General features: G+C 43.3%; 13 protein-coding genes across 25 annotated transcripts in view; 8 read left to right on the forward strand and 5 right to left on the reverse strand.

The window, feature by feature from the left end:
• Nucleotides 1-34,794: 34,794 nt before the first annotated feature.
• CYTH4 (cytohesin 4) lies at nucleotides 34,795-85,287 on the reverse strand. Of its 4 annotated transcripts, none has more exons than XM_069967145.1 (13): nucleotides 84,648-85,287; nucleotides 64,180-64,253; nucleotides 62,794-62,858; nucleotides 62,637-62,703; nucleotides 57,900-58,018; nucleotides 56,974-57,054; nucleotides 54,876-54,988; nucleotides 52,174-52,322; nucleotides 48,944-49,058; nucleotides 38,250-38,326; nucleotides 38,090-38,161; nucleotides 36,181-36,326; nucleotides 34,795-35,809 (listed from the first exon to the last, which is right to left on the reverse strand). In XM_069967145.1, the coding sequence occupies exons 1-13, from the start codon at nucleotides 84,742-84,744 to the stop codon at nucleotides 35,731-35,733; spliced, it is 1,254 nt and encodes a 417-aa protein (XP_069823246.1). In that variant the 5' UTR covers nucleotides 84,745-85,287; the 3' UTR covers nucleotides 34,795-35,730. The 4 variants fall into 4 exon arrangements, with proteins under 4 accessions (XP_069823246.1, XP_069823247.1, XP_069823250.1 ...); XM_069967146.1 differs by lacking the exon at nucleotides 84,648-85,287 and adding an exon at nucleotides 71,230-71,295; XM_069967149.1 differs by lacking the exon at nucleotides 84,648-85,287 and adding an exon at nucleotides 70,697-70,714.
• On the forward strand, nucleotides 67,798-123,181 carry LOC138788829 (ras-related C3 botulinum toxin substrate 1-like). Of its 2 annotated transcripts, none has more exons than XM_069967152.1 (7): nucleotides 67,798-67,922; nucleotides 114,435-114,506; nucleotides 114,875-114,992; nucleotides 116,173-116,235; nucleotides 118,467-118,626; nucleotides 120,747-120,879; nucleotides 122,957-123,181. In XM_069967152.1, exons 1-6 carry the CDS (start codon nucleotides 67,906-67,908, stop codon nucleotides 120,875-120,877), a joined length of 561 nt encoding a protein of 186 aa, XP_069823253.1. In that variant the 5' UTR covers nucleotides 67,798-67,905; the 3' UTR covers nucleotides 120,878-120,879; nucleotides 122,957-123,181. The 2 variants fall into 2 exon arrangements, with proteins under 2 accessions (XP_069823253.1, XP_069823252.1); XM_069967151.1 differs by lacking the exon at nucleotides 67,798-67,922 and adding an exon at nucleotides 98,020-98,063.
• A 23,457-nt stretch (nucleotides 123,182-146,638) lies between these two features.
• On the forward strand, nucleotides 146,639-216,298 carry LOC138788828 (ras-related C3 botulinum toxin substrate 2). The gene is made up of 7 exons (XM_069967150.1): nucleotides 146,639-146,772; nucleotides 176,509-176,580; nucleotides 180,365-180,482; nucleotides 181,444-181,506; nucleotides 186,370-186,529; nucleotides 189,814-189,946; nucleotides 215,977-216,298. Exons 1-6 carry the CDS (start codon nucleotides 146,738-146,740, stop codon nucleotides 189,942-189,944), a joined length of 579 nt encoding a protein of 192 aa, XP_069823251.1. The 5' UTR covers nucleotides 146,639-146,737; the 3' UTR covers nucleotides 189,945-189,946; nucleotides 215,977-216,298.
• Nucleotides 216,299-217,053: 755 nt separating this feature from the next.
• Nucleotides 217,054-223,378, forward strand: SSTR3 (somatostatin receptor 3). The gene is made up of 2 exons (XM_069968857.1): nucleotides 217,054-217,212; nucleotides 220,872-223,378. The coding sequence occupies exon 2, from the start codon at nucleotides 221,333-221,335 to the stop codon at nucleotides 222,542-222,544; it is 1,212 nt and encodes a 403-aa protein (XP_069824958.1). The 5' UTR covers nucleotides 217,054-217,212; nucleotides 220,872-221,332; the 3' UTR covers nucleotides 222,545-223,378.
• Nucleotides 223,379-230,632: 7,254 nt separating this feature from the next.
• On the reverse strand, nucleotides 230,633-462,634 carry KCTD17 (potassium channel tetramerization domain containing 17). Of its 3 annotated transcripts, none has more exons than XM_069967156.1 (7): nucleotides 462,123-462,623; nucleotides 461,840-461,948; nucleotides 458,430-458,515; nucleotides 452,601-452,696; nucleotides 451,540-451,665; nucleotides 448,531-448,622; nucleotides 230,633-230,644 (listed from the first exon to the last, which is right to left on the reverse strand). In XM_069967156.1, exons 1-6 carry the CDS (start codon nucleotides 462,306-462,308, stop codon nucleotides 448,536-448,538), a joined length of 690 nt encoding a protein of 229 aa, XP_069823257.1. In that variant the 5' UTR covers nucleotides 462,309-462,623; the 3' UTR covers nucleotides 230,633-230,644; nucleotides 448,531-448,535. The 3 variants fall into 3 exon arrangements, with proteins under 3 accessions (XP_069823257.1, XP_069823256.1, XP_069823258.1); XM_069967155.1 differs by lacking the exon at nucleotides 230,633-230,644 and adding an exon at nucleotides 447,998-448,071 and having other exon boundaries at nucleotides 462,123-462,622; XM_069967157.1 differs by lacking the exons at nucleotides 230,633-230,644; nucleotides 451,540-451,665 and adding an exon at nucleotides 447,998-448,071 and having other exon boundaries at nucleotides 462,123-462,634.
• LOC138789339 (interleukin-2 receptor subunit beta-like) lies at nucleotides 341,517-372,432 on the forward strand. The gene is made up of 7 exons (XM_069967945.1): nucleotides 341,517-341,573; nucleotides 343,577-343,654; nucleotides 357,523-357,637; nucleotides 365,844-365,925; nucleotides 367,873-367,987; nucleotides 369,812-369,954; nucleotides 372,232-372,432. The coding sequence occupies exons 1-7, from the start codon at nucleotides 341,564-341,566 to the stop codon at nucleotides 372,430-372,432; spliced, it is 744 nt and encodes a 247-aa protein (XP_069824046.1). The 5' UTR covers nucleotides 341,517-341,563.
• Nucleotides 373,906-384,730, forward strand: IL2RB (interleukin 2 receptor subunit beta). The gene is made up of 8 exons (XM_069968858.1): nucleotides 373,906-373,996; nucleotides 376,778-376,859; nucleotides 377,798-377,912; nucleotides 379,520-379,662; nucleotides 379,948-380,113; nucleotides 380,337-380,418; nucleotides 380,746-380,830; nucleotides 383,608-384,730. Exons 1-8 carry the CDS (start codon nucleotides 373,980-373,982, stop codon nucleotides 384,238-384,240), a joined length of 1,323 nt encoding a protein of 440 aa, XP_069824959.1. The 5' UTR covers nucleotides 373,906-373,979; the 3' UTR covers nucleotides 384,241-384,730.
• TMPRSS6 (transmembrane serine protease 6) lies at nucleotides 388,546-443,933 on the forward strand. Of its 2 annotated transcripts, XM_069967153.1 has the most exons (18): nucleotides 388,546-388,788; nucleotides 405,474-405,597; nucleotides 411,822-411,961; nucleotides 413,580-413,647; nucleotides 414,218-414,399; nucleotides 414,754-414,795; nucleotides 416,423-416,627; nucleotides 424,199-424,335; nucleotides 429,453-429,565; nucleotides 430,369-430,478; nucleotides 431,462-431,604; nucleotides 431,682-431,780; nucleotides 432,035-432,145; nucleotides 434,245-434,361; nucleotides 437,268-437,436; nucleotides 440,257-440,531; nucleotides 441,594-441,730; nucleotides 443,540-443,933. In XM_069967153.1, the coding sequence occupies exons 1-18, from the start codon at nucleotides 388,717-388,719 to the stop codon at nucleotides 443,708-443,710; spliced, it is 2,415 nt and encodes an 804-aa protein (XP_069823254.1). In that variant the 5' UTR covers nucleotides 388,546-388,716; the 3' UTR covers nucleotides 443,711-443,933. The 2 variants fall into 2 exon arrangements, with proteins under 2 accessions (XP_069823254.1, XP_069823255.1); XM_069967154.1 differs by lacking the exon at nucleotides 414,754-414,795.
• A 12,450-nt stretch (nucleotides 462,635-475,084) lies between the features above and the next one.
• MPST (mercaptopyruvate sulfurtransferase) lies at nucleotides 475,085-484,037 on the reverse strand. 4 transcript variants are annotated; one of them, XM_069968863.1, is made up of 3 exons: nucleotides 483,983-484,037; nucleotides 476,904-477,514; nucleotides 475,085-475,422 (listed from the first exon to the last, which is right to left on the reverse strand). In XM_069968863.1, exons 2-3 carry the CDS (start codon nucleotides 477,502-477,504, stop codon nucleotides 475,124-475,126), a joined length of 900 nt encoding a protein of 299 aa, XP_069824964.1. In that variant the 5' UTR covers nucleotides 477,505-477,514; nucleotides 483,983-484,037; the 3' UTR covers nucleotides 475,085-475,123. The 4 variants fall into 4 exon arrangements, with proteins under 4 accessions (XP_069824964.1, XP_069824960.1, XP_069824962.1 ...); XM_069968859.1 differs by lacking the exon at nucleotides 483,983-484,037 and adding an exon at nucleotides 483,855-483,973; XM_069968861.1 differs by lacking the exon at nucleotides 483,983-484,037 and adding an exon at nucleotides 483,887-483,965.
• Nucleotides 484,038-498,999: 14,962 nt separating this feature from the next.
• Nucleotides 499,000-503,018, forward strand: LOC138788833 (thiosulfate sulfurtransferase-like). Its single transcript, XM_069967158.1, has 2 exons — nucleotides 499,000-499,632; nucleotides 501,839-503,018. The coding sequence occupies exons 1-2, from the start codon at nucleotides 499,047-499,049 to the stop codon at nucleotides 502,129-502,131; spliced, it is 879 nt and encodes a 292-aa protein (XP_069823259.1). The 5' UTR covers nucleotides 499,000-499,046; the 3' UTR covers nucleotides 502,132-503,018.
• An 11,659-nt stretch (nucleotides 503,019-514,677) lies between these two features.
• Nucleotides 514,678-527,234, forward strand: CIMIP4 (ciliary microtubule inner protein 4). The gene is made up of 5 exons (XM_069968864.1): nucleotides 514,678-514,841; nucleotides 518,006-518,253; nucleotides 518,336-518,480; nucleotides 520,890-521,009; nucleotides 526,903-527,234. The coding sequence occupies exons 1-5, from the start codon at nucleotides 514,814-514,816 to the stop codon at nucleotides 527,169-527,171; spliced, it is 810 nt and encodes a 269-aa protein (XP_069824965.1). The 5' UTR covers nucleotides 514,678-514,813; the 3' UTR covers nucleotides 527,172-527,234.
• Nucleotides 527,235-530,273: 3,039 nt separating this feature from the next.
• Nucleotides 530,274-550,820, reverse strand: CSF2RB (colony stimulating factor 2 receptor subunit beta). 3 transcript variants are annotated; one of them, XM_069968865.1, is made up of 14 exons: nucleotides 550,738-550,820; nucleotides 549,234-549,306; nucleotides 546,037-546,166; nucleotides 545,375-545,541; nucleotides 544,936-545,090; nucleotides 544,587-544,752; nucleotides 541,841-541,997; nucleotides 541,170-541,330; nucleotides 540,616-540,746; nucleotides 540,068-540,260; nucleotides 539,793-539,883; nucleotides 537,175-537,241; nucleotides 536,473-536,558; nucleotides 530,274-531,268 (listed from the first exon to the last, which is right to left on the reverse strand). In XM_069968865.1, the coding sequence occupies exons 2-14, from the start codon at nucleotides 549,292-549,294 to the stop codon at nucleotides 530,521-530,523; spliced, it is 2,313 nt and encodes a 770-aa protein (XP_069824966.1). In that variant the 5' UTR covers nucleotides 549,295-549,306; nucleotides 550,738-550,820; the 3' UTR covers nucleotides 530,274-530,520. The 3 variants fall into 3 exon arrangements, with proteins under 3 accessions (XP_069824966.1, XP_069824967.1, XP_069824968.1); XM_069968866.1 differs by having other exon boundaries at nucleotides 545,976-546,166; XM_069968867.1 differs by lacking the exon at nucleotides 545,375-545,541.
• A 6,400-nt stretch (nucleotides 550,821-557,220) lies between these two features.
• NCF4 (neutrophil cytosolic factor 4) overlaps nucleotides 557,221-559,586 on the reverse strand; it is a 19,362-nt gene continuing 16,996 nt past the window's right edge. Inside the window, exon 11 of the mRNA XM_069968868.1 lies at nucleotides 557,221-557,813. Coding sequence (XP_069824969.1) covers nucleotides 557,618-557,813 — 196 coding nt within the window. The 3' untranslated portion in view covers nucleotides 557,221-557,617. The remainder of the gene's footprint in view (nucleotides 557,814-559,586) is intronic.

A 559,586-nucleotide genomic window follows, 5' to 3' on the forward strand; every position in this document is an offset into this window, starting at 1 on the left:
TGTCAGCTGGTTTAGCTCTTGAATGGAGCCACACACCCTTCTCCCTTCCAGCAGATTGCTAGTCAACTACTGACACAGAGAGAGGGAGACACCCCCTTTTTGTGTTTGAGCCCAGAAATGGAGTGGGTGCAGGTAAGATGCCAAGACATCAGGAAGCTATAATACTAAACATATATTGTATTAGTAATAGTATTTCAATGTTAAACAGAGTAAAACTATTTTTTATCTGTCTGGTCGACCCCTTTAAGTCAAAAAACCCCTTTCAGATAAACAGCTAAATTAGGTTAGGCTCTGCAGTATGGCATGAGTAGTACAATATGCAATAATGGTTGTTACCAAAATTGCTGGATGTTCAGAACCACTTTGCAAGAAGCAACAACCATAAGATTAAAGTACTATTATAGCTTCAGAAAATAAATGCTATTCCTTATACAGTTATACATTTTCCAGAATATTTCCTGTACTTAAAGGAAATTTGTCACTAGGTTTATTCCACCTTAAATGAGGGCAGAATAAATGAGACAGAAATGCAGAACAGATCAGTGTATTACATGATTCTGTTCAACCGTTCCCCTAATATGCAGGAGAATAGTGTTCTTTCCACACCCCTCCCCCTGCCCTCCAGCTGCTGATTGACAGTTGACTTCCTATACACAGCATGGATAGATCATTGCCAATCAGCAGCTGGTGGGCAGAGTTTTCTGCTTCATTTGAATATTGATTATACACACACGGGTACTTGGCTTATTGGGCTGTGTCCTCACTGTGTAGAGACCATGAAGATTAATATGAAAGTTCAGAAATTCATTGAACATAAAACCTTGATCATATGCTTTCTAAAGACATTTTTAAGTATATAGAAGTGAGCTACAATACCAGAGACAGCCATCTGACAATAGTGGCGCTGGACAATTCCTTTAAGGGAGTTCTGCCTGAAAGCGAGGAATAGTCAGGGAAGGAAAAGGTTCTAATGACCTAGTTACCTAGACGGTATCTCAGGCATTGAAATTGTTATATCACGCATTCATAACAATAAAGACCTTGAAAAATGATTCCCATTAGATTGTATATGCCACCGCTAATTATCTGATGTTGTTTTAGGAACTGTACATTAATCTTCTAAAAACCTTTCAGCGGATTGTTTTCCCTCCTTCTGTGACCCAGCAGATACCAGCAATCGGGTCCCCTATCTTTATGAGGACAGGGAGAAACTGGAGAGTCCTCCAGTTGTTGTCTTTCCAAATTTTGTTTTAACGATACACGGTACACAATTGTTCCTAAAACGGGCAAGAAAAAGGATCAGTGGATGGAAAAAAAATTCTATTTCTATATTTGCAATAAATTTCTTATAAAAAACAGGAAAAACTGTGTGACATATTTAATATGCTTATAGTAGAGTGGTGTTGTTTTTTATATTCTTTTGATAACATCTAAAATACAATGGTAGAAATGCAGAAAAATATATTAGTATACGGGCATGCCATTGAGCTCTCAAGCCCCAATCCAAAGTATGTAACCACGTACCATGTGCCATGTATAGTACTGGCATATTTTTTGGTATATAGCGGCTCATTCAGCCCTCCAGCTGTTGCAAAACAGCTGGAGGGCCGAAGATTCCCAATTCCTGTGGTAAAACTACAGCTGAGCTGTGATTGGTTATTATGGCCAACAAAAAGAATAAGACAGAAGAAAGTGGGCTAGCTCACTTGTGCCACTGATTGGAGGATGCATTCCTGCAAGTCAATGGACAGCCACTATTAGAGTCTTAAAACGTGATTGAGAATTTTTAGCCCAAGCAGAATCTCCTCCAAGGCACGCTCTCTTTCTTCTGGAGGAGGTGAAAACAATGACCTTAGTGCTCTCTTCAAGGAGACACTCAACCCCCTCAGTGCCAGAACAGAACAATTATGTTTATCAGTAAGGCCACATGCACATGCTCCGTAGATTACGAATGCTATGGAGCATTAAGCTGCGGGCCAACATTGGGAACTCCTGATACATGGGAGCTCCAAACCTATTCAAATCTTCCCGCTACTGTAAAGACAGTAAATGACGCAGGGAATTCCTGATGCTGGCCCTCAGCTTCACGCTCCAAAGCATCCGTAATCTTCGGAGCGTGTGCATGTGGCCTAAGGGTATGTTTATAGAGTTTCATTGCATTAACACAATGAAGGACGGCTGGACGGCACTGAAATGATTAATTGCTGCAATGAAGTGATGCAGTACTGCAATGAAATTATCAATTACTGCCAATAAATGAGGCATTCACATTGCATTTTTATTGCATTTCTGCATTCGTGAACACAGCCATGTTCGCACACCTTGGAGTTTCATTGCATTAACACAATAAGGATTGGCAGCTCTGCAAGGAAACATAGTAACATAGTAAATAAGGTTGATAGAAGACAAGAGTCCATCAGGTTCAACCTAGGAAAACCCTACTGTGTTAATCCAGGGGAAGGCAAAAACCCCTATGAGGCAGATAACAATTGCCCCATCACAGGAAGAAAATTCCTTCCCGACTCCAATGGCAACCAGAATAATCCCTGGATCAACGTATCACCGGAAATCTAATGCACATAGCTTATAATATTATATTTTTCAAGAAAAGCATCCAGGCCTCCCTTGAACTTTATTTAATGAATCGGCCATGACAACATCATGTGGCAGAGAGTTCCACAGTCTTACCGCTCGTACAGTAAAGAACCTGCGTCGATGCTGATGGTGAAATCTTCTTTCCTCTAGACGTAGAGGATGCCCCCTTGTCATGGTTACAGACCTAGGAGTAAAAAGACCACTACAAAGATCTCTGTACTGTCCATTCATATATTTGTACATTGTGATCAGATCGCCCCTAAGACGTCTTTTTTCTAGCTTAAATAACCCCAAGCTTGATAACCTATCCTTGTACTGTAACCCACCCATTCCCTTAATGACCTTTGTTGCCCTCCTCTGCACCCGCTCCAGTTCAGCTGTGTCCTTCTTATATACCGGTGCCCAAAACTGTACACAGTATTCCATGTGTGGTCTGACCAGTGATTTATAAAGAGGCAAAACTATGTTCTCATCTTTAGCATCTATACCTCTTTTGATGCATCCCATTATTTTATTAGCCTTGGCAGCTGCTGCCTGGCACTGATCACTAAAGTTGAGTTTACTGTCCACCAATACCCCCAGGTCCTTTTTGGAAGCAGTTTTACCCAGCGTTTTATTATTTAGCTATTTACATAACTATACTTATTATTTCTACAGCCCAAATGCATAACCTTACATTTATCCACAATAAACTTCATTTGCTATTTCACCGCCCAAGCCTCTAGCTTCTCCAAATCCCTCTGTAATATGATATTATCCTCCTCTGTGCTGATTACTCTACCCAGTTCATCTGCAAAAATGGAGATTCTACTCTGTAGCCCCTCTACAAGATCATTAATAAAAATATTAAAAAGAAGTAGACCCAACACTGACCCCTGTGGTACCCCACTAGTAACTAAAACCCAATCTGAATATGTTCCATCAATAACCACCCTCTGTTTTCTATCACTCAACCAGTTACTTAACAATTTGCATACGTTTTTCCCGAGTCCCAGCATCCTCATTTTGTAGGCCAACCTTTCATGCGGCACAGTATCAAATGCCTTTGAAAAGTCCAGATACACAACATCCACAGCCTCCCCCAGGTCCAGTCTATAACTTTCCTCTTCATAGAAGCCGATCAGATTAGTCTGGCAGGATCAATCCCTCATAAATACATGCTGGTGCTGCGTCATAAGATTATTTTCATTAAGATACTCCAGATGTTAGACTCATGGGCCTGTAAATTCAAGGATCACTTTTTGACACCTTCTTGAATATTGGTACCACATTAGCTATGTGCCAGTCCTGTGAAACAATCCCTGTCGTTATAGAATCGTTTAATTACTGCAGTTAAATGATGCAATAAAACTGCAATGTGAATGCATGTGTGAACATAGCCCAAAGATCTTTTTACATGAGCAGAAGGGCTGCAGCCAGTGGGGATCACAGAGTTTGTCTCCCATTTGCTGTACCTACACAAAGCACTATTATTCTTGCAGTCGGGCTCCACTAACTATTGCTTCATTGTTTGTGCAGCCCATTTAATGCATCATTGTCTGTTTACCCCAGGGTGATGTGAACCCCACAATGAGCCAATGAAAGTGCATTTTTGAAGCCCCTCTTACACAGGCCGATTTCGAGGAGGAAGCGAGCGCCAACCTGTCAGGTCATTGCTTGCTTGCTCCTCATTCCCCGATCGCTGCCCGCGCTATTACATGTGCCAACAGCAAGCAAGTAAATGTGTGTATGTGTGGGGAATGGGGTTGACAGATCATCAGGGCAGCCCATAGGAGATAGCGGCAGCCTACTGCCTCCACTTGTATTACACTGAGCGACCGGCGACAGAAAATAGTTTCTTGGCTGATCGTTTGTGTTTAAGCCTGTTGATAGACAACGATCAGCTGACATTGTGCATGTTGGCTGATTGTTGTCTTCTATTACATGAGGCGATAATTGGCCGTGACGGCTGATATTTTTTGAATACGGACGATAATCGATTTGTGTAGTAGGGCCTTAATTCATCAGTTGAATGGTCTTTTTACACTGGCTGGTTGTAAACTGGCTGGTTATTAACAACTTGTGTAAAAGAGGCCTAGGACAATTAAGGCCATATATACATTCAAGCAAAAACCATATCAACAAGAGAAGAAGTACAAAAACAGTTTCAAGCCAGTGGCGTAGCTACCATAGAGGCAGGGTAGGCAGTTGCTATGGGGCCCGTGCAGGAGGGGGCCTGGGAGAGAAGGTAAGAGCATGTGTCCTTCTGTTTACCCCTTATGTACTGCAGTGTGTGACCCAATGTTTACTTACATGCTGAAACACAAAAAAGGGTTAACAAGCAGAAGAACTCTGCTTCACTGTACTGATAAGCTCTGACCTCTGTTCTCCAGCTGGTAGAGCTCCAAAATGTGCAGAGCTCCGTGCAGAGGTCAGGGGGTTATCAGTGCACGAGCAGTTAAGCATATATATATATATATATATATATATATATATATATATATATATATATATATATATATTCAGTGCTTTGTGGCAGTGCTTTGTGTTGTGCGTAGGGGAGGGGGGTCCCTTACAAATTTTTGCTACAGGGCCCCGTGAATCCTAGCTGCGCCCCTGTTTCAAGCATATAGACTAAGATAGACATCCCCCCTTCTTATGTAAATGTCTGACTGCTCCCCACTCATTTTGAAGGCATCCTATTAATGGAGGACAGTCACACTCCTACATCCAGTACAGGATCTAGCAGATAGTTTATCTAGAAAGAGGTCATTGGGAACCATTACTGAACATTCCATGAATAGTCTTCTCTACATTTCTTCACAATTGATATACACAGTGGAGCCAGCCCGCTGCAGTTTGATCGTCATATAAAGCAAGCCCAGTGACGTCAATCACCTTGGATCAGGTCTGTCATTCTTCTCATGCACAACATCAAGCAGATTAAATGAATGAAGTGGTTTGTGAGATAATGGTAAGGAGATGAAGATGGTCCCTCAACAAGGTTAGTATGACAAGCATCTATTGTTGGGATAACATGCAAAGCTAAAAGGAAACGTGCACGTCTTATTTGCTATCGATTAATTCTTTCACACATCCTTAAAGCCTAGGAAAACCTTTGAAAAGCCTTTTTTGTATCCTTGCTATGTACTAACACTTTCTCCATATTTTTCTTAGTTTCTTTTCTACAGCCTCTACAGTTTGCTGTGTGAGCTTTGTACACTTGTACTCAGCCCACTTATAGCCCCCCCCATCTTCTTCTTTCTGTCTACAGCCAGGATCAGCTGCCCTTTAAATGGGCACTGTCACCAGAAAATAAACTTTTGAGATGTTACAGAAACATATCATTTGGGGGTCTCAGGGTTCACACCACAGCCAATCGGAAGAACAAGGGAACACCACAGAGCAGAAGAGCCCAGCCTGGAGCAGGGGAGTCTGATTTTAGCTCTATGAGGTACACAGGGAGCTGCTGTCAGTAGGGGCAGTAATTACACTTACTAATACTGTACACTGAACTATTATACTATCAGGTGACCAACCCCTTTAAGGAATGAAAATGAGGTTCCTAGTACTCCTTTTGGTCAAAATAACTCCATGTCAGACTTTATGGCGACTTCTTTTAAATAGGTTAATAGTTTATTAAAAAGAAGTTTCATACCACATGGGGATCCCAGCTGTTACAACACAGCACCACATCCATTAGGCCGCAAAAAAAGCAAAAGGGACCTACATCATAGTGTTTTTTTTCATATATAGAGGGATAATATAGAAGCAACAGTGCACTATGCTTTGGTCTCTTCACTCTCCTGCTCTTTCTTAAGGAACTATTACACGGAACGATAATTGACCGAATTGGCCCGTAACGGCCGATTATTGCTCTGTGTAATAAATACAATGATCAGCCGATGACAACGATCAACGATATAGGTTTGAACCTATAATTGTTGGGCGCCGACCGCGCATCACTACGTGTAATAGCGGCGTGCGGCTGACGATATACATTACCTATCCAGGCTGCAGGGCTTCTCTTGCGGTCTTCTTCCCGGGTTCCGCATGCTCCAGCTTTAGAGCAGCGTGTCTGAGATGAGAGGCCGCTCAGCCAATCACTGTCTGGGACCGCCGCGGCCAGTGATTGGCTGAACGGCCTGTCAGCTGAGACAGACCGCTCTAAAGCTGGAGCATGCGGGACCCGCAAAGAAGACGGCAAGAGGAGCCCTGCAGCCTGGACAGGTAATGTATTAAGTACAATGATGTCCCTGCAGCCCTTTTTAAACGCTAATCAGGCTGTGTAAACGGCCAAGTCAAAGAGCGCCGATCTAGCAGCTATTTACAGTTATTATCGGGCCTTCATTGGCCCGTGTAATAACTCCCTTAGTGTGCTTGTCTTCTAGCATCTTCTCGTCTGTGCTGGGCAGACTTCCTGGGGGATTGGGTTCCCTCTAGTGGCAGGCGTATGCCTGTTCACCTTTATTTATAGACTCAGCACTAGAGAGGAGTGAACCTTCAGCATGCTCGAGTCCATCTATACCCGATCGTTCGGCATTTGATTAGCGGTGGCTGCTGAAATTGGATAAAGCTCTAAGGTTGTCTGGAAAACATGGATATCCATATTTTCCACATAGCCTTAGGGCTTTATCCAAGTTCAGCAGCCACCGCTAATCAAATGCCGAAAGTTTGGGTTCGGATGGACTCGAGCATGCTCCAGGTTCGCTCATCTCTACTCAGCACACAAGTTTTAGTGAATTCTAGGCTAATTACCTAAGGATATTTATAGCCACCACCTCCTGACCTCTGTGCTCTGTTGTTGGTGCATTTCAGTCAGCAAACCATGCCTGTGCTCCCTGGCTATTTGTCACTTCCTCGCTTCCTAGCGACTTTCTAGCCATTTGGATCTCATTTCATTCCTAGTTCTCTGCTCAGCTCTAGTCTGAATAACGTCTTTACATTGCATTTTGGGTTTAGACCGCAAAAGACTAACACCTGGTCCCAGGCTTCAGTGATCTTTTATTTCCTTCAGTCGGTGGTCACTGAGGACCTTCTCTGGGGGTAGCGAACTGGGAGTTTCCTGCAGCGAAGCCCATTCTGCCTTATGGTGGACTCTGGTGACAACTGAGCTCCTTAGACTCTGCTGCTTGGAGAAGGTAAATCGGCACTCCTCGGTAATCCAGGGGATCCACCTACTCGTGCCTGGTGCATCTGTTACAACAATATCCTGGGTTCTTCAATCTCTCTTAGGGTATGTTGACTAAGTAAATCAGGTGGAATTCCACGAAATCCCGCCTGCCTCAGTGTGCCATAGCCTGAGGCACTTATTTGAGCGAAAAGCGGCAGCAGCGGAAGAACGCACGCTCTCCCATAGAGAAGCAGTGTCACACTGAGACAGACGGGACTCTGCCGCAGATAGTTTCGCCATGGAATTCCGCCTAATTTACTCAGTGTGAACATACCCTTACAAAGAAGCAGCCCAAAGATCTTAGAATTAAAGTAGCTTCTTTAGGGCCCATTCACATGTACAGGATCTGCAGCAAATTTGATGCTGTGTTCCATCATTTAGTTATCTGCAGCATCAAACCTGTGACATCAAACCTGCTGCAGATCCTGTACATGTAAATGGACCTTTATAGTTTCTCCTGGAATATACACATAAAAGCTAATAAAAACAGATACACATATAGCATCCAGCACTATCATTGACTCCTTGAATAAGTGCATGCATTCTATCGATCTGTATAATCTTTCTTTATTGTATTTTATATTCAAATCAGCCATCTTATTTGATCAATACAATTTTTTCTTGTCACATAAACACTGACACATAAACAGAAGAATAATATACTGTATTACTAGAGAGGTGTAAATCAATTCGGCACAACATAGATTCAGTCTAAATTTTACAAATAAAAACTGAATACATAAAAATCTGAACAAAAAATGTTTAAGATTAATTCTCCACTACACTGAGTGGCCCAGAGCCTGGGACGTAACTAGGACTCATGGGGCCCAAAGAAAAACACAGTATGGGCCCCATGAACCCTAGTGTATAGGGGGCGGTGTATGACCTCCCCCCCCCCTCCCCGAATAGCGAGGGGCTCTCACAGCACCAGTTCTCACCCCCTCACCCCTCCAGCCCCGGGACGGGATGGCGCGGCTTCTCAGTGTAGCTCTCATAGCACCAGTTCCCATCCACCCCTGTGACAACTGCGCACGTCTTCGGAGCTCCTCTTACAAAAAAGGAATGGCAATCAAAGAACACCCTTCCCCCCAGGACGACGCTCAGCTCGGCTCTTACAGGACACAGCTGCGGTGTTAGAACCACTCTGCGCATCCGAGAAGGGTGTTCTGTCAATGCTGTCCGCTTGCTGTTAGAGCTGTCAGTTTTTCTTGCGGCCGGGTGAAATCCCGGCCAGAGCGTATACTATGCGTGTACTATGTGTTCTATTACAATAGAACACATAAAACGTGTGTTTTGTATAAATTAAGGCCATTGTTGCAAATTGCAACAACAGCTGTGATTTATATAAAACATATGTTGTGTGAACTTAGTCTGATATTGTACTGAACTTGTATCATGAGAAATTAGAATTTTTACCTAAAGTCAAAGAAAAAATAATCATGGGCCCCTTTGTACAGTATGAATATTGGCAGTTTGTCATTATACAGGTATGGAGTACCATCAGGGGTATCAAACTCAGGCCTATTCAGCTGTTGCAAAACAACAATTCCCATCAGGCCTGGACAGCCAAAGCTTTCAAGTTTCCAAGTAGTTCCAATTCAGCTATGTCAGTCTCCCAATCTTCTCTCTTCTTCTTGCTTCCAAGAGAATCAGAACCTGCTGGCTCATATAATGACTGGCCAATATAGTGTCCTGTCTACCGTACTCTCAGGCTTTGTCTACATGGGCATTACATGCTTTGATTTGACAGGAAGAATACTGTTAGATGAATCGCTTTTTTTTCTGTCAAGACAATAGACTCTATGACAGAGCCTAATGGTGTACATGAAATTTTTACTAATGCTATCCAAACCCATCACTGGAAGTACATTTGGCGGTCAGTATAAGGTGTATGGGGCCACCCCAAGTGAAGGATCCTCAGACGCAATGCATTGTGTTATAAATCTAAAGCACATTGTAAGTGTGGACAAAGCCTAAGCCCACTGTCAGGAAATGTGAGGAAGGGACACGACATGACAGTGAGCCCTACAGCTGAGCCCACCCACTGTCCCTACCTACTTGCCTCAAACGGCCCTAGGTAGTCGTGGACAACCACAAAGGAGGTCCTTGCTCGGGTATAGGTGTAACACAGAATAAGACAGATGAACAAACATAAAGGCAGAGTCAAACAAGCCAAAGTCCAAACCAACGCAGTACAAAATCAGTAAACAGTCGGATAACAGGTAATTTGAGCAGAGGGATTAGGTACGGCGATCGCAGGAATAGACGGGGGAGCTGGGATCAGGGTATGAACCTTAACCTCTTAGGGACATATGACGTACCCGTACATCATATGTCCCCAAGAGGTCTTCAGAGCGGGGCCGCGCGGCGACCCCGCTCTGAACAGCCACGATCCTGGGTGCCGCGTGCAGCCCGGGGCCGCGGCTATTAGCGGGCATGGTCCGGTCGCCGTGCCCTCTAATCAGGTAATCGGAGGCAGCTGTCAAAGTTGACAGCTGCATCTGATTACCGTATGCAGCCGTTCCCTGGTGTCTAATGGCGGAGATCACTCCTCCGGGACGTGTTTTTTTTGTTCAATTTCACCACACATTGAATTTTTTCCTGGTTTCGCAGTGTACTTTATGCAATAATTCAGCCTGTCATTGCAAAGTACAATTAGTGACGCAAAAAGGAGACTGACTCAGCTTTCTTTTATGAGTATCAAGAGCCCGGTCCGAATCCCCATTGGACCGGCACTCTGATCCTCCAGATACCAGACAGGCAAAAAAAACGTCAATCAAACAGACTTGCTCAGCTGCAGTAATCAAGTCTTGCAGAACTCTGGGTAACTCCTGCATTGCCGGATGCTGAGAAGCAATCGGGTGTGTCACACAAAAGCAAAAACCAGGCCCAGTTCACACCAGGCTACTGCACATTCCAGACACCCATGTTCAATAAAATCTCTGTGTAAAACATTACGGCAGACTGGAAAAGTAAATGTAGATAAGTCAAACCAGTCAAACAAGAACATTTCAGAGTGAAATGGCAAATTAAATTCCGGAGTACAAGCTGCTATTATGGACAGGAATAACTCCGTTATGTTATTGAAAGGAAGAACTCAAGCTAAGACCTCTGGAAAGATCAAAGCTCCATTCAGATAGAGGAATAACTAACTGTTATACAAGGCTCAATTAAAGCGAGATGCTAAAAAGAACTAAGCCTTTCCCTAAGCACCTTGACCTTGACCACTCAGCCATATGCAGTAAATAAAAAGCAGGTTATATTTGTACAATTACAACAGCAAGCAGAAAAAAGAACCTTGGCACTATCTGCCTTTGTCAGAGTAAATACTCAGCTCGGAAGTCCTGTTTTGGCTTTACCTGGACTCCTCCAGATAACGGTGCTCTGTGCTTAGAGATCAGATATAAGAACATATGCTGTAGAGGGATAATCACGGCACTCGCTTTCCATTCCAAATGCCTGTGTACCATGTTTGTGGAATAAGGCATTTGGAATGGAAAGCAAGTGCCGTGATCATCCCTCTACAGCATATATATTTGTACAATATCTTTAGGGATGAGCGAACTGGCCGAGGTTCGGGTTCGTATGAACCTGAACTATCGGCTTCTGATTCCCGCTGTCTGCCCACTCCGTGGAGAGGGTGGATACATTATTGAGGACCGCCTGGAAAACTGGGATACAGCCATAGCCATAGGCTGTATCCCAGTTTTCCAGGCGGTCCTCAGGCTGTATCCACCTGCTGCATGGAGCCAGCAGACAGCGGGAATCAGAAGCCATGGTTCAGGTTCATACGAACCCGAACTTCGGCCGGTTCGCTCATCCCTAAAGATATTGTTAACATCCCATGTTCCATGCTGCTGCTGACCTAAAGGGTGACAGACCTTATTTTATCATGAACAAATAGCTGTTAAATAGCTTTGGTGGAAAAAAAAATAACTGGTGCAAATAAGTGTTAAAATTTTTGAGTCATCACTCTCCTTCCTCTATGCCATGTTGAGCTCCCCACCAAAGCAGCCTAGCCCCCTGTACCTAGATGCCTGGGAAGGTGACCCTTGCCCCTCCTTAGAAGCAGTGCAGGTGTTGTGGGTAAAATGATCACTGGTCTCAGGGAAACCAGCTAAAAAATAGACTGTAGGCTGTTAGTAAAAGCACTGAACACAGTGAAAACCTAGGTGCATTGCCCCCCTAGGAAATACAATTAAGTACGCATTCATAGGATCTTCCCTGACTGCTGTGTTGGAGGAACTGTGAAGAAGAAGAAGGTGGAGAAGAAGGAGGTTTGGCATTTGGTCTCCACCTTCACAGCTCACCAGGTACCCTTCTCTTTGGCGTTCTTCTTTCTTCACATCTCGGACATCCCCATTAAATCATACCATCATTCTGTATTTCGTCACCTGGTCAATGCTGCCAAAGCTTGCTTACCGGCCTTGTGGGCAGAAGCACTTCCTAAATCTATGAGGCTGCTCAAGGTCGAGGACACCCTGTGCATAGAAGACCGTATGACCTTATACGAGTGGAACACCTGCTTCTTCCAAACCTGGTACTACTGGGAACAAGTTACTGACTTGGAAAGATTGCTAAGAGCTACATGACTTTTGCCTTTTGTGATGTCATATAATAAATTATAAGGTGTTGATGTTGTTGTCAGGTGTATGGCATCACATGTTCTGCTGCAGGACATTAGGTAACTTCTGTTCTGGTATTGCCATTGTAAGACCTTGTGGTCATTGTGTTTCTCTTGGGTGTTGTGGTATGATATAATTGTATGTTATTGGGGCTCGGTTGCTCACAGTTGCTTTGGAGGTGCCAATTTGGCAGAACCCACTGAGAGCTCCTGACCTGTAGTGCCTTCAGTACAGTATTGTAACCTTGTACACCACTCCAGCAACAATTTAGCAGCTACACGTTGGTGGCCATTACATCTGTACATCTAAATCACTCTTGACAATAAACCCAATATTTGGCAGGCTTGTAAATGTTCTATGGAAAGCACATCCGACTTATCTTTAGAACAAAGGGGCTCTTTGGTGACAGTTGTTACTTTTCTCTTCTCATCTGCAATTTTCAATGTATTTATACCTTCTATGGAGGAGATTAATCAAACCGGTACAAAGTAGAATTGTCTCAGTTGCCCCTAGCAACCCATCAGATTCCACCTTTAATTTTTTGAAGAATCTGTGAGGAATGAAAGGTGGAATCTGATTGGTTGCTAGGGGCAACTAAGACAATTCTACTTTACACCAGTTTGATAAATCTCCCCCATAGAAGGTATAAATAAATAGAAAATTGCAGATGAGACAAGAAAGGTAACAACTGTCACCAAAGAGCCCCTTTGTTCTAAAGATAAGTTGGGGGTCTCAGCATCAGCGCTCACATCGAACAAATTCTCTATAAAGTCTCTATGACGTGTTAGAATTGATATGAAATTATAGTTATCCTCTAAGGGGCTAAACAACCAAATAAAAGGGACAGTTATATTACAAAGTTCAATTGTGCAGGGTTAGTTATAATAAAATCCTGACCTAAATATATATCTATATCTATTAATTGATCTATCTATCTATTGATCTATCTATCTTGTAGTCAAGGGACGGTAATAAAACATAGGACAGTAGTAAAACATGTATGTCAGTAAACATGCATGCATGTAAAACAATGCAAACAATTTACGGATACTCAACATATATTACCTTAACTGTAATAGTTCGGATGTAGTATATTTAATTTACTGTACAGAGGCTAGTAAATACTGGTGGGGTGCACCAGTCGTAAATTAAAAAAGAGGTAAATGAACATTTGTATGACATAGTATCTGGTGCCTCAAAACACTATCTGGAAAAGCATGCAGGATCGGGCAAGCCTTCCTAATGTACACTAATTATGGGAAATGTACATACAGAGCTATTTTTTTGAATTTGGTAGATCAGGAAGACTTTAATTACATCCCCCCCCCCCAAAAAAAAAAGCATGTGATGTCACGACCCGATCTATGCCTTAGGGATCCAGCAGGGGGTGCAGTATATGTAGAAATTACATGTTAAAAATATCAGGGCCCTTCTTGTGCTTTCAGTACAAAATTCAGCTACCCAGTAGAGATGAGCGACCCAGCTGAGGTTCGGATTCGTATGAACCTGAACTGTCGGCTTCTGATTCCCTCTGTCTACCCGCTCCATGGAGAGGGTGGATACAGCCTGAGGACCTCCTTGAAAACTGGGATACAGCCTATGGCTATGGCTGTATTCCAGTTTTCCAGGCGGTCCTCAAGGTTGTATCCATCCTCTCCACATAGCGGGCAGACAGCGGGAATCAGAAGCCGAGAGTTCAGGTTCATACGAACCCGAACCTCGTCCGTTTCGCTCATCTCTACTACCCGGCCCATTCGGTAATATGGTGGTTATGTCATGGACATGTCCCATGTCCTTTGATTGAATATGGAACATGTCCATGTCTATTTTTACTATTGGTTGCTGATATAATATGTATTTATACATTATGGGAATTACAGTGTACATCTGCAGCCTCTTTTTAGACCACATGTAACTTGCTATGGTGTGGGATAACATTGATACTAGATGGGTATATGTGGAGTTTTATTGCACTATGGAATTCTAAGGGTTAAGCCAGAGGGATGTTGTAACTAAATGATGTCAGCTGTGCAATACCCAATGGTCTATGCAGCCACTATGTGTGTATTTATGTTGGTTCAGACAAAGAGGAGCTAGCCATGAATAAGGATGCACAATGTAATGCACCCGAAATGCGTAAGGTTTTTCTAGCAACTGGGGTTTGTGTGTATGTGGATGGGGAAGTTACAATACATCTGTGAATTTGCACCTTCTACAAATGGACCTGTGCTGTTTTGTTCAAGGGCCATTAATACCACCACATCCTGAGGGCCCATGGTGCACTTGCAATGTGTTGTCATATAACGGGTTAAAAGCATATCTTGTAAGCAGAAGTATATTGCTACTTGAGCAGTAAAAGCAATGTTTTGTATCCATGTAGAGTAAACCATATGTATGTTTTATTCTAGTGAATTATTTAAGATGCATCTCACTCTGTGTATACCAACAGGAAAAAAAAAACATGCATGCCGGCAACTGCGTCCCTCTTGTCACTTTGCCAATACCTTTTCTACAGCTACATGAATATTTTATTACCCCAGTAAGCTGTGCATGGTGTGACGATTGTAGGTATGTGGCTTAAAAGTAAATGTATTGTTTCTGAAGCAAAGAAGCAACGATCGCCAATTCACCACTCAGTGAAATTACTGATGTGAAGGAAACCCTATGTACCCAATCAGTCACTGCTGGGGAAAGCCACAGCCAGCAAAGCATTCCAGTACAACGACTACTGACATAGAAATGTATTAGTCATTGGGGGCACAGAGGGTGCCTAAGACTATACTGGGGCAGAGGGGGCCTAACACTATATGGATGCATATAGGGGAGCAAACTAATAAATGGTACCACAGAGTGGAACTGATATCTTTATAGGGGCATAGATATTATAAATAAATATTATGGGGCACAAAATGGGCACTACTACAGTGGCATAAAAGATGTAATGGTGTTGCTGGAGTGAGGAGACTAGAATGTTTGTCTGGAAGATCCTCTAGAGAATATTCATGACTGGTAGAAGTCTTCATGATGACTGTGGTCATATGGAGAAGAAAAAAAGAAGTGAACAACTCCAATCAGAGAAAAAAAATCTTCTGTGTTTGAATTAGAGAAGATGCCCCCTGTGAATCACTGGATGTAACTGCACTGTAGTCAATTATATACAGAAGGCTTAAAGATGTCACATGTGGCTCAGCATGGATAAATGAACCCCAGAGTCACTACCGTCACTATCTCAGTAACATCATCCTTTTGGTAAAGCCAGGGCACCACACACCTCTGCCTTCATGACCGCCCCCGCTTGGGGCTGGAGAAGGCAACCCTGCCAACCATAGGGCATCAATGTCTCCTCAGCGGGTCACAACTCCACATTGCCTTTTTCCTTTCGGGCACTCCGCAATTTAAAGGCAAGATGAAGATTCTCAATCTAGGCTTCCTTCAGACCAAAGGGGGACCACTGGAGGGAGGTGTAGGACAGCAGCGGGGCTCTACTACCAAAGTGCAATTTTTTTTTATGCCGTACAACAAAGTAAGATAATAATTGATTAATCCATAAAAAATACACTTGTAGTGGGACACTGCACAGTAACGTCTTAGATGGGGCCACAAAGGTCCAAATCCTAGGTCAAAGAATTACTAAAAGTCAGCATCTAGCTTTTTGTAGTGTCATCTGTACATGTTAACCATAGAACTGCTAACTACTGGAAATATTTCTACATATCAGGCCAATAATTTACACCACAGATTGGCCACTGCCATCTGTCTTCATAGAATGTCCCTTGCTCCCTGCATGTCCTCTCGTAACTACTTTCATACGCCGTGTGGTCTCTTTGCTAAGCGAGTCACTAGAGGTCATAACACATCTTTCCAGAACAGCTGTGCCGTGGCGTAATAATACACAATCTTCCAGATTTTCTCTGCAGAAAAAGAGACCTTTGTCACACTGGGGTTGAGAGAGTCCCTCACTGAGTCTGTGTACAAATTCCGTAGAAAGGGACAAACAAGTGACATTATATAACCTTAGTGCCATCTGTCCTCTCCCCCTGTGCCACCCCATGAGTGAAAGGCAAATTGCACAGCCTGTGCTCGGATAAAGATGGTCAAGTGTATTAACACTGATGTGAGCATTTGGGGGGAGGCAGTGGCACAACAGGACTTTGGGATTATACGGCAATATTTACCAACAGGTCACCATTCGAATAATAATATATGCAAGAAAAATATTGCAATCATTTATTATATTCATTTCTGCTGTGTCACTTCTTTGCCGGTTCCAAGTCACATAGATCAGCTACCCAGTGTGTCTTTTCTCTCTACTGCTTGCATATATTTTCTCTTCTCCCTCCCAGCTCTGCACAGTTTGCAGCTGACATGCAGCTGTGTGGTTGCTTCTGGCTGGGAGGCATTAATGACGGGTGCCGCTCGGTGCAAGGATCAGATCTTGCCATTAGTAGCCCCCCAGGGTCAGTAACTCACTAGCTACAATAGCCAATTTAGTGCTAGGGATCCTAATGAGAAGCAGTTCCCCCATTTAGACTGTATCTTGGTTTACAAACACTATCTGTTCATCGTTGCCTCTTCTGTCTCTAATCAATCCCCACGCATTTCCATTCTTCTTTTAGCCTTTTATTAGCAGTAAACAGCTCTACAGGTTGTTTAGCGTCCCCCCTTCTCCTTCCTCTTCCTGACTTCTTATGTGCCCACTGACAGATTTGCCCCCTGTGCTCCCCTGATGTGCTGAGCGCTTTTAATGATACTCTGTGGAATCACATGGGGTAATAGGATTAGTTGGAAAATCCAGTTTCCCTGTGGATGAGAAGAAAACCGTGAGAGAGGCAAGCGAAAGGAGGCGGTGAGGGAGGAAATGTGTTCAGAGAGCAGTGGAGACAGGGAGAGCAGGTAGAGGGGTGAGCGCAGTGTATGAAGGAGAGTGCTGTACCCGGGGGGGAGGGCTTTGTGTGTGGGTTCAAGAGGAACATAGGTTAAGATGCAGACAAAAATATAGAAGCCCTTTAATAACATTCTAATCCATCAGTGTAAATGTAACAGACAGATCCAGAACCCCACGCATAGTGTAATGGTCTTCTACCATCACTTAAAGAGCTTAGCGGATAGAATTAAATTAAATATATATGTATACAACCTAAATAGAAACTGCTGCATTACCACTGCATGCACTACAACCTGGCCATGACCCTGAGGACCAGATGCAGTTATCTTGGCTAGACTTAAGGCCCTATCAGGCTGGTTCAGCCGATTGTGGCTCAGTGTAATAGAGACAACGAGTAATAGCGATGTGTGGCCGACGGCGGACGATTCCCCAAACACCTGACACCTTACCTTTCCTCGCTCCTGGTTTTCTTTCCCGACCTGTAATCGGCTGAGTGGTCTGTCAGCTGACAAACCACTCAAATGCTGCTGCTGCCGCTGGGACTGGGAAGCTGCAGAGCACAGGAGAGATGACCCGGAGCGGGGAGAGGAAAGGTGTCAGGTGTTTGGGCAAAATGTCCACTAACATAATTATTGTTTGCTAACAATGTTCATGCAGCCCTTACGGCCCAATTATTGGGCTGTCTCATAGGTCCAGTATACGGGCGCCAATCTAGCAGATCGGCGGTCGTTTACTAAAATGATCGGCCCGTAGTCTGCGCGTGTAGTATGACCCTTAAGACTTGTGCATCTAATGTAAAATGTAGATATATCTGCCCCCCCTTTTCTCTGTATAAATGTGGTGTGCAACACAGAAGGAACTCTGGTTTGGTCCAGAAGGCTGGTTTGGGTCGTGGTCAGATGGGCTTGAAGGATACCTTAGGTTATCTGTGGGTTTGACCAGTCAGAGGTGGTCTCCCAAATTAAAGTGGTACTCCAGGCTGGGGGGCTTTTTCAGCTATGACCGGGGAGGAGGTGGATGAGGGCAACGACGTCCCCTTACCTCTCCGGTTCCAGCGCCGGGTCCCAGATTGCGTTGCATCGGTCCGCGCTGCCCAACTGCTTCCTGGTCTCTGCAGGGGCTTGAGACATGACGTTTCAAGTCCGCTCAGCCAGTTAGTGGCAGAGGTGATATTATGGTGTGGAGTAATGCCAGACACACAGTACTAAATGCTCAATCTCTTTAATGGGCTCTAAATGTAGATATGGCAACAGTCTTGCAAACATACAATATGACTAGAGCAATGCCCTTCAGGTAATATTGCAGTAGAAAAATAGGCCTTACTCTCTCACTTTGTTCAAGTGAAGAAAAACACATTCTCTGCTTTACTAAATGGGTTTTCACTGGACTCACACAGGGTCACGTACATGTAGACCTCTGGTGGGTGCAAGCAACTTGGTATAGCTCCAACAACCATGAGGATGACTAGGCCCAGTCTCAAGTCCTACGTGGTCTTAAACTAGCAATGGGGCCTTTGAACAACTTCTCATTAGAGACATAAAATCTTACTCTTCTCTATCCTTATTGTCTTTTCTTGGAGGACAAGGCAGACAGTACCCAGGGCAAATCCAGTATTTTGCAGGGGCTTTCTGCTCAAAGCATACCCATGGGGTCTAAGCAGTGGCGGAACTACCGCCGTAGCAGCCGCTACGTGGCCCCGACGTAGCTCACATAGCCTGTAGCACCCAGCGGCCGAGCAGGCCTCCCGGGTGCTACAGCTATTTGGGGTCCAGGCAGTGGCCACGAAGGGGGGCCCGTGGGGCCCTCCCGATCAATCACTCTTGTGACCGCAAGCATTGTTTTGCTTGCGGTCACAAGAGTCCGGCTCCGTCTTCCCCCGGCAGCGCGCGCATCCCATAGCTCCCTGGGCGCCTTGGGCCCTGACTTCCGGTAGCAGCGCCAAGGGAGCTCTGGGATGCGCACGCTGCCGGGGATAAGACGCGACACCCCCGGCAGCCGCAGCAGCCGGGGACAGACCAGGAGAAGTGAGGATCAACGTGGGAGCACGTTGTCAGGTGAGTTAAGTTTTGTTTTGTTTTTTATCAGCCTGCATGGGTGGGGGGAAAGAGGGGAGCATCTATGAGGGTGGGGGGAAAGAGGGGGGCATCTATGAGGGTGGGGGGAAGGAGGGGGGCATCTATGAGGGTGGGGGGAAGAGGGGGGGGCATCTATGAGGGGGGGGGGAGAGGGGGCCATCCATGAGGGTGGGGGAAAAGAGGGGGCCATCTATGAGGGTGGGGGGGGAAAGAGGGACCATCTATGAGGGAGGGTGGGGGGAGAGGGGGCCATCTATAAGGGAGGGTGGGGGGAGATGGGGCCATCCATAAGGGAGGCTGAGGAGAGAGGGGGCCATCTATAAGTGAGGGGGTAGAGGAGGCCATCTATAAGGGAGGGGGTAGAGGAGGCCATCTATATGGAGGGGGGAGGGGAGGCCATCTATAAGGGAGGGTGGGGGAGAGGGGGCCATCTATAAGGAGGGCAACATGGGGGGAGAGGGGCCATCTATTTGGGGGGGCAACATAGGGGGAGAGGGAATACACAGAGGGGGGCATATATTATTAGGGGGTCACATAGAGTCAGGGCTACCCACTAAATGAGGATGTAAAGGGGCCAATACAGATGTGCAGTGTGTATAGAGATGAGGATGGTGCCAGAGTGAGGAGAATAATATGTCTGTCTGGCAGATTCCGTGGATTCGTAGCTCGGAGAAGTTCTCATAACGGCCCAGGGCAGATGGAGAAGATGAAAAGGAAAGCACTCCGATCAGAGAAGACGTCCCCCTGTGAGTCACCTGATATAACTGCACTGTAATGTATATGGTGTATAGAACCTGTGTAGAGCTGGGGCCACCTCTATATGACTGGATGAGGTGATTTAGTATACTGGATTTGGTCAGTAACAATATGGTGATGGCAGTGGTTGTGGTGTGGCAGTAATGTTTCCTTCCTATATACTGGTATTACTGGTAATATTGGTCTCAGTATACAGGATTTGGTCGGTAACAGTATGGCGGTAATATGTACGGTGATAATACTTTCTCTTCCAATATGCTGGTGTTATTGGTAATATCTGTCTTGGTGTGTATATATATATATATATATATATACACACCAATAGCATCACTTGGTCATGAAAGGAGGGGGGGGGGGCAAGTTGGCCTCTCGCACCAGGACCCAGGAGACATTAGCTACGCCCCTGGGTCCAGGGGTGTCCTGGGGATTCCCAGGCAGCACAGGTGACAGGCTCGGAGTGGCTTGGCGTCCGCCGGGGGCCAGGGTAAGTACTTCTGGCGCAGGGACTTAAAGCACTAAAAAGCGCTCCTGTGTACAGGCTAGGGGCGGACGCTGAGCTCACTGGTACCTGTGCTGCCGGGGATGCTGCCCCCCCTTGCCACCGTATTGCTGTCCTGGCAGCACAGGTACCGGTGAGCTCAGCGTCTGCCCCCAGCCTGTACTTCCGGCACAGGAGCACTTGTTAGAGATGCACCCTGCGCCGGAAGTACTTGCCCCGGCGGACACTGAGACACCCTGAGCCCGACACCTGTGCTGCCCGGGAATCCCCAGGACGCCCCCTGGGAGAAGAGGAGAAGACTGCCGACGGGGGAGTTAGGTGAGTTGTGTTTTTTTTTATTTTCTATCTGCTTTGCAAAGGGGGATAATACAGGGTGGGGCCATCTATGGGGTATATACAGGGGGCCATCTATGGGGGATATACAGGGGGGACATCTATGGGGGATATACAGGGGGGACATCTATGGGGGATATACAGGGGGCCATCAATGGGGGATATACAGGGGGCCCATCTATGGGGGATAATACAGGGGGCCATCTATGGGGGATAATACAGGGGGCCATCTATGGGGGATAATACAGGGGGGGCAATCTATGGTGGATTATACAGGGAGGTATATATAGGGGGATAATACATTTATAAGTGGACCAAATGAAAGGGCATCTATAGGGGGAAAACATGGGGGACCATCTATAAGGGGGATGGACAACACGGGGGGTAATTTATAAGGGGCCAACAAGGGTGGCATCGGTAAGGGGGAATACACATAGAGATGAGCATGGTGCCATAGTGAGGAGCCTAATATGTTTCTCTGCAGATTCTGTGGATTCGTGGCTCGGAGAAGTTCTAATGGCCCAGGAAGGATGAAGAAGAAAATGAAGGAAACAACTCGCATCAGAGAAGATGTCCCCTGTGAGTCACTTAATATAACTGTACTGTAATTTATATGGTGTACAGAACCTGTGTAGAGCTGAGTGTGTTGATGGCGTAGTGGTCGATTGAGGGGGTGGGGGCCCCAATCAAAAGTTTGCTATGGGGCCCAGCCATTTCTAGTTACGCTCCTGGGTCTAAGCCTACAGTAGGGAAAGAGGGGGATACAGTAAGTCTGTCATCTTGCTTGCTTACACTTAGAGGTTTAGCCAGCTAACAGGATTTTCTGTCTCTCTGGGGAGTGAGAGAAAATAGGCTTGAGCAAGGACTTCGCACATACAAGACCAGGTTTTTGTAGGAGACACCCATAGCTGACACTTTGTGGAACCTCCATAGTTTAGAATCTGTTACATCTGTATCTTAGATTTCATTTATAAAGAAAGCCATAACACTGTTTTGGATCCATCATACAACAAAAACCAACAGCATTTGGCGGACCCGTAGAATAACAGTGGGGTTCATCTGCATTCCGTTGTGGTGACCACTGTTGAACACGTTGACGGAAAGAAATAGTGATGCATGCTAAGCTCTGGCTAGTTAAACAATTGCTTGCTTGTTGAGATGGATGGATGGATGGATGGATAGATAGATATAATAGATAGACAGATACAGTAGATATGGTACAGTCCTTATGTGTGCATTTCAGATCATTGAGTGTGCATAGGGTTGTCTGACTGAGAAATATACTATAGGAACCATGGTAGAAGGATAGAAAAGTAGGCTGCCAGGTATTTTTACATCCAGTGTTTAATGTGATTTTTTTTTTACAGAGAAATGGAGGGTCATTTTAACAATAAGACTAGACACCGTAGTAAATCTCCGTAGGCTAAAATTATTGAAACTGATGCCTATTATATATATACAAGGTATGATTCCCCTGAGACCTGCAGAGCGGAAAAGAAGCCCAAAGTCACCTACAGCCCCATGTCCTGGAATAGGAGCAATATTAAGTAGAAAGGGAGGCTCAAGCATAGAGGATAAACTGATACTGTATTTCATCAAATCACAGATAAAGATGTTGAATTATTTGCCCAAATAACTGATATTTTGAGGATCTGTGAAAACTTTTATATTCACCTCTAAACCTCAAGTTATTAAAAAACTACTAGGGTGTCGGGCTGGGATATCTTTGCCTATGTTGCATTGGGGTAGACATAAGGGGCACCTCTCCAATTGTAAGGTAAATGAACTCCTTTGAAACAATCCCTTGTATTTGCCTAAGGTGTAGACAGTGTAATGATACACTGTTTTATATATGACTCATATACCAGTCTATACACCAGTCACTTGGGTCATCCAGAATCTACTATGGTAAATTGTTAACATTGGTTGTTCCTTCTTTTATTCATGTTTGTTCTGTATCGTTTTCTGATTAAAAGAAAATTCCAGTCTTTTGGTGTCAAGCATTAATATTCCCCCATGGTGTTTGGGATTACAGACATTATAAATTAGTTTTGGTGGTTTTCAGACTTTATTATATTTTACCTTTATACCCTCCCTGTAATCATACATAACCAAGATTTATTGCATATGTCTAAAATAAAAACTCTAGGCACTAGAGTAATTTAATCAGTGAAGGCCTTTGTGTGCCCAAAGAACTACTATCCCTACTATCCAGGGTTTTTCATTACAGTCCTCAGACCCTCTTAAACTCTGCGATGCACAGAGATCGCGGCGTTAAGGTAGTCAGTGACAGGACAAAAACCTGTCACTGACTGATTAGGTCCACTGATTAGGACAACCATTTGTACCGCCACTTACCTCCGTCCTGTTGGATAAACGATCAGGCAGAGTCTATGTACAGATCACTGATAATACTGATGAATGCTATGCTATAGCATAGCATTCATCAGTAAATGCAACAGAGCATTGCATGTATAGGTCCCCTAATGCCCCTAAAAAAAACTAATAAAAACTTAATAAAGATTTATTACCAACTTTACCATTATACAGATAAAGGCTATGTTCACACAATGTATATTTTTGTAAAACTCACCATGATTTATACGAAAATATACGTGCAAAAAAAAAAAACTTTTTAGACTAAAACTAGGCATTGTGGCATGTAATCACGCTGCCTCTGAAAAAAGTAAAAATGTAAACCCTAAATGAGTGACCTCAGATATGAAAAACAGTTCAGAAAATAGACTGACCAGGGTAATTATGGGGACTAAGTTGAAATTAGGACAACTGTCATAGTTTACAGATAACAAATGTGAGGTTACATCAGAGTTATTGCTGGATTATCTGGTATTACAGCTCGCTTTGTTGGGTTATACAACATAATGTAATGAGTGACAAACATATATAGCAAACTTTCACTAGAGCTTTAACCTATTATAATGCGGCGAATGGTTAAGTGACATTTAACTCATAATGGATCTTATAGGGGAGGCCTACATGGTGGAGAGGGGAAGGCTTTGACTAGGGATGAGCGAATTTACAGTGCCAGCAAAGCAAAGCTACTTCTGTTTAATGTTTGAGTTGGTTCTATAGTGATGCCACAATGGCCACTACAATAGCCTGTCTGTGGATGGAAGCCTGCCTTGGCAAGCCCTTGTCATGATCGCAATACTCGCACCTTGAGTTAGACATTGACAAAAAGGGGCCACCCTGTTGTTTCCCTATTTATGTTCCAATACTCGCAACCGAGTGGGACTTAAGGGGCTATTTATCAGGGTGGTGTGGTGCTCTCCCTATCATGGAGGCACCCCGTGGCAACAGGCTAGTGATATCTGGCTATCCCGTGTTTTGAGACTCGCAACCGAGGCTCCACGGACTCCTGTTTTGCACTACAATAGCCTAAAACACTCTGAGTTGCCTATACTAAGCACACATTTGCCGAGATGCTGAAAACGGGTGACAGGTGAGTTTGTTGTTTTTTTTCAATGGGGGCCCTGCAGCCAGGGGAAGTTGCGGGGGACTACACTGCAGGCTCTCCTGGACCCCCAGCACCGCCGCCTCCTGCTTGGGTTAACCCCTGCCTCACCACAGCAGGGCTCCCCAGCTGCAGCTAGTCAGCCACTTCTAAATTATAGCCTGTATAGATTTTAATTTAGCAGTGGGTGACTGGCTGTAATTTTTAAACCCTGCTGCAGTTAGGCATGGGTTAACATTTTCCAGCGTATAAGATTACTTTTTAACCCCTGAAAATCTTCTTAAAAGTCGGGGGTGGTCTTATACTGTATGCCCAGTCGTCTTATACGCTGGAAAATACTGTATATAAAAGGGAAAGAAGCGCCTCCTGTGAGCATTCTCCGCTGATTACCCAGCCTTCTATATTAAACCTTGCCATTCATATGTGTGTAGCTCACACTCACTATTCCCCTGCATGTATGTACTGGTCTGTTTCTATAAGTACATTCTCCCAATCTCGTTTCCTCTCTCCCTCTTGCGATCTTATTTGATGTCTTTCTAAAAGGCATTTAATTAAAGGCCCACAGATCAATGCCTCTTCCTGTATAGCTCTCGCCTCTGCTCATCTCTCACACACAAGTGTATTGACATCTATATTAGGCCGCGTGTGCACATGGAATTCACCGTTTTCACCATTTTACAACAGCAAATCTATTGGGCTAATGAGCAGGTTCATAGAATGACGTTTTGCACATCATGTCACAAAACGTTTGCAACAACACCAAGAAAAAAAAATGCTGACATGTACAGTTTATGTGGAAGTGATATGCAAACCCTTATTCCTTCATGACCAAAGTATTTTTTTAGCGCTTTCATCATGCCAACAGCTATGGTACTTACATGTATGTAAAAATATAAGCTGTATTGTTTATTGTGGAATCAAATATAATTTTATGTTTAGGGTAGCTTCACACGTAGCGGAATCGCTGCGATTCCTGTACTGTCATAGGATTACATATTCACCACAGAATTTTCACCCTGTTGCGAGTATATAAACCCCCCCCCCCCCCCCTTAACCCCTGACGGCTCGTAAAAAATACTTTACTCGCCTGCTTCTGTGGCTCCCAGCTACTAGACGTCACTGATTGACAGAGCAGGACGTCAGGAGAAAGTTATTCATCGGGCAGCTGCGGGTTAAGGGGGACAGGATTTACATACTCGCAGCGGAATGAAAATGTATGAGTATGTAAACTTATTCAAAATAACAGTGTCGGGAATCGAAGCGGATTTCGTTGTGAACTTGCAGCATGAAATCCACTGCAATTCGGGTATGTGTGAACCTACCCTTAAGGGGTTTTCTGGCCATTTAACATCGATTACCTAGTCACAGGCTTTGGCTGTCTAGGCATGATTAGAATTGGAGGGCAACAAGTTTGACACACCTTGTCTATGCATTTCTATCCTTGTTCATGGCATAAAATTTACCTTATGGGTATTATTATTATTATTTGCTGCTACTAGTGTCAGTTTGGTATTGTTGCGCATTGCTAGTCTGTATGTATCATATATTTCATGTCATCTCCTTTGCCCCTTTTTAAACTTCTTTACCCCATGTTTTATGTTTTGCAATTTTAGGAGATGACTCTAAACAAGGGCATCAGTATCCAAAACACGTAGGAATTTCCCAAACAGTTTTTTGCACATTTTTGCACTACATGCTTTTATAGATCCTAAATAAAGAAGGTGATTATTTTTTTATAAGTGTCATAGGTGTTATAAGGTTCATCTCCATGTTTTTCTTTAATACCTCCTAATACTCTTCACCTGAGATGATCATGTCAGGAAGTTGCTATATTTATGGGCCACATTACAAATACTATACAGCGAAGCTGCAGGGCTGGTCACAGTAACTATTTCTACCAAAATGCGACACGGAGAGAGGGGAGCTACTGCACATCACACCCATGGCTGATACTAATGTCGCTCGGCTAATTTTAAAAATCAACTCCAGGATGTTGGCATATAATTTGATCAAACCATACTGCCCCGTGTACCACATGCAGGTCTCCTGGTTCACACGGGTCCCTACGCTAACTCCACACTGTGTGGGTCAGCGACTGCCAACCCCGCAAAGCGAGCGCAAGCAGGGAAGGGAAGCCATGGAATGGCCCTGCAACCCCCATGTCACAGGACCAGACCCCAAATGCCCCACCAATTCCCAGCCGGCCCCACCAGCAGAGAAGGCTGCCCCTAAACAACACAAGTATGAATATTGCATTATTTCTACCAAGCTGCTAGCAGACATTACCCTTGCTTCTTATGCCCTGCCCCCACCTTAGTACACGCCTACACAAAGCTTGAATCAGTGCCAATGCTGCTGTAATCACAGGTCTTTATTAACTAGCAAGTTCCCTTTGCAGATATACAAACAGCGTGTAATTCCCCATTTGGTAATTGAATTGGTGTGGATTGTTAGTCTGCAAATTAATTAACATACCAAACACTATAGGGCAATAATTTTTAAATTTTAGGTAAGAAATTTGAATGTATTATACAGTGAGGATTACTAGAGGTACAATAATAGATAGATAGATAGATAGATAGATAGATAGATAGATATCTTCCCGGGGGATGGTGTGTTTGGACCCCGTTCACAGCAGACTTGGACTTGTAAAATAACAGCTTGGCGTTTATTTGCAGCATAAACAGTCCATCAAATGGAAATAAAGCAACACCGTGCTTTTAAGAACCAAACAAACAAAAAGGTCTTGCCCGTCTGGGCGCTTACTAACAGGTTTCTTCACCTATCTGACACTAGACAAACAGTGCGTCTTTCACCTGGATACCGCAGGGTATGTATAAGCTCCAGCAGTGTCTGTATTCACAGCTCCCACCAAACACACAGGCGGTTCACTCCTGACTGAGAGCCATCACCTGCAGCTCTGTGGAGCTCTTACCTTCTCAGGCTGATTGCTCACCTGATGGCAAAACCCAAACTGGATCGGGGGGAGGGAATGGCAGGTCCCACTACCAACCTACCCGCCATTCCAGTAAATCCAGGCCCGGAAACAGTAAATAATAGCTCAGCAGCATAGCACTGCTGAGCACAGATCCCTCCTGGACTCACCATCTCAAGCTATGAAGCAACCTAGGTGAGATGTACATCCCCTCGAAGACTTTACCAGTGACATGTCTACAATAGATAGATAAAGATATATAATTGTTATTATTATTATTCATGTTAAAATCCATTTCCTAAATACTACCTTTTAGATTTCCTAGTAAAATCACAGAGGATATTTCTTTAAATACATGTTCAATATTCATCCTATTTTCACATGACCCAAGCAAGACACGTTCCTTTCAAATGTTTACTGTTTTTCAACTTCAAACCTTTTATTACATTTCTCTCCACTCCACATAACTATGTGCCAAAAGCTTCCTTCTAAAGTAAGTATACATTTTGAAAAAAAATAAAATTCGGGAACATGAATAAAAATCAACATCCTGAAAATGTTCTGTGATCATAAGAGGGGACAAATGGAAGTGTAGACGCTTTATCAGGCCAGGTTCACACTATGTGAAACACTGGTCACAGAATGGCCATTGTCAGGGAACATCATCCCTGCAGTACCGGCCGGATGAACTTCATTTAGGTTGAAGTTGGATGTGGGCGCATCCCAACAATAGATTGTGTAAACTGAGAGGTCTGTGCAGCCGCTTTTCGCGCAGATGGTTGAAGTACCGTCCGGAGTGTATACTAATTGTATACAGTCTGGCCGGGATACCACTGACTTTTAATCGCAATGTATCTTTTGTATTAATCACGGCTGTTGTTGAAAATCAGCAACAATGGCCGTGATTACCAAGATACATTGTGTGAACATAGCCTTAAGAGGGGTGATCATGTGTCAAAGCAGGCTGATACCTTTCCAGGTTATAAGGCCAGTGATCTTTCGATGAATGTGCAAACACATATTCATTGGCCGAGATTTATCTGACAGATTTTTGAAGCCAAAGCCAGGAACAGACTATAAACAGAGGTCATAAAGGAAAGACTGAAATTTCTCCTCTTTTCAAATCCATTCCTGGCTTTGGCTTCCAAAATCTGTCAGATAAATCTTTCCGTGTAAACACACCCTTAATGCAATGAAGGACGGCTAGATGGCTGAAATAACGCAATAAAACAATGAAATGATTAATTTCTGCAATTAAATGACAGTAACACAATGAAAATGTGTGAAGACGGTGAAAAAGTATGAATACCGTCGATCTAGGATATCTGAGCTTGTTTACAGTGCGGCCTAAATGGTTTACCCCAATACATAGGAACCATGCTGAAACTCTAGCAGCAGCTTATGTCTCCCAGAACAAAGGGGTCATGCAGTTATTTTCCATCACTCCTGTATCTCAACCGACATCTGTCGGTGGATGGTTGGGAGAGTGCCACACACCTAATACCAATGGCCAAACCAAATGACAGCATGCATGTTTTTTAAAGAACAGTACTGGACCTGCCTTTGGCCTTGGATTCGTTCCCTCGTTGGGTCAGTGATCGTCCCTTGTAGTTCCATCAAGACATAAACAACAACAGGTCATTGGACAGATTTAATAAATCTTGGTAACCTAATGAAATCCATCTGGCCTCTAAACCATATAATGTACATGTTTTTTTTTTTTTTTGTTAGAGATAGAGATTTTTACGATCAAGTTTGACATCTCAGGACTTTACAGTATTTCCTAATTCCTTGCTATATAGGTTCAAATACTGCAGGTACAAGATAGCGGGTCTCCTGCTGACCAAAAATAGGGTAACCCTATAGTCAGAATAATCAAATTGCTAGTCTGGTTGACATGGTTCCATAAGTGCAATGAATTGGGAGTAGTGGTGAAAGAGTTAGCCGAAATGTCCTGGTTTGACAAACTTTGCCATCGAACTTCTCCAGCTGCCGGGAGTCAAATGCTGAGCGTTCATGTTTGGAGAACATTGCTGAACCTGAACAGTTCTGTCCACTCAACACTAGGAGTGGGATGTTTTTTCCTTGTTGCAGGCACTTTGCAAGTAAGTAATGGTAATACATGTATATATACAGTATATATATATATATATATATATATATATATATATATATATATATATATATATATATATATATAGTGAGACACTGAAGGGGTTAATCCTGGATGGACGCTATGTTTCACCTGTGTTCAGCTATTACACCTACTAGGACTGAGGGAAGTTCATGTCTCACTATCTGAGACATGGAAAAACCAGGGATGTGATGTGATCTCCAGCAAAGGTAGTTGCTGGGGATGTATTGATAAAATGTGTTTGGGCCTGGTTTTTAGGAATGGATGGCAGGCTTGGTAGTGGGGCTGTCCATTCCACTTCCTCCACTCCAGATATTGTTTTGGCATCAGACGCCACAGGTGCTGAGACTGGATCATCAGCAGCTCCATAAAGTGTTGCAGAGCCATGGACAGAGTGAGGCTGGGTGCAGCTGAGTGAGCTGGAAGGCTGCAGCCTCAGGAGAAGCCATATACCTGACCAAGGTAAATACTGGCCTGTATACAATGTTATGTTCGTGCGACTGCAGCGAGTCGTAGCGTATAGACAGGGCCGTCTTCTGTTTAGTTAGTGCTGGACAAGCAGAGTTTATTTTGTTATGTCTAAAGCCAAGGCTGTTTATTTGTTTTTCTTGTATTAGATAATAAATGCAGGCAAAGCCTGTACTTGGACTAATTATTATTATTATTATTATTATTATTATTCCCACCAGTGCTACCACCACGGGCTGTGTTGTGAACTGCAGGGTAGCTTAAAGTGACACTGTCACCCCCTTTGTGCATTCTGACATCTCTACACAGGTGTAAAGGGTAAATTTAGCGTTTTTCATACCTTATTTTATATCATATGTCATGTGTGTGTTCAAGTAAAAAGTGTCCTTTTTATCAACTGCAGATTTTAAGTGGGTGTGGCCTCGTCGCATTAGTACTGCCCACAATGGCACAGTTGGCCCTGCCCCCTTGAAGCCCATCGGTTGGCCGACGTAAAGGCGGTGGGGTCTAGACCTTTCGGTCGGCCTGTTCCAATGGTCTGTGAGGGGGCGGGGCTAAGTGGTGTGAATGCTGCGAGGCCACGCTCACTTAATACAATCTGCAGTTGATAAAAGGTCACTTTTTACTTGAACAAACACCATGACGTATGATATAAAATAAGGTATGAAAAACGCTAAATTTACCCTTTACACCTGTGTAGAGATGTCAGAATGCAAAAAGGAGGTGACAGTGTCACTTTAAGCTCTGGTCCCACCCTTAGTGGGAGGAAACCCTAGCCTCTCTTTGATAGGTTTCCATTGATTCTAATGGAGTCATGTCATGGAGGGGCTGGGGTTTCTTCCCACTGGGGGTGGGTCGGCCTGCCTCCAGTGCTTCTGCCTGGGCCTGGTGGTACAGTCACTTTAAGGGAGACTTATGGTGGGTTTACACAGACAGATTTTTGAAGCCAATACTAGGAACAGACTATAAACAAAGAACAGGTCATAAAGAAAACACTGAGATTTCTTCTCTTTTCTAATACATTCCTGGCTTTGACTTCAAAAATCTGTCAGATAAATCTGTCTGTGTAAATGCACCATTAGTATTGTTAATTGCATGCAGCTGCACTAGTGATGTATAATTGTGCAGCCCTGCAGCTCCCAACACAGCCATTAGTATGGATGGGTTGCCCCTTGGGGTCCATTTACACAGATTATCTGCCAAACATTTAAAGCCAAAGCCAGTAATGGATTTGAAAAGAGGAGAAAAATCAGGCTTTCCTTTATGACCTGTTCTTTGTTTATAGTCTGTTTCTGGCTTTGGCTTCAAATCTTTGGCAGATAATCTTTCTGTGTAAATGGATCCTTACTGCTACCACTCTATGTAAAAATAAGTGAATAAAATATCTATATAAGAAATAAACGCTGCATGTGCAGAACAAATTATACCTGCTGGTCAATGTGAAGTTCATGTAGCAATGCACGCTCACCTGATGGGATCATACTTTTAGGCACAACACTTTTGATCGTATTGTAGTAGTAGAACTGTATCCTTCAACCTCCCGACGTCTCTTGCAGAGCTCGGACTTGATATAATGTAGAATAAAGTGAAACATTGATGCAATCTCCTCAGTATGAACCCCTTGGACGGACCCTGTCCTTCACAGAAGCATCACCTGACAAGAACTCCACACTTGCAGTAGAGGGGAAACTTTAATTGCATCGGATTTTAAGGAGTTAAACCTCCTCTTCATCAGGCATCTTATATACATATAAACACATTTTCTTTATTAAAGTTAACTTACTAGAGACATTTAAAAACATACTAAAGAATACCCCTTTAGGGTAGCTTCACACGGGCGGGCTCGCAGCGAGATTCTCGCTGCGAGCCCGGCAGGTCCTGTCAGTTTCCATAAACTACATACTTGCTGCGGACCGCAGCGAGTATATAATTGTACCGCGCTTAACCCCTTCTACTCCCGCCGGCTCCCCCGCTGTAAGCAGCATACATTACCTGTCCTTGCTGCACGGGTCCGGCGTCCTGCTCTCCCGTCCGGCCAATTAGTGGCTGCGGCTGGGCAACACACTAATTGGCCGGACGGGAGAGCAGGACGCCGGACCCGTGCAGCAAGGACAGGTAATGTATGCTGCTTACAGCGGGGGAGCCGGCGGGAGTAGAAGGGGTTAAGCGCGGTACAATTACATACTCGCTGCGGTCCGCAGCAAGTATGTAGTTTATGGAAACTGACAGGACCTGCCGGGCTCGCAGCGAGAATCTCGCTGCGAGCCCGCCCGTGTGAAGCTACCCTTATAGTGGCTTCAAATTTACAGGATCAAATCTGTTGCAGATCCTGTCCATGTGAATGGCCACCTAAAGTTTCGACGGGCATATGAAGATAACGTCCATGCACATACAGATACGGACCTTCTGTACATTTTAGACCTTGCACATTCTGCGCTTCCCCTCATACATTCTGTACAAAGAGGATGCTGCACCTTCTCCACTATTATAATATCACTATCTAGAGGTTGCTTATAGTTCTCCTGGATCCGCACTTCCCTCTCCTTGGACTTTTCTCCAGACTTGGTCAGTGACATGAGACAGCAGGAACCAGCTTATTCAGCATGTGATTTACAATCTCCTCTCTCACCTCTTGCCTCCCCCTTATCTATCATGGTGGCAGGTCTCCTGTCCTTCCTCCTGCACACAGTGAGGCTGAATTCATCTTCATGTATCCAGATCAGTGACAGACGGCAACACTTACAGCCCCATTGATAGATTTATCTGCACCGTCCTGTCACCTGTACATGCAGCCCTTGTTTTTTTTTTTGGTTTTGTTTTGCAGACTCTGGCTGGAAAGGAGTTAATGATACAGGAGCGAGAAAAGCAACAGGGTTAAGCATCCTGCAACTTACAGGACAACATATTAGACTCTTAATAATATGTTCACAAGTCATCGCAGCTATTGCAGAGAACCATTGGTGTATACTCCCCTTCTATTCTTCCATGCAGCCAATAAGGTCTTGCAAGGAGGAGTGCAGTTCTCATTGCATCAATCTTCCCTCTCGTTCCTCCCTTTTCTCCTCTGCTTTTTATTTCTCTATCACATATTAAACATTTATCACCCCCATCCCCCCTCCACCTTTTGCTATTACTTTGCTCTTTTCACTAGATTATATGCATTGCCCATTTAAGTCATTTCCTTCCACCCGACCGGTCTTGTACTTCCAGATCTGTCTCTCTTCTTCTCCTCCTTTTCTCCTCTCTCCTTCTCCCCATCCCTCTCTCAGGGGTGTGTCCTACCCCACAGTAGCGCACTGCAGAGATGGGATGTGTTGTTACCATGGAAACCTCCTCTCCTCGGCACCAATTAAACCTGATGCTTCACTGCTGCAAGTCCAGTGATCCATAGACCACACACACACACATCACACCGCGGAGGAGCCCGGCGCTGTCATCACACCAACATGCGTTAAATACTTCACGTTGAATTACAATGTGACCATAACCATTACCCACCCACTCACCCCCTTTATAAATGCATTGCACTCAACTCCGGAATAAGTGGGTTAAATATACCAGCCAATAGCCTAGACTAAATTATAAGGCATTTGCTTTGAAAATTCCCAGCGGGCAGCCATATTTAAAGATCCCCCTCTGCAAATTATCTTCTGACAGTAATGTTCCTCTGGAGGTAAATCTGACTAGAGGGTGACGTGATAGGGAGCGATGAGGGATTAAGATGAAAGGTCCTTCGTTGTGTCCCCCCACTACTCCCCCTTTCCCAGATTCTGTATGGGCTCGGGGCTTCTGAGATGGAAACGCAGCCGTCAGGAAACCGATAGGAGTAATAGCTCCGCTTGGGTCTGCCGGCAGCGAGAGGGTTAACCTGCATCCCTTTTATCTCGCTTGTTAGCGAGGACTTCAAAGACGAAATATTTGGTGCCTCATTTGCATACATCAGTTTTAATGAGGACGGATCTGTAGCCGGTACTGAACGTATGCACATTCCGTGTAATAGACATGTATCACATTTTCAAAGTGTATCATTGCCAGAGGGGACGAGGCTCATCCTCAGCTGCAGCGCTCCGAGAGCAGCACATGCAACTCTGCATCAGCACTCGGGGTGGTCTTAGCTTTCTTCACCCAGAAAATAGGATGAAAGTGACTCTGAATTCTAAGATTCAGCATAATAGGCACTTTTTTTTTTTTTTTTCTTTCTTTTAATGGGTAACCCATATATCAATGCCGTAATGTTTCTGGTTCCTTGCAAATCGAAGTGACACCAACGTGTAATCCTGCTAAGTTGTCTTTTTTTTTTAGCTGTGAAATATGCCGGTAGACTTTATGAGCAATGCCGGTATAATTGCCGAGCAGAATAGGCAGCGTAATTATGTTTTCTGTCAGTCTGGCGGTGTGGGATGACCTCTGCTGGCTATCTGGGGTATAGCCCATTAAGGGATTCCAGGAAGTGGTGTTTATTATGTTTAGACCTTTGATACTATAAAATATTCAATATATCAAACGCTACAAAACAGTCACTGGTATAAAACATCCCCTGGGTAATGCCACCTGTTAGTAGGTTAGTACATGTACAGTACTGTATTAGACATGGGACAGGTGGAGTAACTTCCCCTATACATTTCCTGTATATACAGACATAATATCCTGTGTGCACAGATAAGTGCAATCTGTTTCTCACCAATCTGTTACCAGTCCTACACAAGGATAATTATAGAGAGGGCACATTAGGTTTTCCAATAGCAGGCGAATATATATATATATATATATATATATATATATATATATATATATATATATATCTATATCTCCATCCTATTTACCCACTTTTTTTGCTAACCCCCCCCTTTAAAGAGCTGTTGCTATACACACACTACATAGTCAACTCTGTATGGGGAGCAGCTCTCTGTCTCTAGCATTGGGTACACCATGGGTTAAAGCTATTTAGACAAAGATCAAAGAAAGCAGAGAGCTGACAGTGCAGCTGTGCGGCTGCCCGTATACAGCTTACTGTGTACAGACCGTGCATAGCAATGTCTCTTTAGGAATTGAGGGGTGTGGGTTTCTGCTTAGCGAAGATTTCCTCAATGAAGGGGTTACAATAAGTTAACAAAATTAATTCACCAAAAAATTGCTCATATATTGTTATAAAAAAAAACTTAGCTAGTTTTAAATCATTCAAACAATGATATTTTTTAATGATTTTTTTTTTTATGCAATAGGACTGCCACCTATAAAAATGGTGGACCCATATTTTATACTTGGGACATTTAAACCCCATCCCAAAGGCCTTGGCATACCCACTCAGAATGCAGCTTGCACCAACCCTTTACGTCCCTGTGCTTGGGGTTATTTTTCCAAAAGCAGAACTGTGTTTTAGTATGTTCACCAAAGACATCCACCAATGTGGACCCAGTCCTGCTATAGCATCTCTTGTCTATTTTTTTCTACAAGTTAGTTATGGGTTAGACATACCCTCGTGTGTAAACTTGACATCGTACGGCAGAGTTTTAGAGATAAAGGAGACTGAGCTTCCCAATGAAATGAGTTTGAGGTTTCGACAGAAAAGTTAACGTCACTTGTTTTTCCTCCACTTCGTGTCTGTACGGACATTTTGCCTACAAAGTGTGGATTCTTAGATATACCATGGCAATACCGAACCAGAACAGACCTGAACGTGTAGGTAACTGAAAACAGGTCCAAGTATTTAACCACTTATAATACTTTGTACGAAATTAAATCTTGGCCATGGAGTTCATGTAATATTTATCTATCTGCGGCTTTGGCTTTGCTCTTCATCAGTGACCATTTTTGATTGCCGAGATCCTCTTCTGGATGGTGACTGTGTCATAGAAGGGGTCCCAGGAAATACTGGATCTAAAAAGGATAAGTTTGGGTCATTTACACCTCAAGCAATAATATAGACTGTACCTATATCTCAATCTGGATGACGATTGTTTAACATTTGAATACCGGTGGTTGAAGAAGTTGGGTGAAGCCCTAGGGAGTCCTGGAAACATGGATACAGCCTATGGTTGTATCTATGTTTTCCCGGACTCCCTAGGGCTTTAGCCAATTTCTTTAGCCACCAGTATTCGAATGCCAAACGATCAGACTTGAGCATACGCAGTTGTGTCTAAAATCAAAAATTTCCCCTAAGTACATGCATCAAAATGTTATAGATGTCCAAAAGCACTGCCCGAACACCCAGCAATCGTACATATCTTACATATTTTGTAAAGACTGACCTAAGACTTTGTACCCAGCTCTCTCTTTCTTCGTGACTTGCAGCGGACAATCGATAGGATTGGTGGTTTCCTTGCACTTTTTTCCCATCTGCTTGGCTCTTGCACGCTTTAATAGTTTGCCCCCTTGCATGAAGGTCAAAGCAGTGCTAAGTAAAGTAGAAGACATGATTTATATTAGTTCTTGATGTAATGCCTAATCGAATATAATAATGCAATGCTTAAACTTCCTTGCAGTTTTTAAGTTAACCACTTGGGGGATCATATACTATTTAAAAATTCTAACCTTTATAAGTATTTTTGCTTAAAGCAGTTAGAGGTGTCCCACAAAGATAATTAAAGGATTTTTTTTAAAGGATTACATTAGCTGATGAGATATCCAGGTATATACCCTAGCTAAACACTTAAAGCATACAGTACTTGCCAATAATACTGTACTCTTAAAGCAGACACATAATCACCTCCACCAATACAGATCAATTACATATATTACTCATGTGCCACCAAAGCAAGGGGAATAAGCAGGCTGAAGCCACGTTGTTTATATACAGGAGCCCAGAAAATGGATGAACAGCTCTGCATTTATTGAACAGTTTTGTTAAGAGTATTAACTTGGATCTCTCATTAGTGAAGTTTTGATCAGTCAAGGTCTGGGTCTTCAGATCCCCTTAAATTCTTAAAGGGGACAAGTAAGAAACTGCAGGGGGGGGAGCTATTCATTGTTATGGAACCGTTGAAAGGAGCTGAGTGCTCTGTACTCATCTCTCTCAGCTGAACCATGCTGTACCCATGGCTCATTCAAAACAAAGGAGCCACAGACTGATATGGAGATCAATGGGTAGTACGGAGGTTGGATCCCCAACAAGCTCTCACTTGTCTCCTATCATGTGGTAAGTCTTTTTTTTTTTTTTTTTTTTTTTTTTTTTTTTTTTTTTTTAAAGGAATACTCTTTAAATATTACTAGGTAAAAACCCTGACTGGGCACTTTACTTCCTGACTGCTTCGATCACTGTGTTGCTGCAGTAGACTTACAATGGAGACCATCTTCTCGCGTGAGACTGAAAAGGCTGTAGGGTATAAGATGCTAAGCCCCTCTGCCCTTTTGCCTTGCCCTTCTGCCTGACTAACAATCCCAGGAACCATAATGGGAGAACACTTTGCTCTTTGCTATGAAGACTCTACTCTTCGGGACTAGACCAAACAACGTTCTTGTCCACTATTAGAGATGAGCAAATCAGTCACAAATTCATTTAGCAAGATTCATTAAAATGTCAAATTTTAGAAAATTTTAATTTTCGCCCTGAACAGCAGTGGACTTTAGTGGATCATTGACATGGATCACAGACTGAGTTCACTGGACACTTCTCCCACAGCACCCACACACTGGGATACCAATGGGTAAACTTCACCCACAGCACTCAGACTGGATTCATTGGACACTGGGTTCACTTCTCCCACATCACCCACAGACTCGGATATCAATGGGTTAGCTTTATACCCACAGACTGGGTTCACTGGACACTGGCTTCACTTCTCCCACACACTGAGATAACTTCACTCCCAGCACCCACAGACACCTACCCACAATGGACTCTCCTATCCTCTCCCTATATTTCTTTCTCTCCCTTCTCCCTGCCTTTCCTCTCTCCTCTGAACACACAGCCAACTGCCCACCTCCAGGAAGTGGATCACACTATATACAGCGTGAGTGGGACTTTTTAGTTGGGTAATGTGTAATCCTTTGCACCTGCCCAGTGACAGTACTGTAATTAAATATATATGTCCGCCATGTTTAGCAAATTTGTTAATAAATTACACTGCATTCACTCTGCAAAGCAAAGCGAACTAACAAGACTATTCCCAGCAAATCCAGCTTCGCTCATCTTCATCTTCTATTACGACTCATAGTTACCGGCTTCTTAGGGTCTTCTGCTAATTCTACGCATAGGTTTTCCAGAGGAATTATTCCAAGCGGCTCTTTATCCTGGAAGAACATAAATATAGGAGGCTGTTAATACTTCTCCATTTCCACCTGCTGCTCATGCTGATCTTCATCCATGTGACATTCTCACCGTTGTATATTCAAAATAATAGAGACAGTTGTCCTTGAGAATGAACCATCGCTTCTTCCAGGTCTTGACGCGGCCTCCTGTAACAAGTAATATCAGCTGCTATCAAACAGATCGGTGGCATAATAAAGAGAAAATTGGACATTTACTTCTTAGATGCTCGCAGGTCACTGATAAAAATTGCCTTTTTAAATGCAAATGAATTGATACATACATGTCATTATATTGTGTATAGAGACAAACATTATTCCCATATATATTTATGTTAATACCAGCTTCATTTTAAAGGGGTCAAATGGTAAAATTCCCCCCCCCCCCCAAACACATAATTTAACTGCATAGGAATTCTGGGATGATTGGTAACCTCCAATAGAACCTAATATTCTTGATGGTGTAGTTCAGGGACAGTACAGGTACCTCTAAAGGCTTTTTTACATGTATTCCACACTGAAATCCAATTCAAGTTCACTTTCTTTTGTTTGTTTTTTTCAAATAGGGGGGGGGGGGGGGGGGGGGGGCGACATAATAAAAGAAACCAACTGATAGTTAGCTCACCTCATATGCTGGGAAGATCGCAGTTCATTAGTGGAGGTTGCTTAGATTCAACGGTATCCACCCGTTGCTTCCAGGAGAGAGAGTATGGAAATGGTTCCAGCACTCCAAAGGAAAAGTTAGAACATCATACTTTATTGCATATCCAGGCTAAAAACTTACTGCTTAGAAGAATCTACGCATTTTGCGCGCATGCACGCTTAATCATGACCATAATGAAGCACGCATGCGTGCGAAACGCATAGGTTCTACTAAGCAGCAAGTTTTTAGCCTGGATATGCAATAAAGTATGATGTTCTAACTTTTCCTGGAGTGCTGGAACCATTTTTGTACTCTCCTCTTCTCCAGGGGGACATAATAACCAGTCCCTACTCACCTCTTCTCGTGCCTGGCATCTGCTGCGTGACTGGCTCTGGAACCCCCACAGAAAGGGATTTTCAGTTGTGATGACTTTACAACTTGGGAAGAAATGCCCCTCCCGGCTGATGGATAGCAGTGACTGCAGCTGCATCCTGCCCAAATCACTGACTGGCTGAGCGGCCAGTCAATTAGCCAGGTTGTGTCGCCAGCTCTGGTTGAGATCCCTGAGCCTGGCAGAGGCCCCGGAGCAGCGGTTGGGCGCTGAAGAGACACTGGGAGAGGTTAACAACGTATCTGTCATCTGCATTGGGTCTTGTAGCTAGACCATTCTGCTTCCCTGAAGTCGCCTCTAAGGGCAGCTAACTGCATAGAGATTTATACAGCCCTCATTAAAGAACTGAATATACTCAATAGGCATCTTCAGGTAATTGACGACTCCTACTTGCACCCTGCTCATATACTCTAAAGCATTATTCTGCAATGTGCAGTGTAAAGTCTGTCCTTCAAGTAGAGGAAGATGTCCTTCAAGGGGGTTTATTCAATACAAAAGCATCTCCTTATAACATATGTTGGGTTTCAATTCCTCATCGGAGTACATCGACATCCGCGTACCATTTATTTGTGATCTGTCTCCTGCACAAACATCTGTCTATGTCAGCCAGACACAACCAGGACAGGTTTTCAGTATGTGCAGAACCTTTAATTTATATAATGAATAGGTTTCATTCTAATGACTGCCGCATAGTCTTTCTTATGGTAGTTGTTCAGTAAAACACATCTAATGCATAGTTTTTTTTTTTTTTGTTTTTTTTTTTTTATAAGGCAGCGCTTTAGAAAATTGTAGGGCTATGTGGTTTATAATCATTGCTAACAGCTTTGGGCATCAGGGCACTTATTGGGATCAATAAAGTTGATTTCCAATAGTTTAGCTCCTTAGATAGCGAGGTCAATAGTGACTGCTGCTGCTTCTAAATTGTTTGAGGGAAGGGACTCCTTTTTCCTGGTTAAAATGGTAGATATGTGATTTCATGTATTGTTTTAATAGTTCACAAAGAGAGAAAACTAAAATATGTAAGCAATTCTAGAATAAAGCTTAAAGGGGCACGGTAGAGAAAAATATGTTTTTTAAATTAACTAGTGTTAAAAAGTTATACAGATTTAAAAATTACTTCTATGAAAAGAAAAAATAAAATCTTAGGCCTCCCAGTACTTATCAACTGCTGTATGTCCTACAGGAAGTGGAATATTCTGAGTCTGTGACAGGAACTGTTCGATGCAGAAAAGGTTTTCTACAGAGATTTGCTACTTACTGTTAAAGACAGAGATGGCAGCAGAGAGCACTATATCAGACTGGAAAGAATACACCACTTCCTGCAGGACATACAGCTGCTGATAACTACTAAATTACTTGAGTTTTTTTTTTTTTTTTTAAATAGAAGTAATTTACAAATTCGTAAAATTTTCTGTCCCCGGATTCAGAAAAAAAATATTTTCCCCAGGGGTATTCTAATCTGGGACATTTTGTTTCTTATGCCAGTAAACAACAGTGTAAGGTATTTTGCAACATTTTACAGAAAATGGACAACCCCTTTAAGGCCCTTAGAAGGTTGTGTGGTTTTAATGGGTTAAAGATTGTTGCTACTTTCTCATATGTGAAGCAATAGCAGTTCACATCCCCCATTTACAGTACGTGTGTGAGATGAGGTTCCACATTACTTCTTCTTCTGTAAAATCGACTTCCTTATTGCATGTGCTTTTTGCATACATTATACTTCCCATTATATCGAAACATTGCACTTCATTAATCAAACTGAAAAGGCTAATATCAGGGAACGTGTAAGACAAGTGTTTCCCACCCAGAAAAAGTGCTATCACTTACAGTGGTTTATTACAGATGAAGTGAAGGTGACATGCTCCTCTCATGTTCTTTGCCTCTCTGATACAAATAGTCATTTATACAAATACCATTAAAGGGCTTGTCCAGTTGTATGTACTTAAAGGGAATCTGTTAGGTCCATGGGCTCGGGACCTGACAAGTCAGGAAATCAATGCAGTCACAATGAGCACTCAGGCTGTCAATCACTACTGTCATGGTGGGAAGAGGCCTCATGATGATTAACAACAGTCAGGATGAACAGTTAATAAAGTTCATTGTTTCCCACTCTGCATAGAGTGCTCAGGAGAACAGCATTGGAACAATGTTCTTTTCATCTGTGATGTCTTGGCCTAGTTTGCGAGGCCCTGGTGGACCTGATAGGTTCCCTTCAAGATTAAATTGATTTAAACAGATCCCTTTAAGTTTAAATTCATTTTTACACCATTTTAGCAAAATCTGAGGTGGATTCCATTAATAAACTAAAAAGAGAGAGTGGTTGTACAAAGTAAATTTCCTGGAGTCCGTAGGCAGCACAACAATAGCTTGTGCTGCCTACAGACTCCAGGAAAAGAAAATTTCCGGTTAGTAATTTGTAACACTTCCTGTACATCCTAAGGCAGCACAAGCTATTGTTGTGCTGCCTACAGACTCCAGGAAAAGAAAATTTCAGGTTTAGTAAATTTTTAACCCGTTCCTTTTTGAAAGACCTGTCTCAGCCACTTATTTCAGTGGGTGTCATGTAATACTTTGTCTGTGATGGAGCTGAAGGTTTCCTCTATGTGGCTGTTTTGTGAGTCATGTTTCATTGCACATATTTTCCCACAATGCCACTTGCTTGTATGCACAATGGAGACTAACTGCCGATATGTCTGGGATAGACTGGAAGACTGCAGTTAAACTGAGCATGTGTGGACATCTTAATGGATTTTATGAGGTAAACATAACCAAATGCAACAGGTTCTCAAAATAAAGGAAGAAAATCATATAAATTTCTCATTCCATAGGTTTTGAGCAATGTTTGTACATTTGAAATCTGTATCATTATTTTTTTAAGACCTTGTTTTAAAATAAACAAAACAGCATATACCCGGGGTCGCACTCCCATGCAGAGACATGAACTTCCCACACAAAACTGAACATTCAGTAGCCAGCGATATAAGCAGTCTATTTTCAGAGGCTTTTTTTTCTCCCAAGAAGTCTGATTTCTCCCAGATATTCACACTTAATGGCTCAAGCATAAGGGCATCTGTTCAATGATATTTTAGTTGAGCTCTTTTGCCTGATGAGACATGTTAAAATGATAAGACAATTGGTTGTTGAAACCACTGAAGACCAGGAATTTAGAAAGAAAACTAAAACAAAGCAGGGAATAAGAAACCACTGGTCACCAGGGACTTGGCTAAGAAACCACTGGTCACCAGGGACTTAGGCTAAGAAACAACTGGTCACCAGGGACTTGGCTAAGAAACCACTGGTCACCAGGGACTTGGCTAAGAAACCACTGGTCACCAGGGACCAGTGGGCTGCGAGCGGAGGGCCTGGCTGCGGGCTCGCGATCGCAAAACGATTGCAAAATGATTTTTCCGTACTACATATCGTACCGTCTAAACGCTGATCGTTATGAATAAAAAATCGTTACTCCGACATCGTTAATCGTACGATCGGGCCAATTATCGTTTCGTGTAAATGCACCATTACAATTATCAACACTGAGTGTCGTTAGAACTGCTTCTTTGGATGATAAACGACTTGTGTAAAAGTGTCATCGATCAGCTGAGGTGCATTAATGCACCATTCACATCTTTTGTGCAGGTGGTAAAAATGTATTGCTAGAAAGCAGCAGCTCAAAACTGAGGGAAGGAGACGGATAAGGTAACGACATGTTTGGATTGAATTGTTAGGGTCCTTTTACACATAGCAATTTTTCCACCATATACGAGCGCCAATCAGCAAGGATGTCACTTGATTGCAATGCCTTTTACATGGCACAAGAAATCAAGGGCCCTAGGTTGCACGAACAATCCTTGTTTATACTTACCTGTGTTATAAGTTTTCTTTTTTTGTTATTGGGCTCACATCCCCTCTTTATACAGGAAGATGTGTGCCCCACAACAATAAATTCAAAAGCCTGCTCTTTCGGCCTTTGAATAGCTGTTGCTGAAGAAATCAGATGCAGCCTATGGCCACGTTCACATGGCATAAGAGACCAGCCGCTCCGTGACCCGGCGGGGTCATGGAGCGGCCGTTCTCTGAAAAGATCATCCCGGCCGGTGCTGCAGTACCAGCCGGATGATCTTTCGGCCTGCAGAGTTCTGATGCGGGCACATCCATGCACGCCCGCATCAGAACTCACCTCTGCACTCTATGAAGCAAGCGGCAGGAGCCGCTCGCTTCATAGTGTGCACTGACAGAGCTTTCTGCGGCCGCTATGCACTGAATAGTGGCCGCAGAAAACTGACAGGTCAGTTCTTTGCAGCGCTGCGATAGATCCCGGCCGGAGTGTATAGTGTATACGCTCCGGCCGGGATCCGATAGAAGGCTGAGCAGTGTAGCTTTTCGTAGCTTTACAAAAAGTTGTGTCGTGTGAACACAGCCTATGACTGTATTCATATTTTCCCGGACTCCCTAGGGCTGCATCCAAGTTCTTCAGCCAACGATAACCAAATGATGAACGATCGGACTCGAGCATGCTCTATTGCTTATTTTTAAGTCAGCCTGAGCCCCTACAAATATCTAGCGCCAGAAAACCACTTTTAACATTTTTACCATGTCTGCAGTAAGCTCTCTGGTGCCTTATCTTGACAAATTAGGGTCATGTGTTCAGCGCTCTCTTCCCCAGTGTATGGTATATATAAAGCTGGCTCTCAGTTTACTTCAGGAAACATTTAAGTGATTTGGTGTTTGCTGTAAACCACTTTCCATCTGCATTCACATTCTGCGTGGAGACTTTAGCTTTTATAATTTTTTTTAAGAGCTTAAATTGCTGTAATAACATACAATCGTACAGACCAAACATAATACCTCTCTATCTACCCTCCGATATGGAAAAAAGCAAGATCCATCAATTCAGGATTTTACTATCATTTTCTTTTTCTAGTGTTGCGCTTATACTTCACAATAAGCTCTTAGTATAACACTTTTCTAATTTTCCTGATGGCTAATTTACAGCTCATAATGTTACTTACTAAACTCCTCTACCCACTTAAAGGGGCTTTCTGTAATTTTCCCAAAATTTCCCAGGAGCTTATTGTATTCTTTTACAAAAACAGAACTATACTATATTGTATTCTTTTACAAAAACAGAACTATGCAGCGATTAGCTGCAACCTTTTGGGCTGAGTATATGGGATTTTCATCAGGGCAAACCTTGCCAGGCACTATGGAGGTTGGTGTCAGACCAGCCATGAGCAGATGGGTGACCCTTTTTTTTTTTTTTTTTTTTTTTTTATTTGTCCTCCCATCCCAAACCCTTGGAACTTTTTTGGAAAACCCTTTTAAGGCTATGATTACATTTAGTATAACACCGTCTGTTGGATAGCAGGGCGGCGTTTGTCACTTCCTGCAGCCAACTCTGCGTGCAAAATTTTCTTTGTTATTTTAACAATTGTAAAAAGTCGAAACACAGCGGGCGGCATCACATTGAATTCGATGCAATGCTGCCGCTGCAGAAGAGAACAGACCCTGATTTCATTGCAATTAGCATCCGTTCTTTTCCAAAACACAATGGTTTGGGAACAAAGTTTACTGTTTATACAACTCCCATCGATGACAATAGAAGGTATGTAAACTACGTAAAATTGTCGGTTCAGCTTTTTTCCTGCCTTCTTGACCATTTTCAGCAGCCAGAACCAGTCTGAACAGTTCCAAGGAGACCTGGATTTCAAGATAGGTGCAGGTCCAAGAGGAGGGATTCACATCTATCAGGCATCTATGACCTGTCCTGTGGATATGCCTTAAACGTCCATGTGCTAATACTTCTTTAAAGAAGTATTCCATGTGTAGAAGTTAAAACTTATCCACAGTATCCAGGATAAGGCATAACTAAGAAATCTCAGAAGATCCTGAGTATAGGGACCCCTAATATTTTCCAATGGTAGCACCACTATATATCGTCAATCAGCTTGACACCCTCACCCGATAGTATTGAGTGGTCGCTTTCTGGACTCTAATGTCAATAGAACCATAACATTTCTTATCTACATTAATATTCACTAGGGTCCCACGTTGGGTTGCTCTGGGCATCTGGAGGTCTGGCTGCTGGGGGCCCCCCACGATCTTGAGTATAGGGACCCCAAAATCCCTGCTGAGTGGAGCTGAGGGCCGCACATGCGCGCAGCCTCTCCATTCATTTTCTATGGAGCTGGAGAAGAGTCAAAAGCTAAATTGAGCTCTCTTCTGGGGCTCTGTAGAGAGTGAATGGAGCATCAGTGTGTATGTGCTCCCTGGAGCACCACTGGTGTGGGGGGTGTCAATATCCCAAAGGCAGATTCAAAATTAACATATACCCTGTAAAACAATGTGTGATTCACTGACTGTAAACCTCTTTTTGCCCCCAGAGACATTCACAGCACCTTTCAAGCTAGAAAGAGACCTCTGTCAAAGATTCCATTGGTCACTGGCAAATTTAGCCAACTGCTGCACAATGGACACAAATGGAACATGACAGACCCCGTTGACTTTAATGGGTTCCTTAGGGTTTTTCTGCTCGTATCTCATTTTGCGGGATTCTAGCAGGACTAAAAATACTGCATGCAATGCTATTTTGTCCCATTGCTTAAACAGATTCTGAAACAGTGGCCCCTAAAGGAGCCTCCAATTCAGATGTGAATCAAGCCCTATCTGTAGATATCTATAGGGTCCTATCCAAGTTGAGGTAATATTGCATAAATCCTTTTATACTTCCAAACCGACAATTTCTTATACCTGTATACTTTATATAAGAAATATTTCATAGTATTCATTATACTTTCCAGTACAATTAAATTAACCCTATTCCCCCAACAACTTTCTGTTTTCCTACCGAACCCCTAACCATTAACTCCATCAATCTGGTTTTCTATGTTTTCTCTGCCAGCAGCACCTCTAACAAATCAAACACAGTTTTCAACTCCTCGTTTGGGGTAAAGAACCTGTTTCTCAAAATCACTTCACTTCCATTCCACCATTGTGACAAATACGCTTTGAGAAAATAATGAAACACCGCCAAACCACCTTGCTTGTCTGGCAAAGCTAAAGATAACCTGCACACACATACATAAGCCTTGCAATTGTTTCCAATCCAAACGGGGGCATTAAAACATCAACTCATTGAGGAAGCAACAGCATTTTTTTTTTGTTAACTCTATCTTATCCATTGGTGACAGTGGTGACCTATTCCATTTGCCTAATTTATATGTAACTTTATTCATTGCTGTTGGAATATTCAAAGTCCCATAATCTCTGGGATCAGCCATCAAATTATGCCAAAGTTTTTTCATTATTCCTAATTTTTGGACTCTAGGTCTCCTGAGACTTTAGTATCTGGGGGTGGTACTATATTTCCATACTGGAAAATTTTTACTTATTTTTTTACTTTATTAGATTTTTTAGGTTCTTATCTGTATTGATCAACAACTAGAAAATATTGCCAGTGTACAGCAACATTTTGGCCTCTTCTCCCCACCCCAAAGTCCTGTGTTATGTGATTTTTTTTTTTTTTTTCCTGATCTTGATCACCATGGGTTCAACGCCAAGAAGGGACATCCCTATCACTTTCTTTTTCTTTAGCTTGAAGCAACCCAATGAAGCTCCATTTATACGTAATTTATCAGGCTTGATAAGTGTATATGACGTTTTTTGAGATGTGGTGTTTCAAGTCCACTCGGCCATTCAGTAACTGTCACAGGGTCTTGCCTCTGCTGGGTCCTGCATGGCTAAGTGGGCTTAAAACGACATGGCTCAAAATGCGTCATATACCAGGAATCGGCTGGGGACCTGAGCAGCCCGATGTGGGACCCATCGATGGAACTGGGGAGGTAAGTGAATGTCATTGCTTTCATCCACCCACTCCTCGGCCATATTGATAAAAGCCCTCCCACTCAGAGTACCCCCTTAAGGTCGGATGATGAATGAAGACCAAATGGACTCAACTTCAGTCAGCAGAATCTAAGGCACCACTTTAATGCAACCTCAATCTTTAGTGGCAAACTAGATTCAGGTGACTCAGCGGACGCAGCCTGACTCTTAGATTAAGGCCATGTTCACAAAATGTATTTTTAGCATAAATCCCATCCATTGTTGCAATTTGCTACAACGACCGTGATTTATGCTAAACATACGTTGTATCGGAATGAATGGATTCCTGGCCGGAGTGTACATACATAGTATACATTCCTGCCAGGATTCCATCCGGCCGAACGAAAAACTGCAGAAAAGCAGACACACAGAACACGTCAGTTCACACAATGGAGCACGCGGCTCCAGCCACACGCTCCATTGTGTGCGGCGGTGAATTAGGAATCGAGCGCACACACCGATGCGCTCGCACCTGAATTCACCAGAAATGAAGGTCGTCCGGCCGGTACTGCAGTACTGGCCAAGATCTTGTCTAACACCGGACGGATTACAGAACGGCCTGTGTTATACGTAGTGGGAACACAGCCAAAAAGTGCGAAATAAATGGCTGAAAACTAATCCAGAGGACCCAAAATGTGCAAGAGAGTAGTCACCTAGCCGGAGTCTAAACCGAGTGCGCAGACAAATGGTTAACCAGAGTACAGTTGAAACATAGAAGCCAGAGCCAAAAATGTTTTTTTTTTTCCTTTGCTTTCCCAGTTATCGGTCTTCAGTTTTCCAGCACATTTTAACCCCCTTTTATCACACTAAAACTGTGATACTTTACATTTTTTTTTTTATTGAATCCAATCCAATCCAGAATTTATCGAGGAAAGAAACAGCCAAAAGCAAGATAGTCAGTGAAGTTTCTAATCCTGGAGACAGACGGTGACCATAGCAAACATGAAGACTAGCAATATACACGGATGTGACACACATTACACATTTAGGGATATTAGAAAAGCGTGCAATTTTGGAAACGGGGGACATTTACATCCTTGTGAAGAAATGGGAAGTGAGACAATATGTATTGCTGGAATGCAGAATTATTCACGAAAAAGGGAAGCGAGTCCCCTATAGTTTGACATAGTTACTTTGTGACTTTTTATTTTACAATTCTCTGTCCATAGTTTCAAAATGACCTGATAAAGTCTATCCACCTCTATAGCCAGACAATGATGTCCTCTGAGAGCTATATAATCTATAGTCCTGGCCGATGCATCTAATTGCGCTGATCTATAGTCGAAAACAAGAGTGATTTTAGCTACTGAGAAAATTGATATTATGTATGTTGCCTAGACTGGATATACTTAAAGAAGATCCTCAGCTGTGAGAACCAGTATGAGTTTATAGCTTCTAGATTTCATCAATAATCATCCTATTCACAGAGAGCAAGCAGAGGTGTTGCAAATGGTAAAAAGGCTTTAATATTTAAAAACAACGCAGATTCACCCGGATCACTTAAGTGAGCGGCAGCTCTGGGTATCAGGGCAGGTAAGTCTGATAGCCCCTATAGTGCACAGGATGCTGAGGAGGAAGGTATGTCTCTTACCTTTATTTTCAGCACTGTTCCTGTGCTCAAAGCAGTGTAATCCTCGGTCCGGAGAACTGTTAGGAGCACTGTCCTGCCCCTATTGCACAATGCACTGATGCACTGGACGGAGGATTGCAGAATAGATTTGTCTAACCTGGTGATAGTTCCCCTTTGAACTTTATTCACATAGAGTTGAAAAATCCTTTTAAAACATTCAGGCTCTTAACACCAGTCAAATTTACCAAATAGTCCCAAAAACCATCCATTTGGGAAACAACTTACCCATTTTTAGAAGCCAGCCCTCCCGTTGTGGTTTTTGGAAGGCAAGGGTGAGTTCCCAAGAATCTTCATCCTCAGGAAGCTGAAATGGCTCCTTTTTCAGGCTCTCATACATGTCCTGTCATACAGAGCAGACAAGGCTATTGAAGAGCAGACATGGATATTCTGTAGAGTAAAATCTTAAAAATTCTGCAAAAATTCTTAAAATCCTAACCGATCCTACTAAGCAATATGCACATTACATGTAAGCGATATTGCTGACATACTGTATAGGATTGCATACTAAAAATATATACAGTATATGGATTTATTACAATACTCATAGCACCAAGGTCATAGAGATGAGCGAACTTTCAAAAGTTTGTTCCGACCGGACTTCCGGATTTTTTTGAAAAGTTCGTTTTGACCGAATTTCGGATTTCTTTCGGATCTCATAGTTTAAAGCATCTATATGATACGGGGGTAGTGTATTTGGTTGAATTTAGGGCTCTACATGTCCGTAACGTCATTATCTTTTCAATATCTCAAAGTCAATTTTTTTTTTTTTTTAGACTTCAATATTCACCATGCACAAGGTATATTTGTGTCTTAGGATAACACTTATTTCATATACACTCTCACAAGGATCCAACTATTGTACTTGGAATATCTGTAGAGCAATTTTTTTTTAGAGTTTTATTCTACACAAATGCACAAGGTATATTTGTGCTTCAGGATAACACCTATGTCGCAAGGGTATAGTACTTATATATCTGTATAGCATGTTTTTGTTCTGTGCACCCTTTTCTCTCCTATGCCTAATCTATCTATCTTTCGCCCTCTCTATTTTTCTCTCTCAATCACTATACTGTATGTTTCTCTTCTCCTCTTTCCTAATGATCTTTTGGTCTTTGCTTTTGTACAATATCTTCTCAGTAGTCAGTACAGCAGTGTACAGTAGCAGCAGTGTTTTGTCACACAGTCTCCTTCCTCTCTTTCTGCAGATTGCCTCATGCGGTCATGTGACCGCTTCTCTTAACCCTTTAAGGACGTGGCCCATTTTCGTTTTTACGTTTTCGTTTTTTCCTCCTTGTGTTTAAAAGGTCATAGCACTTGCATTTTTCCACCTAGAAACCCACATGACCCCTTATTTTTTGCATCACTAATTGTACTTTGCAATTACAGGCTGAATTTTTGCATAAAGTACACTGCGAAACCAGAAAAAAATTAAAAGTGTGGTGAAATTGAAAAAAAAAAAACGCATTTCTTTTATTTGGGGGAAATGTGTTTTTACGCCATTCGCCCTGGGGTAAAACTGACTTGTTATGCATGTTCCTCAAGTTGTTAAGATTAAAACGATATATAACATGTATAACTTATATTGTATCTGATGGCCTGTAAAAAATTGAAACCGTTGTTAACCAATATACGTTCCTTAAAACCGCTCCGTTCCCAGGCTTATAGCGCTTTTATCCTTTGGTCTATGGGGCGGTCTATGGGGCTGTGCGAGGTGTCATTTTTTGCGCCATGATGTGATCTTTCTATCGGTACCTTGATTGCCCATATACGTCTTCTTGATCGCTTTTTATTACATTTTTTCTGGATTTGATGCGACCAAAAATGCGCAATTTTGCACTTTGGGATTTTTTTGCGCTGACGCCGTTTACCGTACGAGATCAGGAATGTGATTAATTAATAGTTCGGGCGATTACGCACGCGGCGATAGCAAACATGTTTGTTTATTTATTTGTTTACTTTTATTTAAAACCTGGGAAAAGGGGGGTGATTCAGACTTTTATTAGGGGAGGGGGCTTTTTACTATTAACAACACTTTATTTTTTTTTTTTACACATATACTAGAAGCCCCCCTGGGGGACTTCTAGTATATACACTTGGATCTCTCATTGAGATCTCTGCAGCATAGATATGCTGCAGAGATCCATGAGATCGGCACTCGTTTGCTTTCGGCTGCTGCAGCCGAAAACGAACGAGTGCCGAGCCGAGGACGGCGCCATCTTGGACGCGTCCCCGGCCGGCATCAGTAACGGAGATCGCTCCTCCGGGACAAGGTCCCGGAGGAGCGATCTCCCCCACTAGACCCCAGGGAAACGTTGCCTCCGATTAGCTAATTAGTGGGCACGGCGATCAGACCGTGCCCGCTAATAGCAGCGGTCCCAGGCTACTCGCGGCACCCGGGATCGCCGCGCGGCCCCGCTTTGAAGTGCAAGTGCGGACATATGACGTACCGGTACGTCATATGTCCTTAAGAGGTTAAAGCAATATTGACGTCACACAGGGGGTGGGCTAGTGCAAGATCCCTGCTGGTTGGATGTGTTTCGGGCATCATGGGAAAGCGCTTTTCCCGCCCGGAACACTTCCTGCTTTCTAAAATGGCAGCTGCCATTTTAGAAAGAAAAAAAGAAAATTTGGAGCGGACTTCCAAAAATCTGAATCCAACCGGACTCGGACTTTTGGAAAAATCCAAATTGGATCCCATACCAGCGGAAATGGTTCGCTCATCTCTAGTCATAGTGGAGCACTGAAGTACCAGAGGATTAGTGTTGAGTGAGCATGCTCAGTCCAGCATAGTGTATGATCGAGCATTGGTGTACTTGATCAAGTTTAATGCACGACCAAGCACCTCCTGGTGCTCAGGGTGTGGTTTAAACATTCACGCTACTGTACTAATACTAGTTCTAATTTCTGTTTCATTTACACATCCCTTCAAGGGATAAAATATACACAAATTAGAATGAAAAAATGCAATAGGTAAACCAGGCAACTCTCTGACCTGCCAAGCAGGGGGCAGCCGGTTAAATGCTTAAATCTCCCATTGAATTGAATGGGGTTTGTTACTCAAGTCGAGCACTCGAACATTGAAAAATGCTTGACTATAGAGCACTCAAGCATTTTAGTGCTCGCTCAACACTATAGAATATCCTGTAGGGCGACCTGGCTCTTATACAGTCTAGAAGAAGATCAATTAACACTATGGATTCTTTATTGGTTGATTTAGAAATACATATGCTGTATTGGTGAAATATCCTTTGTATGCAATGATTTCACAAAAAGTTTACAGTGGGAAAAAAGTGGTGGTGCACACAAGATGTATTTTTGGAAAGAATGCTCTCGGCTTAAAGTAACCTTAGTCTGGTATTGGATAATACTGCAAAACATTTACAGAAAATTACAACGAAGGATGAGTAATGGAGACCAATATACTGTGTATGTACTGTAGGCCCATATCTACTCACGGTCAGCAGTTCTGAGGGCAGGTCTCCACCAGGATGTACGCCTTTATGTAAAGAAATGAAGTGCTGTTGGGCCGGCTTGTCCTTCACACTTGGGTTGTGTAAACTGGTGTTTAGGATGATGAGCGAGAAGGAAACAATATAACAGCTGTCTGGATAATAATAAAAAAAAATATATAGATGCTAGATCATGACCATGTGTATAAAAGACAACATAAGCCTATGTCTATAAAAGACAACATAAGCCTATGTCATTACCTATGGGTAATGTGAATATGATGTAAGAAAGAACATTGGGCTACACAGGAACTATTTTTAAAGCTGGAGTTTTTTTTTTTTTTTTTGCTTCTTGTAGTTTCATCTTCTGAGAAATACTTCTCTCAGGCTCTTGAGAATCATAAAACAGAAGTTTTACTTTACAGCTATTGCCCAACTTTTTTTTTTTTCTTAACTTTATTATGTCATCAAGCCTAAAGGGGTATTCTCGTCTAATGCTATTCTATATGGCATATGATGTGACTATATGATTTTGGGGGTACTCATATAGTTTACAGGTATAGGAAACTCTGCTCCTGTCTGGTTACTTGCTCCATGTACTGTAGCTTCTGTGATGTGGCTTCTCCTAGCATCATGTACCTGTAGGGTGTGAGTGCACACTCTCCTTCTATCTTAAGGACTAGCACACACTAACAACATTCATTTTCCGAACACATTCTGCCACTGAGAGGCAGTTCCACCTTGCCTGAGCAATAGGTTCCTAGGATCTGCTGTCCTTCAATTGTGTTCTGTGACCCCAGCCTGCCTCCTTAATAGTGATGAGCGAACATGTTCGGAAATGTTTGTATGTTGGTACGAACATGATGCTAATTGTACACCGATCCCGAACAATATGTTCGATGATCGGAATGGTTCTAACGATCATTTTCGAACATATTCAAACCTGCAAATGTACACTACTGCGTAATTTACGGTTTGCGCCTGATAATCTATACGCAGGTGCGTAACGGTAGACCAAAATGTATGCAATCTGTACGCAATGCGTACACAAATGAGTAAGCAACTGGTAATTTACGCTATGCATCTGATCTGTACGCATGTGTGTAAACCAAAACATACGCTTCTAATGTACCTTTGTGAATGCTCAGCAAACACAAACCGATCAGGGGATAATCTTTTTTTTTTTTTTTTATGTTCGTGTTCGGGATCCGCTCATCACTACTCCTTAACTCCATCCCTTTTTAACTCCCATGTCTGACCTTGGCTGGTTTCTGACACAGAACCTGTAATCCCCTCATTAGTCCAAGGCCTGCTGCCACCTAAACCTGGACCACATCTAGAGGCAACGACCTGGTGGCCTCTGCAGTGAGGTTGAGATCCTTATTTATCGGTTGAAGGGTTAAAAACCAGGTGATCACATAAATACTCCCTCAGTAGTGGTCCAAAGTAGAGATGATCGAACATTGGGATTTTGCAGGTTCGATCGAACTCGAACCTTCTCAAACCTACAGCATTTGGTTCCCAATGCCTTCCCGTTCCATGAAGAAGGTGGAGACTGCCCGAGTACCGCCTGGAAAACAGGGATACAGCCTAGGTAATAGGCGGTACTGTCTAGAAAACAGGGATACAGCCTAGGTAATAGGCGGTACTGCCCAAGTACTGTCTAGAAAACAGGGATACAGCCTAGGTAATAGGCGGTACTGCCCAAGTACTGTCTAGAAAACAGGGATACAGCCTAGGTAATAGGCGGTACTGTCTAGAAAACAGGGATACAGCCTAGGTAATAGGCTGTATCCCGGTTTACCAGGCGGTACTCTGGCAGTCTCCACTTTCAAATGCTGAGGGTTCGAGAAGGTTTAACCTACAAAATCTCGATGTTCGATCATGTCTAGTCCAAAATCAAACTAGCTAGGTGACAGATTGGGTCATGGTTAATACCATGCAATGTTTACTGTTAAGAACTTGTAAAGAGTGAGACTTTTGAGTCTGCAGGGTGATGTGATCTATAAAGAGTCACTGAGTAAGATGACATGGTCTCTGTGGAAACAAACAGGATGTTCAGAGCATCATCATAGCAGACCACAAGCCGGAGCTGGCCTATCGTAGAGCGAGACGCACAATGCATACGGTTATTACAGAACCAGCCCAGCCACAACACAAGATAGTCAAATATAAATAAAGATACAGTAAGAGCCGCTGCAGCTTACATCAAGATGGTCAAATATCCTATTACATTATTATATAAATATACAGTATGTTAAAATGTCAACTAGGAAAAGACAGAGGTTCGGTAGGAACAGCCACCAGCCGTGCTAGATGAAGTATTGATGGCTTACGCTCAGTGTGTTTCTCCGCAAGCACGGAAACTGGTGGTTAAATGAATGAGAATATCAATGGGTGGTAGATGATCAAATATCCTATTTCCAGCTCCAGTCTGAAGTTTCCACAAAGAATCAGTATTTGATATTCTCTAGTTAGCTATAAGCATACATAACATTAGTGAGAAACAGTGCAAGTCCGACTGTGAGACTGACTCCAATATTGATTATAGCGATTCCAGTAATAGACGCTGAGATAAGGACCTGGAATTTCTAGTTAAAGGTGTGTGACTGTTTCAGGAATAAGCCCTGTTCACACCACGCTCCTAGGTTAAGGAAATTGATGCCATGCAGGATACATATATCTCTTTGTGTTGATTGTTTGGTCACCTGTGGACTTGAAGGTGCCTGGGTTACACTGGCAGTAATGATCGGAGAAAGTCTCCATTATACGGTCAATCTTCTGGGCTTCTCCTGGTAATCGAAAACTACCAAGAAATCTCCTGGAAAATCATAGATGGTAGAGAATTAGTCACGATGGGCTATGGCAGGGGAACACAACCTTTTCTAGTACATGGCTGTACCACTCCAGCGCCATTTAGGAAAAAATTAGGCATTACATTGTGCTCTTACAAATCAATGAAAAGAACTCTTTCTCAGGGCTGTGGAGTTGAAGTTGGAGCTAGTTTTTGGCTGGAGTTGGTGTCAGAAAAAATGTACTAACTCCAGCTTTAAAAAAAAACTTTATAATTGAGTTTTCATATGAATGTTTAAAATGTTTCTCGTTCATATATTTTATGTTCTATAAATATATAAATAAATAAATAAAGGACCTTATTCGTATAAAAAAAAAACACAAAACAAAAAAACCACTTTCTCACATATATGTAGTTACATAGGGTGAAGCATTTCCTCTATAGATCAGTAAAAAAGCACTGTTCCTATTAGATAAGGGTGGTCTGGGAAAGGTTGTAGATCACTATTTGGCAGTATTTTATCTGAGCCGGAAGAGTCCATTTGTTTTTGCTCTGGGAGAAGATTGTGTGTTTTTCTTCAGTGTGCTATGGCTGCAGCAGGCTGTGTTTGTGTGTGTGTGTGTGTGTGTGTGTGAGAGAGAGAGGCAGAAATTAAAGGAGTAGTTTGGGCGGCAGTGAAAAATCCAGGAAGTACAGGGGGTGGTAGGACCATAATAAAGAAGTGTAATTTACCCCTCCCCATGTCCCTGCAGTGCAGCATCATGGATCATGGCTCATAGTCCCCTGCCGCTCTCCCGATCCTAAGATGTCACGGCCCCACTCAGAAATACCTAGTCGGCCAGTCGGTGAGTGAGGCGGGACATAGCTGCGGTCACTGACTGGCTGAGCGGGTAGTTCCTGTGGGGCTGCGATAATTCAGGAGCGTGGATGTTGATATAGATCTAATAAATCTGTGTTTGTCTGACCTCTATATCACAGGGATCTGGCATTGGTAGCAGTGTTTCGTTGTGTATGGTAAATATTTAGATAGAAATATAGAAGACTGTCTGCAGAAAAGACCACCTGCTCCTTCTAGTCTACTTCTGAGTTGTTCAGGACATGGAGGCTGGAGACTGGCTGCATCCACTGCACACACAGGAGAGGCTTCTTTATATCTTTCCTTATTCCCTAAGGGTGCGTGCACACTACGGAATTGCCGCGTATAACCCGCGGCGTATTCCGTCGCTCGTCTCCGCACGCGGCGGCGCGCATTTCCGCCGGTGCCATAGACACTGTTCTGTGCACGGGCGGATTCTGCGTTCCGTCGAAAGAATTAAAATGTTAATTCTTTCGACGGAACGCGGAATCCGTCCGTGCACAGAATAGTGTCTATGGCACGGGCGAATATGCGCGCCGCCGCGTGCGGGGACGAGCGACGGAATATGCCGCGGGTTATACGCGGCTATTCCGTAGTGTGCACGCACCCTCAGAAGTCGCCTCAGGGTCATGTAGGACATTAGGAAGAAACTGAAGAGCCAGATCTACTGTACACCAGTGATAAATAACTTCCCTGGTATCTGACTACCCATTTATGAAGGGGCTGGAGTCATAGTCGGTTCCTGATAAAATTCAGGAGTTGGAGCCAGAGCTGCAACTTACTGACACCATAGCCCTGCTCTTTCTAACCAATCCTAATGCTAATATATAAGCATCCTGAATACTGCATCAGAATTATCGAACAGCACATATAAAAATTAGTTTTCTCAACCAGACACCTTTAAATCTTTACTGCTATGTAAACATTTAAGATCTAAAACTTTTGTGACCAATGAATGTTCCTTCTGATAGAATATTTGTGGTATATTACTATATCAGAAAAAGTGGGGAGGGGGCCCGAGGAGTCCTGTAAGCGTTTTGGCTCTGGGCCAGTCAATAGCTTTATTTCCGGAAACGTATAGAACCCCTTTAAATCTGTGTATCACATTGAGAGGCGTCACCCTGTTGTACAATGATAGTCTCATAGTGATTCTCACCTCAAAGCATCTACAAGACTGAGCTTCTCCAAGTCGTGACATTTCACAAAAGCCTTCAGAACCTGTATATTCAGTGACTCCCTGGAGAGACAGAACAAAAGAGAAGGGAAAGGAAGAGGAAGGAAATGGGATGGGGACAAGAGAGGAAAATAACAGCAAAGGGAAGATACAATGGAAAAAAAGAAAAAAAGTTTTAGTTGATGACCCATTCAGATACTATTGCTTATATAACACAGCTGCACTCGGCTTACTTTATTCTTTAATAGCTTTACCTACAGGACTCTACAGATAACAAGCTAAATAACGGGCTTAGCTCTGCTACATCTGTGTGTTGTGCAACTATACTATATAATCATTGTCATTCTCATTTATAAATTGGTACTAATGAATGGTTATAGTGCGGCGTGTATGTCTAGAAGGAGTGGTCCCATGGCATCCATGTTTGCAGTGTTCTCCTTCTGATGATTGTTCCAGTAGAAAGAAAATGACAGGCATAAAAGGTCAGTAATGAAAGTGGATGAGCGCAGTGTTACTATTCCTGCAAATAAACCGATTTGTTCTGCAGCTCGGAGGGGCCATAGATATAGATAAGGTGGCGGTGGTGACCTGTTCTGCTCATTGTCACGTGTATCGTTGTAGTTGTTCTTACTCTTGTAATTCATTGTAAAGTCTAATGCCAATTATGAGATGATTAGCGACATTGTCATTAGGGGAATGATTCCAAGGACGGCTCCGCTGCTGCAATGTAATGCTGATTTAAAATATGATTTATCCCACATGCTACACTGTAGGGGAGCTATAGGGATGACATACTGCTGCCTGTAAAACAGCCTGCATATGTGGACAGATGAGGCCAGCGGAGATTTGTTAACACATATCATTTATAATACATACACGTGTATGTAGATGGTTTATTATGTACTAACCTTTGTCCCAGGTATTCTCCTATGGCAGCCTTGCTGAGTCCTGCCCCATTATATAGGAAGCTTGCTATCTGTTCTGGATCTTTTTCCACAAACTTCTTTGTAATCAGCAACTGGATTCCCTGGATTCATGGACAGATGTGTTGCATTATAATAAAGGCCATACTTAAACACTCCAGTTTTCTTTTTTTTCTGTCTTTATAATGGATTTTCACCATAACTATTTCTACGGTGCTATCTGTTTCATTTCAGCTCAGCTGAATACATTACATTCTTTACAGTATTTGCATCATGTGATTAGCAACAAGACCACCATAAAATTGCAGTGCTTAATGTGACACAGGAAGTGGTCTGGCCTGTGTCACCTGACTTCCTGTGAACCACAGGATGACATCATCACCTATCAGATCCCTTCTGGCAGCTCACAGGCCTTTCACCTCCCCAACTCTATCTATATGCTTTTCACAGTTGTATTTGTGTTCTTGCCATGACTTTCCTGATGTGACAATAATTCACTGAAAACACACTCCCAATGTATATGTGGTAATACAGCCCCACCAGAACGGCAGTGATAAGACACCACCCCTCCCTCTACAAAACCATAGGCTAGATGTAAAATGTAGGGTGCATTAGAAAATCATTTCAGTGTAATCTACTGGTAGTGGGGATCACAGGACCCTTCTGCAGTAATGATAGGGCTCAATAGGCATAGATACAGCTGAGCTGGGATGAAATAAATGTCACTATAGGAATATTGCTAACATTATATTGCAATTTTCATCTAAAACAATCTTTGTGTGGTGAATATCTGCAGTTTATTATATTCTGTGCTCTTTCACTTTTGGTTGTTTAGCTGCTTTGTACTGCACCCCTGTCACCAGCTTAGCTGCATTACCTAGTATGATTGTGGGGTATAGGAACAAGCTGCTTTGGTACCCAAAAGATAGGTTTTAGAATGTATCCTTATGACCATTTGTCTATTGCTCTCTTCAATCAGCCAATTCAAATCCAGAAAAAAGTGCAATTTATATACAGTGGGTGCCTGTCACACAACACCAGTGGGCACTTCCCGGTAGTGTATTGTCATTACTCACTAATTCTTAGAATTTACAGAATTGTCAGTAACTTGGACACAGTCTGAATGTTCTTTATTGATCAGTCGATGAACAAGAAAAACCCTGGTAATCAGCTTATTGTATAGTTTTTGCTGGCCCAAAAATAATCATTAGTTGGATGCACATCATCCCCTGCAGGGGGGGTGGGGGTGGGGAGGGGGTTTGTGTGGTTGACAATGATGACATTAAAATCGACCTGTCGGCAGCTTTTGCTGACAAAAGGAAAGACTGTGTACAAAATAGGCATCTTACCCCGAATCAGGAAATATATCTCTTATTTTAATTCATCACTCCAGGGCTGAGATATAAGCTTTGAAACTTTTATGCAAAATATGAGTTAAAGGTCATTGCCCTGGGCTGCAAAAGTCCAGTAATGTTCGGCCAGTGAATTTAAACAGAATGGGTGTTTACACGCCCTGTAGACTTTATCTCCTAATCTACATAAAATTTTGAAAGCTTAAATCTTAGCGCTGGAGCGATGGATTAAAATAAGAGTTACGTCTACTGATTCAATGTAAGAAGCCCTATTGTACACTGTCATTATTTTAGCAGGAAAAAAAAAAGCTTCTGCTCTGCTTTTAAAGGGCAACAATATTTTCCCCAGCATGGTGAGTGAGCTATTTAAAGGATTCCTAAACAAATGCTCATCTGGTAGATCAGTGCTCCTTTAGAGTCATGGGTGAGCCCCTTCTAAAGGCCATCTTAGATGACCATCTACTCAGCTTTTCCATTGTTCTACTGTATGTTTCATATCCACTTCTTATCAGAGGCTCAGGACGCTCACTGACTATGGTCTTCCACCTTAGGAGGATAACATCATAGCCAGTTTTTTAAACCTTCGATTCTATTATCTACTTAGGTTAGAGTGGCTGCACCACAATCCCAGCAGTAGTTACCCAATCCTTGTAATAGAATACTATGCATGGTTCCCCTGTATATGCAGCAGGTATATAATCTATGATAAGGAAGTAAGCATATTAATATACCACTTCTGAGCACAATCTCTTTTATTACATAATCATAGCTTATACATGGAAGAAATTACAATGGCTAGGCTTGGGAACAGTGACTTAATTTTATTACTTTTTTCTGAAAAAAAATGTGTTTTCACAACTTCATTACTTATTCAGACTTAATTTAAGATTTATCATCCTTGAATTATAGACTCTGAAACCGATAATAAAACCAGCACTTGCCCGCCCATCGTAATATGTCGCCACATCCTTCCTTAGTCTTACCAATCTAGCATAAACATTAGCACAATGCTTAGGACCTGAAATCAGTTTTTCACTGTAGAAATTCTACCTGTACCCAATACTATATACTATATACAATAATCTGAACATAGATGGTTTACCAGCAATAATTGATGTCATGTTACAGAATAAGAGTAAAAAGAAAAATCCAAAAAAAATGGTACCATTACCAGCGCTGTCACTGCCAGAAAATGGTACCATTTTTTTGGATTTTTCTTTTTACTCTTGTTTACACACTGCCCCCCCCCCCCCCCCCCCCCCCCGGGAGCATCCCGTTAAGAGGTACCACCAGCTTTTGCAGTCCTGTGAATCCATCTAGCAAGCGAGAAACCCCGGCTTGGATATATACCCTAATTAGGGTGATACGCTACTAGCCCAAGTGGCTTTAAGGTGAGCACAATACCACCCCTACTCTCTCTACGTTTGCCTCTGGTATCACACGAGGCGCCTGTGCCTCTTTTTGTCTTTATGTTACAGAATAAAGTGTGAAGTGTAACTGTATAGTTGTGTGCATCATCAGTTGTTAGGAAGGTCGGTCGGTCGGTAGGCAACTTAGACGAAAAATTTGGCTAACGCCTACGACCTACCTCTGAGACCTGGCCTAGTCAGGAAATACTGATAGTGAAGATGTCCATGGTGGTGGAGACTTAGGGACACATGGCCATTATACCATCCCATAATAAAGCCCTTGATGTGCAATACAGTTGGGACCACAAGAAAATCTTAGCCAATAGGTGACACATAGTAAAAAGCAATGACCTTTTAAAGGAGATTTAAAAAATTTGTCAGCCGGCAGGGGCAGAGGGGAACATTATAAACAATCACTACTTACCTCTCCTTGTGCCTTTGCAGCACTGTCTCACAGCTCCGGGACTCCCAATGGGCTCTGGGATCTCCTTCGGCTGCACCGTCGTGACCCAGTTGATTGACTGTTCGTTCAGCCAGTCAGTGACTGAGGCAGGACACTGCTGCAGTCACTGATTGGCTGATGATTATTTTCCCCCAAGTTGTGACGACGTTGTACCTCTAAGGAAAGTACCTTCCGGCGGGGGTCTCGGAACCTGTGACACAGCACTTTGTGGGCATGCAAAGAGGTAAGTAGTGATTGTTTATTATGTTCGCCCCTGCCGGCTAACATATTTTTAAAAAAGCTGGACTTCTCCTTTACTTGTGATGTAACTACAATTCCCATCATGCCCTGCTAGCCTACAGCTAAACTACCCTAACTGTTTACATACATTTTGGAACTTGGGTGGTAACCTATACAAACAGAACCCAGGGGAACATACAAACTCCATGCAGATGCTGCCTGTGGTCGGTTTCAAGCCCAGGACTATAGGGCTATGTTCATACTACGTATCTTTCCAGCCGTAGTGCGAACCGCGAATATACGCACGTAGTTTTGAGGTTGATGCGTTCGCTTGAAAGTATACGATATACGGCCGCACAATGCACACTATGTATGAACTTATGACCGGATCGTATACGGCGCTGTGAAAAATGAACACGACCATTGTTTGAGGACAGAAATGTTCGAACTCACGGCCGTGGATTTCCATGCGGTCCCGTACGAAGTACTTATTTCAGCCAAATTGAACTTGATTTTTCGATCCAAAAGGTTTCCAAGTAAATGACCTGCTTCAGATCGCTTCGAAACAAGCTAAGGAAGCATAACTAATAGTAGTTTCTGCCGCACATGTACGGCGGCGTACGACATGCGGACGGAATCGTACGCAGTGTGAACATAGCCTAGAGCTGTAAGGTTACACTGCTAACAACTGATCCATTGTGGTGTAATTTGTATTACTGTTGTCTTCTTATGTGACAGGGGCCCCCTCAATTACCATAGCCTGGGTGCAACTTCTGCACCTCCTTTAGCTACATCTCTTTCGCTGGTTCCTGGAGGCTTCTTCCCAACCCTACAGCTTTAAATGACAGATAGTAGAGATGAGCACAAATCGAGCATGCTTGAATCCAATTGTTTGGCATTTGAATGCTGGTGGCTCAAGAAGTTGAATGTAGCCCTAGGGAGTCCTGTTCAACATGGCTAAAACCATAAGGCCATAGGCTATTTGGTCATGTTTCCCAGGCTCCCTAGGGCTGCATTCAACTTCTTCAGCCCCCAGTATACAAATGCCAAAAAATCAGACTCGAGCATGCTCAAGTTTCACTCATCTCTAATAGATAGATGTCTGGGTATAGGCAGAGATCTATGGCGGGGTTGGGAGAATCCACAAGGGACCAGCCTGACGACGTGTGGTTCAGGCAGCATGAAAATGATGACAGGTCCCCTTTAAAAAAGACTTAACTAAAATAATCCTGTATAGTACTTTGCCCTCCTCATCACTCTTTAGTTCCTTTCAGCTTACCTTCTCTGGGTCCATATTAAACTTCCGGCTGGCACTGAGTAATTCATTGTCTCTCTGGTTTTTTCGACTATAAGAAAAAAAGTTAAACCTTAGACTTGAAATTTTTTTGCACATCGCTCCATGTTAATGTCCCATCCACGTATTATATTCCACTCACCTTAGCTGCAGGCGCTCAAAATCATCTATTTCGGCCACAATTTCTGTTATCTCATTCTGTAAATTCTACTCACGATAGTTAAAAAGAAAGAAGACAAGGACATTTTTTTTTTTTTATAATCATGTGAACAGGCAGTCTAGATGTCATAACATTGAGTCCCTGTGTTTTTCTACTTTTTTTTTGCCAAATAGGTCCACAAATCTGTACAATTTTTTTTTTTTTTTTATGTTTTATTTTATTTTTTGCTTGTGAACAGAGAGACACAAATCTATAAAAACCCTGCAGTGAACTGATTAAACGTTGGATGCACTCAGCTATCACAGCCTCAAGATGCACTAACAAGTCATTCTTAGCTCGAAACTCGTTTAACCAAGCTTATTACGTGGCTCGGTATCTGGAAGTCAGGAACACACAAGCGATCACTGGATCATTTGTGTTGCCCTTTACGTCATCACTCGTTGACTGCCCATCCTCTATTGCACAGATGGGTTGTCGACCAACAATGTTTTTTAAACCTGTCAAAACCATGCGATCCACTGGCAATCATTACACAGGAAGGGCCGATAACTGCTTTGTCTAATCGGGCCCTAACTTTTTATAGCAACCGCTGGTTGATCTACTTTACACAAGTGATGTGAAACTTAGGGTACTATTACACGGATCGAATTTGCCCTATTCGCTATCCCTATCTGCTGAATGTTGATATATGTTTGGACCTATAATTGTTGGGCACCGACCGTGCATCGCTACATGTAATAGGGGTGCGCGGCTGGCGGCTGACAATTTGCAAAGTACATGCATTACCTTTCTATGGTCCAGACCTTCTCCTGTGCTGTGCTTCTCCCTGGGTCCCGCGCGCTGCAGCTTCAGAGCTGCCTGTCTTGGCTGACAGGCCGCTCAGCCAGTCACCGCCGCGGATAGTGATTGGCTGAGCAGCCTGTCAGCTAAGACAGGCCGCTCTGAAGCTGCAGTGCGCGGGACCCGGGGAAAAGCGGACCGTAAGAGGAGCCCTTGACCATGGATAGGTAATGTATGCCGTTTAAAGCAAGGGATACAAGGACATCAGTAACGATGTCAGTGCAGCCCTTGTTAAACGATCATCGGGCCGTGTAATAAGCCCAGTAAACAAGCTCCGATCTAGCAGATCGGTGCTCATTTACAGTTATTTTCGGGCCCCCATCGGCCGTGTAATAACACCCTTGCAGCCCCCAACCTCAGCTGTTGCAAAACTACAATTCCCATCATGCCTGGAGAGCCAAAGCTTTAGCTTTAGCTGTCCAGGTATGACGAACTGTAGCTTTGCAACAGTTACAGGCCTGCAAGTTTGACACTTGTGCTCTACACCAATTTTCTACCCCAAAAATTCAGAAAAGGGAACCAACTCACTTTAATTTGTTCCATTAGCTCATCTCTATTTTGGGATGTGATGGTGGTCTCCTTCGTCTGACCTATTGTGTTTCCTGTTGTGAAAGAACAAACAATGCATTTAGAAATATGTAATACTTTGTAGAGAAAGACAAAGCGTCAGTTGTGGAATCTACAACTATCTGCAGAGATGATCCAAAGATCGCTGGACTTCATTTTACCAAACTTTTTAAGATAAAGAATCAAAAACGTAGCTCCACAGTATAACCTCTATTCATTTTATAGCTGAAGTACATTTCTATAATTAAGAACAAAAGTGAAAATGAGTATCTTTGAATTTTTATTAGTTCCTTTTTACCTGTTATTTATATAGTGCTGACACATTTTGCTTCACCATACGTGCACAATACCAATATGTGCTAGTCTGTTCAAGTAACACTAGACATGGAAAATACACACACAAACAGGTGCTCGGGTTTCTTCTACTAAAAATCTCATGTCCTCCAGTATGCCCTGCAGTAAATGATTAAAGGACAACTCCCACAATTTTTTTTTTTTTAGCCCCCGGCGTCTTCTGCTAAAGTGAATGGGGAAGGAGGAGGCTGCTGGCGCACTTGCACCAGCAGCCTTTTCATTGGCTGGAGCGCGTCACATGGCTTCCAGCTTGTTCAGCGATGATTGGCTGAGCTTCCTGGAAGCCATATGATGCGCTGCAGCCAATGAAAAGGCCTTTTCGCTCCCATGAACCCAGAAGTGAGGAAGATCGCAGGATGGCGGCCCAGAGGTGACAGAGATGCGGACGGCGGGCGATTCAAGTGGCGATCGTCACCGGAGGGATGGTGAGTATGGTGTGTGTGTGTCTGTGTTTTTTTTACAGGTCCCACCAGAGTTGTTCTTTAATTCTTTTCAGTCTGAATCAGTGCTCTCTGCTGCCACCTCTGTCCATGTCAGGAACTGTCCAGAGCAGTAGCAAATCCCCATAGAAAATGTCTCCTGTTGTGGACAGTTCCTGTCATTAACAGAGGTGGCAGCAGAGAGCACTGTGTCAGACTGGATAGAATACACCACTTCCTGCAGGACATACATCAGCTGATAAGTACTGAAAGACTTGCTTTTATTGAGGGAAGAAATTTACAAATCTGTATAACATTTTTGACACAAGTTGTTTTAAAACCCTTAGAGACTCTGCTCACCTATTGTATTATTAATACACCATTTCTCCTCACTTGGGCTATGTTCACACTACGTAAAACTACGGCCGAATTCACTGAATTCCGGCCGCAGAAAGACCTGTCAGTTCACACAGTTAGGGTACTATTACACCAACAGATCTGACGACAGATTATCTGCCAAAGATTTGAAGCCAAACCCAGGAACAGACTATAATCAGAGAACAGGTCATAAAGGAAAGACTGGATTTCTCCTCTTTTCAAATCCACTCCTGGGTTTGGCTTCAAATCTTTGGCAGATAATCTTTCGTCAGATCTGTTGGTGTAATAGTACCCTAAATCGAGTGTCTCCGGCCGCTCTCTTCGCTGTGTGCAGGGGGAAGCTCTGATGCGGGCACGCTGATGCGCCGGCATCAGAGCTCTGCAGCCGTACGGATCATCCGGCCGGTATTTAAGTATTGGCCGCGATGATCCGGGCACAGACCGGCCGTTCCGTGACCTGTGTGAACATAGCTTTAAAGTGTATATACCTGCTGCTTGATACCTTATCTTCTTGCTTATTGCCATTTCACTATCCCATTTCTGCTATTTATACCCCCCTCCTCCTCTCTGTTATATTATATCTACAAATAACAAACAAATTGAAATGCAGAAAAAAATAAAAAAAACAAAGAAACTAAAAATATGTGTTACAGCTCCTTAGGGAAAAGTGCGAGACAGTAAAATCAGAAGAGAGGGAATTGTGTGTTATACCATCACATACCTACTCCTGATCCATTGACTTCAATGCACTACAAGTATTTGGTCCGTTTCTATGTGTATACTGTTTTACTGTGGCATTCAAATGTGCGAGTGGTCCATGTATACCACAGATAGAGTGTGAATTACATGTGAACAAACCCTTAAATGGTTATAAGCTACAGCTAGTGACCGGCTGAACTCCACAGTAGTCGATTGCTATCTTCTCCATCCTCTTCTGTCCACAATCACATTGAGTAACTGAGTTTCTTGCTGTAAGATAGCTCTTACCAGAGAAAAGTCACCCGCACAATTACATCGAGAGATGGTTTGGAACTATAGGCAAGGAAGCTGACGTTACATTTGAGTAACAACTGACCAACATGTGTAATTTCTTATCACTGGTTAACAAGTGGTTTGGTAAGCAAGGTAGTACATTGTGCCACTCGTCACCATTATATCGTATCTAACCACTCTTTTAGTCGTAGTGCAGTAACAAGAGTTGAAAAACCTCTAAAAATTTCAGCTGTTAGGCTCTGCCGCGCAATTCCGCCGTATCTGCTCAGTGTAAACTGGGCCTTAAGGTATGTGGCCTCACTGTTGAAGATGTAAGAGCCCTATTACATGGGTTGCTTAACGTGTGAATTATCGTTATATCGTTGAACAATAAAACAGTAATCATTTTGTGTATATGCAGGGAACAATCAAACAACTGACATCATTTGTTTGGTGCTGCCCCTATTACACAGGGTAATCTCCCCGGAGCAAGCGAGCGCTGACCTGTCAGGTCAGTGCTCGCTTGCTCCTCGTTCCTTGCTTACTACTGGCACTATTACACAGTAGCAGATTACAATAGGTCCATTTTGGGCGATAGCCCGGGGCCCTGAGCTCCTGAGGGGCACATGGCCCCCCCAAACAGACTTATGTTCAGTCATGATTTTCATAAAAATCTTAGCTTTTTACCGCAATTTTGCACAAATCAGGGCAAAACTGCAGCCAGGAGACAATGCAGTAACATTAGAGAATATGTTTCTGTTCGCAGGGGCAAGGGTGTCCCTAGATTGATAGATCACATCCGTACGGTTCACGCCGGCGACACTAAGCTGTTACGCTTCATTGGCTTAGAGAGGGTTAATTTTCCAGCCACAGGCGAAGATAGACTTAAGCTCCTGTTAAAAAGATAAACTCTCTGGATTATGAAGCTAGATGCTACTGGGCCTTGCGGCCTTTCTATTGTGATGTTATTTTTACCATCATCTGCATTGTAAGTTTATTGTTCTGTTTTGCAACTTTATTGTTTCACTTGTACTTATGCACCTCCACCTCACGTACACGCTGTTCCTAGCCCGACGAAGCGCCGTAGCAGGCGCGAAACATTGTTGCTCCTGTGAACACACCTGCGTTTCCATCTCCCCTCTCCCCGCCGCACTTGGTTCTGATGTACCCGAAATAAACCACCAGCATCTGTGAAGTCGGTGAGTGCGAGATTCTCTGTCTCATTGTTTTCTATTGTTTACTTGGCTTTCTCGTCTCTGCACCGCGACTTGTGTGGATTGGATACATCTGGGATAGTGGCGTTCTCCCGTCCTCTGCATACACGTACCGAAGTGTGCTTTACCGGTTGGTGCCGGTCGACTTTTTCTCTACCCTACCCAACATTAGAGAATATATTGAAGGACTTTATCATGTGACAATGATGTCACCACAGGTCCTTTACAGGCTGCATTATGGAGGAATAAGACTTAAGTTAGTGCCGCCATAGTTACAGTGGGTTGGGGGGCCCAAGCTTAGTGAACAGCCCGGGGCCCATAGTAAAGTTAATCCGCCCCTGCTATTACACATGCCGACAGCAGTCAGGTAAGTGTGGGGGGTCTGGCATAGGAAGCTGTGGGGGGCTCCCTGAACAGTCTCTAGATTGTCCAGGGAGCCCATAAGAGATAGTTGCTGCCACTCCTGTTGCACGGAGCGACTGAAGCAGATCGTTGCTATCTACATTGTTGCTCTTTCAACGTGTTCAAAGACAACGAACAGCCGACACCATGCATGTCGACTGATGGTTGTTCTTCTATTACACGTAGCGATTATCGGCTGTAACTGTCGATATTGGCCGGATATGGCCAATAATCGCTTCATGTATTAGGGTCTTAAAATCATTATTAGTCGTTCTCTTATCATTTGCTGTAATTCCACATTCTTTCACTGTAATTCCGCTTTCGTTCACTAATCGGTCACTAACCGTTATGTTCCTTAATTTCCTGGGATCGGATGAAGTAAATGATTGTAGTAACGATTATAACTAACGATTACCGTTCTGCCATAGGTACGAGTGGTGTAAAGTGCAACTGGATCAGATTCCACTTTTCATTCCTCACAGACTCTTTGGAAAATGAAAGGTGGAATCTGGTTTCTAGGGGCAACTGAGCCTGTTTCACTTTACACCATGTTTGATAAATCTCCTCCAATAGTTTTTTTTTCGTCTTTAGACTATGTTCACACTGGGTATGTTTCCGGCCGTAGTGCGAACCGCGAATATACGCATGTAGTTTTGAGGTTGATGCGTTCGCTTGAAAGTATACGATATACGCCCGCACAATGCACACTACATGGGCTTACGGCCGGATTGTATACGGCGCCATGAAAAATGAACAAGACCATTGTTTGAGGACGGAAATGTTGAAACTCACGGCCGTGGATTTCCATGCGGTCCCGTACAAAGTACTTATTTCAGCCAAATTGAACTTGATTTTTCGATCCAAAAGGTTCGGTGTGGTTTACGGGGCTGGGCGAAGATTTCCAAGTAAATGACCTGCCTCAGATCGCTTCGAAACAAGCTAGGAAGCATAAATATACTACGGGCGTGTGTTCGCGGTTCGTACGCATCCGGCCGCATGTCTATTTTTCCCACGCCCATAGTTTCAGCTGCACATGTACGGCGGCGTACGAAATGCGGCCGTACTCATACGCAGTGTGAACATAGCCTTATATTTGTGTTTTTTCTTGGCAATAATAAAATTAATCTGTATCATTTTTTAAAAATGTTTGAAGGTGTTACTTATAGTATACAGCTTTTTTTTCTTCTTTTTTTCGTGGTGAGAGGATTTAAGTATACTTTACTGCATGGGCACTCATAGCTGGTGGTGCCTATTCTACAAATTTTTTTTTATTCTTTTTTTAAATTTTATTATCAAAATTAACAGATTATCAACTTATTTCATCATCATTTCCGCTTATTCCACTATTGGTTTACGTTACACCATTGTAGGAGAACAAAATAGATTGCCACAGACAGGACTTACTAGAGAAAAGCACAAGGCCGTAAATCAGACCCGCACAACTAGACAGCTGAGCCAGAACCTCAGCCATGTGCCTGTCCTCCAATAATATCATATTTACTGACTTCTTAGTGATTTACATGTACCTTTGTCCATGGTATGCTCTAGCACACAATCAGACCTGTATCAGCTCGTGCACTGTCCATCCCCCGCTAGAGATGAGAGAATTTCAAGCATGCTAACCCTATCCCAACCTGAGCGTGCAGCATTTGATTACCAGTGGTTGTATCCATGTTTTCCAGGTAACCTTAGGGCTACATCCAATTTCTGCAGCCCCAATAATCAAATACTGCACATTCGGATTCAGACAGACCTAAGCATGCTTGAGAATTGCTCATCTACATCCGCTTCCACATATCTAGCTCTAGCTGGCATGGATTTAATTCAAATACCAGAAGATAAAGACTCAAAACACCAGGGAGAGCCAATACGGCTATATTTTTGAAAGAATAGAAGACTGATCCCACGGAGATAATTTCGGCATCAGGGGCTTTCCTGAATCTGTTACTGTATTTAAGCTGTACTGTATTCAAACCCTTGCTTGAAACTACTCTAGCAGCTCTCTACCCACTACCCTGCCCACTATCTACTGTGAGGTAGGGACTTATGGGAGGGTGCAAACGGCGGGACATACGGCGGAGCATGCAGGCGGCAGGACATACGGCGGAACGTGTGATGGTAGGATAGTGGGGCTGTCTTATTTTAGGAGTATGGCCTATTTTCAGGGAAACACGGTAACTTATTGTGATTTCTGTCCAAAACCTTAAGGTAATTACCGTAATCAATTCCCCCTTTTTATTCTACACAATTGATGGTCCCAGGACAGACTTTTCATCCCTCGCATTTAATAACTAGGTGGGTGTTTACTCCCACTCGACTTTACTCCCACAACCGCTTTGTGATACAGCCACATAGTCAGATTCTCCCACTCTATCAGTGGTTTTATGTTTAACATACTGAGTTTTTTCTCTCACCTTCCCACACGTGGTTATGTCCTTGAGCCGCGCTATAAAAAACAATATAGCTGCATCACAATATACACTCCAAGGCTTTAATTCACCTAGAAAGTGCTGTAAGGCTTTCCATTTCTTCCACCCATCACATACAGTCATCTCGCTGTTGCAGAAAACGACCTTATGAACATTTTCATTGTCAAAAAATCTTCACTAATACTTCCTGGCTAATAACATTGAAATAAATACTGTACTGGTCTCTAGAAAGGGAATATTTTACATTGATAACTGGTACTTAAGGAGTCTGTGTCCATTATCTTCTATAACACACTAAGGCTATATTTACACTGAGCAAATGTTCTTTCTTTGAACAGATAAGATCTCCCCCATCACCATGAAGACACTTTGGGGGAGATTTATTAAACATGGTGTAAAGTGAAACTGTCTCAGTTGCCCCTAGCAACCAATCAGATTTCACCTTTCATTTTCCAAAGAGTCTGTGAGGAATGAAAAGTGGAATCTGATTGGTTGCTAGGGGCAACTGGGCCAGTTTCACTTTACACCAAGTTTGATAAATCTCCCCCTATAATCCTATATTTTGACCAGATGCATAGCTTACTCTTTGCTAAATACCCTTTACTAAATTCATAGCTACTGTAGCTATGAATTAGCTACTATCTGGACTCTCCCAAGCCTTCCCTCATCTAAGGTTATGAGATGTGTTTAAGGGGTAGTGCGGCACTAAGAAATTATTCACAAAATAACACACATTACAAAGTTATACAACTTTGTAATGTATGTTATGTATGTGAATGGCCCCCTTCCCCGTGTTCCCCGCCCCCCTCCCGTGGACCCGGAAGTGTAGTGCATTATACATACCTGATTCGTGTCGACCGCCGTCTTCTGACAGTGATGTAATCTTCGGGAGGCCTGCCGTCCCTCATGCCGACCCCCTCTGCCGCGTCATAACTGTGCTCAGCCGCGATTGGCTGAGCACAGTTATGCTCAGCCAATCGCGGCTGAGCACAGTTATGATGCGGCAGAGGGGGGCTGGCATTAGGGACGGCAGGAGCGGGTCAGAAGACGGCGGACGGGGGTCGACACGAATCAGGTATGTATAATGCACTACACTTCCGGGTCCACGGGCGGGGATCAGGAAACACTGGGAAGGTGGCAATTCACATACATAACATACATTACAAAGTTGTATTTTGTGAATAATTTCTTAGCGCCGCACTACCCCTTTAACAATAATTAGTAAACTTATAGGGGTACTTCAGAGAAAATTTTTTTTTTCAAATCAACTGGTGTCAGAAAGTTATACAAATTTGTAAATAACTTCTATTAAAAAATCTCAAGTCTTCCAGTACTTATTCGCTGCCATATGTTCTGCTGTATTCTTTCCACTCTGAAACATATTTTTTTCCGGAGTACCCCTTTAAGTTTACAAAGTATTGTTAACCTAGTATCTGATAACCTTTTGTGCTAAATAGAAAACTTCTATATACTGATTTTCCTTGTTCCCTCACTGACTAGGCTATGTGCACACGCTGTATGAGACCGGCCATTCCCCGAATCATCTTGACCGGTACTTAAGTACCGGCCATGGAGCTCTGATGCGGGCGCATCAGCATGCGCCCGCATCAGAGCTTACCATAGCGCACAGTGAAGCGAGCAGCCGGAGCCGCTCGCTTCACTGTGTGAACTGACAGGGCTTTCTGCGGTCAGTTTTTTCCGGCGCCGCATAGGATCGGCCGGAGCGTATACGACTGGCCGGAGCGTATATGATGTGTGTACGCTCCGGCCGGGATCCCATTACAAATTAGGCTATGTTACACACCGCAAAACTACGGCCGTAGTTCTGCGGCGAGAACTAAGGCCGTAGTTTTACGTAGTGTGAACATAGCCCTAATGTGGAACACTTTTAGACAGGATCAGGGTTGGACTGTGCAATTATCTACTTAGCCAATCAGTTGTTGAGACAGGACAATGCAGGGATCACTGATTGGTAAATTACATGTGCCAACCCTGATGCCAAACTTGCTACAAAGCAGTACGGCATGTTTGAATGAGTGTATTGTAAGGCAATGAACTCAGTTTCTTGTTTGGTAACACTGCTCCTTAACAACTATATATAATTCTGTAATAAAAACTTTTCCTGAAGAAATATTTGAAGAAACCAAACTAATATTATTATATAAGTGTAAAAGGAATATAAATATCCCAACTCTTCAATTTATACTTCCCTCCTTCTAATGCTTATCAATGGAGGAAGCCGGCTGGGGGTGGGCCGCATCGGTGTTAGCAGGACAGGTGCCCCACCCACAGTGCTCATTAAAGCTTACCGGGCAGAGTATTTCAGAATAACCAGCACAGGAACAGCACTGAGGATGAAGGTAACAGACATACCTTTTATCCTTACCGCCCTGTGCACACTAGTGAGCTATCAACAAGTTAAATTTGTCTAATCTGCTGTTCCCTTTATTTACTATCCTACTACTGAATCTCTATTACCTGTATAGTGATGTCTTTATTACTGTATCTGTTATATCTTTCATATTGTCATTGTATATCTTGTGCCATTAACAACTGTGTTATGAATTTGACTAACAGGTTGACATTAATCCTCTAATCTCAAAGAAAGGAAAAGCCTTCAGCCATGGTTCTCTAAGGGTTTCCTCCACAGAGGGTTTGTTCCTTTCTTGAGTGCTGTTGAGGATTTGCCATATTGGACAAAATTCATATCTAGTGCCCAGCTATCTAGTTTTAAGTTATATTCACATCCTTTGATTTTAATAAAGGTGTTTAATTTTGACACCCAAAAGAATTCTTTACTTTTTATTTGTTTATTTTGGTTGGCGTTAAAAAAAAAAAAGCCAGGATCCATCCCAAATCCAAAAGTTATCTTCACAGGGCACCTAGACAGGGGTTTTCATAATGAAATAACACTTTAATTCTTCAATCCATCACAAAATCTAAACTTGGCCTAAAATATATGATAGGCAAAAATAAACCTGTTCAGTCCAAAGCTTCAATTTCAGCTACATCCCAAGGCTGGGTTCACACACAGTATATTTCAGGCAGTATTTGGTCCTCAAGTCAGGTCCTCATAGCAACCAAAACCAGGAGTAGATTGAAAACACAGAAAGGCTCTGTCCACACAATGGTGAAATTGAGTGGATGGCCGTCATATAACGGTAAATAACTTCCATTATTTCAATATAACAGCCGTTGTTTTAAAATAACAGCAAAAATTTGCCATTAAATGACGGCCATCCACTCAATTACAACATTATGTGAACATAGCCTTTCTGTGTTTTCAATCCACTCCTGGTTTTGGTTGCTATACAGCCTCACAAATACAGCCTCAAATATACAAAGTGTGAACCCAGCCCAAAACTGTATGCTTCCCTGTGAGAGCCCGCTTTCATTTCCTTATATTACTGCTGCCGACAGCATCTTTCAGAACCTTCTTTAGAGCCAACAGATGCTATTACAAAAGGTATCTAAAGTACAAATTTCAGTAGAATGCGAGATGCATTGAGATATTTATTGAAAAAGGAGGAAGTGTCTGGTCCTATTTGCTATAAAAACATTCCGCATTTTTTATGCGTCCCAAGTGACATGTAACTATTCAGAGAACAATGGCGAGGACAATACTGATCAACAGTGAGCAACAATTCTACCAGAGGAGGCAGTTCTAATATGAATTTACTACTTCTACCTGGCGAGTAAACCTAAAACATAATATAAAATGCTGTTTATAACAGCCTGTTTTTTTTTTTAATTTATGGCCTAGCTGTCATAAAAAAAAAATAGTACAGGAATCGTTTTTTTTTCCGGTCATTTCTGGAATCTCAGAATATTAAAAAGCTAGATGGAATGCACGGAATACAGGGAACAACAAAGCAAGGACATTATGTTGTAGATGTTGCATTGTTAGGAATCAAAAGAAAATCACAGAGGAGGAAGCCAGGGGGATCACACACACATGTTAGTATAGAAACATGTGTAGAAGATCACCCAAGGGACCAATTATATATATATGGTAAAGAGCTTTGAGCTGCCCTATTAAGAGATGGCATTCCATTTAGGAAAACATTTTGGGCAACTGAAGCATCCTCTACTTTTCACCACAGAGGAAGCCGCAATGTACAACAGCAACACACATAAGTACCACCTTCCTTCTTTAGATAATAGGGTCCTTTAATTTGTTATATATATATATATATAACACTTGGGGGTTCTTTGCTATCTTTTTTTTTTTTTGTTGCTGCACGATACATTATCTGTGACCACCTTATTATAGATCTGCAGTGCTATAAGGTTACATTATTTTAGTAAGCCCTTCAATATATATTTTTGCTTATTTTAATTAATCATTGGTGGTTGTACACGTTTCCAATAATGTGTTGCTGTTTTCACTACATTTACTTCTCTCTGCTAATATACATATTGGGTAGGTAAGCTACAGGAAGACTGGAGATTGAGGAGAATATGAATGTAGGATCAGACTACACAACTGTTTGTTTGTAGTCTGTTACCATGGAGATAAAAAGCTCTGTTTGCTTCTTGTCTGTAAAGTTTGATAAGTGTAATTTTATCTTTTTTACCCATCAGAAGCTTAGGACCTGATAGTCCTGATTTTAAATGACAATCTTACAAATCCACCCAGAAAAGAAGCAAGATTTGTATAACATGACTATTTTTGGGTGCTCCCAGCCACTCCAAGGGGGGTCTCTTGGACAAGGCTTAAATGTTCTATTTTTGGCTTATAGAAATGTTAGCAAGTGTGTCGTACCAGAATAATTTGAGCAATCAATGTATTCCTGAAAAAATTCTTTTAATGCTATGGCTCCATGGATAGTAGTAAAGCAGCAGAGTTAAAGGGCATTCACAAGTTGTGACAAATTTTCCGTGCATGGACCATAATCATGGAAAGTGCAAGTGGAGGAGGAAAAATACCAAAAAGTCCTTTTGGGGACCAGCGCTGTTCCGGAGAATTCACAGCCACGATGCAGATGTAGGAAAAGTGGAGTTTATTGCAAAAGCACAGGTATTACGCGTTTCAGAAGACACAGCTTCCTTCATCAGAAAAAGTGCATACAGATAAGAGACAAACAATGCGGTTTATAAAGGGTACATAGTATCAAAAAAACAGTCAGAAAAGGCGCCAGGACTGCCCACATAGGTTGCTGGGCGGCGCTATCAGAGACATGTAAACAACCACATGATTCAGACTAGGATCGATGTTGGTTTGATAGCTTGTATCTATCAAAAGGGGTATATAGTGTGCAGAGCGTACGTGGTTCTGTTAGGGGGAATGCCGATCGCTGCAAGCGATCGCTGCGGTTGCCGGCAGAGAAAAGAAAAGTGTTATGTAGCTCAGGCCGCCGGAGCCAGACCCGGTCACGTGGGGACGCGCGGGCCAATCGGATTGGAGGTGTGGTGCCGCTGGGCCAATGGGAGAGCGGCAGTGACACAGGAGTAGCCGGCAGCAGGAGTGATAATGGGTGACTCGGAGCGCCGGAGCTGGACCCGATCACGTGGGGACGTGCGGGCCAATCGGAGTGGAGGTGTGGCGCTGTTGGGCCAATGAGCGAGCGGCAAACTCACTGGAGGTATTTGGTCAGGACTCGCATACAGCTGTCATACTGTGCGGTGTAGGATGAAGACTTGAGTCGTTCCTTATGTGTTACGGTAAGGGAATCGCTCGATTGACATATTACGTTGGGGGAGAAGGAGTTTGGGACATGGCTGACAGATATTATAAGAAAGACTGTGTGCACATAGTGACAATCCTAATATAACTAGGTGTGTAAGTAAGTAAATAGATGCGCAGATAGGAAAATGTATGGGATAACTGATTTTACAGGAAACATATAAAGTGAATGATGTATATGGGTATATATGTATATATTTTTTTATTATGTTCATTTTTTTATTATGTTCATCCGAATCTATCATTATTACTATTGTCCTTCATTTTTCTCTGTTCCTCACTGACATGCTTGCCCATTAATGTCTCTATATAGTTTACTCTATACATAAACTATATGTATTTTAATATGTATTTTAATTTGTATGTGATTTTACCCATATACATCATTCACTTTATATGTTTCCTGTAAAATCAGTTATCCCATACATTTTCCTATCTGCGCATCTATTTACTTACTTACACACCTAGTTATATTAGGATTGTCACTATGTGCACACAGTCTTTCTTATAATATCTGTCAGCCATGTCCCAAACTCCTTCTCCCCCAACGTAATATGTCAATCGAGCGATTCCCTTACCGTAACACATAAGGAACGACTCAAGTCTTCATCCTACACCGCACAGTATGACAGCTGTATGCGAGTCCTGACCAAATACCTCCAGTGAGTTTGCCGCTCGCTCATTGGCCCAACAGCGCCACACCTCCACTCCGATTGGCCCGCACGTCCCCACGTGATCGGGTCCAGCTCCGGCGCTCCGAGTCACCCATTATCACTCCTGCTGCCGGCTACTCCTGTGTCACTGCCGCTCTCCCATTGGCCCAGCGGCACCACACCTCCAATCCGATTGGCCCGCGCGTCCCCACGTGACCGGGTCTGGCTCCGGCGGCCTGAGCTACATAACACTTTTCTTTTCTCTGCCGGCAACCGCAGCGATCGCTTGCAGCGATCGGCATTCCCCCTAACAGAACCACGTACGCTCTGCACACTATATACCCCTTTTGATAGATACAAGCTATCAAACCAACATCGATCCTAGTCTGAATCATGTGGTTGTTTACATGTCTCTGATAGCGCCGCCCAGCAACCTATGTGGGCAGTCCTGGCGCCTTTTCTGACTGTTTTTTTGATACTATGTACCCTTTATAAACCGCATTGTTTGTCTCTTATCTGTATGCACTTTTTCTGATGAAGGAAGCTGTGTCTTCTGAAACGCGTAATACCTGTGCTTTTGCAATAAACTCCACTTTTCCTACATCTGCATCGTGGCTGTGAATTCTCCGGAACAGCGCTGGTCCCCAAAAGGACTTTTTGGTATTTTTCCTCCTCCACTTGCATTCTTCCCACGGGCCCCATTTTCTTTGGGAGTATCCCGGTGAACCTATCCTAGGACTAGCTTGCAGCTCCGGCAAAGAATACAGTATCACCGTCCAAAAAACCATCGAATACCCCACACAAGGGGTGATATGCACAAAGCCCAAGGGGCGAAAAGGTGAGCCTTTAATCACTATCCTTCGCCCACGACACCACTCCTTACGGTATCACACGAGGCGCTGCCTCTTGCCTCTTTTTTTCCTCCTTCTCTCTAGCTTTCCTGGAAACCATCATTGGCTGTCCAGAAAGACGTTGACCGTCCGTGAGGCTCTGGCGACTCGTTTACATACCATCATGGATTTAAAGGAACAAAGACTAGCACAAAGAAGAACTCTTTTCAACAAGCTGGTACCATCCACCATCACCAACAACTTCCAGGAAATGGACTCCAAACCAGCACAAACCAGTAAAGATGATGACAACATAAACCTCCAAATAACTAAGATGAAGGACCTGTTTCACCAGCTCGAAAAACTGAGTAAGTCCGAAATTCACCACCAACTTGACAGTTCTTTTCTGAGGGTATATATCTCAGAGAACATTATCCCTAGAGGTTTAAGACTGAGAGCCAGCACCACTTTCCCAGATGATGAGGTCTTCTCGAGCAAGTGGGAGTCAGCCCTCAAGTTGTGCTCCAACACCCTCCTCGAAATTCTTATCAACAAAAGAGAGGACATGCTGGAAGACATATCCAATAAAATTGATGAATGTATTAATTCACTAAATGAACTGACTCACCTTCCAGACTATCATAAACATGACACAAATACTACACGAAAAATCCAAACATTCAAGAAAGAGGTTATGAACAAAAAACTATCCAAACTCCACCGTGATAGACACGATTACCAAACAAACAATATAAAATTTTGGCTTAAAAAACCACCAAACCATAAATCCAACAACTCCACACCCTCTACCAGACACGCACCCTCCATCCATCGACCCAAACCGACTGTTACCAGATCTACTACTATACCCAACACCACCTCCACATCTAGCTCCCACCGCTCAAAGTCATACTCCAGCAAGCAACATACCAAACCCACCAACACTAGAACATCCAACAAACCCACCATTACCCCTGCAGTTGTTCGCACCATGCGGATCCACACCACCGCATCTGGCGCAAAGCAACACCATCAACAACATCAGGTCTCAAAGTCCGCTACCAATACTTTTTCCTGGGACATACCATCATGTCAACAGGAGCAAGCCCCATCCACCAGCCATATTGCCCCCTCCTCAGGTTCCAACAAACCTACACCTCCTATCCCCCAAGAACTACTGGATGCCCTACCAGAATTAAATACCTCCTCCCCCCCCACTCTCCCTTCTGGAAGGTTCAGTGAGACCTCCAACTCAGACGACTCACTTATCACCATACACCCCGCTACTCTTACCCCTATCCACAAACCGCCTTCCCCTGAGCCAGTCTTCTATACCCCTCTCAATATCTCAACTCACAGTACACTCGATCCATCACCTGACCACCCTGACCAGGAGTCTTTTTTAGGGCTTCCTCCACAGTTCCACCCCACTCCCCCACTTCCTCCAGTGGTGAAACTGCTCACCTCCGAGCGGGTCCATCTAGCACCACCACTAGGCCAAAAAAGAAAAGGAAGAGAGGGTCCAGAGGAGGCCGACTCGCCAAACGGAAACGACAAAAGAGACAAAAGAAACAAAATCACCCCGGTAAGCCCTCCAACACCAAGGCAGTAGAAAAAGTCAAAATCTTCAACCTTTCCACCTACAAACTCAACCATATAGAAGAAAGCATCCTAGAAAGAGGACTCACATTCTGCCCCACAAGTAGAAGTAAAGACTTTGAACTATTTCTTGATCTGAACTCCTTCATTCGCAAACTTACCCTCAAACGGCATTTCAATATAAAGGACTCTGATCCATCCCACTCCAAAATCCCCGACGCGGTCACATCGGACATCATCCCACCACCTATCAACAGCGGTCTTAAACCAAAGTCCGTCTTCTACCCGATCCAGAGCAGAGGTAACTATCTAGAGACCTTTTGTACTCTAGTTTCAGCTGATTTTGAACACCTCACTTCCAGGCCGCCCCAACATAAACCAAATCTGTCAACCACAGAAAGGAACACCTTACAGACCCTTTCCAACAACACTTCCATTGTCATCAAACCAGCGGACAAGGGTGGGGGGATAGTCATTCTGGACAGAGCAGACTACATCACAGAAGCCCACCGTCTACTCTCTGATAATAAATTCTACCTACCCCTTTCATCCAACCCCCTCGCTGTCTACCAAACCGAGTACCATCAGCTTATTACTAAAGGCCATGCCTCGGGAATCCTCAGCAAACAAGAATTCAACTATCTTACCATTACCGAACCATCCATGTCTCTCTTCTACTATCTGCCTAAGGTTCACAAAAACCTTCAAAAACCCCCGGGTAGACCCATCATCTCTGGGATCAACTCTCTAACAAGCAATCTCTCACATTATGTGGACACACATTTACAAAAACATGTGAGATCTCTAACATCCTTTACCAGAGATACAGCACATTTCATTGACATTATCACAGCTATTCCATGGGAGAACCACTACACCTTCCTCACCATGGACATCTCTTCCCTCTATACTGTGATTGACCACGATCTGGGCATCAACGCCACCTCCCATTTCCTTCATAGAGACACAGAAATGCCAAGCTTACAAGCGGATTTCCTTCTGGAAAGCATCGCCTTCATATTAAAACACAATGCTTTCCAATTTAACGATTGCATCTTCAAACAGCAATGCGGGACCGCTATGGGCAGTAAATTCGCACCTAGCTTCGCTAATCTCTTCGTTGGCCTCTTTGAGCTACAAATTATCTACAAGCACCCCCTCTTCTGCAAATGCATCACATATCTGAGATACATCGATGACATCTTCATCATCTGGAGCGGAACAAGCCAGGAGCTCAGTCAGTTTCTTCAGGACCTCAACACCAATACCTGGGGCTTGGACTTCACTCATAACATTTTCCCAAACCACGCAGAATTCCTGGATATTGTCGTGTTCCACGAAAATGGAAATATCCTAACCAAGACTTTTTTCAAAACCGTCGATAGCAATAGTTATCTACATTTCCATAGTGCTCACTACAAAAAATGGATTACGAACATTCCTTTCGGGCAATTCAGACGCATCCGACGCAACTGCTCACACACAATCGACTATAAACGTCAAAGTAAGGTTCTGACTAAAAGATTCCTGGCCAAGAAATATCCACCATCTCTAGTCAAACAGTCAGCTCTAAGAGCCGAGACTCTAAGCCAGAGAGAATGCCTCCAGCCAGGCAAACCTAAGGACAACCTGTCAGAGTTTGGCCTTAATTTTATCACCACCTACACCTCAGACCATAAAGCCATCAGGAATATCCTAAACCAACATTGGAATATCCTCAGACAGGATCCGTTTCTCTGTGACACAGTACCACAGAGACCTCTGGTTACTTATAGAAGAGCATGTTCCCTTAAAAATATCCTCGCCCCTAGCAAATTGAGGAAAATCAAACCTACCAACTCAAATGGAAACTCCACCAGCTCTTTCCTACCCCCGCTACTGGGCAGCTACAGATGCGGAACAAAAACTTGCAAATGCTGCCAGAATATCACCAATAGAACCACACATTTCAAGTCCCGTACTACAGGTGAAACCTTTCCCATTAAGTCCTTTCTCAACTGTGGGTCCTCATACGTCATCTATCTACTGGAATGTGGCTGTGGGGTACAATACGTTGGTCGTACCACTCGAAACCTCCGCACCAGGATGAACCAACACAGAGCAAACGTGGAAAAAGGTTTCATCCTACATAGTGTGTCTAGACATGCGACCGAATGCACCAAATCAAGCTTCAGCCCCTTCCGCATTACACCAATCGAACAAATCCCTGCGGGCGGCCAGCGTTTCCAATCGCTGCGCAAGAGAGAGAACTTTTGGATCTACAAACTGAAAACCTTAGTACCAAAAGGGCTTAACGAATATATTGAGAATGTCTACTAGCTTCGTCCCTTTCTTTATTCTCTCAACCATACGAGCTCCCACCAAACCTAAACCCCCCCCCCCCCCCGATACACCCCAGCCCATCATCATTCACATCCTTCATTACCACCATATTTATATCCTTCATAACTACCTTATGTACATCTTTGCATATATATATATGTATATATTTTTTTATTATGTTCATTTTTTTATTATGTTCATCCGAATCTATCATTATTACTATTGTCCTTCATTTTTCTCTGTTCCTCACTGACATGCTTGCCCATTAATGTCTCTATATAGTTTACTCTATACATAAACTATATGTATTTTAATATGTATTTTAATTTGTATGTGATTTTACCCATATACATCATTCACTTTATATGTTTCCTGTAAAATCAGTTATCCCATACATTTTCCTATCTGCGCATCTATTTACTTACTTACACACCTAGTTATATTAGGATTGTCACTATGTGCACACAGTCTTTCTTATAATATCTGTCAGCCATGTCCCAAACTCCTTCTCCCCCAACGTAATATGTCAATCGAGCGATTCCCTTACCGTAACACATAAGGAACGACTCAAGTCTTCATCCTACACCGCACAGTATGACAGCTGTATGCGAGTCCTGACCAAATACCTCCAGTGAGTTTGCCGCTCGCTCATTGGCCCAACAGCGCCACACCTCCACTCCGATTGGCCCGCACGTCCCCACGTGATCGGGTCCAGCTCCGGCGCTCCGAGTCACCCATTATCACTCCTGCTGCCGGCTACTCCTGTGTCACTGCCGCTCTCCCATTGGCCCAGCGGCACCACACCTCCAATCCGATTGGCCCGCGCGTCCCCACGTGACCGGGTCTGGCTCCGGCGGCCTGAGCTACATAACACTTTTCTTTTCTCTGCCGGCAACCGCAGCGATCGCTTGCAGCGATCGGCATTCCCCCTAACAGAACCACGTACGCTCTGCACACTATATACCCCTTTTGATAGATACAAGCTATCAAACCAACATCGATCCTAGTCTGAATCATGTGGTTGTTTACATGTCTCTGATAGCGCCGCCCAGCAACCTATGTGGGCAGTCCTGGCGCCTTTTCTGACTGTTTTTTTGATACTATGTACCCTTTATAAACCGCATTGTTTGTCTCTTATCTGTATGCACTTTTTCTGATGAAGGAAGCTGTGTCTTCTGAAACGCGTAATACCTGTGCTTTTGCAATAAACTCCACTTTTCCTACATCTGCATCGTGGCTGTGAATTCTCCGGAACAGCGCTGGTCCCCAAAAGGACTTTTTGGTATTTTTCCTCCTCCACTTGCATTCTTCCCACGGGCCCCATTTTCTTTGGGAGTATCCCGGTGAACCTATCCTAGGACTAGCTTGCAGCTCCGGCAAAGAATACAGTATCACCGTCCAAAAAACCATCGAATACCCCACACAAGGGGTGATATGCACAAAGCCCAAGGGGCGAAAAGGTGAGCCTTTAATCACTATCCTTCGCCCACGACACCACTCCTTACGGTATCACACGAGGCGCTGCCTCTTGCCTCTTTTTTTCCTCCTTCTCTCTATAATCATGGAAAGTGAGAATGCCCCCGATTCTCCTGCACAAATCAGTACTAAGCCCTCCAGAAACCTCACTCCCCCAAATTTTTTCTTTTAGCATCATCACTGATCTTTTCTCACTGCAATTTAATTTCTTCTTATGGCATCACATGAAATTTACCTGCCAATTGTTAATTTTTTCCCAAAATAATCAAATATTGCATGCAGTTATAGGGGTATTCAACATAACTTTCCTTATGTTGCTGCCCATGGGCAATTCCTTCCACACTTGTTATTATCTATTCAGTCTCCTTCCCCCAGTTCTCAGCTGCTGCTTTCTGCTGAAAACACACAAATCTGTGTCTGAGCTTTTCTCTCTGTCTCCCCCTCCTCCCCCTCCCTTTTAAGACAGCTAATGAAAACAAGTCCCTGGCAGGCTTTATCTGCAACACTATAGCTTCTTTGTAATGTTGGGGGGGGGGGGTTATTCTGAGGTCAAGTTGCTAATGAAATCACTGTGATAAATCCTGCCAGGGACTTGAATATCCAAAGAGAAGATGGAGACTGCACTTTCAAAAAGAATTCATACTTTATTCACACCAGATGCAACGTTTCGGCTCAATGTGTAGCCTTTCTCAAGCAGTTCTCATCACTGCTTGAGAAAGGCTACACATTGAGCCGAAACGTTGCATCTGGTGTGAATAAAGTGTGAATTCTTTTTGGAAGTGCGGTCTCCATCTTCTCTTTGGATATTCAATACGAACCTGGGTCCGGTTTGGTGAGACGTGCACCCGCACATTGTAATTTTTTCTAGTGCTGCTGAACATATTTTTTGAATTGATTACTGCCAGGGACTTGTTTACATCAGCCGTCTCAGAAGGGAGGGGGGAGGAGAGAGAGAAAAACTCACACACAGATTTTTGTGTCTTCAGCAGAAAGCAGCAGCTCAGAACTAGGGGTGGGAGACTGAATAGATAATAAGTATGGAAGTAATTGTTAGTCTTAACATAGGCAGCAACATATCAAAAGTTATGTTTAAGTGGAATACCCCTTTAAGGTGTGCAAATGGTGCAAAAAAAAAAAAGACAGACTGTAGACTGCAATTTTATGCACGTATTGGTCAATGTATCGATCAAACATCCCTGAAACTTCCTACATTCCCTATTGAAAGGCTTTGTGTAAGAAACCACATACAATAATATAGTACAAGCACCCACAAAGGAGAAAGTACAATAAATCTCAGCGCAAGGAACTTGCAACATTGTGGGCTTGACGTGTGGGCAAAGAATAGAGAAGCAAACTGGAGTATCCTACTGTATACTATACTTACCTGTATGTCTATGACAAAGCACAATGCCCCCCAGCTACCTGCCGGCAGGATATAGATGATTTGTTGTCTCTAGTCTGCATCCTATTCTTGCATGTAGTTTGCACGACGGGACTCTATCTGGAGTTTCTATGCACTTTATATGAAGGGATTGCCAGTTTAGCGGTTTCCTTATACATTGGGAGTGTCTCCATTGATCTCTATGAGTCACCCTATACATCAAATGATAAAAGTGCAACCAAAACCATAACCTACATAACAACGATAGCATCAATGCATTCTTGCTCATAGTAGTAAATGAGTAGGGTACTCACCGTTTTCATGGTCCTCCATTAATAGCTGGACTCCTGTGGCCTTCGTAGGTGACCCCGATGATGGCAATAAATATCTCGCTGAGTCTCTGCTGCCCATTTGTTATCACTTTTTATTTCCTTTTTGACTCTTCGTACTAAGACTCGTACTCACGACTATCTGGTTACCACCAGGTTGGCCTGTAGTCCTGTTTGATCTCTGTTGATCCCTTGATCTGTTATGTTTGTATCTTTTCTTTTCATTATTAGATTCTCTAATTCTTCATCATGCCTGATCCATGTTCTCCATACATCATGCTGTGATCTAGTATCTCCTGCATCCCTTGTTCTCTGGGTCTTCTGTAATTTTCTTGCACAATGTGAGTGAATGAGTCACTACATGTCCTATGTCCTGCACTGCAACATACTATAGTGACTATAAAGTCCGTACCGTCACAACGTCTGTGCACACACAAGATCCTAGTACAGGAAGGGGACAGGCACGTTGTGGTTAGTGTTGTGCTTGCTGAAGTCACACTTCCTATCCCTGCCTTACTATCACCTACACTATACACAGATCCTTCATATCCCAAACCAGTAACAATGTTACAGTCCGGTCCAGTTGACGCCTCCTATTTATGACTTTTTCAGTGGATTCATGTGGATACCATAGCTCTTCTCTGCCCAAATCTCTTCTTTTATCCCTGTTATCTCTCTATATCATTGTTTCAGCTCCACCCGCCCTGCAAGTTCCTCTTTTTGCAACCGCAAGTTCTAAACCCAGATGTTTTTCTGTATCAGTGATGCTTCTAGAAGGATCTTCTAGCATGTTACTCATTTCTATGACTTTTGAGAAGAAAGTAAAGGACCGGAAAGATGTCACCCATTGCTATTCCTATGAACAAACAAGTAATTTTGTTAGAAGTAAAGGAGATACCAATACTTGTTATGGTTCCAAAAAATTTGTGATTCTATGTAAAATAAATAAAATACAACAATAATAAATATTGATATGTTGTTATATTCAGGGGTGAAGGATATGCAAAAAAGCTGACACCTTTTTGGAAGTATCTTATCTTCTCCAACAGGTGGCACCAAAGAGCTACTTCACGCATCCTTCTTCCCAAAACTCCCATTGGAACATCAATGGCCAATAAGGAGAAACATTAACCCTTTATGTATTTTCAGAAGATGAGGCTAGTTTTAAACATGCTTGTTTATTGGTTTATATTCTTGTATTCATTTATGTAGCACTAGCATGTCCCATATTTTTATACAGAGATCAGCATCATTCTTAACAGTCCCTGTCCTCAGTTTCACTTCCTCTAATGTGTACAATAATAATATAATATGAACAATATATAATATATAACTCGTCTGACTGTGGCTCGTGGTGGTTATTCATACAAAGTATGACGCATAGGCAGTTCTTCTTTTGCAAGAAGACTTCTTCCTGCTTTATTAGATGCAAGAGCTGCATGGACTGTTTTTTATTGTCTTCTTTCTTGAGCTTAAAGGGGTACAGATTTGTAATTTACTTCTATTTAAAAATCTCAAGTCAGTTTTCAGTACGTATTAGCTGCTGCATGTCCTGCAGGAAATGTTTTTTTTCCAGTCTGACAAAGTGCTCTCTGCTGCCACCTCTGTCTGAAACAGGAACTGTACAGAGTAGTATGAAATCCCCATGAAAAAAAAAACAAAAAAAAACCTCTCCTGCTTTGGACAGTTCCTTTCTTGGACAGAGATGTCAGCAGAGAGCACTGTTAGACTGGAAAGAAAACACCACTTTCTGCAGAACATACAGCAGCTAACAAAAATGGGAAGACTTGAGATTTTTAAATAGAAGTAAATTACAAATCTGTATATCTTGATATAGCTTTCAGTTGATTTGAAAGAAAAAAAATTTCGCCTGAGTACTCTTTAACCCCTTAAGGACCCATGACCTACCGGTGGTCCAGTGGGGCTATGTGGTGAGCTTAGGAACTGAGCTCACTCCATAGCATGTGGGGACTGGTGGCTATCAGCAACCAGGTCCTCACTGTTAATGATGGTCTGTGTCACGCAGTGGCTTGCCATTAACCCCTGCGCTCCTGTCACTGTTTGATCGGGACCCCTACAGTGTGATTGGGGGGGTTCCGATCATTGTAACTGACTGCTGGAGGTCTTTTACCTCCCTCCCGACAGTCGGATGGGAGATTCATGCATAGAGTCTGCCACAGGCAGGCTCTATGCAGTGATTGCAGAAAACACCTGATCAATGCTATGCTATGGCATAGCAATGATCAGCATTACTAATCTACTGTAAAAATGTTAAAGCGACTCTGTACCCACAATCTGCCCCCCCCCCCCCCCCCCCCCAAACCGCTTGTACCTTCGGAGAGCTGCTTTTAAACAACTTTTAAACTGGCAGCCCTGTGCCCAACAGCCATGGCCTAGATTGTGTAGGCTGGCAAAACCTCCCCCCTTCTCCCCACCCTCTTCATCTTTAGGAATGCGCCAGGCAGATTTTCTACGATGCATCAGCTGTGTGAAACTGAACATGGGCTGGATCGTTAAGCACCTGTATAGTGTTCAGCATGTAGAAAATATTTCAGTGGCATTCCTAATGATGAAGAGTGTGGGGAGGAGGGACAGAGGGGTGGTGCAAAGTTAGGGCACAGATATCCCGTTTGGCACGGGCTGCAAGTTTAAAAGTTGTTTTTTAGGACAATAACTGCATCACCTGCTGAATGGACTCCAGGACATATCTTGGATTAAAAGCAGCTATCTGAAGGTACAAGTTGTTTGGGGGGGCTAGATTGTGGGTACAGAGTCGCTTTAAAGTCCCATAGGGGGGCTTAAAAAGTGTAAACTTGAAAATTTAAAAAAGTTTTTTTTAAAAAAAACAGGCCATAGTCCTTCCCCCAATAAAAGTTTAAATCACTCCCCTTTCCCATTTTATAAAAAAAAATAATAAAAAAATAATTATTATATACCGTAGCGTGCGCAATCATCCGATCTATTAAAATAAACAATATTGTTCCTGCAAGGTGAACGGTGTTAACAAAATGCAGTAAAAAGCTTTATATTTTAATTTTTTTTTTTATAAAAAGTTATCAATATGTCCGATCTACACAAATCTGTTTCTAATAAAAACTAGAGATCATGGTGCAAATTACGCCCCATACAGCCCTGTAGGTGAAAAAAGTTCAATTGTTATAGCCACAATAAGGCCATTGTAATCACGCCTTTTTGCAAAAAAAAAGTTTTACTGTTAAAAAAAAAAAAAAAACAGTAAAACATTAGAAAAGTTATATAAACATGCATATCGCTGTATTCAGACTGACCTATAGAACAATGTTATTATGTTGGTTTCACTGTAAAGTGCATTACAAGTACACTGAACACCTCCAAAATTTGTGGAATTGTATTTTTTTTTCCCCAATTTCACCCCATAAATGATATTTTGGGGGTTTCATCATTAATTTATGGTAGATTGAAAGATGCCATTACAAAGTACACCTGTTTCTAAAAAAAAAAAAAAAACAAGCCCTCACATGGCCCTGTAGATGGAGAAATAACAGAGTTATGGGTCTTAGAAGGTGAGGAGAAAAAACCAAAATGGAAAACTGAAAATTGGTGCGGTCCTTAAGGCCATTTTGGGCTCTGTCCTTAAGGGGTTAAAAGGGTACTCCTCCATCAAAACATTTTGTTTTAATATACTAAATACGTAATATTTTTAGTAATATAATAAAATAAATGTATACTTTTTATCTATACATATATACAAGCACTGACAAGTTGTTAACCTGCAAACTTCCTGTCTTGTGGACTTAATTTAGTATCTGGACCTCCCACGTACTGTATAGCTTCTACACATGACATGTAGTATAAAAATGGAAATTTGCCACCACCATGAAGAACAGAGAAACCAAAGGGGATGAACCAAGTCCTAAAACCTACTAAAGGTGGTCCAGGCATGATAAGGATTGTAGTTTTGCAGCAGCTGGAGGGCCAAAGGTTCCTCATCCTTGCCCATTAGCAAATAAGGATCCACGAATGGATGAAACTACAGCATGGGTTGCACTAGCACCAAGGCAATGGTGTCAGAAGCGATTTGAAATAAACTATTGGTAGCTAGGAAGGCCTGTAGAGAGTTTGCATCCCGGTCCCTGAGCTCATGTGTCTGAATCCACCAAACTAACAAAGTTTAATTTTCCAGATCTGGACCAAAGCCCATATCTAAAGGTCCAAAATCAGTTTTATATATATATTATACTATATGACTGAAAGCCCTAAAAATGGTATAAAGCAAGTTTGTAATTTACATTCATCGTCATCATTATTTTTTATTATTATGCTTTAAAACAAATACTTACCAGAAATCCAGGTCCAGTCTCCTGAAGGAAGCTTTTTAGTCTTGTGCTATTTGAAAAAAGTGACCAAATACCGTTCATCTGCGCTCCCAGAGAGAAGGCAGTCATGTAATTGATGGACACATTGAGCAGGCCGGAACTTCTTCTGTTTAGTCTCTTTTTTTTTTCAACCAGCACAAGACTAAAAATCTGCCTTTGGGAGACTGGACCTGGATTTCTGGTAAGTATAGCTTTGTTTTACAGCACGATAAAAAAAAAAAAAGAAGAAATAATGAATGTATGCTGCAAATTTACTTTATATCACAAAAATTGATTCAGATTTTGAAAGTTATAATGACAGGGACACTTTAAGGCTATGTTCCCACACAGTATTTTTGCTCTGTATTTTCCAACCAAAGCCAGGAGTGGATTGAAAACACAAATAAGCTATGTTCACACACTGTTGAAAATTGAGTCAATGGTCTCCATTTAATGGCAAATAACGGCCTTAATTAAAATAATAGCCGTTATTTGCCATTAAATTGCGGCGATCCACTCAATTTTAATAGCGTGGGAACATAGCCTTTCTGTGTTTTCAATCCACTCCTGGCAGGGGCGTAGCGAGGATTCACCGGGCCCCATAGCAAAAAATTTTAAGGGCCCCCCTCCCCTACGCAGAAAACAAAACACTGCACCTATAACATTGGGTCACTTACACACTCCAGTACTTAAGGGGTTAAGCAGAAGGACACGCGCTCTTACTTTCTCCCCTGGGCCCCCCTCCTGCATAGCATTGCCCCACAGCAATTGCCTACCCTGCCTCTATGGCAGCTACGCCACTGACTCCTGGCTTTGGTTGCAAAATACTGAGCAAAAATACTGTGTGGGGGCATACGGCCTAATACTATGCCAGACACTGTGCACTGAGAAGACAGCTGGGGATCTGGCGGTCATGTGATTGCTGTACCTCAGTATATACTTATGCTGGTGACTCATTATGCTTAGGCTAAACATACATTTTCTCATTACGTCCACAGGCTCTGCCTTCCCTGTCTGTCTCTGCTGTGTTTTCATTCACTTCCCCTGAGCCTTTACTAACAATGGTTTCCTATGAAGTCCCGGCACACATGTCATATACTGTGCATCAATAGTGTTGTATCTTCTTGGCCATATGAGAAAAATACACATATTTGCCACTTGACACTGATAATAATATATATAAGTGGTAGAAGACATTCAAACGTTCTCTGATTAAACTGCATGTAAAATGTATGGCATATATTCAGCTGTTGGTTCTGAGTATGAGAGGGCCCTCCGAGGAAATAGTTCTTAGCAGCCATGATTCTCTGAACTTTCCATGCATCTAGCTCCTCTTCTGCGGTCCAGGCTTCTCATCCTCAATGCAGAATCTGCTCCACAGACAGGGGCGTAAGTAGGATTCATGAGGCCCCATAGCAAAAGACTTTATGCCCCCCCATCTTGGCATACTCCTGGAAGGAACGCTGTCTCCGGCAACGTGTTGCGAGCCCTACATGTACACATGCACCCGCATAGCAGCTAGTGTACTGATGTAGTCCTGCAGATTACCCCACACAACATGCTGGGAGATGTAGTTCTACAGCCTACCCTATACACCATGGTGATAGATGTAGTCCTGTATATTACCACACACCATGCTGGGAGATGTAGTCCTGCGTATTACCAGGCAGCATGCTGGGAGTTGTACTCCTGTATATTACCCCACACACCATGCTGGGAGATGTAGTCCTGCTAATTACCACACACCATGCTGGGAGATGAAGTCTTGCATATTACCACACACCATGCTGGGAGATGAAGTCTTGCATATTACCACACACCATGCTGGGAGATGAAGTCTTGCATATTACCACACAGCATGATGGGAGATGTAGTTCTACTGTGCCACTGCCTCCCACCTCCTATGCTTTATCAACCTCTAATCCGTTGCAGAACTTCAACCCCCACTATGAACTGTCAATAGGGCATGATTGGGGTTGTAGTTCAGCAACTTGAATGTCTACAGGCTGTAAAACTACAACTCCCATCATGAACAGTTAGAAGGACATAGAGGGGGTTGTAGTTTTCTGGGGGTAATCTCACCTGTCCTGGTTCCTGCTCTGTCCTTTGGTTCTGTGTGGATTCTGAGCCTGCCTCCCTTTTCTCTCTGGTCTGTGGGGGGCAGTGATGGTGATGAGGGTTGTGTTTGTTCTTTGCCAGTGAGGTTGGGGATGGGGGCCCCGCAGGTCATGAGGTTGGGGGGGGGGGGGGCTGCACAGGGGCCTCTAGGACATTGGGGGGGGGGGCTTTTACACTTAGGGGATTGGCCCTGTTGCTGGGGACACTATATGGGGGGCTGTTGCTGGGGAAACTATATGGGGGGCTGTTGGGTACACTATGGTGGGGGGGCTCCCCGGGCCCCATAGCGACGGCGTACCCTGCCCCCATGGTAGCTACGCCAATGTCCACGTGGGCACTGTCACACACAAGGTCCTGACATTCAGCCCCTCTTTCCCTCTTTCTCTTAGGCCCCATGCAGACGTCCAGTAAATTTACCCAGATTTCTTATTAGGAAATCCTGATAAATTGGGTGTCTGTGATGGAAAAGAGGTCAGGAAATTATAGATCCTGTAAATTTCCTGTCCCATAGAACTCTATGGGAGCATCTGGAAACTGTTGGGAATTTCCGATGCACTGCTAGCCGCTCAGGCTGACCTCAGCACTTGGGCAAGTGCCGCCAGATGCTGCATTGGACCTTTTAACTGTATGCGCTTCTTATCAGGAGCACATACAGTTAAAGTGACACTGTCACCCCCTTTTTGCATTCTGACTTCTCTACACAGGTGTGTACCTTATTTTATAACATACATCATGGTGCTTGTTCATGGTGCCTTTGCCAGAAAGGTATATAGATTTGTAATTTACTTCTATTTAAATATCTGAAGTCTCCCAGTACTTATCAGCTGCTGTTTGTCCTACAGGAAGTGGTGTATTCTTTCCAGTCTGACACAATGCTCTTTGCTGCCACCTCTGTCCGAGACAAAGCAGAAAAATTTCACTACAGACAGATGGACAGAGGTGAAAGCAGAGAGCTCCGTGTCAGACTGGAAAGAATACACTACTTCCTGCAGGACATACAGCAGCTGATCAATACTGTAAGACATGAGATTTTTTAAATAGAAATAAATTACAAATTTCTATAACTTTCTGACTCCAGTTGATTTGAAAGAAAGAGAAAAAATATCACAGGAGTTCCCCTTTAATCTTATCGCCACAGTACAGCCGCATCGACATACTCTAGGATCATTTGCATTAGGAAGCCAATATACCGATCTGTATGCTGTGGAGTGTGGGAGGAAAAAACATACAGGCTATGCAACATTTACAGAGCTGGCGGGATGTGATTTGTGCTGCTGGTACAATATTTTACCATATGTTAATATATATAGTATTTTTGTATACTGGCGTAGATCGATAGAGCTGAAAGCAATACTATTTCTCGGACACATGTCTAAATGGAAAGGCAATATTTCTTTGTATAGTAGGACCCCTGGTGGCCATTAAAAGCATCACATGAAAAAACTATATATTATCAACAGTTGTTCAGTAAAAGTGAGTGCATTGCCAAAATAGAACAAAATATTATATGAGGGCAAAAATTATAGCGCCCAGGGACCCTCAACCCTTTAACTCTCCATGATGTACCTTTATGTCCTGGTATTCTTAAAGAGGTACTCTGACATTGGAAAAACTTGTATATATTGTTGCAGTTGTATATAAAGTAATAAAGATGCTATTCTTACCTTATCACTCTTCCCTGGGGCCAACCTGCAGCAGCTTGGTGTGCTCAAAGAACTCTCTTGCCGCCACTTCTGAGATGGACTGAATGAGATGCAACAGCGTCAGTACATCTCACGGGTTCGGCATGGGCCCAAAGATGCCACAGGGGACATTGGGGGAGCATGGTGGGGCAAGAATAGCATCGTTATTGATTTCTCTGTAACTGCAGCAATATATTAAATGTTTCCAACATCTGAGTACCCCTTTAAAGGGGTTATCCAGCGCTACCACTTTCTTCCAGAGACAGCCTCACTCTTGTCTCCAGCTTGGGCGGGGTTTTGCTGCTCAGTTCCATTGAAGTGAATGGAGCCTAATTGCAAACCGCACCTGAACTGGACAAGAGTCGTGTTGTCTTTGAAAGAAAGTGGCCATGTTTTTGTAGCACTGGATAACCCCTTTAAGGAGCTATGGAGGGGGCTAGAAAGCTAAGCTTTCTCCCATATCCTGCAGCTTTCAGTCAATGTTAATAGACAGCTTTGAGCGATCTCCACTGCTAGCTACTTAACTCTCTATTTGCCACTGTCAAAGCTGACAATGCCTTCTTCTAGAGAGTTAGAGACCGCAGCATTTTTACTTATTCTTCACTATGCCTCAGGGGCTGCTATAACTGAGCTGCTAATACAGCCTATTACTAGCAGATTGCCGGTTAAACAGATCAATGCAATACTTAATGCAATGCAATAATGTCTATTGCATTGATCTGCATGAACAATTGAATTTTTGCACAGACAAGCCCTTTAGAGGGACTAAAAAAATGACCCCACTCCTTCCCCTTTTTAAATAAACTAAAACATATATACAGTATTTGGTATTGGAAATGTCTGAACTAATACAATACAATGTTACTTTACATAGTTCACATAGTAAATGCTATACATTTTAACTAAGCATTTAATACATGCTTTTTTTTATCACATCACTCCCCCTCCCTAAACAAAAGTATAAATAAAAACTAATTAAATAAAAAGTAAACAAAAGGTTCCATCAAAAAGGTTCCCAGAAATGTTTCTGCCAGATTAAGGGGGAACTATCAGCAGGCTAGACAAATCTAACCTGGTGATAGCTCCCTATTGTGCACGGGACGTTGAAGAGGAAGGTATGTTTCTTACCTTCCTCCTCGGCGTTGTTCCGGTGCAGTTAACAGTGTGGTCCTTGGTTCAGAGCACTGTTCCATCCCCATAGCACGAGCTGGCCACCTTCTTCTAATGATAATCAATGGAGCAGACAGGCTTGCGCGATGGGGGTGGGGCAGTGCTTAGACCCTTAGAGGGCCGAGCCAATTTTAATTTTTGAGTTTTCATTTTTTCCGTCTTGTGCTTAAAAGGCCATAGCACTTGCATTTGTTAGCAAATATATGCTCCTTAAAACCGGTCCATTCCCAGGCTTATAACGCTTTTATCCTTTGGTCTATGGGGCTGTGTGAGGTGTTTTTTGCGCCGTGATGTGTTCTTTCTATCGGTACCTTGATTGCGCATATGCGACTTTTTGATCGCTTTTTATTACAATTTTTCTGGATTTGATGCGACCAAAAATGCGCAATTTTGCACTTTGGGATTTTTTTTGCTCTTACGCCGTTTACTGTGCGTGATCATGAATGTGATAAATTAATATTTTGGGCGATTATGTACGCGGCGATAACAAACATGTTTATTTATTTATTTTTATTTATAACATGGGAAAAGGGGATTGATTCATACTTTTATTAAGGGAGGGCGCCTTTTTTAATAATAACACTTTTTTTTTTTACACTTATAATAGAAGCCCCCCTGGGGTTAGGGTTACTCCCCCTGGGGTTAGGGTTATTCCCCCTGGGAGACTTCTAGATCAATGAGATAGGCACTCTATTGCTTTCGGCTGCTGCAGCCAAAAGCAATAGAGTGCTGAGCCGGGATCAGTGCCATTATGGCGCAGACCCGGGCCGGTGCCGGACACGGGTATCGCTCTTCCGCGATCCCCCCACTATACCACCAACGAATGGCTGCAAGAAGTATTCAGATGCAGCTGTCAACTTTGACAGCTGAATCTGAATACTTAATTAGCGGGCACGGCGATTGGACTGTGCCTTCTAATAGCCGCGGTCCCGGGCTACAACCAGCACCCGGGACCGCGTACAGGTACGCCCAGGGTTATCTAGGGGTTAACGGTGCTCCTAACCGAGGATTACACTGCTAACAGCACGGGAATGATTCAGAGGAGGAAGGTAAGAGACATATCTTCCTTCTCAGCACCCTGTGCGCAATACTGGGTTGTCAGCAGGTTAGATTTGTCTAAACTTGTATAATTTTAGAGTAACATCCAATACCCATGAAGAGTTCTAGGGGTCGGTACACTTTGCATCACTAGGCAAATGATTTTTTTTATCAGGAATAGCTGTAGAGGAGGACGAGAATCCTATTACTGTGTGTTCTATCTAGTGTTAATTATATCGAGATGATACAGACAGCTAAATATCAGCAGGGATTAGCTAAAGCCAAGTCCGTGTAATCCGGCATGTCAGATATTATTAAATTTTGTAGAACATTGATCTATCAATAGAAACTCTATGTGATTTTCTTTGTTTAAAAAAAGACAAGATTCTGGTCCTGCGGGGAGAGACATCTAAGTTGCAGGCATAGATTTTTAATCAGGTTCTATCATGTTATCATGCTGATCCTACAGTACAATGAGCGGTCAATACATAAAACTCATGTCAGCCAAAGGTTACTTCTAACCCCAGTGGATTCCGAGCAAGGTCCTGGTGTGTAATAACCTTCAGCTGACATTCCCAGCGGATCTCCACATTGTTATTTAAAATGCACTCATTAACCCCTTCAGGACTGGGCTAATTTTTTTTTAAAACCTGACCTTTATCACTTTATGTTGCTAGGATGTTTTTAATGTTTTGCTGTGCTCTTCAATAAAGTGTCATTGGAACTTAGTATAAAGTGTTGGATCAAACATATCCAGTGTCCTTCTCCCTTTTCTGTTCTGCATATAATGGTCAATTGTCAAGGTATAGTTTTATCAGTCGTGTTTTCATGAAATACAGTGAGTGGAACTTGGCTTCTCGCAATCACGTCTTTTACGCAGTTAGGGTGAACTTGTCACTTGTGTTACTTGGAAGGATTTTTTGAACTTCGCTTATGTAATTATGTTGCTGTGTGCTTCTACAGAACAATTATTTCACAACTGTTGTGTTATATCATCGACATACCCATCAATAACCAATGTCAGATTGTGGCTTTTAACACTTAAATAATCAGAGAACAAATACATCATAGTGTGTGGGGTTATCCAGGATACAAAATACATGACTGAAGTGTTTCCGAAGCTGCAATTTGGGTGTTTTTTTACTCGCTCGCTGTTGGTGCTGTTATACTTTCCGACAGCGAGCAGGTAAGTGTGGGAGCGACGGCCAGCAGACCGCCGCTAGCAGGATCCTTTTCATTCAACATGTTGAATGACAACGATCAGCTGACATAATGAATGTCGGCTGATCGATGACTTTTAACATTACCTATTACACCAAGCGATTATCACCCAATATGGCCGATAGTCACTTGGTGTAATATGGCCTTAAGCCATGTAGCCTGTAGCTATTGTTACCTGTTTAAACAAAATTACACTATTGGCCATGGAAGCACCTTAGCCATCATGTTATTTTGGACCTTCATGAGGGAAAACGCCTTAAAGGCACGTTAAGACTGATGATGAACGCAACTGGAGCATGCTATTTGATTACTGGTGGCTGAGGAAGATGGAGGCAACACTAGGGAGTCATGGAAAACATGGACATAGCCATTAGTCTAGTTGAGATTTACAGGCCATTTATTCCCCACTGAAAATTCTGTGAAGAAAAAAAGCAAAGCAATTCTCTGCTGCAATCTTTTTGATGTAGCTTTTCCTGCAAGTCAGTGTTTGATGCCATTAAAGTAGCCTTAGGACATGACTGGAGAATTATAAATCAAGCCAGACACTTCCGAGAAGAAGAGTTTACCCATCTGTAGATAACTATTTACAGATCAGTAAACTCTTCTTATAAGGGCTGTCTGCCTTGGCTTATTAATCTCCAGTCATGTCCTAAGGCTACTGAGTGAAGTTAAATACTACCTTCAAAACGGGACGTCAGAGAACTGCTTTGTATATCTTTCTCTACTTTAACATGTTGACTGCCATTAATCCTATCGTCTCTGTTTATTAGCTAAGTTTTAGAAACTAGACTGCTGATTTTAGATAGTGAGCTAGTTTCCCATCTTCCAAAGGGCAAGACTGCCCATTCATTATGAGCTTCTATCTGTGGATACAGTGGTGACTATGAATGCAGAGTTTGGGTAATAGCGTGCATCATATTGTGAAGCAAGTTTAGGTTTAGTAAAGACCTGATGTTGTGGGATGACCCTGAGAAACATGCCACTATATCAGTAATAGTCAAGTCTAGTCCACAGGCGACTTGGACATTCATGGAGTGGAAGAATTCCCTGTTTCTTTGAACAAAAATAATCTGAAAGACTTGCAGGGGTTAAATGATCTCGGTCTCCTCGTCTTCCCTGCATTTTTGTTCTGCCAATGACTGGAATTGGTGAAAGCCTTCAACAGGATTGGGAACAGACTCTTCATATCTCCAAGGCTTTGGCGGCAGTAAACCAAACAACATGGTAAGCGTTGCTTTTGTTCAATCTTAAATCTTAAATTTGACCCTGATTTCTGTATATTAGTCCAGTGAGACTATACTGTCATGCCTGCAGAGATGGTTCACACAATGGACTTTTCTGGGGTCACTTTACCAGGACATAGAGACAAGGTTGGCAGCAATATGATGTATGTGTGTTTTTACTTGAAATCCACCTAAAATTAATGGAAACATTACATTTTCCGATTTTATAGGGCAAACACTTAAAGGGATAGTCTCATCTCAACTAACAGGGTCCATTAAGATTAATATATTTGCAAATACAATAGTAAATTCCTCCAAAAGAGTATAAAAAAGAACCAAGGTACATTTGGATGCAACCTACAATGTATTTTACATGTCAGGGTCACAAAAAGTTGAAACATTTAGTTGTATAGTTTGGGAAATATTTTTTCCTGTTTTACAGCAAAGAGCGCTCACTTTTGGTCTGTTCTCTGTGCAGACATCATCCTCCTCCTCCTCCCTCTCCTCTATTTCTGTCTTTTAAGTTCATTTTTTTCCTGTGACGAGCACATATAATACAAGATCACGTCTTCAGCCAGCCATGGATGCCATAAAGTGTGTCATGGTGGGAGATGGGTAAGTATAAAAGTATTCAATATATCTATACAATAATATAAGTTATTGTAGACACTAGTTATATACTGACAAAATTGAGTTCCTCTACATTTAAGCTCATAGAATTAAAGTGTAGCTATTATTAAAGTTTTTTTATTTGCAGAAATCAATAGCACAAGTGATTTTAAGAAACTCTGTAATATTATTTGGCAAAAAAAAACTCTTTCTGTACTCAAAAAGCTGTTTCCCAGCCACCCCCCACCTCCCTCTCACTTCATATCTGTGCATTATCAGACAAATCCGTCTCCATTACAGAGCAAAGTGAAGACAGGTTTGCTGAGTCCCATTATAACCTATGGAAGGGCAGAGGGGGATGAGTGAGCAGCAAGAGCAGACAAACAGCCCTGCAGTTTGCAAACTGCCTGGGCAGATGAAACGCTGTATTCACAGGTCAGAAAGGTCAGTGCTTATCTGGGAGCTTGGTGAGAGAAGATCGCAGGATGATGTGTTTTGCAGGGCTGCCTTTTCTCCTCTCCATGCTCACTCAACCCCCTTGACCCCTCCCCTCTCCATAGACACATAATGGACACAGAAATCCTGCTTCTTCTGAAGTGAGGGGGAGGTAGGAAAATGGCTCTTTCAGTACAGAAGGAAACTCTTTTGGTTAATAAAACCTATTACAGAGTTCCTTAATATTGCTTGAACTATTAATACTTGATTCCTTAATAACAATTAAATTACCGTTACCCTTTAACTTCATGCTATGCCTTTAAAAGAGTTAATTATTTCTCTATAAAATTCTTTTGTAACATATATATATCCCCCCCTCCATATTACATTTTATTTATGGACTTCTTACTATTGGCAAAAACATTGTATGTGCCCCATAGACTGCTATAAGCATCAGCCTTGTGTTGGGGGCTCTTCATAAAGAATTTTAAAATCCTCTCCCTCATTCAGGTGACTCTTGGACTTATTGGGGGAGATTTATGAAAGGGTGTTAATATACACCTTGTGTAAACTGACCACAGTAACCAATCACAGCTCCTCTTTTATTTTACCAGAGCTGAACACTGAGCTGTGATTGGTTGCTGTGGACAGTTTTAATCAGGTGTATATTTACACCCTTTCATAAATCATCCCCGTTGTGTTAATGCTAATGGCTATTCCAACAGTACAGTTGCAGTTATAACAACATCCACGTACCTGGAACCAAATCTCAGTATATGTTGAACATATTCGCGCAGCACTCCGGATGATGGCTCCATGTAGAATAACAGACGTGTATTTATCATTATATACTGGGCTGCAGGCCATTCGTTCATTTGCTGCCAATGGGATTTGGCATCCTGCATGCCATTAATACCTAGGTACCAACTAATGAAATCCTCTATTTTCTTACTGGTGGTGTGCCATTACTGAGCCCTCTCTATTATGCCTCTCAGTTGGTGAACAGTATTCTTCCTCATAGCATGTGATTATTTAAAGGAAAAGTCCAGCGATTTAAAATTTTCAAACTGCAGGAGCTAAGTAATGATTGTTTATTATGTTTCCCCCTGCCGGCTGACAGTTTTTTAATATGGCCAGACTTCTTTAAAGCATTGCTGATAGGGATTAGCGAATTTACAGAAGGAACGTAGCTTTGTTAGGATTGGCCACCAGCTTGTCAGGCTGCTGGCTTTGAAGCTTGTACCGCTCCTCCTCGGGTGCTGGGATAGGCTGAATCCAGTCCTGGGAAACTCCTCCCAGTTTTTCAGGACTGGATCTACCTTTTCCTGGTTACCCCGGGCGGAGCAGCAAAGACATAAAAGTCTGACTACCATTCTTTGCTAGTGGCAGATTACACTGTTAAAATCCTGTCAACGTTATGCCTGTTCTGGGGGGCGATGACGAGGGAATTCATCTGGCAGCACCGTTTACTGCATTAGGAGTGTATGTAATCGATTGCTCTGCCAGTTGAATATCAACGCACGCCCAAACAGAATTTTAACAGTGTATCTTGCCACCAGCAAATAATGATAGGTACACTTTAAGTGTTAGCAGAAGAGTCCTTGCACAGCTAAATTCCCTTTTCTAGCTGGAAGATTCTCTCTGTTAACAGGAGTTCAGATTTGACCTCTAAGCACAGTCTTGTGTGAAACCTCTTGAAATGCCGCATGATGCTGTGATCACCGCGATGCAACTAGATCTTGCTTCTGGTGCAGTCAGAACTCTGAAGGGTTACTTACTAGACCGAATCCTTTTCGCACAGGGCCTTACAACACACAGTCTAGCTAGATCACACTTCTCTGGCCAGGGTTGTAATTGGGTAGAATGATCCAAACCCTCTAGATTGAAAACCACTGACTGCAAACACAAACCTTGAAAATGAAAATATGCATAGTTAAAGGGGTTGTCCTGGCAACAGTATTTTTATATAGTAGTTAGGAAGGTTAAAAGTAGAAAAAAAAACACTTACCTTCCCAATTCCCGCCCTTCCTCCATTCTCTGTTGCAGCAAGCATTTGTGTTCAGGGCTGTGATGTCACAGGCTCACCCAGCCAATCAGTGGCTGCAGTGATGTCTTGCCTCAGCCACTGAATGGCTAAGTGGGCCTGTGAGGTCACATCCCCGAACCTGGAAGCCAGCTACAACAGAGAGAGGAGCTACATGAACCTGTCGCCTTGGAGGGAGCAAGGGAGGTGAGTATTTTTATTTTTACTTCCTTACCTCACTATATAAATAAAACACCTTTGCCTTAATAACCTCTTTTAACCTATTTTCATTAATCTGTGATGAAGCTTTATTTACACAAACAGGAGAATCCCACTCAAAGTAGCAAATTAACCAGTATGTAAGACACAGTCACAGCGCATACAGATAACCTGGTAAATAAGCGTCTGCTTTGTGTATTCCTCAATAATCACACAGGATTCATGCACCTCGGAGCCCAGACATGAGCAAAATGTAAATAATACAATCGCTTCTTTTTATAATGCAAATCGCAGGCATGTAGGTGGATTCATCTATTGCATATGAATGGTGTTTGCATCAGTTTTGACAATTATGCCATTGTACCGTGTTGTACTGTATTATGTTTAGGTCGGCAGAATTTGGCATCTAATCTTCCCAATATATTTAAATGTAATTATTCTAAATGCAGAACTAAAGTACAGTATGTTCTAACAGATTGTCTGCAGGGATGAGCTTTGTAAAGAAGTGATGGTACAAGAACAGTGATGGTGCAAACAATGTCGCTAATGGTGTAAATATAACTAATAATAATGAGTAGTGAATAAATCTGCATTAGACCCCATAAAAGCCTATTCCCACCTCAGCTAATACTTTAGTGAGGGGGGGGGGGGCTCCGTCCACCATACCCCCCTGACGATCCTGACCAGCTTCTGTTTTATGAGTAGAGCTGTGGGTACGGCACATGACCCCCGATTCTATTTATTCCTATGGAGCCGATAGAGAGACGGGTACAGCACTCTTCCCGCATACTCAGCTCTTTCCATCGCTCTAAAGGAATGAACAGAGCTGCGGGTCACAAGCCGTACCCGCAGCTCTATTCATAATACAGAAGCCAGGGCCCCCGGTATGAAGGTCGCCTCTCCTCTCCCCTCCCCCCCCCCCTTTTTTCCTTAATTTTTCCTGAAATAGCTCTTCAACCTGACAAAGTTTACCTACATTAGTAGACATTGGAATAACTCTTTAACCCTTTGAAGACACAGCTAATTTTTTGTCCTTGAATTTTCCTTATCATCTTCTAAGAGCTATAACATTTTTCTGTCCAAAAAAACAAATATGGGCTAGTTTTTCGAGAGACCATAGAATATACTGTAAAAAAAAAATAATAAACTGCATATATAATAAGTTATTTTATCAATTATTTAGGTTTTCTATTTTACACATTTTGGGGGAGATTTATCAAAGGGTGTAAAATTTAGACTGGTGCAAACTGACCACAGCAACCAATCACAGCTCAGCTTTAGGCAGTGCTGAAAGGAAAGAGGAGCTGTGATTGGTTGCTGTGGGCAGTTTGCATCAGTCTAAATTTTACACCCTTTGATAAATCTCCCCCTTTGTGCTAAAATCAACCCGTTATCTTTATCCCCATTGCCCAATTTATAAAGTGTTTGTTAGGTTTCAGTAGTTTGGAAACCTTTTTTTTTTTGTAAAAAGAAAAAAAAAAATTGGGGTTGTAAATGCCATTTTCTGGCCACTTTAACTCTTATTTAAAGGGGTTGTCTCATCTACCTACATTTTGCTCGGTCTCTGCTAAATGGGTGCCAAGCTAAATTAGCTTGCATTGCATTGCAATTAATTGTGCTGCTGGAAAAAAAATCTGTATCTTGCGCGTGCCTGCATCGGGAGCGTTTTCGGAGTGTGTATCCTGCCGCCCGCTAAACATTATAGTTGCCCGTATATTGCAAAACTGATTGTTATCCAAACCCCTGTTGATTTATTTAAAAAAAACTATTGTGACAGTGCCTCCTTAAAAAGAACACAATTTTGTGATTTTTCTCACCATCTGTGCCGGTTTCTTGATATGCAATTAGGCACGCACTGCACACTGCAGGCGGCTCAGAGCCCCCAGTGTACTGATATCCCCTCCTCTAGATGACGCACATCCTTCAGAATCAAATCATTCTCCAGCACCAAGAGGAAGGGATATTGGTACAAAGTGGGCTCTAGGCCCGCCTTCAGATCATGGAGCGCCTTCAGATCATCGATCCACCGGGATCTACGGGCGGCGACCAGGTCATATAAAGAAAAAAAATATTTAGTGGAGTGTTATATCTGCTTTAAAGAGGCATTTCCAAGCCCTGAAGTGCTGAGGGCTCCAATGCCTCCTTGCTTCCCCTCCCACCCATGCTAAAATTACAGTCAACTAGAAACAGAATCCAGGTCAGGAATAGGAATAAGAGAAGGACAGAGGAGGCTTTTCAGCTTGAGGCACTTTAGGGGCTTGAGAATGCCTCAGAGGAATAAAAGCATTTTGTGTCAGCAAAAAATTAACAATTCTGCGTAGTGACAATACGTTTTACAAATCACCTGGAAAAATAGTCGCTATTGATATACAATCATGTCCTGTGCTCTCCTGAAGCCATGAGAAATTTGTCCATATCGACAGAATGATCATAAAGCAAGATAAGTATCTGATTTGTAAAGATAGATACAAGGTAAGGCTATGTTCACACTACATATACTTTCATTAAACAACAGCCATAGTTGCAGTGTTGCAACCATGGCCATTATTTAATGAAATTGCTGCTTGCTTTCATTGCTATGGAATCCCGACCAGAGTGTATACACTCTGTATACACTCTGGTCGGGATTCCAAGAAGCCGCACAAAAAACTGACATGTCAGTTTTGTGCGGCCGCAATTCATTGAATAGTAGCTGCACAAGGCTGACAAGAGCAGACAATGTAAAGTGTGGCTCCAGCCACACTTTACATTGTGGGCTATGGTGATTTGGAATATGGGCACATCTGACTGCGCCCGCATTCCAAATCAAAAGAAATGATAAAATAAAAACCTCTAGACCCTTACCCTAATAAAAGTATAAGCACTCATTTAAGCGAAGCGAACCGCTTCGTTTGATCAGCGCTCTGCTCATCAAGCCGTCGGGCTTCCAGCACTGCTCCGATTTCTGCCACTCCTCTGGAAAAAGCTGTATCCAATCCTGGGAAACTTCTCTCAGTTTCCCAGGATTGGATCCAGCTTTTCCCAGGTACCCGGAGTGTAGCGGCAGGGAGCGGAACAGTGCTGGAATCCCGGAGGCTTGATGAGCGGAGCGCTGATGAAAGGAAGTGATTTGCTTTGTTTGTTTTGATTCGCTCATCTCTAATAGGCCCCATAAATTACTCTGCAGCTTTGGTTGTACAGATTGGGTGCCACTTACACACACAAGCCCTGCACAATCTCACTTACTATACAAACTATAAACAATTAAACCCTTGTTAAGAAAAAGATAAACAGTAGACATGATGAGTGAACCTCAACTGAACCTGAGCGAGAAGCATTTGATTACTGGTGGCTGAAGAAGTTGGATGCAACCCTAGGGAGTCCTGGAAAAACATAGATATAGCCTATGGCCTATGGCTGCATCCATGTTTTCTAGGCAATCTTAGGGCTGCATCCAGCTTCTTCAGACACCGGTAATCAAATGCTGCTTGCTCAAGTTCAGACAAACCAGAGCATGCTTGAGGTTTGCTCATTTCGAATAAACAGGTTATTGTTACAAAGAGACAGGAGTGAAATGAGTCATATATATGATTTGATATGATATATAGCTTTACTGCACCTAATGCTACGCAGCATCCCTTGTACATCCAGAGAAAGCTGTGACTTTTCCCATGATCTACCCGCCGCATAATGCAAACTATCATATACAATGCCTCAGTTATACGGCCTCAGTTCTATCTACAAGTGCAACTGTAAAACCTGAGACCAGTGCCAGACTATCACTACTGCTAATGGAGTAAGGATTCATTTGTTCAGTCTTAGCTGTCGGTCTAATGTACCTGCTGCATCAGGACATGAATATATAACCAGACAGTAGGAGGCAGTAGCGGCTTATGTTTCCCATTCGGGTTCTATACTCTGCAAATGTCTGAATTCAAAGTATTTTATGGTCACATTTCTTCTGCAGTATAAGCAACCTGATCTATCTGCAGATCTCATTTTATCTAAATACATAAAAGCTTTCATAATTCTACCGATGCAAAGGAAGCTATGTATAGCCCCAATATGGGATATTAGTATGCAAGCACTGGCTTGGTATTGAATGGAAATCACCTTATACAGAAGAGGATTTTGTCATAAGAAGCTGAGAAATTACAAAAATGTGATTCTCAGAATAGTAACATTGGGAACTGCAGCCCCTGTCACCTAAATCCTGCTATGGCTGACTGCAATCATTTAGCAAAAAAAAAGGAACATGACAGCTGTTTTATGATGCTGCCCGAATCATATGCAGCATGAAAAAGAGACAGGGTTAGGTGAAACAACTAGTTATAAGAAATCATATTTTTTGTGGTGACAACCTGTAATTGCCGCTCAGCTCCCATTTAAGTGAATGGCAACTGAGCTGCAGTAACCAGCCCCAGTCACTATACAGTGAATGGAGACAACTGCTTTCAACACCTTTCACTGTGTATGGATGCGTGCACACTACGGAATCTGCGCGTATGACCCGCACGCAGCGGCGCACATCTCTGCCTGTGCCATAGACACTATTCTATGCACGGGCGGATTCTGCATTCCGGCAAAAGAACTGACATGTTAATTCTTTCGGCGGAATGCGGAATCCGCCCGTGCATAGAATAGTGTCTATGGCCCAGGTGGAGATGCGTGCCGCCGCGTTCGGGTACGAGCAACGGAATCCACCGCGGGTTATACCCGTGGATTCTGTAGTGTGCACGCACCCTATTGGAGGAACAGAACAGCTAGGGGTGTCGGGTGTCTGGTGGATAGTTCCCATAAGATTAGAATCATACAAACTGGGAAGTTTATATAATGAACCTGTCTGATCCTTATAGGTGATGCCAAATGTTTTCATCTCTCGTTCTTCTACAAAAACTCCCTGTCCATGCATCTGTAGACCTGTGTAGATCTCGCTTTAACTTCCTTTATTTTTATGTCTATGTTCTTTTGTTTCTGTTGTCTCATTTAATTCTTCTCTCCATGTTTTAACAATCTATTATTGTATGTTTTTGCTAGGCAAATCAGGATATGGATTGATTAAAGGGGTTATCCAGCAAAAATCTTTTTCTTTCAATTCAACTGATATCAGAAAGTTATATAGATTTGTAATTTACTTCTATTAAAAAATCTCAAGTCTCCCCATACGTATTAGCTGCTGTATGTTGTTTTATTTTCAGTCTGACACAGTGCTCTCTGCTGCCACCTCTGTCCATGTCAGGAACCGTCCAGAGCAGGAGAGGTTTTCTGTTTCAATATACAGTGGTCCGTTGGTTTGAGAGTAACTTGGTTCAAGACCGTTTTGGTTTAAGAGCTCACAGTTTTTCAAAATTGTGACTTGGTTTAAGATCATTGCTTTGGTTTAGGAGCTCCCTGTACTGGGTGGGAGCACAAGTGCGGGAGGGGCATGGTCTGCATAGCGGGGTCTACAGCACTGTACTCTGACCCAGGATGTCTCCTTCACCTTCTAAATCATAGCAGATCCACTTCAGGCTGGGGCTTACATCAGGGGACAGGACTGTGGAGGTAATCTCTCCATAGCTGTAACCCCTCTCTCCCCGGACAGAGAGTGCTGCATGCATGTGCTCACATCTGCCCTGCTCATTCCTTCATGCTCTCTGCAGTCTGTCAGTCCTGATTGGTCCATGCTGAACACACCCCCTTTCCCATTGCTGTCATGTGACCACACAGATCTCTGACAGCAGCCCTGCTTCTCTATTCTAGCCGGTTGTTCTATGCTACTGCATTATTGGGATCTGAAGCTCCATCCTCTATCTAAAACTGCGGCTGTTTCTTCAGGTTTATTCCCTTACTATACATTATACACTACATGCTGATTGCTATACTATACAGTAACTTATAATATCGCATATTCTGCTGTTTATAAATGTTTGTTTCATCGGTTTTACATGTTATTCAGAATATAAAATAATTATTTTTGGGGTGTGAAACCAATTGTCTGCATTTCTATGATTTCTTATGGGAAAATTTGCTTTGGTTTAAGAGTGGATCTGGATTACAAGCACGGTCCGGAATGAATAATGCTCGTAATCCAAGGCACCACTGCATTTTATTTGGTTTTGACAAGTTTTTTATGAACAAGTGTACAACATCAAACTGTACATTGTACAGAGTAGATGAAAGGAAAAGTAAAAGGACCATAATAAACCAAAATATGAATGTAACAATCAAACAATTATAAAGAGCAATAGAACAGGAATTGTATTTTAACTAAATTATTTATAATTAAATGAAAAAAAAAAAAATTTGAAAAATATGAACTTGATGTCCAAGGTGACCACATTTCTTGACATTTTTAATAGAATTATTAGCAGGGCAATAGCCTCCACATACTTATGGGTAGTGTTTATTTCTTGAATTATAAATTCAATAAGGATGGGGATTTGCTGCTGCTCTGAGCAGTTCCTGTCTCAGACAGAGATGTCAGCAGAGAGCACTGTGTCAGACTAAAAATAATACATTTCCTGCATGACATTTAGAAGCTGATAAGTATGGGAAGACTTGAGATTTTTTAATAGAAGTAAATTACAAATCTATATAACTTTCTGACACCAGTTGATTTAAAAGAAAAAGATTTTCGCTTTACAACCCCTTTAATATAAACAGATGGAAGGAAGAAATAAGAAATATGAAATAGAAAAATTGAGTGTGCTATGCCATACATGCTAGGTATACAGACAAAGAAAACAATGACTTGTGGTTTTAAAATTCATGAAAATGAGGCACAAAAATAAAAATAGGATACCATGTCTAGCTGACCCATATAGAGTACTCAGCTTGTTATAGGAGTTTGGTAAAAGCCAAATACTAAAAACTTTAGGCAATAAAACACAGTTAGGCTATGTTCACACAATGTATATTTTCGTAAAAGTACGGCTGCTGTTGCAATCGACAACAACAGACTTACTTTTTACGAAAATATACGTTGCCTTGTCTTCTATGGAATCTCGCACATAGTATACACTCCGGCCGGGATCTCTCGTGGCGCCATAGAAAACTGACATGCCAGTGAATAGCGGCCGCAGAAAGGCCTGTTAGTGCACACTATGGAGTGAGCAGCACCAGCCGTACGCTCCATAGTGTGCAGTGGGGAGTTCAGATGCAGGCACACACGGATGCGCCTGCATCAGAACTCTGCGGCTGCAAAGATTATCCGGCCGATACTGCAGTACCGGCTGGGATGATCTTTTCAGAAACCGGTCGTTCTGTGACCCGCCAGATCACGGAACGCCCGGTCTCTTACGTAGTCTGCACATGGCTTTTTAAAGTAAAGATGAGTCCAACTCATGCTCGGGTCCGTCCGAACCAGAGCATGCAGCATTTGATTACTGGTGGATAAAGAAGTTGGATGCAGTTCTATGGTTCCTCGAAAACATGGATACAGCCATGGGTCATAGGCTGTATCCATGTTTTCCAGAACTCCCTAGGGCTGCATCCAACTTCTTTAGCCACCGGTATTCATATGGTGCATGCTCTTGTTCGGACGGACCCGAGCATGAGTTAAGCTCATCTCTATTATAAAGTATAACACTAGACCGTCTATGGGGAGAGCCCATTCGGTAGATATCCAACATCCAGGTTTAAGAGTATTTTGACTTTTGCATAGTTCCAAAGTAATGTTCTTCATGCAGGCAATAATGTTTCAAAGAGGAACAAAGTATATATTGTATAGGCAACACAGGAGACCCTAGATACAGATTAAGCATAGTGAGATTTGAAAGTAAAGAACCCAATGCCAGTAGTATACTCAGCCAGCTGAAACCGCACCTGTCCTGAATACGCTCCTCACGGTGCAAGGACAGTGCGAGTTCACCGCAGTAGTAGAGGCAAAGGATTTCCAGCAACTCGGTACAGTCCAAAAACGTTATTGAAGCTTCAGATAAAATCCACAAATATAGGCTGCTTACGCGTTTCAATCGTACTCAATCTTAATCATAGTATAGTATGATTGAAATGCGTAAGCAGCCTATATTTGTGGATTTTATCTGAAGCTTCAATAACGTTTTTGAACTGTGCCGAGTTGCTGGAAATCTTTTGCATAAAGAACCAAATGAACCATTCCATACACAGGCCGGTTTTACAGAAAACATAATGCAGGCACACTTGGCCATAAATCAGAGACTCACCTCTGGTTCAATGACTTGAACTAACAGCATCATAGAATTATAAATCTGTAGTTTAAGGGTAGCTTCACACGTAATGGATCTGCAGCGAATTCCCCACAGTGGAATTTTTATCCTGCTGCGAGGATGTAAATGCTGGCCACCTTATCCCCCGGCCGCCCAGTGCATACATTAGCAGTCCACGCTCCGGCTTGCTTCGGGGGCTGCCGGCATTCTGACCTCCCGCTCAGTCATCAGATCCACCGTCCAGACAGAATTTCCAGTTATAGGGTTTATCCCAAGCTAAAGTCCCATAGAGAATGAGTGGAGAGTAAAGCATGCTGCTGCTGCTGCTAAATTCACTTGGAAATTTACCCTTAGTCTTCTGGTCAGTGGCGGTCCGACTGCTGAGACGTGTATATAGAGAATGGGGGGAGATTTATCAAACTGGTGTAAAGTGAAACTGGCTCAGTTGCCCCTAGCAACCAATCAGATCCCACCTTTCATTTTCCAAAGAGTCTGTGAGGAATGAAAAGTGGAAACTGCTTGGGGCAACTAAGACAATTCTACTTTACACCAGTTTGATAAATATTCCACAATATGTTTAAATCTTGAGAGGAATACTCCCAAGGGGGTGGGGGGATGTTTTCAAATTACCTGGTGTTATAAAGTTATATGGATTTGTAAATTACTTCTATTTAAAAACCTCAAGTCTTCCAGTACCTATCAGCTGCTGTATGTCCCACAGGAAGTGGTGTATTCTCTCTGCTGCCACCTCTGACAAGAAAGGTTTTCTATGAGGGATTAGATACTGGTCTGAACAGTTACTTTCACAGACAGAGTGAGAAATCAGAGAGCACCATGTCAGATTGGAAAAAATACACCATTTCCTGCAGGACATGCAACAGCTGATGAGTATTGGAGATTTTGCAATATAAGTAAATTCTATATAGATGTCTGACACCAGTTGAGTTAAAAGAAGATTTAAAAAATCCTCACTTTAGGATTCTAACAATAATAGACCAGCACTGGTGCGGGGATGCCGATGCCGCGGTCCTTTTTTTGAACCGTGGCCCCATTCCCATGCACAATGCAAATCTTTTCCCGAGCACCGGCCTGGCCTGAAGCACTGGAGGCCCCCAGTGTGACGATCGTCCCTTCCCTCTGTGAAGCGGCTCCATAAGAATGAAGGGGAGGGCAGAACGTCACACTGGGGGCCGGCAGGCATGCCTCCAGCGCTTCAGGCTAGGCCGGTGTCCGGGCATAGACTGGCACCATTCACAAAAACCTGGCCGCGGTTCAGAAAAAGGACTGCAGCACTGGCATCCCTACACCAACACCAGTCTATTGACTGGGCTTATGAGTCTGATGGGTCCTACAATAGTGAATGGCACAGCCATTTCTCTATACATTAGTACAAATCTTTGGGTTACTTTACTACCTGTAATCATAAGCTCAGCTTTACCTTGTGTTTATTTGACAGACAGTTAATCTTCATGTGTTTCTCAATTATATATGTAGTTGTTTGTCTCCAGACCACTGCAAGACACTGGCGGAACTACCGCCGTAGCAGCCGTAGCGGCTGCTACGGGGCCCCGCCGCATCAGGGGGCCCGTGACGCGGGCCCCTGGAGCTGACATATCCTGCAGCACCCGGCGGCTGAGCATGCCTCCCGGGTGCTGTAGCCGGGGGCCGGTCCCGTGCTCCTCCCAACCCGGAGACTCCGTTCCCCAACCATAGGGAAAAGGAGTCACTGGGCCAGGAGGAGCACGGGACCGGTCCACAGCGCTCCTGTCACCCACCGTCTGATGCGCGGCTGCCGTCTGATGCCGCGTCCTAGCCCCGGCAGCGCGCGTATCATAGAGTTCTGTGTGGGCTTGTGCTGCGGCCGCGACTTCCGGCACAGAGACGTGTGCCGGAAGTCGCGGCCACAGGCCCACACAGAACTCTATGATACGGCGCTGCCGGGGCTAGGACGCGGCATCAGACGGCAGCCGCGCATCAGACGGGGTGACAGGAAAAAGGCTCGACGGGGGAGCGTGTTGTTAGGTGAGTTTTCTTTCTTTTTTTTAAACTTGCTTTCCTCGTTGGGGGGTCGGGTGGGGAGAAGGGGGCATCTATAGGGGGGGCATCTTTAAGGAAGGGGGGGGGAGAAGGGGGCATCTATAGGAGCATCTATAAGGAAGGGGGGGGAGAAGGGGGCATCTATAGGGGGGAGAAGGGGGCATCTATAGGGGGGAGAAGGGGGCATCTATAGGGGGGGAGAAGGGGGCATCTATAAGGAAGGGGGGGGAGAAGGAGGCATCTATAAGGAAGGGGGGGGAGAAGGGGGCATCTATAAGGAAGGGGGGGAGAAGGGGGGGGGGAGAAGGGGGGGGAAAGGGGGGGAGAAGAGAAGGGGGCATCTATAAGGAAGGGGGGGGAGAAGGGGGCATCTATAAGGAAGGGGGGGAGAAGAGAAGGGGGCATCTATAAGGAAGGGGGGGAAGAGAAGGGGGCATCTATAAGGAAGGGGGGAAGAGAAGGGGGCATCTATAAGGAAGGAGGGGGAGAAGGGGGCATCTATAAGGAAGGGGGGGGAGAAGGGGGCATCTATAAGGAAGGGGAGGGAGAAGGGGGCATCTATAAGGAAAGGGGGGAGAAGAGAAGGGGGCATCTATAAGGAAGGGGGGAAAGAGAATGGGGCATCTATAAGGAAGGGGGGGAAGAGAAGGGGGCATCTATAAGGAAGGGGGGGAAGAGAAGGGGGCATCTATAAGGAAGGGGGGGAAGAGAAGGGGCATCTATAAGGAAGGGGGGAAGAGAACGGGGCATCTATAAGGAAGGGGGGAAGAGAAGGGGGCATCTATAAGGAAGGGGGGGAGAAGGGGGCATCTATAAGGAAGGGGGGGAGAAGGGGGCATCTATAAGGAAGGGGGGGAAGCGGGCATCTATAAGGAAGGGGGGAGAATGGGGCATCTATAAGGAAGGGGGCATCTATAAGGAAGGGGGGGAAGAGAAGAGGGCATCTATAAGGAAGGGGGGGAAGCGGGCATCTATAAGGAAGGGGGGAGAATGGGGCATCTATAAGGAAGGGGGCATCTATAAGGAAGGGGGGGAAGAGAAGAGGGCATCTATAAGGAAGGGGGGGAAGAGAAGGGGCATCTATAAGGAAGGGGGGGAAGAGAGGGGGGCATCTATAAGGAAGGGGGGGAGAGAATTGGGCATCTATAAGGAAGGGGGGGAAGAGAAGGGGGCATCTATAATGAAGGGGGGGGGAGAAGGGGGCATCTATAAGGAAGGGGGGGAGAAGAGAAGGGGGCATCTATAAGGAATGGGGGGAGAAGAGAAGGGGGCATCTATAAGGAAGGGGGGGAGGGGGACATCTATAAGGAAGGGGGGGAGAGGGGGGCATCTATAAGGGAGGGGGGAGAGAGGGACATTCTATAAGGAAGGGGGGGGCATCTATAAGGGGGGGGGGGGAGAGAGGGCCATCTATAAGGGGGGACACCATAGGGGGAGAGGGGGATATAAACGTACAACATTGGGGGAAAGGGGGCCATCTATAAGGGGACAATATAAGGGAAGAGGGGGCCATCTATAGGGGGGGCAACATAGGGGACCATCTATAAGGGGACAACATGAGGGGGCATCTATAAGGGGGACAGCGGCGGGGGAAACATAAGGAAGCTATCTATAAGGAGGGGTGACAGAGAGGAGGGCCATATACTAAAATGGGATCACATAGAGTCAGCCTACCCGCTAAATGTGGGTGTAAAGGGGCCAATACAGATGTGCAGTTGGTAGAGATGAGGATGGTGACAGAGTGTGGAGCCTAATATGTCTGTCTGTTCTCATAACGGCCCAGGGCAGATGGAAAAGAAATTGAAAAGGGAAGAACTCCGATCAGAGAAGACGTCTCCTGTAAGTCACCTGATGTAACTGTACTGTAATTTATATGGTGTACAGAACCTGTGTAGAGCTGAGTGTGTTGATGGCATAGTGGTCGATCGAGAGGGGGTGGGGCGGGGGGGGGGGGCCCCAATCAAAAGTTTGCTATGTGGCCCAGCCATTTCTAGTTACGCCCCTGCTGCAAGACATTATAACTAGAACCAAGCTGCAGGAAGGGAACTCATCGGAGCTCTCAAAATGCAATGTAATAGGAATCTAGCTGAGCCCACCCCTTACATAGTTAGCATTAAGCCTCTGGGTACCCATATCATTTCTCTGCCTTACCCAGCGCTCGCTCAATGCTCCTAACAGTTATGATACACTTATCTTATCTTACACATTTCCTTTATCTGGTCTTATTTCGTTCTCCACTGACACTCACATGACGACCATCATTTCTTCTCACTTTCTAAGAATCAATAAAGCAAAAAGGCAAATCTATATTATACTTTTTTCCAGAAATCTCTCTCTATTTCAAAGAAAATTTTAAAGGGCAATTGCGCACATAAAAAGAAATAAAATCACTGAACTTAAGCCTTGAATGTTAGCCAATGTTAAATGGTAATGTGATGGAAACAGCTGGCTGAATGCACACCCTAGTGGCCAGAGGTGTCATTGCAGCCGAAGGAGGAAGAAGATGTCCGAAGACGTGAGCAGCCCCAGATAAAGCATGGAGCACAGTAGAGGAGCAGACAGGACAGCGCCACCACGGTTCAGTTAAAGATTGTTTCTTCTAAACATAGACAATGCCTTTCGAGGACCTCATGAAGAGGATAATTCTTCCTTTTGCTTGAACTAAAGAAAACCTTTGACTGAACCTCTGAAGTCTGTTCAAAGCATCTATAATGCTGGCTCTTCCAGTGTTGTAGTTATAGTACAGTAATCTTTGCAGCCACTTATGGCCTCACAATAGAGGCTACAGCTGAACCTGGGGAATTCCTGTTCCTTAAAAGAGTTACTACCGTGTTTCCCCCAAAATAAGACATCCTCCTAAAATAAGACACCCCAACTAGCCTAAAATAAGGTATCCCCACAAAAATAAGGCACCGCCACCCTAAACTAAAGCACCCCCTGAAAGTAAGGCGCCCCTGCAAAAGTAACATTAACATTTTAATTGAATTTGTAATAAAAGTTTAAAAAAAAAAAAAGACCACTCATGATTTGCCTCTACAGACTTGGTTGATCATACCTGCAAAATTTCTACTTCAAGGGAGTGCAGAAATTATTGCTCCAGTGGAGCTGTGACAATAAATAACAATACACTATTCTTAAGAGGCCATGGAATTTGATGGTGACCCCTGTAAAAATTATGGGTGAGAGCCTGGTGTGACGCCTTAAAAAATTGTTGGAGAAAGTCTTGTGTGATCCTATAGTTTTTTTTTAACTAAAAATTTTATTAGAATTGAATTTGAAATTAAAATTTGACATTGGACGACCCCTGACACTATTAGTAAGAGGCCATGGAATTTGGTGGTGACCACCATAAAAATTGTGGGTAAGAGTCTGGGGTGGCTATTTTTAAACGTTATTCAATCTCTGTATGATGGCTGAGAGAGACTGTTAAATTAAAGCTTGTTCTGTGATTACACCATCAAAGTAATAGTTTGTTTCCTTATACAGTAACATGGTGACTTTGTTTAATTCTTACAGAAAGGTGGGAAAGACATGTCTGCTCATCAGTTACACAACCAATGCCTTCCCTGAGGACTATGACCCAGCTGTGTAAGTACAATCATTTACTCACCAGTTTATTTGGAGGATCCTTGGCTCTAGTTTACAAATTCGGAATCTTCCTCCAAGTCCGGTATACACTGCTTGTTATTAAAGGGGTTGACTGGCTAGGACCCCTCTGTGCACTATGCGGGGAAGGGGTGAGAGAAAATATAATTGACTTACCTCCCTGGACCCTGCTTTGTCCTCTGTACTCCGTCACTCCAGTCCACATTATCTGGTCTCTTTGGGGTTCGAGGACACAAGGTAGCACGCCAGAGGTGGGACACCGCTACAGCCGCTATCCGTGTGCCTTATTTATTTATGTTTGCCAATCAATGTATAAATATAAATAAGTAACTATTTCCATTCTATAACAGAATAACCAGCTATTCAGCTACTGTCATGGTGGATAATAATCCAGTGACTTTGGAATTATGGGATACAGCAGGACTGCAGGAGTACGACCGTCTGCGGCCCCTTTCCTTCCCTGACACAGTGAGTATAATCGGACAGGTGATAAAATATAGGGCAGCCACTTGTAGAAACACCTCTCAGGGAATTATTTTTATAATGGAATACTATTTATAGATTTTCTTCCCAAAATCAAAGCAAGGAAGAACAGCGTCTTTGTCCTCAGCAACTGGTCATTGTAATCACACTATTATCTGTCTCCCTGAAAACAGAAAAGTTAAAGCTGTTTGTGTGCACCATACTGAAAGTGAAAACCACACAGCGAGATCACGTCACAGTGCAACACATTCCATATAGCTTTTCTCCTATTTTCACTGTATCAATTTTTTGGGGGGCTAAACGATAAAAGGAAATTAGGATTATATATATATATATATATATATATATATATATATATATATATATATATATAATGTCAAAGTGGTATTCCAGGACTAATATATTTGTGGTCCAGTTGGAAGTCAGATTGGTGTTGTCCACTTGCATTACCTCTTATGTATTCTTGTGTTTTACTGTACATTTGCACTCCACTTTCTAACCTTGTAGCTCTGTTCCCTGTGTAGTGACGCGCCAGGTTACTGCAGCCACAGCTCCTATTCACTTCTATTTGAGGCTGCAGTAACAGGGAACACTAGTACACCAGGAACAGAGCCAACTATTTCCAGCACCATTCTCCCAGCACAGAGGGCACCAAACAGCTGATCAGCAAGGAGTATGGTGGGTGGTGTTGTTTGTCTATATCCCACCGATCAGCTATTGATAGCAATATATATAGGTTTTTCACCTAATACAAATTTAAACCACCAGGCTTTTTACTATTGAAAAATCTAAAAAGTAGGCCAATAAAATTTGGCTATGTTCCCACTATGGCCATATACGTAATTTTCTAAATTACGTTTTTGTTTTCAATTTCACTGCACAGATATATATTTTTTCAGATTTGCTGTTCATTTTAGGGTAAAGTGAAAGGTGTCATCAGAAAGTACAAAAAACAATCCCTCACACGGCTGTGTCGATAGAAAAATAAGAGAGTTATGGCTGTAAGAAGCCAAGGAAGATATAAAAACATAAAAGTGACAGTAAACTCATGAGGCCATGAGGGGCTCAACTTGGGCCCAGATAGTTCTCATACACTTATTCAAATATTACATGAATGCTCTTATTAATGTGAGTCTTGTTTTTTGTTTTTTTGTGTCCCGTGTAGCAAATTTTTCTTATATGTTTTTCCTTGGTCAATCCAGAATCCTATGAAAATGTGCGGGCAAAGGTGAGAGCATTTATATTTTAAATTATTAACAGGTATTAAAAAAAAATATACACACTGTATAATATATATACACACAGTGGTGCCTTGGTTTAAGAGTAACTTGGATTAAGAGCGTTTTGCAGGATGAGCTGAGAGTTTTTGAAAATCGTAACTTGGTTTAAGAGCATTGCTTTGGTTTAAGAGTTCCCTGTACTGGGTGGGAGGGGGAGTGGGGGAGGGGCATAGCCTGCACAGCGGGGTCTACAGCACTGTACTCTGACCGAGGAAGTCTCCCTCACCTTCCAAATCCCAGCAGATCCACTTCAGGCTGGGGCTTGCATCAGGGGACAGGACTGTGGAGGTAATCTCTCTATAGCTGTAACCCCTCTCTCCTGGTAATAGAGTGCTGCATATATGTGCCCACATCTGCCCTGCTCATTCCTTCATACTCCCTGCAGTCTCTGTCAGCATTGTGTTCCCATCCTCTTCATTCCTGCTATAATGTACCTGCACTCACACTCAGCCATATACACTGCTGCTATAATGTGCCTGCACTCATATCCAGCCATACACACTGCTGCTATAATGTGCCTGCACTTACACTCAGCCATTCACATTGCTGTATAGAAAAGTTTCTGTCACTGTCCTCCTGCACAGCTCTGTGATTTTCACTTCCTGATTGGTCCTTGCTGAGCACATCCCTTCCCCATTGCTGTCATGTGACCACACAGACCTCTGACAGCAGCCCTGCTTCTGTATTCTAGCCTGTTGTACTACGCTACTGCATTATGGAGATCTGCAGTTCCATCCTGTATCTACAAACTGCTGCTGTTTTTCTGGTTTCTGCAGTTACTATACATTATACTCCACATGCGGATCGCTATACTGTAAAGTAACTTCTCCAGCTGTTTCTCATTGTTTTCTGCGGCCGTTATTCAATGAAAACCCTGTCAGTGCACACTATGGAGCGTGCGGCCGGCCATTGTGTGCAGTGGAAAGTCCTGATGCGGGCGCGCACGGATGCGCCCACATCAGAACTCAGAGGCGCTAAAGATCAGGATGATCTTTTCTGAGACCAGCTGTTCCGTGACCTGGCCGGCCATGGAACGGCCGGTCTCTTAGAAGGTGTGAACATAGCCTAACGTGACTGACGAAGCATGGAAATGCGAAACAGCTGTCCTACTGAGGGTGCTTGGCGTCCTCCCCGCTGCCTGCTTTTTAACCTGTTATGAAGATACAGTTTATATAATAAAGATTACAGCACATCGACTGGTGAGTGCCCTGGCATACGTCTTGCTTTGTTTATAGCCTAAAGTATATTACAGGAGGGTGATAGTACGAGGTTGCTCTTCTATCGGTCATTTCAGAGACACCAAGGAACCTACATAATGATATTTTCTACCTGATCTTTGGTCTTCTTTTAGGACTTGTATTCATCTTACATTTAGTCCCTCTTCCACTCTATTATATACACCCTATTGACATAGGATTCCATGTTACTGAAAATGCATTAAACATTGCCCTTATAAACCATGAGCTGGAAAATGTAATATACAGCTATGATCATTTGAACGCATTGGTGGGCCCAGTGCAAAGAAGCATAGTAAAGAATTGAGGAGCCCTTCCCTGTAGCATGCAGAGCACTGTGGAGAATGATCATAAGGTACCATTACCTTTAGGCTGGGTTCCCACTACGTATATTTCAGTCAGTATTGTCGTCCTCATATTGCAACCAAAACCAGGAGTGGATTAAAAACACAGAAAGGCTCTGTTCACACAATGTTGAAATTGAGTGGATGGCCGCCATTTAATGGCAAATATTTGCTGTTATTTTAAAACAACGGCTGTTATATTGAAATAATGGCCGTTATTTACTGTTATATGGCGGCCATCCACTCAATTTCACCATTGTGTGGACAGAGCCTTTCTGTGTTTTTAATCCACTCCTGGTTTTGGTTGCAATATGAGGACCACAATACTGACTGAAATATACGTAGTGTGAACCCAGCTTTATAGTTGTTAATCATTTTGCAGCAAGTTTTCTTATATGCTCGGCCATCTTATGTTCAGGGTAGCTGTTCGGTATACAGAGCAGGGCAGCACAATCTGGACAGGGCGGGTCTGGTTTTAGTTCTATGAGGTACACAGAGAGCTGCTGTTTGTAATTGCTGTAAGTACAGTTACTAATACTGTACACTGAGCAATTCTACTATGAAGTGGCCAACCCCTTTAACCCTTTTTTTTCTGTACAGTGGCTCCCAGAAGTCAGGTACCATTGCCAAGGCACCCCGGTAATCCTTGTTGGAACTAAGCTTGATCTACGTGGTAATGAAGCAACTATAAAGGCGCTTAAAGAAAAAGGGTTGGACCCAATTTCCTACCACAAGGGCTTTGATCTAGCCCTGGAGATTGGTAAGTTTCTAGTCAGATGATGGACAAAATCACCACCTCGCCAACAAATAGGGTAAAAATGGTTTATCTTGACCAATATGCAAATAAAACTTCCATAGTATTTCACAAAGCACAATATTGAATAAAACAAGCCCAGGGTGAAGAGTACTCTCTGTGAGTAAGTGCCTTACCATAAACATTACTGGAGTTTGTAAAGGAGGCCAAATATACAAATCTCTTGCACCCTATGGTTATGTTCACACAACGTCAAAAAAATAGAAAATTTATTAAGAGATGTCTGTTATTGCCGCATTGCCTGCAATGCATTAACGTCAATGGAATGACAGAGCTCTGATGCAAATGAGGGAAGCCAAAATAATGATCATACCAATTATTTTTGGACGTCGTTTTCAAACAGTGGACGCTTTTTTTTAAGTTGTTAACAGACAGATTTTTTCTTTTGTCACCGTCCTTTCACAGTTTTACTATTAAATTCAATGGACTTTTCAATTAAAGACCAAAGGCCAATTAGTCCACCTAAACTAGAATGCACCAACAGCCGGGCAGCCGAACAGTGAATTGACGGACGTCATTTTAACCTCAAAATGGCGGACATCATTTTAAATGGAGAGGAAAAAATATTGACCTCCCAAATAGCTCAGATGTCAAGGAGTCACACTGTCCTGTGAACCAGTTGTGAGATAAATGGGTTCTTATCTGTGTTCTAGCGGCATTTCGCCCCTTAGACTGACTACATGATAATCAATGAATGATTAATAGATTTATATGACATAAGACATCTGCTTTTCTTTTCCTAATTTCACGGTTTTGACATCTCCTCTTAATTATACATAGCACTCACTAGGGAGATGCAGATTTACTGCTGAATGTTTAAATCTCTAGTTTATTACTGCTGTAATATATTCTAAGACCAGAAGGAAAATGGAGCAGAAAATAAAAGGGATAAGAAATTGTAATTTGGGGGTTATTTCCAGATGTGATAGCATTGGTGCTTTGCCATTAGTTGCTAGTTATATTAATGGTTCTTCTGATATAGAAGACCTCCAATAAGCACTAAAGGGGATTAGAATTCCAGTCAGAGGGCTAGGCTGATGTAACATGGCACTCCACTTGTTCATTTACTTTATAAAAGCCCTGTCTGTGATCATTTTAGAGTCTTATTGGAATAAAAGTGTCATTGTCGTTTCAACTGACAAAATCTAAATCAACAGGGTATGTGATTAGAGATGAGCGAACCTCGAGCATACTCGTGTCCATCCGAACCCGATCGTTCTGCATTTGGATAGCGGTGGCTGCTGAAGTTTGATAAAGCCCTAAGGCTATATGGAAAACATGGATATAGTCATTGGCTGTATCCATGTTTTCCAGACAACCTTAGAGCTTTATCCAACTTCAGCAGCCCCAGCTAATCAAATGCCGAGCGATCGGGTTCGGATGGACTCGAGCATACTCGAGGTTCGCTCATCTCCAGATGTGATATAAAGCAAGTTTGCAATTTATATAGTCTTTGGTCCCAGTGACTTTGTATAAAGCAAAACAGGCACCCAGTTACTTGGTGAACTGGATACTGGCTTAACAGCTTCCACAGAAAATCACCCACAATCCACTCCCTATCGCTCTGTATTTCTCTCCCTGCTCTGCTCTTACTGCCTGCTGCAACCTGCTGTCTACTACACATACAGCAGACTGGTCGCCTCCAGGAAGTGAATCACCTTATATAGAGGGTGAGGGGGAAGTGCGGACATCACAGTGGGGCTTGCAGCTGATTGGATAGGTGCACGAAATTATGGTTTATCCCTTTTTTCTTGGGTGGTGTTGTCAAATTATTGGAAGGAAGGGGAGGATGAGGAACCCATTGAACACTGGATCCATGTCAGGTTGTCAGCAGTAAAATAGTCTTGCGGTGGTTAAGATGACTGAATTGTCTTTGCCTTTGGCTGTATCCGTGTTTTCCAGGCAGTCCTCGGGCTGTATCCACCTTCTTCAGGCAGTGGTATTGGAATGCTGATCGTTCGGGTTTGTGCAAACCCGAACTTTTGGCAGGTTCGCTCATCTCTATTTGTCTCCCATAGGCTTCATTTTCAATTTGTTCTTTTTCTTATGCTTTGTTTTATCTGTAGGGGCTGTCAAGTACGTGGAGTGCTCAGCGCGTTCACAGCATGATGTCAAGACAGTGTTTGACGAGGCTATCAAAGCCGTATTATGTCCACCACCCCGCAGGACTAGAAAGTGTCCCTGTTTATTTCTGTAAAGGTGAGCTAAAATTATAACTATTGTTTAATGTTAGATTTTTTTACCTGTTTTTTTCAGGTAATAGTCCTTGACCAAAGGTAGTATTATAGAGCGGTCCACGCCATTGGGCCTCTACCAACTTTGGGGCCTAGGGACCCTCCATTAGTCATCCCCTACTGTCACCACCACCATACAAACTATTGTACGCCAGTCTTAAATAAAGAGCCTGCGGATTTACTAAGAACGGTCACTTAACATACAATATTAATTGGTTCCAGGATGATCATTGTATATTTACACCAAAACTCTATGGAAAACTGGTAACTACTTCCAAATCCCCCAAAATGTTATCCTAAAATGAGAAAAAAATTAAGATTTAAAAAAAAAATAAGCAGCTAACTATTATGGATAAAGCAAATACTTACATACAACAGTGAGAAAGAGCAACTGGAGACTGTAAATTACTTTTTTTTTATTTTTTTTTTTTATAGAGAACTGGATAGTTTTCAGGGTCCTGTACAGATCATACAGGGTCCTGGCACAGGTAAAGAGTAGGGATGGTCCGAACCCGAACTCTCGGCAATGATTTCCGCCGTCTGCCCGCTCCGTGGAGAGGGTGAATAAAGCGGGAGGACCGTCTGGAAAACTGGGATACAGCCATAGCCATAGGCTGTATCCCAGTTTTGCAGGCGGTCCTCCCGCTGTATCCACCCTCTGCACGGAGCGGCCAGACAGCGGGAATCTGATGCTGAGCGTTCGGGTTCATACGAACCCGAACCTCGGCAGGTTTGGACCATCCTTAGTAAAGAGCAGTACAGGACATGTAGTATCAAACAGTACTGTAGAGAATCACTACCAGACAGCCAACCAGTGCATGCACTTCAGTATTACTGGGGTTTAACCAGTAAAATTACCACGTTCATTGGTCGATCTAGTTATTCACATGAGCCGCAGATCCTGTCTGTCCGTAGCATTGTATGTTGTATGTTGAGTCTGGTCTCAAGTTATGATGGTCCAGAAAGGAAAATTTATGTTGAAAATATTGTATCTTGAGGCCATTGTAAGTTGAGGGACCACTGTACAGCTGGCTGGCCCTGCATTGTGCAACAGCCTACACCTGGTTTGCATCTGGAATACACCTTAATAAATCAGGTGCAGGTGGAGGACGCACCTCCCACTCACCCAACCCTGTCCATCAGGCAAGCAGAGGATATGGAAAATCTGCTCCTTCTCTGTGGGGTATGCCAGGGGTGCGTGTTAGTAAATGTCTCCCCTTTGTCCGTACAGCTGTGTTTTGCTTTTATTTTAACCGAGTGTGAGCATAACCCTTTTGTTATGGCTAAGAGCTTTACTATATTCTAAGAAAATAGTTGAGAATCCCTTCTAAAATGGAAAAATCCACCATTTTAGGAAGCCTTTCTGTGTTATTGGATTATAGGATAAAATTGTTAATATCAGATCCATTATAAAACTGCAGAGCTGGCAATGTCCTGAAATAATGTATTTCTTGGAATGTTTCTCCTTTCAAGTGAAGTGATTCAGTAATAATAACTCCAGCCCTGCAACCATCAATGTGTCTATCAGTGTAATGCTCATGGTGGGCTGATAGGCATCATGCAGTCACACACTGGAGGGCATTGCATATGGAGGGGAAAAAAGAAATGTTAAATTGTATAAGCCCACAGATCCCTTCACAGTTCCTGATATGTGTGGATCCTTAACCTAAATGGCATAGTGCTGGGCAGCACCCCACCATCACCTAAAATCAATGCCCATAGAGGAAGAAACCCAGTAGCAACCCCACTACTGCCAGACTAAACCCCCTCAGCTCTGGGCCCCACCACTCCACAGACATCAGCAGCATCAATGTCTCCTACATGTATCTGTGTGACTTTTACTGATGCTTTCCTTTCCCTTAATATTCAGATATGCGGCTCTTGCTATTAAAATGCTAATGATCATGATAAATGCCTGTCACTGGCGCCATTTCTTGTGAGACGTAAGATACAGAGGGCAGGGTATATACCGTATACAGCTCTTACTGCTCGCATTGCTTCAGCCACGCATTTTCCTATTGTCTTTCTTTTGTCTTGCACAGGATTGCAGAAAAGGAATCCCCGGCTTGTATCCGAAGACGATGCCATAGTCCGTACGCCAAACAGTTGTGTTTGCTTGATCCTTCTAAGACCCCAAACCTGATGTTGTAGTATCTAACACATTGTTCCCTACTATTACTGTTTTTATTGTAACAGTCAATCTTCATGAATCTTTCTCAATTTGCCATTCTGTAAGTTCAGAATTGAAATAAAAATGTCTTCTTGTGTATGCTTTATATACATCGGTGCTTGAAAGTTAAAATTTTCTATAGTTCTGCCTAAATTTGACCTAAAACTAGGGATGAGCGAACTTTTGAAAAGTTCGGTCCGGTTCGATCCGGCGAACTTTTGTGAAGTTCAGATTGGTACGAACCGAACCTAAAACGAACCTTGCTATAACAGCGGAATAATTGGAGCTACAATGGTGGAAGTCTGATAGGGTAAAGTTTCATTTAGTTGCAGTTGCTATTACAATGAAAAAAGTGAAAAAAATCAAAGTGCAAAAATAGTGAAAAAAAATTAGCCAAGGTGTAAGTGATTACTTGGGACATAGGACACAAAGTTCCTTGGACCCACTAGGGTGGAAAACAAACATTTGACAGTGGAACCAGCAGCAGTAAAAGTACTGTATTGGACCCAGCGTGGTTGAAAACAATTGACGGAGGAGGAGGCAGCAGCACTTGATTGCACCCAGTCCAGTATGGTTGAAAAGAGACTATTGGAGGAGGAGAACAGACAATTCACGGAGGAGGATGTTCGGCCTTGGAGTGGTGGCCTGGGAATCCTCGCTGATGTTGTTCAGCGCACTTTCCAGAACACGGACGAGTGGGATGATGTTGTTGATCCCATAGTCATGCCTGCTCACAAACAGAGTCGCGTCCTCAAAAGGGATCAACAATTGGCAGGACATGTTCGAAGAAACCTGTGCACTATGAGGTTTATCACATGTGCGATACAAGGTGTATGACTCAGCCCTCCTTGCTGCACTGCAGAGACAATGTTCCTCCCTTTGTGGGGTACAACACTTCCCACCGTTAGTTGACCTGGAGTCAGCCATTCATATATCTCCTTCTCCTCCCTGATGGTCCGGAGGAGCTCCTGCCCACTGTGTCGATGATTGCAAGCTGGTGGAGGCAGAACTGGTGCCCTAAAGCACCGGGGAGGTGACAGTGGCAAGAATGGGCTAACTTTCTGGTGGTCTTCTGGGAGGACCCAATGGGCAGTAATAGACATGCATTGCCCTTGCCCATAATTAAAGGACCAGACATCAGCACTGGGGTGCACGGTCTTGGACACCAAGAATCCCAATGAGTCGCCAAAATTTTTCTTCAAAACTGTGCAGTGATGGGACAGCTGATGAGACTTCTTTTTTTTTTCTGGGACAGTGATGGGACTTTTTTTGGACAGTTTTTTTTTTTTTTTTTTTTAACTTTTTTTGTTGCGGCTAAACAGGGTTCTCCTTTTTTTGAACCTTTATTGTAAAGATATGAACTGAGATTTTCCCTAAATAAATTCGATAAACTTGAAGACTGAAGTTGCTTTCATGTGTCTTGGTTGATACTCACAGACAGCTGTCACATTACATTTTTGATTAGGCAGCACCCAGGTATATGTGAGGAGACTAATTTAAGGTCTCACTCTAACAGGGGTGACAGCACACATCTTGATATTCACAGAAAACCAGGATACAAGGGATTATAGGAGTAATAATCCCTTGTATCCTGGTCTATTCTGTGAAGAAAGTACAATTTTGCGTCGCTGTTGTTATTTTTACCAGATTTGTAACAAAATTTCTCAAAGTTCGGTACGGTACCGAACCGAACTTTTTGCAAAGTTCGTAACGAATCTGGTTCGTAATGGTTCGGTTAGCTCATCCCTACCTAAAACCACATCAAGTCCAAAAAGTTAATAAATTGAACAAAATCAAACAAATTGTTAAAAATTGCATATGAAAAGAAAAAAAGGAAACACAGCGGTGCTGCATGCATGTGTAGGGAGAGTAACTCTGTGAGATGTGTATGTGCAAATTACACAAATGCACACTTACCTGGTTAGGTCATACATATTAGGCAGGACTCTAATGTAGGCTTGTAGGTGTATAAGGAGGGCTGCTGCCTTCCACCTTCCAATTTCCCTGGCTGTGTGATTGGGGCCAAAATCCAGATCACCTTGCAACAATGGTGGATTCTTTGGCGCTCAAACCTCCAAGCTGAAGCATTGTCACTCCACTTCAATCAAGAAGCAGAGATTCCCAGTATTATTTTTAACTAGATGCGTTCTTTATTGTAGTTTAATTAAAGTGGAGTGACTATGCCTGAGCTCAGAGGTTTAAGCGCCAAAGAATCCACCATTGTTGCAAGGTTAGGCCATTTTCATACACATAAGTTGTGTATTAATAACAGCCATTGTTGCTGATGTGCAACAATGGCCATAATTAATACACAACTTATGTGCACTGCAATTAGAGAATATAGTATGCACTCTGGCTGGGATCGCTAGCGGCGGTAAAAAAAACCTGACATGTCAGTTTTGTGTGGCCATTATTCATTGAATAGCGGCCGCACAAGCCTGACAGGTCACACAATGGAGAGTGGGGCTTCGGCACAAGGATCACAATTCAGAACAAATAAAGATCATCCAGCAGATGCTTCAGTACCGGCCGGGATGATCTTCACTAACACCGGGTCACAGAACGGCCGGTGTTTCACATTGTGTGCACATGGCCTTATCTGGAAATAGTTAAAATTTTTGGTTAAAAAGTTTGTAAATTTTTTCTTTCAGAATCTGGTATGATCCCTTCCTCAACATTTCTATTGGATTAAGATGAGGACTTTGATTTGGTATTCTAAAACTTTAACTTTTTCATTAGGTTAGACAAGCCTAAACTGCTGACAGCTCCCTATCGCACGCAGGGGCGATGAGGATAAAGGTATGTCTCTTACCTTCATCCTCTGCGTGTTTCCGTGCTGTTTGTAGTGTAATCCTGTGTCCGGTAAGACCATTTGGAGCTCTGGAGGTGGGGATACCACCCTCCGAGTGTCAATCTGTCCTAGGCCTCTTCTAATGATTATCAGTGGAGTGGGCCAGATTGGTGCTAGAGTGAATTGTCCCATCAATTAAATCTTGCCATCCTGGCCCAGGACTGGACATCTTTTCTTTGATACATTATGCACAGTGGCCATTTTTTATTCACATAGAAAACTATTTTTCATTGCAATTTTGAGTGGTCTTTTTATAAAGTTTTCATTCAACTTTTTTTTAAACAAGTTTTCACACCATCTGATCATAAAAAGACATACGGGAAAGTGATTCTCCCATATGTCATATACAAGGGGTCTAATTGTGAAAAAAAAAATCCCTGTTGAATATATTGTCCTCGGCATGGACTTAGTAACAGTTGGCAGTCGTCCTTGCTGTTGCTTAAGAACACCACTCTTTTTTTTTATTATTACCAGTGAAATTCACATAACTATACATATCAACTTATTAGCAATTAACGTGTTCCAATAGGATCGCCCAGGGATGTATGCTAAAGCTGTCATTACTAGCACAACACTTTAGTGTTACAGCCCACCAGGGTGACATCTTTGCCCTGGTTACAGTACACAGCTCTACCCAGGCACACTGCACCCGATCTATGGAATCTATACCGCTAGACAAGGTAAACTGGCACTGCCAAAGTTTCATGCTGAACCTGATCCTAGATGTTCTGTGCATTGGGATTGGGATATCATGACAGCAGCGGTCATAGTTTTTTTTATATATTACCCAGCTACCTGAACACATTAAACCCCTCCCCTCCTAGGCTAATTTTCGCTTTTGAGCTTTAGTTTTTTCCTTCTCAGGTTTAAAAGGCCGTAGCGCTTGCATTTTTTCACCTACAGACCCACAAAGGTAGACTTTAGTATAGGCAGTTTCCTTTGCATGTACACATTGTTTGGGGTCACTGCATCTTTTCATATTAGGGTCAGTTGCTTTGGTGGCGGTTGAGTCCATTTAAGGTGTTAAATTTCCTCTCTGTGGTGGCTCAGGAGTCAGGTGGAAGGTGCAGGCAAGTTATGGTGGACTCCTTTTAACACATAGAGGATGTTAAATGGTGGTGAACAGGTGAGGTGGTGAGCCTTGGAAGTGGCCAGCCTTAAGGATGTCAGAATGGTAACGTAATCCAGGGGCGGGCACAGTGGTTAAACACAGGAGTATGGATCCTCAGTAGGGTCATGGGATCCTTAAAGTAGACTGGCTCTGCTAGAATGGCAAGCCAGAATGTGCCGCCCCCTTTATTGCTGTATGGCAGACAGTTGGGAATCTCACAGTATGCGTGAATCCCAGTGACCTAGCACTTCACTTGACTCCTGTGATTGCTTTAGTCCTGTGATTTAAATAAAGCGTGTGGCCATCTTGTGGCATGGTCTGTTGGAGCACATCAACAGGAGCCTGCTAAAAATGAGCTGCACAAGTAGGTAAGTATAGCTACCAAGAAATAAGAAGCTTTGGGAACCAATTTAAGTTGAAGTGTAAATGACCACTGGTTAGTAAGAGATTGTCTACCTGCTGGTGGCCCCCAGAGCCTAGTTGAACTAAGTGGACTAGTGGGTAGATGAATTAACTGACCTTGTTGTTTTTCTTCAGTAAACTCATAGCTGCTTTTTGCTAGAAACAGTCCACAGTTTGGCTATGTTCACACAATGCCAAAAAGACTGATATATATATTGTGTGTGTGTGTGTGTGTGTGTGCGTGAACATAGCTTAAAACCACACACAACCTGATGATAGGTGTTTTTTCTAATCCTGGATAACCCCTTTAATCCCCTTATTCCAGGCATAGACACATGCTCTAGTCTAGGATCATTTGTTCTATAGGACGCCAAAATACCAATCTGTATGTTTTGGGAGTATGGGAGGAAACAGGTGTACCCAGGGAAAATTCACATATGTAAAGGGAGAACATACAAACTATACAGCTGACTAAATGTGATTATGTTGCTGGTACACTGGCTCCATGACCAAATCAATGTAGCATCAATCAAACAATGATACCTGAAATGAAGACAAGAGGGGTCCAGCTACTGCAGTCTTCGGAGTAGGACCAGTAGGATGTCCCCTCGCGAAGGAGTGTATTTCTGTTTGTAGCGCTCATATTTAATACTAATGTTTTAAATATACTTTGTTTCCATTTTTTTTATTTCCTCTAATATTTTCTCTGTTTAGGCACATCAACAAGGTGTTTTTTTTTTCTTTTTTTAGAATTATCACTTATTCTGCAGCTTGCAAAACGATTCACAGACAGACTCTAATACCGACCCCCTTCTGTCTTAACGTAAATGCGCATACACACACACACACACACACACACACAAACACATTTATTTTTTTTAATTTAGATAACCAAAACTAAAAGCAATACATTGTCTCAGATATGACCAAACAAAATGCTTGTATAGTATGCCCCCTGGTGGTCATTAAATGCATTACATAAAAAAATTACAAATCATTATGTGATCCTTAATACTGAACAGCAAAAATAAGTGTGGTACCATGTTATCCAGAAACATTGATGTGATATCAAAATGTATCTATCACTATTCACCACTTGTGTCCTACAAATGCACAAAAAGTGAAACAGCAACCTACAGGTGCAAGTACTTACGATACACACTCCCCCCAGTGTACCCACGATAAAAGCCTGCTCTATAGATATTTAAAAAATGAGGATCTTAGCAAACCATGTTAAGGTGTCCTCAGAGACATCGTCCTACTCTAGCATTTCCATTCTAGCAATGGCCTCTTCTGGGCTAACATTGAGCCTACAAAATGGGCAGATGGGTGCCAAATAATCTATTTTTATAGCACCCACAGGACATGTGTTGAGTGCAAGCCAACACACCCCACATACAAAACACAGGTAGCCACACACCCCACATACAACAGAAAAGAGCAACACCACTCCAATGCCTCTGTTCACATTGTAGATTTCACGCCGCATGTGGCTAAGATACAAACATAAAGCAAAAAGTGCAACAGCAACCTACATACAGCATCCAACCTACAGTGTGAACAGAGGCATTGGAGTGCTGCCGACTTTTCCTTTTTTTCTTTAATGTCCTAAGAATGGGTCAATAATTGTTATGGTTTAGGATCAGATGTTCTGACTCATTCTACTGATCAGTCAGGGTCTGAAGATGACTTTGCTGCCATCTGTACCGACCCTGACATCCCCACTCTGTGTCTTTAAGACCTTGACAGCCCCTTGGCTTGTATTGGAAGTCCTTCCAGATCACAGGACTCCTGCTTCAGCCATACTGTGCTTATTAACTCTGTTTTGAAGAGGTTGTTCCAATATTGAGGAAAGGAAAAAAATTAAGGCTGGCAAGCCTGGTGATGGGCCTGGTCTGGATATGGGTAAAAAGGTTAATAGGTTTGATTTATAAAGACTAGCGTACTCATACACCGGTCTTAAATGAAACGCTGCCGTCTTTTCCATGGCAGGATTCACTAAGAGGCGCAGGCCTCTTAGTGAATCTGGCTGTATAGGCACCCGAACCTGCGCAGCAGCTGGCCCGCCTCCAGTGCTTCAGCCCCAGCTGGTGCCCGGTAATAGAATTAGAATAGAATTCCATTGATATGCAACACTTAAAGTGAATGTATCTGATAGTACATTCGGTTTAAAGACGACAGTGGTCAGATACCGCTCCATGTAATACACATATACAGCTCCATGTAATACACATTCTTTATCCAAGAGTGTGTTCTGTCCTATGAAGGTCCAAAACCAACACCTACTATGTTTGAGGTATATAATAATGATGATAATTAGAGATGAGCAAATCACTGGAAAATTTGTTTTGCAAAATTTGTGAATATTCCCCAATCGTATACAAATGAATTTTTATTAAAACAGGCAAACTATAGTAGCTACAATAGTCGGACTATTACAGACTAGCGATTTTTTTCATCAGCTGTTGCTGTTGTACCCAGTGTATAATGAACAAGAGTCACCTCAGAGTCACCTCCCTCAGAAAAGCACCTACAATCCCCTCTCCTCTCCATCCCTATCTCTCTGTATTTCTCTCCCTGCATAATCTCTTGCTCCCGCCAAAAGACAGTTTTGCAAGCTAACATGTGCAGCTGCCATGTTTAGCGAATTTGCGAAGTGAATTTGTGAATCGATACAAATCGAATTTAATACCCAAATCCGCTGTCACATTTGCTTCGCTCATCTCTGATGATAATAATAATATTAACCCCTTCATGACCCCGCAGCGCAAAATGACCCCTATGACCGCACCAGTTTATATTTTTGCGTTTTTAAATTTTCCTCCCCTTCTAAGAGCACTTTCATCTTTCAATCTAAGGGGCCATGTGAGGGCTTGTTATTTCCAGGAATAGGTGTACCTTGTAATAGCCCTTTTATTCTACCATAACATGTATGACGGAAACCCAAAAATATTATTTATAAAAATAAAATAATTTAAAATTGGAAAAAAGAATGCGATATTATAACTTTTGGGGGGGGTTCCTGTGTCTACGCAATGCACTATATGGTAAAAGCAACATAATTCCATTATTCTATAGGTTAATCCAAGCACAACTGTATGCAGGTTTACACAGATTTTCTAATGTTTTTTTTTTTGCAATTAATTACTAATAAAATTGCCCTATTGCTTATAACAGTTTTAGTTTTTCACCTGTGGGGCTGTATGGGGTGTCATTTTTTGCGCCATGGTCTTTAATTTTTATTAATACCATATTTGTGTAGATTGCATTTTGATCACTTTTTATTATTATTTTTTTTAATATATAATGTAACAAAAAAATCTGTAATTCTGGTGCTTTTTTCCTTCTTTTCTTTTACGCCGCTCGCCATACGGGATGACAATTGTTGAATTTTAATTGATCGAACAATTACACACACCAAGGTATATAATATGTTTATTTAATTATTTTTATATGTTTTATTTCTATAATGGGATAGGGGGGTGATTTTTCCTTTTTTTTTCCTTTTACACATTTTAAGTTCCCTTGGGAGAGTGTTATCGGTGATCTGCTCATTGAGCCTGCCCGTACTACCGGGTTTTTTCCATCCTCTGTGAAAGATGTGGCTTACATATTCAAAAGTGTTGTGAAGTGCACCATCACACAAAGAGAATTTTCTGTGGCCTGTGCTTCTTGAATTAAAGATTGCACTAGAAAAGTTTGCTCTTCTTCCTTAGCAGTAAGGAGTTTTCTTTTATTTGAAGGTCAGAAAGTTGAGCTTAAATACTTTTTTTCTGTCAGCTAAAAAACTTTAGACCAAATCTCAGAAGCTATAAAATCAATGGGCTCTAAGTATGTCAACAAATTAACGCTATAAACATGCGGACATGGGGACACAGACTAACTTCTGCAGAAACAAAGAGTCAGATATGTTGTAGCCTAACATACCTCAGTATTCTTTTCCCTTATATCTGCCGCTGAGGAAGAGTTTGGAGGCCTACCATACAACTGGTCAATTTTACTGGGATTCTTGTGTTTGGGTTACTTTAACTACATATAAATATCCATCTTTAGGTAATTTAATCTAATAATCTAATACAGGGGTCCCCAAACTTTTCAAAAAGGGGGCCAGTTCACTGTCCCTAAAACCGTCGGAGGGCCGGACTATAAAAAAACAAACTATAATCAAAACCCAGTGCAACATCTCACACTGCTCCGGGATCCGCGGTCCGTTGCACATCTCCGTTGCAACAGACCGCATATCCCAGAGCAGTATAAGATGTGTGCCCTGCCGCCTGCCTCCTCAGCGCTGCACGGACCCCGGACCCCGGACCCCCCGCCCCGGATGTAACCTGGAAACAATCTCTGAGGGATCCTCCGGCAGGGGCAGTGATGACATTGCTGCACTTGCTGGGGGATCCCTGACAGGAGGGATTCCGAAAGTGATAGGGGCCACGACGGCAGCGGCGTGGATGCAGGGCAGGGGCAGGGATAGGCAGTGGTGTGGAAGTGCGACAGGGGCCGGATAAATAGCCTCGGGGGGGGGGGGGGGCGCATGCGGCCCACGGGCCGTAGTTTGGGGACCCCTGATCTAATCAATCTAATAAAAATACCAAAACACTACCCGTAAGTGTCTGAACGCTTACTAGATGATATCTCTTCTATTTAGGGCTGTATTACAGGGCCCGACATAACACTATAAGCAAGCGCTGATCAGCTAGATCAGCGCTCACTAACCTAGCCCATACACGGCTCGCTTATTGTGCAGCAAGCGCTGTTTATTTATTATTAGTGATGTCTGTGCAGCTCTTGCTATGGTGAAAAAAAAATAAAGAGAATACTTACCTGTCCAAGCTCCCCCGCTGTTGAACATGTTGATTCTTCAGCACGGAGAGAGGAGGCGCTTGAGCCCCCAATAGACTGTAATTATGACAGGGAGGCTGGCAGGATTCCGTGGCGGAGAATTCCGCCAATTTTGCTCCGTGTGCACGGAGTCTTAGGGTGATATCAGCAGGTTACATTTTATTATTTTTTTTAATTTATGGCACACTGGCATTTAACATAGTTAAAGGGATACTCCTCTTAGCATGTTACCTTCTCAGCTTGTCATCCTTCCACCTTGTTTCTCCCATAGGAGAAATTAAACTCACTGCGGCTATGACTGTTGCCTACAGACACAGAGAGTGGTTGCAGTCACAATGCCAGGCCCCTCCCATCAAAGAGAAAAACTGCAAATCAAAGTGAATCATTTAGAGGCCAAAGGTCCAGATTTGTAGTCATTAATATACATTTTTGAATGTGTCCATAAAAAAAGACAGACAGCCAAATATCAGTAGGGATTAGCTAAAGCCAAGTCCGTGTAATCCTGCTTGTCAGATATTATAAAATTTTGTAGAACATTGATCTATCAATAGAAACTCTTCTCTGTAAAAAAAAAAAATAAAAAATAAAGATTAAAACTTAAAAAGACAGAAGCCCCAGTATGACCCCCCCCCCCTTCCAGGGAGAGATACCTGAGTTGCAGGCATAGATTTTGTAATCAGGTTCTATCATGCTATCATGTTGATCCTACAGTACAGTAATGAGGGTTCAATACATGAAGGTCGCTTCAGCAAAAGGTTATTCTTCTCCCAGGGGATTCTGGGCAAGGTCCTGGTGTGTAAAGGCCTTTAGCTGACATTCCCGGTGGGCTTTGTCACTAACATTCTTATTTAATTTGCATTCATACAAGCCTATTAACGTAGAATGGGCAGAATATATTTTATAAATAGTGACAAAAAAAATCTCTGTGTGTGCAGATTTTTTTTACTTTTGAGCCCCAGTCTCCAAAAACTAAATTCCAGCTCGAAAAAAGACGTGAATGGAACTAGGGGTCCTATTAGTCAAAGCGATTTTTAAGGATTAACGATAAACGATCGCAAACTAGATTATTTATCGTTAACCTGAAATCGTTCACCATATTACACAGAATGATAGCCGGTATATCAATCATTAGTACGATTGTACAGACTCCATCTGATACCAGCAAAAGAATGAATGATGTGGAATGACACTGAAGGTTAGCGAGCGATGATTTTAGGGTCAGATCTAAATGAACGATTTTTCAATCGTTTCCTGCAATTACACGCAACGATTATCATTTGAATATGAACGATATAACGATTTTTTTGCACCATAATCGTCCCACGTGAATTGGCCCTAAGTTGTAATACCACACACAAGCTAAGGACAGGTGTGGAGTTGTTTTTGTAAAAACTTTATTCAGTTTTTCACGTCCTGGATAACTCCAGATTGGGGGAGGGGGCATGTTTTTAAATTAAATGGTATCAAAAAAATATAGAGGTTTTTATTGTAAATTACTTCTATTAAAAAACACCAGCCTTCAAGTACTTATCAGCTGCTGTATGTCCTGCAAGAAGTGGGGTATTCTTTTCAGTCTGACACAGTGCTCTCTGCTGCCACCTCTGTCCCTGACAGGAACTGTCCAGAGCAGGAGAGGTTTTCTATGGGTATTTCTATGACAGTTCCTGTCATGGACAGAGAAGGCAGCAGAGAGCGCCGTGTCAGACTGGAAAGAATACACCACTTCCTGCAGGACATACAACAGATAATACATACTGGAAGACTTACCCGGTTTCCTGCAAAGGATGATGTCCGACGGCGGCGCTACGAGTCATGGGGGATGGGTGAGTTAACTTGTTTGTTCTTTTCACGCCCGCCCCCACCCCACCCCCTGCCTGCAGTTGGTGGGACTTCTCCTTTAAAGTGATTGTACCACCAGGCCCAGGCTGAAGCACTGGAGGCGGGCCGACCCACCCTTAGTGGGAGGAAACCCTAGCCCCTCTATGATAGTGTTCTATTGTATCTAATGGAGTCACGTCATGGAGGGGCTGGAGTTTCCTCCCACTAATGGTGGGTCGGCCCGCCTCCAGTGCTTCAGCCTGGGCCTGGTGGTACAGTCACTTTAAAGCATGCAAGAAAATCCATGCAAAATGGGGTGTACAATTTCATTTAAATCTCTCCTCATTTTGGGCTTAGACATCCAGTGGGCGTGCCCACTCAGTGATTGACAGCTATTTCTGCATGCACACTCATATATAGATAGCTGTCATTCACTTAGTAGGACCACCCAATGGACTTCTAAGCCCAGAATGAGTAGAGGTTTACTCGAAAAAAAAAGTTCTGCAAAATCTTTTCCTATAAACCTTTGTTTATCAATCTGCTCAGCTCTTCCTGTTATGTAATGCTGGTAGATTGATGAGCCTTTTCATGACCCTTATGATCAAAACCTATTATATTGCAGCTACATAGATTTTTTTTTTATTATTTTTTTTATAATGGATGAATTTATCTGATTCAAAACATTTCATTGACGACCTGAAAGACGACTTTTGTTAATCATTTACGCACATGTTTTCCTTGGTTACTTTACAATTCCTTGACCTCCTTTTCACCGCTGAACCTGTCAGCTGCATTATTCCTACCGCTAGACATACATAGTTACCTTGACTACTGTACTACACACCATTATACCTGGCTTACCACTATTTCTTATGGTCAATTTAAAAGAATTAGGAAGAGCTGTACATGTCACTGAAATGTTTCGCTTAACCCTTTAAGAACTGTGGAAATTTAAATTTTAGCATTTCCATTTTCCTTCTTTTATTCTTAGAGCCATAACTCTTTTATTTTCCAACTACGGAGCCATATTAGGGTTTTTAAAAGTTACAAAAGATAAAAACGTAGGCCTACATGTTTCGGGGAAACCAGGCGGAGTGCTGCTCTCTTCGAGTCATCCCTATAGAACGAGTGTTTAATCCAAAACGAGGAGGAGATTGGGTCCGTCTCCTACGCAAGCGAGAGGCTTTTTGGATTCTCCGCTTACAAACCAGGACACCCAAAGGTTTAAACTTTAAAACGGAGTCTGTACTGCCGTGATCAAGGGGGGGGGTTCCCCGAAACATGTAGGCCTACGTTTTTATCTTTTGTAACTTTTTATATGCCTCATAATAAAGACAACAAAACTTTTTTTTGGACGCTGTGGATCTTCTCCTCCTTCTTACAATAAAAATATATTTACTGAAAAATTAAGGTTGTGGTTTCAAATTATAAAGTCCTGCAAAAACCCTAATATGGCTCCGTAGTTGGAAAATAAAAGAGTTATGGCTCTAAGAATAAAAGAAGAAAAATGGAAATGCTAAAATTTTAATTTCCACAGTTCTTAAATGGTTAAGTGAAACATTTCAGTGACATGTACAGCTCTTCCTAATTCTTTTAAATTGACCATAAGAAATAGTGGTAAGCCAGGTATAATGGTGTGTAGTACAGTAGTCAAGGTAACTATGTATGTCTTGCACTGCACAAAAATTGCCTAACAGGGAAGAGTATCGCAGCTAGAAAGATTGCACCTCAGTCAACATCATACCGTCATATACCATCATATAGAACTTCAAGGAGAGAGGTTCCATTGTTGCCAAAAAGGCTCCAGGGTGCCCAAGAAAGACCAGCAAGCGACAGGACCGTCTCTTTAAAGTGTTTCAGCTGCAGGATCGGGCTTCCAGCAGTGCAAAGCTTGCTCAGGAATGGCAGCAGGCAGGTGTAAGTGCAGCTGCCCGCACTGTGAGGCGGAGACTCTTGGAGCAAGGCCTGGTCTCAAGGAGGGCAGCAAAGAAGCCACTTCTCTCCAGAAAAAACATCAGGGACAGACTGATATTCTGCAAAAGGTACAGGGAGTGGACTGCTCAGGACTGGGGTAAAGTCATTTTCTCTAATGAATCCCCTTTTCTATTGTTTAGGACATCTGACAAACAGCTTATTCGTAGAAGACGAGGTGAGCGCTACCACCAGTTTGTCTCATGCCAACTGTAAAGCATCCTGAAACCATTCATGTGTGTGGGGTTGCTTCTCAGCCAAGGGAATCGGCTCTCTCACAGTCTTGTCTAAAAACACAGCCATGAATAAAGAATGGTACCAGAATGTCCCCCAAGAGCAGCTTCTCCCAACCGTCCAAGAGCAGTTTGGCAATTAACAATGCCTTTTCCAGCATGATGGAGCACCTTGCCATAATGCAAAGGTGATAACTAAATGGCTCAGGGAAGAAAACATAGAGATTTTGGGTCCATGGCCTGGAAACTCCCCAGATCTTAATCCCATTGAGAACTTGTGGTCCATCATCAAGAGATGGGTGGACAAACAAAAACTAACAAATTCTGACAAAATGCAAGCATTGATTGTGCAAGAATCAGTGGCGAAATTTGGTGGGGGCAAAGGGGGCGGTCGCTCCAGGGCCCACTCATGCAGGGGCCCACTGAGGTCTCAGACTGTTAATGCTGTCTGCAAAAGCTATTGCTTTTGCAGACAGCCTTAACACATGTCTGTAGTGACCGGGGCCCCCAAGAAGCCAACAGCACCTGACAATAGCGGGCCCCCTGCTCCTGAGGGGGCCCCTCAGCTGTCGGATGCAGAGCCCGGCCAGGGCTGGATCTTCTCCCTGCATCTTCCTGCTTCTTCCTCACACGCTGCTGCTGGCCCCTCCCCCTCACTGTCCTACAGAGCTGGTATGAGGGGGAGGGGAGGGATCAGCAGCTGCAGGGATCCTCACCGTCTATGGCTGCCAGGGAGAGACTGAAGACGTCCAGCAGCAGCTCTGACGGAGTGAGGCTGCCGAGTGCTGGAAGATGTCAGGTACTGAGTGAGGACTGTGAGAGGAGTGACAACACACACACAGACAGACACAACCACCCACCCACACCACTGACCAAATGATCAGGAGGAGATATACTGTACATATATGTATATATATATATATATATATATATATATATATATATATATATATATATATATATATATACAGTATATGTGTGTGTCTCCTGCTGCTCACTTGGTCACTGCTGTATATATACGGTATGTGTACACATATATATATATATATATATATATATATGACCAAGTGAGCAGCAGGTTATATAAGTCATAAGTGACCGGCAGGATATATATATATATATATATATACAACTCTGACTTGCAACAGCTGGAGGGACTGAGTGTGACATCCTTGCTGTAGTCAGTGTGTAATGGAGGTCACCCAGCTTTTCCAGTGTCCTGTAGTCAGCATAATGGAGGTCACCCAGCTTTCCCAGTATCCTGTCGTTAGTGTCATGGAGGCCACCCAGCTTTCCCAGCATCCTGTATGTCAGTGTGTAATGAAGGTCACCCAGCTTTCCAGCATCTTGTACTCAGTATGATGGAGGTCACCCAGCTTTCCAGAATCTTCTATTCAGTATAATGGAGGTCACCCAGCTTTACCATTATTGTACAATGGAAGTCACACAGCTTTCCCAGTATCCTGTAGTCAGTATGATGGAGGTCACCCAGCTTTTCCAGCAATAGTACTCAGTATGATGGAGACTGCACATGGGTCTGTACTAGGGATGGTCCGAACCCGCCGAGGTTCGGGTTCGGCTGAACCCCAACACTCGGCATCGGATTCCCGCTGTCTGCCCGCTTCGTGCACTCCGTCCAAACTCGGTTCGGATCATCCCTAGTCTGTACTAAACAGAGGAGGAGAGGAGTTTACTACACATAGGGGGCAATACTATAGAGAAGCCTACACCCCAGAGAGGGGGGGGGGGGCAATACCACAGAGAGGCCTATACTACACAGAGGCTGCATAGAGGGGGCTACACTACAGTGGAGTTTGTATAGAGATGAGGATAATGCTGGAGCGAGGAGCCTAAAATGTCTCTCTAGCAGATCCTCTGGAGACAAGTCATGGTCGGAAAAGTCTTCATGATGTCTGGAGCCAGATGGAGACCAAAGGAAAAGTGAACAACCTTGAATATATAAAAAAAAAAATCGCAATTCATGCAGAGAAGCCGCCTTCTGTGAGTGACTGAATGATGTTTTTGTATTTGGTAGAACACCGGTCTATGCCGTATTTCACACACTGCTTTTTCCAAGTAACCCCAATCTTGATGAAAGCCCCCCTTCCTTCCCCAGTGCTGAACTGAGTACGGTCCGGGGGCCAAAGGCCCCCCACATCCACTCTGATCCCTAGCCTTCCTCCTCATGCAGCAGCCACACTCTCTCAGAGGCCATGCTAACTTGTGCCCCTTTATAGAGCTCTTACCATGGTGAACGCTCTCCCTCCCTCTACTGCTTAGCCCTTACCACATTTTTACAAGCGCCCCCAACACATTGGACCCCCTTGCTGTACCTGCACCATCATGTAGTTGCAAATGCAGGTATCTATACACCTTATGCTAAAGTAAGTTAAAGGGGTACTCCAGCAATTTTTATTTTTTAAAATTAACTGGTTTCAGAAACTTATATAGATTTGTAAATTACCTCTGTTTAAAAATCTCAAGTCTTCCAGTACTTATCAGATAGATAGATAGATAGAGAGATAGAGAGATAGGAGATAGATAGATAGATAGATAGATAGATAGATAGATAGATAGATAGATAGGAGATAGATAGATAGATAGATAGATAGATAGATAGATAGATAGGAGATAGATAGATAGATAGATAGATAGATAGATAGATAGACAGGAGATAGATAGATAGATAGATAGATAGAGATAGATAGATAGATAGATAGATAGATAGATAGATAGATAGATAGATAGATAGATAGATAGATAGATAGGAGATAGATAGATAGAAGATAGATAGATAGGATAGAAGTGGATATCTAGCAGCTCATCACATATCTTGGATTGTACATGGATGATCACAACCAACTCACCCCTTTTAATGTCTAAGGCTGCGTTCACACTACGTATATTTCAGTCAGTATTGTGGTCCAAATATTGCAACCAAAACCAGGAGTGGATTAAAAACACAGAAAGGCTCTGTTCACACAATGGTGAAATTGAGTGGATGGCCGCCATATAACAGTAAATAACTGCCATTATTTCAATATAACAGCCGTTGCTTTAAAATAACAGCAAATATTTGCCATTAAATGGCGGCGATCCACTCAATTTCAACATTGTGTGGACAGATCCTTTCTGTGTTTTTATTCCACTCCTGGTTTTGGTTGCAAAATGAGGACCACAATACTGACTGAAATATACGTAGTGTGAACCCTAAAAGCGTATTACCTATACCACTATTATTTTTAGGCAAAGATAATCTGGTTAAAAGGGTTCTCCAGAATTAAAAGAAAACAGCATAATTGTTTTCTTCCAAAAACAGTGCCACCCCTGCTCTTAGGTTGTGTGTGGTATCACAACTTGGCTTCATACACTTTAGTCGAATACCACACACAAACTGAGGACAAGAGTGGTGCTGTCTGTGGAAGAAGGCAGCTATATTTTTCTAATCTTAAGCCCTTTTACTTTTTTTGTGGTTCTATATTTCAGATGTAGAAGCCTCCTACACTGCTCTTTATCCTTATTCACTATAAGAAATGTAGAAGAATATTCCCTTTATTATTCAGAAATCCTTGTCACCTGCTGAGGTTTCCTATGGGTAACAATGGTTGGGGGCCCACTTAGACTCACTCTCCCCCCTAGGCTGAACCCCTAGCTACGCCCCTGGCAAGAATGGACTGCTATCAGTCAGGATTTGGTCCAGAAGTTGATTTAGAGCAGCCAGGGAGAATTGCAGAGGTCCTGAAGAAGAAGGGTCAACACTGCAAATATTGACTTGCTGCATTAACTCATTCTAACTGTCAGTATAAGCTTTTGTTACTCATAATATGATTGCAATTATATTTCTTTATGTGATAAAAACATCTGACAAACACACATAAAAACCAGAGGGCAGGAGATCATGTGAAAATATATTATTTGTGTCATTCTCAAAACTTTTGGCCATGACTGTATATCCAACAGTTTTCTCAGGTACAATGACTATACTTCTTATTCCAGTGAACTTTTCAGTAAGATTGTCCTATAAAAAGCTGGTGTTAATGCCAAGTGCTAACTCAGACTCTATGGAAAATAAAGGTGGAATCTGATTGGTTGCTAGGGGCAACTGAGCCACTTTCACTTTACACCATGTTTGATAAATCTCCCCCTATGTGCTTGATGCACAATGTGAGCCCTGCCACTTCCATCTTCACAGACATGCCATCATTCCAAAAATAGAAAAATACTATAGCACTCCTCTTCTTAGACTTGCCAGTCTTAATAAATAAGTATATAACGAATAAATACGGGATGCAATAGTTACCAACCCTAGTGTCCAAATAGGGTAAAAAACAATCCAAAGTGCAGCAAAGGTAACAGCATCTCACAAGGCGGAAAAGGTAAAAAAGTGGTTGTTTATTCCAGCATGGCACCAATACAGCGTTTCAACCACAATGGTCTTTTTCAAGTATACAAGATTCGAAACATAACATGGTATATAAAGCACTTACAGCCAATCGCTGGTGTAATCCAATCAGTACAATTAAAAACATTTAACCCATACCACCCCTGTGACACAATCACTATATACATAAACTTTATTAGAACTCACAAAAGGTGCTTCATAGGTTAAAAACATACTTAGAGAGACCCACCTCCCCGCAGCTGCGATCTCCAAATAGAGTGAGGAAGGAGCGCGCATTGCGCAGATGCCGGCGTCTTGCCACATCTAAAGTGCATGCGCTATCACCAGCCAAGCACAGTGTCTGGGCGTTACCTCGAGCGGTCAGCTGACCGCTGTCATAGCGACCACAGACGCTATACTACATAGATATCAGCAAACCCCATAGGAAGTCCATAATCGGTAAAGCGCGTCCCAGCTTATATTAGATGCCAACCAGTACTTCTTAAGTCATCATCTGAAGCAAAGTTCTTTATTGGAATACAGGCTGGAGTTCAGGCTGAAATCGAAGCTTGGTAGGTATTGTCGTCGTGCAGCACTCTTTCATCCACAGTATCTACGGAGTTTATGAACACGGACAAACACTAATATAGATGGTAATGTCTCTTATCTCAAGGTCGCACTGATAGGGCTACAATGTCCATTAGCTACTCAGACGTCCTAGGGAGTATTCTCTCACCATGGTTCCCGTGGCATCGCTGCGCAGTTCACACATAGTCTCCTATGCGTGTCTGCTACTCACCGGTAGCCTCGGATCCCATTCCACAAGGTTTAGAGTCCACTCCAGTAGTTGAATAAGGCCCCAATCCACGTGCGTATTCACCTCTGATTTGGCTGGAACAGACCTTTTCATGTTGAATTTCCGTCCGTGTCCATAACTCATGCAGAAGCAGATTGACATTGTGCAATCAATCCACTATGCAGATATGATAGTATAACATAGCAGCAAACTGCGAAAACAGTAATACACCAGATATGAACTTGTATCAACTTTGTAGGTGATTGCTTCACCCAAATCCGACGCCTTGGCATTCTATTAAAATTCTCCAACAGAACATAGGGGTATTGCTGACATCTTCTGTAGTAATAAACTCCTCCTCATAGTACATCTTTAATTTGGCAGATCTCAACCCGGGAGGGTGTCCAATCTGTAAGTAATAAATAAAACATAATTAAAAACATGTAAAAACTGTAACAACCATATAAACAATCCCATAATACGGACTTGACGCAAGTCAAGCAACACCTTATATTACAAGTTCAATCCCTTTGGGGCAAAGTGCCCAGCAAAAAAATCCACTTTAACTCCAGCTTTTTTAACTTTAGCTTCCTATCACCACCTCTCACTAGCGGTGCAACATGATCTATTAGACGGAACTGTAGTTGACTGATGGTATGTCTCGCTTCAAGAAAATGTTGGGGAATTGGCAATTCTGTTTTCCCTGTCCGGATCGTGCTTTTATGTTTCTGGATCCTCACCCTGATTTCATTAGTGGTCTCCCCCACATAGTATAAACCACAAGGACAGGAGATGATATACACAACATAATCAGATCTACAACTAAATCTTTGTTTAATTGTGAATTTCTGTCCTGTGTGGGGATTACTAAATGTATCACCTTTCAGCATATTACTGCAACAAGAACAACTCAAACATGGTAAACATCCCATTTTACTGGTCTTAAGTGTGGTTTGTCTAAGACCTCTAGATATGCCAACATCTGATTTCACCACCATGTCTTTGATGTTACGTGTACGTTTATATGACATCATAGGGGGATTCTTAAACTCCTCTATCTTAGGGCATCCCTTAGCAATAATACCACAATTCTTTCTGAGAATGTTTGCTATTTTACCACTTAGTGGTCCAAAAGTGGAAATAAAGGGTATACGTTTTTCCATAGTGCGCATTTTAGGTTTAAATAGTTCAGTCCTTGGCATATCCAGAGCCCTATTCTTATGTTTTTGGACTAGTTGTGGAGGGTATCCCCTGGCAATGAATTTCTCACACATAGAGTTCAATCTGTCATCCACTACCTCCTCTTGACCAGCCACTCGTCTGACTCTGAGCATTTGGCTCCAGGGTAGTGACTCTAGCATTCTCTTTGGATGGTTACTCTGAAAATGTAAAATGTTATTCCTATCCGTTGGCTTTACATACAGATCGGATTCCAGTCTACCATCGATTTTAAAGATGCGTGTATGAAGGAACTGGATTTCCACCTGTGAGGACACTAGAGTGAATTTCAAATCATCATGTATAGTGTTCAAATAGTCACGGAAACAAAATAGCTCCTCCTCTGTCCCCTCCCACAAAAGAAAAATATCATCTATATACCGGAGCCAGCAACGGACATGACTCCAGAAAGATGACACATACACGAACTCCTCCTCCAGGAACGCCATATAGATGTTCGCATACGTTGGGGCCACATTCGACCCCATGGTGGTCCTGCAACGCTGCAAGAAAAATTCATCGCCAAACACAAAAAAATTCTTACGTAAGACGAATTCAAGCAGCGTCAGGAGGAATTCCGTGTGTTCTGGAGGCATGTCCGCGCTGGTGAGTTTCTTTCGAACTGCACTCAAACTTAGATCGTGTGAAATAGACGTATAGAGTGAAACTACGTCAAAAGACGCTAATATGCATTGGCCTGTAACATGCAAGGTAGAAATTTTGGTTAAAAAATCAGTTGTATCCCTAACATAAGAGTCCGTTTTCTACAGCAAAGTGTCTGAGTATACGGTCAAGAAAAATGGCAACATTAGAGCAAACTGAACCTCTTCCAGAAACGATTGGACGCCCTGGAGGGGCGTCCAGACGCTTATGGATTTTGGGGAGCATATATATAACTGGTGTGGTGGGGTTCTCAATCAATAAATACTCGTGTAGATGCTCATCAATAATCCCCATCGTCATTGCATCAGTCACCAGTTTCACTAGTTCCCTCTGGAACTCAAAGATGGGGTTATTCGATAGTTTAGTATAGACCTCCACATCATAAATTTGTCTATATACCTCCTGTTTATAGGCATCAGTGCGCATCACCACCAAGGCCCCGCCCTTGTCGGCGGGCTTGATGGTGATGCGTACATCCGACATCAGCTCCTCCAGAGCTTGCTTTTCTGGCCTAGAGAGTACAGGTGAATTATGAATTATGTACAGGTGAATAAAAGTTGCTCACATTAGTCAGACCTGTATCCTTCAAACAGAGCATATTGTCCTGTTTGTCTTTAGGTTTGCTTTTAGGCTGTTCTGAAAAAAACACTTTCAATTTTAATCTACGAAAAAAATTATGTAAGTCTAGGTCCAATCTGAACCAATCCATAGAATAGATGGGACAAAATGATAAACCTCTAGATAGTAAATGCAATTGTTCATCGGTTAGAGAAATATCAGAAATATTTACCACCAGGGAGTCTTGGGCTATGTCGGTGGATTGCGTTTCACTGTCGTGCGAGTCACCCTGTTGTTGTTGTTGTTCTCTCTTACGTTTCCTCCAGTGTTTGCGCCCTCCTCTGCGCGTCCGCCTCCTGCATCTCTCATTAGCCCTTTGTCCAAAAAAGGTGCTGGATTCCTTCCTGTTGCTCCTTGTGTTGAGTCATCTGTAGAATCAGATTCGCCAGTGAAACCAAAGTCACGTTCCTTCCTTTGTTTAAAGTTTTTTTCCATGATTTACTTTACGTCCTCTAGGTTTTTTCTTTCTGTCCTGTTGAAAATCAACTGAAGAATGCCAATTATAGACTTGTCCATTATTATAATCATCCATATCCCTAAACCATTTATTTTTCTTTACTTCCTCTATATCTGTACCAAATTTTTTAATATTCGCTTCCACTTTCTCAGATATTTGTGTCCATTGCTCAGCAGGAATCAATGTTTTAAGTTGTCTTTCAAAAGTCAAGATTTTAACTTTACTATTCTCCACCTCTGTTTGTAAACATTCCACATTGAGTAACATAATGTCAAATGAAAATTTGTTGCATATCTGTTTAAATCTTGTGCAGAATTGTTGATTGTGAGGTAATAGGTTAGGTTTAACATGGGATCTCAGACCTCTGGGGATATGTCTCACCTTCTAATATTCAGATAGAGTCGAGAGATGTAATTCCATTGATACAAGATGTCTCCGCTCACTTTCCCACTTTCTCCGTAATAGGTCCGCAGTTGGGGTATGTAGAAATGCACTATTCGGGATAGAACCAGCCATAATACGTTTTGCGTCATCGTCCGTATAAGAAAAAGTGCTTGCTTGGTCGGAGCCGCCATTCTCCGATCCTAATGACAATTATATACCATGTTATGTTTCGAATCCTGTATACTTGAAAAAGACCATTGCGGTTGAAACGTTGTATTGGTGCCATGCTGGAATAAACAACCACTTTTTTTACCTTATCCGCCTTGTGAGATGCTGTTACCTTTGCTGCACTTTAGACATGCCATCATATCACTATCCAAACAACCCGACACTGGTGGTCCACTAAGTTTTATACCACCTGGGCAAAGTACCTCTGTCAGGTATCACACAAAGGGGATGAATGTGCTTATTTGTATTTCCCCACTAGGTGTCACTCTCTGTTGTATAACTATGTCTTTACTTGGATGAGCACAGCTGATGAATAAAATGGGTTAACATGTTTTCTGTCCAATCACAGGTGCAGGTGCTTCCCGCACTTTCCTACCTATTATACTTCTTCTCTCTCCTATCTCCAGACAGCCTCACCAATCAAAGTAGGCTTCAGTTTCCCATATAAAAGGGTGGTTAGTTCAGGAGGGGTAACCATCCTCTATGATACAGCTTGTCGACGCCAGGCATCTTTCTCAAGTATTTACAGGACAGTTACTAAAGCAAGGAACTGATCCCCAGTAAGACAAATAGCGGGAAAGCTGAAGTATCTTACTGACTATGCATTTCTCTTCTGAGAAACCTCGAAAAGTGTGCTACGCCCAGTTGTAAAAGCTGGGGCTCGCACTACCTCACAGGGTGGTCACCAATACTGTGTAGGCAAAAGGCGGTCAGATAGCAACTTATCTAAACGTGAGTACGAGTATTCTTTACACTCTTCGTCACTACTACAAACCCCCAAAACTGTCCTATACCTACTCTAAGCTACCTCAACTACCTCTCTTGCTATTCTTCACCTCTGTCACCTGTACCTGCTCTTGAAGTTTTTACTAGTATTTTTGACTTGTATTGCACTGAAGTCTTTCTCAAGTAAAAAAGTTACCTTGTTTAAGTGCTGGACTATTTTTGTGTCGTTGCACCTGCACCTACACCTAACACTTGGGCTACCCCTTTTCAAGCACAGTGCTGTGTGCACTGGGGTGGGTTCCAACACCGCTTCTGGCCACTGTGACAAGTGCCCAAATGTACCCAAGCCCAGCTCGCACGGCACCTGTACTGTATAAAAGGCATTACTACCAAATGGGGGCACAGTGCAGGGTGGAGAAGTATACCTGGCCAAGTGAGAACATAGTCACAACCAGTTTTCAGGGAGTGTTGCAGCAAGAAAAGACTGACTTACTATACTATATACCAGAATATGACAGACAATATAGCGGAGTTTAGTTTGTGGCATGCAAACAGTCAATAATACAGCAGATACAGTAAGAGAAGTCGGTAGTTTTCCTTAAAGTCTTTGTAAATTCCCCTCAAAAAGAACCTTCCCCCGTCTCCAGGTATCACCTCACTCAGAAGGACAACAGAGCCAAATTGACATAGAAGCTGACACTACAAGGAAGTAAACCTATGAAGAGTAAATAACGTAGGTGACATGACAGTTGTTTGGTGGTGAAAGGGTTACAAGTTACAACTTTTAGTTCCTGTATAGTTGGAGAAATATCTTTTCCTGTTTTACAGCATTGAGCACTTGTGGTCTGTTCTCTGTGTAGACATCCTCCTCCTCCTCCTCCTCTCTCTATCTTCTAAGTTCCTTTTTTTTCTGTGACAAGTGCATAGAACACAAGATCACTTCTCTAGGCAGCCATGCAGGCCATAAAGTGCGTCGTGGTGGGAGATGGGTAAGTATAAAAATATTCACTATATCTATACAGTAATATAAGATGCGGTGGGCACTAGGTATATACTGACACAGCTGAGCGCCTCGGGTGCACTTGACTTAGTAGATACGGCTTTGTGCTATGCGACATACTTCCTGTGTATGTGGTTTATGCTGTGACTTTCATCATTGTCGGCCCTTATAGATTTATAGAATTTTCTATTTTCTGTTTTTCTATTAAATTATTCCCTATAAAAAATATGAGGCAATTGCTTAAACAGCAATTCTATAGTACATATTACTTATGGGGAAATTGTGATGGGAAGTCAGGTGACTAAAACTCCTCTCTTTTGTCTGAGCCCATTGGTAGACTACCAGTATCTGCCTTGTGTCGGGAGCTTATCGTAGGGAATATAAAATTCCCGTCCTTCGTTTGGGTAATACTAGGACTGATCGTGTTAATACTAATGGCTGTTGCAGCAATTGTTTCTTGGGTTTGGAGAATTGTAATGAACAGGAAGACAGGGCTGGTCAATGGTGTGAATGTGACCTGACAGTGGAGTTGCACAACTGTAATTGCATCATTGTAACTAGAACCCACCCTCGCAATATAAACATATAACCTAGTCATGTTATTAAACTAACCATTACTAATTCATCTGGATGATGGCTCCATGGAGAATCACAGAAGTGTATTTATCACCTGATCATTATATACTGGGCTCTAGGCCGTTCTTTCATTTGCTGCCAATGTGGTTTGGCATCCTGCGTGCCATTACTACCTAGTGTCTAGGTACCAACTAATGAAATTGTCTATTTTCTTCCTTATGGTGTTACTGAGCCCTGTCTACCAGAACTCCTAGTTATTTAACAGTTTCCTTCCTCATACCGTATAATTACACAGACGTGTTTACTTAAAGACTATGGATACCTTTGCACTGAATATTCATTACTGTTCAAGGGGAAGTTCCCTGAAAAAAATATTTTCTTCCAGATCAGCTTGTCCAAGCAAATGTTAGAAATGTTAGAGATTTGTAATTTACTTTTATTAAAAAATATCAAGCTTTCCAGTACTTATAGGCTGCTGTATGTCCTGCAGGAAGTTGTATTCTTTCCAGTCTGAAACCCCTCCTGCTCTTCAGACTGGAAAGAATACAACTTCCTGCAGCTGATAAAAACTGACAAGATTTTTTAGTAAATTACGAATCTCCGGGACTTTCTGTCACCAGTTTATTTAAAATCTTTTTTTTTTTTTGTTAACTAGCCCTTTCATTTGTTTCATGAGTGCAAAATTTAAAGGGGTTTTCCAGGATTTTATTTTTTTCCTTCAGAATAGACAATCAATCATCATGTAAGGGGTCTGATTGATCAACCTCGACTGATCAAAAATGTTGATGTCTGTGTGTAAAGTTTTTATTTTTTTCAATAACAGTATCACTTTAAGAAACGTTCTATATAATTTTCATTAAAATTTCCTTAATTAACTATTTCACTGCCTCTCAGAAAAAGATAAGATAAAATAAGGATTACTTTCTGCTCTCTTGAGATCCCCATACACTTTAGACTAGTGTTAGGGGCATAGATAGGATTCCTGGGGCCCTATATCCAAAAAACAAAACTGTATGGGCCCCCATGAATGCTGTATGCCCCCCACTCCATGCTCAACTGACCCAGCGCAGAGTATTCGGGCATTTGCTTTTTGAGCTGGAGGTGCAATGCTCTCCTGGCCACAAGACAGGCTGGCAGGACGGGAAGGCTATGGCTTATTGCTTATTGCCAGAGCTTTTAACTATAAGCGTTTATCACAAATGCTTACAGTTAAAATGGCAGGAGCCTGTGGGCCCCATTAGTGCATGGGCCCTGTAGAAGTGGTGTGGTTAGCCTTAATGTTAGGTATTCTACTGACCACTGTTGGCTGTCAATCTAACGTGTGTGGGACTGTCCTGAACGACCACTGACAGATGATGTTGTTGGTGGTAGGGGTGGACTGTGATGAAAAATCATGGTCAATCCCTTTGTTCAGAGATGGATAAGCTGCAGGAATAGCATTCTCGCTGTAGCTTACCCCTCCCCATAGAGAACCCAGGAACGCTTGGCTGTGCCAAACATTCCTGTGTATGGGGAAGATGGGTGGCGGGCAGGAGGGTTATACATCAGCTTGGATTGGAAGACAGTCCATCCAGGCAGTATATAGGAAGGATAGTGCCCAAAAAGGAGTTTGCAGGGGAGAATGACATGGTCTGTGTACAAGTGTATAAAGAAAGTAAAGCTTACTTAGAAAATGTTGCAAATGAGAGGTTTTTTTATTTTTTATTAAGGCCTATTAAAAAAATGTTTATGCACTAAGGCTATGTTCACACAACGTATATTTTCGTAAAATCACATCCGTTGTACAACGGACGTGATTATTACGAAAATATACGTTACCTTTCCTTCTATAGGATCCCGGCTGGAGTGTATATACATGATCCCTAGCTGTGCCGCAAACAACAGCTCGCTCCATAACGTGCAGTGGAGAGTTCTGATGTGGGCGCGCATGGATGCGCCCGCATCAGAACTCTGCGGCCCGAAAGATCATCCGGTCGGTACTGCAGCACCGGCCGGGATGATCTTTTCAGAGAACGGCCGTTCCGTGACCTGGTCGGGTCACGGAATGGCCGTTCTCTTATGACTTGGGAACATAGCCTAAGGTATAACACAAGAACTTAAAAAGTGGTTTCAAAGGTGTCCATGGCCTTTAACCTCAGGTGTAGGTTTTAGCCTCTTTTCACACTGATTTCCATTCATAATGACGCATCAGATACTGGCAAATCCTCATGGATCCAGTTGACTATAATGGGGTCCATCAGGTTTCTTTTGGGTCCCCTGTATTTTTTTTTTATTTCAAGGATAATGTTATGCAGGATAATGATAATGCAGATTGCAATATTTTTTGATAGAAGGACAGATCAACAACAAGGGCTCTGTATGCCACTCGACTGACACAGAAGCCATATATAGAAGATTAAAAAAAAATTACATCCTGATAAAGAAACAATGAATCAATAATATCATCCTTTTGAAATTGCCAGGAAAGTAGTTACATAATGGCACTTCTCTATTCTGGGGTCATAGGGTGCCAGTTATCCTCCTCCTCATCCTGTAGAAGGTTCTGTGACATGGCATCTGGCCGGCACATTATAACTTCTTACAAACAGCAGAGCAAGACAGATTGGTGAAAAAAAGAGTCAACACCACCAAATCACCACACCCAGGCTCGTGGAGGAAGTGGCACTGAGGGCCTTTAGTTTTACGAGAATTATAGTCAGTGTTTAAGTACTATGTGAAATGCAGATACTTATTTTAAAGCAGTCAAGCAGGGACGTAACTAGAAATGGCCGGGCCCCATAGCAAATGTTTGATTGAACCCCCCTTCCACAAACCCATCAAGTGTAGTCATAACCTTTAACATTTAACTATAAGTGCTCCTCAGTAGTGCTTGCAGTTAAAGGGACATTTGCAGCACCCTGAAGGCCCACTCGGCCACCGAATGCTCTAAATGATGTTGGCCCAGGAACACCAGGCCCCCGATGCAGCAGGCCCCGTAGCAGCCGCTATGGCTGCTACGGTGGTAGTTATGCCTCTGGAGTCATGTACTGTATATTTCTTCCGATGCATGGAATAAATCAGTATGTTTTATAGTAAGCAGACATAAGTGGAGGATGGGAAGATGGTGGTTTAGTCTGGACTTACAAATTTGCTTTGTTTAGCTGTTTATCAACACTTTTATGCCGTATTCACATGTCCATAATATATGGCCCGTGCATGGACTGTATACAGTACTATGGACCGGGCCTCAGAACTTCGCATCCTCATTCACTTCATCATCACTGTACTGATGGGAGTTCCAAGGTCCGGTCTCATAGTATACAGTCCGTGCACAGGCCTCATATTACGAATGTTCACACATGTTGGAGTTTCATTGCAGTACTGTCACGGTACTGCTGCATCTTGACAGACATGACGCAATACTGCAATGGAACTGCTATGTGTCAGCACAGCCTAAGGGGGGCCGTCCATTTTATTTTTATCTTTGGTTAGCACATTACAATTTAGTCATCATCCGTGAACTGGTAATACCAATACCTTATTGACACCTGTGTCTCAGCATAAAAATAAGAACAATAATGGAAGTGTTGGATGTGCAATTTACAATCTAGACTGTGACACTGTAATATAGCTGTTATGGCGGTCAGATACATGGCACTTTCCATATATCCTTCTGTGCTTCCATAATGTGGAAAAATGTTTAAAGTGTCAAAAAGGTTTTCCGAGGGCTGTAACGTATCCTCACTCCCCCACCCATCCTTGCCCCTGCATGGTTGATAGTCAGCTCGAAGATGAGCCTTGCATCCACATTTGCACCTACAAATTCTGCTTAAGTGTGAGATGTGTAGAGGTGTGAGGTGTGTAGAAGTAGGGCCTGCTGTCAATCAGGCACGGATAGGGATGGGAGGAGCAGCGAGGAAGCATTCCAGCCCTCAGCACTTTAGGAACTCAGGGACACATTTTTGGCACTTCCCACCAGAGAATAAACTCAACATTTTTGTGTAATAGAAGCACAGACAGATATATGGAAGGTACCATGTGTCTCCTTGGCTAAACAGCTAACAGTGTCAGGAGTTTTGACCATGAACATGAGCTGACAGAGTCGCTTTAGGCAGTCTCCAGTGGATCCCATTGACTTTGGTAGGGTCAGTTACGTTTCCATCCTTTTTTCAATTCATGAAATCCAATCATTATGGGATGAGAATTGGGCAATAAAGGCATTTTGGAAATACTGTAGGTGCTTAAAGTGTACCTATCAATTTGCCAGTGCAGCGGGATACGTTAAAAAAAAAACTCAGGCAGGTACAGTATGCTGTCCTCTTCTGATCAACGTTTTTAGGAAGTTTACGTATTCTAGTGGAGCTACATTGTTTCTGCAACTCTATTTACTTCTATCAAAGTAACAAAACAGAGTAAAACCATAAGTGAGGCACTTGGCTTCTATGCAGTGTCAGACTGGCCCACCATAGGAACGGAGGATCCTCCGGTGGGCCCCCAGCTTTCGAGTCTGCACTAACACTGATTGATAAGCCGTTTCTCACTGGCTCTTCATTGGTGGACCCCCATTATCATTTTCTCTGGTAGGCCCCAGATACTCCAGTACGGAACTGCTTTTATGTGATCCCGATTCCCAACCACCTTTAGATGCTACAGCCAGCTATATTCTGTAAGGTTCTGTAAGCACAAAGCTGATCAATCAGGACAAAATAATAAAAATATACAATCAGTGGCTATAAAAGACATCATCAGGGCTATCTTAGACCTGCATGTAAACCTACAGATATTCCTTCTTTCCTCTTTTTCTATGCCATTAGACCACGCTGGAACCAGTAGTTTCACAACCCTAGATTAGCCACACGTTGGCCCAATGGTCTATGCAAATAATCAGGTTATGGAATATGAGAACTCTACCCAGATACAGGTTTCTTTTCAACACAGTTCCTGTTTTACTATTAATCGTTCTACATAGACTTCTCTTTTATTTCAGTCTTATCTCAGAATGTTATTTATAGTTATAAAAGGTCAATGTTCTCTATTGTTGTAAACCTATCTGCGATAACGGTAGTGATGAGGGTAACTACCATCAGGCATAAGTATGGATTATGAAGGACTAATAGAAATTGTATATGTGGGGAAACTGTCATGTGATCATGGTGGAGTGAGGCCCCATGTCTGGGTAATTTCGTCTGGTCCTGTGCGATTTTCCGCCCATTTGATTCTGTGTGAACTGGCCCTAATGGATAACAAAGCACAGTTTTACTATTTCTGAGACACCAATTAATTGTTGACAACAAATATAGCTGTGCTTCCTGCTTTCATTTTTCCATGTCTGCCACTTCTGCAAAGCCAAATAACAATATCTCTGTATCTAACACTGGACTTAAAGGTGTTCCCCAGCCTAAGCGCCTTATGTTTGCCGTTCCAGGGGCTGCAGGGAACAAAGCAGTGCTATATAACTACCTTTCCCACTCCGCAGTAAAAATGCACTGCTGTCAGTGTCATAATTGAATTGATAGACTTCTCTCTGATACCATCCAGCATTCTGATTTTTTGCATAGCAAAGTTTATATTTAAGGGTTTAGGCTATGTTCACACTACGTATGAGACCGGCCGTTCCGTGACCCCGGCCGGGTCACGGAACGGACGGTCTCTGGCCGGATCATCTCTTCATCTCATCATACTTAAGTACCGGCCGGATGATCTTTCCGGCCGCAGAGCTCTGATGCGGGTGCATCAGTGCACGCCCGCATCAGAGCTTCCCATAGCACACAGTGAAGCGAACGGCCGGAGCTGCTCGTTTCACTGTGTGAACTGACAGGTCTTTCTGAATTCCGGCCGCAGAAAACTGACCTGTCAATTATTTGCGGGGCCGCACAGATCCCGGCCGGAGCATATACGATGTGTGTACGCTCTGGCCGGGATCCCATTGCTTAATAGGCTGTGTTCCCCTGCGCAAAAACAATGGCCGTTGTTGCCATTGGCAACAACGGCCGTAGTATTACTTAGTGTGACCATAGCCTTAGGTTGCTTTCACACTAGACATTTTTGCTTTCTGGAAGTTTTCACAAAATCGCAACATGTTCTATGTTTACCTTTTTCCCCCCTGAAGAAAAGGTGGTGTTTTTTTTTTCACATAGACACTTTGGGGGAGATTTATCAAACGCGTCTGAAGTAGAATTGTCTTAGTTGCCCCTAGCAACCAATCAGATTATACCTTTCATTTTCCAAAGAGTCTGTGAGGAATGAAAAGTGGAATCTGGTTGGTTGCTATAGGCAACTAAGCCCGGTTTATTTACACCAGTTTGATAAATCTGACTCCTTTGTCTATGCATAGACACAGATAACGCGGGATTAGAAAAAAAAACACCAGTACTTTATTAGAATTGAACTCCATGCACTTCAATGGAACTATGCTGGAAAACCACATCCAAACTTAGGACAAGAGGGGTGCTGTTTCTGGAAGAGACCCTCATCATTGTGGAATAGGATTCCTGGTACATGGGAGCAATGCCTAGTAGACCAAATACGGTGAACAGTTCACTTAAGACACTGCTAGTAAGAGAGTGTTTTGAGACTCTTAAATGAGTCTACACGGACTCTCTTTGCAATATTTCAACAGTCAAGTTCAAGTCTTTTGCCCAGGATGTTAGACTACCCAGGAACCCTGCAGAATGTCAAGGAACACCCCTAAACGCCCACTTTGGGGGCAGATTTATGTAACCCTCACCCCTTTTGTAGCCTGGCTTGTTAGATTTCTCTGACAAAATGTTGGCAAATATGCTCACTAAGCAACGGTACCAGATATAAGGGCAGCTCCGGATAGGTCATGTGGATGCATTTATGCATTTGTATCACGACCAAGGTCCCAGCCTAACCATGGTGATTATTAAAGAAGCACTCCAGTGACCACGCCATTTTAACATTTTAGCATAAAGGTGGTAAGGGTAAATGACTGACCTACTCTCCTCGCATACCAGCTGTTCCATTTGTGCTGACAGCTCTGTTCTTTGTGGCAGTGCCAATTCATACAACGCTTACTGTATGAACCGGAAGTAATTTTCCCCATCTAACTTTTTGAGATGATCATAGACTTAAATTAGGAAAGTCACTTTTGGTCCATCCACAAACAGTGTGAATCGGCCAATCACACTGGGAAACAGTAGGGATCAGAAGTTTCTTGCGAACTTTGCTGAAAGTTTGGTTTAGTAGCGAACCAAAATTTTTGCAAAGTTTGGAGGGGTTCGTGAAGATTCTCATGTAAAAAACAAAACAAAAAACAAACAAACATATTCTCACCTGTTTGCATTCCCCCAGTGTTTCCTGATGGCTCTCTGGTCCCGTCCCAGTGTTTTCTCTGGTGAAGGCCTACTCAGCCAATCACAGGGTGACTAGGACGGGGCAACATTGTGGCCTGTTATTGGCTGTGCGGGCTGTCCCTCTTGAATCTAGAGTGATAGCCCACTCAGCCAATCACAGGCTACGGTGCTGTCCAGCCTGTGATTGACTAAGCGGGCCTTCACTGTAGAAGACGCCAGGATAGGACTGGAGAAGAAGGACCCAGAGGGATCGCGGACATGGAAATAATAGGAGCGGCTTTTAGAAACCTCATTAAAAAAGCTAAAAACTTGCAGGCGTTTAGCATTCATTAAAGTTTGGTTTGGCACTAACCTGAACTTTACCTTAAAGTTCGACAAACTTTTCAAAGGTTCACTCATCTCTACTGGGCCCCCATGAATCCCTATTTTATATGCCAGTTGCATATCTAGATGATATTACATAGCAGGGGCTTCTGGGGTCTTTAGAGAATTCTTAGTATTCAGAGCAATTGTGGAGAGCCCAAGAATATAACCTCAGGAATATAACCCTAAGGATTATAATAATTTGACATTTTTTGAGACAGTTAGCATTTGTTAAGAGACATTTGAAGAAATAAGAGATATAAATTGTGAGTGAGATGATTATATATACAGATAAGTTAAGATTTGTAGCTTTACTTGTCACAAGTTTTCTTACTAAACTCACAGATAGACCACAAGTTACAAACCGCACACATGGCACCGCGTTACAGTCAGATCACGACCAAGACAACCGTATAGCAGACAGAGTGAAACACGCTGCTAGGCCTCACTCACATCATGTCTATTGGCTACAGAGAAGGATGGGTTTAAAAAGAAGAAAAAAAAAACTACATTGTGATGTACTCGTACATATCAGTTAGTCAGTATTTTCCGAAGGGGTCAGCGGGTTAATATCAAGAACACACGGGTAATAACATGAAATGAAAACACGGACTAAACTGAAGAGTGCAAACTGTTTCAACTGGTGGTGAAATACTACGTAGGGCTCACACCTATGCTCTTATATTCACACTCAGTAACACATCATAGATGTCAGTATAGGACCAGTGTGTAGGAGAGTGTTATTAGAGCTGTCATTTGTAATACATTTTAACAACTCCTTAGGCATGTTGAAAGTTGTTGATTGCACCAGGTCTCACTCGGGGGGCGGGGGGGGGGGGGGGGGCTCCATTTCCACTCCAGCAGGGACATCCAATTTGGTTGCTCCATAGGCTTAACTCAAATACAGGGAACAATTCACATTGACAGCCTGGGAAAGAAACTCTGCCCCGCATTTCCACTAGTTCCATCCAGCAATCGCAGTGGTTCTCAGTACCAATCGTATTGTGTATTGACACAAAAGATAAAAAAAAAAAAAACTAAGACAAAACAAGTTTGCTAATTTTGAAGAGTTCAGTTTTTATACAGTTTATGGTAAAACTTTAAAATGTATTAAATTAAAATCTCCCTATTCTGACCCAAATAACTTTATTTGGTTTTCTATAGAGATATATAATGTCTCTTTTATTGCATCATAATCTGTAGTTTTTATCAGTACTTAGACTTTTTGAGTACTTTTTAATCTGCAATTCTGGTGTTGGTGCCTTGCACCAAGTGGCTTTTTATTGGTTAGGACATTTCTGCACACAGCAATACCGCATATGTTATTTTGGGGGGGGAATTTAGCCTTTTTATTTGTAAAATGGGAAAAGAGGGGTTGATAAACTTTTTTAACACTATTCAGGCAGACTGTATCAGTAGAGTTAAAATGACAGGCGTGGAGGCCTCCAGGTGCCGTTTTAACTGATCAGCACCCCGTGACTGCATTATGGGGGTTGCCCATCAGAGATCTGACAGGATGAGCACCTTCAGGCAGCCCCCTAAATGTCACACTTGCTATTGATTGCACATATAGGAAGTTAAAGGACTAGAATCAGGCATTGCTGTCAGTAATAAAAGGGGTACTCCATGTGGGTGGCTTTTTGATATATACCAAGGGATAGTTCATTTAAACTATCCCAGGCAAATATTAAAGACGCCCCCTGCCTGGAGTACCCCTTTAAAAGAGGGTGTCAGTTGCAAAAAGCACTGCTCAATGCTTCTTGTTTTAGCGATTGTTGGAGGTCTCAGCACTTCTGACATGTTGTTGCCCTTCAATCCCCTGCAGCGCCAAGCATGAACATGGCAGATCCTCCAGAGTAAGAGATGCTCTCCACAGCCCCTCTATACTCCAGCTAAAAGTCTCATTTCTTTCATCTCAGCTTACAGTAGATCATACCACAGAACACCTTTAATCTTCCTGTGTCAAGAAACCATGATAGTAAGCAACTATATCCAGCTAATACTCTCAATTCAGTCTGTTCCATAACACTATACTTGTAACTGAGATATATGAGTCCGAGGTAACTGCTTAGTGAGAGCAACGTTTATTAATCTCCAGTGAACCAATAAATCTTCAGAGATATTGAGTAAAATGTTTTTTTTTTTTTTGTTTTTTTTTATATGTATATATTTTTCTTACAAAACACCTTGTAATCTCCTTTACAAGTTACAGCCTTCAGGGTTTAAAAGCTTACCTGTTATACAACATTCTACAGTATATGCTAGGTGTTTCAGTTTCTTACCACTTTAGGCTATGTTAACACAATTTAAGTTGTGTATTAATCACGGCCGTTGTTGCCGATGTGCAACAATGGCCGTGAATAATACACAACTTACATGCAGTGCAGTTATAGGGAATCCCGGCCCGAGTGTATACACACATACATTCCAGACGGGATCGCTAGCAGCCGTACAAAAAGCGGACATGTAGGTTTTGTGCGCACAAGCCTGACAGGTCTCAAAGTGGAGAGTGCGGCTCTGGCCGCACTCTCCATTGTCGGCTATGGGGAATTGGGATGCGGGCGCACACAGATGCACCCACATCCCAATTCAGCACAAATGAAGATCATCCGGCCGGTATTGCAGTACCGGCCAGGATTATCTTCACTGACACGGCCGTTCTGTGACATGGCCGCGTCACAGAACGGCCGGTGTCATACTATGTGTGAACATGGCCTTAAAAGTGTAACTATCACTTTTGTTAAAGATGAAGAAATCCAACAGCATCTACGACGATGTAAAACTTTATTATTATTATTATTATTATTATTATTATTATTATTATTATTATTATTATTGAAGCACCCTTGATTCCAGAGCATTGTACAAGCGATAAGGGTTAAAGGGATACTCCAGCGGTAAAAAAAAAATCTTTTAAATCAACTGCTGCCAGAAAGTACCAAAGATTTGCAATTTACTTCTATTAAAAATTTCCAGTCCTCTAGCTGCTGTATGTTCTGCAGGAAGTGGTGTATTCATTCCAGTCTGACACAGTGCTCTCTGCTGACACCTCTGGCCGTGACAGGAACTGTCCAGGGCAGTAGCAAACCCCCATAGAAAACCTCCCCTGCTCACCATTCTGGAAAGAATATCACACTTCTTGCAAGGCATATAGCAGCTGATAAGTAATGGACTTGTTTTCTAGCACCAGTTGATTTGAAAGAAAATGTATTTTGCTGGAGTAGCCCTTTAACAAACAGAACCACAAGCATGTTACATGAATAAGGTCAATGGCGGATTGGTACATAAAGATAGAGGACTCTGCCCGTGAAGGCTTACAATCTACAAGGTAAGGGAAGGGAGACAGTATGTAAGGGGACTGCTAGTCAAAGTTTGGTGCGGAGTCGTTGTAGGTTGGAAGAGAGCTGGATGTGCCGTGCAGTGAGTTTTAGAGTATAGGCGAGACTCTTAAAAAAATCTTAAAGGCAATTGTGTGAGGTACAAACAAGTGGGGAGGTCATTGGAGAATCAGCGGTTGCCTGAGGGACGGTATCTGGATATCAAGTCAAAGATATACGAAGAGGTTGTGGATGGCCTTGTATGTCATGAATCTTATTTTTTCATTGTACCATGATTAAAGGAAAAATCCGGCAGAGGCATGGGGGAATTGATTATAGGTACTAACTTACCTCTCCTCGTGCCTGCAGTGAGCAGCAGGACTAGCTGTGGGACTCCCACTGGGACTGTGATCTCTGAAGCTGACATGTCACGACCCATCTGATGCTCAGCCAGTCAGTGACTGGGGCAGGAGTGTGGTGTTAACCCCTGGTGTGGAGTTACGGCCAGCCACTTAACAGATATTTAAGCCAATCCTGTGGTTGTTGGCCGAGATATAGCCTTGCCCGATGCCGATTGGGCACACAGGTATGGTGGCACACCTGGTTTTAGTTTAGTGGGCTGGCTATACCTCGTTCCCCTGTCACGATGGTCCGGAGTGGAGTAGTGACCCACTCGGGCTATTGGCACTGCCACCCACAGAAAGGGGAGATGACCCAAGGAAGATGTGTGTGCTTTGTCGGTGTTTGACAAGGAATCACAGAGTCTCTTTATTATAAATATAATCTTGTTTACTCTGAATACACTTGAGGTAGGCAGCAAATAATATAGCTTTGCCTTGATACAATACTTTACACTTGATAAGTTATATTTGTACTTACTGTAATAATACTGTAGAGTTCAGATCAATACTGAGAGTAGAAGAAGTGGTACAGTTGTGCTGACTGAGTTGTGTGATGAGAGGTAGTAGAAAGGAACAGAAGAGCAGAGATGAGGATGTCGAGAGAGTCCCAACCGAAGTAGTACTGTGCTCTGCCGGAACTTCGGAGGGAGGAATAGAAGAATACTTGAGAGTGGAGAGAATACTTGTGCCCGTGTTTTGACTCTTTGGTCTTTGCACCACCTATTACCCACCAGTGTCGAGTGACCCATCCTAGAGGGTGACACAAGCCCCAGACCTTGTTATCTGGATAAGCGGAATGCTGAGGGTTCCCTGCTGACACCCGCGCTGCGTGATAGAGTTCATAGGCTTCTAGCAACTTTTCTCTATCCGGATCAGTTCCTTTACTTTCTATGGATACTGTCCTGCACTGTGTTCCTCCTTGTCCATGGCATGGGTTAAGATGATCCCTGACTTGTCCTCTCTAGTGGAAGCTTAACACTTCATAGTGTTGAGTGGAGTTACTTGAGAAGAAAACTGTAGGGAACGTCCTACCTCTACAGAGTCTAAAGGCAAAAGACCCTACACTTCCTCTACCCATGTGACTTCCTTTCTACAGCGCATGCAAGGTGTGCTGTGAGTGGGTGAGGAGTGTGTATGCAAAAGCAAAGAGAGAGACGATAGACGAGAAGAAGAAAGAATGCTCATTGGTGTACAGACCCATGTGGTACATAAGCAAACAGTAACCCTTTGGCTCTTACAGCTGTGCAATATATGAATGCACATAGTTATAACAGCAACATCTTGAGGCAAAACTCTGGTACTATTACATTACCACTTACACACAAAAGTACAGGCTTTTACGAAGGGTGTAACCAACAGCAACACCCGTGGTGGGAGACCGCAGGAGGTTGCTCCAGTCACTGATTGGCTGAGCGGCCAGTCCATCAGTTGGGATAGGCCCTTTCCCTCATCACAACTCGGGGGAAAATACCTTACGGTGGGGGTCCCGCTGGTCCCGCTGCTCACTGCGGGTACGGGGAGAGGTAAGTTAGTACTTGTAATCAATTTCGCCCCTGCCGGCTGCCAGATTTCATAATCCACCAGACTTCCCCTTTAATCTTAATTTACACAGAACAGGAGAACCCCTTTAACCCCTAGACGACCCAGGGCGTATAGTTACGCCATGGAAGTCTGTCCCCAGACGACCTAGGGCGTAACTGTACGCCCTGGGTGTTTCTCCCGCTATGAAGCGTGCTCCGGAGCGGAGCGCGCTTCATAGCAGGTGGGGGCCGGCTGCAAACAGCAGCTGGGACCTCACCAGTAATGACACGCTGCAGCGATCTCGCTGCCGCGTGTCATTAACCCCTTAAACGCCGCGATCGCTGCGTTTAAGTGTAAGTGACAGGGGGAGTCCCCTGTCACTTACCAATCGGGACCCCCGCAGTGTGACTGCGGGGGTCCCGATTGGTAAAACGGGCCGCCGGAGGTCTCTCACCTGCCTCCGTGCGGTCCGATCGGCGATCTGCTACACTGAGCCTGCACAGGCAGGCTCAATGGGCAGATCGCCGATAACACTGATCAATGCTATGCCTATGGCATAGCAATTATCAGTGTATAAATCAAAGTACTGGATGTAAAAGTCCCCCAAAGGGACTTCAAATGTGTAAAAAAAAAAAAGTTTAAAACACTAACACACTACCCCAAAACCCCTCCCCCAATAAAAGTTGAAATCACCCCCCTTTCCCATTATATAAATAAAACATATAAAAATAAATAAACAAATAAACATATAATATATCGTAGCGTGTGTAATTGTCCGATCTATTAAAATATAACAAGCGTCATTGCGAACGGTAAACGGCGTGCACGAAAAGAGGGAAAAAAGTGCGCAGATTACCGATTTTATGTTACATTATATATAAAAAAAATGTTATAAAAAGTGATCAAAACGTCCGATCTTCACAAATATGGTATTAATAAAAACTAGAGATCATGGCGGAAAAAATGACACCACATACAGCCTCATAGGTGAAAAAATAAAAGCGTTATAAGCGTCACAATAGTCACATTTTATTTATAATTAATTGCCAAAAAAAAGGATTTCATTTAAAAAAAATATATAACATTAGAGAATCTGTGTAACCTGCATATGGTTGTGTTCGGACTGACCTGTAGAATAATAGTATCATGTCGCTTTTACCATATAGTGCATTACGTAGACACAGGAACCCCACAAACGTTACCATATTGCATTCTTTTTTGCGATTTCACCAATTTATATCTTCATAAATAATATATTTGGAATTCCATCATACATGTTATGGTAAAATGAAAGACGCCATTACAAAGTACAACTATTCCTGTAACAAATAAGCCATTACATGGCCTTGTAGATAAAAAACTGAAAGTGCTAGAGCTCTTAGAAGGGGAGGAGGGGAAAACGGAAACACTAAGATCAAAATTTGCGTGGTCCACTGGGTCATTTTGGGCCTGGTCCTCAAAGGGTTAAAGCAACTCTGTACCCACAATCTGACCCCCCAAACCACTTGTACCTTCGGATAGCTGCTTTTAATCCAAGATCTGTCCTGCAGTCCGTTTGGCAGGTGATGCAGATATAGTCATAAAAAAAATAATTTTACAATTGCAGCTCCGTGCTATCTGTGCCCTAACCTTGCACCACCCCCTCCGTCCCTCCTCCCCACCCTCATCATCATAAGAAATACTCCAGGCAGATTGCTTCCTATACCCCACCTGTGTTACCACGGCACATGGGCTGGATCATCAAGGCACCTGTGCAATGTTCAAACAGAAGTATATGTTCCAGTGGCATTCCTAATGATGAAGAGGGTGGGGAGGAAGGACAGAGGGGTTGTGCAAAGTTAGGGCACAGATACACAGATTGTGGGTACAGACAGGCTCGGACTGGCCCACAGGGGAGCAGGGGAATCCCCCAGTGGGCCCTACCCATTGGTGGGCCCCTGAGCAGGAGGTCTGCATCCCTGTTTAGCAGCTTCAGGATGACCTATAATCCCCCAGTTAGTTTCATGGGACTTTACCTTTCAAGAAACTTAAGTGGACGACTGTTTGCATAGAGCAGGGATGGGGAACCATCGACCCTACATCAGTTGCAAAACTACAACTCCCATCATGCCTGGACAGCTCCTATACACTAGAACAGAGATGGGAAACCTTCGGCCTTCCAGCTGTTGCAAAACTACAACTCCCATCATGCCTTCGGCTGTCCAGGTCCCCATCCCTAGCATAGAGTGTCTCACCAGTTACTAACAGTGAGCAAGCATTGCCGGTCACATACACAGCACTGTGCTGTGAAATATATAGTAATGTAATGTGAAAGGTTTGGCGCTAGGTATATCTGCTGTATATAGGGTGGGCCCCTAGAATAAAATATTCCCTGGTGGGCCCAAGGTACCCCAGTCCGACACTGGGTATAGAGTCGCTTTAAAAGTAGCAATGAAGTGATCTGTGAGACAGTTACAGCGCATACAGATAAACAGCTAAATAAGCATCTGCTTTGTGTATTCCTCAATAATCACACTGGATTCATGCACCTCGGAGCCCAGACATGAGCAAAATGTAAATAATACAATCGCTTCTTTTTATAATGCAAATCGCAGGCATGTAGGTGGATTCATCTATTGCATATGAATGGTGTTTGCATCAGTTTTGACAATTATGCCATTGTACCGTGTTGTACTGTATTATGTTTAGGTCGGCAGAATTTGGCAACCAATCTTCCCAATATATTCAAATGTGATTATTCTAAATGCAGAACTAGAGTATGTTCTAACAGATTGTCTGGAGGGATGAGCTATATACAGGATACCGGAACAGAAGTGATGGCATATCCAAACAGATAGTAATAATGATAACTGGTGGTGAATTAATCTGCATTAGGCTCCTTAGAATGCACTTTTCTTAGTATTTTGATTGTCATTATCTCTTGTTAGGATGCCTTCACACCTACCGGATCCATAGCGGATCTCACTTCTGCGGATTCGCAGCGAGATCAGCTGCGGATCCAGTACCATTGATGCCTATGTTAGCATATACTTGCAGCGGGATTGACATCCCGCTGCGACTATGTGCTTTAACCCCCTGGCGCCCACAGCCCCGCCGCTCGCATTAGCCCCGCCACCGGCATCCTTTATCCCGGCCCCCCATCAGCCCGGCTGCAGGCATCCTCCATCCCGGCCCCCCATTAGCACTGCCGCCCGCATCCTCCATCCCGGCCCCCCATTAGCACCGCCGCCCGTATCCTCCATCATGGCCCCCCATCATGCCCGCCACCCGCATCCTCCAACCCCGCCCCCGCGTAGGGATGGAGGATGCAGGCAGCGGGGATTATGGGGGCGGGGATAGAGGATGCCGGTGGCGGGGCTAATGCGAGCGGCGGGGCTGTGGGCGCCATGTCAATCCCGCTGCGGGTGTGTGCTAACATAGGCATCAATGGTACTGGATCCGCAGCTGATCTCGCTTCGAATCCGCAGAAGTGAGATCCGCTATGGATCCGGCAGGTGTGAATGCACCCTTAAGGTATAAACCCACACACCGTATAAGCAGCAGATATGCAACAAATACGCAGCAGATTTGTTGGTACAGATTTGATGCTGTGTTCAGTTATTTAGATCTAATCTGCTGCGAGTTTGCTGCGTATCGCAGCAGTAAATACGCTGCATATACGGTGTGTGGGTTTATACCCTTAAAGAGAATTGGTCATGTCTAGAGATGAGTGAACCTCATCCATAGGCTGTATTCCAGTTTTCTAGGCGTTCCTTACACTGTATCCACCCGCTGCACGGAGCCGGCAGACAGCAGGAGTCAGATGCCGAGATTTCTGGTTCGTACGAACCAGAAATCTGGCAGGTTCGCTCATCTCTAGTCATGTCTCTAGTGGGGTGTGACCAGCCCCAGTACCTTATAGCTACTGTGCAAACCTCTCCGATGCTGTGCCCAACAGGCTCTGGTAGGGCGGCAGTTTCAAAATATCACTCTCTAATTGTCTAATTGTCCACTTGACATTGGGGCGGAACCTCAGTGGCTTGTAATTATGTTGCCTCCACCCTCTTCTGTGCCACTAACACAGGTTTTTTGGGTTTTTTTTTTTTTTTGAGAAATAAAGCTGAACTCTGGTTGGTTTCTATGGGCAGCAAAGAGAATCTCTTACATAGTGCCAATTATTGCCATACAACTCTTATTGCCATACAACTCTTATTGCCATACAACTCTTATGGACATACTACTCTTATGGCCATACAACTCTTACTAAATGTGTAACCCGCCTTCCCCTATAATTGTAAGGGCAGGCAGATTTTGGACATACAGGAAGTGACTTATACACATGATATAGTATATCCGTACATATGAAGCAGATAAGGAACAATTTAAAGGGCACCTGTCATGTTTTTTTTCTTTCACTCAAAATAATAAATATGCACAAAACAACACGGCAGGACTTATGGTTTATATTATATTATACCATATAATCCTGGTACCCAGTGGTGATAAAGGGCATCTTCATATGTCAGGAGCCATCTAGGAATTGTAGAGGGGTAAAGAACATATGGCTGGTGCACATGGCACCATATAAAGGCTTTCTGTATGCCTGAAATATTATGTGGATACATATACTGCCATACAATACACATACAATACATTTTCCAGGCAAAACAGATCGATGAGCTATCCACAGGATATAGTAGGTCATCAATAGAGATGAGCCCAACTTGAGCAACTTGTCCGATCGTTCGGCATTTGAATACCGTTGCCTGCAGAAGTTGGATGTAGTCTAGTGAATCACCATATCATTTTTTTTAATTATAATAAATCCCTTTGACTGCCATACTGTATGTCGGCATGGATTCACCCTTATACAATTTGCAATTTGGTACCGTTCCTACCGGTATGGGTGCTGTTTGATTGGTGATGGGGACCCCCGGTAAACGACACAAGATACAAGGCTGACCTGATATATCAAATGGCGCAGCCTGTATATTGAGGCTGTGTTTGTAGGCCCTCCTAATGTTTGGAGCCCTTGTGTAGCATCTTACTGTTTATATAGTCACTATAAAAACAATTTGCCTTTAAGTGTCACTGTCGCATTTATTTTGTTTTGTTTTTGCCGAAATCAATAGTACAGGCGATTTTAAGAAACTTTGTAATTGGGTTTATTAGGCAAATATGCCATTATCTGCATTCAAAAAGACTTTCCCCAGGTCCCCCCCCTCCTCTCTCTCATTCACTGCTCATTATCAGGAAATCTCAACTCTTTTACATCAGTCCAGCCCTGTGTAACCTATGTAGAGGGGAGAGGGGAGGAGGAAAGAGGGAGATTAGTTGCCAGCAGAGAACAAAGGATTACACAGCGGGACCTGTGTGAAATCCATATTCAGAGGTCAGAGAGGTCAGTGCTGACTTCAGAGAAGATAGCCGGGTGATGTAACTGTAAATTAACTCTTTGTTGTCCTGTTTTGGTGCCTCATCTCACTCAACCCCTCCCCTCTCCATAGATAACCATGAAGACAGGGAGGAGAGCTTCAAACTGCTTTTTCATGATAAAAATGCTTTTTGACTAATAAACCCCAAATACAAAGTTTCTTAAAATCTCCTGTACTATGGATTTCTGCAAAAAAAAAAAAAAAAATTAAACGACAGTGACACTTTAACCCTTAGACGACCCAGGGCGTATAGTTACGCCATGGAAGTCTGTCCCCAGACGACCTAGGGCGTAACTGTACGCCCTGGGTGTTTCTCCGGCTATGAAGCGTGCTCCGGAGCGGAGCGCGCTTCATAGCAGGTGGGGGCCGGCTGCAATCAGCAGCCGGGACCTCCCCGGCAATGACACGCTGCAGCGATCGCGCTGCCGCGTGTCATTAACTCCTTAAACGCCGCGATCGCGGCGCGACCGCGGCGTTTAAGTGTAAGTGACAGGGGGAGTCCCCTGTCACTTACCGATCGGGAACCCCGCAGTGTGACTGCGGGGGTCCCGATCGGTAAAACGGGCCGCCGGAGCTCTCTCACCTGCCTCCGCGCGGTCCGATCGGCGCTCTGGTCACTGAGCCTGCACAGGCAGGCTCAATGAGCAGAGCGCCGATAACACTGATCAATGCTATGCCTATGGCATAGCATTCATCAGTGTAAAAATCCAAGTAATGTATATACAAGTCCCCCAAAGGGACTTCAAATGTGTAAAAAAAAAAAAGTTCAAAACACTATTACACTACCCCAAAACCCCTCCCCCAATAAAAGTTGAAATCACCCCCCTTTCCCATTATATAAATAAAACATATAAAAATAAATAAATAGATAAACATATAATATACCGTAGCGTGCGTAATTGTCCGATCTATTAAAATATAACAAGCGTCATTGCGAACGGTAAACGGCGTAGACGAAAAGAGGGAAAAAAGTGCGCGGATTACCGATTTTATGTTACATTATATATTTAAAAAAATCAATAAAAAGTGATCAAAACGTCCGATCTTCACAAATAACGTATTAATAAAAACTAGAGATCATGTCGGAAAAAATGACACCCCATACCGCCCCGTAGGTGAAAAAATAAAACCGTTATAAGCGCCACAATAGTCCCAATTTATTTATAATTAATTGCCAAAAAAAAGGATTTCATTTAAAAAAAATATATAACATTAGAGAATCTGCTTAAACCTGCATATGGTTGTGTTCGGACTGACCTATAGAGTAATGGTATCATGTCGCTTTTACCATATAGTGCATTATGTAGACACAGGAACCCCCCAAACGTTACCATATTGCATTCTTTTTTGCGATTTCACCAATTTATATCTTCATAAATAATATATTTGGGATTCCATCATACATGTTATGGTAAAATGAAAGACGCCATTACAAAGTACAACTATTCCTGTAACAAATAAGCCATTACATGGCCGTGTAGATAAAAAACTGAAAGTGCTGGAGCTCTTAGAAGGGGAGGAGGGAAAAACGGAAACACTACGATCAAAATTTGCGCGGTCCACTGGGTCATTTTGGGCCTGGTCCTCAAAGGGTTAAAGGAATTGTCTTTGTTGCTGTCTTTGCTTATTTATTTGCTTACACCGTATATGTAAATGCTTATTTTGCCGATCACATCACAAAACCACACAAGTCGTTCCCCTTCCTGGTGGTTATCAGAAATAATTTACTATTGCACCTTGTAAACTCTAAAAATTTACTCGGCCTGTACAGATTGGCTGCTGCCTACAAACACAAGCCCTGCACGATCTCAAATGGTCAGTGCATGGAGAGCTGAATCATTTTACTATATAGTTTTATATAAACTATAAAACCATCGGTAAGAAAAAAATGAACAGGTTACACATGTACTAAGAGACCGGAGTGAAATGAGTCATACTATATACTCGATGCATTCTGTTTTCACAGCTAGATCTTCAGATCGGATATATACAGTAGCTTTGCTGCACCTAATGCTACGCAGCATCCCCAGAGAAAGCTGTGACTTTTCCATGATCTACCCGCCACATAATGCAAACTCTCATTCACAATACCTCAGTTATACGGCCTCAGTTCTATCTACAAGTGCAACTGTAAAAACCTGAGACCAGTGCCAGACTATCACTACTGCTAATGGAGTAAGGATTAATTCGTTCAGTCTCAGCTGTCGGTCTAATGTACATAATATAATATATATATATATAACCAGACAGTAGGAGGCAGTAGCGGCTTATGTTTCCCTTTCGGGTTCTATATGCTGCAAATGTCTGAATTCAAAGTATTTTATGGTCACATTTCTTCTGCAGTATAAGCAACCTGATCTATCTGCAGATCTCATTTTATCTACATACATAAAAGCTTTCATAATTCTACCGATTCAAAGGAAGCTATGTATAGCCCCAATATGGGATATTAGTATGCAAGCACTGGCTTGGTATTGAATGGAAATCACCTTATACAGAAGAGGATTTTGTCATAAGAAGCTGAGAAATTACAAAAATTTGATTTTCAGAAAAGTAACATGGGGAGATGCAGCCCCTGTCACCTAAATCCTGCTATGCCTGACTGCAATTTAGCAATAGGAAATTAAAGGGAATCTGTCATCTGTAATTCATGTTCTTCTAAACTGCTGACACTCTTATATGGTACGTATATCTGTCCGTGCATCTAGAATGTAGGGAAATGGTTTTATTCTCTGGTGTTAAGAGTCAAAGAGGCATACTGAAGCTCCTGAAGAGCTGAGGGCTGCAATGCCTCCTCGCTCCACCTTCCATTCCTTTCCCTGATTAACTGACAGTGCCGATCCCTGCTTCCAGATCTCACTGTGAATACAAATTGTGAGCAGGTGCGAGATTTGGAAGCAGCATTAAAGCTGACTGTTAATCAAGCAGAGACAGGGATGGGAGGGGGAGCGAGGGGGCATTACAGCCCTCAGCAATTCAGGAGCCTTGAGTGAAACATCTCTTCTGATACACACAGAGGAAGAGAGATGTCACTCACGGCCAGTGGGGTGGGAAGCAGCCACTGGGGTCTGTCCATATGACTAGTTAACCTGTTTCTGGCAGCTTTAAAAATTATGATCTCTTATCAGACTATGTTACATGGATCCGTACCTCAGAGAGCTGTAATATAATTATGTGCACAAAGCCTATACAAATAGGATAAAAAGAATGGCTCCGGATGGAGTGTACTGTATGTGGCAGATTATGGCACATCAAAAGGGACTTCTATGTTTCCGATGTCCCAGATTTGCCTAAATTCCCTATAAAATTACTATCATGGGTGCATAGGGGCCATTCCATCCAAACTGAACCTTTCGTAACACCGGTAACACCTAGTTAAACATTTTTTTAACAGCTAATTTAAAAAAAATGCAATTTAAACACAAAAGTTATAAATATACATTAAGACTCTTAATGTATATTCATAACTTTAGTGTTTAAATTGCAGTTTTACTAGGTTTAACTAGGTGTTACGGGTTTTACGAAAGGTTCAGTCTGGATGGAATGGCCCACATGTGGAAGTATGTATAATGGACCTCACTGTCTGAGGTCCTACTTCAGCTAATGCTCTGTTTCTGGTGTCTTTTATTTATGTCTCCTCTGTGATCTATCTATCTAACTGTTTTTTTTTGTTTTTTTAATAAATAAATTAATTAATTAAATTGCTTATTAATTGATAGATTTTTTGCAACTGTTGCAATGCAACTGATAAAATAGTCGCAGGGCTGTCCCTAGAGTAGATGGCACCCTGTGCAGAATTTGCTTTTGGTTCTCCCATATAGTGCAGGCCCCCCTGTGCTGCAGACTCCATATACTATAGGCCCCACTGTGCAGCAACCCCATTCCAGTAGTGGATTATAATAGGGGCGTTCCGGGCGGCAGCCCGGGGCCCTGAGCTCCTGGGGGGCCCATGACCACCCAAAAAGACTTATACTTTCAGTGGTGTACTGTCTCCTGGCTACACTTCCGCCATGATTTGCAAAAAAATCACAGTTTTTTTAATGACAATTTTGCACAAATCAGGACATCATGACATTATCTATACTGTACTATGAACGCCAGGCTAGTGCTTCCATAGTTACAGTGGGGTGGGGGGGCCCAGGCTTAGTGACCAGCCCGGGGCCTATGGTAAAGTTAATCCGCCCCTGCCCCATTCAGTATATGCAGTGTCCCACAGTGGGAGTCCACTGCTTTATTTATGCAGGTATAGGTTGGTACTGTGTGTCTATAGGTGCTGGGGATTGAAGTCTGTATTACGCTGCTCCCACTAACAAGTGTCACTATAACTTTATCTATTTACTTTTTTTTTCAAATCTGTGTTTTAATAAGTGTCACGGAACATTGATGCCTTTTGTGATCTCAACCTTGTCCCTTTGATAAGGGAGATGGAGGAAAAGGTGAGGGTCTGGAGCAGCCTGCCCCTTTCCAGGGCGGACAGGCTGGTTTTGCTGAAGGCAGTTTGCCTCCCTAAGTTTTTGTATATGTTTGGGGCTGCTCCAGTCTGGGTAGGCCATGGGGTCTTTAAAAGGATCAGAAATATATGGAATTTCTTAATCTGGGGGCACAAATGTGTCCGCATTAAGCTGGCACTTTTGACAGTCCCTAAAGATAAGGGAGGGCTTGGCCTTCCTTCAATGGAAACTTACTTTCTGGCCTCTCAGGCCTCCTGGCTCCTGGACTGGAGGGATAATCCTTTCTTCTCCCGGCTTGGAGAGGGGGCAATAGATGGTCAGTTAGATATCTTCCAAATCCTTGACTCAGGTATCCTCAAAGGTAGATCTAGAGAGGAATGGCCGATGGTGGATGCCCTAGTTAGAACATGGAGGGAGATTATCAGATGTTTAGACCTGAAGGGTTTTTTGAGTTTCTCACCTTTATGGGACCATTGTAGTTTGGGGGAGGTGGGGAAGGTTGGGGAACTATATGATACTCTCGGTCATGACTTGAAACTGATATGGGATGTGGTGGTAATGGGTAAAGTAAAATCATGGAGGCAAGTAAAGAACGAGTTTGGCCTGAGCGACTCCCGCTGGTTTGACTACTTTCGTTTATCCAGATCGGATTTTAGTAAGACGGTGTATAAATTAAAAGCTAATTTAACATTAGACAAATTGAGAGGGCTAGGTAAAAGGTCTAAAGGTGTTTCGATACTGTATAAATGTTTTCTCTCAGAACGGGACCTGGAATTTGGGAGTCGGAGGGCATGGGATAAAGAGGTGGGGGAGGGGGTAAACTGGGCGGTTGTCTATCGTAACATTAGAAGAGTCGCCCCATCAGCAGATCATCAGTTGATCCAGTTCTTTATTGTACATAGATTGTACTATACCCGCGCCTTTATGTTCAAAATTAACAAAAGGTCTGATGATTAATGTCCACGATGTACAGAAACGGGTGACCTTGGTCACATGCTATGGTCGTGTGCGGAACTTAGGCCTTATTGGTCAGGGGTGCTGCAGAGGATTAACAAGGATATGGGGTTGTCTTTAGAGGAAGACTTTTGTTTGTTTATTCTGGGTGATACGTCAAGACTGCCCAGAAGGCTCCACAGTGCTCAAAGAAATTGCATATTGAAAATGATGTTCTGTGCGAAGCTATTAATTATGAGAAAATGGATTTCCTCCCAGCCTCTGGGTTTGGAGGTGTGGGAACAATGTTTAGGATGGTATTTGGGTTAGAGGGGAGAGCGAGAGATTGGTAGTTAGACTGTATAGTGTTTTTTGTTTTTTTTTCTCCTTCTCTGTGCGCGGCCTGGGGGGGGGGGAAGTTTGGGGAGGGGAGGTTGGGAGGGGGAGGTACGACATTATTTTTATTTATATAGATTTGGTTTTGTGATAATTTTCTTTTGTGTTTGCCTTGTTATAAATCTGCTGTAACTTTGTTTTTTTTTCTTGTTACAAAATAAAAAGTTTAAACAAAAAAAAAAAATAAAATTTGCATGGCTAAAAGAGAAACAGTAACCCCCAGTGTGTCTATAAGCCTATAATAGAGAGTTAACTGTTAACTAGAAGCTGGGAATATTTGTCTACTATTGCCAATGAAAACTGTGAAACAAACTATTCTGTGTACTGCGTTATATTGAGAAACTGGATTATGTGTACTGCACTTAAGAAGATTTCAGTAAACTCGTTCCTGTTTAAGTTATCTGAACCTCAGTGATTACTGCTGCACCTATGCCACACCTGCTCGTGTTCTATTACAAAAGTCTGTGTCAGTGTATCCAGGGGTGGGCACATACCACTCCTGGCCGCCACGACAAGTCCCGCAGTGGTACCGCAACATCTTGTCCAGCTACACAACACCTAGCAGCCTCGGGTCACTGCATCTGATACATATTGTAAAATAAATAGTAATAGGAATAGTAAAGTAGTCTATGCTAAGTATTCATAGTGAATACCCTTGCCGTATGCTTAAAGGGTTTTTCCAATTAAAAGTTACTTAAGAGATACCTGGGGGCCCGATCTCCGTGACCCCTGTGCCATCTCCAGCTCGGCCCCTGGCCCCTTTGTTTTGAATATCGACCAGTGGCTCTATACATTCTCTATGGAGCCTCCATAGAGAGCAGAGTAAAGCATGCGGCTCTTTCCGGCGGCTCTACAGAGAATGAATAGAGCCCCGGGTCATGTGCCAACCAAAACAAAGGAGCCGGGGGCCGATCTGGAGGGGCATGGAGGTTGGACACCCCTTAATCTCTTAGATGACTAAGATGACAGCCTGCTCACTATATTGTAAACGAGCGCCGATCTGCTAGATCGGGGCTCGTTTACTGGGCCTATTACACAGCCTGATAATCGTTTAGCAAGGGCTGCACAGACACTATTAGCGATGTCCATGCAGCCTTTGCCCAAACAGTATACATTACCTATTCACTGTCCCTGTGCTCTCCTGCGCTCTGCTTCCTACCTGGTCCCGCGCGATGCAGCTTCAGAGCAACCTGTCTAAGCTGACAGGCCACTGAGCCAATCACTGGCCAGGACCACAGAGGCGATGCATGGTTGGGGGACAATGATTTTAGGTCTGGACTAGGGATGAGCGAACTTTTGAAAAATTCGGTTCGGTTCGATCCGGTTCAAATCGTACAAACCGAACCTAAAACAAACCTTGCTATAATGGCTGAATAAGCTACAGTAGTAGTAGTCTGATAGGGTATAGTTTCGTTTAGTTGCAGTTGCTATTACAATAAAAAAAAGTGGAAAAAATCAAAGTGCAGAAATAGTGAAAAAAAATTAGCCAAGGTGTAAGTGATTACATGGGACATAGGACCCAGTAGGGTGGAAAAAAGACATTTGACAGTGGAACCAGCAGCAGTAATAGTACTGTATTGGACCCAGTATGGTTGAGAACAGACAATTGACGGAGGAGGAGGAGGCAGCAGCACTTGATTGCACCCAGGCCAGTATGGTTGAGAAGAGACTATTGGAGGAAGCGGCACCACTTGATTGCACCCAGGAGAGTATGGTTGATAACAGACTATTTGAGGAGGACGAGGCAGTACCTGATTGCACCTAGGCCAGTATGGTTAAGAACAGACAATTGACGGAGAAGTGGAGGAGGATGTTCAGCCTTGGAGTGGTGGCCTGGGAATCCTCGCTGATGATGTTGTTCAGCGCACTTTCCAGAACATGGACAAGTGGGATGATGTTGTTGATCATAGTCATGCTTGCTTACAAACAGAGTTGCGTCCTCAATAGGGATCAACAATTGGCAGGAAATGTTCGAAGAAACCTGTGCACTATGAGGTTTATCACATGTGCCTTACAAGGTGTATGACTCAGCCCTCCCTGCTGCACTGCAGAGACAATGTTCCTCTCGTTGTGGGCTACAACACTTACCATCGTTAGTTGACGTGGGGTCAGCCATTCATATATCTCCTTCTCCCTGATGGTCCGAAGGAGCTCCTGCCCACTGTGGCTCCGTTCACCCAGGCTCACAAAATGGAGGACAGCCTGAGAGCCCCGGGGCTGACATCGTTGGTAAGACACCAGGGCAGGTTGGACTGCAGTCAAAGCGGCGGATGGTTGCAAGGTGGTGGAGGCAAAACTTGTGCAGAACTGGCCCCCTAAAGCACCGGGGAGGTGACAATGGCAAGAATAGGCTAACTTCCTGATGGTCTTCTGGTAGGATGTTGACCCAATGGGCAGTAACAGACATGTACTGCCCTTGCCCATAATAAAGGACCAGACATCAGCACTGGGGTGCATGGTCTTGGACACCAAGAATCCCAATGAGCCGCCAACATTTTTCTACACAACTGTGCAGTGATGGGACAGCTGATGAGACTTTTTTTTCTCTAACAGTGATGGGACTTTTTTTGGACTGCTTTTTTTTTCAACTTTTTTTGTTGCGGCTAAACGGGGTTCTCCTATTTTTTGAAGCTTTCTTGTAAAGATATAAACTGAGATTTTGACTTCATAAAGTAGATCAGCTTAAACACCAAAGTTGCTTTCATGTGTCTTGGTTAATACTCACAGACAGCTGTCACATTACGTTTTTGATTAGGCAGCACCCAGATATATCTGAGGAGACTAATTTAAGGTCTCACCCTAACAGGGGTGACGTCACACATCTTGATATTCACAGAAAACCAGGATACAAGGCATTATAGGAGTAATAATCCCTTGTATCCTGGTCTATTCTGTGATTTTATTTGTTATTGTTATTTTAATTAGATTCGATACGAACTCTCTCAAAGTTCGATTCGTATTGAATCTGGTTCGTTACGGTCCGGTTCGCTCATCCCTAATCTGGACCTAAAGAAACAATCAGCGTTGTTTCATTGGCTGATTGTTGTCTCTATTACACAGAGAGATAATCAGCCAAATCGGGCCGGTTATCGCTCAGTGTAATAGGGCCCTTACTCCTTACTTCTGTGGATAGGGGACAATTAAGTTTTAATCAGAGAACCCCTTTAACAATAAGTACCTATTAACAACATGTGCCACTGTAAACATATATGGAAGGATATTTTACAGCCTTCAATTGCAGGTATTCAACAGAAGCAATGTAAGCGACCCATGTGAGCTTTTATAATGCAATGCTTTCTGGATATAGGGATCTTCCATAGTTAGTGCTCAGCCCCGGGTAAGCATTATGCATGTAATTTCCCTGCTATACCAAGTGCTCCTAGCAGTTCTGATAAACACTTATCTTATCTGATACATTCCCTTAATCTCGTCTTATTTCGCTCTCTTCTGACACTCACATGACAACTGTCAGGTTTTTTTTTTTACATTTTACAAGAGCACATGAAGCAAAATAGCAAATCTATTTTGCACTTTTTTTTTTCTGTGAAAATTCAGCCTGGTCTAAAGGCATAGTTAAATGAGAAGTTAAAAAGAAATAAAAGTAATTGTAAGGCCTGGAGTGACAATTCCACGGTGGATTAGATTCCACAGTGGTTATCAGTGGCATCCTGAATGCCAAATATCCCAGGAAAATCCTCAATGGATTTGCTACCCATCAACTTCAATGGGTCCGCAGCAAATCTCTAAATCCTCCACTATTGCAGATTTGCCGTGGACCCATTGAAGTTAAAATGTGGCAAAATGTGTGAAATCCGCAGTGGATTATGTACATGTAAATGTACCCCAAGGCCAGTTTTTCAGCAATCTTATTATATTTCTGTGTCTGTTATCCAACACATCGATTCTGCATGACCGGGGGTCTGCTGATCAAACTGCATAGCGCTTGATTGTTAAATGTGTCCCTCTTTGGGTCTAAAGAAAGAACTATCTATTAAATGGGTTATCCAGGACTAGAAGAAACATAGCCAACTTCTTGCAATAACAGCACTACCCCTTTCCTCAGGTTGTGTGTGGTATTAAAATTAAGCTCCGTTCACTTCAATAGAACCGAGCTGCATGGCAAACAGAATAGAACCTTGTCTTCTCTTCTCCAGAAATCCAGTAACCATAACTCGTAATCCTATACAAGACATTAATTTTAATGGTTGAACCATCACAACATCATGTTCCATAGTCTCACTGCTCTAACAGTAAAGAATCCCCACTTGTGATGATGGTGAAAATTTTATTACTAGAAATACCTCTGTATCGTCCATTCATGTGTTTGTACGTAGTAGTAGTAGTAGTAAAACCCCTCCTAAAGGCCCCCCATACACATTAAATTTTTTCCACGGGTCCGTAAACTTTCTAATGTGTATTGGAGCCACCTGACAAATTATATTGGGGGGGAGAAGGGTCATGCACATTGGAATTCAACTGCCCAATCCTATTCTTCTCAAAGAGATAAGTCGCTGTTAGATGTTCTTGGCACTGGCTTACCCCCCCCCCTTCCCTTCCCCTCCCCCTCTTTCTAATCAGAATATGTGAACACTTGGCAGCACTGAACATTAGGAGGAATTGGTGGAGCTTTTTGGCCGACAGCAATCCCGTGTGTATTGGTACCTTAAGCCATCTTTTTTCCAAGTTAAATGGCTCCAAAGTAAATAATCTGTCTCGATACCGCAATCTTCAGGACATTGACCCCGTGTTGTTACGTAATTGTGACGAGCTGCAGTACCAGACATGACTACTCGTATGATAGGCCTGTCTGATCGTGCAAATAATGATATGGGTGATGCCGCATTCATGGGGGTGGGATGGGGGGGGGGGGGGGGGGTCACAGAGCCTTTAGCCTGCTCATTGGAGTGGGTTTATAGAGGTGAGATTGTCACTAGTAAAACATTTATGGCCTATCTTAAGGGCAGTATAGAAAACCCTTTAAATATAGTTTGTTCTGTGATTAGGCTATTTTCCTCTACTTGCAGAAAGTTACATGATGTCTTTGCTTTTTTCTTACAGAGCTGTGGGAAAAACATGTCTGCTCATCAGTTATACAACCAATGCCTTCCCTGGAGAATATATTCCGACTGTGTAAGTATAATCATTTAGTGTATTTGGAGAATCCTTGGCAGAACCCATGAGTACAGGGTACAAACTGCAAAGAAACATGATAGCACCCTCACAGGGAAAGGTTTGCATATGGGTGACAACTTCACTGATTGGAGGCAATACCCCTCTCTTTTCCTCTCCTGCCCAGATTGCCATGATAACTTTTTCTAGACACTTGTTAGAACCCCCTTTCAACCACTATCCCATCACATTCTTAGTATAGGCTCACTTTAGACCAACTTCCACGACAACCAATGGAGAACAACACTTAACCCTTTGAGGACCAGGCCCAAAATGACCCAGTGGACCGCGCAAATTTTGATCTTAGTGTTTTCGTTTTTCCCTCCTCCCCTTCTAAGAGCTCTAGCACTCTCCGGAGCGCGCTTCATAGCAGCTGGGGGCCGGCTGCAATCAGCAGCCGGGACCTCACCGGTAATGACACGCTGCAGCGATCGCGCTGCCGCGTGTCATTAACCCCTTAAACGCCGCGATCACGGCGCGACCGCGGCGTTTAAGTGTAAGTGACAGGGGGAGTCCCCTGTCACTTACCGATCAGGACCCCCGCAGTGTGACTGCGGGGGTCCCGATCGTTGAAACGGACTGCCGGAGGTCTCTCACCTGCCTCCGTGCGGTCCGATCGGCGATCTGCTACACTGACGTAAGGTTACGTCATGGGTCGTCTGGGGACAGACTTCCATGACGTAACCCTACGTCCAGGGTCGTCTAAGGGTTAAAGAAGAAGTCTGGTGAAAATTTTTATTAAAGTATTGTATTGCCCCCTAAAAGTTATACAAATCACCAATATACACTTATTACAGTAAATGCTTATAAAGTGCTTTTTTCCCTGCACTTACTACTGCATCAAGGCTTCACTTCCTGGATAAAATGGTGATGTCACTACCTGGATAACATGGTGATGTCACGACCCGACTCCCAGAGCTAAGCGGGCTGTGGCTGCTGGAGAGGATGATGGCAGGGGGACACTGAGGGACACAGGGCACTGGAGGGACACTGAGCATCCCCCTGCCATCATCCTCTCGAGCAGCCACAGCCCGCACAGAGTCGGGTCGTGACATCACCATGTTATCCAGGAAGTGACATCACCATTTTATCCAGGAAGGGAAGCCTTGATGCAGTAGTAAGTGCAGGGAAAAAAGGCAATACAATAATGGAAACATGTCAAGCGCCTCCCCTGATAATAAGAAGTGAATGTTTCTGAAGCTTGCTCTGTAACAACCCGTTGATCACCGGGCAGCTTCCTATAAAAACCATAAAAAAACAAAAAGTTCTTTTGAATATCAGCCCCCAAATACATGTAACTACTGTACACTTTTCCAACACATTACAATGTTTTCACTTCACATAAACCAATGTAGATGGCTGTAACTCTGGAAAATGGAGCTGAAAACTTCCTTATATTAGTATTAACCCCAGTATAATAGCACAAATCTCCATGTCACATTTCATGTGGCGTTTTGTGTCCCTTGTCAGTACTTTCACAGTTTATCACCGCCTACGCTACGAGTAAATGTAAGATACCAAAAGCAAAAAAAAAAAAAAAGAGTCGAATTTTCCAGTAGTATATTATCCACTGGGCCAAAAAGCTGTAATCAGCAGCTGACTGGAAATGCTGGAGGAAAATAGCCTTTCTGAAATCTTTCAATAAAGTTCTGTCTGCCGAAATATATTTACAATGACGTTCTGCTGTGCTTTGTACTGAGTGTTAAAGCGGTATGTACGGGGAGCGGCAGTCTCAGATGACACGTTTGTACAAAGATTTTTTATTTCTTTTCAACAGTGGCACAACTTTTTTTTTTATCAGCCTTTGTCTTGGGGCTAAGGACATGGATTTATCCCAGGTTTTCACCAAAGTTGGGTTGTGCCATAATGATTGTCAGTGACTGTGCTCCTGTGGGTCTGACCAACCCACCAACAGAAGGGAACCAATGCCAGGGATGCGGTACAGATCTTGTAAAGTATACAGGTCTTCTATCATGTCGGTGGTTGCTTGCTTGGTAGCTTTATACCCTGGTAAAAGGTTGTTTAATCCAGCGCACGTTGAATGGGTAGAGCTTTAAACTAGTTATCTGGGCAATGTCCTCGGTTTAACCCCCTTCCACCTTCCAAAAACATCCCGTAAAGGTAAACCATATGCAGCCAGTGGTTTTAGGGTTGTTGCTTCTTTCAGTACAGAGTAGGGTGCTGGCTGGCTTCAGATAGGCCAACGGACCAAGGGGGTAATTTTCTCCTTGAGGTGAGCATCATAAAGATTGGAGACTTCTAGGCCATTCAGCTCCAGTGGAAATTTTGGGAAGAAGGATACGCAAAGCAGCTCCCTGTTGGCACCTTTAGAGATAGCTTTCCCTTCAAGTTAGGGTACTATTACACGGAACGATAATCAGCTGAATCGGCCTGATTCGGCTGATTATTGCTCTGTGTAATAAAGACAGCGATCAGTCGATGATCGTTGTCATTGGCTGATCGTTGATACAGGTTAGAACCTATAATTGTCAAGCGCGACCGCGCACCGCTACGTGTAATAGGACGCTCAGCCAATCACAGGCCGCGGCGGTCCCGGCCTGTGATTGGCTGAGCGGTCTGTCAGCTCAGACAGGACGCTCTGAAGCTAGAGCGTGTGGGACACGGGGAGAAGCAGACCGCAGCAGCAGCCCTGGAGCGTGGATAGGTAAAGTATACCATCTAAGCAAGGGCTGCAAGGACATCGATAACGATGTCCTTGCAGCCCTTGTTAAACGATTATCGACCGTGTAATAGGCCCAGTAAACGAGCGCTGATCTAGCAGATCAGCGCTCGTTTACAGTTGTTATCGGGCTCCCATCGGCCAGTCTAATAGTACCCTTAGGGTCCTTTTACTCAAAATGATTATTAGCCGTACTTGGCTGATTACCGACCGTTCCAGGCGGTAATTATTTTACATGTCAGCTGGTCGTTGTCTTTTGGCATGTTCTAAAATCACAATGACAATAGCGACGCTCTGTGCAATAGGAGCTCCGGAAGCAGACTGCAGCTCTCTTCTCTTGGCCACCCGGAAAAAGCCCTCCCACAGCTCCCCGTGGCCACCCTGCTCAATGTCAGTCCGTGTAATAGCAAAGACAGCGAACGGTGAATGAGGAGGAAGCCATCCCAGATCTGACAGGTCGGTGGTCAATTCCTCTAGTAGATTGGGCCATGTATTATGGCACTTGGTGTTTATGAACATGAATATGAGTTTGCAGCTGTGTACAGATAGATAACTTATCCTTCTGAGGAGCCTTATGACTTGGATTATTAAACCCACAGTCATGTTCTAAAGCTTTCAAATTTACGGAGTGATTTCAATGCCCTAACATAGAAATTCTATGCAGCGCACAAACAAGGGAAATTATCAATGACCTGGAGATAGTAAATTTCTCGATGTTATTACTAAGACTTTGCATGTAGTTATAATGGACTAATGGCAAAATATAACATTATAACTAGAGATGAGCGAACCAGGTTCGGGTCCATCCGAACCGAACGTTTGGCATTTGATTAGCTGGGGCTGCTGAACCTGGATAAAGCTCTAAGGTTGTCTGGAAAACAATGGATACAACCAATGACTATATCCATGTTTTCCACATAGCCTTAGGGCTTTATCCAAGTTCAGCAGCCACCGCTAATCAAATGCCGAACGTTCGGGTTCGGATCAACTCGAGCATGCTTGAGGTTCGCTCATCTCTAATTATAACATATAAATTGATAAATAATTATTTCCATTTTTAAACAGGTTCGATAACTATTCAGCTAATGTCATGGTGGATAGTAAGCCAGTGAATCTGGGATTATGGGATACAGCCGGACAAGAGGACTATGATCGTCTGAGGCCACTTTCTTACCCACAAACGGTAAGTATTTTCTGACATGTGATAAAATATTAGACAGTCACTTGTAGGGACAATTCACATTTTCAAAGATTTTTTTCTGAAATAGAAAAGTAGAAAAATAATAACTTTTTTGTTACCTAAATCAATGCAAGGAAACGTCTCCATAATCCCATAATCCCATAATTAGGACGTCTCGTCAACATAGATTTCCCTGTAAAACCAAGAGACATGATGTATGAGAACTGCACTTAAGCATCAAATTTTTCCTTGTTTTACATTGATTTACATTCATCTGAATGCCCAGCAAGCATTACTTAAAGGGGTTGTCCTGCGAAAATCTTTTTCTTTCAAATCAACTAATATCAGAAAGTTATATAGATTTGTAATTTACTTCTATTAAAAAATCTCAAGTCTTCTCATACTTATTAGCTGCTGTATGTCCTGCAGGAAATGTGTTATTTTCAGTGTAAAACAGTGCTCTCTGCTGACATCTCTGGCCGAGAGAGGAACTGTCCAAAGCAGGAGAGGTTTTCTATGGGCATTCATAGAAAACCGAGACAGAGATGTCAGCAGAGAGAACTGTATCAGACTGAAAATAAAACAACATTTCCTGCATGACATTAGGTAGCTAATAACTATTGGAAGACTTCATAATTTTAATAGAAGTAAATTACAAATCATATATGTACAGTATACAGTATATATAACTTTCTGACACCAGTTGATTTAAAGGAAAAAGATTTTCGCTGGACAATGCAGGGGAAATGCTTGCTTGCAGTTTAACCCACTGAATCAGTTTTTTGCTGTAAGTGCTGCTAGCAGGACCTGTCGCGATCAGCTGATCTCCACAGTGTTATAAAATAGGCTTTCCTCGATGAGCCAACCCCCAGCCTGGGTGCAGATAATTCTTCCATGCGTATTAGACTCCTATAGCAATGCTCAAATTGAAGTGAACCTCTGCTTATGTGTTTTTTCCTTGTAGGATGTTTTTCTTATATGTTTTTCCTTGGTGAGTCCAGCATCCTATGAAAATGTGCGGGCAAAGGTGAGAACCTTTATGTGTTCATTTATTCATTCTAAGTATTGTAATATACAAATGCAAACAATAGAGGGTACAGCCAATAAACATATTGATACACCAGTATTGGTAGGGATAGAGTCCAGGGAATTATAGATGAAATCACAGTTCCCTTTACCACTCACAGTCAACTAAACTTCCCACCTTATGAGATTTTAATGCAGACTTCAAACTTATTTTTGAAAGGCTTGTAAAGAATGTTCAGCACTACCTACTCTATATGTATGTAGGCTACTAACTGTAAGTAGTGGAACCATATCAGAGCAGCATCTGATGAATATCAAGCTGGTATACATCACCTGGTTGGCTTGGTCTATCTCACCATAATGCTGGACAGGGTCAGAGATACAGTCACTGACCTTATCTAATGCCTAGACCTTGGGTTTCATCCATTTGGTTTCTTCAAGGGCATATAAGGCTTGTCTGAAAAATGTTTTTTAAAGGGGTTATTAAGTTTTATTATGTTTTTTTTTTAAGTTTGTTATTTTATTTTTTTTTTTCAAACATATTTTTATTAGAAGTTTCATAAATACAACTACGATTAGCCAATCACAATGGTCAGGCACAACATTCCAAGAGTGAGGGGCAGGCCCGCCACACGATAAACATACATAATCTAGTGGCGTGTATAGGCTGATCGTATAAACCACCCAAAACATAGAAACAACTATCCCTCCCATTCCCCCCCCCCCCCCCCCCCCCCCCTGTCTTGCAGGAATGGGGTCCAATCAAAAGAAAAGGAAGAGAAAAAGAAAAAAAAAAAAAAAAAAAAAGGGATCAGTCAGGTAACCGTAAGGCACCCAGGGTATCTGCAATATCAGCGCGCATATACCAGGCTGTATTTCGGAAAGGTCTGACAACCCTCTGAACATCATGAGAGTCCAGAGAGGTAAGTATAAAGCGCTTCCATTTTTTAAAAAATGCCTTCGCCCTTGTTTCACGTGCTGGTATGGCCTCCAATTGATCTAACCACATGTATTTCGTCACCTGCTGTAGAACATGAGTAGTAGTTGGCATTTCAGCTGTCAACCATTTAGCCAACAAACACCGCTTAGCAACTAAGATGAAGATATGGAGTAACAGAGTGACAGGTTCATCAGCAGGGGAGAAATGCAGGAGAATCAAGTGGGGGTCAAGTTTGTTATTAGTAAGCATAACAAACATGTTATACTTACCTCTCCACGCTCCCCTGGTGTCCCGATGCAGTCACTGGTGTCCCCCGCTGTCTATAGCCATCGATACTTCTAAGCCAAGCTTGTCTTGGGAGTGACAGAACGCTCAGCCAAACTTCCCGCAGCGCTGTCCTGTCTCAGTCAGTGATTGGCTGTCACTGGCTTGTCTTGGAAGTAATGGCGGGTACAGACTCCAGCAACTGCATCGGGACACTGGGGGATTGCGGAGAGGTAAGTATAGCATGTTTGTTATGTTTACTGATATGGCAGCAACATGTTTAAGTTGATGCTTTGCTTATGACAGTACAATAATACAATTATATAGAACAAAAATACAATAAAATTGCTTAAAAACCCAAATTTTATGTTCTGTCAAAACTTCCCTTTTTGAGTGTTCTGTAAAGGATTTAAGTGTCCTCATACCTGTGATTTTTGTGTGGCTATATATAGCTGACATTTGCTAATCATTATAGGTGGATATAATTCTAACCTTTTTAGAGACTTTAATCTCGGTGATATTGCAGTGCGGTGAATGTGTTCTGCATCCAGAATCCAGACATGACTATACTGTATAATCATTTCCTATTGATTGCTATAAGGGATAATCAATCTTATCAATTCTTATTGGCTGCAGCTGTCTGCACTGTCTTATTGGATAATTCTTCAGGTTGTCACGCTCATCTCCTATTCTGGGCAGGTTATACAGAATTAGTTGAAATGGTAATCAGCTTTTTAGCAATACCAGATTTACAGCTTTTAATAATTCAGTAAAGAATATTGCCTCCAGCCACATGAATGCACAGAATAATTTTTCATTTAACCTCCAGTTTTACATAAAAGAATTTCCAACAATGGTTCATATATGGCAGGCTAAGCCTACTTTGATGCATTCATTTAATTTAAAGTAATTTTACAGGCAGGTGACAGTACGAGATAGTTTTTGGCCGTTTCAAAGACATCGAGGAAACTACATACGATATGTTATACTCGTTTCCTGGAGGAAGTCTCCCGTTAGAGCTTATCCATATTTTCCCAATATTTAGGTCTGTTTCCTATTGTCTTATACAGATCTTTATTACATAAGGGTTTTGTGTTGTGTAAAAGTGCATCATTGCCTTCATAAAACTATGGAAAGGCCAATGAAGTTCTTCCAAACTCACACAACTATGTCTTTATGTAGCTTGCTTTAGGCAAAGGCCTTTCCAAACTGTTCCCGCAGAGTTGTCCAAAATTTCTTGGTATGCTAACAAAGCGAGTCCTCCTTCACGCATTAGTGTCAGTTTTCACTGTTAGGAAATCCTGAGGTCATCAGGATTTTCTGACAGTAATCAGTATACAGTATGTAGGACCCATAATTCCGGATGGTTCCATAGACTTCTATGGGGGCATCCTTGACAGAAATCTAGAAGAGGATAGGACAGGCTCTATAATTTTCTGACGTATTTTTGGACTGACAGCCATCTTGATTTTACCTGAAGGGCATACATGCGCAATAGAAACCTGTGTGCCAGCAAATCTATCTGGATTTCCTGATAAGAAATCCAGATAGATTTTTCTGATGTGTCAAGGAGGGCTGAGACTTCCCTTCACAGTACTGAGAGGACTAGGCCAACCCCTGAACACCAAACCAATAGCATTCTCCTTCCCTGAACACCAGCCCCATAGCATTATCCCTCCCCTGTACACCAACCTCATAGCATTATGCCTCCCCTGTACACCAACCCCATAGCATTATACCTTCCTTGAACACCAGCCCCATAGCATTATCCCTGCCCTGAACACCAGTCCCATAGCATTAACCCTCCTCTTAAAACCAACCCCATAGCACTATCCCTCCCCTGAATACCAGCCCCATACAATATCCCTCCCCTGAACACCAACCCCATAGCATTATCCCTGCCCCGAACACCAGCCGCATACAATATCCCTATCCTGAATACTAGCCCCATACAATATCCCTCCCCTGAACACCAGCCCCATAGCATTATCCCTTCCTTGAACACCAGCCCCATAGCATTACCCCTCCCCTGTACACCAACCCCATAGCATTATCTCTGCCCTGAACACCAGTCCCATAGAATTATCCCTCCTCTTAACACCAACCCCATAGCACTATCCCTCCCCTGAACATCAACCCCACAGCATTATCCCTGCCCCAAACACCAGCCCCATACAATATCCCTCCCCTGAATACCAGCCCCATACAATATCCCTCCCCTGAACACCAACCCCATAGCATTACCCCTCTCCTGTACACCAACCCCATAGCATTACCCCTCCTCATAACACCAACCCCATAGCATTATCCCTGCCCTGAACACCAGCCCCATACAACATCCCTCCCCTGAATACCAGCCCCATACAATATCCCTCCCCTGAACACCAACCCCATAGCATTATCCTTGCCCCGAACACCAGTCCAATAGCATTATCCCTCCCCTGAACGCCAGCCCCATAGCATTATAACGCCTCCACAAAACTATACAGCTGGCACATGGCAGTCAGACAGCTAATGTTTTCCTGGTGTTTACAAACCCAAGACTGCCAGAGAAATGTAATTTTTCCGCATTTGCATACTCCAGTGACCCACACCACTTCCCTCAGCACTTGTTGTCCCTGCTCTGTAACTTTACGTGATCTCCACTGAGTTTCTGTGGTTCCTAAACGCTTCCACTTTTTGACTATGACACAGTTGATCATGAAAGCGCTAGAACACCCACTAATGGTGATGTCCTATTATAGCACCATGATAGTATTTAGTGAGCTCTATAGAATTCTATCACAAGGGGGGGGGGGGGGCACACTTAGCTGCTCGTGTTCTTTTATGAAGCAAATAATACTGTGTCACCCTTACCTATCCAATACAGTTTCCAAGCATTTAAGCCAAATATGATGTTTGGACTTGGAAACAACAGACATCTATTGTTTTTATTGGCTATACCATTGATTGTAATGCCCATGTCCAAGAATAGAAAATGCATCCATTAAAATTCATGGAAAAAAATTTCCATTTGTTAAAATAATTTTATGGAGAAATTGACAACATTTGGCTTCCGTCATTTCATGTTTTATGTTTAACCCAATAAAAAAAGGATATCAAATATTCAGAAAGGCAGCATTTTTTATGGACATATATTTAGTGCATATCCTTGAACAGATGAGAAGGCCTTACTCTTTTTATTTGGCACCAATGTTATATAGATCTGCCCATTTATTGCCTCTATTACAAGCTGTGGATTCCTTTGTGATGTTGTTTGCTCGGTCCTCATGAACAACAAAGAAACACATGGCACCATCATTAAAAGGAAGAATTAGTAGGTCAGTCGGTACTCCAAGGATATATAAAAATCCAAGCTTTCATTGAGGTATTGGAAACACGACAGTGGGGGGCTATTACTGGCTGAAAGGAATGTTGAATTTTTATATTTCCTTGGAGCATTTGCTTACCTACTAATGGATGACAAATTCACAGCCTAGCGGTGGCTGGAGAGTTGCTTCTCTGCCACTTGACAGATAAAAGGGTTTTAGCTAGAGGTGAGATACCAAGCTCATAAACACTACAAATCGAGCTGTCAGCATTTTAGGTGTAATCGGGGAGGGGGGGGGGGGGGGAATTATTTACTTAATGGCTTACCAGCTTTATTTTTATCCATTGCAGTGGTTTCCAGAAGTCAGACACCATTGCCCAAGCACCCCGATAATCCTTGTTGGGACCAAGCTTGATCTACGCGATGACAAAGAAACCATTGAGAAGCTTAAAGAAAAGAAGTTGGCCCCAATTTCTTACCCACAGGGATTGGCTTTAGCCAAGGAGATTGGTAAGTTTCTGCCATGATGCAGGACTCAATGAATAACCCTAGAGATGAGTGAACTTCGAGCTTGCTTGGGTTCATCCGAACTTGAATGCTCGACATTTGATTACAGATGGATGAAGAAGTTGGATGCAGCCCAGGATACCAGGATAGCACATCCAGCCTGAATGGGGAGACAAAAATGGAGTCAGAAAAAGAGGCTGGAGATCAGAATACCAGAAAAGCTTAATAGGGGAAATAAAGACAAATGAGGCTTGTAAAACCAGTCACAGGCACTATAGAGAAGACCCAGTGATTGATCCAGCTTTGATGGCATTGGCATGAATAGCTCTGTGCCGTACAGCCCTAGTGGCCATGAGGATGCCGGAATGCCCTCCGAAGCTTTTGTTATGTTTTAGTCTGTCCACATAGCTGTGTAAGGGGTGTGGGCTTTAGTTTTTATTGATGCCATTTCAGGATACATAGAACTTATCTAAACTTTTTTTTCAAATACTCTTTTTGTATTTCCAGAAACCTTCAGTTGATTGTTTGCACAGTCTACACTGCTACGCCAGTATATCATATACTAATATAAAATGCCCGGAGAAGGTTTTATGGTTATTATTCAATCACTATATTGCATGTATAATATTGTATTTGCCATACGGATCTTGTGTTCTATAAATATTATCACATTACAAAGAGCTCAAATGCCAAGCAGTCACACTGTCCTATGAACCAGTGGTGAGACACATGGGATATAATTGGTGTTCCAGTAGCATCCCGCCTCATAGACTGACTACACATTAATTAATGGATAGTAGATTTATATGACTTAAGACATCTGCTTTTCCTTTCCCAATGTTGCAGTTTTGACATCTCCTGTTAATTATACATAGCACTCACTAGGGAGATGCAGATTTACTGCTGAATGTTCAAACCTCTATTCTAACTCTGTTATTATATAAGACCAGATGGAAAATGGAGCGGGAAATAAAACTCATAAAAAACTGTAATTTGGAGGGTATCTTGACATACCACCCATTACCTATTGGCCATGACCAACCAATGTCTTTTTACAGCTTTTTATTTTTACGGACGTCATTTTGAGCCTAAATAATGTCATTTCAAAACAATGGGTTTTATTATGCAAATAACAGCAATGTTTTGAACTAAAGGACATTATTTGGACTCAAAATGATGTCCGTTTAAAAGAACGGGCTTCAAACAGGCAAAAAAGGACATAGTGTGGTTGTGGCCATAGATTGCCAATAAATTAATGGGTTTCCTGAAAAACTCCCCTGAATGGGTTTGCCTATAGAGAACCTGGAGCCACCTGATCAGTCATGAGCTTGGGTACTATGGGAGTCTAAGGCAGTAATGTACATACAAGAGAGCAAATATCGAAACAGCCCTAACATTATAGTATCCGATAATGTCCTCCAGGTCTGTTTTTTATTTCTTCTTGCTTTCTATGACTCATTTGGTATTACTGGCAATGCACAGTTTTATATCAATAGAAATGGGATTGGGACCAGCTAGATTGTGACCCCTTCAAGGGCCCCATAGAAGCCATGTAGTCTATGTCTACCATATATAACCTATGAAATGCCTCAGAGTGGTCACCAGAAAATCACTGGGGGATGATTGAACCCACTTAATTAGGGGCACATACAAGACATTGATCACATAACCTGGTCCTAAATGGAACTGTTCTTGTTAAACAAGTGTTCCAGACTATATGCAACATATTTAGAGTAGGAGGAGCTAAGCAGATTGATATATAGTTTTCTGGGAAAAGATTGAGTAAAATTGTAATTTATTGATTTAAATCTCACATTTTGACCCAAATACTAGCTGACTGTGTGTGAGCCACTGAGCAGTTATCTGTCAGCAGCCAGGTTGCTGACAAATATGTGAATTGGATGATCAAATTGTGATGTGAATGAGCCCATAAAGTGGACCTATCAGCAGCTTTACTCCGGATATTTTGCAACAATTCCTTACAGTTTGAAGCTCTCAGCTTTCAGTCATTTAATAGGAACACTGATTAGGAACCTGGTCCGGGTCAGCTGCTGTATAAATAGGTGCTCACATATAGCACATTCTCTGCAGATTCTCTACAGGGGAAAATCCACTAAGGCCTTGTTCACACATGGCAAAACATAGCTGTGTCACAGAACAGCCGCTGCCTGAGATGTTCAACCCAGCCGCTACTGCAGGCCTTAATTGAAATGCAGTCACATTTGGGTGTGCCTGCCCTCCAATGAACCAGAGTACACAATGTAAAGTATGGCTTGGAGCCGCACTTTACATTGTGTGCACAGTCTGTTTCGTGCGGCCGCTGTTCACTGAATAGAGGCCACACAAAATAGCTGTATCCAGTGTGTATATACTCTTGCCGGGTTTCCATTAGGGTAAATGCAATAGATTAAAAAAATACCATGTGAACTTGGCCTAAAACCCACAATGAAGAACTAACACCAAGGGGGAGATTTATCAAAATGGTGTAAAGTGGAACTGGTTCAGTTGCCCCTAGCAACCAATCAGATTCCACCTTTCAATCCTCACAGATGCTTTGGAAAATGAAAGGTGGAATCTGATTGGTTGCTAGGGGCAACTAAGCCAAATCTACCTTACACCATGTTTGATAAATCTCCCTCATAATTTTTTTTTGCATAAAAATTTTATCCATCATGCACTGAAGTTCCCATCCAGTACAGTTATGTATCATGTATCTGTATATCCATCATATAACCAAGACAGATATATATCCACTGGCCACGTTATTGAATGACAGCAAACGGTGATGAGGAATTAACACAAAAAGTATATTGGAAAATTGTACAGCTTTTCATTACCCAATGAATAACTTTTATTTGCTGAAACTGCAAAATCTCCTCCTGTAAATGTGTCAGTGATGCCTCCACGGGTAAATGTGTCATAGATTAAGAACCGAAGCCGTAGCAGGGTTGAATAAATCGTATATGTCCTTTTGATATCTCCGGCATGGAGAAAAGATTCATGAAAGCAAGCTGTGGGAAAGGGAAAAAGAAGACTAATGATGCCGGGGAGAAGAATGGATAACAATCTTGTTTTGGGTTGAGCAAAGACAAGGTCTGAATGTAAACTCACTAAATAGCCTTGGCTCCATAATAAATAATCCACAGCCTGCTGTCTACCCTGCTCACGTACACTATATACCTGCACCGTCCTTGGATCTCGTTCTTTGCTTTCTCGTTTTTGTGTCTCCTTGTATATTCTGTTTATTATCCAAAAGCTATATTTTCCATTTGCTCTTTTTCCTGCAGAGTCTGTGAAGTATCTGGAGTGCTCCGCTCTTACACAGCGTGGTCTGAAGACAGTGTTTGATGAAGCTATCAGAGCAGTGTTATGTCCGCCACCCTCCCGGCCAAAGAAACATGGATGTGCCCTGCTGTAACGGTGAGCTAAGATCATAACCATCATTTTATGTTTACATTTTTGTCCTCGCTAAGTTTTTGCCATTTTATAGGAACTAGTATATGAGATATTAGTATCTCCTATCTATCTATCTCTCTATCTATCTATCTATCTATCTATCTATCTATCTATCTATTATCATTTGCTGAATTCAAAAGCTAATGAATTGGCCACTGATTTATTAAGGTTTATTCCCACCTTCCGTGCACGATCTGTAAATACAGACGGTGTGCTACAGACTGGAGTTCAAAGTTCCCGGCATCATGATGCATTTTGATACCGGGGGCTCTAAATCAGTTTACAGTTTGGCGGTACTGTACTGACACAGCCACGCGGCTGTGTCAGTACAGTAGTTTGAACATGTAAACAGTTTTGAACTCCCAGCATCATAATGGTACATGAATTCCGAACTCCGTTCTGTAGCACATCGTCTGTATCAGGGCCGGCTCCATGTTTTTGTGGGCCCTTGGGCGACAGAGCCTCATCCTTCCACTATGCACCCATCATCCACACACTATGCACAATCACTTGAGACACCACTAACATACACACACATTACTGACACACACACTGACTGACACTGACGGACTGATTGACACAGACTTACACAGACACTGACTGACTCTGACTGACACTGACGCAAACAGCACTTACAGCTCAGTCTTGTCCATCTTCTTCTCTGTCGGGCTGCTCTTCACACTGTAAGGTTGAGGACCTTTGGGTCATGTGATCGGGTCCTTCACCCTTTCCCTCTCTGTGCAGGTCCTGCTTTGTCTCCTTTGTCTTTTGATGTTCATTGCTCACCCTGCACTAAATTGAAAGGGATGAAGATACATCAGATCTGAATATAATGAATCAGCAATAGATTTGTTTAGAGAAAAAATTATAGTTCCAAAGATAGACCTTAACCCTTTGAGGAACAAGCCCAAAATGACCCAGTAGACCGCGCCAATTTTCATTTTAGCGTTTTGTTTTTTTCCTTCTCCCCTTCTAAGAGCTCTAGCACTTTCAGTTTTCTATCTACAAGGCCATGTGAGGGCTTGTTTTTTTCAGGAATAGTTGTACTTGTAAAGGCGTCTTTCATTCTACCATAACATGTATGACAGAACCCCAAAAATATTGTTCATGAAAATATAAATTGGTGAAATTGGAAAAAAGAGTGCAATATGGTAACGTTTGGGGGGCTCCTGTGTCTACGTAATGCACTATATAGTAAAAGCGACATGATACTATTACTCTATAGGTCAGCCCGAACACAACCATATGCAGATTTACACAGATTTTTTTTTATTGTTTTTTTTTTTTTATGAAATCCTTTTGATTTTGCAATTAAAGGGGTAGTGCGGTGGTAAAAAATTATTCACAGACTAACACAACTTTGTAATGTATGTTATGTCTGTGAATGGTCCCCTTCCCCGTGTCCCACCACCCCCACCCGTGTACCCGGAAGTGTGGTGCGCTATACATACCTGTCACGTGCCGACACCAGTCTTCTATCTTCAGCGAGTGACGTCTTCTTCGGCTGGACGGCGAACAGTTCCGACTGTTCCGAATGCCGGCCGCCCTCTGCAGCGTCATCCGATGCTCAGCTGCGATTGACTGAGCATAACTGTGCTCAGCCAATCGTGGCTGAGCACAGTTGTGACGCGGCGGAGGGGGGATGGGCGGCAGCGACTTGGCCGTCCGTCCGAAGAGGACGTTTGGCACAAGATGGCGGACGGCCCTCGACACGGATCAGGTAATGTATAATGCACCACACTTCCGGGTACACGGGTGGGGGTGGTGGGACACGGGAAAGGGTGCGATTCACAGACATAACATACATTACAAAGTTGTATAACTTTGTAATGTGTGTTATTCTGTGAATAATTTCGCGATAACGATCGAATTCGAACGATAATCGGACGTGTAAACGCGGCGTCGCGTAGATAGCCCGGCCACCCGCAGCCCCGCCTGCCGCCCGGCCCCCCGCTCGCAGCCCGGCCCTCCGCTCATCCGCAGCCCCCTGCGTCATCTCGATCACCACTCCCGCCGCCACCGCTCTGATCGCCACCCCCGTCGCCCCGATCGCCACCCCCGCTGCCGATCCGATCGCCACCCCCCCTGCCGCTGCCGCTCCGATCACCCCCCTGCCGCCGCTCCCGCTCCGATCGTCCCCGCCGCCCGGCCACGAGCATACATTACCTGCTCCGCGTAGCAGGTCTTCAAAATCCCCCACTCCCCTCTCCAGTGCATTGATGGGCTGAAGAGGGGAGCCGGGGCGGCGGGGGTGGCGATGGGGGCGGCGCAGGGGGCTGCGGTTGACCGTGGGGACGGGCTGCAAATGAATGGGGGGCCGAACTGCGAGCGGTGGGCGGGCTGCGGGCGGGCCGGGCTGCGGGCGAGCGATCGCAAAACGATCGCAAAACGATTTTTACATACGATATATCGTACTGTCTAAACGCTGATCGTTATGAAAAAAAAAAATCGTTACTCCGACATCGTTAATCGTACGATCAGGCCAATTATCGTTTCGTGTAAACTTAGCATTAGATGGAGCTTGTTGCTCAAATATACAACCAAGTGCCCCTGGTTAAGTTAACCCCCTGGTAGCCAGATTGTGCTCTGTTGGGAGGGGGGGGGGTAGGTATACTTACTTCTACTTACCTATCCAGTCAATAATGTAAACGAGCGCTGATCTGCTAGATCGGCGCTCGTTTACTGGGCCTATTCCACGGCCTGATAATCATTTAGAAAGTGCTGCAGGGACATCGTTACCAATGTCCTTGCAGCCCTTGTTTAAACATCATACTTTACCTATCCAGGCTGCAGGTCTTCTGCTGCTGCATGCAGGACCGGGAGGAGGAGGAGCGCAGGAGAAGACCTGCAGCCTGGATAGGTAAAGTATGATGTTTTTAAATTGTCGGTCGCCCGTCACGCACCGCTATTCCACGTATTGATGCACGGCTGGTGCCAGATGATTTTAGGTTCGCACCTAAATAAACGATCAGCCGATGTCTCTATTCCACGGAGCGATAATCGGCCGAACCGGCCGATTATCGCTCCGTGGAATAGGCCCATTACATTTCATTGCAGCAATAAAAGATATTAAGAGTTGTCCCATTCACTATGGCAGCAGCCACATCACAGAGTTTATTGGCAGGGGTGAGAGTTATTTAAAATTATCTGGAGAAGACAAAAAAAAAAAATTTTTTTGCATATCTGCATCATTACATTTGTCTTTTTAACATTAGAGAAGATCTTTTCCAATATATGATTCCCCCTGCCGAGAATCCTATTGAAGTAAATGTGTAGCGACTCTTATCCGAGCCTTGTGATAAAGCTGAGTGGCGGCAGTCGCTGCCATTAGTGCATCCTCTGTGTTATCAGAACATTAGTTCTTACCCCCTCGTGGACACAGATAGCCTAAAATCTTGTTTAGGCCTTATCTTCTGTTTTTGAGAGAGTCCGTCTGGGATGCATCAGGGGGTTTGTTGTGGATCATTGTCTATCTTTCTAGAGAAGCAAGTGTAGTGGAACAAAATAAAGAACTGTGCATATTATTTCCTGCCAAAGCCTCGTAATGGTTAGTTAGGTAGAGTCCCCGCAGTCTTAATAATCAGGACTTGCATGAATAACTGCAGCTGTAGTTTGATATGCTTAAAGTCAATGCGATAATCTTAAAGGGGTTATCCAGGATTAGAAAAAGCACAGCTACTTTCTTGGAAAAATAGCACCAGCCCTGCCCTTAGGTTGTATGTGGTGTTACAATTTAGCTCCATTCACTTCAATACCCATACTGAGGACATGAACGTAAAACATGTGAATAGGATCTGACAATGATGTAGTGGAAGAAATCCATGTAGAAGACAAGCATGCTGGGAGTATTGGGGTTTATTATTGACCCTTCAGGACCTGGCTGATTTTGGCCTTAAAGGAGCACTCCAATGAAAACATTTTATTTCTTTCAAATCAACAGGTGTCAGAATATTATACAGAATTTTGATCTATTTTTTTTATTTAAAAAAAAAATCTCAAATCTTTCAGTACTCATCACCTGCTGTATGCCCTGCAGGAAGTTGTGTATTCTTTCCAGTCTGACACAGTGCTCTCTGCTTCCACCTCTGTCTGTAGCGGGAACTGTCTAAAGCAGAAGAGGTTTTCTATGGGGATGTTATTATTTTGGACCAATCCTGTCGTGGACAGGGGTGGCAGCAGAGGGCGCTGTGTCAGACTGGAAAGAATACACCACTTCCTGCAGGATATACAGCAGCTGATAAGTACTGAAAGACTTGAGATTTTTTTAATAGAGGTAAATTATAAATCTATATAACTTTCTGAAACCAGTTGATTTAAAATATTTTCTTTTTAGCCGAAGTACCCCTTTAAGGACCAGAGCCCTGTCTCACTTTATGCGGTCATAGCTATGTGATGCTATAACTTCTCCTAGCAATTCTAAGATGGTTTTCGCGGCATATTGTAATTTACGGTTCAGGGAAGAAAAAGCGCTGCACCTCACACCCATGGCTGATACTAGTGCCCCTAGGCTAAATAAAAAACACATCAGAATTTTGTGTATGAATTGATCAAGCCATACTGCCCCATGTACCTCGTGCCGGTATCTGATACACATGGGTCCCTACACTAAGTCCACACTGTGCCAGTCAGTGGCTACCAACCCCGCAGGCGTGCACAGTCAGGGAACGGGGGCCATGGGACGGCCCTGCGACCCCCACGCCACAGGACCAGACCCAAAAACACCACACCAGAACCCGGCCAGCACCGCCGGCGGAGAAGGTCGCCCCCAAACAGCACAAGTCTGGATGAGGTATTGCGCTCACAATAGCTGCTGCAGACAGAATGGGAAAAGACAGGATGGATTAAAACCATGTGCACTCAGGTGTCTCCTGCTAATTGCGGTCATGTGGGTCTCACCAGGAGGAGTGCAAAACACGGAGAAAAGAGAGAAACAAAATGCGGTTCAGGGAAGAAAAAGCGCTGCACCTCACACCTATGGCTGATACTAGTGCCCCTAGGCTAAATAAAAAACACATCAGAATTTTGTGTATGAATTGATCAAGCCATACTGCCCCATGTACCATCGTGCAGGTATCTGATACACATGGGTCCCTACACTAAGTCCACACCGTGCCAGTCAGTGGCTACCAACCTTGCAGGCGTGCACAGTCAGGGTGCGATGTGCAGCCATTTCTGTCTTTTTGGCTTGTGCATTTTTTATGTATTCTGTCCCTTTTTTCATTATGGCTAGCACTCGTGCTTTGTAAGACCCATGTGATCCAAATTAGCAGGAAGCACCTGTGTACATAAGGGGAGGATCCCCTAGTATTCTCCCATTCTACCTGCAGAGGAATGGAGAGAGGTAAGAGCTTGTTCACCCTTGTGTTGCTTGGCGTCCACTTTTTCCGCCGGTGGCGCCTGCGGGGTTTGGGGGGGCCCTTTAGGGTCTGGTCCTGTGACAATGGGGTTGCAGGGCCATTCCGTGGCCCCCTTTCTCTGCTTGCGCACGCTTTGCGGGGATTGGTCGCTGACCGGCACAGTGGTTTTTTGGTTAGGGACTCATGTGTATCAGAAGACCTGCACGTGGTACATGAGGCAATATGGTTTGGCCAAATTATATACTAACTTCTGATGTTGGTTTTAAATGTAGCTGAATAAGCTTTCGTGTCAGCCATGGGTGCGATGTGCAGCCATTTCTGTCTTTTTGGCTTGTGCATTTTTTTTGCATATTGTAATTTAGTTTCTTGGTAATGGAAACACCGGCACTACAGGACCCAGCAATTCAGGAGATCAATCCCCTGCATAAATATAACGGTGTAGGTGGTGCTCAGCTCAAGAGTTCTTTGCGGCACTCACCATATGTCACCTTTATTAGTCAAAATGCATTGCAGGACACTAGAGAAGCGCTCCTTCACCGGCCTATATCAATTTCACGGATAAAATGGATGTAGACCGGTGAAGGAGCGCTCCTTAATAATTTTATTGCCAGTGTCATTACATATGCGACGATACTAAGTATGTGTATTTTTTTCACTATATTTATTATTGCATTAAGGGCTATGGGGATTATGTATGTAATGTACTTTATTTATTGATTTATTTTTTTATGTTTTTTTTTTTTACTTTTATACTTTATTTTACTGTCCCACCATCCATGGGGACTTCACTATTTGATTGCCTGATCACAGGCACATTACACTGCAGTGCTGATCTGCACTGCAATGTATTATGACTGTAATAGGCATATTAGGCAATAGACCTGACGGTGAACAGAGGGAGAATTCTCCCTCTGTTCTGCGATTGCACTGATCGCAACACCTATAGAGTTAACTCGAACCTCGAGAGTTGCTGTGAGTCCCTGGATTTTGCGGGAGGTGGTTAAAAGGGTATTACAAGTTAAATGAACTTATCCCTTTTCCACAGTGTCTCAACATTGGTATCCTTGTCATTTGTAACAGAGGCCAAAGGTGAAAAAGGTCAAAGTACACAACCACTCATAAGTACTGGTAGCAAAAATGGCCGTGGAGTGGGAAATTCATGTCCCCTGCAATAAAAATGCCCTGAATGTGACGCATGGAGGAACTGGGTGGATGTCCTTTATGTCTCCATGCGTCTCCTCCAGCAAGCTATCATTACATTCCAGCTATGTCAGCACTTACATTATAGAGAATCCACTAAAACTTTCAAAGTGTCCCGTCCTTCACCGGTGTAAAACGATTATTACCTTGACAATTCTTAAATGGAGTTGTCCAGTCTTATGTAAGTAATAGCTATCAAGTCCAGGACAGGTAATAGATTTGTGCTGATGCCTTGTATCACATACAGATGAGTTCTTACACTGAGATATTGTGAGAGTGAATGAGAAAGTCCCATAACTTTTTATAATATAAGTACAGGGCTTTTCAAAAGTTTCGCCAAACCTTAAATGAACCGTCCTAAATCAGCTAAATGATTGCAGCAAATGCTGGGTTTACACGGAGCGATTATCAGGCAAATTTTCGCGAGAACGATCGAATTCGAACGATAATCGTACGTGTAAAGGTGGCGAACTATCGAAAAATCGTTCATTTTGATCTTTTAACATGTTCATAAATCGTCGTTCGCCGATCGCAAAAAAATCGCCAATCGTTCCGTGTAAACAGTTGTCGCACGATAGTCCGGCCGCCTGCCGCCCGCAGCCCCACCCGCCGCCCGCCCCCCCGCTCGCAGCCCGGCCCCCCGCTCATCCGCAGCCCCCTGAGCCGGCTCGATCGCCACCCCCGCCACCGCCCCCGCTCTGATCGACACCCCCGTTGCCCCGATAGCCTCCCCCGCCGCCGCCCCGATCGCCACCCCCGCCGCCCCGATCGCCTCCCCCGCCGCCGCTCCGATCGCCACCCCCACCACCCCAATCGTCACCCCTGCCGCAGCTCCGATCGCCACCCCCCGCTCCAATCGCCCCCCCCCCCTCCCCGCGCCGCTCCGATCGCCCCCACCGCCGCGGCCAAGAGCATACGTTACCTGCTCCGCGCAGCATGTCTTCGGACATCCCCGGCTCCCCTCTTCAGCGCACTGATTGGCTGAAGAGATGAGCCGGGAATTTCAAACGGCTCCTCCTCAGCCAATCAGTGCTCCTCTTCAGCACTGATTGGCTGAAGGGGAGCCGTTTGAAATTCCCGGCTCATCTCTTCAGCCAATCAATGCAAGGCAGCACTGATTGGCTGAAGGGGAGCCGTTTGAAATTCCCGGCTCCCCTCTTCAGCCAATCAGTGCGCTGAAGATGGGAGCCAGGGATGTCGGAAGACCTGCTGCGCGGAGCAGGTAACGTATGCTCGTGGTCGGGGCGGCAGGGGCGATCGGAGCGGCGGCGACGATCGGAGCGGGGGGGCGATCGGAGCGGCGGGGGGCTATCGGAGCAGGGGGGGCGATCGGAGCAGCGGGGGTGGCGATCGGGGTGGGGCAAGGGGCTGCGGTTGAGCAGGGGGGCGGGCTGCAGGCGGGCCGGGCTGCGGGCTCACGATCGCAAAATATATATATATATATATGATATATCGTACCGTCTAAACGCTGATCGTTATTAAAAAAAAATCGTTACTTCAAAATCGTTAATCGTACGATCGGGCCAATAATCGCCTCGTGTAAACTTAGCAAAAGCTTTGTTCATCTATACTTATTTGTCTGCCCTCCCCCGTTGCCCTTCTTCTCCATTGTACCCCGCAGGTGTCAAAATCCATTTCAGCAAGTCACTGACTGATATTTAACAGGATTGCAACCAGTGATTGGATGAGCGGGTTGTCACTCTTAAAAAAAAGAGTGACAGCCCACTCAGCCAATCACTGGCGATGTCCCGTCTCAGTCAGTGATTGGCTTAATGGGCTGATAACACCGGAGACCAAGCGGAGGACACCAGTAGCGTGCGAACAGGTGAGAAAAACATTTTTTTTTGTTTCTTTTTTTTTTAGATGTGTGAAAGGAATCCCGTTCGGTTCGCTCATCTCTAAATATAAGGATTTTGTAAATATACTGTACCATTTGGTATAGTAAGGCAATGCATGTTGTTATAGGGGTATGAATATTGCCAGTCAAGCTTCTCTAACCTCCAGCAACTTCCTAGAGAAACCTGACAAGATTTTCCCCCTGCTTCATGTAGTGTTATAGCAGCCTTTTAAATGAATGTCTGAAGTTAACATATTGACAGGCTGGGTCTAGTAGTCCTTTGTGAACTGCTATTCACAGTGACATAGGGTGATTTGCCAGCAGTCAGAGCAAGACAAGAATATTCACCCCTATTTCATGGACTATGAGTGCCAACCATGGCAAAAGCGTCTCAGGGACTGCTAGCAGACCATGGGTTAGGCGGCACATGGCCACCAGTCTGGTATTAAACCCTTTACATTACTGTTCTCTAACATAGCCTATCCTATATCATCCTATCCAACCCAACTCTATCCAAACTACAACCCCTGGGGTCCTCTGTAGCAGCTGCCAATGTAATGTTGGCGCACTTCTATTTTCATAGAACACTGCTGCTGTACAGTACTAAATGGAGACACGTATACTGTGTCGGGCCAGGTTAGAGAGTCCAGATTCTGCTCCCCTAAGAATCCTGTGCCCGGGGCAACTGCCCCTATATCCTTAGTTAGCGGCTCTCCATTCTGGCTCATAGGCGACAGGTCTCAAGTGAGGGATCCCCCCAACCATGTTATTTTGCCCCTTTAATAATCGTAATGAACACAATAACACTAATCTATTACTCTGACATTTTGTTGTTCCTCAATATAAAATCCCGACACATTTCTTAAACGTATTCATCGGTTCAGCGAAAATGAATAAACACGTTACATAATTGTAATTCCCTGTTATGCCTCTATTACATGAAGCATAGCCATCACAGGCAGCAGCAAGTGACAGGAGAGAGCCGCAAGATTAAATACATTCATCTGTATTCTGTCAATAGACCCGGCATCACAACAGGCCATCTATTCTCTGCATTGATAGGGGGCGGGTGTCAGTATCCTGTTTATGGTGATGGGAGAGAGGACATTGTGATTCCTATACACCGCCACTCTTCTCTTATTACCTAAATGCACCATAAAGACAGAGATTGGTTTCATAGAAATGCATCACAGATGTCTTCATTCTACACAAAGGGGAACACGTATGTACGTACGTAATGGAAAAGAGGAAGATTGGCCCCTTGCCCGTGGCATACACCAGTCATATCGCCCGCTGCTCCAGAGCTGGCATAGATTCTTGCACAATGCCTGCACCAAGTGCAGGCCCGGCCGGCTGTACTAAGAGATATGCGCCTCTTAGTAAATGTAGATGGGGAAAAGGGGCGGGGCCTTATTTAAGACTGGCGTACTCGTACGCCAGTCATAAAAAATGTCCTCTGAAGAGATTTATCGATTTATTAACTGAGCTAATTTTAGTTTTCAGGCTTTCATTTTTTCTTCCTCGTGTATAAAAGGCCATAGCCCTTGCATGAGCCCTTATTTTTTGCAATACCAACAGTACTTTGCATTGACAGACTTAATTTTTCCATAAAATATGGTGAGAAACAGGAAAAACAATTGTTTGTGCAGTGAAATTGAAAAAAAAAAAAAAAAAAAACCAATTTGTTTTTGTGCTTACGCCGTTTTCCCTATGGTAAAACTGACATGTTATCTATGTTCCTCAAGTCAGTACAATTACAATGATAGACAATTTATATGACTTTTATTTTATATGACTGCTTTTAAAAAATTAAAACCTTTTTAAAAAGACTAAATGTTCTATTAGCATCTTTATAATGCTTTTTTTTTTTTATCCATGGGCCTTTTTTTTTTTTTTTTTTTTGCGCCTGTACTTTCTATCGGAATCTTGCTTGAGTATATGTGACTCTTTGATCCCTTTTTTTTTTCTGGATGTGATGTAACCAAAAATCAGTAATTTGGCACAATTTGGTGGGTTTTAGTGCTTACACTGTTTACTGTGCGAGAATGGGATAATTTAACCCCTTAAGGTCAAAGCCAATTTTCGTTTTTGCGCTTTTGCTTTTTCCATTTTATGTTTAAAAGTCCATAGCGCTTGCATTTTTTCACCGAGAGACTTATATGAGCGCTTATTTTTTGCGAAACCAATTGTACTTTGCAATGACCGGCATTATTTTTCCATAACATATGCAGCGAAACCGGAAAAAAATAATTTGCGCTGTCAAATTGAAAACAAAAACAAATTTGTTTTGATTTCGGGGAGTTTTGCATTTACGCCGTTCGCCCTATGGTAAAACTGACTTGTTGTGCATGTTCCTCAAGTCGTTACGATTACAACGATATATAACATGTATAACTTTTATTGTATCTGATGGCTTTTAAAAAAATCAAAACATTGTTAGCAAATACACGTTCCTTAAAATCGCTCCATTCCCAGGCTTATAGCGCTTTTATCCTTTGGTCTATGGGGCTGTGTGAGGTGTCAGTTTTTGCGCCATGATGTGTTCTTTCTATCGGTACCTTGATTGCGCATATACGACTTTTTGATCACTTTTTATTACATTTTTTCTGGATTTGATGCGACCAAAAATGCGCAATTTTGCACTTTGGAATTTTTGCGCTGACACCGTTTACCGTGCGAGATCAGGAATGTGATTAATTAATAGTTCGGGCGATTACGTGTGCGGCGATACTAAATATGTTTATTTGTTTGTTTATTTATTCATTTATATTTATAAAATGGGAAAAGGGGGGTGATTTGGACTTTTATTAGGGGAGGGGATTTTTTATTAATAAAAACACTTTTTTACTTTTTTTTTTACATGGACTAGAAGCCCCCCTGGGGGGCTTGTATATACATAGCACTGATCTCTCATAGAGATCAATGCTGTGTATATACACAGCAAAGATCGATTAGATCGGTCATAGATTACTATGGCCTGCTGCAGGCCATAGCAATCTATTGCCGAGCCGGGATCAGCGTCATTCCGACGCTGAGGCCCGGCACGGGCAGAAGAACGGATCTCCCCCCCGCGATGGCATCGCGGGGGGGAGATCCGACCCACTAGACACCAGGGATGTTGTGCATAAAGCACTTCAGTGCAGCTGTCAGGTTTGACAGCTGCATTGAAGTGCTTAATTAGCCGGCGCGGCAACGGGACCCGCGCCGGCTAACAGAGGCACTGCCCGGCTGCACGTGTCAGCCGGGATCAGCGCCGTTCAGAGCGGGGTCCTGGCGGGACCCCGCTCTGAACACCCCCCGCGGCACCATGACGTATCAGATACGTCATGGGTCGCTAAGGGGTTAATACTTTGTGTGATTCTGCACGTGAGATACCAAATATGTTTTTTATTTATTTTTATAGAATGGGAAAAGAGGAGTGATTTAAACTTTTGTTATGGGCCGAGATTTTTTTAATAATGAAAAAACTCTAATTTAATTTATTTTTACAGTAACTTGAAGACCCTGGGGGACTTCTATGCTAACTACACTGATCTCTCATAGAGATAAATGCAGTACATATGTATTGCATTGATTTATGAGATCAGTGCTCGATTACTATGGGCTGCTGGAGCCCATAGTAAACAACTGACAGCAGCATTAAATGATCAATTAGCTGGGTGCAGTGATAAGCCCACTTCACCTAAGGCTGCATTCCCACGTTCCGTGATCCTAACGGATCATGGATGTGGAATGCATGTACCAGAGTCCCCCCGCGCCCGGACAGCATCTGTAATTAGATGCTGGGAGCGGGGGAGACTGTATTCATAAGCGCCGCGCTGTAATGAATCAGCCGCGCGGCGCTTATGAATACAGTCTCCCCTGCTCCCAGCATCTAATTACAGATGCTGTCCGGGCGCGGGGGGACTCCGGTACATGCATTCCACGTCCGTGATCCGTTAGGATCACGGAACGTGGGAATGCAGCCTTAAAGCCCACAGCAGCCGGGAGACATGCGGTTCGGAGGGGGGCAGGGGGTGTTACAGGAATGTAATAAACAATATATACTTAGCAGTCCCTGTGCCCCCAAAGCGCTGCTGTCAGTCTCTCTGACCACTCACTGAAGTAATTTTTGGCCAGTCAGTGACACGGTATATGATTAGTATATGACGTTGGAGCTAGAGGAGCTGCAGGAGGCTAGCAGCTGACGGTAATTTATATGGAAGCGATACAGGGGCACAGGGACTGGTAAGTGTACTTTATTATTTTCCTGCATCATCTACACTGCCCACTCCCCACCTGCCTATGATTTGTTAGTTTCATGGGACTTCTCCTTTAATAATGTGGTATCACTGCTTCTGTAAAAGGCTGAGCTATTAAAACATACCTTTATTTATCCTGCACTGTGGACACCATTAAAAAAAATAATAACACTACAAGAATTGCGGTTTCCCTACCGTCCCATTGGCATCACAACATATGGGGTATTATCGCCCCTGTGAGCCCCTGGGACGAAGGAATATTTTAATGAAATGATAAAAGTAAACTTTTATTCCCCCTTCTCCAGGAAGTATAAATAAGCTCCACCTCCCCACACACCTCAGTCTGACGCCAGAAGTGTCCCGGTGGGGGGGAGACTAAGTCTGTTTCTTCCAGCCTGGGAAAATCTAATAAAAGATCTATGGATTGTAAATATTATTCGCCAGGGTTATGCGCTTCATTTTTCTTCTCTTCCTCCCCCAAGGTTTCTCCAATCAAGAAGTGTAAAACCAGAAAAACAAATCATTCTAGAAAGAGAGATTCTTCACCTTCTATCCATAGAGGCTCTGGAGGAGGTTCCTCTGGCAGAGAGAGGGCTGGGAGTGTACTCTCCAGTATTTATCATGCCCAAGCCATCAGGAAAGTGGAGGCTTATTATAGATCTGCGGTATCTAAACAGATATATAATAAAGACAAAATTTAGCATGGAGAATATAAGAGCGGTAAGGTCTGTCCTTCAAGAGAAGGATTTCATGGCATCCATAGACTTGCAGGATGCATATCTCCATGTTCTGATCCTACAAGGTCTCAGAAAATACCTAAGGATCTCTATACACCTCCAAGGGAGAGTAAGACACTTACAATTCAAGGTGCTCCCGTTCGGAGTAACCTCTGCTCCCTTTATCTTCACGAAGATAGTGTCCTCCATGATGGTGTTATTCCATTTACAGGGAATAAAAATCATCCCGTACCTCGACGACTGGTTGATTATGGCTCAGACTCAGAGTCTTCTGAGTCTGCAGTTGAGTTATGTCCTGGACATACTTCAACAGCTGGGATGGCTCATCAACCACGAGAAGTCGGACCTGGTTCCTTCCAGGACCAAGGTTTTTCTAGGATTTCTCATAGACTCCACACAAATGAAACTGTTTCTGTCGTCCCCCAGAGTGGAACGTATCCAGGCAGGAGCACAATTCCTTATTCCTCCTCGACAGGTCACAATAAGAACTTTGATGAGATTCCTGGGCCTTCTGACCTCAACAGCAGAAGCCGTTCCATGGGCACTATGGCACATGAGATTCCTCCAGACAGAAGTTTTGGCAGCCTGGAATCGGAGGTTAGAAGATCTAGATGCAACACATGTCCTGTCTACTCAAACAAGACAGTCCCTAATGTGGTGGAGACAAGTGAATCATGGAGCATCAATTTTAGAGCCGCAATGGGTGACCATTACGACAGACGCCTCAGGTACAGGATGGGGGGCTCACCTTTTAGACAATACAGTCTCAGGAGTGTGGAGTCCACAAGAATCTCTCCTTCCTTCAAATCTCCGAGAGCTCAGAGCAATCTATCTAGCTCTGCTACATTTCACCCCTGTGTTAATTCACAGAGCGGTGAGAATCAGAACAGACAATATGGCATGTGTAGCCTACCTGAACAAGCAGGGAGGTACCAGATCTCCTTTGCTTCTCAAGGAGGTGGAGAAGATATTCAGATGGGCAGAAACTAGGATTTGCAGGTTGTCTGCAATTCATATGAGAGGTATACACAACACTCTGGCGGATCGATTGAGTCGAGGTCTTACAGTCCCGGGAGAATGGTTACTCTCAAGGAGAGTGTTCACTCAGATAACATACAGGTGGGAACTTCCTCAGATAGACCTCCTGGCGTCAGCAAGCAATGCCAAACTGAGGCAGTTTTGCTCCCTGTATACGTCGGACAACCCGACGGTGGTAGACGCTATGACAATTCAGTGGAATTTCCAACTAGCGTACATTTTTCCTCCAATCGCCATGATTCCCAGAGTTCTGACGAAGATCCGGATGGATCAATCTTCAGTAATCATGATAGCGCCATTCTGGCCCAAGAGGTCATGGTTTGCCTTGCTCATGAACAAGAGCAGGGGGAACCTTTGGAAGCTTCCGCAGGAGGTGGATCTAATATCCCAGGGCCATCATCTCTACAGGGACTTAGCCAGTCTCAACCTAACAGCCTGGAGACTGGAGGGCCCTTATTAGAATCCGAACTGTCAGAAAAAGTATTACAAACTCTTTCCCATGCACGCAGTTCTGCCACAAATAAATCATATTTGAGAATATGGAGGATTTTTTGTGCTTGGTGTTCCTCAAAGCAAATTAATCTATCTAAACCATCTACTCCACAGATCTTGGATTTTCTTCAGGAGGGGTTTGATAGGGGCCTCAAACCTGCTTCTTTAAAGGTGCAAATAGCTGCCCTTTCGGCGCACCTAAATTGGCGCCTTTTTCAGGTGATGGAAATCAAGAATTTTGTTAAAGCAGTAACCAGATTGAGACCCAACTTGGTTAGACAAGTAGATACTTGGGACCTGTCTTTGGTATTGAGACACCTATGCCTCCCTCCGTTTGAACCTCTGGAAGAAGTAGATTATAAATACCTTTCTTTTAAGGTTGCCTTTTTATTGGCAATTACATCTGCCAAGAGGGTGGGGGAGCTTCAAGCATTAGGATCCTCCCCCCCCCCCCCCTTATATAATTTTTACTCAAGATAGGGTTATTTTACGGTTTCCTCCAGGGTTCCTCCCTAAGGTAGCAACCTTTGCTAATATTAATCAGCAGATCATATTACCTGTTTTTTCTCCTGTCGGAGCAGATGAAGAAAATCTGGATCTTTCCAGCCTGGACGTGTCAAGATCTATCAGGATCTATCTGAACAGAGTGGCCTCCTTCCGCAAGCAGGAAAACTTTTTTGTTCTCTTCGCAGGACAGAGCAAGGGGAAGAAGGCTTCCAAAGCAACCATATCAAGATGGATCTGTGATAACATCGATTTATGTTACTCTTTGGCCGACCTAACTCCTCCGGAGTTCACTAAGGCCCATTCAACTAGGGCAGTAGCTTCTAATTGGGCCGAGCGTGCCTCGGTACCTTTAGAGGATATATGCCAGGCGGCAACCTGGTCGTCTCTCTCAACTTTTGTAAACCATTACAGATTGGAATCTATACTGTCAACCAGAACAGCTTTCGCAAGATCAGTGCTATCTGCAGCTGTGATTGAGAACCCACCCAATGAGGAGCATTTGTGCTAATTCCCCATATGTTGTGATGCCAATGGGACGATAGGGAAGCAAAAATTATTATGTTAATTTGTTTTCCCTGAGACCCATTGGCATCACAAGGCACCCTCCCTATTTATGTTCGTTATAATTGACTGAGATGTGTGGGGAGGTGGGGCTTATTTATACTTCCTGAAGGAGGGGAATAAAAGTATACTTTTATCATTTCATTAAAATATTCCTTCGTCCCAGGGGCTCGCAGGGGCGATAATACCCCATATGTTGTGATGCCAATGGATCTCAGGGAAAACAAATTAACATAATAATTTTTGCTTATTGGTTATTTCCCCTGGATGGGAAATGATGGGGAAAAAAGTGATCCAAATGTTTCATGTAAGCTAAAATGGTACCAATAAAACTGCATCTCGCCTTGCAAAAAATAAGCTCTAACAAAAATGGAAAAATATAATCATTACAAGTCTGAGAAAATAGAAAATACATTTTACAAAAAACTAGGAAAAAATGACAGGATGTAAATACTTTTAGTAGTGCTGAATCATAGTGATTCAAAGAATACAGATAGCAAATCAGCTATAACACATAGTGAACACTATGAAGGACATTTATGAAGACCAACATACGAGTATGCCGGTCTTAAAAATCCATGCCCGCTCTTTCCTTAGCCAAATTTACTAAAAGGGGTACACCTCTTTGTAAACTCGGCTGACAGAAGTGGCAAGATCTCCTGTAATGAGTCAACTACTTTATAGCCCTTCTAGCCAGTGTGTATCTTACCAGAACATGGGCACAGTCACTTTTAATTTTATCATAATCTAATCCTAGTGGCAAGTGATAAGCTCCCAAGTCAGCGGAACAGGGATATCTAATCTGGGAAAAACATGTCCACTTTTTCAGTTTCACTCTTTCCCTCTGTTTTGGTGTGGATTTTGCAGCTCAGCCCCAGTGATGAAAATAGACCAGAATTGCAACACCACATAGAACTTGAGGACAGGGGTGGTGCTGTTTTTACAAGAAAGTAGTTGTGTTCTTTCCAATCCTGGATAATCCCTTTAAAATTGGATTGTCTTCTACTAGACTTAGCCAATGGAGTATCCTCTTGTTGTCTGGTTGGCCAGTCTGCCTCTGCCCCTGTGGAAAGGGTTATAGTAAAGAAGGTGTAGTAGGAAGGAGATACAGTTGGCTGAATTCCTAACTAGAGTGTCTTGTTCACAGGAACAGGAAGTCAGTTACAGGAAGTAAGCTAGACAGGACATTGAGCTGAAGATAACAGAGCAGACCACAGAAAGGTAGTAAGATAACTTTATTCACTAATATATGTTCATCACCTTTAAAGTGGTTATCCAATGTTAAGTTTCTTTCAGATTTCTTGCCTCCAGTTTGGGTGCAGGTTCTGCATCCCAGTTCCATTGCAAACCACACCTAAATTAGAGACATGAGTGGTGCTGTCTCTGGGAAAAAAATCTTTTTCTAACGCTGGATAACCCCTTTAAGTAGAATGATGCTTTAAAGGTGAAAGGGAGATTGAACAACCTGAAGCTGTTACCTAGTTACTGGTTAATAAAAAGCTGATGTATGATGGTGTCTTGTCAGCTATGACCATATGTACCTGTTATTTGTATGCTCTGTAGGTAACTGCGAATGTATAGTATATATGAGCCCAAGTATATAAAATTCAGGTACCTTTGTTTAATGTCATTGTTAGAGATGATGGCATCAAATCATTCTTCCATGGTTAAGGCTATAATGGATATATAATGTGCTTTCATTTCATCCTAATATGTCCTATAGACTACCTGCAGTCTCATACGTCAATGATATATCCATCTGTACGGCTCATGATTCTACACAGTGTTCCTATATTGCATATAGCATCCAGATACAGTGTATAGTATCCAGATAAACAGTCTTCTATAACATCCAGATAAATAGTGCACACTCCACTTAATATCTGCATTCATCCTGATAAATAAAGTCCAACATGGCAGCTTCAGATAAGACGCAGAGTGGCAGTGTTCCTTAAATAGCCGGCTTAGTATGCGCCTTGTGTAGCGCACAGCTTATTGCTCTTTATTGACAGAATGAAATAGTGACTCAAGCAACAGGCTGACAGCGAGGTCTGCACAGTACAGGTGTGATGGCTTCATCCTGCCTAATCTTCCGCTAACTAATCACTTTATAAGCAGGTTTACCAATTACAATTAAAAAATGGTTAAAAAAAAAAAAAATCTATAGTGCAGTTTCTTTAGTTCTGTCTATTTTTTCCAAGCTCCTACAGATGCTCAGACAGGCATGTACATATTTCTGCATAGTGTTTAGTACTGGACAGCTGGGTAATAAGCTCTGTGGATACTGGCAACTATATTGTTAAAGGGCAAGTCTGGCCTCAGGATTTTTTATTTTATTTTTTTCCAATGGCAGGGCATGAGGGGAACATAACAAACAATACTAACTCACTTCTCCCCGTGCCTCTTCAGTGCTGGATTGGCAATCCAGGACCTGGGATCTCCAGCAGAACCGGCGTCACAACCCGGCTGGTGGACTGGCAGCTTAGCCAGTCAGTGACTAGCTGGACGCTGTTCTAGTTAATGATTGGCTGAGCGAGCTGTCCATTAGCCAGGACAGGCACTTTCCCCCAAGAAGTGACATCATCACAATTCAGGGGAAAATGCCCTCTGTCAGGGTTCCCGAGGCCGGTCACTCTGCTCATCGAGGGCATGGAGAGAGGTAAGCAAAGGTTGCTTGTTATTTTCTCTCTTGCCCCTGCCACCTGTCACATCTTTGCCAAGGTCGGACTTCTCCTTTAAGTGGAACGTAAGGGAACCCAGGACCTTGAAGACAGGGACAGACAGGTGTCCTAGCTCTAGGGCTCACACTGTCTAAGACTGTCCATGCCTACTTGCCGGCCCAACCCTAGACCGTTGGTGACAATTGGCTGACGTTCTCTTCATTAGGTAAAAAAAACACAAAACTAGACAAGATAGACAAACAAATTAAAGTACAGTATAGTCAGGTAGATACAGGTCAAACCAGAGATTGCAGAACGGTACAAGAACAGCAGGCAAAAATGAAGGTCAAAAGGACAGGCTAGAGGTCAGAATACCAAGCAATTTAACCCAATATGAAATGCTGTGTGTCCCGATCCAGTGTGTGATTGGACCAGCCCTCTAACATCCAGACCACACAGAACACAGACTGACAGGGCAGGGAGATTAGAGAAGAAGGCAACTGTCCATTACTACTCTAAACCATCTGCAGCCTGGCTAGGGCTAGCAGGAGAAACCAGAAGGGCGTGGTGGAACCTGTCAATAACCAAACAGCAAGTGCTGGGATCAGACAAAGTTCAGACTGGTAGGAAACATGCACATTAAATCATGGCCAAAACCTCAGTCTCAGCCAAACTTTACTGGCAGAGGACCTGGACAGGCAGGGCATAACATGCAATTACTCCTTCAAGATAGCTTGAAGATCTTTACTAAACAGTCATTCGTTTCTTCTAACTTTAAAGGGTAATTTTCCTTGAAGCTTCACTTTTGGAGCCACCTTATTAGGTATATTAGGGAATTTCATGAGGATGTTTTAATTTTTTCTAGAACAAAAATGTATTGTCTTGTATTGTATTGTATGATTTTAGTTCTTTATTAGAAAAAAGTTTCACAGAATCTAAATCTAACGATTCAGCATTAGTTTAGTCTTCAAAAAAAATCTTCCACTTTCCGAGTGTTCCAATTCCCTGGGGAAGTCTAGTATGACATGGTACAGGGTGACCTCAGCCCTATACCTGGACCTCTCTGGGGAATCATAACACTTGGAAACCACAAGAACTTTTTCAAGACTAAACAAAAAAGTTCATTAGATATTGATTCTGTAGACTTTGGTGTAGATTTGTTCTTCTCTATTCTTTATTAGTGATGAGCGAATAGTGAGATATTCGAATATTTTATATTTGTACGAATATCCCGCGAATATTCGAATATTCGATCCCATTAAAGTCTATGGGAACAAGTATTTGATTAGTGAAAAACATCTATTTGACCATTTGGATGGTAAAACCGGAAGCTGGGGGATTTGAACGCTTATCGAATATTTGTCGAATATTCGCGGGATATTCGCACGAATATCGAATGTTTGAATATCTCACTATTCGATCGAACAGTATTAGCTCATCACTATTCTTTATAGACACCATCTTCTTGACGCCTCCAACCTTCCACTGCAAAGTGGGATATACTGGAGGGTGTCGAATCATGATTCTCTTCATGCCCTGCACTTTTTACACAACCTAGACACCTGGATTCAATGACGTCAGGCTGAGCAGATAATCTAATAAGTACAGGGACAGCACATGAGTGAGCTTAAAGGGGTTATCCAGCGCTACAAAAACATGGCCACTTTCCCCCTTCTGTTGTCTCCAGTTTGGGTGGGGTTTTGAAACTCAGTTCCATTGAAGTAAATGGGGCTTAATTGCAAACTGCACCTGAGCTGGAGACAACAGTAGGGGGAAAGTGGCCATGTTTTTGTAGCGCTGCATAACCCCTTTAATTTCAACCTTTCCAATCCTTTAGGACAGTGTTCCTCAACTCCAGTCTTCAAGGACCACCAACAAGTCATGTTTTGAGGACTTCCTTAGTATTTCACACATGATATAATTAAAGTCAGTGAATCAGGTATTATCACAGGTGTTCATTATATTGGATATCCTCAAATCATTACCTGTTAGTGGTCCTTGAGGACTGGAGAAGGGGAACGGTGCCTTAGGAGATAACCTGCTGTCAGAGGTGTTTGATGGTGGCTTTTTCCTTTCTCTATTTTAGGTGAACCTAGATCAGAGCATGCTTGCCTTTACGGTGTAGGGAGAAGCTGCATTTAGCATACATTGAAAGGGGAGAGTTGCATATTTCTTGCCTCCCTTACGCAAAGGAATGAAGGCAAAAAAGTGCCAGGGCTTCCAGATTTAGGATGTTGGGGAAGATACCATGAGCTTCCATTACACAGGGGGCCCAGTTTGATTTTCCATACTTGTCCTCCACTTACTGTATCTTTGTACACTGCTGATGGTAGCCATGCTACCTTCACATAAAACATAAGGTCAAAGAGGAGAACTGATTTAGTACATTCATATTCATTAATACAACTTTTATATATGCAAAAGGTTACATGTTAAGACTATGAATAATCAATGGTCAATGGTAACCAAAGACTATGAATAATCAATGGTCAATGGTAACCAAAGGTATATGGTTAATTCCATTGATAGGAATGATATTCATCCGAACACCATATGTGCATTGACCATGCATTTTTTAGTTTCTGCCAGTTAAAAATGTGAAAGACCTTCTAGTCGTAGCGACTCAGGATCGATGTTCTCAACCAGTTTTCTTTAGAAGGCTTCCCTGTAAGAAATGTTGGGTTGATCCTGACTTTCATTAGTAGCTGTGGCATATTTCCCAACAGGTGTTCTGCATTATAGAAGGATATAGTTTAATCCCAACTGATGTATATGTTTTCCAATATGACGGCATAAGTAAATATATGTCTAAGGTTTCAGCTTCTGTTATCACTTTACCTGTTGGGACCTAAGCTCGGTCTTTGGTTTGTAAGGTACGACTGAGACTACGCTTTTGGCCATAAATTTGTTTTTATCTTAGTGTTTATTGCATCTGTCTGCCCGAACCCCTGACCTCCTATATATATATACTTTCTTAGTCTTTTAACCCAGGTATAAGTCGTCTTTGAAGCGTGCTCGCGTATTTTGTATCCATCTCTCTGTCTGCTATTTCTGGTTTTCCTGATCCCGGCCATTGTTGCCTGACTACTCCTTGTTATCTGGCTTCCCTGACCTTGGCTACTGTTACCTGACCATTCTTTGGATTCTGACTTTATACCTTGCTGCCCATTTGATTTGACCCCATCTTTCTGACTTCCCTTTATTTGTCTTGTCCGTGTTTTGTGTATTATGTTGCCGTTAGAGATGAGCGAATAGCTCATCTAAACAAAGCTTTGATCTGCGCTCCACTCATCGTGCCGCCAGCCTTTCAGTGCTTCTCCGCTCCCTGCTGCTTTACCCCGAGTGCCAAGAAAAAGCTGGATCCAATCCTGGGAAACTGGGAGAAGTTTCTCAGGTTTGGATCCAGCTTTACCCGGCATCCTGAAATGCCTGCGGCTTGATAAGCGCAGTGCAGATTAAACAAAGCGCTTTACTTACCTCTAGTTACCGCAGGTTAGGGACTGTTTCCATGTTCCCCGCAGTCACTTAGGGATGTCTGAGGCAAGTAGGCAGGGACAGCGGGTGGGGACAAGTTCATGGTTCACTGTCTGTGTCCACCACATCCCTTACCTGGCCGAACTCCACCTGTGGTTTGTGACAGATTAATTTTCTTTCTTAGTGGATGATTCATTTTACACTCATAATAAAAGAGGACATTCAGGACTATTGGTTTATCAGATTTTAAATACGTTCTCTATGCCCCGTAAAATTGTCCGTGGTCACGGATCTGTAACCATCGACAATTTTAGGTATGATTAAAGTGAATTCACTTGGTCCGTGCCGCGACCTACACCATGAAAAAATAGGACATGTCCTAGTGTGGATCATGGCCCGGATCACCTCCCCCCGCTTGGCATCAGAGATGACAGGAACACATGATGTGCTCTCCTGTATCACATCTACTACTCACCTACTCCCCCATAGTCCAGGGCACTTCCGGTGAGCGTGTCTAGCCAGCTGGCACAGGGGAGTAGGTGAGTAGTAGATGCAATGACTGGAGCGCACATCATGTGCTCCTGTCATCTCTGCTTGGGGTGGGGAATCCATTTTTGGCGGCTAGGGGATCCATGCCGCGATCCTCCTCCGGATCGCGACATGGATCGTGTGAATGAGGCCTTAGCCTGTATAGGACATGGACTTAAAGGAGAAGTCTGGTGAAAATTTTTATTAAAGTATTGCATTGCCCCCCAAAAGGTATACAAATCACCAATAAAGGCAGGAGGACACTGAGGGACACAGGGCACCGGAGGGACACTGAGCATCCCTCTGCCATCATCCTCTCCAGCAGCCACAGCCCGCACAGCTCTGGGAGTCGGGTCGTGACATCACCATTTTATCCAGGAAGTGACATCACCATGTTATCCAGGAAGTGACATCACCATGTTATCCAGGAAGTGAAGACTTGATGCAATAGTAAGTGCAGGAAAAAAAGCACTTTATAAGGATTCCCCATAATAAGTGTATATTGGAAATTTGTATAACTTTTGGGGGGCAATACAATACTTTAATAAAAATTTTCGGACTTCTCCTTTAAAGAGGGATACACCCCCACCCCGGTCCCTGAGATATCAGAGTATAATTGTCTGTCAGCCCGTTCAGGGAACCATCAGGATTTAGTGTTAAAGAATATTGTTCGGATGACTTGGAGCAGCACAGCAGCACCTTAATTCTCAGGACTGGTGGGGGTCCTTGTAACTAGAGCATCACTGAAATAAAAATGATGGCAGATTCTAGCAAATTACCCTAATTGTCTAAGATGTGAAAACCCTTTCTTAAATATTCAAGAATATTCCAAATACATTTAACCTGACATATGCGTATACCTGCTTTAAGCCTGGTGAGATGACCTAGAAAGCCCACTAATGAGAGAGTCTTGAATTACAGTACTCCTATGGCACGAGTGGGGGTGCAGGCATTATACTGTAGTTAATGGTCTCCCCATGAATTTACATTTCTAATGCTTATAAGGATGTACATTGTTTTCCTATGTTATAGAGAAAGAAAGAAAGACAAATGGCATGGCGTGTGCAGATTCTTTTTTCAGCTTAAAATGAATATTTACATTAGTTAGGATTATAATAGCGGACAGACGAGATTAGGAGGAGGGGGATTCCATGTGCTCTTTCCCTCATACACACAACAGTGTAATGAATAGTAAATAGGGCCGGCCTCCAGGTAGATGGCTTCTTGGGCAAAACTTTTTTGGTGCCCCACCATTACCACCACAGGGCCTCTGCTGAGACCCGCTAAGGGTGACATACAGCTCCTACAAATCCTACATGAATAATTAGCCATCCCAGGGATATAGAAATGACATTTAATGTGCTAGTATCCAATCTACAAGGTATTGTATGACTTCAGCCCATGAGCAACACTCATCTGTGGCATCACATTGAAGAATAGCTTAGATTATGCTTATTCTTGTCATGAGGACCTCGGGCTATTCTTGTAAACAGTATAATATTATATTAGTGCTACACTCCACATTTGATAATAAAATGATATCAGTGTTCGGGGGGGGGGGGGGGGGGGGGGGGCGACAACATTTTTTCTGTACAATTTAAAGAGAGAGGTAAGCCTGCTTCTACTACTGAATGTATTATGAAGATTGTTGTGTGCCATCACTAGCATTGCTTCATTGTATATCATTGTTTCCCATCCTACAGCCTCCCACCCCTCCAGATGACATCCAACACCCAGCCCCCAGCCATATAAATAAGTACCCGACCCCCCCTACCATACAAACAAGTACCAGCCCCCCAACCATACGAACAAGTAACCGATCCCCCCAGCCATATAAACTAGTACCCGATTCCCCCTACCATACAAACAAGTAACCGATCCCCCCCACCCATACAAGTACCCGACCCCCCCACCATACAAACAAGTACCAGCCCCCCAGGCATACGAACAAGTAACCGATCCCCCCAGCCATACAAATAAGTACCCGATCCCCCCAACCATACAAACAAGTAACCGATCCCCCACCATACGAACAAGTAACTGATCCCCCAGCCATACAAACAAGTACCCAACCCCCCCTACCATACAAACAAGTAACCGATCCCCCCAGCCATACAAATAAGTACCTGATTCCCCACCATACAAACAAGTAACTGATCTCCCCAGCCATACATACAAACAAGTACCCAACCCCCCTACCATACAAACAAGTACCAGCCCACCCAACCATACGAACAAGTAATTGATCCCCCCAGCCATACAAACAAGTACCCGACCCCCCTAGCCATACAAACAAGTACCCGACCCCCCCCACCATACAAACAAGTACCAGCCCCCCCTAGCCATACAAACAAGTACCCGATCCCCCCCCCCCCCAACTATACAAACAAGTAACCTCCGCGCCCTCTTTAAGGCGTACGCCTGGGGCATACCTTTCATAAATGTCCCCCCATGTCTCTATGGGTCAGATTTGTTTGAGCAACAACATAATATTAGTCAAATAGCTTTAATGTTATGGCTGGCAACTGTACTATAATATCAGGTTGAACAGATCCTCCTCCTTCTTAAACCTTTCCACCCGTCGTCAGTGGATTAGAGCATTTCATTGTTAATAGACGTATAACATGGGCTATAAACTTGTCAGTGTCTAACGCCATCAGAGCCATTAATATCCTCCTTTAAGTTCTCCTTTAGGAGAAATGAAGCAAGACATGACACCCATTAAAGTGGATAGGCCTCCTGTGTAATGTCGGCCACGTCAGATACTCCTGAACAAGAGCTTCTGTCAGAAGGAACCATGTCTTAAATCTATAGACATTGTATCAGTTCCATTATAAAACTTCAAGAACAAGCAATGTCCTCAAATAATGTATTTCTTGGAATCTTCTCTTTAGAAGTGAAGCGATTCAGTAATAACCCCAGCCCGCCACCGACACCGGCTCCACGTCTATCAGTGTAATGCTCACGATGGGCTGGTAGACATCATGCTGTCATAGCCTGACACACTGGATGGCATGGCATCCATCAGCTCAACAAATGCAACAAAGTCAACTCATCCCCAGCCTGAAATCACTTCTCCATGCAATTTCCGTCATCTAATATATTGATCGATTCAGCAGAATAGCTGATTCTATATACAATTGTTTCCTAGATGGATTTTACCGATACTTTCCCTTCCCTTATTATTCAGATATGCGGCTCTTGCTATCAAAATGCTAATGATCATGATGAATGCCTGTCACTGGCATCATTTCTCGTGAGACGTAAGATACAGAGGGCAGGGTATATACCATATACAGCTCTCGCTGCTCGCATTGCTTCAGCCACGCAGTTTCTTATTGTCTTTCTTTTGTCTTGCACAGGATTGCAGAAAAGGAATCCCCGGCTTGTATCCGAAGACGATGACGCCAAACAGTTGTGTTTGCTTGGTCCTTCTATTGCCTCTAACCCCCCACCCCAAAACATACATAGTCATAGCTTCTCTCCAACACATTGTTCCCTATTATTAATGGTTTTTCCTTTACATTCAGTCCTCTAGAATCTTTCCCAATTCCTTATATTGTATGTTAGAGAATTGAAAGAAATATGTCCTATTGGGTTTGCTTTATACAGTATATATATATACCTGTACATGACTGAATACTTTTAAGGTTGCACCTCTTGTAATAAAGTCTGCTTCCATAATTCTGTATACAGGTCTGTATTATTTGGTTTGCTGGACCGTGTGATGAGTAGGTAATAGTATAGGTGATGATATGTATGCAGTCCACCAAGCTGTCTGATGTGACTGTGTATAATCTGGGTGCATTGGTATGTGACTGTCAGCGAGCGAGGGTTAGCAGAGGAGAGAGGGGATGAATGGGGTACGATGGATGCATGCGGAAAAATGAATGAGGCAGAGAGGGGGAGAACCAGTGTAGGGAATGACGCAGTAAAGGGGGGGGAGGTCACTGGATGACTCTGATTAACCCATTGTTTGCCACTTAATAAAACACTCTAAAAGGCAGATCATGCTGTATCCTAAAGAGTCTGCAGCACTTACAGGGTGATTTTTTTTTTTGCATTTGCCCTATGGTATAATAATCTTGTATCATCAGTGCTTGCAAATGCACATGAAGGCAATAAATGCTGCAATGTGCCGAGGGGTTAAGGTTTTTTTTGTTTTTTGTTTTTTCCCTCTATGGCTTTCTTTATGATTTCTGTCCAATTTCTCTATTTCCTTTTTAAATTCTCACTCTTTCTGTGTGTCCATCCCTCTCTCCCCTTATGTATTTATAGCTCTCTCTCTCCCTCACTCCCACTCACTCCCCCTCTCTCCACCTTCTCAGCCCCTGATTGGTTTGCAACCTGTGTGCCACTGACAGACAAATTCTTGATACCGAGAGATAGAGACAGATGGATAGGGAGACTGAACAGGTTAAAAGAGGGGGGGAAAGGAGTGGGAATTGTAAGAGAGAAAAAGAGGCAGCAGCACCTGAGCTCCGCACTCGTACCTGTGAGACCGACCCATCCAAGTCACCCTAAGCTGCTAACAACACCTCCGTCTACTCTACCTGTCCAGACCTACAACTGGCTGCTGGTGTCTAGTACTAGAACAGGTAGGTACAGCAATCTGCCTTGGGAATAGATTTACCTGTCTACCAAGGGAACACCTGAGCACGCACGCAATTCATTCTATAAAGAACTCGGAATGATATGGATATGAGTATTAGACTATTACCCATCCTCTTTTCCACAATGCATATGCAGTCGACATATACTGTATGTCCTTCTATTGCTGCTTGTAATTGTTTTTCATTATCATTTGGCGACAGCATCGAGTTATGTTGTATACACATACAGTATATAGTAGATGGAATAATTGGTGGTAACTTAATATATGCCTCCGACTTCATGTCTTTATTGGGTAACTGTGCAGAATAGACTCTATAGAGTCTTTATTCACAGACCTGTATCTTAGGCAGTCCATTATAACTGTGTATAGGCTATTATATGAATGATGAAGTTCTTCATTCCCTGTATTCCAGTGGTATGTCATGTTACTTTGCTCCCTCGCATACAGTACATGGCTGTTTCTGCGTCACCAAGTAACTCTTTTAGTCACTGTCCTTGATTTTTCTTTATAGTGTATATATATAGTCTTTTTTTTGTCCCTTTATCTCCCCCCTTAACAATGTACACTGTATGTATTCCCCTATGTGACTGTATACAACCCTGTCAATCATTCTCTCATACAAGCCTACAGTACAAGAACATTGGCTTCTCAAGTCTACAAGAGTTAATAGAAGTCAGGAAGTTTATTATCAGTGTCCGGTCACACAGTGGCACAGACCATAGGACACAGCCATGCATGTGAACTTACTGATAAAGATTAGAAAGAATAAAAAAATATATATATACTAACCCTTTAAGTATTACACTACACCAATAGTTCTTATAACCTGGAAATCAGACACTGTAGCAAAAACTATAAAAATGAGAAGAAAAGTATAATATATAATCAGTCACATTGGAGTATACCATTTTTTAAAAATCGTACATTTTAAGGTTTTAAAGGGAATTGTATTAGCGTCAGTGTATCTAGATGTCAAAAACAGTTACATAACCTTATGTTATAATAGGAAAAGTCTATTTTAGGAGATGGATCATTATAGAAAAGTACAAGAAATTTATAGCTTATATATTATATTGTGAATCAAATTTCAATTTATTAGACTGTAGTCCTTTTACATAGACTTTGAGCAGTCTATGTTATTATTAATAATATATCACCCCACTTTTGTCTTATTATAAAACCCCTTATTATTAAACCCCTAATATATAGGAGGTCTCCCTAAAGATAAAAGGAAAAGGAAAGGAGGGAACATTCTCTATGGAAATTTTTGAGTGCAAATCAATATATATATATATATATATATATATATATATATATATATATATATACTGTCCTGGGAATGGTTTAGTAATAGTTGGCAGCCGACCCCTCTATAATCGCTGTTCCTTAGGAAAACTGATCTTTGTTTTCAATGATTTACCAGCGTAATTCACAAGGCCTTCATATAACTTCTAACATCATCTCTATAGCAACCAACATAACCTAAGAGAATCGCCATCTATGAGAAGTAACGGTTTGGCCCATTGTGCTGTCAATAGTCATTTGAATGGATTGTCCAGGCTTAGAAAAACATGGCAGAAACAGCACCACTCTTGTCCATACTCTGGATGTGGCTTTGCACCTCAGTTCCATTGAAAAGAATGGAGCTGATGTGTAATACCATACAAAACCTGAGGACAGGGGTGGCACTGTTTTTGCAAGAAAGTAGCTGTATTTTTCCTAATCCTGCCTAACCCCTGTAATAGATGGCCATCTTATATCATGTAACACATTACTTAAAATGTTAACACAAAAACTTTTTCGCAACCTTTGTACTGTACTGAAGTGGAAGTGCTCCTTGGGAATCCCAAAGCACATAGGGGGAAGATTTATCAAACTGGTGTAAAGTAGAATCGTCTCAGTTGCCCCTAGCAACCAATCATATTCCACCTTTCATTTTTCAAAGAATCTGTGAGGAATAAAAGATGGAATCTGGTTGGTTGCTAGGGGCAACTAAGACAACTCCACTTTACACCAGTTTGATAAATCTCCCCCATTGTCTATGAGGGGCTTGTTCCTCCTCACCCCCATTAAAAGAAGTAACCCAATGAGTCAGCACCAGAGCTTCTGATTCTCCATATAAGTCATAGACAAGTCCTTGTGTCTTGTCTGCAATAAAGAGTCCAAGGAGTGCTGGCCCCGCCTCTATGACCCTTCAGAGCAGCAATCAAAAGCACTTTTTAGGTGATTTCAGCCTCACACGATTCCAGTAGAGGGATGGATAGCCGTACCACTTACATAGCTATGTTAACAGTTTGGGCGATCTTTTTTAGATGTCAGTTTCCCTTTATAGTCAGTTTTATGATTAAGATATATGGTTTCCAGTTCACAGAGCACAACCAGTGTTATCTTCCTGCCATTTCTGTATGACGTGACAGATAATAGGGAAAGATGAAATATTCCACCTAGAACATTTTTGTAACTTAAAAATCAAAATGCCACTTGTAGGTGGAATTAAACAGGCACTTCGCTCCCAATAAACTGCATAAATCAATAGCACGAGTGACATTTTGAAACTTTTTATTTAATGTTATGAAAGAAAAATGCATCTTTCTCTGTTTATGTTACTGTACTGGTGTCTTACCTCTTTCCTAAACTTAGCATTCACACAAAAAAAAACAAGGACGGATAAGCTCACTGAGGGATCAGGTTACAGCTGCCAATAGAAGTCTATGAAGGGTGGAGTGGCTAGACAGACACAAAGGCAGATAGCAGGGGGAGAGAGAGAGACATGAGAATTTGGAATCAGATGCTTTCCCCCTAACAGGTCAATATCACACTGTGTGTAATAGGGCCAGCAATTAGCCAACAACTGAGCAATCACTGATCAGGTTATTTTTACCTGCCTAAAAATCATCGGCCATTAAATGTACCTTGCCTATGTAATAGGACAGCTGATTGTAGGAGAAGGCCACATAATCCAGAGATAATTTTCACAGGTCTCCACGCACAAATAACAAACAGTGTAATATCCCTTGGAACATTCGCTTGTTGTCTAAAAGGCCCTAAATTTGCTGAATATTTTTAGCACACTTTTGCCCAGTATTATTATGCTTAAATGGAATCTGTCAGCTGCAATTTAGTTTCCAATATGATGACACTCTAAGATAGCTGTTAGGTCAAGGAGACACATGGTACCTTTCATTTGTCTGTCTGTGCTTCCATAATGTAGAAAAATACTTTTATTCTCTGGTGCCAAAGTGTCAAAGAGGTGTTTCCAATGCCCTGAAGTGCTGATGGTTGTAATACTTCCTCGCTCCCCCTCCCATTCTTATCTCTGTCTGACAATCAGAGGTGACTGTTAAGCGTTACAGCCCTCAGCATTTCAGTAGTCTCTTAGACACTTGGCACTGGAGAATAAAAGCATGTTCTGGAAGTACAAACAGTTATATGAAAGGTATCCTATATGAAACGTGTCTCCTTGTCCTAACAGTCTCAGTAGCATTATATTTTACCAGAATTTTTTATATATATATATATATATATATATATATATATATATTCATTTATGTATAAATCTTTTAGATAATTGAAATTTTAAGAAAATACTGTACTTTGTAAAATAAATAATTCTATCATATATTTTTTTGTTTGTTTGCCTAGATTTCCCAAAAAAAGACTATGGCATCGAAGGAAGAAATGCACTAATTCTAAACGATTACATAACTCCGGACAACCTTTTAATAAGAAATAACCTCTAAGCCCTAACTTTTTTTTTAATCACCAAGTATGTTAAAATTCCAACCATGAAGGAAGGAAAGTGACCAAATCACATCTTCATGAAAGAGATATAAGAGCACATTCCCCCTCTAATAAAACAAGAGCCACCAAATCGCAACCAAAGACTAAATCACCAAATCGCAACCATACTTGACTATATAAAAATAACAACTACCAAAAGTTTTTTTTTCTATATGTTTCATCTTTTCCTCTTCACAAAATATGAAGCGGCAGCTGGCATCAACACATGTAAATAAATCTCAGAGAGTCTAAGAGGTATTGACATCACCATAGGGTGCCGAGAGGATCACGTAGAAGGACCATGTTCTGATCTCCCTATAAAGATGATGCCAACTTCTCCTACAAGCTTCTTTTCTAGTTCTTACGCTGACATTAATACGACGCTATATGCCAATGTTTCCTCTACACCAAATGGAGCTGCTCCTGGGTTACTTATCCCATTAGTCTACCTAGTTGTATGTGCCGTAGGGTTGTGGGGTAACACCTTGGTCATATACCTGGCATGGAGAAGCCCTGCTGGACAAAATTCAGTCACAGCTCTTTATATTTTAAATTTGGCTATGGCTGATGACCTTTTTATGTTGGGCCTACCTTTTCTAGCTGCGCAAAGTGCCCTGTCCTATTGGCCCTTTGGGTCACCTGTTTGTACCATAGTAATGACTCTGGATGCTGTAAACCAATTTACGAGCATTTTTTGCTTAACTGTGCTCAGCATGGACAGATACTTAGCTGTTGTTCGTCCTATACAGTCAGCAAAATGGAGAAGACCCAAAGTGGCAAAATGTGTCAATGTCACCGTATGGATTCTCTCTTTTCTTGTTGTCCTCCCTGTCGTTTTCTTCGCTGGAGTTCCAAAAGATTCTGGTATGTGTCATATTGCCTGGCCTGAGCCGCAACAAGCATGGAGGACTGGTTTTATCCTGTACACTGCTGCACTTGGATTCTTCTGTCCATTGCTTGTCATCTGTATCTGTCACATACTAATTGTGGCCCAGCTAAGATCATCTGGCAATCGAGTCAGAGTTGCTCCAGCTCGACGTCAGGGACCTGAACGTAAAGTTACCAAGATGGTTGCCCTTGCAGTGACCGCCTTCATACTATGTTGGCTACCATTTTATGCTTTAAACATCATCAATCTCCTATGGACTTTGCCCGCAGGTCCAAGACTTTATGGACTTTACTCTTTTGTTGTAGCCCTTTCATACGCCAACAGCTGTCTGAATCCCATTATTTATGCCCTGCTTGCTCGTCCATTCCAGCGTGGTTTGCGACGTGTCCTCTGCAGGACCTCCGTGAGGGTAGCAGATGCCGTTTTGAATGGAGGAGATGACAGAGCACAAGGGGAAGTAAGTAGAGTTACTGGTATCTCTGATGAAAGAAAAAGTCCAAAAGTCATTGGAGGGGGGGAGAACGGGCCAATAGCCGCAATTGAAGAACCTCTGCAGCAAGATGTTGGCCCTTCTTCACAAAACGCTTTACCAGAGGAACTAGGCACTTCTGAAAAAGAAAACATGTTGGGCATTAGTTATTTGTAAAAATCCATTCTGGACAGCTAATATTTCTTAGAATCTGATCTGGAAAAAGCAATTCTACAGCCTTCAACTAGGACACGACCTAATGTACCATTCCCCATCACTTGGGACTTTGGGACAATTAATTGTAAATCAGAACTTCAGAAGGAACATTACGTATTAGAAATCAGTAATTCTATCAGCAAAGGTTGGGAAATTCAATTTAGGATTAGTTTCCAAAGTTTATTTTTAAATTCCAGACCGGTCTTTGCAAAACCATCTTGAAATATAATCCCTTTTATCATATTCTTAAGCATTTGAAGGAACATTCGAGTATTTGAACTGAAGGGATGAAAAGGATTGAGAAGCCTACAAATAGAAAAGATTAAGCTTTCAAAATTCTTATGGCAAATAAAATTTATAGCGAATCTTAGATTGTTACCTCTGCCGGCCAGAGATGTAAAGAGCCAAAGAACTTTCACGTACGATGCCGTACTATTGTATTATTCTCTATCTACAACAAACATTGTAGCATTTCCACTTGGAGAAGCTACCAACAGAGATCAATGTTGCCAAAATGAGACTTTTTCTGTATTTCATGCTGCATTTATAAAGATATTGAGAAAAAATATATATATATTAACAATTCTAATATTTCTTGAATTTATGCTACAGGTGTTAGACAGAAAGCCTCTTTATTAGCAGAAAGCTACTGCTCCATTCACACTATGTCCTCTCTCTCATGCTCTTTTATCCTGTGTTTTTTCCACTTGTAATTTCGCACTGGCTGCCCGTAGGATATTCCGAACAATGAAATCCACTGTAAAAACCAGAAAGTTGTTGTTAATTAAAAAGTTTGCCAAGCAATGACATGAATGCATTTTTCGCACATTGATGGACAGGAGTTGGAAAGATCGATAATTATTTTGCACTAGTCGAAAAAAAATTCGGCTCCCATTTTTTACATTTAGCAGCAAAACGGGATAGAATTTCTGTGGCGCATTAATGCAATCTGCCAATATAAGGACCTGTGACATTTCCCTTTGGCGCCAGCAGTCAGTACATTCCCTGTGCCTGGAAAAGTAAATAGCGCTTTTAAAGCCAGACAAATAGTTTATTGTGTTCTAATCAGATGTCGCTAATTATGAGAATAGCTTCTATAGACAAGCGAAGGAGAATTTGTTAATATGTCCCCACTTGTTCAGATCCTATTGAATACAGCTAACCATCAAAGCATTAAATATGCAAATATTGAAATAAGCAAAAGAATGAAGGAAAGAGAAGGAGAAACGAAGAGGAAGGAAGAATGAAGGAGGAGAGAGGGTGTGATAAGGAGATGACGGAATAGATTGGCAAGTTTAGGGTTTACAGTGAATGAAGGACAATGGGGAGAGGGTATAAAGAATTGCTAAACTCCTAGTAAGCTAGTATACAAGATTTTGCTTAGTATGAAGCCCCCCCCCCCCCCCCAATAAAAAAATAAATTAATTAATTGTCTGTTATCAAACACTATCACCCTCACAGAGGGCAGGGGAACAATAAAAATCAAGGCATACTTACCCATCCCCATGCCCCCACAGCTCATTGTCTGCCGCCAGTCTCCTGTTTCTCCCAGTCTTGTGACATCACAACCCGACTGCCCGCTCAGCCAGTCAGTGACTAGGGTGGGACACCTCTGCAGTCACGGACTGGCTGAGTGGAGTGGGTAGTTTTTGCCGTGTCATGACTACTGTTGACCGAATTTGCTAAACTGTTCGGGTTCTGCAACGTTCTCTGAAGTCGAACACGCAATGGAACACTAGTCATGACGAAACAGGAAGCCGGGAGAAAAAGGAGACCGGAGGCTGTCAGTGGGGTAGTTTTATTAATGCTGTCTTCAAGCTTGAACTAAATCATATGAAGAGAAGGTGCACCAGATGTATCCCAGTGGCTTACAATATATGAAACATCTGGTGCCTCTGATAGACATACAGACACCTCTCCTTATGCCACCTCTTGGTTAGCTTCGTTTACACCAAATGCTAGTTAAAGGGGTTATCCAGCGCTACAAAAACATGGCCACTTTTCCCCCTACTGTTGTCTCCAGTTCAGGTGCAGTTTGCAATTAAGCTCCATTTATTTCAATGGAACTGAGTTTAAAAACCCCGCCCAATCTGGAGACAAGAGAGGGGGAAAGTGGCCATGTTTTTGTAGCGCTTTATTTTTAAAACCTGTACTTTCCTCTAAACTATGATCATTTCCTCTAAGTCATGCCCCCTTGTCTAGGGAGATGCAAAAAATCACCAGCAAGCTAAGGGACATAATAAAGTATGTTTACTCACCCGTCCCGGTTGCACCGCTATCACCGCTCTTGGACAGCCGCTGGATGTCAATTCCTCCTGGCTTCCTGGTACGTCACAAACCCAGCTCCTCCTACTGAAACGTCATGGCCTCCTTATGGATTGCTCACTCCAGTTGGATTGCTGCCAGTTTGTGACTGCAGCAGTGTCCCGCCAAAATCACTGATTGGCTGAGCGGGCAATCTATCAGCCGGGTAAGTGACGTTGCAGCAGCAGGAGCTTATCACAGGTGATGTCAGGAAAGAGCAATTGCAGTCTTCTTCTCTGCCTAGTAGTTCAGATGCATCCCACTCATCGGGGATCTCTCCACAGTGCAGAAGAAAGGGACTCTAAATCCTGAGTGGTTGACTGTGCATGCCCCACCACACCATTCATAGACTATGGAGATAGCTGAAAGCTGCATTCGTCTATATCTCTGAGGGTTCCATGAAGAATGAATGGAGTGACTGCATGCATGCACTGCCCGCAGCTCCATCTATCTGGGATTATCGGGGTCCCCATATTAAGATAGTGGTGGGACCCAAGTGGTTGGCTCATCCATGATCTTTTATTTATGCCATATCTTTTTTTTTTTTTTTTTGTGACTTATATTTTATTTGGAATTACATGGTTAACAGAGACAGCAAAGTCAACAAAGTTAACAAAGATGGAGACCACAAGGTCTCACATAGCTCACAGAACAAAGAACAGAATAAGACAATAAACTGAACTAAGGTGAACAAACAACTTTGCAGCAGTTGCCTAATAAGATATTATAAAACATTTATAAATGTATACAGAAATCCTAATGACGTCCTTCAACATCCAGGTTAATCAATTGAAGCCAGGGTATAAAAGAAACTGATAAGAACAGTAAGAACAGTCGGAACAGTAACAATAATGATGTTAATAGTAATACTAATACTAAGTGACTTTAACGCGTCTCAATCATTTGTCAATATGAGTGTAAAGGCAGTGCATAGATATCTAAGTGTTTATATTGCCTAAACATTTATATTATTTATATTAACCCCTGAGGGGTGCATATGATCCGTCCACTTGCCCCATATTTCCCTTACCACTGTGTGTCTATCAGTTCGCATCGCTATGGCAAGTTCCATATTGTAGTTGAAGTTCACAGCGGCCTCTATCTCTGTAATGCTGGGGACCTCCACAGACTTCCACCGTCTAGCAATAGCTGTTCTGGAGGCCATTAGGATGTGTACCATAATCGTCATGTCTGAGATTAGAAGGTCGTCAGCAGTCAAAGACAAAAGGGCTAAGCCTGGGGACCAATTCACTGGAAACATGAGTACCTTATTTATAAATGTTTGGACTTTGCTCCAGAAGGGAGTTAAAGTTGGGCACTCCCACCAGATATGGAGTAAATTCCCCACTTCCTTACTGCAACGCCAGCATGTAGGTGAGGAGTCAGGGTAAATTTTGGATAGACGGTAAGGCGTTAGATACCAGCGGTACACTAGTTTCCTAGAGGCTTCTAAATGGCCTATACAGTGTGAGACCCTGGAGACTATGTTAAACATACGGTACCAACTCTCCTCATCAGGTGAAATGTTTAGGTCTCGTTCCCATTTAGCTATGAATGGTAAGGTGTCAAGTCTAGGTTGTAAGGCCTTATACGCTATTGATATCCCTTTAGGGAGAAGCGTCTGGTAAAAAAAAATGGCTTATTTATGCCATATCTTGTGGATACTGTGAAAAAGGAATTACTTATGCTCCCCCTAGCTTTATGGGGGACATATACCATTGCGTACGCCAGGGAGAAGGCTCAGATGCACTCCTTCTCCCTGACGTATGCCAGCCGTATCCCCTCTCACCTGATGGGCGAACAGGGGGTGTGGCAAGGCAGGAAGGAGGCGTGGCCTCCTCCAGGGCCTGATTTATGATCATGGCAGATGGCACCTCAGAAGCAGGTGTAGATTTCTATGCCCACCATACGGTAGGCACAGTTCACCCCGAATTCTCTAAGAGGTGCATCCCTCTTAGTAAATCTGGCGGGGCAATTGGGGGCAGGTACATATAAATGTCCCCCTATATGTTTGAACAACTGATTAGAAAACAAACCATAACTTCATAAGTAGCAGTCTAGCACTGTTGCTGACCAATCAGACTGAGCGCTATGGCACAAGCGGTGGTGTCATTTTCTTTGATAAACGTATATCCAACTACACGAAATTTGATTGCGTTGGTGAAAAGAGAACACGGCTGTAAAGAAAACTATTATCCATATTTAATGTCTAATACACAAGCCTAATAGACTAAATATTTCATTATCAACTGCTGAATTATTAACATATCTTTCATTGTCTTGTCATTCCATGTTAAGAAGCCCCCCCGGTCACAGGGGCTGATACACCTCCTCTCCCTCTCATCCGGGATCTCTGGTGTAGGGTCAGAGGATACATGTATTTTATGATAATTGACAGAATCTGAGCGTACCATTTATCCTGCAGAGCACGGCTGTCATCTCATGTGAGGGATGCACTTTCAGATGACCGGTCCGTGTCACAAGTGCTCAAGGCCGATCTTATAATGTGATATTTTTATGCATACATTAGGAAGTCAAATTTACTAATGATCAAATTACTCTTTAAAAACATTGTTATATCCTTATACCAGGCCATAAACCATATTATTTCTATTTATTTTATAGTTTGTTTGTGTAGTATAATCAGTAAACAAAAGGATTTAAAGGGGTACTCCGGGGAAAATCTTTTCCTTTCAAAACAATTTCAGAAATGTACATAGATTTGTAATTTATTTCTATTTAAAAATCTTAAGTCCTCCAGTACTTATCAGCTGCTGTATGCCCTGCAGGAAGTTGTGTATTCTTTCCAGTCTGACACAGTGCTCTCTGCTGCCACCTCTGTCCATGTCAAGAACTGTCCAGACCAGTAGCAAATCATTATAGAAAACCTCTCCTGCTCTGGATTGTTCCTGTCATGGACAGAGGTGGCAGCAGAGAGCACTGTGTCAGACTGGAAAGAATACACCATTTCCTGCAGAACATACAGCAGCTGATTAGTACTGGAACAATTGAGAATTTTAAATAGAAGTAAATTCAAATCTATATAACTTTCTGAAACCAGTTGATTTGACAGAAAAAGATTTTTGCCGGAGTACTCCTTTAAAGGCTGCATTTAATAACAATAGTAAATGAAATCCATATGAAAATAAAACTAAATTAAGACTAAATATGTCACCCACTATGACCCACCATTCTTTTATAAAGCAGTCGGTCAGCTAACATCTCCTCCTCCTTACATATTGTAGGATTTTCATTATTGCAGTTTCCATCTGTGCACCTGCAGTGATCGATCAGATCTCCCTGGGATACAACCTACATCTGTTCTTACATAAGCAATATAGTACAGTGGTTATGAATAAGTGTCACTGTCCCTATGGAGTGATGAATGAGCCTTCATAAGGAACGGAGCAACAATGATCAAGTATACCTATGTTTCTTATGGAAGCATGGAGGTGCCTGCATAAAGATACACCGAAGGGAGAACCAGAATTAACTGCATGGAAGCTTGACATCAGCTCTCATCATAGGGGTGACTTCTTCTAGATTAGTTCTATTTTATTTTAGGAATGTAGTAGCTTTTATAAGGTAATTTTTTAACTAGAAACTGTAGTATTTCAACTGTAGTATTAAAAACAAAAATGTAGACAGCTCCTGTGACAGCATATGTGTCTCCATGGTTACAGACTACAAAAGCAAACCCTGTGTAGTCTGATCACACAGTCATGAGTTACTTTACTTTCTCTGCTCTCACCTACTATGTGTAAGATGGCTACAAGAACATTACAAAATGGAGATGTAGCCCTTTTTTCCCCCCTCTAAACATGGTGGACACCCCTTGTCATAATATAGGTCCCAAACTGTAAAGAATCTTCCATTTACCATGTGAGTAGTGATTTCATAATGGTTGCACTTTTATCCCATGAAAAAGAGCTTAAAGAGGTTGGTGTCATGACGCAAAGTTAATAAAATTTCAATGTGTACCTTATACATATATGTACAGGAATACAAATGTGTTGTTTTTAGCAAAGGTAGGCTAAGAAAAAACGGATCAAAACGGATCCGTTTTTTTTTACGGACACAAAAACGAGGTCGACCACGTTTTGTGTCTGTCAAAAAAAAAAACGGATCGGTTTTGATCCAATTTTTTTTTATAATGGAAGTCAATAGAAAAACGGATCAAAACGGATGCACACAGTTGCATCCGTTGTTTTCATCAGTTTTTTTGTAGTGTGAACCCAGCTGTAACAAGGTAAACCCCAGTGGGTTTAATTATTCTTTGGTTTCCTCACTAAACTGTGACCAGTCTAGATTACAGGCTCAGTGGAGACCAACTGCCAGTATTTCCTGAAGATTGCAGTTGAACTGAGCAAGTTAGGCCGGACTAGGGGGTTAAAAAACCCTAAGGGGAGGCCTTCATGACAGGGCCTTGCTGCATGAGGGAGGTTGCCTGGGTGATGGGGTGAGGGGTTAGGCTAAAGGGGGGGGGAGGAGCCCTGGGGTTAATGGGGGGTAATGATTGGGGGGAGAGATGTGAGGGGGTGGGGGAAAGTCAAGGGGTATTTAAGGCAGGTGCAGGGGGGGAGGTTACCTTTTGGCCTCAAGCCGTGGAGGAATCTGTGCTGCAAGTATGGATCCTCTGGCTGGCGCTTTCGAGCAGCTCCGTCGGGCTGCGGTGGAGAGGGGGCCGCTATGGCTCCAGGAACAGCTTCAGGCTCTCCTGCCAGGTCCGTCTGTGGCCCCTGCTCCAGTTTCGTCCGTGGCGCTCCGGCCGCGGAGGTCTCGGCCTCCGGCGCGCCTTAGCCCGGACATTGCCCCCAGGGTCCGGCGCCGTGTAGGGAGCCCCTCCAGGGACGCTCCGGCCCCTGCGCCGACCCGGCGCGCCATTGCCCGGTCGGCCAGGGCTGGGAGCAATCCCGTTTCCAGGCGGGATCCGTACAGGGGGGAGGAGTCGCCTCTCCCCTCGACGTCGGCTGGCTTCACAGGGTCCGGACCAGGAACGGCGGGCCTGCAGGTGGTGGAGTCGCGCAGGCCTGCTCGGCGCCGGTTGGAGTCTAAGCGTGGGCCTGTTCGGAGGCCGCCTCCTGCGTCCTCTCGGCGGAGTGACGTCACCGGGCGGCGTTCCGCTGGCCCCGCCCCCTCTGCTCGTAGCAGCCCGGTGCCAGGATCTTCAACGGCGCCCCCGTCCGAGGGGGGCGCCGGAGCGGTATGGCAGGCGTCAGGCAGTCCGCCTGTCCCAGATGACCTGTCAGATGGGGAGGAGCCCGTCGCTGGGCCGCTGCCCCTGCCGGGGCCTGCGAGGGATGCCGGACTGTCCGCTGCTGGGCACACAGCACCCAGGCAGCAAGGTGAGCTGGGAACAATTTTGCCTGTGGGGTTGGGGCCTGGGGGTGTCGCGGGGGGGGGTTTTGGGCAGAGCGGTTTGGGTGATTTGCTGCAGGGGATGCGGGCCTTTTTCTGTAGCCTGGGGCAAGGGGCGGGGGGGGTTTCTCCTTCGCCGGCGCTTGCATGGACAGGGGGGGGGAGCGCTGCTGGTGTTGCGATGTCTGCTGCCGCTGTGGGTGGTCAGGGTGTGTACAGTGCGTCCTCGGGGGCAGGGGTGCCGGTAGAAACGCAGACAGACCCTGAGGCTGTCCGGCGGGAGGATGTTACGCGACTGGATGATGCTGCTAGGGGGGAGGTCTATGTGTGCTTTGAAGGCCCCCTCGGTTCCCATGTTAAGCAGGAGGTGCGGGACAAGATTCACAAGGGGGAATATGTGGAGATTTTCTCTTTATTGCCCCTTGAGAAATTTAATTTGGATCGGGTTAAGCCAGGAGATGATAAGAAAGATAAGGAGGAGAGCCGGCGGTATCGGCTGATACCGCGGACTTTCCAGAATTGGTTACAGGCTTTCACTATTTTGGCGGGAATTGTGGGGGAGAAGTCGCCGGGTGAATGCTTGGGCATGTTTTGTTATTTGGATGCTGTACATGAGGCTTACCGTACCTACGGGGGTCAGTCCTGGTTGCGCTATGACGAGCAATTTCGTCAGCGCAAAGCGGTTAGGCCTAGCATCCGGTGGGACCATAAAGATATAGGTTTATGGTTGCGGGTTACGGCGCCGGTTAAGAGTGCGACGGTTAGTTCGCCCTTTCAGGGGTCCGCCGGGGGCATGGGACAGTCCGGGTACTCGGCGGCCGTCCAAAAGGGGCTGTGCTTCCTTTTCAATGAAGGAAGTTGCAAGTTCGGGGCAAAATGTAAATTCAAACATGAGTGCTCCACTTGTGGGGGAACCCACGGGGCGTCTCGCTGTTTCAGGGGGCAGAGGGTTAGGGGAAGTGGAGGCGATGCGTCTGGAAAAGGGGGTGACACCGGTCCGGCTGGACGCGATGTTGCCCTACCTAAATAGATATCCGGATCGGGAGAGAGCGGCGCTGTTGGAGGGCGGTTTTCGGGAGGGTTTCCGTATTCCATCACTTACGGTCACCTTGCCTCGGCAGGGGGGTAATTTGAAGTCGGCCTTGTTGCACTCATCGGTGGTGGCGGAGAAGCTGGGCAAGGAGGTGGCGTTGGGCAGGATGTCGGGCCCCTTCCCGTCCCCTCCGATGGTGGGGCTTTTGGTTTCGCCTTTGGGGGTGGTTCCAAAGAAGGAGCCGAATAAATTTCGGCTCATTCACCACCTGTCTTTTCCAAAAGGGTTGTCGGTGAACGACGGGATAGATCCGGATCGCTGTTCTGTGGTGTATACGTCGTTTGACTCTGCTTTAAGGTGGGTTCGCGAGTTTGGGCGGGGGGCGTTGCTGGCAAAGACAGATGTGGAATCTGCATTTCGCCTTTTGCCTGTTCATCCCGACAGCCTGCACTTGCTGGGCTGTGTGTGGGACGGGGGGTACTTTGTTGACCGATGTCTGCCCATGGGATGTTCCATCTCGTGCGCTTACTTTGAAGCGTTTGGGTCGTTCTTGGAGTGGGCGGTGCGGGATTTTTCGGGGTTGGCGTCCATTCTTCATTATTTGGACGATTTTTTGTGTGTCGGTCCTGGGGATTCTAATGTTTGCGCGGTTTTGCTGCACTCGGTTCACGTCCTTGCCGAGCGGTTCGGGGTTCCGCTGGCAAGGGACAAGACTGAGGGGCCCACAACTTGTTTGAGTTTTCTGGGAATTGAGATTGACACGATGGCAATGGAGTGTCGGTTGCCCCAGGATAAGTTGGTGGGATTGCGCGGGGAGGTGGCGCGGCTCCGGGGGCTCCGGAAGGTACGGCTTCGGGATTTGCAATCCTTGCTGGGGAAGCTTAATTTCGCTTGTCGGATCATGCCGATGGGCCGCATATTTTGCCGGCGGTTGGCGCAGGCGACGGCGGGGTTGTCATCTCCACGGCACTTTGTTCGGTTGCGGGCTGAGCTGCGCGATGACCTGGCGGTATGGGCGTCGTTTCTCGAGGCCTATAACGGTCGCTCCTTGTGGCAGGCGCCGGTTCGGCCGGCTGAGGATTTTGAGCTGTTCACTGATGCGGCCGGGGAAGGCGGTTTTGGGGTGTACTGTCAGGGGGACTGGTGTGTGGGATCGTGGCCGGAGGATTGGAAGGAGCGGGGGTTCGTGCGCAACCTTGCGTTGCTCGAACTGTTTCCCATTGTGGTCGCATTGGCCATTTGGGGGAACAGGTTCAAGGATTGCCGGATTCGATTCCACTGTGACAATCTGGGGGTAGTTCAGGCGATCTCTTCACTGTCGGCGTCGTCACCGCCGGTGGTGCTGTTGTTGCAGCGGATGGTGTTGCTGTGCTTATCGCTGAACATTAGCGTTACTGCGGTGCATTTGCCGGGCGTGTGTAATGAGATTGCTGACTCCCTTTCTCGTTCACAGTGGGATCGTTTTCGTCGGCTCGCTCCTGGTGCGAAGTTGATGGCGGAGGTTTTTCCAGAGGAACTGTGGCGGCTGCCTTTCGGGCGGCATCAGGCTTGATTTCTGCTTCGGTGGCTGAGCGGACGAGAATGGCATACTCCAGGGCATGGGGGCAGTGGGAGGACTGGCAACGGGAGGTCGGGGAGGTGGGAGGTGAGGAGTTGTCCTTTCTGTTGTTGTTGGGGCATTGTTGGGATCAGGGGTGGTCTGTTCCTATGGTTAATCGGCTAGTGGCCGGGGTGGCTTTTGGTTGTAGGTTAAGGGGGCTGGGGGATGTTACAAAATTGTTCCTGGTTCGTAAGGCGTTGGTGGGATTCCGCAAGGGTTGGAAGCCCGGCGATACCAGGCGTCCTGTATCGTTTCAGTTGTTGGGGTCTATGTGTGGTCGTTTGGAGGGTATTTGTGCGGATGGGTTCGAGGCATGCCTTTTTCGGTTGGCTTTTTCATTGGCTTTTTTTGGGGCGTTGAGGGTGGGGGAGCTTGTTAGTCCTTCAGTTACCAGGCCTGGGGGTATTCTGGCAGAGGATGTTGAGTTGGTGGAGGGTGGTGTTGTGTTTTTGCTGCGGCGGTCTAAGACTGACCAGTTTGGTAGTGGTTCCAGGGTTACGTTGTATGGTGTTCCGGGGGCTGGGGTTTGTCCGGTTCGGTGCGTGGCTGAGTATCGTAGCCGTTTTTATGTCGAGTCTGGGCCGTTTTTACAGCACATGGACGGTAGGTTTTTGTCGCGTTACCAATTTTTGGCCGTTTTCCGGAAGTGTTTGCTTGCTTGTGGGGTGGCCGCTAGTGATTATGGGGGGCACTCTTTTCGTATTGGGGCCGCAACCGAGGCGGCGAGAGCAGGTCTGGGGGACGAGGTGGTTCGTAGGATAGGGCGTTGGGAGTCGGCCCGTTTTAAGTCGTATGTTCGCCCTCATTGGTTGTAAGTTATGTTCGGTAGGGGGTGGGGGGTTGTTGCTTGCGTTGGTCGGTTGTGTTATGCTTTTTAAACTCTTTATTTGTGTCTTGCAGGTCCTGGTAGTGCTTTGGTTTGGATCATGGGCCACTCCTACGTCTGGTGGGGTGCAGTCCGTGCGGCGGTGCGGCCGGATGGTCGTCAGCTGGGTTTCTCGCGCGAGGTGGCTAGTATTCGGTGGCTTGGGCGTAAAGGCATGACATGGGGCCGTATGTTGTCTGAGTTTCATAAATTCGCCAGATGGGACCGTGCGCCGGACATTTTGGTTCTTCACCTGGGCGGCAACGATATTGGTTCCAGGCCGTTCAGAGAGCTCATTAGGGATGTGAAGTTCGACCTTCTTCGACTTTGGGCCTCATTTCCAGGGTTGGTGACGGTTTGGTCGGATATTGTTCCGCGCCGGCACTGGAATGGGGCCCGGTCTGTTGAACGGTTGAATAAGGCTCGTATAAAAGTGAATCGAGCGGTTGGTAGATTCATGACTCGTAATGGGGCTGTGGTGGTCCGTCATCCGGATTTGGAATCGGGTACGGGGGGTTATTGGAGAGGTGACAATACCCACCTCAATGCTGTTGGCATAGATCTTTGGTGTTTGGCACTGCAAGGGGGCATCGAGGTGGCTCTTAGGGTTTGGGGGGACGCCAATATCTAAGGTGGTCAGATATTGCCGTTAGTGGAGGGTCCTCGAAGTCGGGTGGCTTCTCGGTTATGGATAGTTTGGGAGGGAACTAGTTGTTCCGGACTCCCTATATGTTATGGTTGGCAAGGTGACGGAGTTGGTTGGAACTGGCAGTAGTTATTTAATGTTAAGGAAGGTTGGGAGCGTGGCTGGTGGGAAGGTAACGCACATACCTTGTTAACTTTGCTTGCGAGCCGGCGTTACTTCGGCTGCAGGTTATTGGGTTGTGCATGGAAAATAAGGACTGCCAGCGGTATTATTATTTCGGGCTTCGAGGACCGACCACTTGGGGGTTAACTGTTTAGCACTAGGAGTTAAAAAATGTTATTTATTTTGTGCTGCTTAATAAAAGGCTGCTGTGGCCATATTTTCCGAAAAGCCTATTGTCTGTCGTTATTGGGGAATATGGTGGCTAATTGGATGGTTGGGGGAGGGTGTTTGCCCGGTAAGTCAGCAATCCCCTGGTCAAGTTAGGCCGGACTAGGGGGTTAAAAAACCCTAAGGGGAGGCCTTCATGACAGGGCCTTGCTGCATGAGGGAGGTTGCCTGGGTGATGGGGTGAGGGGTTAGGCTAAAGGGGGGGGGGGAGGAGCCCTGGGGTTAATGGGGGGTAATGATTGGGGGGAGAGATGTGAGGGGGTGGGGGAAAGTCAAGGGGTATTTAAGGCAGGTGCAGGGGGGGAGGTTACCTTTTGGCCTCAAGCCGTGGAGGAATCTCCCACCCACCCGCCCCTTTTTTCTTCTGTGATTGTTTGCTGCCGGTGGGGGTAATAAGGGGGTCTTCTGTCGCAGCAGCTTTACGGTGGAGGGTCCTCGAAGTCGGGTGGCTTCTCGGTTATGGATAGTTTGGGAGGGAACTAGTTGTTCCGGACTCCCTATATGTTATGGTTGGCAAGGTGACGGAGTTGGTTGGAACTGGCAGTAGTTATTTAATGTTAAGGAAGGTTGGGAGCGTGGCTGGTGGGAAGGTAACGCACATACCTTGTTAACTTTGCTTGCGAGCCGGCGTTACTTCGGCTGCAGGTTATTGGGTTGTGCATGGAAAATAAGGACTGCCAGCGGTATTATTATTTCGGGCTTCGAGGACCGACCACTTGGGGGTTAACTGTTTAGCACTAGGAGTTAAAAAATGTTATTTATTTTGTGCTGCTTAATAAAAGGCTGCTGTGGCCATATTTTCCGAAAAGCCTATTGTCTGTCGTTATTGGGGAATATGGTGGCTAATTGGATGGTTGGGGGAGGGTGTTTGCCCGGTAAGTCAGCAATCCCCTGGTCATGCCTGACCCATGTTAGTGGGTCATAACCAAGGGCAACAGGTTATCAAAACAATGCCAGTATACTGAGGATTTGTAAGGCTATATGGCTCAAACATGGCCTTATCAGGAATGCTTGTATATTCAAAATATGTTTATTTCACATAATGCATTTGTTTAAACATAGTTGTCTTAATAACACAACCCCTTTAAGGCTTACATGCAAAGATGGTTGAACCCACTGATTTTGACAGAACCGGTAGAGATAATTGTCAGATGGACAAATATATGGCCACCTTAAAGGAGAAGTCTGGCGGATTATAAAATCTGGCGGGGGGGGGGGTTCGGGGGGATTGATAACATGTTGAATTTTCACTGCCCGATTCTTTTGTTCTCAGGTAGATAAACCACTGCCTTAGGAGTCTGGCTACAGCTCACCCTCTCTTTCCTTTCATCCTTTCGCAACACAAGAATGCTTCTCCAAGCGTTCATGTGTATAGGGGATTAAAAGACATAGCTGTTGGAGGTGTATGGCACCTTTAGGGGTTTCCTGCTTACTGTGTATCCATTACAGGCATTTATCATTTGAATCTATGTCTATATTGGGAATATGCGAAAAATTAAGCTCCTACCACTATAAAGATATATAAGGATCTGGTAGTTTCTAAGCTATATATAAAGTTATACAGTATGCTCAAAGTAAAAAAAAAGAAAACCATGATGTCCCCCACTGTCTTTACCTATTTGGGTATTGCAGTTTACCACCCAGCCATTCCTGACATGTTGTGATACACGGATGCATCTGCCCAGCAGCAAAGTGTCCCAGTAAATTACATTAGAATGTTTGGCAACTATGAACATTACGCACATAATACTATCATTTAACAGCAGCCCTTGCCTGGTGACACAATTATTCCGCACTACTTGTGTTGCTGTGTACACACACTTGTTTGCACTAACATGGCTGTGTCAATAAGTGGCTTTTAGCGGCTGGTATTTATTACCACTCTGTACAGTAATTCAGGTACCAACCCCAAACAGCATTACAGGATCGGTATCATTAAATATACTTCCAAATGATACGAGGTATATAAACCTTGGGATGTCACAGCCGTGAGTTCACGCATAACATCCTGGAACCTGAAAAGTTATGTGGAGGGCAAGGCAGCGTTCACATTAGTAGTAAATAGTCCTGATTATCTACATAGATGGAAAACAGAGCGCTGTTGATTTCCATGCGGCTGATTGCTTTGTTATGGTGAATGCTGGTTTCACTTTTGAGCCAAAACCAGAAGTGGATTCAAAGTAATGGGTAAAACTAAGGAAGCACTAAGGCTAGGTTCACACTGCGCTAATGCAATCCGTTTTTTGCAAAAACGGATCAAAAAAAACTGTTGCATTTGTGTGCATCCGTTTTGATCCGTTTTTCCATTGACTTCCATTGTAAAAAAAAAACGGATCAAAACAGATCAGCTTCTTTTTACGGACACAAAAATGTAGCTGACACTACTTTTGTGTCCGTCAAAAAAAAAACGGATACAATTTGATCTTTTTTTTTTTTTTTACAATGAAAGTCAATGGAAAAACAGATCAAAACAGATGCACACAAATGCATCAGTTTTTTTCAATCCGTTTTTTGCAAAAAAACGGATGAAAAAAACGGATTGCAAAAACGCAGTGTGAGCCTAGCCTTACATGTCTCCTACCTGTCGGATCCACTTCTTGCTTTGGTTTAAAAAGACTCTCTCAGTAGGTTTCTGCTGTCCTATATAAGGGTAGCATAAACAAGTGACAGAGAAGCTGAACAGAATGATGTATCACTTACATTGTTGTGTGCAGCTGATCCAGAGATCTCCTCCTGAATAACATGGACAATAAGTAGTTATGTGCATGAGCCCAGTAGTCCTCAATATTCATGAGAAGCAGAAAAATCCGCCCACCAGCTGTTGATTGGCAATTATCTATCCATGCTGTATATAGGCAGTCACCTGTCAATCAGCAGCTGGAGGGCGGGGGAGGGGGAGGCAAGAACTCTCCTGCATATTAGGAGAACGGCTGAACAAAATGATGTAAGTAATATACTGATCTGTTCAGCATTTCTATCACTAGTTTATGCTGTCCTCATTTAAGGGGCATAAACCTAGAGACAGATTCCCATTTAAAGCCTCAGTGGCGGTTTAAAAAAAAAAACAAAAACCCTGCCATGTGTGAAACCAGCACGTGGCAGAGCTGTGTTGGCTGAAGAGAGGTAGTTACTTGAGCTGTAGGGGTTAGTCACAGGTATTACATCACATAGTGGGTAAGACTTCAATTCAAAGATTCAAACTCCAGCCAAGCCTTCTGAGACAGCAAAGGATGATATGTCATCCCAGGAGGGAGGGAGGAGCTGCTGAGACAACACCACACTGACATTACACAACTTCCTGTCGAGGGTAATTCCATATGTACTATTGAAAAACACATTTTTGTCTAAATTTTGGATACTGTTAAAATAAAAAACTGCAAAAATATCAAAACAGCAAAATATTAAAAAACTTATGAACCTAACCTGAACATAGACCCAAGAGACAACAATATGATGTAATATAATAGATAGGGAAACCAATTCAATAAACATTTTATGTTTTCTTTATAGATGCATCAATTACCTTTTATTGCAGTTTCAGTGTATTAGATATTGAAGCAAGCAATCCTCCATGGATGTCTGGCTTCCTCCTGGATGTAATCAGATACTTCATAGAGAATTTATTTTATTGGATAATAATTAAATAAATAAATGCAGCAATATTGTCCGACGGCAATAAAATGTGTGTGTACAGAGTGTCTGAGAACCAAATTCAGAATGTCCTTCTATAAATCCTATGGCCAATATTCTCTGTGAATTGTTACTAGATTATAGTGGGTGGGTATTTATAGATATGTTGGGTTCAAAGGTGGCCGTACACCTTCAATAACGGACAGCTGAGCTGCCAGTTATCTCTCCCATCCAGCCCGCATTCTCCCCATACATATGGCCAAGCATTCCTTTGTTCTCTATGGGGAGGGGTAAGCCATAGCCAGAGAGCTCTAACAGTGGCTTATCTCTCCTACAACAAATAAGTCAGGCAGTGATTTTCCATCACACATGATCCCAATGTCACCAGACATCATCTGTTGGTGGTCGGTCAGGAGAGCCCCATACATCTTATACCGATGCCTGAACCTGCCACTGAAGTATAAGGTGTATGAGGAACTTAAAGGGGTTGTCCAGGATAATATCATACTAGTGGGGTACATGTGAGTAATGTATACTTACCTCTCTCACTCCCTCACTGCTTCCAGATCTCAGGCCGCCCTTTCTCCCCTGCTGTCAAGTGTTTTGGAAACATCCGGTGACATTCTGCTCCCTCCGGAAAAGGACGATCAGCATAGATTGTATACTGTCTCTGCAGAGATGAGTCCGACGCCCAAAAAAAATTACTGGAGCAGTCATTCTCTATGGCTGTGGGACTAATCTCTGGTGCCCGCGCACGACTTCCGACAGGGATTTCTCTGCAGCGGGACGGGGTCCGGGACCAGGACTTCGAGGAAGGGGTAAGTATAAGGGGCTCCAGCGAGGGGTCGGGCGAGCTTCACCCCGGCAGCAGGGGTGACAGGTCTCCTTTAAGACAATTTATACACAACATTTTCTGAAAGTTATCTATGAGTTACATAGCTCAAAAGGTGGAAAGATCTGGAGGGCAATGGACGGAGAGGAGAATATACTAGGACTAGATTGAAAGGCTGGTGGTGAAAAGTAGATGATTGGAAATATAAAGCGGCATTCAAATAGAGCCATAGCTATAAGGAGTCTAGTTGAGGTAGAAATTGCACCTAGGCCTAAAGGCTCCTCTGCCACATAAGATATATCGTTCAGGGGTCTTGCTATAGAGTTTATAGTTGGGCCCAGAAACTTAAAGTTACCTTTGTGCATTTGCCAACTGGTAAGGTGTATCAGCGGAAAAACAGAGACAGCTGGCGCAAAGTATGGCAGATGGCAGCAGCTGGCAGTCTGGAGTGGTACTCACACACTGGTGGATGATATTAGCTTCGGTTTAGACACAGCTGGAGCAGAGTTCAGCCTCTTAGGGTCAAAGTGGTTATAGGCTTGTACAGAGAACACTTTAGACTTTGAGAGTGCTTGTCCTTAAGAGGTTACATGTTACTTCATGACATCTTACCAGAATTCAAATTCATGTATTTGAGCCTTTTATAGCTTCAATTGTCTAACATAGTCCATAACAAGCACTTGTCATTCAGTCACACTATAAGCATCATGGATACACACCTGAAGATAAACACTGAAACACATTTAGTATGAAATGGTGGTGTGTTCATATATAGATACAGAAGAAGTCAGAGATTATTTTTGTGAAGTTTAAAAAAAAAAAAAAACATCCACAGGTTCATGTTCAGTAATTGCTTTTGTCTGACACAACTGGTTCCCCAGCCAGCAAGTCCAGTGGCAGTAAGTGACCCCGGTCTATAGTTCTTTCCTATTTAATTCTCTTCAAGCAGGAAAATGACCTTTATCTACTGCATTAGCAATAGGCATACATAAGAAAATCCACTGCATTGTTTCTACGATCTGTAAGGGTTCTCCAAGGTCATAGATAACAATTTATTGTAGCATGCCAACCGTGCTAGAAGGGAAAGGATTTTCTATAAATACATAGATAACTGGATCTTCAGGACCACCTGAAAAGTGCAACATTAAATTATGTATATAGGACATTCAATGGCATTCTCTAATGGAGAGGATATGTCATCTATTGAACAAATTCAATTATGTTCAGCATATAAAAAAACAAGACAACCAGGAATCTGATTCTTCTCTGTTACTTTATGTGTAAAGGCTACCATTTTTAAAATGACATCTGTCATTTTGAGTCCAAAAATGATGTCCGTTATTTTGAGGATTGGCAGCCCGTCAGTGTAATAACAGCTGTTGGTACTCATTGTAGTTTGGGTTTACTAATTGGCCTTGGGTGTGTCTTTACTTGAAAAGTCCATTAAATAAATGAATTAATTAATAGTAAATATAGTAAAAAGATGTCCACAAATAATTGACAAGATCATTATTTTAACGTCCGTGCCATGCAGAAAACATCCATCATTTAATACACTGTGTGCACTAGATGTCCGTCATCCCATTGACTTCAATGCATTGCAGTCAGTTAAAGAGAACCAATCATGGACGAAAGTTAAAAAAAATGTATTCCCTAATTAGATGCAAATCATAATTTTATTGACATTTGCAAATATAATTCATTATTTTTATTGAAATATTCCCTTTTAACTTTCCTGTCTCGAGCCGGCTCTTTTCAAAAGAGCCGGCGCGAGACAGGAAACTCCTATCATGCAGAGTGGCAGTAAAAGGTTCCCATGATCCTTTGCTTGCCGCTCTGTTAATACACAGTGATCTCGCGCTATACAGCGCAAGATCGCTGTGTATTATCTAAAGTCCCTCTTCTCTAATCTATTTATGAAGATACAGACTGCATCTGCAGTCTGTATCTTATACTTTACCTAATCCTCTTCTTCGGTGCAGCAAGGCCGGCGCCGCCATCTTGATTACGTCACTTGCCTTCCAGCAGTGGAGCGCAAGGCCCGTAATCAAGATGGCGGCGCCCGGCCTTGCGGCACTGAATCAGAGGATAGGTAAAGTATAAAGCTACAGACTGCAAATGCAGTCTGTTTCCTTATAAAGTCTATCTATAAAGATACAGACTGCCTTTGCAGTCTGTATCTTTATACTTTACCAGATCCTCTGTTCCCTGGCTGTTTCGGCGGCGCCGCCATCTTGATGACGTCACGCTGGAACGCACTGCTGGAATGCAAGTGACGTCATCAAGATGGCGGCGCCCACCGGAACAGCCAGGGAACAGAGGATCAGGTAAAGTATAAAGATACAGACTGCAAATGCAGTCTGTATCTTCATAAATAGACTTAGGGAGAGATGTACTTTCATAATAGGGACAGTTATATTTAGGTGATTGGTTCTCTTTAAATTGCGGTAATAACGGACGTCATTTAAATAGAAAAGGCGGAGGCCTTTTCTCTTTTTTTGACATTGTGTGAACATAGCCTAAGGCTATGTTTCCACGCCATCAAAATGACAGCAGTTTTAATCAGATGGACGTAATTTACCAGCATCATAACAGCCGTTGTTTTAAAATAATGGCCTGGTGAGAGAGAAAAAAATGCCAGTTTTCCCGCTAATAAGCAGCAATTCTGTATATAAATAGTTGAACGTTTGTGACAAAGTAACAAAACACGTTTCCTACTGATGTTCAGCTTGGACCTTTACCTGACAATAGACCCCGGTAAGTGGACCTTCACTAAAAGTTGTTGAGTACCCCTGCTATATACTATAAAGAGTCATCAAAAATGATTTTTGAAAGGTCATCAGGCATGTCAAAAGTTATTGATCGCAGACAGGGCCGTAATAACAGCTGCAGCTGCCCTAGGCACTAAACCTGGAGACGCCCCATCTTCACTCACCAATCAGCATCATGATTTTCTAGTTTCTGAACATCATATTGATATCTGATCAGTCTTAGGACATGTTTCTGTACGACACCACATGCAGCCGAAACCAGACCCTCATGCGGTAACCAATAGGGGTATGGCCACTAATCCTGGTAACAGCACATGACTACTGATGAAGTAATGGGAGCCTGGTTTCGGCCACATGTATTTCTGAATAGCGTTTTTCATGGTTTTTAACTGCAGAAAACATAAACAAATTTCCACATTGCATCAATGATTAGAGCGGTCTGTATATTGTCGGAAAGGAATTCTCACCACAGGATTGGTAGATTGGTAGGCAATAGCTCCAGGCGTCACATTTACCACTGCAACACCAGACCTGACCAATACCACCATACTGCGACTGGATAACACCTCCACACCAGATGTGAAAAATACCACCCTACTGTGACTGGGATAACACCGCCATACCAGACCTGACCAACACCACCATACTGTGACTGGATAACACCTCCACACCAGACATGACCAATACCGTGACTGTATATAATTTTTTGCGCTCAGTCAACATTTTCAAGTTCTTTTCTCTTGTTTTTTTTTTTTTTGTGATTATTACTTTGCATATAGTGGCACTCAAGCTTATTTAGTGGTGCCTACCTGTAGCAAGTTGTTTGCCTATACTTTAGTCTTGGACTTGGAAATAAAGATCTAAAGTATTTTCATGCAGGGAGTGGTGAGAATGCAATAATGAAGTCATGCTTTCCCATCCCAGTGCCCCCACAGCTGTAGTGCCTTCACTCACTATCACCCTCCAGTATCCCGCACTTCCCGGGTTCCTGTGTCATCACAACCCGGCAGAAACTACCCGCTCAGTCAGTCAGTTACTGCAGAGGGGCCCATCTCAGCCACTGATTGGCTGAGCAGGCTGTGACATCACTGGAATTAAAAATACAGGATACCAAAGGACGACACTAAGCAGTGGCATTGAAGCTACGGAGGCACCAAGATAGGTAAGTATTACTTCTTTATTATGTTCCCACCACCCCCTGCCCATCTTGTTTTATTTTATTTTTGCCCTGATTTCTCCTTTAAGTATTTGAATTACATAAACCAGAAATCATTTATTAAAGGACAACTCCTCCCCAAAATAAAACACAGACACCATACTCACCATCCCTCCGGTGATGATCGCCACTCGATTCGCCCGCCGTCCGCCTCTCCGTCACCGCCGTCCAGCGATGTCTCCCGGGTCCAGGGGATGGAAAAGGCTGCCAGTGCGCTTGCGCACTGGCAGCCTCTTCATTGGCTGGAGCGCATCACATGGCTCCCAGCAAGCTCAGCCAATCAGGGCTGAGCAAGCTGGAAGCCATGTGATGTGCTCCAGCCTATGAAAAGGCTGTTGGTGCGCATGTGCACCAGCAGCCTTTTCTATCCCATTCACTTTCCATAAAGACGCCGAGGAGGAAGAAGACCCGGACTGCCCCCCGGCTCTGACAACGTTGTCACAAGATGGCGCCCGGGAGAAGAGGACGGCGACGACCGTAATAGGTAATGTATAATTTCTTTAACTTACGAAAGTGGGGGAAGGGGGCCAGACCGGGTATTTAACCACATTACAAAGTTATATAACTTTGTAATGTGTGTTAAATAAGTAAAAAAAAAAATTTGTGGGAGTTGTCCTTAATGGTGCGTTCACACCTACAGGATCTGCAGCTGATTTTCTGCAGCAGATTTCATTTAAATAACTGAACACAGCATCAAATCTGCTGCAGATCTGCTGCAGATCCTGTAGGTGTGAACGCACCCTTAGGGTATAAACCCACACACCGTATATGTGCAGTGTCCCAGAACATGCAGACTACTACTCCTATTATGGTCATTTCTCTTGCTGTGTCAATGCCTGTTCTGGTAAGTGTTTGCACTGCAACTGCTGCTGGTTTTCCCCTAATATTCTTTGGTATTGTGCATTCTCATGTGTATTCTCATGTATTCCTGTGTATTATTACAGTGTACAGTGGTATGCAAGGCTGTTGATCACGTGACCTGTAACCATGGTTCCTCCAATGGCCGACTAGTTCTGGCCAGGAGCAACCATGTGACCTCCCACTTCCTCCTAACAAGTTAGTCTTCCCCCTGCTTCCAAGCAAGGAGGTTGTGTTGTTCTATCCTCTCCCTCAGAAGAGTGACTGATTCTGCTGCTGTATTCAAGTCTTCGGCTGTATCTGCCTGCTCAAGTGTCCGGAGTCTTCTCTCTCATCTGGGTGTCATTCCGTTATCTCTCCTCATCGCTACAAGGATTCACAGCAAGTATTATTCTCAAGCTAATCCACCCAGCAACGCTATTTCTCTCATACTCCTACTCCCATCATCCGGCACGTATTCTCACAGCCTATGCAGCACCACTCCTGCTTTATTTGTCCAAGCCTGCTATATACCCGGTTGCATCCGGACAGAACTGTTGCTACTAGTTACCTCATCTATAATAAAACCGCTGTTACTGAACCCTGGCATTGGTGTCCACTAACTGGTGCCCTGACTAAGTGCAGCGAAGAATCGCATGCCCATCATCACCCGCAGATTCCACAGACCGGCCCTACAGCTGTGCCGCCCTCAGGCCTATACCGTGACAAGTATAACCCCTGCAGCTGCCCCGGTCATTGCCCGCTCATAACACCAGCACTGCGGAAGTGGCCCCCAGGGGCCAGGGCATCGCATTTTTGGCGTCACGAACAGGATGCAGACTGTGTTGTGCCAACTGTCAGTGTCCCCAGAACTGTACTGCTAATCCCCCCAGAGACTTTGCTATTGCCGCGCTGCGGCCTGCTAAGGGGTCAAGTCAGCCGGTGACGCACTGTCTTCGCGCGCGCGCGCGCTCCGCACCGGCCCTGCAGTATCCAAGCCTCTGTTGCAGGAGGGAAGGAGATTGTGCCCGGACCGCCGGAAGTGTTGATGCTGACTTCCGCCCTATTCCTCTCCGGTCCCGGACACCCTGCCTATCGGTGCCTGCTGTTCCCGCAAGCTCTCCTCGCCCCTACTTTCTTCCAGGCGCCTTACACCAGAACCCCTCGTCATGTCCACCGGCCATCACAGTGACTCTGACGGGTCCGGCAGTTCGCCGACGGCCCGAAGAAGGCTTCCCGCGGCTCCCGTTGCTATGGCTACCGCAGCGGTCCCATTCTTCATTGGGCCCAACAATCTTCCCAGTTATAAAGGAGAACCCCACACGTTGGCTGATTTCAAGGAAAAAATTTCCCGCACCCTTGAACTTGTCTCACTCTCTCCCACTCAGCAGGTGCAGTTGCTGCTAGGACAACTGGAGGGTCCCGCTGCAGAGGAGGTGCGGTCATGGCCAGCTACGGAGAAAGCTAATGTACAACAGATCCTGGCCCGGCTGAGTAAAGAATTTGAGGTACAGTCACCCACGGAGGTCCGCCTTAAGTTTTATGACCGACGACAAAGGCCAGGTGAGACCCTCAGAGACTATGCACTAGCACTCCAATCTGCCTACCGGGCCCTGAGACAGGTTGATACCATAGACCCCTCGGCTGTGGAGAGTATGATCACTGACCGCTTCATAGAGGGGGTGGACTCTAGACTCATCCAGAGCCAACTGCGTATGCTAGCTGCCCAAAACCCTACAATGCCTTTCCTGGACTTCAAGACTCTGGCTCTGAGGGTGGTTGGCATTGACAATCCCTGTGCCGGCTGTACTCCAGGTTCAGATTGCCCGGATCCGGTGGGACCTATACCCCCACCTCCAGTGCCCACTATGGTTCCACCAGTTTCCGCTATACAAGCTGCCCAACAGTCTATCCCGGCTAATTCACCAGCGATCCCTGCTCTCCTTACGCAAGTGGTTGACTCTCTCTGCCAAGCCCTAAGGGGGCTACAAGGGGCCTATCCAACACCTCCACCACCACAGGACCCCTGCCCTGAGTATTCAGTTCCCGATCGGCCTCCTCCACCGAGACTTAGATCCCCTGAGCGCCCCTATTGCCGCCACTGTAGGCGACATGGACACTACCGCTCTCAGTGCTATCAGTTAAACGGGCTACCCCTGGGTCCGAGGGCCAACACCCAGGAGGTCGAGATCCAGGCCCGCAGGAAGCACAGTGGTTCTCAAGGTTCCTCTCACAATGCCCGCATGTGACTCTCTGGGTGGACGGAGTCCCCCTGGAGGCTCTGGTAGATACAGGTTCCCAGGTTACCACTATCCCGAGGCATGTGTTTGAAGAACATTAGGATCTGAGAACCCTAGGTCCAGTTGAGAAATACCGTCTGAAACTTATTGCTAGTAATGGTCGTCCTATTGTGCAACTAGGTTACTGGGAACCCACTGTCTGCATAGGGAAGCGGGAGCTAGCGCGTCAGGGTATCATTGTTACTGAGGCTCAGGGAGATAGTGGGACCGTGGTATTAGGCATGAATATTATCCGTCATGTATTCACTGAAGTGTTGGATGCCTTGAATGCCTCTATGTCTTGTGCTATGTCTCCTCAGTACAGGCAAGCCGTTCAGAAGACCATAAAGGTGCTCGCCGCTCAGCGGAAATTTGCCAACCCTCGAGGAGAAATCTGCCGTGTCCGCACTAGAGATGCTCGTCCGATCACCATCCCAGCTAACAGTGAGTTCCTCATCTGGTGCAGGGTCCGTCCAGGCCTCAACAATGCTGATTATGTGGCCCTTCTGGATGCTATGGAAATTGAGGGGCAACCTCTTGTCAGGGCCGCTAGAAGCCTGGTGACCGTCTCCAATGGTCAGGTCCCTGTCCGTCTGGTGAACCTTGGAGACTCCTCAGCTGACCTACCCAAGTTCACCACCGTGGCCATGTTATACCAACTCGATCCTGAGGACATCGTCTGTGAGGAGACCATCGCCTATCAGAGTTCCATCCGTGGCACTCAAAGGGACTCAAACAGGGCTCTCGCCCCTTGGTGGGATGAACTCCATATTGGCGATGCCAATACCCCACTTGAATACCTCCACGGCATTCTCAAGGTGGCCAAAAGGTATCACGAGGCCTTCAGCAAACACTCCCTCGATTTCGGGAAGACCAACCTGGTCCAGCATCGGATCAACACAGGGGACCATTTGCCTATCAAAGAGAAACATCGGCCAATTCCCCCTGCCAGCTATCAGCAGGTCAAGAAACTGCTCAAGGAGATGAAAGACTCTAACGTTATCCAAGAAAGTCAGAGTCCGTGGGCTGCCCCTATTGTCCTTGTGAAAAAGAAAGACGGTAACATCCGGTTCTGCGTGGATTATAGGAAGATAAATACAATCACCCACAAGGATGCCTATCCTTTGCCCCGGATCGAAGAGTCTATTGCTGCTTTGGGGTCAGCCGCCTACTTCTCCACCTTGGACCTCACCAGTGGGTACTGGCAGGTGCCCATGGCACCCGAAGACCGTGAGAAGACGGCCTTCACCACCCCCATGGGGCTCTTTGAATTCACCAGCATGCCCTTCGGTCTGTGCAACGCCCCCGCTACCTTCCAGCGGTTGATGGAAAGGTGTCTCGGCCATCTCAACTTTCAGAGTGTCCTGCTCTACCTAGATGATGTGATTGTCTATTCACGTACCTACGAAGATCACGTCCATCATCTGGCTGAAGTGTTCCAGGTCCTAATCGATCACGGCCTGAAAATCAAGCCTTCCAAGTGCCACCTTCTCAAACCCCAAGTGAACTATCTGGGGCATGTTGTGAGTGCTGAGGGGATACAACCCGATCCAGAGAAGATCTCGGCTATGGAACACTGGGATACCCCTAAGACCGTCAAGGAGGTGAGAAGTTTTCTGGGATTTGCCGGCTATTACCGCCGCTTCATTCCCCACTTTGCCCAGGTGGCCGAGCCCCTCAATGAGCTACTCCGGGGTTGCCCTCGAGAAAGCTACAACCGACGGCTCCCCGTCGAGTGGTCCGAACGGCAGGAGGTTGCCTTTCAAACCCTGAAACGCCTGTTGACTACGCCTCCTATCCTGGCCTACCCAGACTATAACCTTCCTTTCCGGCTCTACACGGACGCCAGCTTCCAAGGCCTGGGAGCTGTGCTGTCCCAGGTTCAAGATGGCCAAGAGAGAGTTGTAGCTTATGCCAGCCGGAGTCTTCGGGGCGCTGAAAAGAACGACAACAATTATAGCTCCTTCAAGTTGGAGTTACTAGCCCTAGTGTGGGCCGTCACCGAAAAGTTCAAGGACTACCTGGCTGCCACCCCTGTTACCATCTATACGGATAACAACCCGTTGGCGCATCTCAACACTGCTCGGCTGGGCGCCCTGGAACAGCGGTGGGCTTCTCGACTGGCCAATTTCCAGTTTGAAATTAAGTACCGCAGTGGCAAGGCTAACGTCAATGCAGACCTCCTGTCCCGACTACCCAAGGGCGAAGAGGCCCCAGAGGACAGCGATTGGGAAGATGTAGAAATGCCTCCCTTCTACCAAAGGTTCGCTACCCAGAGTGCTATTGATGCAGCTAGGCCTGAAACGCCTTCGCCTCCACCTAGGGCCCCGCAAGACTTGGCCAGGTGGCAGACCATCCAGGAAGAGTCCCGCGTCCTGGGGGAGATCTATGACTACCTCTCTACTGGTCGGGTCCCCATGCGGATAAAGAGGCCCTATCCTGATGTCGAGCTAAGGCGACTCTGGAGGCAAAGAAAGAGGCTCTTCCTACAGAAGGGACTGATCCTGCGGAACTCTCTTGACCCGGTCTCCGGGGAGAGGTGTCACCAGATCCTCATTCCCCGACGAGATGCTAAGATGGTGCTAGATGCCTACCATGACCGGTCCGGTCATTTCGGGGTACACAAGACGGAGGCCACTATCCGACAGCGGTTCTACTGGATCGGGATGAGGGCTGACATCGAGAACTGGTGTGCCGAGTGCCCTGCCTGTAATATCTCCAAAGCTGGGGGAAGAGAAGTCAGGGCCCCTTTGCATCCAATCACCTCCCACCGGCCGAATCAGCTAGTCGCCCTGGACCATGTGAAGCTAGCCCCTACAAGATGCGGGTATACCTACGCCCTCACCATGGTTGACCACTACTCCAAGTGGGTAGTCGTGGTACCTGTCAGGGACTTGACCGCCAAGACCACTGCTCTTACTTTTTACAAGGAGTACGTAAAGCACTATGGGTGCCCAGAGTCTCTGCTGACGGACCGGGGTCCGGCCTTCGAGTCGCAACTTTTCCAGGAGCTGTGTGCCTACCATGAATGTAAGAAGCTCCGCACCACGGCCTATCACCCTCAAGGGAATGGTCTGTGTGAAAAAGTTAACCAGGTCTTTATCAACATGCTCCGAACGGCTTCAGTGACCAAGAGAGTAGAGTGGCCCCACTTGTTGGATGAACTAGTGGAGATCTATAACAATACCACTCATTGTTCCACTGGCTACTCCCCGTTCTACCTGATGTTCGGCCGCCAAGGCCAACTTCCTCAGGACCGTGCTCTTGGAGTCCAAGCTCCTGACACCTTCAACCCCCTACCTGAAACTGACTGGGTTCGGGAACATCAGAGGAGAATCCAGGATGCCCGGGAAATTGTTGACCGGAGGATGGGGGAGGCTCAGCAGCGCCAAGAGGATGCCTACAACCTAAGGGCGAATGCCACACCACTACAAGTGGGGGATAAAGTTTGGCTAAAGAAATATCATCGCTCTCACAAACTTGAAAGCCTTTGGGAGCCTGAGCCCTATGTCATCTCCTCTATCCCTTACCCAGAGACTGATGTGTATGAAGTCAAAAAGCCTGGGCTAGCCCCACAGACGGTGCATCGGAATAGGATAAAACGTTGCACTAAGGAGGACCTACAGGGCCTTACAGCACCGTGTCCGGTACCTGCATCCACGCCTCCGGCTCCCCCAGCAGCTCCAGCTAAACCTCTCTCTCTGGAAGAAATGTTCCAAGTTGAACCGTTCCTCATGGCCGTAGGCTATCCAGCATTCCCTGTACCCGTTCCAGCGGTTTCTCCACTTCCAATTGTGCCTCCAACGACTCCATCTCTACAACCAGACACTGGGGGTGATCTTCCACCGGTACCTGCACCAATCACTGTTGAAGAGGATCCTCCGCTGAGACGGTCTGAGCGCTCTACCAGAGGAATTCCTCCACTTCGCTACAGAGACCAGAGCCCTTAAACAGTTTTTGTTGTCTAACTGTTTTGTTCCAGTTCCTGCAACGTTCAAGGTTTGTGCCTGGTCCTCCTGACCGAGTTCCCTGTACTAACCAGCCATGAGCTGATGGACACTTACAATAACAAAAGGTTCTCTAGTGCCTGTCCCAGAGCCTTTTACATGGACGATGTCTAATTGCCAAAAAGAGACTCTACCTCACAGAGACACTTAACCCATTCCTTCCTAATGCACTTTCCTGTGATTGTGTGTTCCACACAGGGTATTATTGCACTTATTTCATTATTGCACTTTTTCTACCATTGCATTCCAGTGTTATCGAAGTCTTTGTATTTCCTCCTCTGAGTAAGCACAAGGTTACATAGATTGCCTCAGAGTAGAGCGCCTCTTTTGTAAAACAGTATATTTTCCAGTGTCTGAGTCAGATAGCTCCTCCTCTGAGTAAGAGAAGTTAGTTTACATATACCTCAGAGAAAGCCTAGTTTATGTAGGAGTGTATTTTCTCATCCAGTCTCATTATTGTCTATATTATCATATCTATAGCTGGAAAGATTTAGTTAAGCCAGTTCGTATGCAGATTTTTCTCAGATTTTCATTCAGATTTTTCTCAGATTTTCATTCAGATTTCTCTCAGATTTTCATTCAGATTCATGTGAGCCAGTTCTCCTCAAGACCTCGCAGTATTTGTTGTCTGTTGTGTTCCCCTTCCTTTTGTTTCCAGTATTTGTTCGCCTCTGTCTTGTCCCAACACAGTAGTAATCACACATAGTCATACCTAACATTCACACTGGTCCATACATATCGCACCTTGGATGCCTTTTCGTGTGTTTGGCCTGTGGAGTGCTTGTGTGTGTGATTGAGTGGTATGAAAGGGAGCTCCCCATGTATGTTTGCTTTTATTATTTTATTCTTTTCTCTTCCAGGTATTCAAGACACTACTCAGACACGCCAAGGTAGTACACAGGTCTTCACAGTTCTCTTTTCCAGTAGGGTAACACATTTAACAGAAAACCTACTGTCTAACTGGCTGGAATATTGAGGGTCCCCCGCCAGCAGTTAAGTTGTCCTGGCTTACATGTCAGATGGTTCACGCACTAGCTACCTGGTCGCCAGAGTACGTTAGGCACCCCTAGGTGAAGTCCTGCCACTAGGGGTTCTCATTCTCTCTCTCGTCTCACCTGTGCCTTGGGCGTGGGAAACACACACCTCATCACACTCACTCTCATCATTCATTCCTGTTGTTTGATTGTCCAGTCTATTCATGTTTGCTGCCTTCTAGATTCGCCGAGGTCGGCTCAAATTTGCTAGGGAGGTATGCAGTGTCCCAGAACATGCAGACTACTACTCCTATTATGGTCATTTCTCTTGCTGTGTCAATGCCTGTTCTGGTAAGTGTTTGCACTGCAACTGCTGCTGGTTTTCCCCTAATATTCTTTGGTATTGTGCATTCTCATGTGTATTCTCATGTATTCCTGTGTATTATTACAGTGTACAGTGGTATGCAAGGCTGTTGATCACGTGACCTGTAACCATGGTTCCTCCAATGGCCGACTAGTTCTGGCCAGGAGCAACCATGTGACCTCCCACTTCCTCCTAACAAGTTAGTCTTCCCCCTGCTTCCAAGCAAGGAGGTTGTGTTGTTCTATCCTCTCCCTCAGAAGAGTGACTGATTCTGCTGCTGTATTCAAGTCTTCGGCTGTATCTGCCTGCTCAAGTGTCCGGAGTCTTCTCTCTCATCTGGGTGTCATTCCGTTATCTCTCCTCATCGCTACAAGGATTCACAGCAAGTATTATTCTCAAGCTAATCCACCCAGCAACGCTATTTCTCTCATACTCCTACTCCCATCATCCGGCACGTATTCTCACAGCCTATGCAGCACCACTCCTGCTTTATTTGTCCAAGCCTGCTATATACCCGGTTGCATCCGGACAGAACTGTTGCTACTAGTTACCTCATCTATAATAAAACCGCTGTTACTGAACCCTGGCATTGGTGTCCACTAACTGGTGCCCTGACTAAGTGCAGCGAAGAATCGCATGCCCATCATCACCCGCAGATTCCACAGACCGGCCCTACAGCTGTGCCGCCCTCAGGCCTATACCGTGACAAGTATAACCCCTGCAGCTGCCCCGGTCATTGCCCGCTCATAACACCAGCACTGCGGAAGTGGCCCCCAGGGGCCAGGGCATCGCATATGCAGCGTATTTACTGCTGCGATACGCAGCAAAATCGCAGCAAAATCGCAGCAGATTAGATCTAAATAACTGAACACAGCATCAAATCTGTACCAACAAATCTGCTGCGTATTTGTTGCATATCTGCTGCATATACGGTGTGTGGGTTTATACCCTTAAGGTTTTTTTTTCCCCCCCCAATAAACATGTTAATCACATATCTTCATGTGTTGTATCCATCAGTTCCATAGAACCTGAACTAGTTGTGCAGGACACCTGGAATGGAAACTGGACCTCTTGTGATTAGTGGCGCCCCTGTTTGTCACACATTTATCACACGTCCTCTTAATAGGTGATAAATCTGATTCATATAGGAAAACCCCACTGATCCTTTTATAGTACTGTGCTAGTGATGACAAAAGAAAGCCCCATAGAGTTCAAGTTGTTCAGATGTCACAAAGGAACTTTTTACACTATAACATTATTCTATATCGGGCATCAAACAGCTAAAAATATTTTATACTTCCTCTTAATAGAGTGAGTGTTATTTGCTTCCTCTTAGATGACCTTCAGTATGTACAGTAAGACTGAGACGGTGCGACACAAAGCGTTATCATCACCTATGATGAAATTCTACAGAAAGTCTTCAATGTTCCAAACAGATATTTGTTCTAACACTTAGAAGTAGATGTACTTAGTGTTATAAAGGGAACGTACTGTATCACCTAATGTTTCTTATCTAAATTACATATATGTATGTATTTGTGTAGCTATATAGTTATCTCTAGTCTTTTCTGTGTAGATTTTTTTGTAATCTCTTTCTAGTTTCATGATTGTAGGAACAGCCATTTCGTCTGAGCTGCTGCTTTAGGTTACGTTCACACAAAAAGTAAGGGCAAAATACGGCTGAAATTAAATAATAATAATGGGACCCATTAAAGTCAATGGGAAATTGGACATCGGTGCACACACTGTATGGAGCAATGGCTGTAAATATTTATTTCTAGCCGTAATTTGGTAAAATATACACGTATTTATTTTTTACTACAAAATGAAAGACACCCAAAAATATGGCCTCAAATAACATTGTGTGAACATACCCTGTAAACAGCTATTAAAGAGATTTGATTTGCACCTACTGTACATACAGGAAAAGTCAGAAAGAGACCTGTCTTCTATGGGAAATTTTGTGAGCATGCTCTGTGACTTGCAGATACAATAGCACTGTCCAGAGGAGAGGGAGGAGCAGCATGATCTTATAATGGCAAATCGTTATATAATGGGATCCTGTGCTATCTGCTTTTACCATTACAATAACGTCAGGACGACACGGCAGCATGTGTCATACAACACAAAAATAACACATACACAACATATATATATATATATATATATATATATATATATATATATATATATGTATATATATATCACACTGAAATGTCCAATAAGTTGATATACCTCTATACACTTTATTTTCACTGAAGAAGAGCCTGAGGGATCTCATAATATATGACCTTTACTTCTCTCATTTTAAATATTTTCACAAATATTTTTACGAAAACCACACAATGCCGTCACTATACTATCTACATTCTTAATGGTTATTTCCTGAGAGTTCATAAGAGTCGGTTCATACAGTTCAAAATATAAAAAAGTCAAGATTGCACTCTCCCACAGTTTGTTGCATACTGATACCGTGCGCACAATGCGTTTTTAGTGCAATTTTCCTCTTGTATATAGCGTTACTACTACATTGCTCGGTCCCACAATTTTCTACATTTCCTGTCATAATCAGGGTCCTGTAAGGCACTGGTGATGGCTACCAATATATATATATATATATATATATATATATATATATATATATATATATATATATATATATATTTGTGTAGGTGTGTGTGTGTGTGTGTGTTTTTTTATTTTCTTTCCAATGTTTACATTGAGGGGCAACATAGCCCCTCTGCTGCTACCAATGGCTGTGTCAGGAACTGTAGGACTGCTCAAGCCTTGGTCCCAGCGGAGTTTCATACCTTTGGACTGCTGCATCTAACTTTAGTGATACTCAGCCCCCCTTAGCTAACATGCATTAGAATAGACATTATGTAAGGCTCAGTATCACTAAGGAAAATTCTGCAATGTTGCATGCAACCTGTGACCAATAAAATCCATTTAGAACGCAATTTTTGCAACTGTCTTGCTGCTCTTGCACTATGCTGCGTTTTTCAAAGCGACACCATCCATCCACTGACATTAAATGCAGCATTGTGGTCTTCACGACGTGCAGCCAAAGTCGCCATGTGGCCATAGCCTAAGAATTACTCATTGTAATATGGAGGTATAATAATGAAGTGTAATAATAAGATTACTGCTAACAATGCCCACAAGTCATATGTATATAACATAAAAGGTTCAGTGTGAAAACTGAGACACTGATGTGGGAAATTAAAAATAAAAGTATGACTCTTTTTTACTTTAGAAAAAGTATTTTATTATAATTATTAGGTTTAAAAATATGTAAAACTAGAAAAAAAAATTGTGATACATCATAAAGGAATATGCCAACGGAAATGGCCCATAGAGGATTGTTGGATATTTAATTGTTAATTGTTCTACATAATTTTTCCTTTTTTTATTAGGTGTCAACCGAAGGTCATAAAAAACCTTTGGGGGACACTCTTATTAACTCTGACAAGTTGCATTTGTTAGATGGCTGGTGAACTGCCACGTCCTCTTTTGTATATACAGCGGATATAGAGCTCCAAGCTACCATGCCATCCAACCCTACATTTGTGTGATTTCCTTTGCATCTCCTCTAAAATGTAAAAGGTGAAATGGAATAAAGCTCCTTAATCACAACCAAGTGTATCAATGGTCAGTAAGAATTTGATTACTGTGGCCTCTTCCAGTCAACATCATCCATTAAGAGCCACCACTTCAAGGGGGTGAACGATTAAGAAAACTAGGTCTACGTTGAGGCATTATGTAATATTTAACATATCTTTTTAATGTTTCAATGAACTAGCCAGACCTTCTACCGAGAAGGAACGACCAAGCCAAGCGGGGTCTCCAGTCAAGGAAACGACCTTCCAAAAGCCACACTCAAGCATGACATGACCTGGAAAAAACCCAAGCAAGATATCCATCCACAGACAGCTGTTTCAGGGTATTTGCCCCTCATTGGTTTGGAGTAGGATTCTGGCTAGTGGGAGAGAAGCCTAGTAAGTGCCTTCAAAGGTATGATGGATGACCTCAGGGAGATCAACCAAAACACCAAAACAACCAAGACACCTGATAAAGGGATTAATTCTGGTTCTGGTATGTCCCTTTGGTCCGCTCCTAGTCTGGTACCTTTGTTTCCTGTATAGGCCGCTTACTCTGTATTATATATAGTATACACACCCACCGGTCCTTCTCCCACTACTGGAGTAACATACAACCCTCGCAGATATGTATAAAACTACTTTACTAACAACATAAAGATGACAAGGACATTATACATTATATACAAATACAATACATTACATAGAGAACACAACCACACACAGCTGCCTCCTTTCCTACCCCCCTGGATACCAAGCACCATGTGACCAATGCTGTGTATGTATATACAGTATAACATATATCCAGATCCTACACCGTATCCTGGATCTATACTTACTAACAAAGCCACATCCAGCAGCCGACCACTAGTACATGTACATATAGAAACTTATGCATAAACAGCATATATATCTATAGCAACACACACTTATACCTAGAATATCTATATGTACACGTATACAGTCTACTGTGATGCTATTATACTTATATTGCTATATACACACACAGAAGGCCCACATATATTATACCTGTTCCTAAGTGCTTGTTCGTCCAGGGCCGCAGGAAAGAGAGCGAGACCTAGAGGGTTACATGGTTTATATCCCTTAGGATTTGTCCCAACCCATCTATGGACTCCACCCTAAGACCACTCATATACCTTACAGTGGGGGAATGGAGAATGTTGACCAACTGGTTAAATTAGCTTCTTAAATGCTAATGTCCAAATGGTCTTTAGATACAGTGAGAGCTCAGTGACTGCCTGCTATCAGCATATACTATATACCTGTACCAGGTATATAGTATATGTGGTCACAGCTCCTGTAACATATCCCCCTGTTGTCGGTATACCGACACACTATGTAGGAGGCCTGATCTTCTGTGTGTGGCGGAGCTTACATTTAACATAAGCTAAATACAAAAACAAATAGAAAAATAATAAAAACATGAAAACAAGATTGTCCTTCAGAAGAGGCGTATTGGGCTCAGTCCATATGCAAACACAGAATAAACAGGTTCATTTATTCATCTTGGGTCAGTCTTTGGGCATGGATGGTTCTGGTTATCTCTTTGTCTTGGACGGGATATCCTCTGGTGCCTTCACGATGTATCTGGGCAGATGATCGGTCAGTTTCTTTGGTTAGGGCTTTCTTTATTTGCTCTGTGCATCTGTTTGCCTGAAATATCAAAAGAACACTACGCTCCTAGGCGGAGTGCGAGGTTAACACATCTCCTCTCTGCGTACAGTTCATTGTCCTCCCAGGTAATACGCCAGTTATGTTAGTCCATCAGGAGATATGGTCTCCCCCTGTGGACAGTATCTGTACATTAGCAGTATAGCATACCACTCTGTATCACATGGTACCCCCACTGTATACGGTATAAACCGAGGCTGGGGACTTCCACCCCCTGGTAGCTCCCTCATGGACCGGCTGCCCCAAAGATCCGTGTCCGACCGGACGGTCGTTGTTCCTTCAAAGCGCCTCTGCGGTTCACTGTGATATTAACCACTCCCTCGCAGAATCCTCAATAGGGAGAGCTATGCCCCACGGCCTATTGGCTGCGCCACGGACTTTATAGGTTTGCGCCATAACTGCACCATATGTGCCCATGGGTGACTGCTACCCGTTGTGGGATCAGACATGTCAGTTTGACCTGACCAGCTGCCTACACATTAGTGCTCACACATAGAGAGTACACTCAGTAGGCAGCCAAACTCCATCTCATCCACCCCTCTACCGTATTAGATTACTAGGGTGCCATAAACTGGGAACAGTGGCATAACAGACAGTTGGGAGAGTATTAGAGCTTTGACAATTAACAGGCTATACAGATGCACAAAAAGAACACTATCTTTACTTGATGTGCAGGAACTAATACACAGGAATAAGTGTCCTACTGATCAGCAGTTCCAGGTCACTCTTGGCCGGCTATGCAGCCTGCAGTAAGTTAGCTGGCTTACAGACACTGACCCACCAATAATATTGCAAGCCCAAATCTTGAAATGTCCAATATTACAAGGCTACAATGATTTTAGAACCATCACATTACCTCAATGTAGTATTTAGATTTACACAAAAGAAAATATGACAAACAATCCCAATAGCCATTGACCTCACATATGCAGATTGCCAGTGATAAAACAAGAGTCACCATGTCTGTGTGACTGACCGGGCCCCTGAGGGGCAACACTACATCTACATCTAGCCAGGACATGGGCCATAAATACCTGAGCATTTGTTGGATAGACCGGCCTTATGTGAAGAACATAACAAATAGACTGTACACAACAAAGAGTCCTAAAACAGTAATCCCAATCCGATCCCTCCCCCATTGGTGACTATCTCCTCTCACCACACATGGAGGAATCATGTATACCACACAATATCACACTTTCTGGCCATTATAAGAGGTATCCCTGACATTAAATCTTAGGACCAGATCTTTAGGGATGCCCACTCATAAATCTGCTATAACAGATCCCCAGTGGGGGTATCTGTTGTACCAGTGTCTATGTCTGGTGTTATTTCATGCATTGCCTGCGCATTCACAAGGGAAATATGTCTCATTGTCTGTCCTTGAAATTGGTTGTATGGTTGTGGGACCGCCCGCCTTACAGACTTGTAAACCCTTTGTGGACAGACCCGTTTTATATGGCCATATTGCAGACAATGGAAGCAGCGAACATTCCCCCATTTCCGCAGCTGGGGTACATTGGGATGCCCAGGTATATGGCTATGAGCTCTACCCTTAGCCGCATGGCCATCTTGCAATTTGCGGGCGACTGCTACCTCTTTACTCATAGGAATGGACTCACCACTATTAAGCAAATCCTTTCTAAACTCCTCAATGACCATTGCTGCTTCAATGAGTGATGGCTCTTTCATTGCATTTACACGTATTGCAGCATGAAGATATGGAAACTTCTCCACAAACATGCGGATCATGCCTTGTGGGCTTCCTACATTATGATCCTTTGTCACCCTCCTATACATAGCTTCAAACCTCCCACACAGAGACAAGGGCTCATCATGGATGGTCGGCCTGAAGTTACTTAGGATATCTGGGGTGACATCTGAATGCCCTGTTGCCAGTCTTATGAGGATGGAAAGTCTGTCTTCCTCATCATAAAACTGCCCATTTCTAGGGTCACTTCTCCCTATGGCCTCATATCTTTGATGAAGATGTGTAGGTAACCATAGTCTGAACAGTTCCATGCGATGTTCAGGAGGGACAGAAAATTTTGCACAGTGTCCCTCAAAAATATCACAGGAAGTGAACGGATTTATCTTTGGATCATATTGAGGAATCCGTTTACATATCTTCATGAGGAATTGTATCCTCTCCATATTATGCAAAGAATACAATTCTGCTGCGTTACTCTGATGCATTTGGGAGTTGGAAGTGGTCTCTAAATTCTCCAAACCACTTCCTAATTCACCGACTGCATCACCAATCGTCCCTGCGGCACCATCACAGTCACCAGCTGTAGCTGTGACACTACCACAAGCAGTCCCGTTTGAGTCAGGCCTTGTGGAGGTACGGCCTGAAGGGATCACAGGCCTACACTCATTCATCCCCCTGTTTGCACTCAAAACACAAATTTGTTTTGAGGGCAAGTCAGTCTGTGATGAATCTTCTTTGGTCTTTCGCATATTCCTGATTGTCTCATCCCTTTTTTCTAGCTCGCTTTTTAAGTTAGCAATTGTTGCATCAGTAGATGCCAATCTTTCCTTATAGCCAGTTATGTCCATATACAACTGTATAAACACCTTATCCACATCTGTATAGTATCTTTCCTTATCAGCCATGTGACCCTGTAGCACGCTGATCTGGCTATCTTTCTCTACAATTTGCTCATTTCTTTCTTTCAGCTGTGTCTCTAAATCACAAACCCGTTTATCCTGTTCCTTACAACACTTACAATGTACCGTCTCAGAGACATTAGTGTCTACCATCTCCATCTTACACAGGGCATCCTCATAGATGCACACCAGCTTAGCCAGCATGTGTAACCGCTTAGAGGACTGGTTCATGAGCCTGCTCTAACAGGGATTCCCATAAACTCTTAGCAGATCCACAAGTGCTCAACATTACAGGGTTAAACGTACTACATTTACTTAACTTATCAAAAGTTACACATCCTGCCTTGTCACTCATTGTTATCCCTGCGATCTGTGCTACTCCTATACAGTAAGTGGTGAAGCCTTTGATCCTTTCCCCAACCAGCAGGATACTACTGAAGGACAATACAAAGCACACAACAATACAGCCAGAAAACAAAGCAACCACCAGTATCCTAGGAGCCTCACTACATAGGTTCTCTGTTATAAATGACACTCACACTAGGCCTCAGATGGAACTGTGCTACCTGTCCGAACCTCACCAGTCTACAAACCTAGGTTCACAGTATAACAACAATTTCAGCACTATAACCTAATAGAGATTCATTAAAACAGTTGGGCCGGGCTCGCCATTGATAAAGGGATTAATTCTGGTTCTGGTATGTCCCTTTGGTCCGCTCCTAGTCTGGTACCTTTGTTTCCTGTATAGGCCGCTTACTCTGTATTATATATAGTATACACACCCACCGGTCCTTCTCCCACTACTGGAGTAACATACAACCCTCGCAGATATGTATAAAACTACTTTACTAACAACATAAAGATGACAAGGACATTATACATTATATACAAATACAATACATTACATAGAGAACACAACCACACACAGCTGCCTCCTTTCCTACCCCCCTGGATACCAAGCACCATGTGACCAATGCTGTGTATGTATATACAGTATAACATATATCCAGATCCTACACCGTATCCTGGATCTATACTTACTAACAAAGCCACATCCAGCAGCCGACCACTAGTACATGTACATATAGAAACTTATGCATAAACAGCATATATATCTATAGCAACACACACTTATACCTAGAATATCTATATGTACACGTATACAGTCTACTGTGATGCTATTATACTTATATTGCTATATACACACACAGAAGGCCCACATATATTATACCTGTTCCTAAGTGCTTGTTCGTCCAGGGCCGCAGGAAAGAGAGCGAGACCTAGAGGGTTACATGGTTTATATCCCTTAGGATTTGTCCCAACCCATCTATGGACTCCACCCTAAGACCACTCATATACCTTACAGTGGGGGAATGGAGAATGTTGACCAACTGGTTAAATTAGCTTCTTAAATGCTAATGTCCAAATGGTCTTTAGATACAGTGAGAGCTCAGTGACTGCCTGCTATCAGCATATACTATATACCTGTACCAGGTATATAGTATATGTGGTCACAGCTCCTGTAACAACACCATCACATGTTTCTCAATGTCAATGAACTAGCCAAACCTTCTACCCGGAAGGAACAACCAAGCCAAGAGCAGTCTCCACTCAAGGAAACCACCTTCCAAAAAGCCACAGTCAAGCATGACATGACCTGGGAAATACCCAAGCAAGGTATCCAACCACAGACAGCTGTTTCGGGGTATTTGTACCTCATCAGTAAAAGGAATGACAGTTGTCCTCAGGGAAATCAACCAAAACACAACAGAGACTCCATTACGTATTTTGTAATGTCAGTGAATCTAGACCATTGCCCCCTGGGAAAACAAATATGCTGTTTTGATAACCTGTTGTCCTTAGTTATGTGGGAAAGTGTGTGCACTGTTGCATGGCAACAGCGGGGTTACACTTCAGAGAGGAAATCAGAAAGTGAATAGATCCATGGCAGAGAAAAAAAGTACAGTGATGTAAGTAACTTTACTAAAAACAGCACTTTTGTGCTCCTTTACATATATGTATGTGGAACAGATCTGATTTTACCAACAATATGGTACAGTACTTGGTCACTAGGTAAAAGTCATAGACAGTGAAAGCAGTATTCCTCACAGAATGACCAGACAGAATTTGGGTTGCATTTTCTTAAAAAGATGGTGTGTTTCTATGGTAACAGACAAATACAAACTCTGAGCAGTCTGATCCTGAAGACATAAAGCCATTCCTCCTTATTCTTTTTAACCAGTGTATATAGGGGACAAATAGGTGCCAATGTGCCTGCAAGATCCTACTACACAGGGTTGTTTGTAGTAGTCCTATACTACATACATAGATCTCTATAGGAGCCATAGATACAGAATGTCTGGATCAGTTCAATCACTAATACAACCTTACATAGTCCAATATTACCATAGACAGTATAAAATCAGTAGAAATAACGTCATTGTTATAGACTGGTAACGGTAGACACATCATCCATAAGTTCTAAGAAATAGCGGTAATAACAGTAATTTCACAGTATTAAACACTAAGAAGATTAGTGAGTGAAGCCGTAACATATCAATTTATTCTCCAAGACAATGTGAGTAAAGAAACAAACAAGACCGAGCGAAACAAAGGAAGAAAAACTGTAATTAGAAAGTATTCGGGTTGTACAAGGCACAATTACTGAGGTTGGAAGTCTTCATTATTACATCCATTTATGTGATTCCTCCATAATTATTATACATCCGAGTGTATTATTTGCCTCCTGTCACTGACACCTTGGGTTGTAATGCAGATGATTGTTACAAAGCTCTTCCTGCTTCCACAACATTCAGCCTGGCGTTTGGCGGTAAAATTATTGGACTGAGAATTTGGTTGCCATAACAACCATACGTAAACAAATTATGGTGGACTATTTAAACAGTCCCTGGTCTCCTGACTAGTGTTGAGAAGAGAGGATAAGCTGTTCGGGTTCGGCAATGTTCTCCAAGCCCCAAAACTGGGCATTTGACTTCTCGTGGTCGCAGAGGTTGGATGCCGCCCTAGTGAGTCCTGGAAACATGGATATGGCCTACGACCTATGGCTGTATCCATGTTTTCCAGGCTTCCCTAGGACATTACGATCAACAGTCTGACCAAAACTCTTTGCTCAACTCCACACCTGCCCCTTATATAAAATCTCCTGGTCACAGTCCATGCTTTTCGTATACTCATTCTACATTAGCAGCCGGTCCGTGTATTGCCCCTGCTTTCCTGCCTTGGTAATGCTGTCAGTGCCTCTCCCCGCTGTCCCTAGCGGCGATCGGGCAGCAGGAGAAAGCTGTGTCACACAGCCTCCTCCTGCTGCCCCTGCCCGGAAAGGAGTCGCGTTCCCCCAGGCAGTTAACCTCATAAGCGCCGCAGTCTATGGGACTGCAGTGTCTATGGGGTAGCCGGAGGGAGATCCGCTCCCTCCAACCCCCTCTTCACCCCCGGCACGGCTCTGGGGGGTTAGCATAGCAACCCAGACACTGCTTTATTCGTCTGGGCTGCTATGGATTAGAACGATCAGGCCCCTGCACTGAGGTAGGGGTCTGATCGTATGAATGAGCTGTCAGCTGTTCTAAAAACTCATTCATTCTATAATGCATTACAGCACTGATCATGTCGTGTAATGTATTATAGATACCCCTGAAGAGTTAAAGTTAAACACACACACACACACATAAGTAAATAAACAAACAAACAAACAAATAAATAAATAAAAATAAATAATAGCTATCAAAACCAAATGTACCCAAAAGGTGCACCACTAAAAACGTCAGCTTATGCCACAAAAAACAAAGCCTTCATATAACTCCATTGGTGAAAAAATACAAATATTACTGCTCTTACAATATGCAAGACACAAACAGTTTTTAAAATATAAATGCCATAAATTATAACAAAAGCTGTATAACATGGATATCGCTGTAATCGTACCGGTCTGATGAATAACAATAACATGTCATAAGTGACGTATAGTAAATTGCGTACAAAAAACTGATAAAAAAAACAGCTGTTAAGTTGTGTTTTTTATTCGTACCTTAAAAAATTTAATAAAAAATGATCAGGGTGTCACATGTCCCCCCAAATGGTACAGATGGAAACATCAACTTGTCTTACACAAATATTTTGTCACCACAAGGCCTCTTAGACATGGTGTAATGGCTTAAAAGAAACTTAAATAAAAAAAGGCCCCAAAATTCACCAGGTCTCTGTCATGTCTGCGGCCTGTGGTTGAGTCAGGTGACGCACTGTGGCACATACGGGGGATTTCTAGAAACATTGGAATAAGCAGAATAAATATTGAGTTCCATTTTTCAGTTAGTGTTTGCTGTATTAGAGGGAAAAAAATTATTAAAATGGAATATCTGTCCAAAAAAATGAAAATTTAAAATTTCTTTTCCAACCTGCTTAAATTTCTACGAAACATCTAAAGGGTTAATAAACTTATGAAATGTTCTTTTGAATTCTTTGAGGGATGAAGTTTTTACAGTGGAGGGACTTATGGGGGTAACTAACATACAGGCCCCACAAATCCACTTCAGAACTGAGCTGGTCCCTAATAAAATCAGAATTTGAAATTCTTTTAAAAATGTGTAAAATCGCTGCAAAATATTGAAGCCCTCTAACATCCTAACAATTAAAAGGACGTTCACCAAATGACGTCACCTTAAAGCAGACATGTTGCAAATGTTGCAGTAATAATTAGTTCATGTGGCATTGCGATGCCTGGGCCCCTAGGGGCCACTCCACTGAGAGGATGTTGTTGCGGGCAGGAACCGGGCAGCTGCTAGCTAGAGGGTTGTCACGGTTTAGGCACGAGGGATCACAGCTGGAAACCGGGCTCCTGACCATGCAGAGGCTGGGCATGCGATTCTTTGTTGTCCTTAGTCAGGGCACCAATATTTACACCAATGCCAAGGTTCAGAAACAACCGTAGTTGTATATTTATTGTAACGGTGGTAACTAGTAGCAACAGTCTCTCTGGATGCAACCGGGTATAAGGCAGGCTTGAATAGGCAGAGTAATGGGTGATGCTGCAATAGGATGTGATGATAGCGTGCTGAATGATGGGAGTAGTAGTGATACTGAACATAAGATGCTGGGCGGAATGGAACTGAGATGAATACTTGCTGTTGATGATTAGAGAAGATGATGAGAGGAATGACTGAAGAACGGCACCCAGATCTTGAGAATAGATGAGAACACTTCTGGTAATTCTGCAGCAGATAACGCAGGGTTGCGGCCTTGTGACACACAACCTATCCCCCTGAAGGTGGGAGACAGGACACGAGGCAGAGAGGAAGTCACATGGTATTCCCCAGCCAAAGCTCGATGGCCATTGGAGCTACCATGGAAGCAGGGGCAGTCACGTGACATCCAGCTATTACATCATCATACCATTAGAACATATAGGACCAAATATACATGAGAAGTTCCATACTTGAATACTGGGAGGCGACATACTACCCTTAGGCACTGATAACTGAATATGCATACAAGAAATGAATGGAATAGCAGACCTAAACACTGAGAGGGGTGACACAATACACACAGTTTGCAGTGGACCATAGCTTTCCAGAACTGGTCATAATAAAGGTGCAGAGACAAAGTGACAAATAACTACTCTGTTCTGGGACACTGCAGCATGACTATTTTTCTTAGAACAAGAGAATTTTGAATATAAAGAAACATACATTTTTAAAGTTTTTGCTTAAATGTTGTGTTTTTTACAAAAAAACTACTGAATGTATCAACCAAGTATACCACTAACATAAAGAGGAATATGTCACGAAAAAACAATCTCAGAATATTGGCGATAATTGAAAGCGTTGCAACGTTATAACTACATAAAGAGAGACAGGTCAGATTTGAAAAATAGGCCCTGGGCATTTAGGTCAAAACAGGCTGCAGAGGCTAGGGGTTAATGTGTACAAAATCCATTAAACAGCTGACTAGAGATGAGCGGCTATCTTTTATAGGCTGCCCGGACGATCTAGCGAGGACCCAGGCAGCCCTCCGCAGCTTCCCCCCCCCCCCCCCGACTTTTACCAGCTCTCTGACGATGTGTGTCAGAGCACCGGCAGCGAGCGGTGAACGAGGAGCAAGCGAGTGCTGACCTGACAGGTTGGAGCTCATTTGCTCCTCTGAATCGCCCCATGTGATAGGGGCTTAAGTTTGCACTTAGGCTATGTTCACACACTGTATAAAACTGCAGTATCGCCGAATAAACATCATTTTCTTTTATTTGCATTGTGGGTACATTTAGGTGCTCCTGCAATACAAATTGCCATCGAAATCAGTGCAATGTATGGCCGTGAGAACGGCCATACATTGTGTAAACGGTCATTGTTCACAGTCTGCTGGCCAGAAATGTTTGAAATAATTCCACGGCTGTAGAGGAACAGCAGTCGTTGTGAAATACATTGTATCCACAGCAGCCGTTATTTCCCATAGGATTCTACACAGTGCATTCTTTTTTTACAAGAACAGCCATTGTTTGAATCGCCAACAATGGCCGTTCTTACGTTGTGTGAACATAGCCTTAGACAGTTTTAGTAATTATGGGCAAATGTTCTTTTGATGAAACTACAAGTTGGATGACAAAAGTTAATATGAGGTCAAATTGTTGCCAGAGTGTTCTCCCTATGATTTTATTGTCTATAGCTAAGAATTAATATTACTCAGGAACATGAAGCTACTGTATATCAGGGGGCTTTTATTTCATGAGACAAAATGGTATGAAGCATCTAATGATCTAATTGTCTCTGTAGTTTAAGCAGAACACATGCGATATATTGCTTTGTCCTGTGGCACGTGCGCCCCTATTACTTATGCTGGTACAGTGCTTAGCCTGGTGATGTATACACTAGTAGCAGGCAAGGGATTCCAGAGGTACTTGGCAATCATGGCACATTGCTTACACTCGCTAATTATGAGTTTTAATCAAGGTTTACACGACGTCGGCAAACATTATGAGATTGTATCAATTGTGAAACGTCTGTACTGCTGCTATACAGAGGCCTGTAAAATGGTAACAAGATAAGTAGTTAAAGTAATGGCGGCTAAATGTGACCACTAAGCGGGCTCCCGAACTGACAATTAAGGGAACTGAAAGTTCACAGTAGGTAGAGAAGAGTTTGCCATCTTACTTAATCTAAAAACTATTTGATATGACCAAGTTTCTGCTCTTTAACCACTTAAAGTGTACCTGTCATCACAAAAAAACTTTGGCATATTAGAAATTTTTATTAGTCAGGGTCTGAATGTTCACACCCTGACCGATCGTGAGAATGAGTGGCCTCTCCCCCCTTTGTGTCAGTAAGAAAAGACATGCCCTATAGATTTTCATTATGAGCCGGGAAAGGAATAAGCTGTGAGCTGACTTTTCTGGCTCTTTCTCATGCCTTGTCGCGGCCTAAACACTAAGACCCAGACCGATCAAAACGTGATCTTGATTTAAATGTAATCGTAATCTTGATTTGCCTGTGAATGTGATTGTGGTTTTTGACGTGTCTCTCCGAAGTGTCAAAAGCTTTATCTGATGACAGTGCTTCTTAAAGGGAACCTGTCACCCCCCGTGCCGGGGTGACAGGCTCCCGACCCCGTTAGAGACCCCTATACTTACCTCATTGCGCCGGGTCCCGCTTCTGAAGATGGTCGGGTCCCGTAGATCTCAGCCGCCGCAGCCCGGTGCGCGCGCTGAGAGATGAGTCCAACACCCATAGAGAATGACAGGAGAGTCCAGCGCTCCGTCATTCTCTATGAGCGTTGGACTCATCTCTCAGCGCGCGCGCCGGGCTGCGGCGGCTGAGATCTCCGGGACCCGACCATCTTCAGAAGCGGGACCCGGAGCGATGAGGTAAGTATAGGGGTCTCTAACGGGGGGTCGGGAACCTGTCACCCCGGCACGGGGGGTGACAGGTTCCCTTTAAGGACACAGTGGATTTTGGCCATGATGAGTAGAGTTGATCGAACCTCGGGAAATTCTAGGTTCGATCAAACTCGAAGATTCACGAACCTGCGGCATTTGGTTGCTGATGCCTTCCTGGTCCATGGGGAAGGCGGAGACTGCCCGGGTACCGCCTGGAATTCCGGGATTCAACCTATTACCTATGCTAAATCCCGGAATTCCAGGCGGTACCTGGGCACTCTGCTCCTTCCCCACTTATCGGGAAGGCATCAGACCAAATGCGGCAGGTTCGTGAATCTTCGAGTTCGATCGAACCTAGGATTTCCCGAAGTTCGATCAACTCTAATGATCACATGGCCAATTTTAATTTTTGCATTTTTGGTTTTTTCTCCTCACCATACCTCATTTATTTTACATCTAAGGGCTCCGTTTTTTTTTTTAGGAACAATTGTACTGTGTAATGACCCCAAAAATATTATTTATGAATGGAATTTGATTTAAAAAAAAAAAAAAAGCTAATTTTTTTTTTGTGCAGTGGGTCTGCCATTATGCAATGCACTTTACGGTAAAACTGGCATGTTATCTTTAGTCTGTAGGTCAGTTCGGATACAACCATACCCATGTTTACATAGCTTTTCTAATATTTGACTATTTATTAACCCCTTCATGAGCGAGGTCATTGGTGCCAGGATGTCCGATTCAAATTATTGCAATTCTAGGAGCCATATTGCTTTTATTTTTCCATCTAGAGGGCTGACTGGGGTGTAATTTTTTGCGCCATGATCTCTAATTTTTATTAATATCATTTTGGTATAAAGGAAAAATTGTGATAGCTTTTTATTACTATTTTTCCTGATATATAATTAAAAAAAAAAATCCTGTTTTTTTTTGTTTTCCCCCCCCGTTTACACCGTTCACCGTGTAGGAATAATAATGTAATATCTTCATTGATCGAACAATTCCACACGCTAGGATATGTAATATGTTTTCTTTTTTTTTTTTTTACATATTTTACATTTTTTACATATTTTTATTTTTATAATGGGCAAGGAGGTATTTAAAACTTTTTTTTTTTGAAGGTGGGGGTTATAAGGGATTTTTTGGTACTTTTAAAAACTTTTTTTTATAACACTTTTATTCACTGTAAAACATACAATAATTAGATTGCATATACTGATCTATGCTATGCCATATGCCATGAAAAGATTACGTCCAGAGTCCTGTCCCCTGATGCAAGCCCCAGCCTGAAGTCAATCTGCTGTCATTTGGAAGGTGAGAGAGACTTCCTGGATCAGAGTATAGTGCTGTAGACCCCGCTATGTAGACCATGACCCTCACCCACTTCCCCTCTCGCCCAGTACAGAGAGCTCTTAAACCAAAGCAATGCTCTTAAACCAAGTTACAATTTTGAACTTGCAAAACGCTCTCAATCCAAGTTACTCTTAAACCAAGGTACCACTGTACTAGGATATAAGGAATTCTCATATAATGAGTTCCCTTAAACAGACACTAGATACAGGTTCTTAACACAAGGCAGTGATTGGCTGATCAAGCACTTTTGTCAAGAGGAGAACAAAAAAAAAGTGAGTAGTGGGACTAAGCATCAGATTGACAGGAAAATAGTAGTAGGTGAGTGCCACTGGTTTTTTTTTTTTTAAATACTTTTTTAGGCCGGTCTGGCCTCTATGAAGAGATAGCAAAAACTCATAGGCAACTCCTTTAATAGTCTTTACACTGGTTGTATATACTGTACATTTTGCCTTTAAAAAGCCTAAGAAGGCTTACTAGCCAGTGGTACGCCTGGGGCTGAGAAGGTTACTTCCAAAAAAATGTATGAAGTTCTGTGCTGTGACGCTTGACACAAAACACATAGGAATACACATAGACATAAAAACAGTGAATAATTTACTAACCATTTGAAGAAGTAAATGCACTTGTGACATGTTCCACCTGCCCTGAGTGCATCTGATCGACTGTCCATGTAAATGCATGCAGAGTAAACACCTAGCAAAAACTAATCTGTCCACCTAAGGGCTGTATTGGTTTTTTTTTTTTTACATGGAAGAAAAAAAACTCAGAATATATAACCTGGAAATAAACTTCTCTTTACCTACTCTAAGCTTATATTGAAGAGATGGACATCACTGTCATTAAATAGAAGAGATGGACATCACCGTCATTATACAGAAGAGATGGACATGGTATCACACACCGTCTTAGACTAAAAAATAATTATAGGTTAGTAATAGTTTTCTTCTAATTCCACTGGGCATCTAGAATTGCTAAGCTCTAGCAGTCTAGGTTGATATAATGCATTTGAAAAGTTTTCAGACCTTGTCACCTTTTTAAAATGTTGATATTTTAAGGCCACCGTCATGTGGGGGGTGTATTTCTGTGGCTGGGAGGAGAAGACTGGTAAGGTTTGATGGAAAGCCGAATGGAGCAAAGTACAGAGATATTCTCAAAGAAAACCTGGTCCAAAGGACTCTGGACTTCAGAGTGAAGCAAAAATGATCCTAAGCACACAACCAAGACAACAGAGGAGAAACATAGGGGTAAATGATGTCCTTAAAGGCACTACAAGAGCCCTGATTTAAACCCTATTGAATGGTTGAATAGCTCTGCAGATACATGAAGTTCCTGTCTATTTATGGTCCTAATTAGAGATGAGTGAACCTTGAGCATGCTTGAGTCGATCCGAACCCGAACGTTCGGCATTTGATTAGCGGTGGCTGCTGAAGTTGGATAAAGCCCTAAGGCTATGTGGAAATCATGGATATAGTCATTGGCTGTATCCATGTTTTCCAGACAACCTTAGAGCTTTATCCAAGTTCTGCAGCCCCAGCTAATCAAATGCCGAACGTTCGGGTTCGGATCGACTCGAACCCAAACCCGGTTCGCTCATCTCTAGTCCTAATCCAACCGTATAGAGCCTAAAGTAAATGTACCACTATCTCATTATGGGGTATTACATGCAGAATGATGAGGGTGGAAGCAAGGCGGCAACATAAAATGTAAAAAGCTCTAAAGACGTCCCAAATGCATTGCGTAGGGATTATTATTCATTTAGTTTATCCATGTTGTTCTAAAAGGGTTGTGTGTTAATATTTTATATTCCTGGAAGTCTATCATTATATATCCTATGCTTAGCTTTACACTTATGAGTAGTAAAATCTGCAGCAGAACATTCACACCAAATCAATTTGGATTTTTTCAAGTTTTTGCTGCGAATTTTGAGGGAGAATATACAAATTTAAAGGGGTATTCCGGTGATTTTAAAAAAAATTTTACTTATTTATTTTATTTATTTTTCAAATCAACTGATATCAGAAAGTTATATAGATTTGTAATTCACTTCTTTTTAAAAATCTCAAGTCTTTCAGTACTTATAAGCTGCTGTATGTCCAGCAGAAAGTGGTGTATTCTTTCAAGTCTGAATTTTCTATGGGGATGTAAAACTGCTTTGTAAAGTTTCTGGCATTGCCTCCTTTCCCCAGTTCTGAGCTGCTGCCTTCTGCTGAGGACACAAAAAACAGTGTGATAGCCTTTCTCTCCCTCCTCCCTCTCCCTTCCGAGACTAATGTAAACAAGTTCCTGGCTGACTTTATCTGTATTTTTGTAGCTTCTTTGTAATGCTGGGGGGGGGGGGTGTTAATCTGAGGTCATGCTGATGAACTCACTGTGATCAGCCCTCCCGGCATAACAAAGTTGCTAAAAAACTCCAGACAGGGACTTGTTTAAATTAGCTGTCTTGGAAGGGGAAGGGGAGAGAAAAGCTCACACACATTTTTTTGTGTCTTCAGCAGAAATCAGCGGCTCAGAACTGGAGGAAGGAAAATGAATTGATAATAACATGTATGGAATGAATTGTCAGTCTCACATGGGAAGCAACATATGAAAAGTTATGTTTGAGTAGAATGCCACTTTAAGACCCCACAATTAGATAGACCTCAGATCTGAACCTTAAACGAATGCAGACCCCAAAATGTCTTAGGTATCTACATTAATTTAGATCCCAGACCAGTGGTAAGCTGAGGGAAATCAAAGGGAAATCTTGATCAGCCATACATTGCACTACAGTGTACTATAAATCACTATACAATGCCAGAGATATACCCAAGAAAGAGCAATGAATTCAGGAATACACTAATGAAAATTAAGGTTAAGACTTGTTATAAAATACACTAGCCGTAACATGTCAAGAAAGCCTCACGGACAACAAAATTTGGCAGTAAATTTGAGGATCCGCAACTTTCCATACAGCCTGCAGGTGGCAGGATATATTCTCTATGGTAATATAAGACAGGGTTGAGCTGTGGCCTCAAAGTTTCACCTACGTTCTTCCTGTTTCCACTTTTCATCTATTTTGGTCTCGGTGGCTTCTATTCTAGACTCCGCTGTGTAAAGCCTGGTGAGCTGAACACTTTATCTTTCATTCACTCTGCTATAGATGAGAGGGTCTTTACTGCGATAGAAGATGTATTCTCTGTAAAGGAGCAGCTATGTCACAGTTTCAGCTATGAATTATTTTATCCAGTATCCAATAGTTATGGAATAATTTTGTAAAAAGATTAATATATGGTGGGGAACTGCCGATGCCTTGGCCTAAAGGACCTGAGATGGAATATGATAGAAGAAGAGGTTAAAGGGGTTGTTCAAACCCCCCAAAAATTTGTATGTTCTGCAGGAAGTTGAGTATTATGTCCAGTCTGGCACAGTGCTCTCTGCTGCCACCTCTGTCCATGTCAGGAACTGTCCAGAGCAGTAGCAGATCCCCATGGAAAACCTCTCCTGCTTTGGACAGTTTCTGTCTTGGACAGAGGTGGCAGCAGAGAGCACTGTGTTAGGCCGGGAAGAATACACCATTTCTGCAGGGCACGTAGCAGCTGATAAGTACTGGAAGACAAGATTTTTTATAAAGAAGTAAAATACAAATCTCTATAACTTTCTGAAACTAGTTGATTAAAAAAATTGCTGTAGTACCCCTAAACTACAATGGCTAACATACCACATTGTGTGTTGATAAATCCTTCTGTCCTCACATCACTACCAAGTAACAGGGCCCTCTATTCACACTATGCACTCTGGATTTGTAATCAAATAAACATTTATAAAACAATTGCAATTTAACCAAACTTGGGAAAAAAAACTGAATTGTCAAAAAATCCTACTCCACCGTATGTAACACAATGTAAATGACTATGAGTCACACAATACTGTTCTGCGTCATTGTCATACAATGTGCTGCAAAATGCTTTTTCTTGTAATAAAAAATAAAATAAAATGAAACATTTAATTGTATGCCACTAAGAAGGTTTTGGCCCTAAATGCATTTTCTAGTACAAATACTTTTATGTGCAAATGGGACCTCACATGGCGGACCTAGTGTATTTCAGATTATTGGGACCTCACATGGCTGACCTAGCGTATTCCGGATTATTGGGACCTCACATGGCTGACCTAGCGTATTTTGGATTATTGGGACCTTATATGGCTGACCTAGCTTATTTTGGATTATTGGGACCTCACATGGCTGACCTAGCGTATTCCGGATTATTGGGACCTCACATGGCTGACCTAGCGTATTCCGGATTATTGGGACCTCACATGGCTGACCTAGCGTATTTCAGATTATTAGGACCTTATATGGCTGACCTAGCGTATTTCAGATTATTAGGACCTTATATGGCTGACCTAGCGTATTTTGGATTATTGGGACCTCACATGGCTGACCTATCTTACTTCGGAATATTGGGACCTCACATGGCTGACTTAGCGTATTTCAGATTATTGGAACCTCACATGTCTGACCTAGCGTATTTCGGATTATTGGGACCTCACATGGCTGACCTAGCATATTCCGGATTATTGGGACCTCACATGGCTGACCTAGCGTATTCCGGATTATTGGGACCTCACATGGCTGACCTAGCGTATTTCAGATTATTAGGACCTTATATGGCTGACCTAGCGTATTTTGGATTATTGGGACCTCACATGGCTGACCTATCTTACTTCGGAATATTGGGACCTCACATGGCTGACCTAGCGTATTTCAGATTATTGGAACCTCACATGTCTGACCTAGCGTATTTCGGATTATTGGGACCTCACATGGCTGACCTAGCATATTTCAGATTATTAGGACCTTATATGGCTGACCTAGCGTATTTCGGATTATTGGGACCTCACATGGCTGACCTAGCGTATTTCAGATTATTGGGACCTCACATGGCTGACCTATCTTACTTCGGATTATTGGGACCTCACATGGCTGACCTAGAGTATTTTAGATTATTGGGACCTTATATGGATGATTTAGCACATTGCGGCTTATTGGCTAGTCTAGCGTACTTTGTTTTCCTAAAAAATTTAAATAGGATTATTGACCCCTTAAAGGAATATTCTCATCGCCAAAACTATTATTAGGTGATAGAGAATGCAAAAGTTAGGAGATTTGTAAATGAATAGCATTAGCAAATTGCTTCATTTTGTTTTTTGTTCCCTTCCTTTCTCTGTATAGTTGACAGCTCATTGCCTAGGTTCCCGCCCACTGCTCTCCCTCTGTGAACATGGTTTGGGCTTTGGCGTCACTAGGCTGGTCCGGACCTCAGAAGCGGTAAGAATACATTTCTTCTGTCTTCTGTGTCTGCCTCTGAGATTCCACATGTCTCCAGGCAGGGGCGTAACTAGAAATGGCTGGGCCCCATAGCAAACCTTTGATTGGGGCCCCCCCTACCCCAAATCCACCCCCACCCCTGACCGACCACTACGCCATCAACACACCCAGATCTACACAGGTTCTGTACTCCATATAAATTACAGTGCAGTTACATCAGGTGACTCACAGGGGACGTCTTCTCTGATCGGAGTTCTTCCCTTTTCATCATCTTCTCCATCTGTCCTGGGCCGTTATGAGAACTTCTCGGAGCCACAAATCCACAGAATCTGCCAGACAGACATATTAGGCTCCTCACACTGACACCATCCTCATCTGTATACAAACTGCACATCTGTAATGGCCCCTTTGTACCCTCTTTCAGTGAGTAGCCCTGACTCCTTGTATAGGAACATATATATATATATATATATATATATTTATATATATATATATATATCCCTTATAGTATATGCCCCCCTCTGTGTAGACAGCTTATAGATTGCCCCTTGTTCAGTGCTCCGTATAGATGGCCCCATGTGCATCACCTATATCAGGGGTAGGGAACCTCGACTCTCCAGCTGTTGCAAAACTACAACTCCCATCATGCCTGGACAGCTAAAGCTGTAGTTTTGCAACAGCTGGAGAGCCGAGATTACTTCTGTGTAGTCCTCTTAGAGATGACCCTGTATGTTGTCCACTCCCCCATATAGCCCCCTTATGTTGTCCAGCCCCCATAAAGCCCCCTTATGATGTCCAGCCCCCCCCCCCCGTATAGCTCCCAGTGTTGTCCATCCCCATCCCACATAGCCCCCAGTATTATGCATCCCCAGCCCCCACATAGCCCCCAGTATTGTGCATCCCCAGCCCCCACATAGCCCCCAGTATTGTGCATCCCCAGCCCCCACATAGCCCCCAGTATTGTGCATCCCCAGCCCCCACATAGCCCCCAGTATTGTGCATCCCCACCCCCCACATAGCCCCCAGTATTGTGCATCCCCAGCCCCCACATAGCCCCCAGTATTGTGCATCCCCAGCCCCCACATAGCCCCCAGTATTGTGCATCCCATTCCCCACATAGCGCCCAGTATTGTGCATCCCCAGCCCCCACATAGCCCCCAGTATTGTGCATCCCCAGCCCCCACATAGCCCCCAGTATTGTGCATCCCCAGCCCCCACATAGCCCCCAGTATTGTGCATCCCCTTCCCCACATAGCCCCCAGTATTGTGCATCCCCTTCCCCACATAGCCCCCAGTATTGTGCATCCCCAGCCCCCACATAGCCCCCAGTATTGTGCATCCCCAGCCCCCACATAGCCCCCAGTATTGTGCATCCCCAGCCCCCACATAGCCCCCAGTATTGTGCATCCCCTTCCCCACATAGCCCCCAGTATTGTGCATCCCCTTCCCCACATAGCCCCCAGTATTGTGCCTCCCCTTCCCCACATAGCCCCCAGTATTGTGCATCCCCAGCCCCCACATAGCCCCCAGTATTGTCCATCCCCTTCCCCACATAGCCCCCAGTATTGTCCATCCCCAGCCCCCACATAGCCCCCAGTATTGTCCATCCCCAGCCCCCACATAGCCCCCAGTATTGTGCATCCCCTTCCCCACATAGCCCCCAGTATTGTGCATCCCCTTCCCCACATAGCCCCCAGTATTGTGCATCCCCTTCCCCACATAGCCCCCAGTATTGTGCATCCCCAGCCCCCACATAGCCCCCAGTATTGTCCATCCCCTTCCCCACATAGCCCCCAGTATTGTGCATCCCCTTCCCCACATAGCCCCCAGTATTGTCCATCCCCTTCCCCACATAGCCCCCAGTATTGTGCCTCCCCTTCCCTACATAGCCCCCAGTATTGTGCATCCCCTTCCCCATATAGCCCCCAGTATTGTGCATCCCCTTCCCCACATAGCCCCCAGTATTGTGCATCCCCTTCCCCACATAGCCCCCAGTATTGTCCATCCCCTTCCCCACATAGCCCCCAGTATTGTGCCTCCCCTTCCCTACATAGCCCCCAGTATTGTGCATCCCCTTCCCCATATAGCCCCCAGTATTGTGCATCCCCTTCCCCATATAGCCCCCAGTATTGTGCATCCCCATCCCCACATAGCCCCCAGTATTGTGCATCCCCATCCCCACATAGCCCCCAGTATTGTGCATCCCCAGCCCCCACATAGCCCCCAGTATTGTGCATCCCCAGCCCCCACATAGCCCCCAGTATTATGCATCCCCAGCCCCCACATAGCCCCCAGTATTGTGCATCCCCTTCCCCACATAGCCCCCAGTATTGTGCATCCCCAGCCCCCACATAGCCCCCAGTATTGTGCATCCCCAGCCCCCACATAGCCCCCAGTATTGTGCATCCCCTTCCCCACATGGCCCCCAGTATTGTGCATCCCCAGCCCCCACATAGCCCCCAGTATTGTGCATCCCCTTCCCCACATAGCCCCCAGTATTGTGCATCCCCAGCCCCCACATAGCCCCCAGTATTGTGCATCCCCAGCCCCCACATAGCCCCCAGTATTGTGCATCCCCAGCCCCCACATAGCCCCCAGTATTGTGCATCCCCTTCCCCACATGGCCCCCAGTATTGTGCATCCCCAGCCCCCACATAGCCCCCAGTATTGTGCATCCCCATCCCCACATAGCCCCCAGTATTGTGCATCCCCTTTCCCACATAGCCCCCAGTATTGTGCATCCCCTTTCCCACATAGCCCCCAGTATTGTGCCTCCCCAGCCCCCACATAGCCCCCAGTATTGTGCATCCCCTTTCCCACATAGCCCCCAGTATTGTGCATCCCCAGCCCCCACATAGCCCCCAGTATTGTGCATCCCCTTCCCCACATGGCCCCCAGTATTGTGCATCTCCTTCCCCACATAGCCCCCAGTATTGTGCATCTCCTTACCCACATAGCCCCCAGTATTGTGCACCCCTAGTCCCCACATAGCCCCCAGTATTGTCCATCTCCAGCCCCCACATAGCCCCCAGTATTGTGCATCCCCAGCCCCCACATAGCCCCCAGTATTGTGCATCCCCTTCCCCACATAGCCCCCAGTATTGTGCATCCCCTTCCCCACATAGCCCCCAGTATTGTGCATCTCCTTACCCACATAGCCCCCAGTATTGTGCATCTCCTTACCCACATAGCCCCCAGTATTGTGCACCCCTAGTCCCCACATAGCCCCCAGTATTGTGCATTCCCAGCCCCTATATAGTCCCCAGTATTGTGCATCCCCTTCCCCACATAGCCCCCAGTATTGTGCATCCCCAGCCCCCACATAGCCCCCAGTATTGTGCATCCCCAGCCCCCACATAGCCCCCAGTATTGTGCATCCTCAGCCCCCACATAGCCCCCAGTATTGTGCATCCCCAGCCCCCATATAGCCCCCAGTATTGTGCATCCTCAGCCCCCATATAGCCCCCAGTGTTCCCCTCTGATAAAAATAAACAAAATACAACTCACCTAACCACACGCTCCCCCGTCGGTCGCCGGTCTCCTCTTCTCTCTTCCTCCGACCAATAAGCCGCTCCCTGCTGAAGTCCCAGGCAGCGCCATCACTGAGCTCAGGCTGCGCCCCGGTGGCTGGGACTTCCTGTACAGGGAACGCAAACCGGAAGTCCCAGCCGCCGCGGCGCTCAATGATGGCGCTGCCCGGGACTTCGGCAGGGAGCTGCACATCGGGCGGGGGCCGGGCGGAAACTCTTGTGATCGCAAGCAAAACGCTGCTTGCGGTCACAAGAGTGATTGACAGCGCGGGAAGCCTATGGTTTCTCGCGCTGTCAATCACGACACTTAACACCCGGGAGGCCCGCTCGGCCCCCGGGTGCTTCAGACAGTCAGCTCTGGGGGGCCCAGGCCACGGGCCCCCTGGTGCCAGGGGCCCTGTAGCGGCCGCTACGGCTGCTACGGCGGTAGGTCCGCCCCTGTCTCCAGGGCTTTTGCATTGAGACGTGTGTAACGTCAGTGGGAGACACAGCGATGCCGAGCTGATTCAGCTCAGCCATGCTGCTTCCTGTCCTCTCTAGGTTAATTGCTGTGTGTGGAGCAATACAAGAACCAGCTGGCACTCACAACAACACCTGTCCTACACCACTGGGTCATCTGACTACCATGTGACTGATAATGGTATATTTTTAAATTAGCAGAGCTTTTGCCCCCCCCCCCCCCCCTCCCTCCTTAAAGGGGTTTTCCAGGGCTACAAAAACATGGCCATTGTATGACATTGTAATTTGGAATAGACAGAACTATATAATAGCACTATGGAGGTGCACCCAGTACAATGTAGCCTAGAATTGTACTGTAGCTCAGAACTCAAAAGTTATGGCTCTTGAAAGTTAAAATAATCGATGTATCTATAATACACAAAATATAATAGTTAAATAGAAATGAAATACAAAACAAAATTCTGACTCACTGCGGAGAAGAACGTTACATTGGATGACAATAACTAAACCTCATTGCTATATAATGGAAAACCAAGGACATAACATGTCAAACTTGGTTGAGCGCATCTTTCTGTTTTTTTCCGGCGTTTGTCTGTGTAACTGTGTATGAGAACAGAACAAACTGTTCAATAGCTGTAATGCTCACATAAACACATCACATTGCAGGAATATGGGGTGACCTTATAATAATGTGATGATTGGGGAAGTTACAGCAGGAGGGATACAGGAGAGTCAGCATCATTATGGAACTAGAGGAACAAATGTACATTGCTTTTTAAAGCGAGTCTTCTCAGCAAAGGCTTCACCGATACCGAGACATCAACCAATGAAAGAAAGGCATTGGATAGGACAATCTAAGAAGAAATCCTTTCCTTTGACCCTGTTTTGTCTCATAGTATAATAAAAACCTATAAATACAATAATTGTCTAGTGATTAGTGATATTTAAAGGGGTGCTCCAGGAAAAATATTCATTAAATATTTCAAATCAACCCTGCAGGAAGAAGTTTTATTCTTGCCAGTCTGGAGAGCAGGAGAGCTTATGTATGAGGATTCACTACTACTCAAAGACAGAGGTGGCAGCAGAGAGCACAGTGTCGGACTGGAAAGAATACACCACTTCCTGCAGGGCATACAGCAGCTGATAAGTACAGGAAGACTGGAGATTTTTTTTTTTTTATAGAAGTAAATTACAAATCTCAGTCACTTTCTGACAGTTTATTTAAAAGAATTTTTTTTCTGCTTCAGTTAAAGAAGCAGTTCACTTTTTTTTTTTTTTTTTGCTGAAGGACTGAAGGACTGAAAGCCTGAAATGGCCGTTGCCTTATGTTCTCAGCATAGATATTTTTGTATTCTCAGCATAGATAGTTTTGAAGAAGAGGATGGCAGGAGACTCCAGGTGACAGACACTTGCTGAATTGAGTTGATGGTGCAGCTGTTGCCCCAGTCACCTGGTAATGTTAGGACTAGTGACATCACTGTGACATAGTTGCAGAGATACAATAAAAGGTAGCTATAAATTATTAATATATAGTATAAAATTAATATTTAATGTGAAAGTCACATACTTAATAAGGACCACACTCAGCAATATAACCCAATAATGCAATATTTAATAAATCTATTCATCACCAGGGGCTATCATGGATTTAGCATCTAAGCCATCAATATTAGATTGGTGGAAATCTAACTCCCAACTGTTCAGATGCTCAAAGAGCCTTCTTAAGTGTTTATAAGTGCTGTACACTCTGCACACTGAAAGTGGGGATGCAAGATACTGCCCTGCCCTAGCTATTAAGCCTGCATATGCCCCTTTAAATTCACATTGAAGATTTGTTGTTGCATGTGACCATTACAGGGGTATTACACCCAAGAGCTAAAATGTTAAATGCTCCCAAACCAAGCTGGTTTTACAAAGTCCTCAAGAATATTTTGAGCCATCTACCGCCTTTCTAGCTGCTGTCATTTCTCAGTTACAAGTTTTTCAATTTCGAGGTCTATGGTCTATATGTAAGATGGTGCCAGCTGGGAAGTTACATTTCCTAGTATGCATTGCACCTCAGAGCCAACTACCTCAGAGCCATCATCTTGTAGTCCATGTCTGACTCAATCTGCTTCTGCTTTTCACTGTAAACAAAATATCTATCTATCTATCTATCTATCTATCTATCTATCTATCTATCTATCTATCTATCTATCTATCTATCCATCTACATAAATAGATTAGAGAGATAGATGAAACAACTGTGTTTCCTTTCCCCTATACTGCTCAGAAGGCTGTCACTGTTCTGTTGTTTCCCCGCCCCCTGGCCAGGTCCTCACTGATTGGTGTAATGTCAGTGGTGGACGGGGTTACAGATGAGGTGTTACTGCTTACCTGGCAATAGAAGAAACAGAGATCATGTGACTCTGGTCTCAAAAGGGAGGGGAGGACAGAGGAGTGAAGGCAAAGTGGACCGGGAAGTGAGGATTTTCTGCAGCTTCAGGCTGGGTTCACACACAGTATATTTCAGGCAGTATTTAGTCCTCATGTCAGGTCCTCATAGCAACCAAAACCAGGAGTGGACTAAAAACACAGAAAGGATCTGTTCACACAATGTTGAAATTGAGTGAATGGCCGCCATATAACAGTAAATAATTGCCATTATTTCAATACAACAGCCATTGTTTTAAGATAACAGCAAATATTTGTCATTAAATGGCGGCCATCCACTCAATTTCTACATTATGTGAACAGAGCCTTTCTGAGTTTTCAATCCACTCCTGGTTTTGGTTGCTATGAGGACCTGACATGAGGACCAAATACTGCCTGAAATATACTGTGTGTGAACCCAGCCTCAGGCTGTAAATCAGGGTGATCAGCTGACAAATTCATGTAATAGAAACCTATTACAAACAATCTTAGTTGTACAAAATCATTTCATCAGACACTTCCATTGGGGATTCTGAGGGGTAAGAATATATATAGAGTGATCCCTCAACATGAGATATTAATCAGTTCCAGGACGACCATTGTATGTTGAAAATATTGTATTTTGAGACCAAAATTTTATGGAAAACTGGCCCCAGTAAAGAGCAGCACAGGACATGTAGTATCACACTGTGCTCAGAGAATCACTACTAGACAGCCAACCAGTGCATGCATTTCACTAATACTGGGGATTTACCCGTAAAATGGCCAGTTTCATTGGTTGAACATCTAGTTATTTACATGTGCTGCAGATGCTGACTGTCTGTAGCATTGTATGTTGAGTCTGGTCTCAAGTTACGATGATCCAGAAAGAAACATTGTATGTTGAAAATATTGTATCTTGAGGCCATTGTAAGTTGAGGGATCACTGTATGTGTGTATATACATATATATATATATATATATATATATATATATATATATATATATACCAACAAAACACAACAATCACTGAACTCAGGGAGAACAGTGAAAAATTCCAATGGAGTACTCATTTACAAGTCTCCATTGATTGTCCCATACAAAATTTAAATATGCAAAAAAGGGGTCCGTGGAGCCTCAGTTACGAGTCTCAAAACACGGGAATAGCCAGATATCCCTCTCTCCAGAGAAGGAAGCCCATTGCCAAGGGGTGCCTCCTAGTGGGGAGAGCACCAAACCTCCCTGATACGTAGTCCCTCAGGTCCTCACTCTGTTGCGAGCTTTAGGACCTAAATAGGGAAACACCAGGGTCTCCCCACTAGGAGGCACCCCTTGGCAATGGGCTTCCTTCTCTGGAGAGAGGGATATCTGGCTATTCCCGTGTTTTGAGACTCGTAACTGAGGCTCCACGGACCCCTTTCTTGTATATATATATATATATATATATATATATATATATATATATATACACTACAGTTCAAAAGTTTGGGGGTCACATTGAAATGTCCTTATTTTTGAAGGAAAAGCACTGTACTTTTCAATGAAGATAACTTTAAACTAGTCCTAACTTTAAACAAATACACTCTATACATTGCTAATGTGGTAAATGACTATTCTAGCTGCAAATGTCTGGTTTTTGGTGCAATATCTACATAGGTGTATAGAGGCCCATTTCCAGCAACTATCACTCCAGTGTTCTAATGGTAAAATGTGTTTGCTCATTGGCTCAGAAGCCTAATTGATGATTAGAAAACCCTTGTGCAATCATGTTCACACATCTGAAAACAGTCTAGCTCATTACAGAAGCTACAAAACTGACCTTCCTTTAAGCAGATTGAGTTTCTGGAGCATCACATTTGTGGGGTCAATTAAACGCTCAAAATGGCCAGAAAAAGAGAACTTTCATCTGAAACTCAACAGTCTATTCTTGTTCTTAGAAATGAAGGGTATTCCATGCAAGAAATTGCTAAGAAATTGAAGATTTCCTACAACGGTGTGTACTACTTCCTTCAGAGGACAGCACAAACAGGCTCTAACCAGAGTAGAAAAAGAAGTGGGAGGCCGGGTTGCACAACTAAGCAAGAAGATAAGCACATTAGAGTCTCTAGTTGAGAAACAGACGCCTCACAGGTCCCCAACTGGCATCTTTATTAAATAGTACCCGCAAAACACCAGTGTCAACATCTACAGTGAAGAGGCGGCTGCGGGATTTTGGGTTTCAGGGCAGAGTGGCAAAAAAAAGCCATATCTGAGACTGGCCAATAAAAGAAAAAGATTAAGATGGACAAAAGAACACAGACATTGGACAGAGGAAGACTGGAAAAAATGTTGTGGACGGATGAATCCAAGTTTGAGGTGTTTGGATCACAAAGAAGAACGTTTGTAAGACGCAGAACAAATGAAAAGATGCTGGAAGAATGCCTGACGCCATCTGTTAAGCATGGTGGAGGTAATGTGATGGTCTGGGGTTGCTTTGGTGCTGGTAAGGTGGGAGATTTGTACAGGGTAAAAGGGATTCTGAATAAGGAAGGCTATCACTCAATTTTAACCCTAAACACACCTCCAAATTGTGCAAGAACTATTTACAGGATTGCGACACCCCTCTGTCCCTCCTCCCCACCCTCTTCATCATTAGGAATGCCCCAGGAACATTTTCTCCTGTTAATCACCTCTCTGAACACTGCACATGTGCTGGATCGTTAAGGCCCCTGTGCAGTGTTCAGACAGGTGATGAATAGGAAAAATGGTGAAGAGGGCGGGGAGAAGGGATAAATGGGCGTCACAATCCTAGGGCACAGACCCTCTAGGCCACGCAATTTGACACAGGGCTGCAAGTTTAAAGATTGTTTTTTAAGCTAATAACTGCATCACCTGCCGAACGGACCCCAGGACAGACCTTAGATTTAAAGCAGCTATCCAAAGGTGCAAGCGGTTTGGGGGGTCAGATTGTGGGTACAGAGTCGCTTTAAAGTATGTCCCAGTGGATTCTCATTTTCTTCTCCATGACCTGCTGCCTGCACTTTTCTTTCTATCACTAGCAGTAAAAACAGAAGGCTATGCAGAATATACTGTCCTAAAAACAATGGGGGAGATTTATCAAACATGGTGTAAAGTGAAACTGGTTCAGTTGCCCCTAGCAACCAATCAGATCCCACCTTTCATTTTCCAAAGAGTCTGTGAGAAATGAAAAGTGGAATCTGATTGGTTGCTAGGGGCAACTGAGCCAGTTTCACTTGACACCATGTTTGATAAATCTCCCCCATAGATTTTAAAGAAGTCTATGTGGGGAATATGGAGCTCTCCATTACAACAACAAAGCTCTGATCACTATAAAGATATATTAGGAAAATAATAAGAAAGTAATCTTAAAACTATTTAAATTAAGAAAACAGACAAAAAAAGCAACCTATCAATGACTATGAAAACAACCGTGATATATTACTCCCCTCGTAATATATCACTGTATCAGATGAGTAACATATATTTAATAGCAAACTGTTTTATTCATTACAATTTATTATTCCCTCCCTATTTGGGTCAGGTTGCAAAAGCGTCTAATGGAGGCAGTGAGGTGTAGAATGTTCTAGGTCAGATGGAGGCATTACACAATACTGCAGACACATTTCATGAAGAAGAGATTAAAATAGATAGGAAATTAAATTACTAATTAAAGTGATTTGACAGAAAAAAACTGAATGTGTGTGAAAATGGCTAGAAGGAAAAAGTTCTAGACATGAGGAATACAACAATTTACAACCAGGTCCTAAATCAAGACCCAGGTCAAAGTGATTGATACCATCTACAGGGGCTTTAGGGTGTGTTCACACCTTCAGGTTTTTAATTGCAAATATGGACAACAAAGTGATGAATGGACATGAAAAGTGAAGCCTTGCGGCCTCTAATAGGATATGTTGCTGGCTTTGTATTCAATAACTGAAATTAAGACACCAAACCTGTGAACATGCCCATAGGCTGCTCTCACCGTCGATAAGCTAATATTGTGTTCCAATGGTTTTTTTGTATACATCTATCGACACTAGTTGCTTTATTCCTTAACCACTAAGTCTCCAATATTTGGTGGGCAAAAAGAAAGTTAGCGTGTCATCTTACATCCAACATTTTGGGGAAGATGAGAATGCGCAAATACTTACCTTCTCTGTGGTGTACACCTGCCTCTCCTAATGAGGGGGGGGGGCAGAGGGGCACGCCAAGATAAGGAAGAGGCATGTTTGCAGGCGTAAATCATCGCAGAAATCTACACCTGCTCAGGAGCAGGTGTACTGTAGATTCCTGCGATTGACGAACAACAGGAGCAGGTCAGGCCAGTTTCGCGTGCACCTCTTAATGAATCTAGCAGGGTAATTGGAGGACGGTGAGTACATCAATTCCCATAAACATTCCCCTCTGTGTTGATTCATTTCCTAATAAATTCTTATATAAATAAACATTTTTGGCTACATTCACATCATGTTATTTTACCACTGTATTTCTGGATTATATTGATAATTCTGACCACAAATGATTATGATCATTATTGGCGCCCATAATGATCCAAAGATGGAGGTCTTTGCCACCATAATGAAAACCGTCCCAAAAAATGGCCACAAAATGACATTGTGTGAACATAGCCTAAGTCTGTATAGGACTTTATCCCTAGGAGGGCTATGACTGGGCTATGGAAGACTTCAGCTTCGAGAAGGTTAGCAACCAGTAGGTGGAACATTCATGGTAGGCACAGTACAATATCTTATTCCTTTCAACATCCTATGAGGCACTTGTACTTTATTATGAATGTTGTTTTTGATATACTATGCCTCAGGATTGTCCTTGAATTATAAATACATTGTTCTGATGCTTTGATGCAGTTTTTCTTCCATACAGCTTTGCACGGTTGCATGCCTAGGTATATCCATAGCTTTATTTTTATCTGTATGACGTACATGTATTATCTACTTCGGTACATATTGGACTCAATGCCCTTTATTTATTTTGCGACAGTTTTTACGCTTTTTATTATTTATTGGGGGGGGGATTAAAAAAATATATTTTATTGGTACATTGTGTTCAGCAATACTATCTACAGTATGTATAACCTGCAGTTTCTATGACCTGCAACGTTAAAATTTTATTTTTACTACAGTCAACAATTAGAAAAAGAAACATACATATATATATATATATATATATATATATATATATATATAAAAAAAATATTTTGTTTTATTTATTTTTATTTTTTTAATCATTTAAAGTACAACCTCATATGGCTCAGTTTATGGAAAAAAATGTTTTTCTTTAAGTATAATTCTTAGAAGGTTAGAAGAAACAAATAAAAACCAACTAAGCCAAAGACAGCCGTGGCGGGAATGAGTTAAAGGGGAACCACTCAGAAAGCAACGAGTTCAAGTGTTGAATGTTATGTTGCAAGTTAGCGATTATTTCAGTCAAGTTAAAGTGGTAGGTGTGAAAGTAACAGGGACCTGTGCTCTAAACAGGGGAAAATAACTTTGACCTGTGATGATAAAGCTCCTCTGAAGTGCTACTGCAAATGTACAACTGTTGATGCACACCTGAGTGAGCAAACCTTAAAGGGGTTTTCCCCTCAAAATCATTATTACAGTAGTCAATAGTATGCAGCAAACATATTTGCAATAGGTTGTAATAAAAGCCTCTGTGCTGTACCGGTGCTTTCCGATATGACTCACTCCGTTTAGGCGATATAAAAAGCTGCAGCCGCCTCCCTTCCCTTCTGCTCTGTTCCACCTCCCATCGGAGACGTGGATCATGTGTCCTCCATCTCTGCAGTGGGCAGGGTTAGCGCTTACAACCTGGGAAGTTGCCAGGATAAGAGAAGTACAGTCATGGCCAAAAGTTTTGAGAATGATACAAATATTAATTTTTACACAGTGTAGTGCTTTAGTTTTTAAAATGGCAATTTGCATATACTCCTGAATGTTATAAAGAGTGATCAGCCTAACAGCAATTACTTACAAAGTCAATATTTGCCTAGAAAATGAGATTTATCCCCCAAAACACATTTCAACATCATTGTAGCCCTGCCTTAAAAGGACCAGCTAACATTGTTTCAGTGATTGCTCCATTAACACAGGTGTGGGTGTTGATGAGGACAGGGCTGGAGATCAATCTGTCATGATTAAGTAAGAATGACACCACTGGACACTTTAAAAAGAGGCTGGTGCTTGGCATCATTGTTTCTCTTCTGTTAACCATGGTTATTTCTAAAGAAACATGTGCAGTCATCACTGCACTGCACAAAAATGGCCTAACAGGGAAGAGTATCGCAACTAGAAAGATTGCACCTCAGTCAACAATCTATCGCATCATCAAGGAGAGAGGTTCCATTGTTGCCAAAAAGGCTCCAGGGCGCCCAAGAAAGACCAGCAAGCGCCAGGACTGTCTCTTAAAAGTGTTTCAGCTGCGGGATCAGGCTACCAGCAGTGCAGAGCTTGCTCAGGAATGGCAGCAAAAGGTACAGGGAGTGGACTGCTGAGGACTGGGGTAAAGTCATTTTCTCTGATGAATCCCCTTTCCGATTGTTTGGGACATCTGGAAAACAGCTTATTCGGAGAAGACGAGGTGAGCGCTACCACCAGTCTTGTCTCATGCCAACTGTAAAGCATCCTGAAACCATTCATGTCTGGGGTTGCTTCTCAGCCAAGGGAATTGGCTCTCTCACAGTCTTGCCTAAAAACACAGCCATGAATAAGGAATGGTACCAGAATGTTCTCCAAGAGCAACTTCTCTCAACCGTCCAAGAGCAGTTTGGCAATCAACAATGCCTTTTCCAGCATGATGGAGCACCTTGCCATAATGCAAAGGTGATAACTAAATGGCTCAGCGAAGAAAACATAGAATTTTTGGGTCCATGGCCTGGAAACTCCCCAGATCTTAATCCCATTGAGAACTTGTGGTCAATAATCAAGAGACGGGTGGACAAACAAAAACCAACAAATTCTGACAAAATGCAAGCATTGATTGTGGAAGAATGGACTGCTATCAGTCAGGATTTGTTCCAGAAGTTGATTTAGAGCAGCCAGGGAGAATTGCAGAGGTCCTGAAGAAGAAGGGTCAACACTGCAAATATTGACTTGCTGCATTAACTCATTCTAACTGTCAATATAAGCTTTTGTTACTCATAATATGATTGCAATTATATTTCTGAATGTGATAAAAACATCTGACAAACACACATAAAAACCAAAGGGCAGGAGATCATGTGAAAATATATTATTTGTTTCATTCTCAAAACTTTTGGCAGCAGTTGATTCTGCAGAAAGTGTGCTGCCACCATGTCCAGCAAAACACACCAGGCTCCCCTGAGGGCGCAGCCAGCCAGCACCCAGGGGGCTGCAGCAGGCTTATAGCAATAGATGCCAGGCCAAAGACGGGGCAAGGCGGGCATCCAGGGGGGACACAGCTTCCAAGTCCTCATCTTAGCAACTATAGAAAACATATCTAAAAACAAAGTCACCTTATGAGTTCTTTAAAGTGGAAGCCACCAATCACCAGTCACCTCTACAAACGACAGGTAGATAGATAGATAGATAGATAGATAGATAGATAGATAGATAGATAGATAGATAGATAGATAGGAGATAGATAGATAGATAGATAGATAGATATCTCCCATGTATCCTCCATACATTACAGGCTTAGATTCAATTATATGTGCCTCTGTACAGTGAGAGGGAAGGGGATCTCCATATGTTTCCATAAGAGATGATATGGTAAAGAGGAAGTAGCTGTTGAGTAGGTGCCTGCAGTCTGGAGTACAATCTGATGCCGACCTTATAAGACACTTACTGCACATACGGATTCGTGAGTACAGTCACATTATTGGAACTAGCATGTTTCCATCTATTTCTCTATAGCCAGTAAATATATTATACATTGATATGGACAGCTTGTACTCTGCTGACACACAAGCATAGCAGCAGGGGGCTTTGGAATCCCCACACAGGTCTGTGAACGTGTTATTCAATTGCTTCTGCTTGTTTGGTGAGCGGCTTCAATAATGAGAATTTACAGCATTGGGGGAATGCTGTTTACTCAGTTCCTTCATATACATCGTGTAGTTAAATTAAAGGTGAACAAGTTCACAGCGATGGAAAGAGTAAGAATGTGATATGACTGCTAAAGGGGCTGCGGGAACCAAGAGTAAGGTGGAAAACAATTGTTCCCACTGAGGAGTGTACCCTGGAAGAGAAAGAGTTAAAATCTTGATTTTTTTTTTTTTCTTTTTGTGCTAAATAAACAAAACATTTTACTCCTTGCAGTGTCAGATACTACTTTAATGACGTTTAAGACAACTGTATTGCTTCCTTCTGTAACACTGCTCCCCCTGTTGTAGACAAGCCCATTGTGTGCCCCATATAAGTACCGTAGTTTTCACAAATATGTGCCCTATGTACTCTGTGCCTCTATATAGGTAAAGATGAGGGGTGTAGTATTAGTACAGGTATAGATGAGGGGTGTAGTAGTAGTACAGGTATAGATGAGGGGTTTAGTAGTAGTACAGGTAAAGATGAGGGGTGTAGTAGAAGTACAGGTATAGATGAGGGGTGTAGTAGTAATACAGGTAAAGATGAGTGGTGTGGTAGTAGTACAGGTATAGATGAGAGGTGACTGTAGCAGACTGGGGGTCACTGGGGGAAACTGGGGCAGCTGGGGGGACTGAGGGTGACTTGGGGAAGCTGGGGCAGCTGGGGGTGACTGGGGCACACTGGGGTGACTGGGGCAGCTGGGGGTGACTGACGGGGACTGGGGGTTACTGAGGGGGACTGGGGAAAACTGGGTGGCTGAGGGCGACTGAGGGGAACTGAGCCAAACTGGGGCAGCTGGAGGTGACTGAGTGGGACTGGGGCAGCTGGGGGTGACTAAGGCATAGACCTTCTCCTCCCCTCCTCACCCTGGCACACATGTTCCCCTTCCGACCACACATGCAGGTACCCGGTCTGTGGAGGAGGCCGAAGGGACAGCAGAATAGGGTGATAGCATCGCTGCCATTACTGGAGTTGTACAGTGGAATCGGGGGTCTGCACTGTACCCCCTGATCCCACTTTACAGCTCCAGAACCCGCAGCAACGCTGTCACATTATTCTGCAGCCCCTGCGGCCTCCTCTACAGAGCGGGGACCTGCATGTGCGGCCTGGAGGGGAGAAAGACGCTCTAAGGGGCGGGAGCAGGTCAGCCGCAGCTCTGTTCAGCAGACTGCCCGCTCGCCATGCACCACCCCACTCGCTGCCCCACACTCTGCGCCCTCCCACCCACACTCTGAACCACATCTTCCACCCAACCGCCCGCCACTCCTTGCCACCCGCACAACAATCCGCACTGCACCTCTAGCCCACCCGACACTTCGCACTGCACCTTCCACCCAACACTCCTCGCCGCACCGCCCGCTTGCCTTGCACTTCACTGTTTAAAGAAATACACTCTATACATTGCTAATGTGGTAAATGACTATTCTAGCTGCAAATGTCTGGTTTTTGGTGCAATATCTACATAGGTGTATAGAGGCCCATTTCCAGCAACTATCACTCCAGTGTTCTAATGGTACAATGTGTTTGCTCATTGGCTCAGAAGGCTAATTGATGATTAGAAAACCCTTGTGCAATCATGTTCACACATCTGAAAACAGTCTAGCTCGTTACAGACGCTACAAAACTGACCTTCCTTTGAGCAGATTGTATTTCTGGAGCATCACATTTGTGGGGTCAATTAAACGCTCAAAATGGCCAGAAAAAGAGAACTTTCATCTGAAACTCGACAGTCTATTCTCGTTCTTAGAAATGAAGGCTATTCCATTCGAGAAATTGCTAAGAAATTGAAGATTTCCTACAACGTTGTGTACTACTCCCTTCAGAGGACAGCACAAACAGGCTCTAACCAGAGTAGAAAAAGAGGTGGGAGGCCGGGTTGCACAACTAAGCAAGAAGATAAGCACATTAGAGTGTCTAGTTTGAGAAACAGACACCTCACAGGTCCCCAACTGGCATCTTCATTAAATAGTACCCGCAAAACATAAGTGTCAACATCTACAGTGAAGAGGCGGCTGCGGGATTTGAGGCTTCAGGGCAGAGTGGCAAAGTAAAAGCCATATCTCTGACTGGCCAATAAAAGAAAAAGATGAAGAAGGGCAAAAGAACACAGACATTGGACAGAGGAAGACTGGAAAAAAGTGTTGTAGACAGATGAATCCAAATTTGAGGTGTTTGGATCACAAAGAAGAACGTTTGTAAGACGCAGAACAAATGAAAAGATGCTGGAAGAATGCCTGACGCCATCTGTTAAGCATGGTGGAGGTAATGTGATGGTCTGGGGTTGCTTTGGTGCTGGTAAGGTGGGAGATTTGTACAAGGTAAAAGGGATTCTGAATAAGGAAGGCTATCACTCAATTTTGCAACGCCATGCCATACCCAGTGGACAGCACTTGATTGGAGCCAATTTCATCCTACAACAGGACAATGACTCTAAACACACCTCCAAATTGTGCAAGAACTATTTACAGCAGAAGCAGCAGCTGGTATTCTATCGGTAATGGCGTGGCCAGCGCAGTCACCAGATCTGAACCCCATTGAGCTGTTGTGGGAGCAGCTTGACCGTATGGTACGCCAGAAGTGCCCATCCAACCAATCCAACTTGTGGGAGCTGCTTCTAGAAGTGTGGGGTGCAATTTCTCCAGCTTACCCCAACAGATTAATAGCTAGAATGCCAAAGGTGTGCAATGCTGTAATTGCTGCAAATGGTGGATTCTTTAACGAAAGCAAAGTTTGATGTAAAAACAATGTTATTTCAAATACAAATTATTATTTCTAACCTTGTCAATGTCTTGACTCTATTTTCTATTCATTTCACAACGTATGGTGGTGAATAAGTGTGACTTTTCATGGAAAACACAAAATTGTTTGGGTGACCCCAAACTTTTGAACGGTAGTGTATATCCTTTTTTACCCATAAGGACTGAATCTGTTTTAAGTTACGATAAATTATCCCCTATCTACACAAAGGGTCCGATCACCAGAACATAGTCCCACATGTTTGTCATGAATGGAGCGTTGATTGGTGCCATTACTTCATTTATTGTCTATGGCCCTGCCTTATAGATAATGAATGTTGCATCTCCATTCCTAACAATATGTCAGGGCCCAGTTCTAAAGATCATAGGGGCTCCCAATGGTCAGACCTTACTTTTTCTCCTGTAGATAGGGGATAGGTTATTTCTAAAAGGAATTCCCCTTTTAGGCCATGTTCCCACATTGTTTGAAAATCGGCCATTATTTGACCCAGCCGGGTCAAACAACGGCCAATGTCTGAGATGTTCATCCGGCCAATACTGCAGTATCGGCCGGATGATCATGACTTTATTTTAACTGGAATGCAAGCACATCCGATTGTGCACGCACTCAAATTAGCCACAGACCACAATGTAAAGTATGACTGGGAGCTGTACTTTACACTGTGAGCACAGGCTATCTTGTACAGCCACTGTTCACTGAATAGCGGCCGCACAAAATCAATTATTAGCATCCGCACCTGTAAATTATTTTTGTGTGACTGCCAAGAACCACAGTTGTAATGTATACAGTGTGTATACACTACGGCCGTGGTTCCATGAACTGTAATGTAATTTTTGCTGTTTAATGTGAAAATATAGTGTGTGAACGTGGCTTAAGTGTTAGCACTGGATGATGGCAAGGGCAGTAAGACAGATCAGTGCACGGCCCCACCTCAGTCACTGATTGGCTCTGCAGGACCTAAGGGGATCACGAGCCTCAGATGTGGTGCAGGTAATGTATCTTCCCGGGCGGCATGGGTTAATGGGGCTGGGACTTTCATACTGGCAGTGGGTTAACAATCCCGCTGCGACTATGTAATCCCATTGGAAGTAAGAGGGGTGGTATCTGCAGCAGGTTTCGCTGCAAACTCGCAGCGTGAAATCCGCTGCGGATACGTCCGTGTGAATTTAGCCTTAAAGTTTACTCATCTGCTCAGCTCCCTGTTCATTTACTCTGTTCTTTGCGTTCCTGACCTTCAGCACCTGACCTTGACTATCCTCTTGCTTACTATTTTTGCACTAAGATGCCCGACTGTTGCTAACCTGGTTTGCCTGACACCTTTTATTGTGTTTGTTTGTCTGTCTGTGCTTTGTGTTCCACTTATCGGGAATAGGGAACGCCTTTGTGGTTGTCCGCAGTCGCCTAGGACTGTCTTGTGGCAAGTAGGCAGAGACAGTGGGTGGGGTCAGCTCCAATTATTCAGGGAGTTAAAAATACAGTAATTGTTCCATTATTTTCAACATCTTCATTACTCATTTTAAAGATATTGTTACCTTTATTCTATGAATTGATACAATTATGGCAATATCAGATATATATATATATATATATATATATATATATATATACTTATGGAAAACCAAAAGGATAAGTAAATAAAAAAAATATATATGATTTTTCACAGATTGGCTTTTACATTGTAATTTAAATTGTTTTTTGGGGGCAAAACTGATGGATGAGCTATCCACAGAATAAGTAATCTATCATTGTTTGGCTGGGTGCTGATACCCAGCAACCCTGACAATCAGATGTCCAGTACCAGCACTATTGCTCAGTTCACTGTGTAGTTGCTGGGTCTGTTTACTGTGGCTCAGCTGCCGTTTACTTAAATAGGAGCTGAGCTGAGGTTATAGATCGTCACCAATACACAGTGAATGGAGCCAACTACTTCTGTCCCCATCAGTCCTCTCTGACAGACATCTTAGGCTCCACATTTTAAAAACACTATCCTCACCCTTTTCCCTCCTACAGTGTATTGAATGGTAATATTGCCCCCCTAGGTAGTTAGTTGCCCACAGTGGGTAGACAGGTGCCCCTTTGAAACTAGAGAATTGTAGTAAGTAGTTGTTCTACAATAAGGATGGAAGGTGGAGTGAGGAGGAATTGCTGTATTACAGAAGCTTTGGATAGCCTATTTGACTTTTAGCACCACGGTATGGAGGCACAGATGGATATATGAAAGGTACCATGTGTTTCCCTAACTTACAGGTATTAAGCTGTTGAAAAACTACAATTCCCATCATGCCCGCACAGCTAAAGCTTTGGCTGTCCAAGCATGATGGGAATTGTAGTTCTGCATCAGCTGGAGGGCCACGAGTAGATCCCCCTACCCTAACTTAACAGCAATTTGATTTACAGCTGACAGATGCCCTTTAAGTATATCCTAAAAAGAGGGTCAAGATGTTGGTTTTGGAGAAGAGACAGAAATCTACCCTATGTATTTGCTATGCATTTGTTATAATATGTGCCTCTACTATGTTAGTACTGCTCAGAATAATTTGGTTGATGATTATTATTACACTATATTACCGTTCTATGGTCACTACTAAAACACCATTTAACTATGCTGCCGATAGCATAGCTGCAGTTCAGTACAAGGGACTCGTATATAATAACATTTTGTCAGAACCCTGTCATTCTACAGACGTAAGTCACAAGTCTCATCTTTTCTTTTGTTAACAATATTTTTTTGACATTTTATGGCCAAGAGAAAGAAATGAATGTGATACCAAGTACCTCAGTACCCTCTGCAGGTCTGTTTCACTATGACTTGAAGATATGATAAAAGGTGTCCGCTCAGCGTGTGGAAAATGTTAGGTGGCTCTTGTCAGGCACTGATGTGGGGGAGCCCCTCGGTTTGGTCTCAGGCCAGGGCTTCTCTACAAACCTCATGTTCTCATCTCACACTATGAGGCTGTTTTTACAGACATGTCTCAGTGCTTATCACTTCACTCATATGGGTCATCAACAGGGGTGGGAGAAGGATGGAGAAGTAGAGGAGAGAATAAAAACTAGAGCAACAAGATAAATTATGAGATATAGGATACAGGAGTGTTACAATGAGTACAACAAAGTCAACAATAGTTTTAACTATTCTTTTTATGTTCCCCTTTCTGACCCTTAGGATGTACTGTCTATTAGAGGTAGATAATGATCTATACCTCATGTGAGATGTATCTATTTTGTGTTGTAGAACATATGTAGTATTAGGCCATATTCACCTGGCGGGGTCACGAAACGGATGGTGATCTTCATTTCTGATGAATTGAGATGCAGGCGCATCAGTGTGCGCCCGCATCCCAATTCCCCGCTGCACACAATGGACGGTGCGGCTGGAGCCGCACGCTCTATTGTGTGAACTGACAGGTTCTCTGCAGCCGCTATTCAATGAATAACGGCTGCAGAAAACCGACATGTTTTTTGTGGCACTACTCGTGTATACACTCCAGCTAGGATTCCATTCATACACATACAACATGTGTGTTGTATAAATCACGCCCGTTTTTGCGAATTGCAAAGTTGTGTGAACATGGCCTTAAAAATAAAGGAAATACAATTAAAGGGATTTAAATCAACTGGTTTCAGAAAGTTATACAGATTTGTAAATTACTTCTATATTAAAATCTCAATTCTTCCAGTACTTATCAGCTGCTGTATGTCCTGCAGGAAGTGGTGTATTCTTTCCAGTCTGACACAGTGCTCTCTGCTGCCACCTCTGTCCATGTGAGGAAGTGTCCAGAGCAGGAGAGGTTTTCTAACGGGAGTTGCTACTGCTCTGAACAGTTCCTGAAATAGATGTGGCAGCAAAGAGCACTGTGTCAGACTAGAAAGAATACACCACTTCCTGCAGGACATACAGCAGGTTATAAGTACAGAGGTGCTGAGGGGCTTTTTATATAAAAGTAATTTACTAATCAGTAAAACTGTCAGGAGCTGACCGGCACTCGCCACTCCCTCCACTGCAGGAGCGCGCCTGTCTCTCTGCAGGTGTTGACAGTGTCCCTGACAACCGGCCTGGCTGGTTTTTAAAGGTGTGCTGACAGTGTCCCTGGTTATTGCCACGACTGGCGCTTCACTGCCCCCAGCTGAATGGCTAAGGTGTATGTGATTAAAGTTATGCCAGCTAGCAGCCAAGACCGCCAGTCAGCTTAGGGGTTTGGAGGCTGGAGTCTCTGTCCCATTCATGCCCTGGGCCAGGACTCCAGCCTCCATAAGACTACTCCCCTCATCATCAGAGCCTCAGTACCTGAGTGCCCCTTGACCTTGCGTTTCTCCTGATTGGTTTCCTGGTTCCTCGATTCTGTTTTTTGGCTTCCCGACTTCCCCTTTGTCTTCTGATTTGGTACTACAACTACCAACCAATACTGACCCGGCTTGCTGACTATGATTATCTGTGCTTGTTTTGTCCGGGTTTCCGTGTTTTCACCTGTGCAGGTTTGGGACTGTCGTCCAGTTAGGGTAGTCATGGTAAGCACGCAGGGACAGCGGGATGGGTGCCAGCACTGGCTTGTGTTTTCCTGTCCCCGACCTGACAATTACTTTCTGACACTTGTTGATTTGAAAACTTTGGAGTAACCCTTTAAATTCAAAAGAAAACAAAGGCTTTCTAGACATTACACTAGACATTTATACTGCTTATGTAGCGCCAACATATGTTGTTATCTATCACTTTCCCAAGTGGGAATTATAATCTAATTTAGTAGACTAGAGCCCATTTCATAGGAAGCAAATTACTTATTTAAAGGGTGTGGGAGGAATGCCATGTATGAAAACACATAAAACAGGGATAGGGAACCTTCAGCCCTCCAGCTGTTGCAAAACTACAATTCCCATCATGCCTGGATAATCATTGGTGACAATCCTAACCACTGAGTCACAGGTGGTCATGCAAATTGATTTTATTTTTACTTTTTCCATTTTGTCTCCCTTTGAAGCTCTCATTGAATTCAATGCTAGCTTCATAACACACCCCGCCGTTCTGACTGCAGTTCAGAAAGAACCGCAGCACAGAGCCGATCCCAGGTGAGATTTCTGTACATGCACATTTGCCCTTAGACTCTTACAAGTGAGAAACCTGTCACATTGAATAATTAGTGGTAAAAACCATGTGTGATTTTGGTTATGTGCAGGCCCGATTCTGAGCCTGAGCTCCACCTTTGGAAATCATGAGCAAAAGTTTGTGTGCAGAAAATCTGTTTCATTAAACAGTACTAGTATAGCAGTGGATATATAAAAGTCATACGATTACCAAATAGTACAAGGACTAAATATCATCATACATATTACCAACATATTGTAACAGAACCCTGTATATCATGACCGACATTGTGTACAAATAGAATGAGGGACAATGCTCCATGAAATAGGGTGAAGGTGTATATGGAACTCTCACTCTTGTGCAAGTATAAGGGCCCTATTCCACGGGCCGAGCAATGATGTAAACGAGCAACGATCTGCTAGATCGGTGCTCGTTTACTGGGCCTATTCCACGGCCCCGATGATCGTTAAGCGAGGGCTGCAGGGACATCGTTACCGATGTCCTTGCAGCCCTTGCTGCGTACTTTACCTGTCCAGGCTTCTCCTGCCCTCCGTCTTCCTCCCCGGGTCCCGCGGCACCATCAGCAGCTCCGGAGCAGCCTGACTGAGCTGTCAGACCGCTCAGCCAATTACTGGCTGCGGCGTTCCCGGCCAGTGATTGGCTGAGCGGTCTGACTGCTCAGTCCCGCCGCTCCGGAGCTGCTGATGGTGCCGCGGGACCCGGGGAGGAAGACGGAGGGCAGGAGAAGCCCGGACAGGTAAAGTATGGTGCTGCTTCTCAAATCGTCGGTCGCCCTCCGCGCACCGTTGTTCCACCGTAGTGATGCGCAGGTGACACAGTGGGTAGATAGGTGGGCGATTGTAAGCAGCGAGTTTACCCACAATAAGCAGAGTGTTGCCACTACTAGATGTAACTGCTCCCAGTAGATAGAGAGTTTTCTGCCGGTCAGTAATGCTGCCCCTAGTAAGTGAATACTTGTCCCAGGTTAGTTAGAGCTGCCCCATCAACCTTGGCAGGTAGAATTGCACAAGTCTAGAGAATTGTCCTCCCAGTAACAAGAGAGCTGCCCTCAGTAAGAAGAGTTACCCCCAGTAACTAGAGCTTCACCCGATAAGTACAGAGCTTTCACTCAATAGGTATAACGTTTCTTACATGATCCTCACCCTAATCCATTTACCTCTATGGTGCTTAACAATATTGCTATAGGTCCGTCTCTATTCCAAATTGTGGGGTTTTAAAGGGATATTCAGACGTTAAAATAATTTATATGTTGCTGGGGCCATGGGAATATAATGTCACAAATACAGAACTCAAGCTAAATTCTTTAGTGGACTTTTCTTGATCAGTATATGGCTAAAACTTCAGAAAAAAACTAAACAAATTGTATTTTCCCTTAAAGATTCATTTATGGCCTTTTTTAATATTTCAGTATATTTCAATGTATCACTACTTGTACATGTAGAACACGTACGTATATCTTAGGGGGTATGTGAAGTAAGAGCTAAGAGTCACAGAGAACAGCCCTGAGGGCCTTACTTATGCTTCAGGCTGTAATGTTGAAACTGGCGGCCCCAGGGACCTGAATGATGGGACTGACAAGGGTTAAATAAAAGGAGATACCTACCATTGTTTAAAGTGACACTGTCACCCCTTTTTTGCATTATTATAACTTCTCTACACGGGTAAATTTAGCATTTTTCATAACTTTTTTATATCATACATCATGGTGCTTGTTCCAGTAAAAACTGATCTTTTATCAGCTGCAGATTGTACTACCTCGGTGGGGCTTCATGGCCGGGCTTTATGGGCCAACCTAGAGAGGGTGGGGCCTTAACCTTTAGGCTGGCCCTTTCCAATTGCTGTTGAGGGGGCGGGGCCTAGACATCTATGACACCACAGAGGGGGGGGGGGGTCTATGATGCCATTGTGGGCGGGGCTAAGTGGCGCTGCAGTTTGAGAAGCCCCGCCCTGGTAGCACAATCCGCAGATGATAAAAGATCACTTTTTACTAGAAAAAGCACATATGACATATGATATAAAATAAGGTATGAAAAATGCAAAATTTACCCTTTACACCTGTGTAGAGAAGTCATAATGCCATAAGGAGGTGACAGTGTCACTTTAAGCTCTTTAGATGTTGTGGTTAATATTGATATAACATTTAAATTGTTAGTTGTAAATCTTTAAAGCAGGGATGGGGAACCTTTGGCTCTCGCTTCGCTTTGGCTGTCCAGGCATGATGGGAATTGTAGTTTTGCAACAGCTGGAGGGCCGAAGGTTCCACATTCCTTCTTTAAAGTGTTAGGCTATGTTAACACCTAGTTATAAATTCTGTAGGAATATGTCTGTCAGTTTACACGTGGTTAAATTTTATGACCGTAATTACAGCAGCTGTGAAACTAGGTGCAAACATTTCCCCTCTCTAGAAGTTGTAAAAATGGACAACAAAATTAACTAAAATTATGCAAAAAGAATTGCCTAAAAATGTTAGACTTATTTTGCTTGTAAAACTAACCCATTCATTGTTGGGGCAGGAGTTTTCTCCAATTATGGCCAGTACAATAGGCTTTGAACTAAAATAAAAATAACATATCAAGTCCCCCCCCCCCCATCATTGTACAGTTAATACCTCATAAAGAGAAAGTGAAAACAGAATTCTAGAATTATTTGCCAATTCTATAAAAAAAGAAAATACTAAAATATTGCTTTGGAATAAGGTTTCTGCCCCATTTACTTGGATCTTAGTTGAAGCACCTTTGGAAGTGATTCCAGCCTCCTATCTTTTCTCCTCTTCTTGGCTATGATGCCACAGCTAGATTTGGGGATCTTCTGCTGTTCTTCTCTGCAGATCTGTCAGGTTGCATGGGGACCATCTGTGAATGCCATTTTAAAGCGAATGTACCATCAGGTACATCCTCTTTAATCTGACCCATGGATCGAACGGCGCCATCAGGGGGAAGCCGGTGCTGCAGTTTGTATTTGGAACCGCGGCCCGATTTCCGTGTACAGCGCCGTTCTATCCAAGGGTCCCTGGCCGGTGCTGAAGCACAGGAGGCGGGCCGGCCCGCCCCCACTGGGAGGGAATCAATCAATGGAGCCGTGTCATAGAGGGGAGGGAATTCCCTCCCACTGGGGGTGGGCCGGCCCGCCTCCAGTGCTTCAGCACCGGCCCCGGACCCGTGGATAGAATGGGAACCGGGCCGCAGTTCCAAAAACGGACCGCGGGACTGGCCTCCTGTCGATCCGTGGGTCAGATTAAAGAGGATGTACCTGATGGTACATCCTCTTTAAGTTTTTTTTACATAGATCAGCACCGGCGTGGGGATGCCGGTGCCGCGGTCCTTTATTCTAATGGAGCCGCGTCACATAGGGGAAGGGGTTTAGTCACACTGGATGCGGGAGGGCCCACCTCCAGAGCTTTAGGCTAGGCCAGTGCCCAGGCCTCCCCACGCCGGTCTATTTATGTAAAAAACCTGATGGTACATGCGCTTTAAGGTCTCTCCAGGGATGTATGATTGAGTTTAAGCTAGGGCTCTGGTTGGACCACTCTGTAAAGGTGAACATTGAACCCATTCTGAAGTCCTGAGCCCTCTATTAAGAATATCTATGTCTTTGCTTCATTCAGCTTTCTCTCAACCTCTCAATCTGCCAGCACCATGCTTTACTATAGGAATGGTATTAGGCAGGGGATGAGCAGTTCCTGGTTTCCTCAAGACATCACACTTGCTTAGAATTTAGGCCAAAAAGTTCAATCTTGGTTACATTAGACCAAAGAATCTTTTTTCCTACAATTTGAGGGTCTGCTTACCTAATCATGGTTGTTAAACCTTCAGTGTAGCTGATTTTTTTTTGTTACTTTTTGCAGCTCTGTTTCAACATACAATCCTGTCTCTGAGCTCTACATGTCTTTCTCTCCTCCTCATGGCTTGGTTTTTGCCATGATATGCAATCTCAGCCATGACACCTTATATAGACAGGACTGTGTCTCTGTAAATCATGTCCAATAAGCTGAATTTACCACAAGTGAATCCAATCACAATGCAGAGACATCTAAAAGATGACTAAAAAAATAACAGGTCAATATAGCTAAATATAAAGTAAATATAAAGTTAAATATAAAGATAAGTATAAAGTATCATAGCAAATCTGTTCATGTGAAATTTTATTTTTTTCCTTTTTCATAAATTTGTAAACATTTTTGAATTTCTATTTCCACCGTCTCATTACCGGGTACTGAGTGCAGAATGATGGAGAAAATTAGAATTTTTTTGTTTAAATTTGAGCCAGCTGTATGTATATGGTATACAGACTGAGCTCTGAACGGGGAATTATTTGTTATGTGCGCTTTAAGAGAAATATAAGAAAGTGAAGGCTGAGCAAACAAGTAGGTCAAATGAATATTGTGTCACTTAACTCAGTAAAATGGCTTTCCTCTCTACGCTTTCAGGGTCACTTGTGGTTAGACTTTAACACATTCGCATTGACCACCGCAGAAGTGGTCTGCTCTTAACAGGAACAGCACGCACCCCCTATGTACTCACCACAGCACCTTCCTGTGTATATGGTAGGGTGAGTGCCGCTTGTATATATTTATTTACTGGGCTATATATTTGAAATTCAGTTTGTAAACAGCTTTTTACCACAGCATGTTGTTGTATATGTATTTTCCTGCGCAGCTCTTAGTATACAGGTATGGATGCTTGTTGTTATTTCTGTACTAGCTCACTGACCATACATGTCTCACTTCTACTTGTGCCTTTGCAGCGCTACTTCCTCTCCCGGGTTTCGGTAAACAGCTCAGCTTTGCTATTTCACACCTCTATACACACTATAAATATACACATGCATATTTATTCAAGCGTTTGATTAGCTCAAAGAGAGAAGTTTACTCTTATTACACAATACTAAGCACTATAGAAAACTTAGTTGGGGGAGGGGCTTGTTTGTATAGAAGACCCCAACAACGGTCGTGATTATTACGAAAATATACGTAACATTGGCACCTATGAAATCATAATGTACACTCTGGCCGGGACCTCTAGCAGCGGCGTAAAAAAAAATGAGGAAAACCCTGTCAGTTCACACTATGGACTGAGCGGCTCGGGCCGTTCGCTCCATAGTGTGCTGTTTGAAGTTCTGATTTGGGCGTGCACGGATGCGTCCGCATCAGAACTTTGCGGCTCTAAAGATCATCCAGGATGATCTTTTCGGAGACCGGCCTCTGCCGGTTTCTTACGCAGTGTGAACATGGCCTAAAACAGTTTCTGCTTATTAAAAGTGGATAGGCTTTATGGAGAAGGCTGAAGGGTCTGAAAGATGTATGTATAGTATTTCCCATCTTGGAGCTCCAGTTTGAGTTCTTAACTACAAAAAAAGTTGCGATACTCATAAGCTATTGCAGAGACTAAGCTATTGCAGAGATGGTATCGGGTTACTTAGACACCAACTTGCATACATAGGCGAAGTCTTGTTCTCCTTGCCTACCCACCTTTTACATTGACTGGTAATCAGCCCAATGTTGGTGTCAGGCTAGGCCATAACAGAAAGTAGATGGTTACAGGGAAGATACAGACGGTGAGCCCTACTCGCAGCCCAACCCAGCTGTCCCTGCCTACTTGTCCCTGACAGTCCTAGGCAACTAAAGGCAACTTCGCCTTAACTTTTGCCTAGCCTGCTCCAAAGGTGGTTAAGATAAAGCTTAGACAAGAAGACAAACACCAAAGTCGTCGGACGGGCCATGTCATAACCAATACAATCAAAACAGGAACAAAATCAGAGACAGAGACAAACCAAAAGACGGGCAAACAGTATTGTCATACAAAGCCAGAGGCACAAGGTGAGGTCAGGTAAGCCAGTAACAGGAAACCAGGGAAATAGGAAACATAAGCACGCTTAACTGAGACTAATAAGCTAGCCAAGACTACTGGACATCTGAGCACTTTATAGGAAGCCAGAGATCTGGTTTGGCGTGTTATTGGGCGACACACACAGAACACTGACTGACAAAGCAAAACAGAGGTTAAAGCGAATGTACCATCAGGTACATTCACTTTATGTATTACCTGTGTATAGAACAACGCTGGCTCGGGGAAGCCAGCTATGACGCGGCTCCATAGATTCTAATCCCTGTGCCGCTGCCGTTCAATACATGGGTAATACTTAAAGTGAATGTACCTAATGGCACGTTTTCTTTAACAGTAAAGTGGCCAGAGTGGCAGAGATGAATGTGATAAGAAATAAATGACCAGAGCAAAAGGAGTAAAGCTGTGTATAGATTGTGTTCAGACAAGTGCAAATAAAACATAGAATTCAAATACAAAACATGGCTAATGGCGCAGTCTCGGCTGTATACCATGAGCCGTGGATCATGCCGAGATCTTAACCTGCATGGGTATGAGAGTTGGTATTTTGATGGGTGATTTGACTTCTTTATTGTTTGTTTTGAAAAAGCACCACACATAGAGCTTTTGCGGGTGCGCTTAGTACCACGGGTCAGTCCTTATTAATTGAATGTGAGCTGCAGCACCTTTCATAACTGTATGTATGTGTATGGGTAAGCAATAAAGGGGAAGCACCCCTCTATCCAGCTGATTATAAGAGGCACCAAGAGCTGGACCTCCACCAAACCTGTCAAATTGTTGATGGTTGGAAGTTCTAAAAAAAAAACATCACCTTATCAATAAACCATAACCTGTATAGACCAGTTCATAAAGTATGGTCAAGGAGACACATAGTACCTTTGTAACGACAGGATCGTGGATCCACTAAACCACCACAAGAGATGGTGTAAGTCGCACCATGGAGCAGAGTTTTTGCCAGTGCCCACCGCAAGGGTTGGACTTGCTGCGACAGGTGACTCCCAGGTCATTACCCCTAGCTTGTCTTGCTAGCGGAGGCAGACAAGGTGCAGCTGGTGACACTCTAGGTTCCAATATTAGGGTCAGGAGAAGCCTGGAATTTATAGTAGGGAGGTGTTAGGTGCACATACAAATTGGGGACGTACTGTCCATTTAAATGCTCAGCAGATGGTGTACACGCGCCCTAGGAGGCAGGGACGTACGCATCAGCTGAGGGAGCAAAAGACTGGAGCCGGGACACGTAAGGTACTCGGAGGGGGGGGGGAAGATGGTGGAGCTGTGCCCCTGCATATGGCTCCACCCTCCGCGACCAAATGACAGCTGTAGAGATCAGGTTCGGGCTCGCCAGTGGCCCGGGGCACAGGACGCTGCCACGACCATTTCAGTTTTTATTTATCTATGTAGAAAAATGCTTTTATTCTCTGGTGCAAACATTCAGAGAGGCTTTCCAAAGATCAGAAAGTACAGATAGCTGGAAAAGTCTACACACTGACTGACTGATACAAGAGGCATCAGGCCCTGAAAGAGTATATGGTATAAAGACAATGTTTTCAATAGCTAACATCCGTGTTAAGTAGCTGAGTGGTGTAACAACACGTTTAGTTTTCTAGAGAGCTTTAATCTGCAGAATGACTTGAATTGCCCTTGATTGGCAGCTTAGCTGGAGCGCCAGGCAGCTCGCAAGGACTAACGTTATCTCATCTCTTGATGCAGAAGGACACTTGAGGATATAATTTAGTAAATCAGAAGAAGGTTACACGGTAATACCGGGTCTACAGTGGAAAATTACATTCCTGCTTCATAATTTCACAGTCACATTTGAATTGTCAACAACGTTTTATACTTAATGAGTTTATTAACCAGTTCCTTTCTCCGCTTATTAACCAGTTCCTTTCTCCGCTATATTACCAGTCCAATCTTTGTAATTCCGTAAAAGCTCACATATTATTTTACTTGGAATAAAGGAGGGGATTCTTTACAGATTTTTTAATGATATATATACCATCTACATTGTAGACTGTTTAAAAGCTGTACTTTTGAAGCTAATTTCTTAAAGAGACTCTCTCAGTAGGTTTCTGCTGTCCTATCTCAGGGTAGCATAACCTAGTGACAGAGAAGCTGAACAGAATGATGAATCACTTACATTATTCTGTGCAGCTGATCCAGAGATATCCTCCTGAATAACATGGACAATAAGTAGTCCTCTCCATTATGTGCATGAGCCCAGTAGTCCTCAATATTCATGAGAAGCAGAAAACTCCACCCACCAGCTGCTGATTGGCAGTTATCTATCCATGCTGTGTATAGGGAGTCAACTGTCAATCAGCAGCTGGAAGGTGGGGGGAGGGGTGTGGCAAAAATCCTATTCTCCTGCATATTAGGAGAAAGGCTGAACAGAATGATTTAAGTAATACACCGATCTGTTCAGCATTTCTGTCACAAGTTTATGCTGCCCTCATTTGCAGCCCTGGAAGACATGGATACATATTGTGCAAACCCAAACTTTTCACTCATTTCTGGTGTCCACATAGGCCAACAGTTACAGTGCCCACTATCCATTTCAGTCTCAAAGCCCCCATAATAGTGACAGTAACTGAGCACTTCTACCCATTTAAGAACCCAATTGATCAAAATTTCCAACATTTTTTTAATGACGGTTAAGCTCCTTTTACACAGAACGATTATTAGTAGGCAGGAACACTTACTGTCAATTAACGACCTGTGTAAAGGCTCAGTGATAAGTCGATTGATGAGAAATCACTTGTCTGTCCCTTATGACATCTTTTAAGCAGGCATTTAAATTATTGTTAGTCTTCCCATGTAAATCGTAATGCGTGGGTAGTGTTTGTAGGCCACATGAACAATATAACAATCGCCTCCTAAAGAATCTGAAAACAAGCACTGATCTCGCTGGTCAGTACTTATTTGTGGCACTAACTGGACCATGTAACAAGTCCTTGGCTTTAAGTAGGTTGTCTGGCAACAATTTTCAGAATGCAGGCACTACAGCGATCAGAAGATTGTCACTGGTTCAGCCGCTTTCAACAAACTAAGTAAAAGATGATGAATATGAATATGAATGAAGAGAGGTAGTTTAAAGAGATGAACAAACCTGCCGAGATTCGGGTTCGTGTGAACTTGAACTCTCGACTTCTGATTCCCGCTGTCTGCCCGCTCCGTGGAGAGGGTGGATACAGCCTGAGGACTGCCTGGAAAACTAGGATACAGCCATAGCCATAGGCTATATCCCAGTTTTCTAGGAGGTCCCCAGGCTGTATCCACCCTCTCCACGGAGCGGGCAGACAGCGGGAATCAGAAGTCGAGAGTTCAGGTTCATACGAACCCAAACCTCGGCCGGTTCGCTCATCTCTGGTTGTTTATACAGACCCTGCCCAAGTTAAAATGACTTTTTCTGTGTGGTACTGGTTTCAGAAAGTTATATAGATTTGTAATTTACTACTATTAAAAAATCTCAAGTTTCCCAGTACTTATCAGCTGCTTTATGCCCTGCCGAAGTGATATTCTTTCCAGTCTGACACAGTGCTCTCTGCTGCCACCTCTGTCCATGTCATGGACAGAGGTGGCAGCAGAGAGCACTGTGTCAGACTGGAAAGAAAACAACACTTTCTGCAAAACATAAAGCAGCTGATGAGTACTGAAAGACTGGCGATTTTTTAATAGAAGTAAATTTCAAATCTATATAACTTTCTGAAACCAGTTGATTTGAAAGAAAAAGATTTTTGCTGAATAATCCCTTTAAGAAAACTACTGTATGAGATGGTATTCATTGTTTAAAGGTTGCAAAGGACGGAGGAACGATCTTCAAACTCCATTGCATCTGACGGGATTGGCTACAGCTCTTAATCAGAGAACTAATAATAAATCCCTGAGATGACATTCCATATGAAATTTATCGACTACAACAACAAGAACTCCTGCCAAATCTGCTAGATACATTAGATAAGATGTATAGGAATAATAACCCACACATGGTGAGAAACTGGGGGGAGGGTCCGATTTTAGTAGCCCCCGCTGATTTCCAGATCGCCCACTGGATTCTTCGTTTTAAATATAACACTGGGTATGGCACGTGACCCGCGGCTCTATTCATTTCTATGAAGCCCCCGGAAAGAGCCGAGTACTGTGCTTGTCTCATTCTCCGACGGCGCCATTTAGTCTCTATGGGGCCTCTGGAGAGAGATGAGTACAGCACTCCAAACAAAGGAGCCAGGGGCTCATCTGGAGGTCGGGGACAAATTAGTTTAAGGTGGACAACCTTTTAAATAATCTCTACCTTGGCCGGTGATAAGATGTGAAATTTTGACTTCCGGTTCCGGCGCGTGGATGTAAGCGGCTAACTGGTGCAGCTTCGTGCCGTGCGATACTAATATCTGTCCTCCCGCCCCTATATTACCCGTTCCGCCGGTTATCCCTGCGGGTAACCGGCTCCGGAACCTTCAAGCAGCACATGGAGAAGTTTTTAGTCCGAGGCGGAGAGGCGACACAGTTATCTCAGCGTGAGTCGGAGAAAGCTAAGATGGCGTCTGTCAGCTCAGCACAAGACAGTCACACAGAGCAGTCCATGCAGCAGCTGGCGGCCGCTCACACCTCACAACTGGATTCCGCAGGGGACTTTCTAATACCGGGACTGCAAATATCCTGTAAGTCCCTTGCCATTGAAGTGGCAAAGATCCTCGGTCCTGACCTGAAGGGGTACCTAGATGCCACCATATCCGCCTCCCTGTCCCAAATACAAGGCGAAGTAACTAAGCACACGTCTCAAATAGCAGAGCTGGAAGAACGCCTAGATGTGGTAGAGACTGAACTGTCATATGCAAAAACTAAACTACAACTCTCGCAAAGAATGATTAAGACCTTACAGGACAAATCTGAAGATCTGGAAAACAGATCCCGACACAGCAGCTTACGGCTTGTCGGCCTCCCAGAGAACGTTCCGCCATCTTGCCTACAGCAGATCTTCGCAGAGGAGTTACCAGCTGCTTTAGGTATGGCTTCTCCCTGTCTGGTTGAACGTGCCCACAGAATCAGCCCACCCCGTACCACGACCAGCAAAAACATTGCTCCTAAACCCCGACAAGCCATTGCAAAGTACCTAAACTATGCAGACAAGCAGGCAATTCTACAAGCCTACAAAAAGAGCCAATCGCATACCATGATTAGAGGTCACAAAGTGCTCCTGTTCAACGATTTTTCCGCCGAGGTTGCAAAGCGACGCAAGGCCTTCTCCTACATATGTACAGCACTGGTGAAGCGACAAATCCGGTTCTCCCTCCTATTCCCAGCTACTCTGTGCATCTTTAAACAGGACCCGACGGCAGAGGTATTCCATACTCCTGAAGATGCAGCTCAATACCTAGGTATCTCGGAATCGCCTTCCACCCTGGAGAAACATAAGCGCCGCAGACGAGACAGCCCTGATTCACATCAAGACTCCATGGACTGAAAGAGAAGTTAACACTCCAGGTTATATGATCCATTTTGTTTAATACCCCTACGGCACTCATACTGTTATTATTATAGTTACGTTTTTTCGCCTACTCAGGCTTTTTGTGCCATTCTTGTATACCTTATATTAATATGAGCCGCGGCATGACACAATGTCAAGTGCCCGGTTACGGTAGACACACCAGTCTCACATGAAACGTATTTCTCTTATGTTGAATAGAGTGGGATCCCGCGACCCGCTCCCTACAAGCGAAAAAAGTGAAGTCCACACCCAGATACTTCCTCGCGGTGCCTTCAGAGGCCTCCTTTTATGTTTGGCCATATGGCCGTTATGGTTTTTTGAGTTTAAGTTCTCATTTGTTATTTTACATGTACCTCTCCTCAATGTGTTAAACTTGTTTTGTCATCAAAATGCAGGCTCGCAGTCAAATGTCTCTCATCTCACCCGCTACATATTTAGTATAACATGAAAATTATATCATGGAACGTTAAGGGTCTCAGATCCCCTGCAAAGCGGTCCAAAGTCTTACGTCATCTACAACGCTTAAAAGCAGATATAGCATTTCTCCAAGAATCGCATCTCCATCACTCTGAATTTTTCAGAATGACCAAATTGTGGGTAGGAGAGACATTTGGCTCTTCATCCGTAAACAGGAAGGGACGGGTGATTACACTCCTGCATAAGAATCTATCATATTCAGTCATCAAACAACATGAAGATACTGAGGGCCGCATACATACACTCGTACTAGACACACCAGCGGGCAGACTATCCCTTTATAACGTTTATGGTCCTAATTCAGACAGGCGCCCATTCTTCTCCACTCTAGAGTCCCTTCCCTTACAAGATGAAACAGCCAATAAAATCATTAGTGGAGATCTCAACACTGTCCTAAATAGTCTTGAGGACCGCAAAAGAACTAGAACAGTCCTCCCAGGTAATGTAATGTAAGATCCTATCTAAAATTTTAGCCAACCGTCTTAGTGAAGCCCTGCCTGACCTGGTGGGACCACATCAGACAGGATTTATCAAAGGACGGTCTGCTGTGTCTAACCTTCGCACAGTCCTGGCAGTTCAGGCAGTGGTAGCTAAAAGGTCCTATGCCAGCCAGGCCCCAGCTCTCTTTGTGGTAGACGCCGAGAAAGCGTTCGATAATGTTAGCTGGGCCTGGCTGGACATGGTACTAGACAAATTTGGTATACAGGGACACTTCCCCAAATTCATCAAAAATATCTATAAAAACCCACTGGCAAAAATCCATATACCAGGAGTACTTTCAAATAGCTTTCCCCTCCAAAAGGGAACCCGGCAGGGATGTCCCTTATCCCCTCTTCTTTTCAATCTAGCAATTGAACCCCTTGCACAATATCTCATTCACTCTGACACTTTTAAGGGCATCCCCGTTGGTAATCGCGAAGTTAAACTCGCCTGCTTCGCGGATGACACACTGATCTTTATGGATTCCCCACAGGATCACCTCTCAAACCTGTTGGAAGTCTTTTCTCTCTTTGGCTCTTTCTCAGGGTACAGAGTTAATGTAGATAAGTGCCAGCTCTTACCCCTTAGTCATACCCCTGACAAATCCAAACTCCCCCCCTCTATCATCATTAACACCTCATCAATTACTTACCTAGGCATAAAAATTGGCAAATCCCCACTTTTCCTTTATAACTTGAACTACCCTCCATTAATAAAACGAATTGACCAGGAACTGAAAAGATGGAATTCCCTCCCTCTATCTTTAATGGGCCATATCCATCTACTAAAAATGATCTCCTTCCCGAAACTCCTATATCCCATGCAGACGATTCCCCTTCTCATACGTCACAATGACATCAATAGGCTTAAAAGTATCTTTAGTAACTTCATCTGGCAAGGCAAAAGGGCCCGTATAGCATACAATGTGTTGTGTCTTCCTACGTCTGAGGGGGGAGCAAAGTTACCTGACATCAGACTATATAACCTAGCGGCAATGTTTCGCCACGTCAGGGACTGGACTCTCTCTACTAATTACTTCTCCAATTATGGATTGGAGTCTCAGATGGTTGCGCCATGGAAACTATCTGCCCTACTCCACACCAGACTATCCCAAATACCGAGCGCTATCAAATCCAACCTACACCTAACTGACACGATAGCAACATGGAAGATAGTACGTAAACTAATTAACCTACCTTACTGTCTATCCAAATACTACCCCCTCTTCACTCAGGGCCGCTTCAATCTCCTTTATAAGCAGTGGAGAGACCACCACATTGACTCCTTTAAGGACCTTATAGATCCATCCAGCAACACCTTCCACACTTGGCACTCCTTCACTGATAAATATCAACTACCCAAAACGCAATATTTGCAATTCATTCAGGTGAAGTCCTTTTTTAACTTGCTAGTGAAAAACAGCGACAAGGTAGAAACTCCCAACTCTTTTGACTCTCTTATAGGCCCCCCCACAAGGAGAGATTCACTGTCCGATATATACTGCCTCCTTAAACGGCACTGTCAAAAATCTCTACTCCCTAAGGCATTAGGAAAATGGAATGCAAAACTAGAGGTTGAGGACATCTCCCTTCAACTACAAACAGGTATCAGATATGTAAGGCAAGCCACGCCTAGTGACTCCCTGAGAGAAATGCATATGCGAATCCTACATAGAGACACTTATGCCTTTAACTTGCCATATAGGGACACTACGATCATACACCTAGATAAATGCCCAAAACTGGACTGAGGTCCATTCTTTCATAAAACTTGTTTGGGACTTGGATCTGGCCCTAACCATGATGACCTACATTTTCCACTATATACCCAGGGATCCCTCCGAGCCGACCACTGATGTAACTTCAACTGTCCCAACTGTTGCTATTAAAGGTGTTCATCTAGTTCTTTTAGCAGCCCTCAAATGTATCCTCAAACACTGGATCCAGCCATCCGCCCCAACACTTAATGAGCTACGAGAGTTTATAGACTCCCTCCTACAGCATGAACTCATCCATACCCTTAGGGACAAAGAACAGAGGACTAAGGGGTTCTTTAACAAATGGAAGAAATACCTTCATCATTGGCCCTCCTTTGAAAAGAGAATGGCAGTAATGAAACACTTCAAACTAACAGAGTGGTACTGCCTATCAGACCTTAAAGGCTCCCTGGGGAACCTTAAAATCCCATCATACTCATAACACCCTGTAATATTCCTGAGCCCTAGGTGTATTTCCTAGCCACAATCTAGTGAGCTCTGTCTCCTCCAACCAAGAATATTCTTATGGTTAACCTTCTATCCACATGAGACCCTCACCAACACTGTTATGACATGCTATCCCCATGACACTATAGCCATTTCCGTCGACAATTCTGCAAAAGTTGCCTTTTACAAATGACTGTGAGCCTGTTTAAAGCTACGCTACTACATTCCTCTTAGATCTAGGATGAAACCCTTCAATCTAGGTACATGTACATGGGTTTTGTTTTTGTTTTCGTTTAGTCTTCTTTTCTTTGTTAGCGTTACGTTACCATGCCTGAAATGGATGAAGCCGTTGATGGACCGTATCCCTGTTCAATAATATCATACTACAGGATATCATTATGCTCGCCCCCTTACTGGTACTTATGAATAGTCTGGACATATTGCCACCACTATACCAAGCAACCTTGGCTATACCCATTTCTTTGTTCTACTACTCCCGTTGTCATGTAGTATTCTTTTTTATGTATGACATGATCAGAACTCATGTATCCTACCCCTGTTGCTTACAATAATATATGTACCGCAAAATACCAATAAAATATGTTTAAAAAAAAAAAAAAAGATGTGAAATCTTTTTATATTTTCTGTTCCGGCCTCCAGTCGATCAGTCCAGTCCAGACAAGTGGCTCCCCATTGCTTTCACTGAAGCAGTCATATTGTGAGTTTATATGTTGCTATTCAACCATTTCTAATAATCTATTATAATTAGATTATAATTATTTATAATCTCACAAGTGATGCCCCCCAGGTCTTCCTCCACACTTCCTTTTTTCAAGCGATGCCCCCTGGGCAGGGTCATCTTCAGCACCGGTTTGCAACATTGCATGCAATGAATTGGGACAGAGAAGGAAGGTGTGGAGGAAGACCTGAGAGGTGCCGCAGGCCTAGGCCATGGACACTCTAAGTCCACAGCCTTTTGACACCTTAACGCTGAATTAAAAGATTTTTTTAAAATAAAATAACGGCATCAGCAACCAAACAGATCACAGGACAGGTCATGGATTTAAAGGGTTATCCAGTGTGGGGGCACTTTTTGGGGGGGACCGGGGAGGAGGTGGCTGAAATAAAAGACGTCCACTCACCTCCCCGGTTCCAGTGGCGGGTCACTCATCGCGGCGCTCTGGTCCCCGGTTCCCGGCCACTTCCTGATGTCTGACGCCGCCCGAGACGCTACGTCTCAGGGCCGCTCAGCCACTCAGTGAAGGAGGCGGGATCCGTTTGAAGTCCGCTTGGATCCCGTCTCCTTCACTGAGTGGCTGAGCGGCCCTGAGACGTAGCGTCTCGGGCGGCGTCAGACACCAGGAAGCGGCCGGGAACCGGGGACTGGAGCGCCGCGATGAGTGACCCGCCGCTGTAACCAGGGAGGTGAGTGGACGTCTTTTATTTCAGCCACCTCCTCCCCGGTCCCCCCCCAGAAAATGCCCCCATGCTGGAGCACCCCTTTAAGCCAGCTATCCAACAGTACCAGCCAGGGCCGGACTGGGACTTAAAATCAGCCCTGGCAATCAAACCCCAGCAGCCCACATACCATATCATGGATAGCGTAATTCCCTGTAGCAAATTCTGCTTCATTTAGCCGTGTCCCCACTACTCCCTTAAACATGTGAACCCCACCATCAGCAACTAAAAATAATGCTATAACATAATCTGCTGTGGATTTGATGCGGCCTATTTATGTATATATTTAAACTGATTAAATCGCAAGCATCAAATCTGCATTGGATTAGGTATGAACGTGCCCTTAAAGGGAACCTGTGGGGTCTATACCAGGTACACAGCTGTAGATCCCAGCGTACAGATCAGGGACTGGACCTTTAGTCCATTGTAAACCTCTATAATCATTCTTTCCATTACCAGCTGAAGTGTCACAGAGGTGGAGCCACAGCAGCACCTTCTGCCCGCCCCTTCCTGCTCTGACTGATGGACGTATAGGGTGCTGCTGCTGCGGCTGCTGTTGTGAAACTTTAGTTGGTAATGAAAAAGACAATTACAAAAGTTTACACTGGACTAAAGGTCAGTAATATCTCCCTCACACCTGTCTGCTGAGATCTACAGCCCTAGACCTGGTACGGACCTCACAGATTCCCTGTAAAGGAGAAAAACATGGCCACCTTCTTCCAGAAACAGTGTCACACTCTTCTTCAGTTTGTGTGAGGTATTGCAGCTCAGTTCCATTGAAGTGAATGGAGCCAAGCTGTAATACCACACACAGTCTGAGGACAGGGGTGGTGCTGTTTTTGGACAAAATTTACTATATTTTTTAAATCCCTTTTATCCTGACTATGTCTGCACATCATATAATGGTGGTATAAACAGTAAGGTTTTAATTATTAAAATGTGTCTGCTGGTTGTGATCTCATGTGTAATCAAAGCTACATAATAAGCTGCTAGATAGATATTTCCTACTGGATATCTATCTATCTATCTATCTATCTATAAGCAGGAGAAAGCCGCACATCCAAAGGTGCATGAAGCGGGTGCTGCACGGAGTCAATCCCTTGGCTCGGGGATCCCCAGAAGTATGTTGAGATATTCTGCAGCACACCAGCATTCGTGAAAAAGGTGATTTATTACAAAAAGTACAAAAAATACAGGCGATGCATCTCCTGTATTTTTTGTAATAAATCACCTTTTTCACGAATGCTGGTGTGCTGCGGAATATCTCGACATCTATCTATCTATCTATCTATCTCCTATCTATCTATCTATCTATCTAGAATTTCCTGTGCATGATAATACAGTCATTGTTAATAACACCAGTAAGCAAATATTATCCCCATACTGTACACGTTACTGCCATACTGTCACTAAGCAATCCCACCAATATTTCCTATACTACCAGTATATAAGTAACAAATAATATCACCACACAAATAATATCACCACACCATAAGCACTGCCATTACCACCACATAATGACTAATATCGCTAAACTGTGACTGAACACAATCCACTATATACAACACTAATATTACCAATAATACCAGAATACACAGGACGAGTAATACCATCACACCATGCCCACTACTCTCAGCATACGGTGACTGGATAATACCACTATATTGTCACCAAATAACAGCCACCATATAAAGACCAATATTCTTCCAAAGCAGTGACCATAAAACACAGGTGTCAAACATCAGCCTTCCAGCTGTTACATCACTACAAATCCCATCATGCCTGGACAGATAAACCATGATGGGAATTGTATTTTTGCAACACCTGGAGGGCCGGAGTGTGACACCCCTGATACAGAGGTAGATCCCAGCTGTATAAAGGTTCTGCAGACCTTATAAGTGATTATAGTGCAGTTACATCCTGTCACTCACAGTAGGCGTCTTCTCTGCATAACGAGACGTCCACTTTTCCTTTTCTTCTCCATCTATCTCCGGCCATCATGAAGGCTTCTCTGGCCATGACTCCTCTCCACGGGATCTGTCAGACAGACATTTTAGGCTTCTTGCTCCAGCAACATCCTCATCTATACATCCCCCATACAGAATAGCCCCCCCTGCTGTACATCCCCCATATAGAATAGCCCCCCGTGCACCCCCCATATAGAATGGCCCCCCTGCTGTGCATCCCCCCATATAGAATGGCCCCCACGTGCATCCCCCCATATAGAATAGCCGCCCCCCTGCTGTGCATCCCCCCATATAGAATAGCCCCCACGTGCATCCCCCCATATAGAATAGCCCCCCTGCTGTGCATCCCCCCATATAGAATGGCCCCCCTGCATGCCCCCCGTGCATCCCCCCCCATATAGAATAGCCCCCCTTGCATCCCCCCCAATATAGAATAGCCTCCCCTGCATCCCCCAATATAGAATAGCCCCCCTGCATCCCACCATATAGAATAGCCCCCTGCTGTGCATCCCCCCAATATAGAATAGCCTCCCCTGCATCCCCCAATATAGAATAGCCACCTGCATCCCCCAATATAGAATAGCCCCCCGTGCATTCCCCCCATATAGAATAGCCCCCCGTGCATTCCCCCCATATAGAATAGCCCCCCTGCATCCCTCCAATATAGAATAGCCCCCCTTGCATCCCCCCAATATAGAATAGCCCTCCTGCATCCCCCGATATAGAATAGCCCCCTGCTGTGCATCCCCCTATATAGAATAGCCTCCCCTGCATCCCCCAATATAGAAAAGCCCCCTGCATCCCCCTAATATAGAATAGCCCCCCCTGCATCCCCCAATATAGAATAGCCCCCCCTGCATCCCCCAATATAGAATAGCCCCCCCTGCATCCCCCAATATAGAATAGCTCCCCTGCATCCCCCAATATAGAATAGCCCCCTGCTGTGCATCCCCCCAATATAGAATAGCCTCCCCTGCTGTGCATCCCCCCAATATAGAATAGCCTCCCCTGCTGTGCATCCCCCCAATATAGAATAGCCTCCCCCTGCATCCCCCAATGTAGAATAGCCCCACTGCACCCCCCAATGTAGAATAGCCCCCCCTGCATCCCCCCCATGTAGAATAGCCCCCCTGCATCCCCCCAATATAGAATAGCCCCCCTGCATCCCCCCAATATAGAATAGCCCCCCTGCTTTACCCCAATATAGAATAGCATCCCCCTGCATCCCCCCAATGTAGAATAGCCCCCCTGCATCCCCCAATGTAGAATAGCCCCCCTGCATCCCCCCAATATAGAATAGCCTCCCCCTGCATCCCCCCAATGTAGAATAGCCTCCTGCTGTGCATCCACATAAATCCCCCCCCCCCCATGGCCACATGTGAAGGGGTAAAAAAAAAAAACCCACACATTCTCACCTGTCAACTCGCTCCTGGCAGCTTCTATCTCCCGGATCTTCGGTCACTGCACCTGCCTCCTGCTGCAGCGTCTCTCTTCTCTCTCCTGCCAGGTCCTCAGCGGCGCGTCACGGAAGTGACGTCAGCCGCTGGGGGCCTGGCAGAGGTGCCTGCAGACGTGCCTGCGCGCGGCACGTCTGCGACCCCGGGCCGGCCCTGACACCTTCCGGCTACGAAGACAGGCCGGCCACAGGAGTGACTGGCAGGGCCGGGGGCCAATGGCTCCCTGGCTCTGTCAGTCAGAGCGCGGCCGCTGCAGACTGTGAGCGTTCATCTTGAACGCTCACAGTTAAAGGGCCAGGTCACCGGCCTTCTGCAGAGGCTGAATGAATAGCGCAGCGGCCGGCTGCGCTATTCTTGCAGCCACTGCTGAGGGCCGATGCACATGGGGGCCAGGACCGGCGGCCCCCGGACTGGTAATCCTGGCAGCCCAGCGGGCATTTGCCCGCTTTGCCAGATTACCAATCCGGGCCTGGTACCAGCAGTTTTAAAGGGGTACTGCAGCGGCGAGGGGGAGCACTTTTTTGCTGGGAGTAGGGACGAGGTGGCTGAGGGAAAAGACGTCCTCACCTCCCCGATTCCACGTCAGACACCAGGAAGCGGCCGGGAACCGGGCACCGAAGCGCCGTGATGTGGGACCCGCCACTGGAATCGGGGAGGTGAGTGGACATCTTTTCCCTCAGCCACCTCGTCCCTGGTCCCAGCGAAAAAGTTCCCCCCAGCTGGAGTACCCCTTTAAAGCTAGTCATTGTTGCCTGTTGCCTTAGCTATTGAGTTTCTTGCATTCTCATTAAAAAGAAGAGGGTTACAAAGAGCTTACAATATGGCCATAAGACCAACTGTAAAAGTAATCCTAAAAAATCCTTGAAAGTAGTTTTCTACTTTAGACAGTACATCTAACTCTTAGAAGGTGAATAAGAAGTGCCTGCCTGGAACGTATCAGAAGTTTTGAAATGAGGGTCCAGATGCTAACATGTATTGACAGCAGGGCTCAGAGCTGTTCCTGTTCATTCAGATCATTACCGCTTGGCTCTATGAGTGGCACCAGCAGTGTACAGATTGACTTAAAGCTCATAGAAAGTCAATGGGCTCTACTGTATATGAATATGTACACAGCCTACGCTGCTTACCAATCAGAGCCAAGCGTTGACAAAAAAAAACATGTACATCGCCCTTGGAAATGGCCAATAGCATTAATTTAATCAAAATGTTCCCTCTTCTTCAGTTTTTTCAGCAATTAATAAATTAACCAATTTGACAAAAAAGTCATTAAGGGTAGCTTCACATATAACATACAGTATGTGCAGCAGATTTAATGCTGCAGATCCATTCACTGTCACTTCTAATGAGATTACATACTCGCAGCAGAATTGTCATTGCTCTGCGAGTATGTTAAAGGCAGCTCCCTTAAAGCGAATCTGTACCCACAATTTGACCCCCCCCCCCCCCCCAAACCACTTGTACCTTCGGATACTGCTTTTAATGCAATATCTGTCCTGCGGTCCGTTCAGCAGGTGATGCAGTTATTTTCCTAAAAAAAATACTTTTAAACTTGAAGCTTGTGCCAAACGGGAGTATCTGTGGCCTAACTTTGCACCACCCCTCCATCCCTCCTCCCCACCCTCTTCATCATTAGGAATGCCACTGAATTATTTTGTCCATGCTGAACATTGCACAGGTCCTTCACGATCCAGCCCATGTGCCAGACTGCCACAGGAGGGGAATAGGAGGCAATCTGCCTGGAGCATTCCTAATGATGAAGAGGGTGGGGAGGAGGGACAGAGGGTTGGTGCAAAGTCAGGGCACAGATACTCCTGTTTGAAACGGGCTTCAAGTTTAAAAGTATTTTTTTAGGACAATAACTGCATCACCTGCCGAACGGACCCCAGGACAGATCTTGGATTAAAAGCAGCTATCCGAAGTGCTTTGGGGGGTCAGATTGTGGGTACAGAGTCGCTTTAAACACCCCCATGGCCTGGTACATACGTTGCCAGTCGGTGCCAGTCTTGCTTTGGGGGCTCCCAGCGTCTGGACATTCCGATCAGCCAATCAGTGGCTGAGCGGGACGTCCAGATGCTGGAAACTGTGCAGACCGGGGGGGAAGGGGGCTGCCTTTTACATACTCATAGCGGGCTGTGCTAAGAGGTGTACACTTCTTAGTAAATCTGGCCAGGAAAAAGGGGGCAGGGCTTTATCTAAAACTGACGTACTTGTGCTTGATAAATGTGCCCCAAAGTTGTAAAGCGACTCTGTACCCACAATCTGCCCCCCCCAACCACTTTGGATAGCTGCTTTTAATCCAAGATCTGTCCTGGGGTCCGTTCGGCAGGTGATGCAGTTATTGTCCTAAAAAAATACTTTTAAACTTGAAGCCCGTGCCAAATGGGAGTATCTGTGCCATAACTTTGCACCACCCCTCTGTCCCTCCTCCCCACCCTCTTCATCATTAGGAATGCTCCAGGCAGATTGCTTCCTATTCCCCTCCTGTGGCAGTTTGGCACATGGGCTGGATCGTTAAGGACCTGTGCAATGTTCAGCATGGAGAAAATGTTTCAGTGGCATTCCTTATGATGAAGAGGGTGGGGAGGAGGGACGGAGGGGTGGTGCAACGTTAGGGCACAGATACTCCCATTTGGCACGGGCTTCAAGTTTAAAAGTATTCTTTTAGGACAATAACTGCATCACCTGCCGAATGGACCGCAGGACAGATCTTGGATTAAAAGCATCTATCCGAAGGTACAAGTGGTTTGGGGGGATCAGATTGTGGGTACAGAGTCGCTTTAAGGCAACCTAGATATAAATTCTCTATGTGTCCATGTCTACATTGAAAAGGTTTTTTTTTTTTTTTTTTTTAATGGAAATTGTAAAAAGAAAAAAAAAGACTGTGACAACTTTTAAAGATGGAAATAAAGGTCTGCATGCATTTTGCTAGGGCTGCCTGATATTAATCAGATACACTTTTCCTATATGCAAAGCTTTCTTAAATTTCTTATAAAATCCAGGTGCTGAAAGTATGTGGGAACATGGGAACTTATACTTTACTACTTTCTAATAGTTTTAAAAAAGATTTGATTTCTAAACCTTATAATTCTCTTTTGAGAGAAGATGACAAAGAAGTGTCACTCACATCTCACGGTAAGCGGGCTAATCATGATGGTGTCATTTCCTAAACTGAATGGCAGCAAATTTATAAAAATTTCACTAAAGGTTTTATTTGATGGCTCACACTCAACCTCTCAATTTTACATTGCACAAAAACTGAACTATTCCAAAAGCTTTATACAAAATCAGTAGTCTCTAGACTCCATCTGAATCTAATACATAGATGACCGAAGTTAAAGGGATCTTCTGGATGAGCTATCTTAGGTGACTCCATAAGGTTTGTTCCAAATATTTAAAGAGGTTGTCCAGGAAAAAAAATCACAGGATAGGGGGAAAGTAGGAGGTTGCGGGTGGTCCGACCTCTGTGCCTACTTCTCCCTGCCGATCTCCCTATTAGGCCCCGTGGGCTCTATTATGAATAGAGCCACGGGTACGGCGTGTGACTCTTGGCTCTGCTCATTCTTTTGGAGCAACGGAAAGAGCCGAGTACTTCCGAAGATCGATGTGCTCGACTCTTTTTGTAGGCTCCATAGGAATAAATAGAGCCACAGGGCCCAATATGGAGATTATTGGGGGTTACCGAGGTCGGACACCCCACAACCTCCTACTTTTCCCCTATCATTGGCTCAAACAATGTATAAAATAATGGCTTCTTACCTCCCTCCTACATAGGCTGTCACTGCCAAGACGAGTTCTGGAGACACTGCAGAAGGACAACGGGTGGGGGGACCATAGGGAGGACCTTGTGCCGAAGTATACTTCTAGTTCTGTACAGGCTTCTAAAAAAGCTTCTCTCGTGAGTACAGAAAGTCATCTATGTCTCTATGGCTTCTTTTTAGGTACCGTTTTGCTTCATCTGTACTAGTTATCTGCATATTTTGAATTTTTTCTTTAATTTTTCTTATTTTGGGATGACATTTTAGAACCGATTATTAGTTTTTTTTGTAGTAATGATCTAGAGATTCAACTCACAAATGTCATCCCAGAAAAAAATGTAATCTAGGATCAGTCTACAGTACTTAGAATTTAGAGAACTATGAATACCAAGAGTAATATAGACTGAATTTAACCATGTAATTCAGTAGTATAATATAATTTACTAACCATATCATTGAATAATATAGACTGAATTTAACCTTGTGCATATAATGCATAATGTAAGACCGCTTTTAGCATCTAGTAATTGCCAGGGATCTAGTGGATTGTTCTAGATCGATGGATTTAATGTGGTCTAAATGCTGTCATTGATGAGACTCCTTTGTACACATTCCAAATTTTGTCCTCTGTCTTGTACTCTTTATGGGGGTACTTGCTAGCTTCCTTTGTGAGGGTCATTATGGGGTATGATCTCACATTCTAGCAAGCACTGATAAAGTGAATAGGAACACTCCAACACGACATTTGGGACCACCAAAGATGTTGATTGACAACTGTCCCAGAAAACTCAAAAAGTCAAGCATGCAGTGTATGGATTCAATAAGACTCACAGACTTTAATTGAATCTGTATCCAGCACACTCAGCTTTCTTAAAGTAATATAGTCACCCTGCCTTACTCTATGAGCGGTTCTCCGCAACATCCACAAGCTTAGATGCTGCACATATGGAATATACCTATATAAAACTTGTCTGTGTCTTCTTTCTTCTCTAAAATCGCTTTATTTCATTGGACAGTGTCACCTGGCTTCATGACAGTTTCTAGCCTGAAGATGGGGCCTGCTGTGAAGCTCCACCTACTTGACACTCTTAACTGATGAAATAAGGCCAGAGTAAGGGGGTGACAGAATTACCTTAAGAGAGTTGGGCATAAAAGGGGGCACAGACTTTGCATTGTATTGGACACCTAGAAGCGTCCTGTAAATTATTATACCGCTGGTATATGACACCGTACAAACTAGCTAAAATCTTTACAAACATGTCCCTTGTATGTTGGAGGTGTCATAAGTGTACTGGCACTCTGATTCATATATGGTGGGAATGCCATTTAATTAAGACATTCTGGTCCCAAATAGAAGATCTTATACAAAGTATACTTGGTAACCTATTATAGTGGGGCCCAAGTTTAGCATTGATCTCAATGGATACAGAGAATATTCCACCTCAAGATATTTTAATATTGATGCATGTAAGGCTATGTTCACACTACGTAAGAGACCGGCCTTTCTGTGACCCCGGCCGGGTCACGGAACAGCCGGTCTCTGGCCGGATCATCTCGGCGGGTACTTAAGTACCGGTCGGATGATCTTTCCGGCCGCAGAGCTCTAATGCGGGCGCATTAGTGCGCACCTGCATCAGAGCTTCCCATAGGGCACAGTGAAGCAAGCCGGAGCCGCTCGCTTCACTGTGTGAACTGACAGGTCTTTCTGCGGCCGGAATTCACTGAATTCCGGCCGCTGAAAACTGACATGTCAATTATTTGCAGCCCCGCATGGGATCCCGGGCGGAGTGTGTACGATGTGTATATGCTCCGGCCGGGATCCCATTAAAAGTAAGGCATTGTTCCACCGCGACAAAAGTACGGCCATTGTTGCCATCGGCAACATAGTAGTGTGAACATAGCCTTATAATGGCAGCAACAAGTAGCTTAGCCAGAAGATGGAAATCCAGCAAAGTCCCATCTATATTAGAGGTTATAGCTAAGGTACAATACAATTTCAGCTGGGTTCACACTACGTATATTTCAGGCAGTATTTGGTCCTCATGTCAGGTCCTCATAGCAACCAAAACCAGGAGTGGATTGAAAACCCAGAAAGGATCTGTTCACACAATGTTGAAATTGAGTGGATGGCCGCCATATAACGGTAAATAACTTCCATTATTTCAATATAACAGCCGTTGTTTTAAAATAACAGCAAATATTTGCCATTAAATGACGGCCATCCACTCAATTACAACATTATGTGAACATAGCCTTTCTGTGTTTTTAATCCACTCCTGGTTTTGGTTGCTATACAGCCTCAAACATACAGCCTCAAATATACGTAGTGTGAACCCAGATAATATGGAAAATGCAATAGCTATGAGAAGGAATGGGATTCTAAGATGTTGGCAAAAATGGTGTTGCGTACTATTGTCGGCTTTTTGCTAAATAGAAGAATAGGACCAGAGGCATTCAATTAAATTAATTTAAGTTGATTTAAATTAAAAATTAAGTTAAATGAAATTGAAATAAAATAAGTTAAATAAAGAAGTAAGGTTAAACTAAAAATAAATACATTTAAACTCAGTTATACATAAAACAATATGTTAACGTAGGAACTTGGATGTCAAGGGGGGGCTTAGATTTATTGTTTATATCTGGGTATGTGTTTGCTTCATATCATGATTATAAGGTGTACACCTTATTGATGTTTACTTTTGTTTTCATCCAAAGAGGAACCTAATGAAGTCTTTCATGCTGTGGCTTTTTGCAATAATAGTAAATGAAAATGAAATTCTTCATTATAATGTGATTTTTAGAGTCTATATTTAGCATGTTTATATGGTATAGTATTTTGGGGCCTTTCTTACATTAAAAGAAGAGCCATAAAAAAGGTGTCATTGTACCATGCGGTACTGTGCTTAGAAGTTTCTTTACAAATTGTTTTATTTCATTTTCTTACAACGCCACAATTCCCAGCGGCACCACTATCATCTGCATGTAAATGAGTCCTTATATAGTACTTTCTATTGTTTAGAGCCATTTATGCCTAATGTAGCTTTCACAGTTACAAATAGCTATTTCACTGCAAAAAAGGCTTTAGAACATGAAAATAACTTTTTCTCTCTGTCTCTTGGGGTACTCGTAGTTTGTGCTTTTCTTGATTCCCTCTTCTAAGCTGAGATGCCTTCCCTGCAGTATCACCATGTATCCATTAGAACTTGGTAAGTTCACAGTCTCATCTAAGATTCATTTGTATCCAATCTTATGCATAGTATCTGACATCTCGAGGGAGCGCCATAACCGATGTGCATAGTTCATTCCTAGTTTGCTCAGTGTTCTATAGCATGACTTTCCGAGAAAGTATTAGGAGAATCAAATCAGTCTGCTTGACTGACTAAATTGACTTTGGATACATGCTGATGCCTTCCCTGCCTATAGATTCAGATCCACATGAAAGACAAGTATTTATTTTTCTCTATCTGTTCTTTATTCCTGTAAGTGAATGATATAATACAGAATTTATGTGGTGCTCAGCTTTTACTTAAAGGAGAAGTCCGGGGGGGGGAGTGGCGGTTGGGGGGCAAAAATGATTACGGGCAGGGGTGGGAGGAAAATGAAAAAGACACTAAGCTTACCTGTCCCCAAGCCCGCGTTGTGCCCCATGACCAGGATCCCATACTCTGTGAGTCATCTTCTCGAGGGTTTTGGGTCCAGCTGAAATGTCACAATAGGGTGGGATTTAATCTGCTCAGCCAATCAGTGACTGCAGTGGTGTCCCACCCCAGTCACTGACTGGCTGAGCAGGTATCCGGCAGACAGATCACGACATAGCCGTAGGGGACCTGAGAAGACAGACGGCTGTGGTCCAGGAGCGGGACAGGGACAGGTGAATATAACTTTTTTTTTCAAGTTCCTTCATCTCCGAAATAATTTCTTTTGCCTCCCCTTGGACTTCTTCTTCAACCCTTCATTATGTAGAGTGGTTATAAAGAGTGTCTCTTGCTCTGGAGGACCTATCATATCCTGCATTCCTTGATTTGAATAAGAATGCTGTAATGTTTAATTTTTCCTGCGGTGGCACTGCAGGGAAATCAAACACTACCATAGATAAAAGCTGATTGCCCAGGATCCCTTATAACAATTACATATTTAAATAATAAAAATAAATCATAATATAATAAAATTCTTATTGCATGCAGCCACCAATAGGTGCCATTTGTCACTATTAGATTTGCTTTAATGGGAGCTGAGCTGTAGTATTACAATGAACAGCACTATGGCACCCCACACAACAGTGTAGTGTGGGTGCCAAACACCTGATCGGTGGGTGTATTGGGTGTCAGCCCTCCATTGATAAGTAACTGATAGAGGATAGGCCATCATTCCTATTATCCTAGAAAACTCTGGAAAATTACATGTAAAAGAAAGGTATATCCAACACTTACAGGGTGTGCGGCATCGTGTTGATTAATGGCGCCTGCTTCTAAGAGCCTTGTCACTCAAAACTGGAGGGGGCACATATTGTGGTAAAGAGAGAGGCATTGTAGTCTGGGGTGTTTATGTTTTCTGGCCACGCCTCATTGACGCTTAAAGGACAAGTGCCATGAAAAACTTTTTCCCAGTAATTGAAGCACATTACAAAGTTATATAACTCTGTAATGTGCTTCAATCACCTATCTGCCTCCCTTCCCTGTCTTTTCCCCCCTCCACCCCCCACCAGGAAGTGTCCTAACTCACACAGACCTAATTACTGGCGTCACCGTCACCAAGCTCTTCTCTCAGCTCCTTCTCCTGTTAAAGCAGCCCCCCCCCCCCTCCCCTGCCTTGTCAGGTGACTCAGCTTGCTCAGCTCCCATTGGCTGAACAACTGCAAGCCATCACTTGGACTGGGGAGGGGGGGCTGGTGTAACAGGACCTAGAGCAGCCCTCCTGCTGATGACTCATCCTCACAAGAAGGAGCTGCCTGGTGACCAAATGATCAAAGATGGGTGATCAAAGAAATGTACTCATGCAATGCAGTCAAGGTCATATACTATAAAGGTAACTATACTCTCTATGTTGGTTGTTGCATAGCTGTTTCCACGGTGACAGCCACCATATTATTACAGCCACCATGCTGTAGGTGATCCCACCATCATTACTGTTGTATTGTTTCAAAAGTCGAGCTACACATGTACACATGGCGAGATGTTCCTATTGTGGAATGATGTTTTAAAACACTAGAAATTAAGGGGTCTATGGTGCCCAAAGAATTTACTCTTTGACTTTGCCCATCCAACATTATGCCAAACATCTTTGGCATGACGGTTTTGTCTCTGTTGAGAGTATTGCTGCTACTCTCGGACACGGCAGTGGTTTCTGCTAAATGCTTAATGTCCACCACAGAAGGAAATGAAATGTGTGTCACTACTTCAGTTTAAGGCTATGTTCCCACAATGTAAAAATAAGGGGAAATAACGGCCATTGCAGCAAAACAACAACTGTTATTAACCCTTTTCCTCCTCAGCCACTTCTTGTTTTTGCACTTTTGTTTTTTCTTCCTGGTGGGAAGGCCTGTGGGGAGCGATACACGTGGGGTTTCTTTCCCTTCCAGGAATATGGTTTTCACACCTCCCACAGGTTTTATTGCCACACTTACAGATACCTAGGTGTCAGCCCCCCCCCCATGGCTTACATTAGGAGGGAGATGGAGAATTAACTCTTGCCCAATGAGTGGAGAAGACTTTGTTTCAGAGCCTGTCAAGATTTTTCAGCTTTTTGCATTTTTTTTTATTGTTTGTATCTGGCTCTTTATCTCTATATTTAGTATTGTATTGTCTGATCACACTGCTTTTGATGTAATAAAAATGTTTTTTTCTATTGATATTCATTGTGGTGTGCAGCCTTTATGAGACATAGCTTTCCTTCTTTGTTTTCTTTAAATCTGAGCTGTCTCACTTTAGGCGGTCATAGCTCTGTGATGCTATAACTTATCCATGAGATTCTGTTTTATTGTGATCTATTTTACTTTAGGTTAGTGGTACATTTTGGCCAATATCAGTACAATTTTCTAGTAAAAATTACCACATTTCATTTTTTTTTTTTTTTCTCATTTAAAATTTTCTGCGATCACCATGCAGGTTTATTTGTGTAATCAACCTAATCAGTCACAGTAGCTATGACACTCAGCCCAGTTGAGAATTTTCCCACTGTTCTGCCCTATAAATGCTGCACTCATATAATAGTAGCAGCTACAGGGTTAACTGCCCCGATCCAGCCTTGGCCCAGGTCTTGGCAGTTGCAGCTGTTGCCCAGCTATCACTGACGGATGGCATGGGTGCAGCTTCAGTGTTTATTGTGTTTATTTTTATTTATAAAATAGGAAAAGGGGGTGATTTAAACATATTATGGCAATGGAGATTTTATTTATTAATTAACTCTCTTTTTTTAAAGTCATTTGTAGTCCCCCAATGGGACTCCTATTAGCAATACACTGATTGCTCATAGGGATCAATTCAGTACCTATGTACTGCATTGTTCAATGTTTTCTGAGTTCGATTGCTTCAGGTTCCTGAAACCTATTATCCTGACGTGTGAAGGGGGCCTGAAAGCTGATTACTATAGTTCCAAGAACCCTTCTTGCAGGTAGATATGGTTCTCAAAAATAACTCCTTTAATTGGAATGTGTCTCCAGAGAATGACCTATTGTTTAAAACAAATTTTCAAAATCATGTTTTTAGAGTACTTGTGAGCTGTTTTCTATATTTTGTACACTCTATATTATAAAACAATCTTGAAATCTTGCTGTTTTTATTCTTGCCACTAGGTCTAATACTAAGGCGAGACTTCCTCTTCTGTCTGTGGTGATAAGAGGAGGCTGCTTTAAAGTGATCCTCACAGAGTTACAGTGACAGGTGTAATTCTGTACATCTCACTTTACAGCAGCCTCCTCTAGTATCCTGTAGAAAGATAACACTAGTATAAGACAATAGCAGCTCCCTGTGGAAAGACCTCTATTAGGTAATGCTCACACAAAGTCTTTTTATGCATTTTACAATGAAGGCCATCAATAAAGTTCATAATCATATCAAACAAACGCGGTTGTGTGAACAGACCCTTAAGGTCAAAGAGTGTGATCAGTAATGTTTCACATTCAAGGGACAGGGCCTGTCTTTTGTCGTTTATGTTTACGAACCTTGCCGTAAAGTAATTTACCAAATACTGTTAAAAATTCAAGAGGGCAGTCCTCATAGCAATGTAAAATAAAAACTAGTCAGAAAATAGAAATAGATTAGAAAAAAATTAAAAGTTTCTGAATCTGGTTCGAATCAGTAAGCGAAAATCTAGGCGATAAATCCCCTTTAAAGAGGACCTGTCACCCCCGTGCCAGGGCAGAGCCCGGCCGACCCCCGGTGGAGACCCTTATACTTACCCTGTGCACGAAGTCCCGCTCCTGGACCCACTCCTGTTGCCGAGATATTACTGTCGGAAGCTCAGCGCACACTCAGCAGAGATTAGTCCAATGCTCATAGAGAATGACAGCTCCAGGTTCCCTTTAAGGGTGCGTTCACACATACAGTATCCGCAGCAGATTTGATGGTGCAGATTTGATGCTGTGTTTAGATATTAAGATCAAATATGCTGCGAATCTGCTGTGGATCCGCAGCTATAAATCCGCTACGATACAGTGTGTGAAGCTGCCCTGCATGTGGCCACCAATAGGTGGCACTTGCCACAATCAGATTTACTTCAATAGGAGCTGAGGGAAACATTGTTTTATTAATGGAAGTTCCCTTTAAGTAGAAAATAACCCATATAACAAATTGAAGAAGAAAGTGCATTCATGCTTATGCAACCAAGTAGCTAGGTAATACAGACCTGCAGACCTGAAGTCATCAATCTCACTTTTGTTCACAGGAAACCATAGTGATGATCTATGCCAAAATGATAAATCTGCTGACAAAAATACAACCCGGTAAAACAGAAATCTGTGATAATGTATTTTATTCAAAAAGTCATAACCATAATCTCATATTGGTGGCATCTTGTTCAGATGAGCTGATAAATTATGAGGAAATATAACCACCATAGACTAATACTTAAAGTGTTTTTCCATCCTAGTAAGTGAGGACAATGCAGGGATACGCCATCACTTTCTGATCAGTGGGGATCTAACTACCAGGACACACATCCTAACCATAAGTGAACCCCAGTAAAAGTTAATGGGATGATGAGGAAAAAGTAATTTTCTTACCTTCATCCTCAGCACTGATTTAATACAATCTTCAGTTTTTGAAGAAAAATGTTATTTAGGGTGCGTTCACACGTACAAGATCCGCAGCAGATTTGATGGCCCAGAGTTACTTTGCATTGAATTTGCAACTTCAAATCTGCGCCATCAAATTTGCTGCAGATCCTGTACGTGTGAACGCACCCTTAGGCACCTATGTGCACTTGGGGTGGTACTACAGCCCTTGGTGCACTGTTACCCCTCATAATAAATATTAAAGAGGTATTCCACTCAAACATAACTTTTCATATGTTGCTACCCACGGTGAGACTAACAATTTCTTTCATACTTCTTATTATCTATTCAGTCTCCTTCCCCCAGTTCTCAGCTGCTGCTTTCTGCTGAAGACACAAAAATCTGTGTGTGAGCCTCTCTCTGTCTCCCTCTCCTCCCCCCTCCCTTCTGAGACAACTGATGTAAACAAGTCCCTGACAGGCTTTATCTGCAACTTTGTAGCTTCTTTGTAATTTAGTTTTTTCTTGGAATACCCCTTTAAAGTTTAGAAAAATAACTATAATTTACCCTTTTGCTTCACTTTTTGTATGATAGCTTTGTACATAGATTTCAATGGCTGATTCCCCACTTGTCTTTGACTTTGACCTTTTTAGCTATTCTCAAGAGAGGCATTTCAGCTACATTCCTAGTGAAAAGTGTGAGATTCTAAGATGGCTGACAACATTCACAGATGTCAACTTTTATCTCACTCGCGGAGATTATTTTATACAGTTATGGGTGGGAATTATTCAATACTTATTGTTATATATTATTAATTGTGCATCAAGTACCAAGATCCCTGATTTTATAACAGCACGCTCATGAAATATTGATGCAACCTCCGCTGGTATGAAAGGAATATAATACTGAAATCCTCATTCATATACAGTACACTAGCTCTACTACTACTACAGACAGTAATTCTTTAAGTATGCTTACAATACAATACAAAGTAAGAGATGTCACATATCTCTATGTTGCTTTTATAGTCTCATGCATTATCCAATGTAGCCATAGAGATAACTGTGCTTTGATGGGTTTTCCTTTGGAAATGCTTACCCAATGAGTACTTCTTATTTGTAATAGAAAGAACTTCAAGCTATGCTATGGCTATAGGGGGTACAGTTCCACATGGACCTGGGTGACCCTAGCACAGAGGACCCTCTGCCACTTTAAAAGGCATCAATGTTTGAAATATGGTAGGTGAGGCCCTGTTACAGATTGTTCATTGATGTTCCACAGCGTTAAAGGAGAAATCCAGCAATTTCTAAAATCATGCAGCCTGCGGGGGGGATTGATTACAAGTCAGAACTTACCTATTCCCGTGGCCGTGGGATGGACTGGCCGCTCAGCCAATCATTGACTGGAGTGGCGTAGCGGGCAGTTGATCAGCCAGGTCATGATGTGGACATCCTGGAGATCCCGGAGCCCAGTGGGGGTCCCGTAGCCACTCCCACCGCTCACACGGAGAGGGGTAAATTGTTACTTGTAATCAATTTCACCCCTCCCCCTGCAGGCTGCCGGGTTTTAGAAATCGCCGGACTTCTCCTCTAAGTTATGCCTGTGTCCTCGTGCATAAAAATAGTGCTATAGTGGTCATAGCAACCACATTCAACCTCTTTTTTTTTTTTTGTACAGGCTATCACATGAAAGATGTATTTAAACATTTAAGATTATCTGACAAACATTTCAGTAAGATAAACCAAGAATGAATGGGGAATAATAATAAAAATAAATAGCCTAAAATAAATTAATAAATGATCTTTAGCAACTGAACACAGGCTGTTAACGGATATTTTTGTACATATTTAATGCATAAGACTAAAGAAGTACCTGGCATGAGATGTATAGATTAGGAGCGGCTTTCTGTTAAGTGGCGTACAGATTCCCTGGGTACAGATTCCCAGCTTCTGGCCCAGGGAAAATACTAACAGTAGGCCAGGAATGCACAAAGCATCCCTGGCTTATTGTTTTGTAAATGGAGTGGGGGATTTCTGTCAGATTTTAACAGGAGTCCCTGCTCCACTAACAGAGTTTCTGTGGTCCTCTATGCAAGCAGTGTAGGGCTCCACAGAGACTAGTGTGACCGGCAATTTATATGCATTGCCATTTACATACAGAGTCAGCACTGATAATGATGTAAAGAGCCAGGTTCTATTTTTGCTTCTAATCTGTTCCTATTGTCTGATTGTAATTTACTATATTTTTTATTTATAAAGCTTTGCCTGAGCTTTCTCAGCATCTAGAGACATGCTTTACTGTAAGCTAAATGGACACAGAAAACAAGTGACCGGAGTCACCCAATGATTTCCATAGGAACTAGAGATGAGCGAACCTGGAGCATGCTCGAGTCCATCACAACCCGATCATTCGGCATTTGATTAGCGGTGGCTGCTGAAGTTGGATAAAGCCCTAAGGCTATGTGGAAAACATGGATATAATCATTGGCTGTATCCATGTTTTCCAGACAACCTTAGAGCTTTATCCAACTCAGCAGCCACTGCTAATCAAATGCCGAAAGTTCGGGTTCGGATGGACTCGAGCTTGCTCGAGGTTCGCTCATCTATAATAGGAACGTTTTCTAGGCATGCTCTGTAACCTGAGCATAGGAGGGGGTAAAGTAGCTGTGACCATCGGATATTGTGAATGGTATATCCTGTATTATCTGGCGTCACTTTTCACTGTAATCTTGTCCATGATGCTAATAGCTGAGATGTTTTTCTACAGATCGGAAGCATCAGCCTATTGGATCACAGATATAAATAAAGCAGCAAGCATTATTCAGGGATTAATTTTTAAAATAGGTAGAGAAAATTGGAGGGGGGGGGGGGGAGGAATCACTAAAGATTCTTAAAAATATTTTAACATAAAAAAATTTATAAAAAGGGCACTGGCATTAAAAAATAAATTTTGACATGTCAAAGAAACATGTGAAAAGTTGTTTGTTTGTTTTTTCCAGCGCCCATTTAACCCTTTGAGGACCAGGCCCAAAATGACCCAGTGGACCGCGCAAATTTTGATCTTAGTGTTTCCGTTTTTCCCTCCTCCCCTTCTAAGAGCTCTAGCACTTTCAGTTTTCTATCTACAGGGCCATGTGGGGGCTTGTTTTTTACAGGAATAGTTGTACTTTGTAATGGCGTCATTCATTTTACCATAACATGTATGATGGAATTCCAAATATATTATTTATGAAGATATAAATAGGTGAAATCGTAAAAAAGAATGCAATATGGTAACGTTTGGGGGGTTCCTGTGTCTACGTAATGCACTATATGGTAAAAGTGACATAATATTATTACTCTATAGGTCAGTCTGAACACAACCATATGCAGGTTACACAGATTCTCTAATGTTATATATTTTTTTTAAATGAAATCCTTTTTTTTGGCAATTAATTATAAATAAAATGGGACTATTGTGACGCTTATAACGGTTTTATTTTTTCACCTACGGGGCTGTATGGGGTGTCATTTTTTCCGCCATGATCTCTAGTTTTTATTAATACCATATTTGTGAAGATCGGACGTTTTGATCACTTTTTATAAATTTTTTTTATATATAATGTAACATAAAATCGGTAATCTGCGCACTTTTTTCCCTCTTTTCGTCTACGCCGTTTACCGTTCGCAATGACGCTTGTTATATTTTAATAGATCAGACAATTACGCACGCTACGGTATATTATATGTTTATTTGTTTATTTATTTTTATATGTTTTATTTATATAATGGGAAAGGGGGGTGATTTCAACTTTTATTGGGGGAGGGGTTTTGGGGTAGTGTGTTAGTGTTTTTAACTTTTTTTTTTTTACACATTTGAAGTCCCTTTGGGGGACTTGTACATACACTACTTGGATGTTTACACTGACCATTGCTATGCCATAGGCATAGCATTGATCAGTGTTATCGGCGATCTGCTCATTGAGCCTGCCTGTGCAGGCTCAGTGACCAGAGCGCCGATCGGACCGCATGGAGGCAGGTAAGAGACCTCCAGCAGTCCGTTTTACCGATCGGGATCCCCGCAGTCACACTGCGGGGGTCCCGATCGGTAAGTGACAGGGGACTCCCCCTGTCACTTACATTTAAACGCCGCGGTCGCGCCGCAATCGCGGCGTTTAAGGAGTTAATGACACGCGGCAGCGCGATCGCTGCAGCGTGTCATTGCCGGTGAGGTCCCGGCTGCTGATTGCAGCCGGCCCCCACCTGCTGTGAAGCGCGCTTCGCTCCGGAGCACGCTTCATAGCGGGAGAAACACCCAGGGCGTACAGTTACGCCCTAGGTCGTCTGGGGACAGACTTCCATGGCGTAACTATACGCCCTTGGTCGTCTAGTGGTTAAAGGGTAACTCCAGTGATTTTTTTTCTTTCAAATCAACTGATGCCAGAGAGTTATATAGATTTGTATATTTAAAAATCTTAAGTCTTCCAGTACTTATCAGCTTCTGTATACCTAGCAGGAAGTGGTGTTTTCTTTTCAGACTGACACAGTGCTCTCTGCTGCCACCTCTGTCCATAATAGGAACTGTTCAGAGCAGGAGCAAATCCCCATAGAAAACCTCTCCTGCTCTGGACAGTTTCTGACATGGTGGCAGGAGAGAGCGACCAATCAGGAGAACAAGCTGGGAGAGGTCCGCACGCAGCGTACTCACTCCCAACTCTGTGTCACATCACCTAGATGAACTTTCAGTTCAAGACAGGGGTCCGTCTAGGTCTCAGACACAGAGTGGGGAGTGGAACGTGTGGCAGCACAGTTGTTCTACAGATCGGTCACTGTCTGAACACTCAGACTCTGACAGAAAAAACTTTTGAGCATTATTTTTTGTAACCCACATTTATAACTCACAGGCGTGAGCAAACCAAAATGCAAGTACAGGGAAATGCATCTATTTTTTTTTTCTTTGATAGTAATAGAAACCCACAATTAAAAGATGAAGAGTGATACGAATGTGCGCATTACCGCCAAGTGAAGAAATATACCTCTGACTGACCACGGCATATCTTTATCCTACTTTATGACCGGCATTGTCATCGGAATTACCACTACATATCCTTATCATGAACACAGAATCTCCATCAGATGTGGGAGAAACGTGTAATGTCGGTTGCTATGAGCTTTGTGAGGGATCCAGGAAATTATATGACTAAGAGAAATCAGGTTTATAGTAAAGTTTGGTAACCTTGATATCTTACATCTCCAATGTTGACTACACTTGCTATTGCTAGATTTCTTCGTCTTAGGCAGCAAACGCCAGGCAAGAAGTCGTCTTTACATTCACAACTGTAAACGATAGGTTCCAGTCTTTATATTTCTAAAAAGAACCTATCATATATTGATGAATGGAACGAAACATGAACTTTCGATAGCCTTGGCACCCATCCTCCACCACACTTTTTTTCCACTGAGCATAATAATGATTTGAGTAAGTATTATATCAAGCCCTGAAAAATCAATATACAGTACAATAATATATCACCAAAATAAGCGAACATGTAAAAAAGACATATCAGAAGGTTATATTAATGGGCATCAAGGAGCTGGACATCTTAAAGTGTCGCTTGTGATAGAGCTTATCTCCTGCAATAAATGGGAGCGAGCACCAAGTTGAGTGGTAAAGTATGCTGCCACACTCCTGGCTAAAACTAGAGACTGTAGTGGAGATCCTGACCAATCAAAACTTTTAACATCTCTATGACATGTCAAGTGTTTTTAAAAAATTAGCCATGCTTTAAATAAAGTCCTTGGGGGGGATTTATCAAACATGGTGTAAAGTGAAACTGGCTCAGTTTCCCCTAGCAACCAATCAGATTCCACCTTTCATTTTCCAAAGAGTCTGTGAGGAATGAAAAGTGAAATCTGATTGGTTGCTAGGGGCAACTAAGACAATTCTACTTTACACCAGTTTGATAACCCCCCCCCCCCCCTCCCTTGTGTTTGCTTTGGCTGAGAAATAGACAAATAGGTATGGACAAGAGATAACCGATCTGAACTTTTTTCTAAGTTTGGAACAAGTTTGGCAAGATGGTGGCTGCACATTAAAAAAAAGGTTGTTTTTTTTATCACCTGTCCAGCCCCCCACTCCACCCCCCACCCCCCAGTGTCCTCTTCCAGTCTTCTGAGTCTTCAGCACATTCAGTCAATCACAGACTGAGACAGGACAGCACCCCGGCCAGTGATTGGCTGAGCAGGCTGTCGCTCTTGTCTCTCGAGTTACAGCCCGCTCAGCCAATCACTGGCTGACTGGGACAGACAGCCAGAGATTGGCTGAGCGGACTGTAACAGAAAAAGAGACTGGAGAACACAGACTTTGGGGGAGCGAAGAAGGTAAGTAAAATGAGCAGCTTTTACAAGCCGCAGTAAAACAGCTTAACGTTTGTTTTAGTGTGGTTCGTTAAAGTTCGGTTCAGCACACCCCCAAACTTTACATTAAAGCCCAAGCAAACTTTTGAAAAGTTCGCTCCTCTCTAGTATGAACACTTTTTTCCTTCTGCTATTGTCAGCCACAGGAATCTACATGTGTTTTCCTGTGTTACTTTAAATACTTAATATATCTTATATGAAGATTAGGTCTGTGAGCTACTATTGTAGGACAGCAACAGAAACCCCACCTCTTAAAGGGGTACTATGGAGAAATTTTTCTTTCAAATCAACTGGTGTCATTGGACAACCCTTTTAACCAAGGTATGCCTATTCTTATTCTCCTACATAATCAGGAGTAATTTCCTCCTTAACCTTGCTAGATCTCTCACCTACTGTACAATAGCACTTCCCTCTTGTAAGTGTCCAAAAGGCTACAGGACTACTAGACTCTACACAATAGCATTACCCACATTAACAAGACACGTAGTCCAGAAGTAATATCCCAGGAGTTTATGAAATCCTTTTTTTTGGCAATTAATTATTAATAAAATGGGCCTATTGTGACACTTATAACAGTCTTATTTTTTCACCTATGAGGCTGTATGGGGTGTCATTTTTTGTCCGCCATGATCTCTAGTTTTTATTAATACCATATTTGTGAAGATTGGACGTTTTGATCACTTTTTAATCTTTTTTTTATATATAATGTAACATAAAATCGGTAATTCGCACACATTTTTCCCTCTTTTCGTCTACGCCGTTTGCAATGACGCTTGTTATATTTTAATAGATAGGACAATTACGCACGCTACGGTATATTATATGTTTATTTATTTATTTTTATATGTTTTATTTATATAATGAGAAATGGGGGTGATTTCAACTTTTATTGGGGGAGGGGTTTTGGGGTAGTGTGTTAGTGATTTTAACTTTTCTTTAATACATTTTAAGTCCCTTTGGGGGACTTGTACATACATTACTTTCATTTTATACACTGATCATTGCTATGCCATAGGCATAGCATTGATCAGTGTTATCGGCGATCTGCTCATTGAGCCTGCCTGTGCAGGCTTAGTAAACAGATCGCCGATCGGACCGCGCGGAGGCAGGTGAGAGACCTCCGGCAGTCCGTTTTAACGATCGGGACCCCCGCAGTCACACTGCGGGGGTCCCAATCGGTAAGTGACAGGGGACTGCGGCAGTGTGTTTTAAGGAGTTAATGTCACACTGTGCTGCGCTGCGATCGCTGCAGTGTGTCATTAACGGTGAGGTGCCGGCTGCTGATTGCAGTCGCCCCCCACCTGCTAGGAAGCGCGCTGAGCACAGACTTCCAGGACGTACCGTTATGTCCTAGGTCGTCTAGGGATTAAACTGCTTTTTCATGATAAAAAGTGCATTTTTCGGCTAATAAACCGAATTACAAAGTTTCTTAAAATCGCCTGGACTATTGATTTCTGCAAAAAAAAAATTTTTGTGGTCACTTTTTGGTCTATTTTTAAATGCTGTCATTTTATCTGCCTTTGTTATTTATTGTACAGTAATTCAAAAATCAATTGCTTTAACCGTAAAAAAGCTTTTTCTATACAGATGCTTGAACTGTATTTTCTTGTTCCTGTTCAACTAATCAATTTGAGTTACATCTTGAATGTAAAAATCTACAGCTATTTCCCATTTTAACGTCAGGCCAAGTGATCCCCTTAGTAGCATGACAAATGTATACCCTAACTATTCTATCAAAATATATACTTACACTGAGGAGGCTGATGACATGTCACTATGTTATAGGGCAAACGTGATTATAATCGTAAGTTACATAGGGTAAAGAAGATCATCCACACGTCTTCACGTCACTTGTGGTATTTCAGGTACTTGAGGCAATGGAAATTTAACTTGTGGCTTCATTGTGTAATACCTGCACGACGTCGCCTTGAGAGCAGTAAATAAGCTGTGGTGTTGCTATTGATAACATCCATCGCTAGCCACTGATTATCTGGTTTTACGCAAAATTGCTGCATTTTACCACAATTTATGCAAATTGTGGGAAAATATAGAAAACTTTTTTTGGGGGGCGCCCACTAAAGAATCCTCCAGGTCTCTGGTGGTCCAGGCTGACACTGATCACATAGATCCATGTTAGCTCTCTATAAGGTAGCTGTCCTAATTCATAAATTCAATATATAACACAGCCTTAAAGGGGTACTCCTGAGGGGGAGGGGATTCTCTGCTGGACAACTTCTGGAAGTTTGTTCCAAGTATCTGCAGTAACCTGGGGTTGCTAGGTATTGGGGTGTACCGACTAGGCACTTGTCACTGTGACCAGGAGTGGAATGGCCACCCCTGGGTATACTAATATTAGGCTTTGAAAAAGTTAGAACCAGGTGTGTAGGTGCAAGTGTGGAGCAAAATGAGTACAAAGTCCAGCAGGATAACATTTTACTGAGAAGCCTTCAGTGCAAAACAGCTTAGGCTAGATTCACACTATGTAAAGACAACGGCCGTATTTCATAACAAAGACCGTTGTTGTGCAAACAATGGCTGTTATTTTGCAAATAAGGGTCCCTGTTTGCTGATGTTATGAAATACAGGCGTTGTTTTTACATAGTGTGAACCTAGCCTAAAGAGTGAAATGTGCAAAACATAATCACAAAAATAAAAAATGTCCATTTCCCTTGATGGGCAACCCAGATGACTTGGCTTGGGTGCTTGTAGTGTACAGTAGGTAGTAGGTGTTACTTGAGTAGAATAAGGCTAAGGGTCTGTCTTGGAGCCTTGCCTAGTAGTACAGAATTCTGCCAGGGCAACATGTACTCTGCAGGAAACTTGGTTGAAAACTTTAGTACTCACAGTTAGGACTGAGAAGAAGAAGGACCACCTTATGCCAGAAGAACCCACAGAGTTTCAGGCCCGGTAGTACAAGTCCCATGGTTGAAGAACTGGGTGTAGCTAATCCCTCAAGGTTCCCTGAATAGATTGAGCAAGAATCAATGGAGTTTGTCAGCTTACAGGCACTTTGCTCCACTGCAGACAAATCCTTCTTTTTGGGATTCTCCTGACTACAGTATGTATCGGATGGTTACAAAGGAAAATCAGGCTTGAGTCCAGCATGTGGTGAAACCAATGTCCAGAACTTTATTCCATACACTAAGGCAGTGCACATTAAGCAACACTCACTACAAATGCCATGTACCAGCAGGGCACTTGTCACTGCATTTGTAGGAAGCGTTGTTGCCAGGGGCGGAACTACCGCCGTAGCAGCCGTAGCGGCTGCTACGGGGCCCCTAACATCAGGGGGCCCGTGGCCTTGGCCCCCCGAAGATGACCGCTTGCAACACCCGGCGGCCGAGCGGGCCTCCCGGGTGTACAGTGTTCTGACTGACAGCGCGAGAAGCCATAGGCTTCCCGCCCTGTCAATCATTCTTGTGACCGCAAGCAAGCATTCTGCTTGCGATCACAAGAGTGTCCCACCCAATGAGCAGCTCTTTGGTGAAGTCCTGGCAGCGTCATCGCTGAGCACTCAGTGTGCGCCGCCGCGGCTGGGACTTCCGGTACTAAGAACACAAACCGGAAGTCCCAGCCGCCGCGGCGCACACTGAGCGCTCAGCGATGACGCTGCCGGGACTTCACCAGAGGGCTGCTCATCGGGCGGAGGCAGAGAGAAGAGGAGACCGGCGACCGACGGGGGAGCGTGGGGTTAGGTGAGTTATGTGTTTGTTTGTTTTTTTAATCAGAGGGGCAACACTGCGGGCTATGTGGGGAAGGGGATGCACAACACTGCGGGCTATGTGGGGAAGGGGATGCACAATACTGGGGGCTATGTGGGGAAGGGGATGCACAATACTGGGGGCTATGTGGGGGAGGGATGCACAATACTGGGGGCTATGTGGGGAAGGGGATGCACAATACTGGGGGCTATGTGGGGAAGGGCATGCACAATACTGGGGGCTATGTGGGAAAGGGGATGCACAATACTGGGGGCTATGTGGGGGAGGGGATGCACAATACTGGGGGCTATGTGGGGAAGGGGATGCACAACACTGCGGGCTATGTGGGAAAGGGGATGCACAACACTGGGGGCTATGTGGGGAAGGGGATGCACAATACTGGGGGCTATGTGGGGGAGGGGATGCACAATACTGGGGGCTATGTGGGGAAGGGGATGCACAATACTGGGGGCTATGTGGGGGAGGGGATGCACAATACTGGGGGCTATGTGGAGAAGGGGATGCACAATACTGGGGGCTATGTGGGGGAGGGGATGCACAATACTGGGGGCTATGTGGGGAAGGGGATGCACAATACTGGGGGCTATGTGGGGAAGGGGATGCACAATACTGGGGGCTATGTGGGGGAGGGGATGCACAATACTGGGGGCTATGTGGGGAAGGGGATGCACAATACTGGGGGCTATGTGGGGGAGGGGATGCACAATACTGGGGGCTATGTGGGGAAGGGGATGCACAATACTGGGGGCTATGTGGGGAAGGGGATGCACAATACTGGGGGCTATGTGGGGGAGGGGATGCACAATACTGGGGGCTATGTGGGGAAGGGGATGCACAATACTGGGGGCTATGTGTGGACTAGGGGTGCACATTACTGGGGGCTATGTGGGGGAGGGGATGCACAATACTGGGGGCTATGTGGGGAGGGGGATGCACAATACTGGGGGCTATGTGGGGAAGGGGATGCACAATACTGGGGGCTATGTGTGGACTAGGGGTGCACATTACTGGGGGCTATGTGGGGAAGGGGATGCACAATACTGGGGGCTATGTGGGGATGGGGATGCACAATACTGGGGGCTATGTGGGGATGGGGATGCACAATACTGGGGGCTAAGGATATACAACACTGGGGGCTAAGGATGGACAACACTGGGGGCTACATGGGGGATGCACAATACTGGAGGCTATATGGGGGATGCACAATACTGGGGGCTATATGGGGGATGGGAATGCACAACACTGGGGGCTACCTATATGGGGGACGGGGATGGACAACACTGGGGGCTACCTATATGCGGGACAGGGATGGACAACACTGGGGGCTACTTTTATGGGGAATGTGGGCCATCTAAAAGGGGAACTACACAGAGGGGCCATTTATGAAGGGGACTAGGGGGCATCTATAAGGGGAACTACACTGGGGGGGTTGACACAGAGGGGTCATCTAAGAGGACTACACAGAGGGGACCATATACTGTAGGGCAGGGATAGGGAACCTTGGCTCTCCAGCTATTGCAAAACTACAGCTTTATTTTTGACTGTCCATACATGATGGGAGTTGTAGTTTTGCAAAAGCTGGAGAGCAGAGATTCCCTACCTCTGATATAGGTGATGCACAGAGGGTGTCATCTACTATAAATGGATTACACAGAGGGGGATCTCTACTATAGTAGATGCACATGGGGCCATCTATATGGAGGACTGAATAAGGGGCAATCTATAAGCTGTCTACACAGAGCCTAATTTGTCTGTCTGGCAGATTCTGTGGATTCGTGGCTCGGAGTTCTTATAATGGCCCAGGACAGATGGAGAAGAAAATGAAAAGGAAACAACTCTAATGAGAGAAGGCGTCCCCTGTGAGTCACTTAATATAACTGCAGTGTAATTTATATGGTGTATAGAACCTGTGTAGAGCTGGGTGTGTTGATGGCATAGTGGTTGGTCGAGGAGGGGGGGCCCCAATCAAAAGTTTGCTGTGGGGCCCAGCCATTTCTAGTTACGCCCCTGGTTGTTGCTTAATGTTCCCTGCCTAAGTGTATGGAATGAAGTTCTGGACATTGGTTTCACCACACTCAGGATTCATTTTTCCTCTATACTAATGCACCTATTGTAGTGGGAGCCCGAGGGAAACAGTGAACATCTGTATTAAGCTGGCTTCACTACTTTGAATATTTTGAAAATTTTGGATGGTTACCCCAGGTGTAGGTAAGGTTTTCCTAGGTGAAAGATACCCCACCTCTGGGTTTAGCACTGCATACTGGTTATAAGAAAGTCTCTCTGTGATCCGTGGTTCCTAACAAAGACCATGGCCCTTAGGGCAGGCCTGGGTATAAGCTCCTCTACCCTCCTCTCCCTCTCCCTAACCTCCTATTGGTAGGAAAAGTGCTAGAAGAAGAGAAGTGCAAGTGTGTGATAGGTGATGGAGTGTGAGCCACTCAAGTCACTCATTGGACAATAGATAACAGTAAGAAGAACATAGTTAATCCTTACAGACCTTCAGCTGTGCAGTAAGAGTAGGGAAGAGTGAGACACCAAGTGGTAAAAGTTCAAAATGGCACCCTTCATCCTAAAGTGTGACACCTGACAGAGATACTTTGTGACAGGTGGAATACAAAGGTAGTGGAACCCCTGTATTGGGACACTGCACATCTACTACTCTTGTCATGTTTCTTCTGATCTTCACCCAACTATCCTTAGATTGTGTCCTCTTGTTCTTGTGTTCAGTTTCTTAAAAACACTTCCCTACTGAACCTTATTTAGTCCTTTAATATATTTACAGGTTTCAATCATATCCCTTTTTCCTTCTTTCCTCCAGACTGTACAGATTTATATCCTTAAGTCTTTGCTGATATGATTTATGCCTCACACCCTCCACCATTTTTGTAGCCCGTCTTTGGACCCATTCTATTTTATCAATGTCCTTTTTAAGGTGAGGAATCCAGAAATGCACTCAGTATTCCAGATGTGTTGTCACTAGAGCTCTATACAGCGGGATCACAATCTCTCTCTTCCTACTAATATACCTCTAGCTATAAAGCCCAGCATACGATTTGCTTTCCCGACCGAATCCCTTCCCTACAGAAATCACTATCCCTAAATCCTTCTCTTCTGAAGTCTTTGCTAACACAGAACTGATCATTATCTATATTACTGACCCCTCCAGGTATATCAGCCCTATTTCACACTATTTTGTAATCAGCAAACAGACAAACCTTTTCTGCCAAACCTTCTCCTATGTTACTTACAAACATATTAAAAAGAATAAGACCCAGAACAGACCCTTGTGGTCACCACTTGTAACCAGTCCCCGGACCATACTCCATTAACAACGACTTTAGGTATCACAGAAATCACTGTTTATATCAATCACTGTTTTATATCATTTACCATATTTCTAGTAATAACGTATCCCAAGACTTCTGGTCGGATGAAAGGATGTGAACCTGGATCCAGTGTTTTATTATCAATTGTTTCTTTATACTTCTTTAGGAGATCTTCTACACACCACATAGAAGCAAACCAGAACTCCTACTCACTCTGACAACAAAACATATAAAAACTTCTACTCCTCCTCCCCACAATTTCCTGTCAGAAATGCTAAGGTGTAAGTGTGACATTTATAACTGAGGTCCCCAGTGAAGGGACAGGACCGGACAGCAGACGACTAAACCCCATACAGCAAGTATAATGGGATCAGGTAAGAAAACCAGATGGTTCTTAGAACTTTATACTGTATATTAGAAGTGGGATCATTGAAATCTAAGGCTGAGAGATGAAATACGATATAGAATATAAAAGACTAGATACGTTTTGAGTAATTTTGGATGCATAAATTAAGTTCTAGGGGCAAAGGACAAAAAAACAACAATAAATATATAACTGAATGCAGAGAGATAGAAAAATTGTTGACTATGATAAGATTTGAGGGGGAATAAACATTTTTTGCCTTAAATATTAAATTGATGTGAATAGATCTGAATATCTGAATAAATATAGATCTGAATAGACTGAATTTCATGCCCCATCCTTTTGTATCAGAAATATTTCTTACATATATATCAGAATATATCTTTGAGAAGACCACCTCCTTATCCAGACCAGTTTCAGTCCACCATACTGTACATTTTGTGTAGAGACCATTTTTTTCGAGAAGACCACCACAATAGTAGAGCACTTTTCAATGCATAGTTGGTTGTCTTTTTATAGAGGTTTTACGGTAACCTGCAATATAGAAGCAATATCATATATAAACCTTACATCAGAATCCTTAGAATGCTTCAATTTAATTAAGAAAAATTGCTAAATAGAGTTGTTTCAAGGTTATTTGTAACTGGGACGTTAAAGAAGCTACAGTGACAATACCTGGTGGTCTTGGGTGCACAGTGATTATTGGTGATATGTCTGGTGAAGGGGTATATGGTGGATCAGAGCAGTAAAGGAATCAATTGTAACTTTGAGTGACTCCTGTGGGAAATTGACTAATTTGCCAATCGGATAAAACCACCCTGCTTACATACAAAGCTATCTATAGGACTTAAAGGGGAAGTCCTATGAAAATAAGAAGTCAACGGCAGGCAGGGGGGGTGCAAGAAAATAATAAAGTATGTATACTTACTCATCCCTCCCACTCACAGCCGCTAGCCTCCTGCAGCCCCTGCTGCTGCAGTGTCGCATACCCAGCCACTGTAGTCACCAACTGGCTGAATAAGCAAACCATCAGCGGGGCCGTGGTGGCGTTGCAGCAGCAGGAGCTGGGACCATGACGTACCAGGCTGTCTGAGAGCGGTGAGAGTCGAGCTACAGGGGCACGGGGATGGGTAAGTATTCATTCTTTATTATGTTCTCTCACCACCCAATATTTTTGAGGGACTTCTCCTTTAAAGTATATTGTCACATTAGCAATGATCTCTCCTATCTACAGCACAGGGGATACAGTAAGCATCGGATCAGTGGGGGTCCAAATGCTGATCCCATAAACGCTTGGATATTGTGAAGCTATATGAATGGGCCACTCTATTCTTTATGGAGCTACTAAACGTTCCACTCCATTCATTCAGGAGTACAGTTTAGTACAGGAGTACACCATTCTTAAGAACGATAGGGGTCCCAGCAGTTGGACCCCCACCAATCTGCTAGTTATCTCCTATCCTATGGATAAGTGATAATTTGTTATAAAGTGTGAATACTCCTTTAATACATAGAATAAGATATAACAATTACACCCATGATTCTCCAAAATGATGGGAAAAGACAATAATGACTTATGTGGTTCGGGGAGCGCCCTAAACGGCAGGCAAAGATAATTTTCTATTACTTGAGTATCTTTTGGAGGTGTAAAAACATCAGAGGTAAAGAGAAAATACTAATAATAAGAACAATACAATAAAAACTAATGACAGATGGAGGCAGGTGACAATGAAGAACTATGCACTGTGCTGGTGAAACAGGACGCCGAGTCAGGTGGAGACAACATGTCTATTTGGATCACTTTCAGTCATACTTATGGGAAGCCAAGAAGTCGGTTAAAATAACCAGCAATGAGGCTGAGTGAGTCATAGTGAGATGGTAGAAGTATGACAAAGATGGGGAGAGCTGAAATGTAGCACAGATCCTGGATGTTTTGTATGTGCGATGACGTGTTATATTGTATCTCCCCCCATTTACTGATGAACCCTTTGTCCCTCATCACCACCATTATAGGGGCCCATATCGGCTGGATGTCGGCTTCCCCCTGGATCCGCCTGCTCCCGTTCCTGTTCCTGCAGTCTGTGGTGATGGGTAAATATAATATACTATGGATGCTAAAGGAAACAATACCATTCTTACACAGTGCACACTTAGATGTGTCAGTGGCTCACGCTGTCTGATAAATGTGGAGCACCTCCAGACTAGTAGAAGTTTAGTCCAATTATACATCTGAACCCGAACTCTTGGCATTTGATTACATAAGAGCCTTACTCAAACCAGAATTGTGCAACAAGAAATAAGGGGTATTTGGTCACATTAACTTGCAAGGGTGCATTCACACGTACAGGATCTGCAGCAGATGGCGCAGATTTGAATCTGCAGCAGATAATCTTACAGGAAATCTAATCCTTTAAGAGATTCTGCCTATGGCGGTCTGGACACAAATCGCTAAATTCAGCTGCGGACGAAAATAAGGTCTTTAGGAAGTTTATACTGGAAGCATAATAGCAAATAAAACTATATAAAACTTGTAACAATATAAAAAGTTGTAAACATAACAATGAGAATCAATCCATACATCCGAGGAGCTGATCGGCACAGTCCTGCACATTACATAACCCTCTCAGTACATAACCCGCTCACATAGAGAGAGAGGTTTCAGTTCTTACTCAGCACACTCTGCGTATTTATGACTGTCGGGATCTATTATCATATCTACATAATCATTAGAAGAATATTAAGAATAAAACAAGTCATGATTCTCAGCCACAGCATAACAAGGACACAAAATGGGCCTTAAAGGGGTTATCCAGTGCTACAAAAACACGGCCACTTTCTTTCAGAGATAACACGACTCTTGTCTCCAGTTCAGGTGCAGTTTGCAATTAAGCTCCATTCACTTTAATGGAACTGAGCAGCAAAACCCCACGCCAACTGGAGACAAGAGTGGGGCGGTCTCTAGAAGAAAGTGGCCATGTTTTTGTAGCACTGGATAACCCCTTTAAAGGGGACCCATCATGTTGTACATACAGTCTTATCAGTATGGCATACAACAGGAGGCACTGGGTAGATGTGCAGTGTATTCACTAAAGGGGAACTCCTGCAAACTGGTGTCAGAAAGTTATATAAATTTGTATTATTCTTCTATTTTTTAAAAATCTTTAGTCTTCCAGGACATACAGCAGCTGATAAGTACTGGAAGACATTAGATTTTTAAAATATAAGCATTCACACGTTCCGTGTTCCACACGGAACACAGACGTGGAAGGCCTATAATGGACTCTCCCCCCGCCCGGGAAGCATCTGTGATAAGATGCTGGGAGTGGGGGAACTGTACAGATATGCGCCGTGCCGCGCTGTAATGAATCAGCCGCACGGCTATGTCATTACAGCGCAGCGCATATGTACAGTTCCCCCACTCCCTGCAGATGTTTCCCGGGCAGGGGGGAGAGTCCGTTACAGGCCTTCCACGTCTATGTTCCGTGTGGAACACGGAACGTGTGAATGCAGCCTTAGGCTACATCATGGCTGGTGGTCTGTGCTGTTCTGTGCTTAGCTCAGCAACACCAACTCTGACAGATCCAGGAGCTGGGAGCTGTCACTGTGATGGATTACTGCAAACAAGTTGATGTTAGGGAAGCCTGTACACACCAGCCAGGGAGTGAGTCAACCGCCCAACAACTACAGATAACACAGAGGTGGTCGGGAACCTAGACAACAGCTATAAACACATGAGGCCTGGCAGGGAGCCAGAGCGAAAATGGTAATAAGAACCAATTGCAATGTTTCTTTACTTTTAAATATTGTGACATAGTCCGGGGGTTGTTGCTGGATGGGAGGTATTTTCCTCTCAGCTTGTCTTGCTCTGAGGAATGCAGAGAGCTAGGTTCAAGGACTGGACTGGAGTTATCAAGCCATTCCAGGTTTTTAGGCATTTCCCAACATACAAAGCTGAGCTGGGAGTGAGGGCAGAGAGATGTGGTGTGTGCTCAAGTCTGGAGTACACCTATGCGGTCTGTCTAGGAGGACTGGTTGGACTGTGTTCAGACACATGGACTGTGTACAAGGCAGCTGCTGCTGTAAGGTCTGAACCAACACTTAGAACCTCTGTTACTGCTCGAGGCTGGGTTCACACTATGTATATTTGAGGCTGTATTTGGTCCTCATGTCAGGTCCTCATAGCAACCAAAACCAGGAGTGGATTGAAAACACAGAAAGGATCTGTTCACACAATGTTGAAATTGAGTGGATGGCCGCCATATAACAGTAAATAACGGCCATTATTTCAATACCACAGCCGTTGTTTTAAAATAACAGCAAATATTTGCCATTAAATGGCGGCCATCCACTCAATTACAACATTATGTGAACAGAGCCTTTCTGTGTTTTCAATCCACTCCTGGTTTTGGTTGCTATACAGCCTCACAAATACAGCCTCAAATATACATAGTGTGAACCCAGCCTTAAAGGCCGAGCTGGAACTGCACTTATGTGTGATGGCAGCATGAAGGTAATGCTGGATTTTTGTTCCATTTTTTTTTTGGTGTGAATAAACACTAAGGGAGGCATTTATTAAGTCCGGCGTTTTTTACGCCGGACGTAAAAATGCCCCCGCAGCTCCGGCGCTACGGAGATTTATGTAGAGGCGGACTGCCTCTACATAAACCCCGTGCGCGCCGTTGCGCACCGGCGAAAACCTACGCCAGCTGAGGACTGGAGTAGGTTTTCGGCGTACATTTTGGCGGAACGGATGATGAATCGCGCGGACTCTGAGTCCGCGCCCTCCGTTCCGCCCACTCTCCGCCCCTTTTCCGCCCCCTTTCCGCCCCCTGGCGTACTCGGCGGAAAGTGCCGATTTGCGAATATTTTATTCGCAAATCCGCCATTTTTGCTTAAAAAAAGACGCAAATCGGCACTTTCCGCCGAAAATCATCCATTCGCCGGATGATACATATGGCCCTAAGATTTGAACTGTGAATTGCCTGTTTTCCTCTGTCTGCGACCGCTACCTTGCTATACCTGAGCAACTCCCCTACATTTGGTGGAGGATGCGGGCATAGACAGTGAGGCAGGAGAAAAAACAGAGGTTTTTTTTCATATTTTTTTCCTGGCACTATTGCATGTCCTGGATTAAGCCTGCAAAGCTTCAGCCGGCATCTCCAGACAAGATGGAGGAGTTGATTAAACAGCTGGTGCAGACTAATGCCCAGCTGCAACAGGCTAATATACGGCAGCAAGAGACTAATGCCCAGCAGCAAGAGACTAACAAATTGCTGTTACAACAAATGGTGGCCATTCGTGAGTCTCCGCCAGTGGTTTCCCAGCTACAGCCTGCCGCCAGAGAGAGAGTCCGGACGGCGCTGAGAAAAGTAACGGCAGAGGATGATGTGGAGGCCTTTCTGGGAGTGTTCGAGAGAACGGCTGAGCGAGAGGGTCTCCAGCCTGACCAGTGGGCTGAAGTGGTTGCCCCATTTCTCACAGGAGATGCACTAAAGGCATACTTTGACCTCACTCGGGAGGACGCCCAGGACTACCAAAAGCTGAAAGGTGAGATCCTGGCACGCTTGGGGGTCAATATATATGTTCGGGCCCAACGTGTATATCAGTGGGGGTTTGTGGAATCCAGAGCCGCCAGGTCTCAAGCCTATGACCTGCTGCACCTGGTAAAGAAATGGCTCCAGCCCGAGACTTTAACTCCAGCCCAAATAGTGGAGAGGGTGGTGGTTGACCGATTTGTGCGCAGTCTGCCGGTCACTATCCAGCGCTGGGTAGGCCAAGGTGACCCAGGCAATTTAGACCAGCTGGTTGGTCTGGTGGAACGTTATGTAGCTACCCAAGACTTGGTGCGAGACTGTACCCCTGGCCGGAGGCCACCCCGTCCCATACCCCCACTTGCAGTGGCTGAGAAAAAGCTTCAACCTCCTGCTGGGAGTAGCTCCCCACCAAACCAACGTTCCCCAAGGTTACATGAGGTCCCCATTATCCGCTGTTGGCGCTGTAATGGTCCGGGACATGTTGCGGCAAGGTGCCCCTTAACCTCTGAGCCTATGGACTGTGGCTATACTCGCCGGACATCCTTCTATGCCCGACCTGCTGTTAGTGTATGTACCGCTAACCTCCCGGACAAGGATAGGGCACCTCCCATGTCCCCAGTGTCTATCGGCAGGTGCAGGGTCAATGCTCTACTGGACTCGGGGAGCCTGGTGACCCTAGTACGGGATACCCTGGCGCTTCCATCTCAGTTCACTAAGCGCAAAGTTGGAGTGTTGTGTATTCATGGAGACTTGAAAGACTATCCTACTGCCCAGGTGGTAATAAAAACTCCTGCAGGGGAGAAAGTCCATGAGGTGGCAGTAGCGTCGAATCTGCCATATGACCTGATAATAGGAAGAGACTTTCCCTTATTCTCTGCATTGTGGCCATCATTTTTGAATGTCTGTCCCCAAGAGTCAGGCAGAGCAGTAGCTGAGGGTCCTAATCCAGATGTTAAGCCAGAACCATGGGCCACCGAGATAGAAGGGCCAGCCGTAGGGGTGACCGCCACTTCGGTGGATGAGATGGAGACAATTACAGTGAATGTAATGGTTGGGGATGTAGAGGACTTGCCACCGGGCCCCGAATTGTCAGATCTGGACATCTCTGGTGACAATTTTGGCACGGCGCAACTCCGGGACCCGACTCTGTCCCGAGCGCGGGGGAGTGTCTTAATGGCCGATGGTGAACCACAACAACAAGGAGCTGAGGCTATATTTCCTCGTTTTGTGGTTCACCACAATATGTCATATCGTGTCACTCAACTACGTGGGGAGAATGTTGAACAATTATTAGTGCCCCAGGCATATCGTCACCTGGTACTAAATCTTGCTCACCAACATGTGTTAGGTGGACACCTTGGGGCACAAAAAACCCAGGACCGTATACTGCAGAGGTTTTATTGGCCTGGGGTATTCAAAGAGGTGGAGGAATTTTGTAAGTCTTGTCCGACCTGTCAGATAACTAGCCCCCAGCAGCACTTCCGCAGTCCTCTAGTACCCCTCCCGATTATAGAGGTACCATTCGAGAGGATTGCCATGGACCTCGTTGGTCCAGTTCCAAAGTCTGCTAGGGGTCACCAACACATCTTAGTAGTTATTGACTATGCAACCCGGTACCCGGAGGCAGTGCCGCTGCGCCATACCTCTGCCAAACTCATAGCTAAGGAATTAATGGAGATGTTTTCAAGGGTAGGGTTACCTAGAGAGATGCTGACAGACCAGGGGACTCCCTTCATGTCTAAGGTCATGAAGGAAGTCTGCAAGTTGCTTGGCATTAAACAGTTAAGGACGTCTGTTTACCACCCCCAAACGGATGGTCTTGTGGAGAGGTTTAATCAATCTTTGAAAAATATGCTGAAAAGAGCAGTGTCTAAGGATGGGAGGGACTGGGACCTGCTTCTGCCCTATTTAATGTTTGCAGTGCGAGAAGTGCCCCAGGCCTCTACTGCGTTCTCGCCCTTCGAACTTCTTTATGGCAGACACCCCCGAGGCTTGCTCGACGTGGCCAAAGAGGCGTGGGAGCAACAGCCTACGCCACACAAGAGTGTCATTGAGTATGTTACTAAAATGCAGGAGCGGATGGAGACAGTGATGCCCCTTGTCAGGGAACATATGGAGGCAGCTCAGCAAGCCCAGAGTCAGGTCTACAATAGAGCAGCTCAGGTCCGGAACTTTAACCCAGGAGATCGGGATTTGGTTCTCGTACCGACTGTAGACAGCAAGTTCCTTGTGAGGTGGCAGGGCCCCTACGAAATTCTGGAGAAAGTAAGCAACGTAAATTACAAGGTACATCAGCCTGGTCGGCGGAAACCGCAGCAGATCTACCATGTCAATTTACTGAAGCCATGGAAGGATAGAGAGACTTGTGTTGGCTGCCCACAGTCGGTATGTTTAGGGGAAGGGAAGCTAGCTCCTCCGACTGTTTCAGGGGAAGCAGCTGCCAGAGTACGTGTTGCTGACAGCCTTTCACCGAAACAGGCTCAGGAAGCCAAGGAGTTCATTAGTCGGAACACGGACGTGTTCTCGGACCTCCCTGGGCGTACCTCCGTAATCCAACATGACATTGTCACCGAGCCTGGGGTGAAAATCCGGCTAAAGCCGTACCGGGTACCCGAGGCTCGGCGCCAAGCCATCGCAGAGGAGGTACAGTTGATGCTACAGCTGGACGTGATTGAAGAATCTAAGAGTGAGTGGGCCAGCCCGATAGTATTAATACCCAAACCGGATGGAACTTTACGTTTTTGCAATGATTTTCGTAAGCTAAACGAGGTCTCTAAATTTGATGCCTATCCTATACCCTGGGTGGATGAGTTAATTGAGCGTTTAGGACAGGCCAGGTACTTTTCCACCTTGGACCTCACCAAAGGGTACTGGCAAGTGCCCTTGACGGAGGCTGCAAAAGAGAAAACGGCCTTTGTCACACCCGAGGGGCTATATCAGTATAAGGTATTACCTTTTGGTCTTCATGGTTCTCCAGCCACATTCCAGCGTTTAATGGATATTGTTCTTCGTCCACATCGTCAGTATGCCTCGGCGTACCTTGACGATATTGTCATTTTCAGTACTGACTGGGAGAGTCATCTAGCGAAGGTACAGGCCGTACTAAACTCACTCCGTAGGGCGGGACTAACTGCTAACCCAAAGAAATGTGCCATAGGGTTAGAGGAGGCCCGATACTTAGGCTATGTCATTGGGCGCGGAGTCATCAAACCCCAGGTGAATAAGGTAGAGGCGATACAGGGTTGGCCAAGGCCTGTCACTATCCGGCAAGTAAAATCGTTCCTGGGTTTGGTGGGATATTATATGAGGTTTATTCCCCATTTCGCTATTTTGGCAGCTCCATTGACAGGGCTCTTGAAGGGACATAAGTCAGTGATGGTACGCTGGAATGACCAAGCTGAAAAGGCTTTTTCAGCTTTGAAGTCTGCTTTGTTTGGGTCACCAGTCCTGGTGACACCTGACTTCAAAAGGAAGTTTGTAGTACAGACCGATGCCTCTGAAGTGGGCCTCGGGGCTGTACTGTCTCAGGAGGTTAACGGGGAAGAACATCCCGTTGGATTCCTGAGTCGCAAGCTTACCCCAGCCGAAACCAGGTACAGTATAGTGGAGAGGGAATGCCTAGCCATCAAGTGGGCACTGGAGTCTCTCCGTTATTACCTGTTGGGGAGGAATTTTCATCTGGTGACTGACCATTCACCTCTCAAGTGGATGAGCCAGGCGAAGGAGAGGAACGCTCGGGTCACCAGATGGTTCTTGTCACTACAGAACTTCAAGTTCACGGTAGAACACAGAGCAGGCCGACTACAAGGGAATGCAGATGCTCTGTCCCGAGTGCATTGTTTGGCAAGTGTTCACCCCTTCAAGGTTGAACAAAGGGGGGGGGGGGGGTATGTGACATAGTCCGGGGGTTGTTGCTGGATGGGAGGTATTTTCCTCTCAGCTTGTCTTGCTCTGAGGAATGCAAAGAGCTAGGTTCAAGGACTGGACTGGAGTTATCAAGCCATTCCAGGTTTTTAGGCATTTCCCAACATACAAAGCTGAGCTGGGAGTGAGGGCAGAGAGATGTGGTGTGTGCTTAAGTCTGGAGTACACCTATGCGGTCTGTCTAGGAGGACTGGTTGGACTGTGTTCAGACACATGGACTGTGTACAAGGCAGCTGCTGCTGTAAGGTCTGAACCAACACTTAGAACTTCTGTTACTGCTTTAAAGGCCAAGCTGGAACTGCACTTATGTGTGATGGCAGCATGAAGGTAATGCTGGATTTTTGTTCCATTTGTTTTTGTAGTGTGAATAAACACTAAGATTTGAACTGTGAATTGCCTGTTTTCCTCTGTCTGCGACCGCTACCTAGCTATACCTGAGCAACTCCCCTACAATACCTTATGTTATAGATATAGTTACGGAGATGGGAATACCCCTTTAATGAGACTGTAAAATCCAGAAGGTAGTGGCAGATATTGTTCTCACACCTAGAAGTAGAACCATCATCAAGTTAAAGTTGTTGTATGGTACCATAGAAAGTTATTACTTATCTCGTTCCCAGCACCTCCACTGTCATCTTGGTGCCAACGTAGTCCAATATTTTTCCACCTGCTTAAGAGGGTGGACTGTTTTGGGTGGCACAGCTGCTGCAAAACCTCAAAAGATTATGCCGGATTACCAACATTGGGTAGTCATTGACCATTTGGCAGGGGCAACTAGAACATCCTTCATGAAGTAGGGGAGAAAGATATTAGATTGTGTTGTGTACTTACCAGCTGCTGTATGTCCTGCTGAAAGAAATTTCTTCCAGTCTGATACAGTGCTGCCACCACTGTCCATGTTAGGAAAGGTTTTCTATGGGGATTTGCTGCTACTCTGGACAGTTCCTGACATGGACAGTCGTGGCAGCAGAGAGCACGGTTTCATACTCAAAACAATACACAACTTTATGCAGGACATACAGCAGCTGATAAGTACTGTAAGACTTGATATTTTTAAATAGATGTAGATTACAAACCTATATAACTTTCTGACACCAGTTGATTTAAAAATTATTTCTTTCCCACCGGAGTACCCCGTTAAACATATCCATATTTGTGAGGCCTTTTGCTTAGAAGCTTTTCTAAAAATAATTTCATTTCAGAAAAAGTTTGGTGTAAAAACCACTAGATCTGAGTGCACTGACACTGTAGGCATATGAGTAAACCGCAGAGTCCTATAAACAGCAGCCATTGATCGGCAATGATAGAAGATGGCCAGACGAACCTTAGCCTGAAGCATAGAGCTGTGCATTCTATAATTGTTACTCATGGCGGTTTCACACAGCATATAGAGTGCACAGAAGCTCACTGGTTCTCACACATCTGTAGACTGGGGGTTGTGGTAATGAGGTCCACCATCACCATCACAGTCCGGCAGCAGGCCTGATCCCCCAGCAGTTCTTATTTCCCACCCGGGGAAAACACTTGTGGTCACAGCCCAGCAGGATAGTGGTCAGAGAACAGCGTCAGATGTCTCGGCAGCATATGAGCTTAGCAAACTTTTGGTCGAGAGTTTCACACCGACTGGAGGTGACTCCTCTAAGGCCCAGTATTTGACTGAGCCTTCTTAAAGGGGTACTCCAGTGGGGAAAAAATCTTTCAAATAAACTGGTGCCAGAAAGTGTCAGAGATTTGTAATTTACTTCTATTTAAAAATATCCACTCTTCCAGTACTTATCAGCTTCTGTATGTCCTGCAGAAAGTGGTGTATTCTTTACCATCTGGTGAGCAGGAGAGATTTTCTATGGGAGTTTGTTACTGCTCTGGACAGTTCCTGACATGGACAGAGGAGGCAGCAGAGAGCACTGTGCCAGGCTGGAAAAAATAAACTTAAGACTTAAAGGAGTAGACCAGCGAATAATTTTATCAAAGTATTGTATTGCCCCCCCCCCCCCAAAAAAAAAAGTTATAGAAATACCAATATACACTTATTATGAGAAATGCTTATAAAGTGCTTTTTTTTCCCTGGATAAAATGGTGATGTCACTTCCTGGATAACATGGTGATGTCACTTCCTGGATAACATGGTGATGTCACTTCCTGGATAACATGGTGATGTCACTTCCTGGATAACATGGTGATGTCACTTCCTGGATAACATGGTGATGTCACTTCCTGGATAACATGGTGATGTCACTTTCTGGATAACATGGTGATGTCACTTCCTGGATAAAATGGTGATGTCACGACCCGACTCCCAGAGCTGTGTGGGCTGTGGCTGCTGGAGAGGATGATGACAGAGGGATGCCCAGTGCTGAGTGTCCCTCCAGTGCCCTGTGTCCCTCAGTGTCCCCCTGCCATCATCCTCTCCAGCAGCCACAGCCCGCACAGCTCTGGGAGTCGGGTCGTGACATCACCATTTTAGCCAGGAAGTGACATCACCATGTTATCCAGGAAGTGACATCACCATTTTATCCAGGAAGTGAAGCCTTGATGCAGTAGTAAGTGCAGGGAAAAAAGCCCTTTATAAGCATTTCCCATAATAAGTGTATATTGGGGATTTGTATAACTTTTGGGGGGCAATACAATACTTTAATAAAAAATTTCACTGGACTTCTCCTTTAAGATTGTTGAAGTACATTACAAATCTCTAGCACTTTCTGACACTTGTTGATTTGAAAGTCTTTTTTTTCTGGAGTTCCCCTCTAAAGCAAGTTTGTCATCAGTACTGAGTCAAGTTGTCTGACTGAATCAGAAGATACAGTAACACCTCCCTCCCTGACCTCTGCACTCGGCTGTCAGCAGTCGTGTCTGAACAGAAGAGAAGGCAACAGGACAGGGCTAGCACTGCTTTAGTCCTGGTGCCAGCTTCCCCTCCTCTTGCTGCCTCCATGTGGCATCCAGCTTCCTAACTTTACACCTGTACTGTCTCCAAAACGCTCATCCTGCAGCATGAGAAATCTGTCCAATCGTCTCATCAATCTCAGCCATTCCATTCCTTGACTCCCTTGTGCCCCATCGGCAGCCTCTTCCATCTCCAGCTCCCATCTGCATCTCTGCATGGCTCTTTATTTGTAGTCGGCCCACTCTAGGAGTGTATAAAGTGGCCAATGGCACTTGTCTCAGCCAATCCATGTTCTTCTAGGAGCAGCAGGGTTTCCTACCAGTCCATGTGGTTTCTACCACACTCTTCTCCACCTCCTTTCTCAAGACTTTTTATCTAGCTGATGCAACAGGGCCATCTAGTGGCAGCAGGAGAAATGTGCACTGTATGATGTACAGCAGTAAAGGGGGAAAGGGGAGAATACCTCTATAATACTCAGTCCAATGGTGCATGCTAATTCTGTGTGAAATTCAATGCATAGAAGTCTCCAGTACAGTATTCTCTGATCTATTTTTTGCAAGAGGTGTCACATATTACAACAGGGATATTATATATATATATAAAGGAAGATGGCTGCCTGTCCCCAGCTCTGCTGCATTGGTTGCAATAGAAAGTAGTGTGAAAATGGGACCAGGAGGGAAGCAGTGTCAATGATTTTATGTTTTTCTGCCAAACTTCACCTTTAAATCATTCATGGATTTTAAATCAGATAAGTTAAGTGTTAAAACTCACTGATTTATTTGCATGCAGAATAATTCAATGCAAAAACTGACTAATGTAAGCTAAGCAATCCTCTATCTGCATCTACATCTCACTCAGCTGCCAATGTGAAATACCTAAGTGAGACTGATATGAAAGCTGTATAGTGCCACCTAGTGGAAGGCTTACACCTAGCAGGCAGGGACTGCAGGAACCATGCTAGCAGTTAGCAGCTAGTTTGTCATGTCTTCTGGAAGGACACCATTTGTTCATTTAATGATAATGATAATATAATAAGTAGTTCAGGATGAGTATAACAAACAGGAAACAAGCAGATTCAGTAAGCCTATTAATAAACACTTATTCCCAGGTTAAAAAAAGTAAAAGTTCAGATTTAGGGCAAAAGTAGGGACTGTCGCTTCAAAATAGGGACAATGACACCATGCAGGATTCATAGGAAGAGCCTTTAACCTTAAAATGAAAATAAAAATAAAAATAATAATCGTAAATGTCGTAAATTTTCTAATTTCTTATTCATATCAACCAACTCTATTGTCTTTCCTTCTCAGCTGCCTGTAGAAGAGTTCTGGCATTATATCACAGGTTATGTGGTTTACTAATAAGAATGATAGCGTCTATGTGATCTGTGCAAACTTATGGCAGGGACATAGCTAAGTAAGGCTTGCAGGGCATTTGTATGTCAAAAATCTTTTTCTTTCAAATCAACTGGTTTAAAAGCTATATAGATTTGTAATTTACTTCTATTTAGAAATCTGCAGTCTTCCAGTACTTATCAGCTGCTGTATGTTCTGCAGAAAGTGTTTGGTTTTTTTTCTTCTTTTTTTTAGTCTCACACAGTGCTCTCTGCTGCCACCTCTGTCTGAGACAGGAACTGTCCACAGCAGGAGCAAATTTCCATATAAAAACCTGCTCTGGACAGTTCCTGTCTCCAACATAGGTGTCAGCAGAGAGTGCTGTGTCAGACTGAAAAGAAAGCTCCACTTTCTGCAGGACATACAGCAGCTGATAAGTACTGGAAAACTTGAGATTTTTAAATAGAAGTAAATTACAAATCTATATAACTTGCTGAAACCAGTTGATTTGAAAGAAAAATATTTTCGCCAGAGTACTCCTGTAAGAGATTGCATGGTGTATAGAAACCAATTATCAGGCAAGGTCTTATTCACACATCCTGCAAAGTTGATCAACCTATTGTCCGTTGATTTATATCGGGCTACTCGCATAGTTCGTTCTATTGTGGATCTGCAATTCATACCCCAAAAAATAGGACATGCAGATTGTGACTTCAGCATGAATTACCAATAGAAGTCTATGGGATCCGTGTTTGTTTTTTTGCGGACATCACATTAATCCGTGTACAAAGGTATGCAAATTAGCTCCAGAAGGAAGAATACTCTATTAAAGGAAATTAAAAGTGGAGGATTACAATAAATGGTGAAGTTAGAATCAGATCATGACCTCTGCACAGGTCACAGAGCATGCCTAGAAAACTCTCCCATACAAATGAGCTTTGTCCTGTGGCTTTGTCCATGGGGACTTGTGATATTAGTTCTGAGTGTTATATAGTAAGCTGCTGTTTATTCTCCAATATCAAAACATTCGAGTAACAAAATACAGAACTATCATAAGACTCACAAAAGCCGAACCAAATAAAAGAAACCAGTCACGCGTCTCTGCATCAGAGGAACCTGTTCATTCCCTTGATTTAAAGTGTTTAGTATCTCTCTTCATCCGCTCCACCACAGACACAACTGTGCAGAGAAATCAATAACATAAAAAACCTTCCCTTTCTTGTCCGGCAGACATTGCGCCGGGCTTCACCGGCTTTCAAGCTTCCGCAATAATAGAGGTTTATAACCCTTTAGAAGATGTTTCCGTCTGTTTTGTAATGTGCTCTCAATCCATTTACTGTGTTATGTAGGAAATAGTAGGACTTCAGAACCGTACTGGTAAATGTGCCGCTGTTAGGTTGGTAAGAGTTGGCGTAAAGGGCAGATCATGGCCGGGTTATGGCGTCAACACAAAGGGCAATTGTCTCAGGTCTTCTGCGATCTTGTACAGACCAATTCATAGCTCACCCTCCTCCCCTGCGGCTCATCAAACACCTACATCGTGATGCTAGCTGCGCTATTATGTAGCACTGAAAACTCTATTATATAAGTATTCCTTCATGTTATTGTGAGGATATTGTAAACTACGGTTTGTGGCAATATATAAGCTAAGCACTAAGTTCAATTTAACTTAAAGGGGTACTCCAGCAAAATCATGTTCCTTTTAAATCAATGGATGCCGGAAAGCTATATAGATTTCTAATTTACTTCTATTTAAAAATCTCAAGTCTTCCAGTACTTATCAGCTGCTGTATGCCCTTCCGGAAGTGGTATATTCTTTCCTGAGTCCATAACAGGAACTGTCCAAAGTAGTAACAAATCTGCATAGTAAGAAAACCTCTCCTGTTCTAGACAGTTCCTGACATGGACAGGGGTGGGTGCAGAGAGCACTGTATCAGATTGAAAAGATTACACCACTTCCTGCAGGACATACAGCAGCTGATAAGTACTGGAAGACTTGTTATTTTCAAAAAGAAGTATATTAGAAATCTATATAACTTTCTGGCTCCAGAAAAAAAAAGAAGGCTCCATAGTCTTACCATACAGTCTATCCTCTGCAGTGAGACAAGAAAAGAATGGCTTAGCCAAGTACTTTCCCCAATATGTTCTATTAAGTGATGGGTGTTTGAACACCCACGACCCAAGTTTTTTTTAATGACAATGCCCATTCAGATATTTATGACTACTGTAAAAGTGAATTGTGTCATACAACGTATGTGAATCCTTTTTCTTTTTCTCTTCCTTCAGCTCACCTGGACTGCACATATAACTCCTGGACTCTCCTGTCCTGTTCATGGGATGTAGACAGCAACTTTACGTCTAGCCCATGCTACATATCGGCTACTCTCACGGATGACAAAGGGTGAGTTCACCGATTTAATGGTGGTGAGGGGTAGATCTTCTTGGCCTGCCTTGGACACACCACTGGAAATGATACTGAATTAACTTTACCATAGGCCCCGGGCTGTTCACCAAGCCTGCCCCCCCCCCCCCATTCCACTGTAACTATGGCAGCACTAGCGTGGTGGTCATACTGCAGGACAGATAATGTCATATTGCCCTGATTTGTGCAAAATAGTAGTAAAAAAGCAGCGATATTTTGAAAATCATGGCAGAACTGTAGCCAGGAGAGAATACACCAGTAAAAGTCTTTTTGGGTGGCCATGGGCCCCCCAGAAGCTCAGGGCCCCAGGCCGAGATATAGCCGGACCCTGCAATGTTGTGACTTGACGCCAGTGACGGTTGGGCACACACGTATGGTGGCACACCTGCTTTTACTTTTAAGGGCCAGTTACACCTTGTTCCGCTGTGGTCAGTGACCTGGCGGTATGCTACGGGGTCCCTTGGGTTAAGATCACGGTGGGCCAGAGTGGTTTAGGGACCCTCCCGCACTATTGGTTCCTCCACCCACAGAAAGGGTAAATGTCCCAAGGATGAGGTGTACACTGTGTTGGTGTTAGGCGAGGAATCACAGAGTCTCTTTATCATAAATAATCTCTTATTTACTTGCGAAGTACTGAGGTGCAGCAGAATATATAACTGTGCTTTGACAGGATATGTTTCTCTTCAGAAAACACTTGATAATACACTCGGTAGGAGACTTGGTAATAAAAGATCCAGATCTGTGATAGGAGTATAGTGAAGGGTATAGTCGTGCTGACTAGGTTGCATGTTAAGAGATACAAACAATTAGAGGATGTCATGAGAGTCCCAACCCAAGTAGTACTGTGCTCTGCCTGGATGTTGGAGGATGAGGTAGAAGAATACTTGAGGAGAAGAAGAAGAAGAGAATACTTGTAATACTGTGTATTGACCTTTGGGTCTTTGCACCACCTTATGCCCACCAGTGTCAGAGGATCCGTCCTATGAGGGTGACACAAGCCCCAGACCCTGTTACCTGGAATGAGTGGACTGCTGAGGATTCCCTGCTGACAACTGTGCTGCGAGATAGAGTTCCTAGGCTTTTAGCGACTTTGCTCTTTCAGGATCAGTTCCTAGCTGCTTTGGCTTTCTTGTGGATACTGTCCTGCACTGTGACTCCTAGTCCTCGGCGTGGGTTAAGATAATCTCTGACTTGTCCTCTCCTGTAAGAGCTTAACACTGCATAGTGTTTGTGTATGGTAAACTGAGGAGAAACTGTTAGCTGTGTCTTGTCTTGCTTCCTACCCATATGGGGATCTGACTAAGACTGACTTCGAAGGCAGGGGACCTGGCAGAGGGCCAGGTCCCAGAGAGGACCACTGTAGAGAGCTTTCTAGCTTACGTCCTTCCTCTACAATGTCTGACACAAAGGACCTTCACACTTGTGACTTCCTATCTCCAGCGTATCTAAAGGGTGCTGTGAGTGGGTGAGGAGTGCGCAAGAAGAAGTAGTGAGAGATGATAGGACAGAAGAAGAAGTGACTCCTATGGGTTCACAGATCCATGTGACACACAAATAAACAATAACCCTTTCCATTTTTTCAGCTGTGCAGCGTCTAAATACACACATCTGTAACAGTGACATCTAGTGGCAAAACTTTATCACTTACTTCATCACCACTAACAATAAGTACAGGCTTTTACGAGGGGTGTAACCCATAGCAACACCAGTGGTGGGACACCACACGTGCAATAGACTGGGAGGGAGTATTTCTCAACAATGGATGGAGTCATTCTTAACATTACCCTAATAAGATGCTGGGGGTGCAGCCTTTATGGAACTCACTCATTATACAACCCTTAGGCAACCTGGAATCAACGGACATAGGCCAACCTCATCCAGTCTTCTCCTATGTAGATGTATACTGTTTACCTATTTACTCCATTACCAGTGATATCAGTTAAATGAATTTTATGCTGGCAATATCTATTTTTATTCTATGAGTGGAGGGACTGGCTGATGTAACATGTGATAATGTGCTTAAACAATAGACACATAGGTGGCTGTCCTTGAAAGTGCTGAAAAGTATTGCTTATCATTGTGGGCGAGACTGGGTAATGGACCTCTTTATGTTGGCAGACGTCAAAGTGCTGCACTTACGTGTAATGTGTGTGGGTGTTCTCTGCTCTCTCCATGTAATAATAACTGCTGACAGGAATAATGCCACAGATTATTCACCACGCCAATGTTACAACCATTCAGCCATGAAATGTTTTCGTCCACAGTGTGTTTTGGAGGTCAACTCAGCCACGTGCGTGTACTATATATACTGCCCTATAGTATTCATTGAACTTCATATTCTATTTTGAAGGGTATTCCGGCATTTAAAAAAAAAATAGACATTGCTTAGGTTATAGAAAAATAGAAAAAATATATGCGTACTTACCAGTCCCCCACAACCCCCTTTTGGCTTCATTCAATCCTGTATACTTTTCTCTAGGCAAGAGCTCAGAGCAGGATCTGCTCATTCAGCCAGTCGCTGACTGTAGCAGTGTCCCATCCCGGCCAGTGATTGGCTAAGCGGACAGGTCCTGCTCCAAGCTCTTGTTTTGAAAGCAAAAAGAAGAAGCTGCGGGGAATCGGGGGTGAGTAAGTATAGTTTTGGGGTTTTTTTTTGTTTTTTTTGGGAGGGGGTTCTTATGGACGCAGGAGTGTCTGCATTTATTTAAACAATGCAATACCCCTTTAGGGTAGAAACATACATACTGTAACCGTAGCAGATTTCACACTGCAAGTTTGCAGTGAAATCCACTGCGGATACCAAACTGTCAGTTTCAATGTGATTCCATACTCGCAGTGGGATTGTCATCCCACTGCGAGTAAGTAAATGCCGGCAACCTTAACCCCCTGCCGCCCGGAACATACTGGTCTGCGCTCCAGCCACATCTGAGGCTCCCGGTCCCCGTAGGTCCTGCGCAGCCAATGAGTGACTGTGGCGTGGCCATGCACTGACTGGATGCCGGAGATCTACAGCTGAAGTGCGGACCAGGTAAATTATGGGCCGGCCGGCGGGTTAAGGGGGCCGGCATTGACATACGGAATTGAATCATATTGAACGTGACTGGTATCCGCAGTGGATTTAGCTGCGAACTCCGCTGTGGCTGCGGTATGTGATGTGTGAATCTAGCCTTAGGGTGTCTTCATACGTACAGGATCTGCAGCAGATTTAGTGCTGTGTTCAGTTATTTAGATCAAATCTGCTGTAGAATCACTGCGGAACTGCACCATCAAATCCGCTGTGATACGGTACGAGTGAAGCTACCCTTAAGTAGTATTATATAAGAAAATAAATCGAATCAAATAAGATACTTATATCTTTTATCCTTAAAAGTTGAGAAACGCTACAACTTCACCGTCAACATCTAAAATGTTGAGTGTCAAAGCTCTACCGGGAATCCTCACAAAGAGGATCCACTGACTCCAATGTATAGACTATACTTCACACCTTAAATTATGTTACTGAGCAACTGATGACAAAGATGACAAGTCAAATGGTGGAGTTTGGTGCTTATTAGTTTCAGTTCTGTTTATGACAATAAGAAGAGTGTCATGTTGATGGTCACCATTACTTATCTCTTAACAGGAAGCCCTATAAGACCCAGCTAAGCAGGGGTGACTGCCCCATTTGTTGTAACACATGGATGATAATCATCCCCCATTTTTTCCTTATTTTAGTAGTTGCTGGCAGCAGGTTTGGGTTCATGCTGATAAATAGATTTATGAAGGACTTCAGTTGTATCTGGATTTTGCTGCGGCTTGTGCCTCCTCAAGATTAGTTTAGTTACCATTTACTTCTGTGCAGGGGCTGGATAGATCAATTTGCCATGGAGTCTGTCTGTGCACTCTTGCCTTGTTGTTAAAGGGGTTGTCGAGCGAAAATCTTTTTCTTTCAAATCAACTGGTGTCAGAAAGTTATATAGATTTGTAATTTATTTCTATTAAAAAATCTCAAGTCTTTCCATACTTATTACCTGCTGTATGTCCTGCAGGAAATGTTTTATTTTCAGTCTGACACAGTGCTCTCTGCTGACATCTCTGGCCGAGACAGGAACTGTCCAGAGCAGGATAGGTTTTCTATGGGGATTCATAGAAAACCAAGACAGAGTTCCTGTCTTGGCCAGAGATGGCAGCAGAGATCACTGTGTCAGACTGAAAATAAAACATTTCATGCATGACATATAGCAGCTTATGTATGAGTATGGGAAGACTTGAAATTTTCTAAAAGAAGTAAATTACAAATCTATAAAACTTTCTGACACCAGTTGATTTGAAAGAAAAAGATTTTCGACAACTGGACAACCCCTTTAAGTGTAGCCAGCTCCCAGTTTGCAACCACATGCCTGCTGCTAGTTTGCTCTTGTTTCTGGATGGTTGTATTGGCCAGCATATATGCTTCTCACATGTTACTGGTTTACATGAATCAGTTTGTACTAGTACAAGTAGTCATCGTGCAAATCCGTCTGCAACAACCAACTTTGGCCAGTGGCTTCCTGAAAGCAGGTGTCATGCAATTTGTACTTAGAAAGGTTGTGAAAACCAGACAAATGGGTTTGTGGTTTTGCGTGACTCAGTTTGCACGACTGATTAGTAATGTCAGCCATAAACTCTGCACTTAGGTGGCATCTCAGCAGTCTGATGTTCTGTATGTACTGTATGTTATAGCTTACAACTAAGTTCATGGAAGAATAAAACAATGGCATGTCAAGAATGAGACCCTGGACGGTTAGATTTCTGGTAACAGTTGGGGCTCACCTTCCAAATCTCACTTCTGCGCTGTGCATATGAATAGTGCTCAAATGCAAGATTTGGAAACGGGGCTCAGCTTTTAGCGGACAGCAGTAAAAGAGATCGGAGGGCAGGCAAAGAGGTGTTGACTATTTACACAAGAGTAATAAGGGTGCGTACAGGATCCGGAGCAGATCCGCAACAGATTTGATGGCCCAGATTTGCTTTGCTTTGAATCTCCAACTTTAAATCTGCGCCATCAAATTTGCTGCAGATCCTGTACGTGTGAACGCACCCTAAAGCCTTTTCTGTGTTCTGGAAGCACAGCCAGATATATGAAAGGTACGATGTGTCTCCTTCTCCTATCAGCTAACTAACAGTGTCAGCAGTGTGGGTGATGAATTGCAGCTGATAGGTTCTCATTAAACCTTGTTAGACCGATGAGTATTGAATGAAGTCTTCTGTACAAGGTTTAGTCCTTGTCTTATACTAGTATTGCCATGTATACTGTGACTTCTAGTAATGCCATGTATACTGTGACTTCTTCTAGTAATGCCATGTAAACTGTGACTCCTTCTAGTAATGTCATGTATACTGTGACTTCTTCTAGTATTGTCATGTATACTGTGACTTCTAGTAATAACAAGTACACTGTGACTTCTAGTAATGTCATGTATACTGTGACTTCTTCTAGTAATGTCATGTATACTGTGCCTTCTTTTAGTAATGTTATGTATACTGTGACTTCTGGTAATGTCATGTATACTGTGACTTCTTCTAGTAATGCCATGTATACTGTGACTTCTAGTAATAACAAGTACACTGTGACTTCTAGTAATGTCATGTATACTGTGACTTCTTCTAGTAATGTCATGTATACTGTGCCTTCTTCTAGTAATGTTATGTATACTGTGACTTCTGGTAATGTCATGTATACTGTGACTTCTTCTAGTAATGCCATGTATACTGTGACTTCTAGTAATAACATGTACACTGTTACTTCTAGTAATGTCATGTATACTGTGCCTTCTAGTAATGTCATGTATACTGTGACTTCTGGTAATGTCATGTATACTGTGACTTCTTCTAGTAATGCCATGTATACTGTGATGTCTAGTAATAACATGTACACTGTGACTTCTAGTAATGTCATGTATACTGTGACTTCTAGTAATGTCATGTATACTGTGACTTCTAGTAATGCCATGTATACTGTGACTTCTAGTAATGCCATGTATACTGTGACTTCTAGTTATGTTATGTATACTGTGACTTCTTCTAGTAATGCCATGTATACTGTGCCTTCTTCTAGTAATGTCATGTATACTGTGACTTCTTCTAGTATTGTCATGTATACTGTGACTTCTAGTAATAACATGTACACTGTGACTTCTAGTAATAACATGTACACTGTGACTTCTATTAATGCCATGTATACTGTGACCTCTTCTAGTAATGTCATGTATACTGTGACTTCCAGTAATGCCATGTATACTGTGACTTTTTCTAGTAATGCCATGTATACTGTGACTTCTTCTAGTAATGTCATGTACACTGTGACCTCTTCTAGTAATGCCATGTATACTGTGACTTCTAGTAATGCCATGTATACTGTGACTTTTTCTAGTAATGCCATGTATACTGTGACTTCTTCTAGTAATGTCATGTATACTGTGACTTCTTCTAGTATTGTCATGTATACTGTGACTTCTAGTAATAACATGTACACTGTGACTTCTAGTAATGTCATGTATACTGTGCCTTCTAGTAATGTCATGTATACTGTGACTTCTTCTAGTATTGTCATGTATACTGTGACTTCTAGTAATAACATGTACACTGTGACTTCTAGTAATAACATGTACACTGTGACTTCTAGTAATGCCATGTATACTGTGACCTCTTCTAGTAATGTCATGTACACTGTGACTTCCAGTAATGCCATGTATACTGTGACCTCTTCTAGTAATGTCATGTATACTGTGACTTCTTCTAGTATTGTCATGTATACTGTGACTTTTTCTATTAATGCCATGTATACTGTGACTTCTTCTAGTAATGTCATGTATACTGTGACTTCTGGTAATGTCATGTATACTGTGACTTCTTCTAGTAATGTCATGTATACTGTGACTTTTTCTAGTAATGCCATGTATACTGTGACTTCTTCTAGTAATGCCATGTATACTGTGACTTCTTCTAGTATTGTCATGTATACTGTGACTTTTTCTAGTAATGCAATGTATACTGTGACTTTTAGTAATGCCATGTATACTTTGACTTCTTCTAGTAATACTATGTATACTGTGACCTCTTCTAGTATTGTCATGTATACTGTGACTTTTTCTGGTATTGTCATGTATACTGTGACTTCTAGTAATGCCATGTATACTGTGGTTTCTAGTAATAACAAGTACACTGTGACTTCTAGTAATGTCATGTATACTGTGACCTCTTCTAGTAATGCCATGTATACTGTGACGTCTAGTAATAACATGTACACTGTGACTTCTAGTAATGTCATGTACACTGTGACTTCTAGTAATGCCATGTATACTGTGACTTCTAGTTATGTTATGTATACTGTGACTTCTTCTAGTAATGCCATGTATACTGTGCCTTCTTCTAGTAATGTCATGTATACTGTGACTTCTTCTAGTATTGTCATGTATACTGTGACTTCTAGTAATAACATGTACACTGTGACTTCTAGTAATAACATGTAACATGTACACTGTGACTTCTAGTAATGCCATGTATACTGTGACCTCTTCTAGTAATGCCATGTATACTGTGACCTCTTCTAGTATTGCCATGTATACTGTGACTTTTAGTAATGCCATGTATACTGTGACTTCTTCTAGTAATGCCATGTACAGTATACTGTGATCTCTTCTAGTATTGCCATGTATACTGTTACCTCTTCTAGTATTGCCATGTATACTGTGACATTTAGTAATGTCATGTATACTGTGACTTCTAGTAATGCCATGTATACTGTGACCTCTTCTAGTAATGTCATGTATACTGTGACTTCTAGTAATGCCATGTATACTGTGACCTCTTCTAGTAATGTCATGTATACTGTGACTTCTAGTAATGCCATGTATACTGTGACTTCTTCTAGTAATGTCATGTATACTGTAACTTCTAGTAATGCCATGTATACTGTGACTTCTTCTAGTAATGTCATGTATACTGTGTCTTCTTCTAGTAATGCCATGTATACTGTGATTTCTAGTAATGTCATGTATAGTGAATTCTTCTAGTATTGCCATGTATACTGTGACTTCTAGTAATGTCATGTATAGTGAATTCTTCTAGTATTGTCATGTATACTGTGACTTCTTCTAGTAATGTCATGTATACTGTGACTTCTAGTAATGCCATGTACTGTATACTGTATTTCTCTTTCTAACAGAGACATACAAAGCTTATGCCTTCTTACCCCACATGTTAACCCGAGAAGCTGCGCGATAAATGTGACTACTGATGGAAAACCTGTAAGTACTCTATATTTTTTAATCTGTTTCTCACATGGGATTTATATGACCTTCACCACACAGACTGTTATTGGTGAAAAGATATATAGCAATATGTCAACCTTATATCCTGAGCTGTAAAAGCAAGATTATATTTACCAGGTCATATGCCTAGAGGCAATGTGCAAATGGTTTCATTCCAATCTAATATTCCATTTTCAATATTTTCTATTAAAATTCAGCCTGATACACAGGTCCTGAACTGCGACTTGCATATGTGATTTATATCTGAATATGAAACGTAGATGAAAAGAAAAGAAGCCTCTTGGGTTACATGTTATGTGCTGTTTAAAGAGAACCTGTCATCACTTTCATGCTGCCTGAACCACAGATCATCAGGACAGGCCCCAATGGATTCTGCCTGACCATCCGGCCTCAAATAATACATCTCTCCCTATACCCAAACAGACACAGATCTGTCACTCAAGGCTGGTGGGGCAGATGAGTGACAAGAACACTAAAACATCTGTCTACAGATAGATAGCTTTCCCTTCAGGGAAAGATTCTACCTTGACTATTAATCTTTGGTCATGTTTCAAGGCTTCTTAAAGGGAACCTGTCGCTAAGACAATGCTATCTAATCTATCGCTGTCCCGTTATAGAGCAGAAAGAACTGAGCAGATTGATATATATCGTTGTAGGAAAAGATTCAGTATATCTTGTACCATGTTGACTGAAATCCCTGATCATTCTGTGTTAAGGAGTCCAGTGGGCGGTGTCATTCAATGAACTGGACTCTTTAGCATGGAAACATAGGAGATATACTAAATATTTTCCCATAAAGATATATATCAATCCGCTCAGCACCTTCTGCTCTATAACATTAGGCTGATAGCTTAGGTAGCATTTTCATGGTGACGGGTTCCCTTTAAAGCAAAACATTGACTCATAATGATGCCTCTAAAAGATGGCACCGGAAAGTGTGATCCTTTCTCTTGGAAGAGTGTTACTTTGCTTATTACCAAACAAAAGAATAGACCACAGTGATGGTGTAATGGAGGGAAAGAAGTGTAGAACTTTTTTTTTTTAGGAGTGGTGGTATGAGGTGGTGGCATAAACCATCTAAAGGAGGAAACTTTGTTATTTTCACAATTAAGGGAATATTTTGTAGGGGGAAAAGTGTTTATAAAACAACTGGTGTCAGAAAGTTATATAGATTTGTAAATTACGTCTATTTAAAAATCTTAAGTCTTCCTGTACTTATCAGCTGCTGTATGTCCTACATGAAGTGGTGTGTTCTTTCCAGTCTGACACAGTGCTCTCTGCTGCCACCTCTGTCCGTGACATTTACCGCCCAGAGAAGTAGCAAATCCCCATAGAAAACGCCTCCTGCTCTGGACAGTTCCTTTCACGCACAGAGGTGGCAGCAGAGACAAATGTGTCAGACTGAAAATAAAATACCATTTCCTGCAGGACATACAGAAGCTGATAAGTAGTTTGAGGTTTGAGATTTTTTTTATTTAAAATCTGTATAACTTTCTGACACTAGTTGATTTGAAAACATTTTTTTTCTCCGGAGTATCCCTTTAAATTCTCTGTTCTTTAGGTACAACTTTTTAAGGTAAGATTTCAGAGAGGGAATAAAGGAAATTATATATATATATACTGTATATCTTAAATTGTGGAATAAAGGTGAAAAGTCTGCCTTGCGGATTTGTCATATAGAAGTAGATCAGTCAAGATAAAGTTAATGGATGTAGATTTTGGATCCAGATACTCCAGATATAGACCTGGATGTGGCTCTTACATTGTTCCCTTTACTTCCATCAATATTCTTTATTGGGTCATAAACATGTTCGTTCAGCGCTGGTGTCAGTAAGGGCAGTTTTTACATTTTTGCCTTATTGATGTATTACATAAGTCTGTTGTTTCTCATTGTCTATCGTCTGTTTTATTTGTTGGCTTTAGATCAAAGAGATTGTGACCGCCGACCATAAATTAAACATGAGCGTGATCTGTGGCGACGGAACAGAAAGCAATACAAGCGTCACATCCCTCTCGGAGTTCTCTGCATATCGCAACTGTAAGGACTGGGGCTATTGTCCTCAATTCAATCTAACGCCTTACATTATTTACAAGCCTCATACAATACATTACACTGCATCTCCACATTGGGGACACTTATTCTGGGATTTATTAAGGAATAAATAATGCAGAAGTGGAGTCACTTGGGTAATTTTCTCAGAGAATATTAAAAGTGAACTAGAGGAATCTAACCTGCTGATAGCTTCCTATAGTGACGGGACGCTGAGGAGAAACGTATGTGTCTTACCTTCTTCCTTTGCGCCTGTCCTATGCTGTTAATCAGGGTAAAATCCACTCCGGAGCACCGTTAGGAGCACTGCCAGGTCATCCGGTCCGCCCCCAAGACAAGGCAGTGCTCCTAAGGGTGCTCCGGAGTGGAGTTTACCCTAACTAACTGGACCAGTGCAGAGGAGGAAGGTAAGACACATACCTTCCTCCTAAGTGTCACCGGTGCTATAAGGGCCTATTAAATTTGTCTAACCTGCTGATAGTTCCCCTTTAAAGGGAAACTATCAGCAGGTTAGAAGTATCTAAGTTGCTGATATTTCCCTATAGCACTCGTGGTGATGAGGATGAAGGTAAGTTTCTTATCTTCATCCTCAGAACCGTTCCTGTACTTTGTAGTTTAGTCTATATACCATAGGTAGTTTGGTGCACTGGGGGCAGGACTACCCCCCTCAGTGCACAGATCTGTCCCGTCTGCACTGAACCTTCTAAATAATATTAGGGTGGCGCTCTGCAGTGATGTCATTCTAGGGCTTATTACTGCAGAGAGCCGGATAATTTCATTAGGAGGGGTGGGCTGGCCGGGGTGGAGGATAGTAGTCCCACCCCCAGTGCCCCAAACTGCTTCACTAGCATATGGATTAAACTACAAAGTACAAGAAAATGTTACTGAGGATAACGGTAAGAAGCTTACCTTCATCCTCAGTGCCCTGTGTTCTATAGAGACATATCAGCAAGTTAGTTTCCCTTTAAGGAAAGGGGGTAGGGGGTGCGCAGGTGCAGTAAACAGTTCAATGTTGGTCAGGCTTCTTCAACCCAATGTGATGGGAGATGAGTGAATTATACTGAAATTTATTAGGGGTCGGTTATTTCAGATTAGCCATCAGCTATGATTTAGATTCAATTGCCGGTTTGGCTTCAACAGTACAGGATCAGGGACTCCTGTCAAAGACAAGAGTCCCTGCTCCTGTACACCGAGCACTAAAGCCTACTCTGTATTTCTCCATGCTCAGTTAACATTGCTGTGCACTTGGCAAAGCAAATATGAACAACACAGAATACTTTGCCCAAAACAAGTGCCAGAAAATGTGGGAAGTTTGGAGTGCATTTGAGTCAGCCAGGATTCACTAACTTGCAAAACTTTACTGATGACCTAAGCTAAGGATCAGTATCAAATAGGTGGACTGCCAACACCTGGCAACCCACGCTGATCAGCTAATTGCTAGATCTGTGGTGCAGGCATACAAAATTAAACAGAACAGGAAACAGACAGCGCCATGCATTGTATAGTGGCCAAGCTTGGTTACTGCAGCTTTCATTGAAGTGAATGACAGCTAAACTGCAGCAGCTCAGTATGGTTTCTGACTACACAGTGTATGGTGGTGTCTGCTTCCAGCTCTGTTTCGCCAATGCATGGCTACACTACAACTCTGGTAAACTGATACTATTCTACATGAAGGCAAGAAGTGTGAGCTGCTGTTTGGACATTTTTTATTTATTTATTTTTTTGCATATATTTTTTTCCCCCTTACATGATCCCAACTGGGTTTTTAGATTAGCCCCTATTCTTATATTGGTGTATGTATTGTTTCTGTAGTGCTCCTGGATCCACCTGTGCCCAGTGATATGAGGAGGATAAGCTACCGTGTATGGGAACTGACATGGAACATAAGTCACAGCAGTAAAATAAAACATATAGAAACTGAAATCTGCTACAAACCTGTTAGTCAATTATGGCAGGTAAGAAATAAAAAGTCACAGGTTGTAAAGTGTGAATGTTTCAGCAATGTTTCTGCTGAAGATAAAAATCTGTGAGCTTTTCTCTTCGTCTCCCGCTTCTCCCCCCTCCCTTCCATGACATCTGATGTAAACAAGTCGCTGGCAAACTTTATCTGCAACTTTGTAGCTTCTTTGTAATGCTGGGTGGGTTAATCTGAAGTCAAGTTGCTGATGAACTCACTGTGATTAATCCTCCAAGCATTACAGAGTTGCTACTGTGGTACTCGACTGGTGACATACTGAGGTGTTACTGGTGACGCCACTTCTGTTGTGGTTGGTCGGTTCTGTTGTACAGCTTAGCCAAAGATATGAGTGTCATGACGCCAGTGCTAGTCCAGCACACAGGTATGATGGTGATACCTGCTTTGTGTGGTGGCTGGCTGTAATTCCCAAAATGGCCAGTGACCTTCTGGGTTGTCATGGGTCCCTTGGGCTCTTGTCACGGTAGTCCGCAGTGGCAATTGTGTATAGGTGCTGGTGCAGAGGAAGGGATGAGTCTCAGTAATGAAAAAAAATAGAACAGCTTTACAGTACAGTCTCTTGATAATACACAACACTTTGACAGCAAGAAAATAAATCTTTGTACAGACCTTAGTGCTTAAACTGGGTTGTGCTGTGGAGATGCTGGATCTAGTAGAAGATAGTAGAGGTAGTCGTAGTAGTGCTTGAAGAGTTTAGAGTAGAGTAGATCAGTGTAGAAGAGAGGAGTTTGTCAAGGGAGTCCCAACACAATGTAGTACTGTGCTCTGCCGGAACTTTAGAAGAATACATGAGAGTGAGAAGTACTTGTACTTGTGTATAGGCAATAGTCTGACCACCTTCTGCCCTACAGTGTCAAGGGACTTGTCCTAATAGGGTGATACAAGCCCCAGCCATGGTTATCTGAGCCAAGCTAAGTGTACAAGGTTTCCTGGTTACCTGCTCTGCGAGATAGAATACGTAGACCTTCTGGTAGCTTTGTTCTATCCAGGCTAGTTCCTCTTCTGTATTAGGATACTACCCTGCACTTTTTAGACTGGTTCAAGGTGTGGGCTAAGATGTTCCCTGACTCTTCTCCCTTGGTAGTGTCTAGCACTGCACAATAGATATAGTAGGAATACGGAAGAAACTGAGTGTCTCTGGAGTGTCTTAGAAATGACTGACTGAACACACTATCTAGACTGAACCAAACTAGAGTTGTCCCGGACAAGGGTCCTGGCAGAGCCAGGCCCTGGCTTGGCTACAGCAGGGACGTCCGCTCTGTGTGTCCTTTTCCCACAAGAATCTAAGTAGAACTGTCGCTACACCTTCTCCCACCAAGTGACTTCCTACTGGGGCTATGTAAAGTACCTTGCGAGTGGTGGAAAGGAATGTGTGCAAGAAAAAGAGTGATAGGTTAGAAAGAAAGAAAAAGCATCCCTCATAGGTGGGCAAAAGCTCATAGCACACATAAAACAGTAATCCCTTGTTAGCTTTAGCTGTGCAATACAAAAGAGCATACATATAAAATACTGACATCTGGTGATGAAACCATAGAATACTACCTTCATCAACACTTAACCTGGAGTAAGAAGCTTTTGCAACATGTGTAAAGGAGAAACACAAAACACACGTGATGGCACACCACACTACAAAGTTGCAGATAGGGACTTGTTTCCATCATCTGTTTAAGAAGGGAGGGGAGGGTGAGAGAGAGACAGAGAGAAAAGTTCACACACAGATTTTTGTGTCTTCAGCAGAGACTGTGGGAAGAAGACTGAACACATAATAACAAGTGTGGGATAAACTGTTTGTGTCACCATGGGCAGCAACATATGAAAAGTTATGTTTGAGTGGAATACCCCTTTAAGTTGGAACCTAGATCAGTAATAACATTACTAGACATAAACCACCATACTAAGGTCACCATCCCCAAGATAACAAAACAATCTCTTGCAAAGACTCATCCAGCTTTGAATACCATACAAAATTACTAGGAAGATGTTCGGGAGATCAGGTTCCAAGATGGTGGTGAGGAGGAGTGGACTCACAATTATTACCCCAGAATGCCCACAACCCCCTTTCTTTCCTGCATGTACCCCTCCTCTACACTCCCCCACCCCCACCCCCAACCCATGCTTTCAGGCCATTTTTTTTTCTCCAGTACATACATGTAATGGCTGTACTATGAACACTTAATAAAGCGAGGGACATGTGTAACTAAATCTGTGATAGCTTGACATCATTGTAGACTGAAAGAAAATTATTTTTATTTTTTAGGATGCCCTAAATGTCAAAGTTTTAAATGTCAATGTAGTCAAATTGGAGAACCTACATCCTGACACTCAGTATGAAGCCAAAGTGCGAGTGAACCAGACCGACTTCCCAGGAGGCAGATGGAGCAACTGGAGCAAGCCTGTCCAATGGACAACTCCTCCTGAAGGTATCAGAGTCCTAATACATGCATTTACTAGTAACTGAGTGATTTACCTTCTAATGAAGAACTGTGACAATATTGCGAAACACAGGAAAGCATACAGTATGAGGCCATGTTCACATGGCGTATGAGATCAGTCGTTCTGTGACCCGGCCAGTGTTACCGTAGATTATCATTGATAATGATGATCTTCATTTCTGTTGAATTGGGATGCAGGCGCATCTGTGTGTGCCGTATTCCAATTTACCATTGCACCGCACACTCCATTGCGTGAACTGTTCAATGAATAGCGGCCGTACAAAACTGACATGTCAGTTTTTCGTGCGGCCGGTTGGAATCCCAGCCGGAGCATATACTGTATGTGTAAGCTCCGGCCGGGATTCCATTCATTCAAATACAAAGTATGTTTAGCATAAATCACAGCCGTTGCTAAACATACGTATGCTAAACATACGTTGTGTGAACATAGCCTAAATCTGTGACCTAGACCTGTGACCTTTTTTTTTTTTTTTTTTTTTGCCTGTTCAATTTTTTTAAATATATAATCAAAATATGGCTGGTTTTTGCCTCAAAATCATGACTGTAATTATGAAAAAGAAAAAAAACTGAACGGCCGGGAAAAAAACAGCGCCTCGTACATAACCTCTTATGATCTTAAAAATGCCATGAAATTACATAGAAGCAACCGGGTTGACATAAAAATAAAACAATTGAAACTGCCAGTGTTCTAAAGAGTTAACCTTGGAGAGATTCTGTGGGGTTATACAGTAGGGCAGCCAATGTCTTTTTATGTTATTCTGACATTTCCAGGTATTTCAGTGAGACGTACTGAACATAGAAAACATTTGGTGACATTTTTAAGAAGACAACATTTTAGGGAATGTACAACAACAAAGAGATGTCATAGCCGAGATAAACTTGTGTCTGGAGAACAGTCCCTTGGAGAATAGTCCCTTGTAGTGTGGTGCGTTTGAATAAGCATAGGGTCCAAGTTCTTAACCATTTGCATAAATTTACTTGAAACTTTCTTAAAGTGACAGTTCAGTTAGCAGCCACCCCACCCCTTTCTAGTTAAAAATAATGGAGCGGGCATGTCGAGGGCGGACTAAACCAGCACTATGGGAGGGGCACTGCTCCTAACTGTCTAACCGGACTGTAGAGCAAAAGACTAATTGCACCTGTGCAGTAGGGACATATCAGCAGATTAGATTTATCTCCCCTTTAACCCTCATATACTTCAATGTAATGGCATAGATACAGTAAAACTCAGTGGTGTCATCTTGTGCCCAAAAGTGAATACTACATCTTGGAAAGGTTTACATTAAAAACACTATAAATACAATACCTCTGTGCCGACTGACAATACCAAACACTTAGCAGTGGCACATACAGTACTTTCCCGGATACTGCATACTTTGTATTGATTCTTGTTGGATGTGGGATACGTGACTCTTACCATTTGCACTTTTCCATTTCAGGTCATCTGGACTGTACACACAACAGTTTTGATACTGTGTCCTGTTCATGGGAAGTAGCTAGAAATTTTGCTTTGACTCCATGCAGCGTGGAAGCTTATCGTAGTAACCCCATAATGGGCAGGATACCTAGGTCTGTATGGTACAATTTTTAAATTTGACCTGTCTCAATTTATGAATATGTGCTAATATATATATATATATATATATATATATATATATATATATATATATATATATATATTAAAATTAATAGAAGACTTAACATGTTTTCTAATAATATGCATATTTTGTTACAATTGCCAAAAAAAGACATCCCAAATTTTGTGATGTAACTTTCCTCGTATGTTACCATGTACTGCTGTTTGGGCACAGGAGGGAAGGAGGCGCCATTTTAGAACACTTTTCAGTCAAATTGTTTTAGGGTACCTATCACCATATCACATAACCCCTGAATTATCACTACAATGGGGACCCCTGAGAAGTGACCCTATTTTGTAAATTAAAAGGAATTTACTATCACTTCATTAAAATCTGCATTCTGCTCATCCGGCTGTGGGCTTCACTTCGTTCCTACTGTAACAAACGCTAACAAACAGTCATAATTATCTTTAGGCTATGTTCACACTGGGTAAGAGACCGGCCGTTCCGTGACCCCGGCCGGGTCACGGAACGGCCAGTCTGTGCCCAGATCATCCCAGCCGGTACTTAAGTACCGGCCGGGTGATCTTTCCAGCCGCGGAGCTCTGATGCGGGTGCATTAGTGTGCGCCCGCATCACAGCTTCCCATAGACCACAGTGATGCAAGCGGCCGGAGCCGCTCACTTCACTGTGTGAACTGACAGGTCTTTCTGCAGCCAGAATTCACTGAATTCCGTCCGCAGAAAACTGACCTGTCAGTTTTTTCCGGCGTCGCACAGATCCCGGCCGGAGCGTATACGATGTGTGTAGGCTCCGGCCGGGATCCCATTCAACATAAGGCTTTGTTATACACCGCAAAACTACGGCCGTAGTTCTGCGGCGAGAACTACGGCCGTAGTTTTACGTAGTGTGAACATAGCCTGTAAGTGATACTGTCATTCCATGCGCGGTTCTTCGCGCCATTCTCAAGCTTAGATGCTGCACATGTGACATATACCTGCATAAAACGTGTCTTCTTTCCGCTCTAAAATTTCATTGATGGACATTGTCAACTAGGCGGGGCTTTGTGGCACTTGGGGCCCCTTTCTATCCATGCTTTTTCTGTACTTAGGAGTCCAGAGGGAGATTCTTTTCAATATGACTCTAAATAAAGAGATGGCTGTCAAACACTGATAAGACCACTCATTACTATTTAAAGTGTCCCTGTCGTTATAACTTTCAAAATCTAAATCAACAGTAGATGTGATATAAAGCAAGTGTGCAATTTACATTCATTATTTATTTTTTTTAGTTATCATGGAAAACACGGCACTTTCTGTTTTCCGACTCTTTTGTTTCTCAAAGAGTCAGAAAACAGGAAGTCCAGTGTATCCCAGGCCATCTGAGCGCTCACAGAGAGAAGGCAGTCATGTGACTGATGGATACATTGAGCCGTGACTCTCTGTACTGGCCGGATCTCCTGTGTTTAGTCTGTTTTTTCAACCAGCACAAGTCAGAAAATCTGCCTTCATTAAACTGGACCTGGATTTCTGGTAACTACAGCTTTGTTTTACAGCATGATAAAAAAAAAAAAAAATAATGTATATTGCAAACTGCTTTATTTCACATCTTCTGTTGATTTTGAAATTATGACAGTGACACTTTAAGTTCTCCAAATTAGGAACAGGGCTTTAGGGGGCTACCAACTTTAGGCTATGTTCACACTACGTAAAATAACGGCCGTTGTCCACGTCGCAAAACTACGGCCGTTGTTTTGAGGTTCCCTATAATGACTGCAATGCAATGTTACTACGGCCGTTGAATTCACACTACATATCAGATAACGGTCGTTGTTTATAAGGCCCCGTAAAAAATGAACATGTCAATTATTTTCGGCCGGTAATACTGCAACAACAGACGTGTATTTCAATACCGCCGTGAACGTAAAACTTATATCTGCCGAATTAAACTTGATTTTGATGTAAAAAAAATTCTGAGTGGTTTTTCGGGCTGGGCGCAGTATTTAAAGTAAATCACCTGTTTTATCCCGTTTATAACCATGTGACGATCGTAATTCTACGGCCGTAGTTTTGGTCGCAAAAGTCCGGCCGGTGAAAACAATGGCTGTTAGAAAAATGTAACAAGGTCCATTGTACAACATGTTTCATGATTGTGTACCTGATGAAGAAGTCAGACTGACTTAGAAACACGTTGTATGTTGACCCATAAAAAAAAGGGATTCCACTTTTATCCTAGTTTTTCCACTTATTGGTCTGTGGAGTAGTAACTTTTTGCAGCTTGGAGTTATGTAGCATTCATAAAGCCCTGCATGAGGTTGCAGCTGTCATGTTACTCCTAGACAATCACCCTCAGAATTAGTCTGAGACAGTAAGAGTATGTGCACACTATGGAATACGCGCAAAGACTTCAAGCGGATTCCGCTGTGTGGCCTCGGCTTGAAGTTTTGCCTATTCCATTGACTCAGTGATTTTTGCCGTCAAATTCCACCATCCGCCCAAAGAACTCACATTTCTTTGGGCGGACAGCGGAATTGGCTGGTGAATATCGTTGGGTCTATGGGAACTTCCAGCAAAGGCCCCGCAGCAGAATCTGCTTGAAGTCTCCGTATGTATTCCGTAGTGTGCAAATACTCTTAAACTTAATGAGGAGGAAACAGCACCTGCCTATCCATTTATCTAATGGGTCATGGTTTTCTATCTCCGAGTTTGTATAATATGAATAAGACAAGATATGTAACCTGTATCCCCTGACTTTTATTGTTACTCTCTTACAGGAATATCCGAGGAAAGTGCTCCCTCCTCCTAAGTGGTGATCTTAAAAGTTGTGTAATGAATCTTACTGTAAATGGTGTCTATGTGAGTACAAAGGGGCATCACTAGACTTGGAAAACACATTGAGGGCAATTTTGTTTATCAGAGGGTGTTTACTTTTTAAGTGTGCATGAGTTCCTCATTGGAATGTACCCAACTTTTTAAGGATGGAGATTGCTCTACCCTTAAAGTGTCCCTGATAATTAAAAAAAAAAAAAAAAATTCACGCAGAAAAGTCAAAAGTTTTGGTTGGGACTTACTGAAAAGATTCCCACTGATCAGTAGAATGAGCAGAGATAAGAGCTAGCTTAAGTGCTTCACTTCAGGGTTCACACTCATCTCCATCCAACTTCTCTGAAAAGCCCCATAGACTTATAATGGAACCCTCTAGAGAACCTGGATAATTCCTTTAAGGTTATTTCACCCGACCCTGAGCAGTATGAATCCTTCTTTTAGCACCTTAACAGGGTCAGAGGTGCCTGGGCATCATCTCGCTTCTAAATGACATCCCCCCATGCTAGCCATAGCTCTCTCCCCATACTAGCTGTGATGCCCCACATGCCAGGCACAGCACCCCCTTTATAGATATCATGCTGGCTATGGGCTTCTCCTTTACTTACTTCTTTTTGTATCCGCTAAGTCATTCTCTCCGTATTTGTAAAATCAAAAATGATTCAAGCTATAAACCACTCAGCTGTTATCGGCCTTTACTAGAGATGACCGAACCGGGTTCGGGTTCGAGTGGATCCGAACCCGAACGTTCGGCATTTGATTAGCGGTGGCTGCTGAACTTGGATAAATCTGGAAAACATGGATACAGCCAATGACTATATCCATGTTTTCCACATAGCCTTAGGGCTTTATCCAAGTTCAGCAGCCACCGCTAATCAAATGGCGAAAGTTCGGGTTTGGATGGACTCGAGCATGCTCCAGGTTCGCTCATCTCTAGCCTTTCCCTGATTCTTTTATTCTTTTTCCTTTAGTTTAAGGATACAATGACGGTCGAAGATTATATGAACGTCAGCGTGATCTGCAGTGCTGGACACGACATCAGGGAGATGGTCACATCTATACCTAAGTTCAAGCCATTTTATAATTGTAAGTACTGAGAAAACGCTGCCTACTATAGTGTGCACATTCTATAATAGGGTACAATAGCGCACTGCTTCCCTATGACCATAGGCTTATGTTCCACCAAAGCCTATACTAAACTTAGAAGAAAAGGTCCCTCACAGAACCGGCATCAGCACTGAGCTTACCTAGGCAAGTGTCAGGGCCCACAGCACCTCTAGGGGCCCAGAGAGGGAGGGGGGCCAGGTCCTGTAATGTTCAGCCTGCTCACTGTAATGCAGGGTGAGCGGGCTGAAAATCAGAAGACAGCGAAGGAGCAGGTCCTGTGAGCGTCCTACACAGAAAGAGAGGGGTGAAGGACCCGATCACATGACCCACAGGTCCTCAACCTTACAGTGAGAAGATCAGACAGAGAGGAAGAGGGAGAAGACTGAGCTGCAAGTGCTGTGTGTGTGTGTGTGTGTGTGTGTGTGTGTGTGTGTGTGTGTGTGTGTGTGTGTGTGTGTCAGTAAGTCAATCAGTCAGTAATGTCTGTTAGTAATGTGTGTATGAGAAAGTGTGTGTGTGTCAGTAATGTGTGTTTGTGTTTGTTAGTGGTGTCTGAAGAAATTGTGCATAGTGTGTGGATGATGGGTGCAAAGTGGATGGGGGGACCCGCTGAGGCTCTGTCGCGCAAGGGCCCGCAAAGACCTGGAGCCGGCCCTGCTCACAAATACCCTGACCTATAGGATGTCTTTAAAGAGCAACTATTTGTTGGCAACCTGGCAGCAAGTGTTCAATTCTCCTTCCTCCCATCCATGGAGGAGACAAAGCACTACACACTTTGCATTGAAATGAATGGGTAATTTATGTAATGCACTGATGTTCCCCCGAGAGAGATGACCCTTATAATTGCTTTCACGTACCAAAAAGGCGTCCCTTCCTTCTAGCTCACAATGCTGTAATGGAGTATTTAAAAATCTTTCAATGCAAGACAATTCCTTTAAAGCGTTTTTTTTTTTTTTAAAAGAGATCAAAAGGGGTTGTGATCACAGTTTTGCAATATACTCACTTTTTATTTTTTAACTTTTCTATGTTTAAAGGTATTGTCCAGCAAAAATCGTTTTCTTTCAAATCAACTGGTTTCAGAAAGTTATATAGATTTGTAATTTTCTTCTATTTAAAAATCTCCAGTCTTCCCATACTTATCAGCTGCTGTATGTCCTGCAGGAAATGTTGTTTTCTTTTCAGTCTGACACAGTGCTCTCTGCTGCCACCTCTGTCCGAGACAGGAACTGTCCAGAGCAGCAGCAAAACCCCATAGAAAACCTTTCCTGCTTTCCAGTCCCTGTCTCAGACAGAGGTGGCAGCAGAGAGCACTGTGTCAGACTGAAAAGAAAACAACATTTCTTGCAGGACATACAGCAGCTGATAAGTATGGAAAGACTTGAAAATTTTAAATAGAATTAAATTAAAGAAGTAAAAATTTTTGCCGGAGTAGCCCTTTAATTGTTAGTAGCAAATCTCTCCTCTGGCTCACATGCAGGTTGGGGGTCCTAAGAAGACATATAAGAAGGGGTCAGATAAGAAAAACTTTATTAGTGCAAATTTTCTATATATCCATGTTACAACATATTAATCAATTCCTTTTGCAGTACGTCTGGATCCACCTACGTTACTTGACATCCAGATAACGGAAGATGGCATGTGGAACCTCACCTGGCACACCAGTTATAGGAATTACATAGACAACGTGGAAACCGAAGTCCAATATAAACCAGTGAAATGGTCATGGAAGGTGAATGATTGTAGCGTAACAACCACTAAATAAACCCATCAAAGTAAATAACACTAAGCAAAGTTACCAATGAGGAGTTAGAGGGGTTGTATGAAGTCATACAGTTTTTTTTCATGTATGTGATATTGCAGATCACTCCAATTTCCTAGAATGGGACTGAGCTGTAATAGCAGATATCATACACGGACAATGGCGGTGCTACTTTACAAGCATAAAGCAAACCATTTTTTCATCATACAACCCCGATTTCCGCAAAAACCAAAAAGTTGCACTTCCTTTTTACAGGATGGCAAAAAATTCACAATAAAGCAAACAGATGTGTCTGCATCACTGCGGGACCTACACCCCGATACTCTGTATGAAGCCAGGGTGCGTATTAACCAAACACGCTACAAAGGGGGCAGGTGGAGCGAATGGAGCAAGCCTGTACAATGGACAACTCCTTCTCAAGGTAATACATTTATTATATTATTATAATATCAGCCATAACATTCAGGCTATGTTCTCAAAAAGTTTTTTGAGGCAAAAATACGGCCGTGTTTTGATCGTGGTAATTTTTTATAGCTGTAATGATCAAAATACAGCCGTATTTTTGCCTTAAAATATTGTGTGAACACACCCTAAAAAAAGCAGCTGTGATTATTCTACTAATAAATCATATCTTTCATCTTCAGGTTTCACCTTTCCCACACCAGGAGTGGCAGCCATTTCAATTGTTTTGTTGATCTTGGTGGTTGTCCTTTGTTCTTCAAAAAGGTAAAAGTCCATATCGCATGGTCCTATGATGAATCCTGTAGGGTTTATTTGAAGGGGTTGTCTAGGGAGCAGAAGATGGCTAAAGCCAAAGCTGAAACTTACACCTAAACCCTTTTGAGACATGGGGGGGGGGGATGTTTAAGTCGTGATCGACTTAATCTCGTGATCTTAAGCAAATCATAGTCCAAGAAGTAAACCAGCGGAACAGCCGTCTCCAATTAAAAAAAAAAAAATTGTGTGAAAACTGCTCAATTGTCTTATTTTTTACTTTTTATTCTTGGTCTCTATTTGTATATATTTATCTAATACAAGTTCTTTTAATCTTAGGGTTAAGAAGATAATGTGGATAGGTGTTCCAGATCCATCACCGTTTTTTGATCCTTTACTAAATACTCACAAAGGAAACTTCAAGGTATCGTGAACAATCCTTATAGGGTTAATGGATGTATAAGAGACATCTAACTAGAAGCAATTTGTACAGTATAGCCCCTATTACACGGCGCTCACTTGCTCCTCGTTTCTCGCTCGCTGCCAGCGCTATTACAAAGCGGGTGAGAGCCGCGGGGGGGAGATGGGTGGGTGGGGGGGGGGGGGGCGTTGTGGTAGCATGGGGACCTGCAGCCCATAGAACATAGCAGCCCATAGAACATAGCAGCGGATTCCATGAACGGCGGCAGCAGATCGATGCTGTCTTAGTCGTTTGTCTTTCAACATTTTGAAAGACAACGATAGACAATGATCAGCCAACATTGTTTGTTGTCTTCTTTTACACAAGACGATTATCGTCCGAATATGGCCAATAATCGTTTTGTGTAATAGTGCCTTATGTCCTCCACTAGGAATTACAGCATTGAAGATTATATACAGTATTGTCAGTGCCCATTCAAGAAGAGCTATACCATCATACATGTAGATTGTGTAGATTTTAGGGCACGTCAGCTGTAAGCAAAGCTGCACATATTCACCTTGGGACTTTTAATCAGAAATGTGATATGTTTCCATGTTTCCTTGTGATGAAGGTATTCTTTTTCTTCTTGGTGTTTCTCAGGGGCATCATCATGAAGCAGTACACAGAGTCTGTAAAACAAACCCTTACTAACCCCTAGTTCCACTATACAAGATACATACACACTTAGTTGCAGCTCAGTCTCTAGACTGTAATCTTTAACCCCTTAGCGCCCCATAACGTACCTGGTACATCATGGTGGCGCAGGGGGAGTTCAGAGAGGGGTCCCGCCAGGACCCCGCTATAAACGGCCCCTCTTCCGGCTGATATCTGCAGCCGGGGAGCGCCTCTATTAGCCTGTGCGGGTAATGCTAATTACGCATTTTGGTGCACAGTTGTCAAACCTGAGAGCTGCACTGAAATGCTTTATACTTCACGTCCCTGGTGTCTAGTGGGTCGGATCTCCCCCCCCCCCCCCCCGTCCGTGCTTCTGGCTGGGCCGAGACTCAGCGTCGCAATGACGCTGATCCCGGATCGGCAATACATTGCTATGGCCTGCAGCAGGCCAAAGCAATGTATCACCGATTACAATGATCATTGCTGTGTATATACAAGTCCCCCAGGGGGGCTTCTTGTTAATGTAAAAAAAAAAATAGTTTTTATTAATAAAAAATCCCCTCCCCTAATAAAAGTCCAAATGGCACCCTTTTCGTATTTTATAAATATAAATAAATAAACAAATAAATAAACATATTTTGTATCGCCGCGTGTGTAATTGCCCGAACTATTAATTAATCACATTCCTGACCTCGCACGGTAAATGGGGTAAGCGCCCCAAAAAATTCCAAAGTGCAAAATTGCACATTTTTTGTTGCATCAAATCTAGAAAAAATGTAATAAAAAGTTATCAAAAAGTTGCATATGTGCAAACAAGGTACCGATAGAAAGAACACATCATGGCGCAAAAAATGACCTCACACAGCCCCATAGACCAAAGGATAAAAGCGCTATAAGCCTGGGAATGGAGCAAGTTTAAACACATTTAGTTTATATAAAAAGGTTTTCATTTTTTAAAAGCCATCAAATAATATAAAAGTTATGCAAGTTACATATCGTTGTAATCGAAACAACTTAAGGAACATGCATAACATGTCAATTTTACCATAAGGCAAATGGCGTAAATATGAAAATTCCTGAAATGAAAACAAATCCCTTTTTTTTCCAATTGGGCAGCGCAAATGATTTTTTCCCGGTTTCGCAGGATATTTTATGGGAAATTAAAGTCTGTCATTGCAATGTACAATTGGTATTGCAAAAAAAAAAGGGCTCATATGGGTCTCTAGGTGAAAAAAGCGCTATGACCTTTTAAACATAAAGTGGAAAAAGTGAAAGCGCAAAAATGAAAATTGCCATTGACCTTAAGGGGTTAAAGGAAATCTGCCATCTCTATATCATGCTCAGAGCTTATATGTCTTAGAGGCTGAGCTGCAGCATGCATGCCTCCTTCCTCCCCAACCTTCCTACTTTTACTGATTGACATACAGAGCTCAGTGCAGGAAGCTGAGCAGGGAAGCTGAGCAGGCATCCAAGCCGGAAAGAAAAACATAATTACATAGCTGTGTGAACAGTGATCAGATATAAGACAGGTATCATTTGTTTTATCTCCCTCAGCTTTCTGCCCATGCCCGCAGCTATGAGCATCATATAGAGTTGATTGATTCTTACCTTTAAGAATGAGGGCTATGGTGTAGGACATTGGGAAATGTACTGTATGTGTGCACAGGATCACAGTCAATAGGCAGCCACCCTTCCAACAGTAATATTCCGCAAAGTCAACATTTGGGGACAAATCATAGTTAGAGTATATTATGAAACCAGAGCAATTTTGCTGAGATAACATATTTTCCAAAAAGTTACAGGACAATAGAAAAGTTGGCCACATGCTGTACTCCCTTATTAGGAAAGGTTGAGAGACTTTACTAGAGATGAGCACAACTGGACCATGCTGGAGTCTGATGATTTGGCATTTGAATATCGGTGGCTGAAGAATTTGGATGCAATTCTAGCAAGTCTGGGAAAACGTGAATACATGTTTTCCAGGACTCCCTCAGGCTGCATCCAACTTTTTCTGCCTCCAGTATTGAAATGCGGAACTATGGGACTGGAGCATAGTCCAGTTGGGCCCATTTCTAGTTTTTACATTAATTGTTAATAATTAGAATTCCTCCTCTTTGTCTTTCCAGAAATGGCTATCCACCCCTAATGTTATTTCACCATTCTTTCTGGATCCGAGCCCTACGGATATTTCTCCTCTGAAAATTAACTGTAAGATCGAAGAACAGCATCTGAAATTCCCCCCAACCCCCAAAGCAGAAGTGGCCAAAGACAAATCAGGACATTCCGGCTCCAGCTTTACCAATAAAGAATATTTCTCCTCCATCTATTTCGGTTACGACCATTTCCCAACAACGCTCGTAAATGAGCCTTTGCACTCCCCAACCGATGAGAATATGCCTCTATTCCAGGCTGAATACCTTTGCGCCCCTCAATCTCTTGCCGGTTTTGGTGTCCACAATGGGTCATTTGAACGGGATGCTCCCCCCAGAGTCATGCAGATGCCTATACTCGTAGAGGAAGTCCTTGCTGAACCTGAATGTGCCAAGGAGAACGGTGAAATGTCTCATCATCAAGAAACAGAGAAGGTGAGAGAAGAGGAAGGAAGAGGAAACCTTGAAGACCAGAAGCAATCACTCGACACCTTCTCCACAACTCTTGTGGCACAGAGGAATGATGGCAAACCATTAAAGGAGGCCAATGTGGTGGCAGACTACTTATCCTTAAAAGAGCTGCATCAGAAGCATTGCCAATGGATGTGATTGGGTTACGCTAAGCTAATACATAGTGTGTAACTCTGTAGGGATTACGTGTAAATGGTGCATACTGATTGTGCACTATACGGTATACAGAGAAAGAAGCGACGTTGAGACGGTGGAGAGAGAAGCTAATAATACCTGCACGAGAGAAGAGGAAAATCATGGAGAAACTTGCCATTTGCTACATGGCGGAGGTGGGAATGGACACCCTATTGTTAATAGAGAATAAGTAAACTGTTGCATGGCCTGACTTCTGGACAAGCAATGAGCTATGGTCTAAGTGTGTCTGGCCTATCTGCTTCCAGGCTGAACACACCACAGCATCCTAAGGCTTCCATTGGGACAGTAGTAGGGAAAACTCAAGTTGGACTAACTCCATCCACCATTTTGAATGGTATAAAGCTGAGTAGAGTGTAGCATTACATCAACTGAATGGAGGACCATATAGAAAATGGTCATATTGGGTTTAGATTGGAAGCTAACAATCAAAGTGACTCTCCTCTTTGGCTAATAAAGGAGGTCTTATGAGGACTTGGGTCCCTTCCTTCATCTGTACACCATTAAAACATGGAGAAGAATTATGTTCTTTAAGGCTATGTTAACACGTCGTCTGAGACCGGCCATTCCGTGACCCTGGCCGGGTCACGGAACGGCCAGCCTCTGGCCGGATCATCTCGGCCGGTTCTTAAGTACCGGCCAGATGATCTTTCCGGCAGCAGAGCTCTTATGCGGGCGCATCAGCACGCGCCCGCATCCGAGCTTCCCATAGCACACAGTGAAGCAAACGGCCGGAAATGCTTGCTTCACTGTGTGAACTGACAGGGCTTTCTGCGGCCGGAATTCACTGAATTCCGGCCGCAGAAAACTAACATGTCAGTTATTTGCGGCCTCGTATGGGATCCCATACGATGTGTATACGCTCCGGCTGGGATCCCATTAGAAGTAAGGCATTGTTTCACCGCGCCAAAAGTACGGCCGCTGTTGCCATCGGCAACAAAAGCTGTCCTTTTACGTAGTGTGAACATAGCCTAAAGAGTTATTCCAGGGAAAATTCACTTTTTCCCTATCCGCAGGATAGTGAAAAAGTAGGAGATTGTGTGTGTGGGGGTTGACCTCTAATCTTTGTATCGGGCGCTCCAGCTTTGTTATGAATAGAGCCAGAGGTACAACTTGTGACCCACGGCTCTATTGATTCCTATGGAACGATGGAAAAAGGCGAGTTCAGCGTTTTTCCAGCGTACTCAGCCCGTCACTCCATAGGAATGAATAGAGCCGCAGGTCACGAGCTGTACCTGTGGCTCTATTCTTAATACAGAAGTCGGGGAGACCGATGCGGAGATTGGCGGGGGGGGGGGGTACAGAGGTCAGACCCCCGCAATCGCCTACTTTTCCCCTATCCTGTGGATAGAGGAAAAGTAAATTTTTTACTGGACTACCCCTTTAGGGTAAACAAGTGTTTTCTGTTTCATGATAGGGATGTATAACGACTTTTGGCCCCTTCCCCCCAGGAATCCAAGTCGGTTTCAGGAAAAGCCTTTTATCATGCAATAAGAGATATAGGAATGATGCTGTTTATTTTTACAATGTAAAAGTTGGACATTAGAGACATTACCACTGACCAACAACTGATCAAGAAATTCAGCTCATTTCCTTAATCCACAATAGTCAAAAATATAACTCAACCCATAATGACTGTATTCAGCACAAAAAAGTGCAAATACGAATGGGAACGTGTCTGTCCATATGCAGGGATGGGGAACCTTCGGCCCTACAGCTGTTGCATGATGGGAAATGTAGTTTGTCAGCAACTGGAGGTTGATAGGTTTCCCACCCTTGATATAAGGAATCTAGTCGATGAGATGAGGATTTGTAGATGATGAACTATTTACTGTATGTGCATTGTGAAATAATGTAAATTTTTATGAATCGACTTGTTTCCTTGGTGGGCAATGCTCTTGCATTTAATTGCGGTAGCATTTTGTTCTGTTAAGAAAAATTCTATTTTGTATTCAATGTTTTCAAAACTATTTATAAATTGTGTATTTACTTTACATACATCGGTGAGATCCAACTGAATTCATTGTTCCCAGCTTGAAATTCTAACGTTTGAGCTTCAGAATGACGGCGCTGAATAATTTTTGAATAGTTGCAGTACTCACAGAACCTGTTCACACTGGAGCCACATGGGTTGTACATATTCACCACTATTTGATTAATTTAGATTTTTCTCAATTAGATTTTCTTGATTTTTTTTTTTTTAGTTAGTAAAGTAAGAACACAACACAAAGTTGTGACACTAATTATGGCCGAAATAATTTATTTTTTAATTAAAATAAAAACATAGACACAGGCAAAAAAAATTATGTGCCGCATAGGTATGCCACAAGCTTGGTAGGTGGCCAGCGGGTGACAGATGTGCCTTACATACCAGCCAGATCATGTTGTTAGAGCAGAATGGTGTTCGGTAACCAAGACAACAAGCTGTCAACAATGGGAGGGAAAGAGCAGCATATCAGGAGAAAGAAGAAAGTTTGCAAAATAAATGTATGTGCAAAAATATTCAATTTGACGAGTCCTACAAGTATAAATATAATAGATGGGAATGTGCTTTTAAATTCGATCATTTGTACAATGGCACTATGTATTCGGGTCATAAGGCTCAGATGTTAAAAAAATATTTTTTTCTAATAAAGTGTAGCATACTAGTATAGTGTAGCATAGGCTATTACTAAATAATAAAGTAGATGCTGTTTTTTATGCTTTGTGTATGATTGTAATTGATGTGATACGTGTGGGTTGTTTGCTATCTTGATTCCTATTTCGCCACTGTTATAGTTTCCTGATGAAGTCGCTAGTTATGTGTGGGGCACCAAACTGCAGAGAAGAGTCATGGTCAGGACATTCGAGCGCGATAGTCTGGGCTGGATGGACACAAAACAGTATAATAAAATTTTGTAACTGAATGACTGGATTATTTAGAGGCATTACTGTTTATGACTTCTTGATGAGTTTCTTAATAAACTGTAAGTGCTCTGACGAAGGCAAAGGGAGGTCACATCATATATTATTGGTCACATTACATCATATATCAATATTAATTCATACATTATATATGAATTCGTTTATAAAGTGGTATTCTGGCAATTATTTTATTTATTTATTTATTCAAATCAACAGGTGTCAGAAAGTTATATAGATTTGTAATTTACTTCTATTTAAAAATCTCAAGTCTTCCAGTACTTATCAGATGCTGTATGTCCTGCAGGAAGTGGTGTATTCTAACTAGTCTGACACACTGCTCTCTGCTGCCACCCCTGTCCATCACAGGAACTGCCCAGAGCAAGAGCAAATCCTTATGGAAAACAACTGCTGTTCTAGGAAGAACATTGTATGTTGAGGATATTGTAACCTGAAGCCATTGTAACTTGAGGGACCACTGTATATACCTCAGTGTACGCACATTATTGGGAATAATTGTTTCTTTGAGTGCTCATTTACCCCATAATCAGTCCTAAAGGGGGACTCTGGCAAAAAAAATGTTTTGTTTCAAATCAACTGGTGTCAGAAATTTATACAGATTTGTACATTACTTCTATTTAAATAATCTCAAGCCTCCCATTACTTATCAGTAAGTCTGCTGTAAGTCCTACAGGAAGTGGTGTATTCTTTCCAGTCTGACACAGTGTTCTTTGCTGCCACATCTGTCCTTGACAGGAACTGTCCAGATCAGTAGCAAATCCCCATTAAAAAAAAAAAAAAAAAAAAAAAAAAGAAACCTTCCTACTTTAGACAGTTCCTGTCACAGACAGAGGTGGCAGCAGAGAGCAAACTGGAAAAAAACAATCCACTTCCTGTAAGGCATACAGCAGCTGATAAGTACTGAAAGATTAGAGATTTTTAAATAGAATTAATTTACAAATCTATAAAAACTTTCTCCTACCAGCTGATTTGAATAAAATAAGGCACAGTTCCCCTTTAAAAATTAAATTTTTCTACACCTGCCTAAAATGTTTGCACAGTACTTTGCACTCTAGTGGGCTTTACCTTGGTCATAGTTCAGGGGGCATGCATTGATGAGGCTTTTACCTTTTGGGCTGGGGCACTTTGCATTGGGCCCATCAATGTGTAACAACGGCCGGTATTGGAGCGTGTTCACATGCACTGGTCAGACTGATCCCCAGATTCCACAGCTGTGTATATAGCAATGATCTATGCCCCCTGTCCTCACACATTGATCATGGTGTTGGCTGTGTGTGTTTTGCACCATGTTTTGCATGCTGATTGTTTATGTCCCATGGGGCTCCTGCTCTTTTCCAAAACAGCCAGAGGGGCAGAGAAGGACTGATCTGTGGGGAGTTTGGGGACGTGACAACAGCGGTCTTGTGTATGAAGTGGTGTAAGGTTTGTGTAACTGGCACAGAATGTCCCAGCAGCACATCTGTCAGCCGTACGTCCAGGTGAACTGGAGAGACAAGGAAAATGTCACTAGATCTTCCCCCTCCTGATTCCACTAATACCATGGAGGAAAAGCCCCCGAAAGAGCTAAGTCAGGTAAGAAACACAACAGACACATGCGTCATGGCTCATACTCAACAGGTAATAACATACTGGGCGAACACATGTAGCAGAGCTGTCTGTGTTATTATATTCTAAGCAGTCCTTATATCACTATGTGTTGTGCAGGGTCCTAACCATGCAGAAATCCCTGGAGGGGGAAAAATACACATACAGTGTATATCTCTCTCTCTCTCTCTCTCTCTCTCTCTCTCTCTCTCTCTCTCTCTCTCTCTATATATATATATATATATATATATATATATATATAGTGGTGCCTTGGATTACGAGCATAATTTGTTCCGGACCGCGCTTGTACTCCAAGTCCAGTCTTAAACCAAAGCAAATTTTTCCATAAGAAATCATAGAATTGTAGACAATTGGTTCCACACCCCAAAAATAATGATTTATTATTCTGAATAACACGTAAAACAAATGAAACAAACATTCAGAAACAGCAGAATATGAGATATTATAAGTTACTGTACAGTAATGGAGAGGATGGGAAACACAAGGGCTGACAGAGACTGCAGGGAGTATGAAGGAATGAACAGGGCAGAAGTGGGCACATACATGCGGCGCTCTCTGTCCGGGGAGAGAGGGGTTACAGCGATGGAGAGATTACCTCCACAGTCCTGTCCCCTGATGTAAGCCCCAGCCTGAAGTTGATCTGCTAAAATTTGGAAGGTGAAGGAGACTTCCTGGGTCAGAGTACAGTGCTGTAGACCCCGCTATGCAGACCATGACCCTCCTCCATTCGCGCTCCCACCCAGTACAGGGAGCTCTTAAACCAAAGCAATGCTCTTAAACCAAGTCACAACTTTGAAAAACATTGAGCTCTTAAACCAAAACGCTCTTAAACCAAGGTACCACTGTGTGTGTGTGTGTGTGTGTGTGTGTGTGTATATATATATATATATATATATATATATATATATATTTGTGTATATATATATATATATATATATATATATATATATACATCCCCCCCACACACACACATACATTTTTTTTTTTTTTTTTTTTTTTACTTTTTGACACTGTTGGCACTTTGGCAGTCATTGTGTTTGCTATCTATATTCTTATATAGCTAATGCTGATCTTCTATCACTATATTGGGATATAGGCATGTACTGTAAACCTTGTCATCTTCAGGAAGCATTATGGTTTTCCAAATTGTCCATAACTATTGTCCGTGACTATTGAATACGTTTTTTAGAAGAAAATAAATAAATGTAAGTTTGTAAAGGTGGTGTTGTGTTGAATGACAAAATCAGCTTTGCTATATGGAGATATCATATGTAATGTTGCATGGTGGATGTATTCCTGATTGATAGGGTTGGTTCACACTACGGAATCCGCACAGATAAATTCCGGCGAATTCCGTCACTTGTACCCATTTGCGGCGGCACGCCTTTCTGCCCGTGCCATAGACGCCATTCTATGGCCGGGTAGATTACGCCTTCCGCCGAAAGATCTCCTATGGGGAGATTTATCAAACATGGTGTAAAGTGACACTGGCTCAGTTGCCCCTAGCAACCAATCAGATTCCACTTTTCATTCCTCACAGACTCTTTGGAAAATGAAAGGTGGAATCTGATTGGTTGCTAGGGGCAACTGAGCCAGTTTCACTTTACACCATGTTTGATAAATCTCCCCCATATATGTGTGTGTGTCACTGTTCCACTTACTGTAATCGTATTTCCCTTGTAGAAACAGTCCTTCTTTTGGAAATCTCTATGTTTCTTAATGTACCTACCTAATTGGTGGGGGCTATGCCCAACTATGTGGAGGTAAAACAATGTAGATCAACTAGTCTTTCTTAAAGTGGTTATCCCACAGTTATATGTAAAGAAGCCAAATGGTGGTGGTCTAACCACTGGGACCCTCATCCATTGCGAGAACAGAGGTCAAGTGTCACCAAGTGAATGGAGCGTCAGCATGAACGCTTGGCCACTGTCCGTTCACTCTCTACACGACTCCCACACATAGCTATACCTTGCACTTGGCTATGGTCAGAAGTCCCATAGACAGTGAGTGGACCAGTAGCCAAGCATGCCCTCTGCCAGTCCACCAATCATAGGGACAACTGATTTCTGTACTCGCGATAAATGGGGTCATTCTCACTTAATGACTTTAATCTTGGGAAAAGGTTTTTAAGCTGGCGAACGTCATATTGAAGCCATAAATATTACCGTTTCCAGCATTTGGCGCACCAGTAAAGGGGGTTATCCAGTGAAATTTTTTTTCTTTCAAATCCACTGGTATCACCAAGTTATATAGATTTGTAATTTACTTCTATTTAAAAATCTCCAGTCTTCCAATACTTATCAGCTGTTGTATGTCCTGCAGGAAGTGGGGTGTTCTTTTCAGTTTGACACAGTGCTCTCTGCTGCCACCTCTCTCCGTGACAGGATCTGTCCGGAGAGGTTTTCTGTGAGGATTTGCTACTGCTGTAGACAGTTCCTGACATGGACAGATGTGGCCGCAGAGAACACTGTGTCAGGGTGCCTTCACACCTACCGTATCGCAGCAGAAAATCCACTGCGGATCCGCAGCAGATTTAACTAAATGAATGAACACAGCATCAAATCCGCACTTACAAATCTGCTGCGGATCCGCAGCGGATTTGACAGTGCGTTTTTAATGCTGTGTTCATTCATCTAGTTAAATATGCTGCGGATCTGCTACGGATCCGCAGCGGATTTTCTGCTGCGATACGGTAGGTGTGAAGGCACCCTCAGACTGGAAAGAATACAGCATTTCTTCCAGAGACAGCACTACTCCTGTCTTCAGTTCGGATGCAGGTTTTGTAACTCAGTTCTATTGAAATGAATGTTGTTCTCCGCATACATGAGCAGCATAGCTATGCCTGACACCAGGGATTCCTGCACCATTTCGCTCATACTATACTATAAATTGAAGAGCGCTGACTCAGGAGCAGCTATCATCACATCCTATTTTTTCAATGTATACACATGTACTGTACAAGCCAATGCGATTTTACGTGGAGTCGCACATTTGTCATGCTGTCGTGTGTTTGTGCTGAGCAAGCAGCCAATAGTTTCTCAACCTTTGTCTAACGCTGGATCGCTGGTTAATCATTTCCTAATGGCGAATGAGGTAAATAAAGCCAAAATACATAGACAGTCACCAGAACATGCTGCAACATGAGAAGCCGCACATAGACCTGCCACTAACACATACCATAGGATGGAAAACACCTACAGGTCACTAATAGTCAGGATGTGGCGGTAATATTAGAGGACTGTGTTGCCATTGTATTTGGGCACTATGTAGGTTTTCTGCTATAGTTGTTTTGTGTTTCGTATATCCGTGTTAAGGCATAAATTATTATTAAAGGGGAGGTTCACACAAAATTTTTTAAAGATTCTTTCAGATCGACTGGTCCCATCAAGTGCCAGAGATTTGTAATTTACTTCTGTTAAAAAAAAATCTCCAGCACTTATCACCTGCTGTATGTCCTGCAGGAAGCGGTGTATTCTCTCCAGTCTGACACAGTGCTCTCCGCCGCCACCTCTGTCCATGCCAGGAACTGTCCAGAGCAGCAGCAAATTCTCATAGAAAACCTCTCCTGCTCTCCAAACGCGAAAAAGTACACCACTTCCTGCGGGACACACAGTAGCTGATAAGTACTGGAAGACTGGAGCTTTTTAATAAAAGTAAATTACAAATCTCTGGCACCATTTGATTTAAAACATTTTGGTGGACTACCCCTTTAAGGCTCTATAGTGCTCTTCTATTATGCTTTGTATGGCGGTATTATTAGGCTGCAATATGGCCATATTATGTAGAAGCTATTTAGCTCCTCTGTTACAGCTTATCCGTTTATGCTTTTTATACTAGTATTATGTAGACTCTGTATGGTCATTTTATAGTGGTTTTTGACCCGCCATTGTTTTATTGTCGTGGTTGTATCCAGGGCCGGATTAAGGTTGGTGGAGGCCCGGGTGACAATTTCGCAATCTATAGATCGCACGTCACCCTGGTGCCCATTCCTTAATCCGGCCCTGGTTGTATCATGTAACCATTTCTAGCCTGTCGTCTCTTCTTTCTTTTACTAAAACAGAAGGGCCTCACATGATGCTTCGCCCGGGGCCTCAACAGACCTTGATCCAGCCATGTACGACTCTGCAACAGCCATTTCTTCTGTGCCAAGGACGGGACCGGATCCCATCACAATAAAGCACAGGGAGCCTTCCAAGCTAAAACCTATGGGAATGATTTTTCTGATTTGTTCTGATGGGATCTCATCTTGTCCTTGGCACAGAATCTATGACTCCATGTATCTGTAAGGAGCTGGAGGCTGGATTCCTTCCTCTCTGCTGCATCTTATACGTGTTGTATCATGATGTAAATGTAATATGATGTAGACGCATCGCAGGGCAGTATCCATACATGCTGAGAATATTCTCCTGCAAGTCTTTGCCCTGTAAGAGCATAACTATGGTCAGGGATGAAGTGTGTGTAGTTGTAGTTTTCTTGGTTCTATTGCAATGTTATTAGGCCAAGAGAAGTTCATATGAAGACTAAAAACTGGATGAAGTTTTTTACATCATGTAATAAAGAAACATGGTCACAGAAATGCCAGCTCAGCTTATCACAGTGTGCTTACAGGGAAAAGTCAAAGGTGGCGGAGGCCCCTGGGCAAAAATCTGGCAGGTGCCCCATTTTTATTTATGTATTTTTTTTCAGGTTATCATAGCTGCTGTAACTGAGGATGGAATCCCCAAGCTGCTGCTGCTTTTGCTGCTGCTGGAAACAGAGTTTACAGTACTGTAAATGCTGTCCCCAGTCAGTCCCCAGGCCAGTGTAAACACTGCTTATTGGTCAGTCCGTAGTCTGGTGCAAATACTGCCCCTGGTCAGTCCACAGCCTAGTGTAAAAACTGCCCTGGTCAGTCCATAGTCTTGTGTAAACACTGCCCTGGTTAGTCCGTAGACCGTAGTCTTGTGTAAACACTGCCCTGGTCAGTCCGTAGTCTTGTGTAAACACTGCCCTGGTCAGTCTGTAGTCTTGTGTAAAAACTGCCCTGGTCAGTCCACAGCCTAGTGTAAACACTGCCCTGGTCAGTCCATAGTCTTGTGTAAACACTGCCCTGGTCAGTCCATAGTCTTGTGTAAACACTGCCCTGGTCAGTCCATAGTCTTGTGTAAACACTGCCCTGGTCAGTCCATAGTCTTGTGTAAACACTGCCCTGGTCAGTCCATAGTCTTGTGTAAACACTGCCCTGGTCAGTCCATAGTCTTGTGTAAACACTGCCCTGGTCAGTCCATAGTCTTGTGTAAACACTGCCCTGGTCAGTCCATAGTCTTGTGTAAACACTGCCCTGGTCAGTCATAGTCTTGTGTAAAAGCTGTCACAAGTCAATCCGCACTGTAGAGTAAAAATTGTCTTCGGTCAGTCCACAGTCTACTGTAAACACTGTTTCCTGTCAGTCCACAGTCTAGTGTAAACACTGTTTCTGGTCAGTCCGTAGTCTAGTGTAAACACTGCCCTGGTCAGTCCACAGCGTAGTGCCCTGGTCGGTCCACAATCTAGTGTTAACACTGTTTCTGGTCAGACCACTGTCTATTGTAAATACTGTCCCCGGTCAATGCACAGTGTAGGGTAAACACTGTTCCCTGTCAGTTCACAGTCTAGTGTAAACACTGTTCCCTGTCAGTCCACAGTCTAGTGTAAACACTGTTCCCTGTCAGTCCACAGTCTAGTGTAAACACTGTTCCCTGTCAGTCCGTAGTCTAGTGTAAACACTGCCCTGGTCAGTCCACAGCGTAGTATAAATACCGCCCCTGGTCGGTCCACAATCTAGTGTTAACACTGTTTCTGGTCAGTACACTGTCTATTGTAAATACTGTCCTCGGTCAATCCACAGTGTAGGGTAAACACTGTTCCCGGTCAGTCCACAGTCTAGTGTAAACACTGTTTGTGGTCAGTCCACAGTTTAGTGTAAACACTGCCCTGGTCAGTCCACAGTCTAAAGTAAACACTGTTTCTGGTCCACAGTCTGGTATAAATGTTGAAAATTGACACAGATAAGTGGGCAGTACAGGGATGCCCCCTCTTTAGTCCAGCCCTGTGGTTAGTGATTAGGGACATGTCCTTCTATTTTTGACAGCACTAACTGCGCTATTCTTCTTGTCACAATACTGAGGACTGGCTGCCAAAACCACCTGCGTAAAGCGAAGATATTAATTAACGCACTCAGAAGTTGATTCAAGGGCAGGGATTTCTCACCTATAGTTTTTAGGGAAAATATGGGCTTATACACCTCCTCTAGTTTGAATTTCTTGGCTGATATGAGGGATATGTCTTATACGCATCAAAATCATATAGTCATGTTGTTTTTTAAGATTCATTCATTAATGCCCCCAAAGTTTCCGAGGCTTCCATTGGATATAATGTGCTGACTGTTGTGGAGGAAATCCCCGAGCACAGCTGAGCAACGCTGTATTAGGTCAATTCCCAATTGAACAATCCATGACAAAAGTGATAGTTTAATAACACGCACAGTTCCAGCAGCAGCTGCTTATTGCCTGAGGGAACAATCTGAGAATGAAGAGCAGATCTTTATGGGTAAAGCACAGATGAGTGAGCGTATCTGCTCCACAATAACAATGTCATATGGTTCGCTACATGTCAAGAAGATTACAAGTATTACTCACACATTCAGTCAAAACCATACTCGTGCCTCGAAGCGGGATAATCTATAGAAAAATAAATCCATTCATATCATGTATGGGAAGCAATGAGGATTTGGAGCTGCCTTCTATACAATAGACTAAGGGCCCTATTCCACCAGACGATTATCGTTCAGATTATCGTTAAAACGTTCGAATCTAAACGATAATCGTTCGATTAAAATGCAGTTAACGATTAACGACCGAACGAGAAATTGTTGATCGCTTTATAAGGGCCCTATTCCACAGCAAAGATAATCGCCGGATCGGTCCCATTTGGCCCGATTCGGCCGATTATCGTTCGGTGAAATAGAGAAAATGATCAGCCGATGATCGTGTCATCGGCTGATCGTTCATTTAGGGCCAGACCTAAAATCATCGATCCCCCACCGCGCATCGCTACGGTTGAATAGCTGACAGGTAATGTATGCTGCTGCAACGATCATCGGGCCGTGGAATAGGCCCAGTAAACGAGCGGCAATCTAGCAGATTGCCACTCGTTTACATCGTTGATCAGGCCCTGCTCGGCCCGTGGAATAGGACCCTAAGGGTGGTATTACACGGGCCGAGCAGGGCCCGATAATACCTATAAACGAGCAGCGATCTGCTAGATCGTTGCTGGTTTACTGGGCCTATTACACGGCCCGATAATCGTTTGACAAGAGCTGCAAGGACATCGTTACCGATGTCCTTGCAGCCCTTGCTAAACTGGCATACATTACCCATCCACGTTCCAGGGCTGCTCCTGCTGTCCGCTTCTCCCGGGGTCCCGCGCGCTCTCTAGCTTCACAGCGGCCTGTCAGCTGGTAGGCCGCTCAGCCAATCAGAGGCCGGGACCGCCGCGGCCTGTGATTGGCTGAGCGGCCTATCAGCTGACAGGCCGCTGTGAAGCTAGAGTGCGCGCGGGACCCCAGGAGAAGCGGATGGCAGGAGCAGCCCTGGAACGTGGATGGGTAATGTATATCGTTAGTCACTGGCCACGCACCGCTATTACACGCAGCGGTGCGAGGTCGGCGCCCGACAAAAATAGGGTCTAACCAAGAAAAGAAAATCTTTCAAATCAACTGGTGCCATTACAGACATTACAGACTAACAACAAAAGGTATTGGAGATTTGTTGCTTCTTAAGGAATCCCAATAAGTTAGGGATCAGCACAGCCCTACTCTTACCTACATCACTGTCCCTAACTACTAGGACAATCCACAGCCCCCTGATGGTCACTGGAGGGGTAGAGAGGTCAGACCGGCCGAGTCAATACCAAATGGGCGTGTATGAGCAGGAACACAAGACAGCAAAAAAACTATATAACTCACCAAAGGGTCAAAATCAGAAAGACAAAAGAAGAATGCAGATCAGACAGGCTAGGTCAGGGGGCAAAACTATAATTCTCATCATGTACTGTATACGTGGTGTATCCTCAACCAGTTACTTGTTAGATGGTAACGTATGACTCCACTTCTGTGGTGGTTGGTCGGAATATAGCTCAGCCAGATGTTTGGTTGTCAGACGCCAGTGCCGATTGGGCACACAGGTATAGTGGCACACCTGCTTTTATTTTTGGTAGGCTGGCTATACCCTTTCCCCTGTGGTCGGTGACTTGCCAGGCTGTTTGGGGGTCCCTTGGGTGCTTATCACGGTGGTCCGGAGTGGAGTTGTGACCCACCCGGACTATTGGTACCACCACCTACAGAAAGAGGAGATGACCCAAGGAAGATGCAATGGCTGTGTAGGTGCTTAGAGAATAACCAGTCCAGTTAAATAAATAAATAAATAAACTCTTCTTTACTGCAGGAAGGCTTAATACAGTGACATACAGTAGGATCTTGACTTGATAATATACTTTAATCTTTAGTGACACGACCTATGCTGGGAGCTCAAGGAGAGGTGCTGCCGTGCTGCCGTGCTGCCGTGCTGACTGAGTTGCGTACTGAGAGGTAGAAGAGGTTCGGAGAGGTAGAGAGGAGGATATCGAGAGAGTCCCAACCCAGTCCCAATGTGTTCTGCCGTAACTTTAGAATAAGTAGAATACTTGAGAGTAGAGAGAATACTTGTGCCTGTGTTTTGACTCTTTCGTCTTTGCACCACCTATTGCCCACCAGTGTCGGGCGACCCGTCCTAGAGGGTGACACAAGCCCCAGACCTTGTTACCTGGGATGAGCAGAGTGGTCAAAGTTCTCTGATGACACCTGGGCTGCGAGATAGAGTGCGTAGGCTTCTAGCAACTTTTCTCTATCAGGATCAGTTCCTCTTTCTTCAGGATACTATCCTGCACTTTTAGACTGGTTTTCGTCGTGGGTTGGGAAGATCCCTGACTTGTCCTCTCTAAGTATGCGTTCAGCACTGCATAGTGTAGACGTGCTGCTGTCAAGAAAAGAGTGCTAAGGTATCTCATGTGCGTCTGTTCACTACAGAGACTGACCTAAAAAACTCCACAGGGGACCTGGCATAAGCCAGGGCCCTACTTGGCTACTGCGGAGACCGTTCTGGCTTGCGTCCATCCTCTACTAAAGCCAGAGTAAGACTCACTAAGGTGTGGCTACACTTCCTCTCCCCATGTGACTTCCTCCTACAGCATCTGTAACGTGTCCTGTGAGTGGGTGAGAAGAGAGTGCAAGAGAAAGAGAAGGATAGAGATAGGTAGAAAAGAGAAAGAGCTCCCATTGGTGCACAAATCCTAGAAACAATAACCCTTTATTTACCTACAGCTGTGCAATATTTAGGTACACAATATACATACTAGCGACATACAGTGGCAAAACTTAGGTACTACATCATTACTAGAGATGAGCGAACTGCCTTCGGGTTCGAGTCGATCCGAACCCAGACGTTCGGCATTTGATTAGCGGTGGCTGCTGAACTTGGATAAAGCTCTAAGGTTGTCAGGAAAACATGGATACAGCCAATGACTATATCCATGTTTTCCACATAGCCTTAGGGCTTTATCCAAGTTCAGCAGCCACCGCTAATCAAATGCCGAAAGTTCGGGTTTGGATCGACTCGAGCATGCTCCAGGTTCGCTCATCTCTAATCATTACCACTTTTACTTTAGAGTACAGACCTTTGCGAGGGATGTTAAGACAAGAAACACCCGTGGTGGGACATCACATATGGACAGCCAAAGCTTCGGTTTTAGCTGTCTAGGAACGATGGGGATTGTAGTTTTTTGACAGCTGGAGGGTTGTGAGTTTGACACTCCTGGGCTTGGTCAATACCAGGAGGTCTAGAACTGAAGAAAGAGAAATGCACAAAGAAATAGGTAATATGGTTGCTCAGTCTCTATATACCAAACAGCACAAAGGACAACTCAAAAGAAAAAAAGCTTATATAGTAAAGCCAGCCCGGTACAAAAATGATATATAAATCTTTAGTAAATGATATACAACATGTATACACAGAAATGCCATGGCCCGGGTTGCTGGTGCTGATGTTGGGCCTGATGGTGGGTTCAGTGTTTTAAAGGCTACTTATGGCGGCCAGGAGAGGCAACACCCACCCCTGGCAACCGAACCTCGGCTAGGACAGATGTGAGGTGTAGGTGCGGCAATAGAGATGACAGAGTCCTACTTTAAACAACTTGTAAACTTTACTTGAAAAAAGGTATCTTAGTGCAGACAGTTACAAACAGTCGTCAGGTACTTAGTGAAAAAAAATCAATACAATGGATGGGTGAGTTAATAGAAGAAACAGTAACAGGAGATAGGAGATGTGGTGAAAATTTGAGAAGTGTTTGAAGAATACTCGTACTCATGTATGGAGTCTCGTTATCTCATTACCGCCTTCTGCCCCACACTGTCGGGTGACCTGTCCTATTGGGGTAGTACGAGTACCCGGTCTCTGCACTGGGTGGAGCTGGCTGGTAGTGTCCTTCCTACAAAGCTGAGGATCTTGTCAGTAGAGAGCGGAGGACTAGCACTGTGCTCTACTGTAGGTCCAGTCTTGAGTTTGTCCGTCCCTTTTTCCAAGGTGGTCGACTGTCCTGTTTTGCTAGTCTGTCCTCTAGCAACTAATAGTGGTTGGATGACTCACTTAGTGAAAACAGGTCTTTTCTCTTCTCTGTCTGGAACTAGAATGAATAACTTCAGGAAGCGTAGTGTCTAAATCCCATATCCTACAGGGACCTCGCTGGGGGCACGCACACATCTCCAGGCAAGCCCTGCCCCGGCCAGATTTCATTGGCTGCTCCACTCTGGGCTTCCTAGCAGCCAAAATTAGACCCTGCCGAACCCCTGACCATAATCTGAATGTTAAGTTTTAGGGTAAGGTTTGGGGGTCGGATTAGGGTTACGTCTAGAGATGAGCGAACCTCGAGCATGCTCGAGTCGATCTGAACCCGAACTTTCGGCATTTGATTAGCGGTGGCTGCTGAAGTTGGATAAAGCCCTAAGGCTATGTGGAAAACATGGATATAGTCATTGGCTGTATCCATGTTTTCCAGACAACCTTAGAGCTTTATCCAAGTTCAGCATGCTCGAGGTTCGCTCATCTCTAGTTACGTCCCACTGATTTGTCATGTTCTAACCCTCCCCACAGCCCTAACCTTAACCCTAACCTTCCTGAATAGCACCAACCCCGAGAGTTAGGGTTGTTGTGTGGGCAGGGGATAGTTAAGTAATATGTTGGTTGTAACCCTAAGCCGACCCCCAACCCTAAAACTAAACGTTTAGATTAGGGTCAGGGGTCCAGCAGGGTCAGATTTTGGCTGCTAGGAAGCACGGCGTCGAGCAGCCAATGAAATCTGGCTGGGACTGGGCTTGCCTGGAGAGCTGTGTGCGCGCGCCCAGCGAGGTCCCTGTACGGTAGGGGATTTAGTCACTACCCTTCAGGAAGTGCAGACTAAAGAGCCCAGAGAGTGTGTATAGTTAAAACCTAGTGTTATCTGCAGCTGTGCTGTGTGACATCTAGTGGTTGGAGTAAGGAACAGCAGCCACCTGTCCTAACCTGTGATACTAGATTAATACAGTTTTACCAAGGTGTAAGAAGATAAAAGAAAACACGTAGTGGGACACTACAGAAATCCATCCCATAACAACATTAAAATACCCTCACATTGAGGTTGCTAATGAAATGCAACACCCCAAACCCCATCTTGAACAATATACAGTTAAAGCCCCCAAAACTGTTGTCCAATCCACTATGTAAACTAGAATGTAGTAACTAAAGTGCAAAGACATGTACTTACACACATATGTAGATGAAAAAAATGCAAGGATGTGAGGAATGCAAAAAATGAGGAAGTCCTAGGAATTCCATGGACCCCATTCTGTCATTCCCCTGCATTAACATTGTGTTAGTGTTGTCTTCTTCCCTGTTTGCACACCAATATTATGCATTTTCAGTGGTCACGTACCCCATATGTTGCATTTTTTTCATCTACACATGTCTGTAGTTACTTGTCTTTGCACTTGCACTTTAGTTATTACTGCCCATTCTAATTTACACAGTGGACTGGTTATTTTTTTAATTGTTGGGGGTATTGACTGTATATTGTTGAGGATGGGGTTGGGGGTGTTGCGTTAGCCTAGTATTCCCAGAGTGAGAGTATTTTAGTGCTTAAATGGGATGGGATTCAGTGTAAATGTGTTGCATATCTTTTACTAATAAAGATTTACATTTTTCATGGGCTTTTGTATACACAATTATTTTCTTTTGGGATGTCAATAACCAGGATGTCAATTTCAGAGACGAACTGTCAAGCAAAAGCAAGATCAAGGGCTGGAAATCAGGATACCGGTAATTAAACATAGGCTAAGGAAGCATGAAATACCAGCACCTGATTGGCCCAGCGCTCCTGCCTCCTGATTGGTCGCTTGTTCTGCACAGTGTGCAGCTTGATATACATTTGTTCCCTTGACAAACTGATACGTGTGTGGGTGTGGTTATGCAAATAAATCGATTGATTATGCAGATAGGGATTGTGACGTAATTGCAAGGTGCCGTGGCCCAGGTGCTGTAAGTGGATGTTATGGCAGCTGGACGGCTCTGGTGTTTGGGGTAGTTTGGTCACGATGGCCAGAAGTGGCGATACCCACCCCCTAAAACACGGGCACAGGTCCTTTGGTAGAACAGTAGGGTGGCATGAGGGTCCAGCTCCCACTGAAGATTTGACCAAGTGGACGAGCATTGTCAGTAAGATACGTCGGCACTTAGCAGCTTTGTCCTACTGGGGATCAGTCCCACTTCCTTTCTTCTAGGTGGTGACTGTCCTGACGTTCTAAGAAGATGCATGGTGTAGACAAGGGTGTCTCCGCCCACGGTTACCCTATGTCTAAGAACTTAGCACTGCATTCTGGCAGGTTCAGTCCCTCTTAGGAAAAATAGGTCCTTTTTCTCTCCTGACTAGACCTAAACTGCTGCACAGGAAACCCCTATGTTACCCTATAAGTGTGACAGGAAGAGAGACGAATGGAGAAAGAACATGGTAGAGTGTCTTGCACCTGTGATTGGCTAAACACACACATAGCTAAACCTTGATACTGCAACTGTGCACATAGGGAGTGAGACATCTAGTGGCTAGAGCGGAAATTACAGCTCCCAACTCTCGGTGTGACACCTGGCAAAGTTACTTTCTGACTGGCAGTGAAAAGCTTAGTGACCCCCTCTACCGCAACACTACAAAGGCACTGGTGTCACTGTGGCACATTCTCCATAAAACTCTAAAAACCAAATCACTGTAACTTACGGGGTATCCCACTCAAACCTAGCTTTTCATATGTTGCTGCCTATGGTGAGACTAACCATTCATTCTATGCTTATTATTATCATCTATTCAGTCTCTTTCCCCCAGTTCTGAGCTGCTGCTTTCTGCTGAAGACACAGAAAACTGTGTGTGGGCTTTTTCTCTCCGTCTCCCCTTCCTCCCCCTTCCCTTCTGAGACAGCTGATGTAAACAAGTCCCTGGAGACTTTATCTGCAACTTTGTACTTCTTTGTAATGCTGTGAGGGTTAATCTGAGGTCAAGTTGCTGATGAACTCACAGTGACTGTTACAAAGTTGCAGATAGGGACTTGTTTACATGAGCCATCTTGGAAGGGAAGGGGAGGAAGGGGAAGAGGAGTTCATCCTTTGCATGGTGTCATTGACGATTTATGGCCAGTCTAAACAACTGTAACAACTCCTAAGTGTCTGTGGGATGATAGTTCACTATCATTTGTTCAATCATCAATCAGCATTTTGAATATCTGGTCACCATAATGTTCTATTGTCCTTCTTGCAGCTCCTAGAGCTCTCAGGTCACTGTTAGTGCTGTGTGCACCCATCATACTAATGGCCATTGTTGTTACCAGATGTGACGCCAGATGCCTAAACAGCCAAATGTTATTGATCCCAGTGTCCAGTATTCACTGTCAAAAGGCAGAAACGACCCACGTGTGGTCAGCAGTACATGGGGAACATTCTGCATTGCTAATTCAATCTCGTCATATTGTCTGCCGAAACGGGGCTTATGATTAGAACAAGCTTTCATCAGATGGGAACCTATTTTCGGCAATTTTCGTGATTGCAATTAAAATAGGGAGATAATGGTTCTCATCAAGTCACAATCACTGTTGATTTATGACGCTCAATATTTACATGTTCCTCAGCGCTATTTCCTCCATGCTGAGTAATCAGGAGATTATACAGTAGTTATCCACCGGGCATTTTGGGAGAAGTCAAGTTTTCTACAATAGTCCTCATCACTGGTTGTTGTTAGGAAGAAGTTGACAAAAGATTTAGATTCCGGTCTGTGTACAATGTGATCAATGGATGGGAAACAGCAAATTTAAAAAAAAAAAAACTTGTCCCATACTATGTAATAAACTAGATTGGGCTACGTTCACACATCATTGTAAAACTCAAAAAATTCTGAGATTTTTAGCATTTTTTATTTAGTTTTTTTTTTTTTAACTATTTGTGGCTGCATTTTTGGCCATATTGCTAACTTTTTTTTTTTTTATGGTACACAAAAGTCATAGCCTCAAAATGGCTATTTTGACTCGGACCATATTTTGGACAATTTATAGATAAATTATGGGCCAACATACGTCAAAAAATGGACAGGTCACTTAAATTTACAGTTTTAGGCCACGTTCACACTTTGTAAGACATCGGCCACTGTCTGTGTAGTTCACCCCGGCCGGATGAACATCACTTGTTTTGAATTGGAATGCGGGCACATTCGGGTGTGCCCACATTCCAATTAGCCATTGCAGATAGTGTAAAGTGAGGCTGGAGCCGGACTTTACATTGTCTGTACAGTCAATTTCGTGCAGCCGCTCTTCAATGAATATTGGCCAAGAGTGTATACAGTGAATTCCATAGTAATTAAACCCGCAACAATGACAATGTTGTTTAATAAAAATATTCATTGTGTGAATGTGGCCTAAAAAGTTATGGCTGTAAAATTTATCAACATATAAAAAAACGAGTTCAGTAGAGTTCAATAATGAAAAAAATAAAAGCTATTTTTTTGGCTCCAAATCTAGCAAAAACACATGAAAAAGCCTAAATGTCATGTTCATAGGATTGCTCAATCCCAAATATTTAGGCCATGTAAAAGGACCATATATCAGCCAATAAATGATCGTATGGCCCAGCTGCTTTATTAATCGAGTCATCTAAAGGCTTTGTGAACGAGCGCTGATCGCAGGGATCGGGGATCTTTATTTGAGCCTGTCAATCCGTGTAAAAGGTCCCTAACTCAGTAAGGGCCCTATTACACGCAGAGATTATTGTGCAAAAAATTTATTATATTTTTCAAATTTAAGCGATAATCTTTCTGTGTGTACTGAGGCAACGGTAACACAACTAATGATAATTTGGTCGTCGATCACATCTTTCCAATCTTCCATTGTATGCACACATTGGATTGGATTGGACACTTGGATTTAAAAAAAACATGACCGGTTTGTTCTAGAAACAGCGCCACACAAGGCTATATATATATGTAGCCTGCGGTATTGCAGGCGCAGATAGATTTTATTGAAGTGAATGGAACTGAACTGCAATATCTTTAACAACCTGTTGACCTGTGGCACTGGTTTTAGATGCCATATTTTCTTATCCTGACCTATTCCAATAAATGGTTCTCTGTGATACGAGAAGATTTACTGGAGACTAGAGACAAGCTAACTTCCAGCACACTTGGGTTCGTCCCTAAAGCTGCCTGGAAAACATGGACAAAGCCACAGGTCATGGGCTGTATCTATGTTTACCCAGACTCCCTCGGGCTGCATCCAACTTCTGCAGCTACTGGTAATCAAATGCCGCACACTTGGATTTGGATGAGCCCAAGCTTTGCTTTTCTCTACTGGAGACTAAGGGTGCTATTACATGGCCGACTATGGCTCGATCATTTTAGAAAATGAGTGCCGATCTGCTAGATAGGCGCTCATTTACTGGACCTATTAGACGGCCCGATAATTGGACAGTAAGGGCTGCATGGACATCATTAGTGATGTCCAAACACCTGATACCTTACCTCTCCCCGCTCCCAGTCTTCTCTCCTGTGCCCCGCGGCTTCCTGGTCCTGGCGGTAGCAGCCAAACACAGGCCAGGACCACCACAACCTGTGATTGGCTGAGTGGCCTGTCAGCTCACAGGCTGCTCAAACGCTGCAGCCGCCAGGACCGGGAAGCAGTGGAGCACAGGAGAGGAGACCGGGAGCAAGGAGAGGTAAGGTGTCAGGTGTTTGGGCAATCCTCAGCATTTATATTTTAGGTCCAAACCTAAACCATACATCAACCAATGATCGTCTCATCTGCTGGTTGTTGTCTCTATTACACGGAGCAATAATTAGCCAAATTGGCCCGTTTCGGACGATTATCGCTCCATGTCATAGGGCCCTAACCTGACTGGAGTTTTATTTGATCAGTGATTTTGCTGGTAAAACTACTTTTGCACAAAATAAACTTTTAGATGACTAATAATAAATGACCGTTTTTATGTATGTTTTAGGTTAAATGCTTTTTCTGTGTTTTATTCAGTTTTGTTTCCTTCCGCCAGGATTCCGAGTCTTTGGTGGTGTCTCAGATGAGTCTATGGAGATCCCGGGACTGGCTGAGATTCGCTCCGCTCTGGATGATTGTGATTGTAATTGCTGCAGCTGGAATGACATGGTTCCTTTTAGGTAGTTATATCTGTCATCTAAATTACAATCTACAGCAAAACGCGCTCATTTGTTATATTACTGTTCCATTATTGTGAGTCCAGCTATTTTATCTCATTCTTCTACCATCTCCATCTGTCAATGCCGACTTGACAATAGAAGAGAAAATTTGGCATTTTTTTTTTCTCAATATTGTAATCAACTCTTTATATTTTTTGCATTTTTTTATTAAATGTAATAAACTGTATTATTAGTAATTATATAGTATACGAATGAATAAAATACCTGAAAAAACCCTGCCTTTTGCTGCTATAAAAATCTTAAAGGGGTAACTCTAGAGAAAAAAATGTCAAAGATTTATACATATTTGTAAATTACTTCCATTAAAAATTTTTTGTTTTCCAGTACTTGTCAACTGCTGTATGTCCTGCAGGAAGTGATGTATTCTTTTCAGTCTGACACCCTGCTCTCTTATACCACTTCTGTCCATGGGGATTAGCTGCTGATCTGGACAGTTGCTAGGCAGATGAAAGACCCTCAGACCCTGATATGCTTCAACTCAGTTACAAAACTTTAGCACTCCTTATGTTTTATGGACGTGGCACAAAAACATACTTGCCAAGTACAAATTAGTAACAGTATTATATATACATTACAAACTAACCCAATGGCTGTTCCCCAAATTCTTCTTCGATACAATTAAGCAGGTTTTGAATAAAAACAGACAGACAGTGTTATACGATGTTTGAATATGGCCTAAGCTAAGTTCACACGCTGTATGAGCCCGACCGTTCCATGAACCGGACGGTCTCATAATATGGGGTTTTTTATGCCGGACTTAAAAATGTCCCCGCATCTTCGGCGCTACGGAGATTTATGTAGAGGCGGACTGCCTCTACAGAAATCCTGTGCGCGCCGGTGCGCACGGCAGGAAACCTACGCCAGCTGAAACACAAAGCAATGATAATTCGCGCGGACTCTGAGTCCGCGCCCCCCCCCCGTTCCGCCCCCTCCACACCTCCTCCCTGCCCCCTTGGCGTACGAGGCAGAAAGTGCTGATTTGCGAATTTTGCAAATAAAATATCGGCACTTTCCGTCGAAAAACAAAGATAAGCCACTTGATGATACATGTCCCCCTAAGTGTGCACATAGCCTAATACTGTACAGTATATCAGGATGGCTGTGAGCAGTAAAGGGTTACAAAGACACACTGATAGGAACCTTCCAGTGGGAGGGAAAGAGCTGGTTGTTATCTGACCTCTCTACTGAGAGGAATAGGAGGTTAGAGTTTAGTCTCTAACAAAGACTCTATTCCAGACCAGAAGCATTATTGTATATTGTAACTTGTCTGTTATATATGAGAATTCAGAAGAACCAAAAGGGTATCTGGAGCTTTCTCTATCCATGTTCTGTGCCATACCTATTTTTTAGTGGGTGTACAGCACATATCGAACTTGCCTAGGGAGGATCACAGGCAGCACAACCAATAGGCCAGTACATTTTAAGGTCCTGTACATGGCTGCTTTGCTTTTTTTTTCCCCCCCTACAAGATAAATAGGAAGCGTAACTGTAACTGTAACTGTACCATTCACTGTGTTCTCGTGAAGTTAAATACTGTAATCCTTACATTCCAGGATATCTCTTCTGTGCACTAACTGCTTCACCTAACCTGCAATTTATTTCTATAGACAGGTCAGGACAGCACCGTAGCTACTCTAGAGACCTGCAAGGCTCACACACTTGAGCTTTATTTGTTTCCCTGACACTGTTCTCTGTGAGTTTCTAAAAAAAAAAAATGTTGCGGCAAAATCAGCTTTAGGGTATATGCACACTAAGGAAAACAGAACGGAAATGCAGAGAACTTGCAGCGGATTCCGCCACTTACTCCCCCGCGCTCCCACTTGAATTTGCCACTTGTCTCATAGGGCCCTATTCCACTGGACGATTATCGTTCAGATTATCGTTAAATCGTTCGAATCTAAACGTTAATCATTCGGTTGAAATGCAGTTAACGATTAACGACCGAACGAGAAATCGTTGATCGCTTTATAAAGCCCGTATTCCACGGGTCGTTGGAGGAGCAAACGAGCGCTGTCAGCGCTCGTTTGCTCCTCGTTCGCCGCTCGCTGCCGCCGCTATTCAGCGCGGCTGCAGCGAGCGGGTAAGTGCGGGAGGGGGCGGCGGGGAGCTGCGGGGGGGCTGCCCGGGGGATCGCTAGATCGTCCGGGCAGCCCATAGGATATAGCAGCATCTGCTGCCGATGCTCCTATTCAACGGAGCGACGGCAGCAGATCGCTGCTATATCAGTCGCTTGTTTTTCAACATGTTGAAAAACAAGCGACTGCAACGATCAGCCGACATGAACGATGTCGGCTGATCGTTGCACTCTATTCCACAGAACGATTATCGTCCGTAGCGGTCGATATCGTCCGAAAACGAACGATAATCGTTCCGTGGAATAGGGCCATAAGACCTGGACCTATTTTTATCGTTGCTCGTTCGCAAAACGTTCGCAAATCGTTTGCATTGAATAAGACATCGTTCGGTCGTTCGCAATAGATACGAACGCAATAGCGAATAAATAGCGAAGAACAAACTATCGCAATTACGATCATAAGTAACGATTATCGTTCCATGGAAATGAGTGAACATTTTCAGGTCTTTCGCAATAGCGGTCGTTTGAGATCGTTAATCGTTAACGATTATGCAAACGATAATCGTCCGGTGAAATAGGGCCCATAGACTCCATTCTATGGTCAGGCGGATTCTGCTGTCCACCTGAAGAATTAACAGATTCATTCTTTGGGCGGATGGCGGAATCTGCCTGACCATAGAGTCTATGAGACGGGTGGCAAATTCAAGTGGGAGCGCGGGGGAGTGAGTGGCGGAATCCGCTGCAAGTTCTCTGCATGTTTTCCTTAGGGTACAAACCCACTTGACGTATTTGCTGCGTGAATCAGTCTTAAAAATAAGCAGGCAAAACGCAGGTTGGCTTTATACAATTGTTGAATGCGTTAAAATACGCAATTGCGTATTTTTGAAGCGTGAAGCTTGTTGTTAGCAAAGCATCAGTTGTTAACAACCTGTGCGAAAAACGCATGTAGCTTCACGCTTCAAAAATACGCAATTGCGTATTTTAACGCAGAACAATTGTATAAAGCCAACCTGCGTTTTGCCTGCTTATTTTTAAGACTGATTCACGCAGCAAATACGTCAAGTGGGTTTGTACCCTTAGTGTGTATATACCCTAAAGGGGTATTTCTATCTCTTAAAGATGGTTTCCCTTTCCCATCCGGCCTGTTTGCAGTCACCAAAGGTAGCTACGTAACTCCTGAAGCTGTGTAAAACGTGTATCTTACAGGTCTATGCCGTTTGCCCAACTCCTATTATAGTCAATAGTTTTTACTTAAATCGGGTAACTCCCACATTTCAGTTGTTTTCAGCTTCTCATCCCCCTCTGGCAGCTGCAAACAGGCCAGAGAGGGTGAGGATTGAGGAAGCCATCTTTACGCGATGGGAATACCCCTGTCATATCAGAGGAGGTACAGTGAGCCCTAACTAAACCTGGCCCTCTGTCCCTTCCTACTTGACTTGGTGCTCTAGGTGGCATATCCCAACTGAGCGACGGTCCCTACACTGTTAAGTGCTGAAGCTGTCAGAGAATAGTTCATAATCTGCATCAAAAAACCACCGCTAAAGGATAAACCACAATTCAGAACCAGAGAGAAGTCAGGCAACAATCCAGAGTACCGAGACAGCAATAACAGGACCAAGTCCAAAACAAAGAGAAAATTTATAAGAAGCTACGGTCAGGTACACAGACAGGAGCGCAGTACAAAGCCAGAGACAAGGCTGAGGTCAGGAAGCATAAGCAGGGGTCAGGTACACAGATATATCAAACTATCACAGCGTCTGCTGAATGCAGACTTGTGTTTAAAGAGGATGTACCATCAAGTACATCCTCTTTAATATGACCCACAGATAGAACGGCGCCGTCACAGGAAAGCCGGTGCCGGTCGGTTTTTTTTAACCGCGGCCCGGTTCCTGTGTACAGTGCTGTTCTATCCACGGGTGCCCTTTAGGATGCGGCTCCATTGATTCTAACGGAGCCGCGTCATAGAGGGGAGATAATTCACTCCCACTGGCGGTGGGCCTGCCCGCCTCCTGTGCTTCAGCCCCGGCCCGGTACCCCTGGATAGAATGGCGCCGTACACAGGAACCGGACAGTGGTTCAAAAAACAGACTGCGGCACCAGCTTCCCTATGATAGCGCCGTTCTATTCGTGGGTCATATTAAAGAGGATGTACCTAATGGTACATCCTCTTTAAGTATCCCACCCTTGATTTGCAGAGAGCATCAAGCTTCTTGTGATTGGCCTGGTGCTCCTACATTATTGACATCAATAGGGCCTGCTGAAACCACCCGCCACTGGCTGCTAATAGACTGCCTGACAGCAGCAGCAGAAAGCTGGGCGGGTACCGAGATGGCACTTTGCCTCTGTAGCCACAAGTATATGTTTAAAGCTAAAGATGAGCAAATCGCTTCATTTAATCTGTGCTCCACTCATCAAGCTGCTGGCCTTTCAGCGCTGCTCCGCTCCCTGGCGCTCTTTCCAGGATGTCGGGAAAAGGGAAAAGCTGCATCCAATCCTGGGAAACTTCTCCCAGCTGGATGTTGTCTGCATTTATCCCAATATTACATTAAACACAGTATGCTCTATGTACAGTATATTCTAATGTTATACAGAAGCTGGGCGCACATAGGAGCAGCTGAATAACAGGAAGGAGTCGAGCTGCCAGCTGCTATACTCCCTTCGGCTATGTTCACACTGCGTATGAGACCGGACGGTCTCTGGCCGGATCATCTTGGGTGATCTTTTGGGCGCATCAGCGCGCGCCCGCATCAGAGCTTCCCGTAGCCCACAGTGAAGCAAGCGGCCGGAGCTGCTCGCTTCACTGTGTGAACTGACAGGTCTTTCTGCGGCCGGAATTCACTGAATTCCGGCCGCAGAAAACTGGTGGGATCCCGGCCAGAGCGTATACGATGTGTGTACGCTCCGGCCGGGATCCCATAGAACAACAGGCATTGTTCCACCGCGGTAAAAGTACGGCCGTTGTTGCCATCAGCCTTTACATAGCCTTTAAATGTATCTGTGTAATACTGTTTTTACATAACATTGGAGGCACAGACACAGCTAAAGTGAAGAAGGAGGAGGTGGTGGCTGGTGTGGGTAATGTAGCTTCCTGTATGGCGCAGAGCATGAGAGGACAGGACTATAGATAATGATGGGACTTCCTTCCTGGGGGAAGCAGCAGAAAATGTCACAAAATGACTCACTAAAGCACCAGGTACTCTAGTTATTACTAAGGTCTTTCCTTTAATATATATATATATATATATATATATATATATATATATATATATATATATATTAACCTGATTGTTGTCTCTATTACACGGAGAGATTGGCCAAATCGGCCCTATTCGGCCGATTATCGCTCCGTGTAATAGGGCCCTTAGTTAACATTAGAGATGAGCGAACCTCGAGCACGCTCAAGTCCATCCATCATTCAGCATTTGATTAGCGGCGTCTGCTGAAGTTGGATAAAGCCCTAAGGCTATGTGGAAAACATGGATATAGTCATTGGCTGTATCCATGTTTTCCAGACAACCTTAGAGCTTTATCCAAGTTCAGCAGCCCCAGCTAATCAAATGCCGAACGATGGATAGACTTGAGCGTGCTCGAGGTTCGCTCATCTCTAGTTAACATTCATTAGTATATGGTTACTGTCCATTAATGGGTGATTAGTTTTCATGGAGCTAGAAAAAACAGCTCATATCCCTCTCCTCCTTCTGAGTCTAGCGGTGATGCTGCTGACACCCACCCATCACATATTGCTGGGTACTTCTTCCCGAAGTATCACTTAAATGGATCATAAACACAGGTGAACATAAACTATAGGCTAATACGGTAACCACTGAACAGGTATTTTATAGACTAGTCTACTAAGTCCACACTACTAATTTGGTTTATACTAACATATACCAGCTAGATGAGGGCCAGAAGGACTTCTATGGACTCATTTAGCATGTACTGGTTTTAAATTGGGACTTTCATGACTTACATGGTAATCATTCGGGAAAAACATAGGGGTAAATGGGGCCTGAGCTTTTCTAGATAATCTGTGTCTCTTTATACATGTCAGGGTATTGTCCATCTCTTTCTCTTTCTTCCTCCATAACAGAGGTGGATTTCAAACCGGAGCTGACAACCAATAAACTATTTGCCTGCCACCTGCGAATTGTGAGCCATGAACTTACCCGAGACCTCACCAACCCTGAGAGCAATATATACAAGAGGGAAGCCGCTCACCTGGATAAAATGGTATCATTTTCTTCTGGTTCCTGGGCAATGTGTATTTTCCAGTCTGGCAGGTCTTTGCATAGTTCCCATTGACCTTAATAGAAGTTAGCAAAACAGCTGGCAAATAACATTATTTATGCAACTGCCATTAAAGGGGTTATCCAATGCTACAAAAACATGGCCACTTTCTTTCTGAGACAACACGACTCTTGTCTCCATTTTAGCTGTGGTTTGCAATTAAGCTCCATTCACTTCAATGGAACTGAGCAGCAAAACCCCACCCAAACTGGAGACAAGAGCAGGGCTGTCTCTGAAAGAAAGTGGCCATGTTATTGTAGCGCTGGAAAACCCCTTTATCTTAACAACTGTGTAAGACAACTTATCTAGCTGTTTTTAGCTTCCTAACCACCTCACACCGCAGTTCCAGGATAGGTGCAGGTCCCAGCGGTGGTCCCACATTTATTAGACATTTTTGGCATATGCTGCAGATTTGCCTTAAAGGGGTATTCCACTCAAACATAACTTTTTATATGTTACTGCCCATGGTGAGACTAGCAATTCATTTCATACTTGTTATATATATTCAGTCTCACCCAGTTCTGAGCTACTTCTTTCTGCTGAAAACACAAAAAAGCTGTGTGAGCTATTCTCTCCATCTCACCCTCCTCCCTTTTAAGACGGCTGATGTAAACAAGTCCCTTGCCGCCTTTATCTGCAATTTTGTAGCTTTTTTTGTAATGCTGGGATGGTTAATCTGAGTTGCTAATGAACTCGCTGTGATTAACCCTCCCGGCATTACAAAGTTGCAGATAGGGACTTGTTTACGTCAGCTATCTTGGAAGGGAGGGGGGAGGAAGAGGAAGCAGAGAGAAAAGCTTGCACACAGTTTTTTGTGTCTTCAGCAGAAAGCAACAGCTCAGAACTGGGGGAAGGAGACTAAATAGATAATAAAAAGTATGGAATGATCTGTAAGTCTCACCATGGGCAGCAACATATGAAACATTATGTTTAAGTGGAATACCCCTTTAAAGGGGTATTCCCATCTCAGCTAATATAGTTATACTTGTAGGGCTCAAGATATGCCCCTCTTTCCCTCTCATTGTTGACAGCTGGAGAAGAAGGCAAGTTTTTTTAAACAAGTATTAGAGATGAGCATACTCGGATCCGGCATCGTATCCATGTTTTTCAGGACTTCCTTGGACTGTATCCAACTTCTTCAGCCATCGGTAATGAAATGCCGAATGCTCAGGCTCAAACGGACCCAAGCGTACTCGAGTTCATCTCTAATGAATATGATTGATGAACCTCACAAGTAAAACTATATTCAATGAGATGGGAATATTCCTGTCCCAGATGGGAATAACCCTGTTAAAGCTCTCAGGAACACAGTGATGAAAAAATGAAGTAAATTGCTTTTCCCCAAGGTATAACATAGTTGCATCCTTAAGGTATTATATAAGCCATGTCCCAAGCAGTCACAGACGCAGTCTCCTGTTATTATAGCTATTATATCACCCTCACATAGTATGGTTTCAGTGAGTTGTGCAACAGGTTAAAAAAGTTGGAAGCATTTGTGTTTACATGTCTCCTCAGTCATAACTGCTGATGTTTTCACTTGCGTTATGTTCCGCGTCTTTAGGTTACTGCTCTTGTCTTGACTTCGGAACTGGCCGCATATTACAACTCCACCAAAGTCTATGCTTTTGGGTAAGAAAAATTAAAAGTAAAAATTTTAAGTTTTACGGGGTTTTTTTGTGACCAAAACACTTTGGCTGTCCAGGCATGATAGGCAATAAGTTTAAGGGCCATAAGTTTGATACCTGTTTAGTGTTGAGTGGACTTCCCAAACTGTTTGGTTTCGGCAACGTTGTTGAAACGTATTTGACTCCCATCAGCTGAAGAAGTTAGATGAAGCCTTAAGAAGTCAAGAAAAAGTGGCTATAGCTATAGGTTGTATCCATAGGGTAGCATCTATCTTCTCCAGCTGCTGGGAGTCAAATGCTGGGAGTGTTCGGGCTTAGGGAACATTGCCGAACCCAAACCCTGACCTGTCTCTAAGTTCCAAAACAATTTCAATAGGCGCCATTGTCGTTTTTAATAGCATTTCCTAGCATAGCTTGTGGAGGTGTTTTTGTTGCCCACTGTGTCATGAATGGACGTTGGTGTGCTTTCTTTTCCAGCCTTAATAACCTTTAGCTCCCAGCTTATCTCTATGTTGCCTTTATTGTATATATTGAGTTTGTATTATTCAAAGTCTCATGTTTTCTTTTTATCTAGAGATGGCAGTTTAAAGGTTTTCTTTTGGGTCGTCCTGGATGTGCCAAACTCTAATAGTAAATATGTTAGCGAGAGCTCAGTGAAGGCAGCGCTCACCCGTGTTCTGCAGTCCAGGTCTAACCGGACTGGGACCTACATATATGATCAGTACCATGTCGACCCAAACTCACTGGATATAATAGGTAACTACATTATGTTAATATTATATTGCCAACCATTGGATGTGTCATGTACATATTTCCACGACACAGGGTTAAACAATACGTATTTACCTAATGTCTGATGGTTTTCATTCATATGAATCTAGTGAATCTAGTAGCGATCTCTAGCAGAAGTCAAGTCAATTGGTCCCTATTGTACTATATAGCCATGACCTTCCTCGTAGAAGTCTGTCACATATCAACTTTGTTGGAAATTTGCTAAATTTTTGTTCTATTCTGTTTGCTTCCTTGGAGGATTTATTAGCTCTATGTTCCTTTTGGTTTATTTAAGATGTTTGTCATTTTTTAAAAAAAAATTTTAAATTATGTTTCCAGAGGGCACCATACAGAGCATGCAGCTGTTCTCGTCCAGTGCTGGTAGGGCCGCCTGCTTCATCTGCCGCTTACATCAGGTTTCCATGAATCAAAATAAAATGATAAATTGCAAAAAAAAAAATCAGAGTTTAATAAGAGTTATCCTGTACTCATAACATGTGGCTGTCTGAATAAAGTTTTCCACCCAAAACCACTATAACCACTTCCACCGAACGTCTGAAGAGTAACTAGAAGACACTGTTCTTACCGGATAGGAAAACAGAGGAAACATAGTCCCTCAGTATTTAATACAGGCCACTAAATGGTCTTTTACACCTTTGGGCTATGTTGACACACCTTCAAATTGATGGCCGTTTTTACCGGATGGCCATCATTTAACAACAAATAACGGCCATTATTTGATAACTTATTTGTCCAATAAAAACGGTCATCAATTTGACAGTGTGTGAACATAGCCTCACAGTGTGAAGAGTCTACAAATACAATGTGGTTTCAGAAATGACATAGTCATTGACTGGAGCACCCCATTATGGTGGACATACACATTACAAACAATATTTTGGGGAATAATCTGGGAATATTCTGAGAATATTTAGAGAATATTGTTTGTCTTTCATCTACTTGTTACCCAAAATTTCCAAACATGGTTGACTTCTTTCCAGACCAAAATTTCACTCGATGAACAATAGTTTTGGTTGAAATCGTTCACTCATCAACTTTAGCCTAAGATACATGAGCACCTTCAGGTTCAGGGCCAACTAACTAGACCAGATAAATTTCTCTATATTCCCATAAAGTTACAAATATCTGGCATCAATTTTTATTGTAAAAAGAAATTTAAATTTTTGAAAATATCCTTACACTTTGAGGAGCTATCTATATGTTTCAATATAGTCATAAAACATATGTTAACATAGACCAGCCAATTGGCATGCAGTTAGTTACTGAAGGCAATAGGTGTACTGGTGTATACATTGGGGAAAACATTAAAAAATAATTGCAGTGGGACAAAAACATATAGAAGGAGATTTATCAAGAACAGCGTATCTGTACAGTAAATCAGGTGCAGGAGGAGCCACTCCCCTTTGTACCTGGCCACGCCCCTCCCATATGCCAGCAGGGCATAAATAGGCAAAAAAAAATTGACTTTAGGGTGATCTTTATTGGCACAGACATAATAAACGCCCCCATATTGTACCACCCCAGGACACGTTACCCTATATATGTTCTACCAATATTTTGTGCTTTTGCCTTTAATTTTGTTTTAATTTGCTTTAATGTTTTTGATTAATTTATGTTGCATGCCGAAATTCAGAAATGTTTTGGTTGATTCTTTTAAAATACAATACTCTTACTATATTAAGAACAACAAGACGCCATCCATTTATAATACCCTGGCAGATTTATGGTAAGTATGAAAATGTATAATAAATCCTCTTGGGGAGGATTGCTCAAGTTATAAATGGTGAGGTGGATCTTTACCTAAGGGATATAGATAGGAGGTGGCTGGTAGGGCGCATGTTTGGTTGTTGGGTACCACAGAAAGGATGCCAATAAGTCCCTCTGCCTTGGCAGTAATGTATAATGGTATTTTCACTATTACTGCTCACTGTTGCACTATTATATAGACTCATTTTATATAGACTTATCTTTGATCTATATCCTACAGCCTGCTATAGGTACAGCAATGTAAGGACCGGACAAGAAATTCGCCTATCGGGGCCCGACTACACCTCTCCCACTTGTGTATGGCATGTTCAGGGCCCTCCTGGTCATCTGCTGAGATTGCGACTCAAGTGGACCCGTTCAGACTGCAGGGACCGTCTTGCTATGTATGATGCCGCCGCCCCACTTGATACTCACATCATCACTTCGTAAGTCTTGCCATACACAGAGCCCTATATAGATGGTGGTGTCCTTGGCATTGTGTATGGTTTGGTTTATTAGTATTCGGTAGAAAGTAATTTTAGGGTGCACTTAATGGTTAGGAGTACAGATGAGCGAACCTGGAGCATGCTCGAGTCGATCCGAACCCGAGCTTTCGGCATTTGATTAGCGGTAGCTGCTGAAGTTGGATAAAGCCCTAAGGCTATGTGGAAATCATGGATATAGTCATTGGCTGTATCCATGTTTTCCAGACAATCTTAGAGCTTTATCCAAGTTCAGCAGCCCCAGCTAATCAAATACCGAACTTTCAGGTTCGGATCGACTCGAACCCAAACCCGGTGCGCTCATCTCTAGTTAGGAGCAAAAATGAGACCAGGCATGGTGGTAAGGCCTTATTCACACATCCAGTAAATTTGTCCTTGGTCGCAGATCCGCCCATTAAATCCTATGTGTGCATTCACACCATCCGTGCCGTGATCCTTGTCCCGAAAAAATAGGACAGGTCATAGTGCGGATGGCGGCACAGATCCTTCCCCCGCTCCTGTCACCGGCTCCCATCTCCCATCTCTTACCACTCCTATCTCCCCGCTCCCATCACCGCTCCTGTCAGCCCCCCACGGACAACACCAGCACCTCCAACCGATGTCCAGTGTTTTTTACAGAGCAAACTAAATCATGCTCTATGAAAAACACTGGACATGTGAATGAGGCCTAAGCTTATATAGACTCTCCGTTCTTCTATTGAAAACATGCCCTTGATGGTACAAGCATGTGATATGCATACCCCCCCCCCCCTTCCCCCCGCCTTGGAAGATAAAGGGCGCCAGGGAGCAAAACAGGTAGCACCTTTTCTGTTCCCTGGACAACCCCTTTAACTTTCAAACAATTTTTCCATTATATCTATCTATCTATCTATCTATCTATCTATACAGACACACACATATATTCTTCTCACAAAATTGAAGACATTACAGCTAGTCTCCTCAGTATCTCCCTGACTGTGAGAGGTACAGTGATTAGATGGTAAAGTCTATTATAAGTGAATTTCCTCTTAAAGGAAGTTTTTCAGCACTTATCTACGTTGTGGATGACACCTGAGCAGAGAACGGTAAGAAGATCGAAGATTACAAGTAAAAAGGTTCAGAGGAAAACACGTTGGTGTGGGAAATGAAGATATCTTAACCACCATTGTTGCGATGCGGAAACTTATGGTCATAAAACGTACTATTCCCCAGAGTTCTGAATGTAAAGCGGATGTGAATAAATCAATAGGGTAATTAGGTAATTATTCATATAGCATCAACGTTATTTCTACTAGGTACATCGCTTTGAGTTTTTTACATGAACAAACTGGTGTTTTTTTAAAACTACGCCCTGTTCTCGTGTGCGGCGCAGGTCTATTCCCGAACAATGGCCCAGCATGAAGTACTTGGGGCAGGCCCGTCGGCCCCCATTTTGACAACTTCCCCTCCATGACGCAGCTCCATTGATCCTAATGGAGCCGCGTCACAGAGGGGAGGGGTTTCATCAAACTGGGGGCCGGCGGGCTCAGACGGTGCTCGGAAATAGACTGGGAGATGGTTAAAAAAAAAAAAGGACTGGGGCACCAGTGGCTTTGGAGAGAGCGCAGCCGGACTGATAGAGATGCCGACGGCGTCCCTAGTGATCAGCAGGGCCGGTTACAAAGGGCCTGCTGCTATAGCGCTGTGGCGCCTTACTCTCATGTTGCCGCGGCCAGGGTTTCACCGCTCCAAAATTTTAGTTGATGTGACTGACAGCTGACACAACAGTCAGTTGTCAGCAAGTGGGCCAGACCTGGAGTCTCAGCCCCAATCGCTTCTGGGGCTGGGACTCCGGGTTCCATAAGTACCCTCTCTTGTCTCATGTTCCTTGCCTGCAATAGTGCCTAATTTACTAGGGACCTGGCGTCACTAGTGACTATCTTGACCTGACGTTTACTAGTGTATCTTGACCTGGTGTTTTCCTGCATTCGTATTCTGGTTACCTGACTTTTGCTATTGACCCTTTGACTACCCCTTGGACACGATTTTGTACTTAGCTGCTTGTTTGGTTCTTGACTTGGACTTCTGACTTTCCCTTCATTGTGTTGTGTATTGTCTTGTTTTGTTCTGTGTTGCACTTTGGTAAGATCAGGGACTGCTGTCCAGTTGTCCATTGCTGCTTAGAGTATTTGAGGCAAGTAGGTAGGGACTGAGGGGCGGGTGCCAATGTCAGGAATCACCTGTCTTCCTGTCCAACAGGTACATTCCCTTGTTCGCTTTTTGCAGGGCACAATATCTAAAGTATTTTTACTTTTTTATTCCTTATCTTCCCATATTATTGCACGTAATTTCTACTAAGCTTTATCTCCGATTGCAAAGAAATGAAACCATAATTGGAGGAGTTTGCATCCTCTATGATACCTGGGTGGGAGTAGTGCCTTGCACTTCGATGCATGTTTTATTGTCTATGCATTTAATATTATTTTATTACTACTATATCTGTTATTACTGTTATCATTCATGGAATCCCTCTTGTTTTCAGTAATCCACCCCCATCATGTGATTACTAGGGGAACAAATTAATGCAATGCATCGTGTTGTCTCCTGTGGAGCGTTCATTGAGTTCATTCATTTAGAATAATTGAATTATATATTTTTTTCCCGTCTTTATTATTTGTATTGTTCGTGACTTGTCTGCACAAGGCTTTTAAAGTCATAATGGGCCATTAAGTAGGATATGAAACTATAGACTAAGTCGAGGTCAGAGTGTTTAGACTCCCTACCGATCAGTAGAAATATTAGGTAGAGAAGTGAGCAATAAGCGCATTATCTCCCAGCCCTGCATGAGCTCCCAATGTAAGTCTATGGAACTGTCTTAGACACGTGTATCCTTCCCTCCTTGCTTCTTCTTGCAATCAGTCAGGGTCTGAACACTAGCTGCGAGCCATGGAATGAAGCGCATAGCAGCGATTCTCCTGGCTCTAGCTAGTCATTGGTGGGGGGTCTTGGAGCTAAGACCCGGCTGCGTAACATCAAAAGTTTCTCTTAATCTCTATGACGGAACCCCCAAAATATAATTTATGGGGTGGGAAAGAAAATACAATTTTGCAAATTTGGGGGGGTTCCGTGTTTATATAATGCACTTTACCGTAAAAGTGGCATGATATCTTTATTTTATAGGTCATTCTGAATACAGCAATATGCAATTTATATAGTTTTTCTAATGTTTTACTATTATGTTTAACAGTAAAACTTTTTTTGATTAATAAGTGTAATTACAAAGGCCCTATTGTGACTTTATAGCGCTTTTATTATGGGGTGTCATTTTTTGTGCCATGATCTCTAGTTTTTATTAGTATCAGTTTTGTGTAGATGAGATGTATAGTGGTGCCTTGGATAACGAGCATAATTAGTTCCGGGATCGTGCTTGTAATCCAAATCCACTCTTGGCTATGTTCACACTATGTGAAATTTTGGCTGTTGTTGCCATCGGCACACTGAACACTGCCTATTGTTGATTGGGATCCTGGCCGGAGCGTATACACATCATATATGCTCTGGCCGGGATCCCATGCGGCGCCGCAAAGAACTGACATGTCAGTTTTCTGCGGCCGTAGAAACCCATGTCAGTTCACACAATGAAGTGAGCGGCTCCGGCCGCTTGCTTCATTGTGCGCTATGGGAAGTTCTGATGCGGGCGCCCGCTGATGCACCCCCATCATAAAACTGCGGCCGGAAAGATACCGGCCGGAATGATCTTTGTAGAGACCAGCCTTTCCATGACCTGGCCGGGTCACTGAACGGCCGGTCTCTTACGCAGTGTGCACATAGCCTTAAAGCGACTCCGTACCCACAATCTGACCCCCCCAAACCATCTGTACCTTCGGATAGCTGCTTTTAATCCAAGATCTGTCCTGGGGTCCGTTCGGCAGGGGATGCAGTTATTGTCATAAAAACAACTTTAAAATCCGGCAGCGCTTTGTCTAAAGGCCGGGGCTTACATTTGTATATGCATTAGGCTGGCACACCCTCTCCATCCTTCCTCCCCACCCTCCTCATCATTAGGAATACTCCAGGCAGATTGCTTCCTATTCCCCACCTGTGGCAGGTTAATACACCTGTGCAAAGCTCAAACATCAGTAAATGTTCCTGGATCATTACTAATGATGAGGAGGGTGGGGAGGAAGAACGGAGAGGTGGTGCCAGCCTAATGCATATACAAATGTAAGCCCCGGCCATTAGACACAGCGCTGCAGAATTAAAAGTTGTGTTTTGGACAATAACTGCATCCCCTGACGAACGGACCCCAGGACAGATCTTGGATAAAAAGCAGCTAACCGAAGGTACAAGTGGTTTTGGGGGGACAGATTGTGGGTACAGAGTCACTTTAAACCAAAGCAAATTTTCCCATAAGAAATCACTTATTTGCAAACAATTGGTTCCACACCCCAAAAATAATGATTTTTTTTATTCTGAATAAAAGTTACTGCAGAGTATAGCAACCAGCATGTGGTGTATAATGTATAGTAAGGGTATAAACCTGAAAAAACAGCAGCAGTTTGTATTTACAGGATGGAGATGCAGATCTCCATAATGCAGTAGCATAGAACAACAGGCTAGAATAGAGAAGCAGGGCTGCTGTCAGAGGTCTGTGTAGTCACATGACAACAATGGGGAAGGGGTGTGCTCAGCATGGACCAGGAAGTGAGAGTCACAGAGCTGTGCAGGAGGACAGAGACAGAAAGTTTATTTGCAGCAGTGTGAATGGCTAAGTGTAAGTGCAGGCCCATTATAGCAGCAGTGTGTATAACTGAGTGTAAGTGCAGGTACATTATAGCAGCAGTGTGTATAGCTGAGCGTGAGTGCAGGCACATTATAGCAGGAATTGAGAGGATGGGAAACACAAGGGTTGACAGAGACTGCAGGGAGCATGAAGGAATGAGCAGGGCAGATGTGGGCACATACATGCAGCGCTCTCTGTTTGGGGAGAGAGGGGTTACAGCTATAAAGAGATTACCTCCACAGTCCAGACCTCCACAGCCTGAAGTGGATCTTTTATTATTTGGAAGGTCATGGAGACTTCCTGGGTCAGAGTACAGGGCTGTAGACCACCCTGTGCAGGCCAGGCCAGTTTTTTAAAAAAACTGTGAGCTCTTCTTGCAAAACGCTCTAAAACCAAGGTACCACTGTATTGATCATTTTTTATTTATTTTTTTTAAATAAAATGTAATAAAAAATCATCAATTCCTCATGAGGGATACAATACATATAAAACTATAGAATAGAAGAGTTATAAGGTAATTATAAGCCACATTGCAGGGCAAGCATTCTGGGAGAGACCCCCAGCATGTATCTAAACCTGATATGCTGTTTACTATGCTCACAATTTCCTCCTGGCTCTGTGCCTGTCTCTAATGATATTCATGACTATAAGACAACAAGGCTTCATATGCCATGGCCGCAGTAACCGTACGTGATGATCACAATGCAGCAACTCTAATATATAGTGAACTTTAAAGGTGACACTCTTGCTCCCCCTGCTGTACACTATAAAATATGCCCAGGACAAAATAAAGTGTAGTGCGGTCCATCAGAAACATGACCATACCGTTCAATGAATAATGTGCATCACACTCTATGTAGTTACTTAGAAACATTGCCGGCAGAAAAAGAGACCCTGCTCCATCTAGTCCGCCCATATGTTATTCCCTTTATGATTCTCTTAGGATAGATATATTTTTATCTCAGGAAAGTTTACATTTACTTACTGTAGATTTACCTACCACATCTGCTAGAACTTTGTTCCAAGCATCTACTACTCTTTCAGTATACTTAATATGTAACAGGAATTATCACTACTAGTTACTAAATTCTGATCTCATAGCACTGTGTTTTTAATACTCTGATCCTTTTTTATTGTTTATTGTCTATTGTCTTTTTTATTGTTTTAGGCTATTTCCCACGCTGTAGAATGGGAAGTAACTGCCGTTATTTAAAAACAACTGCTGTTGTTTTAAAATAACTGCAATTATTTGCTGTTAAATGGCAGTCATCCACTCAATTTCAACAATGTGTGAACATAGCCTTTCTGTGTTTCCAATCCAATCCTGGTTTTGGTGCCAAAATACTGAGCAAAAATATTGTGTGTACTGACCAAAATACTGAGCAAAAATATTGTGTGTACTGACCAAAATACTGAGCAAAAATACAGCATGTGAACATAGCCTTGAAGTGATATTGAGGGGACTGATCAGCAATTACATTTTATTTTATTCTTTTTAAGGACCCAGAAAATATAAGATAAAAATTAAACCGGTACTCCAGAAAAAAGAATAAAAAAATGATTTTAATCAACCAGTGCCAGAAAGTTATACAGGCTTGTAAATTACTTCTATTTAAAAAAAAATGTCTTCCAGTACTTCCAGCTTCTGTATGCCCTGTAGAAAATGGTGTATTCTTTCTAATCTGACTCAGTGCTCTCTGTTGCCATCTCTGTGAAATTAAAGCGAATCTGTACCCACAATCTGACCCCCCAAACCGCTTGTACCTTCAGATAGCTGCTTTTAATCCAAGATCTGTCCTGGGGTCCGTTCCGCAGGTGATGCAGTTATTGTCGTAAAAAAACAATTTTTAAACTGGCAGCCCCGTGCCCAAAGGCCGGGGCTTAGAATGTCTATGCATTAGGCTGGCACACCCTCTCTGTCCCTCCTCCCCGCCCTCCTTATCATTAGGAATGCTCCAGGCAGATTGTCTCCTGTTCCTCAGCTGTGTGAATACTGAATATGGGCTGGATCGTTAAGGCACCTGTGCAATGTTCAGACAGGAGAAAATGGTCCAGTGGCATTCCTAATGATAAAGAGGGTGGGGAGGAGGGACGGAGGGGTGGTGCAAAGTTACTTTGCACCACAGGTACAGGCACAGGTACTTTAAGCCCTGGCCGTTGAGCATGGGGCTGCAAGTTTAAAAGTTATTTTTTAGCATCATCTGCCGAACAAGTGGTTGGGGGGGTCAGATTGTGGTTACAGAGTCGCTTTAACTGTCCAGAGCAGGAGAGGTTGGGGATTTGCTACTGCTCTGGACAGTTCTTGTCACAGACAGAGATGGCAGCAGAGAGCACTGTGCATATCCAAGTATACATGGATATCAAGTAATTGCTAACCTACTATACAGTACAGTATACAGTAAATTTTCCAGCACAGAAGCAATATATATATATATATATATATATATATATATATATATATATATATAGTCTTGTGCAAAAAAAATATTAAAAAATCTAGAAGGTCATCAAGAAGATGAAATATTTATTAGAAAAAATTATTAGAAATGCACTGTAACAAATACTCGTGCACAGGTAACTAATTATATGTATTATATCCTTTGGTTTTATATATATTTGTGTATATTTTATGCATGATATGCTGTATTATAGAATTGTGCTTAATGACATACATTTAGTATTGTCTTAGTAGGAGGTTTTGGGCCCTGGTGTGACATGAAATATGCAGTGACATAGGGAACATAACATATGGCTCTCTGCTCTTCTCTTACAGACACTATGGCTGCAGTCGTCAGGAGCCGGTGGCTGAAGTGTTGTCTTCTGGGAGCACCATGCTGGTTGTCTGGAAGCAGGGGATGTACAGTTACTATGATCCGTTCCTGCTCACAGTGCTGCCCCTGCCCATAACAAGTGAGGAAGACCAGGGAAGATGAACGGGTGGGAGGAAGGTTACTTTAGATTGGGAAATTGCCATTGAGCTGCAGGAGAAGACTACAATAACTGAGACAAATGGAAGGATGGGAATGTAATGACAACTGAAGTGTCAACATCCCCCAAAGCAGCAGAAGATGGCTGATAATTCAGAGTATGGGGGAGGGAGGCGTGAATTCTCAATTAAAGTACCGGCAGGCATATTTAAAATTCATCATGTTCTCATTTGCATGCGGTAAACAGATGCTGGGCCGAGGCCCGATCTCCCACCCCGATCCAAACAAAATGTCATTAATAGATTGTTTTATGCAAACGAAAGCTCCAGGGCAGTCTGGGTAATTTATGGAAACTAGAGCATCAAAAAGAGAAGTTGTCTGCAGAAAGGAATGAGGGGACTGTTCCATCTTCTAGAAAAATGAAAACCGGATTCTGATTGGTTGCTACCAGTTCTTTATGAGTTCTCGAATGTTCCAATGTATCACAGGCAAACAGCATGACAGGGAATGGTAACTGGGGATGGAACGTTACCAGATTTCTATTTATTCTTGTTGGCAATACATGATGGGAAATTGAGTTGTTTTTTTTAACCATGCTTGACTACAGACAACCAAGATAGAATCACATATAGGATCACATGCCCTCCCTGATATGCACCCATACGGTTTCTTTATCCCCTCTTTGGTTGAACTTGATGGATGCACTATATAACTATGTAAGTCAATGCTTGACCCGTGAAAAAATCTTGAAACATGTCTAGAAATTATTAGCTGATACAAAATCTCGTCCAAGATTTAATCTGTAGACAGTAGAGATGAGCAAGTACTAAAATGCTTTAATGCTTGTGTCAAATATTTTTCGATGCTCGAGTGCTTGATTCAAGTAACAAACCCTATTAAAGTCAATGGGAGAATCAAGCATTTTTTCAGGGGCCTCTTATTTGGCAGATGGGTTGGTGTCTGGTGCACCTGAAAACCTCAGAAAATAATGAAAACACCACAGAAATGGAACTGGCACAGCAGGAGGAGCATGCGTGAATGCCTTTAAGACTCCCAGGTCAATGAATTATGCCACTTTTACAGACTGATGATATTATGCAACCACTCCAAGATAAATTTTTAAAGTGGGGAAAAAAAAACTTGTAGCAAAAACAAAAAGGGAAAAAAAAATATCCTCCCACACCCCTTAAATCTGGACAATATCTTACCTTAGTTCCTGTCAACTCTGACAACCATAGATGCCAGAGACAAGGGTAAACGTCAACTACACCTACCGGTAGCTGTCATAGTGTGTGTGTGGGGGACATGGTCGCACCCATCCTGTTAATGTTTTGAAGGATGCAAGGGCTGCCAAACATATTAAAGGGACTCTGTACCCACAACCTGACCCCCCCAAACCGCCTGTACCTTCGGATACCTGCTTTTAATCCAAGATCTGCCCTGGGGTCTGTTCGGCAGGTGATGCAGTTATTGTCCTAAAAAACAACTCTTAAACTTGCAGCCCCGTGCTCAACGGCCTCGACCTAGATGGTGTATGCATTAGGCTGGCACAACCTCTCTGTCCCTCCTCCCCGCCCTCCTCATCATTAGGAATGCTCCAGGCAGATTGTCTCCTAATTCATTAGCTGTGTGAATACTGAACATGGGCTGGATCGTTAAGGCACCGGTGCAATGTTCAGACAGGAGAAAATGTTCCACTGGCATTCCTAATGATCGAGAGGGTGGGGAGGAGGGACAGAGGGAAGGTGCAAAGTTACGGCACAGATATTCTGCAAGTTTAGAAGATGTTTTTAAGGACAATAACTGCATCACCTGCCGAACGAACCCCAGGACAGATCTTGGATTAAAAGCAGCTATCCGAAGGTACAAGTGGTTTGGAGGGGTCAGATTGTGGGTACATATGCTTTTTAAGGAAAAAGCATATCCCCCCTTCATTACACATAAAGGAAGGCCTCATGCACACACTGTAAAAATTTAGCTTGAGAGCCTGATGGCGACCTTCTTTATAATTGGGGAAGTCTGGTGGTTAACCCCTGAAAAAATTTTACTGAAACCCTGGTAGCGACCGTGTTAACAATTGTGGGCAAGATTCTGTTGTGACCCTTTCAAAAATTGTGGGTAAGATCCGGGTGTGACCCTGTTAAAAATTATTGATGAGAGTCTTTTGTGACCCTCTTAAAAATTGTGGGCAAGAGCCTGGTGTGACCCTCCTAATTAGAGCCTGGTGTGACCCTCCTAATTAAGAGCCTGGTGTTTCCCTCCTAATCAAGAGCTTGGTGTGACCCTCCTAATTAAGAGCCTGGTGTTTCCCTCCTAATTAAGAGCCTGGTGTGACCCTCCTAATTAGGAGCCTGGTGTTACCCTGTTAAAAATTGTGGGCAAGAGCCTAATGTGACCCTCCTTATAATTTTCAGTAAGTACTTTGTCTGACAGTGTTAAAAATTGGGGGCAAAGCGTGGCGTGACCATCTTAAAAATTGTGGGTAAGAGCTTTGTGTGACTTTGGGTATCTGTCTAGTCTATGTTTGTACTGTCTAGTCTATGTTTGTACTAAGTTTGAGTCAATATAAGTAGATCTGCCCCACTATGCTACGGTGGCATCAGCTATATCTCGTGTACAGAGGCCGAGCAGCCAAAAAGCTAAGCAACCATACTCCCTTAAGACGAGAGCTTATCAAAGCTGACACATAAGCACCTAAGAATCGGCCCTTCAAAGACATGTAATTCCACTTGTTAAATAGAAAACTTTAGTGAAGAAGAATAGCTGGATTTATAGCTAAAAAATCTTATTATCATGCAATTGGATAGTCTACAAAAATAAGAACATTTCTAGGTAAGAGCAATTGTAAGAACAGTTCCTGGAAAGCAGTAAAATATGGGACCTTAGGCAATGACTTCTATTCACAGACTGAAATAGCAGAACTGTAAAATGTAATTGATGTTCTTCAACCGTGTGCATAGAATTCAATGCAGAACAACACATCATGACCTTGCACCTCTATGTAATGGCTGAAGTACATGAAATGGCATTTGAGCAGCGTTCTTGTCAGTCCTGATGGATTCGCACTGACATTCTTTGAGGTTATAAATAGTTTATCCACCTTACTTTATAATGGCCAACATGGGAGACGATATTGCTTTGTCTTATACATTCATGGCCATTATATATTGCCAGCTTAGCCTTTTTAACAAGGACACACATTTCCTAAAGATGTTACATGATTACTTTCACACAATTCAGATGTGTTAGTCGTGTGTCGCTGAGTGAGTGTATGGCAACGCCCAAGTGTAAGTCAACATCTTTATTGCTGAGTTTGCTCTTGTATATAGGCTCAGTAAAGTTCCCGATTCCCTATGTGGAGATCCAAAAAGAAGTAGAGAGACTTTAAGACAAGGCTCCCAGGAGAAATGTTTGAATGGGTATAAAAATCTGTCAGTAATATACATTAGTGTTGGTGCACTATGTTGTTCACTGTTACAGTAATGGAGTCTGTATTGTAACAACCATACCACAGAGCCAGGGCATGTGACTGCTATGGTCCTTTTTATGGAACTTTATGGAACTTCTTCCCCAGCTTCAACCTTACTAAGTTCCCTAAGAACAAGCCAGTAAGTGCACCTACATCTACTAAGTTCCCTAAGAACAAGCCAGTAAGTGCACCTACATCTACTAAGTTCCCTAAGAACGAGGCAGAGGTGCACCTACATCCACTAAGTTTCCTAAGAACAATTCAGAGATGCACCTACAACCATTAAGTTCCCTAAGAGCAAGCCAGTAAGTGCACCTACATCTACTAAGCTCTCTAAGCACAAGGCAGTGGTGGACCTACATCTACTAAGTTCCCTAAGAACAACCCATACGTGCACCTACATCTACTAAGCTCCCTAAGAACAAGGCAGAGGTGCACCTACATCAACTAAGTTCCCTAAGAACAAGCCAGTAAGATCAACTACATCTACTAAGCTCCCTAAGAACAAGGCAGAGGTGCACCTACATCAACTAAGTTCCCTAAGAACAAGCCAGTAAGATCAACTACATCTACTAAGATCTCTAAGGACAAGCCAGTAAGTTCAACTACATCCACTAAGCTCCCTAACAACAATTTAGCAGTGCACCTAAATCTACTAAGTTCCCGAAGAACAAGCAAGCGGTGCACCTAAATCTACTAAGTTCCCTAAGAACAAGCCAGCGGTGCACCTACATCTACTTATCTTCCCAAAACTTATTTACAGTAGTTGGTTCTGCATTAAAGACTTGGTAAAAGATAAGCAAAACATTGGTGCATATCGAAAGGAGTTTGGCCTGGATCTATTGCACGTATATCAAAGTCAGGAAGACCCATGCCCCTTATAATTGCCAACAGTGCAGCTTTTTACATGGCTCAAGGATAATGTGGCCAGGGCTGGACAAACAAATGCTGGATCGTTCATGTGGCCGTTCACTTGCTGTACAAACAAGACAGAATTCTATTCTTCATGAGGACTTTTAGTAAAGCTGCTTTTCTTTTTTACACAGACCAGAGCATAAAGGGGGAAAGTGCACACTTCTTAGTGAATTCGGCCGGCCTGGTGCCCGAACCTGCGCCCGGCGTACTAAATCTACACCTGCTTCCAGCAGGTGTAGATTTGGATCATGATTTATGCCTGCGAGCAGACGTAAATGATGATAAATGAGGATCGGGAGGAGGCCACACCTCCTCCCCGCCTCGTCACGGCCAAGCTCCCCCACCCCGCCCATCGGGCAATTGGGGCGTACGCCAGGGAGAAGGGTCGAATCTGCAACTTCTCCCTGGTGTACGCCTCGGGTGCACGCTTTGTAAATGGTCTCCCACAATGTCTACATCCCGTAACTTATCAGGGCACAAACCACATCATTTTGCCTTTTCATTCTCTCCACCGCCTCTGTTCCCATTTTATAGCAACAACTAGACAGTGATATTGCTGGAGACTGTAACATAAGATTCATTTACAGGCACATTCTTGATTTCTCTAACCTGATTATATCACTAAGCAAAGTATTTTTTTTTTGTATTGATTTACATTTATGGATAATTTTTCTCTCTTGGACTTGAAAAATTCAGACAGTCTTTTCTATTACCAGCCTGTGAAAAAAGCCTAGTGCTGAAGGAAGGATTTCATATCCAGGGCCACCTCAGGACACCTTACTACCCCTCCTACTACCCACCTTATCCATATTGTACCTGGAATATAACAGTGAGTAAAGAACCTATTACCAGGCGTTTACAGATAGTGAATTATTATTATTATTATTGTTGTTGTTGTTGTTGTTGTTGTTGTTATTATTATCTGCTGCTGGGTATAACATTTTTATGGACTACAATATTTCACATTATACATTTTCATCTTTAAAGGGGTATTCCAATGGCACAATTTATTTTCTAATTGACTCCATTTGATGTAAAAATAAAAAAGGAACCATACTCAACTGCCCCCACCCCCCACTGTTGCCATTCCAACAGCTCCCATACGCCAGTGGTCTTTGCTGCTTCCTGGTTTTTGTCCCCACAGGAATAGCTCACAAAGTTATTGGCCAAGCTGCATTTCCTGGGGGGACAACATGTCATAGGAAGCAGCCAAGAGCAACAGGGACTAGGAGCTGTCAGAATGGTGGCAGCAAGGGATTAGGGAAGGTGAGTATAGTTACTTGAGTCAAATATGAACAATTTCATGCCGGCAAAATGTCCCTTTGATGGTTACTTACAGTAATGGAAGGGGAATTTTACCTATTTTTCTAAAATGTAGTTTATCACTGAACTACAATTTTTATAAAAAGTCCTTTAGTGCTTTATGTGGAATTTGTGCTGTATGGAGGAACACTAGATGCATCACTATGGAAGCTGTAATATAGCCATGTGTGAATAGACATCTAATACTGTTCCCAAATCTACATCTAGAAATGATATGTCAGACATTGACTGCTATAGTACAGGGCATCTGCTGTTCTACTCTTTCATGTACAGTTTGTGGTGTGATTTGCTTTTCTATTATCATGGCAGGTCCCCTCTCCAGAGTATGGGGTTGCACTGAGGTTTGAAGGCTACATGCTGACAGGGCAGTATACATATGCCCCTTGTATACAAGGACAGTGGAACATACAGAATCGAAGGTAGAACTGCTTTCATTCCTTATATGTCAACTTTATTTTTTATTTTATATTTATTTTATAATAAATAACTAAATTAATTGCCACTCTGAAGCCATGCCAAAAGTGGCCTCAGCAGTGTTATGTCATTGCCCCACACTAAAGCCACAAGATCTCTTTCCCATTTAAAGTGATGACTTGCTATCCTGCTATTTCAAAAAATTTCACAGCCGATAGTGGCAGGGTAGAACATAATAAACAATCAATACTTACCTCTCCCCCTGCCCGTAAAGCGTCGGTTCACATGGTTTGGGAACCCCCGCCGAAAGGCATTTTCCCCCTCAGTTATGATCATGTCACAGCTGATGGTTTGTGCCCTCAGCCAATTAATGACTTCAGTGGCGTCCTGCCCTAGTCACTGACTGGCTGAGCAGGTAGTCCATTGAATGGGTCATGATGTTGGCTGTGCAGGAGATCCTGGAGCCCGTAGGGGGTCTTGGATCGGTAATCCAGCAATGCAATAGCACAGGGAGAGGTGAGTTGTGATTGTTATGTTGTTGTTATGTTCCCCCTGCCCCTGCTGGATGCATAATTTTTCAAATGGCAAAACCTTAACATTTAAACTTCAACTGCACGTGCCCAGTGGAAGCAAGAAGGCAGATCATACAGAGCAGGCCACCACCCCATTAAAACTCAGCAATCACAAAAGGAGTAGATATATGATAAGATACTGACTGCCCTTATTTTCACTATGACCCAGTGATTAAAGTTCCATACTTTCTTCCTGCCCCTGTTCTTGTGTATTATATTTTGTGTATTATACTGTAATTGCTGCTGATCCTGATTCTGTTGTTGGCCTTGGTTATGTTTCCTAACCATGTTTCTGCCTTGTTTTCAGAATTCATGAAATACTTTCGTTCCACCCTATTGTTTGTATAGTTTACATTTCCATTGTATAAAGTATGATTGCTAATAGAGTGACTATTATTATATGTTGATTTCTATAGGATGTGTGGTGTGAGGGTGCTGAGACCTTACACAGAGAGAGTGGAAGATGTGCTGAATAACATCACCATAACTTTTACCTGCCCCAGATCATTAACTGGACCCGGGATTCAGGCCTCGTATAGTCTCTACAATAAGACAGACCGTGAGTTGTGTGATCACTCATTTAATAGAAACTTACAATGATTGTAGTTACTTATCTAAAGTTGTTTCTCTATGCAGCCTGTCCTGGGGAATTCCTGTGTATAGCGGACGGTATGTGTGTCCCACTATGTGATGGGGTGATGGACTGCCCCAATGGGTTGGATGAGAGGAACTGCGGTAAGTAGACTAAAAGAGCTCTAATTTCAGCCATATTTGAATTCCGCAGCGGAATTGTCCGTCACGGAATGCCGTTAGCCTCCCGCTCATAATGAGAGTCTATGGGAGGTGCGTGCTACTGCTCTATCCGCACTGAAGAATAAACATTTTCATTCTTCAGCACGGACAAGGCAGGAGCGCTAGTTTTGCTCAGTGGGAACGGGGCCTTAGCCATTGTATCATTCACTATAATATATGTAAATTATTTACCCTAGTATGTCCTGCCCAGTACCAGTGTCCAGGAGGAGAGTGTATACCTGCCATACAGATCTGTGATGGCAACAAGGACTGTGTGAATGGTACAGATGAAGAGCAGTGCCATGAAGGTAATGTCTTCACTGCCTTATTTATTCCTTATGCCTTATTACTATTACTTACAGAATGTCTACTCTCCTCAACATCAAAATTGCATCAAGAAGAAGGGAAATTCTCAGAATTATGGAAATCACAGGATCGATAGACATGCTAATAATAAGAACATAAAATATTCAAAGCATCTCTATTCATTCAGCATTGAGTATGAACGCTATGCACAGCAATACACATACTTATGCATGCTATCATTGAGCATATTAATGGTTGTCTGCCATGCTGAATGCACTTGGGTGCGCAAATCATCAAGATCCGCCGCTGGCAGCTGCCTTTGCAATTGCCGACCCATGACTTTCAGATGCGCTTGATGAGAAACTGGAGAGACTGCAGGCCATGATAGCATTAATAGGCCATGCAGAATGCTCACAGAAGCACAAGCAACATGCAGCCTGGTGTTGTTGTGTTTAAAATTGGCTCCTGGAACATATTGGAGAAATGGCCGTCCTGCTGGTTCCACAACCAAATCAATGAAACACCAAGCTGTTAGTGTATCTGAAATGAAGAATAATAGTGTCTAGCTACTGTACATTATCCCACCCTACACGATAATCCCATATATAGGACTGGCATTTCCCTGCAACTTTCTCCCTATCATTGCATCCAATACAAAAATGGGACTTAACACTAAAGAGGGTAGACCTCTATCCCAACCTCCATTGCCTTCTTGATCTGTTCCATGATCAGGCATTAAAAAGCTGATCAGTGGGAGACCAACAACTAGGACCCATTACCAGTCATGAGACTGGAGTAAAACAGTCCCTCAAATTAATGAAGTGCACAGAGCATATGTGACCAGGCACTATTACAGGCGGCGACAGTGAGCGGGGAGTGACAGCAGAAGATCGTTGCTATTTGGATCGTTGGTCTTTCAACATGTTGAAAGACATTGAAAGTGAAATATGACATGGAGAGAAAGGAGCTGTTGCACATCACACCTCTGCCTGACACTAATGCCTCTTGGCTACATTTAAAAACCAATGCCAGGATGTTGGTACATATTTTGATCAAACCACATTACCACATGTACCGCGTGCAGGTCTCCTGGTTCACATGAGTCCCTACACTAACTCCACACTGTGCCGCTCAGCGACTGCCAACCCCGCAAAGTGTGCACAAGCAGGGAAGGGGGGCCATAGAATGGCCCTGCAACCCCAATGTCACAGGACCAAACCCCAAGGCCCCCTCCCCCCCAAAACCCAGCAGGCACCACTGGCGGAGAAAGCTGCCACCAAGTAACACAAGTGTGAATATGATCTTCCTACTCATCAATGCTCCTGCATGTAGAATGGGAAGGATAGGAGGTACTTGCCATGTGTGCACAGGTGCTTCCTGCTAATTGGGGTCACATGGGTGTTACAAAGAGGAGTGCCAACTGCTCAGAAAAGGGAGAAAAGTAAAATACGACATGGAGAGAAAAGTGCTGTTGCACATCACACCTATTGTTGACACTAATGCCTCTTGGCTACATTTAAAAACCAACGCCAGGATGTTGGTATATAATTTGATCAAACCATATTGCCCCATATGTACCGTGTGCAGGTCTCCTGGTTCACATGAGTCCCTACACTAACTTCACACTGTGTCGGTCAGCGACCGCCAACCCAGCAAAGCGTGCACAAGCAGGGAAGGGGGGCCATAGAATGGCCCTGCAACCCCAATGTCACAGGACCAAACCCAAGAGACCCCCCCAAAAGTTGAAAGTGAAAGATGAGCCGACAGTGTGCATGGCTGATAATCAGTTTGTGTAATAGGGCCTTCAGACTTATATCCCCAGGATAAATCATCAATATTTAATTGCCAGGGGTTGTCCATCATCCAGCACAGGCAAACAATTGAGGATCGGCATGCTGGGTGTCAGACGCTCATGATTAGATATAGAATGACAAAATCAAGGAAAACACACAACATTTTCCCATTATTATTACATCTGTACATCAGCATGCGGACCTGTTTGCTTACCGTTGTGGTTATGCGATGCGCATGTTGTACAATAATAAACATGTAGCATGATCATGTAATTTTTTTTACTTTGCAATGTCATTTTTTTCCACAGCTTTTCCCTGTGGAGCCTTTAACTACCGATGTGCAGATGGGAGCTGTGTAAAAAAGACCAATGCAGAATGTGACTCTGTTAGTGACTGTGCAGACGGCTCCGATGAACAGAACTGCGGTGAGATCTGATCTAGAACAAGAACTATTAAAGCTTAGATATCATGAGATGAAACAAAAGCCTCAGACGCACAGATCCCAGGCTTATTACTGCACACGGCTAAGTAATGTAGCGGCTGGTGACTGGTGTCTCTGTTGTCCTCGCTCTCATTAGGTCAGACTGTTCCTCATCCCTGGAACACTTGACATTTCATTGCAAAATGTAACTAGCAAAGTTATTTTTTGCAATGTCCTTGTCATATTTCACGTTTATATTGGCCTATTAAAAATAATGGAAGGAAAATAGGAGCAGATCATCTGAATGCAACATGTAAAAAATTAAGTCTTCTTTGTATAATAATAATAACAATAATAATAATACACTTTTTTTTACATAAGCAACTTCCTGGTAGAGCTGGACACAGGCAGCAGAGGGCTCAATGCCTTTATGAGTGGGCTCATTGTTCTACATCCCCAAGAAACTTTTCTCACTGCCTCCCTAAGGGCTTGTTCATGGTTTTTGCCATGGAAATTGCACCAATTTCCATAGAAAATAAAATATAGTCTCAGAATCAGCAACCCTGCTGCTTTTGACTTCAATGGGAGATTGGACAGGAAAGAAGCAACATATTACTATACATGCTTTAGAGCAAGGATACAGTATGTAACCGATGGCCTGCCAGCGGTTGCAAAATTACATTTCCCATAGTGTCTGGACGGCCAAAGCCGAAGCTTTGACTGTCCAGGCATGATGGAAATTGTAGTTTTGCTACAGGTGGAGGACCGAAGATTTCCCGTCCCTGATTTCGAGCTTGGAAACCCCCCTGCTGACCTCTGTTCTTACAGAACCACACGACTGCACATGGATGCAAATTATGTCAATGTGTATATATTCACCCCTTATCATATTTACAGCCCCCTGGAACCAAGGACGCTTTTAAGATAAATAAGAACAACTGGATGAACAATAATGGGCCAAACAATTAATACCCATTGGATGGATGTCTGGTTCCACCAAAGTTGGTAGGTTTGGCTGCCATTAATCAGAGAGCAGTGATAATTGCAGTAATAGACAGGTACGGGGAGGTCAGGGAACTTTTGTCTGCTCTATAATGGCTCCTTATACATGGCCATACATAGCAAAGAACTACCACCAACCCGAGGGCCCACTCTGCTCTAAGCAGTAGTGGAACAGTGGAGCAGTTACCCATAGCAACCAATTAGATTCCCGCTTTTATATTTCAGAGGCCTTTTTAAAAATGAAAGCTGGAATCTGATTGGTTGCTATGCACAACTGTTCCTGTGTACAAGGTTTGGTAAATCTCCCATGTCTACTACTGCCAACTAGTTTTAGCAATTGTCTAAAATCTTGCAGAGAAATGGCAGGAGGTTTCATTGATGGTTTATAAGATAAGCTATAGGTTGTATCTATGTTATCCGGGAAGCCCTAGGGCGGCATCCAACTTTTACAGCTGGCGGGGAATCAAATGTTGAGTGTTCGGGTTCTCAGAATGTTGTCGAACCTGAACAGTTTGGCCTTTCTGCTTAAAGCGACTCTGTACCCACAATCTGACCCCACCAAACCACTTGTACCTTCGGATAGCTGCTTGTAATCCAAGATCTGTCCTGCGGTCCTTTCGGCAGGTGATGCAGTTACTGTCTTAAAAACAACTTTTAAACTTGCAGCCCCGTGCCCAACGGCCAGGGCTTAGAGTATCTGTGCCCTAACTTTGCACCACCCTTCCATCCCTCCTCCCCACCCTCTTCATCATTAGGAATGCACCTAGAACATTTTCTCCTGTCTGAACATTGCACAGGTGCCTTAAAGGGGTTATCCAGCGTGGGGACCGGGGAGGAGGTGGCTGAAATAAAAGACGTCCACTCACCTTCCCGATTCCAGCGGCGGGTCACTCATCGCGGCGTTCTGGTCCCCGGTTCCCGGCCGCTTCCTGGTGTCTAATGCCGCCCGAGACACTACGTCTCAGGGCCGCTCAACCACTCAGTGAAGGAGGCGGGATCCGTTTGAAGTCTGCTCGGATCCCACCTCCTTCACTGAGTGGCTGAGCGGCCCTGAGACATAGCGTCTTGGGTGGCGTCAGACACCAGGAAGCGGCCGGGAACCGGGGACTGGAGCGCCGCGATGAGTGACCCGCTGCTGGAAGCGGGGAGGTGAGTGGACGTCTTTTATTTCAGCCACCTCCTCCCCGGTCCACCCCAGAAAGTGCCCCCACGCTGGTTCAGTATTCACACAGCTGATGAATAGGAGACAAACTGCTTGGAGCATTCCTAATGAGGTGGAGGGCGGGGAGGAGGGACAAAGAGGTTGTACCAGCCTAATGCATACATAATCTAAGCCCCGGCCGTTGGGCACGGGGCTGCCAGTTTAAAAGTTGTTTTTTAGGTAAATAACTGCATCACCTGCCGAACGGACCCCAGGACAGATCTCGGATTAAAAGCAGCTATCCAAAGGTACAAGCGGTTTGGGGGGGGGCTCAGATTGTGGGTACAGAGTTGCTTTAACTTTATTCAAGAGACCTCTAGAGGATCCGCCATTCTAGAGCCTGGTGAAATCCCTAGCACACATAGATGACGCATGTAACATACATCTAGGAAACATTGATTTGTTAAAAACCCCACATGTACTTTTTGAAGGGATTGTGTCATCTTTTCATGCTACCTAAACCATAAGTCATTGGAGCGGTGCCCACTGGCTTCTGCCTGCCCCACTTGCTTTGATTGATGGATCTTTTCCTATACCCAAACAGAGAGAAATCTGTCAGTAACGGCCAGTGAAGCAGGAAGAAGCTGCCGGGGACTCCCTGATGTCTTGTGGTTCGGGTGGCAAGAAAGTGACTACGGGTTCTTAATAAAAACTAAATATTGGCCAGGAACCGGCAGATTCATGTCCTCTCTTTCTTTCATGCTTAGACTGTGGAGTACAGGCCACAGAAAATCGTATTGTTGGAGGAACCCAGGCTAAAGAAGGAGAATGGCCATGGCAGGCTAGTCTACAAGTTCGTGGATTCCATATTTGTGGAGGGAGCTTAGTGGCAGACAGGTGGATCCTGACCGCAGCTCATTGCTTCATCCAAGATAGGTAAAGCATTAAGAAAGAAGTTGTAGTTCACATTTCTCCTCTTTACATTACATACAGTAATCTTGTGCGTGGTGACAACAGGATTGGTCAGGTTGTTAATGCACCTGTCACAAGAATACTGTTTTGGATAATTTATTATAGAAAAGAAGACTACATATATTTTGCTCTTTCCATGCCTATGCCAATAGGGGTCATACAGTTAGCCAAACTAGTTAAAACTCGCATTATTTTTAGTTAATCTTTACACTGAAGGGAAAAGTGAATGCGGCACTCACCGTTTTAGCTTTGTGCAAAAACATTTATTCATTTCATTTGCCGATGCATCACAAGGAAGAGAGGTAAGTAGGCGTGCAAAAGCGACAGACCGTTTTGTGCCTTTGCGGCACTTCCTCTGGCTGCATGCTGCATCATTTTTAGTGCAAACTTCTGATGTCAAAGCAAGAAAATAAATATATCTGACACTCCTAATTTTTCACGACAAATGTAGTGATGTGCAATATTATACCAACCATATAACTTTAAGCCTATGTTTACACTACGTAAGTCCTGTGGAAATCACGGCCGTTGTTACAACTTGATTCCTGCGGCACTAACCGGGACCCTTAGCGGCGCCATAGAAAACTGACATGTCAGTTTTCTGCAGGCGCAGAAAACCCTGTCAGTGCTCACTGTGGAGCGAGCGGCTCCGGCCGCCCGCTCTATTGTGTACTCTGGGGAGTTCTGATGCGGGCACGCACGGATAGCCCGAATCAGAATTCTGCGGCCCAAAACATCATCCGGCCGGTACTGCAGTATGATGATCTTTTCAGAGACTGGCCGTTCTGTGACTCTTACAGTGTGTGCACATAGCCTTATAGTTGTCAGTTTATAGTAAGCATTCTGGGTGACCCCATACACACCAGGCTAGGCTTTGCCAAGCCATGAGTGCTGAAAGGGGAAAGGAGAAGTACACAAAGCTGCTGCCAGACAGCTCTGGTGGTCCTGTGACTTCAAGAACAAAAGGATAAGTCAGTCGAAATTTAACATGCCTGATCAACAATGGCTTGAAGGGGTATTCCAGGAAAAATTCACTTTTCCCCTATCCATAGGGTAGGGGAAAAGTAGGAGATCACCGGAAGAGCAGTGTACGCGGCTCTTTCCATCTGCTCCATAGAAATGAATAGAGCTGTGGGTCACGGGCCATACCTGTGGCTCTATTGATAACAAAGCCATCAGGCCCAATATGGAGATCAGCGGGGGTACTGAGGTCAGACCCCCTGCAATCTCCTAGGGGAAAGGTGAATTTTTCCTGGAAAACCCCTTAAAGCCATTGTTGATGTCTAAACACATGAATCCTATGATATTACTTATGAACCCTCCTACTTACACATTACCTAAAAGTTTACTATGTAAATCTTTAAGTGATATTTATCCATATTAGAGTGTCTTTCACCAACAGAGTGCTAATGATGCAAACTATACAAAAGTCCACAATGTGCCATATGGTAACCACTAGAGATAAGCAAACTTTCAGTAAGTTTTGGCAAACCTGAAACTGATTGCCTTGCCATTGAATAACGCTGCCTGGAAAAAATGTGTACAGTCCTATGACTGTCAGCCTGTACTATTACAGACTGCAGGCTAAAGCAATCAATGGCCGAGCAAACAGGTTCAATTTGGCTGAACTTACTGCAAGCTTGCTAATCTCTAGTAACCACATGGTAGTCCAGCAGATCTGACAATCGGCCACAGATTTTTAAATATGAATCTTTTTCTGTTTGGCCCAGATGACTGTATAGCGATTGCAACACACTTCTAATCTGAAGGCCGATTCTATTTTGTTGAATAGTTACTATAATAACCAATCTGAAAGGTGGGGAATATTCCTCTAAGCGTAGCTGAACAAACAGTGTGGTGAACTTCACAGCATCAGACAAAGAATAACATCACTCAGTTTAGTTTAGTCTCGAAACAATGCAACATTTCAACTCTTACATTGGGTGTCCTGAAGGCTTGGTAAAGAGCCATGTAAGGACTGAAACACTGCATTGTATAGAGGTTAACACATATAAACTGACTGCCGATGCCGTTCAGTCCAAAACACCTACACACCAGAGACCCCTCTTCCCTTTGCATGCATGTTGGTCCCCTCGCCCCCCCCCCAAATCTGCAGCCGATTCAAAGAGCAGATTGAGCAGTCTTCCTTCTGATTCTGCATGACCACTGGCAAACTACATTTCCCAGCAGCGCACTGCATATCCTCTGGGCTCCAGGGCCCCTCTCTTTGGCTACTGAAGTTGACACACCTTTAAAAGTCCAAGCACAATATGGCTATGTTTACGGACCCTTCACTACAATATAGTATGTGTAGGTAGTGATGGTACTGGCTCTAGCTACCTGTGTGATGCTGTGCTAATCCATTATTGGATTGATAGCAGATTTAAAAGGGAAAGAAAAACGTTTGAAATATGAAAATCATGGTAATTGGTTGACCAGCGGTCACATGACCCAGATACAATAATAAAATGTATGGATGCCGCAGAGCTGGGATGAAATAGATCACACTGAAGAGATAGTGAAGATAAGTATATTTGTGTATTCTTTAAGCATACTGTACAGTAGCATTGGAGACCACCATCATGCATTATACAGTCACTATTTTTAGGATTTTTGGTCCCTTGGCAAATGTTATCCTTTTTAATGGCAGATTATTGTAGTTAACATCTTGTGTAGTCTGGGACATCAGATTTCCTTTGTATAATTTAGAATTTCAGTCACACTATTCTAGTATATGTTCAATTTATAAGTCTCTCTATTGTCTACATTATCTACACATTTCAGTTACGCCACTCCTGAAGTTTGGACGGTCATCTTGGGGAAGGTGCGCCTCAGTAGAAGCAGCCAGAAGGAGATGGCATTTAAAGTTACCCAGCTGATCATCCATCCTTACCACGACCAGGACACACATGACTACGACATAGCCCTAGTCCAGCTGGACAATCCTGTACCCCTCACGTCTCCACATGTGCAACGTATTTGCCTTCCTACCAGTACACACCATTTTCCTACTGGTTCAACATGTTGGTTGACAGGTTGGGGATCAGAAAAAGAGTTTGGTAAGTACACTCACTGTATTAAAATACTTACTAGAAAGCTTTATAGTAAAATTATTCAGTGTATTGTATAAGTAAGTGTATTCAGAGCTAAAATCACACTCCTCTCCTCCAGACTGTGCTGTCCTGCTCTGTGGTGATTCTGTCCATAAGATGGCTGACATGGAGGATCATGTGACCATGCGCCACCTCCGTCTCCTCCATAGGCATATACAGGCTCAGTGATGGACACTGGGGGCGAGGCATGGTCACATGCCCCTCCATGTCAGCCATCTTATGGATAGAATCACCACAGAGCAGGACAGCATAGCCTAAAGAAGGGGAGTCTGATGGTGGCTCTATGAGGTACACAGGGAGCTGCTGCAAGTGCAGTAAATACACTTACTAATACTGTATTGTCAGGAAGGTCAGGAAGACACACAGACAGGTGAGATTTGCCTCAGATGCCCTAGATGGCAAATGGACAACTGGACGGCAGTCCCTGTACTTACTAAGGTGCAAACACGAAACAGACAAGACAGACACACACAATGAGAGAGAGGTCAGGATTCCGGGTCAGTTACAGTCGAGCGGCGAGGTACAAAAACACGAGTCCAAAGGGTAGTCAGTAATACAAGCAGAAGGTCAGGTAACGAGAATAGCAAGGTCAGGGAAAAGATTGCGAGGTCAAGGAAACACTAGGGGTACTAGGCTCTATCGCAGGCAAGGACTGAGACACAGGGGAAGGAACTTATACAGCCTGGAGTCTCAGCCCCCTGAACACAATTGGAGCCGAGACTCCAGGCTAACACAGAGAGAAGAATTGACTGGAGCAATCTGCTGTCAGTCACCTATCCCTAACGCCGCTCAGCTGGGGGGAATTTTTCTATAAAGTGGCCAAACCCCTTTAACATTATGTTAGTTAAAAAGCTTGGCACAGATATCCCCCTAAACAGCCACTGCCTGTTACTGTGCGACGTTCTATAAAATTATATGTAACAGGAACCAACAAGCACCATTTATTTGTTAGATTGCTATACTGTCTGAACCCGCTATACCAGTCTAAACCAGATTTTGTACTTTCAGGTCCTACTAGTGATGTTCTCCAGAAGACTGACCTTCGGTTAATTCCTCAACACGTTTGCTCCGAACTCTATCACTATCAGATAAGTCCAAGAATGCTATGCGCAGGGTATTCAGATGGGACTAAAGATGCATGTCAGGTATGTTATTTTACAATAGCTTAATACTCCTTAGCCCTTTAAGATTTCCAATTGCTATTTAACACATTTAAGTGTTGACTATGTTGTACCTAAATCCCCTCAAGGATTTTACTTGTTTTACTTAATGAATTAATTCATTAATATAAATTTATAAACCAGGGAACCATAGCATTTACTAATATAGATGGCTTGAAATGCTGCTCACATACCTTGTGTCTCTCAGCTAACATAGCCTAGGGCTTTACAAGTTGTATCTACTGGGACCAGAATATGGTGATATTTGGGCCTCATTGTCAAAGTCATTTCCAAAGTCAGTGCTAAAAGTAATGCAATTTTCTCTTCTGTGCAACATTATAATAAGCATTTGTCATTAAAGGTGTTAAATCAAATTAATGCAAGCGAAGTAAGGCCTGTGTAATAGAGCTAACCAGCATATGTTCAAGACTATCACCTTACAGGTCGATATGCACTGGTATAGATCAATGCACGGTCCTGTGTAATGCATCCATTGGGAAAAGGAATAGGACTAAACATAGTGTTGACTACACCCCTCCCTATTCCCACCCGCCACCACAATTAAAGGGGTTATTGAGCGCTACAAAAACAAGGCCACTTTTCCCGCCCTCTCTTATTTCCAGTTCAGGTGCGGTTTGCAGTTAAGCTCCATTTACTTCAATGGAAATGAGTTTGAAACCCCACCTAATCAGGAGACAAGAGAGGGGGAAAAGTGGCCATGTTTTTGTAGTGCTGGATAACACTTTTAAATACACATTCCAAGTAACAACAACTAACAATAGAACAAACAGCATAGAATTCAAGGCCCAGTATGTGCCAAAAAACATCCATTTGGCATGTTTGGGCGGTTTATGCGAAGGATCTCCAATTTTTGGTTGTCCATCTCCCGGGCAGCATGGTGGCTCAGATGTTAGTACTGTAGCCTTGCAGCACTGTAGTCCAACTCCAACCAAAGAGTTTGTATGTTCTCTCCTTGTTCTTTCGGATACTCTGGTTTCCTCCCAGAACATACAGATTTTAGATTGTAAGCTCTAATGGGGACAGGGACCAAAATTGACAAACTATGTAAAGTGCTGCAGAATCAGTTGGCGCTATACAAATAAAAACGTTTTTATTAATATCTGTTCCAAAACACCAACTACCATCATGCCCAGCTGTTGGCTATCCAGGCATGCGGAGAGTCATAGCTTTGCAACACTTTGAGGGCCAAAGGTTAAAGGCCACTGGTATATATGAGTGCATGCCTTCAGTTTTTACATGCAGCACACATGACAGGGGGCCCTGCAGGCACTGCTACTATGTCCATGCAATCAGAAGCTGTAATACACCTATACAACATCACTCTAAGGCTATGATCACACTACGTAAAAGTACGGTCATTGTTGCCATCGGCAAGATGGCAACAATGGGCGTTGAGATGAGTGGAACATTTCATTTCCACCATTTAACCCTGTAAGGGGGACATTTATGAATGTTCCAGACAGCAGATTCGCCCATTCTCCCTGGCGTACACCTGACGTATGCCCTGCTCGCCTGATGGGCAGGTGGGGGGCTGGAGGGGTGCGGCAAGGCGAGAAAGAGGTTTGGCATCCTCCCGCACCTCATTTATCATGATTTACATTTAAGAAAACAAACATACAGCCATAATAATCAACAAACAAAAAGGCATGACAATCAGAGAGCAAGAGGTAGATTTTTCAGTTGTTCTGGTCCTCAAGGGTAAAAAAAAAAAATAAGAGAAAAAACTTGCTTCATATAAAATGTACGTACGCTAATTAGCTTCTTATATTGCAGGGTGACTCTGGCAGTCCTCTTGTATGTAAAGATCCAGGGGGGCGCTGGTTCCAGGTTGGACTGGTAAGCTGGGGAGCAGGCTGCGCCATTCCGAAATATTTTGGAGTATATAGTCGCATTACTAGACTTGTTGGGTGGATCAACAATGTAACAGCCCAAGGAAACAAATAATACATCTATATCAATATAAACCTGGATTTAAGAATTTCCACCCAAGTTATACGAAAGACCATCAAGAAATCTGAATGTGAAACACTGCTTCTATATTAGCGCTAAAATTTCATTCTGCTCATTAAACGCATCGTCCAAGAAAACAGAATGGAAAACTATACAGGCCGAAATGAGCTTAGCCCTAAAATCTGGAATAAATCAGATGTTATGTTTGTTCTATAAAGAGATTATATTCGTATTCCACAACACTGTAGAATGTGCATAGATATAATACAACACATAGGGGGAGATTTATCAAAGGGTGTAAAATTTAGACTGGTGCAAACTGCCCACAGCAACCAATCACAGCTCAGCTTTCCTTTCAGCACTGCCTAAAGCTGAGCTGTGATTGGTTGCTGTGGGCAGTTTGCACCAGTCTAAATTTTACACCCTTTGATAAATCTCCCCCAAAGTGTATGTCATGAGGTTATATGTCATGGGGAGGTTTGAAGGCCTTGTTAATGCACAGAGAACAAAAATTTAGTTTAGAGGAAAGTCTTTGGGTAACAGTAGACATCACCATTGTATTTTATGGGACTTTCCCGAGGATTAAGAGTTTTCCCAAACAATTAAAGGGCAAGACCATCTTATAGTTTAGGGTGCAGCTTTAGGTGCTGGTTGGACCATTGCTTGCATTTGTATTATTTTTATTGTGATGGTGGCTATATCAAAAGAAATCCACAGTAATGTTAAATGAAAGAGCTTTCTTCAAATGCTAGCTAGTAGACAAAAATCATAGTACAGTGGTGCCTTGGATTACGAGTATAATTCGTTCCGAGACCGTGCTTGTAATCCAAATCCACTCTTAAACCAAAGCAAAATTTCCCATAAGAAATCACTGAAATGCAGACAATTGGTTCCACACCCCAAAAATAATGATTTATTATTCTGAATAACATGTAAAACAAATTAAACATTTATAAACAGCTTATATATCATATTATAAGTTACTGTACAGTATAGCAATTAGCATGTGGTCTATAATGTATAGTAAAGGCATAAACCTGAAAAAAAACAGCCGCAGTTTGTAGATACAGGATGGAACTGCAGGTCCCCATAATGCAGTAGCATAGTACAACAGGCTAGAATAGAAAAGCAGGGCTGCTGTCAGAGGTCTGTGTGGTCACATGACAGCAGTGGGGAAGGGGGTATGTTCAGCATGGACCAATCAGGAAGTGAGGATCACAGAGCTGTGCAGGAAAACAGTGACAGAAACTTTTCTATACAGCAGTGTCTACAGCTGAGTGTGAGTGCAGGCACATTATAGCAGCAGTGTGTATAGCTGAGTGTGAGTGCAGGCACATTTTATTAGGAATGGAAAGGATGGGAAACAGAAGGACTGACAGAGACTGCAGGAAGCATGAAGGAATTAGCAGGGCAGATGTGGGCACAGTATAGCAGCACTCTCTGTCTGAGGAGAGAGGGGTTACAGCTATGGAGAGATTACCTCTACAGTCCTGTCCCCTGATACAAGCCCCAGCCTGAAATAAATCTGCTATGATTTGGAAGGTGAGGGAGACTTCCTGGGTCAGAGTACAGTGCTGTAGACCCTGCTATGCAGATGATGATGTCCCCCCACCTCCCCTCTGACCCAGTACAGGGAGCTCTTAAACCAAAGCAATGCTCTTAATCGAAGTTACAATTTTAAAAAACTGTGAGCTTTACTTGCAAACCGTTCTTAATCCAAGTTACTCTTAAACCGAGGTACCACTATATAAAAAATCAAACTCACAACTTATACAGGCATCTTGTAGCTCAGTCAAACTCGTGGCTCTCCAACTAAAATTCCTTTCATGGTGAGAATGGTAATTTTGCAACAGCTGGAAAGCCACAGTTTGACATCTCTGTTGTAGATTCATAAGACAAGAGAAGGTAGAGGTAGGTAATCCTATAGCAGATAGGAAAGGAAGGAGAGCAGAATTTCTATGGCTGATAGCAGAGGAAGGAGAGCAGAATTCCTATGGCTGATAGCAGAGCCAGGAGAGCAGAAATCCTATGGCTGATAACAGCGGCAGCTCTCTCTCTTTACACTTGCTGTGTTTTGTCATGGTGTCTATGTTATTAGGGATAATCCGTAGCACTCGTTTTCATATGCAAAAAGTGTTCAAACGTTTATTTACAGCGTGCAGAAAGGTTAAAGCCAGGTATATTGCAATGAATATTTCAGAAATGACACCTCATGGGTGTAAAAACAACATAAGATTTTTTGGCGACTATGGACGTTTCGACCTTAACCAAGGTCTTTCTCAATGTCGCTGGGGTATATGTGGTCAGGTGCGCTTCTGGCGCTGTCCTTGTGGCATGTCACGCGCTGTGACACGCCACAAGGACATCGCCAGGAGCTCACCTCACCACATATACCCCAGCGACATTGAGAAAGACCTTGGTTAAGGTCGAAACGTCCATAGTCGCCAAAAAATCTTATGTTGTTTTTACACCCATGAGGTGTCATTTCTGAAATATTCATTGCAATATACCTGGCTTTAACCTTTCTGCACGCTGTAAATAAACGTTTGAACACTTTTTGCATATGAAAACGAGTGCTACGGATTAATTATATTGGATTACGTTGGGTGGAAGCCCGTCCGTATTGAGCACCAACAAATTGGTCTCCTGTTGTGCACCCCTACTTCTTTCTGTCTATGTTATTAGGGATAGGCTGGGTCTACCAACAGTTAGTAAACAGCAATTTCAGAAAAAGCCAGACCCCTGGCTGAAAAAAAAAAAACTATTATAAAAATACAATATGTTCCACAATGTTTGATCATCCTTTGTACCACGGACCACCTGGCCAGGATCCTGTCTACTAGGGAACACCTGGCCAGGATCCTGTGCATGAGGGAAGGCCTGACCAGGTTACTAATAATATTGACTTTATAGTGTTTGATCCTCAGTTCACCCACGTGACAAACCATGTAAAGAGGGGGTCTGACAATGCCTTACGCCCTAAACCAGACACATATATATCTAAGCCCTGCTATGCTTTATGCTTTATACAGCGTTGCTCAAACCAGCACTAATACACTTTGCAATTTGATAAAATAAAATAGCCTCATATGTCTTAAATAGTCCCAATCGATAAATATAATATTAGGAGGCTTGTGGAGCTAGAGCGCATAGAACACTGAATCTAATATTCACGTAAAGAGGAATCTTTAAAGCTAGGTGATGTTTTAATCTCTTCTCTTAAAGAGGTTTTCCGATTAATTTCTTTATTTGTCTAATGTACTTGCCCTGTCTGGCCTATAAAATGTGTTATTGGCTTCTATTGTAAATTCGGGTGCTTTTTGTATTTTGTGGTTTGGCCACATGGCGCTATAATGTTAGTGACCCGGCCCGGCTTGTATAGCAGTTTAAAAAGTCCAGCTATGTGCATGGAATGTGGCTGTCACTGCTGCCCAGGGCTGCTGCTAAGTATTCAGAGCAGTGGCACCCCGGACCCCATCAGTACGGCCTGCACAGTCCTCTCTCCTGCAGTGGAATGCCAATGGTGCAATGTTCCGTATACAGGGTGGGACTTTTTAAACACCTATACAAACCAGACTGGGTCAGTGACGTCCTAGTGTCACATGACCGACCCACAAAATACAAAAAGTGGCCTGATTTGGCAATAGAAGCAAATGACACATTATACATTAGACAAATAAAAAAATAAGTCAAGAATATTAAGTTATTGATTCAAAATAATATATTTTTATTTAAATTTAAAGTGCAATTATTGACATATTTTACAGCAGTGGCTTAAAGGGATTTATTTTGATGGTCTTGTCACAGTTGACCGGCAAAGGACAGCTGATTGGTGGGGTGTTGGTCTCGGCACGCTACCGATCAATTATACTGTGATCAGGCAATTAATATATATATATATATATATATTTTTTTTTTTTTTTTAACTCTTTATTAAGTTGCCCAAATGGAGGTAAAATTTTCTTTAATGTTACAAAATTTCTAACCAAAAAGTCCAGCCTTACTGCTGTGCACTAGCCCCCCCCCCCCCCCCCCCCCACACACACACACTTACACACACTTTTGGTGCGTGTAATAGCACCAGCAATAAGCGAGGAACAAGGATCATCAGCCTGTGTAATAGGGCCTCAAGGCCTCAGATCAGTGATTCAGCTATGGTAGTATAAGATAGAAACTCTTGCTTACTCACCTGTAGAGTGTAACTAGGTGTAATGTTGTGTATATTGTGTATACTATGTGCTTGCACGAGTGCATCTGAATAAACACTAAGATAGACTGGTCTAAGAAAGTCTGCTTTATTTGAGGTATTCATTGAACAAAGAAGACTGTAGAGTAATGACCATTGAGGAATATGTCTGGAAGAAAGAGGGAGAAAGATGACAATGCAAGTGAGAAGGTGTTAACACAGAAAGAAACAGTGATGCCTAGATTGGTGGTCGGTCCTATAGGCCTAGGCCAAAAGAATAAGGTGCAAAACGTCTAATTTCTGCCTTATATTGCTGAAAACAGAAATGGATCCCAAAGGAAAAAAAGAGGTGTTTAGTTTTTAGTGAAAAGGATGGACGGGACCTTAATACAATAAGAGTGAACTGTGGTTGGATGGGTTCAACCAGCTGGAACCATATTGAAGTCTTCATTGTCTTTTATGGGGTAACTACAAATAATCATTCTGGTTTTATGGTTTAAAAAAAAAAAGCGTCCATCATCAAAGTCATTCATCTCTAAAGGAGACAGAGGGATGATAGATACGAGACTGGAGAGATGTTATGGAAGAGAAGGAAATGCTCATGTACATGTCTATGAGGGAAACTCACTGGAGTCAATGTCGGCTTTCTCTGTCCCGCTCCTGGAAGACAATATATTCGGGATCTAACACATGCTCTTCATCCTGCTCAGTATCAAAATTCTGCGAAGAGAAGAAAGGGGGTCTTCCAATTATTATCTTTATAACAGCAGGTAGAATTTAAGTGGAGACATATCTGGTAGACACATAAAGGGGGACATTTATTAAAGGGAATCTTTTAGCTGTAATTCACCTTCCAAACTACTGATACTGTTAGATGCTGTTAGGGTAAGGAGACACACAGTGCCTGTCATATATCCGTCTGTGATTCCAGAACATAGAAAAATGCTTTTATTATATAGTAAGAAGAGTCAAAGAGGTTTTCCCGAGCTCCCGAAGTGCAGCAAGCTGTAACACCTCCTCCCTCCCCCTCTTATACCCGACCCTGTTAGGACTCAGCTTCCAGGTGTCAATCAAGCATAGAGGGGGAGAGAGGAGACATTCAGCTTACAGCTACTCAAGTACCTGGAAAAGCCTCTTTGACTCTTTGAACCAGGGAAGAAAAATTTTTTACTACATCTTGGAAGCAAAGACAGATATATGAACAGGTACTGTGTGTCTCCTTGTTCTAACAACTTATCTAACAGTGTCAGCAGTTTGAAAGATAAAAGACAGCGGACAGATTGACTTTAAAGCGTAACTGTCATGTTTTTTTTTATTGCAGAAATCAGTAGTATAAGCGATTTTAAGAAACTCTGTAATAGGTTTCATCAGCCAAAAAAGCATCCTTCTGTACTCAAGAAGCAATCTCCCAGCCTCCCCCCCCGACTTCTTATCTGTGCATTATCAGGCAAACACGTCTTCATTACAGAGAAGCCAGTGAAGACGGGCTCTGCTCTCTCCATTGAAAGCCTATGAAGGGGGGAGGGGCCGAGGGAGATGAGGGAGCAGGAAGAGGTGACATGAAGGTCAGCTGTTTGTAGACTCTCTGGGCACCTAAACCGCTAAATTCAGGTGTCAGAAAGGTCAGTGCTTATCTATGAACTTACTGAGAGAAGATTGCAGGGTGTTGTGCTGTGCAGGACTGCTCCGTGCTCAGTCACTCCTCTCAGCCCCGCTCCTCTCCATAGCCACATAATGGAGATAGAAATCCTGCCTCATTTGATGTGAGGGGGGAGGCTGGGAGATTGCTTTTTCAGTACAGAAGGAAACTCTTTTAGTACATAAAACCTATTACAGAGTTTGTTAAAATCGCTTGTACTGTTGATATTTAATGTTTTCAGAAAAATGACCCTGAAATGACAGTTACGCTTTAAGTATTTGTGCTGATTACTACCTACTGCCATAATGGAGTCGTCCCTTGCAATGAGTCAGATTAAGCGGTGACCTAGGGGGGTGAAGCTCTCAGCCGCATGCGTCTCCTGGTTAAATCACTGCTAAAACAATGTGTGTTCATACATTTTACAACACACAACCCTAACACAATCCCTTAAAGAGGTTCTCCAATTAAAACTTACTTGTGCCCTGTCCACAGGAATCGGAAGAAGTAAGAGATCGCAGAAGATCTGACCTTCGCATCACCCGGCAATCTCAAGATTGACTCCCGCCTCCTTTGTTTTGAATACATGTGAACTGCAGCTCTATGCATTTTCTATGGAGCCGGCAAGGAGCCCGTTGAGCGCTGTACTCAACAGTTTCTGGTGGCTCCACAGAGAATGAATAGAGCTGCGGGTCACGTGCCGACTACGGCTGTATTCATTAAAAGGAGCCGGGGGCCAATCTGGAGATTGCTGGGGGGCACGGAAGTCGGACCTGTGGTTAGAGGACTAGTAAGTTTTAATCAGAGAACTCCTTTAAATATTATTAACGTATTTTCAGATATTAGGTGAGATTATATACTGTTACAATTTGAAGATGAAACAAACCAGCCAGGATCAAACTGGTAGATGAATTTCTCCAGGAACAGCAAGAGCAGATGACACCGCTGAGTGAACAGACGGCACAAGAACGCGGTAGGTACGGATAAAATAAGAAATAATAAGGGTATAGTTTATAAATTACGTAAAATCACTAGAATATGCTATCACTTTTTGATCGATGAAGGTCTGACCTCTTGGATGCCACTGATTTTAAAAATTGAAGGAACACAACACACCATTTCCGTGCAAGGCCCCATCTAAGTCATATGCCATAACTTAATTGATGGCTATAGAAAACACTTTACAGTGTACCTGTCGTTTTAAAAAAACACTTGACATGTCATAGACACACATCCAAAGATTCGATCTAAGTGTTCACACCCGTACCGATCGGGAGAACGAACCGGGAGAAGACCGCACTAAGCGCAGTCCTGTGTAACATGATGAGTAGGGCTCCTAATGTAAGTCTATGCAGCCCCACTCTTTCACTGATACAGAGCGGGGAGTGGACCGCGCTGAGCATGGTCCTTTCCCCGCTTGTTCTCCCGATTGGTACGGTGAAAAGATTTTTAAAATGCCAGTGACATTTTTACTGTATGGCTTGACATGTAGGTAACCAGGGGCGTAGCTAGGATTCATGGGGCCCCATAGCAAAATTTTTTAAAGGGCCCCCCTCCCCTACGCACAACACAAAGCAATGTGTATATATATATATATTTATATCTACTTTACTGCTCGTGATAACCCCTGACCTCTGCACGGAGCTCTTAACATTTTCCTTTCCTACTTGATTGCCAGATGAAGAACAGAGGTCAGAGGTTATAAGTGCAGTGAAGCAGAGATCTCCTTGTCTTCTGCTTGTTAACCCTTTTTTGTGTTGCAGCATGTAAGTAAAGATTGGCTCACTTACACACTGCAGTACATAAGGGGTTAAGCAGAAGGACACACGCTCTTACCTTCTCCCCCAGGCCCCCCTCCTGCATGGGCCCCATAGCTACTGCCTACCCTGCCTCTATGGTATCTACACCACTGTAGGTAACTCTTGGGTAGCTATAAATGTAGACCAGTGGTGCCTTGACAAGACCCTCTGTGAACCATGCATTAGTGATCATGGTGTATACCTGTGCTGTACTGCAGGCCTCGCCTCCACATATTTTCAGCTTGCTCTGGAGCTCTCTGGATACAACACAAAGGAATTCTGTCTGTCCTTCACTACTGTAACTGTAAGGAGACCCCACATTCACCAGCTGTAAAAAAGTAATAACGTCACCCGAACGTATATACATCATTAGTGCCATAGTAACCAATTTTAAATAAGACTCCACTTTGACTAACATTGGCTATGTGTTTGGCAAATAAAATATCTAGTCTCTTTGAAATGATTCTTCATTTCCATTTTTTTACCATTATATTTCCTTACAGTTTATTCTGTCTGCACAACACAAGCTTTTCCTGTTGCTATGTGGAAACCGTCGACAAGCTGGTGTTGATCATTAGATTTTGTCATTCGTTGAGAACTATCATCTAGCAGTAAACGCAGTGGTCATGGTGTGGCAGTATTATTTGTCCCTTTTATACTGGTATTATTGTTAATACTGGTATTGGTATACAGGATTTGCTCGCAACTACATGTTGAAAGATCAAAACTTTGTGTTTGTTGTGCACGCTCTAAACCCTATTACACCCAACAATGATTGCTATTGTTTTGGCAGGTTTTTGCACAATAGTCGATCCGTGTAATAGGGACTTAAGGCTCTGTAGCCAAGGAGCCACTGAAACCTGGAGCCGACCCTCTATCTATCTATCTATCTATCTATCTATCTATCTATCTATCTATCTATCTATCCATCCATTTATCTATCCATCTATCCGCCATCTCATGTAAGGGCAGCACTAACAGCACACCATGGTAACCACCAGTCACTGACAGTTACAGAGCCATTGTAGGCCATGTGCAGGTTGTGTTAGTGTAGAGCAGTAGTGAACCATATGTGTCCCTCTTTGGTTTATCAGAAAGTTGAGAGGTCTATGCTGGGTACAAGGCCTGTCTCTGATATATCACATCTACAACTACCTGTGTATTCTCTGAGCTTTTTATTTAGCGTTCTTAGTGGGCATAACCAGAAGCTGTTTGTTCATTTACTTCTGTTTGCTGGCTGAATTATATCACGGTCACCTTTACCTGCTCAAATTTCCAGCTGTCGGACATGGTGGAAACCATCTGAGCCAATTCTGCCTCTTGACACTGTAACACCCGGTAGACATGTTTCTGTTGGGACTGAGAAGAAGTTATGAGGTTATTAAAGTAGTAGGCTCAATACATCTGTGGGTTAAACACTATAAAACTTTTTGCATTTGTGTGAGTTTAAAAATTAAAGTTTAAAGGGGTAGTGCGTCGTTAAAAAATTATTCACAGAATAACACACATTACAAAGTTATACAACTTTGTAAGGTATGTTATGTCTGTGAATGGCCCCCTTCCCCGTGTCCCACCACCCCCACCCGTGTACCCGGAAGTGTAGTGCATTATACATACCTGATCCGTGCAGACACGCGTCCGCCATCTTGTGCAAAACGTCATCTTCGTCTGGCCGGCCCGAACACCTCCGATCTTCCCGAGTGCCGGCCGCGTCATCAGCTGCTCAGCCGCGATTGGCTGAGCATAACTGTGCTCGGCCAATCGCGGCTCAGCTGGCCAAGATGGCGGACGCGTGTCGGCACGGATCAGGTATGTATAATGCACCACACTTCCGGGTACACGGGTGGGGGGGCCATTCACAGACATAACATACATTACAAAGTTGTATAACTTTGTAATGTGTGTTATTCTGTGAAAAAATTTTTACCGCCACACTACCCCTTTAACTCCCATTTCAGGTAGCGCTGTCCTGTGTATGTATATGAGGAACAGGACTATATCAGACTATTCTATCACTAAATTTTGCCATTTTTCAATCTGGTTACCATCCTCCAAACTAGTCTGGATGCAGACTAGTCTCGGTGCCGCCTCCTGTACACAACAACCTGCAATCCTACCTCACTGTAGAATTGTAAAGTGCTGCGGAATCTGTTGGTGCTATATAAATAAAAATTATTATTATTATTATTATTATTATTATTATTACTGTAGAAAACCTTCAGAAGTTTCCAGACCAGCACTGAGCAGTCTAATATGTAAATCCAGCATTTTATGTGCCCAGAAATTCTACACATTGTACAGGCTGGTTCTCTCCTCTTCTTGCTCACTCATCCCCTCCCCCCTCCATAAACTATAATCGGCAGTGCAAACTGGTCCTCACTTTACTTCTCTGTGATGTAGACCACTATTTATTCATAATGAAGAGATAAGGAGTAATGGAGCCTTGTGAGTACAGAAAGAAGCTCTTTTGGCTAATAAAAGCTATCACAGACTTTCTTATATTTACTTATACTATTAATTTTATGTAAAATGACAGCTACATGTTGGAGGAATTGTCTAGCTTAGAAAAAAAATGGTCACCTTCTTCCAGAAACAGCGCCACTCTTGCCCCCAATTTGGATGTGGGTTTTGCAGCTCAGTTTCACTGAAGTCAATGGGGCCACAACCTGAGCACTGGGGTGGTGCAGTTTTTGCAAAAAGGTAGTTGTGTTTTTTCTATTCTTGGATAAACCTTTTAAACAGCCCATAATAGTGATTTCACAGACAGTTTTAGCAATATTGGTGATTTGGCACCACACTGTAATGACACATCCTTTACAGGTAATGGGATCCTATCATTATTATATGATGACTGTGATACTAAAGGGAAGACGTCAGGTAATTGGATAAAACAAGACATTGGGGGAGATTTATCAAAGGGTGTAAAATTTAGACAGGTGCAAACTACCCACAGCAACTAATCACAGCTCAGCTTTAGGCTCTGCTGAAAGGAAAGCTGAGCTGTGATTGGTTGCTGTTGGCAGTTTGCACCAGTCTAAATTTTACACCCTTTGATAAATCTCCCCCATTATGTTACACTCTCGCTGTGGCTTGTATCATGGATAGGAAAGCTGGGATGGCTGTCTCACGCTCAGTTCCTTGGTAGTGGAGGCTGGTGACTGTAATTGTTCTCCAATTAACCAGATTATACTGTTTTGTAGCTAAAAGTGGTATTCCGGACCCTAACACTTATCCGATAACTACAGGATGTGAAGTGTCTAAATACAGAGGGGGTTACAGGGTTTGGGTACAGCACTCAGCTATATTAAGCAGCTCCCATAATAAATAGAGAGACATATGCAAACTGCACCTCTATTCCTACATGAGGCTCCAGACCAGTGTCGGACTGGGGTATCTGGGGCCCGTCAGAGGAAATGATGCTGGGGGCCCACCAATGAGGAACCAGTGAGAAACAACATGGCAGTCAATGTTAGTGCAGATTCTAAAGCTGGGGGCCCACAGGAGGATTCTTCGGTCCTCTGGTGGGCCAGTCCGACACTGCTCCAGACCCAGTTCTTAAGATTGCAGAGGCCCCAGCAGTTGGCCTGGTCGAGCACTCCAGCCTCAGTTAAGACCATACCAGTAGTAAAGTTCAACATGGGGCTCTTTATTGTCAATTTATGTAATGTAGAACAATCCATTCCCAATTGATTGGTAATTCTCTCTACTTTGTGTATATGGAGAATCAAGAAAATTGGGGGGCACTGTCATCTGTTTCTGTTACTGACTACTGTCAACAATTATTTGGATTATCAGGCTATGTTCACACGACGTATATATTTTCGTAAAACCATGGCCGTGATTTATACAGAAATATACGTGCCATTGCGTCCTAGGAATCCTAGCCAGAGCATATACACATAGGGGGAGATTTATCAAAGGGTGTAAAATTTAGACTAGTGCAAACTGCCCACAGCAACCAATCACAGCTCCTCTTTCCTTTCAGCAGAGCCTAAAGCTGAGCTGTGATTTGTTGCTGTGGGCAGTTTGCACCAGTCTAAATTTTACACCCTTTGATAAATCTCCCCCATAGTATACGCTCCAAGCCAGGATCCCTATCGGCGCCGCAAACAACTGACATGTCATTTTTCTCTGGCCGCTATTCAGTGAATAGCAGCCGCAGAAAACTGTGTCAGTGCACACAATGGAGCGAGGAGCTCCGGCCGCAAGCTCCATAGTGTGCTGTAGGGAGTTGTGATGCGGGAGTGTGCGGATGCACCCGCATCAGAACCCTGCGGCTGAAAAGATCATCCAGTCAGTACTGCAGTACCAGCCGGGATGATCTTTTCAGAGACCGGCCGTTCCGGTCACGGAACAGCCGGTCTATTACTCTGTGTGCACATAGCCTTAGGGCCCTATTCCACGGGACGATTTTGCTTGCATAACCGTTAACGATAAACGATCCAAACGACCGCTATTGCGAAAGACCTGAAATCGTTCACCCATTTACATGGAACGATAAACGTTACTTATGATCGTTCTTGTGGTCGTCTTGTCGTCGCTATTGCGTTCGTCACTACTGCGAACGACCGAACGACATCTTATTCAATGCGAATGATTTGCGAACGAGCAACGATAAAAATAGGTCCAGGTTTTATTAAACGATCAACAATTTCTCGTTCGGTCGTTAATCGTTAACTTCAAACAAACGATTATCGTTGGGATTCGAACGATTTAAGGATAATCTGAACGCTAATCGTCCCCTGGAATAGGTCCCTTCGTCATCAAATAGGAAGTTCCAATCTCAGTGTTTTATTGTTTTTCTCGCCACCACTTGTCAGTCATTCTCTTTGGCTCTAACTACTGTGGTATCTGACTACTGGGAGCCACAATGTCAGTACAGTAACGAAGCAGTAAGTTTCAAAGCTCTCGGTATCATCATGAATTATAATGTCAGGAGTATCTAAGTCTGTTCCGTAGCACAACATCCATATACACGGACTGTGCACAGAATGTGTGAATGCCCCCTTAAGACCGAGGAATAAGGAACAGTGAATCCTGGTTCTGCGGTCCAGCAAGTTATCTATGGTGAACAAGACGCCTATTACATTGATCATCTCAATAACACCCAACAGTATGATAGGAAAGAAAAGCAACCTAATCAATTTTTCATAGCATGTAGTATATATATTATTTATTTTATTATCTATATATTATAAATGTACTGGTGGACTGATACCGTCTTTCCCCATAACTCGTCTTATATGCCTTATTTTGCAGTTTTCTGAGCTCATCTTACACTAACATTGTTATTTTGCTTTTGCTGCATGATAAAGCAGGATGTTTTGGATTGTTCGGTGATCCGTGTAATTTGTTCCCTATGATTTATTCAGATACCACCAGCTGCTCTGTGCCAGTCACAAGGATACACAGCTTACCTGAATGGTAAGATTACATAAGAGCACCTAGGGTGTGGGCGCCCTCATTATCTATAATAATCCCATCATAGACTTGTTTACTAAATAAAAGACCAATCTATTCTGGACAAGTGCAGGAACACGGCGCTATCACATATGGACCTAACAAAAAGAGCAGGATGTGGGTGTGAGATATGGCCTACAAAGCATAAAAACCTGAACCGAATTTATAAAAGACATTTTTGCTAGAACATGAAGGTATATTGATACATAGACACATAGGGGGAGATTTATCAAACATGGTGTAAAGTGACCCTGGCTCAGTTGCCCCTAGCAACCAATCAGATTCCACCTTTCATTCCTTACAGACTGTTTGGAAAATGAAAGGTGGAATCTGATTGGTTGCTAGGGGCAACTGAGGCAGTTTCACTTTACACCATGTTGGATAAACCTCCCCCACAGAGGGGAATTCATTCATGGGTTTTTGTTTAGGTTTTGTTATAAAATTGTTTGAGCAATCGCCTATTTGCTCATAAAATGGCAAAAAGTTGTTATTTTTAATGCCACAATTTCGGTGGCACTGTTTAACTGTACAAAGACTTTCAGTAAAGTTTGCCAAGTTTGCAAGATACATGTGTCTGGTCAGACACATTGCATTTGCACTTGTGACACCTATAATGACATGGTTTTAACCCCTTCACACATAAAGACGTGTCGACACACCCGATCCCCCCCCCCCCCCCCCCCCGTAACCTAAGTACACTAACTAAGTACAATATGTCACACACAAAAGAAAACAAATCTCAGAATCACTTGGATAAGTTAAAGCATCATGAAGCTATAACCACATGAAATAAAAAAGATCAGATTTGAAAAATGTGCTCTTGTCCTTGAAGGGATACTTCAGCAGATTTTTTTTTTTTCTTTCAAATCAACTGGTGTCAGAAATTTATATAGGATTTGAATTTACGATTTCTATTTAAAATGTTAACTCTTCCAGTACTTATCAGCAGCTGTATGTCTTGCAGGAATTAGTGTATTGTTTTCAGTCTGAGGGTATATGCACACTGAGGAATTCAGACGGAACCTCCATTGCGGAATTCCCAGCTCGCGCCCGATCGCGGACTGCGCGTCTACGCCCGTGTCATAGACTCCATTCTATGTACAATCGGATTCCTTCCTCCGTCCAAAGAATGAACTTGATAGAATGGAGTCTGACACGGGTGGAGATGTGCGTGCCCGGCGACATTTGCGAGGGACGGATTACGCGACGGAGGTTCCGACCGAATTCCTCAGTGTGCACATACCCTGATACAGTCCTCTCTGCTGCCACCTCTGTTCTTGACAGGAACTGTACGAAGTAGGAAAGCCTGCTCCTACACGCAATCTTACTGGATGAGGAAAGTGCTGACTATAAAGATGATTGCAAACGGGACCTGGACTTGTCGCTCTAAACAGTGAAAAAGTCCAGAGGACGTTCACAATTATCAGTGAATATGAAGTGTTGCCACAGTCACGGATGCTTGTCATTCACCAATAATTATCCTACAATGATCTTTATTGCACGTGCTGTATGTAAGAGTACCTTAGGTAGATTTAGTTTCTAGTCCACAAGTAGAAATTTGCGCCAATGGATGAAAATGAATGACATTGCCAGTGTTAATGCAAGTACCATATGGTTGTTACTCGGAATTACCTTATTGATTTCTGCTTCCTTCATTTTCTCATGGATGATTTTAACCAGGGAGGCAATGTTGTAGAACTCAGCCTCTTCTAACACGCCTGCAAGTCAATGGTAAAAACAAGAAATACAGATGAAAAATGAAGATAATAAAGGCAAAGAAGCTTTGTGGTTATAGTACATCTAGGTGGCACTAAACACTTCAATGCTTCAGTACAAAACATAGAGACTGGTGAATTTAGAGGCCTGGGCGTTAGCCTGCTGAAAGAGATCACTGCCATTAGAAGAAACACTGCCATGAAGGGGTCTGTACAATGTTTGGGTAGGTGGGACGTGTCAAAGTAACATCCACAGGATAGGGAATAATCTTTAGAATAGGTCACTCATGTGTGCTGTCTCCCTTTCCTTCTCCATTGGAGCTGCCGTTACTCTAGTTTCTCCCTAAAGTGTTTCAAGTCACTCCTTGTATTACCTGACTCCTGGCTGGTTCTGACTTGGGTCCTGCCTCCTTCTTTTGATACTACAACCTCTTGAACTGCTCTCCTCATGACAACTCTAGACTCTGTTCTAGATCTGTCTCCACGCTCCTGTGCTATAAACACATTCCTCTGCCGCATTCAATGTTCCTGTGATGGCTCCAAGGTCCTGTTCCACACTTCACATCTGTCCCGTCATCAATGCTGTGTCAGGCCTTATTCACACGTCCCGTAATCTACGGATCCGTATTTCTGTATTCAAATGCACATTGATGTCTATTGGGCTATTCACAAGATCAGTAGATTACAAGGACGCAAACCAATGCTGAAAAAAGGACATGTCCTAGTGCGGACCTAGATTTTTTTTTTTTTACGGATCCTCTGAAAAAAATCAATGGGATCCGCTATTTTTTACGGATTGTAACCTGTTTGGAATCCGAATTTCCATTAAAAAATGACAGATGAGTTATAATTGACATGTTGAAAAAAAAAAGAAGGATTTACAGAAATACGGATGCACTACATATGCCCAATCCGTAATTTTTAGCGGATTGTACGAGTGGATATCAGGAGGAATCTACAGACTTGGAAAAAATATTGAACGTGTGCATAAGGACTTAGGCTATGTTCACACAACGCATATTTTCCTATAACTATGGCCGTTGTTGCTGACTGCAACAACCGCCGTGGTTAATACAAAAATATATGTGCCGTTGCCACCTATGGAATCCCAGCTGGAGCATATACATATAGTATACACTCCGGCCGGGATCCCTAGCAGCACCGCAAATAACTGACATGTCAGTTTTCTGCGGCTGCTATTCATTGTATAGCGGCCGCAGAAAACCCTGTCAGTGCTCACTATGGAGCAAGCGGCTCCTTCCGCACGCTCCATAGTGTGCTGTGTAGAGCGCCCGCATCAGAATTCTGCGGCCCTAAAGATCATCAGGCCGGTACTGCAGTACTGACCGGGATGATCTTTTCAGAGACCAGACGGTCTCATACGTTGTATGAACATCGCCTTAGTCTGCAAATTTCTGACTATTTGGAGAACTACAACCTAGACCGCGCAGGAAAGACCACACCTTCTTGTAGGGTTTAAGGGTCAATACCCCCTTACCCATCCCAGTCTGCCCAGTGTTAAGTGCTATGGTTGTGCCCATAGGTATCAACATACTTTTTATTAAATCTTACTGTATGTTAAAATTTTCATTACTTGCTTGATGACTGCATCCTCTATTAAAAATTAAGAAATGTTAGAAGTAACAGCCCAAAATATCACATGGCCGCCATTGTCTTGCCTTCTCACCATAGTGCATCCTGATGCCATATCTTTGGCACTCACACCTAGTTGTCTGCATCTCAGCCATCACTAACATCGCTCATATCCCGATTATAGAATATCCTTCTGTACCTTTTACATTTTGCTTTTTGTTTTATAAAACCAATACTTTTAGTAGCAACTTTAGTTGACTTATGTAGTTACCATGTGTTCTCTTGGACTTGAATTGTTGTCTGGCAGGTTCCTATTTTATATATCATTTGATATCTGTGATGTTCTTCTTTGATTTGTATTATTTATTAATGTTTTATGAGACTTTATACAGTTTATGATGTTGAAATTGTACTGCACTGGGTATGGGTGTAATGAAGGGGTTAGCACATACACACACTGCTAGGAACTTTCCAGAGGTAAGGGAGGAGTTTACTCTGGTCCAGTGTCCGGACAGAGACAAACACAAAGCTAAGTTAGTAAAGTAGAAGAGAGTGTGGAGTAGTGAGGAGTGCTGTATCAGCCTGGACAGCTTGGGGACAATACAAGCTCCTACTGTACTACAGTCTAGGACACCATTCATACCCAGTCCTTATCCGAGAGGAGGAAAATGAGATGAAGAAGGAGAAACCTAGAGTTTGGAGATTGGGTCCTAGTGTGCTGCTATTAGGCAAACAGGCTTCATGTCAGGCCTTGTACTGTATAGCTGCTAAGACAAAACCCATCAAGACCTGCACCCCACCACTGGGATTTGCAACACCAGTGAAACAAGTGATATAACCTTCCCACCTCTGAGCTCAGTTATGTAAAAACTATGAGCCAAGCAGGTATAACCACCTCCAGGGAAAAAGACAAGAGTTAGAATAATGGGGACTAGCTCCAGGCACCATAGAAACACTAATAAAACCGGGTCCCCTGTTCCAGACAATATTCAGCCATTTCCTTGTTGAAGAATTGGGCTTCCTATGTGGATGATATAGCACAATTCCTCAGCAACAAGTTGTGTGAGTCACTTCCCGTTTACTCCCATGTATCGTGTCATCATTGCTCATAACCACCACGGGCCCCTCAGAATACCACAGGTCAGCAATTCCACACAGGGTGTGCCCTGGGGGAACTACAAGTAAAATCATCTCTATTGCAACTTCTCTTTTAATATGCCAGCCTCCGAAGCATGAGGGTTTGCTGTGGAAGCCCTCGATGCACAGAGACCATAGAGCCATAGTCTGTGACAATAGACCTCAGCCATCCTACAGGTCTCCTCCCCATTGTTTCACCTATGCTTTCCCTCTGGGCCGCTGCCTTCACCTACAGTATGTAACGTTCTCCCCATGCATTAACTATATGTCCTGAGCCTTACCACACTGCCAGCAATATAGAAGCTGGACAAGGGAACTGTAGGCCAACTTCATTGTGGTTGCTGTGAAGATAAATTCTATACAAATTGGCAGGTATCTTTATATACTAAAGGCAGTGCAGCAGTATGGTCAAGATTCAGAGCTATTGTTCAATTGTTTCTAGCACTTGTTCTATTATAGGGCAATATATCATATTCTGAACATATATTTTAAGCAAAAGTGCAAAAATGACAATTCATACCAAGCATTAAGCTATAACGTAAATATAAAAAAAAGTAAAAAATATATGAACATAAGGAAGTTAATAAAAGACTTTACCTTCGATGGATATATTCTTGTCTATTACCAGTTTACCATACCGCAAGTATCGTAAGATTGCCCCAAAGTATGATGGGTCCCGGTCAATAAGAAACGCCCCAGTCTCATCCTACAACAGAAGAGATAAAAGCAAAAGGAGGGGGAAACTTTAAAGAGTCTACAAAGACATGTCATGGACTACAAAACAGAAGCGAAATGGTAAGGGTAACGGTAATAACATGATGAGACAAAGATGAACAGATGGTGGAAGTAATAAAGGAAAGATGTAGTCTGTGTGTCTCACCGTCTCAGACAACAACTGGGACTCCTGGCAGAGCCGGCAAAGGAAAGAGTTGGGTTCCTGGCACAGAGTCTGTTTTGTTGTGAGGAACACTGTGCCTCCCACATTCAGACGCACCCACTTTCCTCCATCATACGCAGCTCTCTGTGTGGCAAGGTCATCGGGAAGCTCAGGTGGTGGCCCCTCCATCGGCTTCTTGCATTTACTTGCGTCTTTGATATTTTGCCCAACCAAATTCAGGCAAATAGGGTCATTCCAGTTCCTACAGACCTCTGTGCCCCTGTCTAATCCCAGTGCAGCTATCCCTGATGTTCATGATTCACTCCTCGCTCGCCTCGCTCTGACAATACGTTCACTAATTACTCCCTTAATCGTGAATTCTTTTCCCTTTCATTCCTGCTGTGCCTCTTGCTTCTTTTCCACTGTCGTCTGATCACCACACCCTCTCTCAGGGGATAGGTTGCCACCACAGGTGTGCTCTGCTCAGATACCTATCTCATTGACTCTCTGAGTCCCATCTGTCATTGGATCATGTTTCTTCCTTCCACAACAAGCTGTCAGCAGCGACTCTACCCTCCGAGCCTAATTCTGTGATTTTATTTTCTGCGAGTGAAACCCTTTCAATGCCAAATTTAATTTGCTTCGTCTAAATTTAATTTGCTTCGATGCAAAATCTGGAGAGAAAAAAAAACATTTGGGAGGTATTAGAGGCAGTATTTAGCTCGCCGGAGGGTATGGCTACTGAATGTAGAAGTAGTAATCCTATGGTTATCCCATACCTGCCCAGCAGGAGACTTCTAGTCCATAACTATGCAGCAGCCACCCTTCCGAGTGTTATGTATTTATATGTGAACAAGAACCATCTCTTCTCTCTTGGACGTTCATAGTAACAGAAATACTGGTAATAATATTAAAAACAGTAAAAATAAAACACTCGGGACTGTACGCCATAAGCACGGCATGACAAGTGCATAAAGTTTCTACATAATTCTTCATTCTCCTTTGGAATAAAGTAAGAATAATAATGGTATTATGTTCTTATACATATCCACATGACGTTACAATACCAAGCGTCAGTCATTACTGAAATACACAGTCATAATCAATTTAGACTAAAGGACCTTTGGGTCCATTTACACAGAAAGATTATCTGACAGATTATCTGCCAAAGATTTGGAGCCAAAGCCAGAAATGGATTTGAAAAGAGGAGAAAGCTCAGGCTTTGCTTTATGAACGGTTCTCTGTTTATAGTCTGTTTCTGGCTTTGGCTTCAAATCTGTCAGATAATCTTTCTGTGTAAATGGACCCTTACTCACAAGAGCTTACAATCTATTAGGAAGAAAGTTGAAACTTAATGGAGAACTGCAGCAATTTTTTTTCTTTCAAATTAACTGGTTTTAGAAGGTTATATAGACTCAAGTCTTCCAGTAATTATGAGCTGCTGTATGTCCTGCAGGAAGTGGTGTAATCTTTCTAGTCTGACACAGTGCTCTCTGCTGCCACCTCTGTCAGTGACAGTAACTGTCCAGAACAGTAGTAAATCCTTATAGTAAACTCCTGCTCTGGACAGTTCCTGCCAAGGACAGAGGTGGCAGCAGAAAGCCCTGTGTCAGGCTGGAAAGAACAGGATGTCCAGCGTCAGAATGGCCCACCAGAAGATCGGAGGATACTCCGGTGGGCCCCCAGCTTTAGAACCTGCACTTACACTGACTGATATGTTGTTTCTCACTGGTTCTTCATTGGTGGGCCCCCAGGATCATTTCTTCTGGTGGGCCCCAGATACCCCAGGATGTCTGTCTTATATCATGAGCAAAATGTAGATCCCATCAATGTGGTAGACAGAGATGAGGGAGAAGATGTAAGAAGGTGCAGCACTGAGGAGAGTTTTGTGGGTTAGGCCCCTATTACACGGGGCGACATTGAGGAGCAAACGAGCAGAGCAGGGGGGAGGGCTGCGGGGGGGCTTTCCGGGTGACCGCTAGATCGTCCGGGCAGCCCATTGCAGATAGCAGCAATCTGCTGCCCCCGCTCATATTCCACGTAGCGACGACAGCATGTCATTGCTGTCCTGGTCGTTTGTATTTCAACTTGTTGAAAGACAAACGACAGCAACGATCTGCCAACATTGTTCATGACGGCTAATCGTTGTCTTCAATTACACTAGACGATTAGTGGCCGCAACGGTCGATATCGGCCAAATACTGCCGATAATCGTTTAGTGTAATAGGGCCTTAAGGATAAAGGTGAATGAGCAACCAATGCAGTGACTGATATGAGGGAGATAGGGATATCAGTGTAGTGGCTGGACAGGACGATGAGCCTGGCTGCTGTATTCAGAAAAACTGAAGAGGGCAGAGATCGGACAAAGAAAGACAGACGAAGAAGGAATTACAGTAGTCAAGAAAAGAAGGAATCAGACACTGGATATCTGAAATACCAGATTTTTAAATAATTTTTCCTGCTGGACAATCTAATACAATTGTGAACACTGCCCTGGAGTATATATGGTCAAAGACCTAGGCCATACACAATCTGAGAAAACAGCACCTCCGATAGATGCTGTATTACAGAGTTAGCCTCCCCTAGATGTATTGCTATACTTCTGAATCCATCTGCTCTTTGACTTTTCTATATTTTACATTACCATAAAAAATATATATATTTGTGACAAAAAGTATGCGAACATATGTGAAGCCATCTGACGTTCCTTCCATATCAACCTATGGAAACATTATGGTTTACATTTCTATAAATATAAAGGATCCAAAAAACATATTGCAAAAACATGAGCTGATTAGAGCCCTGCAGACATTTATCACAGCGCTATCAAGATGTGCTATATTCTATATAGGTCACCGTGATATCTCACATTCAGAGAGATTACATTTCACTAAAACCTTCTCTATTAATAATTGTGCGGCAATATTCACTACATATCCAAGCAGACCCTATAAGCAGCAGAGGATCCGGTCCATATTCTTCATTCATATACTATAGTTATAACCAGACAACAGATTTCCCCCAAAAGTCGAGAATTATAAAATTATAAAGCACTCTACTCACCCGGAGGTTGTCGGTGTTCCTCATCAACTCTATTGTTCTTCATCAATTCATTCATGGATTTCGAGCATACATCCACACATGGCATTAACATTAGGATTTCTCCACTGTCCGAGACACCGCCTTAAAGGGCTTAGAAAAAAACACAGCTATTTCCTTACCTGTCACAACCAGGTTGTGTGTGGTATTACGACTCCATTCACTTCAATGGAACTGACAACAAAACCACACTAAAACTGAGGACAAGAGTGCCGCTGTTTCTGGAAGAAAGCAGCTGTGTTTTTCTAAGCCCGGACAACCCTTTTAAAAAAAATTTATGCAAGTGGCGTGCACTCCAGATCCCATTGGAGGAGGTTCAGATACTTAGTAGAGATAATGGTACATGTTTTGGCTTTATATGTGGATGCTATGTAGATACTATGTGTATGTACACATAGTACAGAGAAACTTTTATGATGAGTATAGCATTAAGGGGTTGTACAGCGAAAAACATTATTTTTTTTTTCAATCAACTGGAAAGTTATATAGATTTGTAATTTACTTCTATTAAAAATTCTCAAGTCTTCCCACACTTATTAGCTGCTGTATGTCATGTAGGAAATGTTTTATTTTCAGTCTGACACAGTGCTCTCTGCTGACATCTGTGGTCGAGACAGGAACTGCGAAAATAAAACAACATTTCTTGCATGACATACAGTAGCTAAGATTTTTTAATGGAAGTAAATTATAAATCTATATAACTTTCTAACAACAGTTGATTTCCGCTGGACAACCCTTTTAGGATACGCCGCAAGACTGGTTGTGTTTTGTTATATTGTTCTTGAACCTATATGGGCCAATTTTTCGTTGGCTGTTGTTGTATGCAATTTAAAAAGGAAAAATTTAATAAAACATTTAAATAAAAAAAATAAAAAATTATGCTGAGCTTGGGAGGACTCTTTACTTCATGGAGAAATACTCAGGTCGGGATTTCAAGGCACCAGAATCCAAATGCAGACACTTCCCTAATTCAATTACAAACAGCCGCAATGTTTTGGCTGCATCTGCCCTTTATCATTTTGGCTTGATAAAGGTCAGTTGTGACCTAAACGTTGCTGCTGTCTGTATTTAAAGTGTTTTTTTGAGAAATGATTTAGCGGATGGTGCTGCTCAGTTATTTTCCTAATGTACATCTATATTGAATTTGGCCCTGGAATAAGTTTCAGAGTGCCCGTTCTCCCCACTATGCATATAACTACACCTTATAAGATGAGCTTTCCGCTGCAACTCTATAGCCCCCATCTCCAATGCTAGACCCAAAGTAATGAAAGTCTATGGTGCTGGGTCTCAGGCTGAAGATATGGAGATGCAATAGGAGGCTCATCTTATAAAGTATAGTAAGAGGAGACTAGGAGCAGAGAGAACAAGCCTATTCTAGAGCCACATTGCAAATAGATTTACTTTAGGGAAATGACTAAGGTGCTCTGTGCTGTATAAGGCCATGTTTACACTATGTACAGATAAGCGCAAACAATGGCCGTTCTTGTAAAACCATGGCCTGAATTAATGTTGTATTAATATTAATGTAATATATTATATATAAATGTAATATATAGCAGTATATATGGCAGATGAGCCTATGGGAGCAGTATATATGGCAGATGAGCCGATGGAAGCAGTATATATGAAAGAGGAGGCCATAGGAGCAGTATATATGGCAGATGAGCCGATGGAAGCAGTATATATGAAAGAGGAGGCCATAGGAGCAGTATATATGAAAGAGGAGGCCATAAGAGCAGTATATATGGCAGATGAGCCCATGGGAGCAGTATATATGAAAGAGAAGGCCGTGGGAGCAGTATATATGACAGAGGAGGCCATGGGAGCAGTATATATGGCAGATGAGCCCATGGGAGCAGTATATATGAAAGAGAAGGCCGTGGGAGCAGTATATATGACAGAGGAGGCCATGAGAGCAGTATATATGACAGATGAGCCCATGGGAGCAGTATATATGACAGAGGATGCCATGGGAGCAGTATATATGAATGAGGAGGCCATGGGAGCAGTATATATGGCAGATGAGCCCATGGGAGCAGTATATATGACAGAGGATGCCATGGGAGCAGTATATATGGCAGATGAGCCCATGGGAGCAGTATATATGAAAGAGAAGGCCGTGGGAGCAGTATATATGACAGAGGAGGCCATGGGAGCAGTATATATGGCAGAGGAGGGCATGGGAGCAGTATATATGAATGAGGAGGCCATGGGAGCAGTATATATGGCAGATGAGCCCATGGGAGCAGTATATATGAAAGAGGAGGCCATGGGAGCAGTATATATGAAAGAGGAGGCCATGGGAGCAGTATATATGGCAGATGAGCCGATGGAAGCAGTATATATGAAAGAGGAGGCCATAGGAGCAGTATATATGGCAGATGAGCCCATGGGAGCAGTATATATGAAAGAGGAGGCCATAAGAGCAGTATATATGGCAGATGAGCCCATGGAAGCAGTATATATGGCAGATGAGCCCACAGAGAAGCAGTATATATGGCAGATGAGCCCATGGGAGCAGTAAATATGAAATAGGACGCCATAAGAGCAGTATATATGGCATATGAGCCCATGGGAGCAGTATATATGAAATAGGAGGTCATAAGAGCAGTGTAAAGTATATGGCAGATGAGCCCATGGAAGCAGTATATATGGCAGATGAGCCCATGGGAGCAGTATATATGAAAGAGGAGGCCATGGGAGCAGTATATATGGCAGATGAGCCTATGAAAGCAGTATATACGGCAGATGAGCCCACAGAAGCAGTATATATGGCAGATGAGCCCATGGCAGCAGTAAATATGAAAGAGGAGGCCGTTAGAGCAGTATATATGACAGAGAAGCAAAAAGAGCAGTATATAATTATACTGCAGGATGTAATTATCATATTGTAGGTTAAGTGGCTAAGCTACCATACCACAGACAGCCTGTGGACAGGTGTGGCACTGTTTCTGTAAGAAAATCACAAGTTTCTTTAAAATCTGATGAATTATGCTCAGGATATCCCACGTTTTGGATGGGCAGGGGCCAATTCCAGAGCCCCTGCGGATCAGCTTTTGAAGGGGCTGCAACACCCAATGCTTACATGTGCTTGTACTTGAATGGACTATGGGGCAGTTCCAGATCGTTTTATTTCAAGACAGCTGAAAGATGGACAAAGCATCCTAAAAAGAGTTGGTTATCCTGTTCTAATGCACATTAAGTAATAACCTTCAGCAACAGAGGATACATAAATATTAAAATAAAAGCTCGGGTACATTATGGCTTGTCAAGGTAATTTTAATCTTTCCATGCAAAATCTAATTTCTGCTTACAGTGGAAAAAGCCGGTTTTATATCTCTCTGGGTTGCAAGAGCAATCGATATTGAAGGTTATCTTTCTGTATAAAGCCACATAGTTCCAAAATGCAAAAAAAAAAAAAAAAAAAATAGATAAAATGTTATTAACCTTTCCCTTACCTGTGGCACAACATGGCTGTTTTCCCAGGCACGGTAATAAGTAAACAATTTTAGCAGCACATTCTGGTGGGGTACCAAGTCCATGTATTCTTATGTACTAGTACTAACCTAAAATGATCTGTATTCAGGATATTTTATTCACATTTCTGTATTTAAAGGGGTTATATGCTTAAAAAAATATCCTATTAAGAAGGAGAGGCTCTGAATTTAGGGTCCAAAGCCATTAGCCACAGTGAAGAGCACCTCTCTTGCCCTGGAGGACTCGGCTTGTCAAAGCATTACACACACAACAAACTGATGTTAATGTAATACCTCTTTTCTCCTGTGGTGGTGCTGCTGCAAGAGAACTGATCATGTACTGCCCGGTTCTGGTTTCAACTCCTGAAGAAGAGGTCTGTATGGCTTATGATGCAGATGTTATTCTGGTTTGTGGCACCTGTATTTCCATACTAGTTAGCCTGGTCAACTTTGGACTAGGCTTGTACATGGTTCGAATTCTAAAGACTTTGGGAGGCCCAAGCTTTGCCAATGACATGAACGAACGCCAAGGGGCTGTTTCCGATTTTAAAAGTTTCGCTGTTACAAAAAATCCCACTCTTGTAGGAAAGTTATTTGAAACAGAAACCATTTAAAGTAGATATGGCTATATGATAGCTAACTTGGCTAACAACTCTTTTTCCGATATGCTCTTACCAGAGTGCTCATATACTCAAAATGGAGAGAGGGCCTAGGCTACTCTCTACAAGAGCAATCTCATCATCTGTGGAGAAAGAGAAGAAATTAGAGAGCAAACCTACAGTCATGGCCAAAAGTTTTAAGAATGACACAAATTTTATATTTTCACATGATCTGCTACCCTCTGGTTTCTATGTGTGTTTGTCAGATGTTTTTATCACATAAAGAAATATAATTGCAATCATATTATGAGTAACAAAAGCTTATACTGACAGTTAGAATGAGTTAATGCAGCAAGTCAATATTTGCAGTGTTGACCCTTCTTCTTCAGGACCTCTGCAGTTCTCCCTGGCTGCTCTCAATCAACTTCTGGACCAAATCCTGACTGATAGCAGTCCATTCTTGCACAATCAATGCTTGCATTTTTGTCAGAATTTGTTGGTTTTTGTTTGTCCACCCGTCTCTTGATGATTGACCACAAGTTCTCAATGGGATTAAGATCTGGGGAGTTTCCAGGCCATGGACCCAAAATCTCTATATTTTGTTCCCTGAGCCATTTAGTTATCACCTTTGCTTTATGGCAAGGTGCTCCATCATGCTGGACTCTTGGACGGTTGTTAGAAGTTGCTCTTGGAGGACATTCTGGTACCATTCTTTATTCATGGCTGTGTTTTTAGGCAAGACTGTGAGAGAGCCGATTCCCTTGGCTGGGAAGCAACCCCACACACATGAATGGTTTCAGGATGCTTTAGAGTTGGCATGAGACAAGACTGGTGGTAGCGCTCACCTCGTCTTCTCCTAATAAGCTGTTTTCTAGATGTCCCAAACAATCGTAAAGGAGATTCATCAGAGAAAATGACTTTACCCCAGTCCTCAGCAGTCCACTCCCTGTACCTTTTGCAGAATATCAGTCTGTCCCTGATGTTTTTTCTGGAGAGAAGTGGCTTCTTTGCTGCCCTCCTTGAGACCAGGCCTTGCTCCAAGAGTCTCCGCCTCACAGTGCGTGCAGATGCACTCACACCTGCCTGCTGCCATTCCTGAGCAAGCTCTGCACTGCTGATAGCCCCATCCCACAGCTGAAACACTTTTAAGAGACGGTCCTGGCGCTTGCTGGTCTTTCTTGGGCACCCTGGAGCCTTTTTGGCAACAGTGGAACCTCTCTCCTTGAAGTTCTTGATGATGCGATAGATTGTTGACGGAGGTGCAATCTTTCTAGCTGTGATACTCTTCCCTGTTAGGCCATTTCTGTGCAGTGCAATGATGACTGCACGTGTTTCTTTAAAGATAACCATGGTTAACAGAAGAGAAACAATGATGCCAAGCACCAGCCTCCTTTTAAAGTGTCCAGTGGTGTCATTCTTACTTAATCATGACAGATTGATCTACAGCCCTGTCCTCATCAACACCCACACCTGTGTTAATGGAGCAATCACTGAAACGATGTTAGGGTCCATTTCCACACAAAGATTATCTGACAGATTATCTGCCAAAGATTTGAAGCCAAAGCCATAGACTATAAACAGAGATCAGGTCATAAAGGAAAGTCTGAGATTTCTCCTCTTTTCAAATCCATTCCTGGCTTTGGCTTTAAATCTTTGTCAGATAATCTGTCAGATAATATTTCTGTGTAAATTGACCCTTAGCTGGTGGGCTGCAATGATGTTGAAATGTATTTTGGGGGATAAAGTTCATTTTCTAGGCAAATATTGACTTTGCAAGTAATTGCTGTTAAGCTGATCACTCTTTATAACATTCTGGAGTATATGCAAATTGCCATTTTAAAAACTGAAGCAGTAGACTTTGTAAAAATTAATATTTGTATCATTCTCAAAACTTTTGGCCATGACTGTACAGCACGGTCGGACCCAAGTGTGCAGAATTTAATTACCAGTGGCTAAAGAAGTTGGAGTCCTATGGCCACATCCATGTTTTCCGGGCAGCATTACATGGCATTCACATGTTCCATCATTACAGTTAGTGCAGGGAAGATGTGCTACGGACCGGGAGCACAGAACCCTAAGGGTCCATTCACACAGAAAGATTATCTGACAGATTATCTGCCAAAGATTTGTAGCCAAAGCCAGGAATGGATTTGAAAAGAGGAGAAATCTCAGGCTTTCCTTTATGACCTGATCTGTTTATAGTCTGTTTCTGGCTTTGGCTTCAAATCTTTGGCAGATAATCTGTCAGATAATCGTTCTGTGTAAATGTACCCTTACCTATCATTGTGATGCCAGGAGCTTCGAAACTGTTTAAACGTTTGTGCTACTGTACTGACACAGCCATGCGGCTGTGAAGTTGAGAGAAGATGCCATTGTGTCAGCTTGGAAAACTCATCTTTATGTAGACAACTAAAGGCGGGGGATGAAATAGCAGAGTAGTTTTTTTAATAAAATTCAAGACAAAGTAGTTCAAGGGTTATTTCCCTCTTTATCAAATACTTATACATCTGATGTACTGTAAATAAACCTGACGAGGAGGAAAATAAGCCCTGAAATATGTTGGCTTCAATTTTATTTTATTATCCCAAAGAACATTTCACTTGATTTACTCTTTTTGACCTATTTCTTTCCATACTAGATGTTGCATGTACAAAGCATACACTTTAGCACAGGGCCTCATGGCATATTTTAGTATCTATACAGGGTGGTATAAAAGTAGGCGGACAGAAAGTAGGTGAATCTGTGAAACTGGCTCAGTTGCCCCTAGCAACCAGATTCCACCTTCATTTCCCAAAGAGTCTGTGAGGAATGTAAAGTGGAATGTGATTGGTTGCTAGGGGCAACGGAGCCAGTTTCACTTTACACCATGTTTGATAATACTCCCCTTTCATGACCCTATTACACATACTGTCAAACTTCTTTTGGACCTATATATATATATATATATTACACACAGCGGTACCTTGGTTTAAGAGTAACTTGGATTGAGAGCGCTTTGCAAGAAGTACAGCACTGTACTCTAACCCAGGAAGTCTCCCTCAACTTCCAAATCATATCAGATCCACTTCAGGCTGGGGCTTGCATCAGGGGACAGGACTGTGGAGGTAATCTCTTCATAACTGTAACCCCTCTCTCCTCAGAAAGAGAGTGCTGCTATATTGTGCCCATATATACCCTGCTCATTCCTTCATACTCCCTGCAGTCTCTGTCAGCCCTTGTGTTTTACATCCTCTCCATTCCTGCTATTATCTGCCTGCACTTACACTCAGCTAGACACACTGCTGCTATAATGGGCCTGCACTTATACTCAGCTAGACTCACTGCTGCTATAATGTGCCTGCACTTATACTCAGCCATTCACACTGCTGTATATAAAGTTTCTGTTTCTGTCCTCCTGCACAGCTCAGTGATTCTCACTTCCAGGTCAATACTGAACACACACCCCTTGCCCATTGCTGTCATGTGACCACACAGACCTCTGACAGCAGCCCTGCTTCTCTATTCTAGCGTGTTGTACTACGCTACTGCATTATGGGGATCTGAATCTCCATTCTGTATCTACAAACTGCGGCTGTTTTTTCAGGTTTATGCACTTACCATACATTATACTCCACATGGTGATTGCTATACTGTGCAGTAACTTTTATTCAGAATAAAAAGTCATTATGTTTGGGGTGCGGAACAGTCCCGGAACAAATTATGCTCGTAATTCAAGGCACATATATATTTACAGATGTGTCTATCCTTGCCACAAGTTTTATTTTTCCTTTAAGGATTTTTGATTTATATTATCATTACATGCTAGAGCTATCCAGATAAGTTGTTAATCTTAGATGTTTACATGGAGAAACACATAACTTCTGACCAAAAAATAATAATAATAAATATATATTTTAGACAAAGCTATGCGTCTTGTCAGTATGTCACACATCACATTTTGGAGAAAGGAAGGTAAGTAGGACACATCTATATTTTCCAAAACACAACATGGTGAAATCCTTTAATTACACTGTAGATAACTTGGCTATGCTTAAAGGAGAACTCCGGGCAGGAAGATTTTTTTTTCTTTTCAAGGTGGTCGGGGAGATGGGGGGGTAAAAAAAAACAAAAAAACACCTCCCCAACTTCGTTGCTGGTGCCCATATACTACTGCTTCAGTTCCTCGTCACTTCCTAGTGTAGAGACAAGGTTTTTAAGATGTCACATTCCAGGCCCGCTCAGCTAGTCAGCGGTCTCTACAGTAGTAAGCAACCAGAGTAGCGGTACGCAGGCACCAGCAATAGAGCCGTGGAGTCAAGTAAACTCCCCCCTGACTTTTTCAATAACGCTGTCCTGCCTGGAATTCTCCTTTAAAGGAAATGACCTATTGCTTAAATGATGTTTTTATGTTAAACATGTTTTTTAAGAATTTTTGGTGGCATTTTTTCTAATTTTTCTCTTTACATTATAAAATAATTATGAAATCTTGTTGTTTTTATTCTCACCACTGGAGCTAACACTAAGCTGAGACTTCCTGTTGTGTCTGTGGTGATAAGAGAAAGCTGCTGTAAAGTGATCTGTACAGCATTGCAGCGAGAACAGATAGAGGAGATAATAGCAGCTCCCTGTGGAATGGCCTTTTCAAAGTTCACAGAGCACGCTCAGTAATGTTTCTTACTCATCTCAAGAAGACAGTCTGTCTATTGTCTTATGTCCATGAGTCTCGCTGTAAAGCAAGTCACTAAATGCTGTTAAAAACAGCCCAGGCAATATAGCAGCCCCAATAACATTGTAGGAAGTGAAAGAAAAAAAAAATATAGAAACAGATTAGAATAAAAGAACAATTTTTAGCAATCGACTCTAATCATTAAAAAAAAAATTTGGGGTGACACATTTAAAGAGAATCTTTTAGCTGCAATCCAATCGCAAATGGGAAACTGCAGCCTCAATGGTCTAGATCCTTGGGCTTCTGCTTGCAGGAGAGGGGGGGGGGGGTATACATCCTAATGGTGCGTTCACACCTACAGGATCTGCAGCTGATTTTCTGCAGCAGATTTCATTTAAATAACTGAACACAGCATCAAATCTGCTGCAGATCCTGTAGGTGTGAACGTACCATAAAGCAGCGTTTAGAGAAAAAAAAAAAAAATTACCTGGAGCGTGCAAGCAATTTAATACTTAATGAATAAGTATGAACAAAGACTTAAAAAGGTCCAGACCAACAACATATACAGTATCAGCAATAGGAAAATGAGTCTTAAACATATGAAAAATTCTCTTTTGTAAAACATGTACAAAATATATCTACCTATAGCAATGGATTCAACCTTCACAACACCATTGTGTATACTCTGTATTGGTATATGTAGTTCATCTGACATACCAATATAACTAATAATTGCCGCAAACATGGTTAAACACGCAACCACTAGAATCCCAGCCGCTCGCTGTAGAAAGCTGCAATCAGTAATACAGAATGTTGATTGTTCCACCAAATCTCATGTAAGCCCCCATCACCCCATGCACTTTGAGATTGTAAATCATCTAACTTCACTCACATATAACGTGGTACCCCCATAGGAATTTAGACATTATCATCACATGATACAGTCATACAGAGTTCAGATTTCGCACATCCATTAAACAGACAGGACAATTCATTATGCCATCTTCAGATTTTCCTCGAGTCCGTAGTCACTATAAGATGTCATAAGCATTGCGTGATGGTGGTGATTTTAGATGTCAATCACCATGAACAGTACATGTCTGGTAGATAAGAGAATTAAGGCACTGACTTAGATTTGGATACCAAGACCCAAGTGTGAAGCGAATCGGTGGTGGCGCACAATACTTATAAGGTCTTCCCTCTACCCTCTGAAACCACCTCTTCTGGCTTCGCTCTCATGTACCACTCAACCCAGGATCCGTCGTATATGGAAACGTCTTCTTTACCACAGAGAAAGGCGGCCAGGGCAATGTGACAGGCCGTGACTCCGGAGCCACACGAGGCGACGAAGGGACGAGAGAGATCAATGCCCTTTTCTTGGAAGAGGCTTCGGAGCTCTTCAGGAGATTTTTCGGTGCCATCTTTTGTCAGCAAGCTTGGGAAGGGGAGATTTATTGATCCAGGGATGTGTCCAGGTTCGATTCCTAAATAATACAGATAAAGATTGATTAATTGTACCAAAGCCACATGCAGGGATATTGAGCAAATAGTGTAAAGTTACTTGGATGTATACTTGTTTTCCTTTAGGAATCTATTACACAGAGCCTCAGGTTAAGCGTAAGTAATACACAGGTCTTCAGTACCTGCTGAACGGGATCCTAAGCATGGAACGTGCCTAAATGACACGTTCTCACTTTTTGTTAAAGGGTTTGGCCAGAAACGTTAGAAACAATTGTTAGAAGATCGTCGACAATCTTCTGAAAAGTGCTGTCCCCTTGTTAACCTCGATGGCTGCGACCAGCTTTATCTAAACACTGCGCCAGTGCTTGTGCCCCATTAGAAAGGAGCACAACTCCAGCATGCTCGAGGCCGATCGTTCAGCATTTGATTACCGGTGGCTGAAGAAGTTGGATGCAGTCCTAAGGCTGCCTGGAAAAACTATGGCTGTATCCAACTGCAGCTACCGATATTCAAATGACCAACTATCAGACTCGAGCATGCTCAAGTTGCACTCAACTATACTTCCCCATCCATAGCAGTATTCAGCAAAGGTTGCTATGAATTGGTTAGGTTACATGTTCCTTCTTTACTGTCTAGGACTGACACCATGCCATCTGTGGAGACTATAAACTGACCGGGGGAAGGGTATCTAATATACCATCATTGTTTTCCCTGCATGTATTCTTTCACTGTGCAGGTAAAGTGAACAGGGCGAAGTGCAGTTCCCAGAATGAAAAGTAGCTTAGTGCACTGATATATCGGAAAGAACTAGAGATGAGCGAACCTGGAGCATGCTTGAGTCCATCCAAACCCGAACTTTCGGCCTTTGATTAGCGGTCGCTGCTGAAGTTGGATAAAGCCCTAAGGCTATGTGGAAAACATGGATATAGTCATTGGCTGTATCTATGTTTTCCAGACAACTTTAGAGCTTTATCCAACTTCAGCAGCCCCCGCTAATCAAATGCCGATCGTTAGGGTTCAGATGGACTCGAACCCGATTCGCTCATCTCTAGAAAAAAAAAACAGTACAAAGAAGTAACAGCCTAATCATGTGGCCCCTTTATTCTCAGGATCAGATGGGTTCCTGACGACCCCCCCCCCCCCCCCCAACATACACTATCATACAGCAATGGCAAAACCTATCAACATGCCATTGTTTAACCAGATTATGAGTTTAGGAACAAGCAACTGGTGCCATTTCTGTATAACAAGAAATAAATCTAGAATCATTTTGCTTTTGGCCATTTTTGGGGGGTTATTCAGAGCTCATCTCAAATTTCTTTTCCCAACAAGAACTTTAGAAACTAATGGGGCCAAATTCTTCCCCAAGAAGACACTGATATCTGATGTTATTGAAGAAAAATGTTATATAATTCACAACTCCGTATAAAAAATATAAAAAAAAAAAAAAAAAAAAAAAAGTTTATGGACGAAGCCTAGGATCCCAACACAATCCCAACCTCACCTTCTCTAGGTTCAGGCTCGAGCCCTCTGAATCTTCCCTCCACTCTGGCATCCACCATCTGAAATTTTCTCTTCTCCACATTCTCCACCATTTCTTCGTGTCCCACCACTTGGGAGGTGTCCAGTTTTGCTTGGAACTCAGCTACCTGCGGACGTGGCTCCTTCCCAGACTTTACTGGATGTCCTTCTCTAAGCCATGCTTTAAGGCCACCATCCAACACCGAGACGCGGGGGTGTCCAAATATTCTAAACATCCACCACAGTCGAGGAGCACTGAAAGAGCCAAAATCACTTGCATCGTACACAACTACATGATTGTTGTTAGACACCCCAAGGCGTCCTGCGTACTCAGCAAACTGGTCGGCGGTCGGTAGCATATGGTCATAAGGAGAGGTACGATCACTGCAAGCATCAATGTCAAAGTAGTAAGCTCCGGGAATATGGCGTTCCTTGTACTCACGCCATCCATCACGGCCAGATTTGGGAAGATGCCATGAGGCATCAAGAATACGCAGTGTTCCCTTTAGGGATGAGTCTGGCCGTATAGATTCCCACAGCCATCGAGGAGAGACCAAGGCCCGGGGTAGGAGTTGGTGGGTCATGATGAAGATGCTAGGACACAAAACAGACAAGTATGAGACCCGCTCACAGGAGGAGGAGGGATAAGTACACATACAGGCCAATGAAAAGACTTAGGAAAACTCCAATACAAGACGTTGCAAACAATGGTTTAGCAATAACCTATCGCCAAACAAAGGGACCTGGAGGCTGCGCAAATAAAGGTTATCTCCATAGTTAAACTTTGTCCTAAAATGTGACCCTGGAGACCTGTGAGGAATGCAGCAACACGAGCTCCGCTTTATTACTTTATATACAAGACTTCAGAAGAAGTGTATACAGCTGAATATGCAAATGTCCTTCATCCATGGAAAAGATCTATATTAAGGGCCTATTCCCATGTCCCATATTTTACGGACCCTACTGACGGGGAAGCCCTGTAATAGTGTTTTCCCATCCAGCATGATGTATCAATATCATGCCGGGAGTGTGGAAACTGTCTGGATCTCTGCGAGGAGATTCAAACAGTTTCCTAGCTCCCGGCATGATATTGATACATCATACAGGATGGGAAAACACTATTACAGGGCTTCCCCGTCCATAGGGCCCCGTAAAATACGGGATGTGGGAATAAGCCCTTAGGCTATGTTCATACACCGTACTTTTTCTGTAAAGAACATTCGTTGTTTACATAATGCAATGATTTTCATTAAAAACAGTGCAAACAACGGCTATTGTTTCACACAATGTATTGAACAACGGCCATTGTTTGGCTACGGCTGTCAAAATAATGTTATTTATTTCTGTCTGGTTTTTTTTAGATTAAAAATCAGTTAGGCCGCATGCAGACGGTCCGTAGATTACAGATAATACGGAGTGTGAAGCTGTGGGCCGGCATCAGGAACTATTCAAATCCCTACTGTAAAGACACAGCTGCACGGCCATACACAGCCCTAGATAGTGACCATGTGGAGTCTATGAGGATTATCCTGTATTATCTATTTACTTCAATGGAACTGAGCTGCAATACCACACACTAACTGAGGACCAGAATGGCGCTGTTTCTACGACTGTCTTAAAGCGATATTGTCGTCACTTTAAAATTTGACACAGCACACAAAGGCATTAAAACTTGATTGGCTAGGCCACACACACACACTCGGCGTGGCTGTGCCATTACAGTAGAGGAAAGATTTGAATAGGTTTGATACCTCGGGAGTTCTCAATGCTGGCCTGCAGCTTCATGCTTCGTAACATTCATAATCTTCGATGTGCGCATGCAGCCTTGCCCAGCTTTACAAAACTGACTACGTACCCTTAGACCTTGTGTTTCATAGGGGTTATGGTGCTCAGATAGGGGCCGCAGCCTCTGCAGTGTTTACATGTGCTCCGTTCCTGCACTCGCCAGCGGTGTAAAGAACTGCAGCATCATTATCCCCTTCAAGTGAAAATAATAAAATATACTACTCAGCTAACCAGCACTGGCACTTCGGTCCCGAAAACTCCATAGCCGTCAGAGGAAGTCACTTTTACTACTACAGCATACTATAATAGTGTTTCCTTTCAATGAATCTTTAATTTCAGAGACTGTCTACCTAATGGCACCACTAGGTGTCACTAGAGAGACAGCTTTATTCCCTTTAAAGGAGAGCTCATTTGCATATTTTTTTCCCCCATGAAGCATTGCTTGCAAAATAACATACATGAACTAACTCTCCTCAATGAGGACCCAGTATCCATAGCAAGCCACAATAACAAAAAGCTATATTCAATATCTGGTACACATGCTAGCCAAAGTCAGAGGAAACCTATGGAGGTTTTGTTTATCTTTAAAACACTATAACTGTGTAACACCATGGCAGCATTATGCCTGTGGTCACAGGAGGTCACTCCCTACGCTCTAACGCACAAGTGATGACACTGTGGGCACTGAGCAGGGAGGATGGGGAGATGGCGGTGAACTATGCAGGAGTAGAAGTTGGTAAGGACTTTATTAGCCAGTTGTTTTTTTTTTTACTTACAAATTAACTAGTGTCAGAAAGTTATATAGATTTGTAATTTAACTCTATTTAAAAATCTTAAGTCTTCCAGTACTTATCAGCTGCTGTATGTCCTGCGGGAAGGGGCGTATTCTTTCCAGTCTGACACAGTGCTCTCTGCTTCCACCCCTGTCCCAGAGCAGGAGATGTTTTCTATGGGGATTTATTACAGCTCTGGACAGTTCCTATTACGTACAGAGGTGGCAGCAGAGAGCACTATATCAGAATGAAAAGAACACACCACTTCCTGCAGGACATACAGCAGCTGATAAGTACTGGAAGACTGGAGATTTTTAAATAGAAGTAAATTAAAAATCTATATAACTTTCTCACACCAGTTTATTCGAAAGAAAAACATTTTCACCGGAGTTCCCTTTTAAAGAGGGGAATACTACCTACTTGGGGTGGGAACATACATACATCATGTTGGCTACATCAGGAATATTATCCAGTGAGGAGACTACTTACAGGGATGGGGGATTACAATCTACCAACCTACCTACATGCTGCTTAGGGCACCAAGGAGGGGGAGAAACAGGTGCTGGAAATGTGCACTATATGCAGTGTAACCTCTTATAGGGTCTGTAGCGGTCGTGATGTGACAATATTACGTAGTATACGGTCATGATAATGTGGCCTTAGGCTGTTTGCAATTGACCACTATAAAAGCCATTTCTTAATACAGCATACACATACACAGGGAGGTAGTGTTACAGCACGCGCATATACAGGGAGGTAGTGTCACAGCACACGCATATACAGGGAGGTGGTGTCACAGCACACGCATATACAGGGAGGTGGTGTCACAGCACACGCATATACAGGGAGGTGGTGTCACAGCACACGCATATACAGGGAGGTGGTGTCACAGCACACGCATATACAGGGAGGTAGTGTCACAGCACACGCATATACAGGGAGGTGGTGTCACAGCATACGCATATACAGGGAGGTAGTGTCACAGCACACGCATATACAGGGAGGTGGTGTTACAGCATACGCATATACAGGGAGGTGGTGTCACAGCACACGCATATACAGGGAGGTAGTGTTACAGCACGCGCATATACAGTGAGGTAGTGTTACAGTTCGCGCATATACAGTGAGGTAGTGTTACAGCACGCGCATATACAGGGAGGTAGTGTTACAGCACGCGCATATACAGGGAGGTAGTGTTACAGCACGCGCATATACAGGGAGGTAGTGTTACAGCATACGCATATACAGGGAGGTAGTGTTACAGCATACACATATACAGGGAGGTAGTGTTACAGCATACGCATATACAGGGAGGTAGTGTTACAGCATACGCATATACAGGGAGGTGGTGTTACAGCATACACATATACAGGGAGGTGGTGTTACAGCATACACATATACAGGGAGGTAGTGTCACAGCATACACATATACAGGGAGGTGGTGTTACAGCATACGCATATACAGGGAGGTAGTGTTACACTTAGGGTGGTATTACACGAAGCGATTATCGTTCGAATAATCGTTCAATCGGTCGTATTTGAACGATTATCTTTAAGTGTAATAGTAGACAACGATTAAACGACGAACGATTGGTCGCTGGTCGTTTAATAGGTTTTGAATCTATTTTTATCGTTTGTCTTTTACACATCGTTCGCACATCGTTCGTTTGAATAAGATGTCGTTAGCCGTTCCCTGTTCATTCGCAAATTGAAAGGGGAGTGTTCTTGAATTTTGTTGCTCCAATATAACCGATAATCTTTCCGTGTAGTAAAACGAACGATTATTAGGCAACCGCTATTGCGATCGTTGGAGATCGTTTATCGAAAAAATTCGCTTCGTGTAATACCACCCTTAGGAGCCTTGTTCTGGTTTATGGAGACCTAAGAAATCCACTTACTCAGCATTTCAACTTTACCAATCCCTTTGTCCTCTCAGGTGTTTCAGTGATCACACAGGGACGAGGGTCACTCTGGCCAGGTCTGACGCCGGTCTGGATAGTGAAGCATTACGACGGCCATTGGCCGTCAAGTCACGATGAGAATTGTGGATATTTGTGTTTTCCTACAACACACGGGACGCCGCACACATGGAGACACCATGTGGGCACATAGGGACAATGTTCAGACCATAAAACAAAGCTCTCATCCAGACGGCAAACAAACACTGGGAGGACTTTATCAGTGACTGCGTACTTTGGCAACAATGGGGACCGAAGTGTCAAAGTGCAAAGGCCAGCATACAAAGGGTTAAATGCATTAATCGCTGATATGTGCTGTGGCAAAGCTACAGTAGTTATACACACACACACGGTCACCGAGCTATTGATCAACCGGTTGTTTTTGTCCGACTTGACCAACACTCTCCTGTTTACAGTCATGTGACACTGAGGCCCCGCCTACTGTTTTCCAGACCCCTTTAAAAAGTTTGGAAAACAAAAAAATACCAAAACACTCTAAATATTGATAATATAATGCTAATATTTTATCACTAATACATCTGTTCTTTATTATTTTATTTCTTCTCCTTTTGTAAAAGCTGCATTCAAAAAGTTTAGAGAGAATTTATTAAAGGGGTACTCCGAGCAGGTGTGATGTGGGCCCAAGCACTGGAGTCGGGGAGGTACATGGACGTCATTGTTTTTATCTACTCTCTGCCCAGCTATAGTGGAACAAAAAAAAAAAAGGTCTCCCACTTGGAGTACCCATTTAATTGAGTCAATTTTTGTGATGTCTTACTATATAAAGTTTTAGGGTATAAACCCACACACCGTATACGCAGCAAATACGCAGCAAATACGCAGCAGATGTGATGGTGAAGATTTGATGCTGTGTTCAGTTATTTAGATCTAATCTGCTGCGTATTTGCTGCGTATTTGTTGCGTATTTGCTGCGTATCGCAGTAGTAAATACGCTGCATATACGGTGTGTGGGTTTATACCCTTACTGTCCATTTAAAAAAAAAAAAAAAAAAAAACCACTTATGACACAGATATGTGAAAAGATTTGTTCACTCAGGTTTTTAAAGGGATTATCCAGGACTAGAAAAAACACAGCTACTTTCTGGCAAAAACAGCACCACCCTTGTCCTCAGGTTGCGTGTGGTATTAAAATTCAGCCCCATTCACTTCAATGGAACCAATCCTGGACATCCCCCTTAAAGTGATTGTACCACCAGGCCCAGGCTGAAGCACTGGAGGTGGGCCGACCCACCCTTAGTGGGAGGAAGCCCCAGCCCCTCTATGATAGGGTTCCATTGATTCTAATGGAGTCACGTCATGGAGGGGCTGGGGTTTCTTCCCACTGGGGGTGGGTCGGCCCGCCTCCAGTGCTTCTGCCTGGGCCTGGTGGTACAGTCACTTTAATGTTCAGACCACCACCATTAGCTAGCTGGAGCCGGGAGAAGAGCAAAGGTGAGAGCTTCACTCCCTGGTTTGCTGCTTTTCCAGTCTCATTGCATTAGTCTGGTTTTATATAAGTCTATGCAATGAGAAGCCATGTGCTATGTAGTCATCCCACCTATATCCAGCAAACCCCCAGACCCTAACCCAAAGTAGGGAACTCTTCAGCTGTTGCAAAACTACAACTCCCATCATGCCTGGACAGCCAAATCAAAACTTTTGATACGTCTTTGTCAATTTTTAAAGTGACAGTCCCAGAAACAGTGCCACTCCAGTCCTGGTATTTCAGCTCAGTGCCACTGAAGTAAATGGTGCAGAGTTGTAATACCACATATGGCCTGAGGACAGGGGTGGTGCTGTTTCCTCCTTTGACACTACATTATTACTATCTAGAGCGGTGTCTGGAGGTAATCTTATCGCACTGTATCATCTTCACGCCTAATATGTTTCATAACCCCACGTGTCACGCTGCAGGAAGTTGGCCGTCATTCCTACTATAGCATGGCACAATATGGAAGGTCATATAAAAGACATGTATGGAATCCATGGAGATATAGATATATATATATATATATATATATATATATATATATATATATATATATATATATATATATATATACACACACACACATAGCGCCCCCAATATGCCAAACTAGAACTACAACTGGACTGGACTTCTCTAGTCTATTGCAGCTTTTGCTGATGTATATTCCTCAGTGTATCCTATGGCTAATGCAAACAGGTAAGGAGATGCTCAACAGTTTTATTGTGGCACTACAAGTCCCAGCAGACAGGTGTGTTACATGCAACAAGCAATGTTATGGGTTGTTTTTCACACCTGTAACCCTCCAGCTGCTGCAAAACTACAACTCCCAGCATGCCCCGACAGCCGAAGGCTGTCGGGGCATGCTGGGAGTTGTAGTTTTGCCCCAGGTTTGAGAACGTGCAGAAATGTCTGAGTCCCCGGACACTCACCGCCTTCCGTCTCCTTCCTGAGCGTCTCTCACCTCTGCCAGCTGCCGTCCTTCCTGTCACATTGCCGGGATCCGCCCCCCTCAGCCTCCGGCCCTGCACACTCCCAGCCCCGCTAGGTGCTCACTTACCTCCTGCACAGCAGCACGTCCGCAGATGTCACTTCTCAGGACTAAACCATCTCTAGAGAGGGGATAATAGAGCCATACAGCAGAGTAATATAGGACGAGTCCATTGCCCTAATTAGGGGAGGTTACTGTGGTTTATTTGAGAGAGAAAACTTAGGCTCTGTTGAGAAAAGCACAGGATGAAAATAAAAACGCCCCCCGCCCTTACACTACAGTGGTATGATCCGGGGAATGGAGCATGGACTATCCCAGGATGCCAGTGTCACGTGGTATTGCTGTCATCTAATGTGTCAGAGGAGGAAGGATCAGGATCCTGGAGTCACATCTCATTGAGCAAGAAGAAGTTACAGAGATAGAAAGTTAGGATTCATATTTCCTTAGTACTGAATCCACTTCTGGCTTTGGTTAAAAAAAAAAAAAAAAAAAAAATGCATCAAAAACTGCATGTAAGGCTATGTTCCCACTAGATACTGAGAAGTGGCCGGAATTTAAAGGGGTATTCCAAGAACATCAACTTATCCTCTAGCCACATGAAGTAGGAGATTGCGGGGGTCCGACCTCTGTACCCCCCAGCCAATCTCCGTATCAGCTTGTATGTAGTATCATGTGACCCGCGGCTCTATTTATTCCTTTGGAGCGGATGGAAAGAGCCGCACTCTTCCAGCGTATTCGGCTCTTAGCTCCTTAGTAAATGTCCCCCATTGTGTTCATTTATAGGGCTGTGTATTTCCATTCAGAAATCTACAGCGGTATATACAATAGCAGCAATTGGGAATTTGTAGAATACAACTTTACATCTTTTTGCAAAAAATGACCTGTGGTGTAGATTGTGCAGCAGATCTCCTATATCTAACAGAGCTGGGACCTCTGCTGATCTCTGGTCACCCTGCTCCTGCACAGCACTGTATGCATCACAGCTCACTATGGTACAGGAGCAGGTAGTGTGGGATCAGCAGTGCTCCCTGCTCCTGCACAGCACTGTATGCATCACAGCTCACTATGGTACAGGAGCAGGTAGTGTGGGATCAGCAGTGCTCCCTGCTCCTGCACAGCACTGTATGCATCACAGCTCACTATGGTACAGGAGCAGGTAGTGTGGGATCAGCAGTGCTCCCTGCTCCTGTACAGTACTGTATGCATCACAGCTCACTATGGTACATGAGCAGGTAGTGTGGGATCAGCAGTGCTCCCTGCTCCTGTACAGCACTGTATGCATCACAGCTCACTATGGTACATGAGCAGGTAGTGTGGGATCAGCAGTGCTCCCTGCTCCTGCACAGCACTGTATGCATCACAGCTCACTATGGTACAGGAGCAGGTAGTGTGGGATCAGCAGTGCTCCCTGCTCCTGTACAGCACTGTATGCAGCACAGCTCACTATGGTACAGGAGCAGGTAGTGTGGGATCAGCAGTGCTCCCTGCTCCTGTACAGTACTGTATGCATCACAGCTCACTATGGTACATGAGCAGGTAGTGTGGGATCAGCAGTGCTCCCTGCTCCTGCACAGCACTGTATGCATCACAGCTCACTATGGTACAGGAGCAGGTAGTGTGGGATCAGCAGTGCTCCCTGCTCCTGTACAGCACTGTATGCAGCACAGCTCACTATGGTACAGGAGCAGGTAGTGTGGGATCAGCAGTGCTCCCTGCTCCTGTACAGCACTGTATGCATCACAGCTCACTATGGTACAGGAGCAGGTAGTGTGGGATCAGCAGTGCTCCCTGCTCCTGCACAGCACTGTATGCATCACAGCTCACTATGGTACAGGAGCAGGTAGTGTGGGATCAGCAGTGCTCCCTGCTCCTGCACAGCACTGTATGCATCACAGCTCACTATGGTACAGGAGCAGGTAGTGTGGGATCAGCAGTGCTCCCTGCTCCTGCACAGCACTGTATGCATCACAGCTCACTATGGTACAGGAGCAGGTAGTGTGGGATCAGCAGTGCTCCCTGCTCCTGTACAGCACTGTATGCATTACAGCTCACTATGGTACAGGAGCAGGTAGTGTGGGATCAGCAGTGCTCCCTGCTCCTGCACAGCACTGTATGCAGCACAGCTCACTATGGTACAGGAGCAGGCAGTTCGGGATTAGCAGTGCTCCCTGCTCCTGTACAGTACTGTATGCATCACAGGTCACTATGGTACAGGAGCAAGTAGTGTGGGATCAGCAGTGCTCCCTGCTCCTGCACAGCACTGTATGCATCACAGCTCACTATGGTACAGGAGCAGGTAGTGTGGGATCAGCAGTGCTCCCTGCTCCTGCACAGCACTGTATGCATCACAGCTCACTATGGTACAGGAGCAGATAGTGTGGGATTAGCAATGCTCCCTGCTCCTGTACAGCACTGTATGCATCACAGGTCACTATGGTACAGGAGCAGGTAGTGTGGGATCAGCAGTGCTCCCTGCTCCTGCACAGCACTGTATGCATCACAGCTCACTATGGTACAGGAGCAGGTAGTGTGGGATCAGCAGTGCTCCCTGCTCCTGCACAGCACTGTATGCATCACAGCTCACTATGGTACAGGAGCAGGTAGTGTGGGATCAGCAGTGCTCCCTGCTCCTGTACAGCACTGTATGCATTACAGCTCACTATGGTACAGGAGCAGGTAGTGTGGGATCAGCAGTGCTCCCTGCTCCTGCACAGCACTGTATGCAGCACAGCTCACTATGGTACAGGAGCAGGCAGTTCGGGATTAGCAGTGCTCCCTGCTCCTGTACAGTACTGTATGCATCACAGGTCACTATGGTACAGGAGCAGGTAGTGTGGGATCAGCAGTGCTCCCTGCTCCTGCACAGCACTGTATGCATCACAGCTCACTATGGTACAGGAGCAGGTAGTGTGGGATCAGCAGTGCTCCCTGCTCCTGCACAGCACTGTATGCATCACAGCTCACTATGGTACAGGAGCAGATAGTGTGGGATTAGCAATGCTCCCTGCTCCTGTACAGCACTGTATGCATCACAGGTCACTATGGTACAGGAGCAGGTAGTGTGGGATCAGCAGTGCTCCCTGCTCCTGCACAGCACTGTATGCATCACAGCTCACTATGGTACAGGAGCAGGTAGTGTGGGATCAGCAGTGCTCCCTGCTCCTGCACAGCACTGTATGCATCACAGCTCACTATGGTACAGGAGCAGATAGTGTGGGATTAGCAATGCTCCCTGCTCCTGTACAGCACTGTATGCATCACAGCTCACTATGGTACAGGAGCAGGTAGCAGGTGCTCTCTGCTCCTGTACGTAATGGCAGACCCTCATCACAACTCGCAGGATTTACAAATGTGAAGATTGTTATGAAAATATTTCCACCATGTGTGGTCATACTCTGCAGGTGGTGGGGATTTTGCAGACTCCTATTTATCTTTAGACTCCTTGTTTCTGTGAATTACTGAGCGTCCGGTCATACAGCAGTGAGTGCAAAAAATGAGTACATAGCTCACATGTAGCAATGGTTGCATCTCCAGAATCGGGATCAGTTGCTTAACAAATGTAATCTGCAAAAAAAAAACTTAGGGAGATCTAAAATGTCAATAAAAAGATATTTTTAATCTTTAACCCTTAGGGGACACAGCTAGTTTTCATTTTTGCGCTTTCGTTTTTTCCTCTTTGTGTATATAAGGCCATAGCAGTTTTCCACCTAGAGACCCAGATGAGTCCTTATTTTTTGCGCCACTAATTGTACTTTGCAATGACAGATGTAAATTTTTGCCTAAAATATGCCGTGAAACCAGAGAAAATTATATGTGTGGTGAAATTGAAAAAAAAAGTCGCAATTTTTATTTTATTTATTTATTTATTTATTTTTTTTTGGGGGGGGGGTGTTTTTACACTGTTCGCCCTAGGGTAAAACTGACTTGCTATACATGTTCCTTTCCTCAAATCAGTACGATTACAATGATATGTAACAGGTATAACTTTTATTTTATTTGATGGCTTTTAAAAAATTAAAACCTTTTAAAAAATATATATGTTCTTTAAAATCGCTGCATTCCCAGGCTTATAACGCTTTTATCCTTTGGTCTATGGGGCTGTGTCAGGTGTCATTTTTTGCGCCATGATGTGTTCTTTCTATCGGTACCTTGATTGCGCATATGTACCTTTTTGATCGCTTTTTATTACAATTTTTCTAGATTTGATGCGACCAAAAATGCGCAATTTTGCACTTTGGAATTTTTTTACGCTTACGCCATTTACCGTGCGAGATCAGGAATGTGATAATTTAATAGTTCAAGCAATTACGCACGCAGCGTTAACAAACATGTTTATTTATTTATTTTTATTTATAAAATGGGAAAAGGGGGGTGATTCAGACTTTTATTAGGGGAGGGGATTTTGTATTAATAAAAAAAATTTTTTTTTTTGTTTACACACATACTAGAACTTTGACAGCTGCATCTAAATACTTAATTAGCGGGCACGGCGATTGGACCATGCCTGCTAATAGCCACGGTCCCGGTCTGGCGGCAGTTCAACGCAGGGTCTCCACGCGGCCTCCCTCTAAACGCCCTTAGTGGCACCAGGATGTTCAGTAATGTTCTGGTGCAGCTAGGGGTTAAAGAGGAGAGGTGATATACTACAGTACATCTTTGCAATTTACTTTATTTTTTTGTCAATTTTCTATATGAAATACATTGCTGTGAAATCGGCCACTAGGTGTCTCACTTCCTGAAATATTCAGTCGAGGCTTTGTCACTAAGGCCATTTCGTCTTTAATAAAAGCAAAAAAAAAGACCAAATACAGGAAATGATGTCAGTTGTAACAACCAAAGTAACAAACATCACACTGGGACATAAACATCTAAAAAACACACAAAATACATCAAGGGGGGCCCACTACATGTAGGGAAAAGTCTCCAGGACACTCTTACATGCAAAAATGGCAAGGGCCATATCTACCCAATAAATCTGAAGTGATACCTATGCCCCACTACTGTAAATAAGGATGATGAGGTAGAAAAGCTACCAAAAATATTTGCAAAACAAGCAAGGGCAGGTATAACCAGAAAATTACCAAAATATCACCAAATAATCAAAAGGTTTATGTCGGGGTCCACTGCTCCCTATGCATTTCCTTTCTTTTTGGTTGGTTCTATGATTTGCTACTGCTCTTGACAGTTGCTGACGCGAACAGAGGTGGCAGCAGAGAGCACTGTGTCAGACTGGAAAGAATCCAGTACTTCCTGCAGGACATACAGCAGCTGATAAGTACTGGAAGATTTGAGTTGTTTTTTTTTAATAGAAGTAAATTGACAAATCTCTGGCACTTTCTGACACCAATTTATTTGAAAGGAAAACATTTTGGTAAACAAATGGTTAACAAATGTCATTTATAAAAAAAAAAAACTAACAAAAAACAAAGCCCCAAAATGGTCAGCATACATAAGAGAAGCATTAACTATATATTTGCTGGATCAAAAAGATTTGATCAATCATGGTCTAAATGTGTTTAGACCGTGACTGATTAGGAAAACGAGCCGGGAAAGGTCCGTGTGCCGCCATTAACTACCGGCTCTGTGTATTTTCCGACCGCATAGACTTACATTATGTGAAGTTTCCGAAGAAAGGTGAATGGAAACCAAGTGACAAAATGCTTAAATGATAACAGCTTAAACTGTCAAAGGAAAAAGTGTGGAGGAAAAGTTTTAATCTTTGCATTTTTATGTTTTTAAACCTTTCATCTTCTTTTTCCTTTATTATACATACCCACCAGGGGTACTGACCACTAGGGGGTGCACTCACTCCTACAATAGTACTTATGTATTGCAGTGTGCTGTGATCCTCTTAATGAAAGTGGTGACATAGACAGCCTGGGGGCTGTGGTCTGCACTGATATATCTTTTAGGCATGCGTATTCCATTTGGTTTATGTATTCTTCTCATTTACCATTCATTGTATTATCCTTTTATTGCTGCAATCTCTAAGCACTGTTGCTAAGCCATAGTAAACCATTATGTGTAATAGCTATGGTGTTTCCCTATTGATGGAAGCCATTTATATTTTATAGGGGCTTGGCACACAGTTTTTTAAAGTATAAAAACTGCGTCACAAAGGACAAAAAAGGCAAAAACAAAACAAAACACAATGCCAAAAGTATGTCTGAAAGAGGCCTTTTGCTACCAGTTGTATCATTCAAGTACAATACAAAGAAATGTACCACCTTACTGTATATATTAAAGTGTAAAGAAGAATTGAAAAACAGCAGGAAGGTAGGGTGATGCGGGAAAATAATAAAGTATTCTTACACATCCCCGTGCCCTGTAGCATCCCTCCCGGAACCCGTTGAAAGCTGACGGTGTCCTGCGGTTCTTCCAGCTGTAACGTCACATACCCGGGTGATCATCTGCCCACTCAGCCAATTAGAGACTGCTGCGAGACACCACCCCAGTCACTGACTGGCTGAGCGAGCAATCACTCAGCCTCACTGTGATGTTGCAGCTGGAAGAGCCGTGTACATGACCTACCCGCATTCCAGACAAAAATGACATCTGATGGCCCACAGCAGGACCCAGGAGCAGTGCAACGGAGGCCCAGGTCAGTTCGCTGTATTATTTTCCCGCACCCCCTGCCTTTCTCATGGAACGGTAAGAAAATCCACCATATCTTTATGGGGTTTCTTTTTATGTTGTTTTCTATGTGGGACAATTACAAAGGGTCCGGCTGGGGAGTACGCCAGGGAGAAGGGACAAATTCACCCTTTCTCCCTGGAGTATGCCTGCCGTATCTCCCGCCTGCCTCATGGGTGGGCAGGGTGAGCTCAGGGGGGCGCATCTTAGTAAATTCAGCTGGGGAAAAGGGGCCGGGGCCTAATGCCCCTATTCCACGGGTCGTCAGCGCTGTCAGCGCTCGTTTGCTCCTCGTTCCCCGCTCGCTGCCGCTTCTATTCAACGCCGCAGCAGCGAGCGGGTGAGTGCGGGAGGGGCGGCGGGGAGCTTCTGGGGGGCTGCCCAGGTGATCGCTGATCGTCCGGGCAGCCCATAGGATATAGCAGCGTCTGCTGCCGACGCTCCTATTCAACGTAGCGACGGCAGCAGATCGCTGCTATATCAGTCACTTGTTTTTCAACATGTTGAAAAACAAGCGACTGCAACGATCAGCCGACATGAATGATGTCGGCTGATCGTTGCACTCTATTCCCCGGGACGATTATCGGAATAGGGCCTTTAGTTAAGACCGGCAAACGAGTACGACGGTCTTCATAAATCCCCCAGATGGACTAAAGATATTGGTTTTAATTGTGCAACTGTTTAAAGTGTCCCTGTCATTATAACTTTCAAAATCTAAATTAGCAGGGGATGTGATATAAAACAAGTTTGCAATATACATTCATTATTATCTTTTTTAGTTATCATGAAAAACACGGCACTTCCTGTTTTCTGACTCTTATTTTTTCAAAGAGTTAAAAGACAGGAAGTACCGTGTTTTCCATGTCATCTGCGCACTCACAGAGAAAAGGCAGTCATGTGATTGCACACATTGAGCCGTGACTCTCTGTACTCATGTGTTTAGTCTCATTTTTTCAACAATCACAAGACTAAAAAGCTTCCGGAGACTGGACCTGGATTTCTGGTAAGTTCAGCTTTATTTTACAGCATGATAACAAGAAAAAAAAAAAATAATGAATGTGTGGTGTCCCACTGTGGGTGTTACTATTCTTTACACCCCTCGTAAAAGTCTGTACTTATCTGTGATCTCAATATAGCTGTTGTATTACTAAAGATGACCACTAGATGTCGCTATAGTGAGTAACTAAGGTCTAGAAGCTGCACAGTTGAAGTATACTAAAGGGTTATTGTTTGTGTATGTACCTGATTCTATCGTTCCAGTAGGATTTCTCCTTTCTTCTGCCTGATTGTCTCTTTTCTATTCTGCTTCTCTATTGCACTCTTTCCACCCAACCACAGCGTAGCACACTCGCTGGTTAGGAAGTCAGTCCCTTGGGTGAAGGAGGAGTCTTAGCTTAGCTTTTGAGGAGAAAGGACGCAGCTCAGATAGCTCTTCTCAGTGGTTCTACCTGGGCCCTGGCCCCTTGCCAGGTCTTCTCTACAAGTTAGTTCTTAGTCAGTACCCCACATGGGTAGGAAGCAGAACAGCCAGCTCTCACAACTCTTTCTCTTGAAGTGCCAAACACGCTGTATGATGCGCTGCTAAGACAGTGCAGGACAGTCCCTGCAGAAAAGCCAAAGGGTGAAGCATAGTTACGTAAAGTCTATCTCGCAGCGCGGGTGTACTTAGGAAACCCTAACCATTCCGCTCATCCTAGGGAACAGGGTCTGGGGCCTGTGTCACCCATGAGTACTGTTCAGCCAAAGCTAGTGGGCAGATGGCGGTGTAAAGACTATAGGAAAGGTCAAAACGCAGGCACAGGGGAGAAGGGTACAACCGGCCTTATCCTCTAAAAGCAGGCGTGCCATCACACCATGTGACAGAACCCAAAAGGTTGGGCTATATCTCGGCCATCCACCTTAAGAAGTGGTGCCACACTTCCACCTAGCAAGTGACCGGCCGTCCCACCGCTACGATGTCCTCCGGGGGCTCGCCACAAATGTAAATTGCAAACTTGCTTTATTTCACATCTGCTGTTCATTTAGATTTTGAAAATGATAACATCAGGTACACTTTAAACTACACTGCACTTTATAACTTTAAAAATCTAAATCAGCAGGGGATGTGATATAAAGCATGGCTACTATTTACATTCATTATTTTTTTCTGATTTAGGTTTTGAACATTATAATGACAGTGACACTTTAAAGGGGTTGGCCACTTTATAGTAAAATTGTTCAGTATACAGTATTATTAAGTGTACTCATGGCCGGCGTTAGGGGGGGGCAAGCAGGGCAAATGCCCAGGGCCCCCATCCCCCAGGGGCCCCCTCCCGCAGTTCCAGTAGGAGAGGAGAGCACAGACAGCGTCCTGCAGCGTCTGGCAGTGATCCCTGGCTGCTGCCATCAGGGGTCACGCAGAGGCTGCAGGACGCTGGGCTGGTGTCTGCTCCGTGTGTGTAGCTCCCCCTCCCCCTCCCTCCAGCTCCTCTCTGCACGTGACTTCCTGCTCTGGTGTGGAGCTGTCGGGACGATGGAGGAGAGGGCTGCCGGGTGAGGATGACAGCCTGCTGCTGCTGCAAGGTACATGAGGGGGATGTACCACTACACCCAGCATGCTAGAGGGAGTAAGTATACTGTACATGTAGTGTGTAATGTGTATGAATGTAGGTGTATAATAGATGAATGTAGTGTGTGTTACATGTCCTGTGTATAGTGTGTGGACTGGATGGTTTGTATCTGTATAATGTGTTTTCATGGATGTGTGTGTGTGTGTGTGTGTATATATATATATATATATATATATATATATATATATATATATATAATGGTGTGTGTGTGTATATATATATATATATATAGCTGTGTGTGTGTATATATATATATATATATAGCTGTTTGTGATTGGGTGAATAAATCCTCACTATACACTACTGGAGTGCCGTCCTCGTGTTCAATTTTTTATATATATATATATATATATATATATATATAAAATGGTGTGTGTGTGTATATATATATATATATATATTATATATATATATATAATGGTGTGTGTGTATATATATATATATATATATATATATATTATATATATATATATAAAATGGTGTGTGTGTGTGTGTATATATAATATATATATATATATATATATATATATATATATATATATATAATGGTGTATATATATATATATATATATATATATATATATAATGGTGTGTGTGTATTAGCACTGCTGACTCCAAGTGTTGAGGTGAATAGACTGTATATAGGAGCTGCAGCCATTCTCTGGCCTCATCAGTCCTATGTAATTGCTGCCGATGACCACTGAGGCCGCTGATTGGCTGCAGCTCCTATGTATATAAGGCAATACGGTGAGAAAAAAAAATAAGGTGGTATTCAGTCCTTAGGTGGTGGTCACTGTATGGCGGTAATATTGGTCTGTATATAGAGTCATTATGTGGCGGTCACTCTTTGGCATTAATATTGCTCTGTGTATAGTGTATATATAGTCATTACTGCCATAGATTGACTACCACATAATGACACTATATACAGACCAATATTACCGCCATACAGTGACCACCACATAATGACTATATACACTATATACAGACCAATAGTACAGCCATAGAGTGATCGCCACATAATATTGGTCTGGATACAGAGTCATTATGCAGTGGTCAATCTATGGCGGTAATATTGGTCTGTATATAGTGTGTATATAGAGTTATGTGGCGGTCACTCTATGGCGGTAATATTGGTCTGTATATAGTGTATATAAAGTCATTATGGGGCGGTCACTTTATGGTGGTAATGGTGGTATGGTGTACCAAAAGTACAGCCATAGAGTTACAGACACATAATATTGGTCTGTATACAGTGTATATAGAGTCATTCATTATACAGTGGTCAGTCTATAGCGGTAATATTGGTCTGTATATAGTGTATATAAAGAGTCATGCGGTGGTCACTCTATGGCGGTAATATTGGTCTGTATATAGTGTATATAAAGTCATTATGGGGCGGTCACTTTATGGTGGTAATATTGGCCTATATATAGTAAAGTTTTCTTCAATAACGGTATGGAGGTAATATTTGGTCCTGATTATAGTGATTTTTTTATTTTATTTTTTTAATGCAATTCATATAAATAGTTCTTGTGTTTACACCACTAGCGGCAGTCCTGGCATGTAGTGGCAGTCCCATAATGTAGCGGCAGTCCCAGAATGTAGCGGCAGTCCCAGAATGTAGCGGCAGTCCTGCCATGTAGGGGCAGTCCCATAATGTAGGGGCAGTCCCATAATGTAGCGGCAGTCCCGGCATGTAGCGGCAGTCCCGACATGTAGCGGCAGTCCTGACATGTAGCGGCAGTCCTGACATGTAGCGGCAGTCCCGACATGTAGCGGCAGTCCCGACATGTAGCGGCAGACCCATAATGTAGCTGCAGTCCTGACATGTAGCGGCAGTCCTGGCATATAGCGGCAGTCCCGGCATGTAACCTTCTGAACTGAGTAAGGGCCCTAATACATGGAGCGAAAATTGTCCGAATCAGGACGCTATCGCTCTGAGAGGACACTGGGGAACATGATCAGGTAGTATATATCACAGACAAGGCCTGAGGACACCGGGGGACCTTAATCAGGTAGTATATATCTTTATTGTTTACTATATACAGCAAGGATTGCACACACATCACTAATGATATACTGTATATATACACATAGGGGGGGAAATTTATCAAACATGGTGTAAAATGAAACTTGCTCAGTTGCCCCTAGCAACCAATCAGATTCCACCTTTCATTACTCACATTCTAAGTAGGTGGAATCTGATTGGTTGCTAGGGGCAACTGAGCCAATTCTTCTTTACACCAGTTTGATAAATCTCCTCCATAGCTTTTGCTGCATCATAAAAGAGCCATGTAGTAGGCTCTCTAAGCGAGCTCCATTCTACCAGATTGGCGCTCGCTTCTGCGGAATATCAGGCCGTGTAATACGGCCTTAAAAGTGGCCTTATGCTTCCAATAACTGCTGGCTGAACAATCCTTCAGCTGACAATTATCTGTCCCATCCGGTCCCGTCCTCCCCATACACAGAAATTTGGCACATCTGAGTGTTCCTGTGTTCTCTATGAGAGGGGAAAGCCATAGCCATACAGATCTGATGCCGGCTTATCTCTCTGAGAACAAAGAGGTTGGGCGTTGATTTTCCATCAAGCTCGACCCCCTATGTCCACTGATATCATCTGTCAGAGGACTGTCCAGAGAGCCCCATACACCTAACGCTGATGGCCAAACCCACCAGGAGCAACAGGTACCACCAACAAAAGAGTAACATGTATGGGGACCTTAAATTGTTGCTAAAATATTTCAGCATTTGGGGCCCCACCTTTAACTTCGCCCAGGGCCACATCTAGTCTAAAACCGGCCCTGAGTGTACTCACTGTATATACTGACAGCAGCTCCCTGTGTACCTCATAGAACTAACCCCCCCCCCTTCCAGGCTGTGCTACCCTGTTCTGTGCTGAGTCTGTCCATAAGATGGCTGAGATGGAGAAGCATGTGACCATACCCCGCCCCTAATGTCCACCACTGTGCCTGTATATGCCTATGGAGGACACAGAGGGCAGGGTACCGTCACATGCTCCTCTATGTCGGCCATCTTATGGACAGAAAGGCCCATTTGACATACAAACCAGGACAGCACAGCCTGGAGGAGGGGAGCCTGAGGTACAGGTCTTATTTTAGCCCTATGATGTACATAGGGAGATGTTGTCAATAAGTGCTGTGAGTACATAGTTAATACGGTTGAAAAAAGACACATGTTCATCAAGTTTAACCAAGGAGGGGATGGATGCAGGGAAAGGGGATAAACAAGGAGGGGATGGATGCAGGGAAAGGGGATAAACAAGGAGGGGATGGATGCAGAGAAATGGGATAAACAAGGAGGGGATGGATGCAGAGAAAGGGGATAAACAAGGAGGGGATGCATGCAGAGAAAGGGGGCTGATGATGATAGGTTCTAAACATATGTATTTATGTTATTTTGGTCTAAGAACTTGTCTAGGCCGGTTTTGAAACCCTCTACTGTTTTTGCTGTGACCAGATCCTGGGGTAGACTGTTCCATATATTCACTGTTCTCATGGTAAAGAAGACTTGTCGCCTCTGGAGATTGAACCTTTTTTTTCTCCAGGCGGAGGCAGTGCCCCCTTGTCCTTTAAGGGGTTTTTACCCGGAACATATTTTCCCCATATTTCTTGAAGGGGCTATTTATATATTTAAATATAATAATCATATCTCCCCTTAAACTTCTAGAGACTAAACAAACTAATTTTTTTTAATCTTTCCTCCTAACTAAGATGCTCCGTCTTTGTACCCTCTCCAGCTCTAGAACATTCTTTTTATAAATCAGGTTCCAAAACTGGACGGCATACTCCAGATGAGGCCGCACCAAAGCTTTATAAAGCGGTAATATTATATCCCTGTTTTAATGCATGACAATATCCTGCTGGCCTTAGAAGCCGCTGACTGACATTGTGTGCTGTTCTGTAGTCTATTATCTACAAGTATACCCAGATCCTTCTCTATCAGTGACTCTCCCAGAGTAACTCCCCCTAGGACATATGATGCATGTGGGTTATTAGTACCCAGGTGCATAATTTTACATTTATCCACATTGAACCTCATTTGCCAAGTGGACGCCCAAACACTCAGTGTGTCTAAGTCATCCTGTAACATCTGCACATCCTCCATAGACTGTACTGTACTACAAAGCTTGGTGTCATCTGCAAAGAAACATTGCTGTTGCTTTCATCCTCAATATCATTAACAAACAAATTAAACAGAAGGGGCCCAGTACTGACCCTTGGGGTACACCACTTATAGGAATCATTGACTCTCTGGGTACAAGTATTAAGCCAGTTTTCAATACAGTTACAGACTTAAAGGGGTTATCCAGCGCTACAAAAACATGGCCACTTTTCCCCCTCTGTTGTCTCCAGTTGGGGTGGGGTTTCAAACTCAGTTCCATTGAAGTAAATGGAGCTTAATTGCAAAGCACATCTGAACTGGGGACAAGAGAGGGAGGAAAGTGGCCATGTTTTTGTAGCGCTGGATAACTCCTTTAACTTTCCAAACCCATAGACCTTAACTGACCCATCAAACGCCTATGAGGGACTGTGTCAAACGCTTTTGCAAAATCCAGGTACACTATATCCACAGCCACCCACTTATCCAGGCTTCTACTCATCTCTTCATAGAAACATATTAGGTTGGTTTGACAGCTTCTATCCTTAGTAAAACTATGCTGGTTATCACTTATAATACTATTACCCCCTATATAGTCCTGGATGTAGTCCCTTATAAGCCCCTCAAATAGTTTCCCCACAATGAACGTGGATGGGTCTATAGTTACCTGGGGAAGTCCTAGAGCCCTTTTTGAAGATTGGCACTACATTTGCCTTACGCCAGTCCCTCAACACAATACCAGTCACCAAAGAATCACTGAATATTTCATACAAGGGCAAAGAAATTACAGAATACTACTAATTACTAGAGTACAAATACTAGACACTAAACAATGTTAATATAGGCTGTGTTCACATGTACAGGATCCGCAACCAATGCAACCAATATTGATCATTTAAATGACCACTAAAGATCCAGTTGGCTGATAATCAGGTGTTTTCTTGTTATCATTATACACATTTACACATTTTATCAGGAAAGTGCATGCCTGTGAATGCTCATTTGCAATAAATTTGCAATAAATTGGCCCATGTAAAGGGCCCTAGAGACAGACAGCCTACAACTCTAGAAGAATCATAGAAGAATATGTGGTGGAGCCCATTACCCCAGAGACAGTGAATGTTACGTGTATGTTTTGCAAGTGCCAAGCAACTGAATGTCTCAGTATGGGAAGCAAGAGGAAGCAAAGTCTGGTTTGCGCAACAGATGTACATCCTGAAAGTGTGCATGGAGCAATAGTGAACACAGATATAGCGTGTGATACGTTGGGGTCTGTTTTCTCACTTTTGACGAGTTACGAATAAAGATCGACGTATTTCCTTGCATTTTATTTATTTCACTCCTGTATAAATTTTTGTCAAAATTTGTGGGATTATACTGACTGGTACACCATAATAGAAAAACAAGACCCAATATAACATCATTATTTAAAGAATAATAATAATAATAATAATAATAAAAAGTTGTGGCTGCAAAAATTCAGAGAAGCAGATATGCAGAAAGTCCTAAGAATAGATGAAATGGTTAACAGAACGTCCAGTGTAAGTAAACACAGAATAGTAAGAGGTGTGTGATCAGACTTCTCGGCTCTATCGTGAACTAAAACTTGTAACGTGGTTTTAAATACGGTTGAACAAATAAAGAATGATTGACTGATAAACAGCTGTAGTTCCGCCTCCTGGAAGCGATCCAAGTGCAGTCTGAATACCAACCTCCCTGTGTTGTAAAATAAGCGCTGTGCCCTGCCAAACTATTGAGAGACCTGCAGCATGTCACAACTCTCCCGAGCTCTCGTATCCATAAACTGGCTCTCTGAGGCCTTGAAAACTTGTAAGCCAGGCCCAGCTCTGCGCGTCCTGGATGCCTCCTTCTACTATCCACCCATCAGAGATGGACGCAAGGAGTATGAAGAGAAGCATATCCCTGGAGCTTTATACTTCGACATAGATGAATGTAAAGACAAGACATCTCCATATGAAGTGATGCTCCCCAGCGTGGCTCATTTTGCCAACTACGTGGGAAATCTTGGCATAAACAATGACTCCCATGTTGTGATATATGATGCCGATCAAGTGGGTATTTACTACTCTGCAAGAGCCTGGTTTATGTTTAGGGTTTTTGGGCACCAGAAAGTTTCTGTTCTTAATGGGGGCTTCAGAAACTGGGTCAAGCAAGGCCTTCCCGTGACGTCGGAGGTGGTGAAGCCAAAGCCGGAGTCTTATCGGGCGTTGCTGAACCCTTTGCTGGTGAAGACATTTGAGGACATCCAAAGGAACAGGAATACTAAAGAATTCCAGTTAGTAGATTCACGTTCTGAAGGGCGATACAAGGGTACGGAGCCAGAGCCTGGCGAAGGTAAAACTTGGCAGAGTTATAGTCATGGTATAGAACTATAAGGGTATGTTCACACCTACTATATATGTTGTGGGTTTTATCATTGACTTACAGGCAGAAAACTTACAGGAAGTTTGGAGCAGTCAGCATAACTTACTAAGACTTGTCTGACTTATTATTGGGAGTTGATCCAGGACTGTAGATTTCTGCATAGTCATCACTGTTTTTCTTGCTCAAGCTGAACCGCCATAATCCACATATCTGTGGGAATAAAGCTGGTGACTGCCCAACTAGACAGACGTTTTAGAACAAGTAGCTACTGAGTTGTATATACCTGATAGATGTGCAATAATACACGGTGTAGAATTAACTACTAAGGGTCCTTTTACACAACCCGACATGGGGTCGTGCAAGGATGCAAACGATCACTCATAAGCGAGATAGACGTTTGTTTGCAGTGCCTTTACCTCGGTTGATTGCGTCCTTTGGGCAGGCCATAAAATGGATTGTTATTGGCCACACATATTGTGACAGCACGGATATGCATAAAAATCCATGCTGTCTGTTTCCAGATCACATGCAGTGCATACCTTCTGTGCTTCTTGTGATCCGGCATCCTGCTCTACTGGCTTTCCCATCAGTCAATCTGGAGGCTGATGGTAAGTACGCACTGTTTGTGATCTGGAAGCTGAGAGTACAGATATATGTGGGACAATTATCTGTGCCAACAGTTTACCTCTGCTATTGGCTTCATATCCCCTGTTTACACAAGGAGTTGTGTGGCCAATAGCAATAAATAAGTAGCACAAAAGATGCAATCAGCCGATTTCCGACTCCTCAGCCAATTATCACTTTTACATGGTCCGATAATCGGCCTAAGAAACATTTCTAGCAACGTTCCTGGACCATAATCAGCCATTGTAAAAGGCCCTTAACATTATAGGAAGCAGAGGTGACTGTACTATATGTCAATGATGCAAAATGACATCCAATTGTGGTGTGTTTCACATAAATACACCATTGGGGCACTTGTAGCTAACAATTTTGCATATAGTGACGTTATTTGGGCAACGTTAAAGATATGTGGTGGCCGTTCATTCCCCACACCCTGATTTTTTGTTTAAAATGTGATTTTTAATGTAATTTTCTTGCAGGTAAACCACTTTCTTAAGGGTTGTTCTGGGCAAAAGTGATAGATTGATTGATGATTCTTTGGATAGGCGACCAATAGGCAGGGTGCTGTACAGTGATCCGTTGTTCTAGAGAGCCATGGCACCTGGATGGATGCAGTTAAAGGGGTTATCCAGCGCTACAAAAACATGGCCACATTTCCCCCTACTGTTGTCTCCATTTCAAGTGTGGTTTGCAATTAAGCTCCATTTACTTCAATGGAACTGAGTTTCCTAACCCCACCCAAACCGGACACAACAGTAGGAGAAAAGTGGCCATGTTTTTGTAGCGCTGGTTAACCCCTTTAACAGAGATGGAAGCCTCAGCTCTGTACATTGTGTAGTGGCCTGTTGTATTACTACAGTTCAGTTCCCTTTCACTTCACTGAGAACTGAGCTGCAGTGACCCGGAACAGCTGGTACACAGCGTATAGAGCCGAGGCTTCCCACTCCATCCAATGTGCACTTCAGGGTACCAAAGCTCTGCAGAACAGCTGATCATTGGACGAGTCAGGTGTTGCCATCCCACTGAGAAGCCATTGGTGACCTATAGTAAAGACAAGCCGTTGATCTTTCTTAAATGGCTGAATACCATTTTAGAATCCCAAGAGACCTCATTGGAGTCAAAATGCTTAACACCATGGCAAAAACACAAAGCCAATGGGGTTCGTAAGGTGCCGTTGGCAACCAATGTGTAAGGGATCTGGAACTGCCATAATTTCTAATTTTATTTTCCTATGGCAGAACAGAAACCAAAAAAATTAGAGCAGATACATAATACACCCACAATGGAAACTGCTGCAGTGATACTGATGACATCATCAGAGGTGACATCACAAAGTCAGAAACATCCCCTATGAAGTTACATCCTTGGTACGATTACCTGCTATGGAGACTTAAAAGGGGTTGTGCCTTACCTGAGAAACTTTCCAAGAGAGTTAACACCACCAAGTTTGTGCTGTCACCCCTATGAAGTCATGGCTATGGCATAGGCATCTACCATACAGCCATATATAGTTTATCAATGTGTTCTCATGATCTCTGTTTATTCCTTATAGGTATTTACCCTGGTCATATTCCTGGATCCTTAAACCTCCCATTTACAAGTTTATTGACAGAAGACGGGTTTGAGAAGTCCCCAGAAGAAATGAGACAACTTTTTCAGCAAAAAGGAATTGACCTGACACAGCCTCTGACCATTACCTGCCGGCGCGGTGTTACCGCCTGCCAGCTGGTACTGGCCTCCTATATTTTGGGCAAGAAAGATACTGCCGTCTATGATGGGTCATGGTATGAATGGTTCCATCGGTGTAAACCAGAGGACAGAGTCACCGAGTGGAAGGACAAGTGATGAGTAAGAGGATGCACCATCACTGTGAATGTGACATGATCTACGGGTATACAGTATAACAGGAAAATAAAAGAAATGGTCAACTATAGTAAGATTTAAAGGATTTTTCCTCATCTGTAAACTCGCCACCAGTTAAAAGTTAAACCAGTCAGATTTCGTTTTTTGCATATTTCTATTCCAATATGGCAGCCAATCTGGTGTCTGTAGGAAAGAAAATTGGTTGCCGTCTTTGCAAAAATAAATCAGAATTTAAAGCAGCATATAAAGTATATATCTATATACCGTATGTATTTTATTAATGGAAATGTTAAAGGGAAACGCCAGATATAAAAGATATCCCAAACTGTTTACATGGCTACATAGTGAGACTATCCATACCTTTATAGTAGTCATCCAAAGCTGCAATCACATAAAAAATGCTTTTTATTGCTTCTGTTAAGTGTCATAGAGGCATGGCACGTTCACTTGAGTGCACCAGTGCCCTGGCCACGCCTCTATGACACTTAAGTTTGTCAATAAAGAACATTTTTCGGTGATTGCAGCCACAGACAACTACAATAAGGGCTTGGATCGCTCACTGCTACGCAGCCCTGTGAGCAGTTTGAATGTCCTTTCCTTTTAATATCTCCATGAACAAAATATGTATATATATATATATATATACATATATATATATATTACTATGTGACCACTTATACACTTTGGTCGGGAGTCTCCTTTAAGTTGTATGTTGGTCTGTAGGTGGTGGCAGGTGTTTGGCTAACACTAATTTCTCTGGTGATGGAGATATCTGAGATACTTTATTACTTACGTCTATCTGTTCTTCATTACTGGTGTACAATGTACTAATTTACTTAAATAAATCTATTCTTTATATTCAAGAATGATCTTCGGTGTTTTGAAATGCCTTTGTCCACATATATACATCAGCCCCCTATGTACACCCATGTAGTATATTGCATTGATAGCTGCTATAACATTATAGATGCACTGGAAGCCATAAAGCTAAGGATCATACACGGACAAAGCAATGAATATTGATTGTTTCACCAAGACAATTCAACAACGACCCCATTATAGCCAATTATGTCCATGGCCATCCTTAGTATCTGTCCAATAATAAATCTGGGGGCTTCTTTTTTTTTCTGGTTCTGCTGTATGACGGAGCACAACAAACAACAGGCTCAATTTTCCTAAAAAAACGGTGACGTCACGAATCAGAGCAGGGTGTAATTCCTATAAAGGGTCCAGCAGGGGGCGCAACGTATGGAGAAATTACATATTAAAAATAACTATATCACAAGTGCCAGCAGCCCCATCCACGGCACATAGGATGGGGCTGCTGGCACAAGTATAAGTTACAAGAAAGAAGTAAGGATATATAATCATCTCTAGTCATGGAAATATATATGTTGTTATAGGAGCTGTACCTGTAAAATGGTAGGAGGTGTTTCAATCAAAACTTTTTGAAAACTTCTTTTTTTTAAAACTTTGGATACAATGATGCAATAACAATGGTTGCAGAACTGTACATAGCCCTTAGCTGTACCTCTCATTTTAATGAAAATGAAATGGCGCAGCACTTTCCAAGATGTTCATTTTCTCGACAGAGCGCTGCCCGTACCCTGTAATCTGCAGAAATCTATACACGGTGTTCAAAGCTCTTTGAAACATTATTGAAGGAGTTTATAAATGTTTGCTCTGGAATATCTCTACTGTTGTTGGGAAGACGTCTTGTGTGAGAGATGTTTCTCACTTTGTCAGCTGGTAATGGCTCCTTACAGATGCTATCCAAAGCTTTTATGACGAATGTGATGACTGTCAATTGTCATATACCGAGAAACTAGGAGTAAGTGAACTTTGATATATTGTAGAAGAAAAGCCAGCTGCCCTTTGTGTTTAGAAGATAAGTACAATAATCATCTGAACTCTATACACTTCTCAATTTTAACATCTTATAAAGCTCTATTATTCTACTCGCTTGTTAACTCCTTAAGAACACACCCAGTTTTTATTTGTATTTCCTTTAATTCCTCCTTGCCTTCTAAGAGCCTTATGCTTTTCCATTGAAAGAGCTGCAACCACTAGATCACTTATCCAGTACACTGCAAGTCCTACGTATTGCAGTGTACTGTCATTCTCACTATTAACCCTTACAGCTTACCTTTAGGAGCCCTCTCATGGCAGCCACAGTGACCTTCAGACAATCAATCAGCATCCTGCCATTGACACTTTACAGGATCAGCACCTGTCATCTAACTGCCTAGTTGCTCTTTTCAATGTTATTATACTAGGGATACTTTTTTTATGTATGCATTTCTTCTGCTTCGTCCATCACTATTTTACATCCGGCCACATACATATGACCATGCTAAATCATCCATATACTGTGAGCATAGAAACATAGAAGATTAACAGCAGAAGAAGACCACTGGGTCCATCTAGTCCGCCCTTTTAGTATTTCCCTTCTTATTATCTTAGGATAGATGTATGTGTATCCCAGGCAGGTTTAAATTCTGTTATAGTAGATTTACCAACTTTTTTCCCAAAATAACCTTTCACTGTGTCCTCTTGTTCTTGAGTTCAGTTTTTACTAAAAACATTTCCGCCCTGGACCTTATTTAGTCCTTTAACATACTTTAAAGGTTTTGATCATGTGCAGGTCTGTTTTATTCTATGGGTCAATGTACCTAACCATGGATTACACAATCTATGCATGCAGTCTGGACTACTAAAAAATAAAATAAAAAATAGGACATTTGATTGTACGGTCTGGATTTGCAGTCTGGGCTCCTATATTTCTAATTTGTGCAGGGTGTATGACTGCGGGTGGCTATGACACTTCATGGGGCCTCCATGCGGTCAGCTAAACCACAATGGTCATATTCAAGAGGCCTAAAATAGAGTGTGTACTGACTTAGGTGGGGGTTCCCGAGTTGGCCCTTGGCAGAAGAAGAAAAACCTCCTGCTTTCCTATAGAGCTCCCAGACAGACTTAGATGAGGCACTGCTTCATAGTGAGGTGAGAACTATGATGTATAATAAAGCCAATGTATAATAAAGATTAGATATATTACAGCTTTTGGTGTTGCTACAGATTTTTGTAGGTTAGGCGAATTTTTAGGTGGCAACCAGTTAGATGATGATACTGCAGTGAAACGGCAACTAGTGTGAACACAACCTTGCACAGGCTGATTATTGTGAACTGGTATTCTGTAATAGGAGAGTATGGCACAATCCCTATAGTATCAGAACAGGCTGTAAACAGGCACTATCCTCAGCTGACTGCTGTGCGGCTTCCTGGAAAGATATCCAATGTAAAAAGCTAAGCAGCATATAATAGTTTTTTCCTTATTGACTAACAGCAGTGTCTTTGGTAGATTGGATAGATTTTTACTTTGACTGCAGTCTTGTCTTAAAGACAAATAATCCAATTTGGACCATTTGTCTTTATAACAAGATTGTGGTGGTTTATATCCCTCCGGATTATCACTCAGTGTCAGGGCCCTGGGAGGAGAATAGTGCCGAGAACTTGTACTGAAATGCCTGGGCCCTGAGAGATTCCCTGCTTCACGAAAGGTAAGGTCATACACTGTATGTTAGCTGAAAAAATATATTAACCTAAACTCCCTATTTATGTAGGGAAATATTGTTAAACGTAATATAAAAATAAAGAGTTTTAAAGGGATAGTTCATGAAAAAAAAAATTCTTTCAAATCAACTGGTGCCATAAAGTGCCAAAGATTTGTAATTTACTTTTATTTTTTATTTTTTTTTAAATCTCGTACTTTTCAGCTGCTGAATGTCCTGCAGGAAGTGGTGTATTCTTTCCAGTCTGACACAGTGCTCTTTCCTGCCACCTCTGTCCATGACAGGAACTGTCCAGAGCAGTAGCAAATCCCCATAGAAAACCTCTCATGCTCTCCAGACTGGAAAGAATACACCACTTCCTGTAGGGCATACAGCAGCTGATAATTATCGTAAGATTTGAGATTTTTTAAAAGAAGTAACTTACAAATCTCTGGCACTTTCTGGCACCAGTTAATTTGAAATAATTATTATTTTTTTCTGTGAAGTACCCCTTTAACATCATATATGTATATACTGCTGTTTTGGAGTTGCTCAGATCATTACGCTTGCTAATTTTAAATGCTTCCAATACTTCAATAAGGAATTGCCTGTTAACCTGCTGCCTTATATGTCCCACCCTCTTACATGCTACATCCACCACAGTCACAAGGTAACCAGCCTTATTTTCTCTATCTAGCAGTGGTTTCAGTCATCAGAAATGGACCTAACAGGCCAGTCCCAGTGCAGATGTCTTATGACTCCTGAGCCAATATCAATAATATCAATATTATATATATTCAGTTAGAATTCCCTAGAACTTCCTAGAAAAATCAGAAGTAACCCCATATCGTGTGTGCCCTGGACTGCACCTGATGGATGTATTAAAGGGAAACTCCAGGTAGAGGTTAAAAAAAAATGAAACTTCTGCAGAAGCATAACGCATTACCTACCTGTCTATCCCAGTTTTGAAACTACCAAAAATCCATTTGTTTCAGGTTTTTTTTGCTCTGTATTGTGTTTCTGTCTTTCCTGATTTAGCATTTCCCAGAATACAATGCTTTCCCTCAGTTGACCATCACAGCCCCCACCCATCCCAATCAGTAAAATTAGTGCAGCAGCTGCTTCTGGCTGGTCAGAGATGGTGAATCACTCAGGGGATTCGGGGATCCAGCCAAGCCTCCTGTGAGATCACGCCCTGCCCCCTGTCTGCATCATCAGCTGTGCTCAGCAAACACATACAATGTGAGACAGAGGCATGGAAGATTTGTCTCCTAAGGGGGGGATAGCAGAAGGAGCAGGAGACAATGTGAATTGGCACAGAGGCCATTTTTTTCACTTCCTGGATTTCTATCATCTACCAGTGTGGCAGAACTGTACAGGTACAGTAATACATTATATAGACACATCTATATAACTTTTAATGTACTTTTAATAGAAAACAAGTTTTTCTTATCCGGAGTTCCCCTTTAACTAAGATCTGAGAGGATTACAATGTTGAGTGTTTGGTAACCACCTTCTCCTTTTGGGAGCCAACCTTCAGTCATCTTTCACGTCAATTCAGGAATAGCTCAGGAACTACTCATCTGACTATACTGACTCTATGGTGTGTTAGGCTAGATGGCGAGGTGTTAATGTCATGACACTAGTGCTTGTCCAGCACACAGGTATGATGTTGGTACCTGCTTGTTTTGTGTGGCTAGATGTGGTCGGTAACCTGCCGGGTTCTTGCGGGTCCCTTGGGCTCTTGTCATGGTAGTCCTGAGTGGAGGCATGAGGAAGGAGGAGCCTATCCTCTGAAACGTCCGCAGGACACCAGGTGGACGCGTGGGTGAATGTAGCAGCCTGTAAGCTATTGTGTACCAGCACCTTGGAATAAGAACATCTTATGCATGGACTTATGGTCATAGTTCGTGGATTTCTGGAGGACTGCGGTCTGGAGGTGTACAGGTACAGGTGTAAAAACACTAGGTTTTGTTTCTTGCTAAACTACAATTCCCATCATGCCTGCGCAGCCAAAGCACTAATGGTAATTGCAGTTCTGCAACAGTTTGAGGGCTGGAGGTTCCCATCACTGTCATAGTACCCACAGTGCAATTAAAAAAGATCTATATCCAGAGGTGTCCATAGCCTTAGATATTATTATTGTATATTTGGCTATAATGAGAAATCAATGTGATTAATAATGTTTTTTATAGAGTTCTCTGCATGGTTATGAATCGTCACAGTGATGTAAATGGTACCAGGGCTCTAAAGATAAAAAATGTCTTCAGCCCAAGTGTTGGATCATTGCCGGATGACTCAGGTTGTTCTGGCTGCAGTGTCACCGATGAGTTGTAGCAGTACAAATGGAAAAGGTACTATATGATGATACTGTACTATATGATGGATACGGCACAATACGTTGGATACGGTACTATACGTTGGATATGGTACTGTTAGGAACGGCAAGGGAAAACACAGACGTGCAGTCCCTAATGCTAAACGCGCCCCAAATGTCCCTACCTACTTGCCGCATCCTGCCCTGGGTGGCAGTGGGCAACTGGGCGGCGTTCCCTGTACTGCGGCAAGTGTTTCCCCAAAAGCAAGAAGACAATACAAAGCACAAAAAGGGGTGGTCAGCGGTCTGAGTCGGCAACGCACGGGAAGCAAAGGTACCAAAATGGTATCCGGAAGAGTAGTCGAGGTCACAAAATCCAAAGGTCAAAATACACAGGATAGTCAGGTCACAAATGCTAGATCAAGGAGGGACTAGGCTCTATCACAGGCAAAGAACTTGAGGCAAGTGAAAGTACTCATAGGACTAGAAGTCTCATCCCAGCCCAGATACTAACAGCTAACTGGGAGATTCAGTTGTCAGTCAAATCACTGTGATCACAAACACCTAGGGGTTCATTTATCAAACTAATTGTGCCTGTTTTTAGTCTAATATATCTAGTTTGCGCTCAAAATAAATCTAATAGGAATTTTTTACACAAGACTATCCAAATTAGATGCGACTTTTTAAATTAGATTTTTTGTTGTTAATTAAATTGAAAGTGCGCCAGAATTCTTTTTTAGCTAAATTTATTAACTGCGCAATTTTTTAAAAAGTCGCATATATTGGCGCATCGCTATGTCTGCTTCAAACCAGGTGAATTTATTAGACTAATTAAAAGACCATTATTTTTAAGTCACATTTACTATGCTATTAGACAATTTACATAAATTTGACTAAACACATTAGATTGGAAATTATACCAAAACATCTTTGACAAAATCGTGTTTTTAGATTTGTTAGTAAATATCCCCCCTAGTGCTGATCAGCAGGTGGAGTGCAACACTGGACACTGCTACAACCTGCAGGAGCAGCAGAGCTGAGCAGAAACATAAGGAGTATTCTGGCTGCTATGGACGCCGAGCCGAACGCATGGCCCGAGTCCTAACAGGTACTATACGATGGATACGGTACTATACGATGGATACAGTACTATACCATGGATACGGTACTATACAATGGATACGGTACTATACGATGCATACGGTACTATACAATGGATAAGGTACTATACGATGGATACGATACTATACAATGGATACGGTACTATACGATGGATACGGTACTATATGATGGCTCCTTTCAGGGACAGATCCTCTATGTAGGAAATTAATGAAGCAGATTTACCAATGTATACATGTGGGCAGGATGCAATATTTAGGTATCTCCAATACATATCATGTGAACAATTTTTTCAGATTTAACCCCCCCACCCCACCCCAAAAAAAAAACCATATTTATTAACCCATTCATGACCAGGACTATTTAGGGTCCAAATATATATATATATAATTTTTTTTTTATTATTTTTTTTTATGTTTTATGCTAGGATTTAAAGAGGGTTTGAGTCTCTCAGGCTCTTTTAAAGCTCCCAATATCACCCTGGTTAATTGTTCAGTTTCCTATTAGAAGTTTTGCTGCTACATAAACCAGTCACATGACCTGTAGAGCAGTCTTTCTCCCCCATACTAGGTGATCATGTGATCTGTCATTATGCTGGCCCCAATGTACGTGATGTCACTGCCCACAGCCCTCTTACATTCTTGACTCTGGTCTGTAGCCTCACTCTTCCATGTCTCCTTAGGCTTCCTTAGAACAATGCAGGAAACAATAATGCGGCTTCCTATACTGCACTTGTGTCACACTGAAGACTCCCCCCTGCAGCCCTCTGTATAACAGAGCATACTGCCACAGTACCATCATGGTAGTACCCTTCTTTTACTGCGATTTAGTGGCTCTTGTAGAGCGAGAAGTGATAGTAGCCATCGTTTGCTCTGTAGAGACTGCTGCACACAGCAATACAGCTGTCCGGCTTCCTCCGGTGGATTGTATATTCAAATAAGGGGGGGGGGCCTTGCACTGTATCAGTAGTAGTGCTTTGTGTGCTGGATCAGAGTGGGGGAGAAGGGGCCTGGACATTCCCGCAGTTCCGCATGTTCTAGAATACACTGACGTTGAGACACGTGATGGTGTCTCTGCGGTGTTTTGGTTGATCTCCCTGAGGTCAACCAGCGTCCTTTTGCATGCACATACTAGTCATTGCTCCCACTAGCCAGAAACCTACTCCACACTGATGAGGGGCAAAAACCCCGAAACAGCTGTCTGTGGATGGATACCTTGCTGAGGTGGTTTCCTTGACTGGAGAACAGTTTGGCTTGGTTGTTCCTTCTCGGAGGGAAGATCTGGCTAGTTCACTGACGTCGAGACATGTGATGGTGTCTCTGCAGTGTTCTTTTGCATATTCGATTTCCCAGGGGGCAATGTTCTAGAATACACTGACGTTGAGACACGTGATGGTGTCTCTGCGGTGTTTTGGTTGATCTCCCTGAGGTCAACCAGCGTCCTTTTGCATGCACATACTAGTCATTGCTCCCACTAGCCAGAAACCTACTCCACACTGATGAGGGGCAAAAACCCCGAAACAGCTGTCTGTGGATGGATACCTTGCTGAGGTGGTTTCCTTGACTGGAGAACGCTTTGGCTTGGTTGTTCCTTCCCGGAGGGAAGGTCTGGCTAGTTCACTGACGTCGAGACATGTGATGGTGTCTCTGCAGTGTTCTTTTGCATATTCGATTTCCCAGGGGGCAATGTTCTAGAATACACTGACGTTGAGACACGTGATGGTGTCTCTGCGGTGTTTTGGTTGATCTCCCTGAGGTCAACCAGCGTCCTTTTGCATGCACATACTAGTCATTGCTCCCACTAGCCAGAAACCTACTCCACACTGATGAGGGGCAAAAACCCCGAAACAGCTGTCTGTGGATGGATACCTTGCTGAGGTGGTTTCCTTGACTGGAGAACGCTTTGGCTTGGTTGTTCCTTCCCGGAGGGAAGGTCTGGCTAGTTCACTGACGTCGAGACATGTGATGGTGTCTCTGCAGTGTTCTTTTGCATATTCGATTTCCCAGGGGGCAATGTTCTAGAATACACTGACGTTGAGACACGTGATGGTGTCTCTGCGGTGTTTTGGTTGATCTCCCTGAGGTCAACCAGCGTCCTTATGCATGCACATACTAGTCATTGCTCCCACTAGCCAGAAACCTACTCCACACTGATGAGGGGCAAAAACCCCGAAACAGCTGTCTGTGGATGGATACCTTGCTGAGGTGGTTTCCTTGACTGGAGAACGCTTTGGCTTGGTTGTTCCTTCCCGGAGGGAAGGTCTGGCTAGTTCACTGACGTCGAGACATGTGATGGTGTCTCTGCAGTGTTCTTTTGCATATTCGATTTCCCAGGGGGCAATGTTCTAGAATACACTGACGTTGAGACACGTGATGGTGTCTCTGCGGTGTTTTGGTTGATCTCCCTGAGGTCAACCAGCGTCCTTTTGCATGCACATACTAGTCATTGCTCCCACTAGCCAGAAACCTACTCCACACTGATGAGGGGCAAAAACCCCGAAACAGCTGTCTGTGGATGGATACCTTGCTGAGGTGGTTTCCTTGACTGGAGAACGCTTTGGCTTGGTTGTTCCTTCCCGGAGGGAAGGTCTGGCTAGTTCACTGACGTCGAGACATGTGATGGTGTCTCTGCAGTGTTCTTTTGCATATTCGATTTCCCAGGGGGCAATGTTCTAGAATACACTGACGTTGAGACACGTGATGGTGTCTCTGCGGTGTTTTGGTTGATCTCCCTGAGGTCAACCAGCGTCCTTTTGCATGCACATACTAGTCATTGCTCCCACTAGCCAGAAACCTACTCCACACTGATGAGGGGCAAAAACCCCGAAACAGCTGTCTGTGGATGGATACCTTGCTGAGATGGTTTCCTTGACTGGAGAACGCTTTGGCTTGGTTGTTCCTTCCCGGAGGGAAGGTCTGGCTAGTTCACTGACGTCGAGACATGTGATGGTGTCTCTGCAGTGTTCTTTTGCATATTCGATTTCCCAGGGGGCAATGTTCTAGAATACACTGACGTTGAGACACGTGATGGTGTCTCTGCGGTGTTTTGGTTGATCTCCCTGAGGTCAACCAGCGTCCTTTTGCATGCACATACTAGTCATTGCTCCCACTAGCCAGAAACCTACTCCACACTGATGAGGGGCAAAAACCCCGAAACAGCTGTCTGTGGATGGATACCTTGCTGAGGTGGTTTCCTTGACTGGAGAACGCTATGGCTTGGTTGTTCCTTCCCGGAGGGAAGGTCTGGCTAGTTCACTGACGTGGAGACATGTGATGGTGTCTCTGCAGTGTTCTTTTGCATATTCGATTTCCCAGGGGGCAATGTTCTAGAATACACTGACGTTGAGACACGTGATGGTGTCTCTGCGGTGTTTTGGTTGATCTCCCTGAGGTCAACCAGCGTCCTTTTGCATGCACATACTAGTCATTGCTCCCACTAGCCAGAAACCTACTCCACACTGATGAGGGGCAAAAACCCCGAAACAGCTGTCTGTGGATGGATACCTTGCTGAGGTGGTTTCCTTGACTGGAGAACGCTTTGGCTTGGTTGTTCCTTCCCGGAGGGAAGGTCTGGCTAGTTCACTGACGTCGAGACATGTGATGGTGTCTCTGCAGTGTTCTTTTGCATATTCGATTTCCCAGGGGGCAATGTTCTAGAATACACTGACGTTGAGACACGTGATGGTGTCTCTGCGGTGTTTTGGTTGATCTCCCTGAGGTCAACCAGCGTCCTTTTGCATGCACATACTAGTCATTGCTCCCACTAGCCAGAAACCTACTCCACACTGATGAGGGGCAAAAACCCCGAAACAGCTGTCTGTGGATGGATACCTTGCTGAGGTGGTTTCCTTGACTGGAGAACGCTTTGGCTTGGTTGTTCCTTCCCGGAGGGAAGGTCTGGCTAGTTCACTGACGTCGAGACATGTGATGGTGTCTCTGCAGTGTTATTTTGCATATTCGATTTCCCAGGGGGCAATGTTCTAGAATACACTGACGTTGAGACACGTGATGGTGTCTCTGCGGTGTTTTGGTTGATCTCCCTGAGGTCAACCAGCGTCCTTTTGCATGCACATACTAGTCATTGCTCCCACTAGCCAGAAACCTACTCCACACTGATGAGGGGCAAAAACCCCGAAACAGCTGTCTGTGGATGGATACCTTGCTGAGGTGGTTTCCTTGACTGGAGAACGCTTTGGCTTGGTTGTTCCTTCCCGGAGGGAAGGTCTGGCTAGTTCACTGACGTCGAGACATGTGATGGTGTCTCTGCAGTGTTCTTTTGCATATTCCCGCAGTTCCTGACACAAGCCAAATTATCTATTTATATATATTTATAAAATCTTTTTCAAATCACCTGGTTTTAGAAAGTTTCAGGAAGTTATACAGATTTGTAATTTACTTCTATTTAAAAATCTCAGGTCTTCCATTACTTATCAGCTGCTGTATGCCCTGCAGGAAGTGGTGTATTCTTCTCAGTCTGACACAGTGCTCTCTGCTTATATGACTCTTGAAAAAGGAACCGGTATGGTTCCGAAACGCGTTGGGTCTTTTTAATAAACTTTTATGGTTTTACAGTATTCATCTGGTCACCATTAGTTGGACCTGCGCCTGGATCCCCGTTGTTGGAGTTTGGTGGTGATTTGTGGATCAGGCAGCATGAGATCACAGGTTCTGTTTAAAGGGAATCTGTTATGTCCAAAAAAGTTTAAAGAATTTGAGTCCTAAAGACACAGATATAGAATTTGCAATTTTTATCTATGTACTCGCTTGTATGCGAATGGGGCATGCTAACGCATAGGGGGGACTACAGATTTTTCATTATACTATAATGGAGAGGACTACTAAGATCCAATGCGTTTGCAGATGTACAGCCGGTGAATGCAAATGACTAGAAAGATAAAATGACAGATTCTGAATCAGCATCTTATAAGCTCTTTAATGGTTCCTGTAGTTTAGCAGGGTTTTTGGATGCGACAGGGTCTCTTTCATTGGTGGCGTATCCAAAAAGGGTTTACAATGAGCGCTTGATGCCAGGTGGTGCCAATAAGACACACTGCCTGAGCATATAATTTCTACATATATATAGAGCATCCTTGCCCAGTATTACTTAATGCATAGCTAATCTGTATACATTTCCCCATGGCTCATTGCCCATGGAGCTATATACAGTAGCTGGATCTCCTTAATGAGAATCACTAAAGCCTGGCATGAATAGCAAAGATGTCCTTGCATTTCTACAGTCGGCAGCAATAGATCTGAACAGAAACTCCTAGAGTACAAAAAAACATATAACTATTAGATTCACATGTATTTGTAAACCTACCGGGATGCAAGTACAGCCTGGATGGGTTTTTTTTCCTCTTAAATTTCTGACGTTTGCAAAATAACTGATAAAGAAAATAGTTACTTTTATTAAAAGCGGCTTAACTTTTAATAAACTTTGGGTCGCAATTCCCAGAACAATCTGCTGGAGGAGGATGAAGGGTTGATAAATGACTGTGCTCTTTCCTGCTATGAGGCAGCGCCATCTAGAGGTCACTGGGAGAATTGCAGGAACAGACATTCCAGCCTTTCCTTCTCTTTGCCATAACAACAATAACAATATGGTTTCTTAGCAACTGGCGTAAAGGGTGAACGAAAATGAGCCTTGTGTGATTCATTTCTCTGCTGAATGTCTTCAGATGACTTCCATGGAGGGTAGAAGCTCAGGTGAGAGAAGCCGCTGAATGACACTGACCCTTTCCCCTAGTCTTTATAGCTAACCCTATGTGTGATCACTAAATGGAATCGGTAATACTACTTGTACCATGCACTAACATTTAGGAGAATTCCCGTAAATTGTGTGCGGTAACCCAGGGCAGCCAGGGGGTGTTAGCTAGGGTACGTGGGCCTGAGTGGTAAATACCCTTCCTGGGTCCCAGACGCATACCCATTATAAGTTGGTGTAGGTCCAGGCACTGTGTGAAGAACTACAGAGCCCAGCAGTTTCATTAACCAGGTGCAACTTTTACTGTAGAAAAACTTCTTAAAGGGGCAGATCACAGCATTTTCGGTAAAGGTGCAGAATACAGTGGTTTGAGGCTACTGATTGAGATCCCTTGTAGTGAGCTGGGTGCTTGGAGTACTCTTGGATAAATCACTGCTTAAGGCAGGTATACTGTAGAGAAGACTTGGGATAAATCACTGCTTAGAGCAGGTAGACTGGAGAATAGATTTTGAAAACATGTCACTGCCTTCCCAGCAGGTACACCAACACAGTCTCTCAATACCTGAAGATACTTGAATTAGGCTTGGACTTACTGGCTTAGACGACAGTGGGATACTTGCAGGGAGGGGGAACCTATCTGTGGGGACCCTTCGCTTAGTAGTAGTACTCCACCGTGTGATGTTATGACTTTTGGTTGTGACAGCTCAGCCAGAGGTGTTAGTGTCGTGACGCCAGTGCTAGTCTAGCACACAGGTATGATGGTGGTACCTGCTTTATGTTGTGGCTGGCTGTAATCCCCAAATGGTCGGTGACCTGCCGGGTTGTAGTGGGTCCCTTGGGCTCTTGGCCCACCCGGACTATCAGTACTGCCACCCACAGAAAGGGGAAAAATAACCCAAGGTGTGCAGCTAGTGTATATAGGTGCTGGTGCTTTTAAAGGATGATGGAGTCCCAATGATATAAAAAATAGAACAGCTTTACTGTGCAGTCTTTCAGTAGTACAAAACACTTATCTTCAGTAGTACAAAACACGGTTATCTGGGTGAAGCTAAGTTCCCGGGGTTGTCCCAGTCAGCTGAACTGCGACATAGGATAAGTAGACCTTCCTTGGTAGCTTTGACCTATCCAGGCTAGTTCCTCTTGTATCTCAGGATACTGCCCTGCACTTTTTAGATGTGTTCACGGTGTGGGCTAGTATGTTTCTACCCTCTTTTCCCTTAAGGTGCTTATCACTGCATAGTAGATATAGTAGAAATATTGGAAGAACTGGTTGTCTCTAACTGCCTCAGTACACTTGGGTGTCTTAGACTAGACTGCCCTCTTGGTCCCGGACAAGGATCCTGGCGCAAGCCAGGCCCTAGCTTGGCCACAGCAGAGACACTTGCTCTGTGTGTCTTGCTCCCACGAGAATCTGGCAAGAACTGACTGAACTTCCTCCACCAAGTAAGCAACTTCCTACAGGGGCTAAGTAATCTACCCTGTGAGTGGTCAAGACAAGTGTGTGCACAAGAAAGAAAGAAAGAAAGAGATAGGTTAGAAGTAAAGAGCACCTCCTATAGGTCAATAAGAGCACATGGTACCCATAAAACAGTAACCCTTTACTGTCCTCAGCTATGCAAGACATAGAGATACAAAATACTGACATCTAGTGGTGAAACTTTAAAAATACCTTCATCACCACAGAAGCTTTTTTGAGGGGTGCAAAGGAGGGATAAAAAAAAAACACCCATGGTGGGACACCACATATCCACGCCCTTGGGTTCTCAGCTGTGGGGACTTAGACAAAGAAATACCTGCACCCGCAGCTTTGAAGATCTGCTTATGGTTGTCCGTGGGCACTGACTGACACAGATCCAAGAACACATGCCCCACCTAGTGGGTAAAGCTAACCATTAGGGAGACCCCTAACTTCTCACTTTTGGCTCCTTTCTCAGTTATCAGGGCTCTGGAAGAAGATAGTCCCCAAGCATGGATGAAGTATTTTCCCCTGTCTCTAGTAGCCTCACCAGAGCTTTCACTAGCCTAGCATGGCTAGTGCTGGAAATCTGTTGATGAACTACTCAGGAAAGACATAGGCCCCACGTGTGGGTCTTGGCCTCCAGGCCAGGTCCTGGCAAAGTCTCTCAGTAGGGGCACTCTCTCTTGCTCTTTCACTAAACTCTCACTGGACTAGACCGAACTGCCCCAAACTTGCTTTACCTCGGAATATATATCAGTCAGGGAGCTATCTGATTGGGGGAAAACACATCAGGAGACACTGAATCACACCTTTAATAGACTTGAGGTCTATTCCTGTGAGGTACCCAGCTCAGGGATTTGCGTGACATAGGTCACATACACAGTTAACCCTTGATACTCTTTACTTTAGCTGTAGGATATAGAATATAGAGAAACATCTAGTGCTGAAAGTGCAGACCACAACCTTCAGCCTAGAGCATACACACTTGATAATACAGACATACAAAGAAGTGGCACACTCGCTCTAGGACAGCTCGGTCCAAAGAGCCTCGTTGGCAGCAAGGCAGCAAGTTTAAAGGATCATCCTGCTTCTCTTAGTCCAATTATGTGTAACCACTTGAAGTTTGTCAACTGGGAAAATTGTCTTCAAATGTCTTATCGTCAATAAACTCTTACCAGAAGGTACACTACCCAATAATAGTCTCTGAGAGAACTGCATGTCGAACTTTGCAGCAATCCAACATTTCTATGAGTGCATTCTCTTTTGTCAGTGATTGTATGTAGCCTAAGTGTGATAGATGTCTCTGTCACAGGGGAGTTTTACTGATAGTAAAATTGCATACAAATTACAAAGGAAATGATCACAGTGTGTTAGCGATGACTCCCTGTCCTCTCCACCAGGCCCCATCCAATGTAGGTTGCAAAACTTCCCATCCCCCAGTGTATTGCGTGAAAGTCGTAGGAACACATGTACGATCCATTAAACTCCAGTCATCTCTGTACAGAAGAGCATTTTATTATTCAAGACATGTTTATCGATGTCAAGAACGTTGCATCACTTACCGGAGAATGGAAAATGTTCTGCAGCTGTGTGTGTCATTATTCAAGACACGACTTCTAGATCTAGATTTCATAGGAATCTTGGTGGACTCCATCTTCCATCACTGTATTATATAATCCATAGTCTCCTCTTATCCTTTGCTTTCAGTTGTCAAGTGCCATCCATCTTTACCTACCCCAAGATCCGTACCCTCTTATACAGTGCATCGTAAAACTGAGAAGCATCAAATGAGCTTAGAAGAACCATACAACGCACCTCCATTTGTTAGAAGCAGCCAAAGTGGACATTTAAACAGAAGTACCAGAAAACAGGAAGATACCAGGGACCTCTTACCGGCTAATATTAGACATAAGTATGGCAGCTCCGTGGTTGACCAGCTTATTTCTCCGCAGCAGGTGAGGTTCACGGTGGAGACTTTTTTTTTCAAGTTTCATTCCATAACTTGTTCCTTGAAGCTTTTCTTCTTGACCCACATAGGTGAGAAGATGCTTGAGAGAAGAGGAGAGAACACAGTACCACCAAGGATATCGTTTACCCCGTATGAACTCCTGTTTCCTGGAGGACTATCCACACAAGCTCTATTATGAACTGGGATATTGCCTCCGTAGTAATCTATTCCCAGGTCCTGCTCATTCTCCTATAACCTACTTTTATTAAACTTTCTCTACTCTTTGGGTTTCTTGTAAAAAAAGAATCTTATTCTGGATTGATTTTATAATTTTTGTTTGTACAAAGTATTCTCAAGATGTGTTTGCAAAAACTGTCAAAAATCATTCCTTAAAGGAGTTGTTTTATTTAGGCCACCCTACCTTTGTGGATGTGGATGTGGATATTAAAACTAGAGCTGGGCGATATGGCTAAAAGAGAAAATCTCGATTTTTATTACGTTAGGGACGATTCTCGATTTAAATCTTGATTATTATTATCATTTTTTGCAAAATAAACAGAATATTTTTCTACTTGCAGGCAGCCCCTCCCCATGTAGGTGATTCCCCTGTACTAAGCCCTCCCTAGGCAATCTCCATTTAGTAAGTACCACTTGTAGGCAATCTCCCTGTAGGTAAACCCTATCCCCTGTAGGTAATCCCCCTGTACATAATCTCCACTCTTTAGGCAAGCCCCCTCTCCCATAGGCAATCCCCCCTGTACATAATCCCCACTCTTTAGGCAAGCCCCCTCTCCCATAGGCAATCCCCCCTGTACATAATCCCCACTCTTTAGGCAATGTCCCCTGTGGGTAACCCCCCCCCCCATTGGCAATCCCCCTGTAGTAAACACCCTCCCCTGTAGGTAATCTTCCCTCTGTAGGCAATCCCCCTCTGTACTAAGAACCTTCCCATGTAGTTTATCCACTCACTATGCATCTCCCCCTTTTGTACAAAAAAAAAAAAATAACAAACACACATATTCACCTGGCTCCAGCACAGTTTCCCAGTATTACCTCTTATCTTTCAAGCCCTGCAAGTGCACGAATGAGAACACTTGTGTGCAGGGGAGCTGGTGGAGAGAGTGACCTCTTATGGCCAGAGGCAGGATGCTGCCTGCAGCCACAAGAGTGTCTGGCAGGGCGGGGAGCCATAAGCTTCTTGGTCTGTCAGTGCACTGTAGTTAGATGCATAGGCGCAGTACCTGTCGGGGGGGACCGCACTTGCCAGCATGTCTCTCATAGTGTCTTGGTCTCTAATGCTTTCTGTGCCGCAGTTTGTAAGTGACACAAAGAAAATAAGCTCTGCATCACTTACATACTGCAGCACAGAAAGGGTTAAAGACCAAAAACAGGACATTTATGCCTTTCTGACTCCTCTGCTCAGAACCCACCCTGAATCCCTCACTTTTTTCAACTTGCAGGCAGACCCAGAATGGAGGTCATAGGTTATCAGTGCTGGAGCTGATACGGCATAAATCTCCTGTTTTCAGGTTTCTGTGCTGCGGCAGGAAACAGGTTCTATGGTAAGTCTATGGAGCCCGCTCAGCATTGTACTTCTCAAGGCTCCATCTCTTTCCAGACTCAGACTAATCAAAAGTTTTGACATGTCTGTGTGATATGTTAAAAGTTTTTTTTTAAAGTGACAGTAATGCTTTAACTTATTGGGAGAAATTTATCAAACATGGTGTAAAGTGAAACTGTCTCAGTTGCCCCTAGCAACCAATCAGATTCCACCTTTCATTCCTCACAGACTCTTTGGAAAATGAAAGGTGGAATCTGATTGGTTGCTAGGGGCAACTGGGCTAGTTTCACTTTACACCATGTTGGATAAATCTCCCCAATAGTGTTAAAGCTTAAGGGTACAAACCCACTTGACGTATTTGCTGCGTGAATCGGTCTTAAAAATAAGCAGGCAAAACGCAGGTTGGCTTTATACGATTGTTCTGCGTTAAAATACGCAATTGCGTATTTTTGAAGCGTGAAGCTTGTTGTTAGCAAAGCATCAGTTGTTAACAACCTGTGCGAAAAACGCATGTAGCTTCACGCTTCAAAAATACGCAATTGCGTATTTTAACGCAGAACAATTGTATAAAGCCAACCTGCGTTTTGCCTGCTTATTTTTAAGACTGATTCACGCAGCAAATACGTCAAGTGGGTTTGTACCCTAAAGGGGTTTTTCCAATCCGTGGTGGAGAGTGAATATTTTTTTGCTCAGAGCTCCTGGACTCCAGTGTAATCTCTGCAGCCTACCATGTGCCATTTTTAATACTACAGGGGCCAAGACCCAGGTGGGACAATATCAGCGGCAGTCTCCTTTAAACAACATACTGTGTCCAATAGCAGATGACACAACACTGATGCCTATTATGAGTTATTGCTTTCCATTACTCAGTTGTCACTTTTTTATTTTGCAGTGTTATTTATTTACTCGGGCAGTGTATGAGAAGCTGCCACATGTCAGCCACCATATGAAAAGTTGTCTCTTGCGTGACTCGTACTCTCTGATATTCTACATCACTTTCTCTTCTGACTTTCCATCTTGCTCACTATCAGTTCTCCGATCCTGTAATATATGGAGTCTTACAGCTCTTACACCTCTTGCAGGGGCTCCAATAAAACAGAACAGCTTGGTGCGCGATTCCTATACAGCTGAAGTCAATGAAAGAGGAAGGTTGGAAAAACGCAATACTCCTCATTGGTATGGAAGGAAGACTGATGATTTAGGTAACTATAATTTTATCTTGTGGTATGGCTTGAAGGTCCCAACACCCAATGAAAAATCTGTACTAGTGTGGTAGCTGTTTCATACTCGGCCAATGATGTGTTGTTATTTGTGACTCCAGTACTATAGTAGTACACAGGTTTGATGTTGGTACTTGTTTTGGCCGGTACGTTGTGCCCAAATGGTCGCTAATCTCTGGGAGTGTTGCGGGTCCCTTGAGCACTTGTCATGGCAACCTGGAGTGGTAGTAGACCCACCGGGGATGTCAGTATCGCCAACCACAGAGAAGGGGAAAACCAAGGTGAACAGTACACTCAATACAGGTAGTGCAAATCCTGACAAAGGTGGCTGCTCACAGTAGAATTAGACCAGTGCTTTTAGAAGTAGGTGCTTGTACAAGTAAGTGCTTTGTGAAGAGGAGAAGATTTGTCAGAGGAGCCCTGCCCAATGTAGAATCTGTACTCTGCTGGAACTGAAGTGTAGATAAAGAGAAGCAAGTCATACTCGTAGTCATGTTTAGACTATAGTCTGACCGCCTTCTGCCCCCTAGTTGCGTGAAACCTGTCCTAGGAGGGTAGCACGATCCCCAGTCGTCGGTTATCTGGATGTAGCAATCTTCCAAGATTGCCCGGTCTTCCTGCACTGCGCAGTAGGATATGTTTACCTATTCTAGTACCTTTACCCTATGGGGGTCAGCTCCTCTTCTTTCAGGAGTCTGCCCTCCACATTTTAGATGGGTTCCTGGCATGGGCTAGTGTTATCCTAGGTGGCTTCTTTCCCCTAAAGTGAACTTAGCACTGCATAACCGTGATAGTTGCTTATAAAAGGAAAGTCTCTCTTGGAGCTAGCTTCTCACACATCTGTTCACACTGAAAACTAGTCTGAACTCCATCACTTCTTCCCACACGGAACTAACTCCTCCTACAGGGGCCATACCTTAACCCTCCTGTGAGTGGTGGGGCTGAGTGAAGGGGAGAGAAAGGAAGAATAGGATAGGATAGGTGGAAAGAACACCTGCGACTGGTTAGCATACAACACATGGTAGAGCACAGTTAACCCTTTTGACTCTACAGCCATGCATAAAAGACATAAGAACAGTAGTGACACCTAGTGGGGAAAATAAGGTCCTTCATCTCCCACTGGTTAACCTGCGAGAAAACTTTAGGACAGGTGCCAAGGAAAAACACCAGTGGTGGGACACCTCACTAGAGCCCCTAAATTGTCATGTGCTATTATAGTTCTGGAGCCCACCTATGTTATATAGGCATCTGGGCCTAGTTACAACTGCATCCTTTACCTCCTAATTCTCTTGTATGTGCCTCCTTTATGTTATTAGGCTCCTGTGCCTGCATGAGCCACAAGGTTATACATAATGTATATCAAGGCTTGACTCCCTTCACTTACTTTCATGTAAAGCGATTGGCTGCAACATCCTGTGCATAGTGTAGGGGATGTTATTGGGGCACATCTGTCAGGGGCTACAGACTGTGAGCGACTGCATGGTTTTTTTTTTTCCTTTTTTTTCCTCCCAGTCCTAATTTTTTTTGTCAAATTAAGAAAAGGGTTACTTTTTTTTTATTCTAGTCCAGCATGTTTGTTTAGTTCAGTGGGAAGAGGGGCATAAGCTTTTGCCTGACATCAACATGCCTGACTCTTCTTCCCCCCTACATCAGTCAGATGGTCACTCTATGTATAAAACGATCCACCAGATGGTCACTCTATGTATAAAACGATCCACCAGATGGTCACTCTATGTATAAAACGATCCACCAGATGGTCACTCTATGTATAAAACGATCCACCAGATGGTCACTCTATGTATAAAACGATCCACCAGATGGTCACTCTATGTATAAAACGATCCACCAGATGGTCACTCTATGTATAAAACGATCCACCAGATGGTCACTCTATGTATAAAACGATCCACCAGATGGTCACTCTATGTATAAAACTATCCACCAGATGGTCACTCTATGTATAAAACGATCCACCAGATGGTCACTCTATGTATAAAACGATCCAACAGATGGTCACTCTATGTATAAAACGATCCACCAGATGGTCACTCTATGTATAAAACGATCCACCAGATGGTCACTCTATGTATAAAACGATCCAACAGATGGTCACTCTATGTATAAAACGATCCAACAGATGGTCACTCTATGTATAAAACGATCCAACAGATGGTCACTCTATGTATAAAACGATCCACCAGATGGTCACTCTATGTATAAAACGATCCACCAGATGGTCACTCTATGTATAAAACGATCCACCAGATGGTCACTCTATGTATAAAACGATCCAACAGATGGTCACTCTATGTATAAAACGATCCAACAGATGGTCACTCTATGTATAAAACGATCCAACAGATGGTCACTCTATGTATAAAACGATCCAACAGATGGTCACTCTATGTTGGATGATCCACCAAAAATCATCAGGTTTAAGCATTTGATTATAGCTGACAAATTTAATGCTGCCCTAGGGAGTCCTGAAAAACAGAGACGGCCTATGGCCTATGGCTGTATCCATGTTTTCCAGGACTCCCTAGGGCTGCATCCAACTTTGCCAGCCATCTGTATTCAAATGCCAAGTGATCCGACTTGAGCATGTTAGAGTTGCGCTCATCTCATATATCGTTCGTATAAGTAGCATACAGCATAAGCATCTAACCTGTGAGCCCAGAAACCTTTTAATACCACTACAGATTTGCAGATGGAAGGGCCAGCTAGAGATTGCTGTGTCTGCAAACCAAGGATGCCCAGCAAAAAGGCAAACCCCTAGGGGTATTAGTGTGAATACATGAAGGTTCCCCCACATAGGAGCAAACACTGGATAAGCTGACTTTGGTTGTGCAAAATGAAGATGGCAATGTTGCATTGCAACAATTGTGACAATTTTTGATGGATTTTTGGTCGCGAGTCACAAGTGACTTTATCCCCACAGACCTCAATGCAAGTCACGAGCAACTGCATAATACAGCAGTGACAAAAGCCTAGTGTATCTAGACGGTGGTGCATGATGTAATTGTGTCCTCTCCTTTTCCCAGGCAGGTGGCATGAGAGGAACCTTAATTACCTGCATCTAATGAAGGCCGTAGAGCAGAGAACCAGGGAGTCCCAGAAGTGATACCTAACAATAAAGCTTGTTTTCCTCGTAATCTGACTCCTTTTTTCTTTTAATAAATGCACCAGACTTATGCTACGTTTACACGGAACGATAATTTGCCCGATCGTACGATTAACGATGTCGGAGTAACAATTTTTTTTTAATAACGATCAGCGTTTAGACGGTACGATATATCGCACGGAAATTCGTTTTGCGATCGTTTTGCGATCGCTTAAGCCTATCTCACACATTGGTTAAATTGGCGAACGACTGTTCACACGGAACGATCTGTGAATTTTTTGCGAACGATCAACGACGATTTGAGAACTTATTGAAAGATCAAAATGAACGATTTCTCGCTCGTCGTTTGATCGTTCGCTGCGTTTACACGTACGATTATCGCGCAAATTCAATTAACCATTATCATATATATCTCTTCTATTTTAATCTATTCCTTATATATATAGTATAGTAGATTTCTTTTGTCTTTAAAGGCCCCCTGTGGGACTTTGATGTCCTATTCCTTGGGTGCCACTGCCCCCACTGACTGAAAGGGCTTTGGTGCTCCACACATGAACTGTGGTAATCTGCAATACCTGGCACAGCCACTACAAACTGTATGGCACTGTTCCTGGTGAACAATGGAGAGGCATAGTCTGATTGCTGCAGTCCATTCAATCAGCTGATCCGCAGGGGTGTCTGGAGCTGCCCCCTGAATATTATGGTTACGGAAAACCCTGTTGGGTATAATTCTCAGTTTTTACCTATAGTTGGAATGATCTCCTAAACTAATCCATGATAGATAGCTAGATAGATAGATAGATAGATAGATAGATAGATAGATAGATAGATAGATAGATTCTCCCATGCCCCTGTTTCCTTCCCTACTCTCAGTACTGGCAGAGGTGTCTGGCAGCAGCTTATCACCCTCTCTTTATGGCAGTAAGTGCAGTATGTGGCCAGGGACTATAGCTGTTAAAACTTATTAATAGGGATGAGCGAACTTGCCGAATGTTCGGGTTCGTCCGGTCCCGAACACTCAGCATTTTGACTACCGGTGGCTTGAGAAGTTGGATGCAGTTAGATGTTTTCCAGGATATCCTAGGGCTGCGTCCAACTTCCCCAGGTAGCGGGAGTATAATAGCGAGCATTTAGGTTTGGACGAATGTTTGACAAGTAGGCTCATCAATATGGATGGATATTTAACCAAGAATTCATCATGTGTATGGTGCCATTTTTAATTGTTACGGGGACCATGTATAAAGAATGGAGCACAACATGTCATTATCCTGAGGATGGTAGCAGGTCGAGCCTATTATATTATTACTAAAGATGAGCAAACTCTATAAAAACATATTGGGGGAGATTTATCAAACATGGTGTAAAGTGAAACTAGCCCAGTTGCCCCTAGCAACCAATCAGATTCCACCTTTCATTTTCCAAAGAGCCTGTTAGGAATGAAAAGTGGAATCTGATTGGTTGCTAGGGGCAACTGAGCCAGTTTCACTTTACACCATGTTGGATAAATCTCCCCCATTTTACCTATTGCCAAATTTTGGCAGAAATCTTTGGAGCTGGTCACTCTTCTCCATATATATTCCGCAATCAGCAGCTGTAATAAAGTTCTCTGTGGATTTCACAAATTTAGGCAGAATATAATAGATAGTCGCAGGACGTAAGCTGCTGGGTGTTGGGTTCCACACCGGAGAGCTGAATCAGCTGATGGGATGAGTAGTGACCGGTGAAGAAGGTCATCCAGAGTCAATATTTTACTCATCAATCCTGTAGGGCCCGTCATTTATTAGACAATGAAAGAGATGCAGTGGTGGCAGACAGGCATGGAGGCAGATAAATCATACAGCACCATAGATCTCGGCTTCCACTACCTCTGTGTGTAGGGCCTTGCTAGATCTAGCATATTGAGCTTAGCCTTAGTTTTTATGCTGTATCATTAGGATTTCCTCTGGTGCAGCCAGTTTAAGCTGGTTGGTAGGATTGCTACTAGAGATGAGTGAATCAGGAGATTATTTTAGGTCTATAGTCAGTGAATCTATAAGATGTTTTCAAAATTTGTATGTCAATTTGGATTTGGAAGGGTCCTGACTGCCACAAGTTGCACTTGTAAGGGAGCAGGGACTCCTGTTAAAGGTAGGAGTCCATGCTTCTGTACAGTGCACTAAGCAGCTGGGCTGAATGCAGATGGCCTGAGTGGAAGTTGCGATGCATTCAGATTCATAACTTATTACTTATTACAGAAAAAAAATTAAAGGGTTACTCCAGAGGGGAAAAAAAGTGTTTTTAAATAAACTTGGGGCAGAAATGTATACAGATTTGTAAATTACTTCTATTTAAAAATGTCAACCCTGTCAGTACTTATCAGCTGCTGTATGTACGGCAGGAAGTGGTGTATTCTTTCCAGTCTGACACAGTGCTCTCTGCTGCTACCTCTGTCCATGTCAAGAACTGTCCAGAGCAGGTTAAGTTTTCTATGGGCATTTGCTACTGCTCTGGACAGTTCCTGACATGGACAGAGGTGGCAGTGGGGAGCACTACGAATACACCATTTCCTGCAGGACATACAGCAGCTGATAAGTACTGGATGCCTTTTCAGTTTTTTTTTTTCTTTTTAAATAGAAGTAATTTACTAATTTGTATAACCTTATAGGTAAATATGTTACCTGCAATCTTCTCTTGTTCATCATATTGTTCATATATTGTTCTCTTGATCATCATATGATCCCTACCACTAACTGCTCTTATTTTTATTATAAAAAGCCATTTGGTCTGAAATGTTAATGAAAAGAAAGACCATAGCCAAGATCCTGCAGAGCCAGCATAAGCCATCTCGTGGCTTCCCACCACCCCTCCGGACTAATGTTCCCAAAGACGTTCCTCCTCCTCCACCACCTCCACTACCACCACCAAAGAAGCCAAGAAAACAGAGGCAGCGGGCAAAGAGCGAAAAGACAGAGGTGCAGCCTGCTCCAGTCTCTGCGCCCAAAGAAGACAATGACTTTTGGGATTTCTATGATAAGCCCATTTAGTAATGCCAGATATCATGTAAGTCAATGAAGTGGACACTATATTCATGCCCTCCTACAATTGATGGGCTACTGTGTCACTGGCAGGGGAGATGCCATAAACACTCACTCCATGAATACACTGCTCTTGTGCTCAGAATACAGTATGATAAATATGACATTGAAATGCAGTGTCGGACTGACCCACCACAGGACCCGGAGAATCCTCCGGTGGGCCCCCAGCTTCAGAGCCTGCACAAACACTGACTGACATGTTGTTTCTCAATGGTTCTTCATTGGTGGGCCCCTAGGATCATTTCCTCTGGTGGGCCCCAGACACTCCAGTCCGACACTGTTGAAACGTTTGACTGTCTAAAAAGGGTTTTTTCTGTTTTGTTTTATTTTTTTTTTCCATATTAAACTGCGTTAGAAAGAACATAAAAACTTAGTACCAATATGGATATACAGATTATGCTGAAATACTAATTAAAGGACAACTCCCACAAAAAATTTTTTTTGCTCATTTAACACACATTACAAAGTTATATAACTTTGTAATGTGGTTAAATACCCGGCCTGGCCCCCTTCCCCCACTTTCGGACCCCCGACCCCCCACCCCGGAAGTTAAGGAATGTATACATTACCTATTACGATCGTCACGGTCCTCTTCTCCGGGGCGGCATCTGGTGACGACGACGTCAGAGCCGAGGGGCGGTCCGGGTCTTCTTCCTCCTCGGCGTCTTCATGCAAAGTGAATGGGGATGAAAAGGCTGCTGGTGCACATGCGCACCAGCAGCCTTTTCATTGGCTGGAGCGCATCACATGGCTTCCAGCTTGCTCAGCCCTGATTGGCTGAGCTTGCTGGAAGCCATGTGATGCGCTCCAGCCAATGAAAAGGCTGCCGGTGCGCAAGCGCACTGGCAGCCTTTTCCATCCCCTGGACCCGGAAGTTGGAGACATCGCTGGATGGCGGAAGGCGGCGACGGAGAGGCGGACGGCGGGCGAATCGAGTGGCGATCGTCACCGGAGAGATGGTGAGTATGGTGTCTGTGTTTTTTTTTTTTTTGGGGTCCCGCGGGAGTTGTCCTTTAACAAAGGGTATTCAAAGGGCATTGCTTATAATTGATCTTGAGAACAGGGTCCCGAGTCCCCCACCAGAATGGAGGCAGCAATGAATGTTTGCAGGCAAAACAGTCATTGTCTATGGCAGCTGCTGGAGATAACAAGCAGCACCTATAGACAATAAATGGACCCAGAATCCGTTAGAGAGAAATCAGTATGGTAAGTATGACTTCTATTAATTTAATTTTAAATGGCCAGACAACCTTTTTAAGTACAGTGGTACCTTGGTTTAAGAGTAACTTGGTTTAAGAGTGTTTTGGTTTAAGGGCTCATGCACACTGAGCAATTCTCGCGGAATTCCGCCCGAATTCCGCCATAAAAAGCGGGCGGAATCCGCGTGGAATTCCGCCCGTGTAAATGCAACATTGCTCCTTCCATAGAGAACAATGGGATTTCCGACTGCCCGTGCACACAGAGTAAATTTCCGTCTGGAATTCCGCGCGGATTCCGCGCAGAATCCGCATTCCGCCCAAAGAATGTACATGTCAATTCTTTGGGCGGATTCCGCTAGAGGAATCCTATAGAAGTCAATGGGGTTTGAATTCTGCTGGAAATTCCGCTTGATTTCCACGCGGATTCCGCTCGAATTCTGCTCAAATTCCGCCAGAGCAGAATAGGCGAGGAATTTCAAGCAGAAATCTTTCAGCTACAATTCCTCGAGAATTGCTCAGTGTGCAAGGGCCCTAAGAGCTCACAGTTTTTCAAAATTGTGACTTGGTGTAAGAGCATTGTTTTGGTTTAAGAGCTCCCTGTACTGAGCGGGAGCGGGAGTGGGGGAGGGGCATGGTCTGCAAAGTGAAGTCTACAGCCCTGTACTCTGACCCAGGAAGTCTCCCTTACATTCCAAATCATAGCAGATCCTCTTCAGGCTGGGGCTTGCATCAGGGGACAGGACTGTGGAGGTAATCTCTTCATAGCTGTAACCCCTCTCTCCCTGGACAGAGAGTGCTGCATGTATGTACCCACATATGTCCTGCTCATTCCTTCATGCTCCCTGTAGCCTTTGTCAGTCCTGATTGGTCCGTGCTGAATAAACCCCCTTCCACATTGCCATCATGTGACCACACAGACCTCTAACAGCAGTCCTGCTTCTCTATTCTAGCCTGTTGTACTGCACTACTGCATTATGGGGATCTGCAGTTCCCCAAACTGCTGCTGTTTTTCAGGTTTATGCAGTTACTATACATTATACTCCACATGCTGATTGCTATACTGTACAGTTACTTATAATATCACGTATTCAGCTGTTTTTAAATATTTGTTTCATTTAGTTTTACATGTTATTCAGAATATAAGATCATCATTTTGGGGTGTGGAACAAATTGTCTACATTTCAATGATTTCTTATGGGAAAACTTACTTTGGTTTAAGAGTGGATTTGGATTACAAGCACGGTCCCGGAACGAATTATACTCGTAATCCAAGGCACCACTGTATTAGACTCCATTCACGCCACCTAGATTTGTCTGTATCACACACACCCGGCGTGAGAGAATCCATAGTGAACAAATACCCTACAGCCCTTGCTCCCTTTGGGGTGATACAGTACAGATCATGTGAGCAGTGATGCATACACTGTACAATGTGCATCACCGCTCACTACATTCCCCAGCAAATGACTATGAGCAGCTATGTAATATTACCTGTACTCTGTACCTGGCACAACAGATGTGTACGGTGACCCAGGGAGAGTGCTGTATGCACTCACCCTAGGCTGGACACTCTGCATCTGCTCTTGTACCAGCCGGGCAAATAATGAGAGAGCAGCAATGCATACAGTATCCACAGGTGCAGAGAGTTTGACTTTTGACAGTAATCCATGCACATCCTGTACTTACAGTACCAACACATGTTGGTAATAAATCGTAAATGCGGATTGTATTGGAATACCAGCAAAAAGCTCTACATATACATGTATATATATATATATGTGTGTAATGCATACCTGTGCCAGGCCCAGTACAATATATGATAACATGGTATTTATCAACATAGATAAAGGTCTTAAATAGGGGTACACCTTTATTAACCCAAAATACTCCAATAATTTTATGCCCTATATAAGTGTGTAATTGCTTTTTCCAATGTATTCTATGCACAGGGTTATTATACAAGCATTATATCACAAATCATACTATACGGTTTATTATCTCACTATTAGATGCCCATGCAGGTGGTAAGTGTTACTGTTCGAAACCTATCCCCCGGCATAGCCTCATTTGTTGCTGGCAGTAATCACATAGTACATACTCTAATTTTGCGGTAAAGCAAGGTAATCTCTTTGCATCACTTTGAATGCTTGCACGGCAGGAAGAGCGCCATCCACCGCCATCTGCGGAAGCATTTTCCCATTGGCTTGTGCCATCTTCTTTTCTAAGTTTTCTTGAGTTCCAGGGAAGAAGCAATAATCTCCCACCTGCTTCAGCACAATCGGACCAGACCCATCAGGATTAATGACCATCACTGGTTCTTCTTGGGGTACTTGGACATCAGAGGGGGCTGGAATAGTAAAGTAGATGCTTTTCTTAAACTCCAGTTTATTCTCATTGTCCTTTAAGGGTGTCTGCAGAGGAGGACATTTCTCCATACTCAACACATAACTCATCGGATTTCCAGGGTGTATAGTCTGGGAAGATGGGATGAACTCTTTCGGAGGACTGAACACCTTACTTTGACATTTAGGCAGCATGAAGTACTCTGAAGACTTGGACTCTTTCGGAATAAGATCCGACATTGATTGTGTTTGAGAGAAAATGAAGTATGGGCTGTTCTGTCCCATCTTAGACAGATGCACTACAGGCTGAGATATGGACGCTTCCTCTAAGTTCCGAGCTCCTTCTATGTCAGCCGATTTGCTTGTGGCTTGGTTATTCTGGTCTTTCCCTGCTGGTGGTGGAGGCATTGAGTATGGCCCCAGAGGAGATTCCCTAGGCTCTGATGGTGACTCCACTACAAGTTCTTCTGAAACCTCCCTTTCTGGCTCCAGTGATTTGATTGGACTGTAAAAATAAGCATAAGAGTATAAGATTAGTTTGAAAATACATATTTCTATAGCACCAACATTTTCCATGGCGTTTTACAACTCTACATAAGCTGTCTTCAATGGGCCACCCCCCCTGCACTCCCAAGATGTGTTTGTCTCGGAAATGGAGGATTTGCAGTCAGTGGGGAACACCGGCAAGACCAGAGGAGGACACTAAGGGACCACGGAGAGGTAAGCATAACATATTTATTCTTTTATATGCGTCAGCCGCAATATATTAAAAATGGCCGACTGCCAGACAACACCTTAAGCCCGGGTTCACATGTACCGTAAATACCTGCCCATTCACTTCAATGGGATGACATACCCGTCGCAGCGCACTGATTGGCCGAGTGCCAGGAGACGACGGGAGCCCCCAAACCAAGCCAGAGCGGGTACCCAGTAAAGTATGCACCATGGGGGTTAAGGGTGCTGACTTTGACATACTCGTGGCGGGATGACAATCCTGCTGAGAGTATGTCATCCCATTAAAGTGAAAGGGCAGGTATCCACAGCGGATTTTGCTGCGAACTTGCGGAGTAAAATCCGCTACGGACATGGTACATGTTAACCCAGCCTTAAAGTGTCCTTGTCATTAAAAAAAAAAACTGTGATATCCAGATATAGCCAGGAGAAGTGCATAGCTAAATGTTTAAAGAGATTGAACTATTAGGTACAATTTTTTTTTTACATTAGTAGATTGGTGGTGGTGCGGGGATCCTGGTCGCCTTTTTTTGGAAATGCCACCCAATTCCCAAGATTAGCGACAGTCATTTCTCCTGCTCTATGCACTGGGGGAAGGTCCCCCGCCCCCCAGCGTGGACATATTGCCTCCCCCTTGATTCTTTTTATTTTTATTTTTTTATAACACTGTATTATTGTCATATTCAATATAACATAAGAACATACAAAACGGAATGTATGGACATAGATCCAAAGAGCAAGTAAATGGCCAAGTAGTAAATAATGCAAAGTCCAATTATACAGAGTTTTATGAAACAGAAGGGGGAGGGAGAGGAAAAAAAAGAGAGGGGGGGGGCATGGAGAGTGGAGTTTAGGTACGAGAAGTGTAGGAGAACTTGGGAGGGGGGAAGGGGGGGGGACAAGGTAGTCAGTATGTGGAGGTGGGTTAAAACTAATAAACTAGTCAATAACTCATGCCTAGTTCCAGTCAAAACCCAAATAAATCTGGTAAGGTGCCAAAGACGAGGTTCCTAATGCGGATGCACCTACACATTCTTCTAATCACACAGTATAATTTACAATACCGGAGCTGTGCCATCTGCCGGCCAGCATTCCCATTTTTTCAAGAAACCTTCATAAGTGCCCAATCTACGTGCTACAAGACCTTCCATAGTGCGATTGTGGTCTACCGTGTTAAGGATAGTCGCTACATCTGGGAGTTTAGTTGACTTCCAATGCTTAGCTGTAGCTGTTCTGGTTGCAGTTAGGATATGGAACGTTATTGTCAAGTGAGACATAGTTGGGTTTTCCAGACCTAAAGAGAGGAGCGCCACCTCCGGTCCCTCCCCCTTGAATCTAATGGAGCTGCGTCACAGAGGGGAGAGGATATGGTCACACTGGTGGGGGGGGGGTCCAACCCCTAGTGCATACAGCAGGGGAAAAAACTGGTGCAAAGCGCAGGAACTGGATGGCATTTTCAAAAGTGGATTTGGGATGAGAATTTCAGAATCATAAAAATATACAAACCAGAAAATGGTGCTAATAAAAGTAAACCCAGCCAGAATGTGTCACTATGAGACGGTGCCTCCAGAACATCATGTCGGTGATTGCTAATATCACAGCCATGGTTTCCTTGGCAAGCGGGATAATATTAAGTGAGTGGCGTTATGTTTTGGTCTGTTGCCCTGTACCCATGCAACGACTGTATATTTTTATGCTTATGTAATCTTGGCTGGGATACCATGGCATTTCTGGAAGCTCCATCTGTCAACTCAAAACACTGTGTGCCCTGTGTTTGGGTTCTACATACAGAACATGTGTAGTTGGCATTCTTCAGCCGGGAGATCAGCCAGCAACACAAAATCTGTTCAACTCGATAACACAGAGTACGTGCTAAAGCTTGGTGAGAACTGAGACCTACAACAATGTGTTCATTTCTAACAGCTTTTTATTGTAGAATGTGGGTGGAGTGTTCAAGGATACTTCCATACGGTAGCTCGTACTATCTCTTTATAGACACATCCCACATCTAGTCCATAAGGCCACCTGTTCAGAGAAGATGCAAGAAAATAGATGGTTTTCCTGCTAACCATCTTTTAACACAGAGCATTTTGACACAATTTTGCACATATTTATGAGTTTATTTTGTGTATATAAATCTGATGCGGAGCTATGCATCTCCATGGTAACAGACTGCAAATTCCTATGTGTAGTCTGAATTTTGAGTAGAGATAAGCGAACCGGGTTCGGGTTTGAGTCGATCTGAACCTGAACGTTCGGTATTTGATTAGCTGGGGCTGCTGAACTTGGATAAAACTCTAAGGTTGTCTGGAAAACATGGATACAGCCAATGACTATATCCATGATTTCCTCATAGCCTTAGGGCTTTATCCAAGTTCAGCAGCCACCGCTAATCAAATGCTGAAAGTTCGGGTTTGGATCGACTCGAGCATGCTCCAGGTTCGCTCATCTCTAAACTTGAGTAAAGAGCAGGTAGAGGATAGGGAAATGCAGATAACTAGAGGATCACACTACATATAGGGGTTTTTCTTTCTTGGATCACTTTTGGTTCGTATAAAAAAATATTTTCTTTTAAATTAACTGGTGCCAGAAAGTGCCAGAGGTTTGTAGTTTACTTCTATTAAAAAATGTCAAGTCTTCCGGTACTCATCCGCTGCTGTATGTCCTGGAGGAAGTGGTATTCTTTCTAGTCTGGAGAGCAGGAGTTGTTTTCTATGGGGATTTCCTACTGCTTTGGACAGTTCCTGACATGAACAGAGGTGACAGCAGAGAGCACTGTGTCAGACTAGAGACAATACACCACTTCCTGCAGGACATACAGCAGCTGATAAGTACTGGAATATTCAAGATTTTTTTAATAGAAAATAAATTACAAATATCTGGCACCAGTTGATTTGAAAATCCATTTAGGGTGCGTTCACATGTACAGGATCCGCAGCAGATTTGCATCAGATTTGATGGTACAGATTTGATGCGGTGTTCAGTTATTTAGATGAAATCTGCTGCATAAATATCGCTGCGATATGCTATTTATGAAGCTACCCTTAAAGGAAATCTCTGGCCATATCTAAAACTCTTAGGTAGGCGGGGGGAACTTAATAAAGAATGTATACTTACTTTTCCCTCTGCCCCCGCAGCATAGTGTCACCAGCGCTCTGAAGTCCTATGAAATTTAGTTTTTCACGGCTTCCTGAATCGTTACAGTGCTCAATCGGCCATTCAGTAACTGTAGCAGTGTCCCACCTCAGGCACTGACTGGCTAAGCAGACAATTTTGAGCCGGGACCTTACGTCACCAAGCCAGGAGATGCAGGAGGCTGGCCGGGATCCATGAGCGCTGACTCTGCTCTGCAGGGTCACTGGGACAGGTAAGTATAGATTCTTTATTATGTTTCCTTGCACAAATTTTTTACAATAAAGAATCAAGGAGTCATTCCCTTCTCTATGCTGTATACCTAGGATTTACTTTCCCCAAGTTTTACAAATGTAGTCAATTAAAAGAACAAATCATGGCCATTGCTTCACAGTATAGTAAGTATTGTACAGCATGTATCCATCTGTACTGCGCCATAGGACTTTGTGGTGTTCATAGAGCAGGGAGCCGCATGACAAGATCAGCTCTGCACATTACATAATACAAGTTTTTTTTCCTCTAAATGACTCGGTATGTAATAGGTCATGCTCTGCTGACTGAGCTTTCACTTGAGACTAGCAAAAAAAAAGTACAATATGTCACATGAAGATTGGAGTTAGGGCCAAAAAGGGGAACTTTTATACATTTCTTAAAACGAATCTGAGCTTAACAAGTCCCTAATGAAATGAATGTCAAGTTTCTGCCGACTCAAGAACTCGACTTGGTTTTACTTTTATTACGTTATTCCACAGCTAGGGAAACATACAGAGTTTTATGAACAGGTGCGGATAAGATGTTTCACAGGTTACTATTGGAAGACTCCTCGGGCTAAAGATAGACAGTGCTATGCGGTGCCAAGCCTGCAGCAGGGGGAGTCCGGCTACGAGCAGGCTTGCATCATCACACTAGTATTTGGCTCTACAGGTGGGCAATGGGAAGGATATGTTGTAGGAGAAACACTCCAAGCAAAAGTGTAGTAACCTAAACTATATGTATTGTAGCGCAGGTAACCCATTTACTGGTTATCAGCTCAGTTGAAAAATTCTGTCTTTTCAGTACTAATCAGCTGCTGTATGCCCTGCAGGAAGTGATGTATTCTTTTCAATCTGACACAGCGCTCTCTGCTGAATTGTCCAGAAGAGAAGAGGTTTTCTCTAAGGCAGGAGTAGGGAACCTTGACTGTTGCAAAACTACAACTCCCATCATGCCTGGACAGCCACAGCCAGGCATGATGGGAGTTGTAGTTTTGCAACAGCTGGAAAGCCAAGGTTCCCTACCCCTGCTGTAAGGTTTCCTCCTGCTCTGAACAGTTCTCAACACAGACAGAAGGGGCAGCAGGGAGCCCTGTCTTGAAACGAAAAGAACTACATCACTTCCTCTGGGGATATTTGTGTAACTTTGGCACCAGTTGATTTGAAACCATCCTCAACCTTAACGTCCACTACAATATGCATAGTGGAGGTGGCCAATGGTTACGGAATAAAATCTTTGCTGGGAGAGTCACTTTATTATAAGTCGATTATGTATATTGTAGGTTCTATAGAGGTTCTATGCCAAGGTAATGCTCCTGTACAAAAACTACGTTTCCCATTCCACAATGTATCTCTCAAACTCAATGAAACCACCAAAGGTTCCATGTTATTTTTCTATTTGATTTTCGTTTAGGGTGCGGACTATCCATCTTATATGAACAATGCAGTTTACTAGAGTCTATCAGGCTCATTTGTAGAACAGCCCATTGGTCCCCATTCTCTGGGTGCTACCCAGTAAGTTACAGTAGTATTGTAAACCTTAGTAAACACAGTTCATAGTGAGGCAGTATGTCAGCTATATGCTGTTTCTTACCTGATGTACAAAGGTGTCAAGGGCCCCTCCAGTTCTGCATAGAAATCCCGACTTATATGATAAGGGAACTTTGTACCTTGGTATCCCTGATAGAGGTAGAGAAGAAATGTCAGTTTAGGGCTGTTGTGTTAATGTGTATTTTACATATTTTTTTAATAGCATATATAAAATATACAGGAGCTGACCCCTAATCAGACCCCATATTAGATTAAATCTTTGTCGTGTCAAATGAAGGACAGGAATTCAGGATTTTAAGAAAATCCCATGAGATTGTATTGATGGTACTGTATATACAGTATTGTCAATCACTAATAGAACCTTAAAGGGCTTATCCAGCATTAGAAAAACATGCCCACTTCAGGTGTGGTTTGCATCTAAGCTCCATTCACTTCAGTGAAACTGAATTGCAAAGCCCCACCTAAACTGGAGACAATAGTGAAGCTGTTTCTGGAAGAAAGTGGCCATGTTTTTCTAATCCTAGATAACCCCTTTAAGGCTATGTTCCCACAACCGGAAAATGATGGATGTTTTTCTGGAAAGACATTGATTTATTGCCAATAGACGGCCACAAATACTGTTTATGATCATTATTTGTGGTTGTCATTTTTAAAAGACCATCGCCTTTTGGCGTTAACACTTTTTCCCATTGTGGGAACGTAGCCTTGAGGTGTTCTCTTCATCGTCTTGTCTTCTAATACTTACCAGTGGGAACTTGCTGTGTTTACTTTTACTAGGGTCAGGGATGGAATCCTCCCATTGCTGCTTCAATCTGAAGAAAAGGGAACCCAAATAAGTCTGGATTAAAGGACATATAATGCAGTGCCCATATACTGCCATATAGTGCTCAGACAGTACAGCACAAGGGTAACGTTTTCACCCCCTATTAGACATGTCTTAGTTTGCTGCATCACTTATAGAAAATAATAAGAGGCAGTACTCCAAAAATATCCTAATAAAAGGGGAAGGGGAGTTTATTGACCCATATATACAGGACACCAGTGACCCCAAAAAGAAATTGAAACATGTATAGATCATTAAATTTACCGAATCTCTTAACTTTATCTATCCTATGAATTAGACTTTTTAGTTTACAAAGCTTTAGTATAAGCACTTCCACATAGTGGGAGGGAGATAGAGTTGGCTGAATTCCTGGCTAGAGTGTACACTACACTGGAAGTTGGACTGAAAACAAGATAGAAAAATTACCCATTTCAATCGTTAACATGTAATAACGATGCGCCCGTCGGCGCCCGTGATTTAAGTTCCGGACCTAAAGACATGATCAGCCAAAGATCGTTGTCATCAGCTGATCATTGTCTCTGTTACACAAAGCAATAATTGGCCTAATAAAGAGTTTTAGAAAATCTGGGCCAATAACTTTTCTCACTTTTGTATTGCCCCATTTGATTCCTTTTGGCATATATGTACACAACATCTTTTACATTTTCCAATTTTAACAATGAAGAAATCTGTATCCGTGCACACTTGTTTGTCCGTGGGTTTTGTCTCAGAATTTTTGTATTGTACTCATTGTTAGACCCAGCCTGCACGCTGGATAATGAACTGATACACTGGACACATAAAGCCAAAAGAGGAACTATCCAGCACACTACACAGGAGAAAATCACATTAATGGGTACGCATTCATTCTCATCAGCTAGTTTGGCCTCTTGTTCTCTTTTAATATATAAATATACTGTACCCCAGTTTTGCATTTAAAACATGCTGAAACACATCACATAGCTGCTCAGCCTCATTAACTTCAATGGAGCTGTAATACCAGTACTTATCAGCTGCTGTATGTCCTGCCACCTCTATCAGGAACTGTCCAGAGCAGCAGCAAACCTCTCGTGCTCAGGGCAGTACCTCTAATGGACAGAGGTGGCAGCAGAGAGCACTGCATCAAACTGGAAAGAATACACCACTTCCTGCAGTGCATACATCAGCTGATGTGTACTCGGAGGTTTAAGTTTTTAAAATAGAAGTAATTCAACAATCTATATAACTTTCTAAAACCAGTTTAAATAAAATATTTAAATACAATTTTTTTTCTCCTGGGTACCCCTTTGAACTCTGAATAAAAAAAGACAATGGATAGTTTATTGAGATAAAAGTATTTCTTATCGTGAAGGAAGTAATGGATATTATTAGTAAATAGACATAGTAAATATTGTCATATAGGGTGGTTATAGGGTTTGTTTCAATGACCACAATGACTTACAACACTATTTATAGTCATGGGTCAATAATAATTTACAGAATCTCCTTGCTTGGACTCTTTAGTTTGGGTGTACAAAACTTAATGCCTTTATTCACACGTCCATATGTTTTCCTGGATGAAAATCTAGATCCCCTGCAAAAAATCATCCGTTTTGCATCTGTATTGTGTTCCGTATTTTTATCCTTTTTTTTGCGGATCCGCAAAAAAAGGTGTAGTGAAGATAAAAGAGGGGATGGTAAAAATGATGTTAGAAGCTGTCCCAACCCTCCCCCCCAAAAAAGGTCACCTGGTTGTCTGGGGGTCATTCTACAGTCATTTCTATCAGGCAGGATATTTCTGGCAGAAGGAGCTTGGGGATGTCACAAAAAAAACGGATCCGTGATACGGACGGTTTTGCGGATTGCAATGTACTCTCCACAAATTTTGTGCTCTCCATAGACTTCTATTGGGGTGTCTGTTCCGTAATTACGGACCGTATTACAACATGTCTGGTTTGTTTTTTTTGTCACGGATTGCGAATCCGCCAAAAAAACGGATGTATGAATAGCACCATTGAAAATAATGGGTTGTGATGGATTCTGTTTTTCCTGGTTCGGGAAAATGGATGAAAAATACTGACGTGTGAATTAGGCTTTACTGTAAACACTTCTACATAGTGGGAAGTAGATGGAGTTGGCTGAATTCCTGGCTAGAGTGCACACAGGAACAGGATGAGATGGCAGGAACTGAGGCTTCAGCCACTATAGGCATACACCTAACACTATAGCAGGGGTATGGAACCTTGGCTCTCCAGCTGTTGCAAAATTACCACTCCCATCATGGCTGGTCAGCTAAAGCTTTAGCTCTCCAGGTATGATGGGAGTTGTAGTTTTGCCACAGCTGGAGAGCCAAGGTTCCCTACCCCTGCATTATAGGATATAAGAGTTACCCAAACTCAGAGTTTACACCCAGTTTATTCAGGACCATGCAAACAACATTCACGTTTTCATATGGCCCAATATATGGATATCTATGGCCAAACAGATTGATTCTGCTTCCCCCATACATTATAGATGGTGTGTGTGATAAATCTGATATCTAGAATACCAGCATGACTTACTTTCTGAAACACAGAATCCCAAGATATGAACAGAGCAGGACTCCTACTGAAGCAGCAAATGCAGCAATGCTTACGGCCACTGTATCCACTTCTGAAAAAAAGAGAAAAACGCAATGTGATAGAAAACAATGAAAACTCAGTATGTGGACTGGTCTTCCTACTGCAAATTGCCTATTATGTCTATTATGTTGTTATTATTATTATTAAATTACAATATTATATACATTATCTGATCATTTAGGATATGTGGGTAGCATGTCAGCAGACAACCTCACCTTTATCGGTTTTCCACGAATATCTTTGGCTCCAGTCACTCCATGGCCCATTATAGTTAGAACCAGTATCAGGCTTTGCTCGCACCTTTGCTATGTAGTTAGTAGAGCTCTGGAGTTCAGAACTTGGAATGTAATATTCGGGCACATTACCAGACACGGTAACCAGAGAGAGGTCGGGACATTCAGTGTCACCCTATAGATATAAAGACAATGAATAGAGCCTTAAAGGTATATTGACAATAACTGGAGAGAAACTGCAGGTAGGCGGCCACGCCTCCTCCTCTACTTGCCACGCACCCACCCACCCATCAGGGAGAAACGGCTGACGTAGGCCATGGAAAAGGGGTAATTCTGCCCATTTTCTGTGGGGTACGCAAGAGGCACATGGGCACAAACTTAGCCTAACCAATGTAATGATGGGCAAGATGTTCAAACAGCCGAGATGATATTAATAAATCTGGCTACATTACTAATGTATTCTACGAGTATGAAAACAGCAAAAGTGTCAAAAACAGCACAGGAAGAGAGATAGCAGTCTGTAGAATTACTTGCTTCCAGTAGCACAACTGGTACGTCAGCTTGATGGTGGAACGTGCAACCTCTGGTGGAACCCATCCCAACTTGTATTTATAGTTTATTGGATCCTTCATTTGGAGATCTGTCGGAGGATCCGTCTGAACTGGAACATAGGTAAAACAATAATATTGTAAACCGATCCTAACAAAAGAGAATTGTTTACCATAAAACTTTTCATAATTCCTGTTAAAAGTTACCCCAAAGGAATTCTCAGCTTTCATAGATGTGGCCAAACATTCAGTACATTGAATTTGCACATCTAAAGAAATAGTGGCAGATTAAAGGGGTAAGAAGGCAGAAGATGGGGCAATAGGATAGTATAAGAATTATGTATATGGTGTTGGTAGAAGAATACGGTATTCCCCCCCAATTATGACCGGCTAACCAGTAGATAGGGGGTGACAAAAGAAGTGATAGAAGTGATAAGTAGTTGCAGTAGTCCAAGTGTGATATAGTCAGGGAGTATATAAACATATACATTTTTTATAACTATGACATAGTACCATAAAAGTATAATATTACTCACTGTGTTCATAAGGCTTGAATTCTCTCATCTCTTCTTGTGGTCGGACTTCAATGCTAAAAGAGCTATTTGCCTGCGAAGAGTTGACTTGGAATTTACAGCTGTATAGTACATAAGGAGTACCATCTTTTATTTGACTTGACAGATTGTAGCACGGCTTCCCTCTGCACAAGAAGACACATATCCTCTAGTAAAAGAAAGTGCTTGTTATCCTGCCTTATAAGACAAAGGCAAAACAAATAACAAATAAAATCATAAAATAACAAAATAAATATAACATTTAAATTAAATAAAAAAATTCAAAATAAAAAATAAAATTAATAAAAATCTTGATTAAATTTAAAAAAAAACAATAACAAAAAACACGAAGGCAAAACTAATAACAAAAATAATAAAATAACAAACAAAAAAATAAAAATAGCTAAATAAATAAAAATCTTAATTATATTAAAAAAAAACAAAAAAAAAAAAACAAAGCCAAAACAAATATAAAACTGTTGGCTTATGCTTGTCCCAGTCTGACTCCCAGCACCTCCACTGATCTGTTTGAAGGGGCTGAAGCTTTGGCTGGCCAGGCATCATGGGAATTGTAGTTGTGCAATAGCTGGGGGGTGCAGGCTCCCCACCACTGCTCTAAAGCTAAAGCTATGCCTCCGAATACACATGTAACTTACCCATGAGAAGATGTCTTGGTTGTACCATAGCTCGCGCCATCATTGTAGTACAACATGTGGGAAATAGAACTCAGCTCTTTTCTGACTTCCCAGCTGCACCTCATGTGTACCAGGCCATCATATTCACAGCGCAGGTTATATGGGGCGGCTCTGTCCTCTGAGGGAATAACACATCATGAAGAGTCGTATAGAAACAAATCAGCCACAAGGATATTTTATGCTTTATTTTGTACTATGCCGATATATAGATTTTATGGGGGAGATTTATCAAACATGGTGTAAAGTGAAACTGGCTCAGTTGCCCCTAGCAACCAATCAGATTCCACCTTTCATTCCTCACAGACTCTTTGAAAAATGAAAGGTGGAATCTGATTGGTTGCTAGGGGCAACTAAGACAATTCTACTTTACACCATGTTTGATAAATCTGCCCCAATGTGTTTTCAGTGCTAGAAGAATAACATTGACAATTCACATATTCCGATTCCCTGTTCGCTATAAACCATAAACATGTTCTGAGAATTATTATATTAAACTTATATTTGACAGAAGGCTCAATATAATTTTTCATGTACTATATAGTTATTACTATCATTTACATCAGGGATGTAAAGCCTCCATCTCTCCAGCTCCCATCATGCCTGGACAGTCAAAGCTTTGGCTGTCGAGGCACAATAGGAATGGGAGTTTTGCAAAAGCTGAAGGGCCGAAGGTTTCCCATCTCTGATTTACATGTATACAAAAGCACTAGCAATCCATAATACCCCATCCTTCTTTCCCCAAGCATTTGCCTTAGAGGGGGCATCTTGAGGCTGCAATACACATAAGATTACCATTATTTCACTGCTTGTCTAGTGTATACCAGCCCAGCATTATCTGATGCCATAACACGGTCCCCTTTATACATTATAAGGGAGCAGGTTCTACACTGAGGCCTTCCTACCACTTTGACTTACACACAATGTTACGTTCCCTGATTTCCATGTACTGTATCTCAAGAACAAAAGACCTCTACTTATTAAGACATTACACCGTGACATCATTTTTATCATGTGTCATTTTTTTTTTAACCTTGAACTCTATGGGATGACACTGGAAAGATAATGTAATGATGGATGAGGCGACAAGTGCATTCATATCAGATAAATGGATGTTCACAGGATGGTAGACGCACTTGAGATACCATCGAGATCATAAAAGTAGGCATGAAAGTAGGGGTTGTCTCATCATTGTATATGTAATATTACATGTCGGTCAAGTCCAATACATGGATGGTTGGGTGTGACTGTGTAGGATTTGCTCTCTAAGTGATCATAAAGTGGGGATGTATGATGCCTATATGCCTAATAGGACATATGGAAATGCTTAGTCCTGGTAAAGCAGTCCCTTTAATAATGCAAACTGTGAGCTATGTTTTATATGTCTATTTGAGACTTCTTGTATAATATATTCCATTAGACTAAGGAACCAAATGCAAGTAAAAGGCATGGACACAGGTCGGAGTTCCCCCAGTACAATATACCAGTTAAATAAAGTCGGGATAAATCATTAACCAGTTCAGGGGAAGGAGGCTTATACTACATGTATGGGAATGTCCCCAGAGATTTTGTAGTTTATTAAAGACCAAGATTAACAATGAAGTAATCGGGGCTCGGGATGGGGGCAGTGGTTTGCTGGAATCACTATTCAATAATTCAATACCACTCACTATAACCCTCTGATGAGATGGCAGGGATTGTTGGGTTTCCACGGATGACAGCACCTGAGCGCCGGCTGCATTATGAGTCCCTCATCCATTATATAACAGCGTGAATAATCAGTCTGTTTTCATTAGCGTTTGCGTAATCACTTAATTCTCTTTAGGGTATACACAGCAAGGAAAGAACTGTTCACTTTTGCCGCCCTCATAAATGATAATAGAGTCCATGTACAACAGGGACCAACATACGGACAGCATGGGTTTTCTGGGACTTTTTTTTATTGATCGATCATCTGGACTAAACTGTTACTTTATTGGGGTGGTAAATGTTTACTAATATAGACATGTAGGGGGTGGTTGGTGTCGTGTTCTCTTTCTCTTTGGTTTTAGAGCCTTATAGCCCAGGGATCTGGCCCTAGACCTAGGGTTAACATTGTGGTTACATAGTAAGGCTATGTTCATACAACGTACTTTTTATGAAAAGAATGGGCATTCTTTTCATATAGCAGTCATTCGCATTGAAGTCAATGCGAACAACGGCCATTGTTTTATAAAATGTATTGAACAATGGCCGTTGTTTTCCCATGGCCATCAAATAATAACCATGTCAATTCTTTGGGCAGATGGCGGAGTACATGTGAGACATCCTATTAAATCAATGCGACAGGCAGAACTTCAAGCAGTGTCTGCTTCGTGGACTCCGCTTGAAATTCTGCGCTGTTCCGTAGTGTGAACATACCCTTAAACAATGACTGTTCATGGCGGAACGACCATTGTTTGTACAGCGTGTGGACACAGCCTATGGTCGGGTTCACACTATGTAAGACAGCGGGACAGTGTGACCGGGCCGTGTCACAGAACGGCCGCTGGAAGTGATTTCTATAAGTATTTCTATAAGTAACAAACTGCTGAATGTTTTCGTCACTCCACACTATAATGAACATCATAGGGGAGACTATAGCTGCTAATGGGTTTGTAGAGCAACAATAGGAATTGGAAGTACTGGATTGTATCTGCCTACAGTACATTTCTCTTTTATCCATATTTACCTTCTTCAGGCATCATCCAGGCTTTACTGTCGCTCCAGCCGCTGCGGTACATCTGTTCTTTGTCTGGTATAGAGCGGACTCTGAATAGGTAGATGCTCCCTGGAACAAATAGCTGAGGACTAAAGCTGTATTCTGTCCTTCCCGTAACGGTAAATACAGCAGCTTCCTGAAGCATAAAGAATAAAATCTTATGTATCCTGCAATAAGAATCCACTGTTACTATTATTGTGTCCAGTAATTGAGTTTTTATACTGTTTATTTTACTTATACAGGAACTATTGACTTTTATTCATACTGGTGGGGTTCAGCACCACCTCCTGCCTGATTCCCATAGTGGTTATTGTTATACCTCCCAAGATTCCCAGTCCTTTCTGTAGAATGAGACTTGGTAGAGTAGGGGCTTGGGGTAGGAAATATTCTCTGGCATCCTCCAGCTTAGAGTTATTGAACCATTCTTTAAACTAAACATTCGGACCATTAATCCTTCTGGCGGTGGCATCCGAACTGGAAAATAAATAAAACACCATTCATTGAACGCAGACTGTGTAAGGACCCTTCTATGATGACCATTTATCTTTTCTATCATTCCATCGTGCTAAAATAAATTTCCTATATGAAACCATCCCTCTAGATGGATCACCTGTAAACTAGGCCCGAAAGTCCCCTATATGCTCATATACTGGCCATCTGATTTGATCAGAACTTCAATCTAGAAGACCATACTTCATAGAGTGTCATTGTACAGTTAAAGGGGCATAGGGGTATTATATAGGGGCATGTTAACTTACCACTAGAGTTTGGGTGGACGTAAGTTGTTCTCTTCACATCTCGCTTTGGTTGGAAGGTGTATGTGGTAGTCATTGTATAGCTAAACCTTTCCTTAATTTGACACGTCATATATATATTTCCATCTTTTATCTCACCAGAGGCTACTGGTTCACAATTTTTTTTCTCACTGATCCAAAAAAAAGTAAAAAATACTTCAAATACTATATACAATCTCCCTTCCGAATCCTAATGCTATAGGGTTTCTGAAAAGCAGACATCTTTTTCTCTTTTTCTCCAGCCTGAGAGAGCTGTCCTCTAGAGATTCTTTCCCCCAGTCTACTATGTGAGCTGGTCTATAACTGATGATTGATTTATCTTACTATCCTTTGAGCAGCAGCTAAGTGGTAGGGAATTTATAATAAAGACTATTTAGAAAGTAAAATAAAAAGTCAACTAAAATGAGTGTAAAGGTGTTTATAAACTATATTCTGTCCATGGATTGCATCCTAACATTGGATCTTTAACCCTTACAATGGCTTCTTCTACTGTGAAGGTCATGGATCCAATATAGTTTGACCTGTTTATGAGATACCATTTGCTACTGTGTAATCATACTGTCACCCAACAAGGTCAGTGTTTGCTTCTGAAGGGTGTTGAGTTGGGAAGTCCATGACAGAAGTACCTGGTCACATCACTCCAATGGATTAGATTCATGGGAAGCAGCTCATGAGCTTGTTCACTTGACTTCCATTGACACTTCCAGAGCGTTTTGAAGTCGTTGACACAGGTGAGGGAGTCTAGAAGTGCAGAACCTAAAAGAGTGACATAAGGCTAATAAGTACAATTGTTATTGGCCTCATTTACAAATAACTAGGCGGTATGCTGTTATTATTGTTTGCTCTGGTGCTCTGAAGCCATACTAGTCCACCCTTCTTTTCATGTCCTATTTTGGACCATATGTAAGATAAAGCTCATATTCATCAAGAACCAGGACAGACTACTCAACAAATACGATAAATTTACTTGTCTCTCACATGGAAGCTTGGTGGTTACAGTGACACTATGTGGCACAATATACTTGGTGGTTTCTCTCACACTTGGTGCGTAAACATTCTTAAACAGACTAATGGCTGCAGAACACCTACTCATTCTTGTTTCTTTTAGACTGAAAGACCACGAGCTGGGAGGCTACTCTCTACTGCTTATGCATATTCTATGGATTTGCCACTACCTGTAGTATAGAGTGGCCCTGGAAGGCTCCCATCACCTCTAGGGTGATACAGTACTTAAAGTGACCCCCCCCCCCCCCTTTTTGCATTATGACTTCTCTACACAGGTGTTAAGTAGAGATGAGCGAACCCCCCGGATTTCTGGTTCGTATGAACCAGAACTCTCTGCGTCTGATTCCTGCTGTCTGCTGGCTCTGTGCAGCGGGTGGATACAGCCTAAGGACCGCCTGGAAAATTGGGATACAGCCTATGGCTGTATCCCAGTTTTCCAGGTGGTCCTCCGGCTGTATCCACCTGCTGCACGGAGCCTGCAGACAGCGGGAATCAAACGCCAAGAATTCTGGTTCATACGAACCAGAAATCCGGCGGGTTCGCTAATCTCTAGTGTTAAGGGTAAATTTTGCAATTTTCATACCTTATTTTATATCATACGTCATGCTGCCTTTTCCAGAAAAAAGTGATCTTTTAACATCTGCACATTGTGCTACCTGGGCGGGGCTTCACGGCCGCAGCCCCACTTAGCCCCACCCACATTGTCACAGTAGGCCCCGCTCCTCTCTGACGTCATCAGCGCATAGGCCCCCACCCCCTCAGCGGCCATTGGTATGGGCCCACCTAGAGGGGGTGGGGCGTAGACCTTTAGGCCGGCCCTTCCAATGGCCATTAAAGGTGCGGGGCTATGACGTCACAGAGGGGTTGGGCCTACAGCGCCGTTGTGGGTGTGGTGCTAAGTGCCACTTCGGACGAGAATCCCTGCCCAGGTGGCACAATCTGTAGATGATAAAAGATCACTTTTAACTGGAACAAGCACCATGACGTATGATATAAAATAAGCTAGGAAAACTGCTAAATTTACCCTTTACACCTGTGTCATAATGCAAAAAGGGGGGGACAGTGTCACTTTAAGAAATTAATGCCAACCATGGATGATTTTCCATCACGCCTGACCCCTATCACCCTATCTGTTGGTGGTTGTTCGGGAGAACCACATACACCTTAGATTGACAGCTAAATCTGGTGCGAGCGAGGGGTTCGGCCATCTAAAATCTAATGTGCATGGGGACCTTTAGAGCTCCCTGATCAAACATCTTTGATATGATCTGTTCCAGAGATGTGTGGCTTTATATAACAATTCAATGGATAGATGGGCATGAACTTATTTTTAATAAGAGGAGGTTATGACAGTTAGTGAATGTTCTACAATAAGGGGCATGTATGTCTAAATGATATCCGTTGATATTCACTCCCATTATTAAGATTAAGTTCACGCCTATATGACCAAAAACTGAATTTTCAGACAACCTATAAACCCACATACAGGTAACTATTAAAAGTTGTGGAATCAGGGCACCCTCACCTACAGATCTTCTTAAATATGATACTGTAACCCCCCTTACTCTCAACTTCATTTCATCAGTTAACAGTGTCACCTAGGCGGGGCTTCACGTCACTTGGGCCCCATGTCCCGGCTGGGGAGAGGTCATGAAGCCCCGCCTAGTTGACTCTGTCCACCAATGAAATTAAGCTATTTTAGAGCAGAAAAAAGAAACAGACAAGTTTTATATGGGTATATTATCATATGTGCAGCACCTAAGCGTGTGTATAGGGCAGAGAACCACATACAGAGTAAAGGGGGGGGGAGACTACATCACTTTGAGGTTCTATCTTCCTTATTTCATTGATTCATTCTATAGGACTGTGACAAATGATAAACCCCAGAACAGTCAAGGCTTATAAAATTCATGGTGCTTCATCCAAGATATGATACACCTTCCCCCATAGCAGATATCCACTGTGTGTTATGTGGGAGGCTTGGATATTTACTGCATAGTTATTCATTAGGGTGGAATCTGAGAGACTTCATAACAAACACCTAGAATAAGAGTCTCAGAACTTTACTAGCTTCTTCCCTTTGTTCCCCCCCCCCCCCCCCCCCCCCCCATCCTCTCCATGCACATCATTATTCAGCTCAGCCAAGCATTTAGGCTTATTTTAATGGGCAGAATCCTTTGTAAGACAAGACTCTGCGAGACTCTTCTGGCAGTGTCTTATTTACAAGCAAAAGAAAGGAAGATGTATATTGATGTCCAATCTGCTAATCCTTATTTAACCAAACATCTGTTGTCTGAGCACAATCGGGAGGCCCCATTTCACATTAGATTGTTGGCAGTGTTGGATAGTCACCAGCTTGAAGTAGTGCCACATTTTCAACAAACTTTTCATAAATGGATAGAAACGGTGAATATAAGAAACTTATAAGTAATAACGTATAATATACATATATAATAATAATAATAATAATAATAATAATAATTGTAAGAGAAACTGTTCTTTTGCATGTCTTGCCTCCTGTACTGATCATTTACTCTTAACCTCCTGCACAATCCACCCTGGAAGCCAAGATGTACTACCAGTTCAAGGAAGGATCACGTTATGTGCTGTCTATAGAAATCTATGAGAGGAGGTGCAGTAAGAGAGAACCCTAGGGAAAACTGCGTACAAAGGAAAAACTGGTGAAAAACGTATAGTAACATAGCCAGTAATAGTGTGATTGCTCATATACACACAAGCCTATTCTAAATGAGTCATCTGAATGTTTAGTTATGCTGAAATCACTGTTACTATAGAGGACTATATACACTATACATACCTTGCATGCCCTGTATGTATTGTAAGGAGCAGAGTAAGATAGATAACCAGTGCGTGCCCATTTTCTCCTCATCCTAGAAAGCATGGGAAAGACAACAGAGCTGTATGCGTCACACAATATTACAACATCAAGGTCAAAGAAGTAATGTTTTGTAAAGGGGTTTTGCAGTGGGTTTATTTTTTTTTTTACATTTTTTTAGTAGACCTTTATAACTTTGTAAAATAGTATAACTTTATTAAAGAAAATTTACTTTTTTAAAACACTTTTACATTGAGTAGCAGCAGTAATAGGTGACACGGCTTCTCTGCTGTCACTATTATGGCTGTGATGGGAACTGTAGGACTGCTCAAGCCTGGGTTCAAGCACAATAACATATTGCTAGCGCAGCTGCCTGCAGCGTTGGTGATATCTCCCATGATTTTTATTCTTATGCATATTAGTATTAGAATAGACATTACAGTTAGGGAAGCTGTCAGTAGCTCTGTCCATTCTAATACTAATATGCATTAGAATAGACAGCAGGGGAGGCTTAGTATCTAACTGTATGGGGACCAGGGCCTCAACAGCCCTGCAGTACCTGACACGGCCATTAGTGGCAGAAGAGGAACCATTTCGCCCCGTAATGCTACCACTCATTGAATTTATTTCAATTACCTTAATATATATATATATATATATATATATATATATATATATATTTTTTTTTTTATAATTTTTTTTATTTGCCAGGATACTTATTTAAAGCCCTAACACAAAACATTGTGGTTGGGATATAGAAAGGTGGTGTTCTAGTTTAAATAAATCTGTCAGCTCAGTATCATACTCAGAGCTTAGGTGTGAAGAAGGCGGTGCAGAGGCACAGCATACACAGACACTGATTTTAATTAAGATACAGGGAAAATGGGGGACAAATCAACACCATGAACATGTTATCATGCTTCTCAAAGCATTCCTGAAACCAATGTTCCCCGGAAAGAGGCCATGTCAAACTAAGATCCACCCAACGAAATTGACATGGCGGGGATTTCCACTGGCCAACGGATTTTGTGGGGGGGTTTTTTGATAGAGAAAAAAATTCCTACAAAATATATGAGAAGATGGACAATGTCAAATTTTGTGTCTGTGGAAATTCTTAGCAGAAAATCAGCAGCAAATAAGCATCATGTGGCAGTATCATGTGTAACATAAACAGAATATTACTGAAGCATTACCAGAACCATAAGCAGTACTGTTCGACAATATCTTGGACTTATGTGCAAATATGGCATTACAATACACACCCTTAGTACAACCAGCAGATCGGTGTGCGCCTCTAAGACACCATTCACATATCCTCCAAATGATATCATTTATATACAACTGGAGAGGTCTTATTCAGAATTTCAGAGAACTCACTGAATACCAAAACAAGTGATAGATATACATAACATGTGATATAGATATCTGGATATCCAGTATTGTATCCTATCCTTCCCAGCTCCATAGCCTTTGCTCCATATCTTACCTGCGTTCACCTAATGGGTCTGGTCTAGATGTCTATACACAGATGTGGGCCATATAGTGAGAACGGGGTGTGTTCAGTCTTTGTATACAAGAGAAATGTGGTTGACTATTTTCCTGTTTGTTGCAACCCCTTCTAGGAATAGGGAAGTAGCTTGATGTCACGACCACAAATAGGTGGGAAGAGAACTATATTCATTACGGGAATTTCCAAGTGGTACAGCCCTATTAGAGAGGATGGATCTCAGGACTCTGATAGGGTAAGTGGACACTCGGGACCACCTTCTATAAGGTAATAGTGTAACAGTGGCTCCTGTTCTAGTGGAACCGAACCTGTATATACATTACATGGTCAGCTATCCAGGTTGATGCTAGAGTAATGTATAGAAAGACTAGGCTTCCACCACTGACACAGTTGGGATTGTTGGCTCTAATTCTTCACCATTTTCCAGACCTGCCTCTTGACCTAGTACTGTACACAGCCGAGGGTTAACTACTATGTTACTAGTCTAGACAATCCACTGTCAGCTAAACTCTTTGGACTTCTGGTTGACAGATCCTACTTATATAGCAAAACCTTGAGGGAAGACTCACAATTGGGGAAGACTCACAAAGTGTTCAGTTTTGGCACCACACCACTTTTTGGGTGACAGGAAAAGTGGTCTCCTACTGTAATGAAGTGTCAAAAAGGAATTGTGCCTCAGCGTTTGTGCTGCACTCTGGCACACCTTACCACTCCTTCCTCCTCCTCCCTTTCCTTCATGAATTATCAATGCTGCCCGGCCTCCTGCTAGCTCAGCTGTCAGTCAGTATCTGCCAATATAGGACTACATAATCAGATATAGTTGAATCTCCTAGCCTGTTGTAGCTGTGGTTTAGAGGTAAATTGTCTGTCTAGAGACCAACAGCAGGTCTTTCTTTGGTTTAGCTCACATGATGGAAATTAAACAAAGGTCTTTATTTTTTATTTTTTTCTCATTATTTTCTCATTTTTAACAGTGCAAAGATTTCTCAGCCAGGTCCAAATTAGTTTAGTTTTTTTTTAATACAATGATGAGACAAAAAATAAATAACCATATATTTTTTTACATCATTGTATTAAAAGAACAAACTTTAAGACAAATTTTGACCTGATTTTGAATTTTTCGCACTTTTAGGCTATGTTCACACTACGTATATGTACGGCCGTAGTTTTTACGCGGCCGGAAATGTGCGGCTGAAAGTACGACCGTGGGAAAAATAGACATGCGGCCGGATTGCGAACATGCGGGCGAACCGCGAACACCCGTAGTAGAGTTTTGCTTCCCTAGCTTGTTTCGAAGCGATCTGAAACAGGTCATTTACTTGGAAATCTTCGCCCAGCCCAATAAAACACACAGAACCTTTTGGATCTAAAAATCACGTTCAATTTGGCTGAAATAAGTACTTTGTACGGGACCGCATGGAAATCCACGGCCGTGAGTTGGAACATTTCCGTCCTCAAACAATGGTCTTGTTCATTTTTCACGGCGCTGTATACAATCCGGCCGTAAGCTCATACGTAGTGTGCATTGTGCGTGCGTATATCGTATACTTTCAAGCGAACGCATCAACCTCAAAACTAAGTGCGTATATTCGCGGTTCGCACTATGGCCGGAAAGATACGTAGTGTGAACATAGCCTTAAAAATTATACAATAATGATAAAAAAATGAAAAAAGATCTATATTTCATTTCCATCACGGGATTCAAACCATGGAAAGACCTGCTGCTGGTCTGTAGAAAGGTGAGTTACCCCTAGACCACGGCTCCAACACATTTGGGCTTAGAGATTCAACTGTATCTGAGTGTTTCTTGCAGACATAACCTGCCTAGAGAGGACTGATCTGCAATCAGAGACACTGGCAGACAGCTGAGTGAGCAGGAGGCCGGGCAGCATTGATTATTCATGAAGAAGGGAGAGGAGAAAGCAGTGGTGAGGCGGCCAGAGTGTGGCACAAACACTGAACTACAACTCCTCTATGACACTAATGACAGTAGGAGACCCTGATTGTGCATAATCCAATGCACGGAAAAATAACCAAAAACTACCATGCTCACTTGGGGACTACAAGCTACAGCACACCGTCAGCACCTCAGGTAGGGCCCAGGAACTGAACGATTCCCTTTAAATATCCTGTGTAGCTACTGAATGAACATATGGCTGAGGTTGGACCCCTGTGAGCTTCTACTTTGTTGTTTTTCCCTGGAATATCTTTTTTAAATGAGTTATCCAGGATTAGAAAAACACAGCTGCTGTTTTGTTTTTTGTTTTTTTTTAACCAAAAACAGCACCACCTTTGTCCTCAGGTTGTGTGCAGCATTACAACTCAGCTCTATTTACTTCAATGGAATTGAGCTGCAATACCCCACCTAAACTGAGGACACGTTTTTCTAATCCTGGACAACCCCTTTAACTATCACTTACTGTATCACTTAGTCTTACTGTTTGCTGTTTGTACAGTGGTGACTTTTTTGTTGAATGTGAATGTGAAATGTAAACCGTCCTGTCATCTGGTTTAGTCAGCTGTAATGACGGAACTGAAAAACAATATGTTGATGTGTTTTGAGGAAGTTGCTAGGTTAAGTAATGAGTAATGTCTCCTTATTTCAGGATCACCATGTTGCCTAATAACGGTCTGCAAACAGACAATTATTATATACAGTATATTATGCTTACATGTTCATGTGTACAGTGTTTCCTTTACACATCAGTATACCTCATTTTTCAGATGAAATGTAACCGGCTGGCCTCAGGCAATACAGTAACTAATGTTTTTGGCTGTTTTTGACAATCATTCTTCATTTGTCTTCAATATCATTTCAGATAACAGATCACTTTTCAAGCAGATTTGCATAAGCTTACTTCTTTTAAAACCCTTGCCAGCGCGAAGGGGCGGCCATATGCAAATTTGTATAAAGACAGGATTTTTAAATTTTTTTTACATACATTCCTGAACAGGGGCAGGATACATGGGACAGCACTGCGGAGGCATTTCTGCAGCCATACAAAAGCCTGTGCAGCATATAATAACCTTTTCAAAACTTCCTATGCAACCAATAGAGACTCCCCTTAAGTTTATAGTATTCCCATACTTGTGTTAAGCTGATCATTTATATAGTAAATTACTATAGATTGTATTTAGAGGGAGAAGGAATTACTGATGCACTGACTTTACAAGATGCCAACTTCTATAGACAGATCTGGAGTCATTAAAGTGCAGGAGATTCAACTGTTTCCCCGCTCCCGGAATGATATTGATATATCACGCCATGCAGGGAAACAGTCCAGGACAGGCATGCAGCGTCCCTGTCGTCTGTGCTTCACGGAGTGAGATATTTTTTTAATAGAAGTAAATTACAAATCTCTGCCACATTCTGGCACCTGTTAATTTGAAAGAATTTTTTTTTTTTTGTGAATTATCCCTTTAAGTCTCCCTCCACACACATCTCCCCAGGTGGCTGCAAACCTTCTGGTGCTGGTACCATTACCAGCTATTGGTGAAGGGGTTAATTCAGGCATCAAAGGGAAGCACGGGTCATACACCATCAAGCACCACGTATAGGGGAGACAGTGGTGGTAGATGTCCGGACAAGGCCCTGGGGAGTTGAAACACTCCCTGCTTGGGTTACGTCTATGCACAGCATCTAGGCTGCCTGAACACCGGAGTAGAAGGGTGCCACAGCCTCACACTAAGTCCTTCGGCAGCAGGGAGAGGAGATAAGGCCGAGCTGCTCGCTTCCACAGGAGGATCTCCAAAGTTCTACAGGGTCCCTGACACAAACAGGTATTGGAAAGAGCCTGAAGGCATCCGATCACCGGCAGAGTTGCACCATCAGATAGTAATGGGTTAAAATGAGAGGGCTTTCTTCCCAATATAGTACTAGGATAGGGACACAGGAGGCTTGTATTACCAAATCTTGCTAATTTACCAAGTTACAATTTTTTTGTAACATATACTGTACTATAAAACCTCTCCAAAGGTTGCCTCTTAAAGAAGATCACTGCATGTGAGGATGCATGTCACTGTACCCCCTCCACTACTCCTGCGCTCCTCCCTTGTGTGCAATGTATTGTTATTATAGAGAGGAGGCACAAGTGATGTGTATTGTCATGTGCTTCTCCATTAGATGTCCATGGAGGGGAAAAAAAATTGGACCAATAGGAAAAAGAAAGAGTTGGTCTGAGATTTCTATTCCTGTTAGTCCGATTACAGGTATGAAGACATTGCTCCAAGTCTACCTTGCTGCTTTACATTACATTTGCATTGAAGCTGGTGGCCCCCCCCCCAGGCAGTAGGGATCAGGGTGGGCACGCAGCATATTCTGTAACACATCATCTTTATCTAATTCTTATCATTCTGAAGCAAAAATTCAGTGTTAATTTAGTAGACTAGACATGAATATATTTTCACCATTCATCCCAGCAAATATGTGTTTGCGACTCTCTCCTGTAGAAGGAAGACATATGTTTATTAGACTACATATGTTCGTAATATTCATCACCTTGTACAGTTTGTTTAGCGCAGTCTACAGACAAGTAATGTGAGCGGAATCACAATATACAGCCGCGGACAGAAGTTTAGGAAATGAACAACTTTTTCGAGTGGTTTCTGCTCTGTAAGATAGTTGGCGACCTTTGCTTTCAGTGGGTGTAGGAGAGTACACCATTATTACTATGACGTCTAGTGTGGCTTTTTGCTCTGGAAGATAGACCTTTGCTTTCAGTGGGTGTAGTGTGGAGAATTATAAGAACACTAGTTTTATATTAGGAGGCAAACCATGTAAAATTCACCATAGGAGGTGGACTTTTTAGGGTAGAGAGGGAAACAATTGCTCCCCCTTGTGTCTGAGAATCAAACAATAGAAGAGGGAACAGCTCCAACAGGGGACGTGCTTTGTATTCCAAGTTAGAATAATTTGTCTCCAATCCACAGGATAGGCAATAAGTGTCAGGTTGCCGGGATCCGACTGCAATCCCAAGAACAGGGCACTAAGTGCTGTACTTGGCTATCCTAAGCAGCTCTATAGAGAAAAATAAAGCCCGGTCTGGAGGGGGAGTCACAGTAACCAGTTCCCTTTAAGTTTTGAAACTAAAATATTACCTAGGGTTGTGCTATATTTTAACTTGGAATACCCCTTTAGTGAAAACTTTCATTAGTTATACCTTAAAAGTTAACATACACATATTAGCTTCCTTAAAAAGTCACTGTCTTTAAAAATAATTTTTGAGACCCGCTGTGATCAGGAGATCAGTCCCCGGCTTTATCTCCTGATCGGTTAATTCCGACAATGTGGAATTAGCCAGTGGCCGGAAAGTGGGTGGCATAGCCATCGTGCTCTCTCCCTGGCTATATGTCCTGACCACAGTGGGTCTCTGCAGTGAGACCCGCTGCCATCAATAACTTTTGACATGTTTGATGACATAATCCAAAGAGTCCAACAGCATCCAGTTAGAATAATCTTCCAACATTATTCAATTGCCGAGTACGACATATTTCGACATGCCGTATGTTGGCATTTGAACAAAGTTTGGAGATTATTCTAACTGGATGTTGTTTGACTCTTTGGATTGTGTTGTATTGGCCCATGTTCTTGGGATTCTGGACCTTCAGTGTGCACCTCCCTCTAACTGCCATGATTGGGTCTATCCGCTTTAGTGCATAGCCCTATTATGTCGTACCTATTACCACAGCTAATCTGCCAAATCAGCATTGTAAGTAATCCATTTACTTTAGACATTATATATATATTTTTTTTCCTAACTTTTACGTTTTCAGTACACAAACATGGCTTTTTACAAAATGTATTATATTTTAACATTTCTGTATATATAATTACATTACACGACACCTGACACTGAACAGTATAAACCGTTTAATCCTTATTTTAAAAAAAACAAAAAAAAACTGTTTGTATAAAAAACATCCATCATACACAGGAGTGATTTATCTACATTTAGCATTATAAATCAATAGTAATGTTGCATATCTCTAAATATAATAATTTAATATCGAAGAGAAGAGATAAAGATCAGAACGGCCCCCAACCAGCCTGTCTCCTCTAATGATTATCAATGGAGGGGGCTGTCCCAGGGCGGGCCGCTTCGGTGCGCGAAGGGACGGTAGACACACCCCCAGTGCTCATAACGGCTTACCGGAAACATCTAACAGCACGGGAATGGCACTGAGGATAAAGATAAGAGACATGCCTTCATGCTTAGCGCCCCATGCCCACTAGGGGGCTATCACCAGGGGAGATTTGTCTAACCTGCTGATAATTCCCCTTTTAAGGCACCATAGTAGAAGTATAAAAAAGAATAAATGGAATTGTTGGATTCTTAGCCAGTTCTACTATAAACCCCTTTGATAAATCTCCCCCCATGTATTAGAGAAGGAGAACCTGAGCAGACCAAGATATAAGTCTGTGGGAAAAGCTCCAGGATAACTTTTTATTTGTTAATGTAAATCTCTGCTCATTCTAAGATAAGTCATGTGGGTGGTCATCGAGTAGGACCGCCCATTTGACTACTTAACCCATAATGAGAAGAGGTTTACATGAACAAATGACAAGTTATCCTGGACCCTTTCCCACAAATCTATATTTCAATCTGTTTGGCTTATCCTGCTCTAATACATGGTGTCTACAGACTGGACTACATTTTAAACACATCATTATACAGTGTCTGGAGCATTGGAGCAGATGTTGCTCTTACGTGTTCAGAAAGTTTTGTAATCCAATTTCTTTCAATAAAGGGACATGTGGACTCTCTACTTCACTGACCAGAATTTCAGTACCATTTGCTTAGACCCTTTTATGCCTCTCACGTTCCTCTAATCTCTAACATTTCCAGCAGCTGATTTCTCCTCATTCCATATTTCTATAAACGTCCAGGTCGTCGGTGCGTGTGACATGTAATTCCCAGGGGAAGAAGTTCTCTAGTTGCGATTTTCTTTTTCCTTTTGTAACAAGAAGCTCCATGTCACTGTTGTCCGTCAGGCGAATCAGGTCACCATCTGGATCCTTCATATTTAGAGCCAGGTCAATGCCGGGGAACTGATCTCTGGATGAGAACAACGATAAGGATGTGTTAAGCAGGGCATGGATTTACAACAAAAAAATCATCTTCTTCAACCTTCTTCAGACCTTGTTGTGCTGCCCAGAGGAAAGCTACACATAACCACTGGGTGAAGCTAGTTGTTTATAACATACAGTCGTGGCCAAAAGTTTTTAGACTGACACAAACTTTGGTTTTCTATGAGAGAATAAAAGTTTTTTTTTTTTAAATTACAGTCTCTCAAGAGTAGTGATGAGCGAACTTACCAAATAATTGGCTTCATCTCAACCTGAACACTCAGCAGTTGACTCCGATTTGGGCCTGAAAAAGTTGGATGTCATCCAAAGGAGTCCTGCAAAACATGTTCTCCGGGGCTTCCTACGCCGGCATCCAACTTTTCCAGGCCTAAGGATTCAAATGCCAAGTGTTTAGGCTTGGACCAACCCAAATGTTAGGTAAAGTCACTCATCACTCCTCAAGAGTGTAATAGATGCAGCTATATAATGTTTTGGTGGAATCGGTCTACTATATGCACCACTGCAGTTTGTTTCATACAGAAGATAGTAAAGATGAAGGGGGAGATTTATCAAACACGGTGTAAAGTGAAACTGGCTCAGTTGCCCCTAGCAACCAGTCAGATTCCACTTTTCATTCCTCACAGACTCTTTGGAAAATGAAAGGTGGAATCTGATTGGTTGCTAGGGGCAACTGGGCCAGTTTCACTTTACACCATGCTTAATAAATCCCCCCCGAAATGCCTATACACCTTCAATAGTTGTTGGCCAAACGTTGTGCCGACAGTTATCTCTCCTGTCCTCTAGACAAAAGCAGGACTCACTGAAGCCTCTATTGCCATCTTGCCCTGCACCATAATCTTACAGATTGTCCTTCTTTGTGTTGCAGCTTCAATGGGGAGACGGATCGTCTTACTCCCAGGATAATGCTGTGGCATAATGTACGCTAACCGAAACCCTCTAGTCTTCATTCCAGATGCACCAACAGCTTAGCGATACATTGTGTCACAGGGGCCATTTTTTTGCATACCTTTAAACTACAGTGCAGACGGGGAGGTAGGAGAACATAATAAAGAATATATACTTACCCACCCCCATGCACCCGCAGCTCCGCATTACCGCTCCAAGTCCCCTGCCGGCCTCCTACAGCTCTCCCTCCTGTAACAGCACAACCCGGCTGATGGATTGCACGCTCAGCCAATCAGTGACTGGGATGGCACACTGCTTCAGTCAGTGACTGGCCGAGCGGGCAATCCATCAACTAAGCCAAGTACTGGGGGCACAGGCATGGGTAAGTATACATTCTTTATTATGTCCCCCCCACCCCCTGTCTGCCCCGTTGTTTTTTTATTTCTACAGACTTCCCCTTTAACATGTCTATTTATCCTGTGATTTCGATAATTCCACCACCGTACCTTCTTGGTGTTGAAGTTTTATGATATGTGTACATTTCCCCTGTAATCTCACTGGATAGGATGTGGAATGAAAATGGACAGTTTTCCGTGTACCTATAGTTATAAGCAGCCATTGTATTGGTAAATCCCTTGGTTAATTACCATTTTTAACTATTCATCTGAAAAAAATTTTTAAAACCTTTTCACTTTTACAAACACTTTTTAAGGGCATAGATTAATAAGCAAAAATGTAACTATACTGTATATTTAATAAGAAACTGGGAACTTTTTGTGTTTTTTTATGTTTATTTATTTTCTTTCTTTTATTGTAGTTGCAGTGCTGCTGTCATTATGACGAAATATATTGCAAA

This window comes from Dendropsophus ebraccatus, chromosome 4, assembly GCF_027789765.1.
Source record: "Dendropsophus ebraccatus isolate aDenEbr1 chromosome 4, aDenEbr1.pat, whole genome shotgun sequence".
In the NCBI taxonomy this organism is placed as follows: Eukaryota; Metazoa; Chordata; class Amphibia; order Anura; family Hylidae; genus Dendropsophus; species Dendropsophus ebraccatus.

Bases quoted from the DNA above. Each gene is read 5' to 3' on its own strand.
- CYTH4 (XM_069967145.1), bottom strand. From the start codon at position 84,744: ATGGGCAGCAGAGACTCAGCGAGATATTTATTGCCATCATCGGGGTCA. The intron at 62,859-64,179 runs GTGAGTTGGTTC...TATCGTGAGTAG, and splicing joins AGCTAATGGAACAAATTAAA to AATTTACAGAATGAGATAAC. The intron at 49,059-52,173 runs GTGAGTAGATAT...TCTGTATGACAG, and splicing joins TGCCCTCAGAACTGCTGACC to GACATGTATGAGAGCCTGAA.
- LOC138788829 (XM_069967151.1), top strand. From the start codon at position 98,029: ATGGATGCCATAAAGTGTGTCATGGTGGGAGATGG. The intron at 114,993-116,172 runs GTGAGTATAATC...TGTCCCGTGTAG, and splicing joins CCCTTTCCTTCCCTGACACA to CAAATTTTTCTTATATGTTT. The intron at 116,236-118,466 runs GTGAGAGCATTT...TTTTCTGTACAG, and splicing joins ATGAAAATGTGCGGGCAAAG to TGGCTCCCAGAAGTCAGGTA.
- LOC138788828 (XM_069967150.1), top strand. From the start codon at position 146,738: ATGCAGGCCATAAAGTGCGTCGTGGTGGGAGATGG. The intron at 146,773-176,508 runs GTAAGTATAAAA...TTTTTCTTACAG, and splicing joins TGCGTCGTGGTGGGAGATGG to AGCTGTGGGAAAAACATGTC. The intron at 176,581-180,364 runs GTAAGTATAATC...ATTTTTAAACAG, and splicing joins GGAGAATATATTCCGACTGT to GTTCGATAACTATTCAGCTA.
- SSTR3 (XM_069968857.1), top strand. From the start codon at position 221,333: ATGATGCCAACTTCTCCTACAAGCTTCTTTTCTAGTTCTTACGCTGAC.
- LOC138789339 (XM_069967945.1), top strand. The intron at 367,988-369,811 runs GTAAGGACTGGG...TTGTTTCTGTAG, and splicing joins GTTCTCTGCATATCGCAACT to TGCTCCTGGATCCACCTGTG. The intron at 369,955-372,231 runs GTAAGAAATAAA...TTTATTTTTTAG, and splicing joins CTGTTAGTCAATTATGGCAG to GATGCCCTAAATGTCAAAGT.
- IL2RB (XM_069968858.1), top strand. The intron at 380,114-380,336 runs GTAATACATTTA...TTTCATCTTCAG, and splicing joins ATGGACAACTCCTTCTCAAG to GTTTCACCTTTCCCACACCA. The intron at 380,831-383,607 runs GTATCGTGAACA...TTGTCTTTCCAG, and splicing joins CTCACAAAGGAAACTTCAAG to AAATGGCTATCCACCCCTAA.
- TMPRSS6 (XM_069967153.1), top strand. From the start codon at position 388,717: ATGTCACTAGATCTTCCCCCTCCTGATTCCACTAATACCATGGAGGAA. The intron at 405,598-411,821 runs GTAGTTATATCT...CCTCCATAACAG, and splicing joins AATGACATGGTTCCTTTTAG to AGGTGGATTTCAAACCGGAG. The intron at 413,648-414,217 runs GTAAGAAAAATT...CTTTTTATCTAG, and splicing joins ACCAAAGTCTATGCTTTTGG to AGATGGCAGTTTAAAGGTTT.
- KCTD17 (XM_069967156.1), bottom strand. From the start codon at position 462,308: ATGGAGGGGCCACCACCTGAGCTTCCCGATGACCTTGCCACACAGAGA. The intron at 461,949-462,122 runs GTGAGACACACA...CTTCTGTTGTAG, and splicing joins CCCAGTTGTTGTCTGAGACG to GATGAGACTGGGGCGTTTCT. The intron at 451,666-452,600 runs GTAAAGGTGACC...ACTTTTTTACAG, and splicing joins ACAGCTGGAAATTTGAGCAG to CTGGTGAATGTGGGGTCTCC.
- MPST (XM_069968863.1), bottom strand. From the start codon at position 477,504: ATGACCCACCAACTCCTACCCCGGGCCTTGGTCTCTCCTCGATGGCTG. The intron at 475,423-476,903 runs GTGAGGTTGGGA...TGTATTATTTAG, and splicing joins CGAGCCTGAACCTAGAGAAG to GAATCGAACCTGGACACATC.
- LOC138788833 (XM_069967158.1), top strand. From the start codon at position 499,047: ATGTCACAACTCTCCCGAGCTCTCGTATCCATAAACTGGCTCTCTGAG. The intron at 499,633-501,838 runs GTAAAACTTGGC...TATTCCTTATAG, and splicing joins GGAGCCAGAGCCTGGCGAAG to GTATTTACCCTGGTCATATT.
- CIMIP4 (XM_069968864.1), top strand. From the start codon at position 514,814: ATGACTTCCATGGAGGGTAGAAGCTCAG. The intron at 514,842-518,005 runs GTGAGAGAAGCC...CTTTGCTTTCAG, and splicing joins CATGGAGGGTAGAAGCTCAG to TTGTCAAGTGCCATCCATCT. The intron at 521,010-526,902 runs GTAACTATAATT...TATTATAAAAAG, and splicing joins AAGGAAGACTGATGATTTAG to CCATTTGGTCTGAAATGTTA.
- CSF2RB (XM_069968865.1), bottom strand. From the start codon at position 549,294: ATGGGCACGCACTGGTTATCTATCTTACTCTGCTCCTTACAATACATA. The intron at 540,747-541,169 runs GTGAGTAATATT...CCTATGTTCCAG, and splicing joins ATTCAAGCCTTATGAACACA to TTCAGACGGATCCTCCGACA. The intron at 540,261-540,615 runs GTAATTCTACAG...TTATATCTATAG, and splicing joins AGTTGTGCTACTGGAAGCAA to GGTGACACTGAATGTCCCGA.